Below are 564984 nucleotides of genomic sequence, written 5' to 3'. Positions count from 1 at the left end.
GCATTTAAGCTCACTAACCCATTGTGCTCAGTCATGTGTGGTGTCTCCTTAACTAAATCCCTTTCTCCTTCTCAGGGCCAGGGTCTAACTTTCAATCTTCACAAACCCACTGAATCCCAAGGCTTGCGAGTGAGCACTACCTGATGCAACAAGCATGCCTGTTTCAAGGCAAACTTTGCTCAAGAGCCTTGCTTTGTAAAAGCAAGCAGATAATATCATTGAAAGCTTCATCAATGTGTCCTTCAACTCTTACTCCAGATTATTAACCATGTGAAGACCAGCTCTAACACCAAGCTTTGCAACAAGACATTAGACAGCTACCAGCATCCAAATTCTCTGTCATTCCTCATTTATCCTTTTTTTTGTGCATTCAGATAGTTTCTGACCTGTGTCAACCTGGACAGCCAACAGATGGACCAGTTAGAAATCACATGGTAAGACCGATAACAAGGTCAAAGCAAGGTCACTATGAAAAATGGATTTGACTTTACAAAGAACAATGGGTATTTCCAAGGCTAGGGACAATCATGCTTTCCAAATGAAAGCGTCAGCAAAGCTGCCAACCCCTCCATGCCCAAACTAGCTTCTAAATTAAGAGGCCTAAAGGCAGACTGCAAGGATAAAGAAACAGCATTAGCAAAATATGCTTATGACAACAGCTGTATCTAGAGTGTGCTGTTGTGTGTGCAATGGAAACACACCTTTTCTGAAATTAAAATCATATTAAGTTAAAAATTAACTGTAGTCACACTATGTGAAGATAAACTCTCAATCCTGTGATTTAGAAAAGGTTTTTCTTTGTTCCATAATAGATGGAAGATTGGTTTCACAGCTGGTTGACTTCAAACAGTAGAAAGAAATAACACCAAGAGCATATATCCTGATAGATACTGCAATACAGAACATGAAGCCAGTATCAACAGAGTAGTTATCACCACCACTGAAAATGAACATTCATCTTACTTCTCACCATGTAAAAACGGGACCAGCTCCCAAGTGTGCTTATGTCTGGGCAGACACCTTTGCACTGAGCCTGAAATACTGGGCTGAAAGACCCAAACACATCTGGGTTGATTACAGATGAGTGCAGATGATCAAACAGCTGCCTAATTTGCAGAACATGGGGCATGACATTCTTAGGAAGATATCGGACAGTCTTCACTGCATAAGGTTAGAAATGAGCTTGTTATTTCAGATCTAGGGACACCACTGAAAAATCAAGTCTGATGAAACCCCAGCAAAACAGAGGTAAAGCAAAATTCTAACTTGTACAGAAGGTGCACGATTTTATTGAGCTATTCAAAAGACAATGAAGTAGCCCAAAAACCTGCTCAGTGTTAGAAAGAAAACCAAAGCAAAGCTTTGTTTAGCTCCAAACAATATAGTCTTCAGATATACAAGGACAACTGCATCTGATATCAAATACTAGAAAGTCCTTGGCCAAGTGCATACCTTGATAGCAGACCACTTCAAAGCCCCAAGCAGCTTCAGCCAAAGCCCGTGAGACTTGGTTGATACATGCTGAACACCACAGAAGCCCAGCAAAGTCACTAAGTTGCTGAGATAATAAAATAGAAAGGCAGCAACAGGGGGAAAAAAATAAACAAACAAACAACAAAACCCCACCACAACAACAAAACCCAAACATAAACTAAGTTTATTATAGGATAATAAAACATCTACTTATAATCTGCTTGGCTCAGGTTTACTAACTGATCTGTGAGGTATATTTCCCCCCTCCACAGCCTGGGCACTCATAAACGCTCCTTCCCACGCACATTTTCTGCTACCTAAACCAGCACAGGATTCTCGGTCCAGGCACTTAACCTGTTACTGCTCTACCTGGTTGCACATTTCTATAAAATATCTACAGGTCTGTGGGATTTACCCACCAGCATCACCTGGTTGAATTCAAGCAACAGGTTTAGAAGCTGTGGGGAAGGATGGAAAAACAACCCCACAGCCTCAATTTCTAGAAAAAAGCAATCTAAGAGAGTACTCTAAGGAGCTAGAGTCACTATGCTCCTATTTAATAGGTTTCTAGGTTGTCTATCCATCACCAAGTCACCTGGGTGTTATTACAAAATCAGCTAATTAAGGCCACACCTTGAGATCTAAATGAGTGTAGGGAGTGTTGATGAGTAATGACAAGTTACACAAGGCCTGTCAGCCTCCTATAGCTGGGAACCTGCTGGCTGCAGAAGAAAAATATGTGTTGTAATAATCTCGCCCAAGCACCGCAGTGACAGAGGAGCACAGACAGAAGCAGAGAAGGGCTTGCTTACCTACAGACTGTTTTTGAAAGCTCCTTAATTTACAGAAAAGATTCAAGAACCCTTTCCCCTCATCAGGTCATTGATATAAGACAGATGTCTCAAAAGAACGTTTGATTCTGTAACTCATATAAGGGAGATGGGCAGTCTTCAGTGACTGGGTGAGGGAGGGTGGCTCATCCTGAGGCTCAGTAATCAGCCTGGGAGAGAGTGCTCACCCCTCCTTTCCCTAACGACCAGCACCCTTCCCGAGGGAAAACAGCATGGTCCTTCAGGAAGGATTGTGATCTGATTCACCGAGATGACGGCAATGCAACGCACCTGAGAAGGGCTTATTCAAGGCATGCTCTGAACTGATGGCCCATATTTCCAAATCTGCAGGTGCCTGAGCACAAGGCACGCAGTGTGGACCTCGGAGAACTGGGGGGCAGGTGTGGTACACGTGCTGGGGAAGACTGGGAGCTGCTGTAAGATGTGCTGCTGTGTACCTGGGGCTCAATTGCAGAGCTGGAGTTTGCAATTAACAAGCTGCCTTCCATCAGTACACCCTCAGTAGTGGTTAAATGATGCACCTTTATCTTGGGAGTTGCCCTTGATACACACAGAGCTCTTTAGCCATGATATGCCCATCCCTGGATGACCAAATGGGCAAGATCTCACTCTAGATTTACACCTCAGAGAGTTCTTAACATTGGATTTATCTGACACCACACGGCAGTTTTATGTTTCTAACAGAAATGATGGCAAGACAAAGTCTAGAGGTGATATTACAACTTTGCCATCACATGGAATCCTTCTTGGATATGGGACAGAGAAAGAGAAGAAGTTACACTCAGGTACTGTTGAACAGTCTTGCTCTAAGGGCACGGCAAGTCCAGTGTCTTCTGGATAGCCACACATAGTCAATCACATCCAAAACAGACCATGCTTGGTGGGCATGCAGCAACCCACCATGCAGGACCAGCTCAGCAGGTCAGGTAGGTCCTAGTTGTACTGGTCCTACTCTATGTGCACTGCAAAGGTGCAAAGCAAGCTGTCTGGAGCCAGGAGACCAGGACCTCTGGATGTCCAGCAGGCCTAGCAGATCTTCCTGACTGTTAGTAAGGTTGTTTGGTGACTACATTCTGGGCTTCTTGGTCCAAAGTCCAAAAACATTCCAAATGACTTGCTGGGTTTTGCAGCTACCAAGTTGCAGAACTGGGCCAGAATTGTAGTCACCTCTGTAGTCTGGAAACCTCAAACAAATGACCTTGGTTGCTGCTTCTTGTTTCTTTTTTTTTTTTTTTTTCTTGCTCAAAGAAAATTTCTGTCTGGAAAAACTTCTAGATTACCAAAAAAAACCCACCCAAACTCCAGATGTGTGCTTCTGTGGATGCCATTACAACTACCACAATAAGAAATACATTCTGTAAGAAATTTATGGCCATGAAATGCAGCTGGACCAGTGGTAAGAGAAGAGAACAGGAACAGGCAAGGTGCCTGTGCATGAAGATTAATACCTTTCGGAAGGAAGTTACAGTCTGTCCACAAAGGGCTCTGAAGAGCTTTATTATTTATGGATAGTATCATTATTTAGTCCAAAGGTCTGCCCTTTTTCTTCAGCTTGTTTCAACAGACATCAAAGGAGGATTCATCAGTGTCTTCCTCTCCATTGCCAGGAGGTAGTAGTAATAGTAATAATTGGGGCTCTTTATAATCAAAATGCTTATAAAAACCATACTCTAATTACTTAATAATGAGACATTTGGTGGTGCACTGGAAGCAACATTCACTGCCTCCAAGACAACAGAAGTAGCACCAGATGTCTACTTGAGGAGAAAATACCATGAAAGAGTGCACTCTCTGTGGACACTAATCTATGTAACCCTTGAAAGGAACTAGCCAATGCCTCGTTTTCCAAAACTAGTTTCAAGACAGACTAACGTCTACATACATATATACATGTAACTCACTAGCAATGGGTGAACAAGCCTCAGTTTGTGCCACTCTGGTAATTTGAAGACAGCAGTAAGGACTTCCCAGGGGAACTGGGATTGTGATATTTATCTGGGACATAACTTCTTCCTGGAAGTTAAACCAGAGGATAAATGTAGAGATAATATCCAGTGTCAGGGAGATGACATAGCGTGGCATTAGCCTGCTCACCAGTGCAGGCTGTTTAACTTGTACAAAGAAACCTAGAGAGCAGGTAATAGCAGAAATCATCAACCAACAGATCAACTGTCTCCCATAGGAAAAATTTATCCTCTCAGCACAAGAGCAGCAATATTGAGGAGTCTGTGATATCTAGACACTGGTTTGCAGGACTACTTCAGCTATTGCAGAACCAATATTTTGTCTCTTGCATTTGCATGAAGTGAGTTAGGCACAGATTAATTTGGAAAAAGGCTAGGCTAGCAATGGAACAAAATATTGCAAGCAATTCTGAGCTGCATGACTATTTTCATATTGCTTTGGGCACAAAGGTTGCCCAGAAATGCATCATTTTGAAATAGGAAAGAGCCTTGGGCTCCATTAAAGTAAACCACTCTGTTCCTACACCACTGGTATTTACAGAGACTTGCTCAGTCCCATATATTAAAGTCACTCTGATGCAATTTCTTACAAGTGGTCAAAATGGAGGTTTTTTGACAGTGAAGTATACTAAATTTAATGGAAACCTTGATTAAAATCTTAATTAAAAACAAAAATAGTATCAAACATTGGTTAAACGATCTGTCCACAAAATCCCAAGCAGAAACCATCTTAAAATTCATAGTCCCTAACAGTCCCGAAGCTCCACTTCTACAATCATTGATACACTTCACAGACACCTTTAACGTGGAACAGGTATGTGGGACTGGGGCTCCAGATTATGGGAGCCAGATGCCTCTCCTTGGTGGCAGGAAAGTACTTTGCATGCTGCGGATGCAATTCAAAGCACCACAGAAGTCAAACCTTAATACAGACATCAGCCAGGACTGTTTCATTATTCAAATCTCAGGACAGCCGTGGAGACAGGCATCTTCTCCTTTTTCCATGAGAAAATGTGAAAACCCCACATTGCCTTCTTCCTTTGCCCTGGACTGGAAGTTGGGGACTTCCAGACAAGGTTCTGTTGCACACGTTGGCTTTGAGCCTTTTTTTTCTCACTTTCTGGGATGCGCAACCAGGGTCACATGCAGTTCTTCCCCCCCCCCCCAGACAGCAATCAACAGCTGTAAAACTATTCCAAACACAACCTGCATCATGTTTCAAAAATCCCACACGTTCTCTGTGTATGTGTGTGTGCACACGTGCACAATTTAACTTACTGTGGCTACAGAACTGCTTTTGTACGACTACATTTAATTTTTTATTTTTTAATCTCTGAGGCGGTTATCTGTGACAGTGAATGTGTCACAGGACAAAATCACTTGCAGCAATTGCACAAATCAGCCTCCAGCATCTTGCCTTAACAAGCTCTGCAGCCCAGTGATCTTCAGCATGACACTCTTTGCGTTTTATTGCTGGCTGGAAAGCTGTTTTTTTTGAGTGTCTTTCAGTGCCAGAGGTCTTTATTGCTAAATAGCCCTGGATGTTGAGTAATACGTTAATTTAATGTACTCATACTGGAATGCCTGCTTGGAAGGTAGTGGAAATTCAACCTAAAACTGCAATCAGCCCTTTTTTTGGCTCTTTTTCATTCTCTCTCTGAGTTTTCTCTTTGCTGTTCGTAAACTACTTCCTGAGCTGTTTCCCAAGCTGTTACAGCTCTTTATGAACAGACTATCACCTCGGTCCTGCTCAGGCACATGAAAGAGATGATCTAGAGGAGGGAGGAGCAGTGTCGAGTCTCATAAAAGCAGCATCTTACTTGTGCAGCTTTGACAAGACATGAAATAGTCGCATTCTTCCTGACCATCTTATTAATAATCAAAATCCATCCACAGAACAAAGTGTTGCTGGTAACTTTTCAGCTGTCTGTTTGGCAAGACGCATATGGGGAAGACTTGGAAGAATCTTATGAAGAAGAGCACCAAAGCCCATGCAGGACTGTTTCATACCTGGAAGGGGTCAAGGAAGGTTTCTGGGGGCCAGGCTTTGGAGAGGGAATAGAAATGATGCTTTTGAACATTCTGCATCAAAGCTCTCTTGAATGTACCGCTGTGGCCTCTGGTACTTTTTGCTAGGAAACAAAAAGCTTCTGTGACAGCTACCAGCAATTACAAGAGTGGAGCTGTGTTACTACTGGGGATAAAGTTCTATGTCGGTAAATGTGTATCTGAATTTTTAAACAAGTCTGTTCGGCACTTTCCACAGTGCTCTTCAGCAAGCACTCTACACTTCCACTAGGAGCACTGGCAGTTTACTGGGAGCAAATCCTGTGTTTTATTCCAAAAGAACATTTGCAGTTTGTTGCTTTCAGGTATTTCATTTTTTCCCTAATGTTCATGGTGCTGTGATCTGGGGTATACGTGAGAGAACCGTCTTTCCTTAAAGCAAAAGATGCATTTTCAGCCCTCACAATTGCAAAGAAATAACACTAACATGGACATCAGAGAGGCCACATAATGCAAAGATGTCACTATTTTTAATGGTTTGGAATTGCGAAACTGAACTTGCGATTGTCCCTCTGCCCATTGCACACGAGAAATTTGATTCTCAGAGTTATGCTCCCATGATCAGTGAAGAGAAGCACATCACTTTCTTCCAGCTATCCAGTTTAACGCTCCAAATTTCAGCACCTAATACTGTGATAAACTGCTCTCAAACAAGTTACTGATTCAGGATTATTTTCAGAAATAATAGCAACCAGCAATTTGGCATCCTGTGAGACAACTGTTATTTTCTAATGGGCCTTGACTGTGACCCCAAATAGACAAAATTAACCTAATAAGGTATTCATTATGTATCATTTACTAGCTTGTGCAAGTGTCAGTCTGGAATGCAAGACCACACCTGACCTTTTAATAGGCACATTTTTCTAACAGCCTCTTTCTATCAGCCTGTGTTGTAAAGCAGCTTAGCTTTTATCCTGGTAACCAATCAAAATATCCCTCCCCTGCTCTATCACTGAGCATCCTGCTCCGTTAATGCTCCACAACTCCTATCACACCTCTTAAGTCCTGTTCCTGTGATGAGCAGAAGGAGCATTGTGTCTTCTGGGGCCTCTCAGAAGATCTCTGCTGCAGATGTGGGCTACCAGAAAAGAAAGAAAACAAACAAACAAACAAAAAAAAAACAACAAAAAAATACATAAAACACAGAAGCAGTGACCTATTGTTGCAAGGTGATGACAGGAGATGGTTCTCTCTGGCAGGTCAGCGTGTGTTGGGATGTCCCATTCATTACTGAGGCAAGACTGCTCTACGTCAAAGCCCATGGATCAATGTGAAAACGAGACATTGCCCAGGGCAGTGCCCTGACTCCCATACACTGACGCAAACAACACCAGCTGTTAAAATGTCACTGCCTGTCCTGCTCCTGCACTCCAAGTCCCCATCCCCAGCAGGGAACAGCAGCAGCAGCTGTGCCAGCGCTGCAGCACACCTGCGGCACCCATCTCTGCTGGCACACTAGCCAGCCTGCAATTTAGGAGCCGGGGGCACTGGGATGTGTTCCCTGCTGCAAGGCCAGTCACCCTTGGTGGCTGCTCTTGGTGGCAGCTGGGACCGCTGCAGTCTGACCTGCCAGGGCTTCTGTGGTGCAGTTACTAGATGCATAGTAAATGCATTATTAGATGCAATAGTTAGATGCAGTTAGTTCAAGTTTTAGCCATATGCCTCAAGATGATTAAAGCTAATCTCAACAGGCAAAAGGGGTTTACAAATGGTGAGCGGCAAACCAATTGCCTATGAAAGCAGCATCATCAAACTGCATCAGCACTGACTCCTGAGTCAGTGCAGCAAAGCATGAAGCTGTAACTGAAGTTAGCAACTACCCTGCAGCTCTTAAAATATCAGGGCCCATTCTCAGCTACTGTGAGTATTTTGAGAAGTTCCTTTTTTATGATTTTGATGTGAGGCTCAAAGCACCTTCCCTACTGTGGGGGAAAGAGGTAGCTGTCTCAAACCCAGTGGAAAACTGGTGCTACTCATCTGAAGTGATGCTGTGAGATGCTCCCACTACCAGTTTTAAGCCCCATGAGCTCCTGCATCCCCTCTCTGGGGTCTTCTCTGTCCCTGTCTGTCTGCCTTTACCTTGGCTGCTCTGCAAGGTGAGGAAGATCCAGTTAGCTAACTGCTAAGTCCTGCTAACCAACACAAACACATACTGCAAAGAGCAGAGATGAAACACCTCCAGATTTGCCCTGGGACAAGCGTGCCTGCTCCCGTTAGCTGCAGTGGGGACGCAGATATGGTATTTGATTTCTATGTCCATGAGAAACCAGGAATCACCTCAGAAAGAAAGACAGAGAAGATGCAGAACTTCTTCTTCATCCCATTTGAAGTGGCTGAAACAACCTACAGATTGGTGCCGCTGCTGGGGGAAACTCCTTTTCAGTTGCTGGAGAATTAAAGGAAGAAAAGTATCAACACGAAAACAGTTTTTGTTTTACAATAAACATCAGGCACAGGCAGCTCAGTGTGCCAATTACAGACAAGCACGGCTCTGAGCTGCCTTCTGCTGTGCAGGTTCTGAAGAGTCTCAGTCCAGAAGGGTGACTCTCAAGCTCTCCACAGGAACGCTGGCTGATACAGCCTTCCAAAGCCCAGGCTTCCACGGCTGTCCATGCAGAACCCAAGGGTGCCCTGTGACAGTGTGACAGGTTGGGTAGGCAAAGGCAGACAAAGGTTCCCAATGCACCGTAACCAGCTCTATCTGTGGCACAGGGAAAACCAACTCACATAGGTGGAGTGCTCTTTTAAAATGGAAGGTCCTTTCCTTTGGGGTACAGTTTCCTTTCACCTCAATCAATAATCTTTTGTTACATTAATTCAGAAACAGATGTCAGCTGCACTGCATTCATGCTCTTTAATTGTCCAGCTGGAGAAATCAATGCTTTTATTGAATTAGCCAGTTGCCACAGCAAGTTTTCTTTGATTTCTAAGGCTCCCATGAATCAATAGGAGCTTGTCATTGCCTCTAAATGGAGTGAAGTTGGTCCTCAAGTCACACTGGATGAAAACACAAACCTTCCTACAGAATTCTTTGCATTAGGTGGGTATAGAACTAGTTGGCAATTTGCTGAAAAACTACCTGCAATCCCTTCCTCCCCTGCCTCACCAACTGCCCTCAGCTCCTAACTCCACCACCACCTTATCAATTCTCATCTCTCACACTTACTATCTTCTGTTTTCCTCTTTCCTTATCAGCTTTTTTGTGCTATAGGCGAGATCTCCTGCTGCTGTCTCCATATAATCTTCGGTGCAACAGTCTGTGTCAGAAACATCTTCCCTTATGCAGGTCCCCATCTGATAAATCTAAACGCCTCCCCAGGACTCCCTTCCCTGCACAATAAGTCATCTTTAATCAAAGCGCCAGTCCAAATATTTCGGGGTTTTTTTGCACAAAGGTAATTTTGTTGGTGTTGTTTTCCAGCCTTCCCATAAAACTGGCCATTTTTTATCAGCACAGCTGGCTGGGAAGCATGACTCATACATAAATTACCACTTTTACTGCGTTCCTTCCCTTTGTCAGCCCTTCTGCTGTCAGCGACGTGGGGCAGGACCATTATTCTTCTGTGTTTAGCAAACACTCTACACATAATGGGCGATACTGTAAATAAATGAAAATAAGACCTGAAATAAAATGAAAGCTGACTGACAGGAATTTTTTGAAAGCATATGAGCTTTGCAGGTTTTTAATCAGCCATGCGGCACTGGTACATGGCATTTACAACGGCTCCGCCGTACTTCCAGAGTGTTAGACAGGATCGCAAGGGGATGGCAATGGAAAGCAGGTCTTTAGCTCTTTTACCCTTGGCTCACTTCAGCTGATTAAGAACGACCTGTGCCTTATAGGCTGAGAAGTGCCATGTAACTTGTGACTGGCACAAAATGATGGATGGCCTGGCATTTACTGCTTAATAAGAATTTCCTCCTGGAAAACCGGGGGAAGCGGTAGAAATTAATGCTAAGGAAGGGCAGGCTGCAGGAGATGTCAAAGTGAAAACTGATAGGGGAAATTTCAAAAGACAAGTTGGCCCATCGTTAGCGAGTGCAGGAGTTCGTAAAAATGTGCAAACAAATTTTGATCATGTGGTAGAGAAGACAACAAAGGCAAAAGGCAAGGACTGCAAAAACTAGCAAGTGCTAATCTGAGCACAACTGAAAATCAGGGGAAAACAGTCAAGCTCACAGGGCTGCAGTGTTTCAGGTACTGGGCAGAAGTAAAAAAAATGAGTAGCAAGATGAAAACAAAACTAGTGCACTGCATGATACAGCTCCAACGGGGACATCAAACTAGCATGAATTACACGGTATTATTTGTAGGAGAAATAGCTATGTTTTCACAGTGCCAACAATGAGAGGCTTGTGGATGCACATGTGTTTGAAATGGATGTTGTTTGTGTAGCGCTCCCTACCTCAAACACTTAAAACTTTCAAGTTAGGCTTGCAAACTGTGAAACTGGCTTGAAAATTAACTGTGTTTACACACTCCATATATTCTAAATGTCTGCTTTCTAGTTTTCAACCTTCATGCAACTTTCAGTCACAACTTTTGGGTTTCTGCAGTAACTGAACTAGAGCTTCATTTTCTGAAAAATTAGAAGAAAAAAAACCCCAAACAAAAAAACAAACAAAACCAAACTACCAAGAGTCTTGTCAACCTCAGAAAAAATCCAAACCACTGACTATTGCAAGATCTGCAGTAAAACCATGCAATCAGCAAAAGCCAGCTGCAAACCAAGTAACAATGAGTCTTTGGACAAAGGAGAATACAAATACAGATGTCAGTGAAGAGGTGAAATCAGAAGATGGGAAAGGACTGGAAGGAATTGATCTAGTGGCGGCTGGTTCAGATCAGCACAGATCAGCAGCTTTGAGGCACCTTGTTAAGACAAGTCCTTTCTGCCCAGCTCAGAATGTAGACTGGTCTGTGGGGAAGGACACCAGTAGAGCATAATGCATTCAGGTGGGTTTCGAACGTCTCCAGAGAAGGAGACTCCACAACCTCTCAGGTTACAATGGAACTTTGTTTCATGTATGAATAATACTTTATCCTGCTATTATTTCCCTATACTGAGTCTAAACTCATTTACCAAACAGCCAAGCAGCTCAGATCAAATGTGAAAGAAGGAAGATGTTACAGTCTATTTATTAGCTGCTAGTGTCCAGTTGTGCAGCAAACCTTTTGTAGGAAGAATGGCGAACTGCAACAAGGCTTTTGTTAATAATGTGGAAACTTCTTTACGGATTAAACCGGGAAGGCTAAATCTACTCCCTACTATAGCCCCGGCTTATGTCTGTTGTGTGATGGTAGAAGCTGCTCCAGTTGTCACACTGGAGCTCTGCAACAGAGCTGGAGATGGGACTTCAAATGCTGGACTTCCCACAGCCTTGGCCTTTATCCCTGCTTCTTTGGGAACACAATGAAACCCACAAAACACAGCATTCAGGGTCTTCCCTATGCCCAAGAGGCTTAGAAGAGGATCTCTTTAGCCTAAAACATCTCTGAAGAAAAAAGCTGCCCTCTTTACAGATGGGATGATGCTGATGATACAGTGAAACTAGGAACAGTGGATCAGTAAAGGAGGGGTATGGCAGAGAAATGTCAAAACTGAAAAAAAAAGGACAGGATGTGAAGAATTAACCATCCTTTCCCCAAACTGTAACATTAGACCTGAATCTCCAGTGTTAAGCCAGGGGTAAAAAACATTTCACATAATTCAATCACATGTATTCTTAACTCCTAGTCTCAGCATCCTCCTTGCTATGGTTTACAGCATCAGTGGGATTTGATGCTGCCTAACATGGGGATTTCAGTCCCTTGCAGGAATTAATCTAGAAAATAAGAACTCCCCATGTTCTATTTAAAGGATTTTTATCTCACCCGTTGTGATTAAACCGCCCCTTGTCTGGAGAAATCTTCCCTCATATGTTTGTTATAATGCTGATGTGTGCTTGCGAGATGAGTTAAATGGACATGACCAATCCCAAGCAATTATTTTTCCACGTTCTGACAATGTGTGTATTTATGTGAAAAACAGTGTAAATAAAAAATAATCCTACTCTCTCATCTCTGCAGAGATAGCTAAATGTTGCATATTGTGAGCTACATTTTACGTTTTGGGAATTCTGTCCCCAGCATGTTTGCTTCTTTTCAACTACAATAAATCCGTGAATAAAACACAGCAAAATAAACTGAAGTGCTACCCTGTTCTTATTAGTCACCCAAGTCTTATAAGACAATGGGATGAGGCCATAATTATGTGATTAATGATATTACCATTAATTAAAAAACCGGGCTGGAGAAAACATTAGTTAGGTAAATTGAAGAACACAGTTGAAAGTCTGTAGTTGTCTTTTGCAGGAAGTCCCATGAAGTTCCCTCAAGCCCTGATGCCTTGGCCTGAGTCCCAGGCTCAGTTTTTACCAGTGAACTCATCTGGGGCCAAAATTGTCACCCTCCGTGCATCTGTTAATTTGGCCGAGGAAAGCAGCTCTGCCTGTTGGGTGCCCCTGGACTGCCAGCTCCTATGGCACAGAGGTGGGTGCTGAGGGACTCCTTCTCTGAACCAGTTTATGCACAGAGCCAGCGGTACCTCCTGCCCGCCCAGAGCGCACTGGGAGCTGTGGGGTGACAAACCTGAACCCTGCCAAAGGACCACGGCTGCTCTCCCAGAGCGACTGAGGGCTGACACGTACGCTTCCTGTGATCTGATGGATGTCAAAATAGAACTTGATTATTATAACTGTTTCCCAAGAGCCCTGCTTTCTGCTCTGTCCCACTCTTCTTCCTCCTTGCCACTACAATTTCCAGTGCCTACACCCACAAAATTCAACCTACAACAGCCTGTGGATACAGAGAGTTAAAATCCCAAAAGAAAGCAAGCACTAGAAAAGCAAAGACTTTGAAGAACACAACAACAAATAGTCTTTAAAAGAACATTACAAAGCTTCCGCCCTTGCCCAACTCTCCACAGAATTAAAGCATGGCTGATAACTCCAGTGACTCCAGAACAAGAGCCGCTCTGAGCCACGGGGTCACAGTTTCACAGAATCACAGAATGTCAGGGATTGGAAGGGACCTCTAAAGATCACTCAGATGAGGTTACACAGGAATGTGTCCAGGTGGGTTTGAATGTCTCCAGAGTAGGAGACTCCACACCCCGCCCTGGGCAGCCTGTTCCAGTGTCTGTTACCCTTACTGAGAAGAAGTTTCTTCCCAAATTTAAGTGGAACCCCCTGTGTTCCAGTTTGTACCCATTACCCCTTGTCCTACCATTGGTTGTCACCGAGAAGAGCCTGGCTCCATCCTCATGACACTCACCCTTTACATATTGATAAACATTAATGAGGTCACCCCTCAGTCTCCTCCAAGCTAAAGCGCCCCAGCTCCCTCAGCCTTTCCTCGTAAGGGAGATGCTCCACTCTCTTAATCATCTTTCATCAATACCTGAAATGCAGTGAGACAACCAAAAGTTAGTGTGAAGGAAAGGTGCACTATTGCAAAGCCAGTGCTAATCCTCCTCTCGCCTCAGAGGGGTCAGACCCAGCCACCTTCTTCGCTAGTGATCCACAGGCACCAACAAGTCAGGACACAGCTCTGCACGCTGGCAGGAGCCACGAGCAGCATTGCGACTCTGCCGCTCCAGGGTAATTAGTACCTGCCTCAGCTCTGCCTAATGAGGGGTGGTATTTGTCATCCCCATCCCGAAAGCTCCCTGCTTCTCACAGGTGGATTTGCCACATCCAGGCAGGCAGATCCTGCGCCTACAACTAATGCAACTCAGTCCTGCCCGGGGCTTTTCGTCAACAGATTTCAACTGCGCTGCAAATGCAGGCACGTTGTTGCCCCTTGTTCACACACAGGGAAACACAAACAACCAGCACTTAATTCACACAGGATTATTGTGCAGGAAGCAGAACCTGCATTTCCCAAATCCAGAGCTGGGCAAAACCTACTCAAAAGTTTCCCTGGGGACCCCAGTTAATGGAATAGTAAATTCTGAATATAACTAAAATGTTATGTGGAAATTGACACTGTTTATTCTAGAACCTGGAAATGTTCATTTTAAGGCTTCCTTGATCAATTTCAAATACTAGCTTTGTAATGAAAGCTGAAAAGCTTGGCTTTGATTGAGGTGCAAAATAAGAAGGTTTTATTCAATGATGTTTTCCGGGGAAAATATCCCCTTCCTTTTCCTGTCATTCCTAGTCATAAAACTTCAGTGAGATGATTTTGAAAAGCCAGACTTTGTCCTGTTGCGAGTGGAGACTGAGCAAGGAAGGTCAGAACAGAAAGGAGCCACAACTGCTTATGAATGCAGGGCACACAGGATAACAGCCTTTCAGAAAGCACAAGAAACTCCTGAGGAATCCAAAGCCACTGAGTTTTGAACACAGAAAAGAAACAACATTTATTTTCATTTTTTATCTCCGTAATTATTCATTAAAATGTTATCCATGTTTCTAAGGCCAGAATACAGTGACCTGGTCCAGTTTCTTGGGAGGAAAAAAAAAAAGACTAAGTGATTTATGCAAAAATGTTTCGCTCTCTCTTTCCTTCTGTGTTTTTGGTTTGGTTTGTTGTTGTTAAAATGAGGCGATGTGTAAACTCAGCAAAATCTGAAAATGGACGATTTGCTGCAACCAAGAACATCTTCTGTTAGAACAGAAACATCTGCCAGCTAGAGACTGCTCCAAGTGTTCGCTGGCCATGGCACTGAGTGCTGCATGACGCTGGACATGTCTCTTCATACAACCCTGTCTCTTTTTCCACCCTCCTATTTGGCCATGATTTCTATTCAGATCACAAGGTCTTGCGGCAAGCCCTGTTTTTATCCTACATCCCAGCTCTCGGGGGTCCGGATCACAGTTGGCTCTAATGTAACACACACAAATAACCACCTATGACATTCTTTCCAGGAGAGCCTCCTTGTGCTACCTTTGGCAAGCTGCTGTTTTTTCAGGCATTCTGCAAAATGGCAGCTCTGTCTACATTTGCTGTCAGGTCTCCTGTGAGCCTGTCAGCAATCCCACACGCTTTCCTGTGTCCCCCAGTGCACTGGGAATGAATAGAGGCTCACAGCACTTGCCCTTCCCTGTAAGCCAGGCCCTGGACATTAGACAGAAAGGTGAGCAGAAAGTTTGATGGAGCTGAGGGACAGGGTTTGTGCCTAAACCCTGCAAAACCAACACCAGCCAGTCTTCCACTGAAGGGAAATTACTTTTTCCTCCCTGTCTCCAGAGCCTCTCTCTTCTCCGCACAAGTGTCTCAGGGACTTTTTGGACCAAAGATAAGTGAGGCTGGGTTGCTATATGCCTGAGTTCCTTCTTCATCTGTTGCAGACTCTCTCACCAAGCTCCACTAACTTCCAGATGCTTCTTGACTCTTTACAATCAGCCTTGACTCTATTTGCATTTGCACTAAGAAAAACTCCTCAATGATGATCTGCTTTGCTTTTTGCTATAGATCCCATATGCTCTACAACAGATGATTCCTGGTGGACAGAAAACTGTAATATGTCACTTGTCCCTCCAGGCCCATGCTGGGAGACAGGACAACACCCCACCCAGGGAGCATTTCATCACCTCCCAGATGCTGTCAGAGCAAATTCCAAATATCCAGGGAACCACAATGAATTAGCATGCAAATTGAATCCTAAGCCAAGATTCATGTCACTGTCATCTTTATGTATTAGACTGTAGATCATGAAAGGAATTATGTTTCAGTTGACTAATTAAGTAAACATGAAGCAAATAAAGGGTAGCAGACAAGGGGTAGGGTCTAGGAGCCTGGGCTCAGGTATTGGCTGAGGCAGAAAATCCTTGTGTGAAAACAGGCAAGTTTGTTAGGGGCAGTTTGAAATGCGCAGATGGCAATGGGAGGCAATTAGCAAGACCTTGAGATGGACTCTTGTCAAAGTACAACACAGACTTCCACTTCCTCTCTCATGGAATCATAGAATCATTTTGGTTGGAAGAGACCCTCATCGAGTCCAACCATAACTTAACTCTGGCACTAAACCATGTCCCTAAGACCCTCATCCAGAGCAGTACGCTGAAACAAGAGGACTGTGAGATAAGTTAAATAAAAGGCTTGAGAACAAAGGTTCTCCCTGCCTTCTGTGTACAGGCTGGGGTCTTCCAGAAGGTCTTTCCCAGCACTTGACTCAGCCCAAACCCCAGAGCACTCAGGCAGCTAGAGCGAGCACACTTCAGTCTTATCCGGGGAAACCATAGCCAAAAGATGGGGAAACCAGCCCGATTGCCTGTTTTAAAAACAAAGGTGCCGTGTTTCACATAGGCATCTTTTGATGCTTCCACTCTGATGCCAGAAAACCATTCCCCATTTGAACTGCCCCAGCGCTCTCTAGTGGGAGCCGGTCCCTGCACAGCCCAGCAGCATCCCTGGAACACAAAGTCATCTCATCAAAGTGTCCAAAGAGCTGGGGGCAAAGGGAGACCACTATAAAACCAGCTCCACTGGGGAAGGGTCAATTATTTCAATGGTCAAATTAGAGAAAAGGTAAAACAGTCTGGTATTATCTGAGGATAACGTAATTTCTTCAAAACTACAGAAAAAAAAATGCCCACAAAATTATTTTCCCCTTTCTTTTCAATGGGAATTCTTCCTTTCTCTTTAATAGCTCAAGTAAACATGCAAAGAAACTCAAAGTGGTGAGGTTTGTTGGTTTTGGTTTTGTTTTTTTTTTTCCTACGAAACCCCTATTTGCAATTACAAACAGACCTGTTCAGTCACACCCTTCAAGCGGCATCTTTCTCCCACACCTGCACCCTGTGCCTCAGCAACATAAAACCGCTGCCTCCACCTTGCTCAGCTGGGGTTGTGCTGAGGGACACAGCCTTTCTGTGTGACACCACTCTGCCCCTTTGCTTACACATCAGAGGCTGGTTCCTCACCCACCAACACAGGGTTTCACACTCTGAGATTTCATTGTCTCACTGCACAGTGGTTTCAGACAATAGAGCAAACACCAATTCGCTAAGAGGAGAAACTATTTCTTACCTTTTTATTATTATTATTCTTTCTATGCTTGGGTAGGAACAAGTCTTTGTGAGGAAAGGAATGGGAACATTCAGAAAATAAATTGTTGTTTGGTTTATGCACCTTTGGGTCTCATTCATAAACCAGAGCATTACGAGAATAACTCAGGTTGAAATGCGCAATATTTATTCTATTAGAAGGCAATAGTTTCTTTGGCAGGAAAAGCATTAGAAAGTGATATAAAAGGTTAGGGAAAACCTACCACTTACGTTGCTGCTTGAACATAACCTTCAAATCCCAGGTCAAATTGTCCACGCAAAAGCTCTTTGGTGTCTCCAGAACCTCAGCTAATAGGCTCGTCATCATTTTTGCAGCTACGTGGGACCCTGATCATGGATTTACAAGGACAGCTGCCAGACAGCATGCCAGCCCCACGTATGTGATTTAAACAGGACCTCCAAGGAACACAGTGAAACAAAAGCTGCGCTAAGCTGATAAGGGCTGAAAAAGAAACTCAAAATGCATCAGAGCTCTGGAGTTTCTCAGTTATTGTGGAGCACTCCCGGTGAGCCTGCTCATCAGCTCAGCTGCTGGAGCTACCCCAGAGATTTGGTAGCTGGTGGCAAGTGACGTGGGCCGTGTGACACAGCTGTCAAACAAGGCTCAACTGAGCATCACTTAGCAGCTCTTCTCCCAGAATACACCAAAAAGACTTCACCCCATGGTTCTCACAAACCCTTAAAGCAAAAGGCAGATAAACCAGAAGACTGGATATAGCACTAACCATTGAGAAACACCCTGTACTAAACTGCACTCCCACCTCTATTGTTGTGTAACATTTGAGACAGGGCATTTGAAGCCTGCTTGAGCATGCACCTTCATGAGTACTCAACTCTGAGGTAAGTAATCCCATAATACTGAGCGTAGGGGTACATACAAGTGCTTGCAAGACTATGATCTCTGCAAGACTGGAGAAACTGAGGTCAAGTGTCCGGCAAACAGCATCCTGAAGGAAGATACCTTATGCCAGAACAATGCAGATGATAGCAGTGCCCTTTGTGAACACAAGAGCTTCCTCACACTTCTTTGTTTCCCATTTAAATAACTGTGAGAGAAGAAAACAGGAGTTTGAGTAGGACGGAGATGTATGTATTTGTCTTACATCACGCTTGATACCACCGTGATGAGATGGTGCAATCACAGTTTGAAGGCAGCTCAGAAAGGGCAGGAAGAGGCAAGAGGTTATTTCTATGTGAAAAGAGTGTGGGAAGGTACAGGAATGAAAGCAGGGCCTGGTTAAGGAAAATAAACTTGATACGATAAAGAACTTCAGAGTTGAAGACTGTTTTTATACAGGCAGAGCACACCTTTCCAAAGCAGCATCATGGCAATGAGCCGCATTTACTGGGGTAGGGCCGATGCAGATCAGACCACCGCTGTACCACTCACCACCAATGACACTTCAACTCCTCAGCCAAGGTTGCCCCAAAACAGACCAACCAGGGACTTTGGTTTCCTACATTTCAGCTGAGTCTCCCTTTGTCCACTGCCAGGTCCAGTTCATCCCTCTGCCAGACCCCAAGCAGCTGCAGTATTAGCTGGAGAAACTCAGCTTGTTGGCTTCCTACCCTGACAAATTAATACATAGCCAAATTAACCTGTTTTCTCTACGCTCCTCCAGAAGTGCTACATGGCAAAAAAACCAACAGAGAACAGATTTACAATAGAGACTCGGAGCCAAGCTGGAAAGCATTGCTATTACTCCCTGCAGTCTCAAGAGAAGAGATTCTAGGGTATTGTCTTGACAACAGCAAATCCAGGAATGCCGTTCCTTTTGTATGTCTCTATTCAGCTTCATCCTCTTTTTACTTCCCTTTATTAACACAGCAGAGTACATTACTAATTAAGCCTGATTTTCCTTTCTTGGATGTAGGCCCTGGTATGATTTAGAAACAACCTTAATCTGGTATTTGTAATTCTAGTATTTACCTCTTTCCATGATTGCCAATATGATGTTAGTGCATTCTTGGCTCAAGATGAGCTTTTGCAATGGTTTAAAACACCACGAAAAACTCCAGTGAGACCTCGAATCTATTGGATAGATGAGAGGGCATGAGCAGAGCACAGGGTATTTGAATAGCCTTTAAATGTCACCAAAACCAGTTAATTAGTTAAGCTCTATAAAGCAAAACTAAGCCTTTGGGGTGGCAGACTCTTTGTTTTCCCTGCATGGCCATCCCAAAACCAGGATATATCTGTCATATCCAAATCCACACACCCCTCTAGCACACAGACAGAATGTCCCTTCTAGGACTTCAATCCAAGAGAGGGCACAGGGTAAACGCAAACCGCCCCCTGCCACGCAAGCCCCTGTGCAAACAGGAACCTCACCTCATGTGCCAAGGGACAACAAACTGCTGGAGAAGCTAAAAAGCAAGTGCCACTGCTTAGGCTGGTAACGCCACTGTTTTTCTGAAAGCGGTAGCAGCCCTGTCCTCTTGTGCCCAGGCTGCCATGGCCACCCACTCGCACGCAGCTTCTGCAGCATCACAAAACACCCTGCTTCACCAACAGCTTCTCAGGCACTGCACCAGAATACGCAATTGTTCTCCAACGTTGGATAAATATGCAGAGCTCTGCTGAATTTTTCATTTTCACATACATTAATCATCCCCAAAGCCCACCTTAGCTGTACAGATCGGTACTCTTTGTACAACTTCTATTCTCTCAAAGGTGTGTATTTTCATAATGGTAGTGCTCATGTACCACTTAACAGTATATTTTCATTTGGCCCCAGCCACACTTAGGAGCAGTAATTTATTACTGCTTGTCACCAGCTGCTACTAAGAGTAATACATATACTGGGTTTATTTAGTGTGTTTAGTATTTCTTGCTTGACTCTTTCTTACGCAGACAATACTGCCTAAGCCCAGAGATTCACAAATCAAACCAGACAAATTTCTGGGCCTTCCAGCTGCACTGACTTTACACTTCCCAGATTTTTGTCTTCAAGATCTAGAAAATGTCATTTAATTGTTCTTTTTAAATGATTGTATAGGGCCTAATGCAGCCTGCCTGCTCCAGGAGATGCCATGTGTACAGTGAACACCTACGTGGATGATGAAAACACAAGAGAAGTATGTGGGGATGTCCCAGGAGCCTGCCCATGCTGGCTTTATTGCTTAAGGACCTGATTAAAAAACCATTTATCAGGCCCCTACCACCCCAGATGTAACACGTGTAAGGGACGTGTACATTATATGATGGCAACCAGGTCTCACCACGCTAGACCTGATAGCTGCAAAACATTTGCTGTTTTTCTGGGCGATGCTCCCCGCTGGGAATGGCAGCACTGACCGTGTGCTACCAAAGTGACAGGACAGCCATAGAGAGGCCTTGTGCAAACACTGGCAGGGCAACGGGCAGGGGATGTCCTGCAAATTACCTGCAGAGATCCCTACCTGGAAAGCAGGGTGGGTTGCAGCTGTCCCACTGCTGGACTTTAACCCTGCTGGGGTGGACGGGGCACAGTGATTTTAACCAGCAATGTTAAAACCAACATGTTCTGTCACCGCTACCTGTCAACCACAAGCTAGAACGAAAACAAGAAAAACTCTTTTGCAAGGAGTTCCAGGAAATTTGCAGGCCTGTAGGAGACAAAATCCCTCTCTGTTAACTCCACTTACAGAGAAAAATAAAAATCAAACAAAGGGAAGAGAAGCATTATTTTACTATTTGCAAGCTTAATTTTTTACCTCAGACTGGGTAAACAAGCGTTTTGTCTTTGTCCCCGCTCGTCAATAGATTGTAAGCTCTGTGAGACAATTTTCTACTGATGAAATTCCAATGAGCATTTCTGCAAAAAATTAATTGTCCTTATTGCACCACCTTTCACTGCAATGAGGTATTGCCTCACCTACACCTCATTTTTCACCTGCCTAGTGAGTGAGTTTCCTGTCACAAAAAGGACCCAGAAAACCTTGCGCCCTGGCCTGAAGGTGCTTGGCCTGTGTGTACCACACCTGTGGCCACCCACCTGTCCCCAGTGGGACCTGGTGAGCAGAGATACCACCAGCTGCAGCCCCCTCCTCACCCCAGCACTGCTGCCTGTTTGCACAGCTTTCCCCCATTGTAGCATGCAGTGCACATCTAGTGTGCTGCACACGCATAGCCATGTGCAATGCATGTATGTGTGCATACATGCACAGCCATGTGCAACGTAAATGTGCATAAATGCACAGCCATGTGCAATGCACGTATGCACGTGTACATAAATGCACAGCCATGTCCAATGCATGTACATACGTGCACATACACGCAGTGCAGGTTCACATGTGTGCTGCACACGTGCAGCACTGCAGCTGCTGTGCACACGTGTTGCACACCGAGCACGCATGTGCACCCCACAGACACACACGTGTTGCACAGACATTCCCGATACCGGGGCACCCACAGCTCTCCCGGGCACCGCACATCCCGCGTTGCACACGCATATGCACTGAACATACATCTGCGTTCCACGCACACGCGTGCTCCCCGCACCGAGCACTCCGCTGCCGCCCACGCACCGTGCACACCCGCTCCCCCACGTGCCGCTTGCACACGCGCTTACACACAACACGTGCGTTGCACACCCCCGTTGCACAGCCCCGTTGCCCGCCCGCCGCCTCTCCGCCCCGCCCGGGCCGGCCCCTCAGGCTCCCGCCCCCTGAGCGCCCAAATCCCGCCGGGTCGCCGCCGCTCGCTCCTTCCGTCCCCGCCGCCAGCGCGCACCCACCGACGGCGCCATGGCCGCCCGGCAGCAGCTTGGTAACGCGGGGGCGGTTCCCGGCGGGGGCGGTGAGGCCGCGGCAGCCCGGAGCGGGCTACGAACGCCCGCTGCGGTGCGACCGGTCGCGGCCGCTGGAGCCGCCGGGGCGAAGGGGGGGTGGAGGGGGAGCTGCCTTATGCCGACCCTGAAATGGCCGTCGGGCCGAAGTGTATTTCCCGGCTGCCGGGTTCAGCTAAGCAGAGCGGCCCCAGAAGGCGAGCGCCGGCCGGGTGCCGCTCGTCTCGCAGCGGGGCCGCCGCTTCCACCCCGGTAGTTCCCGTGCCCGGAGCGGGATGGTGCGGGGGGACGCGCTTCCTTCCCTCCGGGCTGCTTATAACTTGGCTTCGGTCCGAGTTGATCGGCAGCGTGAGTTTAAACTTCCGAGGGAAGAGAAGTGGGCAGGACGGCGGGGGGTGTGCCGGGCTCGGAGCCCCCGGGCAGCGCCGCAGCGCGCCGCCCGTGCGACGCGGCCCCGGGAGCGCAGGCGGCGGCCGTGGGAGGGCAGGACGCAAACCCCCGTGGCAGGCAGTGCCCTACCTCGCATCAGGCAAGATGCAGACCTTGTGGAACTTACAGAAGCTTCCGTTTCTTAATCCTGTTGGTTTCTTTGTTCCACTTTTAAAACCACAATATTTGTGCTCTTCCCACCTGTTAGCTTTGCTCAGCGTCTCTGACAAGACCAGCCTGGTGGAGTTTGCAAAGAGTCTGAATGCTCTTGGCCTGGATTTAATTGCCTCTGGAGGAACAGCCAAATCCCTGAGAGATGCTGGTTTGCCTGTCAGGTACAGACACTTTCCTATATATCTCCATCAAAAATGCTTCTTGTTTGAGTCCTGAGATTTTTTTAGATTTTTTCTCCATTTGTGAGCAAAAATGATGGAAAACTGGTCTGAAAGCCAGTTGTTGGGTATTGATAAGGATCATGGCTGGAAAGCCAGTCTTCCCTTCCAAAAAAACAAAAAAAAAAACAACAAAAAAACCTGTCCCAAAGCAAACTTCAGAACCTTCTTGGCCAGAAGTTGGTTGACTGAGGCCAAAGAGTGCAGGTCAGCACACAGAGTTGTCAGGAGCATCATGTTGGAGTTGATGTCCTGTCTGCCTCAAGACAGCTGTTCTGTGAAGCAATCGGTTTTCTTGAAATTCATAAACCGACCCTAGTGCTGCTATTCACAGCCAGGTGAAAGCTGGTCTTTGCATGGGCCTGGGACACGACTGACATGTGTCAGGAGTATGTTGAAGCTCACAAATTATTTTCCCAGCATGATGGTCAGCTTTTTCAGGCAGGGCCTTCAAGTGTTGTGCATCCACTGTTTGAGAAGGGGCGTGTACAGTCGCTGGTTGTTTTGGTCCATGATTCTGGAGAAATTTGTTTTAGTTTCTCCCATGCTGTGATTGAAAAAAATACAGCTCTGGCCAAATAAAAATTATTTCCAGTGCAATAATGAAAAGTCTGTCAGTTATTTGGCAGGACAGGCGGTTGTGACACTCTTTTGCTTCCAGTGAATCAGTGGTAGGCCACTGGGATGCATCAGCATGAACATACAGCAGAGCTCCCTGTCCTCGATGTTATCCAGCACTTGGTCAGGTTTCTCCAGCTTCTTTGCTTGTCTCTATCAGCAAAGCCTGAAGCAAAGGATAGTCACATTTCCCCTTCCCTCTCCAATTTATTGTTCCTTTACCATCACAAACAATCACAGAAGGTGGTGAAATGTCAATGTTTTGGCTAAGCTGGGAAGAAGAGTATTTGCTGAGGCATTGCTGCTTCTGAGCAGGGTCTTCCGTTCTGTCTATAAATCATGTTGACTTGGGATTTGTTTGTCTTGGTTATTTCAGTGTATTTGGTAAATAACTGTACTGCTTAGCCAGGTGTGACCCATGTAGTTTATTTCCATTAATGGGAAAAGCGGTTGTTGCCCATTTGGTATGGAGGCGTTTGTAGTGAAATTTACACAGCTTTTTGGTTTGGGTCACTTATTAGAATGCAAGGTCCTCTCTATCAGATGTAGCTTTTGCGTAAGACATGGATCCACATCTTGTGAAGACTGAGAGAGCATTAAACCAACGTTTTGGCTGTTTCTACTAATCCTTCTGCACCTAGCAGCATTTTGCGAACTAGTTGACAGATGCCAACCATAATAAAGCAAATTGGATCTGTCTTAATGTAGAATGTCTCATCTCTGAACTACTTCCCAGTCTTCTGTAAGAAGGATGCATCATAGTCTGTCACTCAGCATAGGTTTTGCCTAGCAATTTAGTGATACATATTCCATATGTTGTGTTCTTACTGAGGTACAAGATGCTGAAGTTCAGAGGAATCATGCATCTGTTTTCTCTGTAAACTTCTCCTGTCATTGACGGAACGAAAGAAAGCTAAGTTTATTTATCCTCCTTGCTGCTTTCAAAGCTCCTACCGTTTTACTTTCCTTCCAGTAAAACCAGCATTGCCAATAGCTCTAAATTACTGCCCCAATGGGAATAATAAACATTCAGCTTATAGATAAAGTCATTATGACTCATCTATTATGATGCTGTGTTTTCTCGTTGAGCAGAGATGTTTCGGACCTGACAGGGTTCCCTGAGATGTTAGGTGGACGTGTGAAAACCCTTCATCCCGCGGTCCATGCTGGTATGTCTCTGCTAATATATTTTTAGTCTAAAAGAAATCTGTGGGCAGTGAGGGTGGGAAGAAGGGGCTGATCAATGTCTTTTTTAAGAGATGTGTGGAAGAACTGAGTAAGGAGAACAGATTTGCTCTACCAGCAGCAGGACAGGTGAAAAGCACAGGGTGGAGAAGTGCAGGGTTTCTGAATTACCTCTGCTGTTGCTATGCTCACACCTCTGCAGTTAGCAGAGTTTTTCTCCCCAGGGCTACAAGTAACAGGGCTTCTCTGTAAATGCCTTTGCCCAGTCTTTGCAGAGCAAATTTCAGACCTCTTCAGGTAGAGAGCTACACTGACTTTAACCTGTGGATGATTCTGGTGTGCAGCATAAAGAACATGAAGTGGGTGATTTCTGCGTGCTCTTGTTATTCCCTGGTTCCTGTTTAGCAAGGAAGATGTCTGATAATTGGTCAATCTGCACGTTAACCCATGAAAAAAATCTGTTATGGTGCTTGAGGTCCCTCAAACTGAACCTGTTGCTCATCATACTTAAGGGCTGGAGACAATCTCCTCTAACAACGCTGAACACGGTGTTGTGCTGTTGCTTATTCTGTGCCAGCCAGTCCACCTGCGTGTTTGTCTGAGTTGCTTTGACCCAAGTGCAGCCTCTTTTGCTTCTGCTGTTTCATAGGCTTTGGTTGTTGTTGGCTGATGAGCAGCAGGTGCCCTTTTCTTCTCCACGCACTCATTAATGGCAGTTCTAGTGGTTTAAGGTAGCAACTGAATGCTTATAAAGTACATTTTGGTGGCTGCTGTTCAGCATTTGGAATGCTTTAGGATTTAGCTTGGGGGAAAAAGAAGATGTTAGTATGGTGTTTGAACAGCCAAAGAGTCAGTAAAGGAGTAGCAACCATAGACTGTTGTCTGAACTAGAATCAGAAAGTTTACAGCAGAAAGTCTCTGAGGAAAAGCACAGTCTGAAGGAAGATGTTGAATTTTAAAAATGTTTGTTAATTATTATTTTTTTTTAATAAAGATGTACTGTTGTTTGTAACTAGGCATCTTGGCTCGCAATATTCCAGAAGATAATGCCGATATGAATGCACAGGGTTTCAGCCTTGTAAGGTAAATGTTGGGGTGATATGATGCAATTTATCAGTAATCAAAAATGAATATTGCAGACCAGTTGACACCAGTGAATCGAAGCAACAGGGGTTGTAACATCTGCACGCCAGAAGATCTCCAATCTCCTTCCTTTTCCCTGTCAAAAATACAATTTTCTATAGATGTATCTTCATCACTTACAGTAAGAGAGGACTCAATCAAGAAAGTTACATTGTGGTTTCTACAGGGAGTGGAGGTTTTAATGTCTTCAGTTTTTCTGGGAATTTTGGCACTTTACATATGGTCAATGTTGGGCCTAATTACACTTATTGCCAAGTTGAATTCAGTGCTTTTGGAGCTGATGCATCTCCCCTCAAGTTGGCTCTGGGTGTCTGATCAGATGACAATTCCTGATTTTGAAATACTTGCTTAGTAAATATACCCTTTGATATTTGCATAATGTTTACTGAGTTTCAACACATAAATAAAGAGTAGACCTGAACAGACAGAAAACACACAGATAACAGACAGAAAGCTGACTTTCTGAGAGCCGTCATGAGAGCAAGTGAGCTGCAGCCAGAAATTGAAGTAACACAGTTTGTGCCCTAACATGTACCAAAGGTTTTGTTTTTGTTAGAATGCGTTTACTCTGTACACTCACATGGGGCAGTCTGAGACTACGTATAACTAATTGGTTTTAACATCTAACTAGTGATTTTGAGTAACCAGTTCTATGTCAGTGGGTGTCTCCTGGTTTAGAAATGAATGGCCAAATTGAACATAGTGAATTGTAGGCAGAACCAGAATGGGAGACATAGTTTGACTGTGGTGATTGGGCCAGAATGCATCTTAGCTTTTAAAGTTACTTTTCAAAACTGATGTGCTTAGGATGGATGGATTTCCAGGCTGAATTTGAAAACCTGAAATTCAAAACCACAGGAATCCTCATAGATGGCTCAGCAGCAGTGGCTCTTCAGAGTACGCTGCATTTTAAAGCAGGCTCTGCTAAATTGCAATGTTCCTTTACATCAGTGACTTATAGCACAGTTGCATCCAGAGTAGTAATTTGGATTTGGACTATTGTACATAAAGCAGAAGGAGCTGATCCTTAGCAGTAAGGTTTTTGTGTAGTTGTATAAAGTTCATATAACCAAGTCAAGCTAGGAAGCCTTTATTGATTACCTTGATTTCCACAGAGGAAAACATTAGCAGTGTTAAAGTCGACAGTTTCCTGATGGCTTGCAACAGGTCAGGAGCATGAATGGATTGGAGGGGAGTGGGTATTGGAAATAGAACAGACAATAAAAGACATGTTAGGAAGTTTAGAGACGTGAGGACTTCTGGAAACCATGGTGGAATAGTAAGTTCGCTTGGATTAAAAACATTGTTTGCGAAGGTCAAAAGAGATACTTCCTTTCACTACAGTTCACATAGCACTGGTAGGATGCAGCAGGGTAAATTATTACTTTGTGATTTCTGGAATACAGACTGTGGCTTCTTCAAGATCAGATCAGGAAAACAATTCCAGTAAGGTCAGTCTTAACCTTGAGAGGAGAAGTCAGTTCTACCCCCTGCTTTCGTGTGCTACAGAGGCTTTCTGGGATCCAGGCTGTGCACTCTGGTTTCATATACTGTTGGTATTTTAAAGTCCAGAAGGTGATAGGTAGGGCATTTTCTCTCTTGGAAAATTAGACTGTGCTTTGTTTGCAATGGAATTTGCTCTGAGTGCTTCCTCTTATTAAAGTTAGCAGATGCCTATTTTCAGTAGTGCCTAGAGTCCACTTTAAAGTCCTTTGAAATGGCTCAAGTTGTGCACCAAAATCACTAAATATTTAAATACAAGCCCATGTATTGAAAGAAACTTTTAATGAACTTCTGTCAGTTGTGGTTCTATCCACCATAACATTGTTTAAAGCACAGAGTTCAGTTAAATTGTAAGATGTGTTTACTTTTCCACCATTGTAATATCACTAGGCTTTTGGCTGAACACCACTGTCTCTTGAGTCTTTTGGAGAAAGAAGCCTTGGTTACAGGATTCTACGTTGGTCCCCAATCTGAGAAACAAGACCATAAAACCACTGGTAGTATCTTGTGCATGCCAAGACCAATTTGGCCTTTTTATTTCTCATTGATTAACCCTACTCTTCCTCTCCATTCTCAGAGTTGTAGTGTGTAACCTCTACCCCTTTGTGAAGACTGTATCTTCTCCAGATGTAACTGTACAAGAGGCAGTGGAAAAGATTGATATTGGTAAGTTAAAAGGGAGAGCAAATCTATTCTTCAAGCAGACTTGATGGTTCTAGTCTCTAATGTCTCAGTTCTTTTTGTTTTGTTCAGTAAACCTCATTGCTTTTGAGCAGACCTACAATTAAAATGACAAATGGCTGTTGTAACAGGCTGGCGAGCCACGTTCAATAGGGTGGGCAAGTCATGCAGTGCCCAAAGGAAGAAGCCTGGTGTACTATAGAAGGATGTGCTGGGACAGGCCACGTGGAGCATGCTTCCTCTTGAAACCCTGAGAGCAGCTCTTTTGCAGCCTGTGGCAACTCTTTTGAAACTCTTTTGCAGCCTGTGGCAATGTAATAAAAATAAAAACCATGAGCTTCGGAGAGAAAAAGCCAAACCACTGCTAATGCTCTGGAGATTGCTGAAAACTTCATCGTAGGAACTCATTACAAGGAAATGAGTTGGTCTGCATGTGTGGTACTTAGGACCTGAGTTTGGAAGCATGGATGTCTGTATCATCAGCAGTTTTGCTCTGCCTGCTAGTTATTAACCCCAAAAGGCTTTCTGTTCCTTCACTGCAGCATCTCTGCTTGGCGGCTTGTGAACAGTACAGGCACAGACTTGTGCCACGAGGTTGGACTCAGATTGAATTTTCTTGCAGTAGTTTAGTCCAAATGATGCCCAGCAGAGCTCTCTATTAAATGTTTTATGGAGTAATACTCTCTCTGCATGTAGCAGTGCCAGCCTCTACTTTTCCTTTGCACCAGCCTACTATCTTGTATGATTTATTACAAAGTGGTGTAATAGCTGTGGAGAGTCAGATTTAAGGGGGAAGCATGGTGTTTTATCTTACACATAGGACCTGGGCAGAATTCATTAATATTTGCAGAGAGATTTGGGAAACTATGTTGCTTGGCAGTGTAGAAGTAAATCGTCCTATAGACCCCTCCCCAGGCCAGCGTTGCAGAGGGTGGTCTTCAAGCGATACATGGAGACAGCTGTCCTCTTCAGGATGTGGCTGTGCTGCTTGAAGGTGTTCTTGCCCCAGTTGCTCATCACAGCCCACGATGTGTTTCCTTGCCGCCACAGCTCTGCTGTGTCTGCAAAGCCAGTGAATGTGCACATTCACCTGTGGACTGCGCCAAACTCACAAACTGTATGTGTTTTGAAGAGCACTCTTGCAGTCCCTTCTCCTTGCTGGAGGGAGGGAGGCACGTTCATCTGACATAAATGATTGGTGCGTGTCCCTTCTTGGCTCCAGCTGCAGCTCTCTTGTTGTGCCGTGTCCAGGAGGTAAGCACTTCATAGCTCTGTCCTTCTCTTGCAGGAGGAGTTGCCTTGCTGCGGGCAGCTGCCAAGAACCACGCTCGTGTGACGGTTGTGTGTGACCCTGCAGACTACTTGGCGGTAGCTAAAGAAATGGAGACATCAAGGGACAGAGACACCTCCATGGAAACCAGGCGTCACCTTGCACTGAAGGTGGGTCATGTTTGCTTGCAGCGAAAGGTTAGACCGGAATCATTTGCCTTTCATTCTAAACACCAGATCCTTTGTACGTTGATGTTTTTAAGTTGACAGGTGTCCCCCATTCTGTCCCCAGGCTTTCACCCACACTGCTCAGTACGATGCAGCCATCTCTGACTACTTTAGGAAGGAGTACAGCAAGGGGGTGTCCCAGCTGCCCCTGAGGTACGGCATGAATCCTCACCAGAGCCCTGCACAGCTCTACACAATGAGACCTAAACTCCCCCTGACAGGTGAGGCCTGGGCTGTGTTGGCCAAAAGGGAGCTCTGGGATAGCTGGGAAAGGAGGCGGTTGGGCATGTTGCTCAGTTGTCTTTAAAACCAAAATGCTGTCTTGTACCTTACTCCAAGGGATGGCCAGCAGTGCCATAACAACTACTTTATTACTGAGTAGCAGTAGCTTTGCGATGAGAAGGTTGTGCTGCGTGAGGCAGAAAACCTTGTCTGCTGACCCTCACGAGACTTATTGTAGCTCCACGTTCTCTGGTGGTGGAAGGTTGTGTGTCCACACTGAAGACGCTTTGGGTAGATTTACATGGTGCACCTTCTGCTCGACATCAGATTCCTTTTGCAAAGGAAAACCTCATTACCCTTTGGAGATGCTTTACTGCTTTCCATTTTCCTCATTTAGTATCTTCCTATTCTTTTTGTGTCACCATTTACTCTCTGTCCAGAAACTAAGCTGGTCTTCTCTACATTTGAATGGGTTTTGTTCTTTTTTTTTTTTTCTTTCTTCTTTCTTTGGTGGTTTTGAGCAGAGGTTTATTACCTTAGTTTTCTAGAATGCTGCTTCTGCTACTGATGGCAGAGGGAAGGGATCCTTGTCTTACTCAAAACAGTTTGGGACAGACTGGTGTCTCTCTTCACCATTTTCCCTCATCACAGTGAGGGAAACCCAGATTTTGGAGAGAAAGGAAATCTGGCTACTCCCGTTCTTGAGATTGCTTTTAATGTTGGTGAAACCAACTCTGCTGTGTGTGCAGGCATTGTCTTATTGAACAGACAGTGAAACTTTGTGTTGCAGAAGTTCCTTATTTCAGTTCTGGGATCCCATAGGAAGCTTTTCTATGCCTGCACTGGAAGTTGATTTGCTTGCAAGTCTGCTTACCAGTATGGAGCACAACAACACAGTTCACTTGTGTTGGCCCTGGACTGCTGCTAAAATGATCTTTTCCTCCGATTTCCTGCATTGCTCACAGTCCTGCCAAGTCAGTACAAGCAGTTCTTCTTGCAGGGCCAGGGCAAAAGGTTCGGAGAGCAGACTTTTGAATGACCTTGGCTAGTGCTGGAGTGCTTCGTTGTATCAGAGCCATAGTCACTATATGAAATCTATTTGCTAGGTTTGTAAAGAAATCTACTTGCTAGGGAGCAGGGGATGTCTTTTTCTCTTCTTCCCTGACGGCACTGCCGATGCGCCTTGGTCAAAACCAGGCTCGGGTAGGCTCCCTCAGAAAGAGATGGCTTTTGTTCCAAACAGCTTCCAGTTGAAGAACTCAAAGAACATAAGGGGGGGATGTTCTTTTTTTTTTTTTTTTCCCTCTTTGACAAAGGGGATGTGCCCAGGGACAGCGTGTGTCTTGCTTCAAGGTCATATCAGCAGCTTCTGGTAGGGAAGAGAACTGTATTTGCAGCTTCTCAGTCTCAAGTCACTGAAGCTTTTCAGTGCACTTAACCAGTTGCTGAGGAGCCACGGTCATTTAACAAGAACAATTTGTAGTGATTTCAGTTATTAGCGGGAAAAATCTCTTCTGTTTGTGCTCCAGACTCTGGGGAGCAGACTCTGCTCATTTTAATGTCTCTGTGTGCTGCCTTTGCAGTGGTGAACGGCTCTCCAGGGTTCATCAACCTGTGTGATGCTCTCAACGCCTGGCAGCTGGTGAAGGAACTCAAGCAGGCATTGGGCATTCCTGCCGCGGCCTCCTTCAAACACGTCAGTCCTGCAGGTGGGGTGGCTCCTTGTTGCCACGCTTTTTCTTTTCCAACAGACCCCAACTTTCAGCAGGCCCTGCCAGTGGTGTATCCGTGGCAGCCTGGGGAGGTCCCAGGGCAGGGGCCAGGGAAGGGTTCTGATGTAAGTGCCCTGGCTTGTGTTTCCCACTAGGTGCTGCTGTGGGAACGCCTCTTAGCGAAGAGGAGGCACAAGTCTGCATGGTGCATGACTTCCATAAGACCTTAACGCCCTTAGCGTCTGCCTACGCGCGGAGCAGAGGTGAGAAACTGAGGAATAAGGCACTTTTGCAGGCTCTTCCCTTTGCACTGTGGGCTTTTTCTCCATAAGGATCTGGCTGATGGACTAAATTAACTGACTGTCAAAAATTGCTCTCCGAGCGAGCAGACCTTTGTATATTGTTTCAAAGAGGCTAAAATCGTGTTGCGTTCTATTGCTTGATGCATATAGAAGACATGCAGAGGTTTTTTTTTTTAATTTCAATGTGTGTATGTACACGCACATATAAATCTATGGGGTTTTGGCTGAAGGATGGATAAACAAATAGCTGTGCTGGTAGCACACTCAGTGTTCCACTGCATGTGGGGTGCTAAGGAATACTTAACTTGAATAGAAATGTTTCTGCCCACTATTTCATTAGTGATTTTTTTTAGTGCTTTTTGTGCTTTAGAGCTCACAAAAAAAAATAAGTAAATAAGAATACCTTCCTCTGCTGAGCTGAGATAGTTGTCTAATTCTCCCATTTTCCATGGCATTCCTAGAAAATCTGCACAGATTCTAGAAAACAAAGCAAATTTGCTAAGGGCCACATTGGCTTGTGTTAATTTTTTGCCACTTTAGGGTCCACCTTTGAACGTTGCCCTCAGAAAATCATTGCATGATTGGTGGAAAAACAAACCTTTAGAATGTCAGAGACAGAAGAATTGACCTTGCTAAGTAGTAGAACATCCATGATGGGAGCTGAGTGCCATTAATGGTTCACCTTAGCTATGCCATTTAATATAGAGAATATTTATTTAAAAAAAAAAAAGAATTAAAAAAAATGCTCTTGGCTACATTTCTGGATCTGGTGTCCTGCAGGAAGAGTCAGATGGGAGCATAGGCATCTAGCAGCTTTCCTCTTTTTCTAACTGGCTCCCATCTAAAATCTTTCTGTATGATCCTTGCCTCTCCTTGTCCTCTTACCACCAGAGCTGCTTGCAGTAATGGAGGTAGTTATTGCAGAGTTAGAACTTTGACAAATGCAGTGAAGGAGGAAGAGTATCTGAACTATAGGAATATTTAAAGGTGCATGTGTTTGAGGTAGGATTTTTTATCCTTATTGCTCTTACGGAGCTTTTATTTTCTTTTGCTGTGGGTATACGTTATTAGCTGTCATGAAAGATGCCTGGATTGTAGTAGTAGAGACTTTCCTTTGTATTATGCTGTAGTTTGGTAAGTTACAAAACTGTGATTTTGCAGGTGCTGATCGGATGTCTTCTTTTGGTGACTTCATTGCGCTGTCTGATACCTGTGATGTGGCTACTGCCAAGATTATTTCCAGAGAGGTTAGTTAAACAGCAGCAAATCATTGCAGTGTAAAAAGGAGAATCACACTAGATGGAGTCACTGCTTTGTAGCAGCCATTCTGTTTGAATTTGACCCGTTTTACTGAAGACTATTGGTCCACTTATGTAATTCAGTCTCCGGAGTGCAGAATTTACACTTACCTTTTGATGCATTTTTTCCTCCTACCTGTTAAAACCTGGCTGTGTGGGAGAGCGTGTAAAATAGCAGCGCTTGAAATGCTGCTTTCCAAGAGATGATGGCAAACCTCTGCCTCCAAGCAGGCCCCTGGAAATGAGCCCTGATTGCACTGTCACAAGTATCTGGTTGAATGGCTGTAATGGGAGCAACAGAGGACTAGGGTGCTGCTGGACACGCTCTTGCCCATGACAGGAATGGGGATGTAGGTCTCTACCTGACAGTTTATATAGGTTTTGTGTAGGCTCAGCCACTTTTAACTTTGCTGGATTCAACCTTAACTCCACAGCTGACTGCTTTGCACAACTCACTGTTTAAATACAGGGTTAAACATCTGGGAGTTAATGCTTTAGGAAGCACATTTTGTCCCTTTACATGTTGCTTATGATTTTATTGAGAGGGGGAAGGCACAATGCAAAGGGCTGTCTTGTACATTGGAAGCTTCTATTCGAACAAATGAAAGAGCATGTTTGACTGGTTTGTGAGAGTAATGTTCAGTATACAGTTACTTAAAAAACCACCCACGTTGTAGCATGAGAATGTGAAAGGTGTGAATCACTTTCATGGCACTGATGAATACAAACTTTTCCCAGTTTCAATGCTGTTTAACAGCTCTTTTGCCATTTTTTTTTTGTCTTACCAGGAGTGTCAGTGGTGAAATCGGGATTTAATTTTTTTAAGCCATGTTTATTGTTAGGGCTGAGAAGTGAGGATGTCGTGCATAAGCTGTTTCCCCCTGGAGGGAAATATTAGTTATTAGTTCCATTATGTTTAAAGTGGTGGCAGGGTATTTTTTCCTGACTCCTAGTAAGAGCTTACAGTGTTCTGCTGTTTCCAAGTTTGAAACCATTATTGTAACAGTGCCTTTGGTGTTGTATGGTACACATAGACCGCAATAAGTGTGCCCTCAGTGCCCTTCTGGAAATGGCAGGTGGAGCTTTCAGTGTTAGCCCCTCTTTTTTTCACATGGAAGCTGAAATCTCTGTGTGTTGCAGGTATCTGATGGTGTGGTAGCTCCTGGCTATGAGGAAGAAGCTCTCAAAATCCTTGCCAAAAAGAAGAATGGTGGTTACTGTGTCCTCCAGGTTTGTACTTCTGCTCCGCTCGAACCCTCTGCTGCTCTCCCTATACCTGATTTCACAGATGTTAATGTCCAGATAGCTGGGGGCCTGATCCAAGCCCCCTGCAGCACATGGAAGTGTTTCCTCTGAGTCTTTGGGGATTCCTGTATGAGCTGGAACTCCACCAGCAGTGTTGTGGTCACGTTCAGCCCATAGTCCTAGAGCATAGTATTTTCATAATGCCTTCCTTGGCTTTCAAAGTGATGGGGATTTAAAGTAATTAAATCTATGAACCAGCAAGAGTACTTCAAAGAAACAGAATTTCTGTGCCCTCTTTTCACTCTTTGCCAGCTTTCCTCTCGCTTTTGCTGAATTTGTTTCCACCCTGTATTTTATCTAGGATATAGTGCCTCAGTGATGTTGTGAGTCTTGGCAGTGAGAAGCACATGTAGCGTACCACTGGAGGAAGCCTTGTCTGGGCATGTGGTGTTTGTTGGGCCATCTTTAGTACCATCAGTGATTAAGATAACATCACAAGCAGAGTTTGGGCCTGGAATGATGCACCTTTACATACTGCATCCAGGACGCTTGTCAGAGAATATTAATGCAGAGTGGTCAAGTAAGTGTCAGGTTGCCTTTCTAGTTCCTGCAGTGACTGAGACTTCAAAAATCATCCAGTTCTGCTGAACATGACTAATGGGTTACACAGTGCTGTCAGAAACACCAAACAGGTCCTATTTCTGCCTGGCTCCAAAAGACAAATCAGCAGAGAACTTTTCTATAACGTTACAAAAAGAAAATCCAAGGTTTAGCCAAAGTTGCATTTGTAGTGTTACTGCCAAGGGAGCTGTAAAAGATGGCTCAGGAGCTTCAGGCAAGAAGGAATGAAATTGCAGACAATCTTGGCAGCTGATTACGTCCTGAATTCAATTAGCTTTGCAAGGATGAGGTCGTATTGGTTAAGCCTGTATCTTCAGGATATGTCTGCAGAGGGATACTAAGGAAAGTTGATCTGAACAAATTTAAATGGATGAGGGAAACCACATAAAGTGTGTGCACACTCCTATTCAGAGCTGGTAGCCTTAACCTAGTTTACTTCATGTCTCAATAACCTAAACTGGGGCTACCAAATTTGTAAATCGGCCTGTGCGTGTGTAGACCTGAATGCAGTTTAACAGTTCCATTAAACTTTACACTCTACACTGGTGTAAATTAACTGTGCTGCACGCTTGTTTGGAGATGTGCTCCGAGAGAGTGCATCTCTGGAAATGATTGTGCCCACTGTTTCCTTTAATGTCTAAGAGGGTTGGGAGCTGTACCTTGAGGCATGTATGAAGCAACTGAAAATATACCCACCTTCCTGTGGAAGACTTCTTGGGCAGATGATTCTCCCCTTTCTGTGAAAGACTAGAAGACTTTGTAGATTTTTGTGGCTTGAGACATGGATGTTTGTGTATAAGCATCTATACTCTTCGCACTGTAAATGTCACTTCATGCTGTTGAGACCTTGCTGCTCCAGTTAGTTCCATTTACTTCTGATGATTTGACATTGCCTTCCATGAATAGTTTGCTTCTTTTGGATTCTTTAGAGAATGTGTTTTAACCTAAGCTGTTACTGGACATTGGCTTTGAAGAGCTCTAAGAATGTTTTATTGGCCTGTCCTTTGGCTTTTAGATGGATCCCCGTTATGAGCCAGATGACAATGAGATTCGAACGCTCTATGGATTGCACCTCATGCAGAAGAGGAACAATGCAGTCATCGACCGGTCATTGTTCAGGAACATTGTTACAAAGAATAAAAATGTAAGTGTCAGAAGATAAATGAGTGTAAAGACTGGTGGAATGAACTTGTGTGCTTTCATCAAGGAAGTCGACACTTTTATTTTAAGTGCTCTTAAAATATTTCAATGAGATTTAACTGGCTTTCAACAAAATAATGCAGCAAAATTTGTGGGCCACATATACTTGAGTAAATCAGGGTAGTTTGCCTTTGTTTTGATTCCTTGCATAAATAAAAAGAGCTGGACCTTGCCCTTTATCTCCAACAACCAAAATATTTGTATTTCTTATAAATAGGAAGCTACTGTGTGTAATTCCTTGTGGTGAGACAGCCATGTGCAAAGGATCCATTGTGATCTTGTTCTGACTCACTGTTTACTTCTCCCTGTTGTATACAGTGTGCTGTATAAACTCTGGCCTTGCTGATATTGCTCAGCATTTAGTGTTCACATCATCAGAACATTATCAGTTATTTTTACATCTCAGATCTTGTTCTCATTAAAAAAACAGATGTTAATGAGTACATGATTAGTCATGGGCTCAGGAGCAAGTTCAGACATTGAGGTAATAAAGATAATTTTAATAAATTAGTAATGGAATGGACTTAGTGCAGATATTGGGAGCTATTATGGTTGTTGTGGTTTGTGGTGCTCTGTGTACTTAAGCATGTGCTTAGCTTTTTTGCATCTGAGCACATCCGAGGACAGTGAGCAAATACACCAGACTTTGCAGGCTCAGAGCCAGTGCCAGAGTCCTCTTGACTTGGTAGGATTGAGTCTTATCCCTATGAGCTATGAGATTAGCTGCCAAACCAATTATTTACAGTTTTAATCTAAACAAAATTTGCTGGTAATTGAACGGGACATTTTTAGTTGTCTTGTTTTGCCTTTCTATGCTACAGTACTTGTGATGGCTCTGGGGGTTTGCAGGTCACTAGCCAGCTGGCTACTCCTGGTTGTTAGAACGTGCTTTTGACAATGACATTTTGTTTCAGCTGCCCGAGTCTGCTGTCCGGGACCTGATCGTTGCCAGCATCGCTGTCAAATACACCCAGTCCAATTCAGTTTGCTACGCCAAGGATGGGCAGGTAACCAACTCGGGCAGCTCTGTGGAGCCTGCTTTCACATGGTCAGAGTGTGCTTCTGTCAGGGATGAGTTTTAAAATCATTTAGCATTTAGGAAGCTAATAAACAGGTACAGACGAACTGCCCTAGACAGCGCCATGCAGAACAGAAGTGAAACCTATGTTTCTCAAGAGGCTGCTTCAAAAACTCGGTGTAATTTTTTCATGATAATGACAGGGTTGGCCCTTTCAATGAGAGGGCTGGAAAAGCTCTTATGTGCTTCTGCAAGTTTGGCCTTGAGTAATTTCTTTCTAACTACTCTGTCCTTGATATAATTTTTTGAGGGCACGTATATATGTTATAGTCTGTATAGAGCCTTAGGAAATGACAGTAGTTTTCACAGCTGGATTCTGACTATCCAAATGGTTCTTAGCTGTATTTTCATTTTTTATATACGAAAGATAGGTTGTGCTTGCTTTTTTCCCCTTTGGGACATTGTCCTTTATTTTTTTAAAGGCTTATGATGGATGTTGGGATTTACAGGGATATTATCAAATGTGTAGCTGAGAATCTTGAATTTGAGAAAAAAGCCCTTTCTTTTCACATTATCGCTAGATAGCCAGCTTCTATCAGTTATCCAAAAGTTGTTGTAAATGTATTAGAAACTGTGTTTTTGCCCAGCGGCTCATTCTTACAATGCTGTTGTTTAGCTGTTTCTCTGTTCTCCATGGTAACTTTTCCATAGGCCTGGATTATTTAAAAAAAATACAGAAGAAAAATAATGTTTTTGATCTTGAGCTTTGGTACATCATAAATCAGCAAAATGGATCAAACAGTGTACCCTACAGGTACAGACTGTGAATGAACTGCAGGGCTGTGTCTTTTTTACATTGGTTCTCATCTGCATTTGTCAGACTGTTGTTACTGCCTGGAAACATTGCAGCGCTGTCTCACGACACTTTCTGGGTATCTCTGGAGATCTGGCATTTTTCTTTTACTCAGCTTTGGGTTTTTTCTTCCTGCTTTTTAAATGGTTCTCTGTCCTCAAGAGTGTTAGTTCTTGTAGCCTCAGAACAAAGGCGTCACTATCTTTGCTGCTTTTCCCTTACTACGGCAACAATTTCCCCAGTGCTTTTTGCAAGTCTGGACTTAACGTGGTGCTGCAGATGTTTCTGAAATGTGTGTGGTAATGCATGTACCATATGGAAGGGAGGAGTGAAAAGCAGTGTGAGCAGGCAGGGATTTAACTAGCCTGGCTTCAGTGATGTTTAATGTCTTTGCAGGCATGTATTTTAATCAAATATAAATGTGCATTGTCTTGGTTTGTTGTATGTGTGACAGGGGAGGCCAAGGTCAAAGGTTTGTGTTCTTCACTAAGAAACAAGGGACTTCTTTAACAGTAAAGGTCAGCAGCCATTACAATCACTCAAGAAGGTGGTGAATCTGTGTTGGGTTCTTCAAATCAAAGCTTAACGTCTTCCTTAGGAGATTCATGGCAGTCCAAATGGAGGAACAGTGCTGTGATGTGCTACAGGTAGCGATGGAAGAGCTCAGATGGGAGGTCCCGTCTGGTTTTAAAATCTCTAGAAGTTTCCTGAGACTGTTAGGTATTGAGACCGTTGTTCTTAAGGTACAGATGGGGAAGGAAAACCAGTCTTACAAAGATAGTGATTAGCACAGATTCTTCTTGGTGATGCTGTGCAGAACTAACTCTGGTCATGTCACCTACCAAGACGTAACATCAGATGTGTACAGGAATATTTGAGTGCGAACCAAAAAATAGCACAAATCAAGAACCAGGGATGGAAGGTAACTTCTAGATTGTTACAATGATTTCCCAGGATCTGACTTGGTTTGTGTTATATGAGCCAAGCCTGGTTAAGTCCAGTTTTCCTTCAGTTCCATTGCTTTTGGTTTTCCATCACAGCATCCCTGTTGCCTGGCAAAACTCTTGTGTATCAGACATCCAGAACTTTTTTAACAGCTTGCTTTGTGTTGGGTTCATGAGTGGATCAGCCATTTCAGCAAGGGCTGGTGCTCGTGTTAAAAAGTTCTAGGAAAGCATGGTGCGGGAGGAAGCATTTATGGACTTAAGTGTCACTTAATTTGCAGGACACCAGCTGCCAGTAATTGCAATAAACACTTTCACTTGTTTTGTCTGGCTTTCAGTACCAGCGAAGTCAGTCTGTAACATGTTGATTTACACTTTAATGATATCATCATGTTTTACATTAGCAATTTAAAATAATTCTCTTTCTTTATTCTCTGCACAGTGAGATAAAACAAACCTGTTAATTTACCTTACTGTTTTCCACTGGTGGTGCAGACATTTATCAGTAGCTTCATTGTTTGTTTGTCTTCGCAATTGTGAAGTCCTTCATTTGATTTTTCATAATTCCAGATGTATTCAGGGTGTCTGTTTTCGCTCATTATTCAGGGTAAATCTGAGTAAATCCAGGCCAATCTGGATCATTGTGCAAGGATCCTTTGGGCATTATCCATCTCATCCACTCTGCTTTTGCACAGTATTCCAGCTCTGGGCCATGCTTTGCTCTCCTGTGAGCTAAAGTGTTCTGGTCAAGTAGTTCTCAATTTTCACCCAAGCTTTTTTTTATTAAGTGATTTTTCTACTCACCGTGTACTACTGTCTCCTTTCACTACTCACACTTCATAGGCTCTGCTTAAGCACTTTTTGATTCCCAGGAGATTAAACTCTGAAAGAAACATAATTAATTTCTGTGTAGTAAATAGGCATACAATAGAGAGGGAAGGATTCCTTTGGGGGGATTTTGAAGTTTCAGCTCTGTTTTCATATGGGAGAAAGCCAACATTTGAGGAAGGGAGAGATGAGGTGTAGGAAGAAGGATTTTCACTTCAGAGGAAGTGAAAAAGGTGGAGAGTAGGTACATTCACACAGACCAGTGTGAAGAGAGATTTAGGTGCAAGTCTATAGTCTGCATTAAGCAGAACCTCAGCCTTCTGATTTCTCCTCCTTAGACCTCAAATTCCGGGCTAGACTGAAGAAATCTTCCCCAGCACCATTGCATCAAAGCACATTTGTTTACAAAGGAGGATTTTGGTTTCCCTGGATCATCATTTTCCAGTGAAGTGCATCTTACCAGCCTGTTCTTCCCAGGCTCTAACTGTGAACTTCCTTCCAGAACAATGTGGGCTCATCAGGAGACACAGAGAAGCGGCTTTTCTATTCCCTTGCCTGTCAAGCTGTTATAAAAACAGTTCTGTGTGTTGCAGATAATACCTTTGTAGATTTGGAGATGCCTGTCAAGAGTTTACAGTATGCATCACTTTGTTTAACTGAAGTACAAAGTTGCGGCCATTTCGGAGTTGTTGAATATGAGCCAAAGTTCAGTTTTGCATCTGTTGACAAAATTTAGGTGACAAAAAAGTGTAAAATATTTTGAGTAGCTCAGAGAGAAAAGGGAAAGGCTCTTTTTGAGAAGGGTGCTGACAGGTGTGAGAGCTTTATTTCTAGTGTGTGCCCGTGAAGGAGTTGTGTGTGTTTTCTGGCTGGGAAAGGGCAGAGGACACTTCTGGCACATGACATCACATTTTATAGAAACTTGGGAATGTTTTATGGTATTTTGGCCCCTGCTACCCACAGTCTGCCTGGTATTCTCCACCATCTTCATCCCCAACAAAAATTCTGCTTTAGCCTAGCCTGGAAGTACTGATGGCTTCAGTTATAGCTGAGCAGCTGATATGAGATAGCAGCCCAAGTCTTTAATTTGCTCTGTGGCGGAATAGCATCCAGCAAGCATGTTTTATGGTCCTGGTAAGAGGTGAAGTCACTGTGGTGCGATGAATGAGAAGGCAAATGATTCATTCCTTTGAGGGCAGCCTTTGACTTAAAGCTTTACCATCTGTTTCAGTCTGAGCTGGAAACTCTGAGGCGTTGGCCAGAACCACTGGCCTCAACACGGCGTCCCTGGAGCAAACAGTCTGGTGAACAGTTCAGCCGTGGCTTCCTAGGAGGAGGAAATTACGGGAGAGAGGCTTGTTTCCTGTCAGATCTCTGGTTTGAAATGGCAGGAGCTCTCTTTGGAAAGCAGGACCCACAGCTCTGAAAGCCTTGGAGAAGAGTTACCAGCCTGGGTTTGACAGCCACGGTGGCGAAGTCTGGCCTTTGTGTGCCCGGCATTCTGTCACGGCAGTGGCAAAGCTGAGGGACAGGAGACAGTCTGGAGCCCAAGAGACCTCAGCTCAGTACTTGCCAGTTGTGACTGCAGGCAGGCTGTATCTGCAGGGCCTGTTCTGCCAGTGTCCAGGAACCAAGATGTCTCCAGCCGCATTCAATTTTCAGTGGTGACAGCATTTATTAAGAGTTGCCTTTGTCCCTGGTGGGAGCTTGCACCATCCCAGACAGGGATGCAAGATCTCGTTTGCATTGTGCATTGAGCTGTGACAAATGGCTTGCAGTTACTTGACCACCAGACTCCAAAGAGTGGCTGCATATGTATTTTAATCTATAATGTACCCCGGAGCTGAATGTGTCTGATGAGAACTCCAAACAAAGTGATCTGAAAAAAACAAATGGAAACTGAGCAAATACCTTATTTTCATAGAAGAAGTTTTGAGAGAGAAATAATCACCTTTTGGATTCTGCTTCTGGAAGCGCTAGGTCTGTTTGATATCAAGCACAAGTGCTATTGAGTTAGGTTAGTGGCAACTGTTTTTAAAATCCTGGACTCTGGCAGCTGGCAGAGTAGGAAATGCATTGGTAGCTCCAGGGCCTTGACAATTCATGCGATGGTCCTACTGGCCAACCTTCCTGATTGAGCAGTAGATTTACTTTCTTAGCAGCCTTGACAGCCAAACTGCCCTGTAATCTGCTGCGTGTCACAGTTGATCTGTTTAAGCTGCGTATGCCTGACTCACCAGGAAAGATGATGGTGTTTGGGTGACCTGGGCTCAGACTTTAATCCTCTAACTGAAGGGCTTTTTCCAAGAACAGGTAGGCAGCCTTCCATCTCTTAGCAGTCACATTTGTTTCTACAACCAACAGGATTTTGCTTTGCCTGAAACAAAAGCCATAATTGTATCACTTTGCTGAGGTTAACAGTTTGACTCTGCTGGCTGGTGCTGTGTTATTTAGAAGGATGAAAGAACACAGTGTCTTCAGAGTGAGTGTCGGCAGAGCAGTGGAGGTCAGCAGTGCAGAGAGCTGACCCTGTAACCAATTTACAGGATTGAGGATGCAGGTATTTCAAAGTTTTCCTCCCTAATTACCTACACTCGTTCTCTGCCTCAGTGAGGAGCAGGTAGTTTGTGGGAGGTCTTTCCTAATGGCTTGGCTGGAATGCAGCTCTGATTGCGATCTCTGCTCAGCAAGGCGTGATGGTGTTTTGTATCTATATGCTTCAGGTCATAGGTATTGGAGCTGGCCAGCAGTCCCGGATCCACTGCACGCGTCTGGCTGGTGACAAGGCAAACAACTGGTGGCTCCGGCACCACCCACGTGTGCTCTCCATGAAGTTCAAAGCGGGTGTGAAGAGAGCAGAGATCTCCAATGCCATTGATCAGTATGTCACTGGGACCATTGGTGAGGTAAGGGCTGGTTCAGAGGTTTCCCTGGAGAGTCCAGCTTCTGTAAAACAAAGGCTTTACATAGTGCTTAAGCCTGACTTGAGTTTTGTGCATGGGTGTCAGTAATAGATGATCCCAATGAGCTGGGGTATCAAGTGGCCAGGCTCAGGATGGTGACTTCTTAAAAGTGTCCTGATTTTCCCCTCCAATCTTGCACCCACCACCCCTGGTGCTGGAACCTGCCCTGCGCTTTGGTGTGTGGTTGGTCTCATCTGATAGTTCCTCCCAGCAGTAAGGAAAAGTTAAAGCTGCAGTTCGTGTTTCAACTCTCACTGCCCTGCCAGGGCAGCTGTCCCGCCCTTCTTGCACGGTGCCGTTAGCTTATGTGGCATTTTGATTCTCGGAATCCCTCTGACCTCCCTGTTACGAGCAATAGCAAGACAAGAAAATAGTTATGTCCTTTTTAAGTATCAAAAGCCAAGAGCTGGATTGGGGACCTTGTGAATCATCCCTATGAGCAGTTGCTTGTTTAAGGGGGTAAGAACTGGAGCCGCTGCTGTTTCAGAAGGTGAATCATAAACCAAGCCGCTGTTCCTCATGTGTTAAGTCATCTACCAGATCCTGTTTGTGTGTGTTGGCATTTACACAGAGCAGCATACTGCAGGCTGGCCCACTTGGAATTAAAGGGACGGAGGAAGAATCCCTCAAGCCCTGGGCTGAGGAGGAGGAAGGAAAGGAGTTAAAAGGATACACAAAGAGCTGATGGTGGCAAGGAGTTCCCACCACCACTTGGGATGTTAAAATCCCTGGTCCAAAGCTCTCAGCAGCAGAGCTGTGGGAGCAGAAAGCACAGCTGAGCTGGGTGTCATGGGATGCCATCCTCACTCACCCGTGCTTTGGGGCTGAGCTGGCTCTTCTTGTTCTCCCAGGATGAAGACCTGGTGAAATGGCAGGCGATGTTTGAAGAGGTGCCTGCGCAATTGACGGAAGCGGAGAAGAAGCAGTGGATTGCCAAGCTGACGGCTGTCTCCCTCAGCTCCGATGCGTTCTTCCCTTTTAGGGATAATGTCGACAGAGCTAAACGGGTAAGGTCATGGAGGGGCCAGGATATCAGAGTGACTCCCAAGGAAACGTCTGCCACAGACAGGGCTTTTTGTTTGAATTTTGTGCAGGCTGCCGAGGGATGTCTCTGCTTTGCACTGCTGGCTGGAATAGCACATCCTAGGAAGGATATTTCTCATGGTTACTGGTCTCACATGGATAGTAATTATCCAGCCATTGCTCAGTTTGTTGATTTGGGATGAATAGAGGATTAAAGTTTATTAAACTGTTTACGAATATCAAGACAAGGCCTATTGTTTCTAGAGCCACCATTTCAATTCTGAGCTGTGGAGAGAACTGACTGCTTCCATGAGGAACTCCCCATGAATGGCTTTGGCCAATGGAAGCCTTTGTTCAACACTTAGTATTGTGGGATGTGGATGAGGGACTGCGGCTGCCAGTTCCTTCTCAGGGGGATTTTGGTTTTCCATCCTCTAATCTTTCCACTTACCTCTGTCTTTGTTCAGAGTGGAGTACAGTTCATCGCTGCCCCATCTGGCTCGGCTGCCGACGAGGTTGTGATTGAAGCTTGCAACGAGCTGGGGATAACTCTCATTCACACCAATCTTCGGCTGTTTCATCACTGAGCTTCCTGCGGGCTGTTGTGGTGCCTTCCTTGGTCACAGTCTCACCAGCAGCAGTGACTGGCATATCACCAGCTTCATTGGGAGGCACCTGCAGTCTCTGCTTAGCAAGTGTTTCTAAGAGCTGTAAATGAGATCTTTCCCTGCATTAACAGAGAATGAAGGCACAAGAAGTTGGCCTTCAGTGTTAGAAAATAAATCTCTTTTGCAACTAAACATAACGGTTCTTAGCTATGTGGAGTCTGTAGTCTTTGTGTCATCCAAATACTGTGTCCTCAGGAAAAAAGGTTTATTTTGAGGTACATTTTATGGCCCAGACTTTACTAATGCATGAGAAAGCCTGTGGAATGGTATGAAAGCCTGGCTTACACCCAGCTTCTTAATGAACTCATAAAAGTCTCTGTTGTAAACTGAACTGAGCTACCTTTTTTTTTAACTCTTTTTTTATTTTGGTTTCTGTTTGTTTGTTTTTTCTCGAGTCAGCAGGTAGTTTTCTCCAGGTGCTTCTAATCCATTATCCAGCTCCTTCGTGCAAGTCAAGCTGAATCCTGCTCCAGATGTGTGCTTTGGGCTGAGGGGCTGTGTCTGATTGCTTTCTCCAAGGTAAAAAGACTCATCCTTGTTCTCATACCTGGAGCTGGATGCAGAATTAATGGGCAGGCATCTGGGAAGCATCTTGCCCGAGGCTACTTCCCTTCTCCATTGTGTGCAATTTGCATTAAGCAGATTTGAACTCTGATTAGAAACGCAAAGTGAAAATCTGGAGCCCAGTGAGATGAATGAAGTAACAGCCCAGACACGTTTTTTGCTGACAATCACTGTGACCATTTCAAAGAGATTTGTTTTGGTTCCATTTAAAAAAAATCTGTTCAGTTTTGGCAAGGAAGGGTTCACAGTTTTGCAACAAACACTTCTGTCGCTGCTCTGATCTCAGCTGGTACCAAGCGTGTGTGTCTGCCTCTGTTCCCCTTGCTCCAGCAATAGCAGGGGTGCATAATTCAGGTTGTGTTCTTGGCTCTGCAGCTGATTTGTGACTGTGGGCATACATTTTATTTTACCTGGGTGCCCATTTGACCCAGACTAGTTGGAACTGAGCAAAGCAAAGATACTTCCTGGGGGTTGCAAGTTGCTTAAGATATCATAATCCATTTGTTGGCTTTATCTTCATGTTCTATGCACATGTGCTCCCCTTTCTTCCTTGTGTCCTGGGCTCTGGGCACTGCCCAGGAATTCTGTGCTCCCAACACTGCCCTTGCTCTGGCCTGAAAGGAACAGTCTCCTCTCTTTTCTGATCTTTGCTGTGGATTATTTTTTTTCTTTTCTGATCTCTACTGTGGATTATTTCCAACTGGCTGGATTAGGCAGGGCAGGGTAGAGATGATTCTACTTTTTGGGCTCACTCAAAACAAGAATGGTCCATTGCTTAATGGCTTGCCTGCTGGCTGCGCTGACCCCAGCTCTGGCCCCTGACTGCTTTCTGTGCCGTTGCTTCCCATGGATTGTCAGTGTTTAGACTATTTCGTGGTTTTATTAGCTTAAACTTTAAAAATTGAATTTCAGACTCTTCCACTGTCCTTCTTTTCTGCCATGCTCTTTGGACCGCAGCTGGTACATACCACACTGTGAAGTTTTCTTGGGAATCTGTTAGCCTGTTCTTTACCTGCATCTTCTGAAGCATCAGCTAAAACCAAGACTGGTAATAAGCATCTGGCAGCTCCTGTTCTCATGTATTTCCACTTATCATTTACCTGTTGTTTGCTGTCCTTGGGCACTGTTTAACCTACTGTTGGGAGTTAATAGGTGCTAATCTTCCAGGTGAGATCTCTGCATGAGATGCTAGTAAATGTCTGACTAAGCAGTATATACTAAGGCTTCTCTGCTGTGTCACTTGTGCTGAGCAACTTGCAATCTTCTTCTGTGCACACAATGTCTCACAGCATCCACAGAGGGATGATTTACCTCCTGCTGTGCCTGTAGTAAGGTTAAAGGACATACAGGAGTCATAAAGAATTCATGAAAGGCACCTAAGTATCCAATGTCCCAGGCGAGTGTCTTTGATTACTCTGCTTCACTTGTCTGACTAATGGCTGATAAAAAACTCTGGTCTGGTTCCAGGTGTGAGGTGACCTCATAGGAATGCCCTTCGGGGTGGCTTGTCACCTGGGTTGTGGTGACAATTTCAACTAGCCTGAAGCGTTCCCCTTGAAGGGAATTGGCAGCGCATGAAGCTCAGCATTTGAGTGGCTCCTGTTTTGGGCACAAAGCCATGGGCGTTCTTCTGGAGGGAATATGCAGCTCTGGAAGCTACGGCTCCAACTGCTGCTCTGTGAGGCCAGGGCAGGAGCTGCTGTTTTTAAGCTGCTGAGAGATGCCCTAAAGGGGGGATCCAGGCCCTCCTGGTATTGATAGCAAGTCCCTGCACACAACTGGGCTGAGAAGCCAAGAGCCTTCCCGTGGTGCAGCAGGCCAGATGGGTGGTTCTCTGTAAGAAAGAGCTGTGTTGGTCCATGAAGGTTCATTCGAGGTTTGCTGATCTCCTGCTGGCTGAATGAATTACTTCTTCCTTTGATATTTACATGATTAAAAGGGAACTGCATAGCTCTGCTTAGTATCTGTTTCCCGTAGGAAAGGGAATGTCTCTTCTCGGAGGGGGGGCGGAGGGGAGGGGGATAGGTCTGCACCCTTCAGTTCAGTTGATGTTTTTTGAAGAGCGAACTGCTGACAGGCTGTTTTGCACCGTCACCATATGGCGCATTGCCCTGGGCAGGTCCTGTGCTGACAGAAGGAGAAAAGCTCCCAAAAGCGTGGAAGTAAACAGAGGGTGGGAGAAATCCTTCTCAGCCTTTGCTGTCAGTAGCACTGGATTTTTCTTTATTTTTTCTTTTTTTTTCTTCCTTCACCCACTCCATTCCTTGCTGGAAGAGAGTCCTGTCTCTGGTTGTTCCTGTGCTCTGTGGTAGCTGAGGAGACAAGCCATGCAGACCCGTGTCTCCTCTTCTGGAAAAGAACAGCCAGGGGCTTAAATGCCTCTGGGCTTAGCATAGTGGTGAGCACCTCTTTGGGAGCCCAAAAGCTCCCTGCTTGCGATTACCACTGCCGCCTTTATCCCTGCCTGAGCAGCTGCCCTGTCTTGATGGTAGCTTGGGCTGGACAACATAAGTTGCTCTTAGCGCTCAAGTGGACCCTGGATATAAACCAATCCTGTATTTTAAAGTCCAGCTGGTGTTCTGTTGCCATTTTATGCACTACAGTCTGGGTGAAGCACAGGGACCTTCAAAAACCTTTGTTCCTTTTGTTGCTGATTGTTTCCAAAAGGAAAGATGTGTGGTTGATATGTCGGATCTCACAAGTTTCTGCTGTATCTGTGCTGCCCTCTGCTAGTGGCTTTAAAATGTTAACTGAAAATGGAAGATTTAGCCCAATGACAAAATACCCAGCACTACAGTAGGAAATGTTTAACAGAAATTGTCAGCAATGTAAACCCATGTGCTTTAGGGCATGGACAGACCTCTACAGAGGCCAATGCACTTTGGAAAGACAAATTGATAAAAATCTAGTTTAACAGGAATGTATTCTTCTGTATCTCTGTCCATGCCATTTTTAGTACTTATGTATTTTTGATACTCATTTGGCTCTTGAACATCAGTGGGACAGAACGGATTTCTGCTCCAGTCATTTTAGTATTTGCAAATGTTTCGGTTGCTCTATAGATAGCAATCTGTGCAAACAACTGCCATGTGTGTTTCTCATGTCAAGCAGCCAAATTCTATTTTCATGCTATGTTTTATTCAATCCAGAGAAATCCATTGACTTAAGTAATACAGTGCTTTTGTAGCTAAGAAAGGAATGTGGCCTGAGGAATCAGGACAGAACCTTTCATGTTTCATATTTGCAAATGCTGTACAGGTTTTTGCAGCGCTGGCAGTGCAAGCTGAAGGGACTTATTGCTAACTTTGTAATCCAAGACTAGCTTTGTTTTAAAAAAGGTTTTGAGGAGAAATTCACTGGCCTCCCTTCCCACCCCCCATGGCAGAAGCAGAGCAGACTTCAAAGTGGTTTTGCCTGTCACAGACCCAGGTGGTGTCTGTCCCCTGCTGTTTCTTGAGGCTTCTGCAGAGGGAAGGATTTCTGGGAGGTGGTAATAGCACCTGAGGGTGTGCTCACTAGTGCCTAAACAGCCTCGGTTCTGGGTTTGATTTGAATTTGCCACATTGCAAATGGAGATGGAATGGCTCAGAGTTGAAGCAGGGGGGGGAAGTGACTGCCCCTCTGTAAACCCTTTAGATGGGCAGGGGTAAGTTGTGCTCTGTTGCAGAAAGGGGTGAGTGGTGGTTATTCCCAGGGGCAAGGCCTGGCACCGAGACAACCTCTATTTGGAGCTGGGAGTGGGTCACTGGCTCCAAGTACAGTTAAGCCTCAAACACATCCAGCTTCAAGGGTGTGGATGGCTTCACTAATTTTGGCAACTCAAACACTGAGAACAGATTTGCTTCTAGGTATTTAAGTGTCTGGCTGGATTGAGGACCATGTCTACCTCAGCTCATGTCCAAAGCAGGGAATATTTTCCTTTCCCTCCCCCTTTCTCTCTTTCCTCCGCCGGTTCCCAGAAAGCAAGCCCCTGGCTCCTGCAGTGTAACATACATACTCAGAGGGTCTCTGTGCTCTATTGGGGCAGCTGGAAGCCTTTCATTAACAAACTGCTCTACAAAGATTCACTTGAGGTTTACTTCACGCTTCATGGGGATGTTTGTTCCATCTTGTTTCAAGGAATGTTACTCCAGCTCAGAATAATAATCTTCATCCTAGATTCCATGGTAGCAAAGAGAATCACTTGAACTACCTGTGTCTGGTTTGTAAATCTTTTTATTAAAAGAGTTGTTTTTTTCTTTTCCACAGTAGTAAAGCTTTGGCACTTACAGTATAAAAATAATCACTGATCATAATTACACCAAATTCCTCTTTGTCAACTGCATACTAAGTGTCTTCAATACATTTTATTCCCATATAAAAACACTTGAAGGTCAGGGGAACAAAACTGATAAATAACAGTATGAGATACAAAGATACAGCTAGAAAAATACTAGGATCATTGAGAAAGATTAGGACTGTGCATATTTTAAATATCACAGTGATTGGATTTGCTGTTCCTATCTTATTGCTGGCTGCACGCTTATGTGAAAGCAGAAGTGTTTGGTGGACTTTCCTATCTCTAAACTTCAGTAATGTTGTACTCAAATGTTCTTTGCATAGCATGGGAACCTTGAATTTCTACACCCTCTCTCCCTCCCCCTTAACATTTTGATCCTCCACCAATTTGTGATTTAGCATCTCCCCTCTTTAAATTTGAAAATAGTGACTGGTATTCAACACTTTGAGCAAAACCAAGACAATCACTATCAATCATGAGAAAAGTCTGAAACACTCCAAGAGTGGCGCTTGGAGAAGCTGTGAGTTGAGCTTAAGCTGGGAAAATGGCTCCAGAGCAGAGGGCCATTCTCAAAAGATGCAGTTTGGCTAGCGTCACTCCAGTTTGGGTGGTAACCATGGCAGATAGGTATTTATACTTTGGTTTGTCTGTTGCCATTGCCGCAAGAAGTCTTGCTGGATGTTACTTTCCCCGTGGATGTTGTGTGTCTGCCTGTACATCTAGGGGCATGAAACACTCAATTGGGCAGTTGACGTTCTGTCAGGAGGGAAGGAAATCAGTTAGTGCTCTGTCCTGTGAGGACGGACACTTCTGCTGTGTGCTTTGGGCTGAGGATTGTTGCTAGCCTGTGTAGCTGTTCAGCTTCCTCAGCACAAAGCACACAGCTGTTTTACAGCAGCAAGACTAGGAGATCACTACATGCACTACCACCACAGCCAGAGCATGCAGGCGCATCCCAGTGCTCATCAACGAGAAATCCCGCTGATGTTGTGTGGCACTGAACACTGTGTGTGGATGTGTGAGCTTCAGCGTATGTCCTGTGCTGTGCAGAGTGAGGGTTTGCTGCATCGGTGGCCACCACGCGCTTCTGACCAAGCAGAAGGCTGCACACTACTCTCATCCCCTGAACCCTACAGACCCCACCTATCTGTGCCACAGACCAGACTGGCATTAAGGGAGGGCAGAGAAAGGAGAGTGTACTCACGGTGTTTGTGGCCTGGTGGTACCGCTGTGTAAACTGTGTGTAGGTATGGCCGGCAGAGCCTTCGGGGGCCACCTCCACGCTGGGTCTGCGGCAGTTGTCACAACGCCAGCCCTAAAGAAACAGAATGCGCTGATGCGGATGGCCGAGGGGCTGCCAGCATTCTTATGTGTGGGCACAGCTCCACCAGCACCACTGAGGTTGCTCCAAATTTATACCGCACAGACCCCAGCTCCAAGTACTTAAGCTCTCTTGCTAATTATTTTTTTCTTATATGGGCCTGTTTTTGCCCAACATTAGACACTGTCTGACCTAAAACCCAGAAGTTTTAGGACTGCACTCCAGCACAGCCTTCTCTCTCCATTCCCTGTGTTAAGCGTGCCAAGTCCCTCCTGCTTACCTGCTGTCCTCCGTAACAAGTGCAGGAGCAGATGGCCCCAAAGTACTCCTTCTGCCACTGCTCTCCGACCTGGTACATCTTCCCATCATCGTAGCACGTGGTCTCATCTGTGGAGGGACAGGCAGAGCTCAGTTGCATGGCCTGTGCTTGGCCTGAAGCATTCTCATAGTAGTTTGGTGATGGGAACAGGAGCCTCTGGCCAGTATGCTCTCCCTGTCTGACCAGAGGCTCACAGGCTGGCAGCGGGAACATCAGTCATTTTTATAGCTCTCCAGCCACTTTAAACTAGAACATGAGGGTATATGCCTGACAAGAGCAATGCAGTTTAATTCACAGTGTGAAGTCTGGAAGATCTTCAGGGGACAGGCCCTGCAGAGCACCACTTAGTGCAGTGACATGTCCCTCTTGTGTGGCTCCAGGGCCAAAGGCAGAGAGATGCTGAGTATGCTGTGACCTGAGCTGACAAAAGAGGTTTTTCTTCTTTTTAAGCTTGGGAATGAGTTTTATGCCTTCAGCTCTTGTGAGAACAGATTCAATCTGACACTGAATCAAACATACTGATATTCTGCCTGCCCCATGGCAGGACCTTAATGGGAACATCCCTAAGATGCTGAAACTTCAAGTAAGAGCTCAATCAAGTTGCCATCAGAAGGAGACTTACGAGGTTCGCACTTGAATTCTCCTTTTCCATTTCCAAGGCAGGTACAGCTCATCATCTGGCCATTCTCCCCCTGACGGTCCCACTTCTCCCCAATCTTGTAGTTTACACCATTATCGTGGCACCACTCTGGAGAGGGCAGAGGAACAAGAGAAGCAGGATTTATCCCCCATGTTGCAGCAATGCAGCAGGAGGAGAACAGCTTGGTGTTGTCTCAAGGGCAGGAGAAAGAATCTCTTCAGCTCATGTATGTCCCAAGGAAGAAGTGGGTTCCTGCTGGAAATGGGTCCAACTCCTGCAGCTTTTAAATGCTGAGGACTGTTACAGCTCCAGGAAATGGCTAAAGGCTCTTTTAGGAAAAAAGTAGGATGTGACAAAGAGCAGGGAGGGGGAGAGGAAGGTTGGCTAATAGGAAGAGAGATAAAAGAGAATTTAACAGACATGAGGCAGGGAGAGAAAAATATTTTAAATGCTCTTTTTTGAGCAAATACCCAGCAAAAATGTATTACAGTGATTGCAAAACACAATAGGTAAGCCATGTGTAACAAATGATGAAATACAAATATTAATTCTGTAAAACAAGTGTCTTCCTTGCAGTTTCTCCACTAAGGCTATGCAAATTGCAGACATACTTTCTTTGCTTAGCTTACTCCACAATTTAAAAGCACAATTTAAATTAGTTGGATATGTGTTGTGTTAAGCCACTCAATCACAGACTTTTGTTCCATTCCCTTACATGAAGTTTGATACTCTTCCATGTAGACCACAGTCTTATAAATAATAAAACTTAGTGCCCCGGCAGAGCTTCAAAGAGCAGCTGAGAAAATTAGAAAACTCGTTCCACAAGATGCTTTGTAAAGGTTGTCTGTAATGCAAAACAGACTTGGCACTTGCTGTAATACCAACTGAAATCCACACAAGTTCTGTCTGGCCCACTGCAATGACGTATATAATTAGGAGATGAAGACTCAACCAATTTAAGATTCAAAAGTGTCTTCTTAAATGCCTACCCGAATACTACCATTTAGGCATCTTTCCTATCTCACTTTTACATCTGACAAGGGCAGGGAAAAAAAATCAAACAAGCACTTATCTTTGGTGAAAAAGTCATTATGTATCAGTACAATATTGATTGTTGCTGATGCAGTGAATAGCAACACTACATAAGCTGCACAGCTCAGAAGTAACCAAAGTTTTCCATCACTTATGATGCAAAACACAGATTTGGTTTAAAAGCTTAAGAGCCCATATTCATTTGCATCATGTTTGGATCCAGTTGGTTCTGCCAAACATGCTATTAGTGCTCAGGGAGTTTAGAGACAGGGATGGTCAAAAGCAAGCTACTCACTAGAGGAATCGCATCTGAAATGACCACTGCCAAAGCCTAAACACTGGCACCAGAGTTTAAAGCCAGTTTCAGATAATCGCTCCCACTCCTCGCCAATGGAATAGAAGGAGCCGGTGTAAGTATCAAAGCAGGTATCGTCAGCTGGCTGGTTTGGTCCTTCAGACACTGGAACAAAAACAAAAGGAACAGGAATCACACACAGCAATAGGAACTACTGAAAGACAGAATAATTTTCATTGAATATGTGTTGTTTTTTTTTTTCTTCTTACAATATCCTGGCAGTAATGGAGCTACCCCATGGGCATATACTTGATGGTTCTGTCAGCAGTCCAGACTCCCTGTGATTTATTTTCCATTTGCATGTGTCAGAGCAGTCGAATGATAAAAAAACACCTGATATGAAGGCTATTTTCATTTTGATGTGCCAGGTTTCAAGCAAGTTTTTGCATTTGCTGCTGGAGAGCAACCACCTGACTGAGCCTGTTTTGAAGAGAAATGTCCTGTGCGATGCTGGGAAACAGCAGGAGGTTGGTAGCTGCATGTGCACCTTTTTGGGGACAATTCAGACTCTAGCTCATGGCAGGAGGATGGAAGAAGGAGATCAGACCTTATAGTCATGCTGTTGCATACAGATTTCCACCTTAGGTGTGTACCTTGATTGAAAAGCGGGTGTTCTAGAACTACCAGTTCAGTGTGTGACGATCAAGCTCAAGAGTTAATGCTCTCTGGTCAGTCTGTGGCAAACATAAAGCATCTGGGGTGCTGGAAGAGGAGAAACAGCCTTATTTTCCCAGGGAGGTGGGGGCACTTGGAGGTCTGCATGGAGAAGCCTAATGGGTAGACAACATAAACCCTTCAATCTTCATTTTTTTATTCTCCTATCCTGCCCTCTTCTTCTTCTTGATCTCAAAATACACACAGGAGGGGATGAAGGGAGAGAAAAGGAGTTCTTGACCAGACCCCTGTGCCAGTAAAAGCAAAACCCAGGTCCCACAGGGTGTGTGTGGGCTCTAGGCTTTACAGCTGTGGCAAGTGCTGTCTCTGACCACAAATACTTGTGGTTGGCCACACAGCTTTTAAGCACTGCCTGTTTGTGCTTAATCAGCATCTCTGCAGGCAGCCTGCCCTGCTGATGGGCCTTCAGGATGGTCTAGGGGTGCTGCTAGATAACCAACCCAGAAGCAGTGGCAAATGACTGACAAAGCAGTTACAGTGGCCACTGGCTCCTTCCCATAAGCATGGTGTGTTATTGTGACAGCAGAGCTTCACTGCTGGGCTGGAATCTGCAACACCGGCATGATCCCTGACTTCTTTCAGAACAGTCAATACCAGACCTCCTGGTCTCAGGCACTGACCCAACAGAAGCACATTCTTCACAATTAGACGACAGACCAGAACAGCTCAAGTCACATTATCAGTGTGGCAGTTAGTTATCCAGGATCAGTGGACTTCACAAATCACTTGTCCTAGTGTCCTGCAATGAACTCTCCTTGTCAGGAGAAGTTTCCTTTCTGAACTATTCTCAGGCCTGAGCAGCAGGTAGGTTGTCTTGAGTAAGGGAAATGAGGCAGGAACCACAAAAGGTTCACCTAGACTCCATAAAGCTTTCACTTACCAGTATTGCCAACTGTGACCACCTCCTCCAGCACCTTTTGTCTCCGGTGATCTTTCAGGGCTTCCACTATGATGTTGTAGGTGGCCCCTCTGGTAAGACCAGTGAGCGTAGCACTGGAGGAAGTGCCAGGAACCCTGAACTGCAACAAGAGGCAATGCCAAGTCACCGGAAAGAGAAGAGGGATTATTCCTTAGGTGTCACCCCACTCATAGGAAAGACAGGGTGTTTAGGTTGATTCCTATATCATGATGGAGCCAGCCCATTAGACATTCCGAGAACTTCAGACAGCACCAAGTTAAACTTGACTACTCTGGACCATGGCTCGTGTGTTATTACTGTCATTTCAGGGAAACAAACCAAGGGAGACAAAGGAGAAGGGCTAAGGGTGTCTTTGGTTTGGAGAAGCAGCACCTCAGTCTTCAAAACTCCCAATCACCTCCCTGACTGCCCCCTTCCCTGGTGAAATGTTGATACTGACAGCATTTCAAGGACTTTCTGTTTTAGCAATTTTAGCCCGTAGCCTTCTCCACGAAGAAGAGGAGGGAAGCATTTATCCTGCTCTCAGCAACATGTTAAAAAGACTCTTTAAGAGCTCAGTTACCTGCAGAGTATCTTCATCCTGGCTGACTGGCTGACATGAGATGATGTATTCAGAGCTCTCCAGCAATGGCCTCCAAGAGATGGTTGTCTGAGAAAGAGCTTCTTGACCTGTGGTGTCGTTGTGCCTGGGCCCACGGGAATGAGGGTATGAAGGTTCAACTATGATAGGCACTTGGTACCCAGGGATTTCGATCGCTTCATCTACATTTGGCGGTTGCCGTCTCGACCCCGGCCTAAGGGGAGTTGCTGTGGTGGGTACAGGCCGTCTGTAGCCATGTTCCTCAAAGAAGACTTGTTGACCCTGGTGTCCTATTGTCTGTGGGTGCCCAGACGTGCCTGGAAGTTGGATACCGTTTCCATTGTCATACCTATTGTTTGTCAGGTAAGGGGTCCCCTCGTCAACAGAAGGTACGTCGAGAATGTCGGGTTGGTTGGGGTGGGGTCTGGTAATCAACGTGGGAAGCTCATCTAGCCAAAGAAAGGTTAGAAGCCATAAAGCAAAGCGTGGCAAATTAACAATACAGAAATTTAACAGCTAGAGTGGATGCTGTACCCTACTCCAAGCAAAGATTAGTAGTCATCCCAAGATGCAACACACTTTTTATGACCTTATTGTGATATGAAGGTATTTTCTATCTCTCTGCATATTTATATATTATATAAATATGTGTATATCTTTCATACATAGGCATAAGAAGTGTGTTAGTATGAAATTTTCATACAACTGAGCAACAATTTTGAACACTGCAACCCAAAGAAACCATTGCTGCTTAAATTAAGAAGTAGTGAGATACACAAGAAATGAGATAGACAAGAGATATTCACAGGTTATCAGTTTAAGAAAAATTACTGGTGCACAGTAACAATCTAACTCCTTGATCACATTCAGATATACAGCTGGTATTTTGCTTGCTACAGGTATCTCAGTCTCACACTGCAGAGTGTGTAAAGAGAAATGCAATGGGCAAATGAATGGATTCTGCCTTTGATGCCATCATGTGCTAGATGGAAATACAAGTATTAACCCTAACTTAATTATCACTTAGGTACCCAGGCAAGTATCAAGCACCACACATGTTTTTCTGTTCTTAAGTGTTCAAACACAGCTAAATGTGATTCATGTAACTTCATAATCTTACCTCCTGCATTGTAGACAGAAAAACCTCCTTACAAAGCCTATTTGACTCATGAAAATGTGCGGCTGAATGGTGTGAACAGGATATTTTAAATAATGTTATAATTTCAGTCCTGAGAACGTATTCCCCAAGGGGAAAACATCATGTCCTGCTGGCACACAATGACCCAGAGCTTTGTTTTACCTGTCCTTTTTCTGCCAACCAGTGGTTCGCTCTTTTGATTGTTCTTCACAGCAATGATGTAGATGATGTATTCAGTTCCTGGTTCCAAACCTAGGCGGGGAGCAAGGACACAAAGGAGTCTTAAGTTAAGAGTTGCTTTTCTTTTGTCATTTTGTGTGGGATCTAAAGAAGAATGAGAGGTGGGTATGACTATAGTATGGGTATGCATGTTTTGGATCTGAGGTGTTCAGAACAGTAAAGAGAGTCCAGCCTCCTGCTCCTCAGAATGAGTTTGAAATCTGACACTGCAGACACAAAACATAACAAGTCTTCAGAATGTGTGACTGATGAGGTGCCGGAGTCACGTTTTTTTCCTTGAATGGATGACAGTTGCAGTGGCAATGGAAACAAACGTTTGTGAACTGTTCAAATCTGATGGTTGATCTGATCAGAGAAGTGTATTGTGTTTGTAAGGTAGATGTGCTCAAAGAGTTGCTGTCATTAGAAACAACAGCAAAGTAACAAAACTTTGCCTTTCTCTTAGCTGACCATCAACACATTTTATAATTAGGCCTTCCCCTTCCCTCTTCAAATTTAAGTGTTTCAGGTGAAGAGCTCCCAAATAAAACAGAGACAGGTACCAGTAATAGTAGCCTCAGTGGTGCCAGGCCGAGGACGAGGCAGAACCTCCTTGGCTGGTGAGCCAGGTTTCTCATATCTGATGATGTAGCCTGTGATCTTGGCTCGTGGAGGCTGCCAGGTAATCAGGAGGGAGTTGCTTGTGGTTGTAAGGAAGCGCAGATTAGAAGGAGCATCAATAGCTAGGTGAAAACAGAAGGAAACAAGTCAAATGTGGTAAAAGCAAGCATATTCTTCATCTGCCCTGCATCTTCTGACACCCTTCTCAAATACGATTGCTGTAAGTTACAGTAAATACTATACGTGATCAGATATAGGCAACTTCTGCCTGACCATATGCGGTTATAATGTATTAATATGAACAGAAAAGTCAGCCAAGATCATTACCAGTGGAGGCGTCTATCACTACGGGGGAACTGCGTGCATTCTCATTTAGGGTGTAAAGGTAGATCTTGTAGTCAGTGCCAGGTTGCAAGCCTAAAATAACATTGAAACATAAATGTTAGCTAATCTGAGAAAGCCATCTAAAACATTTTTCATAAGAATGTCTTTCAACGACAACTTCTTGGAGACTAGTCTTTGTGACTCATATTTTTTCCCACCTTTTATTCCTATAGTATTTCTCATCAAGGAAATTTACTAAACAAGAACCCGCTGTAGCTTCTGATATGACCCTGGAAGCTTCTGCACCTGTAGAGGCCCCTTACTTACCAGTGATAGTGTAAGTCCGAACATCAGGGCTGATGGTCCTTTGAATGGGGTTCTGGCCACTTGCTGGGACAGCATCAACTTGGAAGCCAGTGATGGTCTCAGTCTTGGTTCTCCAGGTAATGGTGATGGTTGTCTCGGTGGCATCTGTCACACGGGCCCTGCGAGGGGGACTAACATCTGCACCAGAAAGAAAAGGTCTCATGCCAGTACTGTGGGGATTGCGAATCTTAACAGCTAAGTGTTTGTGAAGGCCTTTGCTGGAGCTTTATACAGAGCCTTGCTTTTGACAGAGAATAGGATCTCAGCCTCTGCATCTAGCAAAGCACTATTGGTCATTTGTGGAAGATCACTACTTACTTTCAAGAGTGGTGACCACCCCCTGGGCTGGTCGGCTGGTCAGAGAGTCCTTCAGGGCATAGACACTCACTTCATACTTGGTTGCCACCTAGAATGGACAAAGTTATACCATGTCATTAGGAGGATCTGGCACAGTGGGAAATACTCCTGCCCTCATTCAGTGTTTCATGGAGCCACATTTCTTGGTCACCGGTAACTGAAATATGAAACCTTAAAATAACTCAATCAGTGAAGGATTGATGGCATAATTCTAATTATTTCCAGCTGTAACGAAAGAGTAGACATGGACCCTGATAAACAATGCTGTTGATAATACTAGTAGTGCACAAGTGCACACCCAGGAGCAGAGGAAATCCTGGAAAAAGCTTATTTGCCATCCCTCATTTTGGAACCTGTACTTCCGAGCTGATTCTTCAGAAAAACCTAATTTACATCCTGTTTTTCCTGGGGTTAATGGATGCCATTTGCTATGATAAGGTGCTCTGGCTATGAAGAAAAGAGAATGGTGGAAGTTACAGCATGGTCTTTTGTCCTTAACTGCATCAGACCAGGAGTTCACTTAGATTAGAATGTTTTTTAAGGCTCCTTTTTGAAAATAATTCAGAAAACTCCTTAAAAACAGATCAGTAGCTTTTTAAGATAGCAGAAACCATAAAAGCAATGATTTCCAGCCTTTTGCACTTCAGGAACTCCTGAAATGTTTCCAGTGGGGAAGATGGCTATATAGCAAATTTAAGCCTACTCACAAAAGACACGCATTTTTCACTTACATTTTGCAGATGTCTTCAAAATAGGCAATAGACTGCCAGAGCTCCCATATCACAGCTTGAAAACCTCTGCATTATGTCACTTTATCTGACCTCTTTTGTGAAATATGAGTAAAAGCATTTTACTGGGTTACTGTTGATTGTGAACCCGATAATTCGCATTTGACTAAAGCATCCAGTCTCTGTGCTAAATGAGGAAGGGTAAAGAATGCAGATTCAGCAGGCCAATTCCTTGCCTTTTACAAACTATGGTAACGAGTAGTTACGGCTGATGGCTGGTCAGACTTCAAACAGAGTCAGACCCTTAGGAGCTATAATGTTCTACTCCAGCTGAGGTTTCTGACCCAGGAATTTGATTTTGCTTTAAGTTCTTCTAACATCTTCTTCCCACAACACAGTCTGCATCACACAAAGAAAGGAGTTACCATTAATCCAGACACAACAGCAGATGTACTGTCCGGTGAAAGGTTGATTTCTTTCATAGGACCAGTCTTTTCTTTGGGGTTCACTCTGACTCTGTAGCCAGTAAGGCGAACATTTGGTGCATTCCAGTTGACGGTAAGACTGGTGGGAGTTACCTGAGTAAACTTCAGGTTTGTTGGAGGTGGAATTGCTGCAAAAATCCAGATTGGCTCATGGTTACTTTAAATAAGACAGTCTTGGACAAAACAATATTATCTCCTGAACATGTGACAGGTTTAGGCCTGAAATACACAGGCAGAAAGTGATGTCTCTTCTGCAAACACAGGCATAAAGCACTGTGGAAGAAGAAAAGGTATTCAGGAGGAGATTCTCAAATCTACAGTAACACTTTTCAGCAGAAATAAGGAGATCTAGATGACTCAACCCTGAAGTTAAGTGAGTAACCACACTTGCTGTGATACAAGGTTGAACACTTTGGGAGGTGCTTCAATCTGTAGCAGGCCAGTCTGTTTTAATTTTTCAGCCTGTCTCTGCTTTTCAACGCACAGCTAATAGCTCAGTCCTGCTTCACTTGCCTATCTCTGTTCATTTCTAAAATACGATGGATGATTTACAAAAGTAGGTAGGAAGTAGGCTCAGGAATTGCGAAGAGAATATAAAATACTGCAAATGCAGGGGGAAAGCATTTTACAGCCACTTACACAAGTGTAAATTACTACACAGAGAGCAAGGCAATGGAAAAGCAGAGCTGTGGTGGCCATAAGGCTCATCACACAAGAGTCTGTTCATGAGCTAACACATCTGATATCTCTAAAAAAAAAAATGTTTGCATAAAAAAGGAGCATGCATTGAAACATTTTCTTGCCTTACTGTTGATAATCCTTAGGCTGTAAACAGAGGAAAGGTACACCTTACCATAGCGCCTGCAATTAGCATGTTGCTGTGAAGTGTTGAAGTTTTCTGATTTTACAGAGTAGAAATACAACATAATTCTCCCTTGTTGCTTTGCTCAGAGCTCAACCTAAAGCCCATGATAGTCAATGTAAAGTCTTGAATGACTTCAGATATGCTTTTGAACAGCCCACAAAGGGTAAGCCACAGAGAGCAGGCTTTAAAAATTACTGTATTTGCATTTCTGGCAGGTAGTCAGCCAGCTGTTTCAATCATCACAACACTTTGTTTCAGCTTAGCATAGTAATTTGTACACTAGGAACCACCATTTTCATTACACCCCTGGAATTACAGTCAACTTCATCCACAAATGAACAGGACACGTCTGGTAATGCTTGAAGTTTTGCAATGGATTCCATATTGCTGGAAGTAATTTTATCTCAAGCAATTAGCTTAATTTTCCTTTTTTACAAAGGAATTTTCAATGTATTCGACATGGGGTTAGATCAGGCTGGCCCGTAAGGGACTGTCCTGAATGGAGCATGTCCTCTTCTTGTGGAGGCGATGTAAGCGCGGGGTGTGGGCATGCACATGGGCTGTAGTGCTCAGGGCAGTGCCAGGGAAGGATCCAGTGGCTCTGCGAGACCTGAGGGTTAAGCAATTTCCCAGCCCTTCCTGCTGATCTTTTGCTCCATCCCACAGCAAGGACCCCAACAGCTGCCCCAACCTCTCTGTTGTTGGTAACCAACTCTGCTTGCAAGTGCCCTGTATCCTAAAGACAAGAGTGTTGTAAGAGTGTGATTCACCATGAATTAGGCTCTGTGACTAAGGACTGGACATCAGTGATCCACTTGAGGACTGAGAGAAGGTTATAAGGGAACATCCATCCTTTCTCAAGACTCTTGCACCTTCAATCCTGATCTTTCCTGCATTTCCTAACGTGCACACAGGCTGACTGGGCTGGCAGCCAGCCCTCCAGTACCAACTAAGCCACCTCTCAAGAGCAATCACATCCCCTTCGTTGCCCCTGCGGCTTCACCGGCGCAGAGCACCAGCTGCACACTTTACCCAACAGGGCAGAAGCCACTGCTGCCACGGCCTGCGGGGTGGTGGAGTTAAAGGTGTACCTGTGGACTGGGTCCCAGTGAGGGGCAGGCTCTCCATGTCATCGTATATGGCAACGATATTGATAGTGTACTCAGAACCTGGCCTGAGGCCATGCAGCTCAGCAGTGTCTTCTTCGCCACCTGGGGCCGGCAATAGCTCATGGATTCCATCCTCAGGGCTTGAGTAGGTCACCCTGTACCTGGTGACTTGCCCCTGCGGGCTTTCCCAAGCAATTTTGATGGAATCAACATCCACCTCAGTGAATGTTAGTCCTTTAGGGCGGTCAATGTCTGTTAGGCAAATTAACGGTAAGAGGTTATGTGATAAAAAGCAGGTTGTGGGTGAGGAAAACAAAAAGCATTTCTATTACATGCAAAGCAGTTTTCAGTTTTGCGTGGGAGAAGGGGTACTTGATTCTCCTCTGTGCTGCACCTTGCACACATGCTTACACCTGGGCAGAGTAAGGCTGAGAGTTCGTGGCTGCCACACAGCAGGAAGGCAATCTTGGCCTTGTTGAAACTAAAACCCCTTTTACACAGCTCTAGCAGCATTAAGCTACCTTAAAGTGGTCAAGAGAAAAAACAGAAATGGGAATTTTAAGACCCATTTCTGCCACCAGAGCCAGTAACTGGTTTCTAGTGCTAAAGGCAGCCAGAGAACGCACCTGGCTTGGTAAGTTTGGATTCATGCTGCATTTGCTTTTCCCTGTTGTAAGCTGTTGTGCAAAGTGCCAGTCCAAGGAGAATCAGTCCCACTATTTTCTTTCATAAATTAATATCCAATTAATATACTTATCAAGGAAGCAAATTACTCGGTATATTATGTTTTAAAATCAGTTAGAAACAAACTTTTCAGCTTTGTATTGAGTGCACAGGGAATATCCACAGGTGCAACTGGGTGATAGGCACACTGTCTAATTAGACCAATTCATTGGATTTTCCTAGCAAGGCGGAAGCTCAGTGCTAGACAGCAAGGGAAGCGAGCCTTGCTCCACACGCGTCTAGTGTGACTACCACAGAGCTATTATATATCCATTTGTTACACAAAATGGGAGGATCCAGCATATTTTTATATCAGATCCAAATTACACTTTTCAATAAGATTTCAACTTTATTTGCCATGTTATATTAGCCCTGAATTTTCTACATTTTCTAGTTGGCAAAGGTGATTTTTGTCCATGAATATATTGGCTTATAATGGAGGCGGACTCTTCCCATCTCTGCAAGGTTACAGAGAAGCTCCCATTATCTTTAGGAGAATTCCACAAGTATTTGGGGCTGAGCTGTGGTTTTGAAAACAAGCTTGAGCAAGGGAATAACATGCACGCAAATTCCTGCCCCAGAGGTGTCCCTGAAAAAGGCACTTTATATCAGAAATATTCCTCTGAGTTCCATGTTCCCTCTTGCCTCCACTCTGTGTCCAGAGCGGTACTGCTGTTTTGTACAGGCAGATAGAGCAATTTGAGGGCTGAGCTGTCCTTTCTTTTGCAGCGCCTCACGCCAAGTTCTTGATATAACTCACGTGGTTTCCTTTACTCCCTTGCACAGGGCAAGTGCTCCTAGGCCCAGTCCAGTCCGCTAACAGTAATCACCAGTAACCACCTTTGCCACCTAGCTCCAGAAGGAACATTGCACATTTTTTCCACTGATTGGCTGAAGGCAAACAAAACCCAAAAAGATTTTGCAGCTTTAGTGAAAGAAAATCAGAAGCGCAGCATTTTGATGGGGTGGGGAATTGCATTTAGCCTGTATTTGAGGGAGAGTGACTCCATTTTTGCCAGCATCTGCAATTTAGGTGCATGGTACTCATCACAGGGCAGACCACCTTGCATTCCCCTGGAGACTGGGCACCTGCCACTTGCTTTCACTGGTGATGTGATACTACACGGTAGATTCAGACATCAAGAGATAACATTTATTTTGTTACCATGAACTGAAATACGTACTGGTGACAGCTGTCTCAACCAAGGGGAGGCTCTCTCCGTTCTGATTCTGAGCGTAGACACTGACCATATACTCAACGGTGGGCTGCAGACCTTCAATAGTGACTTGTGTTTGATCTGGTAGGAGATAACAACATTAGTCCATCTGCGACTGCACAAAGCTGCAGAGAATTGGCCTCTAAGTAACCCTGAATGAAGGGCCTGTATAAGTGATACCATGAATATATGTCATTAAAACGAGACAGGATTGACATATCATTTGTCTTTTGTTTGCACTGTGCTTCTCTGACAGTGCATGACACAGCATCTGCAATTGTTACCTGCTCGAAATCCCCACAGCTAAAAGGGCAGGTTAGCACAGTGGAAAAAAATAAAGCAAGAGCAGACCAGCTTTCAGCATTTTCCCAGATAAGACTGACCATTAACCCAACTGCATGACAAGCATCCTGAGCGCTAATCTCTGCAGATCCCACAAAACCCACTAACAGTGTTCCCAAGAGCAACCCAAGAGCTGACTTGGCAGGTTCTGTGGTAATGCAGTCAAGCCTGCTGAGTATGTGCCTGAGTCCATGCTATGACCAAGGGTCACATTATATGACCTTCAGAAGGATTTCAGAGGAAGTTTTGCTGGATGCTGGAAGATCCAGTTGCATTCCTTTGAAATCCAGGTGTCCCTCAGAGACACTGAGGTTGCTAAGAAAAAACCTTTGCAGCACAGTGGTGTCAAAGAAATGTGAAGCTTGCAGGGTAAAAATTTAGAATCATAGAATAGTTTGGGTTGGAAGGGACCTTCAAAAGTCATCTAGACCAACCCCCTGCAACAAGCAGGGACATCTTCAGCTAGATGAGGTTTGCCCTGTCTTCTCCTGGATGAGAGCCAACTAAAGTCAGCAGCATGGCAAAAAAAAGGTACAAGCAGGAGAAAGTTTGCCTTCGAGTATATGCCTAGTGCCCAATAGCATTGATTCCAGTGGTCACATCTTGCATTCTTTACATATCTGGTGAAGGATGTCTCGTATTCTTACCTGCAGGGACATTTTTAGTTTTTGTGGGCCCATGTCCTTTCTTGGGGACAGCTGTCACTCGATACCCTGTGACTGGGGACGTTGAAGGAAGCCATCTGATGCTGATACTGTTGTCCTGGACATCGGTAACTTGCATCTGGGATGGTGTGTCTATTTCTGGGCAAAAATATTTTTTTCTGAGTATGTTGGTACAGGAAATCCTCCCTCCACAGTTGCCTCCTCGCTAAATTTTATTCTGCTCTTCCTTTTCTAGGCTGTGCTTCTTAGAACAGAAAACACGTGTTGCTATTTATTTGTCCCTCACCCTAGCCCAGAGCAAAAAAGCCTTAACCATGATGTGTGGCTGACTCACCTCATATCAATGTCAGTTGAGGATTTTTATTGTTTTAAAGGCTACTAAACACCTTTATCTGCAGCTACAGCAGAAGTAGGACAAGGCTATATTCAGAGCCAGGAGTGAGACAACAGTCCTGAAGTTAGAAAGTAATGTCTCATCAGGATCATGTAATATGACAGTGCATCAGAAGCACCAGAATTAAACCAACAGTGACCCCATGACATGAGAGCCCGGCAGGATTTCCATGCTGCAGTAAGCAGTCAGATATTGCTTGTATCCCCATTTGAGCTCCACAGGGTTTTCCTCCTCCAAAAGTCCACAATCCCCCTGTGTGTCATGTCATTATGCTGGGCCACCATAATATGCAGCTCCACTGAAAACGATGGGCTTACAACATGGGCTATGATTTCTCAAAGAAACCAGGGATCAGTGATACAAATCTATGGGGATAAACCAACATTAAGCTGCAGGGGTTCTTTGTAGGTTTCTTTGTTTTGTTTTAAACAAGTCTCACCTGTTTTGTAGGTGACAGTGACTGGCTTGCTACTGGCAGGGCTGTCTCCACGGCCAGTTACAGCATACACAGTGATGGTGTAGTCTACGCCAGGTTTGAGGCCAGTGATGGTAGCAGTGGACATGGTGCCAGGCACTGTAAACTCCTGCACAGGGCTGCTTCCACCTAAGGAAGGTAGGGTGGAAAAAGAAGAAATGTAATGGGTCTCTGAATTACACATTTTAAATCATTACAAAAACCAGGACAATCATATATGCAAACTGAAGACAGGACCCTCTTGATTGCAATAGCTGTTGGGTCAGAGTCTTTTTCAGACCAACCCAAGGAAAAGAATTAAATATGTACACAGAACCACCTCTAAAATGACAGAAGTGCTCCAGATATTCTTTTTGGTGGATAAAAAATTATTTTCTCTCCTTTAAAAAAAAGACACCTATATTTGACCAAATACACTGCAAGAATCTCAGAGATACAAGAGTCTCCTGTCTGCTAAAGTCGGACTTGCCTTTGCTATTTTCTGTGGCTTTCTAATGGCCTCAGAATAGAGGTTCTGGCCTGTGACTGGCCATAGCAGCCTGTCCTCACCTGTTTCACCATACGTGATCCGGTAGTATCTGACTGTCACTGCAGGAGCATCCCAGGAAATCACAAGGCTGGTTGGGCTGGTGGGGGTGACTTCCAGGTCCCTTGGAACATCAGACACTATCAAAAAAGAGAATTGAAAGTTTAAATGCAGCTAATACACATCAGCTACATATTTCACTCATGACACTGATCTCCTCTGCTACTCATGTGCCTTAGTTTTAGTCTAGTGCACACACCACTACAAGTGATGTATCTCATTAAAAAAAAATCCAGCATTAGACTATATTTAATGAAAAAAGTGCTGCTTGCCCTAAAGATGTCTGATTTGATCTGAAAGTAGCATGGGTCCTCCAACCTTTTTCTAAATCAGGCACTACCTCAGTATCACAGGGTTTCACAAGCTTGTAGGGAAGATCTACTTAATAGCAACTACTTCGGTAGAGGACAATCAAAATCTTCATGGTAACTTTTAGCCAGTGTTCTCTCAAGGCTTACCCGTTGTTTGTTGGCCAACCAAGGGCACGCTCTCCTCCCTGCCATTGATGGCGATGATGCTGACCACGTACTCAGTCCCTGGAAGCAGGTTGGTAAGGGTGATGGAGTTCCGCGAGGGGGGCACACGGTCCTCCTTAGGCCTGCCAACACCATGCTCTGGCTGATGCCGAATTTTGTAGCCCGTAATGGTGGCACGAGGAGCAATCCAGTGGACAGTGAAAGAGTTAGCAGTTATATCCGAGAAGTCAAGGCCAGTGGGGGAATCAAGACCTGGGTATTTCAAAGAGACAAGAGACTGAGCTCAACTGAGCTACTTGTCATCATCACCATTGCCATGTTTCATTAAGCTCAGTACCATGACACTGCCAGATCCTAAGCCAAATGCTATTCATCCATGGAACTAAACAAATATGTGTTCAGGATCAAAGCGAGATAAACAAGCACTGGAATGCAACCACAGGAAAAGAGTGTATGGCACACACAGACAGCACAGCATAAAACAACATACATCACCAGCAAACTCCAGTACACAGTTACAAAACAAGAAAGACTCAATGATGGGTATCACAGGCTCTGCCTAAGCTTATGCTCAGGCAGACACCATCGGTACATTCACACCAGGATCTACAATGCTCTATTTAAAAATCAACAGAAGTTCTAGCTCTCAGACATAATGAAACAGAAAATTTCCTAGAGTTTCCCGAGATGCGCATTTGCATTGCTCTTTGATATCTAGCTGATGACCCATCAAGAAGGCGGCAATACTCAGGAAAGAACAACAAAGTCCTGTTAATGAATGCTTAATGGATGGCACTAATCGCACATGTGTCTCGGGGTGCATCTAAGTACCTGTTTTCTGGATTCCAGACAAAGGTGCACTCTCGTGCTGCTCAGCAACACTGTAGACTCTCACCAGATATTCAGTACCAGGGAGCAGATCTGTGGAGTGCAAGTACAGGAATTTAGACATTTTTACTTACTAATAGTTAGAAGTCATTCAACCTACACAACCGTGCTTCTTAAGGAGGTAATCAGGTTTTGCTTGATGAAAGATCTAAGCCTCCAGGACACTAAAAAAATTAAATCACTTCTTTTTTGTGGCATTATGGATGCTTGCAATGTTTTACCCTGAAGGAGCATGGTATCCTGTACTGTTGCTTCATTAGTTTGTGGAGACTGGCCAGAAGCAGTTTTCTATGAGGTTCCTTCCAGTTATCTAGCAGTTTAGTTATGCACCAGGCCAAAGTTTTAGCTCATATAAACTGGGACAGGGCCAAGGATTTCCAACACAGCTATTCTAACTCTGATGAACTCCAGATCTGGTCTCTTATTCTGAAAGTGGATATTGTCTCTCACACAGCCAACCTGATTCTAGGACAGAAAAAAAGCCTTCAAATATAATAGAGCTTTTGCACTAGCAAAAATTAATGTCAGCTTTCTGAAAATGCCCATGTTTCATTGCCAGGTCCTGTAATGTTCCAAACAGTATTTATTTTCTGGTCCTGGGCATACAAAGCCAAAGCAATGACCTTTTGCACATTCTGATCCTCTCCCTGAAACTCTGCACTGCAAGTCCTTGACATTTCTGGCAAACCAGGTGAGTAATATGTATTTACTCTTAATACCTAACCAGGCTGCAAATCAATGCAATTGCCCCACAGTCTGATTCACCACTGTCCTTGGATTGATGGGAAAGACTTCCCTGTGGTTTGGCTTTAACTTGGGTAAAGAAAGCAGCCAAACCCCATTTAGTCTGAGCTTGTATGAGGCTACTTCAACAGCAGCTTAGATGAGCTGTGAATCTGGCCAGTTACACTTACAGTAAGCAATTTTTCTTTTGCCTCATCTTATGTCACATGTAAGGGGCCTCCTATATTTGTTCAACTTTTGTAGGTAACCCACTTACTTGTTAAGATCACCATGTTGTCTGAAGGTGAAATTGTCAGCTCTGCAACATCTTCCTCCTTCTTCACAGGTGAGTAGCGCACCAAGAAGCTGCTCAGCACGATGGAAGTTGGTGCGGTCCAAGTCACTCTCATAGTATCAGGCCCCACATTAGTAAAGCGGAGATCAGTGGGAGGAGGCACAGCTACATAGTGAAAAACCAAATATATCTTAGTTCTCCAATTAATAACAGTTGATCAAGAGGTATGTTCAGAGAATCACCAGAGAAGGTACCTCATGCATAACAGACTACTGTGTCAGACCCATGCAAACAGACTTCTAAACTACGTTCGGTTCTACTATAGTTAAGAGAAAAATACGTCTGTACTCCTGTCAGGCTCCTTTAACCTCTTGGCAATTCCCAGTACTTTAAATATACCCTGTGGGGCTAATTTGAAAACAAGGTAGCAAGTTTCAGTAATGTGCTTCTTGCAGCTGGATTTCGCATTACGGATGCAGAGCCAAGAGAGGTCTAAAGTTGCCATACAGCAGCTTACAGGTGGAAAAGTAATCTCATCTAGAATCCATACATGCACACACAGGAGAGGAGAGGGTATATCACTAATTTCCTACGACTCTACTTCTACTCGTGTTGAAGGATTTACAGCCTCAGGATTTTCAAACACAATAGGATTTCATGCAAGAACTAGTTTTCAGCTCGCCTTCTGCTCATGCACTATTGACCCTTGACGGCGTGGCATGGCTGTCAGTGGCCTATACTCGGGGAGTGCCTTTTTGTCTGCATCCTTTGGGGCATCGTGGAAAGAGGGGGGCCGCCACTGAAACAGGCTGCTGGAAGCTCAAACAGTTACCAAGGTTGGAGTGCGTCTGTTGAACTGCTCTGCCCTGTGGCACTCGTATTTGGGGGAATCATGGTTTATAAGTCTGGTGAATATATAGCTCAAGTTTCAGGCTCTTGATTCTAACTGCATCCTGGAAATCTGAATAGCAGAAGGTGAATGCGCCTGGCATGTCTGCAGCCATTCACAGCATTAAAATACGTCAAATTAGAAAACCTAGCAGTGCACATCCATCACCAGCTGCCATTGAGAAAAAGGGGCGAGCCGGGTCTGTCTGGCTTCCCCCCAGTGAGCGGCTTTATTCCTCTTTGGACAAAGCCCCATCATCCCGAGAGCCAGTGACAGCATGAAACACCGTCCATGTCACAAAACACAGAAGTTTTCAAAATTCACCCGTTTGCTGTGTCAGAGTGGTAGGGGCGCTCTCTCCGCCATTAATGAGTGTGATTACACTGATGTCGTAATCAATGCCCGGCTCCAAGCCTGTCACTGTGTAGTATCCTACTGAGGAGTCCACAAAATCTTCGAAAATAGGGACACTTTCTCCTGCCGCAACTACTGTGATGCGGTAGCCAATAATGGTGGAGGCATTTAACGGGGTCCACCTCAGGCCGATGCTTGAGTCAGTTATGTCAACAAAGCTTAGGTCAGTGAGCTGGGGCACCTCTAATGAGTTAAAGAGCAAACAGGAAAGGCAAAGACATACAGAGGCAAAAGAAAGACAAGGGAGAAAAAAGCAGTGTTCATCACTATTAACATTGACAGAACTTCAGCAGCAATTGCGGTGATATGCAGAATTTCTCTTGGGGTTTGGGGTAAAAGGAGGTTTTTTGGAGGTTTGTTTTTGGGTCGTGGGTTTCTTTGGTTGTTTTGGGTTTTTTTTGCTTTTTATATGGTACTCTGTAATGCAGTCTCCAGATGCCCCCCTGGGCAGCCAGAAGCTGAAACCCTGGTCCCATGTGACAATGCCCATCCACTTCAGACTTAAAATTTTCAAGAAGGCCAACAAGAGGAACTTAACTTGCAACAAATTTTCTTTGAGCAATGACGAGCCACAAACACCCATCATTTTCCAATGAGAACAGAAAGAGAAAAAACATACCACTTGTTTTTTTTCAGCTAGAAAACAGGAGATCAAAGTCTATTAACATATAAATAAAACTACTTCTCTGAAATATTAGTTGATTTGACCTTCTAGAATTTTTGTCTTGTTCAAATGGCAAGTCCAACTTACTTACTTGGGATCATAAAAAATATCAACCCATTCAAAGGGGCTAAATCAGCCTGCACCTTTAGCTGGTGAGAACCATCACAAAACTTCAGGGTAGATCATCCACTCTCTGAACTATTTACACTGGACTTGGAAAAGTCTCAAATCCCTGTAATGGCTTGAGGATCTGGCCCAGAATTCCTCAAGTTCTACTTACCACTAACTGCTGCAAGATATGTGCTACAAACAGACAATACGGAACAGTGAGTAATAAAACACTTCCTGGGAAAGATGGCAAATGGTTAAAAATGACCTTTAGATGATAAGTATTCTGTAAAAGCAACAATATCTCCATTTTCAGAGGTTACACCCAGCACATGTTGTGGCCAAGAAACTGACTTGGTTTGTTGGCTAAATAGTTCAAAAATTTCAGAACTAAGCCACTAAATAAAGGTCTTCTAGATATTGTCTAAGTTCCTGTGTGGCAAACAAGCACAGCTGTGGCTGTTTTCCCTATGGACATTATTCCCATAGCAAAGTTTTCTTTTCCTGTATGTTAGGACCACAGAATTGGGCAAGGGGTGGGGAATGTTAGACGCATCTTTAACTGACAATGGCCAAACCCTCAGCTGCTCAAGTCATTAGATTGGTATTGATTTAAGCCAGAAGATTTGGCTATCTCACTTTAGGGGGCTGATCCCAAAATCAGTGGGAGCTGCTCTTCCTCCCTCAGGATCAGACACGAGTAGGTGAGTCAAAGATGCAGGACTCTGTATCCATTCTGTTGGATCATTACAAGTTAGCTTGTAAACGAATTATGGGACAGTAACATCACAAAAGACTGGCTTTAATAACAGTGGTTATGTTCTATTTTAATGTCTTTCTAGGAAAAGACTTATTTTACAGAATACATGCAAAAAATGCCAGTTTTCTGTAAAATCATTGTTTATCCACATGGAATGCATGTACCATATCACCTTTAAAGAGTGCTAAAAGCCAGAGACATACATTCTTAGCTTTTCCCCACCAGAAGATGGTAAAGGACTAAAGCTATTACTGCTGTAATTATGCAGTATCACAGTATTAGTTCACCCCAGGGAGCATACAGCACTTCAGTGAAGCGTGGAAATTTTAAAGCAGTGTTATAAGAGCAAGCAAACATAGTAGCTGGCATCATTTCAGGGCTGAGCAGAAACAAAAACAAACAAACAAAACCCTCACAAAGCAAAATGAAATGAAACCATTTGGGAAGACGCATATTCGTTTTGCTAATGTGGCTACAAAGGTAGTTTCTGCACTCATCGCCGCATGTAGCGTGAGATGACACACACCATTTTGTGTCCCAGAAGTGTCACAGTGATGGACCTTGCCATCATGGCTTTCCTCTCTGTTGTGCTGAAGTGATCTTCTGCCGTTATTGCTGCCAAAATTTCTCCTGTGCTCGCTTCCCTCTCATACTTCTCTTCGCCTGCTTCCTACTCTCACCAGCTGTGCTCCAGCTGCTGGGGCACCACAGGGCCAAGTTAGATCCCTGTCACCCTTCAGCTCAGTGTACTGATACAACAGATGCATCTCTTTACCACCAGCCCAATGACAGACAACATAGGCTGTCCATGCAGAGAAGTACATGGGTTTAAGTGATGCTCTGTCACATGCTGGCACATGGCTATTCTGCTTCTTGACACCAAATACCAAGTCTAAGCCCTCTGCCACCGAACTAATGGGTGCTGTGCGATGTAGAGCTCTCAGTCTCAGCAATTTGACTTCAAGCAGCTAAAAGTGCTGCTCATCCTTTCATTACCTTGTGTGATGGTTTCAGAGATGGGGACGCTCTCCTGCTTGTCCTTCACTGAGTAAACGCTGACGTTGTACTCCACACCAGGGTTTAGGTTTTCAAAGGTGCAGGTGGTCTGATCTGCACCTACTACTTCCTCCAAGGTAGAGCCCTGCTGCCCGTTGGTGGGAGCAGTGGTCACTCGGTACCCACTGATGCCTGAAATACAGACAGACAACTGAAGCAATCACATTACATTTTATGAGTGATTTTGCCACCCTGAGCCCCACAGGCAAGAGGCTGAGCTTTCCACGAGGCAACCATGCCTCCGTCACAGTGTAATTTCAGTTCCCTTTGAGACTTTATCAAACTGAGAATCTCATGACATCATAAGAAAATATGTATCTAGTGACTGAGAGTGGGGTTTTCAAAAGCTTTCAATCCTTATTTTATAGAAGTCAGTTATATAGCTCCCATCAGCTATTGTTGGAGAAGAGTTCATATCAAACACTTTCAGAATTTCCATGCTTACTCTCAAGACATGAACTCATTCTTCATTGCCAGAAATCATTTTGGTCCATCTTGCTTTCCTTCCCTTGGACTATTTTTAAACCACTGAGGATATTTGAAGAAATCCTTAAAATCCCTAAAACAGCTGAAATATTTAAGCATATTCATACTCCAAAATAGCATTTTACATGGAATGTAAATCATGAAGAGTCCTATGACAACCTATACTTCACTGTGAATTATATCCTTTCATATATCTAAAAATATATACTTTTTTCTTTAAATGACTCAACAGCAAGCTTCCTGTCAAAGTCTCCTTAATGAAGTGCAAGGCACTGCAAAACAAATGTTAGCATTCTGATACAACAACATGTTTGAGCATAGTGCGAGTTCACAGTTACCTGGAGTTGTGCTTCTATCCCAAGAGACTACCAGGACCCCAGTGTCAGGATTGGGCTCCAGGCGCAGGTTGGTTGGTGGAGACAAAGCTGCAAGCGTTCAGACAAATAGATTATTTATGGCATCAAGAGTCATGCTAGCCCCCCTCTGCATCCCTCTGCCCCAGACTGTACCCTCACCCTTCAGAATGGGCTAAAAAATATTCTCCTGAAATCGTGATCCTGCATTGCAAGAGTTAGTGCTACTGTCAGCTCTGCATCAAAAAGAAAAACACCTTCCAGACCATGACAGGACTGGAACTGACTCCCAGGAGACAACCTTTCATCTGGGGAGCACAGCAGAAGCAAGTGGAAGAAGGAATAGTTGTGGAAAAGCAAGTGTGTCATACGTGTAGTCACTCTCCTGATGATCGGAGTCTCTCTCTCCTGGCCGTCTGTCAGGACTGTGAGGGTGTAGGTGTACTCCACTCCAGGGGTCAGGCCAGATATCACGATGCTGCCTGAATCAGAGATGACCTCGCGGGGAGCCTCTCCACCTTGGCTTGGGCGCACACCCAGCTGCAGAGAAGCAGCAAAATTTGCTTTTCAGTCTCAAATACTCCTATCCCAGGTAACTATCTGCATCCAGACTTGTCATCCAACAGAAGTATCACAGGCCTGTACGATTCGTGCCAGCTGTTAATTCTGTAACTTGTATTTTAGTTGTCCCACTGATGAACTTGATCTGAAGCCCAGAGGACATGCTTGCACTGACCTCTGTGACCTTGACCCACCCTCTGTAAGCAGTGAGCCTCTTGCACCTCTTGCCTTTGTTCTACTACTTTCATTGCAGTCCATAGTAACCAGCTTTAATCTGCCCTCCCTATTGCAATGAAGCAAGAAAAAAAAACAACATGGGCCTTCAGTTTCTCCTACCTTGAAACCAATCCTTGGGGCAGGTGTCCAGGTGATGACAATAGAAGTCTCAGTCACTTCTGTGTTAAAAGGAGGAACGGAGCCAACAGGCTGATCTGTGAAATGAATTGGCAGAGTTGAAGTCTAGCTACTGTGATGGCAGCAAACAGTTAGAAAACCTGACTTCTAGCAGCCCAAATAGCAAAAGGTATGTAATAAGCACTGAACTATATTACTTTTGAAAAATCTAGTGATCTGAGAGGAATCTGACAGATCACTTCTGTCTGCTGGTGGGCTTGATAGACACAATATGCAAGTGGTCTACTCATAGCCAGTGTTTTTGTAGTTCCTAAGGAAAGTGTAAATACTGAACTAGGCCATGTGAGTCCTCTATGCATCTAACCCCAAGAATTTGGGGAATATTGGTTTTGGCACGATACCTAAAGCGTTCCTCAAAAAGCAGCTTGTTTTCCTTCACCCATCATATACCATTCAGTCAGCAGAACACCGCTCCCTTGTCTGTCATCCAGCTGTCCCAGCTGAGACCATCTCATCCCTCACCAACATCTTCAGCTCCTTTAAAGCCAGCAGAGTTAAAGGGAACTCAAAATCAGTCTGAGGAATCTGTGACCTCATTGATATTTGTCAGGAGCACCACACAAAAGCTAAAGCCTTTGTGTACCCCAGAATCAGTCCAAATAACTCCACTGAGTTTAATCTGAGTTGACCTTGTTATTAATGAAGAGACTTGCTTTATTAATCCATAGTCTTAAACTGGACTGGTTTCATTCAGACAAGAGAGAATTTGAAGGCAATATTCATCTCAGATAACCAGTCATATCCTAGCTGATAAATATTTATAGATAAGGCAGTCTGTCAGCAAAACGCACCTTGCCAAGGTCAACAGTGTTACTCTGATTAAAAGTTTGAACATTTATTTTAATTTCACATGGTTCTAAAAGAAACCACATTCTCTTTTGAAAAGAGGATGTGGTTCTGGGCTTGGATGGCTTTGAGTTTCATTACTTTATATGACTGCTTCACCATTACTTAAACAGTGAATCTATTTGTTCTTTCCAGAAGTATGTGTGGGTTCTTACAGAACTCCCTTTCCTTCCAAAATTTGCTTAATATTTCTACCAAGCCAGCAGCTAAAGTACAGATGACTGAAATTAAAAAAAAAAAAAAAAAGGATAGAATGCCATGTTTGTGTCAGTTTCTATAACCACAGTTGAGCTGCCTTAGATGGTATGGTTGGGCTTGAGATATGACTGCCTTCAGCTTTATACAAATGACAGACATTGCCCATTTTAAGGGAGCTGTTTGATTTCCCTGATTTGTCATGCCAAAACCAAACAACTGAAATGATCAAGTAAAACTAAATTTATTTTTCATTCAGTTAAACAAAAACTGAGATACCAGTAGTAAGTTTTCCCTTTTGTTTTTAATCACCAAAAAGCTGAAATATATTTTACTAAAAGCTTTTTGATGCAAATCACTCTCTTTTTCCTGCCAAATACTTCAGAAAGAAGAACAAGGAATATTTCCCAAGTGGTTCTGCTGGAATGCTACTTCAAAAGGCTGCTTCTGTAAACCAATTCACAATAGCCACTTTCAGCACAAGTTTTGAACAAAGGCCAGGGTGTTAGGGAAGAGGAATATGTGCCTATTATACTTACAAGTTGTGAAGACTCCAGTCTCTCTGGCGCTTTGCAAGTCATCTTTAACTGCCACGAGGTACACAGTATACTCAGTGCCAGACTGCAAGTTCCTGAGAAGGTGCTTGGTGGCAGAAGGTCCTATATTGTAGGTTCTCGGCTGACCTCCTCTTGTGGGACCTGCAGTCAGCCGGTACCCTGTGATCACAGCACGGGGCCGCGTCCACAACACTAACACCGAATGCTCCGTGGTATTGAGAAACCTGAGGTTGGTGGGGGCATCAAGCTCTGGGGAGGAAGAACATAACAGTTTTCCAGCTGAATCTCTACTTCATCCCTATTTCCAAAGCACGTCCATTAGCATGCAAAAAACATGGATGTGTAATGAGGTTGTTGAGCCTGTACTTCTCACTTAGGGCACGAGTGCAATGGTAGGGAAGAAAGAAGGTGGGGACCATGAGAAAGCTGGAAATAGGAGTGAAATAACTATATCCATGCCTCAGTGCCATCGGTAATATGCTGGGCCAGGCAGACCTGTGTATTCTGGGCTGTGCCGATTTGGGTCGCTGCCATATGTGCCCATCCCATGGGAGGTCAGGCTATCGGCTGAGGCGAGACAGATGAACCCAACCGCACTTGGGAATTTCGATAGTTTCTCATGAATGCTGAGCATTTTTTAAAAATCAGCTCAGTTTAGACTTGTCAGCATAAGCACAGAAATCTAACTTCAGCCCTTTTTCATTAAAAAGATTTATTCTTTCAAACCTCTGCCCAGTCCTACTCCCTGCCCTCTCAAAATCCCTTCCCAAAACAAAACACCCCCACTTTGTCATTTTAATGCAAAAATAAGTAACAGTCAGCGACTTTCAGCAGAAAACCAGTTCCTAGATCTACTTAAAAATAATCAGGCAGTGGAACTGACTATACAACTATTCTAAGCATGCTCATCTCTCCCACAGGACTCATGCAACAGCTCTTATCAGGCTTCCTCCCCTTTTTATCACTGCCCCTGGGAAGCTGCTGAAACTGATAGCCCAGAAAATCACACAAATAAGAGGCTGAAGCAATTCAGCTTCTTCAGCCCTACAGAGGAGTCTGGTGAACAGTGGAGATGTCACTGCCTTTGGCTGAGACAAGATGAGGCTCAGAGGGAAAAAGACCCTTAAGCAATTTGCCCCGACAGCAGGCAGGGTAGCACTGGTTACAGCGAAGGGTTTATAGCATCTACATGGCAAGTTTCCCCACCTTTTCTGGGTCCCAATCATATGTTGAAATTAAGAGCAGTGAGGAGAGGTTCCATCAATACTCTTTTTTGATGGAAAATACTTTTTTCTCCCCCTGGATAAGTAATATTTTTGTGATAAAAATTAATGTTTTCATCACTCTCCCAGTGATTCAGTGGGAAGCAGATTTTGTCCTTTGTTTTCTCCCCAGTTTTTTTTCCCTTTTTGAGGAGAGAGGGACAAAGAAGTGAAGACTTCCTTCTTCCACCACTTGCAAAGATGGGGGAAAAGAGTTCTAAAATACAAAGGATGAGTGTGACCCTCCTTAGGCCCATCTCTAACCCACAGGCCTGAGAGTCAGCTTTATCTCTTCATGGTACTTAGATCTGTACTGTCTCACCTGACACAGATTTTTCTCTTCCTCCAATTTGTAGCCTACAGTCAGTTCCTTTCTACACAATTTAATTTGCCAGCTCTATTAGGCTTTTATCACTTCCTTTCCCCATAGAAAAGGGAAAAGGGGGAGATTAAAAAGCCACACACACACTCAGGGTTTATTTGTAGACTGCTTTTTAACAGAAGGCCAAAAAGAGAATCACATTTACACCGTGGGAAGAGACTTTTGCTGCAGGGTTTTCCTTGGGAACTCTGAATGATTTCTGTTTCCCAGGACTTTCGATTACAGGATGCGATTTATGTGAATACTTTCTGAAATGTGGTTTAGGCAAAGCAGTTAAGCGGATGATCACCGCCTATGGAAAATGATACCAGACATTTGTAACTAGCCCTGTGCTATCTGAATCAAATGCCTGTGCTCCGACGTACACCGCTGCATGCAGTCTTTCAGAGGGGCTCTACACCTAGCCAAAGCTCCCAAAAACAACCACAAGAACTTACAGATCCAAGTGGGAACTGAGCTCTTCTTGTTCTAACATGCTTCCAAGAGAGTTCAGACTCCCAGGTCGCATCCTTGCTTTTGAAAGCCTCACTTGAAAGAGGAGGGAGGGTGTTCACACCATCTATGTTACACTCAAATCAGATACCTACGTCAAAGGGCAAACATAAGGATCCCATTCTCCCTGCATAGTCAAAGGAAACAGTAAGAGGAAGAGGCACTATTCACAATTCCTAACTTTATGGATGTGACAAAAGAGTATTTCTCAAACAGCATGGCTATATTCACAGATTATTCCATTTCCTTTTCTTCCCTTCCTGCTCATCTTTACAAGAGTTAGGCTGGATTCTCAAAAGTTGTTCTCATTTACTGAAAAGTATCAGAACAGCAGAAGAAGTGCATAGCTGAATTTTGGCCCTTTGAATAATGTGACCCAGTCAAATAACACCACAAACATGAAGTCACACTTCTATTGCCCAATAAACAGGATCTGTTCAAATTAACTACATCGCAGGTCCTGTCTGATCTGCTTCTCTTGGATAAAAAAATGGAGATAACCACTCAAACTCATGCTAAACTTCTCCTCTTCCATCTGAAAGCCTACACCTTGCCCAGACACTGCTCCTCTCTTCTCTGCACTTCTGCAAAGCAAAGAGCAATGCCTAACAGACCACATACTTCACTTATCTTGCCTCACACTGGTGACATGTTGCACTGCCACTAAATCATTAACAATCAGGTTCTAAGAGATCCGGCACAACCGTTTCTAAAAACTTCATGCTTCCCATGGCCTTTTGTCAACAGTCCATTGAGGTCGCTGCAAACCAGTTTCTCAGTTTTCTCCAGGATGACAGTGAAATTTCTGGGGTGGTGAGACAGCCTGTGGAAAACCAGGCCTAACCTAGCAAAGCTGAAATGTGACCAGTCCTTTTAACAGCAAAGCCTGTCCTTACATGCACATGCAGAACTCCTACTGCTGACAGTGGAGCCAAATAGACATGTAGCTGTCAGAAAGGAGATAAGAGATTTTCAGAGTAATCTCAGCCAGGATCCCAAGTCATGCTGAAATCTGCCCTAAGGTATCCTCAAAAAAGACCCAAAAAACAACCCAAAAAACAACCATAGACTGTGATCTGTGCTGTAAAAGAACTGCAGGGCCCATCAGTTCTCAGTCAGTAATAAAAAAGTTGAATTCCAGCCATATGAAATTGTTTTAAAGTGCCATGAGAATTAAACTCCCATTGGAAAGCCCTGGAGGAGGAGAACTCTGCTGAAGAGATCATTGTTTGAGTGAATCAATTCCCAGCCGTGTCATCCTAGCTATGGGATACCTCCTGGGCTATAACTGTTGCACGTCAAGTGCTTGGTTTATGTATTTCTCTAAGTGACACAGGAATGTGCACTTCAAAAGGTTGAAAAAAGCATGAAGGAAACACACTTACTGGTGGTTTGCTCTCCAGTCAAAGGTTTGCTCTCCCTGCCATGGCTCAGGGCAAATATCTTGAAGAGATAGGTTGTTCCTGGGATCAGGTCAACTACTTCAGCAAAAGAGCTCCTGGTGACAGGCAGTCTCTGGCCATGCTGGCCAGGGCGATTGACAGGGATCACTTCCACTCGATAGCCAGACACTTGGCTCTGTGGTGGGGTCCACATGATGGTGATCTTGATATCAGAAACCTCCACAAACTGCAGATCTCTGGGTGAAGGAACTTCATCTGAAAGCAGAGCAACACAACAGTGTTAGAGGGAGTCCTTAGCAACCAGCAGAAGAAGCTGTACGTGGAAAAAAAAAAAGTGAATTTTGACTGAAAAAAGGATAGCCCAAGAATATTTGCCAAACTAAAAATGTCATGGTAACCTTACTGTAAACATGTATATACGCATTCCCAGAAAATATTCGAGCAGACTACAATTCAATGTCACTACATAATTTTAAGTAGTTTATGCCTTCAGTCACAGAGGGTATCTTGCTGTCACAGAAAGAGAGCTGAAAGACCATATGTAATTTGCTATAGAACTTCAAGTATTTGCAGAACCAAAAGCTTGGGAAAAAAAATACTCCAGGGGCTGGAAACAAGGACATCCTTTTAAAATTAATAGAGAGGGTTTTCAAAACCCATGGCGTGTTCTGAATGTCTATAATTAACTTGAAATCCATCTTTTATAATTAAACAAGTACATGGGCTGATCTGGCCTTACTATAGTAAAGGACAAAATCCAGTTATCTCTGTGCTGGTCCACAGAACTGCACTCTTGAATTCCTACGTTCAAATTAAGTTTCTTCAGATTAGGACCGATATTGCCCTAAGGTTAACCAATGCACATTTTTGGAAGATACAAATGCCAAACCATAAAATCATTGAGCTGAGTTCATTCCTGGTAAATTCCCATTTGCAAACACGTGCTTGCAACTTGCAGGACCATCAAATTCCACTGCTACCACATCAGACCCCGATTCTTTCACTATCCTTTCTTTTGGTTTGGCTATTCAGCTCAATTGGATACTTAAAGAACCCTGAAACCAGCAGTTTTTTAAATTGTGGGTGTCTCAAGTTCAGATCATATGGTGTTATTTTGGCACACCAGTCAATGCTGAGCAATCACCCATCTGTACTTACTGCAATGAAAAATAATGGTTTGGACTGAAAGGGAGAGGGAGAACCAGGTGAATGATTTGGATTTGTGTTGTGATGTCTGAGTACATAATCTTAAGCATCTGCAGGCCAAGTACTGAGACAAAATGATTTACCAGGCTCTTAAGAAGATCTCTTAGCAGAATCCCCTTAAGACAACTTAGGAAACTCCGATCCATAGACACAGTGCAAGACTAACCTTTTAACCTGCCTGCAGTCTGATTCCTAGGAATTATCATGGAATCATAGAACAATTTTTTGTTGGAAGAGAACCTCAAGATCATAGAGTCCGACCATAACCTAACTCTGGCACTAAGCTACATCCCTAAGAACCTCATCTAATTACAACCCTCTTCATGCAGAGTGGTGGCTTGTCTGTGTCAATTAATAAGTGAGTATGGCTTTACTGTGACATGTACAATTAAAACCACAACAACAGCAGCAAAAATCCAGAATTGAGTCAATTTAAGGATTAGTTTAGCTAGAGCAATGTGAGCCTGCATTGTCATTTGGCTCTATGTACTAACAGAAAATTCAGTGACTGATCTCCAGAACCATTACCTGTGCGTGGGACACCAGTTGTTTCCTGTTGTATGAAGACAGGAGTACTCTCCTGATTTTCTTCCACTGCGTAGATGCTGATGTTATACTGAACACCTGGCATCAAGTCACTGAGTGTTACAGAGGTAGCAGTGTCAGGCAGGTTGAGCTCTGTGCTGCTGCCTTCCACGGAGGGTGTGTAGATAATCCTGTAGCCTGAAGCAGGAAAGAGATAAATATAGCCCTTAGCCACAAGCAGTAAGCCAGCACAAGGAATGCTAGAAATGAGAATTAAATTGATCTCCCCACTGAGGTTTCATAAAAATAGTCCTTAAATTCAGTGGGACGTGTGGCTTGCCTGGGCTCACATCCCATCTAAAGATCGCACACTCACAATGCCTTTCAAAGCATAATCTGAGCTGAATCAGAATATTTCTGAGTTTTGACATGTGGATTTAGGGTCTGTACAGTTCTCACACTTGTTATAGGATGGTCTGCATGGCAGATACAAAGATAAGATCATGGGGCTTGTTTTTATTTAACACAAATCCAGAAGGAATTGTTTTGCATCCAGCCTCCTGAACTGGCTGGTTCAGACAGTGAAACCAAGCAAATGCTAAACTGCCCATGTGCTTTCCAGCTGGCCTCTTGGACTGAGCAGAATTACACACTAGCCCTCTGTCTCAGAGTTAGACTTTGTTTTTTTTATCTAGATCTCAGATTCTACCAATAGTGCAAAATAGCTGCACTCCAATGAGACAAACCTGTGATCGGAGCCTGTGGCCTGCTCCAGCTAATGACAATTGATGTGTCATCTACACTTTCCACACTGTGAGCAGGAGGTGCATCAGGAGCTGTTTAAGGGAATAAACAGAGGAAGACAGCAAGCATGAGGATAAGATGGTAAGAAAAAAATATCGAGCAAACAATAAAAACAGCTTTCAAAGTGCAGCAACACCCATTCACACATACCTGTAGTCTGTGAGGTAGACAGAATCAGATTCTGCTCTCCTTCTTCAGAGATCTGGTAGACATTAACAATATACTTGCGACCAGGAAGCAAATCAGGGATGTTGACTGAAGTGGCTGTGCTTGGAAGATCTAAGGAAAACAGGAAAGAAAAAATTGCCTTAGTAATTATACCTTCTTGCTTTCTCTCCAAATGAAATAATTGAGACCTCTGTTCTAATCTTGGCTGAATCAGTGTCTTCCTGCAATTAAACAGCAGTAGTTCTGCACTGTGTCTTTAGTCCACATCAGACAAGTCGTGTGGAGAGCTGGGACAGGTCTCCACACTCAGCAAGGACAGCAAGGCAACGGGAGCAGCAGCCCACTGCACACTGCTGGCATTTAGCCATCTCAGCTGAGTACTCATTTCATACCCTGTTGTATTTGCAATTCAGAAATATATGGAAAATTTTTCACATGGATAGCTTATATGGAAAAACTGACTCATGAGTGGAGAAGAATGATATTATGAAGGCCGCTGAACCTCTCTCCCTGCTCCCTTCCCCCAGATGTCCACCTACGTGCCAGATGTAGGAAATTCCCCAAGAAGCAGCCCCTTACTGGCCAGACAGAAGCCAAGCAACTTAACGGGAACTGGGAACTGCTTTTCAATTTGTCTGTAAACCTCTGTCTGTAGACAGGTGAGCTCAGGAGCTGCTTCACAACACAGCTCAGCTGTCTGGGCAGCCAGCATGCAGACAAGAAAGGTGGTGACAGTGCTGGCAGTCCCAATCAAAGCCACTTCTGCTCATGACTACAAGCCTGTGAGTCCAGGGGAGCAACAGTCCAGGGAGAAGTATTAAGTCAGGGGATTACTGTTCTTTTTCTAACATTGTTCTTCTATTGCATTCATGTCCTAATAGCTATCACAAGCTCAAATCCTTGTGAAGTATTGGTATTGCCATTGTTAATACAGGAAGTTAGGAAAAAGAAGTTAAGCTGAAATTACGTGTGGTGACAGAGGTTCTACGGTAGATGTTGGAGATGTATGTTCAATTCCTAGGTCTGAGTCCAGTGCCCTTAACCAGCTTCCTGGCTCAGCTAAGTTGTCTCATTATCAAAGATGAACAAGATCTGATCTAAACAAAAGAACTGACAGAGCAGACTGGAACAGACATCCATGAGATGACAAATAGCCAAGAGGGGGCATTTGAGAAAGACTTCTCTCTGCCCATTCTGATGGAAGGACAAAGGTACAGCAAAGGAAGTTAGCCAGGTGGCAGGTTCAAAAACCAGATTTGGTTGTCTTCTCATCTGCACTGCTGCTCACTTCAGAATGCTGTGGAAGATAGTGAATTTACATGATTTCAAAAGGAAAAGAAGACTGGACAAATTAATATTCTTCCTTGGATGTGAACTTACAGCCACTGACGGAAAAAGGACAATGAGCTAACTGAGCTTTTAACCTGAGCTAGTTCTGCCACTCTCATATACTAATTGAATCAAAATGAAAGACTGTAAGATCCTCCCTATTTACGTTAGTTATACCGATTGGCACAGAAAACAGTGATGTAGTGTCAGCAATGCTTTGGTCTAGTAGACTCAAATATTGTCTCACCAAGATACTGCGGCTCATCACCCTCCTCGCTCAGCTCATACTCAACACGGAATCCAGAAACTGTGTCAGAAGCAGAAACCCAGGAGACAACAAAACTGTTGGCTGTGATTTCAGTAACTGACTCTGAAGTAGCAACCACGGGAGGAAGAAGAGTTGTCTCTCCTGAAACAGTGTTGCCTACAAGAGAGAAGAAAGAGGTTTAAATAACCATCGCTACTTTTATGTTAACTGGGATACACAAAACAAAGAATCAGGTGAAAGAGATCGGGTTTTTCTGGCTGTGCTGCTGTTCAACTTACTTGTCACTGCTGTGGTGCTGGTTGTGGTAAAATCAAAGCGGGTGACTTCTTTGTGTCCATATCGCTGAACACTGATGAGCTGTCCTTCATATACCACACCAGGCTTCAGGCCTGATATGGTGTAGGAGTTCTGGTAGCCGGGGATGGTGGCTTCTTTCCACTGCCTTCCAGAGTTTTTCTGCAATAACAAGGACACCCAAAGAGTGAGAGACTCCCTAGCCCGCAAGCAGGGCTATCTAGAGACCTGACCTGCTACACAGTTACCAAGCACTCTGATATTCAGACACAGGTGTGACTCAAATGGCTAATGCACAGAGTCAAGTCATAGGAGATGAGAAAGGTATGCCAGGAAGCAGGGCTAATGACATTTTTGGGTGATTAAGTTTTGCTGGGATTAACTGAAAAACAATCTAGCTTTGAACTTTTTCTTTTAAAAGGAGCATTCCTCATTCCTTCATCAAAAATCCGTGAAGGCAAGAATGGCTGAAAAATGCATATTTGAAGGCTCTTCACAATAACACTAAGCCATCATCTGAAAACAATATATAGAAAAGTTCTTCCCTCCTACCCTGCATTTGAACTCTATGGGAAGCTCCAAAATAATGCTCCATCCTCTGAGATTTGTACTCCAGCGCTTTAAAGCCCATTTCATTCAGGCCTTGATCCAAGATACACTGAAGTCAGTAAGACGACTTCAGTGCCTTTAATGGTTTTGGATCAGGGCCTTTATTGTTCTCTTAATAACAGGCAGCATCGAGGTACTGATGGTCTTAATCACTAACTGGTCTTTTGTGAAGCTGTACTCAGAGGAACTGCGACAACTCATCTAGGTTGGTTAAAACCGACCATTCCTCAAACATGAGTGAGCCAACAAGCAGTGGTTAACCAGCTTTGGTTTAGACTTTACAGAAGATGGGAGACGACTGTTTATTTAATCCTATGCTAGCTGTTTATATCTTCATATCCTACTCATTTTCACCTCCTCATTAACAGGATAAAATCTATCCCAGTTGTCTTTGGATATGCACATGGTACTAAGACAATGTTTCTTAGGATAAAGAAGCTTCTACAAGGATTGACATTAGTTAAAGTGAGGAAGATTACAAACTTGTCTGCTTACTGTGCTTGTGCTCTGGTTAATAAGATACTTCATGAACACAGTGACCAGTAAAGTTTGGGCAGAAAAACATCAAGTGTTTATACAGCACTGGCTGTCTTTGATCCTCAGAGTAACTGTTGACATCAACAGGACAAGGACAGTGAATTAGCAACTAAAGTTTGCTGAAATTGTGTCAGCTGCTTCTTTCAGACACCAGGAAAAAAAAAAAAAAAAGAAGCAAGCTAATTTTGATGAATGAATGATGAAGAATGTGGCACTCACGGGTCTCCAGCGCAAGATATACTTGGTGATGTGAGATCGTTCAGGAGCGTTCCACTGGATGGGATGTGAATTTGGTTGATTTGTACTCTCTGTGATGATCACCTGAACAGGCCCCGTTGACCCTGAAAAAAAAAAAAGAATTGCCATTTTTAACACACTAGTGATGCTTTTCTTCTGCCTTCATTGTGGAGTCAAAAAGCAAGAAAGTTGTGTGGCTCACATACTATTTCTATACATGGGAAATAAGTTATCGTCTTTCTATCCTTAATGCTTCATTGCTATTTAAAGAAGTGAGGAATTAAAATATATTCTGTCAGGGAGTTAACGTGCTGTTTGGGTTAATTTCCCATGAGTTCTCAATGAAACAGAACACCAGAGTGGTCTAGTATAGAAAAAGTCTGCAAAGCAAAGTCATATTGTTCAAACAGAAGGAGCTTCTCAGCAGCTAATTACTTTTGTCAATTAATGCCTTCTGCACTGGGAGCAGTGCAGATGAGAAATATCTGCCCAGTTCAGGTCTGATCTTGTGGCATGGTGAGGGCAAATTCCTGATTTGACATTGAATATGCCCTGCAAAGAGACACTAATCTTTCACTATTATACTACATTTCTTCATCAGTCAATTTGAAACACTGAATTTTCATGACTCTGTGGAGCACTCCACAGGCAGTGAGACAAGCCTTCTGCACACAGACCACACCAGAAGGGCTAGTGGAACTCTTGAGACAAATCAGACCCATAAACTCATGGAAATACAAGGTCAGCCATGCTCTAACTTTTGAGACCACTGATTACATCTAGCTAGATCAGGCTCAGGCATATTTTCTCCACAAAGCTCTCTAATAGAGAAGGAAAGCTTTCATGATCCCATGGTTCTCCTTTCAATCTCTCTCAGCCTTGCTTGGAAGGTTTCACTGAATGCTCAGCAGCACTGTCCTCAGGTTAGTTCTCAGAAAATCCCAAAGAGAAGCTGGAATCTGCAGGAAAGTGTCTCATTTCAGCCATTACATTACTTTCACCCTCCTCCCACTCCCAACATTTCTAATTATAATTTATTTGGACAACTGTCTGACATATATCTGCTCCATATTTAATGGGACTTCTAGGCAAACAAACCTGTGCCCACATGCAGGAAATTTCAAAGCTCACCTAACCCCAAACCTACATTCAGAAACATTAGATTTGGTTTATTTGCACATTTTCAGTCACTCTTGTGTCTACAGAAGCCCTGGTCTCCAGTCTGGAGGCATGCATATTTCACATAGCTCAGGGAGATGCTTGTTTAAGCAGTTTGACAGGAGTCACTGGGGCTCAAGCAAGCCCCATTAAAAAAACTCAGGAAAAAGAAGTCCTAAGGCAGCCTGCTTCCTGTTCTTGCCCTCCACAGTTTGCGGCCCCAAAGAAAGGCAAGTCTGTAGTTCTGTCTGCCAAGTGTCCTGCCTTGTCTCTGGCTCACTAACTGGATGGCCATGGACAGAAATGCAGCCAGTTCATTAACAACACTGCTGAGTATAGGTCAGGTTCAATAGGGAGCTGTCACCAAGACCTTCTATACAACATGTGTGAAGCAAGTCACAGAGAAGAGGTACCTTATTTACACGATGTATGTAGGTGCAACAGACTTCTAGGGGCTAATCCCCTTCTACAACAGGGGCATCTGTATTAAAAGCCTCTTTCTGAATGAGCCTCACGTTCCCTTTCTTATCTTGCAGGGCACTTACGGTACAAATGTATTGCAACTAGTGAGCGGACAAACTCTTCTTAACCTATCTTAATATAAAAGCAGAGAATCAACTCAGCACTGAAGCTGTTACATCCATTCCTCCACATTTATGCTCAGAGATGAATTGGGGAATCAATTACATGAGCATAGTCTTCTCCTAACAGGGAAGGCAAAACAACCTCACTATTTCATCTTATTCAGATTAATACACTGGCAGTTGCAACTTCAAACAGGGAAGTAGAGAGATTCCCCTTATCATGTTCTGTTCAGGGAACTGAAACAGAACAAGCCAACAAACAGGTATTGCCTGTCCCTATAATGATTTCCTGGAACTAACTGGGCAAACGAAAGCTCAAATATTTAAGTTATTCAGGGCACTGATCGGAAAAAATGCTTCATTCTGTGGAGGATTTTGCTTCTGTAGTAAGCAGGAAAGGAAATACTACACATTTAAGAGCTTTAAGCAAAAGAAACTGAAGGTCACAAATGTGATATTGCTAAATACCAAGAGGCAATGTAAACCCAAGATGTGTGAACTTACAGTGATTCTCAAAACTAACCCTGGCCTCAGGAAAAGCTGTTAAAAGTCTGGCCCTGTCTTTATAATCATGACACCTGTTTGTGTCTGCCAAGGGTGGTGGAGGAAATGGTTCTGTTTAAAAATGAACAATGTACAAAAACCTGAACAGGTAGAAAGATTGCTTTCCTCATGTCTTACTCAGCAGATGAGTTAGTTATCTGTTGGGTTTCTTACCAGGATAGGCCTGAAGAGGCTGGCAATGCCATTCTCCAATACCACGGCCATAGCAATAGCACTGGTATCTGACACCGTGGACGTACTTCTCCCACGAGTCTCCGATTTGGTAAAAGGTGCGGGTTTCTGAATCCTGGCACTGATCTAAAGGCACAAAAGAGACAGTTAACCACAGCATGTTACTGAAACTATAGCGAAAAATGTATGCTGAACACAGAAGAGCAAGTCACAAGAGAATTTTACATGAGGAAATGCAATAACAATGTTTATTTGCAAATATAGTTAGAGAAAGTGGCAAGAGAAATTGAATCTCAAATCAAGGTTCTCTATATATCAATGCATGTGTTAAGTTAGATACTATGTGACTAATTCAGCTGTGATGCATTTCTTAAGACACTGCTAAGTACAGGCCATCCACCTGGGGAGCTTCCCTGGGAGGTCAATGGGATGTTCCTTCAAGAAAGGATTTATTTTGGACTATCTATTGTGGAGCCCAATTCTGCTCCAGTCAACTAAGTTCTTCTCTCATCCGAAGCTAAACCATGCAGTTCTCAAGGAAATCAATGGCAGAACTCCTGCTGGCTTCAGCAGAATTCAGTCATACTTTACAAGTCCAAAGTCAACCATTAATTTTCAGCAGAGTCTTTCCAGATTCATCATTGTATAAACTGAAGGAGGACAGACCAAATCCTGAAGTCAGCACAGCTAGTGTGAATACAACACAGCACCAGTGCTTCAGTACACTTTCCAGTCTGACCTGTGCCTGTGTTTCTGTCTCAACAGAAATTTTCAGTGAGAACTAGCATTAGGCTTGCTTGGATAAACAGGAGCCTCATTTAGAGAGAGCCAACAAAATTAAACCGATTACACCTTTACAGATAGCTGAAATCATCCCCTCTCCTCTTGTTTCAAAGCAGTAATTTTCAGGAGCTATACAGTCCAAGTTCCTCCAGTAAACCTGTACAGATATTACTGTAAATAAAGCTGAACTTAACCACTAGTACTTTCTAATAGATTTTTTTGGCAATAGTTTGAAGTTCTCTTGGATTCAGTAATTGCAAACCAAACAGCCAGGTCTTATCTTCCAATCAAGGTTCACTAGGGAAGTGGGGGAGGCAGAAGAGATGAAATCTCATTCCTGCAGAGAACCACGATGGTTTTAGCTAACCTCCAGAGTGCTATTAACACGTGTTCTCATCCTGAGCTTTCTCTCTTTGCCAGAATGAAGGGCAGCCAAAAAAATCAATTTAGTCCAAGGTAAGTTAATATATGCTGGTGCTCTTTCCTCAGTTCTGTGAGAAGATCTAAAGATTTTAGGATAGAGAAAGGAGAGAAAACTGATCCTAGCATTAGTGCCTAGCTGCATATTGTTTAATCAGCACCCTGTCTGAAAGCCCTGCTTGCTAGGCTGACAGCTCAGGTACCAGAATTCAGCCAAATCAACCCTGCCTGGGGCTAACGTGCCCTATTACCACAACCTGCTACATTTTAAGAGGTACATTGCCACAATCCATTACTACTGCACCATCATTGAGTTCTTCTGTGGCATGTCTGCTAACCCAGGCTTATCTCCTTAAAACTAGGAATGCCGTTTTACTTACCCTCCACCAAATCCAGTGTTACTTCTACTTTTGCAGTTGTGCAATTCAGGGCAGAAAGTGGGCAAAGACTGCGCCCAAATTCACACACCAGTTTCACCATACCATAACCAGCCTCTACACAGCCACAGATTGTGTTTGGCAAGAGGGAACAGCTGGTGACTTACCAACAGGATCACATTTCCATCTCCCCCGGCCCTGGCCAAAGCATGTGCAGTTCAGCATGTGCCCCTCATCATGACGCTTGTGGAAGGTCTGGTTCACATCATAGGTGATACCGTCCACAATGCACTGGTCTGTTTGAGAAAGAGCAGAGACAGTTTGTCAGCAATAGCTCTAAGCATTAAGACAAAATCCTTCTGCTTGGCACATCATTCTCTCCTCTTGATCAGCTCACCATGACTGACCATGACAAGCTCTGTTCACGCAGAAGGGAGCCCTCATGATATCTGTGATCATCACAGATCAGTGCTGCACACACACCACTGCTCCTGGGTTTGTTTATCAGCAATGTACAAATAAGCAACACTTGCAGAAAACACATCTGTAGGATGCAGACCAAAGTACTGTATGTACAGAACTGCCTGGTTGTTCCTTTTAAGAGATTCCATGTGTGAGAGAAAATCGAAACCAGCATGCTAACTCTCTGACTTCCTCTGATGAAGGTCTAGACTGAAACACCTCAGTGAGTGCTGTCTGAAATCATTAGAACTAAACAAGGAGAAAAGGGCTACTCCAAATTCATACGGATACCCCCAGAAGGTATAAACATCCTCATGATGTTATTCTGCTGGGTATCTCTGAAGACAGAACCAGGTCTATTACACACCCAAGGTGCTACTGGTGCCTACTAATCTACAACTCCCTCAAAACACAATAACCGGAGCCCATGCTTAAGTACAATAGTATCAGTCTATCAGGTTCAATGCCGACACATTGACCTGCGATCTGGCCCAGAATTCCTAACACCAGTCTAATCACAGCGAGAAGCAGAAAGACAAAACAAACAGGAAAACCACCCCAGAAGCATGTTGTTTTGTTAACTGGGACCCAAGAGACCCAAGTTCAGTCCCACAGTCAATCACAGACCATCTGTCCTCGGGGAAGTGACTCAGTTAATCCCAGGCCTTCATTTCTCATCATACTTTCCCACACCACGGGCACAGCAACAGGATAAACCAAGCAGTACAAAAACCCTCCCATGAGTGCTCAAGGCCTTCTCTGGCTAATATGTTGAAACAGCTCTACTTAGATAACCTTTGCCTTTTGGAAAAGCAAATTACGTCTGCCCCCCTCATCAAGAAAGACCACTTTAACACCAGAATGAAACTGCAGAGAGAACTAGCTGTGTACGTGGAAAAAAGGAGTTTCACAGACCAGAACTGTTACCAGTGTATTTCTCACTGTTCTGAAGGAAAGACATTAAAAAAAAAAACTCTCCAAAGCCCTTGAGTGAGCCTTTCCCTATAAATTATATCCCATTTCAGCAGTGGTGTTAAGAGTCCTTTCTTGGCTGCTTGACAGCAACCCCCCTGCCTTTTCCAGACATGAAGCCAATGCTGTGAGCTAGCTGTAGGATGATCAAATGTCTGTGCTTTTAAGTCTTCTTTTTTTGGTATTGCTTAAGCACTTCTCCACTTGGACCACTCATATAAATAAGTAAATAAATAAGATTAATCCCAGTGCTGTCCTGCCAACTTTTCATATAGATTAGCCAGCAAAGGGCTAATCCAGCACAGAGGAATTGAAAATTTCACTGAGAACAATAAAACAGGATGGCTCTGCATTTAAACTTCAGACTAGTCTGGGTTTTTGTCTGTTCTTGAGGGAGGGAGGTGCCTCTGCTGAGCTCACTGTAAAGTCACAGTGGTGCTGATCCTAAATGTAGACAAAACAAGATAGAGATACATCCTGATTAAGCTCAAGTTTTGCCCCTGCTTGCTAGCCTGCAAAGGCTGAAATAGTACTTTTCCAGCATGTAAACAAGACAGAACTTCATGTAGTCCCTCTGATTCCCTGTCTACTCCAAAGAAAATCTTGATGATATACAGTTCTTGAGCCTGGGCTCAAAGCCACTCACAATGGTGGAAAAGAAAACCAATTTCTCCCACCCCTCAAACACTTAGGCTGAAGTGGTGACATCAATGCAAAAATCAGTACCTCTGAGCTGGGAATAGGCAACACAAGTCCATTCTCCACGGCCATTTCCTGCGCAAGTACATCTCATCATATGGCCCAGGTCATGTTGTTTATCCCACTCATCTCCAACACGGTACATAACACCATCATTGGTTGTGCAGATTTCTTCATGGGCTGATTGAGAAGAAAGCAAGCGGATACTTTATGTGGTCAGAATTAGCAAGGTCTTGGGGGCTTAGACCATCTGCAATGCCCCTTCATACTGTATAGTGGTTTCTGCATCTTAATAAGGAAGCTTTAGGCACCCACTCAATTTCAAATAGCATTTTTACTGGGTGATTACATTCTCCAAGTGCAGATTCCTAGTAGGTGTTCATTCATTTTAATTCTCATTTGAAAGCTACTAGAAATAGCTTCTGTACAATGTCCAAGGGGTGCAGTTTGAGTCAGTTCATGTTACATACATGTCCTTATAAGAACACAGCCATTTGAAGGCCTGTGTGTGCCACAAGCTGTTTAAGGGCTCAGATGCTACATTGCCATTAGTTACCAAAGGCCTTTCATTAAAGAACTGATAGTGACATTCCCTCCCACATGTCCCCTCCTGACATCATGGAGACATGCATGGGTTGTAGGAAGGGACCGCAATATTGATTTGGACATTACTGCCCTTTTCAGGGTAACACATCAGTATTATAAATACAGACTTATTCCTAATCACAGGTTGGGCAAGAAGTAATGAGCCAGGAGGGAGAAGCTTTGGCAGGTGTAAGATAAAAGCCTCACTTGCTACAAAGCACTGAAGTCCAATGCTCTCTGATGGATCTACACCAGTTTGCACCAGCTGAGAAGCATACCTACCAACATGTTGTAGCAAAGGAGTAACCAAAATTGCCTTCTCCTGGCATTGCCTAAGTCTCTGGTAGAGGTGATCAGTGGGGAAAAAAGGACAAGACAAAACTTCAGAAATGCCTTAAAGGGTATTGGGCTAGGATGTGGCTCATTGAAAGTTAATAATTAACCAATGACAGACAGCTCTTTACTTTCCAGCTCGATGAACCACTTATAGGTATTCCATAATCCCTTCATGATTCTCAGCCTTACCAGCCATAGGGCAGAAACCAAATTTCTGGTCAGCATCATAGTTTGCAGTGGTTCCACACCACCTCATGTTGTCCCTCCGTCCCTCAGAAGTACAGTCAGTGTAGTTGCGGTTGTTGTACAGGAAGGGGAAGTGGCACAGAGCACCATTGGAATTGCCACCACGTGTCTGGACCAAAACTGTACAAAAGTGAAAAGAAAACAGAAGCAAATCAAGCCTGTTCTCTCCCTTAGCATGCAGGGAAAAGCTTGAAAAAAACAAAACAAAACAAAAAACACTTCCACTATTTTTTTCCCCATGAGTATACTGTATATTATCAATGGGTCTCTTTTCTTGGCTTTAATTATTTCAGATCTGGAAACATAAGCCTTGCATTGGATCAGTTCAGTTCAAACACTGTTTTAAAGAGAGTTATGGAGCCAGCCATGGGAATTCCTGAGGAACAGGGAAAACCAAAGCTTACTGTGTTTGGAAAGTGGCTTTGCAGACTTTTTGTGTCAAGGCCCAGGGAATCAAACTTCCAGTTCTTAGCATACCCGTATTATCTCACTAAGGCTATTACCCAGTTGTGCCCTTTGGCTTAAAGTAAAGCCGCAGTCCTCAGGAAAGGATTACAACTCAGTTATGTACAAGAGAACAAGTCAAAATCTCTCTGCAGGTTGGAAGTTTCATGTTTTGCAAGCAGGAGCAGAAAGAGGGCTGTAATCTACCTGAACCACTCGCCTCTTGAGCAACTCTGCATTACAAAAAATGGAGAACAAGAAGCTATTTGTTGAGGTTTTTCTACACTGATTTTTCTCTTTCCCAACGGTATATCACAAGAAGCCTCGCTAAAACAAGGATGTGTGTGAGGACAAAGACGGGAGTATTTTTGGTTTGGGTTTTTGTGCTTGTGTGGGTTTTTTTGTTTGTTTTTGTTTTAGAAAACAAAGACTACTGTATGTGCTGCAGAGAAAAGCTTGACTTTTATCAGAAAAAAACAACTGAAGTAGAACTGAGTTAAAAAAGATAATTATGGAGCGTAAGAAACAGTATTTTCATATGGGAATGCAAAAAAATTCTCTCCAAGGCCACATCCCAGAGAAGCTGCCCAGATACTGTTAGATGTCTGATGGGCTTCCCAGGAAGGGCAACCACAGGTAGATCTGTGCTGTGAAGGGAATGCTGATCACCCACAGACAAGAGGGAATGCTGCTGCATTAGTCATGCACCAGCTCTTGATTAGTGATCACAAATCACATTAAAATCACTGCTATATATGGCAACCTGGCTAGACAGTCAGGACGGAATGACAGAGGACTGCACAAACTGTACTCCATGGATATCCTCTTCTTCACAGCCTAATATGGGCACTGGTATGCCAGTTCAGCCAAGAAAAGCCGAAGTCCAAGTATCCTCTCAGCCATGGTACCCTCACTAGGTACTCCCAATTCTAAGGTCAGCTCAGAAGAGAGAGAATAAGACTCACAAGGGTACATCTGTATCACCCTGAGCACCCTCCAAAGATGCCAAGAGCACAAAAGTGCTCTGATGCCAGGCAGTCCTCCATTGACAGGACTGCCTTGCTGCTGAGGCATGCCTGGAGTCCCTCCCGACTGCCCGAATTGTTCAGGTAGCCTGTCCCTATGTTCTTTGCTCCTTCTTCCATCTGTACACAAGGGTCACATGCACGTGAAGGTCCTTTGAGAAGAACTTACCATTCTGCTCGGTACAGAAGGAGTATCTCCTGTCCTGCTCAAAGTTGGAAGTGGTGCTGCACCAGAGGTGCCCATCTGTGCGGCCTTCGGTGGTACAGGAATAGAAAGTCCTTCCATCGTAGGTGAAAGGCAGAACACAGGCTTCTCCATCAGAATTGCCACCATATGTTTGGGTCACAGCTTTAAAACAAGCAAATCACAGAATTAGACTCTGGCTTAAAGCAATCACTAAATCTTGGGCCTCTAAACCAGCAATAGCCCCTCTGGGCCAAGTCACTGGCTGCTGCAAACCCACACTAACTGCCATGGACCTTGGCCAACACAACCAAGAGACAACTGAGCCTCACAGCTGTGTCATTCTTTTACATTCTTTTCCAAACATATATTATTGCAGCTTGATTTGAATAAAGTTATTAATGCTGCTTCCCAAGGACTCTGTTTTCCCTCAGTAGGTTATATATAGCTCACTGGGAAATGTTTCTACCCTACAGAACCAGGCTTCGAATAACCAAAACAACTATTTCTTCAACCCTTGCACCTTTTCTCCAGTATGTCTTCTTCAGAAGACATTTCTAACACACACACAAAAAAGGAATTCTACTTTGAAATCAAACCATGGGGCAGTCCCAAAGATCTCACTGGACTGAACAGACACTAAAACACAAACCCATACCTGTTTCCCGGCAGCTGACTCCATTGCCCAGGCAAGTACACAGCATCTGCTGGCTGCCCTGTGTCTTGAGCCACTGCATACCCACAGAGTACACCACTCCATTATCCGTTATGCACTGGCCATACGGCTGAGGCTGTGGCTGTTGTGGCTGGGGTTGGTACAACGCAGTCTGCACATTCGTGAAGCTCGGAGAGCCAGATCCTGCAGCAGAGCACAGGAGAGAAGTGAGAGGTTACATGCAAAGCTAAAGAACAGTTCTGGTAACAATAGCCCCTGGTTTCTACCACTGTAGAGTAGCTTGAGCATAAACTTTTCACAGGAGTTGCTTAAAAACATGTTTTGGAAAAAAAAAAAAAAAAAAAATCATTGAAGGAAATCTAGAATAGGAAAGTCAAAATCAGTAATAAGACTAAAAACTTACCAAGGAAGTAGGGAGATAAGGCAAAAAGGATTAATTTTGAATTTTTCATTGAAAAAGAAAAATAAACCACAAATGTATTTATTTACTCTGGAATTTTTAAACTTTGAATCATAGGTTTTGGCCCATTATCATTTGGAATAATATTGAGAGACAAAGAAGCTTGTTGTCTACATTATGGAAATTTTTGCTAATGATAGACACAGGAATATCCACAAATTCAGCTCTGCTGAAATAGGGGAAATAATAATAATAGAAACAAAATACTGGCACCCTTGAAGCTCTGTGCATTTTCATGTTTAGACCTTCTGAAAGTATGAAGTTAATCTGCTGCTAACAAACAGTTAAAGGTCATTTAGCAAGAAAAATTTAGTGTGGATACTGTAAGAAAACAGAGAATTTTTACATTGCACTTGCCAACAGGAAACCTAAACCCTTAAAAAGGCAAAAAAGAGTTTAGAAGCCGAAGACTTTAACAAACCTCGGGCAAAAAATATATGCTACCTATAAACTAGGTAATATTTCATATCAAAATTACAAACTCCCTAATGTACATGTATTAAATAGCATTGTATGTGTTCCTTGACATTTCTGGTTTTTAAAGCTCAACCATTAGTAGGTGTATTTATCTTGTCAAAGAAACCAGATGGTCTCAGTGGAGTTTAAATTAAGGACATTTCAAGAAAGTTACCCTGAGGCAAATACATAAAGTTCAAATATTAACTTGAAGTGCCATGCTTCCAAGACAAAGCTAGTAGATAGTTCCTGTGGATGCACAGCCCTAGATGTGATTTACTGCGCTGTGATTGTGCAGGCAATCACACCTGTATGTGCAAGCCCTGTTTGTGTGCGGAAACAAGGTATAAATTAATCTTATCTATACATGCACAAACAAGCAGCATCTCCTGAACTCTGACCCTCTTTGTTGACAACCTTTCCCTGACAAGACTCCTAAATACCTAAATTAGGATGGCACAATTCAGCACCAAGTCCTCACATTCAAAATGTGCCACTCCTTGTCCCTTTCCCTACCTTACACACTTACCAGTGCTGGTCGTATGCAGAGACGTGTGTCTTTCACATTTCCATTCACCTCTGCCGTTACCAGTACAGACACACTGAAGCAAGTTTCCACGGTTGTCCTTCTTGCTCCAGGTGTCTCCAATTCTGTAGGAATTCTTGGTGTCATGGTCATTGCACCTATCTGAATAAGGAACATGACTGTTAGCTAGTTCTGCATTAGATGGCTTCACCATGCAGTTTATAGTACTGAACCACCAACACTATCAAACGAGCTGATAGTTTAAAGCCTTTATTGAAAGCCCACCTCATTTTCTGCAGCCCACAAGTCCTATATGCACTAAAGCCTGCGTCAAACTGCATGGGCTGAGATAATCTCAAAATCTGAAAATGCTTTGGTCTAAGGGAAAATTCCCATTTATTTCCAGAACCATAACTTTACTTTGTAGCCATTGTCAAAATTACCATAATAACATTCCTAGTGTGAACATGGTAAGCTGTGTTCAAAATCAACGTGAAAAAGCACATTCCGTATTGAAAACATTCCTGCTAGTTTCTTTTAAAGTTATTTCTTTTAAGTGGAATTCTTTGGAGTGGTATCATTTCATACTATACACAGGGCACAGTTCAAGTTTGGGGCTCTCCATCACCTGAAAGAAACTAAAACCTATTTGAGGGCAATATGATAAATTCAATTTCTTCCAAAAGAAGTGTGCATGAAGCTTCAGTAAAATTAATATAAACTGCTCATGTCGTACGAGGGATATTAGACTTTCTAAATCTCCCTGTTGTCTTTAATAACCCCCAGCCCCTGATGAATTGAGCAAATGGGTTCAAAGGACAGCATAACAAACTACTTTTGTCTGGGTGCCAGATCCACATGGATTAACTAGTTCTTCTTCCATTACAACATTTTACCTTCTCATTCAAGGGCAACTTGATACAGTGGCTCAAATATAATAATGGATCAATGAACATGGATTTATGAAGAACTGTGGAAGGACATATGCATCACACCAGACTGCCACTGAAAAAACACACTAGATAGAATATCTATATTGAAAACACGTTACTAATTCACAGAAGTGAAAGTGAACAAAACTTTGAGTATTTGCCAGAAGAGTGGTAAATTTGCAATGTATTCATAATGTAATTTGGCATATGTGAAAAAAACGCCACTGTCTTATGGACACTCAGATCCTCAAGTTAGACAATGAAAAGCTGAAATAACCCCCAAGAAATCAGCTGTGATTCTGGAAAATGCTGACCATAGAAGATATATAACAGCAGCACACACTGAAGTATAATGCCACTTTGTGGGCTACAGCTATCATTTTACATACATAAATTTGAATTTCTCTATTTGATTACATTTGGAAAACACAATGAAAAATGAACAGATCATTATATTGCAAATTCCCCTATGAAACCATAGCGCAGACCTGAGTTAAGGAAGGAAAGATACTGCCAAATCATTTTTATTAGTAATAATAACTCCTCCAAAATTCACAAACAACACATTCTGTTTTATTCATTCCTATCTAACAGCTAATGATTTTTCCCCATGTGTTTTTAACAGACTTCATATTGTCAAGGCTGGTTTCATTTTTATAGCTTATTTCTTGATGGAGTCTCTCCAGATATTCAGTTTTAGGCCAACCCTCCTTAGTGGTTTAGTTCTTTACAGGTCTGCTGTTTATATCAGCAGAAAGCCATTATCTGTGTGCCCCAAGGCAACTGCATATGAAGCAATTTAAAGGCTACAGAAGAGTTTCTCAAACCTTGCATAACAAAGGTGTAAGGTACAAAGTTAAATTTTCTTGAGGGAACTGGTGTAAACTGTGATAGCTCCAAAACAGAGCTTGCTCCTAACAAAATTGGAGCAGAAGGTAGATAAACAAGTGAGATTCTGGATTTTAAAAGCCCTGTTTGCTTTGCAAATACGAATAAAATTGAATATTTATGGCAATGTCCTCCAATGATGTAAAAACTAAAAAGTCACCTGTGCTGGTAAAGCATGTTTGCACTGAAGAAAAAATGGCGGGATGACAAGTGAGATGGGAGAGCAGATAAAACAACCCCTGTTTTAGCTAATATATGTTAAACAGTAATAAAGAGAAAAAATAAGAAGACATTTTAATCTGACAGATCCTGCTGTTGGAGCAGGTAACTATTTCTCTTTAAAAGCACCTAATTGTTCCTCAGGCTACTTTAAAAAAACAGCAGAGACATTCAGCCACTCTCCACCATTTTGCAGACCAAGCAATTCTCTCCGGCTTCCTGGGGGAGGATGTGCAACTGTGACTCAGCTGGCCTGTGGATTTCTTAAATCTTTCTCTCTAGAGCAGGTTAAAACCCCAAACAAACCAGTCATTCTGTCACCAACTCTCTGGTGTGACTCCAGATCGCAAATGGCAGCCGGGACGCACAAATGCTCCCTTCTCACCCCAGAGGGGTCTGTTTCCTGCCCCTTCTCAGGAGATGCCCAACCCTCTAACAAGGGCAGAAAAAGAAATACCTCTTCTGATGCAAGAAAGGTTTGAGAAATAAATAAGATAAATAAAACGTAGCAGCTGGCAGGTGCCAGGCCAGCGCTTACTTCTGGAGGTGCAGGTGATGCGGCCGCTGCCCTCGCCCAGGCAGGTGCAGTCCACCATCATCCAGCCCTGGTACGGCTTCTCCCAGGTCTCGCCGACCACGTAGGACGTCCCGGCCGTGTTGTCGTAGCACCGTTCAGCTGTGGAAAGGAAGGAAGGGGATGAGCATCTGCCCCAGGCCACCCCACACGGGATCGCCTCAGAGAAGATGAGAACATGTCCATGCGCCCTGACTGAAACAGGGAAGGAGTCGCCACCTACCCACGGGCTTGCAGGTCCACTCGCCCTTCCCGTTGCCCAGGCACACGCATTCCAGCATGTAGCCGCCCGTCTCGTGGGGCCGGCGCCAGGTATCGCCGATCTTGTAGGACTGGCCGCCCTCATGGCAGCGATCTGAAGCAGGAGAGAGAAGAGTTGAGAGGCCACACTGGGAACAGCACCATGGGGACAAGGTAAGGGCCACCTGGATGGGGTGAAGGGGGTCAGTTGGGGCAAGTCATTGCCTCCTCCTCCAGCCTGCAAAATGGCATCCGCCATTTTCCATTGGCACCCGCCATTTTCTGTTAGCTCCTGCCCAGCATTTCCTACGCCTCCCAAGCCCCATCCACTCTCTTCAGCTAATCCCCTCTATGTTTCCAACCACAGCTGAAAGGGGAATGCTGGGGCCTGAGGATGTTCTGTTTCTGCCTGCAGCTCCATCTCATTCTGAGGTGGCACCACTTGGACCTCTCTGTGGCTGTCTTTATACAGCATGATGGACATGGTGGCCAGGCCAGCATGTGGAGAATAAGCAAGTGCTTGGTGTGACACCCTGGTGGGACATCGGTCCTCTCGGGTTTGGAAACCCTGCCCTAGAAAGGCAGATTCTGAACCCATCAGTGCCCTAAAGCCCTGAAGCAGTCCGGACCCAACACCTGGCCCAGGCTCAGGGAGGGAAACATGGTGAGGGGCAGTTTGCAAATACAAGGTCGTTTTCCAAGACAAAAAAAAGGAGGAATATGCATCCAGTCATTTATTAGGAGCCACTAAAATGTTTTGTTGGTTCATTTATGAAAGCAGGGAATCTAAGAGTTGTAAAGATTGACTCCAAGCCAGCTGCAGTCAGTGAGACTCTCCAGTGAGCTCTAAAACAGGCTGATGTTGAGGAAACGAGACTGCTCTTATGTTAGCAATTTCCTTACTGACTCTTTCTTTTCTTACAACACTTATCATCCCTGCCCAATAAAATGCCATTAAATTCAGAAGGGCTTCAGCTCTACTTGTTAGATTCAATACTTTTTTTCCATGCTATAATGATGGCTGGCTTCCGAGTCCTCTGTAGCAACGCTACTAGCATCAGCATGTGTCTTAAACATGAAACTGGATACTTTTAAGAACAAGACTTTTCTCAAAAGGTGCCTCAGGGACTTTGAAAGCTCAGTCTAGAAGTCCTGACACACAGTGATCTTCATGTGCAAGTCTAATTATGAAATGAAGGGAAATTGTGAACAATTCAGTGACTCAGTAAGGAAAGGATTTCCAGACAGAGACATGAAAGGGAGAGCTGGGGAGAAAGGACCAAGGAAGAGAGGGAGGAACAAGAGGAAAGTTTGGGTCAGGCTGGTGAAAAAGGAATTGCAGAAACACATTGAGCTGGTGTCTGGGTACCAAATCCCAGCTCCCTCAGGGACAAGTGTTGGAATGACATTTTTGGAAGACAGAGGGACTGGCTCTCAGGTGGTGTTTATTATTATTTATTCAGAGTAGTCCCGTTAATGCTGACAGTGTTATTCTGACTCACCAGCTGCAAAACAGACCCCAACTCCTCTTTCCAGTAAAAAAAAATACTTTCAAAAAAGCGCTTGTGAAGATGTAACACTCTTGTACACAGTAGAAGTACTAACCCATAGGGCTGGAACTAACAGTAATTTTGGCCTATGTTTTTACACATAGCACTTTACCTTCTAAATAAAAGAGGAATTTGATTGTGCAAATGTATGTATTTGGGGCAAGAACTTTCAGTTCCAAGATTGCAATGGGCTTTGTATTAAACCTCCCCAAGTTTAGCTAATAGGCATTGGGAATATTGTGTAAGTTGCTCTGGAAAATATGACACTAAGGAACAATAGCTGTAGTAATAGGCTCTTAGTTACATACTGGCAATGGTGCAGCTGATTCTCCCGCGTCCAGCTCCAATGCAAGTACAGTCCCAGATCATGGAGTCCTTGGGGCGCTCATATGTCTCACCTACTCGGTAAGTGGATCCAGTGTATTTGTCAAAGCAAGTCTCTTCAGCTATGAGGGGAGAAAAAAAATAAATCAACTTCATGTAACCATGCTAGTAACACGTACAGTCAACAGAAACACACATTCCTTGTCTGCTCACACACAGATGCTCTTTTTTTTTCTGGGGAAAAATCCTATCAGTCTCCTGGGATGGAACAGCTGAGAGGAAGTTGGGTGAAATTCGTCCCCCTGAAGGCCCCCATGATACTGAATAACCTCAGCTTCCCTCCCCCAGGGAACCAGAGGTTGAGCATGGCATGTGGACATGCATGCCCTGAAAGGATCGATCCCCACTGTCTGAAGTGCAACAGGACAGAAGATAGGAGGGTGCATACATCCCCCAGCAGCTGTGTGCTATGTCATGATAATTCTCCTTGTTCTGACCTGGCAAAAAAATTGAGTATATTAATCCCAAATTCTACAGCAGTCCCACCAAAGTCAGCAGCACTACTTGCTACTTGTTCACACTTGCACGAGTGATTACAGAATGGTAATGTCAGAGCTGCCACCAGACTTCAGATTCATAACAGAGCAACCTTCTTCATTACTGGACGGATAAAGTTAACTATGACATATGGGAAACTTGCTATTGGACTTGGAAATCCCTACAGGAAAATGAAAGCTAGATTACACCCTCTTTAATGGGGGAGTAAGTAATGGGGGAGTAAGGTGACTAAGTACTCCTTAAAATACTCTATCCGTGAGGCAGGCAGCACACAAGCCTTGCAGAACAGATTGCTGGGACATTCCCATCTGTCTTACATGAACACTATCAGCCAGGAACCAGTTTTTCTCTTATATCTCCAGAGCAGCATAAAGGAGTTATAGCAAACCAGTGGCTGTAGGCCAATAAATACAGATAGATCACATCTGATAATCTAAACTACACTGCATCCCAGAGAGACACATCTTCCAGCAGATGTTGCATTTAAAGTTCTTGCTGTTACCTAAATTTTTCCTGAAGAAGACTAAACAATCTCATTTTACACTCCATTATAGAAAGCTCACAGCAAGGCTGGGGGGCTGTGGAAAGTTGTAAGTTGAAATATTTTTAAACAAGCTGACGACATTGCACAGCTATGAAAAGTTGGGGTGAAGCAATCAAACAGCACAGAGCCAGAGCTGCAAAGTGAGTCCAGATTTGAACTGCCCCATGTGAGTCCAGGAGTCAGTTCAGTTCATTATAAAAAAGAGGTTGGCTCCAAAATTAATGTTTAGATCCAATCCTCCAGAGAGATGAGTGATGTTTGGCTCAGGATTCTGGTGGTAGGCCCATTGCTAATGAAAAGCATTTCTTAATATCCCAAGCCAGATCTTCAATGTAATGGAGTGTGGATCCATTACCGACCCCAAGTACCAAACTTCAGATGAAAACCCGCTCTGCCAGTTACAACTCGATACAAGGCTCAGCTTAGCATCAAAAGCCATTCTTGGGTCTTGATGCAGACCACAAAGACCACCAACTTACGTTCAGGCTTGCTTTCGCAGTTAAACCCTCTGCTTCCACCATAGCAGGTACAGACCAGTGTGTTTCCCAGATAAATGCGCTCCCACTGCTCGTTTATCTGATAATACCTTCCATTGTCAAAACAGGTCTCTGGTAGGGGAGAGGAGGGAGGAAGCAGAGTGGTCAGAGAAAGAAAAGTTTGGAGTTACCGAGGGAAGGGCACAGGCAAACTGCGCCGGCAGCGGGCACACGTGTGCGGGTCCCGCTGCGACCAGGAGAGAGAAAAAGCCACCCCGGGGGTCACCCAGCGGGGCCGGGGCTCCGGGTCCCGCCGCACTCCGCGGGCTCGGGGCAAGACTCGTGTCCCGAGGGACCAGCCCGAGTCCCCCCGCCGTGCCCTTGCCGCGCCCGCGGGACCCCATCCCGGCGCGGTACTCACGCTTGCCCTGCGCGGGGACGCCCTGCGGTACCGAGGTGGTCTGTGCCTGCCGCCGGCTCTTGCCGCCACCTCCGCGGCGCTGTCCGCCGCCACCCCCCGCCGCCGCAGCCCCCAGGCAGAGGGCGAGCAGCGCCAGCCGCCACACGGTGCGCCCCGGCATGCTGGCACGGAACGGCACGGCTCGCAGGCAGCCCGACGGACGGGACGGCGGCGCCGCCCGGGCCCTATATAGGCGGGCGGTGCGGGGAGGGGGCAGCCGCCGACGCCCCGGCGCCCATTGGCCTCGGCGGCCGCCACCGCCCCGTCGAGCGTAGCCGCCCCGGCCCGGCCGCCACAAAGGGCCGAGGCGGCCGGGGCGGGGGCTGCGAGCCCTGGACAGCGCGGGGAGCCCGGCTGGGGTGAGCGGCTCGTCCCCGCAAGGAAAACGGGCTGGAAAGCGGTCGTGCGATTTTGTGGAACGTTTGGCTCAATAAAATGGCTTTTTTGGGGGAAGAGACAAACTTTTCTTTTTACTTTGAGCAACTCTGCCTGTAAGCTGATACCTCTCCTTTCAGGAGAAATAATGTTCTGCCTAGGGGAGAAGGTGAGGTGTAACATACATGTACAGGTTGGAAATAGGAAAACCTTAAGTGATGTTTTACCTACTGCTGGTTACTCAAGGTTAGAATCTTTCACACCTCATTTGGAAAAAATGGTGTGGTTACATTCCGTTCAAATTAACTTTAATAGCCTCTTGCTCTGATTTTATTCCTTGCTGTCCAAAATCAATTCTGAGAACAAAAGAAAAGTGAAAAAAAAAATGCTAGGCTTTGATCCCCTTTTAAGTATATGGGATCTTCAGCGTGATGTTCTAATGTAACGCTGCTGTATACAAATTTTCTCATGCTCTTTCCCCTGTGTTCTTCCCATAGCCATCTCTGCTGCTTTGGGGAGGGATGTCCTCTTCCCTACTTTGAAGGAATACTGCAAAGCGGAGAGCATGCACTGTAATTGTGGGTCTCCAACAAGAAGCTGCTAGTGGGCAAAGCACATTGTGTCCCATTCTGGTACAGCAGCTGGACCCGCACTCAAGTTCAGACCCTCTAGGAAGGTTGTGTTGCTAAGCATTTTTGTATCTCCCCTGCGTATTCTGTCTTGGCAGAGTGATTATTAATCTAAAAGTCTGTTGTGGTTCCTGATCTATTAAAGCAAGTCTTCAGACAAATGTGAGTGTGAAGCACCCTGCAGTGTTTCCAGACATCTTAAGCTGAACATCCACAAGTCTCCATAACTGTTCCTCAGCAAGCTGGGCACTAAGCTCTAGTTTCACTTGCTGCAAAACGATTGTATTATCTTTACTGAAATGCAAGCAGTAATGTCTCGCTTGGGATGAAGACTCTTTCAGTAGACAGTGTACAGATCCATCACATACTTTGTTCCAGGAAAGCAGGTAGTTGTGACATCAGGTATCTGTTTTCAAATAAATTTCTATTCCTCTGTATGAGAAATGCCCGCAGATACATTAGCACAAGCTTCCCTGCTGAAAACTTACTGGAACTTGAAACCTGACCTGGCAATTGAGGTGAGCTGTGGTGAGCTAATTCCCATCTTTCCTAATTTTTATTTTTAGATCTACAGTGCTGCATTTTTTTTTTTTTTTTGAGTTACTGGACACACTTTATCCTCAAAATAATCATGGAACTAAGATGGCCATAGTGAGGGAGAGCATTAGCTTTTGAAGTAGGACACATCATCATAAACTAGCAAATATATGGGTTCTTAAAATGAGAATCTGCATTCAGAAAACATTCCTGCTTTTCTGAGACCTAAGATATGAAGAGTCATCCTCAAATTCCAGCTTACAGCATATCTGGAATTCTCTGATAAAAGCAAGGACAAAAGGACATTATCGGAAAATGAAGCTGTATGACCATTTATAACTGGAATGTACTTTACCTGCTCCAAAGGAAGCATTACTGAGTGGAAATCAGTGGAAAAGAAGGGTTTTCCTTCTAGGAAACACATATATGCAATGAGGAGGCAATATTAGGCCATTTTGCCAGTTACTCTGTATAGGTCTTGGTTGAATTTTCAGTGTAGCGCTGCTTCTGCACAGCGCTTCCTTCTGCACACCCTTCCAGTGAGTTTGTGAACAGGTCCTGCTGCTGCTACCAGCTGCTAATTAAGCTCAATTAGCATGGAAAAGGAAAGGGTAATGAGGAATCCAAGTACAGGAGGATTACGGTAAATAAAAATCACTAGGGGAACCCTGCTTAAAATGTAAAAGCTAAGTACAGGTAATCCATAGTGAACAGGCTATGGTGGAACAAGCAAACATGAGGAAGCAACCAGAAGCCTTCACTGTTGAACAAGAGCCTGTGAGTGCTGGATTTCATGCAAACACAGCCAAAGAGTGCACCAGGGAGTCTGTAACCTCTGTAGGTTTAGGCACACATGAGGTTGGTGCAAAAGGAATTGCAGTTTGTGCATTGTTCTTTAAGCATCTGGACAACTTTTTGCAAGGAAAATGCTTCCAGAACCAGCAGGATGCAGAAAATGCTTTGCAAGAGTTCGTCTAATCTGAAGCATGGATTTTTATGCTACACAATAAGCCAGCTTATTTCTCACTGGCAAAAATATGTTGACTGTAATGGTTGCTATTTTGATTAATAAAGATGTGTTTGAGCCTAGTTATAACGATTTAAAATTCAGGGTCCAAAACTGCAATTACTACCAGCTCTCTGCAGGCATTAGAGGTGGAGAGTCTTCTAGATCCATTTCCAGGACGCTGCTTTTAGTGACCCCCATTTCCATCATGCTGCCTTAAGTGACCATTTTTAAATGGCATTTAAAAGGTTCATGTATTGTATATACTCCTATGAAGGCTAAATGATCAACATTGACCTTATTTTTGCCTGCTTTAAGTCCAGTTAATGTAATTTTGTGTTGCACTTCGGTCTTCAAGGACAGTATGAGTATTTACACCAAACTGAAAACTGAATTTAGTCAGAAAATTGAATGAGAAATACAGAGTTAGCAAGTGTGTGGCTCTAATGCTTTCCACAGCATTAGTTACACAAATACAGAGACAAATGTAAGATTCTTTTTTAAGAAAACATTACTGGAAGCACACAAAACAAACCAATAATTTTCAACAATGCTCAAATTAGTTTCTCGCATAGCCATCCTTTATTAGCAGCCAGAAATAATCTTAGGAGTCGTATGTCAACACAATATGGAACAGCCTGGTTTCACTTCTAAAGGATTCTCTGACACTAATTATGATGCAAACATGTAGTAATTATTATATTGCGTGCTGTTAGACTTTCTGAGACGTCTCCAGCTTATTTTGGGCAATGGATGTAACTCCTGTGCCTGTCCTGCTGTCAGTGTGTCCCTCAAGCTAGCAGGAAATGAAAGGATGAGGTACCTGAAGTCTTTCTTAGGATGAGGTCAGTTTGAATTTAAAACCAACCTTCCATGGTTTTTGCATCCGAATAAGGATTAAGAATTTCCTAAATCTCTGCCATGAGTATTCTGATTCATGTTTTTGATCTTTTAGAAATCTTTTTCTGCTGACATTCTCACTTTTCAACTCTTGGTTAGAAAAGGCACATGCCTTTATAATGTTCTCCTGACTTTTGTTGCTCCATTGTATTGCTCTGCAGATAAACCTTTCCACTGGGCTGATTTAATTTCCTTTACTGCACACACTTGTGGGGGGCTGCACATATGACTGGGAGCACGGTCTGTCCCTCTAACCATTCTCTTTCAAATTCCAGTAGTAAGAAGGGAAAATGAATCAATAGAGAAAGGACCAAGCCAGATCACTTGTTATTCTTTTAGCAACCTTAGAAGAGAGGCCACATGGACCTAATAATCTCCTTCTAAGATTATCACTCATAGGAACAAGAACCTAAAAGACAAGAGGTCAGGATTCCTCTCCTTGACATTGGGAGACCATTAAACGCTTCCTGCAGTTCTCAAATATTTTGCAAGAACTCCTGTTGCGAGCTGAAAATTTCTGAATCATCATAATTTCAAGTCTGTGGTTTTTGTTAGGTCACAGCAAAATTCCATTTCAAGGCTGCTGAGGCTCTACTGCACAGTGCTTCATTCACTCCTGAGTGTCTCGTCCAGGAATCTGGAACATCGCTCTATAAATGAAATTCATTCCTTCTGCCGGTTAACTGCAATGTACTGGTACGTAACCTCCTCCCGGCTCTCAGTGTAGGGATGAATTTCATCGTGTATAAAAGGTCCCTAACAGGGCATTAATTAGATCTTTGGCACTCTCAATGGAAATTCCCTTCTCTTTTCCCTCCTCCCCAATCATTCCTAATGAAATGTTCAGTGTCATCCAACACAAAAAAATGTGTTTCCTTTCTCTAGCTGTCCGTGGATTGTGTTATTTAGTTTGGTCTACCCAAACTGTCGTAGTTTGCCAGTAGTGAGTAGTTCATAGCCTCGGCTCCTGTTTTGCAGTTGTGTCTGCAGTACTGCCAGCCCCAGGTGTTTAACTCGTGAGTCACACCCTGTGAAGTCAGAGGAGCATCTTTGGAGGGCAGGGGAGAAGAGATTTTCATTCTTTTCCAGGTAGAGGGGTTCTTTTGGGGATTTCAGGCTGTTTGCTTGTGTTCTCGATTCTTTAAGGAGGTGTTTATATCACATACAAAGTGATTTCATCACATACAAAGTGATTTAAGAATGGAAGCTGAGATTCTGACATGCTTCCTGATGCCAGAACATCAAGAAAAATTAGAACTCTCATGAGACCCATGACAATGTGAATTGGTAGGCACGTAGCATATGACAGACCCTTATTCACAGAAAAAGCTTTTGGAAGGGCAATACCAGCTTCAAAGAGCTGAAAACATGTTCTTCATAACATTTTGAGATATTTGGTGATTTTCACAGATGCCCAAATCCTGTTCATGTTGCGTAAATGCTTTGGAAATCTCAGCCTGATGCCCTGCTGGGAATGTTCTGCGTCCCTTCTGGGAACTTGTCAGAGCAGGTCTGGGAATCTGAATCGGTGGTTTGTGATGTTGTGAGCACCACTGAATGGGTGGGGCCTGGCTTGGGACACCAAACACAGTGTTGCCAGCTCCTGAAAGAAATGTTATTTTAGGCAGAGTTGGAACTATTTTATCTTCACAAAGGATGTTTCATCTCCCCAGTTGATATCTGCCCTGCTCAAAGGGAATCCCCCTCTAACTGGCTGCTTGTGCCACTTATTTTCCTCCCTTCAGCGATTAAATATCACCCAAGGAACACTGCAGGGAATGGTCAAGACTTCTCCTCCTCCAGCTCATGGCCCAGTGCTCCTTACATGGAAGGAAATGGGATTCTGCAGCTTCTCCTCAAAGCAAAGATGAGAGAGCTCCAAAAGGCCCTGAAATGGGGCTACTGGGACAAAGTGTGCTGGAAAGAGGATTGGTGTGAGGAGCCTGGGCAGCCCAGGGGGTTTGCATTGCTGAGCACGGGGGTTACAGATCACCCATCAGGAGCCAGAAACCACCTCCACAATTAACAGGGGAGAATTAGTAACACCCGTAACAGTGTGAAAACTTGTACATGTTAAGCATGGACAAAGGAAGGAAAAAAGTTATGACAGCTGGTACGGCACAGTTTCTTATGACTGTTCTTTTCTTTTAAATTTTTGTGTTTTGGCCAAAATCCCACCCAGTGGTGGTGATGGGGGAAGGTTCCTAATTTCAGTGGCTGTTTTGATTTAGTCATTATGGGTTTCTAACAATAACTTGACTTTTGAGTAATACAGGTTTTTTCTTTCAGGGGAAGGACAACAGTTAGTTATGTCCATGTTGTTAGCATAGCTTGCGTCTCCCTCAAAACCCAGAAACAGAATTGAAACCCTCCCTTTTTCCACAGCAGTCTTGAAAATACTAAAGGAAGTTAAATAACGGTGATATCACCCCCAGCAGCATGAGGTGAACCTGGCCACAAACCCTGGTGTTTGAGTGCAATTGCTTTTATTCTCTCCCAGTGAATATGGCAAATCACTCTGAGTCTTGTTTGGTTTTAGGCAGGCCTGGTCAAAATCCAGAAATAAATGCTAGTGTTGGGTTCAGCTTGGCTTGCTGTGAGGAAGTTGAATACACTGAGCAAGCAAACAGCTATTTATTATGATGATTATTATGATATTTATGATGACAGGTTGAAATTGAGAGTCACAAAGGGCTGAGCTGAGCCAGGAGCATCCAGAAGGAAAGTATTTTGGCTCCAAGCTGCAGTTTGTCCTGTTTCCTTCTTACCCCTTCCACCCAGCCCTACATGGAGACAAGGAGTGTGGATACATCTTTGCCAATCTTGAAGGGTTTGCTTTTTTTTAAAAAAAAAAAAAATAATTTTCTACTTCTTTTACTGTTAGTAACCTGATTTTTTGGCTGCACTCTCAGAGATGAGAGAAGCTCTCACTTTCACTTGTTTTTCAGCCCTGCCCAGAAGTTCTCGCTGGTCGCCTTTTACACTTTCCAGTTTCTGGGGAAGAACTTGGGTCTTCTCCCTGTCTTCATTCTCACTTTCTTTTCCCTCCTCTTCCAGCCTTTTCCTTCCAGTGGTCCAGGTCTCCTGGCCAGCAAGATGTTCTTTGGTTTCTGATGTATTTACTTTAACTTGGCTGTTTTTGTGGCCCAGTAACAGTGTCACTTCTCCTGTGGGACTTTCACAACTATTTCTCTTCTGTGGGTGGGACTCCAGCCCAGAGAGAGGCCCAGAACAAGGCAGAAGGGCTGTTTCTGACTTATTCAAACCCTTTGTGGAAGATGAGCTTCTAGCAAAAAATTTTAGTAAAGCAGACTGGAGTTTCATTCTGTATCAATGCGTCAACTCATAATTGGTCTGGTGTCATGGCATCTTACAGATACAGTTCTTCCCTGGGGAGTTTGCTAGCAGGGAGTTTTGGTCCTATATAGGCATAGGTATTGATAAGATTTCTTTCCTCCCAAGTCACTTCCATTGGAAATCTCTAACTGTAGAGTCAGGCTCAGAAATGAAGCTTCCTCAGTCCTACGCCTCATTGCTTAACTGCTTCTGGTGTAGCTTTATGTTAAAATCTAGATGTGCTTTGATTAATATTTTGTTGAAAGCTGGACCTCACAGCAAAGGACTTTTTATGCTGACTCAGAGAGTTTCTGCTTTGTCATTACTCCTTTGAATTAATTCCTTACTTTTAAATGATGATTATAGCAGGCTAGACCTACCTTTTTTTTCTTTTTCCCAGCACTCAAATTTGGTATTAGTCTGCGTATGTTTCTTTCATTAGAGTCCTTGTTCTGGTTTTGGAGTTACTTTGCAGCTTGGACTGTCTTGGAGTTCATATGTTCAGTCTGTACTGAGCTACCTATCCATGAAGTCAGAGAGATTTGGAGCTGATGCTTTCCAACAGTCATTACTTACTTCTTTGACCTTTCTGACAGTAATTACAGAGTTTGCAGTGTTCCTTATTCTTGAGATGATGAATTATTGTAGTAACAATAAATATACATGGTTTTCATGGGCCATTTTACACAAAGAGTATTTAGCCATTTACGTGTGATTGACTTAGCCAGATACGCTGCAAGAGGTTTTCTGCTGGGACGTCACAAGTGAAAGCAACTCAGTCTTCCCAGAACAAGGAGCTGTGCCCATGTTCCAGGAATCCAGTTCACTACTTCTAAGTGCTTACACATTGATTATAAAGCTTCAAAGTGTTTTGCAGGAAAGCTGGTGATTCAGACACATCTCTTCTCTTGCAGAATTTGCCTCTGAAGACCCGCAAGTGCCTTTACTGGTGTGTGGGGAAGGGATGGCATCATAATTTAGCCTGTACTTTCTTGTCTACACCTCTCCTTGTAAAGGCACAGGAGCATTCACCAGGCAGGCACTTAGGCATGTAATGGATGGAAAACTAAATCCTTTACCTGATTACAGTAAGGTGATTGCAGTCCAGCTTGTTGAACTGAACAATAAAATTCACATTTTTGTTAAAAGGAGCAGGATTTGGGCCTGTTCATCTGGGGACTTGCCTAATTAGGTAACTATTAGAATTTTCCTTTTATAGATATGGAAACAGAGAAGAAAAAAAAGGGGACTTCAAAGGAAAGAAAAGCCTAAATAGTTTGAGACAGTCTTGAGAGGAAAGCTGTTCATTGTGTTGTCCAGGATAGCTTCTGGCAACATCAAAAAAGCTGATCATAATTCTTAAGTGAAGTAGGAAGTTTTGCAAAGATGCATCATATCTCGTTGTCATATGCTAAAAACAAATATCCCAAAGCTCTTGATAATGCATCTGGTGTTTGTAGTCATTGAATATGTCCCAAGCCAGCCATATTTATTGGAGGCACATTTTTGCTTAGCTGGGTCATGCAGAAGTTAAAGCAAACATTACCTAAACACGTATCATCAAATCAGGGTATTAATCTAGCTAGATTAGTATAAACTCACTTGCTCTCCCTTCCATAGCTGAAAGATTTATAGGGGCAGGTAGAAGCTTCAGAGTCTGGAGATATACATTGCTTCTGCATTTGATTATGCTTTCCAGATTTATACACAATGTGGGAAGAGAACATAGCTAACTTTCCAGGAACAGCATTCATATTTTCCATTGAGTGCTTTAGTATAAAATCCAGATTACATGCGCATTAAATGAAGGGAAAGTTTTTGACAGTATGTCTCTTCAATTAATTTATAATCAGAGATGTTGTGTGTAATATTGAAAATAAGTGCTACACATAGCATTTATCTCCTGACTGACACTTCCTTCTCCCTGTTTTCAGGATCTGTTTCAGTGGTGTGCAGGCACATGGAAATAGGGGGTTGTAAAGGGCCTTTCTAAGTCCCTTTAGAGGATATTTTGCTGAAACATAGCTTCTAAAAATTACACTTTTCTCCTCTGGCAAATAAAACAGCGTGATACATTTCTTATATGGAAAGCTTTGAAGCAGAAAACAAAAAAGGGAAGGGAGGAACATACCTTTGATAGAAATTTTTTGTACAAGATGGAACATCTGTCCATGGGAAAGAAAATATTTAAGAGAACAGCATGTTAAGGATCAGAGGAAAATCTGCATTTGTATTTTACCAATGTTGTTGCAAAATGTCTCCTATGTTAGAGCTTTGGGCTCTGGAGTACTGGTGTTTAAGCAACTCTGAAATGCCTGAGGCTCAGGTCGACATACAGACGTGTACCTCCCATGTGACTGAGACCTAAGACTGTTTGACAGGCCAGGTCCAAGAGACTCGTGAGTCTAAGTCCCATTGACAGACAGTACAATTTAGGTTTCTTAGTACCTGGGTCTATACAGACATGCCATTTATGCAGCTGGCTCCCGTAGGCACATAGGGTCTGGTAGAAACATGGCCAAGGGGAGGGCAGGTCAGCTGGGGGAAGCAGCGTTCGGCTGGAGGAAACCCAGTGCTCTGTATTTGTTGCTGTTGTTGACTCACGGCTTAGAGATCTGCAAGGGACTTTTTGTAGATGAAAAGCTCAGATCCTGACCCTGCAAAGATTAATTAAAGTGTCTAACTTTACCTGTTGCAGGAACTCCACTATTTGATTTACCTTGGCTGTCACTTGAATGAAGTCAGGCATTGGTGTTGTCTCTCTGGAGCCCGCTCCCCACACCTCTGTGAGCAGCGTTTAAATACATCGGTATCCTCAACCTTGCCACTGGGAAAGTGTGTATGAATAAGCTGCATGACAGGGTCATAAATTACATGGAGAGTAGAACAAATCTTGGCAGGAGATCATAGCTGCTAGAGAGATGAGAGCTATGGCAGACACATGAGGAGGAAAGGAAGACTAATATTTAAGAGGAAGGCAGAAATTTTACTAGTGGACTCTGTTCCATTGAAATGAGACCATTTCTGACCTTGGTTTCTGTGGGAGCAGGCTTGGTTTCCTAATTTTTGTTCAATGGTTTTCTTTTTGTCTAACCTCTCAGGGAAGGAGTGATGCTTTAAGACCATTGGCAAATGTGTCTTCTTTATAGAAAAGCTAAAATCAAACCCATAAGTGCAACCAATTTATAAGCAGGCTGAGCAATCCCACAAAAGCATATATACTGCGCATGCCTATCTCTAAATCCACGGATTGCATCTATATTCTTAAATTTGTGTGTCAGCCTTCACAGACTATGGGCCTAAATATTCTTTCTACAATACATCTAGTGTCCATCACAAAATCTAAACAGCATTACTGTGTAAAATTCTTTTTTTTCTCTGAAGTTTCATAACCTTATAACATTATTATAAATGTGTTTGAAAACCACAGTGTGACTTTAAGACATGCTTGGAAAACCTTCAAACAATTACAAATATGCACACAAAAAATCTGTGTTTAGATGAGGTAATCCACAAGAGGGTTTCCAGTTGGCCTTTTGAAATCCAACTATTTTATATATAAATGTCAACGTTAATTAAAAATCAACACAAAACAGGAAATAAAAAACCATAATGCTGTATTGGTTATCATCTGAATATGCTGATTAAGTCCTAAGCCATTACTAAGAGTTTATTCCTGTTCTTGGAGGCAGTCAAGTTTTTTAAAAGAAAGAAACAGATCTGCACCCACTGGAGGATGCAGCCCATCAGATGATTTCGTATTGAAACGAACATGTGCAGAACAATTTTCAAAGACATTGTGGGTCCTTGCACGATGCCTGATTAACAATCAAAATGGAGCATCCTAATCCTTTTGGCATCTGTAAAAATCCCTCCCATGATTTAAGCATATTGGCCAAAGTTCCCTCCCTGGAGAGTTGCTGTTGTCTGCTTAGGCTTATGCCATGAATCAGTGAGACCTCATGAGTTAATATTTGTGTGCTTATGCTCATAGCTGGCTTTTATGAGTGGTACTAAATGGCTTTTTAGATCCGGTCCTCAGATACACAAAATGTGCCTTCCAACACTGCTGCTTATATCCAAGCTGCTGGAGGGAATAGGAAATGGCCTCAGCTTAATCCACCCTCAAGGCAATCTTAAAATGATTAATTCGCGGTTGTCCTCGAGTGCCACACAGCAGGTTTTGCTACTACTGAATTTTTCCAGAAATGTACTTGTTTATTACTGCTACATATATTACTGCATTTTTTTAGGGATTGGAAATTATGCCAGTGTATTCATGACACAACTCACTACCTCCCTAGTAGGGCACACACTTGAAAAATTTCCAAATCAGAAATCAGGTACAGATAAAATAATTTCAAAAACATGCTCCATAGTGTGTCCACTGCTATGCACACCATTTCTTTTTATGAATGCAGAGGGACACTGTGAGCACACCTTGGCTAAAGGTGATTGCTTACATCTTTAAAGTCCTATCAGGTCGAATTATCTCCAAAATGGTAGACAGAACATAAATAAAATGGTGAACTACATTCACCTCCTTCCTCAGATAAATTATCCATCCTGGGAACAGGATGGGGTCAGAATGGTGTGTTTACACTTAGAAGTGGTGGGGGCGTGTTAGATGTGAGATGAATGGAAGACCCAGAGAGCTGGCTGGCAGAACAGGGTCCCCCAGGATGGGAGAGGTGCTCAGGGTTTCCCTCATGGGTGCTGCAATAAATGTTACAGAAGTTTGCATTGTCTGCCATGCAAGGTTTAGAAAGTGGAAAAGGGACTGGTACCTCTCAAACAGGCTCATTGCCATGATGCTTGTAATTGATTAATGTCCTTTTATCCTGTCTTCTACTATGGGATTTAAGGCAAGGGGAAGCTTTGTAAACTGCCAGTCCACACACCTCCCTGATAAGAAAAGTTTCCAAGTACAAGAAGGAGAGATATAGACCTGCTGTGGGCTGCCGTAATGAACATGACTTTCTCCATACTGCTTTCTTGCCAGATTTGATCTGACATGCTGCCTGGCCTAGTGACCACAGGCTGAGAGGAGGGCTGAGAAAGCAGCCCTGTGCACCTCTTGCCCTGTAGAAATGATCCGCTAGATCTCTGAGGATCCTGTTTAGCAGCTGTGTGTGAAGGCAGCCAGCCGTACCAGCTGCTCGACAGCTAACCCTCCTGCTATGCAGCTGACGGCATTGCCAGCGCAATTTACGGCACAGTGGATGTGACTGTGGGCTCTGACTATGTAGTTCGTAGACAAGCGTGTTCTTGTTTACGTATATAATTCCGGTGAGTTATGTGTTTAAAGTGGAGATTCATCTCCAGGGAAGGTAACACTTTCTGATGTTCAAATGCCACACTAGATACCAGTCACTGATTTGTTTTGCCTCATTGAAAGAAGACACTTTATCTAAAAAACTGAACTTTTGATGTTCATTTTAAATCCAAACACAGCTTCAGGATATTTTGACCTGGGACTTTTAAATTTAGATTCATATCCACATTTACAGTCATATGTTTACTAGATATTCATGTTGTATACATTCTGTATAAATGGAGAAATTAGATAAAGTTCATTGAGTGGAAACTAGAAGACAGAACCTTGTTAAACTGATGCTGGGAGAGCCGATAGGGACAGCATCACAAACGTCACCTATGGAGATAACTTCCCAAAAAGAAAGGGTTTTTGTAGGGATAAGGCTCACCACATGCTCATAACTGCCTGGAAAAGATGATAAATCGGTCTTCAGTCTTTCCTGCTGCAAAGGAACCTGAGTGAGGTTGCAAGCAACTGCTGAATCCTGCAAAGAAGAAAGGAAATTTCACTTGTCACCATTTGCAAGTTGCCAGAGGCAGTGAAAACGTAAATACAAAACTCACTGCAGTAGCAATAGCTTTGCAGTGAACTGCACAGTCACCCTAAAGCCCCGTGTTATATTATAAGGGTATGCTGAGCATGATGAATGCTTCTGGTTTAAAATATTCCAGAGAGAACATTTTTTATCCCTCTCCCTTTCCAGACTTCTACCAACTGCATTTGCATCTAATAAAATCCAGATGCTTCTTAAAATAAAATTGCTGCTATATTGCATTATAAAACCTCTTAAAATTAAAGTTGTGACTTTTTTAGCAAGTGCTCCCTTTTGCTGTAGTGGACTCACAGCAGGAAACAGGAGACTTTCTGACAGTGAAACACAGGCAGAATGTATTTATTTTTATCTGCTAACAGCAGTATTATTGTTCAGTGGTGCTCTGGTGGACAGTTTTTAACATGGCTTGTATCTAATATTTGTAGACAGCTGGATTTTGGAAAAACTATTTCCTGAGAACAAGTTTGATTTCTCCTAACATAGTATGTACTTACCTATATGCAGCTAAGTGACATCTGAAAAATATCACAGGGTGTCAAAATGACCTGAGGAATTAAAATAACGGTGTAGGCATGGAAATTTGGAGTCATACTTCCAAAGAAATAGCTTTTTGGATGCTAAGTCAAGGAAGGCTATGAGACATCACTGTGATGGTTTGCAACACATTATGGCAGAGGACCAAGCTAGACAAAAAGTGAATTTATAGTGGGTCTATTATAACTACAGTAAAAAACATATTTCATGCTGGTATCACAGCCTGTTTTCATTTTGTTTAAAAGACCAAAGGCCTTTATGTGCAAACCTTGTCTTGCGTGTACCTGTCTTAAATCATCTCCACTACCACTATACTAAAATACCTTGACTTCTTGTATATTTGGTATTGTCACTCACCTCTCTGCACAAATTTCTCTTCCAGGAATCCTCCCTTAATGACCTCTCTGGTACGTGTGGATTGTCCCTAACCAACTGCAATATTAAGAAATATGTTTCTTTTCTTTTTTTTTTTTTATTTTTTTGAAGACCTGAAATATTCTGACTGCAAGAACTGTGTTCCTCTGTGTTCAAAAGAATTCACATGTGGCCAGATGCTTCTGAAAACCCATTTCTCTTTCTGAAACAAAGGCATCTCAAATAATCACTGACTCTTTTTCCCTAGGGGTTTCCTCAACTCAGGTGCTACATGGGATAGCAGGGTGCTAAATAAGTTCTTTTGTTATTTTCAAATTATTTTCATGTCAGAAAACTTTGGCAGCCCTCCCCTTTGAAAAACTGAAAGTTTACAGGGAGAGCATAAGTTTCAGGTTCACCTTTGTAGGGAAAAAAAGTCTTTATTTTGAACAAAATAAATGTGTCATTTATGTAAAGAAAAAAGTCAGAGAAATGTTTCAACTTAAATGTCATGGCAAATTCTAATAATAAATGAAAAAATAAACGAATTTGATGTCCATGAAAGTTTCTAATTATCTTAATACTGACTTGAAAAACAATACTAAGGGAATCCAAGAAGGAAAGAAGTTAATGCAAGGATTGTTTCCTGCGAAGTACATGAAAGGGTCATAAAACCAGCTGTCTAATTTGGATGTGGAAATGACATGAGGTACAATAAATTATAAAAAAGATGGAGATCTCCACTCTGCAGATACTAATGTCAACCACTTAGTCTGCTAATGTTTCTGTGTGTATGCAAATACATGCTAGTTTGTTTTGAAGGTACTACTGAAGAGAATATAAAGAACATTCAGTGTCTCTACTGTATTTAGGTTTATTAAAAACTTACACTGAGAACAAACACAGAAAATGAATTGAGTCTTCAAAATAACACACTGCATTTCCAAAAAAATATATTATTTTTCAAGAATTGTCATTTCTGTCTCCAGTTAAACATATGCTGGTGAAACACAGGTGTGTACAGGTGGGCAAGAGTCACAGCTTGTATTTCATACCAGCTGTGTATATTGATGAACCGTATCTGAGAAGTGCAACTGACCTGCAATGTGATGGACTGAAATATTTTGCAAGGCCATAGCAGAGGAAACTGGTAATTGTCCGTCAACTTCACACTGAAGATGATACATTCAAAGTTTGAGATCTGGGCTGCTTTCAAGTCTGTGGCAGAACTCCATCAGTTCTAAGCTCAAGGCTTCAGTTATTAATCATTTTGACTGCAGAGAGGAATTAGATGTAGACTTGTTTACTGCAGACACTTGTAATCGTTGGAAAGTAAGGTTACAGGACTCAAAGATCGCATGCTCCAATCCTGGCATTGAATATGCCAGAGGGGTTGACTATTCCATCAGACATTGGCCTGACCTTGACTCCAGCCCCTCCTGTGAAGGAGATTGCTTCAGTGACCCTTCTCAGGGCTGCACCTTCCTAGGTCAGAAGGTTTTTCTCGAATCACCACAGCTGAAAACTGTACTAAATTATTCTCCTTGTTGATGTTCCGCAACAGCCTTTCCTTAAACATGTCTGTGTACATGATCTATGGCACCAGCTTGGTCCTTCCTTCCTTCCTTCCTTCCTTCCTTCCTTCCTTCCTTCCTTCCTTCCTTCCTTCCTTCCTTCCTTCCTTCCTTCCTTCCTTCCTTCCTTCCTTCCTTCCTTCCTTCCTTCCTTCCTTCCTTCCTTCCTTCCTTCCTTCCTTCTTTTCGCAGACAAAACCCAGTTCACATCTGACCACCTCTCATAGCTCTCCTGCTGCTCCCTTCCAGACTCTTTCCAATTTGTCCCTGGGCAAGTTGTTGAAAGGCTGGAGCACCAAAATCACAGGAGCAGCATCACAGCTGAGCAGGCAGAGCATAAGAATTGTCCTCTGAGTCTTGCCTACACTATTCTACTGCTTTTCCCCTCTGCTACAGCCCAAAACGAGAACTGTAATTTATGGCAACAGCATCCCACTGATATTTTTATAATCTGAAGTTTTTCTATCCCTTAATTTTTGCTGGAGTTCTGCTGCTGAACCACATAAACTCCCTTTATCACTGGGCAATCTCCACTTGTCTCCATCAGACTTCATGTGATTGATTTCAGAGGTGATGTCAAGGTCATTTTGGATTCTATACACTGTCTTGATATTCTTGGAAGTTCTAGTGACTTTTGACCACACACAAATGTCCTAGTTATGTTCTATTTATTCTTGACAGCTGTACAAGGAAACCATGTTTTAATTGGAATAATTTGAATTTTTAGCTTAGTCAGTCCCTTAAAAGCATTCAGAATTGAAGAAATTCTAGACATAATCAAATTTAGTGCAATCCTTATCCTACCTTATCTATTCTTTCTTCTGACTTTTGAAAGAGATCAAAGAAGCGATTTATTCACAGTCTTTATAAGTGAGTGCTAGCAGTGATTTTCAACATGCTAATAACGTGCAACAGCAAAAGAGACATGGAAACTGGATTATGTGGCAAATGTTTCTTTTTTCCATGCATTCCAATTGCTTGCTGCGGATGTAGCATCCAAATAAATATGTGAAGTTTACATACAGAGTAACAGACAGAACAACGTTCAACCAAAAGTTCCTTTCTTTCTGGCTGAAACGTATAAAAACAGCTATTCTGCTCCTAATGCAAAATGTAGTTTACGTGCCTCCTGTACATGTGTTTGTGTATATGCGTATCTTTTGAAAACAAACTGAGGTGAATCATATTGGAAGAGTTTCACAAACTCATGTTGTTGGCAGAGCCTTGAATAGCAGCCTCACAGAAAAATCCATTGCCGGCGGGCAGGTAGGGACAGCAATTGTTTCTCCCTTGTGTGAATCAGGAGGCACTTTTTTTTTTCACCTTTGCTTTATGTTCCTAACCAGTCGTGTCTGTTTCTGCATTCCCATCAGCATACTGAGGACTGATGTTCTTTCATCGACAGGCTTTTAAACGTAGATCCGGCCACACTGCTGGTTTAACTGCACTGTTTGTATTGCAGCCCATGAAAAAGGAGAGATTATTTGGTAGGTATTCAGTGAGGTAACTACATTTACTTGTGAGAATTTGTACCAGTCTTCTCCATTACAGAAACAGGACTGCCCCAGTATACACAGCCACCAATAACACTGAGGATGCAATTTCTTATAATGACTTTTCATAGAATTAATATTGGCAAAAATCAAGATATTGCCAAGAGTGTTGCACTCACTTGGTAGGAGAGTGCTTCAAGAGAAACACTCAGAATTGCCTTTGGCAGAAAAGCTGAATCAGAGAGGGTTTGCATGGGCTGAAGCTCCTGCCTCATTTGCTCAGTTTTTTGCTACCCTGGTGCAATGGAAATTGCAGGTTTTGTAGTGATTGTACTTTTTCTGGTGAGCTTGCTCAGCCTCTAGGAACGCACATGCCGCCAGGGATACATCCTCCATTCTCTGACCCGCCCCGGATGCCTTTGAGCATGAGATCCTTCTTGCTCCTGTACCCTTCTCCAGAGCCACCCTCAGTCCTCCACTCCCTAACAGTTTTGTATCCTGACTTTCAATTTTGGAGGATGTGCCAGAGGTTATACTGAGCTCTGAGAGACAAAGAAGTTATGTTATGCTCCTATGGTTGGTGGAAGGATTTGTGAAAGCTTAAGGTGACTGACAGCATTTTGAGCTGCATGGGGGACTCAGCGGAGGAATTACAGCATGTAAAATGATGCACAATTAAACACCCGGGGTATTAATTGGATCTAAGCTTACAGCCTCTGCTTGCCATCTACTTTTTTGTGGTTTTTTTTCTTACACTAAACCATAACTTACTGGCCTAAACCCAATCTCTGGAGGAGCAGATTAGCAGGAATATTATGCCATCCTGCTTAATACCCCTCAAGATTTATTCGTGCTGGGAGCTATAAAAATATTGTGTAATCTCCTCCAGGTTACAGAATACGTTGGACACATTGGCAGTCACACCCCCCTGATATCAGGATCTTGATAGACTTCAGTGCTGATGGATGATACTGGAGGAACAGAGATAAACTTGGTCCTTGGTGTATCATGAGTCTGATTTCAAAAGCAGCAATTTTCACATAGAGATTAAATGTATAAGCTTGCAGTTTTAGAAGACATTTATTCAGGGGATCCATGCTTTGGCTGTCCTGAGCATGTGAAATCCCTCAAGAGAGGCTTTACAGCCAGGCTGCTGCTGCCCTAGTTAATTATCTTGCGCATTGGCATTTACAAGCAAATAATTTGACTCTCTCTGTTTTATTAAAACACGTATTGTAAAGTGCTCAGCTAAAAAGGAAATTAAAATTTCCTTTCACACCCAAGACTTTTCCTGGCAATACAAATACCTCAATATTGCAACCACCAGCATGTTGTGTAGACAAAGCAGGGCAAAACAAAGAGACATATTTTGTGGAGATTGTAATGAAGGGCGTTTGTGGAGGCACGAACTCCTCTTGCTGCAGAGCTGGGGCAAGAGGGGGGAATGACAATAACCCCAGTAGATCTTGAGCTAGTGCAGTTTGGTGTGATTTAATTGATTCCAGAGGAGCCACTCTCCCTGTCACACTGTGAGTAGAAATCCTCAGAAAGGCTTGCGCCAAGGACCTAGCTATTCATAAGCCGTCTGTTAATGGAGCTTTATTTTGACCATAGGCAGCTCTGAAACAGGCTCAAAATGAAGGGTTCAGAAGAGAGACCAAGGGTACAGCTATTGCAGCTGTCCCACAGGTGGGATGGGAGATGTGCTCTGCAATATATTTTAATCAGAGACAGCTTCATCCTACAAGATCCTGAAGTGCTTTTAATTATTCACTAGGGTAATTATTCAGTGGAAATACTTATTCAAGGGAAATAATTACTCAGAAGAAAGTAGTCATGGTCAGGAGGAACGAAGCAGCATATGCGGGCACCATCCATGCAGAACAGCATTTACGAGAACAAGAGGGAAACAGCAACTTTCCCGGTTAAAACCACGAGTGAAATTATAACCAGGCAAAATCCCATTTGAAGCTGAGCCAAGGCTGTGGGCTATCACTCCTACTCTTGTGGCAAGTGCGATGGGCTTTTTAATGATGAGATCCAGTCAATGATGTAGAGTGATGCCTCCAGTGAGAAGCAGGAGGATCCTCTTCCATTGACATTTTCTACCTCCTCAGTGGACTTTATCGTACGTCCTTGTCAATAGGTGACAGCCATCAAAAGTGCTGTGCAATGTTTCATGTGTCTCTTAGGAGTCTGTATCTTTATTTTTCTTTAACTCAGTAGTTATTACTTTTAATTCTTTCATGATCCATGCGCACTTGGGTGTTGAGTGCACTCCCAGGTGAGAATCCGTGGGACTCAAATGGCCTGATGGAACATTTTTCTGTTGGAAGGTACTGTATCCTCAAAGTCAAAACTTTGGAAATGTAAGCAAAATATCCACAAAATTGGTAAACAATCAGACTCGCCATTTATGATAATAGCAAACACCCCCAAAATTGCAGAAAATTTGATTTTAAAACAAACCAAACCAAAACAACAAATTTCAACATTTTAAAGAAGATTTTCTTCTAAAAGCTGGTACAAAAATGATACATGGCTCAGATTACTTCTGTTCTGTTCAGAGTCTTGAACAGTAATATTCCTGTTTAATTTGCAATGAAAATAAATGCTGAAATTGCAGAACTTCTGAAATGCCTTGGGTGCGAGTCTGCTCTGATCGGAAAGTCAGATTGTTGGTTTATTAGCTCAAACACAAGTCTATACTAAGCCTCACTGACGTGCAAGAAATTCCAATGAATTAGGGCTAACTTCGCCTTTCTGCACAGGTATGTCCCCAATACCTGTTAAATGCTTCTGCATTACTGTCCTGGGGAGGCCACCAAACAAAAGCAACTGTCTCTTTCCTCTATTCTTTCAGGATTTATGGACTGGCACAAACATAAGATCCTCTGGGATTTTTTGCCCTGTTCTATTAAATAGGAATTGTAACATATAGGATAGGGCTGCTTCCCTTGAAACATTCTGTTGTAAATACCTGTATGGGGTTTATCAGCTCCTGATGTATTTGTGGACTTCTGTCCCACTTGCTTTCAAAAGCTGCTGTATTCCCTGCTAGGGAAGCAGCTGGCAGTTTAGAAGTGGGCTGATTTGAAAAATAAGGATGGAATGTGCTCTGAGCTGAGGCGGTGGTCAGGGTGGTTTGGATCGAAAGGAGAGCAACTTTACCTTCTTAATCATCCCATGTTTGCTTAATTATCCCAAAGTATGTCTTTCATTCCCCTACCCCCTCTGAGAATGTGAGACAGGCTTGTTATAAGTACTAGGAAGTATGAAAGGTGAATTTCCCCTTAATTTAACATATTTCTGAGTTACACACTCTCCCCCCAGAACACAGCTGCTTTGACTGCTGTTTTTTGTTTGCTTTTCTTAAGCAGTCTTGCCTTTCTTTGGCCTGTTTTTCCATCTTCTCCTCCTCCTCTTCTGAGTCATATGTTGACACAACTCAGCATTGGCCTTGGTTGTTAGAGTGGAGCATTGTTGCTGCATATAGGTACAAAGAGGGGTTATTTTCATGCCTGGCATGTGAATACCAAAATTGCCTTCACTTCTATTTCTTCGACATCAGGGTTTTAGTGTCAAGATGTTCAACTGGTGCGAGTTCGCTTTCATAGAGATATTGGAGTTGGAGACAACTGACACTGTATGAATTAATTTTTCCTGTTTTCGGCCAGAACCTGCCTTCTCTGAAGTGATCTTTGTTCAGCCCCTAGGCTGACCCTGGTGAAAGCTGGCGTCGTAACTTTGAAAGACTCCTTTTACACAGGTGTCTTATTGCCCAAGACTTATCACAACTACATGATGCAGTGTTGCGACAGCTGATTATTTATATCCTCCGGTTGGGATAGGGGAGAGAACTGTTTGTGTATCCTATGTTGAGGCATATATCATGTCCTGGAGTGACCTGAAACTCGATTTATTTTTTCCGGAATGTCCTCACTTTCCTCCGTAGCCCTGTTTTGAGTGCTGCACGAATGCAAAGTGTTTCCAGTAACACACAGGTACGGAAAGCCTTGCCCTTATGTTGAGTTGTAAATAGTGATGAAAAATAGCTGAGAACTGCAACTGTGTTGTAGCATTTCACCAAGGCCATTTCATCACGATACTGATACCCATCTTGGGATAGCTCAGCAGGCAATCTTGTCCAGATCCTTGGACCTGATCATTTTGGAAGAACTTAATCCTTGTGACCACAAGATTGCAGCTACATTGGGCCACTCCTGTGCACTAGGAAAACCTCTCCTTCCTCCCTTCCTGGCACCTTTCTTACTGCCCTTATTGATATGAAGACACCACTGGTGAGAGACTGGGATGATAGATTTACGAAATAGCACTTCAGACCCCATAGTAAAAATAGTTTAAAATTGTGAACAGTTCTTAAATGACAGAGATTTATCCTTCCCCCAGGGAAATAAAGTACTAGGGAGCTGTTGGGCTGAACATTTAACTGGTATCAGGGGAAAGCGTATGCTCTTCCTTTTCCCCCTGCTACAAATCTTTGATGCCTTGATTTTCTTTTCTCTGACTCTTGCCTCCCATGCTGAAGCAGTAAATATTTCAAGAGAAGGACTTTCTTATAGTTTGTTTTAAAAACATCATGCATGAGAGTTCTGGGTCATCATTTTAGGCCTCGTGGTGCTAGTACAAGATAAAAGTGAACATTACTGTCTCAGATATTAGAGAATGCATTTTTAATGGAACTTTTTTTCTCCTTTAATTATGTGCTTTGTTTTTAAAAGTATTTCTGGCCTTTTTATTCTAGTGTTATTCTTTTCTCTGTACTCTTCCTTCTCTGGGTGATGGTTGAGTGTTGCATGGTTGTTATGTTGGTTTTCACTCTGCTCAGGTGACTGTGTACAATGAATATGGGTTGCGACTTGCTGAGAAAGATGGATGAATCTGTGTTTATTTTTTAAGAGAAAGTGTGAGCCATTTCTCCAGCTCAAACTGGGACTAATTTTGCTTTGATGGGGTTTATGACCCCCTTTCTTTGTTTTCTGCAAACATCTGTCCAACTGTTTTTATTTACAAGAGTATATTCATGGAAAAGAGCATGTCTCAAATATGGAAAGGAAAAAGTGTGACACCCTCTGAAAGCATTTGTTCAGCTGTTTTGGAAGTTCTTTGTGGGTGTTGGAGTGTTTTAATCATTCAGTAAAAACAATGCCATGTAATTTAGCAGTTCAGAGGCCATTTACACAGCCTACTCACTATTCTAATGCTGGAATACATTCAGCTGGCCTTGACCACCAAAGATCTACTTGATTCCTCAAAAACTGGGTTTATGAAGTTGAGTGGTTTCATTAACATGGTTTCTAAATGGAGCTCTTGCTGAACAGCTCACAAGCAACTCACATTCAGAAATACTGTCATCCAACATTTTTTTCCTCTGTGAGTCTTTTTAAGAGCATGTTGTAAAATGCTTTACCATCAATTTTTGCATAGCCTAATTTAAAATGAGAGTTTGTTGTAGAGGAAGTGATTGAATAACAGGAGAAAGAATTCCAAAGAGATGGACCCACACAAATGAAATAACAATCTTCCACTGGGGTGAATTAGGCAGAGCAGAAGTACAACTGAAAGTAATAAGATGAGTCTCTGGGAGACTCTGGGGAATCAAGTTAACATGAGAACAGAGCAGCAGGATGAGATGAGTACATTGGAGACCTTTAAAATCCAGGGAGTGGCTCTTAATTGAATTAAATGCTGGAGGAATGGTTATAAGTATAAAGCTGGTTGGTGTGTCTGAAAATGGGGGAGATTTACTCCCATTTCTTGCAGCAAGAGTTTGTTCTGTTGATGGATTTGGAATCCTTACAAGTTTCCGAGAGCAAGGATTTGGGATTTCACCTTTTACAAGACAGAAATAATTTCAAAAGGCAAGGTCAAGATAAGGACAAATACTAAACACTTTCCTTAGGTGAAGATGGGCAAAATTGCTGGAAGTTAAAAAACGACACCAAATAATATCTTGCTTTCCCACCACAGGACATTAAACAGAGTGCTTAATTTAAAAAACAAACAAAAAAAAAAAGAGTAAGGTGATCAGAGAAAAGACCAGGTTTATCATTCTTTGTAGAGAAACATCATTCAGACACACAGGGCAGTATTGGTAGCAGAGAGAAAAAAGGAGGGAGAAATTTGTAGGGAATTTTGTTGGCACAAATGGATGGTGAGCCCAACACTCTGAAAAAGGTATTGTTTTAAAACATGACACACCAGCTAGAATTAGATAGCTGCTTGTGAAATGCTGCTTCTTTGGAAAGCTAGTCACAAGTGTTTCTTCAGCAACAGGAAACTATTATATAAATAATTGCAATATTTATTTTTAAATTCAATAATACATGGGGTGACCTGCTTTTATAGTATGTCTATACTTAATGTATATAAGTAAGTGATCATGCCCTCAGCAGCTGTTTTCCATGCCTCCCACTTCCTTGGATAAAACATGGTATTATCTATCTATATTCCCATCCCATAAGAGTAAAACATAACACATTACACATTTCAACCTCTTTGTGATAAATTCTGCTCTCGGCTTTAGCCTTGCCTTGAATATTTCTGCCTTGCAAGACAGGCATTTAAAGAGGGAGTCATATCCCTGAGAAAAACAAGGTTGGTCTACAAACTGTGAGACCATTTTAGCTCTGTTGCCTACGCTTTGTTTCCTTACACAATCATACTCCTCTCTCCTCAACTTCTGAACCCACTGACTAATGTCAACCGACTTCACCAGAAGGGCAGAAATGTCAAAGATAATTTTGTTTCTGTAACAGTCGGCAATAAATTGCTGAGTAGGAGAGAGAGATCTTCTAACGGAAAGGAAAGATTGAAGTGTGAGTTCAGGCATGAGTAGGTCTGAATGTGCCCAGGAGAGATGCTATGAAAGCTCCACTAATGGGGAAATGATTGAGAATCCACACATCCGATGTGGCTCGATAGCAAACCAGCTTTCACTACATGTTGAACTAGTAAAATTAATTGGGGGTGCTTTTGACTTGTGGCCTTTGAATTTGTAAGGTTCTCTGTTCTGCCTCCCTCTACAATCTGGCATTTTTATTTTTTTATTTTTTTTACCATGAAAGTCGACATTGTTCTACAGCTCTGTGTCTTTAGAAGCTGAACTGTTGAGAAAAATGCCAAATAAGTTGAGATTAATTGTGAAATGAAAGGCGTTGATGGCACAGCAGAGGTCTTTGGAGAATCTTGGATTATAACAGTATGGAGGCCCAGAGGTGATGTGCCACAGGAACTCCATGAATCTATGAACTCTCAGGAAACAATTTCACGGCCATTATGCTGCTAGGATTGATAGAAAAAAAAAATGCCTCCAGAAGTCTCTTCTAAGCCATATTGGCCTGGAAGTCTGATTCTACGAGTCTTGTGACATTACTGGCTCATTGGGGAACACCCTTTGAAGACATTTGCAAGCTATCCAGTCATCGAAGGGAAAGTCAGCTATTACTGGCAAAGTAGTCCAGTACTGAGGATCCTCTTTTTTTCCACTCTGTGTCAATCTGTTGAAAGACAGGCAGAAATAATGCTGAAGAATTGAGCTGACGTATGTAATCTGACTTGCAAGTACCTGATGCCCTCTAACTGGAAGACTTGGAGAGCTTGAGGGAAACTGAGGCCAACAAGTTCATCCAGATCTAGGGCTGGGTGCAGGCAAAGTTGCCAAGGGCAGAAGTCTGATGGAGCTGCAAAAAAAAGATCACGGTCCTGCTACCCACTTCATTACGCCAGAGTCTTGAAAAGTGAACAGCCGAGTCTGTTATTTCTGCTGAAAGGGAGACGGGGATGTGTAGGGGTTGGCTTTTGCGGGAGGCAATAATCTGTAGTGAGAGCAACCCTCTTCCTCTCCTATCATGTTTTATTTCCTTGTTCTACATGGATATGATACCAAGCTTTTCAAATTTCAGAGGGAAAAAAGAGACCTGGAAGCTTCCCACATTTCTTTCCTACCCAAATCTCTCTTTTTTTTTAATCTGAAAAATTTAAACAGGGCCCATAAAGAGAAAATTAGGAGTGAGGCAGGCCTTGGAAAAAGTCAGAGTTCAAAGAGTTGTGCCTCTCAGCCAACTGACTGATGAATCAGGCACCCTCACAGCTTAGCTATCATGAGGTTTTTGAACACAATAACTCCCGTTCTTTTCCCCTAGCAGATGTTTTTAGGTGTTGTCTTTAAAGATGTTTTATTAAACTCAAGTTTTATTATGTATCTTAACATCAGGAAAAAGACTTTAGTAGTATTTTAGCAGGAGAAGTAGGAACTCTTTAAGTATTGTGAGTATGGAAATGTTATGCAGAAGCTGGGGCGGTAAGGAAAATAACCAAATGTTGAAGGACCCATTAAATATGGCAAGAAATGGTAGCATGGTGGGGTTTTTTTTGTAGGCATTTGATTCTCTGTTTTGCTGACGAGCACTGTCTGTGAGAAATGTGACAAATGCAGCTCCGGAGTGCCTCTTTGTCTGACCAGAGCCTCTGATGTTTTAATTATAACAGAGAGTAAATGCCTATTTCCAAGACAAATTTCATCTCTCTTCCATGGGGTGGTGGGGGGTGTTACTAAAATAATACTCCTTCCAACCAAAATGAGGGGGGACAGGGTGGAGATGACACATGCAAGCTCTTGGAGGAAAAAAGCTGACTGAGAAAACTTGTCTGTGCAACTTCGTTAGACACAAAGCATCAGCTTGTGTAAATCAGCATAATTTAATTGATGCTGAAGTAGCCATTTTGCTTTGCAACAAACTGAGTCACTGGCCTCAGTCCTCCCTCTGGTGAGGATTTCCTATGTTCTGGACACAATCATACTTCAGATCTATGGGTACAATTTTCTTTCCAGCCCTTCTGTGTGTACAGGCACAGGATGGCCGCAGTGTGCAACCTTCATTTGGCCATTCTTTTAGCACATTCTGGTAGAGAGTTATTTTTGTCTATAGATTAAAACAAAAACAACCAAAAACCCAAACCCTCTACACCTTCTGTGATCCATCGACGCTGGAAAACCTGCAGATACTTTGGGTGCCATACCCTGCCCAGCCTGGGAACTGTCTTTGTGTAAGATGTGACTGCCCTCCAACAGGAGGCTGCCAACCCCACATCTGGACACATGTGTGCAACAGATGATGTGGGATGCTCCTGGACCAGTAACCTGGAAATATTATCTGTGGCTCCCTTCCAGCTGTGTGGGCACACTTCACTCTGCTGAACCAGCATGAGTTTTGCCATTCACCTCCCTGGCAGCAGGACATGCTGCTTGAAGAGTGATGGTTAGAAGTACGCAGAAGAACTAATAAAGCTGTTTGTCATACATTTTCCTGGTGGATTTCTCTTTTCCAGCTTTTCTTAGTAGAAGAATAGGAAAAAAGCTGAATGTACAGCTGTTTTTTTTTTTTGTAAATGAGGGATGCCAGTTCACAAATTACAATTTAATTTGGCCACACCCTACTTGTAACTGAGTAATAATTGAAATCAGATTAAGAATCGGTTGTAATAGAAATAAGAGAAGCAATTATATTCCTTGAGGGTTGGTAAATCAATGAATTTGATTAAAAATAAATAGGATGATTTGGTAAACATAATCATTGAATTGGATAAGCAGCATGATTTGAAACTGAAAGCCCCTTCCCGCTATGCTCATTTACTTCTTGTATATTCAGTGTAAAGGAAACCTGGGTGGAAATTTCTGGTCAAACCAGACTTTTGATGGAAAATGCTGATTTTTCTCAAGCCCACATTGTATAATACAAGGTAGGTGGACAAGCCCCCATGCAGCAGTGAGGTGGGGGCCTGTGTGTGGCAGGGGGCTTGGGGAGCAGAGCTGCAGGAAGGGCAGTGCAAGAGGAGTGCAAGTCTCCTTTCCTCAGGGATACATCTTTTTAGCATGCACTGAGCAGAAATTTGAACCAAATTAAGCTTTGAATTTACAGGATTGTTTTAGCTGTGTGAGAAGGAAGAGCGGAACCCTAGAAGTAACCCTAGAACAATCCCTTCAGCCAGGAGTGAAGTGTGTGTGACCAGCTGCAGCAGAAAGCTGATGTGCGTTAGCAGAGCGAGCTCGTTACTGAGATGGTAATTGGAGGGGAGGGAGGGGGAGAACTGCAGGTGGTTTTGTGGTATGTGCCAAGTGATTGCTGCCTGTACCCTTTTAACTGGAGCAGGAGCTCTTTGGGTGGTGCTTTAGAAGGGAGACTCTCTATTGGGTGTCTTAGAGGGACAAAGCTTGTAGGGTGCATTGGTCTTCTCTTGCTTAAGAAAAAGGAATTTTGGATTATGCTGTGTTGTGCCTTCTACTTGGTTTTCTGTTGCTTGACCCAAATTTGTGTGAAGCTTTCTGCTAGCTCAAAAGAGTGAAAATTTGTTATATTGGACTATTTTCCTTTGATGAAGAAATCTTCTGTTGGAAAGGTGCTGTGTTTGTGTGTGATGGGGAGTTTCTAGCTGCTGACAGCTTTGTTCTACTCTAATTATGCCCCGCTACCCTTAAGACTTAAGAAACCTTATGAATGATTAAGCTATTTTAAATTTCTTATTTGTACAGGAAGATGTTTAAAATTAGGAATAGTCAGTGTCTTGCTGCCTTTAGTGCTGCTTGTGTTTTCTGCTCCTCTTAACCGATGGTGACTGTAATGAACCCTTGTATTCCTTTTGTCCCTGTGTACTTTGAGTAGCTCTGAAGTGTGAGACTAGCTAGAAAACCCCATGAAAGACTAAGCATGAAGATGACCCAAAATGTTTGGGATTTTTTTTGTGTGCTCTCTTTTAGGATTGTCCTTTCTTGTGGATGAACTTTAACACCAGCAAGTGGTCTGCTGTAGCTCTGGGTAGAGATAACAGCCTCACGTGTGCAGCAGGTAACACCTTTCACTTAACAAGTTTTGGGTATTTGTGGTGGGTGTTTTTGTTTGGTTGTTTTTTTCAGTCTGCTTCACTGAATTTTACAAGTAAGACAAATATTATTGGTGCTGGTGTGCAAACGAGTGAGAAATAAGATGTAGCAGTAGAAATACAGGTGTTCTGAAATAGGTCTCTATCTTGTCATGTGGAGGAATTGAGGCTATTCATAGTACAGAAGCTTAAAAACAGCATCTCTTCATGTGTGGGAAATAAGCAAATGGACAGTGAATGATTGATCACAATGGAGAGATACAGATTCACCTGAGACGTTACCCATTGCATTCTTAAGAAATAGCATCACAAATACTGTTTGTTTTTCTTTCTTTTTCCCCAGCCAACGTAATGGAGTAGTTTTCTCTCTGCACATTTCAGACAGTGTTTTAAAACTTGCTATTAACAAACAGAAGAAAATAATTTCTGCTTTTTGTTCTAAAAAAAAAAAAATCAATTTTGTTTTAGTTTTGTGGCTTTTATGACAAGTAAAATATCTTTTAAGAAGAAAACGTGCAAGGTGTAAATAAGAGTTTACTGTATTTTACCAATTATCTTAATTCTAGTGCTTTGGGTTTTTTATTTTATAACCACATCTTCATTCTCATGTGAAAATGGTAAAAGTCTTATTTGGAAAAGGGTGAATATTTTTGCAGATATTGAAAGTGCTTTTGTAAGGAGGTCTAGACAGCAATATTTCCCTCTTTGCTGAGCAATGCACAGAAACAGCCTGAGACAAAGTCTGGCTTGTTGATGGAGTGTGGCACAGATAGCAGCTGCAAGCAGTTAAGGGTTAGAGGAATCATTTCAGAGCTGCCGTCTTCCCCACACAGACCCACCCAGTTCTTACACTCCTAGTCCCTGGGGGCAGGCAGAGTAAGGTATTAATGTAAAATGCTATTTCTTATTCCTGTTGTTAACAAAACTGTGTTTTGGGAACAGTGTATGTTAAATTTAAATAGTCTGGGAAAGCAATACTTGTGAATGCTCTCTTAAAAATGTGGGTAATGCTGGTATGTCTAATTCCTTGAAGGCTCCTCCTCTCGTTTAGACCGTTTTACAACCAAGGAAAGTAGGAAGGCGTTCTGGTGCTCTTGGTGTTGTTACAAAATGTATTTTCTTCTGCTTGCCAGCTTCTAAAAGCCAGGTACTACTTTGGTCTTGAGGGTGTTTTTATTTCTGTCAGCCACCTTCTTTCAGCTTTTGTTAGAAACACATGTTCATTTGAGGCAAGCCTGTTCTGTAGTGTTTTGCTGATGCCTTTGAAACAAATGGTGGTTGGGCAGTTGTCAGAAACAGTCTCTCTCCTTAGAGTATGAGAGGAGGGTGCAAAGGCCATGTATCCTCTCCCCATACATCTGGTGCTCCCACCCATTGTCCATCCCACTTGTCCCAGTGAAAGAGCAGCATGGCTCCTCTAAGGTGTGTTGTCAGTCTCCAAGGCATATCTCGAGTATGGGATGGACTGGCTAATCTCTTTCTGGAGGATCTGTGAACAAGGAGCTGGGGTGCAAGTCTGGTCCAAGTTAATGACTCTTGTTGTGCTGTATTTGCTAATTCTGGCTTCCCTCTGCCTTGGTCGTGGCTTCTATTAATGCAAGGTTGGCCATTGGTGGCTCAAGTAGTGCAGTGTGAACCATTTTCATGTTTGGTTTCATCTACTTAAACTGAAAAATCAAATTTTTATTGTGGCATGTGCAAATCCAGATTCTTGAACTTCAGTCAGCTGCAACAATCAATTCCCTTGGGCTTCACCCTGCAGTTCTCTCCTGTGATAAAACGAATCCTTTGACCTGCTGCTAGGATGGTGCCTTATCAGGTTTGTGCTGTCTTAAGCAGCATTCAGCTTGCAGAGGTTACAAGTTTGATATAACTAAGCACTATCTATCTTTTTTGACCAGCTGAGAGCCCAGTCTGTGTTGAGAATCAGTTTAGAGTATCTTGAGTGCAGGCAGTAGTTGGCTAGAATAAGACAGAGCTTGTGCTATTTCTGCAGTGATGGCAAACTGTGAAATTTTACTACTGGTAGGTAGTTAGGAGACTGGGCCATTGTGAGCCACCATATTATACCTTCTCCCTACAGCTGTTTCTGGCTTTATACCCATACGGTGGTTGAAATTCATCATCCTTGCACCACATCAACAGCACAGGCATGAAAAACTGAAGACTGTGGTCCAATATTCTTAATTTTCCTCCATTTTCTGGATTATGCTAATCTTAACATTACTGTCACTAAATCTGTGTTTTGTTTTTTGTTTTTTTTTTTCCTGGCCAACCCTTTGGTTTTGTGTGATGTTGTTGTTTTTTGTTTTAGTGGGTTGGTTGGTTTGTTTGTTTTGTTTTGTGGGTGTTTTTTTGTTGTTGGTTTTTTGTGTGTGTGTTGACATTCTTTTTTGGCTCATTTGCTGATTATGTAAGCAAAATATTAAGGCTACATTTTCTCTCCTGGATTGCAACTTTTGAACAAACATAACAAATTCCACTCACTGGAAAGTTACCAGTGCAATTAATTTCTTTGGTACGTGTGTCTGAAATCTACCTCTTGGAAGCATTTCATTCCCTGTAAATACAGGAGAATAGAATAGTGGTATCTGCCCCATAACTACTTTGAACATAGTTAAAGACTCATTCCAGGTGTGGGCTTTGTCTGTGCTTTCATGCAAATACCCTTTACCACTGATTCCCTGGTTCTGTGTGGAAGAGAATTGGTTACATGAGCTGTTATTATTCATGTGCACAGTACTGATGGTTAAGTGGAAACTGCTTATATGAGTGAAACCTTTGCTGGTTCTAGTCCTAAGTTACAAAAAGTCAACCATTTATTAAATGTTAAGTATCTCTGTCAAAAGCCTGGGTGAAAATATGATTCATAGATATATATATATAGAGAGAGAGAGTTCTCCTTACCAGATGAAACCTGCAGGGCAAAAAACTGGTGGGTTGAGCGGAGATGTTGCCCAGATAATTACCACCCTAAAGTATGACTAGTAGAAAATGAGATTGTATGCTTTATATATGATAGTATAGTCTTAAGGTGTGTTTTTTTTTCCTGCAGTTTTTGGTCTAAGAATCATTACGAGGTGGGGAAACCAGGAGAAAATGGGTCTGGAGCAACAGGAAAGGAAGGAAAGCTGTGGTCAGTTTTAAGGGATATAAAGCATGTATTGCTGAACACTTGTTGACATGTAAACAGTGCTGTCTTAGCAGTATGAAGATGCTGATCACTAGTAGTCATGACTAATCTCCTGACTCCTCTTCACAGGGTGCTTTGCTCAACAGAGCCTATGGACACAGCCTCTTAAGAGCAGATGTGGTAGGAAGTCTTCTGACAGGAAGTTTCCACACAAAGAAAATTTGTTTTAACAAATTCAAAACTTTTAGGGTAAAATGCTGGCATTGGAACAGTTGCTAATAGCAGTGACAGAAAAATGTGAGATAAAGTCTCTGCTGCACTTACTTTTCAGTGTTTGTTGAACAAAAGGGTCTCTGCCTTCTAGGTTATGAAGTCCTTATATCAGACTAATCACAGAAGAGACAGTAGTAGATGAGGTAGTTTGGTTATTAGCATAAATTAGAGGAGTTCTGTCATGTTCTTGCTCTTTACTGTAGTCTCCAGAAAGCCAAGGTAATATCAGAGCTCTGTGATGCACAGGGAATGGCACATGTTGAGAAGAGTATTTGTTACCTGGGAAGTTTATCACCTAAAGCAAGAGATGAGCATTACTTTATTGCTGATGTTGGGCTTTTCAGACATAACGGTGAAGCAACGCTAATACATCTTACTGATGTTTTGTCAGTCACAGTGTGGGAGGCAACTTGCACCCCTGGCTCAAATGAATAAACCATGAGCTGTATCCTCCCTTCCCTGTCCTTGGCTTCTCCAAGGGAGCTTGAAATAGATAAGAAACCTTTTGAGGCAGAGAAAGATAATTTGTCCTAGATCACAAAGTAGGTGGCAGACCCAGAACAGACCTCAGAAATCTTGCTCTACAAGTCAGCATCCTCTTTATCTGCCACAGAGCTTTGTGTTGGGTTTTTGGCTGAGAAAATAAAATCTGGGTGCCTTCCAATACTCCTTGCGATACTTGTCTAGAAACAGCATTTTCTACCTCACTTTGCCCTGGCTATGCCCTGTACTTTTGAGTGCTGTGAAGAGGGTGGAGTAGGTACCGATGCCAGTCCTGGAATAAAATGTTTCTCCACATCCGAAGTATTGGCACTTAGCTGGGTCTGGGTGGAGTTTAGGTCACCAAAACAAATCAGTCCTACTGGGACCAGGGCTGATGGGACCACTCTTGCAAGACTAGATGTAACCATCTGAGTGTACTGAATGGAGTCAGTAAATGGCAAAAGTTTGTAAGTGTTTGGATTGGGCCTTAAATGGTCACATCAGCTACAGTCCGCACTGTGCCAAGATCATAAAACCATGTTAAATTCTTGCTTGCCAGCTCTTGATAAAAGAGCAAAACTGTCATGCAAATTCTTTGCAGATAAAACTGTGTGTTTAAACACTTCTACTCCATAATTTAGTGCCTTTTTTTAAACTGCTCCAAGTTGATGACTTTACAGCAGACACAACTTCAGTGGATAAATATTATTTCTGAGTGTTGTAATGGTGGTTTGTCATCTTAACGTTCAGGCAACTCATACTGGTATACCGGCTAAAACAGGGGAAAGTCATTTTTCCTACTTTAAGTTTCTGAAACTTTCAGGATTGTATTTTTAAGCATATATGGAGCCAGTTACTGAAAGAGTAAAATAACTCATTGTGCAAAAAAACAACTGTGCTAGTGATTGAGGATGGACTCATTTCAAAAAACCCAAAGTTCGATTCTGCTTGCAGGAGAACTAATGCTCATCTAGCTTTTCACAGCCTCTAATTATTGCTGTAATGTTCTGGGAACATGTATTTTTTTGAGTGAAGGTGCTTTTTGTTCCTCTTCTTTTTTAGAAAAGCATAGAGAAGAAACTTTCTCACACTCTACAAGCCAAAAGTAATCTTGTTTATTCCAAATGAGCAAATGGTAAAAACATTCAAATTCAGTGCTTTTTGAACCTCCAAACAGTTGGGCTCATCTGCTCTAGACATGGCTAATATTTGAGGTGAGGAAGTTATGACTGTTAGTGTGTGTTGTTCCTTATCACCACAGTATTCATCCTAGTCATTTCTCTTGATGACTTCTGGGTGGAAAAAATCTATTGCTATTGTACTTGCAAATGTGTCCTCACCTCTCAATTTAGTGCAGTTAATTCTGGATTCAAACCTGCAGTGAGCCAGAAGACCCAGCCCAAGCTTGACAGTGAAATTATGTTAGGTACAATACTAGGCAGAAATGTGCAAAAAGGATTAAACACCACTGGAGAATGTTCAATGGGATGAATGCAAAAATCTTCAGCAGCCTTTTATCAGGAGCTCAGAGAAATGTCACATCAAGCATATATTTATTTTAATATCCAATGGAGTAATCCAAAGGGGCTGGAATATGTTGATGGAACTTTGTTAATTAGAATTGATGCATTTTGCATCGGACATTGAAAGCAGCTGATCATGTATGGTATTGGCTTGAGTTTGTCACAAAATCCAAAGCACTAAAATCAGTTAAGTCTCATGCTGACTTTTGAAGCTTTGTTTTCAGTTTGGGGTTCTTAGTGGCTCCTAAGTTGCTGTTCATAATTAGCTCAAGAGTCTGAATTTTCCTGTGTACCTGACAGCAAGATATGTTGCACAGGAAATTGAACACAAACCCAGAGTACTGATTTTATTTCTTTTTCCTGTGAGGACACTGCCTGGAATAAAGTGCCTCACTGCATGGTACTGGAGCTTTGTCCAATAGCCATCAGACTGTGACTTCTGAGGCTGGATTTGAAATTCAGGCTTGAAAACATAACAAAATGTCTGATCTGAAGCGGGGAGAGAGACTTCCTATTAGGGTGGAGTGTTTACTTTGCTCTGTGAAATGTTTTTATAGTGTTCTTTATTTCTTCAAAGCTCTCTGTGCAATCATTTAAGAAACCAACATGCCGTCAGCCTTGTTAATGGCAAGTTCTGGAAGCATTTTTCAAACGACCTCTCTGATTCATCCTGCCAGTTTTTTCACATATCTAATATTTGTATATGTAAACAGTTTATTTTTAGTTTCATGCTAAAAAGGGTGCTCATGCATGTACTTAGAGCTTACATTTTTGTAATGAAGGGGTTTAATTGGCATCAGTATAGTTATATTGGTGCTCTGTCAGTCTGTCCAAACATAATACCTTCTGCTCAGAGCTTTTTCTTAAACTGCTTTTGGCTTTACTATGTAAAGACCGCAGACTAACTAATTTGAGGACTAAATTAGCTCTGTTCCTGGTAACACAAAGGTTTGTACGTAGTCCTGCTGCAGGCAGAGTTTGGAATGGTAGGGGCCCTAGCACACATGAGGATGTCTTGTATCATTTTTTATTATATCAAGTGATGATGCTTCCACAGGGGACTTGGGATTTCTACCATGTTCTGTAGGTTCCCAAACTGACCCCAGAGATCGCAACTTTGGCTGAAGCCTACAGACCAGCCATCTTTTCCTTCCCTGTCTTGAATTCTTCATTGATGGGATCATTTCCAGGATGCATTAGAGGGGATGAGGTAGATTTGGTTTCCAAAGGGACTTTACCCAGCTGCTGCAGCTGCTCTGTGGGAGTGTACCACAGGGAGCCACACATTAACAAGGATCTAGTATTTATTTTGTTTAAACAAAAGATGTGGTCAGTTGGCTGTTCAACACCCCTCTAGTAAATGTGAACTCCACCATTTTGGATTGACTGATCCCATCTACTGATATTCTCTTGATCTTCACAAGTACCATTGACTGTTTTGGTCTTGCCCAAACCCCGTTCAAGTGTATTTTAGGTCATAGGAACTGGTGAGAGTGGGTTTCAAGCTCCCTGGATGTAGCAGGGCTGCAGTGAACATAATTATTTCACAAGCTTGGAAGCACGCCATCATTCAGAGCCTGCCACTTCCAACAAGCGTGCACTGCTCAAATCTACATACAGCTTAGTTGTGGGCTTGAGTTAAAATGAAAATCCAGAATGAAAGCAGCTAATTCGACTTCAAAATTGGACAAGAGACACTGAGCTTGCTAAAGGGAAACACATTGCTACAGGAATGGCTCTCCACCAAGAATGTTAGTACAGTTCAGGTTGCAGAACTGCTTGGATAAAGCTGGCATATGTTGCGGGAGGAAGTTATTATCATATAAATTGTTCAACAGTTCCTACCAAAAAGGAGTCCTTTTTGATAAGACACTACCCAGGAGCAGTATTTGCCTCTTTGTGTGGCAGCTCTGGTGGGAATGCCATGTGGTGAGCCACAACTGTGATGTTGGAGTGTGCTGCAGGTTTGCAGGGAGTCCTGGGGAAAATCTGCAGTGTGTCAGATGCAGTTTTAACTTGCTGAGTGGATCAAAAGCTGCAGGGTTATTAGTTTGAGTTTAGCAATTAGCTTGAGCTTAGCCCTCAGCTCCTAGCATCTCTGGATCAGCCCTGAGCAAGCAGTTGTCAGTGTGAATAATACTTGGTCACTACATCCAACGTGTTACATGGTGGACAAACAGTTAAACATGCCTGACTACTGAGCCTGGGACAGTACAGATGCACCTGCTTGTCTCACCTTTCTGGCTTCACAAGTAACTTCTGCTGGTTTCCCTTTAAATACCAGAGGATTTGCCTTGTTGCAGTTTGATGCTGAGTATATAGAAGTAGCTTGCAGCCTTCTGTCTTGATCAAGACAGGTACTTAAGAGCAACACAAATACTGGTGATACTGCAACATTCAAATAATCCACTGAAGCTTGACACTGCCAGCTATACCTGGTGTTGTACAGAAAAAGGGAGAGGGATGACACTGTCCCTGCTGTCAGGTAAATCACTTAGCATATGACTAGTCCTGCTAGAATTGTGCTGACCCTCAAAAGCATTGCAGCAAGTAACACCTGCTTCCCCCATCTTCTTTTAAGATCATAATCTCTTTTGCCTGTTCGTTCTCCTAACTGCAGGGAGGCTTGGCTTTTACCTGTGGGCAATATTCAGGCAGAGATTAGCATGATGGAAGAAAGAAAACCTGAAGGGAGGCTTAAGCAGTGCCCAGCTCTTGTTCTGACCCTTGATTTCCTCCACTTGATAAGAGCCAGCTTCCTCCTCCCACAGAAAACTCACAAACAGCACCTAGTTATACAGTAATGGAGATTAAGAAAAAGGAATTTGCTGAAGACCTCAGCACTCTGGGAAGTGTCTTGTTTAAACCCTGTTTTGCACTTTGCTATTATAGTTTACTTGAGTTATCCCAAACCCAAGGAAGGAGAAGGTGTGCTGCCAACTCATGGGTCATTAATTTCCAAACCATGCCGAAAGGTGCAGAGTTGAGCATGTTTTTCTTAGTGTTTTACTGACAACAAATATTTGTGTTTGGAATATTTTTGTAGAAAGCAGAGAGTGGGGCTGCTTGCTGGCTTGGAGCTGCTCATGGCATCACTCTGCAGTGAGGCATTTGGAAGATCTTAAGGCCATGTGGGACGTGCCTGACAGACCATGGCAGTCATTCTCAGCTTAAGATTTACGGGATGATAACAGATTCTGAGTTCTGTGGGTGGTTTTGGTCAGCTATATGCTAATACTTTTCCTTTAGTGAAACTTATCCCCTCCAGTCATTCAGTAGAAATTCTACAGCCTCTAGGCTGTGAAATTTTGGAGTATGTTCTTCTCCAGCTCCCTTTGAGCTTTGCTGTGCAATATCTCATCTCTTGCAGGTGATGCAAATGGTGCTCAAGCCAGTGGCACTCTCCTCTGGGGTTTGCTAAATTAGGATAAACCACCACTGGCAGACGCTGGATTTTTTCATGAGATGTTAAGGCAAGGTTTTAACTCGAACATAGTGCTAAATAGCTTGCAATATTATTTTAGTTTGGAGAAATGATGTAAAGTCTGGTCTTGGTCAAGCTTTCATTTATGCTGTTACGGTCTGCCTTTCTGTCTCTTCCTTGAACTCTTATTGAAACCTGATGGCTTTATTTCTTTGTGTCTTCTGTGGTATAGACCTGCTGAACAACTTTATTTTTAGAGATGTCTGTATTTCAATGGTATATAAGAAATCTTTCATGCAGACTCACTTCGGCAAAGACAGAAACTGGTGACTAATTTTAAGTAAATGAATAATCTCACTGAGTTGGGAATACTCCTATAAACAAAAGTCCTCAGGGGTTTCCTAGGATATGAATCAGTTCCACATGTGAAACATTTCGGGAAGAAATTTTCTGTGTAAAATACAATTCTAAATGGTTGTTTGAATTTACACAAACCTACACTTCTTCAAGGTTACAGGAATACTTCCGATTTGTAGCTTTAACAGTGTAAATGATTTGTTATATGTAGTTTTAAATACATTATTTTCTATGCCAATTTTTGTGGTTTTTACAGTTATGGTTTCTTATAGTTAAAAAATACTGTTTTTTCTCTTTGTTGCTAAGAGAGAAACACAAACAGCAAAGCAAACTAAATACAGTCCATTTAGCTATTCAGAAGAATGCTACATCAAATGTAAAAACAAATAAAAGCCTTTCTCAATTTTTTCATTTGCAATATGCACATTTCACAGAGTGAGAGTAATATTTTTGGACAGAAGTATAATTAAGACTGTGCACTTTAAGGCAATAATAAATTGGCTTTGTAGAGCTGCACACTTAATACCTGCCTTGGAAAATGTTGTGACTGTGGAGCTGTGCAGCTTTAAATCAACTCTGTTCAAAACCATATCCTGTGTTTTATTATTTGATCTTGGATACTACTTCAGCTATGTCAGGGTTGTATTTATACAAATTCACAATGCTGTTCCTATGAATGTCATTATAAATAAACAGAAGCAAAAGTTATTTTAAGTCTGAAACACACAATAAAAAGTGTCACCTGCCACAGTGTCTTTAGTTACATTGCAGGTTGTAGTTTTTCAAGTAATATAGTCCTAAGACTGAGGGGAATGTTGTGTTATCTGTATTGTGTCTTTTATCTGGGGTTTGTGTGCTTCAGTGTTGGATCTTGGTAGCCAACAGTGAGGGCTTTTCATGTGGAAATACCTGGTGCTTTGAAATTCCTATACTTTTAAAAATAAAAGCATTAAAAACATGAAACCTGGAGAACTTGGGGGGTGGAAGTGGAGCACTTAATGATGTAAAAACCGAAGATAGACGGGAAAATGTTGGTTTAATGATGTAAGTGTAGATAAGAGCAATGTATGTGCTGCAGGTACCGCTGTGAGCAAAGAACACCAGGTGTGCTTACAACCCAGGGGTGTCTATGCACCTCTGGCTGCCCATTTGATCTGGTTAAGCCTGGAAGCAGTGCATGAGCATTAAGCTGCCAATGCGTGGATGTCCTCAGAAGGAAGAGGAGGGTCCCTTAGGACGCAGAGAGCCCATATGCTGAATTTTATTAATAGGGTGCTCAAAGTTAGTGCAGGCAAGAATTGGTTTACGTGACCTGTGAAAGGCCATGGAGCTAGTGCTGGGTATTTTTTGATCCAAAATGTATGCAATGTGTTAAGGTATGTTATCTGTGTAACTCACTAAGGTGCATCGTGATTGCTCGTGTATCCTCAACATATCCAAAAAGCAACAAATGTGGATTATCTTATGTGAACTGGCTTATCACAGGTGTATGGAAATAGGTAAAACTGTTGATTGTGTAGGAATATTTATATATTCAGGTGTGAATGAGAAGCTATCAGAACAGCTGTAAGCCATGCATGGAAGGAAAGGAAGGGAAGGGAAGGCCATCTATGCAGGGATGTTTCTCTAGCACAGAGACCTACATCCTTTTTATCAGGAGTTATGCTCAATTTGGAAACTCTGATACACTCTGATTAGTCTGTGAAAGAGCGCGTTGGCAGAACCTGGCCCTGCAGCATCACTGAGGAGATTGTAATTTCACACTTTTGAAGTCACTGTACATAATATGATGTAGGATGTATGGAATGTCTTCATGTAGCGAAGAAATATGCACATGCAAAAATGTGTAAGAACAGTATATAGTCTTCCCCTATATATGCCATGGTGGACACTACAGTTTTATGTCAATATGCATTCCAGATTAGGATTTTTTTTCACCTGGATGTTGTTCAGATCTGGCATGATATAGTTTTATAACTAAAATTAAGAATTTGAAGAACTTCCCTTTAGCTTCTCAGGAAAGCACTTTCCTACCAGAAAAGAGCATTTTAGAAAAGTAGAAAACAAACAAAAAAGTCATTGTCTTCAGTTGCAGACACAATGAACCCTAAACCACAGGAAGCATAACAGTACAGTCCAGCCATTCTTGCTACTTCTGCTGAGTTTCAGGTATTCATAATTTTCAACTTTTAAGCAATGGTTTAAAATAGATAAAAGGGAATATGTCTATTTATATGACTAGGAAGATAATCTCCTGTGATTTCTTGGATGAGATGATTCACACTTTCACTTTTTTTTTTTTTTTTTTTTTTCTCCTGGGTGACCATCTTTGCAGAGACTCATTTTTTTCAGTAGCATAGTCTGTGATACTGGAGGAAAACCTACTCAACAAAAAACTTTCATCAAAATAGGTATGTGTACAGGAAGAGTTTATCCTAAATAACCTCAATTCAGGTTCTCCTTTAAACTTTATAACATCAGGGTCAGAATCAACAATCCTGTAGCTGAGACTGGCATGTAGGGCACAGCAAAGTATAGCAGGGCTGTAAATAAAGATTACAAGTATCCCTGAATGTCTTATCCACTAAACTAAAGCAAACAAGAATTCTTATTATTGTATCTTGGGTAAAATTCTTCCTTAGGTCCTTGCTGCTTCTTCCTGCCAAAACTTCTCGTGTGGGTTTAAGTCATCATTTATGACTGTAAGAATAACAAACTTTAATCCAAACATTTATGTATAAAGGCTTTTACTGTTGTTTTGGTATAAACAAATGTACACAAATTCTGATTGTCTTTGTGTAACAAAGCATAAAGGACTGGTTAGAGACACTTTCAAATAAGTTCTGGGTGGCTTTTCTTGTTTTCCCCTGCAGCAGTGAGAAACTTGCTGAAGTAAGACAAGCCCTGCTCCGCTTCCAGTCCCCCCAACCCTGTCTTTTCAAATGCAGCCAGCTCCTGCCTCCCCTGTGCTTCCAGGCTTGGACCTCGACCTGTGCATCTGTCAGGAGATCTTCACTTTTGCCTGTTTTACAAGCCTTTGGGTGACCTTGCCTGAGACCTTGTGCTGTTGCTGCATGTCACATGGGTGCTGCTCTCCTCTGTTTCAAATATCAGGGTGTTCATTCCCTAATTTGTCATTAAATGTGATTCCAGCTGTTTCAAACATTTCTATGCCTCCAAAGGCTCACAGAATAGTCAGTGTTTTCAATAAGTAGTACAGAGACACAGTGAGTCCAGTCTTCCTAACGATACCATAAAAATAGAAAAATATCAAGAACTAAAGCAAGACAACTTAGAACGTGTTCCTGAGGATTTTGATTTCTATCCAGCTGTGGTCAAATAATCCCTTGTTCTTTCAGATGAGCAGTGAATTTCCAGTAGGGATGGTCTTAGGAAACTTGTAAATCCACACATAGTTTCATCTCTTCCAGGCATTTCTCCTTGCTTTCTGTCAGCCAGTGTTTCTCTTGAACACATTCATTTTCTGCAGAAAGCCCTCCTTGTCCTGTTCATAAACTTCTTGGGTTTTTTCCACAATACCAAGTGCTTTTTCTCTTTAACCTAGATTTTTAAGTACACTCTCACTTTCATTGGGTGCTCAAATCATTAAAGAAATCTTGGTATAATTATCAAATAATCAAGTTGCTGACATCTGATTATTCTTTGAGTTTTGAATATTACTCAACATATGTGGAGCAACTGATCTATGAACTGTAACCTCATACTCAGAGGATATTTGGGAGTTCCCACCAGGGAGAGGTTTTTGTTTTGGTTTGGTTTTTTGTAAATGGTCCAAGCTGAGGAAAAGCTGCAGTTGAACTTGAAGTTTATACTTCTGATTTTTACATTTCAAAGTTAATCAGGTGTGAGGATGCTTCTGAATGCACCTGCATACAATTGAAGTTGCTGTTCATGCTACATGACAATCTGGCTTAGCTATTTTTTGAATGCTCTTAGAAACGCTCAGTTTGGTCTTCTAAATATTAAGAAGGTCAGTTCCATACTGTGGCCACTATTATGGCTAAGTCCAAACAGTGTCAATATAGCTAATACAAGTAAGCAGGGAAGGACTATCGTCGTACTTCAAGAAGAATGACACGAAACCCCTGGGCAGCCTAGTAGGTTGTTTCTTTGTGCTGAAGCCCACACTTCTGCACTCACTTCTACTGGTAGCCGTGCTGGCTCCTTGAGTCCACCTCTCTGTGCTATGCTTTTTGTATTAATATTTGTGTCATATTTGAAGAATGTTATGGGCAGACTTTTTTGTAGCACTCATGGTAAACAAATTGTGCCATATTCCAAGCATGTAGTCTTTATTTACAGCAGCTCTGTACCAATAAATCCCTGGTTGAAGCTTAACTCTTAATTAAGAAGGAAAATAGCATTCTTTAGCAGTAAATGCTGTCGGGGTAGCTGCCTGGCTATACTTCATGTAAAGAAAGCTTTGACAGTGGGTGGGTGGGCTAAATAGCTCTGTTCTGCTCCTGTTGCCTGCAAGTTGCTCTGCTGCCTGGGATGCTGCACAGGACCATTGCTGCCCTGAACCCCTGCAGGGGGGTGTCTACACCTCATGGTGCAGGCGGTTCAACCTTGGAAAGCAAGTGGCATCAGGTCTTGATGAAACAGGGATGAGGATGGGAGGGATCTATGTACCATCCTGACAGCTCTGCCTTGAGGGTTTATAAATGCACTGGCAGTCATCACTTTTTTTTTTCCTGGCTTTGGGTTAAGCTGTTCCTAAATGTTTGGATTTGCAGGGATACTGTCCAGCTGTTATACCCCCTCCTCTTGCAGAGCAGAATGTCTCTCCTCACATGTTATTTTTCAACAAGATATCAACAGTCTGAGTGCAAGAAAAAACATCATAGATTCACACATTTCTGAGAAGAACTGTTATCCGAGTGTACTATTACAACAGAAGTACATTCGAAGTATCAGGTGTTATCTGGTGGCTGACTTCTAATTGGTCTGAAGCTGGGAAAGTGAGAGCTCAAATATGATCTCATCTTGCTGTCAGGAATCAGTTTCTCTCTAGCCCATCTGCTTGCAAATCCTTGGGTAAGAATTATTAAAAAATACCAAACTGCAGGATGCCCCAGGATATGATTTGGCTTCACATGTGAGAAACAAAGCAATCAATAGGAAATAATATATAGCCAGTGCTAGAGCATCTAAAAAGACATCATTGTTACTGGGGGAAATTTCCAGACTGGCATCAGCTCTTAGCAGCATTAATTTCAATTGTGATGAGATGTGGCAAAGAGGTCAGAGTTTCGTTTGACAGTTCTAAGTAATGTCAAATGCCATATCCAGTGACTGCATGATCAGATAAGGCTTGGGATTTAAACTTATTTTTCAGTTTTTCAGCTGAATTCTACTTCTGTGGAGAAAGCAGAACAGTTAAATCCTGAAAATTTGCATTGCTAGATAGATGGGTTTGGAATAAAATTTTATTTGGGAAATCTCAGTGTCTCTGGTTCATACGCCAGCATAAAAGAATTCAGAAGGGTGAAACTTAGTGAAACATCTCTCCAGGGAAGCTTTACTTTGTGGTGGGTTTGTTTTTGTTTTTTTTTTTTGGGGGGGGGAGAAGGGGGTGGTTGTTGTTGTTGTGGGGTTTTTTTTGGTGGTTGTTGTGTGTTTTGGGATTGTTTGTTTTTAATAAAACATCCCAGCTGGACAGGAGAACTGTGAGTGAATCTATTTTAGTGGTCAGTTCTGCCGTTATTTTACACACAGGGCTGCTCTTCAGGAGTAAAACATGCTGCAGCAGACAGAAGTGGTTTGCCTGTCTTGTGGAGAATATAGGGAGTATTTTTGAATTTGAACAAATAAAAGATAGTTTCATCAGGAGAGCTTAACTCCGAATCAACTCTTAACTCAAGGAATTAATCCTATGCTTAGCCTCTCTCCAAATATAAGTGCACCCAATTTTAAAATGGAGAAAAAGCTGTTGGTTGTATTGGATACCCTGCAAAGGTGGATATTGTGGGGTGAGAGACTTCCTCAAGAAATCTGGACAGATGTGGAACAAAAACAGTTTTGGGGAGTAATGGCTTAGCTTGAATTCATCCACTTCTTTAGGCTTCTGTTGCTGGAAATTCACTGCATGCTAGAAGTGGCAAACTGTTTCCCACAACTGGGATGTGAACAAACATACTTAGTAATAAAACTCTTAAACCTTAAGACAATTTGGCTTATTCTGATACCTCTTACCTCCCTCATCAAGGTACAAATAAAACTATTTTTCTTCATAATTCCAGCAGAATAGATTGCCATACTTGCCCATCACAAGTATCTCTTGATTGGAAAAAACATCAGCTTAGGAGTGATTTTCAAGAGAAAGTGAATGAACTGCTTATGATATTTGGCTAATTAATCAAATCTCTAATTCTAATTACCTCTAAGGTGTATAATGGTAACGCACATAACACTTGACAAATGCAAGGACGGGTAAATAGGTATTTTTCCTTGTCAGACTTCTTTCCCACCTCACAATAGCTGTTGAATAAAGTGCGAAACAGTGCATGTGGCTCAGTATGAGCTGCTTGAGTTGTTACAAATGCTCATTAAGTCAGAAGATGGGGGATAATATAAGGAGTACTGGATGTTGGGAACTGAGTTCTGTCATCTCATACATCTAAACTTGATAACCACTGTGAGATGGTTCTGATTATTGTCTATGGCAGGGACATGGTGTTGGTTTTGTTGTGTGGTTTGTTTGGGTTTTTTGTTGTTTGTTTTTTGTTGATGTTGTTTTTTGTGGGATTTGTGGTGTTGTTGTTTTTAAGGGAAATCTGTCCCATCGAATATGGAGGAGGAAGCAAAAGTTGCTCTGTGGTGCAGGTGTCAGGTGCTTGTTTGGAGCCCCAGAAAAGCAGGCGCCACTATCTCTTGCAGTGCTGAGCTACCACTAAAGCTGATGGGACCTACATTTTTTTAAATGTCTGTTTTGGTTGTGGTGGTGTTCTTGCTGTTGGTTTTGTTTGTTTGTTTTGAATAACCAATTTGCATCATCTTGAAGGAGGGGGATTTTCAGAGGTGTGCTATCCTAACTGCAACTGAATTTGGGCACTGAAAAAAATAACAGTAAAAAACCCCATCAGTATCAGAAACTTAGGTCAGTATTGCAAAAGTTTGAAAGGCACCAAAGGGCTCAGAACTAATTTGGAGATTAATTAGCTCAAATCTTTTGGCTTGGATATCTCAGTCTACCTTTCTTCCTTGTGATGACATTGCTGTTTCTAGTTGCATCTGTGTCTGGAGCCCCTTCCTCTGAAAGATATCACAGATTTGAAGAACGAGGTGTCATAATCCATGGGTCTTTCAGCAAAACCTTGAGGCTACAGCATGGCAGGTGGCTACAGCCAGGAGCTGTTGTGTGGCTTGGAGACTGAGATGCCTCAGACACATTCTCTGCTCTGTTAAATATCTCACAGAGTGCAGGTGTGATGCTGTTCAAGTAGAAGCAATGCACAGTTTGAGCACATCTGGTGGATTGCACTGGGGAGAGTATATTCTGGGTACTGGTGAGACAGCAAACATAAGAATTAACCAGATTTAAATATCTGTTAGCCCTTTTAGACATACTAAAACATCCTAATTCTTCTCATTGCTATTAGCATCTCTTACCAGTGTACCAGTAGCCAGATATTAACTTTTTTTAATGTAAAGGATGTTCTCAGATGGTGATGGATGTTTTGTATTCACTGGGTTGGGAGTGGACAGGGAAAGGAGATAGAAAAATATTCCAGCACTTTTTCTCACCCCTGCCTCTTCAATAGAGAAATTGCAGGTTGGTTTCCACTAAATGCTGTGAACATTTATTCCAGCAAACTTGAAAGGGATATGAGTAATTTGCAGGTCTTAAACTTTACCTGGTTGAATATTATGCATTTTCTCCTCTAGGAGATATCATGACTTCATTTTGTAAGAGTAGTTTAGCTACGCTATTGTGATATCAGTCATCCAAGGTATGAGCCAACCATGAAGAATGCTTGTGGTAGTGCCAGCAGTGTCCTGCTACCCTGTTTGGGGATGACACCATTTTCTCTGCTGAAGCAGGGGAGATGAATTCATGCCCCCCCACCCTGTTGTTTATTTGTATCCAAACAGAACAACGGGACTGACATGGTCATTTGTTGCACTTTGGCTAAGAGGGTGTTGTGTCTTAATTGGCAGCACTAATTTTAAAGCATCTTGTTTCTTGCAATTATCTAGTTATGCCCCTTTCAGTGTGCTAAGCAATTTCTTAATGGAACTTTACTGTTAAAAACTTGATTAGATCTGGTGCTTTGTTGGCTTAAGCTGGGTGAAGCAATGATAACTTTAGTCTACTAAGAAGAAATGTCAACTCTGAGGAAAACAATACATTAATTTCCTCTTAACAGCATCTCCCCTCTACTTATGTTTGTTTCCTAGTTCCTCTGAAGTTCAGAGGTTTCATAGTGTGAAGTGTTGGTCATTTGGGAAACTCTTTATACAGAGAGGTAGGAATTGAATGTTTCTGTCTCTAAATAAATTTCTCTAATTTCTAGGTAAGGAGAATATTTCTTGTGTGTGTGTCGTGTTTTGGGGGTTTTTGTTCATTTGTTTTGTGGTAGTGTGGGGGTTTTTTTTGTTCCCATTTGGGAGAGATTTTTGAGCAGTGATGCTCTAAGAATGTATGGCTGAATTATCTGCTGCTGATTTCAGTGGAGTTGGGCCAGCAGAGACTTTGGCCCACTGTTTGTCTGTGTTTCTCAGAAATGCTTTTCTGAGCAGATTTTCATTGTTTCCTGGAGGAAGGTTAACTCTACATAATGTATTAATCCAGGCAAGTTTGTAAATGCAAGAACCACATAGCAAAGTGTATATATGGGAGTGAAGACTACCTCATGTTCAATTCCTTTCTCAGGTTTTATAATGCATTAAACAGTCAATAGTAACTCTTCTGTCTCTGTCTAGTTATAAGGATCTGTTGGGTGTTTGTCACCTGAATGTGTGTTTCTCCTCTCCCTGCAACTTTCGAGTACATAAATCAGCCTCTCATATATCACAAGACCAAATCAAATCGTCAGAGGGTTTCCCACTTAGGTGTAGAGGATAAATCTGGCCAGTTATGAATGAGCTGAAGAAATAAGTAGGTGCTTGTTATGCAGTAGTTTACATCAGCTCAGCTCTGATATATCTGTAAATACACTATATATGTTGTGTCATGTAATGAGTCAGGTGAACTATGAGGCCCAATGGCTTCTGTATTTTTGTGGCTGATATTTGTTACTTGCAAAGCAGAGAAGTCTTGCCATGCTTGCAACTTTATTCCACAAGTGTTGTGGTATTTGTATGATAAAAATATGTCATCCTTCATTGTAAAGGTGTGTAATTCTACCAAGCTCTGAGTACTCAGCCATGTGCGATCAGCCAAATGGTGAAGCCAGGCCCATATTGTTGTACTTTTATTGCGCCAGTATTCCTCTTTGGTGGGATTTCTGTGATGAATTACAGGACAGGGCACTTGCCCCTAAGTAAGGTGACTGACTTAGACTGAGTCACAGTGAAGGAGAGCACTTCTGTCTTTGGAGTAACAGAGGGAATTGCAGAAGGTTAAACCTACATGCCCATTCCAAAATCAATATGTGACCTCCAGCACACAGGAACCTCTATAGGTATCTGGCTTCCTTGGATTTCATACCATATAGTGGATCACAATGCAGGAGTCTTTTCTCCAATTCTGAAGCACAGCTCAAAATTTGGGTGTTGGGACCCACCCAAAATGTTACATTGGAGAGAGAGAGGAGGAATTCCTTCAATTTCTGCATTTTTCAGACTATTGCAAGTATTAGGCTGTCTGACTGCGAATCTTTCAGTGTCACTGGCCAGTTCAAATGTCCCTTTTTGCACAACTGGCAGCACATCTCTGCTTATTAGATGTGGAACAGTTGTGGCATTTCTCCCTGCTTTGGACAGAGGCAAAATATGGACTTGTGGCTCTGTACAAAAGGCCACAGCCTTACTGACAATATGCCATCAGATGAGTCACGTAAGAATAATAATAATCTAAGCTGTCTGAGCAACTGTGAGAAAGATCGTGGTATGAACAGTTGGGCTTGTACTCGGAAAACTGGATCCATCCTTTCATGCTGTTTAGCATTGTCTGCTGTTACAGACAGACTTAAGAGCAGCTGACTGCAGAGCTAGAGGGAAATTTCCCAAGTGTTCCTAAAAGAGAGACCACCCAAAATTCCTGCCCAAAGATATGAATAGTAATTAGGGATGAACCCTTCTGTAGATGAGAAGAAAGGCTATGGCCTACTGCTGCTTAGAGCAACCTTATTCTCCTCCCTTCTTGGAAACTTTTCTTTCTTATGTTTGTAAGAGATACTTCTGTTGGGGACTAGAATATGTAACCAAACACCGGAGGCAGATGTGTCTGTGGGATCTTCTGCATGTTGTTCTTCCAAAAGGGGAGCTGATTATGTGTGACTGAGCAGCCCAGAAAGCCTGCAGGGTGTGGGGTAAACCCACCACTTCCCAATCTGTCCATCTTTGGCAAGCTTCAGTAAGAGATGAAGGAGGAGGTGTGATGATGGGGACATTATGGTCCAGTAGATCTGAGCAATGAAAGGCTATTCTCAGGCAGACTGGTTGGAAAAATCCTTTCTCCTTCAGCAGAGTCTGAGTAGACAAGGTACAAACTATTTTTCTTGCACCTGTGCTCGTTCAAGAAGAGCAATCGGTCTGGCCCACCAGGTCTGTTTGTCCTGAGAACACCGTAATCATTCACCGTAAAACACCAGCCAATGGAGCTTCCATGAAACACACTCTGAATAAATATTTTTTTCTCCTTCGTCTATTTCTGTAAAAAGGGTCTTTTGATGAAAATATCATTAGTATGTTTGAAGAAACCATCCCTTGAGTAGTTATTTACTGAGTCTTTAAATACACAGGCTGAATAATTGCCTCCTGTGAAAGTGCTGCTGCTGTAGACCAGGTAGAAATGCCCCATGTCCCAGTCCAGAGCCCCCAGTCATTTCCTCTCTGTGCTGCAGACGGTGTGTGGCTGTGTTTGCATGGATGCCCAAGGGGACAACCTCTGCCACCCCTCCCTGTCTGACTAGTGTGGGACATGGTCAGCGTCTCAGACCTTGTCCTTGCCTGTGCACCATGTGTCTGGCTATGCATAGGTAGAAAATGGGATCTTGAAAGACAAGGGACACTGTGAAACCTGCAGAAGATGTCAAGGGGGATTAGGAGTTTTCAATGCCTTATTTTTCAGGTAGTACTTAGGGCTTGTACATTAGTATTGTCTAACAAGAAGACCAGCCTCAATAACTTTAAGAGAATTTAAGGAGTTTCAGTGTAGTCCTTATACCCCTCTTGTGCCTCTCCTTAGAGATGGCTGGTGGTGTGGTAATGTTCTTCTCTCCCATCTAGCTGAGTACTCTTTCTAAAAGCCTCAGGCAGTGAAGTGTAGAGGTCACCATCTACAATCAATGCAATTGTCCCCTCACTGAGATCCTGTTCCAAATGAACAGTGCCATGGGACCTACATGTTGGGTGGAAATCTATGTAACTGCTGACTTGGCAAAAACTATTTCAGAATGTGCCTTTTACTGAACATAGCCTATTTTGCTGCAAGCCAAATATATGTACGTATATATTATGTATAAGAATAGCCATGAAGTTGAGAAGCTGATGGAAGGTTACCATATAAGCAGTTGATAAATCCTTGACCCATTTCACATCTCACTGAGCTTTTTATGAATTAAGGAATCTGTGGATCCTAATGACCAGCAATACATGAGATAAAAAGCCTGCTCATACTGAAGAGCGAAGCAGTAGTCAGTAAATGGAAATGGTCTTCTTTTGCTGTAGGTGCTACAGACATTATTTCCACTCACAGTCTGCATCTGCTGTAATGTACTTAGGGTGCTGCAAGATACTGCTTGTGAGCAGCTGTGAGGTCTTGTCAGCTGAAAATGGATCAATTTTTATTGTGTTGTGTTTGTCCTTAGGAAAGGATGCAGCCGGGTGTGTGGAAATATACAGCTCAGTCTATATTGTTGGTGGGAAAGGAGACAAGCTGCAAACTCTAGTTCCCACCTCTGTAGCATTGTGCCTTGTCTCTGTGTGTAGGGCTTATTCTCTCTCCTGTCTGAAGTTTTTTGAGGTATTGGTAGCCTAAATTCTGGTTGGAATTGAGTTTGTAAGTAGAGCTGTTCAGTTTTACAAACTGTACACCATGTTTAGAGTAAGTCTTCAGCTACAATTACAGCTAACGTTCCCTGAAGTTTAAACTAGATCAGACAGGGAATTTAAGAGTAATCATGTTCTTTGGAGGAAAAAACACACAAAATTCCACTGATCTGAATGAACCAAGTGTCTTTTTCTTTGTGTACAATACATAAACTAAAATACACTGGCTGTACTGGGAATCAGTCCTCCAAGTCACTGAGATTCTTTAAAAATTGCATGTACTTTCAGTTAGATCTTAACAAAAAAAAAAAAAAAAAGGCTTTTTAATCAGCACCAGCCTGCATCTTTGAGTACCTAAAGTATCTTTTAACTTGGTCCTGTGCTCCAGAATCTTTGTTTAGGTGTCTGCCTCTGCTGTCAGGTGCCTAATTCAGTCTTGAAAAATGGGACTTAGGGTCCTAAATCAAATGGTACTTACTGAAATGCAAATCTATAGCCAGATGCTGTAGTAGAAATAATTGCCCAACTTCTAACCTCCAGAAATTTGTTTTATGTTTTCTTTTTTTCTGTTGTGGATAAATAATTATTCATTTATCTAGAACCTGCTTAGTTCTGTAGTTGATTCAATTGCCTGTCTAATCATTCATTCTTCATTGTTTTTTCTATTAACCAGGAATATTTTTTTACTGTTCAGCAAGGTCTGGTATTTTTAATATTGTCTTAGTGAGGAGTTTATAAGCATTTTTTGCTGTTTTCTCCATTAATAAAGAGGTCTTATAACACTGCTATTAGCAGTTCTGCAGTGCCAGAACAGCACAAAGTCACCAGTGCTGAGACTTCCTCTGTCCATTTAGACATAGTACAGAGTAAAATGTTGGCTATGTTGTGCTGAAAAGGTGATAGGAACATTTTGTAATCTGTGATCACTTTCATGGTGTATTTTGGGGGTGAAATTGAAATGCTTGGTAAAAATGTTAATTTATCAATATATTACTATCATATATGTGTTGAGACCAGGAACCTTTTGAGGTTTAGTGATATATAAAGTCTTTCTGCATTATTCTGGAAAGGATCATTTAACAGATCCCTTTTATGTTACCAGTGCCATGCAGAGAGCTGTTAGTCTAAGTCAGCTTTCAGTTCTTCACATTTCAACTTCTGGAGGAAGTGTTTGAACCAAGCCTCTTTGTATAAATAGCATCTTGCTTTCTCAATAGCCTCAAAATCCACATAGATACATACCCTAAGTTAAGGTAGACTGAACTGAAAACCTCCAACTTCCCCTGTGTCCCAAACTCATCTCACTCTGGAGCTAGGTTTGTGTGGGTAGGAACTGCCTATTTTATATTTGTATTTTGAAATGTGTGGTTTAAGGGATGGAAATTGTGCCTCTGTTCTAGGCAATTTTCATTTTCCATACTTCCCAGGCTAGTCTCTTAATAAACTAATATTGATCATGCCTATATTCAGTGTTAAGAGGAGGATGGCTTTGTGCTCTCAACTTCAGGACACAGTGGTGGTCCAGCAGTGGCAGCACAGCAGCATTGCTCTCTAATGCTGTGTTTGAACACTTTGGTGCCCTTCTTAAAATATCATTTCACATTTATCCATGCTGCCATGTGGACAGCATTTAGTCATTTACTTATTCATATAACTACTGTTGCTGTTTCCATGGTAAAAGCAGTTGTCTGCTGTTTCTGCTACTTAAAAAGCTTCGTGTGCTCAACAGCCCAGAGGAGCCACATGTCCCATTCCCAACATAGGCCCTTTTATCTCTAGGTTACTTTGAAAATGTCTCTTGTATTACTGTAGCTCTTGTCTTAATAATAAAGCTCATGGTCACGGGAGACCACCCATGCATAAGATGTTCAAAGCAGCAGAGGGGACAACCTCTGTTTCTTATAGTAGTCAGGGTATCATCATCCCTCAGTGTCAGTGTTATATGGCTGTTTTGTGTGAGGCAGCCCCTGCTTGAGAAACGCCTGGAACTGTCAAAAAAAAAATGAAACCAGTGACTAGTCAGTGTGATGTTTATCAAGTAAACCCTCTACTCTGGAAAAGGAATAAGCTGTTTTCCATATTGCCAGCTGGGTTTTGAAGAGAATATCCTGGAAGGAGCCTGTGTGAGGATGTATATATGGGGAGAAAATTAGCAGAAAGAGCATTAGATGTGTAGCAATGGTTCTTAAGATAACATAACAATCTGAGTATCAGGCTCAATGGGCAAAATGACTTTATCTGGGAAGAAATCAGAAGAGAAGAGGTCTATAGGCTAATGTCATAACTTCGTTAGCTTTAGGAGCTGCTGACTGTGACAGCAATGCTAGCTGAGTGTTGGGGCTAACATTGTTCAGTAGCATGTATATGGTATGACATAGGATCCTTTGCATCTAACACAGGTTTCCTTGCCAAAGTTGGTGTATAAATGTACATTTTGACCTGTAACTTTATCACTGTAGACAAATCTAAACTAGGATAGATGCTATATTTAAAGTTGAGATTATAATAGTACTTGCTATGGTTATAGCCTTCCCACAGTACTAAGGAAACATGACAAATCCAAGCCAACTATTTTTCCAGATTTTGTGCCAGAATTCAGTTTGCATAGGTGGCAATATTGGAAACTCACCAGAGAAAGCTTTTTATCAGACCATTCATTTCTACTAGCTGTTCTCATCTTGAATCCCACTGAATCTGAGTCTAAACCTGCCATAGCAGAAAAAGCCAAACACTCTGCTATCCAAAACAACTCATGAGTTTCAAACCTACCGCAGATTGAAACAAGCAAGTCTCAGATAAAGGCAAAGCTGAGCTTTTCCATTTCCTCTGCTTATCAGAGCCAAAACCCCTTTTCTAACAAGTTGAACTCATCCAAAGGAACTAAAAGGAGAATATGGGTAATTGGCTGGTTGCTTTCTGCACACACGTGTAGGTTTTCACCATTGGCACGGGCAAGTAAAATATCACATAGTGTGCTGAGGGCCACCCACTGGGCAGATCAGTGGGTAAAAATGTGAGTTCGCCTGTAGGCTGTTCTTGCTTCACTTCAGGCAGCTTGGAGGTGAGAAAAGGGAGTGAGCTGTAATTAGTGACCTCTGCCATTGAGAGTTATGTCTACACCTCAGACAAATGACACCTCTGAGTAAGAGTGCTGAGCAATTAATAATAAACTTTGAGTTCTCAGACAAAAGGTCTGTTGCAGTGAAACTTTAGGAAATTGGGCTATTGTCCAGCTACCTGAAAATACTGAATGCTCTGGTTCTACAAATAATACAAGAATCATTCTGGAACTCTAATATGGGTATTCTTTTAGAATATACATACGTACACGTTCTTCTATGGTAAACAATCATAATAATTTTACTTTTTGAACAGTTCTACCAAGTGGCCACCCATCCTGAGCTGGTCCCTTTCTGGGAACCAAACCACTCAGAAGCGGAGACTTTTGATCTAGTGAGCTCTTTCAGCAGTCTTGGAACATGAGTTACTTGTTTCAGACCAGTGTCTCCTGTCTGTATCTGGAAGGAGCCAACAAAGATGGCCACAAATGGGGTCACCTCTGAAATTCAGGGTTGTGAATGTGAATGATAGAGATGGGTGAATCCATAAGCAGCTGAAGATGAAATAGCGCTCAGCAGATTGAAATCTCTTGTGCGTTGTGTGCCTTGGGAGCAATAGTTAGTGCTAAGCTCTCTTAAAATTCCTGAAGTCACCAATTATCTAGGCTTGAACAGCTGTTGAAAACCTTTTACTAATGTTTTGTTATATTGGAAAGCAAAGGAAGGATCAAAATCTCATGACTATGAGAATATATTGAGTTTAAGCATTTTGAAGGCTGAGGTTCCCCTTTTCTCCAGAGAATATTATTAATTTTGCTGAGTTTTGAAAAACCCGACCACACCATGTCCAAAAAGAAGAGCAGCTAATGATGCTGGGTGAACTGGCTGTTGTCAGATGTGGAGTCCTATGCGCAGAATCAGCTCCCCTGGGATTCTCACTGGAGAGGGTTCCTGACAGCAGCAGTAAATGTAGCTTGAGGCATTCAATAACTATATAAAATTCTTCATTACAAAGTAAGAGCCACTGTATCTTCTTTATTCACTTGGCTCCATGTATTTGCTCAATCTGTTTCTCTGTTATATTTTAATGGCTGAGAGGTAATCACATGGAAAGCCTAAAGAAGTCAAACTAGTGGGGAAGGAAGATCACAGCTGGATTGCACAATCCTGAAATAATGTGACTACCTCTGACAAAAGTCACTTTTTTTGCCTTGTCTATTTAGACTACAGCTTTTAGGTTATAACATAGTGAAGATACTAATTAGTGTTCAACAGAAGTCAACAGACTCTCTTAAATTGGGGAGACCTTGGTAATGAGCTGGTGTCAGCTGACAACCCTTTGTGATTTATTCAAAACAGCTGAATCTGCCTCTTTAGACCAGCCTCATAAATTTACTAATCTTGTTAAATCACTAATGACTTCTACCACCACAGCACCCTGCCACTGTTTTTTTTCCACTAGTAGATGACAGTTGAAATCACTTTTTTTTAAGTGTCTGTCATAGTTATGGCTTAGACTTAAAGCATTTAAATACATACTTAGGTTTATGCATGTGAATGCCTTACTGGCTTTGCTGAGATTACTTGTGTGTAGGCACATGTTATCAGTAACTCACCAGATCAGAGTTTAACTATGTATAAAAAAAGTTTTCTCTATTCTCTAGTCCAGGAGAAACAGGATCTGTGCAAAGCTGGAAGGCATTGCTAGTTGGAGACAAAGGGACCCTCTCATTAGAGGCCTCATAAGCCTGGGGTTAGAAAATTAAGCTGAAGCATAATAGAAGTATCGGCATAAAGTAGAACTTGCCAGTTAGAAGTGAAATGCTGGCTAAAACAAATATCCTCACAAACCTGGGCAGCTGGATTGATCAGAGAGCTTGATTACTCATCCTTTCCTGTCTAGACAGACCTAGGTTTTAGATTTCATTATAAAAATTAATACTTATCATGTTTGATGGCTGTCTTGGTGCTGGGGTTTTTTGTGAGTTACTGTCAGTATGATTTGAAATAGTTTGGGAAACTACTGGTAAAACAGGTTTACCTTTTGCTATATCTCAGTGGAAGAAACATGGTCTTCTGGGGGTGCATAAAAGAGGGAGAACCTCCTCCTGCCCCCTCTTCAGAGTTCAATTACAGTAAATGCACTTGGCATATTCTAGGTTGATGTATTAGGGAAAATCTTGGTCCATTTGCTTATAAAGAAGGGAATACTGCTTGCATAATATGAGTTCTTGAAAGAAACCTGAACAAAAGCAAGGTTGACAAAGGTAACAGGTGTATGGAGAAAGGAAAGTACGTTAATGTGTACCAGGAAGACTTTTATTTCTTGGGGGATAACATTGCTTGTTTAAAGCTATAAAGGCAGGAGGTGACCTGTGTAACCTGAGGCTGGGGCTTTACATTGCATGACAATGCTGAAGCTGTCCCCTTAGTAAGTGCTCAGGGGAGGCAAAGGGTTTGTTTTTCCCCTTTATCTGTTGCTCTGGTTGCAAAGTGATTTCTCATCACTGGTGGGGATAAGGAACCACAGAGTTAGCTGTGTACTGGGCAATCTTTAAAGGGGGTCATCTGTTGTTAGCCCAGTCATTCATATATGGGGCATCAGAGCTGAAGACACTGATGTGCAACAGTCCAATGTGTTCTAATAGATTCAAAGGAAAAGAACATGAGAAATAGATATGACATTGTCAAAACTCTGAATTTTGTTGGAGAAAGGCAGTTTACCTTTATGGGTCTTTTGTTTCCCCTTTTCTTTGTTTCCTCTTGTTTGAGTGAATCTGATTAAGGTAATAAGAAATTTTTCCTGAAACTTCATACTCCAGAACAGGTCAGTTTGAACAACTTTTCAGTTCTTATTTCAAATTTTTTTAATATGTTGCGATGTCTATTAAACAGTTGGGCAAAATGTAAAGGATCCAAACAACCTGAAAATGCTTAGACTTTGTGCTCAGACTTTACAGGTGTATAAAGAGACGTAACTGCGTTTGATGGCAATCGCCAAGTATTTTTAGGAAAACAATGTGGTAAATAATATGTTAAGAAACATAGCTCCTAATGTTGTGCTTAATAGGGTGGATTTTGAAGCTTTCAAAAAAGAGAGTATGGTCATGGCTATTAACTCATAATACTGTGTTCTATATTAATTATCTGTGCTAGTTTAACTTAGTGTTTAGTGCTGCCCATTATTGTACTAATTGCTGTATTGACTTCTGAACGTACTAGAGAGTGTGTTGCCTTTTGCAGCCCAGCCAATATTGAAGTGGGAGTTGAGAGACACTTGAATACATGCCCCACCCCAAATACAGTTGCTTTAGACAGTCAGAATGAAGACTCTTTTACAGAGGGAGGTCCAGATCCAGGTTTACAGACTCTCTGACTCTTACATTGGAAGAGAACAAGGAGTACAAAATATCTGCAGAGAACAGTGCTGAAAGGACATGCCTACAACAGAGTTGAGAGCTAGATGAGAATTTCAGTCTGTACATAACTGGATGCTCTTAGTAGGTAGTCTCTACAAGTTGAGTCTATCATAGTATGAAGACGACTGAGGTGTTATGAGAGAAGCCCAGCAGAATACTAGAGTGATGCTGTGCCATACCAGAGTGTTGCTGACTTCATTAATGGTCTGGGTTTGATCTTTCTTCACTAGCCACAAATTTTAGTAACTGCCTGCTTCCAGTTTCAGACACTCTAGCTCAAAGCATATCTGTTCCTGAAGGCAGGTCAGATCCTGAAAGTTACCTTGGAGAGAAGCTTTAACAGGTATCTGAGCTGTTATTTCATCTTCTATGAAGAGTGTTATGCTAAGTGCTCTTTGGCTGCTGTTTCAGGGAGCTGGCATGAGCAAAGTGGTAAGGAGTTCATTTTAATAGAGCTGGACTCATTAGCATTCCAGATGCTGAAAATGTGCACAGCTGGGTCATTGCCAAAAAGCAGGCCTCCTCATCTGTGGCTTTCTGGTCGCCTAAAAATAAAGTTCAAACTGACTTTATTAATAATCTCTCTATGTGTATACCTGTATAAACATATATATTTATATGTATATAAGCACACATTACGGCCAAGCTGATGTTTGCCTATTGCCTACTTAAAGGATGAAGTCCTGCTCTGTCCTTTGCTGGTGGACAGTGTCAGATTGCAAGAACTATATTCACATCCAAGTCTTGAGGTGATCAGTTTGCCTCACAGCAGTGTTGAGATGCTCTGCTGGTTCCTGAGCTAGAGAGGCACTGTTGCTTTAGAGTACTGTATCACCTTAGTTAATATGACTTTATTCTCTCTCTGACCAGGCTGGCATTTCACCATGCTTATGCAACTCTAACTTCTAGTGAGTGGGAGTGTTTAGAAAGCCACCTTCTTCAGTAAAGGTTGTAATAAGCGATTATATGAAAATAGCTCAGCTGGGGTGAGGAAAAGATCAAATGATGCTAAGAACTTACCAGGACAGGAAGAAGAATAAACCAGACTTGTGGCAGTGTATAGATCCTCAGCACATCCTTTTCCTAAGAACTGTGTGTGGTACTTGATACTCAAAAATAAATAATAAAGTATACAGAGAAGGACAAAAATAGATAAAGAGTGTGAAATGGCTTTTGTACAAGAGGTGACTGAAATTTCGTGTCATTTATTTCAGCATAGAAGACATAAGAAAGAACTGTCTTTAACTTCATGACCTGCAGGGATAAGGTCAGTGAAGAAACCTTAGTCACTCATAGTTTAAAAAGCAGAGGCCTCAAATTAAATTACTAACTAGATTTTCAAAATGCATGAAAAGAGGTACTTTGTCACACAACATATGAATCAGGTGTGGACGCTTTGCAACTTTTGGCAATGACAACTACTGATATCCAAAAAAGGTTTTGGAGAAATTACAGAAAAATGGGGATTACTAAACACGAAGGTCTATTTAAGCACATGGACTCTGGCTCAAGAAGTCTGAGCTGCACATTGCCAAAACCTGAGCAAATAATGGGATGTGTTGCTGAATGTCTGTCCTCACGTGTTTCCCTCTATAGCTGGCTGCAGCAGCTGAAGGGATGTTACTGGGCTTGGATGGCCCTGTAGTCTAGTCCATGGTATGCAAGTTCTTCAAGACAAGGTAAAAGCTTCCTGATCCAATAGGCTGAAGTTGAAAGACTGGCTGCGGTGCTGCAGAACTAACCAAAGAGACTTTATCTCCCTTCAGTCACTACTTGACTTTCTACCCTCTTTCCTTTAAGGAGTTAGTTTTCTGGGCTTGACTTTAGAAAAAAAAAAAAGCTATGAGGGCTAGACCTTTCAAGATGCTTGGGCATTTTATTTGCTTATATTTTCAGGAGAAAACTGTATCCTCTATGGATCTTTCCAAAAAAGAGGTCGCCTACATTTAAATATACCTGTATGCCTAGGTCTTTTAGGATCTGTTTTATTGGCAGAAAGGAGTACCTTTCTCTAGCTACTTACACAGGTAAAGGTCCCTTTCTTCATCAGGCTTTGCCCATTCCTGGGTTTGTAGACATGTAAGTTTCTACTTGAGAACTTAAAAATGGCTTGTACACTTCTCTGAGCAAGACACTTGGTGACCCAAAGCAAATGAAGGATGGAGCGGGGGGAAGCTTCATAATCATGAATGTGGACAGGATTGACCTTTAGGTGGAAGGGGGAAATGGGGAAAAAGCTTAGCAAATTTAGTGCAGAAAGACTGTGGAGAGAACAGTGACAATGAATATCACCTTAGGAAGAGGAGCGATGGCTGGAGATCAGCAATGTACTACCAAATCACCCCTCTGAAAAGTCTGCAGACTTTTCCAGGGTGTCTGAGATGGGAAATATCCATCTACTGTTTGTTCACCATTACATGGTGGCTCAATGAATATCTTTGCAAATAATCCCTGTTCCAAATAAGATGATGTTGAATATAACCACTATTTTCCCATCACAGTCTAGTTCAAAGTTGGCCTTGCGGGTTTATGGTTGTCTAGTTCCCTCTAAATTCTGATACATGGACTCATTTTTAATTAAACACCCATCATTCAAGGAAATAAAAACAGTCCAAAAAAGTTCTGTTGACTGAAGTCTGAAAATATGAGATGTTCTTTGGGGGGTTTTGGGTGTGGATCATAAGGCACATTTTCGTAATATTTAGTATGTAATCTTCAAGTAATGTTTTTAAACCTCAAAACTCCAGGGAAGTTCTTTGGGCTCTAGCAAACAGATGTTAGCAGTCAGGAAAGAATTATGATTCCTGCCCAAAAATATTCCCTCCCGCCTGTCAAGATATCCTGACATGCAGTCCCTTCAAGATATGTCTTTTATGGAAGTGGGAACACAATGTTTCTGCAGGTCTGTGTATAGATAGATTAAAAAGAGCTCTTGTGTCCCTCTTAATCATGAAGGCAACGTATCACTTGGGACACGCTGATTAACAGAGCGTGTGTGTTTTAGTGCACGCTTTGTCTCTATCTAGTAGCTGCCTAAAGTGGTTTGACTCAGCTGCTGCCTGTAAGTTAACAGCATTAACTTAAATATGTGCACTAAGATCCTATGTATCCCGAGCTCTGTAATCTGCTTCAGGGATCAATGGGAATTAACTATGAATCCAGACCCCTGCTTTTATGAAAACTGGACAAAAGTTGGCTACAGAGGTCTTGATGAGGGGAAAATAACAACATCTAGTTAATGGGGAAAAGTTTAGCTTCACCTCAATGGAACTCCATCAACTTACTTGCATTTTCTATTTAAAGCTTAATGGTGAAGGTATAGTGAGGTTCCTGACACACAGCAGGAGACCGTAGCTCACTGATCCAAAGGACAGGGAGCTTCTGCTGTTTTACAAAGAGTTTGACAGTGTCTTCCAAGTAACATGGGGCAGGTGTGTAAAAGCTTGAAAATGAGCTGACACTGTGCTGACATACAGTGAGAAACCAAAGGACTGTCTCAGCATTCCCATTGCAAAGGCACCACAAATAATGCAACTCCATTATCTTTGGGTTGATGCAACTCTGTGCTGTGTCCTTACCATTGGAGAACATAAAAGATATGATCAGCTCATCTTTCAGAGCTCTTGTGTGTTACAATTTAATGGAGGCATCTGAAATCTTGCTCTCGCTTGCTTTCTTTGTAACAGGCCTCTGTGTGGTCAATATGAAAACCTGTAGGCAACCTGCCTATACAGCCAGCTGTCAGTCTGTGGCCTCTTGTTGCCTTCTAGGCTCATGACCATATCCCCATCCAAAACTGAACTGGATGTGTGTTTCCACACAGCAGAAGAGCTGTGCTTTTGAATCCAGGGTGGCTGGACTTAATCCCTGCAGATGCCTTCCCAATTTTACTGCTTTTCCCACCCTTTCCTGGGCTATAAAGAAAATGGGAAGAAGGGATGATGGCTGTAAAGGGAGTTGTAACACTTGTTGACTGTGGTACATGTTACCTTCTGGTGTTCTGCTGCTGGTACCAGTGTATGTTTTTCTATATGTTTTGACTGTGCATTTCTGTTCCTGAAAGTTACCTTTCAGTGTGGGTTCTAGCCTGAAAGCTGCTTTCAACTGCCTGTTGAATGCTCAGCTTCTGCCCTTTAGGTCTAGAGAAACAGCAGCCAAAACCAAAGGCTTTAGGTTTCCTTTTAGTGCTTTTTGTCAGTGGGAAGCAGATAATACTCATGGTGTAGTCTTGGTTTCTCACTAAAAATACAGACTGATTTTTATTTCTCTGGGAATCCAGTGTCTGAACTGGTGTGCCATTTTCATACCTCTCACCAGCTGTCATATCTCCTCTTTTATGCTTCTACTTGCCAACACTTGCAGGATTACTGTTTCAGTGAAGGTGAGTCATAATTTCAGTGTTTCGGGAGTTCTGATTTTTAAACTTGTGGTGGAATTAATAATTTCTAATGGAGGAAAAAAAAATCACTCTTGGAAATAGCTCCACTTAATGTAAATACTAAGTTTAGGATCATGTTCTACCAATATTTACCTTAATGGACATGCCTGCTCTACACATGAAATTTGCTAGACTTTTAAATTACTCTAAGGTGAAACTGGCTGCCCATGAAAAGTAAATATCTGATTAATACAAGCTAATTTTATCCGTGCAGTGTATATATAACCCATTCACCTTCAAAAAAGCTTCCTGTGTCTGTACTATATTGTCTCATTTTACAAATGATTCATACTTTGTGGTGGTGGGGAAAGAACATAGGACATTCCCTATTAACATGTTGCATTATCCATACCTTCTGTTTCTTATTGCATAATGGAAAGAGATAATCCTGTGTGTGGATGAGCTCTTTGGAGACCAGCCCAAACTCACTTGAGTGCTTGAAATGAAGTTCCCCTTGATTTGGGATCTGTGGTGGAGCTGTTGCTTTATGAGAGGTGTTAATTAAACTTTAGAGGATTATGATGTCTTAATTAGATTAATGTAATCACCACTAGTTTGGAAGTAAGCTGTCAGGAAGGCAGTGATTAACCTCAGCTAAAGAAATGCTGGTGGCATAGGCCAAATAACTTTCTCTGTGATTGATATGGAGGAAAAGAGATGGTCCAAGAGCAATGCTAAGGGTAGTATATTTTGCCTATCTCAAAATCCATGAAGTCTTTGGAAAGACTCCTTTTTATACTTCACCAGGCTTCAGACAGGCTCAGAGAGGCTAAGAAAATACGTGACATGGATATGGTGCTTTGACTGAACGTGAACCCAGACATTCTGGCACATTTCCTGACTTAAGGTGAAATCCCTTGCAAACAACTCGATCAACCTAATAAAAATGAAACTACAATCTCTCAGTTCAGGAAAGTACAGCCTAATTGTGAATATAGCCTTCTGCTGTCTGAACCACTTAAAAATGAATGACATGCTGAAGGAAGGTAGAACTTGCAGATTTATTTATTTATTGCCTTTACTATTTTAGTGGCTGGATGTAAAGATGCATTATATGATTACAAGTCCAAGAAAGGTGCTCCCTGGGATGTTTTTAAAAGCTTTCAGAAATAGAGTCTGACGAGCTTGGATTGAAAAGTGCAAAATTCCAAGCACAGAAGCTCACAAGTTTTGTTAGAGGCAAAGAAAGCTTAAGTTTATAGTTCTTTCAGGCCTGATCCAACTCTTGCTGATGTCAATGGAAAGCACTTTGCTCACGTTCCTCATCAGCAAGGTTCTGAGCCTTGAGAGGAACAAGATTTATGGAGAAAGCTATAAATGGGCAGTTTACACCTTTAAGCCTGTTTAGCAGTAGGAGCTGCAAAAGATTAATTTGCAGCAGTTTCACTACTGAAGACATTTGAACCATGAGAAGATGCAACAGTGCTAGTAATGAGTGCTCAGATGCTGTCATTTGCATTTCCAAGGTTTTGAAAGAATAAGCAGTGACGGCTCAAGTGGTGGACTTGGAAAATAGTGTCTAGCTTGGTATGTTAGGAAAAGCATGGGGTGTTGTGGGGGGGGGGGGGTTAGTTTGTTTTTCAGGAGGCAGGGTAAAGTATGACAGCACTACCACTGGGCCACTGGAGATGAGCCAGATGTACATATTTGGTTAGAGAAGAAAAACATCCATGTGTCTAGAAGAGGATGTAAACATTAAGTTTTAACTTTCTGTCTTAGCCTCTTCTGTGACAGAAAAGAAGCCTTGTATGTTGAGCCATTCTGCTACTCTGTTAAAAGCTGCTGTAACTCAGACTGTATTGAAAAGGAGCAATTTAGGAGAAGATTTTTCTTTTACTGTATTTTTCCAAAAGATTACTTTTTCACATGGGTCCCTTCTGACGTAAGGAGGGAGAAATCATTTGGAAGGAAATACATCTCTACTGATGGCTACTCAGAAGAGAAAAGCAGACAATGAGTAATTAATAAATGCCATGGATGATGCACTGAATAATCTCTCAGATGTTTTTGTTATGCTTTTAAGTTTAACTTTAGGCTTCCAAGAACTAGAGACACACTTGGTTTTTTGGGGTGTGTGCATTGCAGTGGAACTTTGACTGGAGTAACAGTACAAGGAATGAAGAACACTCCACTAGCATATCACAATTATGCCACAATCAGTTTGTACATGGGCCATAAGGCTGGAAACGTACTGAATGCAAAGGAGCTTTGCACCTCTTCAGCAGTGCAGGATTCAGTCTCAGAGTGACTGCTGGCCAGGGGTCTACTAGCATTTTAAACTGGAATAACTTCTGCCTGAAGAATGACTGAACTGCTGTCTAAAATAAATTACTGCTACACAACTGTGTCGGAGCAGGAACAGACAGTTGATGGGTTACCTGAGGGCCTGACCCTTCAATTCACATTGTTCTTTATCCTCAATCCCGGTAGGTGAGGACAGTGAATCTATTCTAGTTTTAACTAGGTTGGGTGCAAGCAACACAGAGAACTCCTTTCTGCTGTGACTAATCCTTCATCTTGTGCCTTCCACTTCTCCAATCCATCATCTTTGCCTTGAGCCCTTTCCCCTCGTATCTTTTTAAAGCTGTTGAATAGAAGACCATTCTGTTCAATTCTCAGCTGTAGTCAGGAGTTAGGTGGCAGATCTAGACTTTAAATCCAAGTTTCTAAACAGCTTTGTCCCCAAGAGGTTTTTTTTATAGACTCTTACAATGTCGCTCCTTTCATTCTGTTGTACATGCAAGGTAGGTAAATATCAATTAGCTGAAGCCTGTTATAAGTCTGATTTAACAATAAGGGAAAAGTGCTTCCTGATATATTACAACTTTGATTTAAATGGAAGACAAGCAATTAAACTGTCTCTTTTTCATTGTTAGACTTAGGTCTGCAGGGACTGAAGAACACTGGATATGATTTTTGGGGTTATTGTGTGTTGTGAAACAGAAAATGAACCTGAAAAAATATAGGAGAGGGTTGATTTCTTATCACCAGAATCTGAGGAAATGGCAGAGGAGCACTTTGGGATGGTCTCTGAGGCTGCTTGTGCTGTGCTGGAATATTGGTAGGGAGGAGAAATGTGTGCTGAGAACATAAACACGCTCCGGTCCTGATCCAAGGCCACTAAAGGCAATGCCCAGGCTCCCACTGCCTCTGTGTCTTCGTGTTGGACCAGACTGTTTCCTCCACCCTCTGTGCTGAGCCTTGAGTGTGTTTTTGCAGTTGAGTCATCTAGCCTCTCAGAATAGGAGCCTAATGTTAATGCATCTGGAACAGCAAGAGCCTGGCCAAGTGCCTATTCTGATTTGGTGAAATATTCTTGGCAACTGTTGGGCATTTTTAAACCAGTCCTTCATTAAATACAGTTTTATATGCCAAAGTATGCCAGTTTCACTTTATATGCAAACTATTTTAAGGAGAGTTATGTGCAAGCTTATATTCATGATAATAGCAGGAGCTGTAGTGCCACAGGCCAGGGTAGTGGTACCTGGGGGATGAGAACTGGCACTTGCTGTGTCAGGCAATATAAACAGAAGTGCCTCTGTTATTTATGTCATCTTTCATCTACCCCATCTATGTAAGCCTGGATCTGGCCACAAAATCTGAGTCATATGGACTCCCACTGACTTCTGTGGGGCTCTTCTGGCATGGAGGGGCTTCTCCAAACTGAGCTCAATGCAGTGCTGAGTCCTTTCAGGGCACTGGCTGCTCTGTTCTGTGAGAGTCTTGGCTGGTGTTTTCTGTGGGGTTGTACAGCAAGTGATGGTAATGCTGTTGATGGTGTTTTCTACCTTTACGGGAGGAGATAAATGCTAGCTTCTTAGAAGGTGCATTTTAATAAGCCAACATTACTTTCCAGAATATTTTAAGGTCATACTGGTAGTAAAGACATAAGTAGCAAACTTTGTTTTCCAAACAAGTTTTGGAACTGTTCTGTGGTTGGGATCAGTACTTCCCTTTGCATAATACTGTCAGACTTGCTGAATTTGACCTTCTGGGTTCTAATATTTTGCTGTTTAGCATTCACATTGCTTATGTGTAATTGCCCCTCTACACAAACTTCTGGGGCTTGATATATCTCCTGTGCAAATTCTTTCTGTGAAGGAGAGTAGAAACTGGATGGCAACACCAGGCAGGAATGAACCTCACAGTTACTGTCTGAAGTGAGGGAGTCAGTGTGTGGATGGAGTGTCTTTAGTAGCATGAGAGCAATCCCAGAGGAGGGAGGGTGATGGGTATGTTCTTCTGCACCCCTTGTCCTGACTCATGTTCCAGGAGAAAAGGGCAGGAGCCATCAGTTTTTGGCCTCCCAAGAGAAAGGAAGTTTATATGCAGCCAGGATCTTCCTTGGGTCTGGACCAGTGTCTACATATGTTGTATCCTCCCAGTGGGTGAACAAGCTACAATTCTCCTCTGCCCTCAGCTGGGATGGGGGAATTGGCATATGGCTGGTCCAGATACCTCCACATTTCCACAATAGGAGGAGAGTATGTCTGGATCTTACAGTTGGGAATAAACTGTGTTTGAGAGGTTTTCACACTTTAATGTTAATACATAAAAGCATTACCTTTCTGGAAAGAGGTCACTAGCCTTGTATTTGCCCAGGCCCTTCTCCAAAAGGGGATATGTATCCCAGTTCAATCAGGAGTGACTTCTTCAAGGGCCACATGTTTTTCATGTGCCTTATTCTATGTGTAAATGTGGAACCAATTTACTGAATGCAGGTCATAGCTGAATTAGGCTGGAATCGGCTCTACCCTGAGGTGCTCAGACTGCAGAGCTAGTGAGAACACCAGCAATGTAGGAACTCAAGCGTTTGGGTCAGGAAATGAGTCTATCCCAAGCTGCCTCAGAGGTTCTCAGGTGGGCCCCTCAAGTAGTTTTGTCCTCTAATTCAGTCAGTGGCTGGGGCTGCTGTAGGAAAGGGCATTGGGGAAGGGAAAATGCAGTAAGCATCAGGGTGGCACTCAGGCAACACAGGTGTGAGACATACAGACTTTTTCTATACCTACTGTCTGTCTTGTCTCTGAAAATGTGACCCCATATCAATACTTCATGTCTTCTGAAAGATGCTATGTATTGGCAGAGCTGATGTGCAGGCCGTTCAAATGAAGCTCTTACACTTCTGTTGCATATTTTTGTAGCATGCTGAGGGTAGTGTCACTGATTAAAAATGTACACTTAAAATATTATTTTATCTTTTTCCTTCTGGGCTGAATGCAATGTTTTGTTTGACCCCAGGTGGGGGGTGGATGAATTTTATTTTTTGGTGCACTCAAAATTTTTAAATCATTTTGGATGGATCTGAAACTAAATACTGTGTTTTTAAGTTCAGCCAGCAAACCAAAATGTAATTATTTGCACAGCTGTAATTGTACTTCAAAGGAGACATGATTCCTCCTGGAGCCCCAGGTGCATGGAGAGGGCACTCCAGCCCCTGCCATGAGCTCTGCATCCCTCCCCTCTGCATCTGTGGAAACTCAGGACCACTGCCCCACTATTTGGATGACCACTGTAGCATCCTGACTAACAGACTGCATTTTACGGCCGAAAACTTGAGGTATGTCTGCAGTGTTTCATCAGCAAATGCATCTCCCCCTTTGCTATGGGCTGCTGTGCTTTGTTAATGTGGTGCTGGCCTTGTCCCTACAACTCCATCAGGTTAATCCTTTTCCCCATTAAAAGTCTGACTGGCATCAAAATTCAACCAGATGAGGCTGTGTGGATCTGAAGGCAAGGGTGAGGCCGCACTTATGCGTGCACAACTGCACCTGCTCCAAAATTTCTGCCTAGTTTTCTATTTATAAATAAGTAGGAGCAGTTTTCATCCTGTAAGGAGGGGTCCAAAAAGTGTGAGGTGGCTCTGTGTGGTCCAGGAACATGGAAGAGAAAGTTTACCAAGTTAAACCCTGTACATTTCTTTCCTTTTTTTCAATAATATTGAGTTCTACATCTGATTATAATGGGTATTTATTCCCATCTTGCTTTATAGAGTGGTTATTAAAAAAACAGCCTCTTAAAAAATTATTAAAAATTGTATTTCCTTTGGCAGGGGAACATTTTTACAAATTACATACGTAATTTTTTAACTAGTGAGGGACCTACCATTTCCTTTGGTCACTGATAGAGTGTTCCCTCTTTTTAATGACTGAGTAAAGAGTTTGTTTTGGGGTTTTTTTTGAAGCTTTTGGGACATGCTAGCTTTAGCAAAAATTTGTTAAAGCAGACGAGACTTCTGGAGCACGCACTTCTCCAGCAAGGCTGTTTGAACAGCTCTGTGGTCTGGGCAGATGTCCAGCTGGATGTATTGATAATTTGCTGGAATGATCCAGGAAAGTTTTGTTCCTAAGTTGTATCTTGACTGGCAAATCCTGCTCAGCAGTGGTTTGAGATCTGCCCAGCCTGAGCTTTTACCATTGCCCGGGACCATTTGTCCCACTTAAATCTGGGATGAGTGAAAGGTGCTTTCGCCTTGCAACCTAATTGCTGCTGTGTTTCTCTCTGAGGTCAAAGACCCTTGGATAACTTGAGCTGGTGTTAATTCCAATGCTGCCATCCATGTCCCCTGGGAATGAGTCAGTTGAACAACCAGCCTGCCATATCCTGGCTACCTGTGTCTATGCAGTTTTCCACTTCAGTTCCCAGAAAGACCAAGATGTATCCCCAACAAGGTGCTGAGGCTCTAGTTTCATGTGAGTTAAGTGTGCACAGCATTTCCTTCAAGGAAAAAAGTTATAATTTGGAGGCAAATGTTTAAAAGCTCCATTTATCCCCAAATTATTTTCTCTGCTAGAAACACTTTGTCTTTATGTACCCATATTTGTGTTGCTGCATTCTTAAGTATGATAACAAACACCAAACTGTACGCAGGCTTGTGACAGGATGTGGCCTCAAGGAAGACCAAGGAGGAGGTTCTGCCTGCCAAACAAAATCCCTGCAAGACTGTCTGGTGTTGCTTAGAGAAATGGAAAGCTGAGACATGTTACTCTGTCAAAACTCTCCCTTCCCTGTCTCCTGCCACCCACGTTCTCCTCATACGGGTGTCCTGTCCACCTGACATGTGCTTTGTATGTCTAGACAGAAGTCTGTGCTTTGGCCTGACAACTCAATCATATTCATTCTTCTGGATTGCCTGGATGCCCTGGAAATGCTTGCTCTGGGACACAAACATTTGTGGCTTACCTAGAGCTGTGTCATAGCCTTAAACCACAAATATTCAGTGTCCTGGAATTAGTCTTGCATTTACAAGTGCGCTGTTTGAAACAGAAATTGAGATCTGACCCAAAGACCCCTGTGCCACACAGGTGGCAAGGATGAGAGAGATCCTCTTTTCTGACACATCTGCCCAGATGGTGTTTCTGCACTGGCTTCTTCTGCAATATATACAATTCCCATCACTGATCACTATTAATTAAATGCCCTGTTAATTAAATAAAGTGCCCTGAAGCACTGGTTTCTGACACAAGGAAGTAACAGGCTCTGTATTTATGGCCTTTAGCAACATGTGTTCAGTTTTGAGCAATTTGTCAACAGCATGATACTGCTGAATTAGTGGGATTTTAGAGAAAAGTGCATCTAGAAGGCTGGCACAGGCATTGCCACAGGGAAAGTTTGAGTGTTAATTATGAGTAACTTAACTGAGCAACACCAAAGAGTCTGTCTGCTGGGATTTGCTAGTTCAAAATGAGAGAATTGCCCCAGAAGAGACTGAAAACACCTGAATCCAGAAAAGGATTCTTGCTCAGCTGCTGTGTGATCCGAGACAGATTCCCTGGTCATTTCCATCCCAGAGACAGATTCCCTGGTCATTTCCTCAGTAGCAGTAGTATCCTAAAATGTCAGTCTTGTTCCCTTCCTTTACCTGCTTATTTCTGACCTGGTGCCTGGCATGTCTGTTTGATTAAACCAGCATAGTAAATTGGGTCAGTGAACTGCTCTGGGCTATAAAATGATCCTAGATGAGAAGTCTAACCTGATCTGTTCTCTAATGCTGTGTCCTGGGTAGCCCTGAGATCAACTGGGCTGTCAAATCATAGCAGGTGATTGATGGGAGACAGACAGAGGTGGAAGCTGTTTAAGCTGGCATAGCTGCTGAGGCTAACACAGGCTGACTTTGCCAACCACTCAAAATCCTGCTCAAAGTCAGGCATGCCTGTGGTCTGGACAGAGCCAGGCATTTCAGTTTTTACTTAATCTTCATCCGTAAATTAGATATCTTCTGGTTTGTCTCACATACAGGGTTCAAACTAGTGCACCTTCTCAGACCAGGTGGAGGCAGGCTGGATGCCTAGCACAGTTCAGGGCAATGGTAGCATTTGCCCCGATCTAAGTAGTTATGGTTATAGCACACTCAGAGGATCGGCTATGTTGAGCTTTGGGTCTTCCCAAAGTGAGGCAAATCCAGCACATCGTCCCCCTCCTTCCCCAATGGTTATTTTAGCTACCAGCTTGTAAAATATTGATGGTGGGGTGGAGTAGTCCCACTTAAAAATGTCAAATTAGTTGCAAGCTTAGGATACTGTGCCTGAACTTCCTCTCTGTTTCCAGGTTGCTGCCCAAAACACTTAGCAACAGTTGCACTCATTCTCAGCTCACTTCTCCTGGCCTAATGCCTGTGGTATGCTGGGAAATGGAGGGAATGAGAGCACCACCTTTGCAAAAACCTGGGTGCTGGGGCAGTTCCCTGCAAAGCAGCATCTACAGGTTTAATTTCCTCCAGCAATGAGCTGAACCCATCTGCGATTTCTGCCAAGCACTGAACATCAGATGAAGCAGGAGACCATACAACTACTCCTTCAGCCTTTAAAAGACAAGCTCCCAGGAAAACTTTTGGGCTGGGAATCACAAGTGCAAGGAATTGCTTGCAATTTAAGGTTAGGTACCAAAGTTGTGAGAAGATGGGATTAAGGAACTACTCTGGCACGGTTCCCAATGCAGAGCAGCTCCTGTTCTGTGGCAGTAAATCTGCCCATACACTTTGCAGTGCATCTAACTTGGATGCTTGAGTTTCATTAAATGAAACTGCACTCCAACTCTGCCATCCGGGTTAGTGAGGGGTAATTATATTCTTAAATATATGCTACTAACTAGAGGAAATGCTAGCTTTCAACCATGCCCAGAGGCACTGGCCTGTTTGTGATTGATCCTCCTGTAAACTGAAAGGTGGATTTGACCCTGAAGTGTTTCTACAACTTCTTGAAATTTGTTGTTGAAAATCACTTTGAGAATCACACCTGGCTTGTAGCAAACAGCAGCCTTACTTGTTGCCTGGGAGAAAAAAAGAGAGGGAATCCAAGCCTTTGGTATGAAAGGTACATAAAGGATACTAATGGCTTCATACATTCAGCATCAGTCCTTAACTCCAGTGGCATGTAGGAGCAGCCGATGAGTGGAAAAACTAAAAGCTTGTTCCAACTCATGTGACACCATTGCTAGTGAGTGAAGAGGTGAATGGAGAGCCCAGGAAGCCTGTGGATATGTGTAATTGGTACCTTCTCACTGTGTGTGGGTCTAAGCTGGCTAAACTACCCTAATATTCTGGTTTGTTGGATCTGACCTTCTAGTCAAATAGCTAGATTTCATTTAACTCAGCTATTTTGCTTTTAACAGATAAGAGACCTTTATGTGGCTCAGCTGTTCATTTTCTAATCCCTCCTTTTTCCTTGGCTCAGGTTTCCTACATCTACCCATGGTCTGCTTGTGTCAGTCTGTCTGTGCAGCCAACATCTCTGCCAGCCAGTCCCAGCAGGGACAGCTCTGAACTGTCTTTTTATTTTAATCAAAGTATCTGTCACTGTTATTGTTATATACAGTGTTCAAAATACCTGGCCTATCAGACTGGTCCTTTTCAACATGGGTTTTATCCCAAATAAGCACATAAGGATGCTGGTTTGCTTTGCCATTTCATAAACAGGCAGGCGGATTGCACAGAATAGCTTTGTTTGGATCCTGTTGAATGTGAGGCTCTTTGAAGATGCTTTAAATAAACATCACTTGCTGGTAGCTCATTATCTAGTCAAACGAGGAAATTTTATGGTTTGGAGCTATACAAAAGAAGGAATCAGCTAATGTAAATAACAGTTAATGGATGAAGGAAGAAGTAATGATTTTTATATTCCTGATTGTCAGAAAATGAAGTTGGGACTTGCAGAGCATCTTCGCAATGCCTCCATAAAATCTTTAGCACAGGCACAAGTGTAACCATTGCACAGAGCACAGGTGCTACCTGTTTACTGAAGTGTTAAATTCTACTTAAGTGTTTTGCTGGATTGGGCCCAGTGTATGTATTTCTTGAAACCCTGATCGCCTTACTTCATAAATATTTAATAAAGGCATCGCTATCTTAGACCTACTTATGCATCCATAATACCTTGAAATGAGGGCTGGAATAAGACTTAAAGAAACCCAATAAGTAGACAAAGGAGTGCGCAGAGCCAAATTCCTGCTTGGCAAAGTTCCTCCAGCACTAGAACATTTGGCAGACAATATTTAATAAAGCACTTGCATACACACTTAAAACTTTACACTATTATCATTCCCTGCCTCTCTTCCCCATCATCATTTTTCTTCAGATGTTATTGGAATTACACAGAGATGACCATTAGAGCTCTCACAGTATTCATGTTGTTAAAAAGTAGAGATGTTGGGTAGTATAGGTATCACCATGGCTAATGCTTTGGGTTGGCTGCTTCTTTTCTGTGCAAAGAAGATTCCCTGTCTTAACTCAATGCTTTGCAAAGGACAGTGAAGGACTGAGTTAAGATAGGGAATCTTCTCCCTTTTTTACCTAGGGATATAAAAAAAAAAAAATCAGCAGTTGCTTGCTTTTTTTTTTTTCTCCAGAAATCAAGAGGCTATGGCTAAACACAATTTTTTAGGAGGTGATGCTTTTCACAGGAAAGGGGGATGCATGAGACTGTGAGGGGGACCAGTGGTGCATATTTGAGATCACGTGTGGTAAATCTTTTGCTCCATCTTCTGCTGCAGATGTGAGTGTAGCCAGAGCTATTCCCTGTGGTTCTGCATGGCCAGGCATCCCAAGGGATCAGCACTGTGTACCTCGCTCCTTATTCATTAATTTGTGATCTGAGTTTTGTGGAGAAATCTCTTCAGCCAAGAGCAGAACAATAATACTCTACTTTGTATGCTGAGAAGTTTAACTACTATCTGTAGAATGCCTTGAATGCACATTAGATTTTGTTTCTAGCTCCACTGAGAGTCCCAGCAGCTGGAAGATGGCAGGGAAATGGCCAGCCAGTGGCTGGGAAGCCTCACTGGGGATGGGAAGCCTCCCCAGCTCCACTCAAACAAGGGCAAGAAGCCACCTACCCTATCCTAAAAAAATGAAACCTTTTACAGATATATACAAAGGGAATTGATGTGGGCTGCTTTATCCTATGTAAGTAAAAAGGGTTAGGAAGCTGTGTGTTCTTATTTTATTTATATATATATATATAAATAAAATATATATATAAAATTTTTCCCCTAGGGGATAGTTTGAATGATAATTGTAGTGTAATGTACGAGTCTGTTTCCAGGTTTAAGGTGAGTTTCTTGCTCCCAAGATGGGAACACCTGACAGGTCAGTGAGTGGTGAAGCACAAGACCTGTGTCAGAAAGTCAGTCAAGAGGACAGTGTCAGGCTAATCAGTGATAACTATGAGGGTCAAGAGAGTCTGGTTTTCCTTGGACAGAAAGTGTCTGCACTGGGCTGGCTTAGAGATAGTGATGTGCTGAATAACAGGAGCCTGGATAGCTACCCAGCTAATGTGCAAAACTGGCAGCAGCAGCAAAACTTCAAGAGATGTTTTAAACCAGGCAAACTTCAGAGGCTCCTGGTTCAGATATAAGGTGGCAAGAGTTGCATGTAAGTTCCTAAGCCTGATTACCTGAATTTGAACACTTTTTCTACAATTACCAACATATAGATGTGAATTCACTTGATAATTTGATACAGCCCTCAGCCACGAACTGCTGTTCAGAGGACCTGAATAAAAAGACATATTGACCACACTGTATCTGTGGCAGGGACTTGCCTAGATAAACGCTTTCCAGTTATATGATGCTGGAAAACTGGTAGGCTTTCTGTAGTGTATTGGTGAGTGTTCCTCCCATCTTTGTTTGTTTCAAGCTTGGCAATATTCAGGAGCTATGTATACCTGTGCTGTGCCTAGCACACTGAGCCTGGTTTTGGTAAGGGATGAATCAGAAATGACAAAAAAATAGGGAAGGGGGGGGCAAGCAATAACAAAGTAGGGCTCATAAACACTTGAGTTTCAAGCATTATGGTTGCTCAGAGCCAAGTTATTTTTCTTGTCCCATTGAAAGCAAATGTCTGACCAGTGTCTGACCCTCTTCTCTATCCTTCACTGTCATTCATTTGCATCTTGTACCTCTTGTCACTTCATCTCTGGGTGATAAGAAAGCTTTTTTCTTTATTTTTCAGATAGGAGAATCATAAGGCAATTAGACTTGCTCAGGGTCCCACCTGAGCTAGGGCTGGACCACTCTTTGGTGTGTTATTTTTCTGCATTTGTGTCATTTCTGACAGTGGTTGCGTTTGGCTTTTTTGAACTCAAAATCATCTGTGGCTGAGAAAAATGCCTTCTAGTGTCTCTAGTTTTAAGTGAAAGGTAACCACACGTTCCTCTTTCTGTACATAACTTCTCCTGCTCCTCCTTCCCCAGGCTGCTCACATCTGCTCTCTTTGCCTACCCTAGTGCACCTGGCAAGGCCACTCAGCTCAGTGTGTCACTCCTCACCTGCCTGGGTGTTTTTCCCCTGCCCGGACATGCTGCAGCCTGTATCCAGCACCTTGACTGGCCTCTGCAGACTCTTACACTGCCTATCTCTGCTCTGCAGCTGCCCTGGTAGTGAAGGCAGTAAGGGCTGTTTCTGACTGCAGCAAGTTGTCCAAAAGAAATAACTTTCATGTCAAATTCCTGACAGAAATTCAGGCTTATACTCCAGCTGCATGACTGTACAAGAATCACACAGATGTGTAGTCAGCTCAGGGACTCACCTGGCTGCAGTGCAGGTGCTTGGTTTCTTTTCTTGCCCAGTGAACTGCCCTGGTTTAAGCTTGTCCGCCCCTTTTTCCCCTCTCTCTGTTACCCTCGAGCGCTGCTTTGCAATGGGTGTGGACCTACTGGAAAACTTAGCAAGCCAAACCTTTGGAAATGTTTTTTCCAGGGGCTGTGCCCTACCTGCTCCACCTGGCCGGCATATCACGGCAGGCTCGCTGCTGCAGGGCAGAGCAGCCGAGGGAAGGTGGTAACAAAGGGCAGGACATGAGGGGGCCTGGAGTCTAACAGCCTTGATGGCGGAGGATGTGTCTGAGGTCATGCAGCCCCTTTTCCTTTAAAACTTGTAAGTGGGGTCTGTTAAGTACAAGTGGAGGTAGTGATGGGAGTCATTCTGATTTCTTTTATTTTTTTAAATGAAAACTAAGAAGTTCACCTGCAGAAATTCTGTCTGTATTTCTCCTTTCTCTGCTGAAAATATAGGAGGGGAGGACTAGTGAAGATTTTGGCAACAGAGGAACCACATAAATAAAGCTGCTGAGTCAAGAGAGGACTCAAGCTGTTTGTGCTATAGGCAGATCCATACTGCCTTGGGAAGGCTGTGACACAAATCCCATCGGAGTGGTTTCCAGGACCAGAAAAGGTGGATCCCTTTAGCTGTCAATTAGAGACACTGCAGGACCTGGAAATAGGGTCGTTTGCTGGTTCATTAACCAGAGACTAGGGGAGGGAGGAGAAGGAGTTTGCATTCACACTGACCCACTAAAAGGCAGAAAGATGCCCAAACAGGTGCCCAAATGTTGCTGAGAGTCCTCTAGCACTGCTTGCTGTAACACACCTGGTTGCTTTGTTAGATACTAGTGCTTGCTGGCACAAAGCCTTGGGATAGAGGGGAAAAGCAAAATGTCAGGTTTGCTTGATGAAACCAGAGTAAGAAATGCAGCGAAAGCTTTTGTTACCATTCAGCAAAAAATGTCCACACCTCACTCCACACTTCTGTTTTGTGAGGGCTGTTTTTGCATTCCTTTGCTCAGGGACAAATCTCATTGCTCTGCTAACTGTAAGCTTGCCAGAGATAAACTCATTTTCCCTTCTCTCTGTCATTCCTCTTTGCCCTTGGTTGTCCCTTTGCTGGGAAGTGCAGGGCTTGCACCTGTGCATCTGTCTGCCATCCCTTTCACTTCATTGACAGAATCCTCCACCGCTTTTTATTAAAGATGGGAAGTGTTTTGCAGGCTGGAGGTGTCTCTAGGTCTGCTTGTCTCAAGCTTTCTAGTGACTCATCTGTCTGCAACTGATACAATGTCATCTGATGGAATGAATATATATATATATATATTCCTTTTTTTTTTTTTTTCTAACTGCAGACCGTATTATGTGCTGAGGTATTGAAAGGCTGATTTCTGTTTTGACTGTTGTCATGTTAGCTTGCAAAGCATAAGGTATGTGTCACTTTTGGGGGCTGACTGTTCTCATTCAGCAATTTTATTAATAGCTTCTAGGCTTATGAATGAAAAAAATGCAGTTTGTTGAAAATGTGACTTGTTGAAGTTGGAAGGAGTAGGAGGGAACTTTTTCTTTTCTGGTCTGCTGTGGATTTCAAAGACTTTCCCCAGAAATAGACACAGACAGACTTTCATTCTGCCTGAATGGAGCCACAGTGAATTACAGCAGATCTGACTCTGGCCACATTATGTTGGAGAATATATTGATACTTATGAATGGAACCTGTTACATACTAACATGTTAAATATACACTCGTGATATCTTTGAGCTGTGTAGTAGTATCTTAGAGACTTAGAATTTAGAAATCAAAAAGCATGTTGTATTCAGTTCATTAAAGAGATAAAGTAATGTATAAATTAGAGAACAAGATAAATCAACTTAAGAGGATAGTCTAAGACAACAGAAAATATTTCTCTGGCCACTGATCATTACATCTAACCTGAAAAGTAAATTATAACAAATATGCCATTTCTTTTAAAGGCACCTATTTCTTTTTCTTTTAACTGTATTTATTTCCATGCACTAACCCCTCTGTGATTCCTCTGCTTTCTGAATAAAACTAACCTGCTGAGTTAGTAATGGAACGGCTTTTACAAAAAGGCCCACAGGTTCAGGAATTGTGCGGCTTTCAGATGAATACTTTATCGTGTCACTCAAGGGTGGCCACATCTCTTGTCTTTCATTGCCGATTCAGGGTATTTTCCACCAAGCAGAACATCTCTTCAGATATTATGAGCTTGGAAGAGAAAAGAGCTGAACAGAACTTTCTTTTATCGCATAAGTAATCCCAGAGTTGCAGCTGAAGGGGAGATGTGCTTGAAGGCAAAGAGCTTGGGCTGAGGAATAAAATTTCATCTCTGCTTCACAGTTCCTGGTCCAGCGCAATGAGAGCTTGCCTCTGATCCAGTGGGCTGCAAACGATGCCTGTAATCTTTGGTCCCTAAGCGCCTCAACCAGGATATTAATAATTCTGTATGTCAGGACCAGAGGAAATGAATTAATTAATTGAGGAGCTCAGATTGTACATTAATGAAGCTGTGGGAACAGGCAGGTGGGATGGCCTGAGCCACTCACTTAACAACAGATACCAGAGGATAAACAAAGCATGAGAAAATAGGGAAACAGCTGAAATGTCAGAGAGAAAGAGGAAACCCCCTGAGGTCCTTGCAGTTTTAATGGTGTTGCATTCCTCCCCCAAAACAGAAGTCCCTGAGGCTGAAGCAACAGGAGAAAGCTGAGTCCAGCTCCGGCAGTCTAAGGCAAAGAGGTGGAGGGGCCAGGTTGTCCCTCTGGAATTTTTATCGGCTCCAGCTGCTTTTCTGCAGGCTGATTCACCTCTGTCTCTAAGGAAACATGGGTAGGAGATGCAATCTGAAGGGGCTTGCAATATGCCCTTAGGGCACTGGAGGTATAAACAGAAGAATTTGAGATTAATTACCTGTGCTGTTTAGGTTGGCTTTCCCCTTTCCTTCCTTTGCTGACCTGTAACAGAACTTGTATTGAGGTGATTCATCCCCCCACATTCTTAATTACTATGGAATACTTTACAAACTGCATGTATACATGACATAACCAGTCACATGTATGTGTGCTGAAATGGTTATCAAGGGGTCATTGGTGGGCTAGTATGATGTTTTCTTAACTGTGTTTTCATTCATATTAGTGATTTGACAGTAATTACAAGGACAAAATTCTGTAACAGGAAAAAAAAAAAACAAAACAATGCCTGTGACTTGTGATGATGTTTTGTTAAAGAGAAGCCCCTGTAAGCATGGTCTCTGAATATATAAAATGGAAAATGGGTTATTTCTCCATGTGACTTTTAAAATTCATTTCACTCAGGTGCAGCTAAAATATACAATGAAAACACCTCATTTCTTTGCAAATACAACTATTAGCCATATATATTTGATAGAAGGTTCCACATCTGTGAAGAACTTAAGAACATCTTTAGATGTTGTTAAACAGCCCATACAAAATCAGAGAGAAATTATTAGAGTCCAGAATAGGGCTCTCAAGTTCTTGACTCAGTGTATTCATCAGATTTCTTGGTCCCAAATACATCTTTGGTCTGTACAGCCTCCATAGCCTTGCAGTTAAATATATTTGATTTCCTGAGTCAAAGGAAAATCTACTTATGAATTACGGCAAAGCAAAACCCAGCTCGTTCTCACAGGGCTGTGTCTCCCCACAAGAAAACAGGGGTGGTATTAAGGAACACTATTGGGAAAGCAGAGGACTGTAAAAGGCTCAATGGGCACACACGGCACTGTAACTAACCAGGGCTTTTCCCCTGTAGGGGAATTTGGAAGAACAGGTGGGAAGAGCAGTATTTTGTCTGTATGTTGAGCTTCTGTTAATGGTTACCCAAAGCAAACTTGCACCTGCTCAATGGGATGCTGTCCTGTCATCCACTTCTATTGGACGGGAGGTAACCTTTTATGCCTGGGCGGTGGAGGCAGTTGCCCGAGTGCCTATACTGATAAATGCAGATGCAAATCCCTTTGGCATTTCTCAGATCCTACCATGTTGATTAGGCTAGAGCTTCTAGGAGGCCCTAAGGCTCAGAGAATTTACATGCTGTAAAACTAATTCCCCCTGCTTGCTGAGATCCCCATACTTGCTGAGTATGTGAAAGTACTCACTTTAATTAAAAAAAAAAAAGCAGCTACTGTGTTTTGCATCACACAGCATACATATAAGTCTTGCAAAGGTGGTGTTGCTGCATCTGGGTCAGAGTTGACTTGCACCCTGAGAGCTCCACCATGCTTCTCCTCTGGTAGCTTCAATGTTTGCAATGACCAAGAGCCTAGCTGGAGCCTGGTGTGGGACCACAAGGTAGGCCTGTCAGCAGGATGAAGTTGCGAGGGCATCTTGCTCTAGTGAGGAAGAGAGACTGCCAGTGTGAGGTGAATCACATAATTATGCCAGCTGATGTTGCAGAATTTCAACATTCATCCAGTAACAGCCATATCTTCAGTCCATGACAAGTCTCATCCACAATCATAGATGACCCCAAGGTAAATTCACCAGGTAAGGGACACCTCTCCTCCCACGAGTGATTAGGTGGCCTTTTTTCAGCAATTGGAGAAATGGCCTTTGGCCTTTCAGTTATAAGGACCAATAAGTGCCTTTGGACTGAGTGCAATTTGAGTCCTGGTTTAAAGTGAAGGAGCAGGTAGCCAGAGAGAAGAATGGGGACCCTGTTGCTGCTCACCTGTGCCTAGACCACATGCTGCTGCTCTGCAAATGATGGCTCAAGTCATGGGTTGCAATCTAAAAACTTTTTGTCAACAGCACTAGGGAGCTAAATTTAATTTCTGCCTGTCCCAGCACTTCTGCCGGAGCAGAGCTGCAGAATCCTATGCTGCAGCATGTTGGGTTTGCATTATTTATATTTTTCTATATTAGAAAAATTAATCTATAAAAGCATGAGGAAAAAAAATGTGGTGAACAGTGTCAGTTAAACAAACATGTAAATTTATGGTAAGCCCTATGAAGAACTCACACACAGAATCACAGAATCAAATGTGCTGGCTTTCAGTCTCAGTTGCAATTAGCCTGTGTGCTGCTTTACTATGTACTTCCAAGCCATGGAAATAAAATATATAAGGCTAGATATAATAGTTGCTCATGTGTTACAAAGATTCATCCTTTTGGAAATAATACATCTATTTAATAGTTCTAAACAGAGAGGCTTGTATTAATAGCCATGTTTCACTTGTTTGGTAGGATTCTATAGCTCCTTCAGGTCAAATCTGGGATCAAGTGAAGTGTGAGCACTTCTGTAGATGTGCATTTGTGAAGAATATTGCAGTGCTACTAATTTGTGGTTAATCCTGGCTCCTCCTTGAGTGGGAGGTCTTTATAGCAGGGTAGGAGGTAAAGCTGGTTCACCTTAAGCATGAAAAGAAGTCTAAAAACTGAATTTTTAAGGGGGAGGGTTTAAATGGGGTGGGGGGGAGTTTGTTTGTTTGTTTCCTGTTTGGTTTCTATCTTTGAGAAATATCTACTTTTCTGTTTTTATTGTACTTTCTCACATCTTCCCTCTAGAGATTTCAAAATCTGAGATGTTTATAGACTGAAATAGTCTGATTTTATTGGTCCTCCAAGAGCTCCATGTATGGCTCAGCCTTAGAGTCAACTGATGTTCTTCTCCATGGTTTAAACAAAGCTGTTAAACAAATGAAACCTCTAAGGACAAAACCCCCTAAAGATCATTTATCAGACATTTGGCAGAATAAGTAGCAGCTCTGATAATGCTTCTGATCAACTGAATTAAAGATCTATAATCCTTTTTCTGTAGTAAATGTGGGTAAATTTGGATCTATTCCTCCTAGCAACCAATAATTTGACATAAATTACACAGCAACAGCTTAACAGGGTTTGGAGGATGGTGGGGGTTTTTTCTTTGCCCTGAAGATGAACTTCATTTGTGGTGTGGCTGCCAAATCCATTTCATTGTAAAGAAATTTGCTTTCTAAACTAGATAGCCCTAGGGATTGAAATTGTGTGGAAACAAAGCCAAATCCAATTGCCTGGCTATCTGGATGTACGTTAACAAACAGTATCATTCTTTGCATCTTATATTTACTAAGCTATTTATTTATTGGCTTCAGGCTGCATTCCTGGAAGTCTGTCAAGCTGCTAAAACGTGTGGAGCCTGTTGGAGAGCTATGGGGGAGCCTCACACCTTAATGGGCGGCTGTGTTACCGGCTGAGAGGCAGATGTGGCTTTTTTGCAGGGACTTGTCTTGTATCCCCTGGAGAATTTCTCTTTGCAGGCTGGTGCAGGGGGGGAATCCCACCTGCTGTCTTCCCTCCTCCCAGCCATTCTGGGTGGGTACTTGTAATGTGGTCCTGAGGCTTTGCTGGCTGCTGGTGGGGCTTGCAGTTGGTTTTCACTCTTCTTTTTGTGCTAATACAGATGTTCATTGAAAATCTCCATCTAGCCTTGAGTAAATCTCAGAGCAACAACAAAATGTATCCAAGGTGTAGCACTGGGCAATTTTGACCTTTCTCTAGGAACGTAGTTATGAACTAAACCTTCTTTTTTCTTCGCTATAGCAATTGAGAATGCTTTTTTACTTGCAGGGTAGGAGAATGAGTTTATCTGCTGGCTTTGAACCTTTGGGATCCTAGCTCCAAGGTGTCTGTAGGTGCCACTCCAATATAAATAAACACTTTAGCAAGTGCTGCTTGACCATACACTTTGGCTTTAGATCACGGCAGAAGAATATGTGGCCTTTGAAAGTCCTCCTCCTCTGGCCTGTCCACTATTGCTGTGGAATTACCCTTTCCAGTATGGTTAGGTTGTAAGTATAGTGCTCAAACTCACCAAAAAAATACAGTCCAAAATGGGAAAAAAGTTCTCTTTAGCCAATCGGAAGGTGGACTAAAGAATGAGTCATGTCTGATGCATTTAAAAATATATGGCCTGTTCCTGTAATGTAAAACATTGCTACAGCTCACTGTTCTAATACAGTGGAAATTCCATATTTATTTCTCATGAAGCCTATCTGTTATGTTATCCAACTGAGTTACTTAGAAACAGCAGTCACTCCAGTGTTTTAACAGGGGACTATAACTAAACTCTCCTTTGTGATTTCAGTGTAGGCTTGTCTTGACAATCCATGAAGATGATGTAACCAGAAAACAGCCCATTAATCTCATCCAAAGCTTTAAATTCCAAGGTGCAATAAATCAAGTTTAAATTACTTTCCACTGAACAAAAGTAAAGGGGCTTTATGAAAAACTTTCATTTTCAGTGAGGGTTTCTTTTGCTGCATATTATGTTATAGTTCTTCAAGCAACAGCTTGTTATGCTAACAAGTTAACATAACAACAGCTAGAAACGGCTAGTTATGCTATAGCAGGAGGGCACTGTTTAATTTTATTTCTGCATCCTTGTAAAATAGTTTAAAAGAGACATAAGCTGCTGGGGGGTTTGGGGGAAGACAGTTTCAATGTCATACTCTTGGGTGGGGGGAATACAGAATTTACTTCTTTATGGCCTGTGAGCAAGGCTGATTGGAGTAGTGCAGAATTACCAGAATCAGCTGGAGATGTTGGGTATGAGCCTGTGAGCTCACTTTCATGTTCTGGCACCTCTAAAGCGCTAGAAATACAAAACTATCTGGGTGTTTGTAAGCTATGTTTTTTAAAGCAAGTCTCCAGCATTGAGCCTTCCCCTGTTCTTTAACACATAATATTTGGAAATGCTGAGAGTATGTGAAAGGATATAGCAGAGCTGTGTGAAAATGCAGTTTCATATGCCCTTGGATATAGATGCTGGAGAATGTAATATATACAAATGCACATGCATGTGTTTGAATATACATACAATTACAGTAAATAAGTGCTTGCAGTAAAGTCTGGTGCTCATCTGATGACTCTGCAGAAGTTGTTGACTGTGTCTCCCTGTTGATACATGTGTGTTCCCCGAAACCTTCCCCTTGTTTGCCCAGTTCCCCCAAATGATGACATGCATTCATCTGAAGAGACAGATCTCAGCTAAAAGGAGGTTGGGGGGAAGGTCTGAAAAGCTGGGACTCTGCAAAATCACCAGTGCTCTGACATTTAACATTTCCTTACATTTTTCAGTACCTGCCAGCTCCTGCCTGCTGTAGGATGCAGAGGCTATAGGGTTACTAATGCCTGTGCCAGACCTGTCGGGCTCCGCAGAGCCCCCAGTCAGTCACATCAGCCGTTCGAGGCTTTGTGAGAGAAACGGGAGGCCCTGCAAGGGGAGTCAGAGAAGGGAGGAAAAATGCGTTTATGTCCTCGTTGTGCCGTCTTTGATATATTTTAATGCGGAATTCATAGCACGAATGACGTGGAAGCAAGACTTGGAGGACTGGAGTAGGTATCTTGGCTTTGGTGGGTCCCTTAGTAATTTAGGCTTTTTTTTACTTATTTTTTTTTAAATGCCCCGAAATGTATTGAGAAGCTAGAGCCACATTTCAGTACTTCAGTTCCTTTTTCTCATGTAGTCCCTACTTGGAATGATGACCTGAGACAAGGAAGGGCAGAAAGGGAGGAAAGAATTCAGTAAAGCTGAGCAGGGTCACTTTGTCTGGAGCTGTTAGGCAACAGCGCTGTACCAGCAAAACTGAGAAGACACCCGGGTGCCATCAGAGGAGGGTGGGGGCTGGAGCAGTAACCTTTTCCCCCAGGTCAGCTCTAACCAGTGCAACATGTCCCTAGTGGAAGAGGAAGGAAGCCTTCCCCCGTAAGTGTCTTGTCTGGGATGTACAAAGCTACTTGGTGACCTTTCAATGCCTGAATTTTTTTGTTGTCATGTTCCTTCTGCACTTATGATGTCAAAAGCATTTTGCTGGAAATTATGGCAACATCACATTCCTTTGCTGTTAAAACAAAGAAAAGGAGCAGAAAGGCTGCAGAAGAAACATGTATGTTCAAGTACAACCATTTACATCAGGGCTCATGCTCCTCCCTTAGGTCAAGAATGTGTTCTTGAATAATCAGTCACAAGTGATTGGGCCTGTTAGTGGTGGTTCAGGTAGAAAAGCAAGATACTTCCCTCCCACAGAGAAGTCATAACAGAGGCTCACTGGCCTGGGTGATGGAGGAGGTGAAGATGTATGAGCAAAGGGTCCCTTTTGGCCTTAGCAAAATATACAAATTCATGAACTTCCTCTGACTTGAACAAAGCTCTCCCTGAACTGAGAAGGAGCTGAAGCACACAAAAGCTGGCTGCAGTAGCTTTTGTAGTATGTAGATTCAGTAAGAAATAGCATGAAAGGAAAATGGTTTCTGGCCTAAATATGACCTGGGCTTACAGAGCTCTCCAGCATGGGAACAGTTCAGCTGACCAGCAGACCAGATTTGCTGTCTACCTTACCAGGTGATGTCTCTAATTAAAGCCATGCCAGTGTGCTCCTACTCCCAAGGAGTATTTTTAGAGAGCTCAAGAAGCACAATAGGTTTGCCAGTGTGTGTCCTTTTAAGCTAACTAAAGGCATATGTGAAGGCATGCCTTCCTTAACAAAATATTTAGTGAAAAGATCTGCTTCTAAATTCAGCAGAGGAATTCTCTCAGGAAGTCTAGATTTCCACAATAAGAAACTCTCCTCCTTTTCTAGATTTAGGACAATCACCTTTTGTCATCTCCTTCCCTTTGATGGCACTGTCACTTTTTTTTTATTTTTTTCTTGTTTTTTCTAATAGCAAGCACCTAGGACAGGCAAACAGGTTTTTTGCTTTTCTTATGAGTGCTTATCAGGGCTGGGAACTCTTCTATTAAGGTGCCTTCCCATCTAATTTCCATTTTCCCCCTCCTAAACTCTTCCCTGCTTTATTAGCTATACCGTATTTCACACTGCTCATTTTACAGGGCTGGCTAACCAGCTTGTGTTTGCAGATGCAGTTTCTGATTTTGATCCCTGTGGGCTTCTTGTCTGAAGTTAGGGCACCTAGAAATTGTTTCCTTTGTGTTTCTCTAAAGGCCGGTCCTTCTCTAGCAGATGAGACATCTCCCTCCATCACCATTCTTGCAACAAGAAGAGGACAAACAGGACAGCACAATCAGGTCACACGTAAATTGTCTTGCAGCATCAGAAGACGTGAGACTTGACGAGTCAGCCTTGAGTCATAAACATCCAGCACCAGAGTCTGGCTAAAGAGACCTCTCTAACTGGTCTCTGGATGGGAGGAACTTGCACAGCCTTGAGTAACTACCCAGACTCTTAGAAACCCACCAAATCTGAGCTCAAAACCATGTCCTGGAATAAAGGTTGGATTCTATGTTCCAACTGTATGGTCAGGGGAAGCATCAGTTTCAGGTAAAGGAACATAGTTTATTCCCTTGAGCATTATTATTAAGTCCAGGGCATGTGCAGAAAGATGTGCAGGCATTTTGATCTCTGTTTCAGGCTGCTGGAGGGATTTTATGTCTCTTCAGGATCTTCTCAGAATGCTGTTAGGCTTTTGGGACTCTGAGGCCATTGCAGCCTCACTTTGAATGGGGAAGAACAACAGGGAGCGCAATGAATGAACACAGATTCTCTCAGACTCTGAATTTATGAAAGCCTGCATATTTTTCCTTAATTATAACCACTTCTCCTGAATCTCCTGACAACAACCCAGCAAATAGCCCACAACCTCAAAAGAAGTATCAACTGTTTTCCCAGGGCAAGGGAAAAGCAATGTTTACACATATACTTTCATTTCCAGGATTAAATATGACAGGAGAAGGATTTCATACTTCTCTCTCTCTTTGTCATCAAGTGCCAATTGCTTTATGAGCTTAAGAAACTCAGAATCATGGTTTCTGGAAGGGTGCTTTGGAGATCTAGTCCAAACACCTTGCTCAAAGAGGGTTGGCTACAGCAGATCATCTATGACTGCTTCCAGTCAGGTTTTGAGTATCTTTGTTGGGTTTTTATTTTTGATGTGGGAATGTATTTTATTAAACTGTAGTGGAAAAAAACTGGAAAAGACTACCTTTGCGAAACACTGGAGAGCATGGCTTCTTGCCATTGGGCCTGTACTTGGCCTCTGCAGGTACATTTTAAACCCTCAGTTTCAGCATTTTGTCAGAAAGTTGTTTCTGCATTAGAGGAAGAAGAGAGCACTATTATCAATTAATGCAACTTTATGCTACCCACAAGCATAGAGCTGCAAAGCCCAGCACTGAATGGGGAATAGTCCTGGAGAAAGCGTAGATCTGTATCTGAGTTCCCTGCGAGGGTCTGTGTTGGGGAAGATTTGCTTTTGGTCTTGTAGGGCAGAGCTCTTGCTGCACAAGGACCTGCTGGTGAGTGATACTGGGCCAGATGTCTCTGGAGGAAATAAGAAATAGCTGGTAATGGTGGTTTTGTTCCTTTTCACTCCTTTTCCTTTTATTTCTTTGTTTTATTTTCCCAGTAACCTTGGCACAACTCTAGATAAGAGCAGTCAGAGGCACCAAGCTCCCAGGCGAGACTCTTGGTGAGAGTGGCCACCTTGGCATAGGTGAACAGAGCTGCTGCGAAGCCCCAGCTCCTCACATGAGGTGTGGTGCTGGGATGCTAGGTCCTTGACATATCATAAACGAAGTAAGCTGTTTGGGTCACTGTCTGTCTTGCTCTAATGAGAAAAATCCATGGAAGTCTGGCATAGTGGAAAATTACCGAGGGTAAACAAAGGATGTCAAAAGGAACAGAAACATCTTCTGATGTATGGCCAGGAAACCTCAAGGTTTGCAGGAAGCTGTGTTGGTGACTCAGGGGGCGGTATTCTTCCCTTTGAGTCAGTCCTGAATCCATGCCTGGGTATGACCACATCTGAAATATGGCCCCTCTGACAGCACAGTGCCCATGAACACTGTGCTGGAGGGTTGGCTTGTTGTTAGATTTTCCTTGGAAAACTCCCATCCAGGAAGAGTTCAGGCTTGACCAACTTAGCTGATGAAAGCTGGCAGAATCACAGCAAAGGCTTTGTAGCTTTGTTTGAGCAAGGAAGAGGAATTCAGAGATGTTAGATCAGGTCCTTGGTTAGTGAAAATCAGTATAACTCTGGGTGATTTGCAACTGCAAACAATCAGTCTAACATTATTAATAGTGCATATCTGCTGATTAAATGGGAGGAGAGAAGAACTGAAGACCTGCTGCTTGCTGTAGTTACAAAAAAGTCACCATTATTTCTAGAAACCAACTAAAATGCATTACGAACACTGAGGCAAAAATAAGCAGAATATTGATAACAGTCACTGAATGAGTTTCAGGTTGCTCTTTCCTGCCAAGGTTGAAGCACTTTGCTTCATGCAAAGGGAAGTTAACTGGCAGCAGATCTCCCATCTTCACTGAAGCCAGTCATCCTACAACAGCCTGGTCCGACATCTGTGCAAAGCTGGTTTGTTGCAATACTGTGGGCAGGATGTAGGATGGCAAATCACTCCATTTGGCACAAATTCACACCCTGGCTGGAAGAACCTCATAGGAATGATTGGCTCAGAGATGTGAATACCTTCTCATACCCAGGCATGATACCCACAGGTCTAGATTCAGTTTTGATGACTGAAATATGTACAGAGGTTTGTGCTGCTACTCCTCTGTAGTAGTTGCTGTTCAGGTAGAGCATTTCTGTCTGTAGATTGGTCTATCAAGTGTGTTGCAGGGAGCAGAAGATCCTTTAGTTGGAGAACTTGAATATTTGGGAAGAACAACAAATGAGGGAGAATGAGCCCTGTCATGCAGTAAGGCTTCAATGTTTCCTTATGAACAAAGAACCAATTAAAGAAGGCAGCTGATGTGGGAACGTGAGAGTGATAAGGTCTAAGGAAACACATTTAATAATAATTTTCCATCACTTGATACTGGAATGATAAAATGGCAAACAGCTGAGAAGTTATTTTCCATAAAAGTTAATACACTGAAAATAATGGGGCTTTCTACTGATTAATGCTTTATAAATGTTGATGCAGATGTAGTCCAATGAATGTCAGTGGTGTGGAAAGTAAATTTTGTTGAAGTGTTTTCCTGGATTATATTGAGACTGTAGAACCCATAAGAAATTCTGGAGCTGTAACAGCACTTAAACCTGTCTTATTCCACTTTAACTAGAGACTTATTAGGCTCCTAAAATACAGGGTCTTATGCAATTTTCAGGTCATGTAGCTGTGGCTCAAACAACACCGTTGAACTTGGTAGTATTACCTTTCGGTAATGCTTGACAAGACTTTGGTCAGATATTCATGTACTTGATGTACTTGTACTTGACAAGACTTTGGTCAGATATTCATGTGGACTTGCATATATGTGAGTAGGAGGAAGGAGAGGGAGACAGAAGGTGAATCAGCACTGCTGCTAGATTATATTTTTCATGTTTTCCTATTTTACTTTGGGTTAATTGGGTGTTTCTGGTTGTATCCCTCGCCAGAGATGTCACAGTATCTATAACCCCATGCTCTGGGACTTGGGAAGCTATCTGAAAAGAGAGGTGACTCTCTCCTGTACAATCAAAGTAATTTATTCTCACCTGAGGAGAATCTATACAATATCAGTCTGCACCAGGCCACTCTATGAACACCTCAGAGCTGATGCTCCACAGCTGAGGAATGGGTGCATCTTCTGCCGAGTCCTGCTCTGAACACAGAGGGGACACTCCAGCACTGAAGTGCAGCAAAGTAGCTTCACAGATTCACTGTCATTTAATTTCCAAACCCACAGTGACAGGTGTGAGGCTGGTCAGAGCTGGTTCAGTTACACAAATGTGGTAGCATGCTGAAATGGATAATAGTTTGCTCTTTTTCTACTGACAGCTTTTGACAGAAACCATTTCTCTGAGCCCCAGATCCACCCATTAACATTATGAGCTCAGAAACAAGGCCTGCAGCCAAACCATTCTTGGTATTAGTTTTGCAAAAGCAAACAAAAAACAAGTGATGAGGTCTGTCCATCTGTTTTTAACCCATTTCTAACTATAGAATGTCTTCCCAATACAATCAATTCCTCCTGTTGCCCTGGTGGGATCACTTAGAATGGTCATCAGGAGCTGATGGTTTTGGCTGAGCCAAATAACCTGTATTTCTCTGTTACAAAGCAATGCTTGTATGGCAGGATGGCTTCTAGTTACATGCTGTCCCATAGCAGTGAACTCAGGTGCTGAAGCTTGTTCCTTAGTCCCATCACTGTGTCAGCTGCCTTTGCTAAACCAGTAAGAAGGGACTGAATAACACATGAGAGGGAGAAGGAGCCTTGCTGGGGGACTAGGCAGATAAATAAGTGCCCTCATGCACAAAGAGGGCAGTAGGGCAAAGCAACCATGTGTTGATCTGACTGGCTCACTTTGCAGGTAGGTGTCATTGTGCTGCACCAGCATTGTCATGTTCAGTGACAGGGACACTATGGACAGATGGAAAGCATTGTCTTTAAGTTGGTGACCACAGCTTCCCTGTGAGTCAGTGCAGAGGCAGCCAGAAAATCCGAGTTACAGTATTTTGGGAATCTGGGTAATTATGGTGGTAGAAATTGTAGGAGGGGAAAATTCTGCAGAGGTGAGAAAATGACAGATTTAAAGAGCTTGCTGATGGTGATTTTTGCTAATAATTGTCTACAGTTACTATATATTTTCATTTAATCTAGTTAAAATACAGAAAGAAAACAAACAACAAAACAACAAACCTCAAACAGGAAAAAAACATCATTCAGATACTTTCATGGATTGCATGAATGTTTTTTGGCTAGAAGTTTCTGGTTTCCTAGCACTGACAAAATAAAAAGCAAGCTTGATCTCAAGCATACTTTTGAGTTTGTCCTTTTATGCCACACAAAAGAAAAATGTATTTGAAGAAGAATTTCTGACCAGGTCTGGTTTTATGCTAATAACCTCTGTAGCAGAGGTGGTTATTTCTGTTGCTCACCCTTAAAATCAAGCTTCTGAGCAGGACCTTGCTTTTGTGGACACTGTTGACCTGATCCTTGTAACTTGTTCAAGCAGAACAGCCAATTCCACTATACGTAATTTGCGGAAATGTGTGTAGTTTGTGTTGTGTGTGAACTTTATTTTCTTAAAACATCCTTTTTTCCTTAGTGATTATGCTATGAGCATTTAACAGGGTAAACAGTGCCAATGAAAACCCTTCTAAAATACAATTTCTCATGGTCATTCTGCTGGCAGGACTTATGTGAATCTCTGTTCCTCTTTCCCAGTGGGAGCTCATATATCTTAATGGAGTAACTACCCTTTTATAGCTCTAGGAAAGATGGAGGAAATGAGCTCCATTAAGACTTTTGGTGGATGTAGGACACAAAAATCAGAAGACTGAAGGAAGCTTGGAAGAGTTGAGTAATATGTGGTGGTCTTACAGCTGTTCTACATATCTGTAGCTGGAAACACTGCAGCAACCTCTGTTTCTTTTCCATGTGTTGGTGCCACCTGACACTGAAATGTCCTTGTGTTTGCATTGACAGAAAGGAGCCATAGGCTGTTTCTTAAGGATACTATTGCAAGACCTCAGGACACCAAAATGCCTGTAGTCTCTCACTCCTTCCAGTAACATTCTGTAATTTTTAAGGGGTTTGGTCTTTCCTGCTAACAGCCTTATTTTATTAGGTCAGTCTCTTGGTTGTGGTGAGAGTGGAATCGATGTGCTGTGGACTAAACACCTCTGCTGTGCTTCTGTGGAACTTGTGGGGAGTGATCTCAGAGTCCCAGCTGGTTTCCAGTCATGTGGAGATAAGTGGCATCCATAACCCATTCTCAAAGCACTGTCAAGGGAATGATTTACTGAGTGCAGCTTCTTTCAGGAATGATGACATTTGCACAAAGCATCAGTGAGAAGCTCAAATGGTGAATTGGGGTCCCAGTTTGCTAAGCATAGAGATTCATTGTGCAAGGAGATGGCTTATGTTGTCAGTGTGTTACAAGGACCAGCAGATGAACCCAGCCAGCCACAGAAGCCCAAATAACAGTGGGAGGATGACTAAGGTGTCTGTAATGAGCAGACACTGCAGCACACGGCCATCCTTCATTGCTGTCAGAGCTGAGGCAGCTGTGGAGATGAAATTATGTCATCCCTCCAGTCTTGCCCCCCTTGATGCAAGGCTGGCCTGGAGCAGGGTCTGCCCGAAGGCAGGAGGTGGGGAGAATTCCCTACGAGACAAAGGTCCTCACAATGACTGAGTGCTCAGGTCACTCTTAGGTCATGGTAGGATCAAGGTAGTGTTGCCCTCTTGGCTTTCCCGCTCTCCTCTCTAGTTGACTGCAGCACATGGGATGGTTTAATTCTGTACACTCAGAGGAAACTTAAAAGATATATAAAAACCTCTTGAATTGCCTAGGTAAGCTGAGAACATATTTTAATAGCAGGTGTCAAGTGGGAGCTGTTTGAGAGGAATTGCTAAGTGTAGCTACTTTGTAGGCATTACAGAAAAGCTTGTCCTGATGGAAGCTATTTTCAGAAAATAGTTTCAACTCCTGTGGTGATCAGCCTAGCTCTTCAGGGTTATCCTCTTTTCTATCAACAGCATGTCTGGCCTCTGCCTGCTGTTTATCCACCGTGTGTCAACGTAACTCTTATTTCAAAAAGAAGAAACTTTCTCCCTTCCTTCCCCAAGCACGTCCCCAAAGAGAAGTTAAGGAAGTTATTCTTTCTTTAATACAAGACATCTGGTCTCTGGGATCTACAGCAAAGGCAAAGAAACCATGAAAAAAATCAGGTAGAAAAAATCTCAGCTTTTATTATCATGTCCCACAGAAATGCCTCCCATAGAGCTGCAGGAGGAAAGGAAGTGTAGAGCTGAAAAACAGCACACAGACCAGCAATTCATTCCCTTCACTTTCCTTTTGCTTTACATTGTGCATCGCATCCCCTCCAGAACATCACTTGCTCAGCTGAGGTGGCACACCAGCTTTCATCTGCTGCTCAGGATCCTTCAGTGACAATCCACACAACTTTGTATCATATCTGTAGTTGATCAGAAATGCTCTGGTCAATATAGGTGGGTTTTTTTTTGTCAGGGAATCTGACTTTTTTAAAAAGTACATGTTGCTTTTTTAATGAAAAGATTGTGAACTGTGGAAAAATATCCATGGAAAAGTTTTGCCTTTAAGATGATCACGCAAGAAATCCAGAAATGCTTCTGTTTTTTGCCTCAAACCACAGTTTTTTGATCTGGAAATGATGGTGTGCTAATTCCTGGGAGCTCTAGCGCAGGTGTCTTATAGCACTGAGCTTCCTTAGCTGCACAGCATTTCCCCAGGATGCCTTCCCATCATGTCTTGTTGATAGGGTGCTGATGTACCATGGGAGACACTTGGCCTATAGAAGTTGATGGAAAATGCTGCTCATCAGCCAAAGCAGAGGTTCTGCACTGCAGAACTTTCCCTGAGTGCAATGATTTTTAGTTCAAGCTGAAGTAGTCAAGTTTATGGATTTCTCTCCCAAAGTTTAAATTGTCACTAGGCATATTGTTGAAAACACAGGGAAGTAATTAAGGTACATCATGAGATTTTGCTTGCTGCTGGCTTCCTGCAGTATTCATTCCATAGCTTAGATATGCAGCAATGGAATCAGTGCTACAGGAATAAAGAGAAGAATATGACTCTCAGTTACCTTTTGAATCCCTGCATCATGAGCTGGCTTGGCGTTCATCCTGACTCAGCCTAAATTAGAGCAGCCTGAGAACTGGTTTAAATTTGTACCAAAGGTGGCTGGAGACTGACTCCAGCACTTAAACCAGACTCATACACTCAAGCCAGGTGTGAGGCCCCTTAGTGTCACAAAGGCTTTTTTTCTGTTCTAACAGGGAAACACAACCAGCCCTCCTGGATGAGAGTTATTGCCCATTAAAATGAGTCTGGCTTCAGCTGATTGTCAAAGAAAGAATGAGTTTGTCTTGAAATGTTGCATGTGTTGGTGTTTGAAGGGCTGTGAGTTGGTCCACTGATCTCAGTTGTGAATTGTGCATAGTTGAAAAATCTCATCTGGGCTCCTCCTGGAAAACCAGAGGATTAAATCAGATGTGAACTTAAATATAGCAAAGTCAAGTCTGAATAGAGGTCTGAACTTCATGTCCAAATCCAGACAAATTAAAATGAGGATGAGAACAGGTCTGCATGGCTTGGATCAATTGCTGATAGATAATAATGCAGGAATCCATACTTTATTAATTTTGGGAGGTAGCAGCGTGGATATTCAGCATGATGTCAGCAGAAATCAGTAAACTTCTGGTGCAGAGATTCTCTGCTGGACTTCATGGACCAAGGTTAACCTCTGAGGGCCAGAAAGCTTTAAGATTTTACTGGAGCAGCTGAGCAATCTGAGCAGACAGAGCACTAGCAGTACAACAGTCAAGACATGATTGCTTGTCAAGGTGAAAGACAAGTTATTATGGGAAACAGAAGCCATGGAAAAGGTTGGGTTTGTACTATATTATTACAGCTTATGCCCTGCAAAAAGCAACAGTTATGATTCAGACCTCCAGCTCTTTCCAATAGTTACCATAACTCAGGCTGAGGTAGGCTGTTGGAGGAAGGAATGATAACCCCACAGAGTTTTTGGGTGGAGTCATGTGGATTAATGACATGTGCTTATTAATACTTTCCACTTGTGCAGCCATTCCAGATATTCTTTGAAGAATACTGGCTGTCTACTAGACCCTGTGGAGTGACCTTCAAGACACCATCCTTCACTTACACATCTGTTAAAAAAAGAAATGCTGAGGACAGGGAGGGGCTCCTTCCTCAGAAATGTTTGGGATCCACTCAGCTGTAACACTGGCAAACAGTGAACACCAAGAAGGATGTGTTTGCCCTTAGTTAAGGACACAGTAATGGGAAGGATGATGAGGAACATTGTAAGAACTTAGGGGCTGGCTGCTGATGGTTCACCCATTTTTGAGCTAGGCAATCACTCTGAATTTCAAAACTTCTCAGATAGTCGGGATATCCAACAAAATGTTTATATGGGTGGATCAGAAGTAACTTGGGTCCATTCTCATCATAGCTATTTGGTGGATCTCCATCGACTATAATGCAACTCTTGGTATCGAGTAACAGAAGTCTGAAAACCTTGCTTACAACCAAAACCTGAAATGGAAAGACTTGCCTGTCTGGATGGATGCCACACTTTTCATCATGCAACCAGGAGAGGGCAGAAATAGGCACAAAAGCTCTGCTACCTATAATATTTTTGCCATGGCTGTCACCAATGGTAAGATGGTACCTCTTCTCTGATGGCTGGTGCAAGCCCATGGCTTTCATCAGATGGGATCAGAGCTCTCTGAACCTCCTGTCCAGAGTGGGCCTGTGGATAACTTCTTCCTACTGAGGTTCTTTTCTTTGTGATTTCAATTGAAAAGGGACTGTGATTCACTGTTGCTTCAAGTCCTGAGGGACTTTCTGCTGATTTCAGCATCTAAAGAAAGAGACAGGGCACACCCTGCTCAAGGAGGTCCCGCAGTGCAGAGACAGGGCAGTGTGACCACTGCTTCCCTCTCCATGGCACTTCACTGAAACCATAAACTTTGCATTTTCTTAGAAACTCCCAGAGAAGTGGCTTGCGTGTGGTGAGAGTTCCCCTCATGAGCAAACTGTGCTACCCCATAGGATAACAAAGAAGATTAGAAGAAACAATGGGTGTTTTCCTATGTGGTGTTTTTGGAATTTTTTTTATTTTTTCTTCCCCATTTCCAGTACAGATACTAGTCTGGACCAGAGCCAGGCTTTTTCTTCTGCTTTTTAACCACCCCCATCCCATGAATTGGGAGCTGCTTAAGCCATATGCAGGATCCACTCAGGCATCAGTGGCTCACCATATGGGTCCTACTCTGATCACAAATGTTATTTGCAGTTGTTCCTGGACTTCTGTAATGGAAAGATTTGGACATGACCAATGCGGTGCTCTTCATACGCGAATATGTAATATTTCCACATAGTAGTTGGTGCCTTTCCATTTAAATGGGAAAGACAGAGAGCAGGGGGACCAGGACTGTGGCAACAAGGAAATGCCCAAAGCAAAATGTTTCTGGTAAGTATGACTCACGAGAGTCAAAATACTTCTTCTTAACCACTGGCCAGCTGAGCAAGAAGAGGAAAAGAAGATAAACAGGATAGGACAACAGAACAGCATCTCTGCAAAGTTTCCACTCCTCCTGCCCAGTCTCTGAACACTAGTTTCCAAATGTCTTTCCCTCGTTTACAGTTCACTGGCAAGGATAGTGGGTGCTTCAATAGAATCATTTTGTATTATATTTTCCATGAAGGTATATTTTATGGGGTTCTTCAGGATTAAAGTAAAATCCAAATAAAATTGAGAATAGTAACAGTTTAGCTTGTGTACAAGTCTGGTAATGATATCCTGATTGCCTGTAAGTCTTTAAAAGCATCTGTCCTTCATTTTCTCTGCTAAACTACACATACGCATGTATATATGTGTATATTTATACATACATAAAACACTTAAGAACCAGGGTTTGCAAACCCCCAATTAGACTGACAGTTCACGTAGCTGGTTTCTTGTTTACAAGAGTGGATGTTTCTCAGTGCTTCAGACAAACATGCAGAAAGCCCTTTATGAACCAGTTGTCAAGATATTCTGCTTCAGAAAAATGTTTCAGCCTGCAGTAAAGGTCAGCTTCAACCTGAAATATGTATTATAACTTTTCAAGTGCCTCTGATTGATTTAGATAACTCTGTATATAGTTGTCATCCATAATTTCTTTATGTCCCTGTGAAGCTGTCAGGCTCGTGATCTTCAGTGGCAGGGACTAGATGTGCGCTGCATGGAAAAAACGAGGCGAGGGCTGGTTCCTCAGGTTGGTGGTGATGAGCTGCTTGGAATGAAAGTCTCCAGCATCTTTTCTGTTTACAGGCAAGCTGAGCTGGGAGCAGTTCACTAAGCCTGGGGGGTATTCTCTGTACAGAGATACCTGCATAGGAAGAGGAGGCTTATCCTTCTACCTGCAGCTCTACTAGGGTATTTTGTGGAGAATGTACTTTGAGGACAGAAGAAACAGGCTGGCACTATGGTGGACTAAAATACTATCTCTCAACAACAGAGAACAGTATATTTTCTTAAAATAATGCTGCCAAGTGTTTTTCTTAATTAGAAAAAGGATTTTGTTTGTTTGCCAGTACTGGCAGTATCAGAAACTGTATTTTATTTTTCTTTCCTTACCCCTCCCCAGGGCTAGAAGAGTATATGACATCTTAAACTTGAACATTAAAAATATAAAGTTTTTGAACTGTTCCTTGATACAGGGTGAGTTTCCACTGCACTTTTAGCTTGAGTTTGAACCCTGACTTCAGCCTCTCCACACCGAGAAGCCTCCCTGAGGGTGGTTTAAGCCACAGTGAATTCAGCAGGGGATATAGATAAGAAAAGGATGTTGCATTTCATTTGAGTTCAAATCACCCACTCACCAAGTGCTGGTTGTTCTCTATTTCCTTCCCGAACTGCTCCTTACAGGACACATTTTCCATATCTGCATTGCACACTTACCCCTTCACCTCTACCAGTGAAAAAGGGGTAGAAATATTTATATTTTTATTTTCTTTTGCACTGAAGAAAATCAAATGCCAAGGATACAGGGTCTAGGACAGAAAGCCTTTTTAACTCACAGTTTGAATAAAACAGCAAATCATACTGATAGATGTCATTGTATTGATAACTTTTATTCATGTCTAAAACTCAATGTATAACTTCAAAATCAAACTGAATGGAAGTTAGATTTTTTTTTTGTTTGTTTGTTTGTTTGTGGATTTCCCTGATGCTCATGTTCTTAGGAAACGTGGAAATTAGTCTTTAAGAAGAAATAGTTATCCGTAGGGATCTGCTTAGCAGAGCTTCAGATTGTAAGTTAATGTGGAAAGTTCATAGCTGTATAGTAATTCCTGCATTGTGCTCACAAGGAAAAGCAATGTTGAACGAATGCAGTGCCAGCAGAGATTTCATTCTCTTGTGACATCTTTGAGCAGAGACAGATGCAGCCCAGCACAAAACTAGAAATCAGATGGTACATCTCTTCTCTAGTGTTTCTGATGAGCACTGCAAACAACAGAAACAGTCTCTGATCATTTTAATGGCTTTTCATCAGGAAAGAACAGTCTAACAGCATGTCCTGTTTGATGTAACAGCACAGAAGCTATTAACTAATTAGTATAGCCTGAGATTTTTCTAAACTCTCTGATATTAAGCTCCAAAACCTCTGTCAGTCTTCTGCTGACATTGCCCTGGGACACTATTTGTTTTGCACCTCTTCCTACTACACAGGATCAAGAGAATTCCTCTGCCAGATCTCTCTGAATACAAACTGGGAATGGATGGATGGATACAGGAGGAAGCCTGGAGCATTCCTGAAGAAAATCAGTGCATATGGATCTGACACCTGCTGATTTTAGGCAACTCAAATTTAGGGTGGGATATCACAGAATCACAGATAACTGTTGACACTCACTGTATGTATTGTACTTTACTGTCTGGCTGAACCATGACCTAAATTAATCCCAGCTGGGACTTGGTCTCACAAAGAAAGGGACATGAATAATGATACACCTCTAGAAGTAGCTAACAGGGGCTGAAGTTTTCTCTGTGAGATCTCTACATCCTCACCCTAGACATAAGTCAAACTAAGAATGAGGAAATATGGGTCTGGGTCTGTGTGACTGTCATATCTGACCTTGGAGCAGGTCCCTTCATTTCATTGGCCCTTAGCTTATTGTCCGAGTTATAGTTTTCCTGATGAATCCATTTATATTTTATTCTCCTAAAGGTGGGATGGTTTTGCCTCTTTATAGTTTCAGTGGTGTGGTGTGGGGGGTTGTTGTTGTTGTTAGGGGGGGGTTTTTTGTGGTTTTTTTAATTTGTTTTGCTGTTGCGGGGTGTTTGGTTTTGGTGGGTTTTTTGTTGGTGGTTGTTGTGCTGGGGTTTTTTTGGTTGTTTTGTGGTTGTGTTTTTTTTTTTTTTTCTTTGGACGTAAATAACATTTGCACCAACCGTTACTCATTAGTATCTAGTCATACGATACAGTGCTAATAAAACTTATAAACAGTAACTTTTGCTAGAAAAATTTATAGTGCTTAGTACATTCAAGGAATCATGCAAGGAAACATCAAAATAAACTTTTTCTTTGTAGCTAGTAGAACTTAAAAATATATCTCAAATATAATTTCCTTTTGAAGGAATATTTTGAAGCATCCCATGGAGTGCAACAAGTTACAAACATTTCAATATCTTTGTGGAACTGTGAAGATTAAAATACATAGAGCTTGTTGCTTATTGCCTTGTGGTGATATGAAAGATTTAAAATCACAGCAAAAGCATAATATGGTAAATTAATCCTAAATACCACAGCCCTGAAAATGTTGAAACCATCCTTTGCTGCTGCCTGCAATGTTGTGCTTTTGAGCCACCAGGAACCGCTTGTTTACAATCTCAGCGATTTATATTTCCCTTTCGCAAGAGCAAGACATCATATTGTCTCATTCCTGCCTCAGTTCTCTCAGCTGTTGCTATTAACTTACATTGCTCAAGCTCCAGTCCTGTTTGCTTCAGTAATGAAAGTTGGATAGATGAAGCAATACCAGAAACAATACAAACAAATTACAGCAAATTTCTGGAGAAAAAAAAAAGGCAGAAGAAAGAAAAAAGCAAGGTGAAGGGAAAGAGATTTGAGAAGAAGGTTCAGAGCAACTTTGTGACACTAAAAATTGAAAGCAAAAATTTTAATATTCTCCATACAGAAAATGAAAGTTAAAAAGAAATAATTCTTTCTGCAGTTGAAAAAGATTATAGGAGATTACAGCAGTATCTGTAGGAGATAACTGGTATCATCAGGAGTTTTACAGGAATTAATTGCATTTAAGCAAGTTATTGTTAATGGAAGTTATAAGGATCATCAGTTGTTCTTGGGAGACTTTCCCACTATGAGTCTTGAGTATGCTTGGTATGCGTTTCTTGGCTGACAGTTCAGGCGTTATTAGGTTGGAGTCAGCCTAGATTAAGTGTCTACTGCAGTCCCAGAACTTCAATATATGGCTTTAAAAGGAGCTGGCTTTAAACCACTAGGTGAAGTATTTATATGGCCCCACCACGCAATGCTGAGCTCACAACAGGTACGTTTCTTGGACAAAAACAGACCGAAGGGTAGATGCACTTTAAAAGTTAATCTGATGCAGCTCAGGAATTGCATAGTAAGCTGACGTCTTATGACAAAATGGTATTTCACCATGTGGTCAGAAGAAGGTAGCATAATGCAGTTTCTCTGAGGTGTGGCTGGTTACGGTTTTGGTGTGTGTTTGGGGTTTTTTTTTGTTGGGTTTGGTTTGGTGTTGGGGGTTTGTGTATGTGTGGTTCTGTTTTTTTTCCTTTAAAGCTGGAAATTCAGACTGACGTCTCTGAGCTCACGGTCTTTGAGATTACGTGAATTAATACATAGGATCTGCAGGCAAAAAGAAATGTTGTAATCGGAGATCTAGCTTGGGGAGAAAGCTGAAAAACTTCTGAAATGATAGCCAGAAAGGGAGCTCAGTACAGCTGCCATTTAAGATATCTTGAGTGTCCATAGTGGATTTCATATACAAAGTCAGAAGTGTTTGTCCATTGAAATACATCAAGTAGCAAGGCTGCTAGAAACACCTGAAATCAAGGAAGAGAAACCACAGTGCCATAACAAGTGTCACCCTGACCACAGAACATGACTGTGTTGACCCACACGGTTCTACTTGATGTGAGCCATGACTGCCTGGCTTGGAGACTAGTCACACCGAGGCTTTTCCATGTCTCTTTCTGGTAGCCTAACCTTCAGGTTAGGATGTTGCTGGTTAGTGTACAAAGACAATAACAGAGCTTGCTTTTTGTAAGCTTCACCCTTATCACATGCAATGGAGTGGGAAGCAGAGCCTGGCTGGCCAAGGGTTTGATAAGCTTGGGAGCAGGTCAGTAAACCAGCTCTTCAAGCTACTTAAGTGTCTCTGATAGTCACATCATTTTTTCCATGTCAAAAAGCCAGTACTCTTACTGTTAGTATAGAGATGCATAGAGTGCTTTTTCCCTACTGCGCAGTTTCCTTGTTGACGTAGAAAGGAATAACAAGGGCTAGCATCGTGTTTTATTTCCATGCAGAGCAGAGGTAGAGAGCGCACAACTCGCTGTGCATTTGCAAATGGCTTCTGCAGTTAGGAGCAAAACTGGAGTTTGGTTTTCTTTTTCTATTCCGGGAATGGCTTATGCACTGAACAGTATAGTGTGTTTGATAACGTGAAATAGCATGTAACCCCATCTCTAGCTTTGGCCAGAAAAATTTAAAAAAAATACATATATATATTCAATGAACTGCGATACCCTGACTTCATCCTAACTCTTGCTGTTGGTACAAAACACCGATTTGCTGTCCTAAAAAAAAGAAAAAAAAAAAAAAAGCTTCTCTTGCAAAAAGGAGACACCAAGCCTCCCAGTTGCATCTGAATTATGAAGTGTTAGAACTCTTTCCCAAAGCAAGCCTTCAAAGTCTTTAGCTGATCAGATAAACATTTCACAAACATTTCTGCTGGAGCTGCAAAATCTTTTCTCTCTAGCATGCCTCAACCTAGGAGAACGAATAAGGACAGCAGATGATGCTGAAGAGATGTCTGCTCCATTTCCTGGTTGTGGCAGACCAAACACACATAAGGATTCCCTTTCTTCTCTTGACATTAACACTGATCTGACACAATGCTTTCCCTTCCCTCCCCCCTAAATCTGGTATGGCCTCTTGAAATACAGCTTAGAATCTCAGTAGTCTATGAAAGTGGGATCTTTACCTCTACCAGTGACTGTGGTTGTGTACACAGGGGAATCAAAGCTTCCTTTGAGAGGAAATTTAGGCTAAAAAAAAAGAAGAAATAACAACAACAACAAGTCTGTCATGTTTAGGAAAAAAAAAGGAGGTAAATAAAAATATTATTCTCTTGCAAAATTATTACTACTCTATCAAGTGATGGTCCAAGAAACAGACCTCATTGCCTGTCATAAAATCATAATTAGAGCTACGTATCTAGCAGAGATCTTGTCCAAAAGTTTCTTGAGAAGATGGCACATCACCATAAGAGGGCATGACAGCGTTGGCACAGTGTACCTTCTTGCTACAGAAATGCCATAGATGACAAATGATGCTCGCTGGTTGAATGGCATGAATTGATTCACTCTCTGCAGAAAACCTTTTCGATGAGCTGGGTTCAGCGCTCACAGGAAAAGAGCCGCTGCAAAAACAAGCATTGTTTATAAGTAAGTTTGGTCTCGAGAGGCCTGTTCTTATCCCCGTCATGTCTGCAAAGCTGCCTGGGAAACATCAGCAAGTTGTGTGCGCAGCAGATCATCTTGTAAATGCGTGAAGCCGGTTTCGCAACTCCCAAGCACTGGTTTCTGCCCTGGGAAGGACCAGGCAATCGTCTGCAACTCAGGATTCCCCCTGGTTTTCCCTTCTCTTGACAGCTTTCTCACTTCGGCAGCATCACGACTCTGGGTCTGGAAAGCGCTCATTGAAATCACCTCTCAAAGAAGACAAGACTCTGGCACAAAGGTGTATGTGCTGGCCATCACATTTGATCTGCATACTGAGGTTTAAGCCAAACTGAAAGCCCAGGCTGCTGTTTTCCAAGCTAAAAGCTAAGGTTCCATAGTTTTTGTTTGGCTCCAAGAAGAACTGCTGCACGTACTCACTGGACAGAGAAAAGGAGGGTTTGTATACAGCATGCACCTGAGCTTCAGAGGTTTGGTTCCTCTTTCACATTTGGGAAGCAGTAGCTCTTTTGGAAGACCTTGTTGCAGCTCAGGAGCTAGAAGGAAGAACGGGAGAGACAAGAACTTGTAACAGAGATCTGATACCCTGCAGATCAACATGACACAGAGCCTCTGAGTGACCAAGCTGTTTGCATTTGTTGCATAAGCAAGAAAAAAGGAATCTGCTTAGTAGCGAGTACAAAGTTGATGAGATGGGTATTTTGCTTTCTAAAGCAACAGCAGGCCTGCGCAACTGTTTTGTTTTCCCTCTCCTCTTCCCATACACTGGCAGCGCCCATACACTTTTGCTGGGGATGGACCTATGGCTGGCCTAAGCATTCACAAATTCTTGTCCTGTAAAGTGACGATACTTTGCATGTCTGCATGTTTTCAACTCCCAGCTCTGTTTGCAAAATGTATCCATCACAGGCCAGCCTGCAATTTTAGTTGTGTAGCAGATACTGGTTGTTCTGGTAAGTAACAGCTGCTCACTTGAGACAGGCTGTGGGATAAGACCTTGGTACTGTCAGCATCTTGAAACACAGACTTTTCCCTTGGGCTTTGGGTAATGCCCCAGGACTGACAGTCATAAACAAAATGATATCTGGGATAAATGTTATTCTCTAGATTAGGGTCCTACATCTGCAAATGTTTGGACAAATGTTTATCCCTAAGCACATGGCTGGGCCCATCAGTTTCAAGCTACTTAAGCTGAAACAGCGAGGAGCTGTACACGGTCCTTTAACCAGCCCCAGAGAAGGGCAAAGGCAGCAGGAGAGGAGAGGTCAAATGGATGCATTTCTCTCAGCCTCACTGGCTACTGTCATGGCAGGAGAGAGCTTCCAGTCTGCATGCAAAATGTTAGCACAAGGCAACAGCCTGAATTGTGGGATGGCCAGGCTTTGTCCCAGAGCATCTTGGATGGACCTGAATTGCTGTATTGCAAAAAACCTTCCTGTTTCTAACCCTGCTGGGAGCGGTTCCTGCCCCACTGTGCAGTGTTATGAAGCGTGCCCTTTCCTGAAGGTGTTGCCTGGATCCCACCATGTTGACCGATTCTGTCATTCAAGGGTAACCTCATCAAGCGCACATCAACTTACAAGCTGAGATACAGAACTGATTTTCAGCACCTTGATAAGTTACCACTCATCAGCTGAGGCACAGATACTGGCAGGGTATACTCACAGCCTCCCCACCTGGGAGGGAAACCAACTGGGCCAAAATTTCCAGGAATGGGACCATGCTGCTTCCCCATGGGACAGTAACTTGCTGTGGCTCAGCAGGCAACAGTGGTGGCTTCTTGTACTGGCATACACAACCCCAGGTCTCACTCCAAAGTTTGTCAAGACATAAGGCACAATGGTATATATAAAGGGTGTTTGGTTTTTAAATTTTATTTTGTTTCTAGATAGGTGAAAGATGATGCTCGCAAGAGATTTCTGCAGAAGTGTGTGATGTAGCCAAGTCACTGGGGCCTTCTAACCACTAATTTCTTCTGGCCAGGATTTTACCCACTGGCTTCGCTTCAGTGAAATAGTAAAGCCAGCACATACTCTTACTTGGCCCACAGGTTCTCAGGACAAACAAGAACAATATTAATAATAACTTACTAAGGATTATGACAAGTTTAAATAATTGCTGCATGGCTTTCTCTGTGTGTGTTGTTTAAATTACTTATTTCTGTTAAATATATCAGAATATCTCAGCTACCTATTTACTTTTAACAACAGCAAGAGGAAAAGGGGATGATGCAAACTTCCCAAATAATGGGAAAGTCATTTCTACTATGTGTGGCAATTCTTCATTTTCAGGAGGTAGTACAATGTAAAGGAGCCAGATAGGTTCAGGAGTACATAGTATTTGTAAGTAAAATTGCTTTCCTCTAAATCTCAGGCAAGAGTGCCTCTTGGAAATGTGCAAGTGCAATTCATGAAACAGGAAACAGATGTATTCTGCATTGTAACCCTCTGTGGTTTGGAGTGGGGAGGTAGAAAGGGTATGATAGCTGAGGTCAAAGATATACTGCAAAGTAAAGGACTATTAACTCAGAGAATAATAAATAACACTTGTCACTTACTGCTATGCTTTTTCTTTGTGGGCCTCAGGGTGCTTTGCAGACAGCAACTAATTAGCCATTGACCCCTCTGCCTCTGATTCGTGATGGGGCTTTGAAAACTGTGATTCAGTGGCACGGTAAATCCAGCTCTCAGTTTCTTAGCACTAGATCAAAACTTGATGACAGCATGATGCAAAACAAGATAATCCAGTGTGAAGTCACTTTTCTACCTCAAAAATGTTTTTAGAAATGAGGCCAGGTGAACTCTGCATTGAAAAATGTTACGCTGCATTAGGAATTGTCTGACTACTGACAGCTAGGCCAAAGCTAGTGTAAAAGCATGGAGCAAAGCTAAATTCAGTCTCATATACTCAGGGTAATTTGACAGAATTGGGATTGTGTGAGCTGGCATGATGAGGGTTACACCCATGATACAAGTATACAGATCTGTTTCCAGTTACCGTGGAACTGAGGTCTGAAGGACCCGGACCCAGAGAACAGAGGTGGCGATTTGCAGTCCCAGCTCCCTGCAACTGTGCTCATAAAACTGGTTTTTGGCCACCCAAGGACAGCTGCTGAGCTGCTCTTGCTTTGAAATTGCTTCTGGGTGGTCTTGGGCTGGGCTTTGTCTGTGTTTTAAAGGTTAGCAGGTCTAATTGCACTTGCTGGCCCTCCTGCTGTGGACAAAATTTACACTGGCAAAAGACCTCCAGCTGAAATAAGTGCTCAGGTGCATGGCTCAGGACAGCAGAACTGCTGAGGCTTAGCAGGTACATGTCAGCTGCCCTGCCCAAATTGCAAACTGTCACAATGTGGATTAACCTTTCATGAAAAGTGATGAAATTAAAGCATTTGGCCTCAAAACTAGGCCCAGTTAAAGCAATACCTGCCTGACTGTTTGCCTCATCCCTCTGCTAGACATCACCTATCCAGAGCAATATTAGCAGAAGACAATATGTGCTTAATTTACAGGGTGGTGGGGTTCTGTTGGGGATAAGGATGTCTTTGGCCAGCACAGCACAATTCACAACGTCACTGAGATCAAATTCAGCAGGGTATGTATGTCTGTAAATCAACACAGCGAGCTTGTGCTCATGTCTGCCTTGCTGAACTTTCACTCTAGATACACCAGCCATTTCCTGGGCACATCCCTTTTCTTTGCTTATGGGGCACATTTGGAGATGACCCACAAAATGCTTCTTAGAGAGGCAGGGAGACATAAATCCACCCCTTTAAAGAAAATGGTGGTGTACCTATCTCAACAGCAAAATAAGAAGTTGGGGACACGGTGTGTCGTCCTACACATCCACACCATGCACACACGACTGTCTGCCTCTCCCAGCATAGCCACCACTTATGCTGCCAACTCTGCCTGCCCTTACATCTGAGCTCCATGGCAAAGCAGGGATAGAAATGGATCTGAAACTTTTTTCAGGCTGAATTTCCACAAGACTGGTGCTTCTTTTTCCCCTAGAATCTCCAGTGGACTTTGTTTAAATTCTCTGATTTGTTTCTGCCATTGAACCCAAATTTTTGAGTCTGCTCTGAAAGCAAAGCTGTGTTCCCAAAGCCTGAAGACTGGCACATGTGAGACAATGGAAAAAGCAAACAGAGCTCCAGGGGGAAGAGATTTTACCTGGGCTTTGATTTATTTTCTGTATCCAACAAAAAAGGATGTAAGAACTTGACCTAACTTTGACTTCTTAATCAGCAAGCTCAGACGGCAGATTGGGAAAGTGAGGTCAAGTGGCGCTGAGTGTGCAGAGGTGGGCAGCACTGGCGCGATAGCCAAGGCAGAGAGAGAAGGAAATTGGCACATCAAGCTGTTTTCTTCCTTTGTGCCAAGTGAGAGCAACTGGGGGGAACAGGTCGTTGCAATGTAGGAAGGCGGAAACAGATGCGCTTTGCTATGCCACAGCCAACTGGTACCGCAATCAGCCACGGCTTGGGCAGGGTGTGTGGTGGGAGCCGCGAGATGCCCGAGTATCGGAGCAGGGCAGCTGAGGTCACCAGGGTGGATTTCAGAGTGAGAGCCGGCTTGTGTTGAAACGCTATGTGGTATTGCCATGAGAATATGAAATAAAGCCCTAGTTGGAGCATTTGTTGGTCAGTTGCTAGGCAAATGTTTCAAAAACAATCATATTTTGCAAACTGATTCCTTCTTGTCTTTTTTTTTTCTTTTTCTTGAGGCCCTTAATAAATTGTCTAAGGCAGACTGATTTTTATCATTATAGCTGTTCTTTGCTGTTGCTGTGACTGTGCACTTATCAACTTCTCAAATCACCCATGAGTTAGTTTTTAAAATATTCATCCAGGTATTTGGCATATTGTACTTCAAGACATGGTCACACCATTTCCTAAGGCACAGGAGTTGTTTCTTCTCCACAAGAACAGGCTGAAGGAAATCAGTTTTCATGGTTGTATTGCTGGTATGAATTTTTCTCTGTGTGGTGTTCGGAAACCCTTATTTTCTTAGACATTGTAAAAGAAGGTGCAATCTGTTCTTCACCGTAAAAGAATAAATGATATATCAAGTGCTTTAAATTAAACATACAAAGTTATTTACTTCATAAGATTACTCTGTAAGTGAATTTAAGCTACTTGTCAAATATGAGGATTATGGCCATGAAACAGTCCTTTTTTATCTTTCATGCATGGTGGAAATAAACCTGGATTCAGCCTTTCCCATGTGTTTCCCCTTGTGCTGTGACATTCCACTGCCCACACTGATTTGCTATTTGCCAGTTGTGCTTCTGCAGATGATCCGTTCCGTGTCCTCCCGGGCCAGCTCCAGATCTGCTTTTCTCACTGCGGTTGTGGGGCCACGATGATGGGATGTGTTTTCATCAGTGTACCAGAGCTTACATAAGTCAATGTTTTGAGGGCAGCCTGAGCATCAGCCTTGCTTTGCCAGCAGAAAAAAGGGTCGTATGTTGCTTGGAGACCTGGCTGCTTGCTTTTGCTCTGCTGGGCTGTCATTAAGGCCTTCAATCACTGCATCTAATTTAGAGCATCTACCTGGTGCATCTCTTAGTTGCCCTGAATTCCTTCTCCAGGATTACAGCCATGAAACCCTGTGTGCTGACACATAGATGGTGACGCACTGTTCTGCACCCAGAAGCCTCCTGGCCTGTCACCAGCCTCTGGCCTCTCTGTCCAGTTTGTCCATCCCAGGAAAGATCAGACGCACCTAAGCCTGGTTTCCTATGAGCTAGAGGTGAGATCATCCCTGGCACGAACACCAGAGTGGAGGTCTCCTGCCCTTCCCAAACCCATGGGCTCCCAGCCCTACTCTAAATCTCAAGCAAGAGTGCCTCTTGGAAATGTGCCCTACTCAGAGCTGACTAGCCCAGGAAAGCTGCTGTTTCGATTTCCCGTCTCCTGAGTGCATACCATCCTGAGCAGGAGACTGTGACACCCACTCCGTGTTCCCTCCCAGCTGAAGGTAGGAGGTCCATGTCTCCCCAGGTCCTGATCAACAGTGATAAGGTTCACAGGTGGCCCCAATTTTCCAGGCAAAGGATGCACATTCATGTCCTTGGCTTCCTGGTGTAGCTCTTACCATCATTGCTGGAGCAGCCATGCTGGTTAGCCACAAAAATTAGCAGCCAATTTCTTGGAGTTGACTACTGTTGTGGGTTGCATTTGATTAGTATCAGCAGAGGATTTCAACTCAGATTTGTATCTGTCATTCATTATTCCCACTCTGTGTCTAGTGTCTTGTGCTGTCTCTTGTCATCCCAAGATGACAATCAGCTCCTCCCCAAAGAGTGGATGGGATACACTCAAAAGCACACGACTTCGCTCTACTTACAGAGCATGAATTGCTTCATCTGTCCAAACGCTTGCTTCTAACACACTGTTTCTTCCACGCCACTTTAGGTGCATTTTATCTCCTCAAGGGCCACAGAGAAATCCACGTTGTCGCACACAAAAAAGTGGTCTTGAATGAATTAGTCTTTGTATCTCAGCTGGAAAATTATAATTTGAACCATTCCACTGAAGCGGTGAAATAATATGCACACAGTGCCTGAGAAGAGCCCAGCTTGGAGGCTTCTAGTGGAAAAAGAAAGTTCAGATAGACAAAAAAAACCTGGCATGAAGAAGAATGTCATGAGATCAGCCCATAGAATATGCTGAGGAAGACAGAAAGTGACTGAACAAATCTAAGTAATTTGGGTAGCAGTTTGCATTTATTAAGTTCTGGCTCATCAGATGTATCAAATTAGGCAAGTGCACAAGTGCCATGTTTATCATACCAGGCTCCTAACGAGCATCCTCTGTCTTAAGGAGCTCCATTTAAACAAACAGACGCAAACAGGAGAATGACTGGGAGGTAATGAGGTGGTGAGAGGAATGTATGTTGAATTCAGCACTTCTCTGGCTAATGAACAAGCCATTAGTCCCACAAGAAATTCCCAAGTGTTGTGCATGAAAGACAGGCTCCCTTACACCATGTTGTCTAAGCAACCTCAACCACGTTGCATCTGCTGCTGAGTGAGCCCAGACCCAGACCCAGCTCCTGCTTCCATGAAGAGGCTTGGAGGAATCCAGGATTCCTGGGGGTGCAGGATTTGCTGGTGGTGTGAACCAGGCCTGTATTTGCCTTCTTCCACACAAACTTGCTTCCTGCATTAAACTTCTGTTCTTCAAGTGCTTCATCTAGTCTAATTGGGCTGCTAGACTGAACGAGAGTGCTCTGATATTTAGCATGAATATCCCAAATGGCATTTTCATCAGTTCCTCCCCGTTGCACACTCCGACTGCAACCAACAGCCATGAGCAAAACTCATTTGGAATCACCCTAGGAAAGAAAACAAACAAGTCAGGAATAGATCTCATATGCAGAGATACATCTCCTTAAACTCATCTTCTCCCAAACAATACATTTACAGATACAATCTTAAAACCTTGTTAATAGGTAAACTGGAGTATATCCTGCCTAGAGATTAGTTTTGTATCCCAGATTGCTGATATGTCTCTTCTGTACCCAGATGTCTGTATCTCTGCACTGCAGTTGTTGCTATTTCACAGAAAGATTAGTTGACTTGTTCCACATACTAGGTCTCTTACTAGGTTTATGAAGGTCTGAGATTTTGAACATTTATTTTAATATCTTTCTGAACAAATACCTAGTACCTAGTGGGGGCTTGTAAGTGTTTTGGGAGTAGTGCTATCACAGCTCTTGAAGGGTAACTTCATCTTCTCTTAAGGGTTTTCTAGATTTCATTATTTGAATGTGTCTTAAAATTATAAGCCTTTATCCTTTCATCATTCCTATTATTCTTGCCTCAGTTTTCTCCTTTGTTTCCATTTAGGGTTCTGATCAACAGTAGTTTCCACAACGTCTTGCTAGTGATCCCTTTGCCAGAGATGCGCTGTCTCTAGTGCACACAGCAGTTATGTACAAATTGATTACAGCCATCTTGCCTTACTGTTTTATACACGTGTCTCAGATGATAACCTCCACCCCAATAACCACTTTCAAATTTTATTTCTTCCACCGAATATCTGCATTTTGCATCGCTCTTCCACCCTGGCATTCACTATCCTAAACTGAGTCTTGTTTTGCTGTTTCCTCCTCCTATTTCTAAGTGCTTGGTGCAGCACGGATGTTGGCTGCATGTTTCAAAGTCATTTCAGATGTGAATGTACTCATTCCTTTTTATTCTCAAGGAATTAATGAGGTTGTTAAATAAAACCAGACACCAACTTTAATCTTTTTACCACTCCCTTCAGTATTTCAAAAAATATTGTGCATCCAGCATCATCCCTAAGGACCAAGGAAAGCTGTTGAGTGCTTAGCGCATGTGAATCATGGTCGACTCTAGATACTTAAAATGGACTTTAAGCCCTGTCTCTGGTTCTGAAAGTCTGGGCTGTAAGGTTGGACTGCAAAATGATTCACTAAAGGAGTTGTCAGTATGCATACGTCATCTATTTACTGTTTATGTATTGTACCAAGCTCAACCCAAAGGAGGCACCCTCTCTTTATCTCCATGCTCTCTGACAGCTTTGAATACACAACAATTTCCATTGCACGTTCATGTCTTCTGCAGGCAGCAAAGTTGGAACAACTTGTGAGAAGACATTTATTCTACAGTTATTACAGTCCAGGCACTCTTACATGTGGAACAGTATTGGACTGGCACTGTGGAAGTGGCATCTCTGCTCCTGACGCAGCTAGCGAAATGGTGGACAACCAACCCTACCCAGGTTGTTTTGCTGCCCCTTATTAGACATTTCTGAGACCTGCTAATAAGAAGGGCTGCAGTATCTGCAGTCATGCAAATACACATCTGCATCACATCATAAAGTGAATTTTTAATGCAAATGGACACAAGCTAATTCTCAGTGTTTAAAAATGCAACATAGTTGCGTTTGAATGGAAGTTCTTCAGGGTCAAAGTCCTATTCCTGTGAAAGTGAATGGGGATTTTATCTCTGGCTTTCATGGTATCCATATCTGGCAAGCCATGAATGCAGATCTGTCACATTTCTTTCTGTTTCTTCACTAAGTTACTGTGAATTTTTCCTGGGAATCAGACTGACTAAATACCTTTCTGAAGTACCTCAGCAAGGCTGGAACATTTCCTGTGGCTATCGTATCCACTTCAGTATCCTTCAAAGTGAAAATCACAGCCCTTAACCAGTGAAACAGGCTTTTCTTTCACAGCAGCAAACCAGCCTGGATAAGATGAGCAGGACATCATAAATGTTACATAGGGTCTGAGGCATTTACTGTAAATTCAACAGGAACTTTTCCAGCTTCCCACTGGGAGACATTTCTTGGGAGCAGAAAACTCTCTGGAGTTTGTAATAACTTCTTAAGTGATACTGAGATTTTTAACATTCCATATTACACAACGGGAAGCAGAATCTTAATAGAAATGCTGCACACATTTGCCTTTAATAGGAAACAGAGTCTATGCAGCAGTGGAGGAATATTTTAAATATTCTTTCTCTTTTTTTTCTTTTTTTTTTAATATTTTTAAATTAAGACTGATTTTAGATAATCTTTAATTTAGTGAAATGGATTCAAGTGTTACTGCTGGATTCAAGGAAAAGCTGTGCAGGGTGACGTGTGGTAGTCACAATGACAACGTGTTACACTCTACAGGATCCTCTCTCCAGCTCTCTCAAAGCTGCAGGCTGGGCAGCCCAGAACAGGCTGCTGTACAAGTGCCATCAGGCTTCAGCTTTGTGTTTACAGATAATCTTGTATAGAAAGGACTTTGAGCTGAAACTATATCCAGGTGTTTTTCAACATCAGCAGGACCTCCTAAACTTCAGGCTGAAGCAAGTGGAGTTTCTTGCTGAGCCCCTCTCAGAATGGGTGCAAGCTGCAAACCTCAAGGTTGGTTTGTGTAGAACATGAGTGCAGGGTGCAAAAGCCCCACTGGGAATTGCAAGCACATGTAAAGCTAATGGGATGCTGGTTAAATCTACAAGCCAGACTTCTGACTCCTCACTCATGCCGAGTATCAGGAAAGGCAGAGAGAAAGGTAAGCCCGATCCTGAAAAGGAGTTTCCATACCCTCACTGAAAATGCCAAATGCCTCCCTCTCAGATTTACACGTGTTAAAAACTGCACTCAGTACAACACATATAGCAAACTATAGTTAGTAATGTGTTAGTAACTCCTTCACAGAGACTTACTCGCTAGGACCCCAATTGACCAAGGCATCGCTTACCCTTGTGCTGCTACGTTCAGCCATCAAGGGGGTTGTGTGGCTGTCTGAGATTAGGCACGTGGTCAGGGTGGTTTGCTGAACAGGGTTTGCTGGCCACACAGACAACAACTGAGAGCAAGGAGGGATTCCCCTTGCTCCTCACTAGAGAACTATCTTTGTGCTCTGGCATTCAAGAAATACCCAGACCATTCAATAGTCACAAATGCTTTTCCTGACTTTCAGCTGAGAGAAATTCCTTCCAACTGATGTTGCTTTTTTATACAAACCGCAGGGTACATGATCTTGAATCGAACCCAGCCCTTTCACTTTAAGGTAATTTGTGGCTGTTTCTTAGGTCTGAGCAAAGAACGTGGCTTGAACTTCTCTGTCCCCACAAGCAAGTGGCTGGTGAGTAACACTTGTGAGTAAGCATCATCGGATGTCTGTGCAAATGAACCTTTCCCCCACCCAGTCTGAAACACGTACAAAGTGATCCAAAGAAAGTAGAGGTTTTCCATGAAAGCGGGCAGGCAGGAGGACTCGAGCAAGCCTTGGCAGCACAATTCACCTCTGACTGCAGGGAACTGCTGACCGGAATCTGGACTCTTTGCCTCACCCTTGTTTCATTTCTAAATTTAAATGTGGGATAATGTTTACAGTAAATAAGGTCACCTCCATGTCTGGGAAGGAATTTCATCTTCCATGCACTCTGTGCTTTCAAGAGAGTTGCGTTTTATAGCAAGTCTTTTATTTATAAGTGGTTGGAAACAGGCTTGTGTTTTAATAAATGAGTAATCAATGGGTAGCACCCAGCAGCATGCTGTCTGTAGCATATAATTTTCCTGTCTGTAACCTGCTCAAGGAGCTCTATTGACCATTTATGAACTCTGTGCATCACTTAGAAATCAAGCTGCACTGTGAAGTGCGCTCGATTGCTGCAGAGACTGTGGAAAAGACAAATATAAAAAGCCCAAATATTTAAAGGAAATCTCATGCCTGAGAGTTGCTCTGTGTCCTGGGTGCTTTGGGATCACATTGTCAGACCACAGTGAGAAAAGGACTCCTGTGCTTTTTCAGCACCTCCCCAAAAGAGCAGGACAGACAGAAATTTCCTTCTGGAAGTTTGCTTGTGTGGTCATCCCCACAGTCTGGTACTTTTTGCTTGTGTTTCTGGTCACTTCCCAGCAGAGCTGTTGTGAATAATAACTAAACTGAGACTGAGATCTGATTGTGAATGACTGAAGAAAGTATTTTCTCCTCTGTGCCAGAGGGCTGTATGCTGAGTTCAGATTCAGACAAACTCTTAGCAGACTCAACAAGCTTGGAAGGACAGAGCTGTGGCAGAGGGAAGACCATTTCCAGCTAAAACCACGATTATAAAAATGATGCTATGGTGGGAAGCAGCTCTGGCCAACGCAGTGGCTGCTGGGGATGGCACCGTGTATGTCCCTCAGTGCTGTTTTCCATGTAAAGTGGAAGCTGCCTCCTTGCCGGAGCTGCAGGAGTCCTTTCTTCACCTGCTGACCCTGCACCTGAGCTGGGGAGCGGTGGCCAGCACAGCTGGGCAATGGGCTTTGCAGGCTGATGAGATGGGACATCAGCTGCAGCCAGGAGGGATGGGAAGGTTTGGGAAACTCTCCTATCATCTGCTTTTTGCTGCTCTGTGATGGGGTGTGGGAGGAAAAGCTGATGACAAGTGAGGCGTTTTACCTCATTCCAGCTCATGCCCTTTTCTACAGGATGTGTGTAACCTCAGTTTCAGCTTTTTTGTGGCCTTGGCACCCAGGAGACGCAGATTTCTTTATCAGTCCTGCTCCTGGTCCACAGTGTGACTGTAAGATGTCCTTTCACAGCCGCCTGCTTTAGTTTCCCCCACACAGTGCATTTTTCAGGATTAGTTAGCTTGCGCCTGTCACCCCTTTCTAAGGGATGCTGAGCATCTGGACTATCCAGGGACTGTCACCTGTGAAAGAGATCAAAGACAGGTCCCAGTTAAAAAATTAGATTCCTGGTTAGTGGCTTCTGACCTTTCCCATTTCTGGGACTGCAGTTGAGTTCTCTTTGCGATTTGAGCAAGTCTGGACAATTTTGGCTGGTTTAGTGTCAGGAGTTCCTGATGTAGAGCTGTCTTCAAGAAAAAAGAGTCTGGGTGCATTTCCACCTTTCCATGACTGAAAGCTGCTGCAAGTCCCAGAAAAGCTTTTCCAACATTAATAACATTGTGTAGCTTCTATCCTGAAGCATATTTTAAAAGGCTTGAATTTCATAAGGTGGATAATAATGTGAAAATTGTCTCCAATTACAACTTCTCAAGCCTAGTCCTCCTCACAATTAGTACCAGAACTGTTCCCCCTGCTTCTGAGCATTAAATTCAACTGCTTAGACTTGTTAAAAACTCTAGGTTTAGCTTCCTGCTTAAAGCTGTAATTTTAGATCTTCAGTGGGTATAAATAGACACAAAGACACAATGGAGTTATGCTGACTGACATTAACTGGGAATAAGGCATGAGCATTTATTCCTTCTCTTCACCTCTGCTGTCTGTCTTTTGCATGCAGACACACACATGTACCCGCTCACGCATTTGCACAGACCGAGACACTGGAAAGGTTTTTGGAACTTAATCTCCTGCAAAACTAACAGATTTCCTTCTTCTGCGTAAATTGATCTGTAGGTTTATTGGTTAAATCTAGATGTGAAATGAAATAGCCATAACAGGAACTGCGTGCAGACCTTTGACGGCATTTTTACATGACAATTTGCAAGAATACAAAAGTCTGCAAATTAATGTGGTGACCCACTAGAAACACTGGAAGTTTATCATTCCTTCTCCATGACTTTATGTATACAGTGTATGGAGTAGCAGGGTTTTTCTGGTGGTTTGGTGTTTTTTTTTTTCTGGTTTTTGTTTGTTTGTTTTGTTTTTAAAGAAGAGTAATTATAACCCAGCAAATGCTTTTGGAGTTAAAGGGGAAAGAATCTCCCATAAGTGTGTTTGGAATGACTCAGCTCTGTGCTGGGGCTCTGCAACACAGAAACGAGGATATGAATGTGTTTCTCAGGCATTTCTTGAGGGGTGGCAGCTTCCCACGCAGCCCTGCAGGCCCTTGCTCACAGTCAGCATCCCTCCACCCTGGACCAGGGCCATGCTCAGCCCTCGGGGACGGGTGGGAGAAGCAGGAGTCTGCAGGATCCGTGTACACGCTCACATGTTAGTGCACATGGACGTACCCACCTTAGCACAGGCAGATCTGTTTTTCTCACACAGCAAGTGAAGGACGCATGATGTGGGGTCGGTCATCATGGGGTCAGCAGGGCATGTTGGCCCCATGTTCATGGAGCGCCAGCCCAAAGGCTCATTCCCCAGTGTGGCTCCTGCAACTGGAGTTGCCAGGCACGGGAAGGCTGTCTGTAGTCAGTGGACATTGCCTATCGCACGTTATCTTTGCTGTCTCCCCCTTGAGCTCTGTTTTTGGCAGCTCTCTGCAGCAGCCAGTCACTGCAGCCTATACCTGCACAAAGCAGCTGGTCAGAAATACTTGGTCAAAGCTTTTCTTTTCTCTTCCCCCCCATGAAAAATGACTTTTAGACAAACTACTTCCCATGAACAAATTTCCTTTTGCATGGAGATTTCTGGAGGAGGAGGGGGTGCCCAAAACACTGAATTGCCTGTGGAAGATGCAAACATCTGATGATGCTTAAACAGAGGATAATAACCCCAAACTCATCCATTTTCACTGGACTTGAGTGCTTGAGCATGTTTTCTCACAGCAATAATGTATGATTAATGTTAAGTGGTTTCCATGACTGGTAAGTCCTTTTCTAAGGGCCTGCTCTACACAGGCTGCTCAGGGCATGACTTCCCAGTGTTGTCACCCCTGCCCCTTCCCAAGCCCTAAATCCCTCTTGGAGAAGAGCATCCAAGGGGATTGTCCACATCAGGCTGGATTTATAGGAAGCTGGCAAGAAAGGAAGGGGAATATTTTCACATTCTTTTGAAACACATGTTGGAAAATTTCCTTAGGAAAGAAAAGTGCTTACGCAGCTTTAGTTACTGTACATGTGCTTTGGATTGTGTGAAACCCTATCTGCTTTTTCTCAGCAGAGTCCTGATACCCACATGAGAGAAGCAGACAGACAGACAGATGGGCAGACCCAGCGACGGTGACTTGCTGCAGAGCCCCTTCCAGATCCCTCAGGCAGGCACCGAGAAATGCAGGCACCACTGCCTGCATTTTATCAGTCTAGGTGGGTGCGAGGAAAAGGAGGAGATATTCCTTCTTGGGCTAAAGTCCAAAAAACTTGTGAAAACAAAATGTGTAAGGTATAAATTCTTTGCTAGGAAAGAGATGTCTGTGGCTTAGAAATGCCTCAAACTCTTTATCAGGAGATGAGTCTCAAGAGTTAAAGGGTCTGCTCCTCTGCTCCATGTGTTGGTGCTACTGGTGCAGCTGGATCCTTCCTGCCCATGACAGAGTGTGCCTGGGATGGTAAAACCAGGACAAAGGCCCTAATAGCATTTATGTACAGGAGGGAAACGAAGCACTGATCAGGCACTCGGAGCTCAGTCTGATTAGTCTCAAGTCTCCCATACTGCTCTGTCCTATGTGTTGGAGTTCTAATCTCCTGTCAAGAAGTATTTGGGGCTAAATGCTCATTCAGCTTTGTTTGCCTTTCCTGGGAATTAGGAGATTCCCTCTTCTTCTGTGCACGTGTGTCTCGAAAAAGAGTCTGAAATTATTGTGGGCATGTGTGTATGTATGTGGGCAGCCACACTGTAGATGCCAGCAAACATGACACCTTTTTGTTGCTCCTGGCAGGATCCAAGGGCAAAAAAACCTGTGAGAGGACAGAAAACCCCCTCGTGCTGTAGTGGAAATGCAGTGCTGGAGGGAGCAAGACAACTTCCCCGAGACAACTGGCCTAGCACTATGGTTTCTCCACTGCTGCTGCCCACGGAAATGTGTCCCCCCACAGGGGCTCAGAATATATGTGAAGAGGAGGAGACAGTTCTTTGAGAGGGGGTAAGGCAAGGGAAACATTGGGAATGCAAATACCATGAAAACAAATCTGCTAATAATTAAAGCCCAGCAGTGCTGCTTGCAGCTGCTGCTTTTCAGGCTGGACCCTCACCCTAAACACATATCTCGAGAACCCCTGGACTTGTCTTGGCTAAAAGTTATGCAGGGTCTGGTAGAACAGCAACTTGGGGCAGCTTCCAGTCTCCTGAATCAGCATTTTGAAGGCTAGACAAGCTGAGTTACCCGCCTTCCTTCCCCCAAGGCATGTGTGTATATATAGAGTTATAAAATACACATATAGCAATGTGTTAGTACACACACACTCCTGCCTCTGTGAAATGTCAGCCAAAATATAATTCAAAGATTGCTCAGCCTGGTTCAAATGCTCTTAGGCTTCAGAAATTACACCCCCCTCCAGGAATGGGTAAGAGCTGACACAAAGCAGCAATAACCAAAAATTTCCCCAGCTGTTGTGTCTGGCCTTTTGAAAACAGGAATTCCTTGGTACAGAGCCTGAAACCTTACTCTTTCCATTCAGCTTTGCCTGAGGGCGCTAGCATTAAAAGGATGTATGAGACAGGATTTATTGTCAGCAAGGTGCTTGTAGCAACAACATTATTTTTTTAAAGACCTGAGTATAGACGGACATTGGGAGGATGGGGGGGTAACCACTGCTAGGTCTGTTTTACCTCCCAAGCCTGTCTGCACGGAGAGCCACTTGCAAGAAACACATTATGCTCCAGAGTCCAATGTCCCTACAGCACTAGCAGAGGCGGCTCATAGCTCTTCCTGGTTTAGTCAAGTTGGCTGCAGCCAGGGCTAAAGAAACATGAAGCAGAACAGGAGCATCTCAGGGGAGAGCACCATGGGATAACAAGATATGATGTTCTGGTTGTCCTGTTTTACCTGAGTTTTCTCTGGAGACCTTAATTCTCAAGGGCTGGTGGAACAAATGCCACAGATGAATGCAGGAATAGTCTGTGATTCCCTTAGCTGCTGTCAGAGCATGTGTAGATTATACCTGGAAATTCAGGACTGGGATGGAAAGCAGGTTTCACCAAGACCTAGATCAAGAGTGGAAGCTGTTCTGATTGAACTTCCTGGTGCAGGGGGCCTGAGGCAGGTAACATCCCCATGAGAGTGTCCCCGGCCAGGACCGCAGGAGCTGTCTGGAAGCATGAAGGAGCTTTAAAATGCTCCACCGAGACCCAGTCTGCCTTCCATAGGTCTTTGGTACACGACTTGCTGAACTGAAGCTTCAATTAAAACTCTCAAACACCCAAGATACTATTGCAGGGGTTGATTACGTGGTATATCTCACCTTAAGAACATAGAAACCCACAGCTTTTAAAACAGCTTATAACACTACAGTGATTCTAAGGGAAGTAAAAATATATATTTTTTTAACCTGGAAATTTTCCTTTCATGGCTTGTGACATTGTCTCTAGCTCAAAGGGTTGTTGATAGTATGTCTTCAGTTGGATGAAAGATGCTGCACAGATTTATGCTAAACTTTGTGCTTCCTGTGACAAAAGCAAATCTGTGGGAGCTCAGAGCTTTTCTCCTTTCAGCCTCCCCCCAGGCCATCCACATCTTCCCTCCATCTGATGATACAAACATGCAGCTATTTCACTGCAGACTCCTATTGTTCACAGAGTGCTTTGATGGTAGAAACCAAACTTTGTACTTGGAGTGCTTAATTGGGTACCAGAGCAAACTTTGATTTATAGCAGTATATATGGCTGTGTTTTACATTTTATTAATGCTGTTTGCATAACCATGCCACTAAAGTCAGATCCTTTTCAGTCAGAACTCCATATATGAGGTGGAATATTGGGATCTGAGCATTGTGATAAAATTTTGGATAATCAGAATCTCAAACAGTTGTAAATCACACTGATATTTCTTCCACAAAGCGTTACTATTAGAGGTTTCTTTATACATCCATGAAGAAAAACCTGGTGCAAAACATTTAGACTTGGTGAGCATTTTAGTATAAGTGTAAAAAATGGCCTAGATGGAAATTTGAAAAAAAACAAGTCATGATTTGTCTCATGGCTTTAACAATGATCAGTTTGGTTTTTTGGAAACAAAAACTGTAAATACAAAATCCTGGAAGAGAGAGTTTAAAAGTGCCTGCTACTTATTTTGACTCTAAGAAGGCTGTTTTTTTGAGGTGAAGAGCATCTGCAGCTCCTGTTGATTTCAGGAGGAGGACACTACCTCCAGGATTTGAGCAACATGCCATGGAAACAGTTAAATGTGAATCATTCATCATATAAGTCAGCACAAAGAAAATGATCTCATCTTTATTTATGTCCTTGGCCAGATTTGTACTCATTTCCCTTGTGAAAGGCAATGAATTGCCTCAGCTGGAGTCTTCAGCAACATCTTTTAAGCACCATGATGCGCACAATCCCTGTGGCATTGCTTGTGGTCCAAAGAGGTCATGACTTCTGCAGCTGAGTGGACGGGAAGGGCTCCCACACACCACCTTTGCAGCACCACCTCTTTCCAAGGGCTGATGGAAGCTCAGGACCACTAGTCTAGGCGTTATTACATGTCCCTGGAGACCACGTTTGTCTTTGCCACATTTCTCAAACTGTCAGACCCTGCAACTATCTCCCCAGCCAGCCCCTTCAGCTTTGCTCTTACAGTAGGGAAGCAGAAGACCTGGGGTCATCTTTACATCAATGGAATTATTCTGTGAGTGAAATATAAAGAGCTAATCCATAAATAACAGTAAAAAATTAATCATTTGGCACAAGCTGTTAGCAAGTCCATCAAATGAACAGAGTGCCTTTCACCAAAGCTTAAAATCATCATCACTTATCATAATTTCATTTCTGACCATCAGTAATTTGTATCTATAGCATGTGTACAATGTTCAATACTCATTTCTTGTTTAGCCATCCAGGAATTCATTGTGGAGCCAGGAAGAAAGATTCACTGGTAAATCCAATTCTAGCAGTAGTTGTTTTGTATTTTTGAGTTGATCAGTATTTCCAGTAACTGGTAGGGCTGTGTGAGTGAAAACACAGTTGGTAATATTGTGATTATAGTTATATTCTGTGACGTTTTATTTAAATTAACTTTTTTCTTTTCCAGTCTAAGTAATGTTCCCATGTTATTTTTATGATGCAGTCCTGTGGTTTCTAAACTAAGGCCCATAAAACCCTGCAGGCTGACTGTCCTAGAGCTGGTCCACGGGTTGCACCAGGCTGCAGATTCAAAAAACCTCCCAGCTAGCTGACATGAAGCTTTATGTCCCACTGCCACAGGGCTCGGCCGGTTAGATGTACACCCCAGCATGCGATGGGCCTTGTTGCTGTTTTTTGGTTACACACACACAAAAATTAAAACAGATTTGGGAACCACTTGCCTACTACACTCTTGCTCTCAAAGGGATATGCCTTTGTCAGTATTTTACATAAAATTAACCCTAAGGCATGACCCTAGAGAAAAAAGTATTTAATTGGTTCAGAAAGAGCTAAAACCTGCTCCCACAGCAATCAAAGGAGGTTTTGCCATTGTTTCATGAAGTTGTAAGGGATTCAGAACATCCTGTGATGGCTGCTTTGGGCTATGGGAGTTATGATTATGGTTTCTTTAGCTGTTCTTTGAGTTGCTGCTTGCTCCAGGTGCATAACATTCAAAAACTTGGAGGTTTGGTGTATGAAATAGAGGTAGGCTGGGGAAATGGAGGGGGATGAGATGAGACGGGATGGGATGGGACGGGATGGGGACTCCAGGTGCAATTTCAGCCTATGAGGTGGAAGAGATGTGTGGTAACTTTCATTTCCCCCACTGTGGAGCTAATCTGAAACTCTGAAAAGACCTTTCCTCTACAAAATAACTTGTACTTAATACAGAAAAACGTCTCCATGGTGGTACCAGTGGTGGTTATGTTGGTTTCAACCCAACTGAGAGCCCCGAGACAGACATTGTTCTCTCTAGAGCTGCACTTGTGGCCGAAGAGCATTTCTGGGGGAGTATATGGCGACAACGGTCTTTCCTTATAAGCAAGGAGTTGTCACAGAGTGTTTTTAGAATCAGAGTCTGTATATGCATATCTCTAGAAAGCTATGGCAACCGTCTGTACATTCTACTTTTGTACATCTTTTAGGCAGGTGTTCATACATGTGTTTCTCTATAAAAATTCAGGTAACACTTTCTAACAGTGTGAGAGTGCAAAGGAAGGTTTTACAAATCACCTGGGCTGGAACTGGCTGATTTGGAAAGCTGGCACTATGAAATTTGTAAAACTATTCCCTCTCCCTATACAAGTTAGAGCTGTCTGTGTGTAAAGTGAATATTTATGTTCAAAAAAAAAAGGCATACTTGCCATTTAAGGAGTCTGGGGGAGAATTTGTTTTCATTAAACAATTCATGAAACAAAGGACACCAATGAAAACCAGGAATTCTCCCTAAACCACCAGCTTTATTAAAACCTGCTTTTTCTGATGCACTAGAGCAAGGAAGATTCCAGTTCCATGACAGAGGAGAGGTGTGAGGTGAGACACATGTGTCTCCGAACAGGAAGAAAAGAAATCACAATTCATTTCAAAGCCCAGCCTGGGGCTGGTTGTCCCTCCTAGCCCATACAGCGCTAGAGTGGAGGTACTGGTCCATGAGAGGGGGCACTGGGCTGAAGAAGGGAGTTCAAAAGTGTTGTAAAGGAGTGGGGCTTCTGGCATCCAGGAGGTTTTGGGTATGCTGTTACCAAAGCTTTTGTCCATCCCTGTCAGAGCAGGTGAACATCTCACTGTCTTTAACAGAATCACCTTCCTCAAACCTTATATTTCAGTGCGGAAACAGCAATAGAAGGTATCTTATCTCCAGATAGATGGGGAACTTGCTGTAAGGCCTGAGCCTGGGTCTCCCAAGCTCCAGGCTCCAACTCAAATCACCAGACAACTCCTGCCTTTTCCTCTGCAGCTGCTGATCCGGAAAAAGCTGTGGCCATAATCTGGTGCTAAATCTCTTCAGATCAAATAGCTTTGCTCTTAACAAAATAATCCTATAGAATGACTTGGCTGAGAGCAAGAAGAAGATCTGGGCAGTGTATTACAGTCAGGGCACAGCACCAGGAAATTAAGCTTTATTATGCGTGCTCTGGCAATGGAGCGTACACGGAAGTCATGTTTGTGGCATTCACACCACTGTTCTGTCTCTTAATTCTTCATCCTTTGCCCACCACAGTATGGTTGGGAAGCTTTCTTAGGGGAAGGCAAGGTTAATTTCTAGGCTTACTGTTGAGAAAGAAAGTCTGGCTGTGAGCTGATTGCTCTGCCCTGCCTATCTCTGTCCTCTTCTGGAGTGAGTCAGGTGGGGCACAAACCAGATGTATCAAGGGTAGGTTCATCACCAAAACAGTGCAGGCATGATCCCCTGACACCCACTTGCCTCTTCACTGGCAGTACCACATGGTCCTGAGGCCACAGCCACCAACATGCCACTTGTTTGGAGCTCAGGGCAGAATAGGAAACTTCTTGTGCATCACCATTGCTGCCCAGACTCACAAAGTAAGGAACAAAAGAGTCACTCTGAGACCAGCTTGTCTGCCACCTGGGAGCATAGTAATAAGACTGTGGATTAGCAATTTGGTATTTAAAAGCATTATCATATCTTTTCCCCCAGCTCTAAGAACCATGTAGTGGTAATGAAATTCTGAAGCTGTGGTTTCGCTTCCTTTCTAATTTAAAGATTAGATACCAGACTACGAGTCAAGAGATTTGGTGGCTGGTCTTTAGTTGTACTGCAAATCTTTTTCCATTTCCTCTGGCCAAAGCTGAAAAAAAAAAGCTGGAGTCATGACCCAAAGCAAAATCCCCAGCAGCTGTCAAGTTGCTGGCATACTTCTTTGCCTCAGGGAAACTCTGCTGCATTGGTGAATTCCCAGATTTTATTTGAGGTTATAATAATACCGATAATCAGAGGACCTGCCTCTAAGGATCTGTTCCATGGAAATACTTGTGATTTTCAGAAGAATACATTCTCTGTAATAGTAGTGCTTACTGAACTTTCCTTTAGCTTGCATCCATGTTTGCGAAATATTTAGCTGAGCACAAGCATGAGGAGATGCATAAATGGTACATTGATAGTTTACAGTAAAAAAAAATTCCTGAGAGGGTTTTCAGGAGAAAATTAAGAAATTCTTTCAGTATGTGCAGGTCTCAGCTAGCTGGAGACATCCATGTTTCAGACATGGCACAGATATCTAGTAAAGCAAAATACAACTCTCCTTGTCTCTAGACCTTCAAATAAGACATTTGTATTTTATTTGTGGATCACCAGGAACAAGGAAGGAACAAGGGGTTTGTGGTTCAGTTCTACTCATATAACACTTCTCAGCCTCTGTGTGAACTTAAACTTTCAATTAATTCAACATGTTAATGCTAAACATTGTTGAAGCCACTAAGTCTCTCTTCAATGGATTTGCTATTAAAACTATTTATTTTACAGGATCTCTCTGTTCCCAAATATACACTTATTTAAAATTGCTGGAGAACATTTGGCTAGGCTTGTTCAGAACTGGACCTTTGCTTACTCACAAGGTTCATGAACCTTCACAACTCTCTAGGTGAACTTATCCTGACTTTCCCATATATAACCAAATCCCAGCCCAGATCAATCTCATTTGGTTTCATGTTTCACTACAGGCATTTTTTTACAGCTCTAGTTTTAAAGACCTGAGCGTGGGACAGATACAAGGCTCCTATAAACACAGGCAATAGCTATGGTAATAGTTGTGCCTCACATTTGTTGTATCTGATGCTGAAATGTATTTCCCTGTAGCAAAATGCTGGAGTAGCTGTTATGTGAATTAGTTGCAAAGCAGAAATGCAAGAGGAGTGTTTATGGCTTGTATGTTAAAATAATTCCACCAAAGTTTGATTTACTCCAAATCTCACTGTATTTCTGTTTGGTCAAAGGCAATGCAAGTTTACAAAAGTACCCAGAATGCTGAGGGTGGCAGCTCGATTTGTTCTGAAATGACCACAAAAGGGCAAAGACATTGGCTAGAAGTCTACACTGTAATGCATATTATATGAAGTCTGACAAAAAGTCTGAATTAGACAATTCTCTCATGCTATTTCCTTATAAGAGCCCAAAGAGGCGGTCCTTTATGTCAAGAAGCATGAGTCAATCCTCCGAGGAGGATGCTCAAATGGAAAACAGATCGAAGGAGGGCTCTGCAGGCTGTGCTGCTGCAGGTCCTGTCCCTTGAAGTGAAAAGCAGAGGAAGGGAGGAAAAATGGGATCGGTAACAAATGACGTGATGGCAGAGTGTCAATCACAGTGGAATTTCATCCTGGCCCAGTATTACAGCAGTGCTGGGAGTGCTGTTCCAGTGAAGGCTGCGTCAGCACTTTGTTTAGCTTATACACTGATTCATTATCTGCCCTTTGGGGTAAGGCTGATTTTTCTAGGAGTTAACCTGGCAACAGTTCTCTCCATGTATTTTCAGCTATTGTGCAGCTCAAGAGTTGTTTAACCTCTCACCCCTTCAGCCTCAGTCCCAGCTTATCCTACTACACCACAATTTTCTTGGAGTGACTGGGGTTTTAAGCCTGAAATCCAGGTTCCACAGCAAAGACAAGGGTTTGCACAGAGTTCCCAACAAAACACCTGCACCCTATTCCCGTCCTGTCCTTAGGCTGCAAGTCCTTTGGTGGCTGAGAGAACTGGTGGATATTTTGGGGCAGTTTCCAGCTAATTTGAATGTGAACATCATGCATGCCTTGCAAGGGCAGTGACTTAAAACTGCAAGCAGTGGAATTGTCCTACCTGATTAGTTAGTGCCTGTCAAAAAAAGCTGGAATAAATGTGTCTTCTTCATCTGATTATGTTGTGAAGTAAAATGCAATAGGTTAAAATCCGCTGTCTGCAATGGGATATGAATGCAGTCAGCTTGCCTGGTGGGTGATGGCTCACTAACCCATGATAACTCGAACAGATCAAGCTGAGAGAATGAACGGCTATCAATTCCTAGAAGGAGATGCTGTTCCCTCAGAAGCTCTAGTGTTGCTTAGATAGGAAACTACAGCTCCACTTGCTGTAGCATGAAACCTCTTGCTTAAATCAGTCTCCATGCTTGAAGTTTGGAGTGTGGTAAATATGTCACCAGTTCTTAAAACATCTCCTGGGACCCATATACCAGGAAGCCTGACTTCTATGTCAGACAAACTGACAGAAATTTTAGAATTAGTAGGCACTTGGATAAAACTGATAATTTGGGGGGGAGTTAGTGTCACGTGTGTAGGGAAAAATCACACTTCACAAATCTATTACAACTATTTGAAGTGTCAAACAACCCTTAGCTAAGACTGAGCTGGCTGACAGAGTCAGAAGGCTTTTAACAAGACCCCTCACCAACAGGGAAAGACTTTTCATCAATTTCAAACTTGTAATAATAGCAAACAAAGGACGGGATGAAATTGTTGGAATTTACAATGAAGTGTTTTACAAACACTTAGGAGTGTGGCAGGGGAAGTTATCATGTTTGGTGAAAGTACATAAATATTTAGAACCAAAGCTGACTCCAAAGAGATGCAGAAGGATTTCTGGGTACCTAGGGGATATTCAGGAAAATGGCAGATGAGATCTGATTTTGCAAATGCAAAGTAAAGCACACAGGAGAAAGGGACCCCAACCACACGTGCACCCAGTTGTCAATACTCCAGAAAGTTTACTATGGATTGGCATCTACAAACATCAGCTTAGTGTTCACTAGGGACCAAGAGTTAGGACTTACTACAGACAAATAGCAAGCAGAACAGAAAACACTCTGTGTGATTATATAAATCCCTGGTATAGGAATTCTGTGTGCAGACCTATTCATCTTATCTCATGAAAGATATAGTGGAAAGACACAGGGGAGGAAAAAAAAAAAAAACAAGTAAAGGAATGAGTGCCTTGAAGGGGCATGAGAGAGGGCTTTCAATCACACATGTCATGGAGAGTACATCAAAACTCCTCGTCAGGGACTGAAAAGGTAAGAGAATTCAGCACAGGGCAGGTCAGGTTCAGGAAGGAGGGTTCCATCCATGCTGCTGGTGGACCCTGACCACTGGTGGCTGCAAGGGGGAGGGCGTGGAAAGGGAAGGGTCCCTGCAGGCTCCCCTCATCTTGCCCTCACTCCCTAGCTGTGGTCAGCGTACTAGGTTTCGTGAACCCTTGATCACCTCAAAAATAACTGTTGGCAAGTGTAGTCTTGCATCTGGGTAGGAACAACCCCAGGTTCCAGTATAAGTTGTGGCCAAGAAGGCCAATGGCATCCTGGGGTGTATTAGAAGGGGGGTGGTTAGTAGGTCGAGAGGTTCTCCTGCCCCTCTACTCTGCCCTGGTGAGACCACATCTGGAATATTGTGTCCAGTTCTGGGCCCCTCAGTTCCAGAAGGAGAGGGAACTGCTGGAGAGAGTCCAGCGCAGGGCAACAAAGATGATGAAGGGAGTGGAGCATCTCCCGTGTGAGGAAAGGCTGAGGGAGATGGGGCTCTTTAGCTTGGAAGAGACTGAGGGGTGACCTCATTACTGTTTATAAATATATAAAGGGTGAGTGTCACAAGGATGGAGCCAGGCTCTTCTCGGTGACAAACAATGATAAGACAAGGGGTAATGGCTTCAAACTGGAACACAAGAGGTTCCACTTAAATTTGAGAAGAAACTTCTTCTCAGTAAGGGTAACAGACACTGGAACCGGCTGGCCAGGGGGGTTGTGGAGTCTCTTTCTCTGCAGACATTCAAACCCACCTGGACACCTTCCTGTGTAACCTCATCTGGGTGTTCCTGCTCCAGCAGGGGGATTGGACTGGGTGATCTTTTGAGGTGCCTTCCAATCCCTAATATTCTGTGATTCTTATACCACTTTTTACCCTATGCAGTCTCTTTAGCTGCCATTAGGGTCCACTCATATGCTCTTTCTAGCTGAAGACCTTACAATGCTGGCCGGCAGCTTGCCATGACCATCTCCTGAAGATAATCCTCCCTTTTTGCAGCACAGATTTCCCTTGGTCCTTCTCAAAGCAATGTGTGTTAGTGAAGCCTATTTACTTCAAGTGCTTAAGGGCCATACTTGCACTGAAATGCTTTTGGGCATCAGCAAGCAACCTCTGCTAAAAGGAAGGTGGTAAGAACCTAAGGGCACCAATGCCTTTCTATGCACAGCTACAGGATGGAAGAGACTTCCCAGAAGCAGGTGTGTGAACCTGGACTGATTTATAAATCAATCCACCTCTTGGATGGAAACTCCTGTTCTGGTAAAGAAGTTTTGGATTTATTTAAATCTGTGCCTGGTTGGTGCTTACTTTTGATTACCAAACAAAAATTCATTCAGTCTAGGTGAGGTTATATACCCTTGTTCTTAACTGCAACAGTTTAAACGTTGGCCCAAGATCCTGCTGGGAAACTTTTCCTGTGAAGCGCTAAAATCTGGTGGTGGATGAACCTATGCCATGAACTGAGGACAGCTGGGTTTAGAGCGATAAATGAAACACCTCTTGTGACCAATCTGACTGTGAAAGACCTCGAAAGGAGACCTGGCCAGATAAAAGAGTGTTTGACTATGAGGGAGAGGTTTGGGCTGTAATGGAGATGGAAATACTAATGAAACACCAGAGGAAGGGACTCTCATTCTGCTGAGATTTAAACTAGTTTCATGCTGTGTCACCTACAGCAATGTTAACAGCAGCTCAACTATGTCCTCCAAAGTATGTCGCAGAGATTTTCTAGTCCTTTTAACAGAGTTTCTCTTTTCTAGAGATAAACATTAAAAATTTCTTGATAAATTACTGAAGTCCTGAAATACAAGGTTAAATGACCAGAAGTGAGAGGCCTGGTTTCCCAAAAGCAGGTTCTTCTGGGTTACAAAGGAAAGACACCCAAATTATGAGCTAAGCTGGAGCACTGGAGCTGCATGCAGGACGGTATCCAGCGATTGTTGGAGAATAGCTTGTCTTGGTCACTGACCAGGATGATTGCATGTTAAAGTTATTGCTCTTCCCAGATATCCACCACGCACTACGAGTCAGCAGCCAAAATCAATTAGGAGTGATCACATAACACCACAGAAGGCAAATACACTGTCAATCTTTCACTGAGCAACAGAACTGCTTATTAGCTTATTGAGGATGTAATAGGAATAGCAATGGGTGAATAGTTCATGACAGATTATTTATGTACCGGATTTCCTCCCATTCAGTCTGTTTGCAAATTGACCTTGACTTTCCCTGATACATTCATAATTCAGAACTACTTGGTAACTAATTTTGGTGGCACAGCTCATTTGAGAAGGCTCCATTTCAGCCTTCTGTTAGCTGAAAAGTGAGGTGTTTCTTCAATGTATCTTAACTCTCTCCATCCAAAGGTGTCAAAGGGACCTGTATCTTGAAGGAGATGTTTTATGGAAGCAGTACAGTGAAATACAGGGAGACCAGCAGCTGGGTGCCAAGAGCAGAACTCCTCCACTGCCTTCTTCTGAGGTCAGTGCTTTAGCCCCTGAACTTGTCATTCACAGCCATATGCAAAGCCTCATGACATCACTTAAGTGCTTTCCCACTGACGCCTGCAGGTTTTGGTTCAATGCTGGATCTCCTTGCTCCTCTGTCTGTGATATCACAGCCTGTTTTCATACAAATGAGTGGTGAGGTCACATGTTCAGGCCCCCAGGCCTGAAAGCACAGAGGTCAGAAATCGTTTCAGCCAGGGGAAATAGAGCAGAAAAGTATTTGGCCCTACTCAGAGACAAGGGAGAGGAGAGGATGAGCTGGGCAAGAGCCCACATGTGCTTGAACAGAAAGCATCTGATGTTTCACAGACATGGGGAGGAATGCTCCTCCAGACGCAAGGCATAGCCTGGATTGGATGAGCTGTTTCAGCTCTCACTTCAGAATAAAAGCCCAGCTCTCCCAAAAAAAGCCATGTGCTCAGGCAGGAGGGACAGTAAAACAAGGCACTTCTAAAACCTACCTGTGTTATCAAGTCCTGAGCATGATGTCACTCCTTCTTGGCCTGTGCAGCTGTGACCCTAAGAAGTGATGAGCTCGTTCTTGACACCTGGGGAAAACCAGGTCAGAGATGTAGCAGCACTGCCAGCTTCTGTTGATGGTCTAGGCAAACCATTGACTAGACATGGATGCTTTTGAATTTTCTAGAGTGTCACAATTTGGGGTCATCTTGGTGAAAGCCTGATTGCAGCTGAGGGGCTCAAATTATCCCTTCCAGCAATGTGAAGGACCAGCAGATTGTCTGTAGTACACAGAAAGTTCAGGGTCACCCTGACCCAAGCTCTGTGTCAGACTGCCCAGAAAGTCTCCATCCCCATGGGCAATGGGTCTGTGATTGCCCTGATCCAGCCCTGAAAGAAAGTAGTGTCCTGGGACAGTCCTGAAGAGGCAGATGACACAAACACAACACTCCTGAGACACCTTCTGAGATAGCTTGGGAAACATACTTTTGCTCTTTGGGCCAAAGCTGTGAAGAGCAGGAATCTGGTTGAGGACACCTGCCCCAGCTGCTAAATGTGCAAATATGATTCAGCTGAGTTAGGTCCAGCTCTCCCCAACATCTCTGCTCTACCACCCAATTAGGCAGCTCTTCTTAACAGGGTGAGATTTGTACCCTGGCTCTTGGATCTTGCCTGTTCCTGGGAGCAGAGGGAGGAAATAACTGTCCCCAGTGATACAGCCATTAGCAATTGTGCAGATATCACTGACACACTCTAGGAGCTGCAATTTATAACAGGTATTTATCATTTTTGTGATGTTTTTTCCTTCTGGTGTGCTGGATCTCTGCAATTGATGTGCAGATGTTGATTGCACCTTCTTTTTTCCGTCAATCCTTCTTGCAGGGGTTTTCTAGATAGAGTCTTTAGTCTGTCAGTGAACTGTTGGTAACCATGTGGTAAATGTCCGAATTGGGCACTTCGGTTGTATAATGAGGCTCCTCAGGAGGTTACGTGGTAGAGGACTGGAAATTATACTGTTACTGGGAGAAAAAGCAGTATATTTTGATATGTTGTATGAGAGCTCAGAGGTGTTTGGGGACTAAAGGGTCTTGAAGCACCTGTGTCTGACCCCAAAGAAGGCTTGAGTGGAAAAATGGAGGTATGCAGATGTGCATGACTGCATCTGGAGTTTTGTCTTTGTGTCTCTTTTGGTATCTACAGTAAGAGAAAGTTGGTATGTGACTTTGTATGGTGCAGTTGTCTCATGTCCTCTGTGCAGAGGTGTGGTGTTGGTAAAATGTAGATGCAAAGGTGGTGTGTAAGTGACAATAAAGTGGAGCAAACCTCAGGAGAAGGGGCTGGCTGCTGTGGTAGATGTTGCTGATAGCCAGCCACCACGAGAAGACAATATTTTCTGAAAGAGAAAGTTTTCAGCAGAATTTAAATGCAAACAAAAGGAGCTCTTGAGAACTCACAAGTCCTGTGAAGCTGTAAGCCCAGTGAGGGAGAAAAGCAAGTTCACAAATTATTGTAGTGACAGATGAGATATAAGGAGATGGAAGAAGTTGCTCATACTGGCAAGTCTTTCAAGAGCATGTAGATTACCCAAAGTCTCCTTAAAAAGAAATGAATAAGCTTTTTTCTTTTGCTTTTTTCTTTTTTTTAAGAAAAAAATCACAGCTGTTTTTGCAGGGAGTTTCTCTGTCAGGAAGTGATGAGATTTTGCTGCCTGATTGATAAAACACACAGAGGCTTGGAGTAAAGAGGTTTCATCTGTTGTACTCTTCAGGGCACCACTGTGCTCTGTAATATTAAAAAAAAAACAACAAAACAAACTTCTCTGCTGACTCATGCTCTGCTTGCTGGAAACTGTAGCCCTCTTGGCAATTGCTTTCCTTTCCGCCCTCCACAGAATCACAGAATGTCAGGGATTGGAAGGGACCTTGAAAGATCATCCAGTCCAATTCCCCTGCCGGAGCAGGAACACCCAGATGAAGCTACACAGGAAGGTGTCCAGGTGGGTTTGAATGTCTCCAGAGTAGGAGACTCCACAACCCCCCTGGGCAGCCTGTTCCAGTGTCTGTCACCCTCATGGAGAAGAAGTTTCTTCTCAAATTTCACCCCGGCATTATTTTCCTTGACAGTGGTTTCCCAACTCTTTTTTTTTTTTTAATACTCAAACTACATCCAGAAGAGTATAGCTCGTTGAAGGCCGTGTTCTGCCTTCTCTAATCCTATTGGGAACAGATGGAAGATTACAGAAAATATGCCAGTGTGGCTGGAAAAAATGTTCCATTATCTGTAGCTGCTTGTGTATGGTTGTCTTGCAAACTTCTAGCCATGTGCAAGGAAGACCTGAATGTTTCTTCCCAAGTTACTCTTATAAAGTAACTTGAAAAGACTCAGAGTAAGAATTGTGAATGTTTCAAAACTACTTTAATTTCAAAGCTTTCCAGAAAACAATACAACCTAAAACATTCAGTTGCTGTTTTTCCTAAGCAATACTATTTTGCAGTATTTTTTTCCTATTGAAGTAATGTTTTTACTTGGGATGTGTTTGTAACATGGAGGCTAATCTGTTCTAACAGCTGCCAAATCAAGGCTTCTGATATTTTTCCCTTTTGAATTTTTTTTCCCCCTGTGTTATTCTCAGTGTGAGCTAATGTGGAAAATGCTTTGAGCATCCTTGGAACATGGTTTGCTCAGGGCAGAAAAGAATTTCAGAACCAAGTTATGTTTCCATAGTCCTCATATCCATCATCTCTTTTCAGCCTGGTTTTCAGTGTCTGTTGTAGGCACTGGCTGCTGTTTCCAAAACAACAAACCTCTCAGCAGCCAAGAATTAATGGTCTGGCTTGGTGGCCTCAAGCATCTCTGTTGAGAAGAAAAGGGGTGGATAAATGGGGGGACGACCCTTAAACATGTAGCAATATTACTGCTTGGGGCACTATTTTAAAAAAATTAAAAAAGAGAGAGAGAAAGCCACTATAATACTTATAATAATAATTTTACTATAATTACTCTGCAATTACTTTGCCCTTTTATTAGGAGATATTATTTTTACTCATCAGCTAGTTGCTACTTAGCATCTGATACTTAAGACAGTTTGACGATTTCAAGTTGATTTCCTCCCGCCTTTAAAAACTCTTTTTCAGTTCATTGTTTTTGTAACTGTCAGTATTGCTGTAATAATAGCACTTATTATTTTCATAATCGGAATGACAGACCATCTGGGTAATTTGTGCTATTGCGATTGTAGTGACTAGTTCAGGGAGCTGAGTTGAAAGTATGTGTACTGGCATTTGGAGGATGATACAATCCTATGTTTTTCCCTGGAATAGCAGGTCAAATGTGAGTAAGTGCTGGCTACTCTCATACTGCTACTAAGATTTTCCATATCTGTTGTGTACCTAGCCGTACTTTTAAGTCTCCCTTTCTCTTTGCTAGCTCAGAATCATGAAATTACATGAGATTCTGAGAGGTTTTTCTTTTGCTTTAACAAAGGAAAAGCTTTGCCTTTAGTGTTGCAGAGAAAGTTGTGGCAAATGCAAAAGCAAATTGGATATACTTAGTTGTGCAATTAGGCTGAATAATTATTGTCTTTAATGCCTGGTGCTGCCAATAAAAATTCTTCACATATTGTCTTCTAATAATGTCTAGAGACTATGATAATCCAGTAAATAGTCTGTTCAAGTCAAACTTCTTGCTCACTTGACTGTTGCGCGTTTCTTCTGTTTAGAAGTTTGAGTCCATGAATTCAGCTGAAAAGAAGAGAGATGCTCTCCATACCATTTGGGGAGTCAAGCCCTAGTGTATCTACTGACAAGCCTGCTGCAAATGTTTGTGCGTGCTCTTCGATGCTGTAATTCACCCCTGTTCATTTATTGAAATGGTCTTTTCCTCAGGACTTGGAAACTATGGGATATCTAGGGTGTGGTTGTATATCTTGTATTTCATTCGCTATAGAATGATTTTTCTCGTAGTGCAACTGAAATAATGAGGATGGGGTGGGCTTTGTGGGGGGTTGTTGGGGGTGTTTTGAACTTTTTTTTCCTGTGGTAGTTGAGAATTGTGATGCTCTAGGCCTACTTGGCTTTTTCCCCATTTACTTCTGCTTAGCTTCGTGCCTAAATTCACATCCTGATAGAAAGGAGTAGTTCACCAAAGCTATATCCTCAGCCTTGTCTAGGAAAGGCTTCTCATGAGAAATTTGGAGGAAAAATAAAGTGGACCAGAACTGCAGTTTCCAACCTGATCATCTATAAATTAATCAGAGTTGTTGTAGTTCATACGGGTTTGGATAGCTGAGATTCTGGCCCCAGTTCTCCGATTTCTAGAGCAGCAACTAACAAGTCCCCTCAGCATCCATCTTGCATGGGAAATGACACATTAGCTTGGTTTAAGATGCTATTGATTTTTTTCAGCCGAGGAGCAATGTATGAGCTTGCGATGTCTCTGTACAAAACAGGTGGCTCCTTTGACTGTCTTAAGGGAGCCATTTCTATGGGAGACTGGAATGAACAGAGAGAGTAGAAATAAGCCTAAACCTCTGTCCTCCCTTCAGCGACTGTGCCTTTTTAGTTTGGTCTTTACTGGAGGCAGAAGAGCAACAGGACTGCAAGGTCATAATCCATTTCTCCAAAACTTCGGTGCTCCAAGCCCTTGTGCGGGACTACTTGATGCACTTATAACGCATCTTCCCAGGAAAGCTGCTATTTTTGCGTGAGCCAGAGGATTTGCCATCTGCCTGCTTGCTGGGATGAGAGTGTTTGAGGGCAGGCACCATATTGTTTTGTTCTGATTCATACAATGCTTGGCAAAGAGGAAAGAGAAGGGCGTCTTGGCTCTCTACCAGGTCTCCAAAGTGCTAAAATAATACTAACCCAGTAATAAATCTAAAATGTTTGTTGTTGTCTGACACTCAGCAGCTTATTTTGGCTCTGGGAATCTGTGAATTTGGATTAAAAAAATGTAAAAACTTGTCAATGTGGAGCACATGAGAGCACCCAGCTTCAGTCTGTTTAGAAAGACACAACTATGAATCACTGCTCCTTGGTGAGAAGAACACAGGACTTCCTGGAAACAAATTCAGGCCTCGTCAGAGCTCTTTGATTTTCAGTTGATGTTTTGTTTTTGTATTCTAAGCAACAATAACATCATTTTAAGCTACAAATAGGCCATTTTCCCTTGTCCTTGAAGTGAGTCATTAATTAGTTAATAACATGAATTAATTACTGCCTGGACATAATTAAAGGGGCCATATTTATCTGCTGTGTTCTTTCTAGTAGTGCGTTTGCATGAGCAGTCTATCAAAATCCAGTTCTCCTTGCTCCGCTCAGGATCTGCTCTTCCTAAACCTGGTACAACACCTGTGCTTGGGGTGGAATGAAATGCAACCATCAAGCTTATCCAGAGATGAGATATGCAAAATAATTACTCTTGTATGACAAAGAGAAGCCCCGCGGGCTGGGTTCACAAAAGGGTGCCTTGTTTTTTTTCTTGAAGGTTGTATCCCTGGCTCCCCTGCTCACCAGGAGCCACACTTTTATCTTGGGATGGGAATTTCAATGCAGAGTTCATGGCCTTTTGACAATAGCTTCATGGTATTTGCTGGCTAAATAAATTGTTTGTCCAATTAATTACCAAGCAGCTCTTGCTGATAGGGCTGTGGACAGTTTATTGTGAGAAGTTTATGTGCATAAAAGAGGACACTTCATATGTTCTCAGATAAAACAGACCTTATTTTTTGATGGAGATGCTCCTGGTAAACAAATGAGAGAAATAAAGCCAAGCCAGCCTGGGAGTGCCTGTCCTCTTTCTGGGAAGCCAATTTAGTGCTTAGCTTGGGCTCCTTGTGCTTGACTCTTGCCTCTTCCCTCAGTGACCTGTGTCCTTTTGACATGTGCCCTGAATCAGGTGCCATCGTTTGTCCTTTGGACTAAGTTCCAGTAACCTGGTAGTAGCAATCAATGAGAAGTGCTGCACAGACAAGTGTAGTAACTTCCAGGAACACATCCCTCTGCCAGATCCCTTCACCAAACTTGTAATGTTGGAGACCAGTGCTGAAGCAGAGTGAATCTAAGAACCTATTCCATGCTTCACAGCACCTTAGTAGCTCACCCATTATGCTTTTATCACCGCACATTAAAAATGCCTTTTTTCCTCCAGTCAAACTGCATGGAAGCCTGACAAATTCAAAGGGAAAAAAATAACCTGTTGGTTTTCTTTATTGAAATGGTGAAACTGCCTTGGTAATTCCAAATTGCTCTGCATATTTTTGGGACAAAGGCTTGTCATTCTTGTGAAACTCTTGGCCAGTCTGGACCATTGATGGGCCTGGGTAATTTGTTCAGTCTGACCAGAGTAGCTGGGCAGTGCAGGAAAGTTCAGACATCTATTTTAAAATATGTGACTTTATCAGATTTTCATCAGATCCTTGTTGTTCTCCCATTATATGCTTTCTCTCTCTACATGGACCTGGTTCAGTTTCTACCAAAGTCTTCAAAGTTACCTGTGGTAGGTGGGCAGGTGGATTGAGGTCTATGTGTGGCCCGATCCTGGCAAAGACATTAACCACTGTGGTGTCATGTGGCCATGAAACAAGGGGTTACTGCCTTGTCATGTCTTGTGGGAAATATGAGTCCACCAGAACCTAACAGCAGGAGGAGCCATAGATTTAGCACCAAGTAGTCTGGTGACCCCTAAAACAGGTACCAGTGAGAATAGGCAGTAGTGACCTGTTATAGGGATTGCATATCCAGTATTTTGCCCTGTGACAGTTCCATGGGGATGGCAGCATCCCTGCTGGGTGACGTTAAAAGCCACAGTGCTACTGATCTTAGGGGGACTTAGCTGGCTGAGAGACCTTGGCAGGTTTCTCTGGCTGCTGCCCGGTATCATGGTAAAACACAGACTGTGCATGATAAGCTGCTCGTGGATGAGGCCAATTCCCAACCCCTGAGCCCCCCTCCTGCTCTGAAGCAGGAGATCTGTAACCTCTTAAAATGCTGCGTAACAGCATTGGGTGCCCTCACTTTTCATGATGGTGTGTAGGTGAGATCTCACGAGTACTCAACTGCAGGTGATATCTTGCAGCAACAATTCCACTGGGGAGGAAAGCGTTTCTGCTATCTGAGGGTACTGCGTTGTTTTTGTTTGTGGTGTTTGGTGATTTTTGTTTAAGCCCTTGTCAACTTCTTCCCATGACACAAGAATAAACATTTCCCTTATATAAGCCCAGGCTGAGAAATACGTATTAAATGGGTTTGTTTGTTTTCTTTCTTTACATTAACCACTTCTCTTTCTCCTGCTGTCCCTGAAGTGGAAGTATTTGGGATTCTTTCCTGGCTTTAGCCTCTGTTTTTCAGACCTGCTTGATTTTGTGTTTTAACCTGTTATACTTTAAAATTCAGCAGGCCATAGAAACTTGTCAAAATTCCACTTGTGGACACCAGTTTCACTCAGGACTTGTGTATTTTAGTGACCCACGTGTGTTCTTTATGCAGCATCATGCAGTGTTGCTGTGGTCGTGACAAGCTGTGGGTCCCGGGGCACATCTGGTCCACAGGCAGCCATAAGAGTGTGGTTTGCTGAATGAGATCAGGGGGTGGGGGGGTGCTGGTGTTGTGAAGGGGTGGTAGCCTGAAAGGAGTGAAGGGGAAAAAGGTCAATGGTGAAGAAGGGTGGGATCCTGACTCCCAACCCCATCTTCTTTCAGAGTGTGACCCCAAACCTCCTTGCCTGGCTCCTCTTCTCTGCCCTGGACTTTCATGGCCCCTTATTTGTTTTTTGTTATACTGAAAAATGTGGTGGGTTTTTTTGTTTTGTGGTGGTTGTGAGGGGGGTGTTTTGTTTTTCCTCTCTATGTGATCAAATATGATCTGACTCCTGTGCTGTAGAGGATGGGCTAAACCAGAGCTCCTTTCTCTCTTCCTGCCAGACTCCAAAGGATTTGTTATGCCCAGGTGTGCTGCAGGTCAGACAAATCCAGTGCAAGCAGGGAAAACTCTCCTTCCTTCCTGCTTCTAGAATCTCTCCTGTGGTCCTTTATAAACACAGATCTTCAGATGTTTTGCTGAATGGTGCATGTCCCACTCTGGCAGCCTACTGAGACATATGTCTGAACCGAGCACTTCACTTGCACAGACATCCACTTAAGTCTTGTTGTTGTTGTAGGGTTTGGGGGATAGATTTTTAGATATGTTCCAATAATTGACAGGCTGAAACAAGTGAGATGTGCCTGCTTGTCACCATGTATGATTTGTGTGGTCTTTGGGACTGTAAGGAGCTCAAGGAGTGAAGTTCTCCTGCCCCCATTACTCCTACTGAAAGATCCAGACATTGCACTAGGGAGTACAACTATCTGGAGATGCTGGGGTGGTATCCTTGAGGGGGCTGCACCTGAGACAGTGCACGGTTGAGTTGTGGTGGGGGAGCACTGAGAGGTGGCTGGGACCAGAGGAAGTTTGGGTTAGTGAGGAGGGAGCAGGGCAGCAGTCCAAGCAGATTTGAGACTCTGCCAACTACTAGCAATGGAAATCTTGCTGATAGGTGACTATCAGCCTATCTTGCCCCAGGTCAGCTTCCCTGCAGGCTGAGTCCTCCTTCCTGCTCATGGCCCCAAGCGCACTCTGCTCCTGAGAGAGCTGATTGCAGCTTGGCCCTTTAGGCAAGATTACACAGACCTCAGCTGATGGCATGATCTCATTCCCAAATGCTTTTCCACATGCTTGAGATGTGTTTAGCAGGTAAGGGAGAGCTGGCAACTGTCACGATTTGCAAAATAAAAATACGCCTCTGCTCTGTTTAGCTTTTTCTAGTTCGTTTTAGTCTGAGCTCCTCGTGGGCTTAGCAAGCTGTGCCAGCATCCCTGCATCTTCCTCCTGGCTTTAAACCCGCCCTGCAAAATGCTAACGCTGGCTTTGCTACCTGAGTGTGGGATCATGCTAACCAAAAGGGTCAAAGCATTGAAAGCATTATGGAGAGCTGCTACAGTCCCAGAGGTCCAAAGGCCACTGACTCTCCTCTGTGTGGGATGGAAGAGTATTTGAGAGATAGAAGAGCTGTGTGTTTGGGGTGGTTTTTTACTGCTGCTGTCTCGCAGGTCTCTAGAGACCTACTGAACCACTCGAGCAAAGGTTGTGACCTCTCTGTCCTCGGTAAGAAGTGAGCATATTGCCAGGAGTCAACATGGATTTGACTTCTGATTATGAGCCCTAGAATGCAGGAAAAGTCCTGGTGGCTGCACAGTGGATACCAATACGCTTTCTCAGCTGCTGCTTCTTCCTTCTCCCTCTCATAGCCACTCTTTGTTCTGGAGAAACCAGCCTCAGGCTGTGAATCAGCAGTGAATATTAACACCACCAGCCCAGCAGTGTGATGTGTGTTCCCTGCTGTGCCCGAAGCCCTTATGATCGGAGTCTTTTGGCCTCAGCTGCAGGCACCACAGTGGTCTGAGAGATGCCTCTGATCGACACAAATGGTGGTGATGTGGGCCAACGCTTGCTACTGTATAGTTAGGTCTGGTGAGAGCAGATCCCCTGTTCCTCAATCAAGAGGGCACAAAAAACACGTCCTCACATCTTCCCAGTAGCTTGTGTGGGACATGAGGAATTTTACAGGATGTCTCGGGTGATGTTCAGTGCTTTATGCCAACCCAATGCTGCTATCCCTCGTGGGCAGCACTAATCCAGCCAGACGCAAAGTACTGCAATCCCCTTGAGCTGTGTGTGGGGAGTGTGTGTGCTACAGGGGCCTGGGGGGTTGTTCTTGCAGCTGGCTGGGAAGAACCTCTCCTGGTCGTCAGTGTGGAAAAAATGTGTTTTTCTTCCTCACAGCAGTGTTCTGCTGCTCTCCAGGGAAAGCTGAGTGTGAAGGGTCGTTGTCACACAAGTGCTGATATTACCGCCCTCTTCCTCCCATGCAGGGGCACAGCTACGGGCAAGGCTTGAGTTTGGATAAAGAAGTGAGGATGAGCCTTATTCTCGTGTTCTGCTGAAGCAGCCCAGTGTGTGGATGGGGAGGGGATGTGGCTGCTCCCCCTGTGTCCAACCCAATTGTCAAACGCTATAGCCTCAGCCCACCTCCAAGAGCAACGCCTTGCGTCCTTGCAGCTCCACAGAGCTTGCTGTGGTCTTAGCTGAGCATAGCTGAAAGCACGTGAGCAACTGGTGGGCTGATCCTACATCTGTTTCTAATAATGTCTTCTTAGAGAGACCACTTCTAAGTGAGTCTGATCCAAGTATGTGTGCTAAGGTCAGGATAAAACTTTAGGAGGCACTGTCCATGTTTGCTGCTGCCTTACCTGTAGGCACTCATAATCAAAGAGGCACTGGAGACAAGATACTTGCATTTCAGTCCACAGCCACTCATACGTGAGACTTTGTTTCCTCTTGTGCTACTGCAGTATGTAAGAGCAAGTGAAAAAACAGCTTATGAAATCCTTCTTACGTTTGTCTTTTAATGTGAGATCCGTCTAGGAACGTGGCCCCATGCAGCATTTCTAGGCTTCACCCTTGGTTTAGGAGCAGCAAGAACTGCGGAGACCGTGTGTTTTGGGGTTTTTTTGTTTGTTTTTGTTGTTGTTGGTTTGGTTTGGTTTTTTGGGTTGTTGGTTTTGTGTGTGTGTGTTCTTTATTTTTTTTAATCACAGGTTTCTTGGGTAAAACTGTTTGGTTCTCCTTCCCTTGTAACATGTGGGGAATGACAAAAGCTTTGTGCTCCTGCAGAGATTGTGAGGGTCCATGCTAGTGTATGCTACTGGTAATGAGGGGCTGTGACAATCAGCTGCTGCATGTGGTGACAGGTCCCCACTCAGAGAAGATTGTTGCAGCCTGATCTGGTGGAACCAGAAAAGGCAGTGACCTGGAAAGTGGGGCATGACTGGCTGCCATGCTTGTGGTGCCTTTGGACTCTGTGCGAGCAGCATCTGACAAAATTCACAAAAGGAATGGGTTTGGCAGCTCTTAGCAAGCTCTTAAAATGAGGAGATAAAACAGGGATAAGCAAATTCTCCAGATGAGGGAGGTTAAATTGAAAACAACCACTTAGTTCTGCCACTGGTAAAACACGGATCTGACACAGAGCTTTAAATCCTCTGAAGCCCAGGTACTTTCTTCTTCCCCATCTTTGATTCTCAGTTCTGATGACTGTGTCATCAAGAACTCTAATGTGAATCAATGAACTGTTAATATCCATTTTATATTGACTTTTCAATCTTCAGTGAGACTGGACATGCAAATAAAAGTGCCGTGAGAATCACAAGAGCTGAGGCTGAAAATACTGTATTGCAGGACAGTGTTTCTATTGAGAGCGCTACCACAGAACAACAAGAAACTCATCTCTTGATGATTAGCTGTGTGGGTGTTCTTGTTTTTAAACACAGATTTCCATATGCAAGAGATGTGGGCAGTTCCCACTTCATTTATCTTTGCAATTGGGTTCATGTACAAACAACCCAAATTCCAGATATGTTGTTTCATGGTGATAAAGTGAATGGGATCCCATAATGCATAACTCCTTCAAGCTAGGTTAAATGACCCTAAATCATGGAGGGGCACATTCTGAAATGATGTAAACTGAAATTAATGAGATTCCTCCCGACTCCAGCTTTCTGTGTGTTGCTTTAAACATGGCAATTTCAATAGAGCTGTGTCTACATCTAGGGTGTCTTGTTGTCTCTTTCTCTGTTTCTAGGGTGTCTCTTCTTCTTTTGGATTCTTTAAAGAAAGTAAACGTCCTGTATATTTATAGGAGAACAACAAAGAACACCTCCAGTCTGTGGAGAGATAATGTGTTATAGCATCCTTTAATATCAGGTGGTGGGTAGAAGAAATAGGCAACAAAAAAAGCTCTCAATTATGTTCTCTGTGTCTAATAAACTCAATCTTGTGAGAATTTTAAGGACATGTCTAAGTGAGGGGAAGGTGGTGTAGCAACTCATGACTTGCCAGCACACCCAGGTACCCCACAGGAGAGAAGTGGTGGCCATACTTGCTCTATTTCTGTCTGGAAGACAGAAAACCAAGCTCCAAGCACTAGGTTCCTCTAGTATCTGAGGATACGGGAAGCTTTGTACAGGGCACATCTACCTGGAGTCAGGCTTCTTGGTTCTCTGCAAAACTAAGGGATTTTGCAAGAGGGAAAAAATACAAGGTCTCATTTTCCAGCATGTTTTTCAAACAATTGGGTAAGATGTCTGAAGTGAGAAGTCTTACCATAAGTTCTTGTTCTTGGCTAATTCTAATGTTCTGTTTCCAACATGCAGCTCTTGCTTTATATTCTTCCCCGGTAGCTATGCTATGCAGATGATGTTATTTGTGATTAAATGAGAGAATACAAGGAAAAACTTAGTCAGCTGTTTAGGAAGTCATGTGTCTCCCCTCAGTGCCAGACAGGCCTTAGTGAGCTCTTAGATCAAGATATTTCATGGTCCTCAAGGCTGAAACTGGCTTCCAACAATACTCACTCTTACCGTGATTCCAACGATGACTAATTCTAGGAACGGATGTAGTGGAGGAAAATTGGCTGAAGAGCTGCTCAAGAACATCTCAGACCCTCATGTTGTGGCTATGGGGCTCATTTCAGCGTTGCTCAAGTAAAAAGTGTCTCCCCAGTTGTATATTCTCTTCCCCAGAAGCTTCCTCTGAAACAAGAGAAACCTGAATTAGACCACTGATTTAAAGGACTCTTTTCCAAAGCATGATGGAGAAGAAAAGTCCTGGGTGTGCTGAACTTCAGGGTGCCAAATTTAATATCACAAAAAGCTGCTGGCAAAAGGTCTGCTTCCCCCAGAGGAGCTTCCCTGCTGGTCTGTGAATATGGAGGCTGCTTCTCTACTCTGACTTTTGCTACCAACTTCTCCAGCCCACCTGCTTTTATACATCAGTTCTCTCCATGCTCCTTATCTTGTCCTCCCCTGAGGAAGGTGCAGCCCTCTTCCTCTTCTTGGTCATGGCATTCCTGGAAAGGATTAATTCTTATTGTCTCATTTCTGTTCACCATATCAGTACCCAAGAAAGGACAATTTCAAATAGGTTAAAGGAGAGAAGACCTTATCGTTAGACCTCTTTTGAACTGAATGATTGAGGTGTCTGGCTGTCCTGCTAGGTAGTTCAGCCAAAGAGTGAAGAGGGTTGTTTCAAGGGCAGCAAGGAAACCTGTGGAGCAGTTCCCTGGCATTTTAAAGCCAGACATAATGCAGAGTTAAAGGACTAGCTCTCAAGCCCTTTGGTGTAATAAGGGAGAGCCCCACTAATAGTGCAACACCCACAAGTCACAGGCAGAACTGATCTTTCCTCTGTAGTGAAGGCTTAAGCAAAACAAAATGCAGGAGTGAGAATTTTCCTCTACTTTCAAAACTGAAACTAAGCCAAGTGATGCTTTTTTTTTTTTTCCCCACTGTGTTTTTTTAATGTATCTTTTTCTCATAGCTCTGTTTCCTGAAGCGATTCCATTTCCCAAGGTCATGTTAAGGCTGCAGTTCCTCGTGTTATCTCTCTTCCAGCAGCCTCCCTGGCCTAGTGGGTCTGCACCTGAAAATTGTTAGGGAGACTAAGAAACAATGGTAGCTTGTCTGTGCACCAAGCTGTGCTTTTAAGTGCCAGTACCTCCAGATAGCCCCTTCTGTGCTCTGAGCCTTCCAGACTAGCATGTTGCTTCTGATTGTCAATTGAAGATAGAGATTTGACCTCATGTTGGAGGTTTGACCTCGTGTTTCAAGGTCCAGAAGTCAATTCTGAGACACTGTAACCGTATTTCATATCTGTGGGTCTGTAGAGCACCTAGCAGGATGGCATTCACGCCCTGACTGAAGACTAATGGGGTAACTTTAGCCACTGGAACCTGGTTGTGAAGTTTCTTCAACTCGTTTAGCAGGCTGGAGCTGCCTTTTACAAGTTCCAGCTTCCATTCAGAGTGCCAGAAATCTGTGTGGCTGCTTTAAAGGACTATGGGCTGAATTACTCCTTCACTGTGAAGAGGAGCTGAATGGTTTCTTTATACTCAGATGCCTGGTTAACTCTATTTTAGGTTCACTTTTGTTCCTTACTGACCCTCTTTTCCCTATTATTCTCCCTTGTTCTCCAAATTGAGCCAAAGACTGCAACACAAGGACTGCAGCAGGGATGAAAGCTGGGAGCCTGGGTCTGCCTCTCATGGAAGAAATCAATTGGCCTTTGTACTCTTGAGATAAATAGCACAGGAGGATAAGAGTTTGTGGCTGAAGTTTGCAAGGTCACAAATGTTATCTGCTTTGGGAAAAGCAAACATTTGATCAATCGCACTGTATGGAAACTTTGGGGGGTGAGAGGGAATATGTACACAGTCTTGAATTTGTGCTGTCGTTGTTTAGATGTGGTCACGGGTGTCTCTTTGGCTTCAACTTGTGTGAAGGGTCTGGTCAGCAGGATGTGAAATGCCTCTGATAGAGAAGGGGTAACAAGTTCAGCATTAAAAAAAGAAAACAACCCCCACTTTTTCCAAAAGAGAAGCCTCAAGCTTCTGCTTCCACAAAGATCTGGATGTAGGTAGGCATCAGTGTGTAGGTGTGTTGGCGAAGGAGGTGGGAAGAAAGGGAAGTTCATAGACTAAATCCTGCTTGCTGCAATGCTTCCAGGGGCTGGGAAGCGCTCATGGTCAATCTCAAGGGCTGCTTGCAGTGGAAGAAGCATTTTGAAAGAGATACAGAATTGCAAAGCAAGAGAAATTTCTTGTGCTTTGCTCCATGTTTTGCCTGCCAGAAAACAAGACAAGACTGCTCCTTGCACTTTATATCCTTAAGTCATTTTTGTAATGGTTACTTTATTAGGAAGGAAACATGGAAATTTACAGGAAGGGAATGAAAGCTCGGCATAATCATCATTATTTACCAAATGTAGGGACATCTCCAGTGGCTCAAAGGTTCACTTTTCCCAGCGTCCTTCCTCCACAAGTGATTAATGTTGGGTGCAGAGGGGAAGAATGCAAGAACAGCACAATATAGAGGGAGGTGTCCATGGACTTACCCACCCAACGTGCTCCAGTTCAGCTTGGGAACCTCTGAAGCCCAAAGGCTGTGTCTACGTCTTTGGTTCAATTTACTCTCTTTTGTGTTCTGAGATGATTACCAGACATCAAATCTTAGTATGTTCCTTTTCTACTTAGCAGTGTTTTACATACCAGAAATTGTTTCACTTACTTCCTTTTGTGAGGTTAAATGTATTTAGACATTAATAACACTGAAATTAGTTTGACATCAGTTTATTTTTCTCCACAGCTTACTAGCAAGAAATGCATTCTTTCATCATTACAGTAGATCTGAGAGGCCAGATAACTCATAGTTTTAAAACAAGGTGTTTCCATTCAGAATTATGAGTTGCTCCTTGCTTTTTTCAACAAACCAGCTGAAACTTGGCTCATGCAGTGGACCCAAACATGTGTGTAAATCCAGACAAGATAAAAATAAATGTTTGCACCTCTTTGTGTGCAATTCCCTGCCCTCCTTCAGCCTCTGGTGCAAACTAAAATCTGACCAAATACTGTCTTGCCTGACACAAAGACTGAGACCATGGCTCTAATGTCAATAGACACCCCCAAGTCCCAGTAACTCTGAAGCCTGTAAATATGTCAGAGAAAGAGTGAGAAGAACAAAGTTAGGATAGGGTTGGTTGCTGGCTGGGCTTGAGAAAGCATCACCAAGATCTCTGATGTTCACCAAAGGTGTTAAATTCAAAGTATGTTCTGCAGAACAGTGGAAGAAGTGACAGAGAAATGGCAGTTGTCTCCCTCCCATGTAGCTGAAGTGGGAGTCTAGGAGTTCTCTCTGAAGTGTGGAGATAAACCACATCCAGGGAATATTGCAGCAAGTGAATATTGCAAAACTTTTCTGGAGAATTCTCCTGCAGTACTTTTGATGGATGAGAGAAATTCTGACCTCACCATCTGTCTCTAGTTCTTGCAAATTAGTGAAAATGGCTCCTGACCTGATTCTAGCCAGGGAAATAGATGTGCTTTGTCCCCAGGTGCTACTTTAGGACTTTACCTATGCAGTCCCCAAGATGTGTATTAACACGTATTTGAGGTGACTTTCCACCAAGCTTTTTCCTTGATGTATTTTCCATGCCAGGTCTCTTCAGTGCTAGTCTTTCTTCTGCATTTCTCCCTGAGCTGGGACAGTGTCTCTTGCATCCTTCCTGTTCCCTGCGCAAAGCTGTGGACCCTCTGATCCCACCCTGGCTAGTTGACCCAGGTTATCCCAAATCCAGCAAGGAGCTGGGCTGTGTGCTGTGGCTGACTTGTCTCCCTGCCATAGCTCCCTGGAGAAACACACCTCTCCTGCGCAGCAGCTAGGAACTTCAGCCTCTGCTCCACCAGCATGCGAACAGCTGGCCCCAGGTGAGCTTATGGATATGCTTTTAGTTCCTATGAGCTTGATGTACCAGATATCTGCTGGTGAATAACTGCAGGCAATGTTCTCCAACATTTGTAATAAGCCTGCTCTCAAGGGTGTTTTTCTGCTCAACATGAGTTCTCCTCCTCTTCTGAAGCAGCACTGGATCAGACTTCTCCAGTCTGAGGTATAAGCAAAAAAAGGTTCTTTTGTCTCTTAGCTCACACATCAGACTGATGTATAATATTTCATAGTTACTGCTACAGAACACCAAATAGTTAAGCTGTTGCTTTGGCTAAAACCCATCCAGGAGAAATGTAGTAAATTTAATTCTGCTAGATATGAACTCTATGATAGGTCTAATGACATGAGGTATTACTCTGTGCAGGTATTCGGTGTTCCTCCAGACTGATATCTGCCTTATATTTTGAATTATTTGCAGTAAGTACAAACATGTGCAGTACATTTTTTTTACATTTTATTCTTATATTTGAATGATTTATTGTTTTTAATAGACTTCCCCTTTTCCTTTCCCCCTCTGCCATCCTGGGAACCTGGTGCTCTTTTTTTTTCTGGCACAGCTGTGCTTTTGGGGACTGCAAAGCCATTTCTCTACTTCATCAAGGTCCACTGCAGCCCACAGTGTCCTCCCTTGCAGAGCAGCTTCATCTCACACTCTGCAGCAAGGAGAGGTAAGAGTTTTCTCGCAAAAGGAACAGGGATTTGGACTGCAAGATGCTCTGCTTTCTTTGCATGTGTGTCCCTTTGCAATTCTAGGAGTGAAGGCCAGCAGGATACAAAATCTGCTCTCTGGTAGTGTCACCAGCTCTTTCAACTCTCATGTTATTTTGTGCTTGAGGACTTTGAGTTAAAATGAAGAGGTGAAAAAGTTAATAAAGCCCTAGCTATCTTAACTGTAGATTCAAAGCCTGAAAATATAACCCTGCAAACTGAGATCAAAAGAACCCAAGTATTACTACATGCTAAGCCACTTGCCTCAATTCTCAAGGTTTGCTTCAGGATTGCTTGTAGTGCTTTGCTGTTGGCAAAAGGGCAGGTAGCAAAATACCACAACCTGGTGTGTGCTTTAGGTGTGTAATCATATCCTGAGACGGGCTGTCAGCCTTGGGGCGAGAGTGAGCTGTCCTGAAAATTGAAAGGATTCGTATAAGCGACAGGAGTGATTGAGTGGCTGGGGAGAGATGTCCTCTTTAACTCTGAAATTGTGGATTTATGTGAACTGAACCACTGGGATTGTCAGTTAAGATACTTGTTCATTTGCTTTGCTGCTCTCTCATACATCCTCTCCCCCCCATATCTTATGGTGGTGAATACAAGATGAAGGGATCAGTGCCGTGGGAGGTGGAGATACCTGTTCAAAGCATAAGACTCACTTGAGGAGACCTGCTCCAGGACCAAAGGTGGCTTAGAGAATACCAAGGTGGCAATCTGAGCAGGCATGCACCAGTATCCATGTGTGCCTGTGCACATGTATGGTTTGGGGTAGGGGGTCATTGTGGGGATGTTGCTCTGCTTTGTAGTTGGTTTGTTTGTTAATTAAAATAAACGTTGTGGTCCTGTTCTTTGATGAGCTGAAGTACATGGGAGCTTCTTTTTCCCAGACACTTCTGGGAATCTATGCTTAACCCCCCTCATTCCCCCTCTCTGAGTGCAGGATAAACAAAGTAGAAATTTTGGGTTTTAAAAGCAAAATAAATAAGTATTGTTCTTCCTTTCTCCCCTGCCTCCTTCTCTTCCCACTAGCTCCCCAGCTGCCTTCCTTCCACCAGAGCATCCCTTGGGATCTCCTCTGTCCCAGCCAGACCAGCAGTCTGGAGATAAAACATCCCACCATCTCCTGCTGAGGCACGAGAGCAGCACTCGCTATGTCCTTGCCTCTATGTCCAGGGCTCTAGACACCAGCCCCATATCAGCAAAACACTGGTTTGTGTGTTTCACATCAGCAGTTATTTTTGTATAGTGCCTGGTATAACAGATTTCTTCTCAGGCCTCAGAGACATGGACAGGATTTGTATTTGTGAACTGTTGTGATCAGCGGTTAAGATGGGAGGAGCAGGAAATGAGGGTGTCTCTGGTGTGGCAGGGAGTGGGAAAAATCTATTTGCCAAAAGAAAAACCTACCCTAAACCATGGAGCCTTGCCTGTAAGGAGAGGGAGAAAAGCTAGCAGGGTCTTCTGAGTCCCAGGCAATGCTTGTATGGGTGTGTAGATGCCATGATCATAAATTGATATGAAAGCTGATGACAGACTTTCACTAAAAGTTACAATTAAAAAAAAAAAATCCAATAGGGTGCTCAACTGGCTGTAATCACTGAAGGCAATTTTGGGTTAGAACAAAGCTTCACTAATTCACATGAGCTGTAGCGCAGCTCAGATCCTGTTGGTTATTGCTGGGTACCAAAGACATCAATCAGACATTGGTGGCTGATTTAAACATGTCGGTGAAGCTGAGGCACAAGGCAGCAACTGGAACAATTTGCTGCATGTGCCAATGCCAAGTCTAATTACAGTTGTTAATGAACTTTGTACCACCTATGTGGTAGGCGGAGATGTGGCATCTTTGCTGAGGCCCTTCTATGAATAAAACGGTTAGTGTAGCATGTCCCAACCTGTGGGCTGTGGCCACAGAGACTGTGGGAGAGGAGACAGCAGCAAGGAAATGCATGGTTGCTTTTACTTGCCACAGTGCCACAGCTCTCTGAGGCTGTGGGCACAGGTGGCTATAGGGAATGGTGTGTTTCTCCTGCACCTCCTGCCTCTCAGGTGTCTCCAAGCACAGCAAGTCAGTCCAGCAAGTCTGGCTCAGCACCCCTGCTGAGTTTGGGGGGTTACAGGGAAGGAGCATCTATTTGCAGTGATTAAATTGCACAGTGCTCCCTGTCTCATCCTGGAAAGACTGAGCTGCTACCAGCAGGTGCTGGTAGTTACACTTCTCTTGAAAGTGTAAATAGATGCAAGATATTCTGAGGGCAAGGAGAGGAACTGGATGATGAAGGCAGATGATCCCAAAATACGGAGAAAGTAGAGAAACGCTGTGAACAAGCACTACCCCAACCACTGCTCGGCTCCTTCCTGAAGCTCTGCAGGAGCCCAGGGAGATGCTCATGTTCCTGTAGTGCAAGAAATGGTGCTTCAGCCCTTATCACAGCTCCTACTTTGTGCTGTGTCTTTGGGAGAGGCACTGCAGCACCTCCCCTGAGGTGCCAAGCAGTTTGGAGCTTTTTCTTATCTCATGAAGGCCTCTATTTTGTCCCAAGATGATGATGGGCTCTGATCCCCAAACTCCTTTCTACATGGGGACTTTTTCCATAATGAAAAAGCACATTGGTGAACAAGGGTTGTGTTGGTTCTATTTAAAATATTAAAAAAATCATAAAGAGGGGAGACTAAGGCCCCTCACACCTACTAGGTGCAAATCAACAACAGAAAAAATCATCTTGTTTTTAAGAATCTAGGGAGAAAGCCTCCACAGGCAAGCTTGGAGAGCAAGCATAGGAAAGTATTGCTTAATGTGCAACCAAAATCATCCTTGATGCAACTTAAGCCTGTTACTACTTCTACTGTCCACCACAACCACTGAGAAAGGATTAATCCATTTCTCTTTGTCCTGCATGTATTTGAAGTTCATAATCATCTGTCTTCTAGACTAAACAACCCTCATTCTTTCTTTCTTCCCTCATACATTGTGTCTTCTGGCCCTTCTTGCTGTTCCGTTTTGGACTTTCTCCAGTTAATTCACATCTCTTGAGAGCTCAATGCCTGGGACCGGTCACCATGTTCCCGGCTTCCTCTTTGATATGAAATTGTAGCCAACATTTGTGAATCTGCTGGGTGAAAGTGAAGGTCCAGGGTTACATGAGGCGAGTGTGGGGACAGTGGTATGTAAAATCTCCTCTTGGAAAATGAAAGTACCGAGAAAGTGCAGGAGAGTAATTTCTCGCACGTTATTTGTAGTTATATTGTCCAGTGCTGGGTCTGAGGATGTTGGTTGCTGATAAGGAGAGCAGAAGTGCCAGGAGGGAGGTGCTGTCTGAATGCCAGCCCTGAAGAGGCACATCCCAGGGCAGTACAGACCGGCCTCTTGATCAGATTGCTTGTGTGCTGACATCTGTCTCAGTCACGTGCAATTTCTGCTTCATAACAGCTTGCACCCAACATGTGTGTTCTTTTAAGGTCAGATCTGTTCTATTGCTCATCCCAGGGGCATAACTAATGAAATTATAGCACCGTTTTGTCCAACTCATAGTCTTTAATGGCATTTTTCTTCTTCCTGTCCTCCCCCACACCAACCTTATCTTTCCATTGTTGATCTGTGAGATAGATATGCATTAAAGACCATTTGCATGGTTAATGGATCTAAAGTCTGGATCACACAGACACTAGATCGTGAGCTTAATCTCTGGACTTGCATATAGAGGACAGACTTGCTCATCCATGAGAAAATGGCATGATATAGAGATATTGTGGGATACCAGGCACCAAAACATTTACCTGATGCTGATCTGTATCTGTATTTACTTTGCAAGGAGCTGAGCAGTGGTGGAAAACTCCACCATGGTGCAGCAGAACCAAGGCCATTTTCCCATTATCCTTGCTTTGGGAGCATGTATCCTTTGTGACAACTCTCTGACACCAACTCTTGCAGTGTAAAGCTGCCTTGGCTAAGTTATGCTCTGTGAAAAAAAAAAAAATCAAGATAAAGAGTAAGCTCTTTTCTCCATTACCAGGCTAATAGCCTAGGTTACTTCATAGCTCTGCTTCTCAAAATGTGCATTTTGAAATGTTCTCTTATTTGTGTTAGGAGCATCATATTTACTGGAAGATAAATATGGGAAAGCAAAGCAGGGGGGGGCATCTGTTTTTGGTGGTGCTTTTTTTCCTCTGTGCATAGTGCTGATTCAGTGGAGATGGAAAAGACACCACTTCATGCCCTTGGCACAGGACATGAGAAGCATCATTGCTTTCAGGAGCTGGGCATAACAGCACTTCTCAGCACTGTCAACCCCATTTAGAGGTGAGACAGCAGCCAGGGTTGTGTTACTCAAACACAGCTCTGATCAAACAGATGCTTCCTATTCAAGGTCTGGCTCATCTGTCCACATTCTTTCTAGGTAGGGCAGGGGCCAAGCAGCTGTTCCCAAGGGTACCCTGCCCATGGGAGGGCACTTGGGGTGGGTATCATGGCCCTACCCCCTCCCTCCATCAGCCCCCAACAGCATTTCAGTTTGGCAGAACACCAGAGAACAGCACCCTTGGCCCTACACAGAGTTTTGTCCCAGTTTGACCAGTGCTGGGCCATTCCCACTGCAGTATCCTCCAGGTGTGGGCAAAACCCAGTTTTTGTGTCTGGGGTGGCCAGGCCCTGTTTATAATTGATTCTTATTGTCAATAATCAAGGAAAAGTGCAGATAGCATTTGTTTACTTTGTGTGGGTATCCCTACCTGGCTGTTATGTAAAGCCCCTGACAAGCAAACAGAGGAGAACAGGGCTGTATTGGGAGCTGCTGAAATAAAAGCAGGACGGCCACCATGTGTGTGAGCCAGATGCTTTGCATAGTTGTGCTGTCAGCAAACACAGCGAGCCAGAGGGCAGGGAACCAGCCGCTAGCACGGCTTCTTTCTTAGCTCCTATTTGCCTTTGCATTTGTTATCTCGGACACAGAGAGGTCTGTGAGCCAGGGATTTGGGCAGTTAACCTCAAATAAACCCTAAAAGACCTACTTCAGTGAAGTGTAACAGTGTCTGTTGAATTTAATGGAGCTGGGCTTGCTCTCACCAAGGATGAAAGCTTGCTGTTTCCTGGGAGCTAATGGCATTTTGGGGTATCTCTTTTGCTGTGTGTGCAACTTTGATTACTGCTTTTTTTTACCTTGGCTTTATGTCCAGCTCCTCCGCACAACTGAATGTGTGTACACGTGTGTGAGAGAGAATATCCAGCAGTGAAAGGATGCACCACTCTAACGATAGACATTTGGTTTTGCTGTGAAATAGTCTTCATATTCAGACAGCAAATATTTGACACTGAGCAAGAAAATCAAGTATGCTGTTTGACTAAGCAGATCTCTGCAGAAATGATGTCGTGACTCACCAGCAGATCATTTCAGAGCCTCACCCAGCTGTGTTACTTAAAAATACTGTTCAGGATCAAAGTATCCTGCTGTCAGTGAGTTTTGTTTCTTTAAACAAAACCAAATCATGCTTTATAAGGTCAGCAAGTTCCCAAAGAGCAACTTGGTGGAATACAGCTGCAAGACGGATGGCTATGGTGTGAAATGAAGCTGTTTGGAGAGGCCATTAGCGGCTGACACTGTTCACAGGGAGAGCTGGGTGCAGATCTCTGTTTGCGCCTTTACAGGTTGGTGATTCACTTATGGGTAAAAGCAGCTCATGGCAATTAGAAGTGCTGGTCTTGGCTCTTGGCACGTATGGTGTTGTGGGTTGTTTCCAGCTCTACTTGTTGATTTCTTGAGGCCTTCTGAGTGCTCAGGTGCAGGCTGGAAAACAAGCCCTATCATGGGCTGTTGGAAAGGGAGCCAGGAATTGTAGTTAAATATAGGCTTTGACCAAACAAAAAGTCTGTTCTTTTGCTTTATGTAATGACTAGCAATTGAGAGATCGTGGGGAAATAAAACACAGATTCAGCAGTCTGGAGGCCCAGGAAGATAAAAGCCTGACTGCATCTGTTGCATCTCCTAAAAGCACCAGGCTGTTTGATACAGCCTCTAGGTCTTGGGACTACTGATGTGACCCAATTGAAAGCAGCAAACCAGAGGAAATAAAGCATCCCCCACTTTGAGTGACAACTTCCGGACAAAGACCAGGGTGGTATCATCTTCTGTTGGAAAAGCTTGGCCAAAGGCAGGCAGGAGCAGGAAAAAAAATAAACTCTTATTGAAACAATATTTTTAGTAAGATTGGATCAGGCCAAAACTTGGGGATTCAGGAGGTCATGTCCCATTCTCTGGTTGTTCCCAATGCCAGGCAGGATTTCTTGCTTACTGTTTTGTTTAGTTATGAAGATGAAGCACAGAATGTTCGCAGCTCTCCTGGTGATTTCAGTAAGTGTAGACTGACCATGTCTGGAAGATCACAATGCAATCTAAAATGTCTCCAGTGTAGTTCTCCTTTGCACTAATTCAGAACAGTGTAGCACAGTCTCACTACAGCACCCTGCCCCTAAATGAGCTACAGAGATATGCTGGGTCCCAAACCCCAGAAACCTCAGCAGTGCCTGAGGATGAGGAGAGTGAAACTGCTGTCCTACCCCTGCTGTTTCCTTGTAGCCCTTCACACATGAAACACAAGCTACTAGAACTTCACAAAACTACAACCATCTATTTGTATGGCATTTTTAAAGATGCATAAGATCCTGGGTTGTTATTCCTTTTCAAGAAAAGCTTCACCGTGTGGATTTGAACATACGAGGATGAAGCTTATGCTGTTGCTGAAGCTTATCTGTGTATGCAGAGGCTGATGGGGGTTATGGCAAAGCCCTCTTTAATACATACCATCTATTCTGAGCCTCTGTCAGCTTTCTGCTCCCCCTGGTTTGTTATTGCTGGGTGCACAGTGTAGGAAGAGGAGCTGGTGGCAGTGCTTATGGGAAAGTCAGAGAGCTCTGATTTAAATCAGACAGAGCACACGGGGCAGAGTGGTTTGTCCTTCCCTCCCTGCCAAGGAGGGCAGATGTTTATGTGCTGCTGGACTAAAGGTACCCACAGCCTGAAAGCCTCTTACTCAGTTTTGCCTGGTAATTGGGATTCCTTATTGGCATGTCCAGTATCAGTGGATACAGCTGAGACCTGATGTCCCTAAACAAATCCTGCCTTCAAAGCCCAGCTTGCAACATCCTCTGAGAGGTTTCTGGCTTGACGTCATCCTGCTCAGAGTTTCTTTCAAACAGTCCCTTGTTAACCTAGGAATAGGGTGCATTGCTTGGATGCACGTTCACAGCCCCCATCGCTGCTCAGGGGCCAAACAGCAAGGGGGTTTATGAGACATGGAGACCAGAGCCCAGAGGAAAATATTGGGTAATCGGAGAAGTGGCCTCAAGGAGCCAGTCAGGCTGTTTATCTCTCCTTCAGCCTCCCCTGGGGAGGCAGCTGCACCATGTCACCTCCATCGCACAAACCCCTGCCCAGCCTCAGTCATAAAATCCCACAAAAGCTTTATATTTGTGAAGGGAGCTCTGCCCAGGCCGGGCTGGGATTCGATGCAGACAAGCCTGCTTATCAGCGTGGGGCTGTGCCGTGTGCGAAAGCACAGGAAGCTCCTTTATCCCTCCTGCTGGGGTTCAGGCTGGCTCAGCTGGGGGTATCTTTGCCCCCTCTTGCTCTGTGTGCATGTGTGAGGTTTGGCAGCAACAGGATCATGCCATGAATGGGGTTTACAGGAGGCGAACATCGACTTCCAGTGAATAGGACAGAAATCCCCTGCTTCTAACATCTCAAGGAAGGAGCAAGGAAATGGTGTCAGGGAGCTGCCTGCTCTGAAACAGCTCTATGTGAGGGCTGAGCAGTTATTTTTGTATGTGTGTTTCTGTCATGGTTTTTTATTTGGTTGTTTTTCTGGGGTGTTTTTTTGGGGGGTGGTTTGTTTTTTGTTGTTGTTGGGTTTTTTTAATACCATCACACATGGGTCCGTGGGTCATTCCTGCCCTGCAGGAGCAGGACAGCTGCAGGTCAGACCCTCAGGCGGTGTAAATCAGCGTGTGTTGGTGCTCGATTCAGATCCAGAGCGTGGCTGCCACCTGCCTGCTTTGTTAACTGGATTAGCCATTTACAGGCAGTCACTCTTTTATGGCTTCAGTGTCTGGTTTTCCAACATAATTCTTCCTTTCCATGTCTCAGACTCTGTCTGGCCCCTCGATCTCTGCAATTGAAATATGAGCATTGCTGTGTATCAGACAGACTCATGCTTGCTTTCTGGGTTTTTTCCTTTTTTTTCCTTTTTTTTTTTTTTTTCTTTTTTTTTCTTTTTCTTCCTTCTCTCTCTCTAATTTCTTTCATGGGGACCCATGGGAGTATGGCTGCAACTTTAAATACCTTCCAGCACCACCAGCTGAAATGAGGTTGGGGAACAGGGAGAATTAAAATATGCTTCAATGGAGTATGCAGGAGGAATACAAATAGGAAGAGATAGACCCTATAAGAGATTAAATCCAGGGTTTCATAGCAAATAATATCAGCTCAGGAGGGGTTAGTGCTTGTAAAGGTAGGAGACAGATGCCTGCTACGTCTTCCTAAAATCTGCTGTGCCCAGGGCAGGGAAATGTAGGGTCCTGGGATTTTTTCAGCTCTCCTATCAAACTGTGTTACCTAAATGATCACCTCTGCTTGGCAAGGAATCTTTCTTTCCTCTCAGGGCAGGTGTGTGGTCCTAAAGAAGGCTAAAATTAAATAAAAACCCTGATAGAAATGGCGGAAACTGGTTCTACCCACTGATGTTCTACAGCCCCGTGTGCTCTGGCTGAGCAAGGTGCTGACCTGCACAATGCAAAGCAGGCAAAAAGTACATGCAACTTGTGAAAACATCTCATCTGCCTTTTCCTGGGATGAAAACCCATTTATAAAAGCTGTAACAAATGCTGTAAATTCAAACTGAAAAGTTAATAGCTATGAAAGCACATGTTTGCTTCTGTCCCCTTGTTTACTGAAGACTTATATTTGAAAGCCAAAGCAAATGCCCTTTGCTCTTTGCTGTCATATATCACATATCGACCCAGGCAACAGGTCACCAGCCCTCAGAGGGAGCCACTGCCTTGTCTCAGGACTAAATCAGTTCTGCATCTTCAAAAGACACAAATCATTTAAAGGTAGTCAGGGATGGAAGAAATTGTACAAATACAGTGTCAGGGGCCAAGTCTTGAGACACCTGGAATCGGCAGAGCTGTGGTGATTTATGTGAGCGTATTCCGGCACACAGACCCCTCCACTCCTGCATTGGTTGGAACGTTGATCTCACACAGGAGAGCTTGCCAAAGCCATCAAGAGAGTCCTGAGCAACATCCATCTTCACCACAGGGCAGGAAGGGCTCTGATGGGATGGCATCCTGGGAGCCCTGTTACACAAAGGCTCGGGTATCCTCGCACCCTGCTGCTGCTCACCCACCTTTGAAGCTACAGAAACATCTTGAGGGTGTTGCCAGCCATAAGCGATGGTCCTTCATTGGCCTGGGGGACACAGGCTGACATCCCGCTGAGAAAGGAATCCTAGTGAAAAATAGCATTTGGCACACTTAGAGCGAGAAGATGAACTGCTTCAATCACGTGTGTTTACAACTCAGTCACAGACATCCATGCTGACCTCTTCTTTACCTACAGTTTGCTGTTCCTTGCATGTAAAACCCTGTATCCATGCAAGATTGTAAGATTAAATGTATGTTTTCTGTTTTTTCGGAGGAGACTGCCCTGCAGGGCTAGTTCTCATAGTTGCATCTTGGCAAGGGTAAACCCAATCTTAAACTGTTCGTGACATCAGGATTATTGCCAGCCGACTCTATCTTGCTCATCATACCTCTTTATCCAGTGCTAGTTCACCAAGTGCAACCAGTCTTTAACATTAGAGAAATTAAAAAAAAAAAAAAAAAAGTGAGAATAGCATCACCAAAAGAAGCTTCAAACACAGGAATGAAAAGCTGGGTGGTGTGGATCGCTCTCTTCTGGGTGATCCTTCTTCAGTGCTGAGAAATGTGTTTGTTTTTACCTAGAAACTGCACAGTGACTATCAACCCTCCCAGATTTAAGCCTCGAGCTCTCTCTGCTGAAGTCAATGGCTGTGTTTCCATGAATCATTAAAAAAGGAGTTTTGTTATCTCTAGCAAGTCTTTCTGCTTAGTGTTGTGCGTGGGAGGCTGAGTCCTAGTCTGGCAGTTGTGTCTGTACCACGTATTTCACGGTATAGCTGTAGGTTTGCTGGCTGTCAGTTCACATAGTTTGACGGTTACATTTTGCTCTAAATATAGGAAAAGCCTGGTAATCGCTGACATCAGGCGGTCCTGTTCCCAGTCATCCCCCTACCACCTCATTAACTTTTAAAATGTACAGGTTTACAATAATAAAAACTAGGAAATAGGGAGGTGTGAAAGGTAAGGCTCAAAGGCAGAAAACATGTAACAGTAAACCTAACATGAAATAAGAATAATAAAATGTAAGGAAAGAATCTGAAAAGAGGCAATGGGTTGAAAAATGAGCCCCAGTATTTATGACTAGTAATGTAAATTGTTGCTGCTAAGAAAAATAAAGGCTTGGGAGGAGAGAAACTTGCTCTGATCCTGCAGATGCTCTGCAGTAGCTCAAAGTATGTGTGTTGCTGTGAAACTTCTTGAGACCCTAGATAACACATATATATAGTTTAAAGAGAAATCATCTCTAGTAAGTGTTATTTTTGAGTACAGGAGGAAAAACTGCACTGAGCTTACATTTAACCATCCTGCCTGTCCGTCGTCTGTCTTGCAGGGTTGTGTTATTTGTGACTGGGGTTGCTGGATCCATGCAGCCGGTCTGATTGCCCATACAACCTTGTGAAATGGAGCTTCCCCTGTGACGCTGGTGTGCAAGGAGCAAGGAATAGTGACAGGCTGCTGCGTTTGTGACCATGTTTGACCTCTGAAGTGTGTCTGGGCTGAACTGAGCTACAGGAGACATCAGGGCTGCAGGAGAGTTGACTCAGGTCTTGTTTTCTCCTGGCATGTGATAACCCAGGTACTCAGATACATTAATTTCATCGGGGCTGCAGCTTCACCTTGCGCCTGATGTGCTCATCAGTAGGGTGTTGCTAAGCCCCTCAGCTCGGAAATGGTGGTGTGCAGGTCCAGGGTGAATCCTCAGATATTTAAACAAGAGGCAGGTTTGAGTACCTGTTGGGCTTTTCAAACCATCACCCATTCCCGTTATGTTTGTATGTTCTTTGGGGAAGCTCCTTGACTTCTGCAAAGCAGAACTGGAGCATAAGCCACTTTGATACTTTGCGCATCCTGTAATTCCCCTCTTTTGTCATAGGCTTCAGAGAAGTGACACAAACTGCAAACTACACTATTACCCAAACTTGAGTATTTTCTGGGCTGCATCTTGTCTAAGAAGGAAAACTGAAAATCATCTTCATGCAATTAGGCAAGTTAAAGCCAAACAACCCTCTTAAAGCCAGTGTCTGATTAGTTCAGGAACAGTTGCTATATATTAACTGTCTCCCTGTTCAGCAGACCTGCCAGTTCACGAATGTTCGTGGAAGAGAAAGGCTGCATCTGTCTTCAATTGGGACAGATAAACTGCAGGCAAGCCAAATTCCTAGGCATGCCTGCACGTGTCCTTTGCAGAGCTATAGTCTCTCCTAGTGATCTCACTTAAACATAGTCAAAATGATTAAAAGATGTCCTTCCCTTATGTTTTGAAATGTAATTTTCACTTGAAAAATAATCACGACTCTACTTACTGCTGTGCAGCATGCTTTGTTAGTAAATCTCAAAGCAGTTCATAACAAAGAGTTAAGTTTTAGGCAGGGTTAGGATTTAAAACAAAACTAAACCAATTTTCTGTCTGGAAATGCTGATTTATCAGAATTGAAACTATTTGTGGGAATAGGTATTCCCCCAAATTGAAAAAAGTTTTAGCGCTTCTTTGAAAGGAACTGCTGTGATCTAAATTTGAAGTTTTATTTTCTGGCTAGAAACAATGCTTTATTTAGCTTATACTAAAAAGCTGGAGAGCATTAAAAAAAAGTCAAAATTGAAGCAAACCATCTTGAAATTATTATAGCAGAGTCTTTTGGATAATAGCCTTGTGAATGTTTTAGAGATACAAAGTTTTGCTTGAAGACAGATGCAGGAATATCAAGACCCCAACAACCCCTCCAGCGCAGGAAGAACATTTTGCCATCAGCTCTAGTAGGTACGACCTCCCCATCCTGCGCTTGGATGACCTAAAAGGCAGACACAGATGGGGCAGCCCTGGGAATGGAAACTGAGTTTTCAAATCTCAGTGCAACTCCCTACCACCAAGATAACACTGTTCTCTTCCCTCCCTCCCCTTTCGCCCCCAAGTAGCTCACTGGGAACTGCTGGCTCCCTGCGAAGCACATCACCCCACTGGACATGTCCCAGGTGGGGTGAATCACCCTGTTTGAGATATCAAAGGAGTATTTCATAGAGGGATTAATTTATTCCAAACCTGCCTTCCAGATGAGTTACACCAATCTTCTATTTCGTTTATTTAATCGGGAAAAAATATATATTAATATATATTTCCTTTGTACCAACCACTACTCTTTTGGCTACGGCAATTATTGTGTATGTCAAGAATGTTTTCCATATAAATTGCTGATGCCATTTTCAAAAGACGAGAGATTATTTCAAGCAAGAAGGATGTTGGCTAACATGACCTCCTTGAGGTCTCCTCCGACCTGAATTTTCCCTGTGATCCCTTGGCCATTAGAAATGGTTTGTGCTTTACTTTCTTCCTCTAAACAAGAACAGGTATATCCTCTCATCAGTTGTGGAAATCTTCTCATAAACCATACTTGTTATTGTTGAGACCTTGATGCAGAAGAGGAATAGATGGGCAGCTGGCAGGAGTTTTGTTTTTGACTTCAGTGGTGTGTGTGTCTGGACTTGCCCTGGTGTTTGTGTCTCTGAAGTCTGACTCAAACCCTGCTCAAGCCAATGGAAAGAATCCCAGCAGCTTAGCAGATATAAAGCTGCCACTCTTGAAAGGATAAATTTTTGGTAACACATAGTTTCATAAATATCTCTTCTTTCTGATCTGCTGGTGAGCTATCATCAAACGGGGTTTTTTAAGGATGGTTATTCAGGCATACACAAACACATTTCATCCTGCTGGTGCTACCCAGATGACGCACCCTGCCTCACCATCACAACATATTTTGGCACTGACACTGTGCCCATTGCACACAACCTTCTCCACCTGCCAAATACTCTTTCCTTTTCTTGGGCAGCAGCTGGGCTGTGCCTGTTTGCCTCCATTTGCTGCCCTCTCGTCTTTGCTTTGATACGGCTCTACCTCTTTGGCTGTAAATCTGTTTATTTTAATGCCACTGGGATCCTATCACATCAAGGGTGCCCACAGTTTCCACAGCATCTTCCTTTCATATTCCAAGTAAGACAAAATAGTCAACTGAATTTATTACTGCTTTGAAAAATGTCTGATGTCCTTAAAGGGTAAGGATAAGGCTTATAGGGAAAGGTGGTACATTTCATTAGACCAGCTGATAGAAAAAACAGACAAGCTTTTGGCCATGCAAGCCTTTTCTTAGGGCATTTAGGAGCAGCCAGATCTCTCCACAGCCTCCCTTGTGCAAGGGCAGCTCCCCTATGGATGTGTCCGCAAGGTCTGCAATTCGTAAGCCAAATAAATGTTTCTGATAATCCATAACTTGCCTAACAAGGACTCCCCATGCAAAAATGGTTGTTTGTCTTCAAAGAAATGCTTTTGGAGAGCTATTTTGTGGTAAGTCACTCAGCGTTACTGATCCTCATTAGATTAGAAAAGTACACGCTTTCCCTCAAGGAAGAGTATGTAAGCGTTGGAATGTCTAACGTTAGAAATGATTGAAACTGAGTGGTTTGAAATGGTAATTTTTCCTATAGCTGAAATTTATAAGATGACAGTTTTCTTTCCCATGTCCATTCTCATTATTTATCAGAACTTACAGTGTGATTTACGTCCATAGCAAGTAAATTGGAAAGCCTGACTTCTTTCAGGCCACTGCCTTCTATCCCCTTTGCATGCTGCTGCTCCAGCCTTTACCAAACGCCTGCACTGCCACCTTCTGCCTGTCTTAGATCACAGCTGAATTTCCACCGTTATTTCGTTTTCTCAGCCTGCCAAATTCATGATATTTGTCCTAGGAAAACTTGGAAGACAAAAAAACGTGTGCATATGCATAGTCAAGATGGTCAATAAATTGATTTTTGTTTCTAGCTGGTCTCTATTACTGATGACAATTGCCCTGTACATAATCCCACTTTTGATTTAGAGGAAAGGAACCTTACAGTGTTGAACTAAAATACTTTGTTCAGCCACTGTTAAGTCAATGTAGTGGTGAGTGATTAACCACAGGCATTTTGTCAGGTTTGCTCAACAGCATGGTTGATGCAGGCACGTCTGAAATAACCAAATGGGTGCTGGTAGAAGCTTAGACCATCAGTTGGTATAAATTGGGATTTCTTACCTGATTCATATTCAGTGGTTATCTCTTTTCAGGTTATCACAGGAACTGTGCTAGTTGTGTCTGCTTCACTGTGGCAAAGGAAAAGGAAACCCAAGTGGTGCATGTCTATGGCTTATGGATGGAAGAAAATTATTCCACATCCCCCACTTTTTTCTTTTCTTTCTTTCCAGTTGAAATAATGGTTAAATACTTTTTTTTTTTTTTCAGATTGACTTTGTATCTGAAAGCTAAGTGAACCCAGATGTACTTTAAACCCTCTCACGTTACTCATTTAAAAGAATTCTTGGTATTTTTCCTTTCCTGGCTAAGGGAGGAGTGCTGGTGTCACTCTCTGTTCAGGAAAATAAATGTTCTTTGTGAACATGCTAATTCCTGCAGCAGCCAGCCCCACACCAAGTGGCACTTTTATTCAGGAACAGAGTCCCTGATCCCAGCCCTGCGAACCTTTGAAAGAGAGATGGGCTCACTGCTGTCTCCCAGAAAGCACCAGAGCAATAATTCAATATCTAAACCCCAGCCTTTCACAGAAAGCCAGTTCTTGCAGCCTTGAGAGACTTGGTGCATGCAAGAAAGGGTTGGAAAAATTTGCTCTGCATTGTAAACATGATTTCCCTCAACATGGCTAAGGGAACAGTGGCATCTGGTGTTCGCTGAGCTCTCTTACAGGCACCACTTCCCAGGTGGGTGCTGGCGAGGCATAGGCAGGATTTGGCTCCCCGCATACAGGTATCTAGTGGCACCTGAGACCTGCAGGCTGACAAAGACATCGGTGCACGTGTCCAGGTGTGACACAGGCCATAGAGGAGACTTAAGCCCATCTGAACAGCAGCTGGAGGTCTGGGTGGTGCATCAAACAGGAGAACTGCAAATTTTCTTCTAGTGAAGAAGGTAACAGCTCTTGTTGAGGGATGTGTCCACCCACCCAGGATGAGAGTGGTGATGCAGCATCACCAGGGAGCCTCTGGCTTGGATGCTGTTTGAGACTTATGTATTTTATTAAATCTTTATTCCATCTTTCTCAGTAGAGAGGAATTTCTGGCTAATGAGGTGCCCTGGTCCATTTGGTGAGGCAGCATGGCCACCCTGAGGCCTGTGACACTCAGTCTGCTGCAACAGCTCCAGGGTGTGATGCTTGATTGTGTATGTCTGACTTGTTTTTACCATCTGAACATTTCCTCAGTTTAATCTCATGTTCTCAGTGTGAGACCCAAAATGCAAGTACTGTCCAGGAGCCTTTCCTGCGCCAGTGATTTTAACTTGCCCAAAATCTGGAATGAGTTGCACTGGGAGACATTCGCTTGTGCCTATTTCTCTACCTTTGTTCTTGCCATTAAACAGCCCCACCATATCTGCTGTATAGACACTGGTAACTTTTCTGCTGTTACAGCCTAAATACAGCTTTTAAACACCTCTGCTACACAAGCATCAATAGGCAACTAGGAAGTATCTGAACCCTGTGGTGAGTGTGTGCTGTCTCTGGGCTGCAGGTGGAAGGTCCTCTACTGCTGGTCCCTAAGACACAGCCAAAGACTTCCTTGGAGACATGCTGTGTTTCCTTCTCCTGACAGGAGAGGAAGCCCAAATCTGAGCAAAACAAAAGTTTAGGATGTGCATCTCCCTGGTAATTTCTATGCACATTAGAAAAGGCAAATTACTCTCTGCATTTTGATAACTGAAATAATAGTTTTTCAGTCTTTTATCTCAAATGCCTGAAAGACATTTCCTACTGAGATGAACAGAATGCCATACTTGAGCTTGGACCTCTATGGCAACAATTTCTGCTGCTTTCTGTAACTTTTCAAGTTGTAGATTTTTAGAAGTTCTGCATCCTTTTACTTAGCCAAAGGTTGTTTTGTAATATTTGATGGTTACCCCATGACCGCTTTTATCTGAGGGCTGGGACTGACAGACCTTTCTGTCCACGTTGTGACTGGTACATTATCTGAGACACAAGCCCCACGCCTGGTTCCTCCTCCCTGCTGTGCAGAAGCGAGCGGCTCCGCTCTGATCCGATGCTGCTGTTCGTTCCTGCTCTTCCCTGTGGCTGTGCTCAGAAACTCAGTGCTTCTCCTGCACAGTAGCTAAACTCATTCAGAGATCCTAACTGTTGTCCCTTTTAGGCAGTTTCTGTTGTATTAAGTTACAACAAATTGCATTTTCTTGACATCGAAGCTGGTTTCACAGCTCCAAGTGATGGCAATGGGTGGTTCTGCAAAGGCACCGCTTAACAGTGACCTGTTGCAAAAACAAGCAGCACCCCAGTTAACAAGATACCTCTTTTTCTTACCTACAAGATCTAGAAATTCATCAGGTGGCTTTATGTAACATGTAGTACTATAAAGTGAACATGTTCCAAGGGCTGGCTTTTGGGTGGTGTCGTGTACTTTGGCACGGTGTTCCTCAAACCACTAAACCTCTGTTGTGCAACAGGTTTTTTCAAATCAAACCCTAGAGATACCATACACTGAAGTTTTTCTATAAAATATTGGATGTTTTCCAAAGTGCAGCTGAACTTCTGCTTAAAAAAAATAATAATAATAATCAGTGGAAACTGGGCACCTAACTCCCAAACCCACGGAAATTAAATTAAATCCCCACTGTTTCCTATGAAGATGTTGGTCTTAGGCTGGCAAATGACCCTAATCTTGCAAGTCACCAGGCAATTTTAAATGTGTGGAGAACGGCATATGCTCTTCAAATACCTCAACCCTTTTGCTAATGGCAATCAAGATAAATGTTGTTGCCTGAACAAGGTTACAGAGAGAGTAAGAAACTTTAGTTTTGTAATGTGTTTTGTTTATTAAACTCAGTTTTCACTGATGGCCTGAGTTGAGGCAAATGTTTCCCAGGAAGACTGACAAACAGAAACAATTCATAAATATATATACATTTAAAACACTGTAAGTATAAACAAATAAAAGCTCTGTTTTGCTATTCTGGGAGGTCCTGTGTAACCAGCATCTTTGACTGGTGAATTAGCAGCACATGTGTTAACTAGTGAAAAACTTTCACTTGTTTTTAAAAGATGAAATCTTGTTTTAAAATTATTGCTCATTATCAGAAAAAAATCCAAGATATAAAGTATGTTCATTAAAAATCCTCATTAACAGCAGGGACAGTATATATTGACACTACATCCAGCTTTATAGTGGGGTGGGTTTTTATGCAATTAAGACCAAAACTTTCTGAAATGACTTAAGATGCTGGGCAAGCAATCAGAGGACAGAACAGGAGCCAAATTCTCAATAGGTCTGACCTCAGCACCTTCCTAAAAATCTACCTCCTTCTAAGATATCATGCTTAGCACTCCAAACCCCTAATGGCAGGGGACACAGCACCCAGCTGCAGCGCTGCTCCAGAGCTTTGCCACCCGGCACTCACTCCTCTCATGGCTACATGCTGCTCCTGCATCTTTGCTGAATGCCCTGGGACCTGCCCAGCGGTGCTGCCAGGGGATGGGGACAAGGAAGAGGACCAGTGCACAGAGAAATGTCATGGAGTTGTAGACAGCTGAGGTATTTTTCCTCCCTCACTGGCCCTCCTGACTAGCAGGGGCAAGGGAAGGGACAGTAGCAGGTACCAGTGGAAGGTGGAAACGCGGATCTCCTTGCAGCACTCGTAACAAGAGGCATCTAGACTTCTGCAGCTACTGGTAGCAACGCCTTGTGTGGCAGGTTCTCCTCATGCCTATTGCACATACTACTCAGCTAGTGGTCTCCCACCGGGGCTATGCTACAGCAGTTCTTGGTCCCTTCTGTTTGGGAGCAACTCAGGGCCAGAATCTGCCTTCCTGTGCCCTCCTGATGGGCACAGCTTGCCGGCCTCCCTGCTCCGCTCTGGCTGCCCAGTTGCTTCCCTGCAGGAAAACAAGGAGCAGCACTACTTGTGCTGACTCCTCAGCAGAGAAGCTGGGTCCTGGAGGGAAAGAAACTTGCTGTCCATCTTGTGCCAGAAAGGTGTGCTCCTCAGGGCATCACAGCAGAGATGTGCTGCGGGGCCTTCTGGCTATTGTCCACTCTGTCCCCACTGGGTCTCTTCGGATACAACACACTGGCCATCTTGAAGAACTCATCTGCAGCGTCCAGAGCTATGAGCCGATCCTGCCAAAGCAAGAGGGTTTTATGGTTACTACAGGCTGTTTCAGGTGTCTCCCTGGCCAGGGTCCTCCCTCCCCAGCTGCTCTCAGGTTAAGCCAGGAATTAGGTCTAATATTTTCCCACTTTAACAGGCTGTGTGGGGTTAAAGGAACTTGGGGATGCAAATTCATGATGATACAGCACTGACATTTCCAAGGAAGCTGAACAGCCAAGCTACAGGTGCAACATCTGATGGAGATGCCGCAGATGCATCCATGTATTTGAGTATCCTCTGGTGCTATCCACCTATCTGCTCCCCTCCATTTGAGCTTACTTGCAGAGACAGGGGCTGCAGGCAGGCTCAGAGCTACTCACCACCACGAAGAGGTAGCGCTCAGAAAGCTCCCAGCTGGTCGGGAAGATGTTTGTCTCTTCGGAGAGCTTTAACAAGATGTCTCGGGCTTTGCCCATGTTCTGAGAGTCACTGATGATGCTGAGTTTGGTCACTGATAAGAGGGAGTCTGCTTCCTTCTGGAAACCTAGAAAAGAGATGTGTTACAGAAATGTGTCAAACATGTGAGCAGGGTCATCCCTGAGCCCTCCAGGCTCTTGCAAGGTTCCTTATTCCCCCTCTACCTTGGGCTGCTGCATTCCCTACTTGCTAAAACAAACCTAGGATTTTCTTGGGGCAGGTATGAGGTGGCTGGTGGGGCTGGAAAAAAAAATCAGAGCAAGTTTGTTGCTAGTTTTCCAGAGAAGGTGTATGAACATCCACACCCAGAGTGTGCTCTTGCATGTTCCTGATGCCTCTGGAGCTTCCTGAGGACCCCAGCAACTATGCCTAGATGTTGGGAGGTAACAGTTGTAAAAATCCTGCAGCAGTAACGAATGCATGGGTAATTGTTCCTGTAGCAGTCAGCATCTCTTATAAGAAGGGTATCAATGGAAGGAAACAGAGAGGAGAATGAATGCAGAGATATTTAAGTGTAATGGCTACTGTTAACTTGTTCAGCTGGGAGCTGGTGGTGATGTATCTCACCTGAAAATACTTACTGGGAAAGAGTGGTGGTCTTCTGACTAAAGCACAGGTTTAGGTAACAAAATATGGCAGTTTTCACATCTGGTTGCACACCTGGCTTTGCTAAGGCCAAATGATCTCTGTCTTTGAGCTTCCCCACCCTTTGCAAAACAGCTTTGGAGCCATTGTGGACATGAGGGAGATGTGGGAGAGCCTTTGTCAAGGTGCAGTAACAGATACAAGGATGTCAAGCGATCCCTCCCGTGTTTGGCCTGTACGGGTTGCACGAGCACCTGGGTGAAGATGAACACTGATACCTAGTTATGAATTCATAATGTTCCTCCCATCCAGATGCTGGGATGGCACGTGGGGCAGGAGTGGCTGAGATACCCATCTCTTTTGCTCCTAGTGACAATATCCTTGAACAGCCCAACAAGTGCACTCGACTCGCGCATCCTCCTCTTATTAGCTGCCAACCACCTCCAGCACATGATGCAAGTCACCGCACTGATGTGCCGGCATGATGTGTCTCCTTCACCCAAGTGTCACATGCTGTGTGCAACACAATTGGGAAAATTGTCACACCCGCCACAGGACCAGTGGGTGCAGCTCCCTGTTTGCAGGCTAGCAAACAGCAGGAGTAGGAGGGCTGCTGCTCAGCAGTTTTGTTTGGTGAAAGAATATTTCAAATCCACCTCAGAGCAAACAAAGTTGGTGGTTCAGCTTGGATCAGCTGGCGTGGGCTAAGGAAGAAAAACAGGTATCTGTGTTTCAAATCTGAAAGGAATATTCATTTTTCCCTGTTTATCTTGTTTAGAAAAAAAACAGGGTGAACTCCCAGGGATCACTGCTAAGTTTCCCCAAGGAAGCTTGCAATGGATGAGTGTGCATGCTATTATGGGCTGGAAAGGCTCTCCCTCTGGTTGTGGTCCGTGGGCTTTTTGACATGCCCGCAGACACGGTGGCAGCGTCTCCCCCAAGCCGTGCCTGAGTCTGGGCAGCCTCTCAGCTGCTGTGTGGGCTTCCTGACAGCATTTCTCAGCAATCTTGTTTTGTTTTCCTCCCTTTCTCCTCCACCTGCCTGATATTGTGGAGCCGTTCCCATCCTCAACCACTACGGGACTTATCATTCAGTACCACAGAAATGACATCCTGTTGTCCTCTAACTTACCTAAATCCTCCAAGATGTGTTTCCACCTGCTTCTCACTTCTTTTCGGGTCTGCCGTAAGGTATAAATATCATAGTTGAGCTTTTGCCATTCCTGCAAAGCAAAAGGGTGAGAGATATTCAATCATTTGCATGTGGGGAGGTCTCTGCTGCTGTTCTAGGAATTACAGCTTTCAGAAACAGAGCTGAACTGTTGATGTTGGCACTGAGGGGTCGATGGCCAGGCTGCTGTTGCCCCTGGAAGAAATTACACTTATCAGCGTAGAATATTTTAGCCTGACATTTGTTACAACATCTCTGTATCTACTCTGCATGTACAAAACAGGCCTCTAGGTACCTTGAAATCGGATTACAGAATTCAGCTTAGACATTGCTGGTGGCCAAAGTGATCTCATCAGTCAGACGGGGAGACTATAAAACTGCTGCTCTGCTCTGTGCTAGAAATTGTAACACTGTCCTAGGCTGGAGAACAACATGAACTTACAAATGTAGTTCATTTGAGAGGCTTCAGCCTCTTTGGTCCAAAGCTCTTTACCCCAAACCTTGACACCCCTGCTAGTATTAAAACCTGAGGTTGTCGGAACACCTTATTCAGCCTTACCAGCTTGGGAAAGCACAAGCACGTATTAATTATTACCTTTTCTAAACTATTGCAACACCTTATTTTCATACCCTCACAGTAAAACTGGCATGGCACGTTTTCTTACAGCTGATGATAGCCCTAGGGAAAATAAAAGTTTGATAAAAAGTTACTGCTCTCAGTACAGTCACACATACAGCACCTTCTCCAAACTAAACCCTCTGTTTGGCATTTAACTGAAGCAGGCAGGTTTTTAAAAGTACTGGAAAACAAGAAAAATATACTTTTTTAAAAGGCTGGGGTACCCTTTTTTAAATAGCAGAGAAAAGGGATCCACATGGATGGTTGAGGGCTGAGCTGGAGTCATTTGACATAATAACTATTAGTGACAGCCAGTTGCTGCAGTTAATGCCTCATTTAACTATACAGCTTAAATCCTTGCACTTGACCTCAAGTTTTGTAACTGGATAATGGGACAGTGTCTAGAGGGGAAGGTTTTGAGGTTATCTATTAGAGTTATACCAGCACAATTAAACACATCTGTACAAGTATGCATTCCCGAGAAACGCAGGTATTCTGCAAGAAAGCCAGGAGTACTTTTCCTAGTTGATTTTAATCAATGCACACACTGAAAAGGATGCATTTACAGAAGCATCCACACAGCAGGTCATAACATCGCTCAAATAATTTACATGCTCTAATAACCTTAATTAATCTCATTTCTCAGCAACAGATTACATAGATGGATTTGTGCAGAATAAACGGGTGTTAATCTGTGCTGTCTCCCTGGGATTTTCCTACATGACGTGCTGGGTTCAATGGGATTAAATAATACCCATAAAGGTAGGCTGGGCTTTAGAAATCCCCCTGTTTTTCTGACACCTGTTGCTTTAAAGAGTTCATTTTATTTGATAGAGAGTTTGAGACTTTTTTTAGTGGTTTTTTTTTTTCTTTTCCTGAACCCAGCTGACACACCACGACTGCAGTGAATCAAATGACAAGCCTGTTTTCCTGTTGTTCAGCAATAGTTGCAGGAACCCCTTGGAGATTACGCTTTGGAAGAAGCAGCCGCTAAGGTTAAGACACTGGTGAATTCAGGTCAGGAGAGCAGAGGAAATGCGGCTCTGTCTGCAGCCACTTACTCTGTACCGCTCACACCCCCGCAGAGCAAAATCCCCTTCATTTTTAGCTTTGTGTTGCTGCTCACAACGAGCTGTTGCGTTGCAGGTGGGAGCTCCGTTTCTCCCTTGACTGCAGCAGCACTTGAGAACAGCTTTGCTGTTTGCACAGGAGGGCAGCTGGCTGCCGGCACAAGGCATCCAAAAGCATTAGATCTTTGTGGGAAGTTTATTGCAAACCTGGAAGTTTCTAAAGAGAGAATTAAGGCTCTATGATGCCTCACTGCCTGCTGGTGGGGACCCTCGGGAACAGCCCAGCCTGCTCGTGAGCCCGTGGCATGAGCAGAAAGGAGAGCAAACCAGCCTGAGCATGCTGGTGGGGACATCAGCTGCGTGTCTCTGCCCTCCTGCAGAGAAAAACAAGTGTTTTAACACACTTGGTTGATCAACACAGCCACTGTGACTCCAGGCGTGCTTCAGGCTGCTGAATTAGCAACATGGGGGGTGGGAAAGATGCTCGTCTCCCCAGAATGTGGCTTGTTGGCACTGGGCCGCAGCTTTTGGGGCTGTGGGGATTTACCCTGTGGTAGCGAACCAGACTCCTGGCTAAGCTAAACAGCAAGCAGTGCTTAGCATGCAGGAAGCTGCTCCTGATTTTCTCTGGATTAACAGCAGCTTGGTTTTCCCTTGTCTATTTTTGTTTTAAGGGAATCTAGGTTATGGCTTTCTTGCATGCTGTAGTTACTGAGTTGCATTACGGAAGCATATTTAATGCATATATATATGGCGCATGTTTAGTCTCAGAGGACCTCTAACTGTGTTCTGTTGATTAAAAATTTGGGAAGTGTGCAAAGGAGTGGCTTTGGTACAGAAAATGATGCTTCACAGTGATGCCAGGAGGACATACCTCTTGTTTCGGTAGCATTTCTTTTGCCTGAGTGTGGAGCTTGATGTATTTATATTTCTGTAGAGAGAGCTGGGAGAAGGATGCTGCATGTGGTGCCAGTCATTGAAAAGCAACTAGAGACAGGATGAGGTTGGGCAGATACGGGCCGAGCTCTCAAAGGGACTCGTGCCCTGTTCTCCATCAGCCTCAGAAAACACTGAGTTTTCCCAGGGGATTCCTTGTAGTAGAGACATCCTAAAGGCTGTGGGCAGGGGATTGTCCTTTGTGTTGCTTTAACAAGGAAATAAAGTCAAGAGCATCTTTCCATCCCCAAGATTATTCTAAAAAGCATCTCCCTCTATCTGTACATCAGAAGAAGCGCAATGTTTGTCCTGCCTGAGTCTCCACACAGGAATGGTCAACATGGGAGGCTTTGGGCAGGGTGTTCCCCACGCATTTCTCGTGAGACACCAGGACGTGACCTGTAACTTCTGCAGTGGTGAGGAGGTTTCTCGCACACCATACTGGGAAAGTATAGCAAGAGACTGGTCTTCACCAAACTTCTTGGTGTTTCTATGGGTCTGGGACATCCCAGTGATGCTCTCAAAATCAGTCCTTTAAAAAAATACCCTTTTGCCAAAACCTGAATTAACCACAGGAAAACAAAGCAGGTTGCAGTTCCTGGCTTTGTTTTTTGCAACCAGTTTTGCCCTTTTAAACCTACATAGGTTTAAAACACAACATCTACCAGTCAAGGCTTGAGAAAACCCTTTGTGTGTAAAGCAAGAATATCCTGGGAGTAGCAGGAAAACTCCACCAACTCTCTCTCCTCTGAGCACTCAGCCCTTCAAATAGTTACCTGGAAAACTACCATGGACTCCCTAGTGTGATATATCAAATCTGCAAATGCCAAATTGAAGTGAGGAGATGCTGGGCATGAAATATAAGCCAGGTTGATACATAACCAAGAGCTCTGGGAAAAAATGTGCCAAGAAAACAGGCAAGTACTGTCCAACTTTTCATCCCCACTTGTATGGAAATTTCCTAATTAGTGGGTAGCATTCCTCACGTTGCCAAAATAATCCTCTACTGAAGCCTTCTCCTTTATTCTCTTGAACGCAATTGGTGTCACCGCTCTGTTCAAGAGTTATTTTGGAAATGAGGTCAAAACAGAGTTATTAGGGAAAGACTGAAAAACACAAGACCAGGCAGGTACCACACCACATCCAGGGATGCTCCCGCTCTGGCTCTGCAACTGGGTCCACTGGAAGGAGTTGAGCAAATACAAACTTTAGATCCACACTCATATATAGAACCATTGACTGACATCTCAGCTTACAATAAGCTTAAACTGGACATTGTTTTAAGAGGGTCATGCAGGATTTCATAAATATTTTTTCATATGTATTAAGTGGGTCAGTTCTGGGCACCCTGACCTGCATCCCCAATCTCCAGCAAATCCCATCACTTCTTGATGCCCCAGCCACAGTGTGTTGTGATACTGACCTTCTCTGTAACATCTTTAAAAAAGAATAATCCTGTAGGTGAGAAAAATAGGCCTTGTCAGGGCGTTAATGGGCTTGCCAGGAGGATTGTGCCAGCGCAGCTCCACTAGCCAGGCCCCCAGCAGAGATGTAGGTAGAGGAATTGCCTTTGCTAGTGGGGTTTATGACCCCACCTTCCCCAAGGGAATAAGCCAAAAGGAGAAAGAAGCACTGCATTTACAACAAGCCATAAGAACAGCGGTTTTTACCTCAGTCATAATGCAAAAACCCACATTTAGTTTCTGTTCACAGACCCGCGGCGCAGCTGCTCTAAACCTGGCTCCTTCTCCAAAGCTGGTGTTGCTGCGAGAGCTCAGGCTCTCTGCCCATGGCTGGGTAATTCCACACCCCACCAGGGGACACCGAGGCACCAGGGCCACCACAAACCAGTCCTTGTGGAATGGGGCATCTGCCACACCATGCACATAAACCCAATAAACCCAGCTCTTGCTGCTGACGTTGGAGGATTGCCAGAGCCACAGGAGTCCCCTTCCCCATAAAACGCTTTTATCCTCGCTAGCTGGGTACGTGCTGGAACAGTCATTTGGCCTGTATATCTATGCAGCATCTCAAATAACATCCTGTCTTCCTAGAGATCCTCAGTTCACCTGCAGATTTGGGGCTTTACTTTATACCACAGCAGGTTCAACGATGCTGCAAGGCAGGAGGAGGAAAAAAGAAAACCACAACATTTTTTTCTATATTTGAAACATTGACCCCAGCCTTCAGAAGCTCTGATGACAGCTTTGATCTGCAAAGGCTGCATCAGCTTTACCAGCCCCTTTAAGCCAGCCCTTCAGCTTTGTTTTTTCTGGTTTTCTCTGCGTACGCCCTCCCCTGCCCACGCTTTGCTTCTGATGGTGCATCCAGGCACATCACACACATCGGCCTCAGGCAGAGAGAAATGAGAAGCTGCAAGTTGCCCTTATGATTTTAGGAAGCTCCAGCAAATCTTGCCTCATGTACCTATTGCACCGTGGGTTTGGCAACCGCTGGGTGCTTCAGCAGGCTCTACCACGGCCAAGAGCCCCGTGAGCTGTCACCCCAGCACACAGCACCGAGCAGGATGAGCAAGTGGGAGCGAAACAGGGCGCACCTGGGACGTCAAGGTGCTCACTTTGAAGAGCTTGCTGCCCTGGTTCGGCGAGGAGCAGGGTGGAGCAGCCCTGCCACCCTTACACCAGCTAAGGTCACACTGAGTTTGGGCTGGAGCTGCCAGATTTCCCAGAGTGGGGCTGTTGGGAGGAGGCAGAGAGGAGAAATGGCTCCACGTGGATCACGTGTGGGTCCAGTCCCATGATGGGGGCAAGGAACTGACCCCTAGCGAGGACACCAATGCTGTGAGTTGCTGGCAGCCCCACCATGAATGATCTAACGCACAGAGCTACAGGGTGCACTCAGTGTCAGAGCGCCTGGCCCTTTGCATACATGGTTTGGTTTATTTATTTACAGCGATCCACGGTGCAGAGATGCCCAGGCCAGGAGAGAAGCCACCATGGACCACACTTGCTGACCTCCAGCACTGCACCAATGTCATGATTGCACCTGGCCCATCGCTTCTCCTGTCCTAGCTCACAGCATCTTGTCTCTAAGTGAACAACCACTGAAAAAAAAAAGAAATACCCAAGAAAGCAGAAGTGGATTAGCTAGATTAAAAAACCCACAATACTGGTTTCATGGAAACACACATGATGTAGAGCAACTTGCTCTTTGGGATCTTTCCAAAGTTCTGTGCTAGGAAATCACAAAGATAAAGGTGGGGAATGGCAAAGCGTACAAGCACACAGCACACTGAAATTTCTTTGTTAAATGAAGGAGCAGAAATACAGGGACTAGTTCTCATTTCAGTCTGATATTAACCAAGAGAAAAAAAGGATCTATGGTTTCGTAACGCTAGTGCACAAGAAACCGTTCTTCTGTCCCCTGTCCTGCCACATCTGCATACTGCCCCCAGGGACTTCAGGAGCAGAGCAGCTCCCAAAGCAGATTATGGCTTTTGCAGCCCAGTGCTGTTTCGCAATTAGACTTTTTTCCCTCTCTCTCAAGGCTGAAGTCTCATTAGGAGGGGAGGGCAATGCAGTCTGGCCTGGTTTTAAAATGCTCACTGGAGTAAGAAGAGATTTCGGCACCCGGGGCTGAACACAGGAATGTTTGCTTTGCCAGCCAAGTCTGTCCCTGTTCTGCCCCTCAGAAAGAGCTGCAGCTGGAAACCACAACAGCTTGCCAGGCTTATATGTTGTGCCTCAGTTTCCCCAGCTGTAAACCAGAGGCAGCAGAGAGGCTGATAATCAACAGCTGCAAAGGGCACTGTGCCATAATTCAAATCAAGCATATTGCGCATTGGCTTTCTTCAGAGTCAGCCTGATGTTGTAGGCTCAGGCTTTTTTATTAATTGCACTGCATAGAAAAACAGGGTATATGATCTTACATTTGTTGTGGAGAGGAAGCCCCGTGCTCTTTCTACTTTCTTTTCTCACTGACAGGGCACGGCAACTGCTCAAACCTGCTAAAAACACTACAGATACACTGAAGGCAGGGAGAAAGCACTGGATTTAGAACAGGCAGGTACATGGTGTTGAGGACAGGCAGACGTGCTGGGTTTAGGACAGGCAGGTGCAGGAGTGCTCTCCTGCTCACCCATAACTGATGCTCTCCTCTGCAACCGGAGGAAGGCTGACACACAACACTCCCTCGCCCAAGGAGCCGTCTTTTTAGCAGCCTGTCCACTTATGATACCGTTTTATAAATAATAATAGCTTTTAGGAGGCCTGCCTCATAATGAGCCCTAAATCAAGTCCAAAGGCTGCTCGAATAGGCACAGGCCAAAATGAGGAGCTCCAGCACTGCTCTGGGGTACATACCGCTCTGCAAAAACTTGGGACCAGCACAGCCTCCTAAACGGAGTTGTGCTTGTTTCCTTTCACCAGTTTGGGCTGGATGAAGCTCCCTGTCTTCTCCAAGACAAGCAAATGCTAGGTATAGAAAGCAGTGGTGGGGAGGGAAGAGGATATCTTCAATATAATTGAGATGGCTGAGAAGGTTACATGCAGCCATTAAAATGTTGTGTCAAAACCATGTCTTGTCAAAACCATGATAAATTCAATCCCCAGAAAACAAACAAACAAACAAACAAAAAACCTCACAGACATTAAATGGGGATTCTGGCCAATTGTATACAAGGACTGCATTATCTCATTTTAAGTTTTAAAAATTTTAAGTTTGATCTCAGCTGTATGTCTGGAGTTTAAGGCTTCTCATGAAAGCTGAACTAGCTTTTGGTTGGAGGGCACTATCAGAGGAGGAAGAGTTACAGTCTTGTGGTCTCCTGGATAAAGTGGGAACACATTGAAATTAAATGTGAAGCCTCCAGGCTTTCCTGCAAAGATTGTGATGTCTTAAAAGCAATCACAGAGGGGAAAACACGTCACTATTTGCTACAGCCTGCTCCTAATCAGGCCACTGAAATCTCCTTTGCACCGAAGTGCTTTGGTGAAGGAAATCAGGGCTGCAAAACAGCCTTTATGTAACAGCAATGATTTTTCCCTTCCATGCTAAGCGCTGTGCCAGTTCTCCGCTTCTCATTAATTGTGTATAACCCATTAGAGGAGTATTTAACTTGACGTGTCAATGGAGCGGTAGCTCAGCTCCAGGCACTGCCATTGCCAGGCAGGCCAGGCTAATGCCAGTCTGACCACAGAAAGGCCAAAATAGGAAAATATCAGACAAAAAAAAAGCAGCCTGTGAAGCTAGGAAATTGAGCTGGGGATCCCAGTGCTACCAGTACACATTTGAGGGTGGTGGTGGTAGAGGTGCTTGGCAGGACATCATACATCCCAGCTCAGGGCAGCTCTCCTGGCTCAGCCACCAGAGACAACCCTGAGCTTCCCAGGGATGGGATGGCTACAGATGCACCCACACCAGGCACAGGATAAAATCTGGAGGGCAATGGAGCGGATGGAAGGACCTGATGTTTACATCAGCCACAGTGGGGGACATTGGGGTCTTTATAGCAGCTTAACGAGTACTTAAATAAAGGCACCGCCAAAGCACCCGATGAAGGCACCGAGCCTTGGTCCACAGTGAACCTGAGCAGGAGGAACGGCACCGCCTCACCTCCGAGTCCTTGTCCAGCTGGTTCCTGACCACGATCATGTTGTACAGCACCCGGTCATCGTCCGCCTCCGTGTGGGTCACGTCGTGTGGGGTGCTCCACAGGTTCTGCTCCTCGTCCCGCGCCAGCGTGGCTCCAAAGGAGGCGTAGGGGTTGTTGTTGCTGCAGAGATGGGGAGAGCAGAGGCAGCGTTAGCCACTGCAGCATCATGCTGCCTCCTTTTACCTTCCCAGGGTCAAGCGCCCATGGCTGCGGCATCCTCTCTTGCACCCAGTGTCCTGCCTGGGAGAGGGGAGGAAGAGGAGAAGGAGGGAACAGGAAGACAGCAAAAGTTCTTTACCTTAGCAAATATCCTGGCTGCACAAGCCATAGCTCAAACCAGGCATTGCTGCCATGAAAGACATTAGACACACAATTTGCTAACGACACCAAGATGTCAACACTAGGATGGAGGAACTGCAAGCATGCATCTGCGAGGATGAAAGGCAGCATCTCCCTGTCACTCCCCACAGCCCCCTGCCCTGCTCCCCATCATGCCTTCCCACCCCAAACCCTGTGCAAGCCCTCCAGCCTCTCCAAGCTTAATGTAGGAACAGTTCTAATTAACTAAGGCTCAAAAATCCCAGTGGTTTCAAAGGGTATTTTCTCTCTGCCCAGCTAACCCTGCAGCCGTGCCAAGACCCCAACAGCATGACCCATCCCCACGGAGACTTGGTGCAGCGGGCAAGAGCATGGCTACATGCAGTGCCTCTCCCTTGCATCTTGGCCAAAGAAGCAACTTCTATCCATCTTCTGCTCGAAGGCGTTGCTGCTGGGCATGGTTTTATTTTGGACAAAACGTGTCACCTCTGTTGAGGGAGCTGGGACTGGTTAGCCCAAAGAAGAGGTGGCTCAGGGGGATCTTATATACAAATACCTGAGGGAGTGAAGGAGACAGAGCCAGACTCTTCTCAGTGGTGGTCCATGACAAGACACATGTTGAAATATAGGAAATTCTGTTTAAATTCTGTGGGTGAACACAGCACTGGTTACCCAGAGAGGCTCTGGAGTCTCCATCCTTGGAAACACTCAAAACCCAACTAGACACAGTCCTGGGCAACCTGCTCCAGCTGACCCTGCTTGAGCAGGGGTTAGACTGGATGTTCACCAGAGTTTCTACCTCTGTGACCATGTTTCTGTGTGACTCTGCAGCTCTGTTTTCCCCGCAGCAGCCCAAACGCTACCGAATCAAGCAGGCAATCCCCGCAGGTGCCCCCCACCCCAGCAGCTCCTACCTGAGAGATACAGCACTGCACTGAGCCATGCATGGGCCTGTGCCAAGGCACAGAAAGGACATTTAGCCCCATCCTAATTTGGGGAATGGAAACATCCTATGTCTGCTTGTGAACGCCTGGCTTTATTTGCTTAGCAGTCAGCAAAGCAGAGCATCATCATCTGGGAAGGCTGTCCCCACCAAGACAAGGAGCTTTTCTCTGCATTAGTGGCAGTGTTTTATACCTTTATATTGCTACTGTGGCATCCAGTTTTTTATATAGGATTATTTAGTTTTGCTGGGAGAACTTTTAATGGAGTATTTCCATAATGTTTCTAATCAAGAAGTCCAGACACTTGAGGAAAACAATGCAAACAGAAATATTTTTGGCCTTACCCAATAGTCTCATCAGCCATCCTGTGGCAATCCCTGATCACCTCTTATTACAACAACCCACTGTTTATCCTATTTGCTACCCAAACCTCACTCTTTTCCCAAGGAATCCATCCAGTAAAACATCAGATGACGCTGTGGGTGCTCTACCCATGACATCAAGTCATAAAAAAGATGCTAAGAGGAGCTCCGGCACATAGATGAAATAGAAAAAATAATTCACATCAGTATTCCTGCAGGAAGGTTAATTAGACTTTCAACACACCAAAAACCTGAGCAACAAGTAATAAGGGAAAAGATAATATCTTATAATCTCTCATTAAAGATGAGCAAATAAACGTATCTTGGAGGGTGTGGATGGTATAACTCAGCTGTTCCTACACCAGAGCCAGCATGGGATTGCTCAAACCATTTTTCAAAGGTGGATCAGGCAGGGTCCCAGCATGGAAGGGACCACTCAGGAGCTAGTTGTGCTACCAGCACAAGTTTCATCCCATCCTGCTTTCGACAGGCTTCTTCTCACCCAGTGACTTACCAGTACCCTCAACATCTGACTTACTTACTTACTTAAAAAAACAGTATTTGGCAATAACACTAACACGCCTTAGCTTTTACAAGCCGCTCCTCCACAGCTTGCAAGGTGCTTCCCAGCGCGTCTCTATTTCCAAACCACAGCGGAGAGCATCCAGCAGCCTGTAAAGGACGTGGGCAGTGCCCAGGAGTCAGCAAATCCACCCAAGCGTGGGGAGCTCTGCCAACAGCGAGCACCTCCGGAGCACGCTGGACTTCCAAGCAATATTTACAGTAAAGAAATTGGATGAAAAAAAAGGAGCATATGAACAGCAGCCTGCTCTGCAGGTTACTGGAGTCTCTGTGGGACCAGAGGGGACTTGGACCGTTTCACACTCTGGACACTATCCAAAAGATGGTGAGCGCTAATGCTTCATCAACAACTTTCAGCTCCAAGGGTCTTCCAGTCCAGATTAAACCTGTTTCAGGATTCAGAGCCCAAAGTCAACTTATTTGTATCCTGAGGACACCATCTGAGCCAGATCCCACCTTCCCGCACTGAGACAGCCACGCAGCCCGGGCGCTTTGCTGCATTTTGGCCGCCGTTTCTTTTCCCAGCGCTGCATTAGTGCTGTGTCTTCGTCCATGCTCCATTTCCACCTCCATGCACAGCACTGGCTGTTCTCACTGGCTTTGTCACGGGTTACAGCCAGCCTTGTATAAACTCGGGTAATATATGCTCCCAATTATACATGTATCACCGCCCCCTCACTGCTTCATTCTTTGATATGTTGGATTTGTGAGGCCGCAACCACTACGTTTGGGGAAAATATGGTGAAAAGTCATAAACATTTTGATAGCAATGTCAGCTCAGGAAAACTAAAACTCAGCTAAAAAATCTGAAATCTTAAGGAAGTTATTAATTTTAAACAACACTGCAATAAAAAATAAAAATACAGCAAGCATGCTCCTGCAAGATCCTGGCTATGAAATAAAATCCCAAAATCCTCCCAAAGAGGGACAGGCCAGCGATTAGGCTGTTGGATTAATTATGCTGGCATGCTTGTGCAAGAGCAGGTGCTTTTCGAATGCCCAGCATTTATACAGACTTTCCTACTTATAGGCAGCATTAACTGGATCGCCGATGGAAGGCATGTTGCTAAAGAAAGGTGCCCAGTGAGGGACAACCTTGGTGGCGGGAAGGAGCCTCTCCACACGTGTGCTCAGCTCTCATTAGGTTAATGCCAATTTCCTGGGCTGGAGGCCCCATGCTCAGGATTATCTGGTTATTATTTAGGTAACTGCTTTAACAGCACGAAATCAGGACACTTCAAGCCCTGTTGCCAGCTCTGCTATAGCTCAATATCTATGTAGGCCAACCTGGGTGCATCCCAGCCTCCTCCTTGAAAAGCCTCTGTCTCACCGATGCTGTGGGGAGGGCTCAGTCCCTGTCCCCCGCCGGGGCTGGGGCACCCACCGCGGGCTCTGCCAGTGGCCAGGACCCCGTCTGGCAGCTGGGGAAGGAGGGAGAGGTGTCGCAAACCCCAAGCCCGGATGTTTCACAACACACAAAACCTGCTTACGTGCCTGCACAGCTCACATCTTCACCACGACTCAGAGCTTCATCTTTTTGTACAAAAATCCCTCCCAACCTCACGTCTCTGTGTGCAAGACAGATGCGACTGACAGGAGGAGAGAAAATTCTGCTCTCTAGATATCAGCATGCGTTCTGCTTTCATATAAAGCTCTCTGGCAGTGCCGTGTGTCTCTATTCCAGCATCCCCAGCCCAGAACAGATCCCTGCGCAGCACAGAGCTGCCCAACGGCGGGACCTGACCCCCTGCATAGTGATGCGGTGATGGACGCACCCCTGCCTGCAGGCAGGACCCCCTTTTTGTTCGGTGCCTCGACCTTCTCTATTGAAATCCCACCCTGAACAGACAAAAGCCAAACGGTCCCTATGGTGAATGGCACACGGGAAACACCGATGAGATGCTGCTCTTGGTTCGTTTGCTAAAACTTAACCATAAAAAAACCCCACAGCACGCAGAGTCCGGCGTGCATCGCACCGCGAGGTGTCAGAAAGAACCGACCCCCGTGACAACGCGGGTGGAAAGAGAACTGAAAGCAGCTTCTTATCGCGGGAGAAAATCCCTCGTCCGGCTCTCGCAAGGGATGGCCAGCTGCCCACGGAGAGCAGCGGCTCTAACATCCCTGGAAACTGTTTTAGGGGGGAAATGGGGCTCGGCTTGACGCGCCAGGGCAACGGGAAAAGGCTCTGGGGTCCGGACGAAAAGGGGCTCACGCGTGGCTGCGGAGCGAGCGACCCATCTCCGGTAGGAGCATCCCTCCTCCTGCGCAGGGCGGAGGGGCCTCAGCCCCGATCCTCCGAGGGGCCGTGGGGTTGGGAAGGGGCCGGGGGGGGTCTCACCTGATCAGAGGCTCCTTCTCGGGCGCCGCCGCCTCCCCGCCGCAGCAGCCACAGCAGGAGCGCAGCCAGGCCCGCAGCCCCATCGGCGCCGCCGCCAGCCGCGCTGGGCGGGGCGGGACACGCCCCACGCCCCGGACACGCCCCCGACACGCCCCGCAGCGCCGCCGCCGAGGGAGCGGAACAGAGTCGGGCACCGCGCCCCCGGCACTGCCCCGCCTGCCGCAGCCGCTCCCACGGTGGCTCTGGGCCGGTGCACTCACGGCCAGGGCCCCTTAGCCAGCCTTCCGCATCCTCCCGCACTCTCCTGCACCCTCCTGCATCCCTCTGCACCCTCCTGCATCCCTCTGCACCCTTCTGAACACTCCTGCAACCTTCTGCACTCTCCTCTTCCCCCCTGTATCCACCTGCACCAACCCGCAACCCCCTGCTCCCTCTTGCATCGTTCTGTACTATCCTTCTCCCTCCTGCTTTCTGCTGCATGCACCTGCACAAACCCGCATCCCTCTGCACTCTCATGCGTCCTCCTGCACCCTTCTGTACCCTCCTGCTCTCTGCTGCAGGGCACACACCCTCACACACTCCCCTTCAACCCCCTGCTCCCTCCTGCATCCTGCTGCACCCTCCTATGCCCTCCCGCATCTTCCTTTTACCCACCTGCATCTTCCCACAACCTCCTACATCCCCTGCATCCTCCCATGCCCTCCTGCACCCCCCTGCATCCTCCCGCATCTCCCTGCACCCTCACACACCCTCCTTGATGCCCATTTGGCTGGGGCACAAGGGCCAGAGGTGTGTTACATTCGCAGCCTCTGGGCCTCACGACCTGGCCAAAATGGGCCACCCCACTGGCTGTCACATCATGGGCAGAAATCCCCCCTGCAATCCTCTGCACAACTAAGCTTCCAGGCTTGTTGCCGCTTGGATTTGTGGACACAGGGCTGTGATCCTGGGAAATGCAATGGGAAATGGGCAGGGGGTCATGGACTCTGGATCTCCCAGTGCAGGGGTTTTGGAAGGTAGGAGAGAAAAGCCTAAAAGATTGTTCCTTTCCCCTTTATTTCTCCCTTTTTTACAATCAATGTTCCTATCACGTGCCTAGCTCAGACCCCAAGGAAGAAGACAAAGTTTAAACACTGAATTAAGATGGTCCTGGATCTCATTTAATCACCACGTTTGATTGCATTTCCGAACAGACCATCAAGCATCAGCCAGTTCCCAAAGCAATTGCTCTGAGTGTGGTTGGCCACATGTCCCAAAGAGTCATTTGATTTTAGTACAGCAGCTTCCTGACTCCACTGAATTTTTTCCTTATCCCAGTAATACAATCTACTATATCCTCGTGCCCAACACAAGCACACAAGGAAAGGTGAAATAAAATCAATTCACACTCATGTTTCTCTCCTTCTTTTTAATTCCAGGGCTTTTTAATTGATCACCAGTGAATTATGTCCCTTGGACACCCAGGACCCCTGAATAGTGAAGCTCCCCGCTAGATGAGGCACAACCATTTTGTCGCAGCACTGCAAAGTGCCATAAAGGAATGTACTCAACTCAGGGACTTTGTAGCACCTGAATCCAGCCCTAGTGAGGTTTCCTTTATGGTTATTTCACATGGGGAGATCAAGTGCAGAGGCTCATAGACCCCTATGGGAGGTGGAAGTAGCTGGAGGCATGAGGAGGAATTCAGCTGGAGCACATTTAGAAGGAGTCAGAGAAACTGCATGGACATGGACATCACACACAAACCCAGGCGGCAGCAGTGGTGTCTTCTCCTACAGACTCACCTCCTCTCTCCAATTCTGTACTCACCAGAGGAGACAGGAGGAGGGAAACCTCTGGGCACCTGAAACATGGTGGCTGAAGCTGGAGCTAGAGGTATTTGGTGCTTCTCAGCTGTCACAGAAAGACTGTCTAAGGTGTCTAACCTTAGCCTTCACATCTGATGCTCTCCAGAGAGCACTGGAGCCCAAGAGTCCTCTGTGTCCATCTGAGATATTGTTTCCCCCAAAGTATCTAGAAATAAACATCTCTGGTAAGAAGAAGAGAAACCCCACTGCCAAAATATGGCTGTACTACTTCTGCTGCCCAGGTCCAACCCTCTCTCCAAGTTGCTGCATTGGGAACCGCAAACAGCAACAAATTTCAGCAGCAAAAGCCGGCAGTGCTGCAAAGCTGAGAGGGCTGCCGGGATCCCATTGGGAACGAACAGACCCCAAAATCACCACCTGGTACTTTCTCATCGGCCACTTTGGGAACCTGCTCAGCCAAGAGGGCTGCAGCACTGGATTGTGGTGCCACCAAGGTGGGTTGGGACATTTGAGTCTGGTTAAGACCATTGGGTAATGAGAGATCAATGGCTCTCCAGTTACAAATGAACTGGAGACAACAATAAGCTGTTGGTGCTGCTGTCAGCAAATAAAGATGTAAGATGAGCCAGGAAGCATGGAGGAGCCTCTGGTCCATGCACAGGGAAGATGAGATCCTGGCGTGCTCTGTCACAGATTCTCACCTGACTTCTTAATTTAATTTATTGGCCCATCAATCAGTCTTCCCATCTTCCTAATTAAAAGGTGAAATTATGGGAGAAGGACTTTTTTCTTATTGTTTCTGGAAGATCCCAGCGCTGGGGCTTTTCTCCCAGCCACGGCTTTCAGCTCCACCCCCCGCCCCATACATCAGCAATTCATAAAGAAAGATTTATGGCAGGGTGAGCTAAGCAGGGAGGCAGGATTTCAAAGTCAAGGGCGTTTTCCTCTGCAGACTTCCTCCTCTGCCCTTGAGCTCACCCCCGCCTGCCTTTATTTCTTCTCCAACCTTTTGTGTGCTTGATCACAAAAACAACTGGCCAATATGCCAGCTGCCATTAAAAGGATCTGGCAATTGGCCATGACATTTACTTGCACGGGTGTGGACACGCTCTCCCCAAAATAGTCACCCCTGCAGAGACTCCCTTCTCCCTCCCCTCTCCCTCAGTGGTTGATCCATCAGGTCTCTCTTTCATCTGGTCTCTCTTTTCACACGATCACCGTTATTTTTCTGGATTGCAGATGTCAGGAGCGCACAGGGACAGCCCCAATCGGCACAGCTGTAACACACACAGCCGTGCCATCAGCTGAGATATCCTTCATTTGTGGCTAACTGCTTCCCTACAAGGAGATTTTATTCCATGCCCTGCTGCTTGTAATCCAAGAGAATTATGTTCTTCATTAATTTGAAGTCTGAGCCCTCTAGGCTTAAAGAGCCTTGTAGAAATACCAAATATTTTCCAATCCCTTTATTCCCTGTTGTGATAATAAATCTTGTTCCTTTTCCATCAGAGAACAAATAAAGAGGGGAAGGTCTCCCAAGAACTGAAGCCTTACTGGGGTCTTAAAAGCCAATAATTTTCTTCACAAGGTAAGAGAAATATCGTCAGCCTCTTCACATGTTGCTATAAATAACACAGATGAAAGATCCAGAAGCGATGCTCTGGGGAGCAGCCTGCCCTGAGTGTTTCGCCCATTCCCCCATGGGCTCTGTGGCCCCAGGACGTTTTCATATCACCAGTGCCTTCTTGGTGGGGAGGGACTACTAGGGTGGAGACATTGGCACTGTCTTTATTTGTTCCTAGTGAGCAAGAGCCTGCTGGTTACAGACTCTTTTCATTCCTCGGCATAGTTATCACCTAAATACCTGTTCCCCAAGCTCTGAGGCTATCAGGTAGGAAGGAGGACAGAGTCATCCCCATCCTGTACTCTGCTGGGCATCTCCCACAGGTTGAACTGAGGAGTCAGAGTGACATTGGGTGAAATATGGCCCTGGACATTGCCAGGGCCCTCATTGGAGTGGGCACAGTGCATTCCTTGATACACACATCATGTCTGGATTTCTTTTCCCAGGATAATGTCTTGGAAGCTCATTACAAGCAGTAACGGTGGTGCCAGCCCACATGTTGTGACCATAGTTGCCCCAGTGGCTCTTGGGGAATTGCCCGGTGTCCAAAATCTCTAAAAACAAGGCCGCTTATTTCACACCGCAGTTTTGCCCAGATCCGAACATTGGTGTATCCCTTCCTTCATCTTCCTCCCACAGGCAGGGGCAGGATGCAGTGGTGGTGCTGAATTACAAGCAGCAAGCCTGCAACTTAGCTGCAAGCTACAGAATTACTGTGATTTTAAGGGCTATGTCTAAAGACCCAGGCAGAGGGGCACCTCTGCTACCAGGGAAAGAGGGTTCAGGACCTACTCCATCTATGAGAGCGTGAGTCCTGCAGCGTCACTTCTACACAGCTTCCAGCAGCAGTGGACAGAGACATCCAGCCCGAGGAAAGGAGAACAAGATACCTATAAGTATCGCAAGCTCCTTCAAGTGCCACGCATCTTCTCAGCACCTGGAGTTTAGTGAGATGTGGTTAAGTGGTGTCCCTCTCCATCTGCACCTGGTAGCAACCACAGCAAAATTCCTTCATGAGGATGCAGCTGGCCAGAGCCTGGGTTTTCTTTCAGATTCCTCTAGGTAGGTGTGGAGTGGAGTGTTTTCCAGGTAGGGCATTATCCATGGAAAAGGTGGAGAATTTAACCCTCTGAGCAAGACACTTTTGTAATTATTTTAGTAGATGGAGATCCTCCAAAAGATGTAGCTTGATGTATCTGGCAGCGTTTGAGCTCCATGGACAGGATCCTGCGGGCAGAGGCTGGTGTAGGAGTGGTGTGGCCTGGAGGTGAGTGGGACACTGTAGAGACGGAGGGTGGGAGGAGGGTTAAATGGTACATCGTTAGGGAAAAGAGAAAACTCATTATACATTTTTAAGTGGCCCAGGTAGAATACTGAAGAGCAAAGAGCTGCAGTACCTGGGCTTAAAATACAGTAATGGAGAAAGCAAACAATAATTCATTTTTCATTTGAGAAATAGCTGTAATTAATTAGAAGGTGTTTATGAGTTTTCTAACAACTGTTCTATAGCTGCAGGAAAAGAAGCCAGTTAAGAGCTCTCTGAGAGAAATTAGGGAAGATTTTTCTGCCAGAGGATTGCTGGGGATGATGTGAACATAATTACAGAGCCAGGCTTGCTCTGAGAGCAACATTTGTATTCTGGGTAAAACAGAACAGCTCTTCCCCACCAGTACCAAAACAAGGGAGGAGGGGAAAGGAAATCTTCTGAAAAATTAAAGCATCTGGTTAAGGTGACTTCAGGTGTTTTTATTTTCATGGTGCTGCACTGTTTCCCTTGGATGTCAGGTCATTTCACTGAGAAAAGGAATTCAGTTTACTGATGTGCAGTGAAATGAACCACAATAACAGAAACAAAATGGCTTTTTCAATACCAACATGAGACAGTTCAGCGCTGTAGAAATTACAGCGCTGTTAGTTAAAAACATGAACAAGTGACACAGAAAAATTGACAGGAGTCTCTTTTGCGCTTTTCCCCCCAAATAGATTGATTTTTATTATTTTTTTTTTAAATTTCAGGGTGAGTGAGATGCATTCCCAATTAAAAAAAAATATAAAAACTCTGTCTGGAAATGGTCCGAGTGGCTGCAGTGAAACACCAGTGGCCAAGTGGGAGGACAGCTTGTGTATCCGCACCGCTGCGGGAGGGAAGGTGAGGACACGCTGGGACTGCCAGCAGCCAACGGGCACGGGGAGGTGTCAGAAGCGCTCAGGCGAGTACCTCTCTATTTCCCAGGGACAAGAATTCATCTCCTGGCCATAGGTGAGGTTAGGGCTTGGCTTGCCAATGCTGTTTGGAAAAGCAAAGCTCAGGGACACTGTTTGCCACTGCATTCTGCAGAGGCACAAAGGTGGGGAGGAGGCAAGCCTTTAAGAGAGTAGGTGTGGAGGGATGCCGGTGTCTTAGTTCTCCTTTTCTGCTTTAAGGTTAGGGTTTGGAGGTCTGTTGACTCAGGACTCCACTATATAATTTCAATCTGTAGGGCCTGCAGGTTTGGAGAACAAACTGAGAAGACCCCAAGGCGCTTCGGTGTTCCTTGAAGTCTATGTGGGCTGGCAGGGATGGTGAACAGTGGCTGATTCTCTGTGTCTCGGGTATAACTCACATTTGGGCTAAGACTAAGCAATCCAAAGGTCGAGGAGACCAATTTATTGCTGCATGGTGCAAGGCCATCAGAGATTGGCTGTCACTGGGGAATATAAATAGCTCTAGAGACGGGGTAGGGAGCCAAAGGCAGCTGAATCCAGGGTGCCAAAGGCTGGGAGAGCTTCAAAGAGACCTGGTGCCATTTGCAGTCCATGCCTGGCTCACATTTTCTTTTACTGTAGACATTTGGCCTCAGTTGTAGTGAGAGGATAATCAGACAAACTTCATCTTCTGTATATTGCCCATGAGAGCAGCCTGTGCCATGGGGACCTCATGGTTAAGAAGAGGGCAGGTGACCACAGCTTGGGACGTCATCCATTCCTGTCTGCATTCAGGCTCTCAGCAAAGTACAGGAAAAAATGGGGGATCTGAACCCCAAATAGGCCAGACTCTTGCCAGATGCTGAAGAACACTGCAAGGTTAGGAAAACACTGGGGCCTTTGATGCTTATGTTGTATTTTCTCTTGGTACAGAGATGCACCTGCAGTCCAATTAAGCAGCAGGTGACCCAAAATGAAATACTCTAGACACAAGCTCAGCAACTTCAACACATGCTTTGATTTAGCAAACTGTTTTGAGGTGGCCTCCATCTTCAGCCCCTGGGTAAGTTCCATTTATTTCATTTAAAATTAGGAGGGGCTTAAAAGCTGTGTTAATTAGCATAGATTCATAAGCACTGTGCAAAATACAAACTGAGTGAATTTGCTTCAAGCAAATCATGGCTCTTCTCACTTCAGATGTATGTTATAAGCATTACTCTGGTGTGTGAAGGGGTAAAATCTTCCTCCAAATCTGGGGAGGGGCTTTGCCTGGTCCTTAAATGCCAATGTGCTCTGTGCTCTCATGCTTAGTGCTGGGGATTTATGTCTTTTCTTTTTCTACTGTACAAGAGGAGGGGATTTCAGGGCAGCCAGATCTTTGTAAGTATGGCTTTGGGTGCCTGTAGTGTTTGAATCCTGTTCTCCTGCTCCCTTGAAGCTTCTGCTGGCCTTCAGGTCTGCTTCCCAAGATGTGCAGGGCTGCTGAGCATCCCCAGTTGGTTGGCATATTGAAGGCTGCCTTAATTAATACCCACAGAAGCCGTGTGAAGGCTCGACTCCTGGGCTCCAGGACCACGGTGGGATGGAGACTGTGGAAGCTGCCGTACGGTTTTTGTCTTCCCCGTCCTTCCCCAGGCTCCGGCGGGCCCGGGGTGGCCCCGCGCTCCCCCCGCTGCCGGGGCGGGCGGTACCGGAGGCGGCGCCTCCTTCCCCTTTGTCCCGGCCCCGGAGCTCCGAACTGGGAGGCGCTGGGAGCTGCTGGTGGCGGGGGCTGCAGCGGTAAGAGGGGTGAGGCTGCCCGGGGCGGGGGGCTCGCTGCCGGGGGAAGGCTTCTCCGGGCGCACGGAAAGCACCCGCAGGTCTCCCCTCCAAACAGGGCTGCTGTTCCTGGTGGGAGTGGCTCCTGAGCTGCTACGAGCTCAGCATCATCCCTTGCATCATGACATACGATAACTCTTTATTACCTGACGCTGGATATCTGTGTGTCACTTGCAAAACTCGCTGTTGTTGTATCCTTCTGCCCACCTTGCTCACTGCGAGCATGCGAGAGGGTGCCGTTACCCATCCAAAGAGGCAGTGAGTCCTTCTGGCCGGCTCTTGGGGTCTGTTTTTGGACCAGGAAAGCCGTTACCGTCTTGGACGGTGTCTGTTCGAGCACCGAGATAAACAGGATATGGCCCAGAGCCTTCCGGTGCGGCTCGATGGGTGAAGAGCAATGTGCCAGCAGCCGCTGGGCTTCTGCTCGCCGGACCCTGCCCGGTGGGTGCATGGACCATGTGGTTTATAGCAGCCGGGGGGTTAAATTGATGAGGCAGCAGGGGAACGATGGGCGCTGTGTCTGTGAAAGCAGCTTTGATGGCGACACTGTGGACACAGGGCTGAGCTGGCAGGAGGCCCGGGGCTCGCCTCTGCATGTGGTTCTGGGTGACGGGTTTAATGTGGATCTGTATTTAAAAGAGACTTGGAGCATTTCTGGTGTGGAAAGGGACAAAAAACATATCGGATGGCTCAGAAAGTGCAATCAGAGAGTTGCTGTGTTTGTGTTGCTAATACTAAAGCATGCATTTCCTTAAAAAAAACTAACTTTTCTGCTGCTAGTCTTTCTGACACTCTGCTTACTCCTCCCAAACTTGTAGATATTCCAGATATAGTGGTGATTTATTTCAAAAGACACCTGTGTGGGTGGGGAAAGCAAAGGACTAAGGAGAAGAAGGGTTTAAAAACCTAGAAAGCTTTTCCTTTTTGAGCACTGCTGGTTTGTTTCTGCAATTGGCTTACATCTGGGGGAGGGATGCTTGGAGAGCAGGTTCACTCTCCCTCACTGGAGCCTCATGGGCAAAGTCCTCCCCAGGCCCCTGCCAGGAACCTGGGACTTAGTGCCTGTGGTCACAAGCTAAGGAGGTAGGAGGAGTTTGATCCCATGGTGACAATCCCTGGCTTGCTGCCTCCTCCCAGGTGCCAGGTCACACAAGCATGGCCACCCAGTTGTTCGAGGGGAGAGAGCATGCGGCTGTCTACCAGAAATACAGGTTTGCTCCAGGTGAAGAGCTGAAGCAAACCATTCTCACCTACCTGCGGGAAAAGGTGCGTGGGGTATGGTCAGGCTGTAGGGGAAAAAAAGGCAAGAGTGTTTGTGAGCAGGAGTTTTCGTGGGCAGTAGTATTTACCCTGCTGGGAGTGTTACCTTGGTTGGTGCCATGGGGAAGAATAAATCAAGAGGGTTCAAGACAAGATATGGGCACAGAAGAGCCTCTCCAGGGCTGTGCCATGCTGAGGCTGTGTCTGTGTGGATGATGAGGGATGGAATGGGGGGGTAAAAGCACAGAAATTGGGTGGCTGCCCACTGAGACTCATCTGCTCCTCCCCACAGAGGGCAAACCCTGCTGAGCTGGTGGTGGATGTCGGCTGTGGGTCAGGACAAGGCACCCGCTTCCTTGCTGAGCACTTCAAGAAGGTGGTGGGAACGGACATCAGCGAAGCACAGATCCAGGAGGCCAGGGATGCCCCCTCCCCACCCAACATCTCCTACCTGTGAGTGTCGGGGCAGTGAGCTCAGCAAAATTCAGGTCCTCATGTGGAGGTGGTGCTTTGTGAGTATGATCGTTGTAAGAGCCAGCTGGCACCAAGGAAAATCCCATTTGATGGGATTCCTGGTGCAAACAAGTATTATCCTAGATTTACAGTGGCCATGGTCTTGCATCCCAACAGTCATCATTGCCTCCAAAAAATGCCCATGGACTTCCTGTCCTACTCTCTGATTCCTGTATTAAATTCTGCCTTTCTTTCCTTTCCCCGCTTCCAGCGTGTGCCCTGCAGAGGAGCTGCCATTCCAGGATGCCTCAGTGGACCTCCTGGCTTCATTTACAGCCGCACACTGGTTTGATATTGAGAAGTTCATGAGAGAAGCAACCCGGGTGGTTAAGCCAGGTGGTTGTGTGGTCATCAGCACCTACACCAGGGACATGAGCCTGCGCTATGGAAACTGCTCTGAAAAGCTGACTGAAGTCTTCAGGGAGGTGAGGTGATTAAACCTGAACCTTGGGGCTTCCCATCCTGATTTGGGCAGGGAGAAATGTGTACTAATTAGATGCAGTGGGGAATGCAATGGGATTGGGGGTACAACTAGAGGACTCCTATTACAGGATGGGGCAGAGAGATGGTTAAATACAAGGACAAGGCTGAGTTAGGGTGTTGGTGTTTCCCACGTAGTGCTGGGGCTGGTGGGATGAGAAGAGGGATGTTAGGACTCATAGGGCAGACTTTGGTGTGGCAAGAAGGGCTGCAGAGCAGATTTGGGAGGCTGATATTGTCAAAGAAACTACCCATTCTTTTCATTGTGATCAAGGTGACAGGAGAAATAAAAACTGTTTGGAAAGAGGGTTTTTTGGTAATCTTTCTTGACAAATAGTGTTTTAACAACTCACTAAAAGGAGACTTTCCACTATGAGTAACAGCAGCGTAGAGGACAGGACCCCCCCTTATCTCTATAATAAAATAGGATCCTTGGATTCTTGACACTGAGCAAGATTTTGGTGAATTTTAATGCAAGGACTATTTAAAAAGCCTACATATATGAATGCATCAGACCTAGGGCCAAGCAAACCCGAGTTAAGTGGAAAACGAGGGCTTCAGGTGGTTTAGTGTTTGTTTTTTATGCTGCTGTCTTTACAGGCCTGGAACATGCTTTTAAAATACATGCATAGTAGAGTGAAACATGTCTTGGAAGACTACAAAGAGATCTTTGAGGCCATACCGTTTCCAGACAAGAAGAGGTGAGCTGAGACCCCTCAGTGCAGCACCAGGAACAGATAGAGGTGGTGTTCCCACTCCTCCACAGGGCTGCCCAGTGAGGACACAAGGGAGCTGGGGTTGCCCGAGCAGGTAGCTGCTGGGTTTCAGCAAATGCCTTTGTATCGCAGCAGAGCCATGTGGCTGCATTTCCGGTTTCATTGTGGCTCTATGTTGGGCCAGCAGGCATGGTCTAAGGCTGCAAGGACCCTTCCTGCTCAAGGTAGAATTGGGTTAGATTTTTTTAGTTGGTCGTTTATGATAATTTGAGGCTTCTGAGCAGATCACTTAAGAGATGAAGGGAAACACTGGAGGGAGAGCAAGAACCCGCCCCAGTCCTCCAGGGAGCTGGCACCTGTGTCCCCACCAAGGCATGGTGCAGGGGCTAACTCTGCAGGCAAAAAGGATGTGTTGGCAGAGGTGTTGGTGTCCTGGCTGCTGGAAGGGAGCAGGCTCTGCCGGTAGGTCTGTGCTGAAAGGGCTGTTCAAGTCACAACTAGGTTAGATGGTCCCTGGTACCATCTCTACTTCTCCAGTAGTGCATCAATTAGAGCTCTTGACCCACCAAATGCCACAGTCTGATGGTACTTCCATCTCTTGGACCTTCGATAACATTAGGTATTTTATTCCCCACTGCCAGCTCTGTCTGTTGTCCCCATTTCACTGCCTTTGGGATTTAACTTGTCAATGTTCCTTCCCCATTTCCCTTCTAGAATCACCAATATCTTTGATAAAATCCCCATGACAGTTGCTGGTGTGATTGGTTACTTGGAGTCTATCTCTCCGTATCAAGCCTTTATGAAGAGTGACCCCGTAGCTGCAAAATCCTTCCTTCCAGAGATTGAAAAGAGGTGAGAAAAACACTTGGGAAAACAAGCAGGACATGGAAGATCCCTCTTACACAATAAACAAAGAGTGAGGTTGTGGGACCACTTCAAAGCTAGAAGTGCAGTGATATGTTCCCTCCATCTCCCCAGGTGTGGCTGGATACTTGTCAGAGGTTAAATAGCAGATCCTCGGCTGCTCACAGCATGGTTGATCTCAGTTTGAGTCAGCTGACTTAAAGTACATGTAGCTGTATCATGTTCTTGCACTGATATATCCATCCAAGTCTCATGTTAGAGATACTCAAGATGAGTATCTTTGCCTTGTTCTTGATTAGCAGAGGGCAAGAAAAACATATTGAGGATTATAAGAAGCTATTTTGGTCCACAATGAGGGACTGCTGCAGAGTTGGGAAGGGGGGAGACATCCCTGTTCCTCCCAATTTATTCACTGACCAGAACAACCCTTGTGCATGTGTTGGAAGCATCTGCCATTCAGATCTTGGCACCTTGGGTCAATGAGACCTATATCTGGTTGCTGATGTTGCCACATGTCGGGTGGGTGCTGGCTCGGCAGAGCAAGACTCTTCCTCTGCTTCTTGTTTCAGGATGCTGGAGACAATGGGAGTTTCTTCTCGTGAAACCCCAGTGGAGTTCTGGGTGAGGCATGTCTGTGTGCTGGCGTGCAAGGGACAGTGAGAGGAAAACCCTTCTCCTGATCTGGTGCTGGAAGGAAGAAAAAAGTAGATTGTCTCTTAATACTCCACTGCTAACCACCTTTATTCCTTGGGAAGATCAGTGCTGATTTCTGGTGATTAAAATTTTGATCTTCTATGGAAAGCAGACGTGGGTTTATACCTGCTCTCAGGTTCCTGTCTGTGTTGGTCCCCCAGTCTGCCCAGTGCTGTGCTGTCAGCACTGGAAGGGTCCAGTTTCAGACTGTGGTGGTTGTATACATGAAGATAAGGAGGAGGAACAGCTGAGGAACTTGTTGCATTTCTTACACAATTAATAATAAAAATGCTGATAAAACGTTGCTTGTGGTTCATCTTTTTAAGAGAGGCTGTAGAGCACCTGCTGGGATGGCAATAACTGCACTCTGTGGATGTTGCTTACCTAAGCCCTGAGTGGCTGCCTGTTTCATGGGGTAGATGGTTTTAAGTAGAAAGGGCCATTTTCCCCTTTCCCTGCCCAGGCTAAGCTGTGTGCTGGCTTTGAAGGCTGGGCCAGGAAGAGGCTGTTGTCACCTGCTACCTGACCCCATCCCTGGTGCTTTGCTGACTGGCACAGGTGCAGCAGCAGTGTATCTGCCCCAGGTTTGCTGAGTGCTGGGCCAGCACCGCTGCTTCCGCCCCCATGAGGCCACTTGCCCTGGCACAGCTCAGGAGCCTTTCTGGGGTGGCTGCCAGAGGGGAGTGGGTTTGTGCTCCCCTCATTCCCTGCCCGCTATTGCTCACCCACACTGCAAAGAAAAGTTTAGAGTCTGTGTTTTGGGGAAGGGCAGGTGGAGGCAAAGGAGTTCAAAGCCAGGTACAGCCCAGCACATGTCCCCTCCTGTTTGCTTTCTGGAGACTCTAAGGTCAGGAACAGCCTCTGCAGGGACTTTTCCCTTTCCTGTAATTCCTGCCCTGGCAAGAAAGCTGCCCCTACGCCATGGAGAAGGCTGTGGCCTCACTCTTACTCCTCAGTGTCTTATTAAGGAAGACAGAAGTGATGCCTCTACTTCACCTGGAGGGAGCCTTGTAGGGGCTGGAGGTGTTTCAGCTGTGGTCCTTCAGGTGTGGTCTTGCCACAGGTGTAGAGACTAAGCCTCCTTAATCTGATGAATTTGCTTGACCCTGGGCATATCTCCATTGAGGTCACAAAGTGCTGGCTCAGCTTGCCCAGGGTGCGGAGCAAAGGCTTTTATTCTGCGTGGTGGCTACCAGGAGGGTGGTGTGGTCCCAGGAGGACAGCAAGGGGGAGGAAAGCCCATCATTAAGGTGAAGCTGGTCTCTGTGTCCATGGCCATGTGTTGGAGAAGACCTCATTGAGCAGCAATGACAGATGAAGCCCCGCTGCCAGTCACTGGTGAAGAGGCTGCACTGGGGTGCGGGTTGTGTTTGGGTGAGTAGCAGCCATAAATCCTGCTTTGCTGGGTGAGGATGGGGCTGGTGGTTTGTCATGTCTTGAAGGAGCACTAGAGGTCTCTCCCTGCCTGGAACTGCACTGGAGGACACAGATACTGGTGTGCAAGTATCCTGTATAGCTGTTTCAGTCTGGGGAAGCCCCAGCTTGCCTGACAGGGTTTGTCCAGGTGAGATGCATCCCCAGAAGCTGTGCCATGCCCCTACAGAAAGGCCCTGGGGAAAAAAAATTGCTTGTTTGGGTTTTCCCCTCACTTTTACATTTAAAACAGTTTGTTTAAACCTGCTCGCTAAAAAACTTTGCAACTTTCCCTCCCTGGCATCGATGGGATGCTCAGCACATCCTCCAGGATGATGCAGCGGGTGACCAGCTGTGATGTAACACCAGGGATTGCATCACCAAAGTGCTCCGGCATGGTGTTGGCAGCACGTAGCACAAACCATCCCAGCACCGTGGCAGCTGCTGCAGATCGCACGTGCCAAGGGGTGGTGAAGGGTTATGAGGTGCATAGCATGGCTGGCAGTGCTTCAAGGGACAGGGCCAGTGACAACTGTAGACTGGAAGCCACCTGATGTGCCCTGGCCCAGCACCATGGGGAAGGGCTCCTGCATATCACCGGGGGTTTTGTTTTTACAGCTGGCTTTTTTGGGGCACTTTTCCTTCTTTTGTTTCTTTTTTAAGACCATCAACTTAAGCATGAGACTGTTCCTTCCGAATGACCAGACCAGGTCCAAAGGAGGTCAGGAAGGAGCGATCTGGGCTCATCCTTGCTACCTCACTCCAGCAGCATGGCTTGTGGCCAAGATTTTCTGCATTCATGCCATACAGTGGCTGATGAGTCATGAGATGATTACCTCATCCTGTGCCAACCCTGCCCACAGCCTTGCCTGTTTTCGCTTTCCTTCTCACAGCCGGGACCTTCCACACCACGGGATTTCTTGCTCTGGGCAAGCTCGAGTGGCTACGTGGATCGGAAAAGAGGGCTTCACCACCATCATCCACACCGCACTCCCAGCATGGCGCCGTTTGCAATTGGTGCTGGGATCCACTGAAGAGATGGCTGTGGTGGGTCCTCAGCACTGTGCAGACCCCATTGGGCATGCCAGAGTATGCCCAGCCTGTGCTGGGTTTGGGGGACCCCTCGCTGTAGGAGCCAGTACTAGTGTGGTTTGAAGGGGCTGTGCCGAATACAGCAAGGCTTTGCTGGCCAGGCTGAGGACCAGGGGAAGGTGGAGCGTGGCACCACCGTGTGAGAGGTTGCTGGCTTATGTCCAGGATGGCAAGACCATGTCCCACCAGGGAAAAGCCCTTGCTGCTGCTCAGCCAGGCACCGATGGGCTCAGCTATTGCTTCACCACCAGCTTTCACTTTTCCTTTGATGCCTCCGGATCTCCTTTCATCTGCAAAGTAACAAGGTTTTGCTTTACTTTTTCAACCAGAAATGACAGCTGGGAGATGAAAGCCACAGCAAGAGGAAAGTGGAGCCAAAGGAGCTGGGTCCCACAGGGATGTGACACTGCTCTGGGACCTGAGGGGTGACCCCAGAGTGTCACCCTTGGCCAGGGCCTATGGCATGGGGCAGCAGTTCATCGTGGATCTGCATGATGAAAGATCGTCATGCGGAAGATCAAGGGGATCCAGCCCTGCTCTGCGTCTGTGGGGCTGCAAATGAAGCTGTCCAAGCGCAGTAGGTGCTGGACATCAGAGTCTGGGTGATCTAATCTGCTGGGGATCCTGCTCCAGGGGCGGCCTCTGGAGATCCCAGCCTGGCTCATACCTCTGTCTGGAGCAGGAAACATCTCACAGTCATCTCCTATTAGCTGGTTGGGCTCCACCACGTGAGACCTGGAGCCACCATTGCCATCCAGCTGCTGCACTGCAACCTGAAGAGCTCTAGGCAGTGCCTGGACCTCCACTCCTTCCCCTCTCTCCCTGGGGTCCATGTTCATATTTACATCTGTCAGGCTTTTTTGCTAAGGTGCTGTCTATTCTGGCTGAGCTGTGCCTTGCTTGGGTGACATATGTGAAGTTATTTATGGTGGTCTGGGGTTTTATTTTGTAGTTGTATTGAATATGAACAAGTTGCATTGAATAAAAAAATATTTCTCTAAATCTGTGCATTTCTTTAACAGGAGAGAAAGGAACGACAGTGCTGTTGTCCTGTTTTCACTGAGAGGGCAGATGAAGGGCCTGAGCCCTGGCTGGGGTTCGGGCTTCTAATTATTGAACTTGTTGTGGTGGGGGAGGCTGGTCTGACAGTGACATCTGTGACTTGCCATGGAGGAGAACCCTGTGCCTACTGTGCTATTGGGCTTCAGCACCACATTTTGCTGTTCTGGCTCTTTTCCAAGTGTATCTATCTCCCTCTGGTTTGGTCAAAGCTGAGATAGCTACTGCCCAACCCACATCGCTTCGTGCCCGCTGTCTCTGCTCTTCATCTCCACTATGGCCATCCAGGAAAGACCTGATCTCTCAGAGATGCTGCTGGGGCAGGGGAATGGCTCGAGAAAGGCTGGGCAGATCCTGCAGACTGACAACCAGTCGTGCTTAACCTCTTCACTAACCATCTGGATGATGAACCGAACTGTACCAGCAGTGTACCAAGTTCACTGATAACACTGGAGTGGGTGACACGCCAGAGGATCCTGCTGCCATCCAGAGGGCCCTCGGTAAGCTGAGGCCACCCTAGAAGTGCCGGGTCCAGCTCTGGGCTCCCCAATGCAAGAGAGACATGGGCAAACTGGAGAGAGTACTGCAAAAGGCTATGAAGAGAATGAAATGACTGAAGCATCTCTCCTATGAGGAAAGGTAGAGGGAGGTGGGGCTGTTCAGCCTGGAGGAGGCTCAGAGGCTCTTGGTGGTGCCTCCTGATGGGACAACAGGCAATATTTGCATTTTCAGGCTAAACAGGGAGGAAATCCTAGCCATTTCCAGGGGCTGGTCAGGGTGGCAGCCCTGTTTGCCTCTGACAGCTTCCATGCACAACTGGAAAATGCCAGGTGGAAGTGCTTCTGCTTTCACCCGTTTTCCTGCTTTTGTAGAGAGTCTGGTGTCTGAGGATAGTACATCATGCCCACAGTCTGCACTGAGCAGTGTCTGTGCCCAGCTGCTGCCTTCACCCCCTCCCTGCCACGGCTGGAGCACTGTGCTTGCTGTGGGGAAACTGAGGCACGAACTGCTGCCACTCAGGAGGCACCAAAACCCTCCTGGCCACCCCAAGCCCGTGGTCCCCATGGGGCTGTGTGCCTGGCAATTTCCTGCAGCTTCCGATGTGGTGCGGGGCTGAGTTATGCCCGGACTTCCCCACACTCGCCAGCACCTCTGCACCACTCGACGTGGCAGCAGCGTGTGTCCCCATTGGAGGGCCTCACGCAAAGGCAGTGCCAGCACCCCCTGGTATCTCCGGGGTGCTGGGTGCACTCGCCCTGTCGAGGCGGGCGGCAGAGCAGGCAGCAGGAGGCGGCGCTGCTCATACCTGCCACACCTGTGGCAGCGGGATTCCCTCCGCTGCTGCTTTCGCTTTCCTGTTTCCAGAGCCATCAAGCCACGGATTTTCCTGCCAACCTGAAAGCAGAATCATGCTGGGCAGGCAGCATAAAAAGCCGGGGAGATGGGGCAGCCAGGCAGCCACAACAAACGAGACAAAGCAGATCCCTGGAACCAGCCACGAGCCCAGCAGCCCCTCTGCCAAGAGAGCCACCCGCAGCAAGACCGTCAGGCGTCTCTCCATCAGCAATTCAGCCCGGAGTACTCTGGTTTATCCTCTCCAGATTCTTGCACTGCAGCCCGTTCATCCCATCGTAACCCACTCACCGACAGACTTTCATTGGCAAAATGTTGTGCCTCAGCTTCACCTCACTGCTTGTGCTGGTGCTGGGGGTCAGCCTTGGGGCTGCCTTCCCCCAGGGCGCCCTGCAGAAGAGCTGCAGCTTGTCCAAGTACAAGTTCATCATGCGCCATGAGATGAAGGCTGCACGGAAGATGATGGAGCATTTTGTGAGTACCACCGGCAACAGGGGACTGTGGGCAGGTGGGGGCCAGTGCAGAGAAGATGCTGAGTTTGAGACCCTGGGTGACAAGGTGGATGTTTTCCAGGGCAGTTTGGGGATGAGGAGGATGTTTTCCAAGGGAGTTTGGGGACAAGAAGGATGCTGGGCCAAATTTTGTCCTGGTTTCAAACCCTTCAAGGTTGACTGGGGTTGCACAACATCGTCAAAAATCAAGATGACAGTTTTTCAATCTCTCCTTTGGTTTATGCTGATAGGAGAACATCAAGCTGCAGTCGGACCGCAAATGCAACACTCGGCTCTTCCATCGGAAATGGAAAATAGCGGATCTGTCGGTAAGAGCAAGGCGACACTGTGAAAAGGGGGTACACCCCCTGCTCCAGCCAGGACCTCCTGTGAGCTGGTTCCACCTCCATCCACACCCCTGGGCAGGTCTTTGAGACCCCTGCCCTCCAGCCCCCAGCCAGCCCTGGCACTTTAGGTCTCTAACCAGGATGCTCTTGCCTGCAGGTGCCTGACAGAGTGATCCTGGTAGAAGCTGAGCTGAACCTCACCATTGCCATGCTGGAGCTCCCCACCGTCCCCAGTTTTGATGAGACACGCCAGCGGCCCCTGGCCTTCCTCACCCAAGTCCGGGAGGATCTGCGAGGCTGCGTGAGTGTCCCCACCAAAACCTGCCAGCCCCGTGCCAGCCCACTGTCATTGCAGGCAGCAGTGCCACAGGGCATCGCCAGTCCTTATGCAGCCTTTTTCCTTTGCAGATGGCCATGGAGGCCACTTCACATCAGCCCTCGGGGAGACTGAGGCACTGGCTGCAGAATCTGCAGACAGCCAAGAACACAGTAAGTCAGGCCAGCAGGGCGAGGGGGCTTTGGGGTGTTTGTGACCTCATGGCTACGTGGGTCCTCCTGCACCCTGTTTCTGGTGATAACTTGCCCCTTCTCCTCACCGCAGGAGACCACGGGCTGCCTGGAGGCCTCTGCCATCCTCAACATCTTCCAAGTGCTGGAGGACCTGCGGTGCACAGCCCGCCGGGAGCAATGCACTTAGTCCCATCAGCACTGCAGCTGGTACAGTGCTCAATGGCCCCAAAGGATGCCCCGAGGACCTGGAAAAATTATTTGCATTGCATCATTGGACTGTATTTTCTATTTAAGCATTTTTATTAGTTATGTGAGCTCAGGGAGCATTTTTTTTTCACAGTCTTTTAAATTATTGTGTATTTATAAATGGTTCAGGAAGAGATAAAGAAATGCTGTTCCTGAAAGATACTGATCATCAGGGATTAATGTATTTATGGGATGTACTTGTTTTGCTGGTTTTCAAAATATTTACTGTTTTTAAGGAAATATATTTTTGTACCTTCTATTTATTACAGACTATATTATGTATATTTGCCTATATAAATTATTTTTTTACATGCTATTTAATGTGAAAAATAAAATAGATAACTTAACTGGACAAGCTGCCATCATGTGTTTTTACTACGCTTTGCTATAATACCATCCCTTTGGAAAAGTGATTTACTGGCAGAGAAGGTAGCAAAGTAGGACTCTGCAGTAAGGAGTGGTGTCAGAGCACATGAATTGTGGTCTCCCAGGGGTTGGAGAGGACTGGGCAGAATTTACTTTCTCTCAGAAATTCAGTGGAAATGAAAAACATAGTGAAGAGGTAGAGTTGTTTATGGAGCTTTATTTCTAATTGGTCTTGTACAGTTGATTTTCCAGACTTAAAATGTTGAATATGATGGCCTTTTTATTCAAAGACAGCTCTTCCTAGTTTAAAAATCTTCTCACCTGTCTGAGAGGAGAAAAAAGCAATTCTCCAAAAGAAGAAAGTCTGCATAGACTCACCCCTAATCTTGGGAAATTTTTGGTCCTATGGCACCGGCCGTTTATAACAGCAACGTGATAATTTTAATCTCCATGTATGAATGTCAAAGCTATTTCTCCTATTCAACTGAGTTCAATTTCTACAGAAAACTTTTGGGTCCCAACTTGGGCATAAAAGGACCTCCACAGTGCTCTCACTGCGGCTGCCTAGATTGATCGTGTTGTGTTGAAAGCAGGGCTTTCTCAGTTTAGTCTGACAAGTTTCAGAGCTTGTTTCCTCTGTAAGAGAACATATTTCAGAAATGTACTTCAGATTAAATTATTCTTTTTAAAGTATGAACTTACTCTGTAGTTATAACGTATATAATTACGTCAAGTTTAGGAAAGTAGTTTAGCTAAATATTTGCCAACATCCTTCACTATTTTGAAGGATTGTGGTTACTCATTCCTTGCCTATTGGAACAAAAGCATCAATATCTTCTCTGTTGTGTTTCGCTTTTTTCTAGCTACATTATCTCTCCAGAATAGAATTTTCATCTGTGTTCATCTTTAGCTGCTGCACGTATCTATTTGGTTCTGCTGAATCGTTTTTCTTCCTTTGAAAAATGATAAGAGCAAACCTGTATGGCCTGTATCATTCTACATGAAACACAGCACACTCCTGTACCTTTCAGTACTCCTCACGGGTAAGTTGCTTTGCCTGATTAACTGATGAATGGATTAACTGTAGTCTTTCAAAATAGCAAATGCTTGGCAGTGTGTTAGTTTCTGAATTTAAGTCCCTTCCAAGTATTGTATTTTGCAATGAGAATCCTGTAATTCCAGTAAACTTCTTCACTTGCTTTCCTCAGTTTCTGAGAATTTTGACTTCCACTCTGAGCTTTGAAGTTTTATTCCTGCTGATGCATGGTGTTCCAGAATCAGTCAAAAACCCTGGCATAGGACAGTTTCATTTATTTTCTGACTTTGAGCTGATTAGCATTATCAAATACAATGTCTGCACAGCTTATTAGATGTATTTAACTGTCTTGGGAGAGGCCTCTTAAAGGAGGAGTTTTACCAGAAAGCCTGGACTTATACAGAGTGTGTCAGTGTGACTCGGTATGTTCCTTTCCAATGAAAAAAAATATAAGCCAGTGTTTATTTTCTCACACTTTGTCTTATCAGCTTTTTCTCTGGGCCTTTACTCCTGTTCTTTAGTGACTTAAAGACACCTACAATCAATTTCCTTCCTCATTTCTGTTTGTGTGTGAACCAATACAAGAATGTTATGAAAACATACCCGGGAGTTCTGGTTAATTTCAGTTACACAGACACTGTCAGCTCCTCTCCCAAATTCTCATGTACCATCAAAACAAAGTTCATATTCCTTGGCGATCTACAGCATTATTTGCAAACAGAGTAACTGATGACAGTCAATGGTATTGTTTTCTGTGACTAAAGGGAAATATTTTAATATTTATTTTTGTGGCTGCTGACCAGACTGTATTTGTCCTGTTTGTTCAGGGTTTGGATGCGGCTGAGAGGCGCAAGGGTCTCTCCAGAACTGAAGTGTTGAAGGTAAGGACAGTTCAGGCTTTACCTTTGTAAAATAGAATTTACTCATTACCTGGCCTGGAAGAAGAAATCAGCATAAATTTATTCAGGTTTTGATTTTTAATCGATTTCATGTGTTTCTCCACTGTTTTATTAGCATTACACTACTGCATGAAAGGAAGTCACCTTTCTCCCCTTCTGCAGGGGTAGACAACATTTATTTTAACCAATTCTGATGGCTTCAGCGAATCCCAACCCTGTGAGGCAGGGGGAGGCTGCACGGTCACTAGGGAGGGAGTGGGGTCGGTAGTAGGTGCTGTCCCTGTGGCAGCTGGTGAAGGCACAACAATGACCGTGGTTTGTTAGTAGGCACTTGAGGGATGGTGGCCCTGAGGGTGGCTTTTGGTGAGGATTTCCACAGCAACGAACCCAAACCGTCCCCTGCCCAATGTGCTCAGCGAGCTGAATATGTTGGGCAATGAGTAGAAGGGGTTTGGGTGCAGAGTTGCTGGGGCAGGGCAGTGATTTACCACAGCTGAGGTGAGCTGGGGCAGCTCCTGCTTGCTGCCTGGCGCCATTTTCAGCGCCGCCACCAACAGCCGCATGGCGGGACAAGGGCTTTCGGCACGGATCTTTGTTCTCTGGCTGGAAAAAGAGCGGAATTGAGGCAAAAAACAGGGCAAGGGAGGGTTTTGCTGGTCTGTGAAGGGGGAGATTTGCAAGACTTTTGAAGGCAGCCAGGTCAGAGTTCAGCAGGTTTGTAAAGACCAGAACAAGTTTGCTCCTGGGTGCGAAGAGGATTGTTTATTGTTCAGCGGTTGCTAAATCCATCTTTAAATGCAAGTTACGCTGTGCAATGTGCACTGTAAAGAGCAACTGGAACTCCACTTTCCCACTTTTTTTTCATCTTTGATGTGGTATGTTCCAGTTCTGTCTGAAACTGGTGCAGTTTCTTCCAGGCTTTCCACAGGCAGGGAGGGGAGGTGGAGAAGGTGCTGGAACATCTGGAACACGCTGGGTCTCCCTCAGCTCTGCTGCCTGCGGGTTTGTTTTTTGAATGACTTTAAATATTCATGGCTTATGTGTTATGAAGTTTCAGAATATGCAAGTCCTGTTTATCTTTGGAAGCAAATGTACCAAATAAGAGTTAGATGTACCAAGTTTGTGTTGCATGGGGCGAGCTGGGCAAACAGGTGTGGAAGTTCAGAGGAACAGACTGTTGCATGAAAAGTGGCTGCTGGTGTGTGAAGGAAGGAGATTGTTTGAGCAATAATGTGCTCTCTGGATGGTGTGCTGGTTGCATTTAGCAAACTGCTGGTGTAAAGTGATGTTGGAAATATGCATATGCCTAGAAACCTTTTTTAAAACTGGGTTGTAAGGTTCCTACTACTGCTCAGTAAGTTGTGGAGTCAGCAAGATCTTTCTGCACATGCCTCATATAGAATAATTTCAGTTGGAAGAGACCCTCAGGATCATTGAGTCCAACCATAACCTAACTCTAGCACTAACCCATGTCCCTAAGAACCTTGTCTAAACGCCTTTTAAACACCTCCAGAGATGGTGACTCCAGCACTTCCCTGGACAGCCTGTTCCAATGCTTCACAACCCTAATATCCAATCTAAACCTCCTCTGGCGCAGCTTGAGGCCATCTCCTCTTGTCCTATCACTTGTTACTTGGGAGAAGAGACCAACACCCTCTATGCTACAACCTCCTTTCAGGTAGTTGCAGACAGTGATAAGGTCTCCCCTCAGCCTCCTTTTCTCCAGGATAAACAGCCCCAGTTCCCACAACTGCTCCTAATACCTCCTGGTGTTTCAGGAGCAGGGCTGGTGTGCCACGGGTTTGCTGTTCTCCCAGGGCTGTACCGGTGCAGACAAATCCTGTGGGGGCTCCACTCCGCCAGGCTGGTGGGTGATGTCTCTCCATGTTCACACAGCTGGTGGTGTGCCAGCTCAGTAAGGCTTAACTGGTGGTGGTTGATTTTGTTATGGAAACAATTAGTTAATTGGATGGTGTGGCTTCTTTGTAACAGCTTTATCTTGTGGATCTCTGTTTGTTTTTCTGACCACTTTCAAAAACAAACAGAAGGGTGTTTTGGGCTTACATGTAATCCTGCAGTGCCTCTTTCCCATGAAGAAGTTAAAATTCACACTATATTTTTCCCTTAAATGTGTGAATTCAAAACAAACTTGCATATCTGCCATTTGCTTACCAGAGCTATGGCTGAAAAATAAACCTTCACATGCCATTCATATTACCATGAAAAATACCGAGAAGTCCAATTTTTCCCCCTTTTATTTTTTTTTTAATTTTTTTTTAAACTTTTCAGCGAGGCAGATTTTGTTCCCACAAAAAGGCTTTTTCCTTTTTCTCTTTTGTCTCATTTCCTTTTTCTCTTTTCTTTTGTCTCTTTTCCTTTTTGTCTTTCCTTTTTCTCTTTTTCTCTTCTCCCCCCACTTCTCCCTTTCTCATTTGGAAATAACCCCGCTAGTTTCGAATTCTCTGTAACCATTTTGCTCATTGTGTGTGTGTGGCCACAGGTGCCCCCTGCTGCTGTCCAGCGTGTGCTGCACTTCTGTCCCCCTGCGCTGCCACCAGGTGTGACACATCTCGCTGCCTCTGAAGATGCGGAATAGGCAAGTTTCACAGGGGCTGGCAGATTTGTGGTGTGGAAATAACCACCTTGTCCTGAGTCCCAACCACTTCTGCGACAGACACAAAACGAGAATGCTGTTTTCATTAAGTGCCAAATAAACATGACTTGAATAAGAACATAATTGTGGTACTGTGGCTTAAGTTAAAAATCTCTTTGTGGCTGCTCTATTTCCAGGAATAGTTTTCCTGGAAGTCCCTGGCATGACCTACATTTGCTCCCATTGAAGACGATAAGCTGCTACCATCGATTACATGGGCACTTGACAAAATTCAAACACAAACACACTTCAAGGGGCTTGGGGCCTGAGCTGGAGCATGTATGTGAGAATACAGTTTCTCTGATCTTGATAGACTCATGTTGATTACTTAAGGACTTTTAGTTGGTTTACACTGTCTGCACACTTTGTTAAATACCACTGGCATAGCTGTGCCACTGAGGAAGAGCTTATCTCATGATTTTTCCCTTGACTGTGTTTTCTCTTTGTCTAAAGTAAGTCATAAAGGGTGAAGCATATAGCTACTCTTCATATTAAAAACTTCCTTAAAAGAAAAAAAAAGGCAGGGGACAATTGCTCTGCTTCAGCGTTGTCATTGCAATAATCAGGCAGCAATAAAATTCTTCTTTTGTAATCTTTATTATCCTCTGCTGGTGGGAACCTTCTGTTGCTACAAGCTGCTAAACTTTCCTCTTAGTAGCAGCATGCAGCCTTCTAGACCCAAGTTATGTGCTGTATACTAAACAAAAGAAGAATTAGGAGAAGAGTCATGGATATCTCCCCATTTTGAGGCTTTATTACCTTTAAAATCGAATCTTCTGACTTCTTTTTGAACGTGGAACTATCCTATTTTTTTTTAATTTTACTTTAATGACTTAGTGAATGTTAAAGAAATTTACAGTACAAATAAAGGATCTTCAGGAGTAAACAAAACACAGTGTTTTGATACAAACCTTGTATGAAAGCTGTTTTTCTTTCACTCTATGAAATCGCATTGTCTGTATTCCCGTTGTACTATAGTGAATACGAAGTGTGTAGCAGGAAATTAAATATGCAGGTGACAACATGACTAAAGGATGTATGGTCAGTTCTGTGATCTGTAAGGACTTTTTCCCCTTTAGAAACTTTCATGAATGTGTCTTGCGTCCTATGGTTTAAAAGCCAAAACACAGAAATCCTGGAGCTAGACTGATGAGGCTTAGAGGCTCCAGGTCAAACACAAAAGTTCTGAAATAAGTAAGACTGGACTGAGGACAAGGAAGAGATGGCAGCAAAGTGTTTGTGTTTTTTTCTGTACAATGTCAGAATAAAAAAGGCTTCTGATGGTCTTTTTGTAGCTCAGGCTGCTTAAAGGCCGAGCTTCCCATGCTTTGTTCCTAGTCAAGTCTTGGAAATAATGATTTTGAGTGAAGATGCAGCTTTAGGCATGTGGCAGAAGGTGGTGATGACAGTTCGCTTCTCTCATCTTTGCAGTTGACTCGAAGCCACGTACCACAGAAGGGTCAGAGATTACTGTTGTGTTAAGTTGCTCCTCTAGCTTATGGACAGAGGTGGCCAAAAAGGGCTTAAAAACTCAGAAATGAGTGGTGAAGACAGCTCTTGTGTGTCTTAACCAGCATGAAAACTGATAGTAAATGAGACTGTCCATTCCATCTAGTTTGAAAAATCTGTACTTACTGGGCCATCAGCCAGGGACTTTGGGATCTCAGAATAATTTTGCACCTTGATGTACAATAGACACTACGTTAACATGTGCTACCAGGCTGCTGCTGTAATGGAGGGAGTGCCTTTGTCAGCCTGTTCCCTCAGCTCTTCTAGACCTCCATCTGGTAATGGAAAACTGGTGAGATCAGAATTATTCAATCATGCCTACCCTGAAAAGATTTTGTGTGTACTTCTCACTGTGGAAATATTCCTGTTGGTAAAAATACATAATTCAGGACTGAGATTTTCTGTTTGTTTTACATTAAATAGTATCCTCAATACAGACTTATTTTCAGTTATGTGAAGGAAATGTAATATGATAAATTACTACAGAGTAAACTTTAAATATGGAAATTTATCTTTTGACCTCAGTGGATCATCTCCCTTAGGTTTTACTAGATTAGGAAATGTATTTTTCATTTTTTTTTTCCTGTCATATGATATTTTCCCCTCATGCCCAATCTTTAAATGTCTTTCATTAGCTTTATATAAAGATATTGTTTTAAAGTCCAACTAAAGTAATTTGTAATGAATTAACTGAGGTCAGATGTTTTCCATATGAAGACGATAACTGAACAACTGATACCTTTTTAAATGCAGTCAAATGTGTTACAGGAGGAGGTTTCTTAAGAACCAGGTTGTCCTGAGCAAGGCATTAACTTCACAAAGCTGGGAGAAAGTCTAGTTTGCTTTTGTTGTAGCTAGGTGTAGTAAAGGGGAGATGATGATTCCTCAGACGAGGACACCCTACATTGTCACTAGCCATGCCAATGTGAATTCTTGCCCCACTGCAATGCAGCACTCTGAGACCTTCTTAGCTTTAAATATTTAAATATATTTAAAGTCTTGCCTATGATAAAACGTTTCCTTGTAAGTGGTGAACTGCTGTATCTACCCAAAGAGCATTCTGTGGTCATTAGTTTTGTGTGGTTTAGCTACTTTTCATGTGATCCTGCAAAGCAAAGTAAAAACTTGCACAGATAAACTGACCAGACCTACTGGTCTGTTTGATCCACCGGAAGTTGCCGTATGTGATACACATTATCTAGACACACCGGATAACAAAAGTGTGTTTTTCTGTCAGTCAGAGGAGCAAGATAAATAATTGCTTAACTTGGCTGGCTCAACTTGTTGGTTGTTGTTAGCCTGCAAAATGTGCTGAAGGGTATTGGTGAGGGACGTGTGGCCTGGCAGATCCATGTTGTATTTACACAAAGTTGGAGGGAGCTTGGGTATAAAACTGCTCTTCTGTGAATACAATTAGCAAGTTTTTTACAGTATTTTAATGAACTCAAACTGTATCAGTTTTGGTAGAGCTGTTTACATACTTTATTTCTGTATTTGTGTAGACAGTGCACTCACTGGCTTTGCCACATCAGCTGCAGAAACAAAGCTATTCGTGGAGCAGGTGTGGACAGACGTTATGTTCCATGGAGATGAGTAGAACTGGGTGAACATAGCGTTACTAATCTACAGAACATGGAATAAACGATGTCATGCTGAGCAAAATGAAGAATTATTTGGGATCCAATAAGCACTTAAGTAAAATTTAATTTTTTCAGCTTCCTGCTTTAAAAGCTACTGAATTAAGTATTCCATATGAAAATATTTGTTTAGAAAATATGCTTGCATAAAAAACGCTTTGAGCAAAACAGGCAAACTGTTTGCCAGAACAATTGTGTTTAAGTGAAGTTGTCCTTTGGGATAGAAGATATTTGTCCTACTCCGAATTTGGTGCTCAGCAAGAGCTCTGAGCAGCTCTCGTGTTGGTGAAGGACCCACCCCGGGATGAGGACCCAGCCACCCGCTGACAGCGGCACCGCCGCGTCCTCACACCCGCGGAGCCACAGAGCGGCGCCACACCCAGCCTCGCCGTCCGCCTGCAACTCTCGCGAGATCTCCATGGGCACCACCCGATCCCCCCCCCCCCCCCCCCCCAAACTCTCGCGAGATCCTTGCGCTCTGCGATACAGTTGTTGTTGACGGGCGGCTGCAGCCCCGCCCCTCGCGCTGCCCACTTCCGGCGCCGGCGCTGGGGGAGGAGGAGCCGCCGCGTCCCCCCCGCCCCGGGCCAGCCCCGGGATGGTGTTGGCCGCGGGAGACGGGCCCTGACGCCGCGCTCAGGTGAGTGCGGGCCGCTCCCCTTCCCCCTCGGTGTTGAGCTGGGCCCCTCAGCTTAGGCTTGGCCTTTTCCCTCCATCACCCGGTGCCCCCACATCTCCCGGGGCGGCCGCGGCCCGACAGGCCTCGGGGCCCCAGTGACGCCGGGGGGGGTACCCCCGGTACCTCGCCCCCCTCCGCCGGCACCCCGCTCCACCCCCGGCCTAGCAGGGTTGTAGCCCCACTGCAAGGGGCCAGCGATCCTCTTCCATCCATCCGGAGGGGCTTCCCCGCTGCCCCCGCTCCGCAGGGAGCTGCAGGAATTCCGGGGCCGGCTCGCCCTTCTCGATGAATAAGAACAGCACCCCGGTGCCGTGCAGAGGTACAGCTGTACTTTCCCCGTGCCCTTAGCAAGTTCCGGGGGCTTCCTCGCTATGCTTCATTGATTAAATTTGAGGTAGAGCTGGAACGAATCAGCTCTTTTCCACACTGGTCACGTTTCTCTTTGGTTTCCTAGTGTTCTAGGACAAGCAGTGAGGAAATCGATTTATAAAAGTATTTAGGCGTTTACTTCCCATTGAAGTTGATTAGTTAATTTAATTTAGGCTTGGTACCTAAAAATTGTGGGGTTTTGCTTTGGTTTTTGGGGGGAAGGGTTGCCTGCAGTCTACAGTTTTTCTTTGCTATTTTTTTTTTCTTCTTTTAGGACCCTCTGTCAGTACTTTCCAGACTTACCTACTCCCTCCTCTTTTTTTTTTTTTAAATTTTTTAGAGCCAGCTGTTGCCTTTCTCTTCTCCAATTAAAAAAAAAGGCTGTTTTGTCTGCTTGTTCTTTCTTCCACTGGGGTAGTGGCAGAAAAAGAACCTACTTAATATTTCAGTTGAGCAAGCGGGATTTACATGCTCCCTGAATTTTTGCTTTGTTTTTAATCTGGATCTTGAAGCTAACAAACATTCTTGTCAGCTTGAGAGAACTTGACCCTCTTGTAGATCTTACCAGAGTTTCAGCTGTTACATACTGTTGTGAAATATGTGTTTTCCTCTTTTTTTTTCTTTTTTTTTTTTTTTTTTTAAACCTTGTTACTCACGTATCTGTTTTTCTCCCCATCTGAGTGTCACATCAGTTGTTTCACTTCTCCTTGCCCCTTCACCAGTATTTTGGTGTTGATGTTTGGTATAAACCTGTCAGCTTTCTCATGACTCTGGGAAGGCAGTAGGGCTTTCAGTGCTATAGTGACTAGGTTGGGAGGCTGGAGGCTTTATCTCCTGTTTTCGCTGGGGCAAGACAAAATTAACAAGCAAAGTGACTGCTGTTGCAATGAACCTGTGAAACTTAATTTCAGGACTTCCCTACAAGAAGGGAGGAAACATGGAGATATGTAGAGCTCAAGCTGACAGAGATAAATTTTGAGTCTTGTCATTTTATAGTGTAATCCTCATCATCTCAGTCGTTTGCTGGACTTTATCATTTGTCTTATGAATATCTCATCTGATTCTCTGTTTTATACTATGAGAGCTGATGTTACCTGGGCATCTGTTTTATGTCTTGGTAACTGCTGCATCATACCTATCTGGTCTTCTATGCAAACTAGTTCATGTATAGACTATATACTGATTTTACAAGTTTTTTTGCTTTTATTTTGTTGGATTAACTGTCATGACTAAAGGATAAACATTTCTCCTGTCATTTTAGTGATGCTGGGGCCTAAAGGGCATGGATCTTGTCAGCATTATGTTGGTTTTGGCCAAACTTTTAAGAATGAGTTGCCTTCATCTAGGAGTACTGTCAAAATGTATTAAGCTATGACAGACTGAATGTTTTGGTTTTATGACTTTGACATTATCAGTGCAGGTATCTTCTGTAGTGGAGGACTGACACAACAGAAGATATCTTCATTTTAGTTACCAAATCTCCATATGTAACTTTCTCCACCGTTGCTCTGCAGTGTGAAGAGTTACGGTTGTGCAGCTGCAGAGATAATTGCACTGTTTGCAGCTGAGATCTGTTTCCTTCCCTGTGTCCTGGTAGCTGACTCAAAGCTCTCTTTCTAGTGTTTTCACAGCAATTCTGTCGAAGGAGTGATGTCAAGCAGTGGTATACTGCAGTAGATGGTGCAGTAAAATTGGATTGTAAACAATGATGAAAGTCTGACCTTTCTCCAGCAAAATTGAACTTCCTCTTGGCCTAACCTACTGTAACTCTCAGTATTTGTATCTGAAACAAACTCTTATTTTTCAAGTACTCTAGGCCATCCTCGTCTTTAGTTGCAGTCATGTCAACTGTTAAGTCATGTCATGACTGCTAAGAATATTATGATAGTTGTCAAATAAGGAACTAACTGCAATTTGGTTTTGTATTTTTTTCCCTGTAGTGCTTTAATTTTGGTAATTGACTTTGTTCTAATATTTGTGTTTTAGATTGAAGACAGCAGTAATGTTAACTCTGGCAAGCAAGCTGAAGCGGGATGATGGTGTCAGAGGACCCCGTGCATCCAATCCACCTTCTGATTCAACTCGGAGGGTGTCTGTACGAGATAAATTACTTGTTAAAGGTGAAAGGAACTTATATTTGAGTATTTGGGGATTTAGACTTTGCAGGTGTGTTGACAGCTCATAATATTAAATTGCGTATAAAATAATTTCCAGAAGTATTTTTTAGATTTCTTGTGACTTACCTCATGATTTATACTGTAGGTTATATGTTGGCCTACATCACACCTCCAAGAGCTCTTTGCCTGTAGGATACTTATTTTCATGGAATAATGCAAAACATAAAAAGCTTCTTCCTTACTCTGACACATGAATCTGTTGTTGGAAATTGTCATCAATTAAAACGTTATGGTAAGAATTGTCACAAGTATCGCTAAATACATAGGAGTAGAACATCAGCTTTGACTTGATAGGTATTTTTTGAGCAAAAACATAACTGGAAAGAAAGTCCTAAAAGTAACATCAGTGTCCTGGTGGCCTTTAATGGTACAGATCAGAGGCAGTAAACTTTAAAATGCTTAAAAAAGTAAAGCAAAGTGATATTTTTCTTAGGCCTGGAGGCACTAGAAGTTGAGTATGAAGTAGTGAATAAAAACCAGCATCCTATTTTTTAGTAGTGCTCTATGGTCTGTTCAAGAAAGGCTACTGTAGGTTGTTACTAGCTGACTCTCCATTGGTGAGAAAGAAGCATTTTACTTTGTGGCAATTCTAGATAAATGAATTAGTTTGTGAGCTGGTAATTAAGCTCTTTTTTAGTAAAAGCAGGGACACCTCTTTCTTGATTTTCAGTTTTTCTGTAGCATAGATAATCTTGTATTTAAAACTCCATAGGTGCTGACACTTTGTAGTTACTTTGAGCTTAAACTCAGGTTTATTCCCTCTAATAATTGTTGAGCATTTAATGCTTGAGTTGTGCAGCTTGATCTAGTGGCAAAAAATACATTGTTTAGGTTGATGTTTGTGCTAAAAAAGATCAATAGCAAATATAGCGCTGTTGCTTTGGAAGCTGTCATGGTTAGGATTCATGCCAGTCGAGTGAAACGTGCTCATTTCCTGGTCTTATTTCAGAATGGCTTGAGACTGACAGTGGTATGTTTCCCTGGATGGTATTAACTAATCGTACTGTTACATATGGCTTTTTCGAATTAGGGTAGATTCTGCCATATAGCTGTATACCAGAATAAGGTTCCCCTGTGAATGCTGCTGCCTTGGTGCACTGGGAAGTGCCTCAACTAGACTGTAGGAATGTTATGGTCACAGTTTTGTCTCTTCATTTTTCTAAGGACAGAGAGTTTTCATTCACTTTAAATTCTGATGTGATAACTCTTGCAAAGAGCTTGCTATAGACTTACAGTTTGGAAATTCTCAGCTCCAGTTCTGAGGGGGGAAAGATATCAGGCAGGAGAAATAAGCTCTTTAATCAGGCTTAGCTACAAAGCCAAATTACTAAATATATATAATCTGAGATTTTCATTAACCTACAAGTGTAGACTTCAGGGGAAAATAGCAAAGTAATATAAATACAGTTCTGCTACAATGCCAGGTATAGTGTGAAGTGCCATGAAAAATTCTACTGTGCCCTTAGAGTAATCATGTTTTTCACTTTTATGACTAAAACCTATCTCTACAGGGGAAGAAAGGACTGTAACCTATACAAAAATCAGTAATTGTAATTGCTATGGCTACCATTAGCAAACCAGCACAGACTAAGTATTGGACGAGTTGAGTCCCAGACTGACAAATGTTAAAAGCAGGTCACTGCATCATTCTGACAAGTGTGATTGTTAGATCGTGATCTGATGGTGCGTGAAAGTTGTATCACGTGGCCCTCCAAAAAGAGTTGTAGGAGCGGCTGTCAGTTTGGTTAGAATGGTTTCTGGACCAAAATGGGAACTGACAGTAGAAGTAGATCACTTCGGTATAACTGTACTGGAAGTGAGGGGAAAATCTAGCAGTCTAAAAAAAGGCTTGTTGGGGATGTTCTCTTTTAAGCTACTCGAAATAAAGACCATTCAATTACAAAAGTTTCTAGAACTTGCTCCAGTTCTTAAAGTTAGGTCAGCCAAAGCAGCACCTTCAATGTTGAGAACCTGAGTGAAGATGGACTTCTGATGTTGACAGTTTTTTTAGGTCACATTGTCTAGATCTGCAGGAATGAGTTTAGCAGGGAGTGAAGAGCTGCCTGCTGAAGGTATGTGTACAGTGAGGATGCCTTTTACTGCTTGATTGTATGAAACTGTTGTATTAGACTTGAAACAAAGCTGGTGGGAGCCTGTAAGAGTTGTTGTAAGTACAAGTTGTTTTTTATGTTTGTTTAGGCTGGAGTTATCAAACAAACAAAAGATGACAGTTGCAGAATGGGTGAAAGGCTCAATCAGGTCAATCTCCTGGCAACTGTGAATGAAAAAATAATCTATTCTACAAAAAAAAAAAAAAAAAAAAAATGCTGGTGATGAGTATGGAAGGAGGAGGAGATGCCAGAAGCCCTGGCGTGTTCTGTCCTTGTTTGCCTCAGCAGTTGTGCTGAGGTTAGTGCTGGCTGAGTTGTATCTCTTGATGGTGTTAGTGGTGGTGGTGGTTTTATTCTACTGTGTAAAGCCTCCAAATTGAAAAAACAAGGGACTGTGGTCACAGGCTACAGAAAGCTCAGTGATAGCTGTGCTCTTTCCATAGCACACCTGGATCCTTTTTGGCCTCAAATAGGTCTATAGCTTCTGAGTCAATAGAACAGGAGGCAACTGGTCTGTGCAGCATCCTTCACAGCGACTGTCCTGGAAGCTTAGCTGAGGGTGGGTTTTGGCACAGTACCCTAAATCCTGCCTGGCCTTGGGACCTGGTGATAGTGTGTGAACCATGGTCAGATAGCTGTTCACCTGATTAAGTGGTGATGATGTGCTTGAGAGATATTATCCTGTTCCTGATCGCAGTAAATTGGTGATAGTCTAATAAATTCTGCAGACAGATGTCTGTGAGTTTTGCTAGAGGTATCACTGAGACACAGACAGTGTCTGGTTTTTATCTGGAGGTAAATTAAAGAGAGACTTGTTTGTGTTGATAGAGTTCAGTCCGAGCAGGCATTACAGGACCTCTTTAAAGGACGTGTTGTTACGCTGATAACCCTGCAGTCTTCCAATGTATTTTGTACACTGACTGGTAAATAGATCAATGACATTTTGATTATGGGGTAGATGACAGTGACCACAGCCACTGATAAGTGTAGATGATGCCTACAAGCTTTTAAAAATTTGGCATAGAGCAACTACATATGTCTGCTAACTGATATTGCCTTAAAATAGGACAAATAAGTCATAATTTAGGTATGATGTTAGCTATATGCAGCATATGGAAGAGAAGAAAATTCAAAGTCATTTGAATTACTTTTACTAAATCTGGAAGTATGTGAGCTGTCAGGTGCTGTCCTTGACTTCTGTGATGGGTACATGTTAAACAGTCTTTTTTCCTACCTTTGTGATAAAGTTACTCTTAAAATAATGATGCCCTTTGTTAGTTTTTCTAAGCTGTACCTTTGCTTACATGTCCAGTATTGTTATATATTCAAATATTACTCATGGCTCAGGGCACTGTTTTGTTGGGTTATTTCATGGACATATTTGGAAAGGAAAAAAATTTAGTTCCCTGAAGTTTTATGTAGGAAAATAAATCCGAGACAGCTGGAATTGCTCTTCCAGCTGTTTGTCCTCTGGGGTATTAGTCATAGCAGCAAACCAGGATTTGGTAGCAGCTTGTCCCCCTGCTGATTATCTCAGCAACTAATGGAGCACACTTGGGAGGTTAGCAGGGCACTTGTGTCTGGTGTGAGGAACGTGGTGATAGTTCTGATCTGAAACCCTGGGAAGTCACAGGAAAACATCTGCCACTTGGAAATCACTGAGGGCGAATGTGTCTGAGGGTGTGGAAGGAAGGGTGAGGACTAGTAATTTGGGCTGACAGTTCTTGGAGAGAGGCTTTCTGGCCAAGGAGGAGTTGATGGGGGAGAGATCAAGTGGGGCCTAACACATATTAAGAGAAATAGAGCTGAGGAACGTGAATACCTTGAGAAGGTAGAAAGCAAATACTGATGTGGAGAGGAGGAGCAGCAGACAGAAATTATGCTTCAAGGGGCTCTGCTGCCTCTGGCAGGGAGAGGGGCTCTAATAAAGCACAATTTTGTTAAAAAGTTCGGTATGACTCATTCTTGCATCTGTGATTTCACTGGCTTTTCAATATAGGCTCAGTTGGAAGGTATGGCCTTAATTCTATTGGCCTAGTACACCAGTTAAAATAGAGCAAGAAGTACACTTGCTTGAGCAACTTTCAATTTCTTCTGTGCTGCAGAGGCAATTTTTGATGTCAAACCAGCTTAAAATTCATCTCTGAGGGGGAACATAATGAAGTTAGGAATAGAGACCACATAACAGGTCCTGCAGGGTGTTCTAAGCCATGCAGTGCTGAACTTGAAAAGGCAGATCCTTTCTGAAAATTTGAACAGGGCTCAGGACAAGCTAAAGTCCTGTTTAATATTTTATGATGAATGCGACTACTAAATTGATATAAAGAACATGCCAGGATGTCAATAGTAGCAGCAATGTACATGCTTACTGATCACAGAAGTTATCCCTTGAAATGCTTTTTTTATAGCAAACCTAAACATCACCCAGTTTTGTATTACCAGTGCTGTTTGGTTTGATTGTGACAGCTTGAAAAACACTTAATCTCTAAGAAAATGAGTTAGGATGGTTTATTCGTCAGTTGTCTTAAACATTTTTGGGTTTTACAACCTGAGTAATGTAACCAGAAAGTGTTTCAGGTGTGCATTTGCAGAAGTAAGTAGGAGACTGATTGTAAAAATGAGATAAATGTGCGCTGCGAATAAAAATGAGGAGAAGCCATGTGTTTGGTTTCTTCAAGCCTTCAGATACAGAAGTATTCCTTCTTACAATAACAGGTGAGGAAAATTGAGGGGGTAGAAAATACTTTTGAGAATTAAAAAAAACCACCTTTCTTCATTTACACCCTTGAAATTAGGTGAGGCGTAGCTTTAAAAATGCTGCATTAACTTCTGCACATTGCACAACTTAATAATAAGTCTTTTCCTTTTCATTTATGCTTTTCATCTCACCAAAATGGAATTCCTTTTTTTGGAAAAAACGATGGAAAACTTCTTTATAAATGAGTGATTTATATTTACTAAAGACTGAACTAGTAGTTTACGCTGAAATGTTTGCATTGTAACTGTGATAGGTATTGTAAAGCTAAAAATACACAAGAATTGAAGCAAATTTGAAAAATTATTACTAAGACTTTTTCTAGAACAAAGGGAGCTCTAGTTTCATGTATTGCTTCACTTCTTACGCCCCTGATTTTCAGTATGCCTGAAGTATGAAGTTATATGTTATGTTAGAGATTTCCAACCATGGTGACTTTCCTAGTTATTGATGTCAGGATAATAAGTTTTGCAAGAGTGTATAGAAGCTGAAGCATGTGATTTGATGGTATCTTGATTAAAATAAACATTTGGAAGTGGAAGTAAGATATACATCTCTTAATCTATTGAAAAACTGGCTGTATTACGCAGCTCATTTGACTTCTAATAGCAATATGGGACATTGCACTGTTCGTAGGAGCTAAGTAGGGTAAGCTATAAGGATAAATGGATACAAATTAGGAGGCAAAAAGCATACTGCTAGAATTAATACTTAGAAAATTGAGGTTTTATCAGATTGTCAAGGTATTATAAAACTCTTCATATGTATCAGTCTTAAAGATGTACATTAAACAGGGACCTAAACAGGAGAGGGGGCTTTTTGAAGAAAACCAGAGAGAAGTAAGTATTACTGTGGATGAGAAGGTTAATTTCAGTTGAGGAAAGGATGTTTTCATTTTGTGTACTTATACAAAACTTCAGTGGGAAGCATATGGCGTGACTCTTTGTGGCAAGGCTAGTAAACAAAGCACTTCTATATTCTGACTGTTGAGTTGGGGTGGGGGAAGGGGACGGAGCAGAACAACATGATTATAGTCTGTGCGTTACTGAATATAACATTCACGTGGGTCTCATAAACCATATGCCTGTACACATGTCAGGAGTGTGTGTTCCTATTTCTGTCCTGGGAATTGTCATGGGCAGGGAGAGTTATTGTTTATGAAATAATTTATAAATAGCTCTGGGTGCTTGTGTAGTCTTATCTTTCCTCTGTTTTATGAAGTTACTAAGCTGTTTCTGAGACATAATCAGTTTGTTTTCGACTCTTCCAAAGTCTGTGGTAAGTTTAAGTTTAACCCTTGCCTTTTTATTCCCTTTATGGTTTAAAATACCATTTGGAACTGTTCAAGCAAGTATATACTAGGTAAAGAGAAGGACTGCCAGTGTACCTGCCCCTTGCATGTGCAGTTTCAGGAACACCAGACTGGCTGGTTGGGAGCTGGTCTGGGTTGATTGCACCTGAGTTTATTCCCTGCACAAGTTCTGACGTGTGTCTGCACTTGTGGCCTTTCAGATCTCCCCAGGATGGCTTATCAGAGCGGGTGCAGGGCCTTGCAGTACTCCCGGGTTTGCCACTTCTTGGCAGTAAGCCCTCTTGACTGTGAGAGAAGTTTGGATGCTCCGCAGTGTTTTTGCACCTCTGCTAAGACAGAACTTAAGTGGGCATTGATGAGCCCTGTTTTCCTTTGGAAGTTGTAGAGCACTTTCACACAATATTTCCTGAGACTTCAGTTATGCAGTTGTTTGTCTTGGAATCTTAAGGAACGGTAAGGTGCCTCGCTGTAAATTGAGATGCAGATACCTGTTTCTTTACTGTTCAGCTGTAGTTACAGTCATTCCTTCTGACCTTGTCTTCCAAAAATTGTGAGATTAGGCTTTTGGAGCTTTTGCAAGTTCAGTGTATTGGAGTTTTAATTGCTGCTTCTACATTTTGCTTATTTATAGATCTGTTAAACGATGCGAATAAGCTGGCAGACTACACAGGGGGCATTTTTTTTTGGAGAATATTCTTGTCAGTGCTGTTGCTTTATGTAGAAAATACATAACTTAAACCATCAGAATATTAAGGGATAGCTTGAATGATGCGGTCAAAATGTTTGCTGTCTGAGGAGCAAAAGACAAAAATAATTTCAATGTCAAGACTGTCACTACCAAAAGAACTCAGAAAACTCACACTCTAGCTTTGGCCCATTAAATGTGCTAATTATTATTAATCACCAATGTTTATATGTCACAGCTAATAAGTAACATGTTTCCTTACTTGTTGTTACTTTAAAAGTTTAGATTATTGAAGCAGGTCTTCCTTTTTAATCTTTATAAAGTTCTTTTGTTCTTTGTTTCAGTGGCGTGTTACAGAGTTAATTAGAAACCTTAATTTTGGGGAACTTGTCTTTGTTCCTAAAGCTTTTGTGTGGATTAGTTATTATAGTCTTCCCATGTGCTTGCACACCGTCAAAGAAAGAGCACACTGTTCAGTACTACGGATGTGAGCACCTTCATGTTTTCACAAGAAAACCTGCTTGTTCTTTTGCCAAGACAAAGGGAAACTCAGAAGCATGAACGCATTACAGGAAATTTTTCACACTTCAAAGGAGCTGTGGTGATCAGTAAACTCTGTGCTGAACCATGCAGGAGGCAGAAGTGAGGGCCCAGCTCAGCAGAGCTGCTGCAGCCCAGCCTTTGCTGGGCTTGAACATGCTCTGTCCTTTGGCTTCTCCATTTTCCTTGCTGTCCTTTTCTCAGAATCAAAACAAAGGGCAGACAGGATTCATTAAGCTGAACGGCACATAAGCACAGAAAGCAATAAGGAAAGTAGTCAGCACCTTAAAATAAGAGCCAGGTCCTAAACTCTGCCCTCTAGAGAAGATTGACAGTGCCTCCCACTGTGAAAGGCTGGTGTGTTTGAAGAGAAAGGCGTGGGGGAATAATCTTATGATGGATTCTGTATAGCTGCAGCCTTCAGTAGTTGTAGTATCTTGTCTTTTTTTTAACTAGAAAGGGAAAGTAAAAATAAAGTCCATTATTAGAGCTGAAATGACATTTTTGGTATGTTATAAAAGCAGTACTTTTTGAAAACTTTCAGCAGAACTATGCCATCAGTGTTGTGTGTCTTTCCATGCACAACTTTGGTTAAATCAGCTATGGCTGCTCAAGTGCTGCAGAGTGGGGAATTTTAAAGAGTGCAGTTATGAACTTTTTAGGTAAGTGTGAAACACAGTCTTTCAGCTTTGGTGGGGTTTTCTCTCTTGGTGTAGTAGGCTGCAGATGCAGGGATACCAGGACTCTGCCAGGCACATGGGAGGTGAGAGTCAAGAGTCAAATAAGCATCGTGCTCACTGCAGAGACTGGCCATGTTTGGTGTGCATGGATGCAAGATAAGCTCTGGGGAATTAATGAGCTCTTAATTGTTATGAGAGTGGTTTAGATTTTGTACCAAGAAATCTCTCCCCATATCTTAAACTGAATTACAGTTTTCTTTAGATATATTTTTTGATAGTTGATGTTGAAATCTCTTACATATTGTTAGCCCAAATAAATGGCAGACCAGAAAGCGAAGTTAGAAATCAAGTGGAAAAAAATACTACAGGAAATGCAAAAATATATTTGATTATGTTTCCTAGAACTTTAGAAGCAAAAAGGGGAGGCATCTTGATGCATCTCATTCATACTTGTGTGAAATACAGGTAGTTGAAAGTAAGACTTCACTAAAAAAATATAAAAGAGGGAGTCTTCCAGAGAAAGTAGCATAGCAGAAAAAGGGCTTAAGAGTAAACTTCTCTTCCTAGGAGCTATGGAACTGCATCAGGTTGCTTCATCTCTTTTATTAATAAAACTTGCAGGTTTTATGCATGGAAAATATAATGAATAAAAAGACATTTTAACTGAACAGAAGTGGATATCTATAGCAAACTCTGCTCTCGGGAGAAATATCCAACAGACACAGGAGCAAAAAAAAGAACTCAGCACTCCTGAGTTTGTCCAACAGTGTGGAGGTTTGGGGGGAGTTGTGCAATGGATGCAGTTTTTATCACTAATGGGTGCACGTTGCTGTACCAGGTGCTTGAAATGAAGGTGTCTTTCTCTTGTTCTTTCAGTGCTCTTAATGCTGGTTTCCGTGGGCAGGACCACATCTAGTATGACAGGGCTTTTGAATTAGGGTTTCAGTAGGTGTTTTCAAGGGTGCAGTACATTGTGCCATGCTTGGAGGCTCCCCTACCTGAGGCTGCGTGTGGCTGATGGCAGAAGAGCATCCGTAGTTAAAAGCTGGAGGGTGCTGATACTTACGCAGACTGTGAACCTTCCCTGCTTGTTTTTGTCACTGGACTGGCACCTTGATTCTGGTGTTTTTTCTGCTCTTGTGTTTTGGTTTGCAGGCTGTGGAGTTCTGGCCCGCTTTATTTTAGTGTCTTACGTAGACAAGTTTGGAGGTTTGGTTAATGCCCCCTTTTGAAGTGCAAGCGCTCTGTGTATTAGAAGCCCTGGTGCTTCAGTTTTGGCAGAGCTCAACTTCCAAATCACAGTAGGATACATTTGTGTTATTTGTTGGTCAGATGAGCATTTTTCGTAATGAATAGTGTGGCTTAAAGAGAATTTTCAAGGTAAACCTCCAGTGCAGGTTAATTACATTTTTAAGTAAAATTTGCTTTCCAGCATGATTTAAAGTTGATCTGCCAGTTTGGACTTCAAGGGTGGCTTTATGCTCGCATAAGTAACAGTATGTTTTTATTTTTTTTTTCTTTCAACAGAGGTTGCAGAACTTGAAGCTAATTTACCTTGTAAGTATAGCATTTAATGGCATGCATTTTAAGGGATAAAGAGCCATTGAACTGAATGTTTTGACTGAAGTATGAATGCTAATGATATTTTTAAAATCTTGGGAAAGCTCTGCAAAACTATGCCATTCAGGCTTGAACAGATTTTCTTTGTTGCTCCTTCTTAAAGGATTGTAGAGAGATGGACCCTTATTAGTGTCCTTTGGAAGTGGTATTGATCATCATTTGACTCTCTAATTTAATTGCTGATGGAATGGGAGCTTTGCTTTTATAAAACCCTCAAAAGGTACCTGGAACTGAAGAGTTGCATTTATTGCTTCACTGCTGGTTTTCCTCCATTCTCTCATTTTCAAAGCAGGAGATTCTGATTTAGGAGCAGGACAAATAGCTCAGTTCTTGGGAAACATTAAGTCAACCTAGTGCTTTTTCACTTTGCATACAAGCTGTAAATGGATGTGTTTGTTAATAGTGAAAATACTAATTAATAATTTTTTTTAAAGTGATCCATATTGCTTAAAAAAAGGCAAGATAGTGTGTTTTTTGCCCTGGAATTTCAGTTGTAATGTATGTTGTGCTAAAAGCTGAAATTATTAATGGCCACTTTAAAATGGAGTTTTAAGAGCACAGGGTAAATGGCTCGTTGCTTCTAACGCTGAGGATAGCTAGTTAGAAATAAAGTATGTTTTCTGTTCCTTGGCTTTAGAAAGCCTAGTTCTATAATGGACAGCAAAACACAAAGCTCTTTTATAAATGGGAGTAAAGTTCCTACTGCTCTGTATTTGTTGCAAAGAAAGGTGGGTGTTGACAGTGAAGGTGAGTTCTTGCTGGGCTCTCCTTCCCTTCAAGTGTTGATCAGAGCAGCATCATTCTGCCATGAGTTCTTAGAATACAGGCCAGCACAACAAGTTATTTCTCGGTAAGCTCAGAGGTACATTCAGAGCCCATTGCTCGCTCTACATACCTTCCTGTGGTGCATGTTCCTATTTCAGAGTAATCAAAGATGTTTTCCCTGCGGGGAAAGAGGCCTGAGCTGCTTGCAGCAGACTGAGAGTGTACGTGCAAGCTATTACCATGCTGTGCATTCACACTGTCACGTCCATATGCTTTTCTTGTAAAGAAAATCAGGGAATGTTCTCTCTGATTATGCTGGCAGGTAGCTCATGGTGTTTCTAGTCTTTCCCCATCTAAGGGAAGCTTTGAGCATGTTTTTTTTTCTCTCTGGCTTAAACTTCGGGATGTTGCTTCTGATGAGCATCTTCTACTTGCTAATGATTCTATATCCATATCGGTGCTCAATCTTAAATCAGACTTTTCAGTATGCAGACTGCCTGATGGAAGATGTCACAAGGGGGCAAAATACAGACCAGAAGCTGCAAAAAGGGAGAGCACTTTCTGTATGCTCTTCTTAAAGGCAATTATGGAGATTTTACAGAGTAATTGTAACTCTTTTTTTAAAACTTTTTTGTGTAGACTCTTCTGCAGGAGAACAAACACCTGGGAAGTGTACCAGGGTTTGTAGTTACCACAGTGTGAATGCATTACTAGGGTTTGTGTACAGTTGTATTTGTCTTTTTCAGGCAAACAGGGTCTATATCTCTGATGCTGTTTTAAGTCCTTGACAACAGAAAGCAAACAGCCAGCTTGGTAGGTTAAGAAGCTAAAAGCTGCATAATATGGATAATAATGTGTCCATGGATATGCATATCATCTAGTGCCAGCCTGACAGCTTGTCTTGGCCATAGTCAAGAAAGGCCAGTTTTGTGCATGGGAAGGCAACTTAGTTTGTGTCATCAAATGCAAACAAAGGGCTTTTATGCTGTGAACTTGCATCTGTTGAACTGAAACCACTGACTAGTTTCATCGGTTTTATATTTTATCTTTTTTTTTTTTTTCCACACTCATTCTTTTTTCTCACTCTTCTCCTTAAATTCATCTAGTCTGAGAATAAAAACCTGGTGTTTGGTTTGTAATGATACTCCACAACCTTTGTGGTTAATGCATGTAATTGTTTGCACAGAAGAAACTTATTTGACATGACAGCTGAACGGAGACTTCACAGACTTTTGGATGAGGCTTTCAGTAAAGCTTATATCTCATGATACTTTACAGGTATAAATAATCCTTTGTTAGCATAGGGCTGTGGTGGCAGGGATTAATCAGGGAGTGATTTGGGGGAGTATGAAAGATGATATACTTGCTTTCCCAACAGTGGAAAACCAATTGTCTGATGTAAATTATTCTTTTGCTTTACAGGTACGTGTAAAGTGAATTTTCCCGACCCAAACAAGCTTCATTACTTTCAGCTAACTGTAATCCCAGGTAATTTTTTTAAGCATGTTACTTTTGTTTCTAGGTGGGTTAGTGTTTAGGAAACATAATTCCAAGAGTTTACTCAAGAATAGAATAACCTTTCTAGTCAAAGAAAAACTGACTTTCACTATGATTTATTTCATAGAGGCAATGGAGAGACTGGGCTGGATTTTGAGAACTAGATTCCAATAAGAAGACCATCAAAATTGAGCAGGTTTAGGAAGCATTCTGGTTTTGTTTGCTTACTCTGAAAACATCTTTTTTTCCTCTCAGCCAATTTCAAACTACTTTATTTTATTTGGTGAGAAAAATTTTGGACTACATCTAGAGAAAATATTGCATTACAGCCCTGCTATGTTGCAGATTTATTCTCTTCTACTGATTGCTTGATTCTGCAGAGGTGAAGAGAGAGATGACAGATATAACACTACTGGAAAACTTCACATCTCTCTCTGTCTGAAGATACTTACCCAAGTAGGAGTCTCTTGGTCTTTGAATATTCAAGTATGTGGAAATTAATACAACTTAAGTGTTCTGTGAAGCTGCTTCTGGTGTGCTGTTCAATGAAAACATTTTCAGAATGTATCATTTCCACATAACTTTTTTAATAGCCATGTGAAATTACAGAGTTTGCTCACATAGCCGTCCATTTTAGAAGAAAAAGTTATTTGTGTTTTATGGATTACTTTGCATGGAAGATTTAAATCTCACATGCACTTCTTATTTTTGCTGTGTGTTACCTTTGAGACTGTGCAGCTACTTAAGTGAGAACACTGATGTGCAATACACTGAATTATTGGAGTTAGATATGATGGGATCAGTGTCTCCCTGCCAACTAATCCTTGTAGATGCATATTTTCTGTAGATGCTTATGGACAATAAAATTCTGATGCAGTATGGCGGTCATCCTGATGTCTTATCTGCAGAAATAGTGGTTTACTCTTAACAGGGTGATAGGAAAGTTTCTGATAATCCAGTATCTAGTAGTCGAACAGGCTCTAGATGTCACTGTTGCTGCTTATTAGCCAAAATCAACTAGCTCTTCCTCAGCAGTAGAAATCTTGTGTGGTCTTTGTTAACATGTCCATTCATTTGCCTCCTTTTTGTGATGGAAAGATGAGAAAGACTGCCCTAATCAGTGTAATCAAAAATAAATGCAAATGCTATTATAGAACTTCTCATTCTGTGTAGAAGATGAATTCGTGTTTACTTGGTGAGAATTAGTCTGCTTGCACCAAATGTCCTGCAGTTTACATGATGCTGCTTTATTATATTTTGGAAATGAATTGACTTTACAAGATCATCACCCTGCAAGTTAGGGATATCTTGAATGTGAAGCGATGATAGCTTCTTCATGCTAATTCTGCGTCTAAATACATTGTCATTTTTTTGTTTGTTAACTGCTGTGCAGCAAGATGTTGCAGTCAGAGACAGTTGCCGTGTGCAGAGCGTGGGGTGTTTTTTTTTTTGTTTTTTTTTTTTTTGTTGTTTTTTTTTGTTTTGTTTTGTTTTTTTGCTAGCTTCATTCCTTAAATGATCTTAGGAATGAGATGATCTTAATTAACATTATGTTACTCTAAATATAGCTGCACAGCTGAAGCCTCTGCAGTTGCAGTCTGACCGAAGTAAACATCTATTTTCAGCTGTGCATAATTCAGGTACAAAATCTTGTGATCAGCTATAGCTTAGTACAGCTCTCTAAAGGCAGAATGTAACACATACTGAGGAGATCTTGGTAGCTTTTCTTTAGAGTATGCTACATCTTAGTTTTTTCTGGGATAACCAAGAGGCAACTGAGTGATTGTCACAGGACTTTTCTGGCTCAAATGGGCCAAAGTCTTTGCTTGAGGCAACTATTTTTGTAGTGTCTAAACAACATTGCATGAATCTCGAGAGTCAGGAGGAAGAGGCAGTTTTCTTCCTCCTGCCTGGAACTGTCTCTCGCATTGGGGAGCTGAGTTAACTTCTTGAAGTTCTGTTTATACATCTGGCTCTTAATGGAGGGCTTTGCAAATATCTGTGCGGCTTTCCAATTGTGGAACAAGAGCTGGGTTCAGCGCAGCTGCGGGTGCCAGGAAACACCTAGTGCTGCCTTGCAGTTCCTCGCTGTTTGGACTTTCACAGTAAGTGTGTGTAAGCCAGGGCTGGTAGTCTGCACAACAAAGAGGTTCTTGCTGGCTCACTTCTCAAGGTTCTCAGTTTGCTATTTGCAGTTAGATATTGCATCCTTCATCACAGATCTGGTAAGAAGTGCTAATTATTTTATACTCATGTTTAAGTTCTTTTATATTCTGATTAATGTTAGAGCTTGAATTCTTTAACCACATTTAAAAGGAATCTTACACCAAAAGATGTAGTCGTGTTTACTTGGTGAGAAAGTAACTGCTTGTCAGGGTACTATGAAGGTACTGACTGAATGTGTTTTTAACACTTGCAAGGCCTTTTGCAGTTAACATTCGAGCCTTATGTTACTGACAAAGCTTGCTCTTGGATGCTTTGTTTTATGCAGTCATTTCAGGTGTGGCTGGTCTTGGAAGGACAGTAAAAGAAGCTTCTTCAGGTTCTCTCTAAAAAGTTAATTTGAATAGGAAAATAAACTTTACTGTCAAACAGAGATACTTTCAGCTCCCTTTGTCATGGAGACACCCCAAAAGTCAATTTTTGGTGGACAACAAGTTCCAAAATAGACTTTATTCTAGCTGGAAAAGTGTAGCCAATAAATGGACTAGAATCAGGGTTTTGTACAATTATTTTGCACTTCAACAACATAAAATAAAATACAGCTTTGGATATCAGTTGAGGAGATTATTGGGGAACAACAACATGAGAATAATGAGGATCCACAACGTGCATGCATTCACTCATGAGAAACAAAACCAGTGGTCTCTCACTGAAGGGTACCCACAAGAAATAATCACTCTCCTGGGTTAGGTGAGGACTCATGAAAGGATATATCCAGTAAATAGCTCAGCACCACAGGAGGAGACGAGGCGCTCTCAATCCCAAGAAGTCTCCTTAGACAGCGTCCCAGTCTAAGGGGAGGGCTCCAGTTCACAGACCTGCTGCTCTGAGAAGACCACCAAAGGGGGTCTTCGGTGGGGACCTCGTTTTATATCCTGGTCAGATCTGGCTGTGGGCATTAAACATAGTCCAGAAGCTTCTATGGGCACCTCCCTTGTTGAAGACCCTGTCAGTTGACTGAGGGTCCCATCCTTCCTGCCCCCTGAGCTGGGTGGAGGTGAAGTCCCCCTGCCCTGGGGTATGGGAGGATGTGACTGTCAACACCTTGGTGCCACTCTGGGTGTATATGTGGGTCAGGCACAGTGGAGCACAAGAGGCCCCATCAGCTGCCCTATTGAAGGCTCCAGATTTCAGGGGGATGTGCAATTGCCACACCTTTGCTCTCCACTTCTCACTATAACCTTTCTTAATAAGTTTTTAGTGTCACAAAATTATCCTGATGACAGTGAGTTTTAAATTAAGATGAACTTGTAGAGAATCTTTAAGAGGGTAACTGCTTTCACATAAAAAGTGACTTGTCCTCGCAAATTCTGATTCCTTTGTTATAGCTTTCTTCAGTGCACCATGAGTGAATATATAATAGCATATGCTAGAAATTGGATAAGACTTTAGATTTTACTGTCACAGTGGACAAACTCTGTGTTCCCAAGGCAGATGCTGCTGGCTTTCTCTGCTGTCTGAAGCTTCTTTTTCTTTTTGTCACCTGAAGCAGTTGTTCTGTCATTGAAAAATGCCCTTATGCCACCACTTGCCTCTGTTCTTATTTTTGTGCCAGTACCTTATTGGATCAAAAGCTGGGAAAAATAAGGAGGTAGATGGTTGTAACATGGGCAGAGTCCTGCCTGCTGCACCAGTATTCGGAGCACAAAATTGGAAGCTGAAGCTAAAATATGATAATGACCTGGAAAAAAAAAACAAACTAGAGGAATAGGTAGAGGTTATGCAGTTTTCTGCAACTCCCAGACAGCTGGGGTAGTTTGGAGCTAGTGTGATTATTCTGGAGTCCCATTCTTCAGGGAATTAATAAAGAGCCTGTTTTGTGTTTTGCATTCCATAAAATGACAAATGCCGGTGAGTACGGCTGAATATTTCAGTGCTGCCGATTCAGGGAGCTACTATCAAAAGCACATCCTATGTGGCCTGTCCTAGTTATCTTGCATTTTCTTCTAAAGTGATAAAATTTTAGTTTAGTATTTTCACAGCACTTGTAGCCATCAAAATACCATACAAATGCAAGCTAAGATTAGAGTCAGGTTGTCGATAAGGAAACTTGAGACTGAAGTGGGAAGGATGCTTGCTCTGTTAATACAGTTTGAAGACATAAATTTAAGCAGCAGGAGGAAAACTGGAGCTCAGACATATTTCCTTTTGCAAAAGTCTCCACAGTCGTCAACTTCCCAAGTTATGTGATAAAGCTATTTTGAGTGTTTTATTTATAGCACTTTCCTCACTATTAACTTTGCCAGAACTTCAGTTTTTCCCACCACTGTTAACATGCCTGGGAAATCGAGGGTCTTTATCCCAGTCTGTGCAGGTGTTGTGGGACACAGGGAAAGAAACTACCATGTGGGAGAATCTATTTATTATACTTGATTGAGATGCCGTAAGATTACTTCGTTGTGAAGACTTACCTTGTTAATGCATTGCAAGATTTCTGGCTGGGTACTGAGACACTCCAGAGATATGAATTTTTAATATACATTTGACTGATAATAAGTAGCATGTTTTACTGTTGTTTAGTGAAAAGATTTACAAACATACAGGGAGAATTGTTAAAAAAAAAAAAAAAGGGATGGGTGTGAGAGGAGTGATGCTTTACTTTTCTGATTTGGTAAATATGTCCTTGCTTATTTTATAATAGAACCAGTAGGGTACCCAGTACACTTTTTGATTAGTGCTAGCATGGACTAATGCCAATGTAAACCCAAAACATGAAATGAGAAGTTGTAATGGAAGACAGTGATGAGTATTGATTTGTCTTTGAGGGAGACTCAATCATGTAAGTATGTGGAAGTGACCTGCAGTGTTAAGTACAATGTCTAAAGTGCTCCAAGTCTTCTATAGATTTCTCAGCCTTAAGTAGAACACAGAAAAACAAATAAAAGAAAATGGCAGTAATACATGAGGAATCTCTAGTGGCCTGTGGAGGTGTTAATGTGCAGTTAGGAAGTGCTTGAGCTAACCTAGAATGTTTTTGCAGAGGAAAAGGGATGTTCTTTCACTGTCTGCTCCTGCTCTTTCTCTTCTGCTGACACTGGTGATAATTTAACCCCTCTGCACACCAGTTCTTATCAGTAGTCCGGGAGGAAACTCTGTGCTTTTTTTGCTGTGATGATTTTTGTGAAGTGAGAAAGGGCTTGCCTCCTTCAACTGAGCTCGCCTTGTCTGCATGTGGGCGCTAGGAGTTACTGCTGTGGCTGAGTGGAAGTGGAGCTGCCCTGAGCCAGATCCAAATGGGAAGGAAGACCAGAGAAAGCAAAAACAGCTGTTCATCTTGCCCTGAGCATCTCCTGAGCAACATCAGAGTGATCTTGCTGTCTCTGCTTGGAACTAAGGGCCTGCCTTAATGTTCCTGCACACTGCAGAGGCTGGGGGCCTGGTGTTTTCAGTATGAAAAGAGATGTGCAGAGCATGGTTTTTCTCTTGCTGCTTGACTGGCAGGAATCCAACAGTCTTTTGGCAAGCTCTCCTCCCTTGGAGCCATTCTTGAATATTTCTTTTGGACAATTGTATTACAGTAAGGATTCATTAAATCTGAGTATTTTCTTTGACATAAGACACATGTAGATACATCCATCAAGAGGCATCTATTTCACATTAGCAGGAGTGGAATATGAAGAGCTGCTGTATACTTCCCTCCAAGTCTTCAAAATCAAGGAACTATTGAAATTAAGCCAAAGAAAGTAACTTTCCACTGCTGGACTTCCTGAGCAATGTTAGCAGTGTTGGTGTTTCTACTTTACCTTGCTGTACTGGCAGTCGGCTTCTCCCTGCACAAGCACACATGGACATTTCATATGATTACTTATATTGTGAAGTGATAACTTGATAAATGCTTATGAGCAAGAGGGCAGTGGAGAGACTGTGGAAGGCTTTGAGGTACATGGGTTGCACTGTAATGAATCCTGAATTCCTGTATGGTGTCACTTGTTTGTTTTAGTACAATCACTGAAAGACCTGAGATTATTTTGACTGAGTTTTTTTACAAGGAACAGCATTTTATTTGGAAATGGTGTGGATTCCTGACACTTGGTTTAAAAGCTATTATAATGTGCTAAGTGGTGGATCAAGTGCAGCTAGCTGTGTCCTGTAGGGTAACTTGGTGGTGCTTGAGCTGTTTGAACTCCCAAGGAGACATGGGACCATTTTCCTAATCATTCCTTCCTGGAACAGTCAGAGTCTTGCATTGATTGTTTTTTGCACATTTGGCAGGGAGCAGTTTCATCAAAGGGCTATTGGTATAGCTTGCATTTTACATCTCATTCTTTAGAAATGGCTTGCTATACTGATTTTTATCACAGTATATTTGAAAGCAAAAGATAAATGCTTTTTATTGTGCTTTTTTCCTATAAAAATCAGTACATGTGCATTTACTTTCTGGTAAAGCGTAGCGTGTCTGAGAAGACTGTTTAATAAATCAAATACACTTCAGAATTGAATTGGAGTGGAAATGGAGAATGTATTTGAAAAGCATATGTTCTGGACAGGTTATTAAAGTGAGATTTGCAATGTCTGAGTCGTGCAGCTTTGTGCTGCACAGTTCAGCATGGAGGCAGCTGTAAACATCACTGTATGGGATGGGGAAGACCAGGCACCCTGTTTTCATACTTTATACCTATGCTACTGTTGCAATCCAACATTTCTGATGCTGTTCATGTGCTGAAATGTCAGTGTTGTACACAGGCTCCTGGGATAAGCTGGACCATGATGTACATCCCAGCAACTCTTTCGTTGTTCTGCAGCACAGATCTTTTGGAGTGGTACACAGGGTGTAGCATACAGTCGAATCTCATCTTTGACAGCATCACCTTTTACTGGCTCGCTTCCCTCCACAGCTGAGGATTTGCGCTGTTGAACAGGGTGATGCCCTCCGCTTTTCAGTAAGCCAGCTGATAAGAGGTTGTGAAGAGGAGGAGGGTAGGAGCTGACTGCTTTCTTGTGTTTATGGCCAGTGTGGTGTGGAAGGGGCAGACTGGTGCTGACAGTGATGAGTTTGTAGCGTGGTCTGAAACCTGAGCAATGTGGTGCCGTTGCTTGGTAGGAGAAAACAGAAGGTTGTGCTAGATCTGGAGGAAGAGAGCAGGTCCAGAAGACAGCATCCTCGAAGAAGATCTCAAAGAAGATTTTGATGACCTTTAGTAGAGGAGCTTTTTTTTTTTATTATTTTTTTGGTGGTAGTTTGGAACAAGCTAGATAGCAAGAAAACTCTTCTTAATCTTTCTGTAAACTATGGATTGCTTCAAAGAACTTCCCTTGCAATGTTTGTTTAAAAAAAAATTAAAAAATACTGTTGTGATTACCAGCCTTCTTGACCTTCAGACCTTCGCTGTGGCTGCACTCTGTGAAACAGAGAGCTGGAGTACCTGAGGTGGTTTGAGCCTGAGCACTCCTCAGGTGTCCCAAAGCCCCAGTGAGGGCTGGGTACCTCTGTTTCTTCTTCTTAATGAAAATTAAAAAAAAAAAAAAAAAAAAAAAAAAATCTATAATGGCAATGCCAGACAGATACTTTTCAGATCACTTGCAAACATTTCAGCTTCCAAGCACAGCCATCTCAAGAGCTGGAGGCTCTTATCCTAATATATTATCTCTGGTTAAATGCAACCAGATATTTTCATATTTCATATTTTAAAATTGAGCCACTTTTATAATTCAGTATTGAGTCTGAGGTTGACAGAGAGGCAGGCAGATTTTTATAACTGATACTATCATCCTCAGATAATTACAATAAGAGAGCTAACTTGCTTTTCTATTGTAATACACTCTGAAGCATACTCTTGCACACCATTATTCATACTACTTGTGATATGTGATTGCTAGCTCAAGTCTGAGAAGAGATGCTAAGTCCTGGAGCAGGATTTAGCAGGTATTACCAAGTAAAGTATCTATGCAGCTCATTCCAAAAGTTGATGTTGTGGCACTGCCTGCCACATGGCCAATGTGTGGCAGAATTTTGTTCCTACAGACATGAGAAGTTCAATCACAGGTTCTTCTAGCTTGACATTGCCTGATCAGGAAGGTGGATTTTCCAGGGTCACTCTGGAACTGTTTATTCTTCTGACTTAAAATTTATGCTCTAAAAGTTTTAGAAGTGGAGGAGGACACTGTTCACATTTGCTTTGGACTACGTGGCAGCTAGTGTTATGGTATAACGAGGTTAAATATTTGATGATAACACCATGCTATTATTTTTATCTTTGTAAGGACAGATATTTTGTATTATATGGTGTCTGTTATTTTCTCTTCTTTAACTGTGTTTCTTGTTTTGCTTTTCTAGATGAGGGCTATTACCAAGGTGGAAAGTTTCAGTTTGAAATTGAAGTTCCTGATGCCTACAACATGGTGGTGAGTATTTGTCATTAAACTAATAGTTGTCTTTTTAGATTTCCTTTCCAGGTAATAAACTTCAAAGGGAACTTGGCATTAAGACTAAGAAGGGAACTTCTGTTTGTTACTAAAATATCGTGTGTTTGTAGAAAAATCTTGGTTGCCTGGAGTTTTGGAGGTCATCTGAACTCCTGCGCAAGGTTGAGGTACCATTAAAAGTTGTATTCGGTTGCTCAAGGCCTGGGCCACTTGGAGTTTCAAAATCTTACGGGATGGGGATCCCACTGCCCTCCTGGACCTCTGTGCCAATGTTTAATTACCTTTGTTGTGAATTTTGTTTCCTATATCAAGTCAGAATTTCCCTTTTTGCAGCTTGTTTGTGGCCTCTTGCTTTATCACTGTGCACCTCTAAGAGTCTGGCTGAATCTCTATACCCTCCCTCCCACTGGGTGGCTGTAGCCAGCAATAGGGTCCCTGCCTTCAGCCTTCTCCAGGCTGAACAAATCCAGGTCTCTCAACAATCCTTGTACCACGCGAGCTCCAGTCTCATCTCTGGCTGTTCTTTTACAGTCTAGTGTTTGCAACCAAACAGCTTTGAGGCTTTTATTGCCTCAATGTTATTATGCCTTAAAGAAAAAAAATAAGTATTTGTAACTGAGTGACAGAAGCTGCTTGGAAGTGCAGATGAGTCAGACCTGAGAGTCTCTCTTCTGGCTGAGGTTCTGCTCTCATCCGTTCTCTACCGTTAATAATTTTTGAGACCTGCACTTAATGATTATTCTCACAAAAAATAATACATCTAAGAGAAAGAATGAAATAGGCGAACAGAATAGAAAAAAGCTTTTCTTCTTTTTGTTTCACTGGGGCCTTCAAACTGGTGCTTATAGTTCTGATGTTGAGCTTGGGTGTTTAATGCCTTTTGAGTGTATGCAGTGCAGGATGTGGAAAGCACAGATTTGTGGACAAGTGGCCTCCTTTAGCACACTCTTCCAGTTCTACTGGTTGTCTCTTAGGTTGTTCAGTTAATGGTTATTAAGCAAAACAGCTTTTCAGAGGACCTACAAATGATTGTGATATCTTAGTGTAGATAAATAGAAAGCTCCAGATAGCTTGGCCTTTTAAAACATGAGAAACGTTAGTATTGTATTATTGTAATTTCCTAAAATTGCAGAACCTTGCAAGGGAGGGGAGGTGCAATTACAATAAAAATAAAAATAACTTCAGACATTGTTTTCAGAGTTTAGCTGTCAAAAGAACAAGATTGACTCCAAAAATGGAAAACAATTGGGGCACACGTCTGGTTCTCAGAAATTACACTTGCCACTCTGTGTCCCCATAGTTCGATGTGTAAGGAAACTAAACTGATTTGAGCATTTGAATTGCAACATTTGCCTTTAGGTATATAAATTGGTGGAAGAAGGAAGACTCACTCTTTTTGTTTGAACAGTTTTGATAGTTTTGCTTTCTTTTGTAACTTTTTTTCCAATTCTTCTGCCTTCTGTTTTCTTATATTTGATGTTGGTAGTTCAGAACTCTTCTCTCAGGGGAGGCTGAAGAATGTGTAGGGGAGGATACTAGAGAAACGTGTCCAGGAAGACCCTTGACTTAATGTTCAGGTTCCCCATGTCTAAATTCAGCATTGTATATATGTAGTAGTTGCAGTCACAGCATTGTTTTTATCCATGTACAAAGGAGGTGCAGTGGTCTGAAATGTAATATCTTGAATTCCCAGACTGAGCTTGGAGAAGGGTACATTAACACTGCTAGTAGAGTAGAAAGGTTATGTTTCTGAAAACAGAGGAGTTGGGGTTGCATTCCAGAAGATGCCTTCACAGTATCCTAATATTCCTTTATTTATAGTCTATGAACATGTGGGACACGTACCATGACTTAGAGAAAGTACATGCTTGTGGAGGACTATAGCATTCCTGAAACAGCTTTGAATTTTCCCCCCTCCTTTTTTTGATTGTTGTGCTCTCCTTTCATAGTAATATTGGTCAAGGATTTTCTGCTCAAACTTTTTTTTAAAGTGTTTAGGATATATTGTTTAGTCTTTATTGATACACTTCTATCTGAAATATCTACATGTACTAATAATATTTGCAGTTGCATGGTTATTGGTTATGGTTTTTCATTTTTGTTATGTTTTGTTTTTTTTTAAGTTCCCCTTAACTTCATCAAATAATTTCATACTGTAATATGAACCACTTTTACTAGCTTATGTAAAGTTATGCATGCACTATAAAGACAAAGGTGGTCATTTAAGGTCAACTACGTCCTTGTTCTAGCTTGAATAAACTGCGCCATCGCATACCTGAGAAACCCAGCCTTCCGTGTCAAACCCTGTCACATTCTACGCTGTCTGATTTTTTTATTTTTTAATTTTTTTTAGTCATCTTCAATAATAGCAATTGAACCTCTCTGGCAGTACTGGCCACAGGGAACAATACACAATACATATATACACCATATATACTAATTTTAATTTCTTAAATTTTTGTGTTTAACGTGTTCACCTAAAGAACACCACTGCAAGAAAGGATTTCCTATGTGTTAACAGGAGAGCTGAATGTTAATTTTGATCTGGGGTTTTTTTAATTCTCGATTGCTATAATTAAACAATCTCCTCGTTTGTTATGGTTCCCTGCTTAGCACTGCCAGAAAATGTGCATCAGATGTTAATTAGATATTTTTAAATTCTGAACATCTCTCATCAAACACAAAAGTAAGCAGTTTTCCTTGGTGCAATTTAGAAAAAAAAAATGCAGTGAGTTGAATGTTGGGTTATGGTCAGGTTATTAATTAAAGTTTATATATTCACAAATATTGAGAGAATTCTGGTGAGGCCATGTTTTTTCTGCCAGGCAGAACAACACTGAAACAAGTGACGGCAGTGCTTGTACTAGAACCCACAGACCTGGCTGTGTTCCTGCAGCCCGTGAGCAAGGCTGGGATACAGCACATCTGCATCAAGCTCCTTGCAGGAGTGCTGAACATGTTTGTGTTGGGAGTAAGAATACCGGACAAGACTGGCAAGTCCTCGTAGCCCTTCCCCAGAGCCTGAATCTGTTTCCTAACTAATCTTTTCAGCCTACAGTAGAAAAAAAACCCCAAAAACAACAACAAAAAACCCCATCTGTTTTTAAAGCTACAAAATGCATAATTTATAGTATAGATTCTGTAATGGTATACTTTAATTTCTGTAGCATGCTGTTACCGAAATCCTGCATGTTTGATGCTCCTCTAGGGCATTCTTCTATTTTTTTGGCTTCATTCCTCAAAAGCAAGCATCCAGCGTCTGCACCGGGAAAAGGAACAGATGTGTGGAATGGTGGTGTAGTGGAAGAGTATAAGAATATGTAATTAAAGAGGAAAAACTTGGAAGATTTTGTGTTGTGGACTGTAGCCATGGCATATTACCCTGCCCAGGGAGTAAAGCACTGGAGGCTGGTTTGGAAAGCAGTGGGTCTATGAATACAGGGAAGAAATGTATCCTTGTGCTTTAGGTGTGACCGACTAGGATGTACACAGTCTTTAGGTACCTGGGCTATAAACTGCCTTAAGGCAAAGATTCGAGAACCTAAAATGTGAGGGGGATGCTTTGCAGCATGGATGCTTTGGAGCAAGCGCATTTGTGAACAGAGCACTCAGCTGGTCAGGGTTTAATCAGACTTCTGTAGCACTGAACTGCTGTACCAAGTATTGGAAATGTTTATTATGATTATCTGTAAGGCAATAAAATATTATAAAAGTTCTTCCACTGTGGCCATAAGTAACTGAACCTATTTAAGCTATTGGTGATTTGGGTAATTGCAGAAGCATCTGAGCTTGAGAACTGGAAAGGGTTCCTGGTTTTAATCAGCTATTGGAGGAACGAGAGTGGTTTGGACAGATTTGCGCTACTGTGCTAGTAGTAATTTGCCACCCTAGTCCTTCAGGCTGATGGGCTGTGTTTTGCTCCATGCTTTACAGAAGGGGTGAAGAGAGGTGAGAGATCTTGCCACAGGCTTTTCCTAGAGTAGTTTGTTTCCTAAAGAGAGGAGCTTTCTCCTACACTGCTGCTGTTTGAAAGCAACATCTGAGAAATTGTGTGCTTCAGTAGTCTTTTTGAGTTGGTCCAGTTAGTACACTAATGAGCACTTGACTGCAGTCAGCTTAATGTTTTAATATTTACTCTCTCTCTAATGTTCCCAGTTAAATTTCTTTCTGCTTGATTAAGGCAGACCTGGGATCTTTTCCTTTTTTTTTTTCTTTTTCACTGTTAGTGTGAAACTACTACAAAGAACTATGAATATTAAAGTTATTGCTTGCCCTTTGAACTCCCATATCGGACATGGGGAATCAGGAATTCTGTTAATCCTTTTTTCTGTGGCCTCTGAGCAAGGAGCCAAGTGATTTTTCCTGCAGCCCTAATGAAGGGGGAGGGTTGGTCACGCTCCCAAGGATGCACATATAAATATGGTACTGAATTGAAAGGCCTCTGCTTTCTAGGGACAGGTGGAGTAAAAAACATCCTGAAAGGAGGACTTCATCCCATACATGCCCCAAAATGTCTTCCAAAAGAATTTGTGCACCTCAGATCTGTTCCTTCTGATCTGATTCAGGCTGGCTGCTTTTAGGTGCCTTGGGAAAATCTGGCATTGTGTCTGCAGAATCCTCTGATCAGATCCAGTCTTTCACACCCAAGACTTCCTTGATGTGATGTGTTGTTTTGTTTGGGTTTTTTTTTTTTAAGAGCACTGTTTTAGGGGCATGGCATGAAACCAGTAGGCTTGAGCTTTTGATGTTTTCTGGTCTCAGTGTAGTTCTTCCCATAAGTACTATCCATGTTCTGAGTACAAAAAGAAAATAAAAATAATCCTGAGAGGGTTCTTTCCCTCTAAAGGTGGAGCCAATCTGTGTGGAGAGATACCCTGGTGAGAAAAGTGTGGGTATTGATATTTAACTTTTGAGTATTTTAGGGCATTAAACATCTTTGGAAGATAAATGATTGTTTTATCTGTTCTGAATTTTTTTTTCAAAGTTTCAAATTCTTTTTTTTCTCCATTCTTCACTTGAAATGCTAAAAGAAATATCAATCTCTACTAGTATATGAAGGCTTCCTCCTCTCCCATGCAGGGGGTGTGGGATGTGCCTGTTCCATGGTTCAAATCACGTTGTATTTCATGATATTTGGGAAGAAAAAAGGCTGATCTTGGCTTGCATATCCATTCATATGTGAAACTGCCCTTAATATGTTGCATCCTTTCCCAATGTACTGTTCTTTATATCCTTAGCAGGTGTACAGACTGAAGGAAAGACTTCTTTAACAATGTAACATATTATTTGCCAGATAGCCTAGGGACTGCTTTCTTTGATAACGGCCAGATAGCCTAGGGACTGCTTTCTTTGATAACGGGATATTGTGTCAGAACAGAAAACAATTGGTACTGATATAGATGTTGCAGAGGGATCACGAGAAAACTGCAACAGGATTAGTTAATTCTGTACTGTGTCCTCAAGCTACCATGCCATTAGACATATTAAAATCTGTTGGTAAACCTGTCAGTTGGCATTTTGAAGTATTATACTTGCTAGGAAAAAGCTTGGACGTTTATGAGCTTTTGTATAAAGTGAACAGGAGCTTGTTAGTGTTTGTGCTTACGAAACGTGCTGGGAATGTTGCTGTCCATACAGAAGTCAGAGGAGGCTGTGGAACAGCAAGCAAAATATTTAATGGTGTACACAGCAAATGCCTGTAGCATCAAGTCCTGCTGCCTGACCTCTGTGTCTGCAGCATCTGTTCCCCAAGAACTGCTTTTTTGGTTGACCAGCTCCCCAAAAATAGGGGTCAGTGGGAAATGGGAGCAAATGTGGGTTTTTGTTAGTTTGGTTTTTTTTGTTTGTTTTTTTTTGTTTGTTTGTTTTTTAAAGGGGAGGGAGTGTCAGACACCAGGGGATTAACCTATTTTAAAAAACAAACAAGCTCCCTTTTTTTCTGCCTTGAGGTGCAGATGGTAAAATAATGGGTGCTACAAGACTAGAGACTTGGTGCTTTAAGGAATGGAACCTGATTAATAGTACGGATCTGGGTTAATGTTCACATACAATTTAACTGTCTGCCACCGCAAGCCAGGCCTTGTTTGCAGCTCCTGTAGTTTTGACATGTTGTGTTGTCAGAGTAGACAGTCTTAGGGATTCTCTAGTTTAATGATATTTTTATGACATGAGGTACATTGGGCAGTGGTCAAAAGCTGGAAATTTAACAGCAGAGCTGCTAGTCTTGGCCCTTTTTCTGGCTGATATGTTAGTTGTGGAAATGGCAAACTGCAATCTGTATTCTTGTTAATGTCTTTTTTTGGGGAATTATGTTTTGTAGAAACTGCAAAGAAAAAAAAATGGAGTTGGAGATGTAGGGCAGTTTACAAGAATGCTTTCGGACTATATAGAGTCTAGATAAAACATTTCCATTAAAAATGATGTCTAGTTTATTCTAGGAACCCTATCCCTTCTCTAGGGAAAAGCTTGTGAAGTGGAGAACTATGGTTACAGGACAGATAAAAGATATATGTATCAGTACACCTGTCCTCTTGGAGTGCCACACTGATCGTCATCTGAAACTATTAAGTTCATCTGTTGATTAGCACTATATATTTAGCCTCTCATATGGTGAGAACAATGGAGGAGAGAGATTATTTATTAGGTGCATTTTTAAAAAAAGAGGCAAACTTCATCTGAAGCTTATTCTGAAAACATGCACCAACACTGAAGTCTGTATATGTGTAGTTCTCAAATGCTTGCAATGCTTTCTTGTTCTGTCTGTGCGTATTCACCGATATGTTGAAGTGGACTGAGAATGGATGTGAAGGTCAGACAGTTTCCATTATCGGAACTGATGAGAGAACCTGAAAGATAAGTTGCTGCTTAGAAATGGAGAAGAAAACTAATGTTTTCATGTTGTAACCACGAGTTGAGGTTGGATCTATTATACCTGTGCAGCTTGCGCTCTCTGAGGTGAAGGAAGCGTTTGAGCGATGGAATAAATGGATTTTGTAAGCTTTGTTGTGCAAAGTGTCACATGTATGACTTGGAGATGGTTGGAAGTATTCAAGTGAAGCATCTTCTTCCAAGAAAATCTTCTGCGGATTTGTTGGTGTCAGGAAGACTCAAAGATGACTTGGGACAAGCTTGATGGAGAAGTTTTGTCTGAAGAGAAAAGTTATGGTAGTGCTTCAGTTGTCCTGTCTAAAAATGAAAAAGGAGAGAGAAAGAGAAAAATCTTTGTCTTACTGTCAGGAGTGTGTTTTTCTGATTTTTAGCAATGAAAAACACTTTTGTGAAAAGAGAAAGGAATTCTTTTGTTTCCATGATACAAAAAAAATGAGACACCAGTTAATTTGTTGTTTCTGAGGACTTGGGGAATATTTTTTTTTAATGTTTAATTTGTCTAAAGCTTACTTTTCCTGCTCATCAATACATTCCTTGTTTGAAGGTGCATATGGTAGAAATTTACTCTTTTACCTTGATCTACTGACATGCAATAAATAGGGCTGCTTTGCCTTTCTTGAGAACTAGACATAATCTTTCAAAACAACATGAAGATGTAGCTAATGAAAAGCTGTGCTGTTAGAAAACTTCTAAGAACAACATTTGTTTTGAAGGTAAAAAGTTTCCGACTGTTTTCTCTGTGCCACTTAGTTTTCAATAATGCCACGATCCAGCATTGGGACAGCGAGTGTCCCTTGGACAAACATGAAATAAGAGTGGAGAGAAGTCAACGTCTACACTATAAATTGCAGATTCGTTGTGGTGATAGATGTTTCTTCTTCTAGTGCTGGGCAGATATGTTATTGGTAGCTTAGTACCATGCATATTTTCTTAGTCTTAGTTAAAAGATATTTTACTGAAAAGATGATTGGGAAGTTGAGAACAAAGTGATGAGAAAAAACACATCATGCCACTGTGCAAATACAGCTGTTTTGTCTCTTGACTGAGGACTTCATGGGAAGCAGTGAAGGAAAATAGTTCCACATCTACGATATGTGATTTAATTGAAGTTATGAAAGGTACTGCTCTGTGCTGATGTATTCCAGTACACTTACTCTGAGAAATCACCTGCTTGATTGAAAGATGCAAAATGTAATTTGGAGAGCATGGGGGGAACAACGTGCTGTTGCTAAGCTACTGGAAATTTTATGACCCACTCTTTATTTACTTCACAAAACTAGAGCAAATGAGACTGTATTTTAAGAAATTGTATTTCAAAATGCACTATGGAATTCAAAAATCCGGTGATCTTGCCTGAAAATAAGTTGTGTGGCTTTTTATGTTAGGGTTTTAAGTTCAGATATGATATGCCTTCTTGATGTTTTTTGTGATATGTTCTTTTGACGTGGTCATTATCATTGCACCCTCTGCAGGTTTTTATCAAACCCTTGGCTTGGATAAACCTTGGGGGAAAACACTCAGTAGTTTTGTGGTTTAAGCTGTTGTCCTGGTGGTTAAGTGTAAAGAGACTGAATGGCTTAGAATGTTTTCTTTGCCCTGAAGGAGACAGGAGAAGAGAGTCAATTTTCTTGACTTTCTTTAAAGTTATGTTTTTCTAAGAAAAACCCTAATACCAGCCCAGCTGGTATTATAAAGAGTTGAGAGCAACTGAAAGAGTGGAGAAAGCTGGTGTAACTCCTGTAGGTTATGTTATTGGTGTCTTTAATATACAAACCTAGACTGTGAATATCAAATATATTTGACTTTATTGTTTCAATGACTTGTGATAGAGTTTTATTTTAAGAGATAATGGATAACATCGTAATGTTTTCTCTTCTGGCAGCCTCCAAAGGTAAAATGCTTGACAAGAATCTGGCATCCGAACATTACAGAGACAGGAGAAATCTGCCTAAGGTAGCAGCAGAATTCTGCTTTTGTTTTTTTTCCCTTTTTGTTGTTTTTCTAACCGTGAAGTTTTATCTGTGTCCTATTAAAACATTGCATGTAATTTTCATGCCAGTATTTTTTTCAACAGAATGTGCAAATCAGTGGCAAGTGACCCTTAGGAAATGAGAAATCTACTAAAAAGTATTGTACTTTCTGTGCATTAGAGATCATGTAGAGCCTGGCTTTTCAGGTTCAGACTTAATGTTTTGTCCTACTTGGGGTATAAATTGTAAACTCCAACCTAAACAAAACTTAAGTGTTTTTGTTTTCTCCCTCTATAAGTGAATAGTCCTCAGGCCCTGAAAGGGCTTAAGGCTTTACTCATTTAAAGCCTGAATGTAAGTGCTTGAAAACCATTTCAAAAAGGAAGGAGAAGGTATTTCTTGGACTTTGATGGTAACTATTTGTTTATTTTAACATTTAATATCCACTATAAACACATGTGCCAGTTATAACAAAATGGAGTTGGGAGAGTGTAAGTCAAGGTAAGAAACTTAAAAGCTTTACCAAAGTGAGAGGCTTATGTTGCTGGGTGGTTTTGCATGATAGTAATGTTTCCTCTTCAAAATCAGTTTCTGAAACTTTGTAATTTCAGTGTCTCATCTTGGGTACATGATGGTGAAATTGGCCAGAAACAAAACATAAACTGAAGTGGAAAGCATGACTGTCATTTTTCAAGTTAATGGAACATAAAAGAAAAAGTAGATGAAGCAGAAGCAATGAATATAAGTGAGACTGAAAGCTGTTCTAAAAATCCCAAACCATGTGTAGCAAATTAGCACTTAAAGAAAAAAAGCTGAATTTTTCCTCTAGATTTAAAACTCATTTTAGTGGTGTGTTCAAGGTCCTGGTGGAAATTAAGTTTTCACAGGGCAATCTGTCAGACTTCGTAGAGAGGGCAGGCCCATCAGCTGATAACAGCTAAAGAGCAAATACCAGTTCTTTGGCCATAGTTCTCTGGTCTGCTCTATGCTTCTGCACAGCTCGTGTCATGGAAGGGTGATGGAAACCAGGCTGAGGAGGCTGTGGTTGTCTTTCTGGTGCTCGATAGTGCTAGACTGCAGTGGGATTACAGATGGGGAGGAGCTGGTGTCCACAGACTTTACCTCACTCAGGGACTGTAGTATTTAAAAGCACCGGGAAAACCTACTGAATCCTCAGAGGCCACCTACAAATCTGGTTGTCCATAGTTCCTATAGTTGTAGTATTTAAAAGCATCGGGAAAACCTACTAAATCCTCAGAGGCCACCTACAAATCTGGTTGTCCATATAGTTCCTATGCTGGGGATACAGGAGGGTTGTTTTGGTAAATATGTATTGCTACTTTTAGCAGATTTGCCAGGCCCGTGGTGTTTCTCAGTGTGTTCTAGGACTGTTGCATTTTACATGGCTGAACGTGTCGCTTGACAGTAGGGAGACTGGTTTGAGGATCATGTATTTGCTATTTAAATTCACCAGAGTCCTTGTGGTTTGGTCAGTGGAGAAAGCTTAGGTACTTTGAGTCAGGTAGCTCAAGTAAAGGAATGAATAAGTGAACTGTTTCTAATGGGGGAGGAAGACATACTAAACACCAAAAGATAGCCAAAAGTTTAAGCTCTGACTACAGTGCAACATCTTCTGAGGTTAAATAAAGCCTCACATCCTTGAGGATGTTTCACTGTTTCTTGTCTTTAAATGGTTTTAATTATGAAGGATGAATGTAGTGTTGAAACACCATAATTCTAATAAAGTGAAGTCATTTTTTCAGCATCTGCACTGAAACATCAGCTTTATTTGATTGGCAGATACTTTAACATATCAAACCTTGGAAATGTCTTACCGTTTAAATGGAAAAACTAAAATAACTTAGATTCCTTTATGCCTGTTATAATGGAGAATGCACTCTAAATATAGCACCTGCAATCAACTTACACTAGAGTCTTTACATTAAAATAGCTTCAGTTATTTTTAAAAGCAGAAAAAAAACTTTCTATCAGTATTTTTCCTAACTGTCTTTTACTAAACATACCTCACACTATGGTATGTATTGGTTTGATAATCATCCCTGAATTAAAACATAACGAATAATTAAACTTGTGGTCAGGTGTAATAGTTTGGGGCAGGAAAAGAATTGTTTTCTCTGTGCTTTATGGATCGCAGTTACTCCTTACCATGTTAACAATGGACCATATTAATTAGGTCTGGACCATGCTTGGGGATGTTGCCTCCACTGCACACGTGGGTAGAAAACATCAAGATACCTAGAAAGGATATTCTTGCTTACCGCATGTGCCAATTGACTGCTCTCTTGACAGTATGTAATGCATGTCACTGAGGTTTTTTTTTCCCCCTATGGATGTGATTATGTGTGAGGTGTTTTTCTGCCTTGACTGCATAAGCTTTTAGACTAGTTTAATCACTCAGGAAATTTCGCTGCTTCTCTGCTACATGGTGAGCTGGTCAGTGCCCTTTTTGGCAATAGGTGGTCGTAGTTATGGCATCAGGAGGCGACCAAACCTTATTAAATGGTGCTGAATGGAGTAGTGTTTGAAGACTGATTAATTGTATCATCTAGTATAGCTCAGTGTTGCAATTTCTCCAGTTATAAAAGCTGATTAAGTTGATTGCTTGTTTCTGTTCCCCAGTGCTGTTCCCAATATCCTCAGCTGTGCCAGTGTGGAAACAAAAAGCTCTTTAGAAAGCCTTTCTAGAGCAGTTGCTCCTCTCGTCCAGTGTGTAGCATGGCCTCCAGAATGGTTGCACTGGCAGTGCTGGGCTGAGCAGGGGGCAGGCAGCAGAGGTGAGCAAGAGAATAACCCGTCTCATGTGTCCCTGCCAGAGGAGGGTTTCTGAAGTGGATTTACAGCTTTTTAAGTTTAGCTTCCCTTGAATGATACTTTCTGTTGGCAAAAGGCAGGCAAGAGTTCTGCTGGAACTGACATTTTATGTTGATAAATGTGTTTATCCAAGATCTTTACATAAAGCAGGTTTTCTCCAGGACCAATCTCCCCATTACAGTAATTTTTAGTCACTTAAGGTGTAAATCGTGTCAGACGGAGTTTCAGAAAGTTTTAAGCTTGCTAGTGCCATGCAATTCCCAGTTCAGTAGATGTTTTTGCAAGGTCTCTTTAGAATGTCGTATATTTAAAAAGAAAAAAAAAAAAAAATCTTAAAGCTTTTCTCCATGCAGAAATTACAGAGTGAGAACATATTTGTGGAGGTGAAAGCTGAGCAGCTGGCTGGTCACATCAGTGGCTGCTTCGGTTACTACAGCTTCAGAAGTACCGATTTTGCAGTCTTCCCATAGAAACTCAGATATAATCGTAGAATCATCAAATGTTCTCAGTTGGAAGGGACCCACAGGGATCATCGAATCCAACTCCTGTCCCTGCACCTGACAACCCCACAATTGATAAGGATTTGAAATCATGTTCTGGGAGGTTTCCTTAGATACAAACACCAGATGTTAAGGTGCCGTTATCAGTTCCAGTCCCCCCATGACATGCTTGGCTTTTCTCAGACCCTACTACAGCTGAAGACAAAGCAAATGTAAAATAGTGTTTTAGTGTCCTTCCCTGTTCCTGGTGAGGTTCCCCACCTGACAAACTCCTCCTTGTGCCACAGCACTGTCCCTCTTGTCATTCCTGCTGCTTCGTCCCCAAGGCTGCAGAAATTGTGCAGTTGGTTTACCCCTCTCTTTACTTTTGCAAGTTCATTCTCGGGCATCACAAGGGAAGCTTCTGAATCTTCGTTCAATCTGAATTATATTAGAGGGGTTTTCTGGCACCCCTATATGAGCTGGCGAAGTCTTGGCAATTCTAGAATAGTCGCTTCAAGTACAAACATTTTCCTGCCCATCAGGTGTCTTGAAACCCTGGTAGAAAGGGTGGCTTTTGTGGTGTATCTGGCAGCTCGTCAAAGGCAGCCTCTTGAAGCACGGAGTGGGTGAGGAAAACTGCTGGTCGTGCCATTTGAGCACTTTCTAGTAGTCCAGCTTGTCTATGGCAACAGGACCCATGGATAACAGGTCCTTGAACAGAAGCTTGATGCAGATACTTGTTCATCCACTAAAGTAGCTCGTGATGTGTTTTGCGTATTTTTACTCATTTAGGTGTTCATTCTGCTGTGTTTATGGTGCTCTGAGAGGAGATCACCATTCAGACCTCCAAACTGGCAGCTCTATCCAGGTCATCCCTGTGGAGAGCATGAGATGTGTTTTCTCTAGGCACCCTGCACTGGGAAAAGATTTTGATTAAATAATGATCTTTCCTAACCTATAGGAAGAAGGAGGATACTGCTCTAAAAATGAATTATATCAGCACATGAGAAATATTAGGCAAAGGTACATTGATCTGTCTTCATTTGGGTTTTGCGCCAGAGCTCTGTGAGAGGTGTGAGTGTCTGCTCTCAAGTCCTCACTGCTGATGTTCTCAGCTGGAGATGTGCCGAGAGAGCTCTGAGGTTTTGGGAAGCTGGAAGGGTGTTAATGAGACTTAGCTGATATACTCAGGCACTTTGAGCTCTATCAGTGGATGTTTTCATGCTTTTTTGTGTGTGTGTTGACTTATTTATCGCTTTTAAGTTCACAGTGAGCTAGATGAAGAGGCAAAGGGGAGTACTGTAGCAAAATTTTATGAGGAACAGACATAAAGCAAGCTAAAAAGTCAGTTATTTGCTCAAAACCTGAATATTCTGCCTGTTTAATGTTCAGCATCATTTTTGCTTTTACTTTTGTAATATCAACAAAAGTTGCAACCACAAAATGCTGGTTTTAATGCTTCTGAAATTAGTTTTGAGCTGCACCAGTGGTAATGGCATATTTTATCTCTTTTCAGGCACAGAAATGAGATTAGTAGCACAGTTAAGATGGAACAGTCTTGTCCAATACGATCATCCTGTTCCTAGTCTCTCTACAGAGAACAGGATCAATGTTACGATATTTCCTTGAAATAAATCAGTACATTCAGTAAGGAACTGTATGGATAGCCTATATAGTCAACTGCTGTAATTTAAAAATTACTTAATACATGTCATCCTGAAAGTTGGTAAAACCTAATACTTTGAGACTATTTCACTGCAACCCTGTCATTTCAGTAGTAGAAGCTGCTGGTCATCATGGATTTTTGTGCTTTGCTACTTGGCTGTACAAGTTTTCAGTTTGATTGCTTCTTAACAGAGGAAGACATGATTGTGAAAAGATACTTCAAGGAGTTTTCCAGACTCTTCCTTTCTCAGTCAGATTATTACTTTTGTTTTCACAAATGTGAGCAAGGCTTCAGCCCATTTCTCAATTACACCCTGATCCCCAGTATTTTTACTTCTCATAACTGCTGATGTTTTGACCTGTAGTTCCAATAATGTCTAACCAACTGAATACACCTCAATGATTTCAACTTGGAGGTCATGTAAAATTCCTGTACAGTATATGCGTACATAAGAAAGTCTGTATCGTAATTTTGTTAATATTCTATATATTTGTATTAAAATTCAGGTGCACGTATTACAGTCTATAAGGAACTTTTTCCTCTTAGAAGCAATCACTCTTGCCCAGAGCAGTTCTCATTGTGATTTCTGGTTGGGGATGTATGATGCTGAGTTTGTAAAGCCTTAAAACATTAAGTTTGCAATGCAGCTCACCTGCTGGAACAGGACTGTGGGACGCTGCCACTAGACTTTCCTGGCCTCTGTCCCCGGGGGCTCCAGATGCATCTGCTCCTGTTACAGCTGTTGCAGAACCTTCCTGAGCAGACAGAACGAAACTATTTCACTTTCCTATCTCTGCTTTTAAGAAACTGCAGTCCTCTCACAGAAGAGATGGTGATAACCCTCTCTTTCTAATTAGATATCCCACCAAACATACCCTTTTATTGGATTGAAATGTGCCAGATTTGGTGAGAGATGAGACATTCTGCAAGCATGTTTCTTCACCAAAGATAAACGTGTTCCAAACTAGAGCACATGTCTGTGTGCTCAGGAGAAACGAAAGGTTCAAAGTTGAGACTGTATCACAAGGATTTCTGTGACAATTATTTTGCTTGATGAAAGTAATTAGGGTTTTTTGAAAAATATTGAGCTCGGATCTGGAGATTTGTAATGACACTATGTAGAATGTAATTCTAGGAAGACATAGCAATTCTTGTGCTTTAAAATCCCAGTACCTAGACATAGTGCAAGAGATAATTCTTATGTTACAATTATTTTGTAAATTCTTAATGTTTTCTGAGAAGATTTCTGACAAAGGTTGTTTAATGAGAAGTTGCACTGTATGATATGTGTGTCTTTTTTCCAGTTTATTGAGAGAACATTCAATTGATGGCACTGGCTGGGCTCCAACTAGAACATTAAAGGTACTGTTTCCTTTTAGATACATACATTGAACTAGATATATCTTTTAAAATACTTTCATGGGCTTGGAAGGAGACTGATAAGGCAGTTTGCTCCAGAAACAACTAAATTTTTTGTCTTTCAACAAGTGTTGGTGGCAATACTGAAACAATAAGTATAGCGCTAACTGCTTCTAGAAATGTTAGCAGTATTTGTGCAGCTATGCTAAAACTAGCATTGACTGATAAAAAGATTTGTAGAACGGTATGACTACAGGTGACTCTGAGAAACCATGCTAGGAAGATTGGTCTTGTTTGTTCTTACCTGGGCAACAAAGGACCTTGCTGCTGGTAAAGTCTTGCAGAGCACTGAGCAATAATCTCCCTTTTGCTTTTATGGGGAACTTTGCCAGAATTGGTTCTTAAAGAAGGTTAGCTATGTTAAGTAGATGAAAGGTACACGCTGGCTGTTTGTTTCTTTTCAGAAGGCAAATTGAAGATTACTTTTATCTGATATTTGGTTTCCTTTTTGGCACTATGAATGAGATATTTGACTTTCTTCATCTGTAAAATCTCTTCATGAGCATCTGACGTTCCGGGAAGTGAAGTAGAATCAGTGTGTGTGTTTTGTGGGTTTTCGTAAACATCCTTTCCCTGTTTCTCTTCATTGGCTAGTATGATTTTGTTTTGTCCTTGGGTTTGTATTTTTGTATTAGATTAAATCAAGACACTAACTGCGTAATTAAGTTAACTGGTTCTGTTCCTGTCCCTGTGTTTCATTCCCAGAGAAAGTTTTTGGACTACAAGTTTTAAGCTTTGTCTGTTTAAAAAATTAGTACAACAACATTAGAATATTGCAACTGGACAAGAATGTACATACATTTTCATCTGCTCTCCAGCTTTGTTCATGGTATCTTTCTTATAGAGATTAAAATACTGCCATATATGAAGACTATGGGTGGGAATAGCTGTTGACATTGTGTGTACTTAACTTCCTGTCCTTGATAATGATGGAAGATGTGTATTAATCGTCCTTACCATTTTATTCTTGCATCAGTTTGCTAATTGCACATGGTTAATTTCATAGATTAAACACCCTGGAATCTCAATGACCAGGAGACTCAAGTTACTGCATATTATGAAGTATTTTAGGGCATTTTAACCTTTGATAAGTTAAAGGGGGATAAAAAAACCCCTCCACAACGCAAGCAAACAAAACCAAAGCCAAAACAAACAAAACCCAAACAAACCAAAACCCAACAACAAAACCTACCACAACACCAAAACAACCAAAACCAAACAAAACCCCAAAGAACCCCCACTAACGTCATGGATGTTGAAATGAAAGATTCAGCAAGAGGAAATGACATAGTAGCTTAACTTGGATTTTGTTAATCCCCCTTGGATTTAATTTCTTACCCATGGGCTTTGAAGCACCACAATTGCAAACTCACATTTTATAGCTTTCAAAAAAACCCACCCCAAATTGCAAAGTTTTCATTCTTTTTTGTCTGCAGAGTCTCAATTTTAAATAAATATGCAGTTTCAGTAAGTGTTCTCTTGTCATGTTGTCACTTAATGTGATTTGAAGTTTCATCGCTAAAAAATAAGCACCACATGTGGATCCTGACTTGCAAGTTGTGCCTTTCTGGAAGCGCTGTTGTTACACTGTGCTTCTGGCTCAAAAGGAGCTTAAAAAAAGTGGAGCAGAAATAGCCATCAGGGATGTCAATGAGCCACAAGCAATATTCCCCAAACTGTTTTTGCTTGGGATACAGATTGTAAGTAGATGGTAAGTAGCATCTGCTGTCAGTCTGTTCTTTGTGGAAGATATTGTTTTGTTTGTTCATTCTGAGTGTGCTCTTTGAAAGGACTAATAAATATTAGAAAGGTGGGTCTCAGTCAAAGCTGGGGTTCCTGATGGCCACTATCAGGTGCTGTCACAGCTCTTCAGCTGACTGTCACCTGTGAAGGTTCATGTGTGCCTTTCTGTGTGTTTTGAAAATTGATTAGTGTCCAAGGCTATACATGCTTCTGAGATGGAAAATATGGAATCGTGCTGGTTTATTGACAGTATGGCCACACAGAGTCACAGAATGGTTGGGGTTGGAAGGGACCTCTGCAGATCATCTAGTCCAACCCACCCGCTAAAGCAGGTTCACCTGAGCAGATCACACAGGAAGGTGTCCAGGCGGGTTTGAATGTCTCCAGAGAAGGAGATTCCACAACCTCTCTGGGCAGCCTGTTCCAGTGCTCTGGCACCCTCAAAGTAAAGAAGTTTCTCCTCATGTTTAGACACAGTCAAGTTATTTGTCGGTGTGCATTACCAGTTGTGGTAGGTACGTGATAACTGTAGAGTGCAGAATTACATGAAACAGTGAGTGATGGGTGGCCAGATATGACCCAGGTTACCTTTATCTCTTAAAATGCCACCTGTACCCACCAGTTCAGCCTTCCTGAATCCATTGTTTCCAACACTTGCACATTGTGGTTTGGAGAACCTGCTCCTCTCCGCAAGTGGGATATTGTGTGAATTTGCACGGTAGTGCTATGGATAGTATCTGGGCTTGGCCAGTGATGGACTTGAAAGTCAGCACTTCATATTCCACTTGTCAATAGCATGAAGACAGCCTGGTTTTCTGGAGGAGCAGTAACCAAATTTGTCTGATAAAGCACTCTAAAAGACTGCTAAAATGTTGGAGAGTGGGGATGTACTGTATTTCTGTCTCGTCTTCTGTATCCTTGTGGTGGCAGCAGAGCTCTTACATGAGAAATCCTTCAAACTGCTGTGACCTTTTTAGCCCTTTCTTTAGTAACAAATGGGTAGAAACTTGAAGAGGCATTTAAATGATGCCTTTTAACTTTCTGAAATAAAAAAAGGAAATCTCCTAAATACTCTTTAAAAGCTATCTGATAAAATACGTTTTAACAGTGGAGAGAATTCTTAAGGGGGGGGGAAGCTAACTCAATTTTATTTTCTAGCATTTTGTTGCACTCAATGTCATCTCATCCATGATTGAATTCTCTTTACGTTACTAAGTGTTGAGCATTATCTTTTTTTCCACTTTACTTCTTCCCGCTACTGAATGCGTTTCCATGGACCACTGTGCACAGCAGCCTGTGTACCAGCAAAGGCACTACAGAATGTGCTATTTCTGAATTCCTGTATTAGACACTTTTAAAATCAGGTTATGAAGAAAGTTGGGCTTTAACTCTGAAATAGATCGTTGTTAGGATAACGTTTTAAAACAATCTAGATATACTTTTTTAATAACTGTTGATGTGGTTGTAAATGTTTTCTTTATCCATAGAAGCACTCCTGAATCCTCAATTCTTAGATAATTTCTGGTAGCAATTTGTTTATGACTTGTGTAAAAACCTGATACAAAGCTTTTTCACTGATCTTTGTATAATCTTTCACTTCTTTATAGCTAGCTGTGAGTTAGCAACAGGAGCTTATTTTCCTTTCTGTCTCCATTCTGTTATGTTCTGCAGCATTTTATTGCATACTTCTTTCTAAAACAGAATATTCGTAAAGAACTGCTAAAGTTACTTTGTACCTCAGCTCAGACTGAGCTCACTTTTCTCCTGCTTTTAGGTCTGATGATCAAAACTGTATTTTTCCAGGTGGAAAGCAAATAGGTGGTTTGCATTCCATTTTCTTCTCAGGTTTTTATGTCACTAAAGATACCAGCTTTTAAATACCTCCTATGAAGTAACGCTATTGCTGTTGCTCCAATACCCTGCTTCTTCCTCCTCAGTACTTCTAATTTCAAACTCAAAAATGCTTCAATAGCTCCTGTTTTAGTCCTCAACATGCGCTTCCCTGTACCTTATTTGCCATGACCATCATCTGCGTAGTTAATATAGGCCTCCCTAGTGATCATCAGCTTTCTCTCAAATGCTTGTTTTCACTTTGCTATAAAATTATCTCGGGTGATTGATTTTAAAAAATAAAGGAAGAAGTGGATCTGTGTATTGTGATTGCCTAATTGGTTCTAAAAGTCAAGCTGTTCCTTCTGCAATTATCTCTAACAAACTACAACTGGAAATTTGTCAGTGACTGATTTATGAACCATAAAAATAATCAAAGCACACTTGTGCAACTCTGACTCTGGAGGTCTGAGCATAGTAATGTTAAGACCATTATTTTAAAAAGCATGGTGAATGTTCACGAAGAATATTTGGTGAGCTATTTTAAAGAGCTGTCTTTTGTCATTTTCATGTTACTGCTGTCTGGAGACACAGGAGTGGGAATGGAAAGCATCAAGATAGTCTTAAGCTATAGATATGCAGTCAGCTTTTTATATCCACCTATAGGAAAACAATATTTTTTTTTTCAGGAATTTCTTTCCATAACTTCAGATACTATGTTAAGAAATAACTGTTTTGTTAGCTAATCTAATGTAAAAGGAATTCAGACTTGTTTAAAATAAAATATTGCTATTTGGAGTTTATCCAAAAGAGGCTTGCTTATTTAATTAGCATTTAAGACTAAATGGGAAAATATGCCTTATTTGTTGCCTTGGATCTGCTGTTGTCTTCAGACAGTAAAATTACTTTATTTGAAATCATGCAAATGTCAAACTGTAATCGCTTGGAGAAGAAAATCACAGGGTCTTGACTTAATTTTCCAGTTACCTTTGCCTTGACGTTTAAGCATAAACCTGTGTGGTTTTAAAAAAGCATCAATATAAGCACAAAAATTTCATTCATTGTCGTAATGAAAACAGGTGGGATGCTGTCAAAATTATATGTAATCAGCGTAGAGGAATATTTTAAACAGACAATAACTGTCACTGTCTTCAGGTTGAATGGATAAAAGTAAAACTGTGTGTTCTGTGTTGTTCTTTTTAATTCTTGCTGCTGATAGGGTTTGTTTGTTTTTTTTCAGCCAGCATTATGGTAACATTGTTCTGCTATTGGTTTATTCAAATCCTTTTTGGAATGGGACTTTGTCAAAGCATGTGCTTGTAAAAGCTGCCTTCCTGGATGGAGTATGTTTGTCCTCCACCCTGGTAAAGTGAGGAGGAGTAAGTCATCAAAAGAAGAAACCTGAAGGCTTCATGGCAGTGGCAAAGAGCACAAGTTGTGCAGGAAGAGAAATTGCTGGGAAGTCAAGCATAACTCAGCAAGGAGATTCTTGATCTGTTGTGAATTTTACATTTATCTCCTCGGCTCTTCTTGCTTGTGATCACCAAGGTCACAAAACTGAGCACCTGAGCAATTGTGTGATCTCAAAGGGGAGGTGAACTCTGGCAAGGTGTCTGCCTCCTTCTGGTGTACACCAGTATAGAGCCCCTGGAAACTGGGGAGAAACAAATTGTCCCATGTGTGCTTACAGTCCTCACTGCATACGGGCTCCAAATACAGTCTACAAGACTGCATACAGTCTTCGAAAGCTACATTAGGCAGAAGAATATCTGTTTTTTCAGGCAGTGTGCCTTCACCTGTCTTTGCTGATGTCTTACGGGAATTGAGCCAGGTGGAGGTTCTTTCAGGCAATGTGTTTGTGCCTCTTGCACTGCTATGCACACAAGTGTTATCTCTCACCCTTTATTCCACGAAGACTTTATTCTTTATTTGCTGAAAGGGTGTGAGGTGAGCACTGTGAGTCTTGATCAAAGGAATCTACCAAGGAGAGGAAAGCAAGCCTGTTAGCCATTGTGTGTCCCTGAAGATGTGGGCATTGATCTGCTGCAAACTGCTTTATGTTGCAGATAACAAAGATTCCTTCAAAGCTTTATTCTGTTCTTGCCAGTGCTGCAGGAGTAGAACCCACAGTGCTGCTGCTAAAGAGAGCAAGACCATTCTCTCTCTCTCTCAAATATACACACACACACACACATATATATATATATAATCTTTCTAACTTAATTCTGCTGAAAGCTTTACTCCCTAGCCACCCTATAGATGCATTCAGAAAAACAGAAATCAGAAGTGGAAAAGTGCAAGGGGGTTGCTGATGCTAGCCAGGATGAGGAGCAGGCTGACAGGATGTCCCTGCATGTGTCCTTGAAGGGATTTTCTGCAGGATAGGAGGAGTATTTTACAGTATCCTCCAGTTTCTCTTCTGTAATGATCCCAGGGTGTGGATAACTGATGAGCAAGAAGCTTTATCGTGTGCTCCCAACTAAGGATCTGTTTCAGATCCTCTCTAATGAGGTGGTTTGTGTCAGCCCCTCCCCAGCTCACAGTTGGCATGAGGCTTGAGAGCAGGGGCTTCCTCTTCTATCTGCTGTGATGGTGTCCTCTGGTTTTCCTGATCCTTGTTGGCAGTTACAAGATCAATCACTGCCTGATCCTGCCCCTGGATCCTGGTGCTCAAGAAGCTTTGGACCCTCTTACAACACGTTTGCAGTGGCCCTTCCTCAAGGCCTGAGCTGCACACCTCCTTGTATATTCTGGGATACTGAAGGGGATATCAGTATTGCACAAGACAGCTCTGGGGAAGCAGTGAAACATGAGAGGATAAATACAGATGTAACATTAATTTAGGGAGTTGCAGCAGAAGGTAGAGGCAGGTACAGAAGAGAGAGGTTTTAAATCACTAAAGGGGCAGATGAGGAAAGACAAAAGAGTCACAACTATCTGAGGGCTCTTGGTTGTCAGCAAATATGGAAGTATGTATGCACTGTCTCTTTCCATAATATAAGAAGAACTTTGGGCTGTTGTAGGAGCTCCCAGTAGTTCAGAGCCATCTTTTTGGGGTGCCTTGCAGGGTGGTAATCCACTTTGTTGGTCCTGCTCTTTATGTCCATGCTTGGTGCTAGAGCCCACATGATAAGCATCTGCAGCAGAACATCTGGCCTGACTTTCTCCAGAAGTTTATTTCACATACACCAGCACTTTTCTGACCCCAGGGGCAACGGGCACAGTTGGGGATTCTGTTTCAAGGTGGCACTGCTGCTCTGAACCAAGGGCTGATCTGCTCACTGGTGCCTGGCCCTCTGTGCAAGCCCTGGTGGTTCCTACGAGGGCTGGGCCATCCATGGTGGCTCTGATGGGCCCTGGGGACAGCCTGCCTGTGTTTGACAAAAACCAACCAAGGGAGACTTAGTTGTTACAATCAAATGGGTTTCTGGATGTCCTTGCGATCACAGTTTAGATGGGTATTTGTAGCTGTTGCAAAATGCACAGCTTTACCACAAGGTACCTTTCAGTAGTTCAGGTCTCTCTCTGTAAAGGAAGTCACCCAAAGAAAAGCACAGTGCAAAAGATTTATGTTGCTTCCATACCTTTGCTCTCTAAAGTGCTTAAACTGCCATTGTTACTGCTTTCATTTCTTTCTTTTTCTTCTTTGCCTCTGAAAACTGAATATGCGGCAGACAAAATAACTTCAGACCCAGTATTTGGTAAGGAGAAGTTATAAGCTACTGAATACAGTCTTCTGTGTAGATCTGACATTACTCTATTTTTCTTAAAATAAGCTTCAGGAAGTTTTTCTGTAGGGGTACATTGTGTTGTATTTTGCTTTTATAAATTGGCTTTATCAGTTTTGTAAGGAGTGATATTTTTTTTTCTCCCTCTGTACATGCCCAGACTGGTGAAAATACTTATACGAATCAATGCCTTGTATGAACCTTTGCTTCATAAAAGATTTGCAAAAATTTTCTTTTTTCTCTTTTTAATGGCTTCTGGCAAAGCTAAATCTTTGTTTAAATAGAGTAGCTGTTACTACTAGCACATTTTTAAAGAGTGATTCAGTAAAACAGTGCACTATGTCTAATTAAACCATGCTTGTTTTCCCCTAACTGTTGATTTCTGAATATGCAATTTGCGTCAGCTCTAATAAGTTGAGTAGACTGGTCTCTGGAGGGCGATTGCTTTAGAGTTCATAATCACTGTAGTGTAGTTTCTTAAGAAACTACCACAGAATTCCCCTGGGAACAATTTATAAAGGACAATCTGCTTGTTCTGAAGTAACTTTGGGGACAAATGTCAAGGAGTCAGTAACAGCAGTAAGGGATTTGAGATGAGTGCTCCTGCATACTTGGCAATTCACTCCTGTCTTGGTCTGGGAGAGGAACAGACTAGAATTGTTCCTGGGGTTTTTTTTCCCCTCTAGGATATTTGAGCACAGAAGAAATCGTTTTCCAGCCTTCCTCCTTTTTTTTGTGTTTGCTAACTGGAGCAGTTCATGCCATTTAAATTACCCAAAGCCCTCTAAGTAAGAGAGTGTTGTTGTGTTTGGGTGGGAAGCATGAGCTGGGATTGCAGACGCAGGAGCATTGAGATGGCCTTTGCGGCCGATTAAAGAAAGCTGACGTTCTCTTTGTCGCCTTATTCCGAGTGGAAATGGTGTTTTACCTGCCACAAGAATTCTGTAAGATGCTGTAGCAGTGTTACTTGCAAGATTAGGGAGGAGCAGGACAGGGAGAGGAAATGTAAAAGAGAACATTTTGTTTGGGAGAAGACTGCCTAGGAGGGAAGCAGGTTTTTCATAAGCTAAAATGTGCCTACCATCTCTGGCATGAAACATACTCTTATTTTTTTTAACCCCTTGGACCAATGATAAGTTTTGTGCAGTCTGTTAAACTGTAGTGGTTGCACACAGGTTGTCGGTCCGTGGGGAGAAATCTGAGGTGTTTGTGGAGGTGTATCAAGGAGGCAGAAAGAGAAGGTGGGGCTGGGTGGGATGAAGGGTGCTTGGGTTTCTAGGCTGCAATGGACAGAGAAAGAAGCTGGGCTTGCTTGTAAGAGACAACAGAAGGTGGAGAACGGAAGTGGAAAACCATCTTGAGCTGATGCGTAGGCAGACAGGATAGCACGCTGAGTTTTTGGGTAATTTCAAGCCCTTTTCCAAACTGTGATGCACAAAGCTTGGTACTTGTTTTATTGGAGTTACTGCTTCCATTTGTGAGGGGAAAATAAAAAGCTTCAGACGTGCTTGTGTGACTGCTGCTCCTTTCATTGATCTGAATGGGTTAAATTTTTTGTATGTTTAAAAGAAAAATGTTTAGTAACGAGCTTTAATTTAACCAGTCTATTAGATCAGAAACACTCCTTGGATCTCTAAAGAAGTTTCTTTGATTGGAAGTTCATTAGCTGCTTTTGTCTGGCTTGTTCTCTGCTAAATTAATGTACTAAATACACTTTGCCTGTTAAAGAAAATCCTTAATTTACAATTTTTGTGTTTACTGTCTCTTCCAAAGAAGTGCTGTGTGGTGGTATTTCCACACGTCGGCAAGCATAGCTAAATGCCTGCTGTTATGTGGTTTCAGTGGCGTTGCTTTTGTGAAGTGGTTGTGAGAACTGCCACTTGGGAAGATGTGGTGATTTACTGAATTAGGACCTCCTACAAATGCAATGCTTTGAGACTTTCCAGCCTCAGGAGAGGCTATTTCAGAAGCTGTATTTAGTATTTTAATTCGATGTTCTTGAACTTTAAACATTGCTGTAGTGGCAGATTTTTTTTTCCTCATTTGGCATGCCATAAATAAATCTGTGGGCAGGGGTTTAACGTAACTTTTCACTCCAATGCAAAACAAAAATACTCAAGAATGAAAAGAGGCGATTACAAAGAGTTATTTATAAGTCTGTTGGTCTTCTGACTTGTTAGTGTTGACTTCCCCATCCTTGAGCTCAAAATGCTGACAATGCCATGGAGCAGAGTGTGTTTCCTTTGTTATCCCCTCTTCCACTCACCCACTGTGGATTTAACCAGGTGCTGCTCTGCTTGGGAACCCTGGCTCTGTAGTCCGAGTATCGTTCTTGAATCCTCTGGACTAACATAACGGGGGACACCTGAGACCCTTAGTGGGCTCATGAAGGTGTCTGAACTGATGGGTGACATCTGTGCTGATGCAAAGTCTCCGGGGGAGCAGGGGGACAGGGAGAGGGCCGTCTGGGCACAGCTGGAGCAGAAACCAGATAAAGCGGCGTGAGGAATTCTGCAGCCTTTTCTGCAGGATCCATCCTCAGCAAACCATGCTGCGTTATTACAAAAAGCACAAGAGGCCCCTTGGTTTTGCTCTGAGATTACCCCTCAGTGGTGGGTGTACTTGTAGCCTCTATTTTTGGTGTTATGTTGGTAGAAGAAAGTAGACAAAAAGAAGTATTATAAAGAGAATAGCCTTGTCATGTATACACCGTGTGAACACGCAGATTCCTACGTCTGATTCTCCTTTTGCAAGTAGATTCTTACGCTGAAGTGAAGCAGCATAAAGGTGTGCCTTGCTAACATCTTAAGGCAATATCTGCCCCGCTTCTACATGTGAATATAACCAAAATTCTTGTATATAGAGTTAACCTTCTGCTTTCAGAATATTTAAGCCAGAAGTTCAGTAAACGTTTATAGCCAAGGATGATGCTTTGTTGCGTTAAAATAAACCTGAAGTTTTTTGAACTGTTAAATCTGACAGGATCTGTTCTCCGGTGGCTTGCAAATCCTTTTAGTTGAGCAGTAAAATGTGTAGCGAGCGTTCAGGCAAGTGCTTATCTGCATGCAGCAAGCAGCTCTGCTCAAGTCAATAATGCAAAGTGATTATTTTTGCAGTGCAACAGTGTCAGGCTTTTCAGATATGAAATACTTGCTTCACTCTTGCTCATCTGTTCCATCCCACTTCCCTTCCCCAGTAACCCAGATTTAAATCTAGGCTGCCCTCAAACTCATTACAAAAGGTGTTTGCCTCTGGTAGTAATTTGGCATTATTTTTTATGGACCCATGCAAGAGTATAAAATTAATCCAGCAAATCATGAAACTTGAATAGGTAGAAACAGATCCGAAATTATATTAAGAATTTCACACTGAAGTTACTCAGTAATAATAATAATAATAATCCTTTCATGCATTAGATCTAGAATGGCTCTGAAAATGTAGAGCACTGTGAAAACTCACAGCTTTACAGAGGTTTTTGCTGGGATTTTTTGTTGAGTTATTTTGATAGAATTCTGTGCAAAGCCAGACTGAATTAAATAATAAATCGAGGGCCCCAACGTCTTAAAACCAGGGTTCAGCAAATCAGAGTTCAGGAGCAGTTTAGGTAAACTTCAAAAAGACGTGTTTAGGGAATGATGTCGGAAAAGAATTCGGTATAATTTACATTTCTGTTTTGAGTTGTAGCATTTACTTGTGTAGGGCGCAGCTCATCACTGCTTGAATTGGAGCAGAAGCTGTTTTATTTGGGGAGGACTGCACGTGTCCTGGTGGGGAGGCTCTGGGAGATCAGCGGCTTTAGTGCTGTTGAACGTAAAAAGAAGGTGAGCTCTTCAGGATTTCAGAGTCAATATGACTGAGTTGCTCTTTCGTTTGTTTCTCTTCAGCTATGCTGGTAAGTAGTTGAACAGTTGTGCATGGTTTGCAACCCTGTGAATGTGGTTTTGGTGTTCAGGCAGGATTTAGAAATGGACAGACCCCACTGTGCTAGTGTGAGCTCCTCGTACCTCTTTAGGTTGTTTTCTGACGCTCAGTGTTGTAATTCTCCATCACGTTCTTTAGTGACAGTCTGCTGTCACGTGGTGTAGATGAAAGACAACCCTTAAAAAGTTAGTTTATTCCTGCTTATTCAAGTGGAAGAAAGCAAATTACCATGCTTTAGTAAGGTCCCATTATCAAAGGTTGTGGGAAACACACAGTGGGTTAGAATCAGACACAAGAAATTCTTAATGCCCCCAAGACATTCAGTCTGCCTCCCTGAAGGACAAGGAAGCCTTTGAGGACAGCAGTGGAAAGGGCTCCTGACCTGTGGGGCTCAGAGCATTTGCTGGCGCAGAGCAGGGCTGGGACAGGGGGACTCTGAGCCCTCCCCGGTGGGGACGGGGATTCTTAGCTGTCCCTGCCTGGGACCATTGCTGGAGGTGTTTAAAAGGCGTTTAGACAAGGTTCTTAGGGACATGGTTTAGTGCTAGAGGTAGGTTAGGTTATGGTTGGACTCGATGATCCTGAGGGTCTCTTCCAACTGAAATGATTCTGTGACAGATGCACTTGGTGCTGGGCACCCTCTCCTGCCTGAACTCAGGAGAATGAAGGGGCGGCTGAGACCTTCATGCCTATTCCTGCTCTCCATTTTCTCCACGCCTCTGAAATCTTCCTTTGATCAGTGACTTTGGCTAATTTTTTCTCTAGCACCACTGTGCTACACAAATCGTTTATCTCTGGGATTGCTTAATACCGGTTTCCTTAATACCATGCTTCGCTAACTTCTGCTATGCTTTGTTTCAGTGACAGTCGTAGTGAACAAGTATCACAGAACTGAAATGAAGGGTAAAACAGTGGCCTTCATCTGTTGTTTGAAATAGTCCATTTTATCATACAGTATGGTCGTTTGGGAGTGGGGATGACTGCTCAGCACTATAGTCTTAAAATGTATGGACAACTGCTATTCTTAGGTGTATTGGCTGTGACCTTTATGCAGTTTGTGTGTCTGTGCTGCCATTGAAAGTGATGAGTGCATTTGAAGAGTTGCTGCCTTTGCCACACCTGATGATTTCAGAACCTCTGTTAGAAGATGCTGAAACTGAACACAGTGACAACATCGGCTTTGCTGAGCAGATTGACATTATTAAAAGCAGATAAACTGAGTAGGTTGTTTGTGCAGGATGAAAGGAAAATAGAATCATGAGAGGCTGTTGTCTGGATAACGCTAACATCGTGTCTTTTTCATTTAGGCACGATTGGATAGTGTCCTTAAGGGGTGTGGATTTCTGTGGTCCACTGCTCTTAGTGGAGCACCCAGAACAGGGAAACAGGCTGAAAATATGCTTGTTTATTGAAATTCTTTGCTGTGATTAGGAAGTTTTTGCTTTAAGGGTTTATATTTACTGTGACAGATACATTTTAGCCATGAATCTGTTAACGTGCAGTGTTTGTACCACTACTGGGAATCAGGCAGTGTGGTTTTCATGGGCAGGCTGTAAGGGCAGGAAGTGCAATGCTGAGCTTACTTGATCGCTGTGAACTCCAGTGCCCAGAGATCAATGGGGTTTTGCAGTTGCATAGCTTAGTTATGTTGCTACTAAAAAATATAATCTTTCCTCTAGGTAGCAGAACAGCCTCGGAGTTGTTTGTGGTTGATCCCATTAAGTCTCTTTTCTGTTACACTTGAATCTTGTGTGTTTTCTTAGTCTTTGAAGCTAGTCAGGGAGGATGTGGACTCTGAGATCGGTCCTAGTAGAACCCTTCTGGAGATTCCCACCCCAAAATAAGCTGCATTTGATGGCACCAAATGATGGAACATTTGGTGGTAGTTTCCCTGAAACTTCCCATTTGCAGGAACTGCAAACACTCTATTCAGCTGTGTTTAGATACTTAAAGGCAATAAAATGATTTGAGACATATGGTTATAGAAGAATGGTATTTCTCTGTACTCACACTACGCCTAAGCCTCTTCTCTCTGATACTATGACACAGTTTCAAATATTTGTCTGACAACCTTTTAATTTTAAGAATGGATTGCTGAAGTAAGTTTCATACCCACCCTTTGAACTAAGCGGTGCGGTTTTCCGTTGGGGGCATATACTGTTAAGATATAATATTTATAAGATATTATTCATTCCTTTGTGCAGAGAAGCAATAGGAATAAGGCTCCTCTACGCAATGAAAGATCTGATCTTGTATTTGAATATTCAGTATTTGATTTTTTGTGACTTCTAAATAATAAGCATCCATGAAACGGGAAAGGTTTTTCAGTATTTTGATTTAAATTAATAAAAAATCACCCTTAATCTAGATTTGATTTCCAGTAATATCATGGATTAATAGAAAAAATAAAGTATATGAATGTGTTCAAAACACTTGAAATGCCTAACTGACTGTGCTTTTCCTTTGCAGGATGTCGTCTGGGGGTTAAACTCTTTATTTACTGTAAGTAAATGAATATTTTGCATATCCACTTTCCTTTTTCCTGCCTGGTTTGGTTTCAGCATCACCTAATGTGAACCCTGTCTGTTGCCTCTTGAACTTAAGTTCATTATTTCATTTGGCTTCAGTGCATGTTGTACAAGTATGAAACCAGTTTGTGCTTTTGTTTGTATAACTGCAAGACTCACACAGTAATGCCAGCGTTTTCATACATCGTTTTTACTTTTGGTTACAAGTGTATGATGGGATATTTTGATACCAAGTTACTTGGGATGTTCCACACACTATGAAATTCCTTCCACTGGTTTGCAGGAACTAGAAATTCACATTACTCTGAGAAGGAACTATGTTAGTGTTATGGTCTTTGAAAGTGATGTTTGTGAGCTAGTGACTGCTCTGCAGCCTCATTCCTGTTTTGAACACTTAAATGACTGTTCAAGGGCCTCAGTAACCCCTGCAGAATTTGCATAAATCCCAACCTGTTACACAAATGATACAATTTCATTTAAGGATCCAATTTTCCCCCTTTTCCTTAGATTGACAGGAGCAAGAAACCTGTGCCTCATAATTACAGGAGCAACTTGAAAATGGAGGAGAGGGCAGGAAAAGGCAAGCGGGATGCAACAGCTACTTTTGCCCTAAAAGCAGAGAGAGGCTAAGTCTTTACTGTACAAAAGCTGCCTTTTTTAGGGAGTGCAGGATTATGGTTCCCTTCCACAGCCATTGCTGTCAGAGGAAAGCAAAGGCACTAACTTGGTCACCAGTTTTGTCATCAGCTCTAGAGAGAACTATCCCAGCTACCCCAGGTTGTAGAGGGGAGGCTGGGAAAAGCTTTGGATGAGGAGCATCGCTGTGGGCTTTGCTCGCCCCAGCCTGTTTCCAGAGACAGGAATTCCTTCCACCGGTGTTGGTAGGAGGAGGGGCAGTGCAGCAACTGTGCTGCCAGCACTGTCACCAGGATCACGGTGTGTTTCTAAAACCTCTAGCACAGACCATGACGGTGACTGGTTACGATCTCCCAGCTTTCCTGGCATCCAAAGGCTTGATTTGTTGAGAAAACTTCTTTGGTAAATTGATTTAGAAGATTGGAGAGCATTTGCCTTTTCAACAAAGAGTAATTGCATTTCACAGTTAGTCTCGCACTGCATGTTAAATAACTGGAAGAAAGCAAAATCTACTGGAGGTACAAAGAAGTACCTTCAGAGACAGAAAAGCGTGTAAAAATAATCCGCTGGGCAAACAGCTGCGAAGAGCGATGGTCACGCATTGGAGACCACGGGGATTTGTCACAGCTCATAAGAGCCGTGCTTCCCAGCTTACCTCTTGGATATCCCTCACACCCAGCTTCTAATAAATAATTAGGCTTTGAAAAGCTGGAATTGGGTCGTACTGGCCTTGCAGATTCTTTTGTGGTTTTCTTGAAGAAAGTGAGTGAAAATGAGGTGGATTGATGTCCTGTTTTGAGGGAAACAGGAGGTTTGCTGCTTGACAATGAGTCAGAAAGTGACATGACTAACACTTGTCCAATGATGGCATTTCACTGCTGTCACAGGCTGGCCTTAAACTGGGGAAAATGATCTGGGCTGCAGGCAAAAGAGAGGGTTTTGTGATTCGGTGTTATTTTTAATGGTGATTCCCCTTCTATAAGAATCTTTATGTCCATTGTTTTTAACCCTAGACCCTTTCTCCTTCTGAAGTTAGTATTTCTTGAGATTAAACTGAGATTTGACTATTTCTGCTCCCTGTCACCACATGCCCTTAGCTCTTGGGCTCTTTGCACTCCCTTTCTTCTTGACCCTGTTTTTCCCATTGGACTAAAACTTTCCTGTCTGTCAAGCTCCAGATTATGTAGTTTCTTCATAGTGGGAATGAATGGTATGGAAGTGATATTCAGGAAACTCTTCCTGCTTTATCACCATGCTAGTTGAGGGGTTTTTTAAGGGTTTACTTTAGCCTTGAACATAAGTCAGCAGGAATTGTGCCTCCTGAAGCTTGGAATGTTCCTCCAAAATTTGATTTAAAACTGTCTCGGTATCACTACCAAAGAGAAGTGTCACGGGGTTGTGTGTGGTGTGGCACCAAATAGGGTTGAATGCCTCACTGCTGTTGTCCTTTAATTGACTGGTGATTTGATTTGCAATCATCAAATTCATTTGCGTTTACCTTTGGCAGGGATACCTATCAAGGTAGAGGGAAAATGGCACGACACTTGCTGGTCTTGTTTGCTTTGTTTCATTATCTTGTCCATTAGGGCTTTGGATCCTTTGGATGATGCAGTGAGTGGGAACTTGCTAATGTTTTCCCTTTCTTTTACAGGATCTTTTGAATTTTGACGATCCTTTGAATATTGAGGCTGCAGAGCATCATTTGCGTGACAAAGTGAGTCAGCAGTTTATGTAAAACATGTTGTTCCTAAACAAGTACACATACTGTACTCGGTGATTCCCAGTCAGTCCTTTTAAAGTGTTTGAGCTCGTACTTCAGGCAGTCGAGTGACTCATTGTATCAGCAACCAGTTATTCAAACAAAATGTGCTTTATCTGGGAAAGTAAACTCGACACAGCAGTGTTATTCACCATATGCTAGAATTGTTGACCATAATGTAGTCATATCCCCAAAACAGATGATCTTTTCCTTCTTGTTTCTGAGATCTTCTCTGAAGTTCCGTGCAGCAAAATAGTGAACTAGTTTGGCGCATTTACTTGAGTATCTCATCCTTCTCTGTCTCTTTCAAAATGCAGCTTTTCTCTTCACAACTCTTACGTGTTGCGTGCTTTTATTAAGCCAGGAGAAGTCTGGGCACATTTGAAAGATAGGAGTGGAAACTTTATTTTCTTTCTACTGATTTCTGTGTGTTCTGGACTGGGCAAAGCAAAACCTGGTATTGCTTAGTGGCCTGATAAACATCTGTGAGATGTACCTTTCAGCTGACACTGAGCGTGGAGGTAGAGGTGAACAAGAGTAACTTCTCCATTGATGGATCTCTGAAGTTGTGTCATGTTACATTATATAGATGCATACCTCTCACATAAAAAAGTTACACTTGGTATGTTCAAGATCTCATTTTGATTAAACCCATCCAGTACTTTTGTTGAAGTTAACCTTAAAGACTGAAGGAAGCTTCCAGGTAAACATTGATTTGAAGAGTTCATTGAAAATGCACTCAGGCAGTGCATCTAATTTATCTCATTTTTTCAAGAGGAAGTATCAGGACTACAAGTTCATCTTGCCAGCTATTTTTTGTTTAATGAGATCTTGTAGCTATTCTGGTATTTATTAGTGTTTATAGGGCTGGGATGAGACCATAAGCCTAAGGTGGGAAAAATTTAGTAGAAAGCTACTCTGGAAGAGGGTTTCTTAAATGGTTTTGTTAGATGCTTTTGTCAAAGAGTGCCAGGAAGCCTTCCAAGCCATAAACCACTGAAAACAGTTAGAGGGGATACAGCCTGAGAAACAAAACCAGCGTAGTGAAGGTAGCAAGCTGAATGATTTTCTTTGCACTGTTAGACTGAATTACTCTATCTTGCCATGTAAATTTGTAGCTCTTTGGGAATGATGAGGCTACACTCCTACTGCTGTGTCGAATTTGGCACTTGATTTTTTCAAACTGCCAGAAGGAAAGTGGTTTGTCTGGTGTCTGGGTAAGGTTTTGTATGGAGAGATGCTCCCATAGTCCTATTAATAGTGCAGTCTTGTGTCAGATATGCTGAGGCTGGGATAGGCGAGCCTTGCCAGTGCTTCAAGTAGATTGTTATTAGATTGTTATTAATAGACCTCAGACCAGACAGACAGTAAAGTCCTCTTCCCATAGAGTGATTACATGCTTAGAAATTGCTATGCTGCATTTCTTAGCCTCATTCAGAAACTGGAAATCTTGGGAATCCACATAAAGGAAGAATGTTACCTGGTTTTAAAAATACACATCCCTCAGAAACAGGGAGGTGGACACTCAAAATACTAGACTAATAGCATGAAGGTATTTTTTTTCAGATAACAGCAGCCATGGAGGAAATGAAAGGGAAATTGAGTGGGTTTTTTGACAGTCTTCTAAATGAAAAATATTTTTGGAACAAACATTTTTTTATTTAGTAAACTCTAAGTGTTCTCACAGGCATCTGTAATATTCATATTCTGCCATATAAACTTTTTTTTGGAGGTTATCTGAATTTAGTTTAGGTATTTAATTTATAGTGACAGCACCAGGTAGTGCTGGATTTTCCATAGTATATCTTACAGCAAAATCAAGACAAAACCAATAATGCCTTTCTGGAGAGAATAAATTATACAAGGGAGAGAAATGGCTGCTTTACAATTAGCCTCAAAGGATTCAATTGCAGTGTGGGTTAGATTTGTCTCTTGGGCATAGTTGTCATATAGTGTATAAGCATTTTGTTGTGAAGTCAAACTGTGGTGGTCCTGTCCTTTCTCTTAATAAAATACTTGGAATGCATCATATTAATCATATGGGAATGCTCATGAATTTTCCCCGAGACATTTTTTACATGTGTAATAGAATTAACTGTACAAATAGTGTATATGTAATATAAGTGCCTGCATGCACAATCTATATACAAACAAATGTGTAAATATATCTATATACAAATAGTTTCATATACAAACATTTGTATCTAACAGATACTATAAGAGAATGCCTTTGGTCATTTGCAGTGTGGGACTATAAGGCTTGTAACAGCCCAAACAAACATTTCTTGAGGTTTTCTGTGGTTCTCCTGGAGGAGTTGACTCAGTATTTCACTGATGTCATTTTGGATTTCCAATCTTGGGATCCCTTTGCTGGCAATCCAGGCTAAGAGTGGCTGCCTGAGAGGTTAGCAGCTAATCTGAAGCTTGCCTCTGGTTATTGAAAATGCAAGACTGGAGTTTGTTGAGCTCCACAGTCTGGTATTAAGTCATCAAAAATGACTGCTGCCTTGCAGATGCTGGAAGAAGTCACATCATAGATTTAAAATCCTTATTATTGATTCTTGGAAAACAGTTGTGCTATGAATGTTTGTGTTACAGATCAGGCTAGAAGGGTCAGTTATCTCTTCCTGAGTAAGGGCCTCTTCATTTTTGCATTAAATCTGTGGCCTATACCAGAGCACATAGTTGTAGCTTTTGGGAAAGAAGCCTTGTTCGGAAATGTAAAAATGATACAAAATTTGGAGCTCAAGTTGTTCAATTAATTGCTTTAAAAAACTGTCTTATCTGACATCTGAGCTAGAGCAGCTTCAGCTTCCAGCCCTCAGGGGCCTTCTTCATCCGGAGGAAGAAGCTGTCAGTTACTGAACTTCTTTCCTTCCAGCTTCTCTCAGCCAGTGATTATCAAGTTACTTTTACATGAATGATTTTTTAAGTACATATGATTGTTTATGCAGCTTTAGTAATTCTACAGTTCTTCCCCACACACTTTGCAAGATGTCAGTAACTTTTTAGAAAAAGGCTCTACAACAATTTTGGGCAGTCATCAGCATCCATTTTCACAAATGCTAGACAAAGAGATTATCTCAATATTCAGATTTGCTAGACTTCCACTTATCCAAAAACTACCTTCTCATCAAGTGCAGAAGTGACCTAGAGACTGGTGTTGTGATCAGTTATTTTCATCAAAAGGCCTTTTCAGTGACAGAGGATGCTGTCTGCCACCTTGTGTGACTTCAACTGTTGTTTCAGAAAGAGGACCCTTCTATTTGTCTGCACTAAATGGTACTGTTCAAGTGATTTCCTCATCATTGCCATCAATTTTGTAAGGCTTCAGTTTTGCCAGTTACCAGTTTATCTTATGATGGTCATCAAGAGATGTTGGATGCTCCAAAGCTTAGTTACCCACATGGTAATCTTTTCCATATGTACAGTCAGACATCCCCCCTTTCAGCTTCTGAGCTCAGTCTCACCTTCTCTTGTCGCACACCTCCAAGGAGGCTCTGTCCCCTTGGTAACCTCCTCGTCAGTATTGGGGGGCTGCTTTTAGGTCCCCCTAAAGCCTTGTCCTCTCCACCAACAAGCTCTGTTCCCTCAGGCTCTCCTTGCCCTGCGGCCTTCCCAGCAGAGCAGTCCCCAGCCTGGCATGCAGGGCTGTTCCCATGCAGGGACCGAGTGTGTGTCAGGGGCAGGGCTGTGCATTTGGCCATGCTGAGCCTCCAGATGTTGCTGTCAGCCCCTCTGCAGCCCATGCACGTTCCTCTGGGGGGTGGATTTGACCACCAGCACCTTGATTACACCCACTTTAGTGACTGGGTTTCTGTAGACCTGCTGCCGATTTCCACACTCAGCCAGTTTTTAAACTCAAACCTTCTTGCAAGCTTGTTGATTGTGTCTTTCAGCATTCAGATAAAGTTGTAGTTTCCATTCACTCCTTTTTTAATTTTTTTTCCCTTTTTTTCCCCTCTGCCTTCATTTAACTCATAATTGTTTCCAGCTTAGGGGAAATTTGCGTTATTCATTTTTGTAGTATTACTTTTTAGAATACTTCTGGTGCCCATATTTCACTGTATTTGGGTCATGATCACTGGAAGATAAGCAACCATCCTCTCTCAGTTTAGAGCTCAATAAATTAGAATAAAAAGATGATTGATGTCGCTATGTAAACTAAGCATGGTGTTTCCCATCATTCAGTCTTCTCACACAGATACAATCTCATCAGTTTGGTAGTGTCAGTTTTCTTGTTGAATTTGAAGAGCTGCTTACTAGTTAATTAGTTGGGTCTGCTTTGGATTTAGTGGAGAAGTCAGCCTGTCAGTAATTATGGAGATGGCCAGAGCCATTAATTGTCAAACAAATAAATACCATTGATTCCTAAGCAATGAGCAAGTGGTTAAGTTTTAATGACTACTCACTCAAAATTATTATGTGCTAAAAATTGTAGGATTTGCTGTTTTGTACAGTGAAAAAATGGAGCTCTGTTGTTTTGCTTTCTGTGACAGCGAGGTAGGCTGAGTACTGAAAGAACAGGGATATACCTTGGTAATATAAGACCAAATCAGCTTAGTAGTTCAGGAATTGTGTATTCCTTGGCCAGAGGTGCTATGGGCACTGTGTCTGCTATTTGTCAGCTGAAATGTAGAAAATACTTTCCATACGTACATCTGTCACAGTTGTTTTGAGATACTACCTCAGGACATTGCAATTCGCTGGGTTCCTTAAAAGCCCTTTTATTTCCTAGTAGCAGTTGCCTTTGCCAACAAACATTTCAAAGCCGTATGTGCAGTACACAACAAGAAAATTCATTACATTGTCTGTGTGGCTTAAAGTAGAAACGTGTTGCCAAATATTCCTTAGTTTTTTTCCTCACCTAGGCCTGACATATCAAGAATGCTAATGCTATGTCCTATTTTAATTGTATTCTTCTGTTGTATTTGGTGCAGTTTAAAAGACAAAAGCAATTTTTGTCATCCTGCAGATTAGCAAACACTCATTTACTTGTTCATCCATGCACTCTTCAGTTGTTTTAATAGGAGAAGCTGAGGAACATTATCACCCTGTGTTATTTTCCTGCATGATCTTTCCATCTTCTCAGTGAAACTCATCTGTCAGTATTCAGTGCATGGAAATGCTTCCTGCTGTGTCACTGTGTAAGGGTAAGACAGGTAAGACAGCTCTCTGCAAGGAGTATTTTTTTGTCCCCTTACGAAATCTAACATGTCTTCTTTCATGGGACTTTTACCAGCGGTTCTGAAGTGCCATTGCTGAGAAATGTAATCAGAATAGGTGCATGTTCGCATCCATCTTAAACACTTTTTTTTTACTTAATTAAGCAAACCCTGATTTTATTTGAATATTCCTTGGAAAGCATAATCTGTTTCCGATTATAGAGGACAGGAATGCACTGAACAGTAGGAGTGCCACGTCTTTTCACTGCCCCCAGGTAACTGGCAATTACATCTAAAGATCACGAATGCCACACTTTGTGTCCCTCTCTTTGCCTGTCCAGCCAGAGGAATGAGGGCTGTTGTCAGACTCGATGTAATTGTTGCTGGAAGCCGCAGTTGCTGCTGGATGTGGAGGGGTCATCATGCCGCTTCCAATGGGCACTCGCACCCTGGGTGCCGACCGATCCTGTCTCTACCTGCGCCATTGTATTGCCCAGTTGTCTGCCTGGTTTTAAAGAACAAGCAGCACAACAACTCTATGTACAAAGGGTCATCTTGTGGTTATTTTCCCCTGCCTGTCTTCTGCTGCTGTCAGCAAAGGGAGTTTTAACTGGTTTTCTGCCTTTTCTGTGGATGGATCAGTAGCAAAGCTTGTAGCTGTTGGTTTTATAATGATGAATCATTTTGCATAGGTTTGGTGGCTGTGTGGGGAGTTTGGCTTTGGCCCAGGTTTTAGAAAGCATGGGTTTTAACTACAGCTGCCAAATTCTAGCAGCTCTGGTTGTCACTGACTATATTTCTAGTCCATCTGTCTTCAGGTAGCTTTATGCACTGTGATGATGTTATTTGTAGACATTATGTTTTTATTCTGAGGGAGGAGTGTTACACATTTGTAAGAATATTAAGGGGAAAGTTCAGGAGAGTTGAAATTTGTATGTACCATAGTGCAGTTAAACATTATTGTGGATAATTCATGATGTGCTTATGGCTCTAGTCTTTGTAGTTCATAAGATCATAAGATCTTTAGTTTTTAATACATCATGCTTACAGATGAAGTTTCTATTCCTGCTCAAATCATGTCATACTGATTCCTCTCTACACATTTTTGCACACTAGCAAAAATTCTCCAGAAGATATCAAGGATGTGCCAGCCTCATTTCACCTGGGATAATGCTGTATTTTTATGAACCGCACCCTCAAATAAATCACCACAGTCAGTGCTCGCACCAGTGATAGGAGGTCTCAGAAGCTATTGGGGAAGAGGGAAAGAGGCTTTTCCTTGTGTAACCTGCATGCTGCTGGGACAGCTGTTCAATCTTTTTTCTTTTTTTTTTTTTTTTTACACAAGAAAATACATTACTGCTTGGCTTTGCTTTTTTTTCTTTTTTTTTAATTAAAGGCTTGTCTTGGTACTGAAGAAAATAAGTTTTTTATTTCAGGATTGTTTCTCTGGAGATGGATTTATAATGTACTCATGTACATGGTGTTATGCAATATGAAGCAGCCTCCTAAGGTTTCCTCTTAGGATTTTAATTGCTGCACATAGCTTTAGTTCCTTAGGAAACTGAGCTTAAAGAAAAGTCTCTCAATTGCTTGCAGTCTTTGGAGGTTGTTCTAATGAGTCTTCTGGGATGAACATTTTCCTTGAATTACTTGAGGACTGTTTTCTTGTCTTTACAAGTGAGAGCACTAATCTAATTCCATTAGAAATTCCATTGATAATTGGGAACAGTTGCTGACTACATATTTCACTGAAGAACTTTTGTAACCTTTCATAACTGTATGCAGTTTTTCTTAGTCCTTAAATAGCAAACAGTTTAGGATTTTCATAGAATAATCTTAATTTCTCAAACCCTTCTTTGGGCAACTGGGCAAGAACCAGCATTAACTGACAAAACGTCAGTGCTTATATCTTCTAAAAATGGGTAAGTCATTGAAAGAGAAAGTTGTCAGCAAGAGGTCTGCCTGTAAATAATGATCATAAGTAAGAAACAAATACAGATAGGTCTGCAGAAGATCCATTTGGAAATGAGCTGAATTTTCCCCAGAATTGTCCCTCTGCATCAAAAACTGTCATTGCCCAGCATAGCCTCTTTCATTCTGGAGCCACCAAGAACCAGCAACAACTTGAAATTGTAAAACTTCATTTTTACCAAGTGTGATTTCATCCTCGATGGGTTTTTTGGTTGTGGTTTGTTTTTTTTTTTTTTTTCAGTTGATTGGTGGGGGTTTTTTTTAACATGAGAAACTACTAAGTCTGGCTTGCGAAGCATGTTGTCAAAGTGGAAAGGGGTCACTGTTCTTCTGTCTCACCTCAGGTTTTATCAAACACTATAAACCAATCTGCCACGCAGAGCAGGAGCCCTGTGCTTTCCTTTCCGAGCTGCCCTGCGGGGTGCTAAATACAGAAGCTGGCAGACTTGGGATCTTTCATCTCTGCTGAAGTTTAGAGTAATTTTATCCTCAGACTGATAATGCCTTCAGACAGTTAAAAAGTCCCAAAGCTCGCTGCCTGTACATCATTTCAGATTTGATCCTTCTAAAGACTCTTCCAAATACTGCCATGGCCAGCTGTACTTTTATCCTCCTGGCTTTTTATTTCTGTGCTTATACATAATAAGGGCATAATTACATTTAGATTTAAGTCTACCTTGAAAATCCGTTTTTCTGTGTAGCTGAAGAAATGCACTTGAAACGAAATAGCGTCTTAAAGTTTGGATTCCTCTTGGTCTCTTATCATTGGCCACTTTGAAGTTAGTTTTCTGCTATTAATATAATTTCACATATCAGAAGATTAGTCTGTTTGAAATGTTATTTGATGAACCTGAATGAAAAACATGATATAAATGTTAGCATATCACAGGTGTGTTGGGTCATCTAAGCAGACAAACAGTAATACAAAAAATAAAATTGGAAGTTTGGAAAAAAATTTCATTATCTATATTTCTTCCTTAGGTCTTCTGGCTTAAAGGTATTAATTTAACTGATCTTATAGTAACTTGTCTGTTTCTCTGTCATATCTGCCCTTTTTTGTTATCATTTTTATATCAAAGGTGTTGAGTACTAAGGTTGCTCAGCTCCTGCAGTGATTCCTCCTGTTCAGGAGAGTGATTTAGTTCTTTGAGGTTTGGGCTGCAGAACCCAAGAGCAGAGGTGGTGTGACCATAGTAGGGAGTGCGTCAGCGCATTAAATTTTCTTGCTTGAAGCTTTTAGGTTGGCTCACCTCTTCATAAATGGAAAATGCAAGAACATTTTTTCCAGCTTTGAGTTAACTCTGTGTGTCTGGCTGGCAGCAAAACCTTTCCTTTGGATACTCTTCACTGGGTTTTCTGCTTGCTAGATATAATTGTTAGCAGTTAAATATCTTGAAGTAAATATATCTGAAAATTAGAGATACTGATCCACTGATCTGTAGTGACTGTTGGAGAATTTGGGTGCAAACCAGTTTGTTTGGATAGTGCTCACCAAAATTATCCAAGATTCTGTAAAAGACATTTCAGTATAAAACATTTATACTATATAAAATACTATAAATGACATTTTGTGGTCCACAGATGCTGCATCTTGTCACAGTAGCTTTCAGAGGAGATATTACTTGCAGTAAAAAGTACTAGAAATAGCTCTAAATGAGCATTTTATTTTCCAGATAATTATGAATTATGTGAAATAGCCATGTTCCTTAAAGAAACTGAAAACAACTGAAATGGTTTTATTTTGCAGAGTAGTCAAAAGCATATGGGTAGGTCAAAAGTCAAATACCAGCTCTGTATTACCCCGGTTTATATCCTGTTTCCATCTGAATGCTTGTTTCTTTATTGTATTGGGTTGGGGCCATGCACTCCAAAGGTTTTTACTGGCAAACTGTTTTTTCTAATGCCTTCTCCAAGGAATTGTTTAAAAAATAATGTTGATTTAATTCACTAATGCATTATTTTTATCCCAGTTCTCTGTGTCAAACTTGCCAATAGTTTCCCATCGCAGCCATACACTTTGTTAAACTTTTGCAGTTTCTCAAGCACATCCCTATGAAATTTTGTGGGCAAACAAAGTTAATGAGATTGGAAGAATTTGGATCATTCTGTTTTCAGTACAGGTGCTTGAAGTTTAGTGATGGCTCGAGACAGCTGGAAAATTAGCCTTTGAACAGAGAAATCATTTTGAATGCATTTACTTGAAGATCCTTTCGGGTTGTCTTTATAATGTGTTTTATCGCGTTTGAGCTGGTGCAAGCGGAGTAACCGTGCGTGTGGCCATTGTGCTGGGTTCTCACCCACACCCTGCCCTGTTCTCTGAAAGGGATGTGCTGGGGAGCAGGGATGGAGCGTGCAAAAGTGACTTGCATTGCCACGTTACGCGGTACAGAGGGAAAACCTTTACTGGTTTCTGAAGGTCGCGTACTGGAGTCTGACTGGTTTTTCTTTGCCGTGCTTCCCTGAGGCTTGAAGTCACAGGGAGAAGAGCCGCTCCTCCGTGTCACAGCTTCCCCAGGGCTGGCCATGCTCTTCCCACCGCAGCAACTGGAAAAGTTGCCACAGGGAAGCACTAGATGGAACTCAGCATCGTGGCTCTGCTTTCTGTTTGATGTGAGAGGCTCTTCACTCCTTCTGCCAGATTTTACCAAACACCCTTCTCACTAAATTACCTTTTACACTTCATTGTAATAACTGTGACAGTTCTGTTGGGTGGAAATGCGTTTGATTAAGGCTAGAAGGTTTGAGTTTGCAGCTTGGGTAAAGAGGCAATCATGTTTCTTGGTAGCTCTCCTGTGTTGCACCCACTGTTTTTTCAGTAAGAAATATTTCCCGCATACACGGTGCAAGTGTTGTGGAAACATCTGTTTGGGTACTCATGTTTAGAAGAAACCATTTGCAATGATCCTGTGTCCAATCTGGAAATCATCACTAGCACACGTGTTTGCAGGTGGAGGGCTCTGTCAGCTCTGTGAGTCCACAGCTGCTGCCTCCTCCAGTACTGCACAGGCTTTTCCCTACTTGTGGGACATAAATGGCAATTTAAAAGGTCAGTACAATTTTGTGGTTCTCCCTCCCTCTAGCTTTACAAGCTTACCTGTGCAAGTCAGGATCCTTTAGGGTCTGTCTTCCAAGATGTGTCTTGTGTTTCATTTAGCTGAGTGCCAGGCTCTGTCCTGAAAACATTCATCAGATGCTTTGAAGTTTTACTGAATTATTTTAAGGGGTTAAAAAGTGGGCACTCTCATCTCATTTTCAAAGTTTGTTCCCTAAATCCTGGCTAGTAACATAATGGTATAACAAACAGAAAGCTGAAAGTGTTTCAATAATAAACCCCTGCTTTCATCTATCAAGACAACTGAATGGAGAATGTAGAGGATCACAGCATTATTAACAGCCTCTTCAGAATATTGGGAAAGCATCTTTATCAATTATTGGCAGGTCAGAAGGATCAGAGTCTGACACTTGCTGCTCGTTTGGCTAACATGAGTAAGTTATACTGTGCATCTAAATGTGCTAAGTGTCAGTGTCCTCAGTTTCTCCTTCAATTAAAAAAGACTTGTGAACGTTCAGAGTTTTTCAGGATGAGCCTTTACTTTTGCATTGATCTTGTAGCAGCTGTTCCACAAAACAGCATAAGCCAACTGTCCTTCCTCCGTTTCAGCATGGCACATGAAAATGTATTAACTATTCCTGCAGGACCCAGGGGTGGAATGAAGTGTGAATACAGATTATGTGCCGCTCATTCCTTTCTCCTCTGTGGAAGAACAAAGGCTGATCGCAGTTTGGAGAGGGATCACAAGCTGTTAGTGACATGCTGGGTTAACATACCCTAATGTAATCTTGCATAAATGAATGGAGATAAAAACAAAATGTAACTTTGCTGTTACTGGAAGGATGTAATATAATATCCAGCTCCAAGGTGATGTAGGTAGCCTGGTATTTTGCTAATTGTGCAGAGAATGATGAGATCTGGCATGTCACGTTACCAGCCTGTTTCCTGCTGCGTGCTTGTCAGTAACCTCAAATTCGTGACTGACAGCTCTGCGCTGCTTGCTTGAATTTCTGCCTTGATCCGATTTATTTTGTAATTTATTGAGACAGAGTAGCTTCCTGCTCTAAAACAACTGGAAGTGTGACAGATGCAGGCACACCTGTCATGCAGAAGCAACACAGGAGAATTTTGGTATGAACACATTAGAAAATGGAATCAGGAAGCCTCTTCCACCTTGTCTAGAGTACCTGATGCTGCTGGCTGTTTCTTGATTAAAGACAGAGATTTCTTACCCGCACTCTTTCATATCCACAGCATGAGCCTCTGTCAGTGATTCTGAGCGTGGTGGCTGATGGCTCACTTGACACAGCATGAAGGGATAATTTCTTGTTGTGGTTTTAGCTATGAAACCGAGTTTGCATACACGTCAGTCAAGCAAGGATAGTGCACAATATTTGTCAAAATAGTCTGAAATTTAATTCAATGACCTGTTGCAGATGGCATAGGAAAGTGGAAGATCAGCAATAAACCATTTTTTTTTTTAGAATCTCTTTCCAGCACTGTGCCGGTGCTGGCTTCAAATATTACCTTGTTTAGCCTTGTGTTCATTTTGGCAGAGTGGAGCAACGTGGGTTGGTTACAGCTGCCAAATGAAGTGTTGTCAGGGACTGGATTCCAGTCCTGTGCTGGCAGACTTAGGAGGAAACCAACTGAAAACTTCAGCTTGTCATCGTGCACTGACTACCTTGTCAGTAGTGTGAATATTCAGTAACAAAATCTATAAAGGCGGAATATTTTTTTTTCTGGTGTCTTGAAAGACCCTTACTTCAATAACAAAACCTTTACCATGTAATCTGCAAATTACTTTCCATGTGATATATTTAATTAAGTTACTACTTTTGTGCTCATGGACTTTTGTTGAGTGTCTGGATTGACCATAGTCACTGTTCCTATACATATGCAGTCGTGTGGCCAGCCCTGTCCATTGGAGTCAGCAATTGTTAATTTTGACATTAGTTTCAGCAGATTTTGTAGTGATTTTTACAACTGGAAAAAATAAAGAGACTTTCCATGAGTTTCATAGGAACAATTTAACAGCCATGTCTATCCAGACCCTTTTAATCAAGCATCCCACTGGATTTTCTCATCTGAGGATATCGTAAGGATGCTGGTTGTTACATGACTGCTTCTCTGATTAGGTGGTACTCTCCTCTGTGTCACCTTATGGTCAGGCACTCTAATTTTGTTCTTAGGTTACAGCTATTTCTCCTGAAGGACTGGGCAGTTGTTTTTACTGTGTTTTATTTGGCTGTGACAACAGAAACAGCTTTTAATGGTGCTCACGGCCTAAAGAACCTGATGAGGAACATGCTCACCAGCAGTGAGATCTATAGGGACAAGATACTTAATTGCTGTAGGTAGCTGGGTTTCTTGCATTACTGCAGAGAAGCACTGCTGGGGCATTAGCACATCACTCAACTAAAAATAAGTCCTTTATAACTTCCGAAGTACTTAAAATGCTTGCTGTAGAAAACAACAGCTGCTTTTGATTCTTCAGTATCATTGAGCATACGAACCCATGAGCTGAAATCCCTCTTGAAAAATAAATAGGAATTACATTTAATAGGAGGAAGAAGTGGTAGACCAGGTTTTGGACATATTTTGAATATTCTGCTTATTTTATATTGTCTGAAAATTCACAGATGTCTGTCTGCAAAGCTTAGATAGGTAGATAACCCTGAAAGATTTAACAAACAGCAGCACAGATAATGCTTTGGTTTAAGACTCGTATTCGCTTCATCAGGAATTAAAATTAATGTTTGACCAGACCATGGCAGTTTTTTAAATTTTTTCTCCACTGGCTGCAGTCAGGCTGAGCTTTTCACCTTGTCTTGATTTTTCTTAAACTGTTTAGTAGTCGTTGTAGGTGGTTACATTTTGATATCTTTAATAATAAACTGAAGAAATAGATTTAAGTATCGTGAAGCTGGTTAATGTTGGTTTACAGTAGCACGTGTAGATATGTTTAACACTTATTTTTGTGTGAATAGAATAGGATCTGATGTCTGCGAATTGAGTTTGATCATCCAGCTGAGGACACGTTATCGTGGTCAGAGGACGCAGTTACCTCCTCTCACTGCCTGGGGAGCGAAAGTGGCCATAGATACTGGGGCATTCTCAGTTCACCGTAAGTCACTGTTAAATCTGAGATCGAATGCCTGGATCTTATTTAGGGCATTTCATCGGTGGAAACAAAGCGCCCCGAAGGAGAGCTCATCGTGGGTTTTGCTGCTTTCCTGATGGGAGCACAGTGATGCAGGGAGGGAAATGATTCACCCCGGGTAGGACAATAAAGCTGTGGGGGTCTGGGCATTCATTTGGATCCTCTTAGTCCTGGATTAATAACCTGGCATTTAAATATTAATAGCATTCTTTTTCTTATGCTTTCCTTAATTTTGACTCAAATGTGTCTGAGTCTTGCTGTAATGTTCCTACACAGACAACCTTTCTCACCTATTTTTTCTCTGTTCTGACAAGTTCGGTTTTGAAGGAGTAATGACAGAGCACTTTTCTCTGCTATGCTGCCCTTTTTACTTGTAGGTGCTAAAGGTTCCCGTTACATAGAAAAGCCAAAATGCGCAAAGGAAGAAGCAGCCAATTTTGTAGTCTAAGCTTGACATTCTACTTCTTTTATCTGCCTGCAAAATAAATCCTTTTTCTGGTTTTCAGAACAGAGATTGGACTGTGGTTTAAATCAGCTCTGCACTGACTGCAATCACAGCTGAGACCTTTGTCCTAGCGCTTTTCTTTCTTACATCTTACAAACTTCAGCCCCGCGATCAGCCCATGTTTGCAATAAACAGAGTAGAGAACGTGCTGCTGGGAAGGGAGTTGCTCTTAATGGCTTGGCAGTGGCTCCACAGCATTCGCTCATCCTTACGATGACCAGTTATTTATCCATAATAAATTACTATATTCTATAGGTAGTCCCAGCTATAATTCCTGTGCTGAAAGGAAATTCTTGTGTGGGATTATAGTTGGTGGCCATCTTTATAAAAATAAAAGTAAAGGCAGCTATCAGGAGGATAATTTTCTGAACAAGGCAATACAGTACAGACAGCTACTAAAATAGGTGAAAAGGAAAGGAATGATTTTGCCTTGCCTTGATCATTAGAAGCAATCAATTCAATGTGATTAATGTAAATTATTGTGAGTGGGGAGAGATACAAAATTGCAGGGCATTTCAGGTTTAAAGTAATTTTTTTATTAGAGTTTCCTAAACTGTAAAACTGTAATTGGATAGGGGAAGGAAGGGAATCCATCCATCTATTGTAAACTAAACAATCTGGTCTTGAATGTATTGGAATATGAGATAATAGTAATTAGGTGTAGAACAAAAGAGTGTCTGTGGAGCTGAGAGTAAAGGAATTACTGAGTTGACAAGCCAGACACTTTCTTCCTCCATTCCTCAAGACTAAAAATTATACTTTTAACAAAATGTTCCTATATTTGGTGCGTCACTCTGGTATGGATAGATGTGTCAACCTCGGTGCCACTGTCGTTTTTGAAGGATTTCTGTTGTCTGTCCTTTCACTTCTCTGATAAAAGTTGGATATTATTTTGGAGTCTGTCAGTCTAATGTTCTTGTAACAGCAGCAGAATAATTTGAAGAAATATAAAATGATGGATAATGATGAAACTGAGTAAAGAGACATTGGAAAGGTTCACTAGGCAGCTGGCAGGTTACCTGAAGTTTGTGTTTTTAATGTAACTGCAATTTTAAGGTCTTGATAGAAACGTTTATTTGTTCTTTCTTGTTTACGCCGAGCGTAACCAAGTAAACAGTGATTCTGAATTGTATTAGAAAGGCTGTTCTGTAACGACAGGTTTTCCAGCACTTTGTCCTTGAGACATTTTCAGAAGGTGTTTCACGGGTGAGAGCTGCTGAGGTTTGCAGGGACCTCGCGAGACTGTCTAGTCTAGCCCCCATACCCATGCTGGAGTTGGCTGTAACAGTTTGCCCAGAATCCTGTCCAGTCAGATTTTGAGTATTTCCAAGGACAGAGACTCCACAACTTCTCTGCGCATCCTGTTCCCATGTTCCACCACCCTTACCATAAAAAAACTTCTTTTAATGTTTAAAAGAAATGTTCTGTATTTCAGTTTGTTCCCAATGCCTCTCACCCTGTCCCTGTGCACCACTGAGAAGAGTCTGGCTCTCTTCTGCACACCTTCCCATCAGGTATTTTAAATCCATTGAGGTCCCCTCAAGCCTTCTCTTCTCGAAGCTGAACAGTCCCGGTCAGTTGCTCTAATCTTTCCCCGTGTGACAGATGCCCCAATTCATTAATCATCTTTGTGGCCCTTTGCTAGACTCAGTCCAGTAAGTCCCTCTCTCTCTCCAGTCCTGGGGAGCCTAGAACTGGGACAGCACTCCAGATGTGTCTCATCAGGCCTGTGTGGAGTGAGAGGATCACCTCCCTCCTCACCTGCTGCTTCTTCATAGTACAGCTCAGGATGCTAGTGGTCATCTTTGGGAGTTAATGGTCAGCTTGGTGACCACCAGGACCCCAAGGTCTTTCTCTGCAAAGCTGCTTGCTAACCAGCCAGCCCCCAACCTGTACTGGTGGGTGGTGGTGTTCCCAGGCAGGACTTTGCATTTCACCTTGTTGAACTTCATGAAGTTCCTCTCTATCCAATTCTGCAGCCTGTCAGAGGCCTTCTGGTTGGCAGCACACCTATCTGGTGTATCAGCCAGTCCTCCAGTTTTATATCAGCAAACTCTGCTTCTTAATCCAGGTCATTAATGAAGAAGTTAAGCAGTATTGGACCCAGTGAGTACTCCACTAAGACTTCTTGCCACTGATCACCACTCCCTGAGCTCAGCAGTTCAGCTGGTTCAGTCCAACTCAGTGTCCATTTGTCTAGTCCACACTTAATCTGTTTGTCTTGGAGCTCCACTGAAGTGAACCCTTAGCAATTACGTTGCTTCTTAAGTCTTTTTTTTTTTGTAAAAGAATACAGCATATGCAGTCCCCTTCCCTCATCCCAGCCTCCCTCTTAGTCCCCGTAGCTTTTGAACACACACACACACACACACACACACACACACACACACACATCAACTTCCATCAAATTTGACAGAGCAGCAGAGTCTTCATATCCAGTTCCCATAACTGTCACAAAAATCAGCAGCAGCAGCAAAGAGAGGATGGTCTGTGAGTCTCCCATGCAAGCTCTGCCAGGACGTTCCGGGTGGGGTGTTGGGCCCGCGTGGGCACATACAGCTCGGAGCAGATTACGTGTTTTGCCTTTCCCTCAGCTGGTGGCAAGGAACCCTGGGTGCAACCCAAGGGGGCTGCAAGAAGGTGAGGGAACTGCAGTTCTGCTGGGACAGAGGAGATGGTAGAGAGCATCAAGGAAAAGCTGTATGGGGAGGGAGGAGAGTCTGCAGATCTGCAGGCAATTATGTTTTGCTCTTTGCTTGCTTACTGTGTCCTTTAAAGCCCTTTCTTGATTGTGCTAGATATTCCCTAGTGGTATGGGTAAAAATGTGTGGGTTACAAATAGACTCTTGCAGACTAAGGGAAGCTTTATTCTGGTAAAGAGGACTACCCACAAGCTATTCAACCACCACGGGGAGTTCCATTACTTCATACTGATCACGAGATCTGCATATTTTTACTTGCACTTGTCTTTTTCCTCTTCTGTATTTAGCCACATTTGAACTAATTAGTAATCAGACTGCTGTATACATTAGTTTTTAGGGGATTTTTGCACAAGTCTCATTTTTTTGTTTTCCGTACTGCTGGCTCTTACTTCAACAATAGTAAGATATATGTTAGTAAGATTGCTTAAAAAGTAATTGAGGTCAAGGCTTTGAAGCTACTGCTTTTTTATCTTGCATTATTAATTCTCACGGTTTACAGAAAGAGTGGCATTGTAAAACCTATTGTAAAATTGTATACTGTATAATGCTAGCTGCTCTGCTTGCTTGCGATCTGCTATGCTTTTCATGATGTCTGAATGTCTCATTGGATTACCTCTTACCATTTTCAATTGTTTTCAGTTTGTCTATAAACTGGATTTTCCTTCTCTATTTCCACTCTTCCACGTGATCTGATGCTGGGTCGTGGCAAGAAATAATGGTGGAAAAGAGAGTTTCCAAGAGTTTGCTGGGGCCATGGAAGAGAATAGTTTGAGATTATACAGATGCTTCTCTATACCCATATAAACAATAAGAAGATATTGTTATTGAAACTTGTAAGTGTCAAAAATGTTTTGCCAAATGTGGTGGTTGCTGCAGTAATTCAGGAATTCCTTGGTCTTGTTTCCTGATGCTTCAGTTGAGGTAGGTCAGGAGATTTCAGGACAGCTCTGCAGACAGTTCTTGCTACGGAATGATCCAATTAATCATTGCAAAAGAAATGCATAAACACATAGGTAAGCTATAACTTGACCTCTTTACTACCTTTCTCTCTTGTTTGCTATTTTGTTTTTTCTTGGTGTTTTTGTATTTTACCAGGGATCTCAGCTGGTTGTCCCAGAGCTTGTAGCACTGATAGATCATACTTGAAAGTCTGAGTAGTTGCTTTGCAGGGTCATCATTACCAATGGTCTTTGTGAGAATGGCAGCATTTCAGACTGGAACACCAACCTCACCTTTCTTTTCAGGGCTACCCTTTGTGCTGCAAACATGCAGCAGATTTCTCCAGCCAGGATGACCATCTCCATTCCTTTGACCCATTCTGTGTGCGTTTTTTCCCATTGCTTTTCCAAAGAGACTCGTAAAGAGCTACCATGATACATCTATGCCTCGAGGAACTCCTCAGGCTTTTGATTTGCGATCTGAGTCCAAGAATTTAAGATGCACATTTCAGCGCTAGACTTTGTCAGCACCTCAGTTGATGCAGTTGGCTTTTAGCTCAAGGAAGGGCAGACAACAGAAAGGCTGACAAGGGGAGGCATGCCCAGATCTTGTTCTTCTAGTGTTTGCTTCAAGCTGGTTTTGTCAGACCCTCATTTTTTTAGGTTGTTTGCACTGTAGAATATTTGAGTCAATGCATTGCTTAAATTAGTGTAGTCTCATCCTTGCTGTGCTTACTAACTCCTGTTTGAGCTTCTTTTGGACTGGGATCTGTCTTTGTCCATTGTCTAGTATGAGGTTTTCCACTTAAACTCATTCCCTTGTTTAAATTGATAGCCCTGCACCAGCCCTTGACATACCGAAATCTATCTTCCTAATAGGAAGTAGCTGGTTCTAAACATTTTCAAGAACACTGCTTTTTATTTCTAACGGTACAAAACTGTGATTTGATGAAAGTGTGAGGGTTTTTTTAGCCTTCTTCAAGTAAAATAAGAAACTCGCATTTATTCCTGGATACTGAATCGAGTATCTGTTCCCTGATTTCTTCTAAAAGGGGTTACGAAACATTGCAGAATTGTTCCAATTAAATGCACCCACAAAGTGTGTCTGGGGAATTGAAGTATGTATTCACCTTTGGCCACACAAACCTGTCATCTCTCTGTAGGCAAACTTTTTTTTCCCGTGTTTATAATGAATCCTAAAGCATTTGTAGCTGATGCAGAACACGCAGGCTCGCTTTCCTGACGTACACCACTGCCACTCAGACGTCAGCTGCTCCACGCACCGATTGGATTTCGTGCCAATGATGGGGACGTGTGCATGTCGCTGTGACACCTGATGACATCAGCGGTGCAGTGACAATGTGCATGTCATTGCCTTTGCCTTCCCCAGCCCTCCGGATTTGTAGCATGAGGGTAGAAATTGGAGTGAGAGCCTCAGTGTCCTGAAATACTCTTAAAGCCATTTGTTTGAGGCCACGCGTCTCCAGCCAGTAGGAGTGCCTGTGGATGCCATGTTTATGGTTTAGGAGATTGTAAGTGGCAGAAGGAGCTTCTCAAGGGAAGAACTTGTTCTGTGGCTTTAGAGGCTAACCTTAGGTTTTCAAGGTTTTACCACACTGGAAAAGAATTTAGCCCCAAAAGGCTTTCAGACTTGATGTGGGTTCTTTTGGAAGCTGTTTAATTTTTGTTGTGGGTTTTTATTACTCTTTGATTATAGCTTAACTGTCTTATTAAGAACAACAGTACCATCCCAATCCAAAAACATCTTTTCATAAGAATTTGCCCTGTGAGTCATCACATTTATTTATCTCCATATTTATTGCAGTAAATCCTTCACTTCCTCTGCACACCCAGCCACCCTGTTTGGTGTTTGTTGTCCTCGCTGAAATTGTGGCAGCCACAACAGAATACATATTTTGTTTTTCTGCAGCATTCTTGCATTTAGAGAACTGCACTGGGGTTTTTCTTGGATTGCCTCCCCATTTTATGTTCTGGGTCTGTGTCACAGCCTTTGAAGCCTTTTCCCAGTGAGCATAAAGTACATTAAACAGCATGTGCAAATGAGCAACAGCACAGCTGCTAATTGTGCTAACAGATGTAAATAGGAAAAACATTACTTTTGTAATGCTAAAAGTATTTATAGAAACCATTATCCATCTTTCATAACACTTTGATTATGGATGGAGCCTCTTTCAGGTTCAGCAAAGTTGATTAAGCTTTTGCAGATGGTTTGACTTGCTGAGATAATGATAGAGATGTGGAAGAAATGCAGATGTTTTAAAGCTTTTGTTTTACATGCTTTAAGCAAATAAGTGACTTAAAAGGAAAGCTTTTGCTTTACATTCTTTAGAAGAATGCATGGCTTTAAAACAGAAACATACAGGAGGGTTCTTGAATGCAAACAAGAGGTCTGGCCACTTTGAGGTGAGTTCACCATGTGCCTCACCTGCCCGGTCAGCTTTGTTTGAACATCGTTTGACTTAAGTAGTGTATGACTTGCAAAAACCCTCTTGCCAGAGCCAGGCAGCTTCGATTTCCTCTGCGGAAATCCTCTTCCTTCCTGCCGTGTAATTCATCCGTTAAGACCTCAGATCCCGAGGACATATCCTCTCTTGGGAATAAGCGGCGTCCTCACGGGTGAAAGTGCATTTGCAGCACAGGGCAGGTTAACATCAGTGTAACTGAGATGATTCAGGTGATTTTCTTGAAGGACTCTCTCTCTAGCCCTTTCTGACAACTGTTATTGACAAGACAGCGTGCCTGGCACCAGACTGGGCCTGACTCCAGCAGCATCGGAGGAGCAGGGAGACAAGCACCTGACATCAGGCACTATGTGACCAAGAAACCTCCATTCTCCCTGCTTTAATCTCATGGAAGGTTTTCATTGTTTTCAGCAACCTGGGCGAAATCGTACGTGGTCATAAGAAAATCGATTGATCACAATCAGGGCAAAACCTGAGTTATTTGGCACTGCAGAGGACTCAAAAAAGCTTCCACAATCTGCCTCCAGCCAAGTTGCTCCATAAGCCAAAGGGCAGATTTGGCAAGGGTGTCAGGACCCGCATTGCATTTGATCCAGGGAACGGTTTTCTTTGTGGAGGTGCTTTTCTCCCTTCAGCTGGCTCGGTTCCCTTGCCTTTCCACAAACGGGATTTAGGTGTAATTATCCCTGGCTACCCTGGTGGCTTTCGCACCTGCCTCCTTATCCATAGCCCTTTCCTCTTCCAGTAACTTCAGAAAGGGCTTTTGCTCCTTTATCTTTGTTTAACTAGCAAACAGCGAAAGCTTGTGGAAGCGCGAGGGAAGTGGTTCCTACTTAGGATCTGAAAATCTGGGACAAATGGATGTGGAACAAATGGACGCGCTGCTTCGCGGTCAGTGTGCTGATGCTTCGCTCTGTCTTTGCAACACATCTTTGACTCACCCTGGAGCAGCGTCCTGGCAGGCAGGTCGCTACTTTTCACAACAATTCTGTCACCAACCTATACGTGCAGATATTTTTCAAAAGAAGGTCCAAAACATAATGTTTTTCTTCTTCCCCACAATGCTGCTTTTTTCCCAAATAGTTGAAGTAAAAACAACAGTGGTGTTCTTTGGTTTTGGTTTGGTTGTTTTCCCCTGCAGTAAAAATTCCACCATATTTTGCCCTTAGGACCCAGCTATCAAAGAGATCTACTAAAGCGTTTTGTCATCATTCTGCAAAATCGGAATTAGTCGGTGTGTTGAAACAATGTTTAAAATTTGAAGTACCGAACACGGGCTGTGAAGAGCGATGACTGTACCTGCTAGGAGCCTGTGGGAGATACCTGTGTATGGGTTCACTCCCCACTCTTCCTTTTCTTTACAGAACTGAAATTTAATTACAGAGCTTGGAAAATTCTTCAAATGGTGTAGAGGGTGAGCTAAATAAAACAGTGACAGGGAAATGATAGCAAGGCAGGAACATGAATTGGAAAAACACCTCATACTTGAGATTTTTGTATTACTCAAAGGTTTCATTCAGCTCCTTTTTAAATGGGAGTGGGTGTGTGGGGGTTGAGGGGCGTGAATACTCATTATTTCCTGCAAGATAGAAAGGAAAGAAAGAAAAGGTCGCTTTAAATAAAATTCATAGGTCTAATGAGTAAATCTACCTGGTTATTATACTCTCCTCCTAAAGCTTTGGCTGGAGCCGAGTAATGTCATGTTACTGGTGCTCCAAAGACCCCTTTACTAAACTGCACTTTAAGTAAAACGACAAGGTCCTGACAGAAATGGTTTGGAATTTGTCCTTGGTGATAAATTTCGGATTAAAATAATGTTCTGTTAAAATAGTGCTTTCTCATTATAATTATTTCATTACTTTCATTAACACAAAGAAGGGAAGGGCAGGAGCACCTGCATATTTTCGTGATTTTTTTTTTTTTTTGGTCCCCATTTTAATTTCACAGAATTGTAAATCTAAATGATGTGGAGGTGGATCAGAGTTGGTCGCAGTGTCTGGGTTGTCAAAGTCACAGCTGAGGGACAGATGCAGTAAACTGCTTTTTTTCCTGCTGGGACTGGCCAGCGTGGTCCTCAGCCTGGTGAGCAAACCCCCAGAGAGGGGAACAGTTTCTGGTCTCTAATGTACTTGAGGGCGGGAACTCAGGTCAATATTGTGAGTAGGAAGAAGAAAAATGTTGCCAAATGCTGCAATGTGTGAAGTGCTACCAGTAGTCAGTACATTAAGGATAATGAGCTAAATCTGCTACTTTTATATATATATTTATATATATATATATGTGTGTGTGTGTGTGTATAATTCTTACATATACATTTGGTTTTATTTATATTTTTTTAAAGATTCCTGAGATGAAGTTTCCGTTACAACTTTTCCAAACTTCTCTGGTAGCCATCACAGATAAGTGTTGTGTTGGCTTTGGATAACTGAGCAGATCTTCTTTCTTTTTCAAATGAAAAGCTTAGTAAATAGATAAGTAGTTAGTAGAACTCGGTGCAGTATAAATTGTCTCCTGTCTGAGAGGTGCCAAATCAGGTGAAACCCCAGTTTTCAAAAAAGTACCTAGTTGCTGAGTTTGTGCTTTGCTATGCTTCTACAAATTGTAGACTGTGATTCTCTTCTGGGGTTTCGGGGTGGCTGTTTTTTCCTTCTGTTTCCATGATAGTCTGCGTATCCTCTCCCAGTTGCTCCTCAAAGATACATAATTTATGATGAATTACCACTCTGGCCATGTACTGGGTTTGCTCGTGCCCTCAGTGTAAAATACCTTGTGGCATCTTCCATTTTTAGCCTGCCATGCTTTTTTAGTGTCATTTCAGTGTGGCATATTTTTATGATGAGCAGTTCATCAGTGGAGACTTGAGTTGTTTTAATATTACATCAATCAGTATTTTTTTTTTACCTAAAGCTAATTAGATAAGGATTTGCTTTTTAATATTTTCTTGATGCAAATCACTGCACATGTCATGCTGTCTGGTAAGAATGTAGAGTATGAATGAAAATTGTGAAATCAGTAAATGGGTTGAAATTTATATCTTTGACCAGAGTTCTTTCTAGTATACATATATAATTTTATCTACTTAAAGGTTAAACTTCCTTGTATAAACAAAACTTCTTTGTTTAAGTACTAAAGTACACCCAGGAGAAACTCAGTGGGATGTATGTTTTAACTTTATGGTCTGTGCCATAATCCAGTTTTCATCTAATGATATTGTGAAATATGTCATGACTTATATTCCATACTCTTCATCCCCTGATGAATTTTGGATTTCCCTTTGACTGATTGTCTCCACATGATTTTCATCAAATGAAGTAGTGATTTGGCCAGCATTACTCATGCAACAAATACTTCCCACAGGGCTCCTGCCGTACCGCTCTGCTCTCCTTCTCACCTCCCCGCAGCTCAGGGCAAAGCTGCTTTGGGTCTGCTCCAAAATTGTCTGAACTCTCCCGTTTTAGATGGTTTCTTCTCACACATATGTTTGAGAACTGAGCTGGACTTCCACCAGGGTTTTGCTTATCCAGGGTGAGGACTGGACAGGACAGGGACCTGCACGGGGGCACACTATAGGAGTGGCCTGTGAGGCGGGAAGGTGAGGCCATCAGACCCCATGTAGCTGCATCCAGCGGGAGCTGGCACAGGACCTGCTGTGCTCTTTTGGGGTATGCTCAGTTAAGATGTTTTGTTTTGTTTACATTTTGATAAGTTTCCTATTCCCAGCTGATCATCATATGCCTGGTACTGCTCCCAGATAGAAACCCAAGCTTCATTCCTCCCCAGCACATTTCCAGAGAACCCAAGGGCGGTTTTGTCCACCTCTTGCTCCATGTATCTTTTATCTTGAAATTTGTGAAGGAAATACTGTACAGTGAGGTTGATGAAGGGCACATGACAGTAGTTCAGAATTAGATTTTCCCATTGAAAAGCTCTTCCAGGTGGCATTTCCAGCACTCACTGATGGCAGATCAGTGCTTAATGGCTGGTTGAGTCATTTCTGATGATGTTCCATGTGTTACAGCATCAGTGCTTCTGTAGTAAAACGTCAGCCCTCTTCCCCTTCATCAGTCTTTGGCGTGACAACTCTGATGACATGGAAAACTATGGCAGCTGTGCCTCTGGGCCAGCTAGCGATGGCACGTCACCCAGGCCCAGAGGGACGTGGCAGAAGCCCCAGTGGGCAACACAACCACTAGATGAGTGTTCTGGCAGGCGCATAAAAGGTCATTGACATCAACTGCTTTGATAATGGGGGATTTGCAGCAGCAAACCTCCATACTCTTCTCCCTCTCATCATCACAACCACGGGACATTATATGCTTTTTCTCATCAGTGTCTGTTTTGGCAGCAAAGGATTGTTGGAGCTCAGGACACTAATGCAGACTTGAGCTTGGGTACATTTCCTTGGAGTGTCCTGCAGAAAGAATCAGAGAAAGAAGCTCTGGCTTTGGTTTGTTAGTAAGAGTAGATGTTTAGCACAACCTGCCTTCTAGCCCATCTTTCTAGCAGTACTACAGTTAGGATCTTTCCTTGAAGGGAAGTTAGGAGGGGGTAACAGGCACTGCTTTGTGTGGCAGAGAGGACCAGGGCAGGTATGGACTGCAGGGCCATGGGTGCTTGCACACACAGCATTCCCTGTCCGCTCCCCATGAAACTTGTCCCTCTTCTTTCCCTTAGCATTCCTAGCAGGATTTTGTACGCACCTCTTTATTATGCAGAATATGTGCTGCTCTGATTAATTCTTTTTCTTCTGATTATTCAGTATTACGCCTAAGCAGATGTGCACATAGAAAAATGGCCCCTCTTAATCAGGAACTGTTGCGCCATATGGCATGTCAAGATGGAATATTACAGCTATGGGATGAGACCCTCCTGTTCAGCAACCAGGTTTGCATGCAGCGAGTACTGTGTTAACATATTCTTGCCGATGCTGTCAGTTCCTTCAAGTCAGCCTAAGTGACAGCGTGGATTTCTGGAGCCTTCCTTCTTTGTTGAGGTCCTGCTTCTGTTAAGTTAGTGCTGAGGGCCTGTCTTCTCATTTGAAAACCTTGTAAAAATATGGATGAAAAAGTGGAGGATGCTCTGAGCTGCTTGTACTGCACTGCTCTTAGATATCATAGATACAGCGAAGATGCAGTTGGCACTATTTCATGTCCAGTGGTATTTGTTGGCCCAATTTCTTTTAGTAACTTGTCTCTTGGAGAATCACAAGAGTAGGAAAGTCCGAACAGCTTCATGTATCAGGTGCAGTGTCATGACTGACATCCTCGCACGTTGTGCGTGCCCAAGAACAGGCGGACAGTAAGTGTTGCTGCTGCTCGTGGTCAGTCTGTAATACTGACAGTATCCACCATAACTGGTAAATGGGAGGTTTGCAGCATCATTTGCCATTACGAGTAATTTTTCTAGTTTGCGTCAGTGTAGTCCATGACCCATCAGAGCTGAAAAAAATTTGAAAGGTCTTTGTGTGATATTTTAACAGACTCAAGCTACCTAGAGATTCTTCTAGCCTGAGGCAGCCTGAGATCTGGGAAGCACATAGGCGTGTTGTTTTTAAATAGTTATTCAGAAACACTTTAACACGATACTTGGGTATCATAACTATCGTCAAAGGACTGGAGTTGCCTGGCATCTGAAATCTTTTGAAAAATGGAGACAGCATTAATCCTGTAGCATTAGTTTCTTAGCACACTTAATGTATGGTTGCATGTGCGTGGAAACGAGTGTGTTTGCAGCAAAGTTAAAAGTCACTACACAGAATATTGCCTTTAGCAGGTGCCATATTGTACCAAAATAGCTGCTCCTTTCTCCTTAGAAGTGCAGGCAACCCATGTCTAAGGAGGAAAGGGATTTGGTTTGTGGGAACTGGTTTCTGTTGGCAGTCCGTCCTTGCAGGACACACCTGGGCTCCCACTACCCCATGCCGAGGTGTCAAGCGTCTTACTCTGATTTCCTTTAATGGATGCTTGTAATTCATGGTCTCTGCTTTTATTTCTCCCAAAGCACAGATTGTACCTCTCTTGAGAAGAGCCATTAGCGGTGGGTATTTTTTCCCTAAAGTGCATTTGCACTTTTGCTTCCACATCTATGGTATTTTTTGCCTTCAACCACTTTTCAAACTTATTTGAGATTCAGAGCACTTTGCATACAGTTCACAGAAATCTCTGTGATGCATTTTATCAATTAGAAAGTGAAATCACAGACAGTGTTGCTGATGGATCATAGTTCTTCGATCCTTTGACTGGGGACTTTAACCATGAGAGAACCTTTATCCTTTCTCTGGTAGAAAAACTCGCCAGCAGAAAACAAAAGGCAGCTGATCAGGAAGTATTTGAAGTGTGGTGTTGGGGCCAAGGAAGTATTGATGCATTCCAAGGCTAGCTAGAGCAAAAAGGCTGTATTACTGCTTTTTTTCTGGTGTGATGTGATATCTAGCAAAAATTTTAGTTGCAGTGTATAGCTAAATGATGCTCAAGACATGAGGGAAATCCAGTTTTTTGAAAAAAGGGGACCTGATGTAGACAAGGTAGAAATAGGCAAATTTAGCTGAGGGGATGGACTTTTTAGCTTTAATGTTTTCTGTTTCCATTTGAAGTATCTTCAAGTTTCAGAACAGGTTATTGCATGCCCCTGAAAGGGAAGACAGCTCTCTGTATTTTCCAAATAAGTTTCGCAGTTAGAAGTGACCGCTTGCTACTTTTCAGACCTTTTAGCCGTATTAGTACAAGGTCACGGTGCATATTGCAGTGCTCTGCTGTTAACAAAAAGTCAAAAAGACTCGATATTAAAGTCCTTGAACGATGCATGACCATTATTTACATGGGGCATTAAATTAATGAGCTGCTGCTTTATCTGTAAACCTCTTTTTATTGAGCTCTTTGCTGAGTGGACTGTACCAGAACACTCAGAGTGCATTTGGAGGGCGTCATTTAATGTACCAGCGATCCTGGAGCTGCTCTCTTGGACAAGGTGCGTTGTTTAAAGCAGGAACATCCCTTGCTGCGATACCTCAGGTCACGGCAGCGAGATGTGTGCCTTTCCCTGGTAAAAGCGGAGCCCTGGCTTGGTGAGCAGAGGATTTCAGTGCTTCCGAGGCCCCTGCTCTCCGGGCAGCTCCACTGCACCAGGACGCTGCGTTCAAAACCTCTTCAGCTGTTCTGTGCATTGGTTTTTTTATTTTTTTAGCAGACATGAGAACATTAATTTCACAGGTTTTCCTGCTTGATATTCTAACCAGCACACAAAACAGGGAGGTGGAAATCAAGCAAGAAGCACTTTGCTGTGAATCCCCCACTTGAATCTGGAGCACAGGCCACTCAGTGTGTTTGTGTTGAACATATTAAATAACAGGCTGTAAGCGCGTTAGGCAAGGTTCAGACTCAGAATAACATTACAGGAATGTAGCATCTGTCTGACATCCCGGCTTGGGCAAGGATCTAATGAGAGTGTGTCAGAATTTCTCTAGCTCGGCATCTCTGTGTTTTGTAAAGGTAAGCTATCAGAAATGTGTGCTCTTCTACAGGTACAGAGGTTATAGAATAGTCCTGCAGGCTTTCTGTGCAGGGTGTAGCTGTGCATGTGTTCCCTCTGAACCATTATAACAAACCAAGTGACTCGGGCTAGAGTAAATGACCAAAAAAAAAAAAAAAAAAGGCAGTGATTGATGTAGCTTCATTCTGTGCTGGCTGCGACATTGTGCAGTTACCAGGGGAGGCCAGAATGAGCATTTGGGACAGAGCTGACTTTGGCCACGCAGCTTTTGTAACAGTCCCTGCCATAGCTTTGCCTCTTGTATCCGGTCAGGACAGGACAGGACAACTTCCCTTCCTTCTCTGAAACCGTGGCCAGGTCTTTGCTGTGCCACCAGCACCGGCAGCCTGCCAGGTGGGCTCTGTTTGCACCTTCCTTGATAGCTGATGGTGGCAAACTCTGTTCAGTCCCCAGAGGAGATCCCTGGCGGGGCACACGTCTGCTTGCAAGGACTTGAGCCGTCACCGCAGTTCTCATACATCAGGTTGGAAAACGTGTCCTGGGTCTCGGGGAGAGCATTTGGGAACCCACCATCATTGTAGTCCTACCCGAGTCCCTCTCTGACGTGCTTGGGGTAATTCTGGCTGTGCTTTCTCCTAGGAGGACTTTCGGAATAAAGTTGAAGACTACATTAAGCGCTATGCGAGATGATGAAGGGAGATGGATGGCAGGACCATGGCTTCCACACGACAGTTGTCCTTAACTTCAACAACAACAACCACAACAATAAAACCAGCCCGGATTGTACTAGTCCTGTGTCCATGTTGTACTGAAGAAGAAAACTAACTTCATACCTTGTCCATGTTAAAAGGAGAGTTCAGCATAAATACAGCAAGAAAAATGTGTATGTTGGTTGAAAAAAGTTGTTTGCTTACTTTAAAAAATGTTTACTCTTCTGAACCGTACTGTATATCCTGTTGATGAGATATGCTTGAGAAGTTAAAAGAAATCACTATTGAAATTGTAAGTACACTTTTTTTTAACTCTTGCCTAGTTTGGAGGGGGGGAAGGAAAAAAGAAAAGGTGGTGTGTTTTTGGAACACTTCAAGTTGGCAATAAAATGGTCTCCCATGAACCAAATGACAATACTGTTGCCTTTGATGAGCAGAAATAATACGAGCTTTTTCCAAGAGTCAGTCCGCTGAGGCTTAGAGCTTGCCAGAATGCAAGTGCTAAATCAAATTCTACTTCTGGTATTGAAATTCTTGATGATATTTAATGTAAGTACATTTCTGTCACATGTTTGGAATTTTTACATTGTTATTTTCAGCTCCTGTTTGGGCTAACAGTATTTTTTTTGTTTCTATTCGTTGTGTGAAGTAGTTAAAAGAAATACAGGCTAATCTGTAATTTAAGTAAATGTGTAGTATTAGTAAAAATTATTATATATATATTATATATATATATATATTTCTGTGAAAACGTAATGAAAGGGAGATTTTTTTTTTAAGAAATCTGCCTTTGGCTTTCCAATCTGGATGTGGTCAGGGAGCATCAGTGTTTGATCTGATGAAAGTAAATTCAAGCACCGTTACCTGGAAAACACCTATTTGTGTTCTTCAAACTTCTGCACTGAAAGCGAATGACTAATAATGCAGCTGAGACTAATACCACACTGCACCCTCTTTTAAACACTCGTGCGCACTGGCTTTTTGGTAATTTGAAAGGATATGATGCTGTAATTGCCTTTTCTGTAAGTAGCTGTATATACCACATAGTATGTGCGAGCAGAGATCCTGCAGAAGAGTTGCATGAACCTCAGGAATCACTTCAGAGCAAACGCGGTGAGGATTCTGCTGCCTGCCGTGTGCCGGAGCTCCCGCTGGTCCCCTCGCTGCCGGGGCACTGACGCGGCCTCAGAGACCGAAACGCTCCTGGGATCACGCCGAGGAGGAGCAATGGAACCGATTCAAGCTTTTATAAATAGATAAAACATAGAAATAAATGTCTGTGTGGTTTCATATGGAGCAAGTGTGTAATACTCAGGCGTTGACTGTTGTTTTGTTGTTTGTTTTTTTTAATTTCCCCCCCTCCCAATGATTACGCTTCATTCTTTCCTCTGCAGGCACTGAAGAAAACCAACATTGCCTCCATCATTACCGTGGCAGAGCTGGGTTGTAAATTTTAAGCACACTGCAGCCTTGCTTGTTAAGTTTTCCGTGTGCCGTTTCTCTTACAGCTTCACAGGCTCCTATACGTGCTGCTGGAGGTGCAGGAAAGCAGGGAAATGAAATGCAGAGATCAGTACACAGGAGCAGAGCTGTAGTGTGAGCTCGATCCACCTAGACTCCGCCATTCAGGGAGGGGGCAAGCACAAAGGATTTGCACCAGAGACAGGGACCTGGTTTACTGATGTATTTATTCATTTAGGTAGGAAAAGCACCTTGTTCCTGTTGCTCGTTAGCCCCAGGGCACGGCCAAGGCCACCACCCATGCCACCATCTGCCACTGGCAACTTTTGCCTATTACACCCCATCTCCCAGGCAAAACCCACCCCGTTCAGGGCTCGTCCTTGTGCTAGGGGAGAAGATTCCTTTCCTGGTGTGAAAAAAAAAAAAGACAAAAAGAAGAAGCTGTGGTGGTTACTGGCACGCTGGCACTGTAGGGCTGGCAGGATTTCAACCACACCATCCTCTTTTTGTTTTCTCTTTAAAAATGTTCCTGTTTTGGCACGCGATGCTGGGGGTTTGCTGGGAGGGAAGCAAGTGGGACAGGATGAGCAGAGCCATGCCAGTGCTGATGTCTGGGTCCAGCCGTGCTCCCCGGTACCCCGAGAGCACTCTGTGACAACCTGTGATGGCTTCACCAGCCACCGGCATCCCGGACCACCAAACAGTGTCTTAAATTACGTACTTATTTAGAAACCGCTGGATGAGCAGCACATGTGGAGGGTCCCGGCGAGGGAGGAGCGGTGGCGTTGCTGTCTCTGCCTCCGGGGCTTTGTCCTCCCCCAGGGTGTCCCTACACGATGCCCTCGCTGCGTTTGCTCCTCCACACCACCAGCGCGGTCATCAGCAGGGTGACGAGCACGGGCAGCAGGATGAAGGGGCAGAGCACGCTGTTGGGGGGGTCGTGCAGCGCCCGGCCGGAGGGCGCGCAGTTCCTGAAGTACTGCTTGTGCACGGCCACGAAGAACTCGTCCACCAGCCGGTTGGGCCAGTAGCAGTCGAGCCTCTCGGCGATCAGCGCCGTGCAGTTCGTCAGCTCCCCGTATGTGCTGCAACACAGACAAGGACAAAAGGGACCAGAAATAAACACACAGAACCTACTTAAAATACTTATAATTGCCTAAAAATGGGGGATTTTGCACATGTGAACCAACAGCGTGCTTTTGAAGCTCACCTCTCTGCAGTATGCTGCTTTGCAGGGCAGCAGGACCACGACCCATCCACCACCCAATGGACAGCAAGTCCATTTTCTCTTTGTTTTTTTAAAATATTTGGAAAATGAGGTGCAGCCCGAGCAAGAGGCACCACACAGAGAGGACAGTCCCTGTGCTTGTCCAACCATACCTGCAAGGACAGGTACGACCATAGGTTTCAAATCTTACCTGATTTAAAATTACCTATGCATTAAAAAAAAAACCCATGTATATACACAATTTCTTTTTTCCCCATCTCAATTACTCATATCTAATCCTAGAGCAGCAGAGCTAACCCAGCCCAGCTGGGCAATTAAAAACACACCTGGGGGGAAAAAAGTACTTTATAAGCAGCTTCCCAACGACTGGCCGCAGCCTCTCTGCGTCCCATCAGCCGGGTTTTCGGGAGGCGCGGCTGCTCGCCGTGCCCGGCACACGGCAGCGCCGGAGGGAGCCCCTGCGGAGTGCGGTGATTTAATTAATGGCGCGCCTGGAGCTACTAAAAGCAGCTTCTGCTCAGTGTCCCATTGTGCAAAATTACCATTTCCCATTCATCAGCAGCCTTAGGAGATCTCAGGAGCTGAAGCATCCTCAGGAACCAAAGGGAAAGAGTTAACACCGAAGCAAATAAAAGCTATTTTTAAAACCGCAGGGCCGTGCAGCAGCTGGCTTAGCCCTGCTGCAGCTCAGATCGCGCTTCCATGCCGATAAATAGCTGCTCCCGTAATTACACCTGAAGACGTGCAAGTAACCAAAGCAAACTGGTGTCAGCACATGGAAGGATAAATTGTAATTACACTTTGCACTTGGGCAGCGGCCTATTTCAGTGTTCAGACGGCTCCGTGCCCCCTGGCTGGGAGAGGCTGGACGCGAGCAGCACAGAGGGGAGAGGAGGCGGCCGTGGGGCTACAAGTGTCTGTCCAGGCTTGGAAGGATATACTTCCATCCTGATGGGGGGCTGCAGCAGTGGGTTAATGTACGTAAGTCTCCTGTCTTCATTAAAGCCACCCTGCTCTGGGTGGGACAGCATCCTCAGAAGGAGCAAGGTGCCATCATGGCCCCTCATACCCTCTCAAAACCCAGCAGGGAGCGAGCAGGAGGGGCCTGGAGGTAGAAAGAAACATTTTAAGTAAGTGACAGCTATAAATATAGAGGTGACAACAAGGGCTGTTGAGCTCCTGGCCAAGGAAAAGCAAGTCTGGACGCACTTCAAGAGACAACTTTCTGTCCTTTACACGAAGCACTATCTGACCACCATAGTTCTATGAACAGCCAACCAAAAGCAAAGCCAAACCCTCAGCTACAGCCAAGTGCTTTCACTGCTTCCACTTTATCTCCTAGACCCTTGGCCATGCACAGAACACAAGCTGACAAACACTGGCTGCATCCATTCCCATGAGCAGGTCCTGAGCTGCTGTGTCTCACGCTGTTTGAAGAGCGGTCCTGTGAGACTCACTCCTTCTATCCTCGCATGCCGAGCAACAAGACACGCGGCATTGAAGCCCTTCTCATTGCTGGGATACGGATAAACCAGCCTGGTCGGACCCAGGCTGCTGCCTGCGATGCCTTGTCAGAAGGGATCAGGCTCCCAGCGGAGAGCAGCAGTGTTGACGCCCGGGGCTGAGCGTCCTCCTCCCTGCCACAGCCGCGGCAAGCGCTCATCCTGTTGCATCTCCAAAGCAGCATCTGGTTCCCTCTCTCTGCAAGGACAACCGCATTCTTACATTAGCATGACACCAGTGTGGCTGCGAAACCTGGCTGGCAATGGAGGAGTTGTTAGTTAAAACCTTTTCTTTCAATGTGAATAAGATGGTATTTGGAATTAGAGCATGCAACAAAAGCCTTCCCATCGGGCGCCTCTGCCCCCATGGAAAGGTATTTGAAAGCTCTACTGTCCAGTTGCGTCTGCAGAAAAAAGCTGGTCAGAGCACTCAGACTGGTCCTGCCTCCCACAACCTCACTGAAAGCTCATCAGCAAAGGATTCCCAAGTCATGCTCCTTTTCCCAGCCAGGCTTGGGCTTTCCCGGGATCCTTCCCAGTGCCACAAATCAGCTGTAGCCCAGCGGGGGCTCCCCTGGGGGTTCACCTGCACTTTGGGATGGCGAGATGAAGCTGGCTGCGGTCCCTGCCCATGGCTGCAGGAGCGCTGAGCATCCTGAGCTCACCGTGACTGCCAGTGTGTCCCCAGAGACCACTGGACATGGGGGCAGAGGGAAAGGAGAAGCAATGTGCACCCATGCCACCTCCTTCTCCTGCCCCCTGCCTCCTCTCCCTCAGTTTTGCTCTAAATATCAGCATATTAATTTAAAATCCTTTAAAAAAAATGCCTTAAAAATTACTTTAATTACTAAAAAAATATTTAAAGCTTGTGATTATTGAGCTGATGTAGGATAGCACCAGGAGCAGGACAGGTTTTTCCAAGCCATCCCACCACCACAGGCTGTGGGCAGAGAGACAGGCAGGGAGACGGGCAGCCTGCTCTGAAAAGTACGGCTTTGCTTATTTCAAGTATTATTTTTTTCCCTGCCCAATGTGAACTGCAATTAAAACTGTTTTCCTCATCACCACGGCAACGGTTTAGGTTTAAAGGATGCTGTGGCAGGAGGAGGCCAAGCAGTGCGGGGACGAACACAGGGGCAGGACAGGGATGGGGCTGGGACACTGGTGGGAAGCAATCAAGGACTGATTTATGGTTTGATGGGCTCTGAATGCTCATACTGCCATAAATCCTAAGCAATGCCTCTAGTTTTGTACCACTGCAGCCTTGACTGGAACGTGATCTGCCATTTATTCCTCACCAGCGCCTGGGTGCGGAGGGTGTCACACTACGGATACTGGTTGGGGTTCACAGGATTGCCAGCTCTCCCTTTTTGCCACAACTATCATGATCTTTCCAATCCTCCCCAAATCCCTTGCTTCAGAATGAAAAGGGAACAAACACAAAGCTTTCCTTTTGCTTTGTAAATTAGAAGGAAAAATTGATTTCCTCCTCTACAAGGCTGCAGGGCAAGCTTGCAACCTGAAGATAAATAAGTAGATAATAAGATAATGGATCGATCTGTTGTCTGTAAGATAACAGATAAATAACCTGAAGACACACTGAGTGCATTCCCCGCTGTGAGGGCAGCCCTGGCCAGGGCAGGAGCGCACAGAGCACCAGGCATTTCTGGACCCGGCCCACTTCTGGACCCAGCTGCAGCTGTCAGCCTGACAGGCGAAACACCACACTGGTGAGCTCCTTCCCCGCAGGATGCCTGCAGCAATGGGAGAGTTTTAGGCATGCCATGGGGTGGATATATTTGGGATGAGGGCGCCTGGCTCGGCTGGAGTGACACCCGCAGCTGTGCACTGCTCAGCACCATGAGCATCCTCCCGTCCTGCTCGCTGCTGCCCGACGCACCAACGCTGTGCAAAAATCATCACACAAAGCTGTCCCCTGGCCCACCAGTGAGCCAAAACCATGCAGGAAAATATCTGTAAGTCACGGGCTCCTGCTGATGCATTTGTGGGTGAGCAGCTGACAGCCCGACCCCTCCAGCAGCCCTGGCTCTGCCAGCAGCGCTCCATGTCCCCAAAATAGCTGCCCTAAGGGAGACCACAGCTCATGCCCCAGCTCAATCACTGCACCCATGAATCTGGACTTGGAACCAAAGTCATGCACAGCTGAGATCCTGGTCAAAGCAGCTCGGCCACCACCATGAAGCAGAGGAGACCGTGATGCCACTACAGTTTTAAATAACAGGGTCGCTGCAAGCCCTGGGAAAAAAGCCACTGTGGTGTGTGGTCTAAATTGCTCTCAGGCCAGGGATCTATGGGGCAATGCCACAGAGGGGCTGGAGATACTGGGTAGGTGGGCAGCTGAGCAGGTGAGCCACAGGAAAACACCTCTCAGAGCTTCTCCCTTCCCAGGAGACAGCGTCCCTTGCCAACTTCTGGAACTTATTATTTTATTAAAAAACACGTGGCATGCCATTCCTGAAGCGTGTAACAGCTCACACAAGTTCCCCTGGTGCACCATAAACACTTGCATATCAAAAAACATCACCTTTCCCCAAACAAGCACAGCTAAGAAAGCCAGCAGAGCTTGACGGTGTTGGACAAACCCTCTCAGAGAGCTGGTGCTTGTCCACACGGTCCAAGCCCAACCTCAGGAAATTCTGGTGCAGAGAAACCTCTCATTACACCTGACCACAGCGATACTCATGATGCAAGAGCTCAGTTAATACCTCTGCGGGTAAGACGGGAGGATAATCTGCAGCCTATAAATAGGACCAATAAACCACAATTACAAACTCTGCTGAGACAATTAATTTATCCAGATGTTCCCATCATGTCATTCTCAATTGAGCAGTAAACAATGGGTCTAACAGGCACTTCCCCGCTAAATGATGCATATGAGAAATCACAGCTCCAAACCCGATGCTGCTGATGGTACAGGACCTGTCAGAGGCAAAACCTTCAAGCATTTCTCCTTCTCAAGCATCAAAATTCCTCGGTTTGGGGGAAGATAGGGAGAAGAAATGGGCTCTAGGCAGGTGTTTTATTTCCATCTCTTCATCTCATGCCGGGTGGAAGTCACGTCCTTCCCCATAAAGCCAGAGTGGTGGCCAGCCAGCCTATGCCATCCCCTGCCCACGCCTGTGGAGATCTCTCCCAACAGCACTTTTTCTCCCAAAACGGGATGGCAAGTCCCACACAAGCCCAGGGAGCAGTGGTATTGAGCGAGGTGGCCACCCAAAACACATATCCTTGCAGAGCAGCTTATTTACAGCAGTAGCTGAGCTATTTCTACCTGATTTTCCCAGTGCCCTGAGGGCACTGGAGTGTCAGAGGAATGTCGTCTCTTAAATAACCAGAGCCTTGTGTTTGCACGGAGCAAATGGATACACGCAATCAATTAAACACTGCGAGTTCATCAACATTTCCTCCAAGTCCCTCGAGGATAACAAGTTTAGTAGAAGCTATTTAGAATTAAAAAAACAAGATGTCAGAGATGAAGAACAAGCTCTTTAATACACCTCTGCTTCCTGTGCAGTGGTTTCACCAAAGGTCTGGAGGAAGAGATGGATTGCATCTCACCAAGCTTGCAGATAGCACTGGAGCAGGACCAAAAGCAACATCCTGTTGCTGGGACAGAGTCAGCCCCTGCCTGGGGACAGTCTAAATTGGGGACAGCTCTGCTGGGCTGTCCCCAGGGTTGGGAGCTCACACCCAGCGCAGCCAGGAGACACCAGGGAGCTGGTTATCCCCTTCTCCTGCCACTCACCACATCTGGATCACATCTGGATGCTGTCTCCATAGGTGTTGATAGAGGGGGAGAGGTCCCGCAGGGACCCCAAAGGCAGAAGGGAGCTGAAGCAACAGCAGCAGTCCTGGACATTTTTGAGGACCACATGAGGTTTGTCATAGTCTTTCCACTCTCTTTTCTTCCCCTCTATTTTGTCACTGATAAAGGGCAAGAAAACTCAAGCTGTCCTTTTGAAATGCTATTTAACCCTATATATGTATGCTTATATACACACACATGCATATGTTTTAATTTCACACAGAAAAAAAAAAAGGGATATGAAATGGGAAATCGACCAAAATCTTACAAAAACTCTAATTTTTGTGCAAAACATTCATGGCATACAGCAACATCTCAACATTTCCAATTGACCTTAATCCCCACTTTGTGTCACAAGAACGCGGTTTTGTTCGATGCTTTGTTTTCCCAGAGAAAGGCCACAGCACAACAACACTGTAAAATGCAGAAAGCCAACTCAAAGTGGAGAATGGGGTTTGTTTTCTCTTTTCAGATGAGACTCAGAGACCCCAGACTGATCTTTGCAACCGTAATCAAAACCATCTCATCAGGAGAATTATTTAAGCCATAGTAGTACCGAAAAATTCAGCTCTGCTGATTATAAATAGGAAAGAGTCAATCCCAAGAAAGTGCTGTTCAGGTGGTTTGCAATAAAAAGAACCCAAAAGAAACGCCAAAAAAAGCCAAAACCAAACCCACAGAGCAGCACGTTCCCTAAATGCAACAACCCTGCTCTCCCCAGTGCTGCTGCATTGAAGTAGGGTTCCCTTATCACCCTCATTATCCCTCCAAGATGCCACCGAGTGCTCCACCAGGCAAGTAGACCACATCTCCTTCTCCTAAGGCACAAATCACTGCTAACTCGCTGACACTGATCACAAACAGGAGGCTTAGCAGCAGACTGCCATGCTGTGCCATGCCAGCCTCTCCCTCTCGTTGCTAAGAAAAATCAACAGGCAACTTTTGGAAGTAGTGGGCAAGCCAGCAGCACTGGTGGGACAGTCTGGGATGTTCTCATAGGGTCTGAGGGCATCTCAGTGGGTTGTGGGGTTTTCAAGCTGAGTTAGGGCGTTTTGGACTGCCTGGAGAACTTGAGTGCTGGGAGAAAAAATAATCTCATGGTAAATATGTCCATCAAGAAGTGAGTCACCAGAAGAGGTAACAGAGCCATGACATGGATCCCAACCTTATTAACACATCAATATCCAGCGTGAAGGAGGCCATGAGTCCTTTAGCTGGACCTACCAGGGATGGAGCCAGGGCACCATCAGCACTTGCCAAGCGGAGCCAAATAACACATTTGTCCCTCCCATTGAATAAAACGGACCACCGACCTCCTTACACCCCAGAAAAGATGGGTGCAGGTGGTCTCAGGACTCCGCGAAGGGAGGAGTGAGCAGAGGGACCTCACTTACCCCACGGTCTCATCCCAGTCGCACCAGAGCCGCTGCCCGATGCCCTCCATGCTGAGCTGGAACTGCTTCAGGCAGTAGTGCCGGATCATCCAGCCGTAGTCCGCCTCCTGGCACGCCGTCGCCGCGATGAAGTGATGGGCTGGAAGACAGGCGAGGGGAGAGGGGGTCAGGCTCTGCCGCAGTGGGTCATGGCCCCGCCACAGGTCCCCCGGCGTGGTCCCCCTCTGGCTTTTCACACAGAAGGCATCTGTCAAAGCAAAGCTGGACATCAAAGCAACCCCACTGTCAACCGGCGTCTTCAAAACCTCCTTCTCGGGGTTTTATTTCCTTCTTCACATCCCTCTGACAGCAGCATCATTCTCTCTTACCGTCCCCAGTGCCTGACAGTAGATAAATCAATTATTCAAAATATGCCAGGGAAGTCATAAATAAGTAAGGAGGCAGATGTATTCTCTGCTGATCACCTGACACACATCTTTGCACTTTAAATTCCCAGTTTTTTGGATTACAAAAGGAGTAAGTTTGGAAATAAACCGACAGCTCCCAGCAAGATCCCTGCTGCTGCTGAGCAAAGGACCCCTTAAAAATTAACTGCACATTGCCATGCTTGGAAACAAATATCCACCTCAGAAAGAGTGCAGGGACAAGGACGGTGAAATTAATCTCTGGCTGCGTGGCGCTGATTTAATTCACCTCTGGGTATCCATCACCGCTACATGGTGCCTTCTGGGTTGGGACCAGAGAATGAAGAGATGCTGCTTAATTTGCCCCAAGTTTGTGCACAATTAGTGCAACGTGGCTAGCAAGTGGGAAGGGAAAAGGACAGTAATGCTACGAAGGGAAGAGGGAGCAGGCTCAAAGCAAAAAAAAAAAAACTCTGAAGGAATGATTTACTGAGCCTGGCTATAAATAATAACTTTCACTTGGTCCCAAAGTGCCAGCTTGTGCCTTTGCAGCTCCTGGAGTACGCTGGAGGCATCGCATACCAATGCTATTTTTTGCTGTGTGCGAATAGCTCTGCTCAAAAGAGTGGGGCTTTATTTTTATTTCTATTTTATAACAAAACAGAATTTAGCTACTTATTTAGCAGTCTGTGTGCAAAACCCATGGGACACTGCTGGTGGCTCCTGCCCAGGGGGATGCTCTCGAGTGGTCTCCTCTCCAGCCCCCAAATTCATGGAGCACTTCAGCACCAGCATCCTATGGCAAGGGGTGGGAACTCGGGATCTGCTGGGATATTTGGGCAGTGAGGGACCCCCTGGACCAGGTTTCTGGATGGCTGCAGGGCTCCCACGCCACCTCCCACCACAGCAGCCGCTTTGATCCAGCTCGAGACGAGGCAACATGAGTTATGAAGCCAAGGGAAGGGAGTTAAGGAACATTAAACCCTCAGTGTTGCGGTAATAAAGCCATGTTTAGAATAATTTAAAGCTCTGATCAGCTGATATCAGCCAGGGGCTGACCCTACAGCAGCTGCCAACACCACCTCAGCCAGCAACAAGCCCTGCTCTGAAACGCAAAGGTTTGGGATGCTGGAGCAAAGCACCGAGCGAGGAGGAGGAGGAGGCGAGGTGCAGTAATTTTACGAGAGAGCTGGACTACAAATCTCAGTCCAGGCAGGCTCAGGGATGATTGATGGCTGGGCGGCTTTTCTCCCCTTCAAATCTGGGTGAAATCAAGTGAGCAAGTGACATGGCTGAGCGAGCACCAGCATCCAAGGGAGGTTCAGGTTCCACCCAAGAAGTCAGCCCTTGGTCAAGACCAAGCACCCAACTGTGAAGGACAAGTAGATGGACAAACAGCTTGCAGTGAAAATGCTGCCAGTGAACACATCAAATGCAGAACAGGAGAGAGCTGCGTAAGGGGAGAAAGGAGAGCAGGGGAGGTGAACAGATTAAAAAGCAGCCAGAGAGGTGGCTGAGGGAACTGAGGAGCAAAGGAGGAAACAGAGCCAGGCAGAAATGAGTGAGACACACAAAGCACGGAGAGAAATTGAGGAAGACAAAGCTGTTTTAAGAAACTCAAGAGCAATACAGCATGAGCAGAAAGAGAAGCAGAAGTTCCTGAGCAAGGCCAGGCTGCCCTTCGTCCAGCTGTGCTCCTCCCCGCTCCCGATTAGCACGGATGAGCCTAGAGACAAGTCATCACTTGTAGCATAAAAACAACTGTCCTTAGAGATGCCCAAAGATATTCTGATGACTGTGCATCTGCTCCTACAGAATAGACCTAAAGGAAACCACCTAACAGTTCCACCTTGGGTAGGGAGAGAAGAAACACTAAATAAACCATGGGGATGAAGCAGATGAGAACTGCAAACTTGTCATCCCTGAGCACGTGACTCGTACGCTTGCACTTTGTTCCTGCCTCTTGTCTCAGCTCCGAAGGTCCCTCACAGGCAGAGCAGCACCTTTCTTTCACCCCAGGCAGCTCTCTGCAGTGTTCTCCAGGAGCTCTGCCTTCCCCGTGAGGGCTTCTGCGCAGTGAACGTTGCAGATGCCGACAGCCAAGGCCTGGCTTGGCAACCCCAAGGAGTGGTGCAGAGACTGCGCTCCTGGAAAACATATCCCCCACAACACAGAATGGCAGAATCAGAGAATGTCCTCAGCTGGAAAGGGCTCACAAGGATCACCAAGTCCAACTCCTGTCCCTGCACAGGACAGCCCCACAGTTCACACCGTGTGGCTGAGGGTGTTGTCCAGTCTCTGCTTGAACACTGTCAGGCTTGGGGCCGTGACACCTCCCTGGGGAGCCTGTTCCAGTGTCCAGCACCCTCTGGGTGAAGACCCTTTTCCTCATGTCCAACCTGAACCTCCCCTGGCACATCTTCCTGTCATTCCCTCAGGTTCTGTCACTGGTAGCTAAAGAGTCCAGTTGCATCTCCCACACCTACATGTGAGGTCTGTCTGCGAATCCTTTTCCCCAGGGGACTGGGGAACCAGACCCATCAGCCAGTGACTAAGACATTTCACAAGGACATTTGATTTTTAACATCCTGAAGGGCTCTTTTGTTTTATACATCAGAGACAAAGAGCATCCAGGAGGAGGAGGGCTCAACAGAGCCTGTTGTATAAATGCTGCGAGGATGGAGCTGGACATAGTGAGGCCAAAAAGCTCCTTTGTTTTCAGCTGGCTAAGGAAAACTGACTTTAGTTTTAAATGCACATTTTAAGGTCAAAGCAAGGAAAAGCTCCTGCCACATTTCCACATGGTCCCTGCCTAAACCCACAAATATCTCCCAAATTTCCCCCAACCCCATGTTTATCTACACATCAGGCTGGGACTGGCTCAGGTTTTGTAACAACAGAGGAAAAGAGCAGGGAGGGATATTTGTATCTCCTGGTTCTTGTTCCAGCAGGTTTTCCACCTCTCTTCATCCCTGCTGATGGAGACGGTCTAAGTCAGCTCAGGGAGCTGTAAATAACTGAGCTGCGCAGCGGTCACATCACTGCACTTAGCAGCATCCCTTTGCGAAGGATATAAGGAGCTGCTAAGAAAATGAGCCCCAAAACCCGACTACACTGAGGCTGAGCTGCCTCCCAGTGCTCCTGTTCCTTGGGAAAAATGGCCTCAGGAGCTGCGGGTCACAGTGGTCCTCTGGGAACATCCCACCAGAGCCACTTGGTACCTCCAAAGCCCTGCTTGGTCTTAAGGTGCCATCCAGACACGGCGCAGCGAGTGATCTCCATCTTCCCATGTCTCCCCAGCCATATAGGTGATACCACCACAAGCTGCCCAAAAATTCATCCTTGCAATGTATGTGCACGCTGCCTTCTGTGTACAAGATGTCTCCTGCTGGAAGGCGGCACCATCCAATGTGATGTTTATCTCAGTGCAAGGACCTGCATGACTGTTAATGAACGCCCTTCCCTGCCAAGAGGAGCACTGATTGCCTGATAGAAGATGTAACTTTAAGGATATTTAATTTGCCTTCTCACCTGGAGCATCCGGAGAGCAGCGGTGAGGAAGTGATTAGAGGGAAGGCTTCTTCAGGAATCACAGACCCTCTTGATTGCTCTGGGATTGATGTCCTGGAGAGTCCCAGCAAATGTCTAACAGAGTTCAGCTTCCTGAGGTTTAACTGTGAAAACCCCAAGTCACTCACGTATTTAAGCAAGAAAAATAGCATTGGCCCCGAATTATTAAAAAATTTTGGAAAAATAACTGGACTTTCTTCTATTGCACATCTTATAACTGGGGTTCGGGTCAAGAGGTCTGAGCAAACAACTCTAGCCAAAGGAAGGATCAGACCCAGCCCCAAAATTCTCATCCAGAACACTTATGGGAGGGTGAGAGGACATGGGAGACAGGAGGCAGAAGAAGAGCCTGAGAAACATCCTGGTTCACAGCCAAAAAATGCAAAACTTGCAGGGGGGTTCGCTTTGTTGACTCAAAGCCCACAAACCAGCCTGGCTGGAAGCAGCAGATGGTTTGGCGGGGGATGGAGCAAATGCTTGCAGGACTAAAAATAAACCAACCGCTGCCAACCACACTCGCATGTAAGGGTTGGACTGGGCTCTGGCTGGTCCCCATGAACCGCGGACATGGGAACTGGCAGCATCGCTGCAAACCTGCCCCCGGACCTCCCTGACTGCCTGTACCCACCCACACCTCCTCCTGAGCCTGACGTTGCCCTCCCTATTCAAAGCCAGACGGGGCAAAGGGACATTTCCAGCCTCCTGCTTTGTACCTCTGGCCCCCATGGTGGTGTTAGAAACTCAGATAAGCTTTAAAAACCAAACCACTGCATAACCAAGCAGGAAACTCAGGTCTTGTGCAAGAAACATCATGCCAAGAAACACAAGAGAGAAGGGAAGTCACCCACACCAGCTGGGGAGGAGGGGGAAGAAAGGCACAACTGCCTCTTCCAGCATCTGCAGCACTGTAACCCCTGGGAAGGGTCTGGCATCCCCTGCTTAAAAATACACCTCCTGCTGGAGCTGCTTCAGGCAGCTGCCAGCTCAGCGAAGGCTTCAGAGCTTGTAAATGCTGCCTTGGTTCACCAGGAAAAAATGAAGCTGGCACTTAGCAAATGTGTGAGCCCCTTCAGCTGGAGCTGGGGGGGCAGAAAATGCAGATGTTAATGTTGGGGAAAGACAGGGAAACTGGCACACCACCATTTATTTCTCTATCAGAAAGGCAGGAGCCGTCCGCTAACACCTCTGGTTGCTGACAGCCTGGGACGTGCCCCCGCAGTCAAACGAAACCTCTGAGCCCTGGCGGGGGATGCTATTTCTGTCCCGGTTTTGTACAGGGAAAGTATTTTTAAAGCCCCTAGTCCCTGCCTGTATGGATCAGGCCAGGAGCATTCCCACCCGCCCGGAGCTGCTGGGATCCGGCAGCAGCTCCCGGGGCTGTCAGAGCTGTGCAGCAGCTTGGGAATGGTCAGCAGGATGGAGGCACCCCAACTATGCAGGTGATCGTGGGGGTGACAGAGTCCCCCACCACTTCTCAAGCAGCCTGCCCAAGCCCCACCACCAGCACAGGATCATCCCATCCCTTCCCATGGAGGCTCAGCCCAGCTTCTCCCCAGGCAGCTCCTCTGGTCCCCTCCTCCCTCCCCAGGTTGGCAATATTTCATCTGCAACATCTCTCCCTCTCTCTATGAGCCTGCAGCAAGGGAACATGGGCACAGGGCTCTCCATGCCGCCTCCCCAGGCACAGCCCCCCTGTCCAATGTGCTCTCCTCCCCCGAGTACCAGCTTTTAATTCAGGTTACCTCCTTTTCCTCAACTTCAGGTGAGAACCATCATCTTGGCCTCTTCTGTAAAGCACTGGGAGATGCGGAAAAGCAATAACTGTTATTTAACAGAGAGAAAATGAGCCCACAGCCAATTACCCACCAGACCTGCAGTTGCCGGAGCTACCCTGCCACCACATCAGACTAAATAAATTTAGCCAAGGAAAATGGATGATATGTAGCACTTCAATCATTTCAAAAACTTCATTTGCTAATGCATGATTGGACAAGCTGCTGCTGCTTTCACCATGGCAAAGCACCAGGCTCCCCACATCCAGTTTAAGGGCCTCAAAAATACACGGAGGTGTTTGAAGTCACTGCAGAGATGCTCCTACTTCCCCATCACTGTAGGGATGCAGATGCTTGGCAAGCAGCAGGAAAAGGCCTGTCCCCCTCACTGGCAACCCAGATACACAGCCAGATTCAGGCTTGGGGAGATCAGAACAAGGAGGGACTCATTGCTCAGCCAAAGCTGTTTAAGGTGAGAAGGGCATTTCTCATGCCGGCAGCACTAATTCAGAGAGCAGCTCTGCCCCAAACCTGCTCCCTGCTGCTTCTGGAGCATCCTTGGGTCCCAAAACCAGGCAGCCTCTGCCTCCCTTGCCTGCTGCACACTTGTTGACGCTGCCCCTTAATCAACAGGATTTTCCTTCCCAGCATAGCCATTCAGGATGTAAAGAGGGAATTCATGGGATATTCGGGGGGTTCTCATGTGGTGAAAGGGAGAGGGGATTTTTCAACAAGGCAGTGAACCACTGTGCCGCAAGGATTTCAGAGTCAAAGCAGATGCTGAGAGGTGGGGGAAGGCTGATCTCGGGATGTTCTGGACATGCTGCCACAGCTTGCTTTGGAGAAGAGAAGGAGCATCCTCCCCTCTCCCTCCCCTCTGCCCCAGGGGGCTGCAGATGGAGCAGCAGAAGGAAACTACCCAGCTCCTACTTGAACAGAGCGGCCTGTAAACACGGCATGGACATGGTTACAAAGCACGGCCACAGCTCTCCAGCAAGGTCTAAGATGGAGGACTCACCCCATATTCCCCCTGTCCAACAGCTTCACTGCCATGAAGCCACAAAAGCTTTCAAATTACTCGAGTGCTCAGGAAACTTGGATGGGAGAGAAGTCACTCAGGCTAGGGGGAGAAAAAACAGCCTCGCAGCAGGGAAAAAATGTTAAATGAAAAGAGACAGGGCTAGGAAAGCTCAATTTTAGGAAAAGAGATGATCCTCCAAAACACGCACGTTGTTCTGGCTTTGCTTGTGCAAATGAGGCCTCTGTGCCAAATACGCACCATGGCAGGAGGTACAGGGCATAAGCGCCATGTCAGGGGCACAAGCAGCAGCGAGAGTCAGTGTAAAACCTCGCTCACAGATACCTGAATGCAGAATCAGTAGAAAAACTCAGCCACTGCTCGGCCAGGCTGGGGATGGTCCCCAGTCAGGGACCTGGCCATGCAGAAAGCTCAGGTGGCAAATACCCTCCAAAGAGGCTAAAGGCATCTGCGTCTTCGGGAACGAAGCACAACACGTGGGTCTGAAGAGCTCACAGAGATCCTGCTTGTGCCATCCCACCGCTGCGGCCAGTGGAACAACCCTACAAGTCCCATTTCTGTGGGGACATGGTCTGATGAGAACAGGAGCAGAACCAGCATGAGGGCTGTGCTTTGCAAAAGCCAGGTTGCAGGCAGCATCGTGATGCTCCAGAAACGCTCCTGGGGATAAACATCACTGGGCATAAAGACTTATTTATGGTAAAAGGCAGTAACAGGAGAAGGTCAAACGGAAACAAGAGGATCACGAATAAGCATCAGCTCCATCTCAGCTGCATGCTGGCAGCCGGACGCGGCTCTCGGCACTAACGCCACCCCAGCGACCGCAGCAGCCCTGTACCGTCACACCGCATTTCCTGGTCCCCTCATTGTACCTGCAAACAGGGCACGCAGCACCAAAGCAATACCATTGACTACATCCCTACCTGTTTTTTTTGGCAGCCCAATGGTCCTTTGATAAACCCACCACCTACAACTCGCTCTGAAGCGGCACCATGTTTTTACCAAAGCACAGCGTGCCCAATCACTGCAATTCCTTCACCCCGGCGGCAGTGAGAGGTGAGCAGAGCATCTCCGGTCCCTGCTCGCTGGAGCCAGCACCCAGACCCCGCCACCCCATCCCAGCTCCACGGCCCCACGAGGAGCGGGGCTCCAGCACGCTCCGCTGCGCCCAGCAATCAGCTCCATAGCTAGGGCCCTAATTAGGGCCGCTTTGTGAGCGGCGGGCTAACGAAGCTGGGCGGTACATGGGTCAGGAGTCCTTTTGCCCTCATTTCTCTTCCCAGCGCGACACCTCCTCACCACGTCCCGGCTCTCGTTGCCTGCCAAAGGGACCACATAATCACAGAGATTTCCCTGCCCGTCCCCCTGGGGACCTGTGCCTGCCCTGCCCTCGGCAGCTGCTTTCCCACGGGACAAGGGACCCAGCCCGAAGCACCCTTCCGAGATGCCCATACTTCTCCCAAGACACTGGGGGGTCCTGCAGCCAGAGTCCCCTGCAGCTGGGGTGGCAGCTCTGCAAGGAGGAAAACAATTTAGGGGACTGAAATGAAAACCACTAGGGCCTTCAGCCTGCCCAGTTGGGGTTTCACCAGCCCACCTCTGCCAGTAATGCTGCCCAACTCCTGCCTTGCCATCCCCCTGCCCACGGTGACCCTGCCCTTGCACCCCCAGATCACAGCCCGGCCCCAACGGGAACCCCAACCACCAATGAACAAAAGTACCATCAAATCTACTGGCTCAAACTGTCCTGCTTCGACTGCTTAATAAGGCACTTGCTTAAAACAATAATAAAGAAAACAAACAAACAAACAGGCGTCGCTTTCACAGGCAGCCGGCTCCTACCTCAGCTTCAACAAAGAATCCACTGGTGGTCGTTTTTAAGCAATTTATTTTGTGCCCTCTTGTAATGCTTGGGAGAACTATAAAATGATAGCAAAAACAAATGGCCTCAGCCTAGCAAAAAACTAAGTGATTACAAATCATCAGAGTATCAGCTCAATGGACAAATGACTACATTCCTTCACAGCCACAACAGGATACCAAAATTAAAACCTCAGATATCCTTTTGGGTTTCATTATTATGTTCAGCTGTATGCAAAATATCTCATTAGTGCTGGCTGGGAAAAAAAAAAGCCAACTATTTATTTTGCTTTGTCTAATAAAATGAAGGGAAATAACCGTTCCAGGAACAGTGGATGAAGTCTCACTGGATAAAGTCCCCCTTTTCTACACTGAATCAATGAATCAGATTAAAGTAATTTAGGTTCTGTGTGGAAAGGACAACTCCAGTTCTCCTAAATATCAAAGCAATTAGTTTTCTGAGGATTTGAGGGATTTAAGAGACAGGGAAATTATTTGGGATGGTATAAGCTTCAAAAGCACTAAATTACTGCAATATATAGCGACTCACAGAAGTATCAAGCAATTGCCTCAACAAGTCCACAGAAAACAGTTTCTCCAGATCCCCCTCCGGCTGGATCCCACACTCAGGAGACGCTCGGGCAGCAGAGATCCTGCTGCACCGTGTTATTCCTCTTCCAAGTTCTATATACTATGGAGCACCTCAGAAAGCAGCTTTCCTGTACCTACAACGTAACAGTCAAGCCCTCCCTAAATGAAAGATAATTCAACACTGTTCTGACATAGGTTTCCACATAAAGGCTCCTGTAAATGCCTAATATTTGGTTAAAATTAAAATGCAAACCAAATGCTAGTACTTTGCAACACATCACCCAGTGTAGGACTATTCCAGCTTGGCTGGGTCACAAGGGGTTCCCTTTTTGCCACATAATATTGCTGTTAAATGATATTAACTAATAAATACACTGAAATGGGCTGTTCAAAGAGCCAGGACCCTGGTCCAGTTTCTCTCCTTGCCTCAGTTTCCCATACGTATCAGCACAAGTTACGGTATGTCCTTGATACCCATCAGCAGCTGCCAAGAACATTTCCAGAAACGGGACTTACCTTACATGTCCCTAGACTTGATTCTGCATAGAACAGAATGGCAAATACTTTTCTTCCTCCCCAAAAATTCATTTAGTAAGTAAAATAAAATCAAAACCAGCTGAGAAGGAGGGAAGGAGAAAGGGAATCAAAAGCCAGGCATGCTGAAAAGCAACTGCTGGCTGACTGAAATCAGGAGAGGGAAAAGTCTGCCATAAGCAGCTAGTTATAAAGATAAGTATATATATCCTTAATGAATAGTGGGGTCTTCATAAAAACAATCCGCCTTGATTAAATTAATGGAGGAAAACCACAGGTTTTAGACACGCACTGGAGATTAGCGACGGTACAGTCCTGACTTGACTGGCTTCACCTATTCCCAGTTCAAATCAGGTCTGACCATTACCACCATTAAATACCCGCTCACTGACCCAGATGAGCTGAACAGGGACCCCCATTTAACTCTGAACACCCCTATTTTGGCAATGGCCTGTGTGGCTGGCAGCTGCTTGCAGGGGCTGAAGCGATGCCACCCCCGGGAACCAGGCGTGTTGCTCCTGCCTACCAGGGGAGGACAGTGGTTTCCAGCATCCTCATCCCGGCACTTTAACCAGGCATTAGACCCGTGCTTTAGAGTTATTTGTAAACCATCAACAAAGCGCAGGACGCCAAAAGAGGCCAGATGTCTGCTGGGTCTCAAAGCTGGAGTGGTCTTGCTGCAGAAAGCCAGGGAGAAACGAGCAGCCCCAACGCTCAAGATCTCAAGAATGTGCTGAAGGCAAACATGTCCTTCTCCCCCTGCCCCCAGACTATTTTTTCCTTCAGCTATTTCAGTTGATTGAGGCTAAAATAAGAACAGGGAAACTTAACACCAAGGTTAAAAGTGCCCGGCATCAGTTTGGAGACAACACGCTTCGATCCTTGGTTCAGGTTTCAATGGGTTTGTGTGCATTAAATGTGGATTATTCTTTTATTCAGTTTTATTGAGCTACCATAGAGATAAAAAAATAAGCTCCTGGGCAAGTATTATTCACTCAGATCGCCTATAAAGAAGCACATAATAAATAAATATAAAAATTCATTAGGGAGAAAAATAAAATAAATAGCTGCAGTGTCTTGTTAGTGTATTCATCGTAAGCTGCAAAGAAGAGCAGCTTGACTAAATACTTCAAATATACAGTTTCCAGACTAAAATCTGTCACTGAGCTATGTCAGCACCTCGGGAATAATTTATTTTCCATTTTAGAGGATTCTCAAAGTAGTTTTCTTTCCTTCCTGCCGAATAACGTGCAGAGACGACACTTCTCTGCCACTCACCCACACAGAGCGCTGCCGCTTCCCAACAAATGTTACCTGAAGGATACAGGGAAGCCTGGAGGAATCTCATCCTGCCCATGGCTGAAATCCGGCGCTGCCAGAGGTTTTTGGCCAGGCTGCTGCCAGTTTCCCAGAACTGAAAAAGGTATATAGCTATCTGACCAAGTCAAAATGCTGTGTATCCCCTCTATATGCCATTTTTAATGCTCCTCTCCCCTGCACCCAGTGCTACCCCGTGGTGTTTTCAGTCCTCGCTCGGTGCAGGGTCTGTGCTGGCAAGGGCTGCAACCGCAACCACCGCTTTGGGGCCAAAACCTTCACCAAACATGCACGCTAATACCGACAGAGCCAGGCTTTGCAGCCGGTCAGTGAGGCAGGACTTGCTAGCACAGAGCAATAAGTCCAGATTTCCACTCGCAGATTTCCAAGACCTCCCTCAACTCTGTAATGACCCGATATTGATATTCAGCCCTATGAAAACATCAAGAATGCCAACCTCATTTTTAGCGATTATGAGGTCTCTCATTTCGTTCCAGGTCATGGCATTTATATTTTCATTACCTACAACCTCCAGGGTCATTACAAGATTATGGTGGTGGTGCTTAACAGCTGTTTAATTCAACAGCGTTTCATATTTAATAAATGCAACTCAATTTCTCAAAGCCAAGTGGCTCCTGACTGGGTAACACATCCTGCATCCAGCCTACCAAAGCCATACGCCACCAGTTTCTATAGGAATAGAGCTGGCATGTATGGGAGCAGTAGGTGAAATTACACAGTGGAAGTAATTTATTTTTCACTACTCACATGCTTTTATTTTAATGTATAGAAAGCCTCGAGTCCTCTCCAACCCAGAGATACTCTGAAAGGGAGAAGGAACATTTCACTTCACTGTCAGGGATTTATAACACAACACGTTCTAAATATTTAGGAGGATTTTCCCAGAGATGCAGTAGCCTTCAATTAGTCTTTAAAGCAAGACTAAGTATTTTTATAAAAGAGGTGCCTGAGTTCAGATAACACACAGACATTACTGAGTGTGGTTCGGGGTGAAGAAAGACACAGATAATCCTAACACATGGCAAGATTTTGCAGCTGCGGTGCAGCCACCTGTCTCACAAAGCTGCTCCCACTGACAGGTAGAGGTTTCCCTTTCTTGTTACTTTTAGTGTTCATCTTTTCTTATTGCTATTATTTTTGAGTCCAGGAAATTCACGCGATCAGCTGAGTACAGTCTGCAAGGCTTGATTGATGGTATCAAGGCATAAGGTGTAACAGTTTAAGGATGGTTACAGGGCAAAGGGAATATACAGGTACTCAGGCACATACAGAAAAGCCAAGGCATCTCCTGTCACTGCCACCTCCTTCCCCAGAGGTGTCTTGGACCAAAGTCCAGGGATCAGAGCTGTGATGTTTATACATAAAGTTAAGACAATTTAAACCATTCCAAAAAACTCCAAAGGTTTTACATCACTACCTTTCCTCCCAATTCCAGGAGTCCCAGGAGCTGAACAGAGGATACAACAGCACTTGTAATTTCTTATTTTCCAGCATAAATCATACATAGCACCAATAACTTCCATTTTTTAGGAAAGCATCATTTTCTGTAGAATATGCAAACACACCGCTGTACAGCATAGACAAATAATGCAAGGAATCAATACGATAATAATGTTTTACTGGCCTTATTTGCAATCCCCTCTTATCTCTTTCCATAATACAGCTATCTAAACCCCAAAGAAATCAAAGCAGCATAGCACAGTACTGCCAGCAGAAACAGGCACAGGAAGCGACAGCAAACGCCGGCATGGAGAGTGTCTGTCCCCACAGGATCTCCAACCACCCACTAGCACATTGTGAGAGGCACTGAGCATCACCCGACCCTTCTCACGCCAGCCAGTATCCCCGGGCACACACACGGATGCTGCTGGCACATCCCTGTACCACCTCCAGCAAGCCGTGCAGCAGAAGCACCATCGGTGCGGACTCATCTCTCTGCAAATCTGCGTAGCGTTTAGCAGGAGTAAGAGGGTTTTCCTGTTAACTCTCAGCTGCACGACCTTGACCTGGCTCCTGAGCCATAATCCTGCTTCATCCATCATCACCAGCAATAACAACGCTCCTTGTGGAACCCAGCCCTCAGGTAACCCCTTAAACACCAAGGCAAGGCTGCAGAGCAGAGTGTGGTGCTAATTATCATCACTCACAGTAATGGTGAGCAAGAGCATGGCTCATTCTCTCCTCTCTGAGCAGCCCCTGCAGGGAACCAGAGCCAAAAAATGGAAAAAGCCAGGTATTACCTCTAATAGAAGCAGTTACCTTGGGATACAGCTGGATCTCAGGCCTGCTGAATGAGACCAGGTTGTTTTTATGCAGCTGGTACCCTGACCATCATGGCTTTTTAAGGACTCTGCAGCCAGTTGCAAAGCTGCTTAAAGCTTGAGCTTTAAGACAAAAGCTTGAGCTTTAAGAGAAAGCCTTTCCTTGCATAGAAGGAAAGCTTAACTGATCCTGCCAGGACCTGGACCCCAGCTTCAGTACAGCCAGGGGGCTACGGTGGCAGGGAGAGAGTGTGTGTCATTCTCTCGTGGCCAAGACGGCATACAAATTTGGGAGTCCACAGCTCTGAGCTGCCAGGAGAGAGCCCTGCAGCTGGGTAGTACGGCTCTCACAGCTTTAGGCCAGGAGGTCAGTTCCCACCACCAAGAAGTCCTGTAGAGGCTCTGGTCCCAGGGCAGGGAGGATGCTCCCAACTGGCAGCAGAAGTTGCTCCACTCTGACTTGACGCAGAAATGACCACCTCAAAGGCACAAAGAAGCACTATCAGCCTTAACCGTGCTCCCTGTTTTATTCTGGATGCCACTCGAGCATCTCAGATAGTATGTGTTTCTTCTGAAAGAAAAAGACGGCCTCTACAGACCACTTCCGCATCCTGCTGTGGGCTGCAGCGGCAGACCACAGCTAAATGCACAAGGAGCTGGGGCAGGAGCAGGCTCAGTGCAATCCCCTGAGCTCAGGGTGAGCTGCCTACAGAGGTGGCCACATCTCCAGGAACACAGCTCTGGGGAAGAGATCATCACACACCATGGTCCAACACCCATCATTCATAAAGCTCTCAACAATTTACAAGGCAAGGTGCTCCAGTGACAAAGGCAGGTATCTGAGAGTGTGTCCCAAGGCAGTGGCAGGGCTGATGGTAAAAATGCCAACACAGAGCTGGGAAACTCACCCTCCCTACCTGCTGCCTGTGCAAAGAGACTCTGCAACAGTGTGTGGCACCAAATACAGGAACAGAGATGATGCTCTCCACATAAGACCTGGTATTCAGCAGAGGCACTTTGGGTTTGTCTGCCACCTCAGCACTCCTGTTAGCAAGATCCCACACCTATTAGCAGAAACCCTTTTCCCCCTTTTGTCTTTCTTTAAAACAAAAAAAAAAAAAATTAAAATTTAAAACACCTGCTTCCTCAGAAGCACCAGCCACCTCAGAATTCACAACTCCACTATGACTTCCGGGCTCTCTCAGCTGTCACCTGCAATTTCAGTGGATCCCTGTCTGTGTTCAGGGCCATAAAGCAGAAAGGTAAAGCAGAAACAAGTATTTTGTTGCGGTTATTTTTTTTAAATCATGCAGAATGTGCACTATTGGTGCACAATTTTTTTTAAACAGTGCAGAATGTGCTAAAAAAAAAAAATCACAGAAGGATGCAATGGAAGACAAATGCATCCAACCCCTCAACACCATGATTAGCTGTCATCCATCACAGTTACGTGGCTTGCACAGAGACAGATGTCCTGCTGTGACCGAGCCTACTGGAGATGGTAAAGAGCAGCAACTCCTGCTCTCTTCACTTTCAAAACTTACACTGTACAAACCAAGAGAAGGAAAGGCAGGAAAAGGGGAAAGGGACTAGGACAACAGAGGAGAGATAAATCTTAGCAGAGCAGGAATTAGGGCTCCCTGGCAGCAACATCAGTCACAGGTTTCTGCATGGGACTGCTCCGGAGCCTTTGCCTGCAACCAAGCTCAAAAAATGTTCTTCGTCTAATGGTGCAGCTTTCTCCTCCCTGTGAATAACCATCAGCTAAAGAGTAGTAAATAGTTAATTACGTGGTACAGATAAAACCATTACATGCAGCACAGCTCAATGCATTATTCACTGGGGTTTGGAGAAGAAAACGGGCAGGGAAAGAAGGAGAAATCTACACATCCTCAAAGAGCACTTTGATTTCATGGACGATCAGCATTAGGATGAGGGTATGCAGTTTCCCTTTTAAGTAACCTTAAATAAATACACTTCTTATACAGCATACAATTACATGATCCTTCTGAACTGTCTGCTGTGGATATTTACGTTACAAGCACTGTACCAGTCTCTACCTGTTGCATCTGCAATTACATGGACAGAGAAACCAGGGCATGCTGCACCCCAAGAAAATAACCAGACAATGCAAGAATTTCCAACAAGATTTTAAGTCGATCATCTACTAAACCCTGAACATCCAATCTCAGCATAGAAATATTTGCTTGAACGAGCACTTCTGGCTGCATCCTCTCCCTGTGGCTCAGAAATAGGAAAACTGAGACTCCTAAAGCAGTCTCTTAGTAATTGATTTCTACTTTTGAAAGAAATGGCAAAGGACGTCTCCCAGTGCAAGCATGCCTCACTAAATCTCACCTACCAAATAGGAAATCCCACACAAAACAGGCTGTGTCCGACGGCATGGTCATGATATATTTAGAGAAGTTAAACCTTCTATACTTCCCAGTGCTTCGGAACGATTTCTCCTTTTAATTTCCACCTGCCTTCTATGCCGCCAGCAAAATCCAGCCGGAGACTTCGCAGGTTTCGGGGATAAAGAGCTCAGCCGGTGCTGGTAAAGTCAGGGAGGAGGAGGCCGGTGCTGCCCGCCCGTTCGCAGCGCAGAGGCAGCGCACACCTCCCGGCCCCGCCACCGCCGGGCTGCTGCGGGGCTGCCAGGGGAGCTGCTCCCGCCGCCGCCGCCCCGCACGAACGCTGCCAGCGGTGCCCCCGCGCTTCCCACGCCCTGCCCGGCACCGGCACGCACTCGCTGCAGCGGCAGCCGGGGAAGTTTGCACTTACCCAGCAGGAAGCAGAGGAAGCGCCGCGGCAGCAGGGCCATCGCCACGGCCGCGCTCTGCCCCGCGCACCCCCCGCCCGCGGCCCGTGGGACGGAGCGGGGCGGCGGGGCGGGATCCTCCCCCCACTCCGCCGCAGCTCCGCTCCCCGGGGCCGGTGGGGTGGGCTCCGCGGAGGGGCGGGCCCCGGCCGGCCCAGCGCCCCGGGCTCCGAGCGCCTCGCCTGCCCGGCCCGGGGAGTCCGCTCCGCCGCCCGCTGCTTCGCTCCGGGCGGGGATCGCTTCTCCGCAGCCGTTTCACGTGTCAGTGGAAGGCAGGTAGCCGTGGGTTGGCTTCAGCGGGCTCTAGCGGAGCGACATGCCCAGCGGGTAAGACGGCGTTGCCTCCACCTCCTCCCCGTGGAACGGGCAGGTGGGCGCCCAGACACGGCAAAGGGAGGGAAAGCACCGAGAAATCCTTTTTTTTTTTTCCTTACGCATTTTCCTTAGCCTCCTTCCATCTGCACCGAAGGCACTTCTCTCTCGCCTAAGGCTAAAAATCATACCTTCCCTTTCTTTTTACAGAGTTGAATATGAACATAGAGGATGTAACGCAATTTTAGGAGGAAAATAAATGTTTCGTGGTTGGTTTGTTGGTTTTTGTTTGTTTGTGGTTTTGAGTGGAAAATCGTTACAGAGCTAGTACAAGCTCCACCTGCAGCTGGTAAACGAATTCGTGCCTCAACATGAGCGTGGCTGCTTGAGCTCTTCAGGAGCAACTTTAGGATTAGGATGTGCCATAAGGAACTTGTCATCCCAGTGAGTGAGGGCTCCAGCTGCTGAAAGGTCATTGCCCACAAATCAGTTCTCTCACATTTTAAGTTAGCTCTCCCTTTTAAAGGGAGAAGAGCAAGAAACAGAAAACTTGAATAAACAAGACAGCGTGCTAATTTCAGTGTTTGCTATCATACCTGTTTCTGCATCCCCAACAGAAACAAAACATCTTGCATGCCAGATAGCCAGTTCTATCTAAACTATTCATAACACCTGCCCAATTACAAAATCAAGTCTAGGGAACACAAGGGGCAGCATCTGCTGTTAATACTGTGGTAGAGCAAAGCCTATGGCTGCTTTTGTCGTGATACAAACAGGGAAGGAACCAAGGCTGATGCCTCACCTGCAGTGGTTCTGCTAGGAGGAGAGGGAATGGGGTCTGAAAACAGCACAACTTTTTCAAGAAGGAATGCGAACCTTTATTCACAGGTAAGTAAGGCTGTGTTTTTGGCAACAAATGCAGTCAGAACCTAGAACAAAGTGCAACAAAGAGGCAGAGACAGACAACAGTGATCGACTGTCTTGTCATGCAGTATCACAGCATAAGCCTGTTTATGTCAATCAAGGATAATTCTCCTCATCCTCTGACCAGATGTGTACACCTAAGCTGCCTTTCCATCGTTTAGCAGGAGAGCTTAAATCTAAACCTCTTCTGCACAGTAATGACAAAAACAAACATGAAAAACTGGATATTCCCAGCTTTCCTCCCCCCCACCCCGTGTTGACCCAAACCAGGAGTCTTGGGGAACGTGTGCCACTATACCAGGCCATAGGACACACAAAAAAAGGATTTAGAAGCCCATCTTCTGCTTGCAGCAACAGAAACAGACTATGAGACAACAAAATGCCATGTTCTAAAAGAAACAACCAACCAACCCACCCCAGGCTTCATCCTGAAGGAACTGTTTGGCCTTATCAGTGTTCTGCAGTCTGCAACATGCTTCTGAGTCAAATTGGACATGAGACAACTCTGCTGCAGCCAGGGACTGTGTAACCATGTCCACCAGCACTGCCAGCTCCAAAACCTGGACTTCTAAAAGGAAGCCCTCGCTGCCTTCCCTGGTATTCAAAGGATACCTGGAATTTCTACAGACCATTCAGAATCAGATTATCTGGAAAGCACAAGCGTGTTGGCTATTCATTAACAGCTTAGCAGCTTCCACCATGCCTAAAATTAAGTGGCATGCAAGAACTGGGGGTTGTGTAGTTCAGCCTAGAAAAAGCCCTGCTGGTATTGGAGGTCTTGCGTCACTGAAGTATGATCTTTCTACCTTAGAGAAACCTGCTGAAACACTTGAACCAAATACAGGAAAAAACAAAACTGAGAAGAATCATTTAACATCTGCATAAACAGAAAAACACCCCAAACTGATTTTCACATTATATTCTCTTGGCTAAGACTGCACATCACAACAGTGATGCTACATGAGTTTTCATGAAGATCTGCTGAAATAAATCAATGAAGAAAAACAGCACGATCCCACAACAAGCTGGAGTAGAGCATTTGCAAAAAACTTCCCAAGGGAGATGACTGATTCTTCATCATCAGAAAGGCATCTTCTTGAAAAACAAGCAAACAAAAGCAGCACATAAATTTTGCATGTATATACTCAAATAAAAGGAACATTAGCAGTTTTAGGACCCCAGAAAACCACAAGAAGCTCTAATAATTTTACTATGTATGGCAGAAGTACACAGAAGAGTAAGGTTTCCTAGCTTCAAGAACCACATGAAAGAAATTACTACAATAAAATATAATATATAATCTTTGTGTAACAAATTATATCTGGTGGTCATTTTTTATGAATTCAAAATAAAGTTATCAAATCATCCTTTATTAGTTTGCAGGCTCTATGTATTTCTTTATGTTCCTCAAAGTGCTGTTTTAGTTATGCTTCGAGAAGACTCCTCTCCATTGGTCTATTTTTGTATTGTCACTACGCAGATTACTAATTTCACAGAAAGCTTCCAAGCATGGACATTTGTTACTGATAAAATTTAAGGAAAGAGCCATTTTTAATGCTGCACATAAAAGCTTTGATATCGCCATAATTCCTCTTAACTGCGGCCTACAATTAGGTTTAGAAAACAGAAAAAGCTTAAGCGCGCCATTCAGGTAAATAGGACAGCCGCTCACTAATGAGAACAAAAGGACTTGCAGTCCAAAACCTAACTTCTCATTTCTAATTAAATTACTCTTTCAAAATTAACAAATACACAAGATCTATCAACATTCAGATGTCCAACGCTGGGCAAAGTCAGCCAAAGAAAAGAAAGTCAAGTTTATATCATGCTTTACTTTAAAGCTGAATTCAAGCTCTTACACACTAAATACTATGTAATATAACTTGACATAAAAGTATTATCTGTAGAACTCTGGACATTTCATCAGCTTGCAAGAATATAAGCCTCCAAGGTGGTATTTCTCAGTGGATACTTACCCTTCATGAAAGTCTGAAGCTACACACATACCAGAATAGTACAGATGGGCTTTGAGCACAATCATCTTTTCTTAAACCTATTACATGTTTCTTACTATGGAAGCTGAGAATTCTTTTTCCCCACTACTTACTAATGATTTGGCTATTTCACAGCTCCCTCATGATGAAAGTAAAAATTGTTATAGGTCATCATCTCTTTAGCAAAGCAACAGAAAAAAATACTATAACAGGAACAATTATTATTGTTAAGCCCACACGCCATTTAAAAACAAATGAAAAATCACTTTACAAGGAAGTACAATACATTTGAGGCTGTTATAAAACAGGGTAGTCAAATGCCAAACTAACAAACTTACGAACATAGCCAAACACGCAAATTGGTCGAAATCCTTTTACCCTCTTCCTCACTATGGGAGGTAAAATCTTAGGCTGTATTTAAAATCCTATCCTGTGTCCCTGTGTATTCAGCACAAACTACAGGCTGTCTTTCTGAGGGACTTTTCTGGTCACTGATATTACTTCCTAGAACAAGGACTGAGACAAATGGCTTATAAGCATCTACTTGTACATTTAATGCAGCTATGGCAACTTTCCTAGCCCAGGCTTCTGCTTTGTCTTACTGGGCAGAATTTCTCTACTTCTGTTACAGTTCTACTATGTAACGCACAGCAGTTCTGAGTTAAGGCTGTGTTACGGTTTACTGGTGCACTACAGTAACATGTGCAGAGGCAGCTAACCAGGAGAATTTAGTCTGATAAGCAACATGCAAAGAGTGGGAAACACTTAGATAAGTAACTCTATTTGCATAAATAATACACATCTTGGAAGAGGTGGTATCAATTAAAACCAAACTGACTCCTTGACATCCTTGAAACAGGAGCTTTGAGACCAAAATCAGAGCATTAAGAATTTGGTGCAGTTTTGGGAAGAAACACCTCAGAAGAAAAAATACCATACAACTGGACAGATTGGTTTTGTGGGCAAAAGTGAAGCTGGAAGAGCGCTCAGAAGGTATGGGACAGTACAGGAAGCCCTAAAGCAAGCAGAATAGCAAGCTTAATAGTAGACTGAAACAAGCGCCAACTCAAGGATGTCTCCTACAGGACAGTTTCAGTTATATCACTTGTATGTACATCCCTGCAATTGAGGGCTGTGGTTTTAGCATGTTCAGCTTCCTGCAGCATCCAGTGCTGTGTCATCATGCAAGATGTCCCCTAACATGAAAAAGCTAAAAGACACACAATCTTACTCCAGTAGATTTCTAGCCCAGAACTGAATTTCATACATCAGATAGAAATAATCAATTTTTAAACCAAAATTAAGCCTATGCTTGGATTTCTTTATGAACTGCTACACAAGGACTGGCCATTAGGTGTCATCTTTGTACAAAATACATACGATGACGCTGTTCTCCACTAAATCAATCAATGAAACAGTTTGCATAATAAAACTCCCAGCATACCAAGTTTTATAGGGTGCATAGAGCTTGCAAGCCAATCTGTTTACAGATGTTCTGCAAAACAGCTAACAATCCTTAGAAACTGTTGTTTCAGGGGATTCATTCAGGTACTTCTTGCAGAACTTCACACTAAGTTACTTACTAACCTAGTCAGGCTATGCAGCTACACAAACAGAAGTGGGTTTATTTTGATATATTTCTGTAGGCTAGAATACTCACTTATTTACATTGCTTTTCCTACCCACAACTGGGTGTTGATTTCCTTAGAATGGCAGAGGTCCTTTCCCTAATAGTACTGATAGGTAAGCCACTTAAGATACCTTTGTTGTTTTTCTTCACCTCTAGCAGAGCATCCACAATTTTGTCTCTATATGAATAAAAAGAAATAACTGTTTACACCACATTTTTTACAATACAATCAGCACTCTGTTACCACGGATACTGGATCCACTACAAATCAAGGCAGAAATGAAATCCAAATACTCCCACCTGCTAGCTTCTGGATGCATTTCTTGAAGTTTCTTCATTAATTTGGTAAAGCTGCTCAAATTCAATGTATTTAGAGGAATAAAGGCCTCATAAGAATTAGTGGAGAAAGGAGCAGAAGTTTTCTGCAGGAAATTTTCTCCAGTGTCCTAAAATTGCATCAAAATAAGCAAAAAGTAAATGGGTTAAGTATTGTGCGGGTAATAGAACATAACTTTTCTGCTAATAAATATTCCTGTTACGAAAACAGAAAATATGACACATAGAGATTGAGATCTATAAGCTATCCTAGTACAGCCAGTCATATTATCCAATCTGCAAATTTGAAATAATATTACTACATGCATTTATGTGTAACTGATATACCTGCTACATGAAACTAGATCAGATTTATATTTCCCAGAGGACTAGCATGTTTGAAGTTAAATCCTGAAGGGCAGCATATCTATCCAGTTTATAAGAGCAACACCAGCAATTACTAACTTTGCCTTATCCTCCAGGGACCAACAGGAGTAAACACAAAAACATATATTTATACATATGTTTCTTTAGATTTATGTTTAAAACCCAGCAGTTTCCCCTCTGATATCCAAAAATCTTTCCTGTGTAAAAATCACAAAATATTAATATAAAAAAAATGTAAGTGTTAGAAGTGAAAACTCAAATGAGGAGAAAAGCAAGATGAAAAATCTAGTGCAAATGGCTAGGTTTCCAACTGGCTTAGCATTAAGAAAAAAAAGATCGTAATTTGACGCAAGGGCAAATGAATGATGCTGTCGCTCTTCTGCAGCATGCCAGAAATTTATTAATGACATGTTTTCCTATACTAACATAATCCTATATATATATAAAAAATGTAACATGTTATGGGACAAGAAGTTTTAAGGCTCTTAAATCTGCCCTACAAAGGAGGCTTACTAATAATTACTTACCTTTTGATTAATTCCAATCAAATAATGTACTGAATCTTCACTAGATGATTTCAGATGAGGGCACTTGGTTTCTGAAGGTACTTGTGTAGAGCAAGAAATTTTTGATGGAGCTATGGGAAGCAGTTGCGTTTTCTCAGCAGCAGAGGTGGCATAAGGTGCTTTCACAGCATTGGAGGCTGAAGTGAGTGTTTTATCTTCATCTTTTCTTTGACTGTTATCAACAGGCTGGATTTCAGGCCAGAGCTTATTTGTAAGTATTTGGGAAACTAATGACGAATGCTTTACAAATTCAACACTTATTGTTTTTCCTTTTATTTTTTTCTTGTTCATTTCCTCTACAACTAATTTTGCTTTGTTAGCCTCTTTAAAGCAAATAAATGCATATCTAAGACATAAAATAAAAAAAGAAACTAAGTAAAACACAAATTTCTATCAGTAAGAACACATGATGGTTCTCATCTTTCAAATATTAACTGTATCTCAAACTCAACAGAAAATTTCAGAATACTTCTCATATGCTGAGAAGCTATCTAGAATGATAAGTTATTGTCAACCTCTCTCTCTCTCTACAATATTTACAAAACCAAAATGAAAATAAATTAATGAACAACTCCCTCCTCTCTCCCATTATTCACTTACTTTGACAGCAATAATATCTGAAACGAGTAAAACTTAAATTCATATACCTGTAGTTACCAGAATCCACACACATAAGAATGTCAGAAATCTGATACTTCTGGAAATGTGATCTTAAATCACCCTACAAAATAGAAGCAATATATTTTGGTTGCAAATGTATAGTATGAAAGAATTCAGAAAAGAGGCAAGATGTTACTACTATGATATAAATAAGGACAGGCATACCTCTGACACTGAGGAACTCAGGCCACCAATACAAATAAAGCACTCATTTCCACTCTCAATTTTCTTGGTTTCTAATAATAAACGTAAGAAAGCAACATGTTACTAACTATTCTTAGTTCAGTTCAAGTCAACACCATCTCTGTAGATTTCGGAACATGCAGAACAAAAAACCTTTAAAAACCCTAAAAGAATGAAGAGTATCTTCTAACAGAAAGCATCCCGAGAAGCAGACCAGTTCAGTTTCTGAAACCTCTTTTCCCTGTGTCTTTCCTGGCCATTGAAAAGGCAGAGGAGGGACAACCAGAGAGAACACTGGTCTGAACTAACAGGTACCAGCGTTAAAGCACGGGTAGTGTACTGAGTCCCCACCACAGAGCACACAAGCTCTCTGCTCCTGAGCCTTCTAACCGTGCCCATCACTGGGACCCAAGTCTCCCAACACTGACTGTTCCCACCTAACTCTTCAGAAGCCAGTGTTGGGAAGAAGCAGAAAGGGGAGGAAGAGAGAAAAAGATTTCTAGGCACATCATTTACTAAATTGAGTTTAACCACTGCAGGTAAAGTTTTCAAGGAAAAACCTGGATGAAAAGAGCTGAGTATCTCTACAAGGATTCACTGCAAGTCAGTGAAAAAATAAGTCTGAAAACCCAGCTGGCATTTTTTTCCAAGTTTACTTATGCTTGTAGAAAGAAAAGAATACTCAAATAATAAACATTATTGTTGGATATGGCAGCTTAAAGCACTCGACCTCACCTCTTACATCTACCATGTCTTGTTTTTCTTGTTGCTTTTCTGTTTCTTCAGATAGTACTGAAAAATCTGGTACTGTCAAGTCCTCTTTAGCATCAAACCAATATTCATTCCCTTCTTCATTTTTCACACAGCCTTGACATTTGAAATAAATTTCAGTGTGTTAAAATTCACAACATGGTATGTCATATGAATGAGTATCAAATTTCTGTGTGCTTAAGAGGATTCCAGCTACCTACATGATTTGGTACTACGTTATGAAGAGGTGACACATACTAGTTTTCACTTCTGAGTTAAGTAGCAATTCTTTTTTCAATATATGAATTTAGGGCTGAGATAACATTGAGCATTCCTTCACAGAAAGAAAGTTGAATATCCACATATGTTTTACAGATGGTTTATTTTTTTTTCCAATAAGTAAACTGACAAATAATGCAGTATTTGTAGTAGAAGCAGATCACTTACCACATTCCACATCCTGATCTTTATGTTGTCCTTCAAATGTCTTGGAGGAAGTCGACTCACTTGGCTGACTGGCATCAGTTAAACATACAGTCTGCGGATTGTCCTATAAACGTGTTTCAGTTACATCACAGCACTTGTACCTAATCACATGTTATTTTTCTGAGCTTCAGAATATTAAATGATTAAACCAGCACATTTTAAAAAGTTAACCTACTGATCATCTTCAAGAAGCCCAAATTACTTTATTTTGAAAGGACAACCAAAATGTCAAAAAGTCACACGAGCTGCATTTGCAATTACTGGCAGAGAATCCCAGTTTGAGCCCTGAAGACTGTGATGGTATTTGCATATACCTAAGAGAACACTATGCTTCACAACATAATATCTAGGAAACGCAGTAATGAGCAAGTCCCTACCATGTTAACAGAAATTTTCCTTTCTTGCAGTTTTGGTGCTTCAAAGTCAGCTTTTCCTGTGCCTGAAACAGAACTAAAACAGAACCAAGAATTTCATACGAAATATGGCATGACCATTTTAAATTCTACAATGATACCAAGTACTCCAAAATATTAAATAGTTCCAAAAGCTCACAGTAAAATAAATAAAATGTGCTTAACAAATCTTAGCTCAAAATGGGAACCAAAGTTTTTTGGTACCTGTATTTTATAAAAACATTAGTTGCAACATAAAACACAAAGCTATGTTCCAGGTTTATATTAGGCTGGTTTTCCTTTATACCCAGACAGCTTTCTGTCCAATGTTTCCATGTATGTCTTTCCAATTTGAAATCTCTGTGCAATTTTTGATTCATTTTACTAATGTTAAACATGAAATTTGAAAAATATCTCTATTCATTTACCTGATGCAGTACAAATTTATTGCCCAATCTGTTTTAATCTCCACTTACATAAAGTGGACATGGCTCTCGTGGACATGGACAAGGACATGGCTCTCAAAAATTCAGTACCATATGCCTTCCTGAAAGATTAAGTTATTTTTCTATCATTCTTCAAAACTGAATTATAATCTCAGCAGAACACCTTCTTCTGCGTCTAATATTATCTTTGTTGGCAGCAAAGTCTTTGTTTTGGTGGGGTTTTTTGTGGGTTTTGGTGTTTTGGTTTTTTGTTGGTGGTGGGTTTTTGTGTGTGTGTGGTTCTGTTGATGTTGGTTTTTAAGACAGATAGCATTAAAATTAGAGACAAAGGTTTTAGTAGTGAAAGTAAGGAACCAAGAAAATTACCTGTAAATTGAAAAGTTTTACCATAAAGTTAGTAAAAAAATACAACCCCGTAGTTTGCATATTAGAACACTACAGAATAAAAATCTCCTTAAAATAAAATCACTGTTCCCAAATTGCTATGCTCGTCTTCAGCTAAAGAGTCTGGACCAACAAGATACATCCCAAAATAAAGAAATTCTAAGTTTACCACCTTTTAAACTCCTCATTTATTTTAACTTCAATAAATACCACACATGAGGACTACTTACTCATAGCAAAGATCCTCTCTGAAAAACTGTCAAAAAATAAAAGATTTGTCTTAATTTTCTGAAGAAAGCTATTTCTATTAAAAACAAAAAGCGATTAAGAAATTACCTTGGATGGGACATAAGGAGAGGAGATGGGGGACAACTTCATCTCAACTGATAGCGGTGGAAGTGCATTTAAAGGTATGCCCATTTTTATTTTCATTCTCATTCTGTTGTAATTCTCTTTTAGCTCTTCCAAAACCAGCATGAGAGATGAACATAATTCAGTATTTCTATTGCATCTGTTAAAATATGTATAAGAAAATAAGATCAACTCAGACAGATATTTCATTTATTTTACTGCTTCCAGAATTGCCCAAGTGTTTAAAGATTCCTCCACGTGGTGCCAGAACAGGAGTTCACTCCTGACACGCACAGCTGCTTTCTGGAGCCGTACTCTTTCACGGCAGTCCTAGGTGCTCTCCTGAACCCCCTCCTAAGCTTTGGAGCAGACACTACCGTGAGGAGGTTTTACAGCTATCTGTGGCACAGTAAAGCGTTCTGAGGCAGGACTTCTTGGTGGAATTCCAGGTTCCTTACAAGGCATAAGCTTTATCAGCTGGAGACTCTGCAATCTCCATCCACTTCCTGCCTCACCTCTTAACAGTCCTACATCTCCTCTCTCTCTCTCCTTTACTACCTCCTCCCCTCTATGTATCTCACCACTCCTGAACGGATTCTCTGTACTATTCCTTCCATACAGAAAGACATTTTCCTGGAAACAAACTGGTGGGGGTTTTTTATGTTTTGGGGTGGTTTTTTTTTGTTTTGGTTTGTTTTTTTGGGGGGGTCTGTGAATGCTACAGAAAATTTTAGGCTGAAAATAAGACTTGGCAGCTCCAGGAACAAAATATCTTTTGGACAACAACGCTAACTATAAACATTATTACAAGAAATGCATAGACTACATCAGTAATATTCAGCAATTAATGCCTTCTAACAAAGTTAGCTATTTCATTTAAAAGGACATTAAAGTACATGCCTGCTAAAACATGTGGTTTCTTCCAAAGCCAGTTTGTAAATCTTCAAGCAGTGCTGATAGCACATCTGATAATGAGTGTTCAGAGTCTGCAATTCTGCTTCAATCGCTCTCTGCAGTATTTTTTGACAGCAGCTCGATGTAGAATTCTTCACAGTTTGTTTGTCAAGGTGTATCGGCCTTTAAAATAATAATAAACAAAATCTTGAAGCCCTTGAGTCAATATTTTACATTCATTATATTTTATTTTGAAACAAGTAGCTTTCCAGAAGCTGGTTTTGTTATGATTCAAGGAGAAGAAAAAAAATATAAATAAAATTAGTCCCTCCTATTTACTACACAGAAAAAATGATGTCTTCCAGTAGCTTTCACATTGTAATCAGCCTTAACTGAGAGGTGGAAACTCCATGAGCGCCATAATAATTTCTATCCAAAAAGTGCAGTTGTGAGAACAAGACGACACTTAACAACCCTGCTGATCCATAGACGCACTTACGTTTGTTTCCACAGTCACAAAATAATTTAGTTTGGAAAGTGTCTCTGGAGGTCTGCAGTACAAACCTCCGTTCAAAGCAGGACTAACTTCAAATTTAGCTCAGCATCTTATCCAGGCCAGCTGCATTGTGGGGCTTGGGTTTTGTTTTTTTAAATCTCCAAGAGAGGACACAGTACCATCTCTCCAACACTGTTCCAATCCTACTCTCACTGTAAGAAACTTTTTCTTACACCCACTTACAATTCCCCTCACTGTGACTGCTGGCTCTTGGCCTTTCAAAATGCAGCTCTGCAAAGAATTTGACTCTGTCTTCTCAGCAACCCACCACTCAATTGCCAAGAACTGCAGGGAGGTTCCCCACCTCCCCAGCCTTCCCTTCTCCAGGCCGATCAAACCCAGTTCCTTCAGCTCTCCCCACACATCAGGTGCTCCACCAGCTCCCCTCACCTTCTCCATGGTGGACTTCCCCCAGTCTGCCAGTCTCTTTCTTGCACTACAAGGTGCACAGCTGGAGATGCCTTTCCAGAGGCAAACTCACAAGCACCAAACAGAAGAACCAACACTTCCCTCCACCTCTTGCTAACACAGCCCCAGGATGTGGCTTCCCTTCTTCACCATACAGCAGCACTGCTGACTTACACTCAACTTGTTCTTGGCCAGTATACTACTGCAGACCAAGGCTCCTTTGGTCTTTCTTCAACTTCAGGAGGTCTTCAGCTCATTCTTCTTACTTGTCCAGGTCCCTCTGAAAGGCAGCCCTACCCTCCAGCCTAGGAGCTGCTACCCAGCAATCTTTTAGTACCATGAGTTTTGCTAAGTCACAGACACTTTTAATTAATTAAAAGAATCTTATCCAGCACCTAGAATTCCAAATGAAGAATGATTCATGACCCACCTGTCAGTGCTTATCTTTAAACAGCTGCTACAAAGCTCATTTTTTGATACCCGCTGTTCCTAAATAAAAAAAAAACAACAAACCAACAAAACATTTTTAAAAGTTACAGAGTAACATTCATGCAGACAAGTTCATAGCAAATTTTAAGTCAAAAAAAGTGCTATATATCAGAATTGTTTGCCTTCCTTAATTACCTGTAGTGAACTTATTTCAGCTGTTGCAGTATTGCCATCTGAGTGTTTTTCCACTGTGCCAGTAAGCTGTGAACAAACTTCCTCTGTACTACAGGCTCCACATGACCAGTCTGTATTGCAAGCAACATCTGCACAGCTTTCACGGCACCATTCCACGGGTCGAGATTTGTTCATCATTGTTATCTCTGTATTAATAGCCCTGGATGAGAGACAAACCTGAGCACTGGTACTTCTGCTTGTTGTAAAGCAAGCTCTAAAATCAGAACTCACGTCAACAGCCTGGTTAACTGTAGAGTCACTGGCAACTTTTTTCAAGGTTTCACAATGCACCACATTAAGACAGCTGGTATTTCCACACGAGGATTCATCTGCAGCTTCCACTCCAAAAAAGGGTTTCTTGCTATTGAGAACTGCAGAGACTGGAAACTGTGTTTCAGCGTCCATCACAGTATAGCTGGCACCACGTGCGCACACAACAGGTTCTTCACAACTGTAGAAATCAGAGTCCTCTGCACATTTGCAAAATTGGACAGCTTCTGCATGGCTACGGCTACTGCAGGGGCCCTTCCCCGTGGCTAAAGTCAAGGATTGTCTTGCTTCATTGAGATGCTGTGAATGTCTGTCATTTTTTTCAAGCACTTCTTCACTTGTACCAATTTGAGGTAGCAGCCTGCCACCAGTCAGTGGGGTGTCTTTCACCTCTTCATTTTCTAAACTGTCACATACAAGCAGATTTGGACAGACCACTTCTTTACTCCCGTAAGAATGACTTTCAAGCATACTTCCACAAACAACACTATGATACTCTGTCTGCTTTTCCTGATGATCACTGGTCATGCCGCTGGAATCTTGCAGAGACAGGGAGGCCTGAAGTAGGTGGGGAAGCTCTGGCGTAGCTGCTTCTAGGCAGGTTGGGTCACCTACACCATACTCAGAAGAACAATCTTCTGACATGTCAACAAGATTTTGTTCCATTGTGACTCCACCCTCCGGAACTTCATGAACTGGATCTGTCAGCTTTAAGGTTTCGATGCCTATCGTTCCTGTTTGCTCAGAAAACTTACATGAGCTATTCCCATCATCAAAATCTTGCTCGTGAGCACTAAGATACTCCAGCTGTGAATCTTCATCTAAATGGCTTTGCCTGCAATCATCACACACCCCACAATTGAAATGGGTGTTGTCACATGCCCTTCCCAATGTATCAGCTTCTTCCTTGCTTTCATCTACCCGTGCGCAGCAAATTCTCATTCTCTGCTTATTATAGATTTCAATATCTGCATCTAAAGATGAATTTAAATAAGGTAAGCTGTCCTCTGAAAACTTTAATTCTGAAACTTTGGCAGAATGTGCCTGGCCAAAACCAGAGTGGTTAGTTCCTGCTGCAACGTTTCTGACAAGCATGTGCTCAGTTTTCTCAGAATAAGTGTGTGAGGTCTGATTAAAGCATCTCCTTTTGCTTGTAACTTCGCTCTTCTTTTCTGATTCCATGGTACAAACACTTAAGCCCTCCTCAGAAGAAGAAATCCACACAATTCACTTCCACTGCAACCTCTCAAAGTAATTGGCTCATCTCTTCCTATCAGTTTCTCACCTTAATAAAAATTAAGAGAAGTCTGAGATACTCCATGGTATATAAGAGGATATTTGTGTTTTAAAAAGTATGCTAAATTAACCACCTTATTTTTACCTACTGCATGCTAGTATAGAAGCCGGGAACTACATGGCATGTTCTCAAAGAAAACCTAAGAGCTCACGAAAGGCTGTTTAAAAAAACTGCCACTCTTGCTTGTCTGACTTCAAAACATCCTCAGAGACCAGTCAGTCCTATTTTCTTACACTCTTGGGCAAAGTTTCCAACCTCCTACTACTGAAGCATTTCTTGGCTGAATCACCAGAATCCCTGCTGATCCACAGCAAGCTATTTTTTAATACATCATATGTGAGCTTCATGACAGCTCACAAGGTGTTTAGATGCACGTACTGACTCTCAAAGTCAAAATGCTGATGGTCGTGGATTTAGTGACCACAAACTGACCTCACATCATTCCTGATTGTTTACTGGCCTGTAAGCACTCCTTGCTACAATAAGCTTACAACTTCTTGATCCATGACCAGTATATTTACTGTATGGAACATCCTTCAGTCCGAGAGCTATAAAAATATTAAAAACTACTGAAATTAGTAAAGAGGTGAACTTAGAGCTCTGTGCCTCCCGAGAACTAGAAAGCCTTCAGGTGTTGGACAAGGGGGAAATGGAAGCATATTCATTTTAATTCTGGGAAACAAGAAGAAATGGTTATCAAGCACAGAACCATAAGAAAACCTGAGAATCTTTACAATTAGAAAGCGTAAGTCATGAAGGAAAACAAGAAGATGGTTCCTTGGATCAGAGCACTTCTTCTAACAGAAGAAAACTGGACAATACAACTAAGAAAAGCAATACACCTGCTCTGGACTTGGAACAAACCTGGTTTCATAGCAAACGTGAACAAAAAGGAGAGGAAAAAAAACCACATAGGGGTGGAAGACGCTCTTTGTGAAGCTTGTTTCTTATAAACAGTTGTCAGGTCCTCTCTGCCCTCCCCCAGAAGCTTAAAATGAAGAGGGATACATACAAACATTAGACATATTTCTCAGCCACGTATGCTTTCTGAAACACTGAAAATAAACATAACAATTTTATGTTACAGTCATAGGCCTCTAACCTGACTATACTCTTCTATAAAGCACTGCAAATTACAGCCCTGTCTGTAACTCCCCTCCAGTGGCACACAGACCAACCAGGAGGCCCATAAGCTGGGTTTCACAGGCTTCTAAAGACACAAGTCACTGGTTCATACTCCTGAGGAGGTTTCCAGAGTGGTATAGGTCTGTAAGGACCCAAGAGAAGTACTGAAGTGAGACAGAGGCTGCTGGTGGAGCATGAAAGTAGAAACTGAGGCCTGTTTCTTGGCCACTGCTCTGGGATTAACACACAAGTTACATGAGTTCCATCCACTCCAGATACAAACAGCATGACCTGTGACTCCTATCTGCACGGGAAGGTTTGCAGAATGTACCCCTAAGAGACAACATTATGATAGCTCTTCCTCGTGGGGAAACGTGGCCTGTCCTCAAATCTGCATCCACTCATTCTCCTCCGATAAGGATCATCATTAAAATTACGTCATTTGAAATCACTTAGTGAAAATGGTTTAAATCAAGTCATCAATAGAAGTCAGTCGCCCTCCAAAAAAACACCTTACGATGATTTCATTATGAATTTCCACAGTAATTTGTTTCACAGAAGTCAGCTTTCTTAGTGCACTAACTTTATCTTCATCTCCTAACTGAAGTTTGAAACAACCTTATCTGTGAAAACAGAACTATTGCCATAACACTATAAAAGCACATCTTAGATGCCTAGACATAAAAAATAACACATTTATCACAGAGAGGTGACTTTCCCTCCCTCCCCTTTTTCCTTAAGAACAAGTTAAGTGACAAGAACCAGGAACAGCTCTAGGTATGTGCTAAATAAATAATAACACAGTTAGAATCCAACCCTGCCGTTAAAGCACAGCCGCCGCTGAGCCCCCGGGAGGAACGGGGAGCCCGCACCGCGGCCCAGCGCCCCCACTCGCCACACGGGAACCCCGAAGGCGGCGAACCGCGGCTCACACCGGCTTCAGGGACGGCTGAGCAACCTGCCTGCTGCCCATCGCAGCCAGTTAGCCCATTCTCCACCCCCGGACCGCCCCCGTTCCAGCGCCCACCCCCGCCCTGTCACCAGTTCCGCGCCTCGGCCAACGGCCACACGGAGCACGCGCCTAACGGCCGCCAGCCGCCGCTCACCGCCGCGCCTCCAGCCCATTGGCTACCACGAGAAACGCTCCAGCGTCTGATTGGCCGGCGCGGCTCCCCGCGTGTTCCCACCCTCCACGGCCGCGTCTCCTCAGGGCGCTCGGGCCCTTCCCCGCCGCCGTGCTCCGCACAGCCGCCGGGTTGCTGGTGCGGTGGCTGAAACGTGGCGGCAGCGGGAACGCTGGCAGTCTGAAAGAGAGCGGTACAGCCACGGGAGTTGAGTGCAGTGAACTGGGGAACGTCACCCGGTTACTCATTGTAAATGTACCCGTTATTTCTTCCAAGGTCGGTTCTAGGCCTTACTCCTTCCTTTAAACACAAACATGTAAAGTTCTTAATAAAGTGTGCAAAACATCACTTAGCTGCCTAAAGCAAACTATTCCACAAAGCCATATAAGTGATTGTTTGGAGCATTTGAAGCAGAGACAAGCACCGAGGTTGCCTTTGGTATATTTCATGTGATCTGTGGCAACACCCATGATCAGTACAAAATGAAACTTACTAGTGAAACTGACACGTTTTTGATGAACCAAGTTGCCTCCTGTTGCGAAGGATTCTTCCAGGGAAAGTTACTAGGTAGGTTACCTATATGTTCACCATAAACTTTTACATTGAGAATGAATCCAATTAGCAATATCATTCAAATTCCACCTGCTGGGACACTGTCCCTGTGCCCCCCTCCCCAAGGGCACCTTGCTGGTAGAAATGTTCATATTTGGAAGTACGTCTCACACCAGTGCCCACACGAGCCCACACCTTCATACATTTTACAACCAGCACTGCTCACGTTTGTGTGGCTGCAGTAATACATTAAAAAGGAAAATGAGCCTGCTACACCAGTATCATCCAAAAAGTCTGTATTTTCCAAGAGAACTTTTACCAGTAACATCATCATGACAGACCACTCCATAAAAACTACCCAAACAAGTGACATTTTTATTGGCGAGTTCTGCTAATGAATTTCCTTTTCCACACTTGTATCGCCTTAAAGATTTAAAAAAAAGAAAAAACAAACATCTCGGGTAACATTCCGTTTGCAAACAAACAATAAAATTATTTAAACATTTAAAATTAAAAGATAGCAATTTTAAATACAAATTCTAGGAATACCTGTCCTGGTTCCCCCAGGAGCTGCTCCTCGCCAGGCTGGGTACCGAGGCTCTCCCATTTGGAGCTCAATTAAAAGGACCGGGGCAAGTGCTATTATTACCATTGCAAGCCCTGTTGTACATTCTTCACAGGAAAACATAAAACATTTTGCAGTAAACCAAGCGGTACTTTTTCTTCCCTTGTTCTAAAGCTAAGTCACACTGCAAGTTGGGGGGGGGCGGCAAAACGTGGCTTCAACATTCAGCTACTTTATCACACACAAAGATTTCTACTAAGAGCATATCCAGGTTGAAATACACATCTGTTTCCTGTCATGAGGTTAATGCTTATGGGGCGCGAGATGCAATCTACTTTGAAATAATAAACACATCACTTCTTGATGAGCAAAGTATTATTTTTTGCCTTTTGGACCGACGCATAGTTGTGAGGTTGTTTCTCCTAGACCTTGCCAGGAGAGGCAGTTTTAACCGCTACCACAAATAAAAAGATGACCCGTGGCAACCATGTACTTTCTAATCAATTAGTAAAATGTTGCATTTAGCATGTTTGTTTGCATTCTAAAGAACCCTTGGGTCATGTTTTTAGGCCTCAGAGGCTTTGTACACCAGAAATTACACAAGTCAACCACAGAAAATTGTAAATTGGTAAAATTGGTATCCACAGCTATTTTGAGGTAATCCACAAGAAAACCTGGCTCTGCACCTGAATGTTCCTCTCAAAAACCAAAAAGACAAAAAGAACCCCAAGCCCTAGCTGGAGTGGAAATTCCATTTTAAAAGATTTCTCTAATCACCATGTTCCACCACATTTGATCAACAAGGACATACCTTATTTCACAAAAAAAAAAAAAAAAAAAAAAAAAAAGCCTTCTTCATCCTTTTCCTGGAATTTGAGTACTTCATTCCTAAAATTCTGGGTATGCTCAGAAGAGATGAAGACAATAGTGTTATTTTCTAGCCAAACCAGAGAAACACATTCAGACACTGTTTTTGGTTTATTTAATTTATGAAGGTGCTCTAAGAAGATACCAGCGATCCCCTTAACGTTGAAAATAGCAGCGTTTCATACTCTAACCTCCCATTGGTGAGGAAGAGGCTAGGGAAAAATCTGGACCAGAGAATCTGAAGACCAAGTTAAGAAGAAATGGTCTCCTGGGTCTGGATTTGGCTTGATAGAACCGTATCTATTGAGGCAGTCGGTATGGACAGAAGGTTGTTCCTGTGGAACAGGAGATGCCGCTTTATGGCGTGAGCAGGTTCCTAAGGGCCTGGCTGCCTGCCTTACTCACAAGCTTTTCTGTCAGGGCTGAAGGGGGAAGGACAGCTTTATTCTTCAGGTAACTGCTGTTCTCCTTTTGAGTAGTACATTCAGAACAATTTCCAATAAACCAGAGCTGTAGTGCTAGTTGGGTATCATAAACTGCCTGCGACTTCTCATTGGTTACATTATTTTTATGAAAAGTGGAAAAACTTTACAGTCACCTTAGAAGGAAATCATTTGCTGCTTCTGTAGTTGTAGAAAAAACATAGGCAGGAATATTTTCTAAAGTGCTTCTTTACTTATCAGTTACTTTTAAAAAAAATGAGACTTGTATTCTGTAGCGGCATAGTCTCCTAGTAGTTCATGGACCAGTAGATAGTTTCTGATGTAAAAAACCCATTATGTACTTTGTTTAAGCAAACGACACTTGCTTTGACAAATGCACCAAAGTGAGAGATCTAAATGCAAACCCCACCATTTCTTAAAACACGGGCTTATGCTGGTTTATTAATGCAACTTTACATCCTTTAAAAGTAGTTTACTTCAATTCCAAGAGCAGGGATTAAATAATACAAATAAAAGTTGAAAATTCAATGAAGCTATTGCCTATTTACCCTGAAATAAAATAGTCTTATGATTCAACTGGTGCAAAAATCCCTCCAAACACCTTTGTTTTATTGGCAAAGTCATTTAAGGTCACTTTTGCTTCCGAGACCATCTTCTTCCATGGTTTCCACTGAAGGAATTTTGCTTTGTAATGGCTTGTGGTTCCACAGTGATTTGTAAATGAAAAACCTACCATGAATAACTCTACCGTAGTCAGTAAGTTACAGATACTGTCATGAGAAAGTCCAAAACTTACAGTGCTTTTTTTCTTTTTAAATTTTCAGCAAGACACAAAATTCCAGTCCAGTTAAAGTGTTTTCTTTGAATACCATTTTAAATGGCAATAAATGGCTGCTGTGCCTTCTGGATGGAGAACTTAATGCGATGCCCAATGTGCTTCTTATACGGTAGACGGCTGTTGTACTTCAAACATACCCAAAGAACAGTGTTGAAGGGCCCCCGCAGGCACAGCCATTTGCATCAGCTACTCCTACATATACAGTGCAGTCGGTTTGAATCTGCACAGAGAGAACCGCAGCTGGGTGGCACGTAGCAAATGTTGGAGTTGTCTGTTCTCAGAAGGCATGACACAAAGCATCCCGGACAGCAAGAGACAGAAGCATCTGCAACATTGTTCTGATTCTGTCAAAGTAGTAGTAGCTTCCATCGAAAGGTGGTGGTTATTGCTGAGACAGTAAAGCACTTCGGTTGGCTTTCATCTTCTCCAAGCGTTTTATTAGATGACCATTGCTGACTTCAAGCTCTTCGGTTTTATCCAACGCTGAACGAAGCTGAAGGAAGGAAGCAGGGAAAAAAACAAAACAAAACCGTAACTTTCACAGTGTTTTCCATTTCCAAAGATAAAGCAAGGTTTGTAGTCACCAACACTAACTGACCCTATTGCTGGCATTTCCTTACAAGATAAAGCAGTTGAAAATTCCTAGTAGTGGAGTTAAACGTAAACGTTGTGTAACTGCCTGTGCTGTTGCTCTGAAGGCCACACACACGCAGATATTTTCTAAGCACAGTGCCAAGAATCCAAGGTATTTACAGAATGTTGAACAAATGGCTCAGACTTTGCCTCAACTCAGAGGCACGGATGCTCAGAGATATCTGCTGGGTCACATCCGCCTGTCTTGCTGCCTGGCTTTTACATTTCTGGTTCCCAGAACGGCAGCCACAGCTGTGGGTTCAGTGCCTTGGTTTTCTATAAAACCCACATGAGACGAAGGTAGGAAGAGAGGGGTGGACAACACAGAGCAATATTTATAGGCAGCATAGCAGAAGAGGTATTTAGAAAAAGCAAAGAGCCAAACTGAAAAAAACAAACAAACAAAACGCCAGGAGGCAGGTGTGAAAGAAGCTGATGAACATATCTAAGCTGGTTGTAGCAGCGACTTAGATCACAAAGTTTGGTAAGACAAGTACGGTCAAAATTATAGACAGCTTGAAGATGCCGTGTTTTAAGATCGAGAAATACAGACAGTAACAATGTGAAACAGCAAGAATGATTCACATGCATTTAGCACTTCAGTTTAGACTCTGAAGCTTGAAAGTTTAAGCTGTTGTTCCTGGTAGTTTCACTGTGCTTAAATAATGAAGCACCCAAATTAGCTTTACAGCAGCATTTCCAGGTTTCTACTCTAATTTTTGAGTCACGTGTTCTAAAAAGACTAATGTTTTGTATTTACAAACCCAGAAGCTGTAGCACCCAAAGTAATGAGCCTTCAAGTACAACACACGACAAGGACAGCAAATTAGAAATAGGAACTCTTCGTTTTGATCAATGTCAAACCATACAGCTGTTGAACACTCACAGCTGCAAAGCAGCATGCAAACCTGCGCATTTGAAAGCTGCTTCTACATTCAAGTTCTACAGGAAGAACTTGAGATTGCTCCAGAGAACCGACTCTGGCGCAAAGCAAGGCATTACAAGTCAGTTAGGGAAGAAACAGTGAGATGTCACTTGGAGTTCACAGTTGTGACTGTCACTCCAGTTTGAGTGCTGAAAGTTTGGTTAAACATCTAGAACAATTAACTAAGGCAATTAAAAAAGCAGATGTTTATTCTTTGCTCTGCCAAGAAGGGTAGCTCCTCCTCTAAAATGCACCAGATAAACCAGTTTCCCCAGGCAGTGCAGGCTGACTGCAAGCCCATGAGAGTTTGTATTCAGAATTACCTCTCTCTGTAGTTTGCGTTTCTCTGCTTTCAGTTCATCTTCTATTCTTTCAGCATTTTCAGCAGCAGTTTTGTATCGGGCTACCTGACCTTCCAATCGTATTACCTAAAGTGAAGGCAATTTTTTAAAATTAAAAGCTGTACCAAGAATTTACTCTGATGCGTTACTCTTCCACTAGTAGTTAAGCAATAATCACAGAGATGCTAATTTTTCTGTAGTAAAATAAAGGCATATTTTGAGGAAAAAAAATATACCATGGTAACTTACTCCAGCCCTTCAATACATACCCATATTTAATAAGCTTCCAGTAACAAACAATTCAGTCTATTCACTAGATTTATCTTACCAAGAGTATCACTGACATACTCTAGATAAGAGCAAACAGTCAAAATTGAACAGCCTTGTATAAAATCCATATATACTACATCACATGCCAGAAACCATTTTGAAATTGTCAATAGCTAGGCCTAAGAAAGTATTCTGAAGAGTTCAGTAATGCTTTCAATATACCTTTGCCTCTGAATGTTTTTCCTTTGGTAAACATCAATAATAAATTCACCCTCTCCCATACATAAATGAACGCATTTTAGTCTTTACAACTTAAGTCCAGTAGCCCTGATATGCCGACACTCCTGCTTCTTATTTTAAGGGAAAATCACAGTAATCATTATTTCATTTATCATATAATAAACCACACTTTCCCTTTGCATTCTCACTCTGCATAAACAAACAGAATAAACAAAAAACTTACATTCTGCTCCAATGCTGTTATCTCTTGCTCAGACTTCGCTAGTTTAAATTTGAGATCGCTGATCTGTCTGTTGGCATCTCCTGAAAGAATTGCAGATTTATCAGAGATGTCAGAACAAGTGTCACCAGCGTCTTCTAACAAGTCTGTCATAAAATTTCCATGCTACAGTGGCAGGGTAGCACGTGCTCTCTGTCAAAAACAGTGCCCAGCAGATAGGCACAGTCCCAGTCTCACCTCATTCCCTTCTGACCACTATGAAAACAAAATTAACTAGGAATTCAGCCCAGCTCTCCTGGGGAACACAAGGGAGATTTCCAACTGCAACTGCATTCTTGTTCAAGCAAAGTGTAATTATTCCCTCACCTCTAGTAGATATGCACGGCTGGCTCCCAGTTTGAAGCTCCCTTAGAACCAAAGGCTCATTTTTACTTAGAGCCATGTGGTTATTGTACAGATATGTTTTTCTCACTCACGTGCAAGACACAAACTTCTCTTAAAATGAAAATGTAGCTCACTTTGGAGGTCAATCATGTGCATATCTGTCCCATTTTCTAGAACTTCATCTTCAGACTGTGTGTTTTCCATCTTGCCATTCTTTTGTTTTTCTTCCAGTTGTCCCTTTAATTTTCTAACCTGAAGGACACAAAACAATTGGTTATTAAAATCAATAAGGGAAAAGTGTGGCTCAGTACTCAAGTTCACTGAGGTATTATAAAACAAATAATTTTTTTAAAACCTAAATTAAAAAAAAATTATAAAATAATTTCCTAGAAATGACTGATCATATGTTAAGTATCAGTGCTTATGTGTAAGTTCAAGACCAAACATAATGAGTTGAAGAAGACTGTGTTACTAGAAAAGCCGTACATGTTCGGTAGGCACATTCAGAGAAAACATTCTTAAAAACCCCAAACTGAGTTTTGCTTTGTGTGAAGTCTCAAGGCCAGGGAGATAAACCATAAATGAAAGCATAGAGCATCCTGCAGAGAAACAGATCAGCTACCATTTTTTGAATAAGCTTTATATCTGCTATAGAGTATCATGGTAGCAGCAATAATTACTTTGCCATTTACCCATCTACTGTAAGTTCCCCATCACTCCTTTCCAAATGGCCCATTGCCCACAGTCCCAGCAATCGGGAAGGCTTACTCCTGGAGACAGAATTTGCTTCTGCAATTTCTGGACCATATTTATATTTGTTTTCCCTTGGGCTTGGCCAATATGAAGCATTATTTTTCAGAAATAGCCCTGGAGAAGGAATTTCAGGTAATGGAGGACACTGAATGTCACTGATAAGCAACGGGGAACAGGCACACCGGTTTACATCCTTCTTCCTCTGTATCCTGAGCTAACAGGCAGGAGAAATGTTTCAGAGGAAGAATAAAGTGGCTGTAACTCCTCAGCAAGAGCAACCCAGCACGTTCTGAAGGGCAACAGCATTGCTCTTCTATACGTTACGTTAGGGCTATTTTTGTTTCTTTTTTAATCTCTACGATTCTTATCACGGATTCAGTAAACACACAGCATTTCAGTTTTCTTGTGATTACCTGGTCTAGTAAGGATTCGCGTTCATCAATGAGCTTTTTCAGCCTGTCTGAAAGAGAAAACTCAAAGTTCAGTGCCCACTTGACCGAGCCGCACATTTCAGAGCGCATCTGATACCAGAGCGAACCGGTAAGGTTAGTGAAACTACTGATGAAGGTAGTTATGCACGTACCACAGGCAAGGAGGCCAGAGGCAGGGCTGGGGAGGGGCTGCAGCCAGGGGAGGTTAGGTCATTCTCACAGAACATGCTTGTCACGGCAGCAGCAGCACCCAGCTGCATGCAAAGAGGCTAATCTTCTACGTTAGGTTAGCATGCAAGAACTCTAGGGTCAAACACAACTGCAACACAAAATCTCACACATCTTTACAGTTTAACATGATGAAAGTACTGTAAACACCTGTAATCATAGCTAAGCACATTCTCAGCACTTTAAATCTTCCCTTACTTTACTAAACAGCAGGGCAATGGCATTTTGTGTTCTCGCCAGTATTATGACCAGAAAAATATTTGACCGCTAAATTATTTTTGTTTCAAAAGTAGCAGTCTGGTAAAACATTTTTTTGTTTTTAATCCTTCACACTCAATTCTCCTGGTCAGACATCAAGCAGGTGATGGGCAATCTGGACCACTGTTGTGTCACACTTGAACTTGGACGTGCTACAGATCAGCACATGGATATGTGTGGCATTCATCAACAAAGTGCACATTACAAAGTGAGACAACTGGAAAAAATAGAACTAGAAGCAAAAAAATCACCTTTTTTTTTTCTTCCCTATTTAGGGTGCAAAATGTGAAAGCATTTTAGCAGGTACTGTATTGCAACAAGTCTTAATTCTCAAATTTTCTTATCACTAAAATTACCTCATTAATCAACCTTAGTGTGTTCGGGTACACCTCAATAGAAGTACACTGGAACATAGCATTCAAATATTCTTATTAGAAGAGGATATATTGACCTCAGGCAAGTCTTACTCCACAAGATTGATGTGTATGTTTTTTGCAGTTTTCTTTAGCTTGCCTCCCTTGCCAGCAAGCAGTCACCTGTGCAGAACCAAGCTGGCGGGTGTTCAGAGCTCAACTCCACATCTAAGGTTTGGACTGTTAATTAAATGCTTAAAATCCAAAGGTCACACAGGAAAAGTTGTTGGATTTCTTTGTTTGTTTGTTGGTTTGGTTTGTAAAGGAAAGGACAGCAATTTGCAGATAAAAGGCTTTTACCAGGTAAATTCTGTTGACAGATTTAAGTATTTCCTAAAAGCTTTAAAGATATCCACACTGTAGTCCTCATTCGTTGTAAAATCCTGAACAGGCCAAAGTCTCGTGGCCCACCATTTTTCTTGTTAACACACGAAATAAAGGGAATAAAGAATTTATATTGAATTAAATCACAGGGAAAACTGTAAGTTTTCAAACAGAAGTCCCTCTATACGGCAGACATTTACATTAACTAGTAATGATGTGGCAATTCCCCTCCTGGGTATACAAGTTCCCATGTACCAGCAATCATTTTAGAGCATGGAATAAAACCTTTACCTTGGCTTCTGATGCAATAACCAAACACAGATCTTAAAGTGACATCCCCGTTCCGCAGTTCTACACATTCATTTTGAACCTCCTCCAGTCCTATCTTTTTTTTTTAAGCCATTTGTAACACACTCAACATTGTTACACCTGAGCATTCACATGGGAAAAAAAAACAAACACAACAATATAAAACAAAAACAATAAACAAACCACATTTTGTGAACTATCAAGAGTAACAAAAATTTACAAGCATAAACCCCTTCAAAATAATCAAACAATTTTACATATCTATATGGGAAGGAAAAGAAACTTAAGACAAATTCTGTAAAAGATGAAAGAAAGAGAAGAAAAATAAAGGTCAAGGAAGAAAGCAAGGAGAGCAAACAGCAAAAGAAAGGTCAGAAGATATTCAGACTTTGGAGACAGGGTTGGGAGTCACAGGTCAGCAAAGATCAAGAAATGAAGTTCCTAAGAACTGGAAAGAGAACAAGGACTGATGCCGAAGGAAACCTCTAGGCCACTACAAAATTAACCCAAACTAACAGATTCCAAATGGGCCAAATAATCCACCTTGATCCTGCAAATAACTTAGTCATGCATACAGCTAAGTGACTTTGATTAGCACGACCAATGCTGTGGGTTGCATTATAACTGCCTGAAGAAATGACACCTCAGTCTCCAGTAAGGAAGCACAGCAGCCTCCTCCAGCCCCTTTCCCTCCAAAATGGATGTTGGCATTTTGGGATGAGCCTTCAAATTCCATCTCACCATCAGTTTTCTCTTCCCTCGTTACAGACACCCGTGCACCCTACTGGGACAAATGACATACTGGCAGTGGCAGCAGGATTTACAAGACCACAGAAAAAATCAGTTTTCTAAAACTGTCATTTATGTAGAGAAGTTTTCTGAATGTATAGATGAAGGTCTCTTAGGTTTCACTTATCTTAAAACCTCACACTAATACAGAAAGGTTACTTTAGCTTTAACAGACATTTCTGTACAGCCACCTTGTTTTTGCAACAAATCAAGGATCTGAGGACCCTGACAACAGATGAGCGGGAAAAAAAAGCAACCTACCGAATTAGGACACGAAACTGCTAATGACAATTCTCATCCATAACAGTCACTATCCTTATTTCACATAGGAAGACACTACGGTGAATAATTAGAGTGTGACATTAATTTCACTTAAATTTAACTTGGGTAACATGATTCCCAGGCTACTTGCTGCACCCTATTCATGGCTTTCATATGCAAAGGAGCGTAACAGAGGGCTGAAGGAGAAACTGGGCCCTGGGAAGGCCTGAGAGAGAACAGGACAGAAAGGTGGTGGTTACCAGCATCTTCTGCTATTGTACAGGCCTGTTTGTAAATCAAATGACTATTCTCATGACCTCCAGGTATTGCTAACAAGGGCGCTGCTTCCCTGGCGGAATTGACCTCGTCTCCCCTCATCAGCCACAGATCCTTGGTGTCTCCTCCTACTTGGAAGGGAGCACGTGGTGAAAAGCAGCTGGTTTTAACCTGAGTTATTTGTACGATGCATGGCCCAGAAAGTAATTAACACTGATGCAAATGAGAGGGCTAAACCGTACTTGGAGTGTGGGAAGGCATCCCACGAAATCACAGCAGCAGCCCCAAGCAGCTATGCAGAACAGTGCAAGATCCTCACTGTCAGGTCAATAGCAGGTTGGGCAACAGTCCTTCTCCACATCTGTCAGTTTATTTTGGAACACAAGAAAACAACAACTAATACTGAGAAATGCATTCCTCTCTTTCTCAGAAAGGTGGATACTGCTGGGGACAGGCTGCTGGAACAGTGAATAAACATAGGATTTAGAAGACACCAGCTTGCAATGGTAGTTTTGAGGGGGACAGGAGGACTGTTCTTTTCCGTAATAAAGGAAACATTGACCACTTGGCTTGTCACTATTTTTGGATAAGGGAAAAAAAAAAAAAAAGGTTTCTTCAGCTACTGCTTTTGAAAGCATTTCAGGTTAGCTCTGAATTCGCAGGAATGCACAAACCTGGGCTTCCCACTACATGTGGCACTAGGTATTGAACAAAACACCCAGCAAGCATTGGCAGCTATGGAGCTATCCCGAAAGACAAGACTCTTACACACTGAGAGCAGCGCTCACTGCAGCACTCAGCAGCAGGCTGTCCCTGCTCAAAACAAAATGGGTAACGTAACAGCAGCAAATATGAATCTTGATGTTAGTTCATCTCGTGATTTCTTGGTTTCATGTTAGACTTCATAAAAAGGCTGATTTTGATCTTATCCTTTTTCTGTTATATATTGCAGGGGTAATGCCAAAAGTGGTTTTCAATTATGTAACTTTACCAAAGATGCATTTTCTGGGGAATTCCTCCCAAGACACTGTCCCTCTCTCTCTCTCTCTCTTATGGCACACATTCCACTCAAATGCCAGCTGGCATAGAATTATTAAGTTTGGAATATAACATCTAGCAGTCCCCTTTATCTTCAGGATGATTTATCCCTCAATGTATATATGCTCAAGCAAAAACCAAAGAGGTAAAGACGATCGTGACCTTCTCCCAATTCCAGAAGTCAGGGACCGGCTGCCAGAGGTACCAAGCAGCTCACGTTCAAGAATGGATTTATAGCCCATCAGCTTTTCTTTACTGCCTGTCCATGTTCCTGCTTCTACCCTAGTTTCACCAAGAGATGCCCAGTTACTGTGGAATAAAAGCTGGTACATGGACAATTAAGACTAGAGTTGTCATTCTTTCTCCTGTGACCTGGCTTTAAAAAGGACATCTTACAGATTCTTTGTTTTCTGAAAGGGTAAAGCTAGTTAAAATCAGGTCCTTGTTAATTCCCTCAACCATTCAGAAGCACATCTATTAGAAATGAACTCACATGAAAAACACAGGACATGCCAGCACGCGCCTAATTTAACTCAGAGTTGCTTATATATCCATCCCCCAAGGTAGGTGAAGCCTGGTAAGCACATTTAATTATATATTTAAGTGTATTTAACATTTAAATATAAATTTATTTAAAATACTTTAAGCATTAAATCATATATTATTGTTGTGAGTACAGCAGAGACAAATCTTTTACATAAATACTGCAACATAGTAAGAAGAGCTTCTTTTTAAGATCTGTGACTTTTTAGTCTAACCTTTAGTGTAAAACCTTAAGAACAACTGCTAATACTTACAGAAACCATACTGGAACTGTTGTAAGTTGGAGAGAAGCCATATGAAAAGAGTTACAGGTTTACAGTCCCGTTACAGGTTTAGAGTTATGGGTGCCATCACTTATTAAAGGTCCTCAAACATTGAGGCTGCCCTTTCCTAGTAAGATCACTCTTGTAGCTACGTAGCACAATGCAATAAATCTAACAGAGAAAGCTGCAGAAAAATGTTTTTTGAAATGATATAGATTTAAATAAATATTTATGCAGGTTTATAAACAGTGCTCTGGACAGGCAATTTAAAGTATAAAATATGTTTATTTCAATTATATACAGCTCAGTACATTTTGATATACATCTTGATATTTTGCAGTCTGTTTGTAACATCAACACAAATACACGGTTCCATAGCCACCCCCCGCCAACTCCTCAACTTGCATTCCCTTGGGATATTCATTGTTTAAAACAACTTTAAATGAACTTTTAAGTATGCAAAACATGCTCTTCCTCCCAAGCACTAGCAAAGATGCAAGAAAAAAATATTCCAATGGAGTCAGTGTGTCTAATTTATGCCAGCAATTCAAAGCAATCCAGCTTTTCAAAAAGGCACAGGGATTTGTATACAGAACAACAATCGTCTTTGGTCTGATATCCAACAAGAATTAAGACACGCAATGTTATCTTCTTTCCAGAAAGGAAGAGGTAAGAATTTTTCAGAGATAAACACATTCCTTCAGAATCATAGTTTGCAAAAAATAATGCAGTAAGGAAATGCAATTCTTAACAAAAAACTTTTTGGAAAAATAGGTATTTTGTATACTCATAGCTAGACAGTACAAACCTAGGCACACACTACAGTGTGTATTGACACTTTATTCAGAAAAAATAAACCCATGTGAGACATGGTGTAAAAGGCCTGTTATGGTGCAAAGTTCATAGAGGAAGTAAACATGTAGATATCTATTTCTTTCAGCAAACTAAGGCATGTATGTTGCACTTTTTAAAAAACTGTATGTTCTTCCAAAGCCTTTAGACTAAGCAGATTCACAGTGATCTAACTATATTTTGGAATATGACTGTATTAGAAATACAACGTGGAATGAGAGTATCTCTTTTTCGATAGTAAAAAAAAAATTAAAAATTGGTTCCTAGGCTTTAATTATTCAGAAAGAAGTTCCAACATTAGATCAGTGTTGCTGATCTACTGAGTTCCTTCATGATGTGTTAATGCACTTACTGTAGATCTAATGCATATAAGTACACATAAGTATGTGCATAAGCGCGCATAGATCCAGTGCAGATAAGTACATTCAAGACATCAATCATCTAGGCTAGAAATAAAAAGAATTTCATACAGAAATTCCCCAGTAGCAGTTTTCCACACTAAAAGTACTTTAATTGCAAGATAGTCTATTTGTGAAAGCTTGCTCTTTCGGTGATAAACTTTAAACCTGAGACACGGCAAAAACCCACACGTGATCTCTTGTGGCTGGGTACATTAGTGAATAACTTAATACTTGCATCATTACCATTTACGTAACATTGTGTTATGATGAGAGTTACCTATAAAGAAAAAACCTTTGGAGCATTCCTGGCGTCTGATGTATTGTGCAAAGTGCATGCTTCTGTACTGGGACTGATCAAATGGCATGTAACCCGTGTAGTCTTCAGATTTTCAGCTTAGGATATTGTACAGTCATCTCTGGATCTACCCTTACCCCTTCTGCCACTTTGTGAATCCTCCTTGCTTTCATCTCTGTTATTGCTAGCACTTTCCAAATCCTGTTCTGAAACATCATCATCTTCTATTTTTTCCACTTTATTAGAATCTGATGCTTTGATTTCATCTTCTATCACATCGGTCTTCTCATCAGTTTTCCATGATGCTTCCCCTTGCAAGTGCCCTGTTTCTTCAGGCTCATCTCCTTTTCTATGCTGGAAACTGTCATCTGCAGTCAAGGCAGCTTCGGTTTCTATTTTGTCTGTTCTTTCTCCAGCTTCGTCCATTTGGGCAGTTTTTCCCACAGCGCTGTTTCCATCACCCTCTTCTTTCTGTGTATTGGCTTCCTCTCCATCACATTTTCCCTCAGTTTCTAGTATCTGTTTTGACTCTTCATCAAAATCAAACGCATCACCATCATCTTCCTGTCTTTCATCTGCTTGACCCTCCAGTTTAACTTGCTCACTAGTATTTTCATCCTGCTCAGCTTTCTGTGCCAGGAAATTATCTGCACCTTCCTTAGAAGCAAATCCACCACCATGGTGGTCTGCAAGCTCTAACTCTTGCTCATTTTCTTTCAGTGTTTCTTTATCGACTTTGTTTTCAGTAGTTACACTAACATCTACAGCTGACTTCTCTTTAGATTCACCTTCCTCTTGTTTAACTACATTCTGCACTTCACCTTCTAAAGAAATACTTTTCTCTTCCACTGTATCAACTGTTGTTTCTTCACTACACTGAACTGTTTGATCGTCTACATTTGGCTGTAAATCTTCTATCCGTTCTGTCCTACTTTCCTTTTCTTTCCCAGACTCATCCCCTCTTTCCAATTCTGAATCTTTAATTTTGTCATCTAAAAGACTTGGGTCTAAACTAGCTTCCTGACTCCTCATCTCTTTCACAATGTCTGTGTCTGGCTCTGCCTGGTCCAGTATGTTTCCTTTTCCCTCAGCAGAACAGCCTACAGCCTCCACAGATGCCTTATCTTGCTCACCTGTTTCTGCAGAATCTGAACACATCTCCAGCTCTTCCATTACTACTTCCTTCTGTCCATCCTTCTCAGCCACAGCATTTTCAAGTTCACTTTTACCTTGGATATTTTTTTCCTCTGATGATGCAGAAGGACTACCCTCTGAAGAAACTACTTGGATGTGGGCCTGATCTCCACTGTCTTCCTTCTCACTTTTATTTGCTGGGACATCACTTTCACATGACTCCGTTCCCTCCAAACCCACAGACTCCATTTCACTCGTTTGACCCTGAACTGCACTCCCAACCTCATTTGCTTTTTCAGCTCTATCACCTCCTATTTTATCTGTTCTTCCATCAGCGCAGTCTTTGCTTTCAACAAGCCTTTCCTCCAAGACACTTGGAACTTTGCTTTCAGGACCTTCTTCTGAGTCCTGGAGTCCCTCAGCGTGACTCTCCTCATTTACCTCTTCACTAAGCAAGCCTCCTACTGTAACCTCTGCTAGCCCTGCCTGGTTAGAAACCAACTCACAGCTCTCACTGGTAACATCAGCTTCCTCATCCATTTCATTGTCACTCAGGCCATGGCTAGTTTTAAGATGCTCTTGTTCTTCCTGTTCAGGTGCAGCTTTGTCCAGTTCATGCTCTGTACTGAAGATGTTAGGCGTCTCCTGAGGAGTCTCAAAAACCTGATGACCTTGCAGAGAACCCACCTCCAAGTCCTGATTTGTCCATGCATCTAGGTCATGGTGTTTCGCCTCTGTACTAAGAGGCTGTTGGGCTGCTGTGACTGTGGACTCGGTCTCCTTTCTCAAATCATCTGTGTCACTATCACCGTTTGAAGATGCACTCCCTGACACATGTTCTGTAAGGCTCTGAAGTTGTTCTGTAAACTTACTATCTGGTAACACCTCCATTGACAGGGCATCACATTCTTCAACCATTTTTTCTGCCTGAGCATTTTCATCAGCATGCAATGTCTGTACTTCCTGCTCCTCTTTGTGTTCCTCACGCTCAGTATTCTGCAAGATTTCTTTTTTCCCCACATCCTCCAAAATCTCATTTTTCATGTCCACTTCATTGGCTTTGCCTAAAAGACCATTGAGAAAGTTGAAGGGACCACACCCATAGCACTTACCTCCCCGCTTAAAACCCGAAAGAGAATGAATCAAAGAACAGGTTAATGAAAGATCAGCTTTTGCCAATTACGTGAGGCAAAGCAGCAATTGAATTAGTAAGGGCTGCGGGTTTTTGATCACTGAAAATCACCACCACCCTCTCAAAGCAAGAAGTCTCTGGTGCTGGCTTGTGTTTTTGTAAAGGAGAAGATTTATGCTCTTGGCTGTGTGACTTACAGCTTTTGTAGATGAGGACAACTGTTTCAAGCAGTGCAATTTAACAGTAAAACCTGCAGATGTAGCGCTAACAGTAAACATAGTTTTTTCTCAGCAATATTATCTGCAACTTTAACCTTAACAGCACTATGCATGCAAGAGTGTGTGTCTGATGCCATTATAAGGAAGTAATCAAGGATTATTCAGTAATAATTTACTCCTAAGCAAAATAAACAGGTATCTTCACTGTGTATGATAAACACTGAATGCAAAATTGATAGGCAAGCAAATGCTTCAGCTGTTTAACATTACCAACACAGACCAAAGCTCAGGTTCTCTGTGCCTCTTAAAGCCACTTCATCCACTCAAATGGATGAAGGTATTAGAAAGGTATTAGAACAACAGTGTTTGCTGTTTCAGCAGGTAGCTTTTGGGTCTATGTTGTACCTGTTTCCAAAAACAACAGAGTAAGGAAAGACAGAAAACATATTAAATTTTAAAATACACCCTTACCTTGGTTTTGGTGTTCCAGATTATTTCCCCACAAAAACTGAGTGAGGAAAAAAGCAGCCAACAGCTAAAAGCAAGATAACTTGCACTTGAAACGGTTGGCTGCCCGTCGCTATTTATTAATATGTTCATTGAGAACAAAAACAGAAGAAAAAAAATATTATTTCCTTTCCTTCCGCTAGTATAACAAGTTCTCTGAGTGGCCATTCATCACAAACAACTCTGTAAGAAGGATGTTTTTGCCAACCAGATTTCTCCTCAACACTATGCACCTCAGAGTTATATTCTTTGAATTTAACAGCAATAATCCTGTTATAACAAGTAAAAATGTTGAAGTGTTAGAATGAACTGCTCAATAGTACTAGATACCAAGAAAATTAATTTGTACATTAGTGTGAGTCCACAGTGCCCAGCACTGTTGTTCAGCAGACACTTACAGTTCCCAAGTCTAAAAATGAACCAACATTGATGTTCTTTATAGGAAACTAAAATGCTTTTTTTCTGACTCTTTAGCATATGTGCTGAAAAATATTGAACAACAGTAGGATTATTCTGGGACAATTTTCAAAATCAGGGTTTAAACAGTAATCTGAATTATTGCTACTTATCTGTAATATAATGTTTGTATTCTCATCCTCTGTCACCCTGAATGGGAAATGCAATCTGCCTTCGCAGGAAACTGCACAACATACTTGAAGTGATAATAAATATTAAGCAGAAAAATGCATAGGAAGTGATTTGACAAGTAGCATGCTGCGTGATGTGTTAATTGTCCCACTAACAAATGCCCCAACTCCAAGCAAAGATGGATGAATGGACAGACAGAAAGATATGAAAGGATATACAGCACTTACCAAGCGACCCATCCCCTCCTGTCTTTAACGCCTGAGTTGTGCCTGGAACAGTTGTAGAAGAATCCAAGTGTCCTTCATTATCAAGAATGTCTGATGTCTCCCCATTGGTGGCTACATCGGAGTCTGGGATTATTCCATGTTTCTGTAGAGAAGCAAAAGCAATGCTTTGAGCCTGCTGCTCAGAAATGGGAGGATTGTTCAGGTGTTCTTGTCCTGGATATTCTCAATAAACAATTGCTTCAATTGTTCCATTAAACATTGCTAGAAGTCAGAAATGAGCACAGAATATTACAGTTCTCAGTTGTTGTTTGTTTTTAACATAGATCTGCTGCATAAAATGTTCCTCAGAAAAGCATCTCCTACAAAAGCAACCACTTAATACTATCATCTATATTAAAGGCTCATGGTAAATATTAGGGGGAAGGATTTTATGTAGAAAATTCCTGAAATGGCACCTTTGAGGCAACATGAGAATAGGGTTCTTGCTGCTGAGCTACATTAATATTTTTCTGCAAAAGCGTACAGGAGGAAAAGGTCAGCAGTTGAATACAAGTTTCTTTTATTCCTCTTGCATACCTTCAGTTGCTCCTTCAGCACAACCACTTCATCTCTAAGGTCATCCCGCTCACTCCTTATGGAATCAAAGAAATCTTTCTGCCTCTCTAATGCCTGAGTTCCCAACACAGACAGAGGGCAAGGAGACATGAAGAAAGGAAGGAAGACAAGTAAAGACCATGAAAAGCAAGTGTAAACAAGAATGAGTAGATTTAAGATATTCAGAGATTCATGGAAGTGGCATGTACGAAAAAGGTAAAGTTTACAGATCAAAGGACCAAGTTTACATACATACAGATAAACTTCAAATCCAAGAAATGCACAGCTTATTCAATAACCTGCAATTCCTACCAAAGGCATTCAGAGCCCAATCCTTCTCCAGGAATCCTTAAAATGAGGATCCACTTTTCCTTCTTTCTGCTAAGCAAGTTAATTCAGCTCCATATTACTTCAAAGTGTGCACTGAAGACACAGGCCAATTCCCATGTGTTCACTGAACAACAGGAAAGCAGGCCCAGCAGATTTTAATAGTCTTTTTATTCCATGGGTTACCATAATGAGTGCAGCACATTTCACTTAATTTGAAAGCAGCCAGTAAGTCATCTTTAGACGGGGATGTACCAGGTGCAAATGCATATTGTGCTACTGAGCCTGTCCCAATATTTCTATAAAAAAAACATAAATAGAACAGTAACAAAAATCAGAAAATTTTGAGTTTCAAATTGCTACAAATTATTGGACACGTCAAGCATGGGCAAGTTGCCAGATTTCTTTCTCCTTCTATATTCAGCAAGTCTTTCAGTGCTCATTGTTAGAAAAGCAAGCTATGCTTCCATTTGGCTTTGATAGGGGTGGTGGGAAGGCATTAGAAGCAAAGGAGACTTTCATCCCAATAACCCATAAATAGCTCTTGCTTCTGCATTACACTCCAGTTTCTGCTCAGTCTGCAGATCAAATCTGAATAAGCAAAAATTCAGTGTTGATGGAACTGCATTATAAATAGCACTTCCTTTCTCACTATGGCAAATACAAATGGTGCACCACAGCAAATAAATTATCCTAGGCTTTGAAATCAGACCAGCTGCTGAGTTTTTCTTGGATTTTATTACACTGGCAAATACTGCTATTTGCTAGTTTACTGCTAATATAGTAAAACAGCCACACCAAGCAAAGTCACTAGGGAGTATTTTATTCATGAGGGTTTGCAAAAGCAGGATCAGCTGGAAAACAACAGTGCCACTCTGAACACATTCCAGGAGTTGACAGTCCTACCCCTATTTTTTTGTCTTTCCACTCTATTGTCTCCTGAAGATCAGAGATTTCCCTGACATAGCTCTGCTGTTTCTGTTGCAGCTGCTGGATTTCCTGAGAGACAGGAGCAAAACAAGGAGACAGAAAGCAGGTAACAGGTTAACAAAGAAGGTTAAGATTGCAGTGGTGCCACAGAATGAAAAAAATTGGATGCTAAAGAGTATCTCCATGCAGTTGCAGAGTTCCTGACGTCTCAACAAAACCTACACTCCTGAAGATAATCTTAACTATCCACAAGATGACTTAAAACAAGTTGGACAGTTCCATCAGTTTCCTCTGCATCTCCACAAACAGCTGTCTGAAACACAGCTTATTTCATATTATGGACAAGGCAAAAACAGAAGTCCAAGTTCAGATAATACTTACGAAAGGACTGTATTAGTCAGCTCTGAACCTGTTTGGCCTGAAACACTAGTATGTCTTCACATGAGAAACTTGAGTAGGGAATAAAATTCTCTATACTTCACCTTCTACACTCCTACAGCTAACTGGAAGCATACCAATCAAAGAAGCCATTAAAAAGAGTTACTTACTGCAAGCATTTCTTCTCTTTGCTTCAAAGCCTCCTTGATTTCCTTGAACTGAAACTGCAATATGCTATGAGCATGCTTCTCCCTCTCAAACTCCTGTGAATAATGAAATATTAATTACATTCTTATTGATAAAAAATAGCATTCCAAAAAGAAAAAAAGAAAATATGCCCAACCACAAAGAAAATGCTTACTGCAATGTAATTCTTGAATATTCCTCTAATCACAGTCCTCCAAAATACAATTTTTATCTTGTTTTTCCAAGAAATATCTTGTTTTTTCATCAAATATGGAAGTGACAGACATAATTTAGCCAGCTTCATAAGCTGAACAGCAAGCTGGCTTTTACACTCAAGGCCTACAGATTTTGCAGATAAACGGATGGGAATTTAACCCACTCTTTCCACGTAGCCATGTACTAAAAGTTATCTAGACATTGTGGACTTTAAAAACAAAACCCACACTGTATATTCCAGGAACTATGTGCTTTTGAAGTACACTATAGTGAAATGCCCCAAGCTAAGAAGCCAGTTCTGAAAAGCTAACAGAAGCCACAGCTTTACTGTTTAACACCAACTCACTATCCGCCAGACACTGAATTCTTTTAAAACTTAACTCTCAACTAAGTAGCTGCACTCACTATATAAACTGCACAACTCCCCAATGGGCCTTCTGAAGAGAGCTTTGTGTGTGTAAAAATACTCCAGAAGTCACACAAACAAACCCTCTGAATATACTTTAAAGACTGAATATAAAAGGATGTGGTCATACCAGTATAGCCTTAGCATATAAAGCATTTCTTCACTTCTTCAGAAATTGCTTTGTAAGACAGAAACTTAGAGATGATTTCCATTTGTATCACAACCATACAATATGCTACTATTCCATATGCTTTAACAGTAAGGAGAACGATAGCTTATTTAGAATCTTGAATAGTAATTTGGTTGCCTCCTCCCAAAATTTGCATATTTGGTCTCTGTGTCTCCCCCTGCTAATCTTTCCCTGTTAAATAACATGCCATAGCTGTATACGTACTTTACTTTTTTCTTCATATTGCCGCCTGGATTCTGCCAGCTGTTCTTCTAACTCTAAGAGCGCATCCTTCAGGGTATCTACTTGGTACATGAAATTTGTTTTTTCATTGTCTAGTTGAGCATTTGACACCATAGCCTTTTTGTATTTCTCTTCAACTTCAGCTAGAGAGTCCTGCAAAGAATAAGCAACCACAGTTATAAAAGACACTTTGCCAACCAAGACCTTCAATAAGAAAATTAAGTACTAAACCACAAGCATGCTGAGTACTCCTATGGAAACCAGTGCTAATGATGTGCTAGAGAGGCTTACCAAGTGTCCCAAGGTGAGGATAACCTCCCTGTGCTCCCACCAGACATCTGTTTACAAGCAAGGAACCTTACCTCAGGACAGAAAAAGCGTTTCCTGTTCTCTGCTGCTTCAGCTGCTGCTGTCTCAGTTTTTTTCCTTCTCCGACCTCCCCCTGGCCCTGCACATTGGCAGCTCAAAGTAGCTGCTGAAGATGACGAGTCAGTTTTTTATTTTTTAAAGGTAAACTGGCCTTGATTTAAGATCATTTTAGATGCCTTTGACGGCCACTTCACACAAATTTCCGGGATCATTGCAGTGTGGGAACCACTAAATATACTGACTCTGGAATTAGAATCTGCCATGAAAAAGGTGCAGCTTTTGTGACCTGATGTATCGTTTTTCATTAGGTTTCCTATATCACATCCCTTCTTTACAAATGTACTCTGTAAGACACAATTCCCAGGGTATTGAGAACTTCTCCTAACAACTCGACCCGAATGTAAGATACTGAGGTATTTTTAACAACAGATGATGGCAAAATAAAGATCACGATCATTTTCCATGTTGTGCAGTCAAACTTTGCAGTATTTGATTTTAATACCGAAATAAAAATAAACAAAACAGCGCAAATATGAAAACAAGCAGCACACTCGTGTCAACATTCTAGTTTACAGATCAAGCAATTTCTCTGGGAACTTAAGTAATTCCAATAATTACATCTAAAGCACAGGTGAGTTTCATATACTTCCCTTTTCATTCAGTCAACAGAACTGGGGATGATAGAGGCGAGCTGATGACAAAATTAAGTTTGAATCAGTTTAGTTTACCTTTCTATTGGCAAATCAGAGAATTTGTCTTTAAGGACATAAATTTGTACAGTTCCAAACACAAATGGTGTTTTGGTGCACTTTCCAAGAATATGAAATACCAAGCCAAAGAAAGCAGCCAGGATTTGGAAACGCAGGTAGGATTAAACCTCAGAAATTAGCTGGAAAGGAAGTATATGCAAGTAAGAAGTGAAGGTAATTGCTGCACCACTCCTTCAGCATGCTACGGTTTGTTTTCTTAGCATCAAGCGGTCTGGCTAAAGTACAAATCACCACAAAGGCAGTGTAAGGGACACAAATTGAAATATGACCTACATTTTTAATGCAGTTTGTTGTTTGCTACACCTGCTACACAGTGATCAGGGAAAAAAAAAAAAAAAAAAAAGCAGGTTTTACAGAAAAAGGGTCAAACTACTGTTTTTCCATTGAGAACTCCAGATGGCAGCATCTTCACCTGTCACAGCATTGAGCCAAAGACAGTCAGCAATTAATGTTGCTAAATGTTACATTATATGCCTCGATGTCTACATACATCTTTGCAAGAGTGCCTTTTCCAAAAAATGCAGCTCATGTTGCTGCTCACTTCTCAGGTGGTGGTATGGGGATGCACAAGTTAGTTGTTGCACTGGAACTCATTTATTACTTCATGAACTGGTGTGAGTGTTTGTTCTTCACATAAAACACCTTGTGACATGAAGGTTTGCTACAAGAATTGTTTAAGGGTGTCTTCTGTGATCTGGATAGGAAACCAAACTGCTAATCACCACCTTGCACGCACAACTTCCCAAAGGCATGCTGGACCTTATCAAAATAAAAACATACAAGCTTTTAAACTCCAATTTTTCATAGCACTGTAGGACATGAGTTTTAGTTTATCTTCCAGTATTGGGAGGCTTCCTGGATTAGGAAACTATAAAAAAACCCTAATAATTTTAATTTGCTAGCAAAATGATTACCTTCTCAAAACAGCAAGGACAACATGCAATGGTAATCAGCAGCCTTGCAGTTAACATTTGGAAGCATTTCTCACCACAATCAGTCGAGGTCAGAACAGATACTTTTCCAGTTAATTAAATGCTTTTCACACAGTTTGCAAACGCTCCCAGCAGAAAGCATGCAAGGTCAGTTCCAGGTCTCACACTGACTCTCTGAATGTTTAGGTGGTGTTAATGATCACACTCCCAGTCTGCAGCAAACCAGTACCTTCATTTCTTTCAGTCCCTGCATGTATTTGCCTTCTATATCCTGAATCTGGTCCTTTAACTCATAGATATCCTGAGAGAAATGGTAAGAAAGGTGAATGATGCCACTGAAACTAATGGGCAGAAGCGCAGCTGACAGGTAAAAGCAAGTATTGAAAATTCTCATTTAAATATTGCTACCACACAGGCTAAGCCATCTGATCCTAACCTGAAGCCTTGCTGGACAGTGAGATTTCTTGGTGAGGAGTTTATGCTAATTCTGTTCTTCTTGACTGGAAAAAATGAAATCTTCAACATTAAGGACAAGATGCAGACCCAGCTTCAAAGCCTCCAACAATTACACACCCCAACCACAAAGCCCATTTCTACCTATTTCACTCATTATCACCCTCTTTGCCAAAGCAGGTCTGAAATATGAGCTATACCCGAGATGCGGGAAGGACTGTATGAAAACCATCCGTCACACCAAATTTAATTATAAGTACTATTTCACAGTCTCTCTCCTCTTTTGTCCTTGGTCACCACCAAATGGCTCTTTCAGCAATTTTATAGTGCTGAAACTGGGACAGACCTGCTTGTATCTGAGGTCCTAATATGAATTCCACATGTTTTAACTGGCTGTAATTTCAGAAGTGTTATAAACTGTATGCATGAAAGTTAACAGAATTGAGATTTCCCATTTCACAACAGTCTTCAGAATGGAGCATTAAAAAAACTGATTACAAAAAACAATTTACCAGTGGACTACCCAGACTAGCACTCAATGAAACGAACACTGGATTGCACAGCTATTTGCTATTCAAATGATCTTAACTTCATGGAATCACAAATTAAGATTACAAAATACAGCCTGCTCCCCAAATTAGCATCCAGGAAGTGTGGTACTTCTTGCATTATTTCAATCCCCCTTATATTGAGGCCATTTCCTATTAGATTAGGATGTGTATATTACGATCAGTCTGATCTCTTTTTGTATACCATGGGACTTTACCCAAATTTTCCTGCAATACACACTAGCTTCCCAGCAGCATCTCTCCAATAAAGCTCTTCACTTTTCATTTACAGCACGTAATTCATTTTGTTAGAACTGCCAAAAGAGGGAGACATCACAGTTTCATATTTAAAAAGAAGTCTAAAGCATATTTAATAATACCCTTTAGATAATATTAGTCTATTTAATAACAATGCAAGGAACAGTCCTAGCTAGTATTAGCCTGTCAGTCCCAATTCCTACCGCTGATTTCTAGTCAGTAATGGGAACACCACTACTACTTTAATGTCATTATAGTTTGTTAATTTATCAAATGCAAGGCATAAAAACCTTCTGATCAAAAGAGCCATAGTTAAGAGACAGATTCCTAAGAATTTATGCTGGTTTAAAATAGTTCTTACCTTAATTTCTCTAATAGATGCCTCTGTATCAGCTGAGATAGATGTGTCCCCACTGCCTCTTCGTGAAGAAGTCCCACCCAGAGAAGCCAAGGTAGCTGCTGATAAACTTGAAACGGTACGTGCTCCCTACAATCACACACAGTTAAAAATGGTTACCGTTTTTCTCTAGATGTATTGTGGGTTTGTATTTGTTTTTGGTGGGGGACATGTTTGTTTGTTTCTTGTCATTTTTTAAAAAAATACACACATTATACCAACCCTTGTACTTCTACATTATGCAAATTTGATTAAAATATAACCTAAGAAGAGAAATCAAATGATCAAGATTTAACAAGAGAAACTAATGAGAAAAGGCTGATCAGATGTATTTAAACGCTATTGACACATGAGTTTGTAGGGCTTAGCTTCTAAATACTAGCTCTAAGTTACAGAAAAGTCTTCAGAAGCTAGTATCATCTTGCCAGATATTTTTAAAACTTAAAATAATACATTTTGTGGATGCTTTGGACTACCCCTCAAGCTCCTCTCCTTTCATGGGTGTTTAGCTATTCTGCAGCAATAGCCACTTCAACTGTTCTAGTGTACCGAAGGTTCTGCATTAAGCCAATTTCTCATTACTGCAGTATCCAACTCTTTATTACTATTTATTTTTTCGTAATACCGTAATTAAATCTAATAAACAAAACCAGTATTCATGTGGCTTAGCCTAAGGCAATTTCAGTGAACTGTTATTGAAGGTCAACTCCTTAACCGATGAATAACCACAGAGGTTTAAAAGTTTGTCTTTAAAAAAGTAGTAGTAGAACGCTCAAATAACTCAAAGTTTTGCCCCACAGTGTTTTTTCTAGAAGATTTCTGTACACTCACTTTGAGTTCTACCTACCAAAAGGAACATGAAGAAATCAGTATTGGCAGAAGAATTCAGAAGATATGTCTTACCTTCTCAAAGTCTTTTTCTGGCCTTTCCTCAATCTGTAAAACAAAGATTTAGAATGAACTGTTATATAATAAAAGACAAATAAATGAAGGCAGTAAGACATCAGAAAGGGAATTTTTCAACCTGTAAAAGGATTCATTAGTAGTTTCTATCCACTCAAAACGCAGTCAGCTTGCTCAGAACAGCAGTGTCCTGGCTCACATCTCAGGGCACAACACTGGACCATTCACCTCAAATTTCTAAGCACCACGTAATTAAATGGAACATACTTATTGATAAAAATCTATTCAGTCTATTAGGCAGAGGAATACGGCCCCCGCCCGGTCCCCTCACCCCCCATTCTACATCACAATGTTTCAAACATGAAGACGGCACTTGATATCTGAGTTGACAAGGCAAGAACGCAAAGACCTACATGGGCATGAATTTAAAGCCCCAGATCTGGACATAAAACCAGCTGTATGCAACTGCTGTATTGACATATGCTCCTGCTCCTACTTACTTTAGAACAATTTAAAAACATGCCTCAAATGAAGCCCAAATGCCAATTTACTTAAGTAGAGAGGTTAAGTTTTTAACCGAAATAATAGATGTCCTGCCCAACATAGCCTACTGATGCTAAAGTTTTATAGCCCTTAACCAAAATAAGATCCAAAAAGCAAGGTACCAAGTTAGAGCTGAAGGACTGTACTGTGTCTGCACAACGCCCAAAAGAAGAATGGAAAAAAGAATGAGAATAAAATTCTGAAGCTTAAACCCCTGTCAAGTATTCTCCACTCAAGACAAAAGGTGACTGTGACTTCAAGCAAAGACCCAGGTGAGGCTGAGACTACAAAAACTGACACTCAAGTATCAGGGACCAGTTCAAAGTCTAAATAAACACTGCTTTTGTGGTTTCAGTACTTCACTGGAATTTAGTAAATCAGAAGAGAGATCCTGCAGTAAAACTAGTCTAGAGAAAGAAAACAGAGCCAAAGTACCATTTAGGAGTACAGAAAATTACCTTAAATACTTAAAAGAAAATTACAGAGCAAAACCCACACACAACCTGAGCAGTTTTTTTTTCTGTTAATGGGAACCCACCTATCAACTTTTTTCCTGTGCTGAAACCAAACAAAATACACAAGTCCCCAAGAGCAGATATTTAAAATCGTGTTTCATCATGATTCCCTTTGTTATTGAAGGCGGGGGGGAGGGGGAAGCAAGGAAAAAAACCCAACATAATCTTTTTCTAAATATCTTCATCTAGAACAGAACTAAGTTTTCTTAAACTGAGAATGAAAGGAAAAGCTCAGCAGAACTCCGCCCAGAACACATCAACTACTTCTGGGAACATTCGGCACCCCAGTCAAGATGATTATCCAAAAGACTTCCTGAAAATTAATAGCTTCCCCAGATCAAGAGCCTAAGAGCCATAGGGAATAGCGCTTTTTAAATGACTAAAAAAGGTTCATTGAAACCACACTCAAAATCTACATCTCTTTCCAGTCAGTACATTTGGCATAGGGTTTTTACTTTTAATTACACAGTACAATGTGTGGATGATCCCACTCATTATTTTTCACATTACCCATAGCATCCTAGGAAAATAATCCTGTACCCATTACAAATTAGCTTTTTACACCGATAATACATCTCATATAATAAATTCCCTATAATTTGCATTAAGAAAATTTAAGACTTGGGCTTCTAAGTAAAATAAGCCAGAATTAAAGCACTAGATATAAACTTTGTAGAGACAGTGAATACACAAAGTAGTTAGGGAAACAAACAGGCAAACAAAAACCCAACAATAGAACTCTGAATTCGGATGCAATAAGAAAAGGTCACTAACGCAGGCAGATACTTCAGCTCATACCCAACAAACAAGATGAACTGACTTTTGCAAATAGTTTGTTTTGTGCCCGCCAGACAGCTCCAAATGGTGGATTTGGGAACCTTCTAGCCCAGCCAAACACTACATTGTTGTTTATCAAGACAGCTGTAGCAGTGTAAATATTAGTGTGTTTCTAGAGATTAGTGGACACACGCACACACAAATTGATATCCAGAAATGTATGTACAGCCTTTTGCAAAGTCTACCTTATGGGTTCAGGGCACAACTCAAAGTATTATTTTCCCCAAGTCATTTGCAGAATGCCCCCCATTATCTGAAAAAATGAATGAGATAAAGGTGGGGACAAATCTTGATACTGTTTTAATGGTGCATTACATGAGTCAAATAAAAACTTCCATTTACATTGAAGACAACGTGATGAGAGACACACATACAGTGGACATTTCTACTGAGAACTCTCATAACCACACCTGTGAAGCTTGCTACACATTTATTGCAAAACAATCTTTAATAGTTCTCTGAGGTGGCGTAATCTTTAACAATTAAAGCTATTAAGTAACTTGTAAAATTGAGGTGGTTTAAAAAAAAAAAAAATACAGGAGATTTCAGTTTCCCTGTTGATGCTCTCGCACACACATGCATTTGGTGCCATGAATGGAATACTCACAGCATTTTCTCCTCAAACCCAGTAATGACCACTACCAATTTAATTAAACATTAACATTTTAAAATTTAATCTGTTTTGAGGAAAGCCAATTCCTCATTCTAACATAGTATCCTTTCTTTACAAAGATACCTCCTGCTACACAACACTTTTCTAAGTCAAAAGCATCAAGCAGCATTTAATTCTATGGTTACATGGAAGTGATACACTAAAAGTGGTAAAGAGTTTCTTGTAGAAAGACAGAAGTATATTTTCGATTAATATATTACAGAGTTTTAATTCTGCTCATCTTTAGATTAATGTATTCACAGTATAAGTCCTTTATAAATTGTGCTTTCAAACGGCTGTCAGCCACCAGAGGGAACTCCAGGTTTTCAGCCTTTACCAGGTCCTCAATAGGCCCTTTGACATTTTATCCGGTAAGAAATCAAAGAAAGGCCAGAAAAAATGTTCATTTTTATTTGAAGTGGCAAAAAATTCTTGTCCAAAATACTTACCTTCTGTACTGTCATTCAATAAAGAATATGGCAATGATTAAATAGATTGAAAACAATCTCTCCACCCCCACAGTACTATTCTCAGCATGGCTTTTTGTACAAATAATCCTGGCTTTTGGACTCTGTCACGTAAAAACATAAGGACTAACAGAATACTTGCTTGAAGAGGAGATCTAAAGAGGAATTTACCTACTGATACTAGACCTTTAATTTCTACAACACTGTACCATTTTTCATTTCTACAATAGCATGGGTCTGTCTCTAATCACTGATTACCTTCTTCTTCACCAACAATTCGGGTAATTTGTACTTGAGTGCATAAAAAAGCAGGAAAAGGAAGTAATTTTCCGAGGAACTCCAGCACACACATCTTTGTTTTGGCAAAGGGAATAGGTTGTTCTCTGCAAAATAAGTACAGTGGGATCAGAGTTCAGCCCCTTCTGACAGCGATTTCGGAATAAATCCAGAGCCACGTTACAAAAATGTCAGCAATATCAGAGGCTTACCGCAGCTGGAAACTTCACAAGGGCAAAATCATCCCCAAAGCCTATATATGGATATATTGCCTAGTTTTCATAGATAATAAAAACATGTTCGTATAATGTTTGAAAAAGTCTTTCTACTCCACAGGTTAACCCTTGAAGTTCTTTGCCACTGGTGAGTGTTCAGGCCAAAATTAGAGCGCCCACAGCATTATTCATAGTCCATCTAACAAGATACGCTCCAACACCTACTGAAAGGACCAGAGACCCTGGAACACGCAAGCATTACACCCAGCTGCAAGTAAAGAGAAAAAAAAAACTACTCAGATCTTTAAATCGATGGAGGAATCAGGACTAAGGTACAATTTCCAACCTGCTAAACAAGGCTAGAGAGGAAGGGAAATATGAAACGCTTGCAGCTGGGTAGCACCACATACCACCCTCAGGTATGAGAACAACTTCAGCGTGTTCAGTACGTGGCTGTCACTGCTCAGCTCCAAGATCTTGCACTTAGATCAACTTCCTCATAAAAGCAAGGTTGTTTTTTTTTTTGGTGACAAATCAAATTAAGATCATTTCCTGCTCTTAAAGTAGTATAGCACAGTTTGAAATGGAAATATGGCCCACACGAAAGAAAAATCATTGCAATAGGTAGTGCTGAACACAGGATGGTATCTACAAAAACTGGAATTAAAAACCAAGAAGTACTGCAGTCAAGATAACCCCTCCTACAAACCCCATTTTACCAGTCTGATGGGCTGGGCTGGGGCAGGCAGGAACACAGAGGGTTCCTGCGCGTTTTTCCAATGAGAGCCTCCTTAACACCAGCAATTAGCAATAAGCCTTTAAAAGTCAGCAGGGGAAAACCACTGCTGAACTTTGTCAGGTCTAAAGTGGATTTGTCAGAATTATCCTCACTCAGGAATGAGTGTTATGTCAAACGTCATTGCTTAAACAAACTTATCAGTCTCTGAAATGCAAGTTAGCGCTGCAGCAAATCCTCACTCCGGGGGGGTCGAAAGCACAACCAGGCTGCCAGTGGCCAGGCCAGGATACAAGCCCATCGTATAATAAATCTCTAAGCACAGAGGAGAGAATGCAAAGCTTTAGCACAGATAACTGCTTCCAGGAAAATTAAGTCTGACTGTCTTCATTTGATTGCTGGTGAGAACATGATAAGCTTCTTCAAGTGAAGAAAAAGCCATTCACAACTGTGCATTAATGTGTGACCTGAGGGCTTGCATTTTCAGTTTTGCACTTTGTAGGACCACGCTGCTGTCGGTACCATCTCTCCTGGCTGTGCTGCACACCAGCCTGTGCCCTCCTGCCCTTAGAAGCTCCACAAGAAGGGAGGGAGTTAATACAAAAATCTAAGGGCAGCAAAATGTGCCCTCTCCTATAATTTTTGCCTTTATTTACTCAGAAAGTCTTCAGGTAAATACTATTGCATTCTATTTCAAATGCATAAATAATCGTTTTTCTCTAGTAGTTTATTAATTAAAACAAAAATTAAAATTCAGCAATACATACTAAAAAAAACTTAGCTAAAACATGCCACTAGCTCAGGCACAAGATTTACCCCATCTGTACACATGGGCCTGACGTTTGCTCTCTGTAATCTTCAGGTCTGTACTTTATATTGATCATAATGCTGTAAAATTAAAGGAAACATTTGCATATCTGCAGAAACTGCAAGGACAACAGACAATAATCACTACTGAGGATCACGAGAAAAATGTTTACTCGCTGCTTTAAAAAATGAAAAAAAAAAAAAAATCAAACAGCAAACTTAATCCAGATATATCGAAGTCTTAAAAATACATACTAAGACAAACAAATATTCACATGTTGTGTTTAAGTATCCTGGCTTTTACTGTAATACAAATATGATAAGACAAATGAGAACACAAGCTGGCAAAACTGTGCGCAGCAGGAAAAACTACAGTCACTTTTTGCTCACTGTTTAATGAGCAGTGACGGAAGGAGGAAACAAAATTCTAGGAAAAGGTTTAAGGGCTTCAGTGACAAGATGCTGTACGCTTTAATTTAGAAAGTTAAATCATTCTCCATTCTCAATATCTAACTTCTCGTGATAGTCAGGCTTGGGAACAGGTCTATTTTGTTTTTCTGCCTAATAATCATAGAATCATTTTGGTTGGAAAAGACCTTCAAGATCAGAGAGTCCAACTGTTAACACTGCCAAACCCATCTCTAAACCATGTCCCTAAGAACCTCATCTACACATAATGCCCATAATCACAAGACAATAATATTTATCGTCAGTGTTAAACACTCATGATTACAGTGCATGGATTTTGTAAACTATCACACTCTCCACTAAAATAAGCATGCTGGAAACTCAGCTTTTCAACCCAACAGACCTTCCTCCTTTGCCAGCCATTTAAAAGTAAGTGTGGAATCAAATCTTTATGTGTGTAAATGCCAAAAGATATATATAAAACAGAATCAAGAAAGCATATGGCTCAATACATTAAGGCAGAGAACAACTCAGTTTAGGGTGTTAGCAATATTAAAACATTTCTAACACAGACTACTCATATAAACAAAAATGACGACTTTTTTCTTCTCATAAATTATTACCATCATGCAAAGAGATCTTTATTCTTTCTTCAGGAAGTCCAAGCAGATGACATTTGGGGACTGTACAAGTGGAAGCGATACACTGCTAAGCCCACTGAGAAGACTGGGCTCTATTTCAGCATCTCTGCTGCCAAGATCAAGTACACAATTGGAAGCATCATCAAAACACCTCAAATCCTATTAGTAAAAGACAAGGCAGGGAGCCCTTACTGTGAGTTACATGAAAAGGTGTTGTCTGTTTAATATGGAAAATAAGATTAAAAAACTCAGAAGGTGCATTGACCCCATTAGTAATTAGAACTTCTCTGGTTTACAGCAAAGCCCAAAGGGCAGCAGAGGAGCACAAAGCCACCCCTTATCAAGGCTTCTACTACCTTGCACTAGCAGAAGCAAAGCCCCTGCAGCGCTGCCTTTTAGACCCACTGCAGTGTTAACTCTCCGCTCTTCTTCAAGGCCGTGGAAATAACACGGCTCTTCACGCCCTGCAATAAACCACTGATTTAAAAAAAGAGTGCCTGTTGTCTCCTTGCAGAGCAGATTCAGCTTGGCACATCTCCAGCACCAGTGCTGACACAGCTAACCATCCTCATAACCACCCTCAGCCACTTGCATGCAAACAGTCCAATGTGTGAGCAGAAAATTAGAAGACAAAAAATCCCCTACAGCTCCCAGGAGGGGCAAGCTGCATTTTGTGATTACCGTAAGCAATTTGCACGAATGACTCAGGCTGCATAGAAAAAACACATAATCAAAACCAGATCAATGTATGGATACCCAGTTCTTAGACTTAAAGAACTTTAATGGAATCCTTGGTTATTCTGATTATTTTTTGCTTTGGGGGATAATTGAAATTCAGTTTGCAAAGCCATTTAGGAAGTATTACTAATGTAAGATATAATACTGCAAGAACTCATAGCTCAGGGACTCAGATTCAGGGACTAATTAAAATACTAACTTATTTATAGCTCACCAGCTGCCATACATTATCTGATTAATATTTTTTTTTTAATAATTTTAGAAATTGGACGTGCCCTTGTCTTTAAGAAACACCAAGACTTCAGAGCACATGACTTTGTTCTGTTCATGCAATTTTCTTTTGCTCCAGCCAGTTAATTCAGCGCTCTCTCACTTAGGAGACTTGATGACCAAAAGACTCCCCTATTCCCTGCCTGATGACAAGAAGTAACCCTGCTTGGAGATTTCCAGCACCTTTCACCGCCGGGATTCACTGCATGGTTCTAACCATGGGAGAAAAACCCCATAGCACACAGGTTTTCAAATCACCAGGTCCGTTTCAAGAGGGAACCAGCATGATGGGGGACATCAGATGCAAAGCAATTCTTTACTACAGACTATGGGTGTTTACTTAAGAGGAACACTCCAAATATTTATATTACAGCTTACCATGTTGCATCCTGTTGTAGCTTCTCTGACTACCCAGATACTCCTTTGTAATTAGTCCTTAAGGCAACATTTAAGTTTCAGCTCCTCAGCAAAGGAACAAAGGCAATAGGATGCATTAATTTACAGTATCACCCTCCCCATCACTTTGTATCTTGGGGATGCGATAAGTAATACACAACAGGTCCCAGGAGAACTAGCACATTAACACTTCACCAAGAAAAATGCTTCCATGAAGCAAAACCAGCTTACCAAAGCTGGTAAGCAACACTTCAAAACTCGCTCTCTGTGCAAGATTAATTCTGTTATAGATTAGTGTACTGTCAGCTGCATATTTCCTCTAAAAGACATGCTACTACCATCACACTATCAGGCCTTGCTCTGAAATTAATCACGAAAGATACGCAGCGTTGTAAAATACATGGAACAGCCACAAAGAGAAAGCACCAATACGCCGTCTTAAAAACAGAAGACTTCATTGCAGTAAAGAGCAGGGGAGAAAGTCTTGTCTTTGCAAACTACAGTCACAGGGGCTGGACAAGCCTTTAGCACTTGAGCCTTGTTCAGCCATAACTACTTGGTAATTCAGGGCGCTGGACACCCTGGGTACACGTACTCCTTACAGCTCTTCACCATGCTAAAGACTCTGCAGTGCCTGGTCATCTGCAATCCAACAAAAAATTGAGATGCAATCTCTAGATCACCCTGCAGCTTTGCAGGAAATCACCACCAAAATACCACTGAACAGAGAGAAACTAAACTACTTGAACACTGCAATAAGATATAGGGTCTCCTGATTTTAATAACCAAAGGAGATGCAGCACTAGCATCAATAATCCAGTCTTCTCCACAATACACTTGCCGATGTGCTTTATGCCCAAATTAGAAAAAATATAGCATTGTCACATGAGTCCCAAATGTACTTTTATTGTAAAAATATGTGCACCTGCTTAGGAATTACTCTGTTTTTGTAATTTCTCATCTGCTTCACCCCTTCATCTTAAGCATTGCCCAGAAGGTCCAATTAATACCATAATAAACTGCCTCACAAGGGACCATGACCTCTTTTTACAAAAGAGACCTTGAAGAACAGAAGAATTAAACAATTTAGGGACAAAGAAAAATAGAGGAGCTCACCACTGGACTGGCCCGAGCAGAGCTGGCTCTTGAGGATGCCCGAGATCCTGAACCAAGGTAGCAGCTGTACTCAGAGGGCTGCCGCAGGAAAACCAAGGACAGCAAGCAGAGAAAAGAAAACAGCATTAGAATTGGGAAAGGAAGCAACAGAGGATTTAGAGTATTACATCTGAAGTTAGTTACAGAAATGGTTACATGCAGCTGGACAAAGGAATAGCAGTGAAAGTCAGAGAACAGACACCTCAACTGTTCATTAAAAAATTAAGGCAAGCAGTAATTCAAGTTGACAGACCAAGCAGAGTTTTGATTTAATTCTTAGAGCGACAGAATACTAATAATTTATTTATATATTTTCAGATACCAGTCACAAGTAAACAACTCTTAGTCGCTATACAAAAGGCTCAATCCTACTACTCTTCGAGAGCTCCGAGGTTCTCTGCTGAGCCTTCTTTTCAGGTTTCCAACATTGTGGACATATAAAATGAATCTGTGCTCCACAGGCTAAAGAGAGAAACATCCATCTACGAGGTGATTAAAGTAAAAACTAAGACCATCTCAGAGACAGAGTATCTCTTCTGCTTTTCCAGCACCTGCAGTTCTCAACTCCTGCCAAAGAAAGTATTTTAATCCTTCATAAAAGCAAACATCTAAGCAGTGATGCAGAACAGACAGGGCTGACTTGCTGCTGACAAGGACAAAGAATGTGTCTACACAGTCTTATTTCCAGAGGTTATACCACAGTGGAAGTAGAGAAGGAAACAAAGTTTATAAAACCAGGGAAACAGAACTACAACTTATTCTAGAAATGCATTTTAGAATTATTCCCTCTATTTTCACAAATTCTAGAGAGTAGCACCTTCACACTCAGTCTTGTATAGACATGTACTTTATAGAAAGATACATAAGCATCTATAAAATGGAGGTTTTAATATATATTGTACTACTTTTTTTTTTTTTTAACTTTTTGGTTGGTTGGTTGCTTTGTTTGTTTGGGTTTTTTGTTTGTGTTTTTGGTTTTTTGTTTTGTTTTGGTTTTGGTTTTTAAGGTTTCTTCTATTAAGTTACTTGGCCACTACAGGAATCCTCTGGAGCCCTCAGCTACGGACACAGCCAGGTCTTCACCAAGCTACTGTAGAACTGTTTCAGCATCACTAGTCACACTAACGAAGTGGCACAGTATTAACAACAATTAAGCTTACAGTACTCATAAATGATAAGAGGGCAAGCTGGAAATAACCCCAGCTACCGTACAACCATAAGCTTAGTTACTAACCACAAAGCATTACATTGCAAGGCATACAGCCCTTGGCAAGCCCCTGAAGCGGGGCAGAACGTGACCAAGCCATATCTTCAGATGTCTTACATGAAGTGACACTGGCTTTATAAACTTGAACTACTGAGCTTCATTTCAGAGATGAGAAGACACAAAAATTAGAACTGCGTTGCACAAAGTTTACAACTATTTTCAATCGTAGCCACTTCAATTCCTAAATTAAAACCAAAAAGGACTCCAATAAATATTTAGATTTTGTTTTCTTATTAAGTAGTTCTAGCACAGAGGCCTTGTGTCATCACTGGTGTTTTATATTTAACATAACAAGGATGTAGAATAAACTTGAATCACATGACACAGAAAAGTATGAACTACTGATGAATCTCATATTAATGTTTCATGGGATCTATTTATTCCACAGTTGCTCTCTGCATATTGCAGGGCAGAATATGGAAGCAAGTGCCAATTGTTCAGCTGAGTCCAGGCACAGCCTGTTTCAGCCTCACCCCCCATTATTCACCTGTTATCTCATCATCCAAAAACATTCTTTGGGGACAGCTACCTAAATGGCACACCCTCTACACGTTAAAAGAGCTGTGATGTTCAGAGATGTTAAAATAACCACAGATAACTTAGTAATTGTGACAAGGTCATTTCCTTTAAGGCAAAAACCTTCAACTCTCTCATTACCACAGGTGACCAACCATGCAACACAAACTGGAAAGGCTGGGTGACACACAGGCTTCCAAATACCTGCGGCACAGGGTGGGATGGGGACGGAGGAAGAGGAACAAGCACCAGGGTTTTATTCAGTGTTCCCCACTCAAGCAATTAACAGTGGCTCAAAGACTTGTAAACAGTGTTTGGGCTCAGAGCCCACTGTAAATTATTTCTCCCAAGAGTAGAATTGTATCATCTGGTCCTCTGAGAGGCTTATCTCAAACAAAAGCAGACATCCCGTACAAACAAAGGGCTACAACCAGCCCAGTGCAGCCTCGCTGGCAAATTCACTGAATTACAGGCTGCCACAACAGTCCAAACTGATAAATAGTAATTTTCCAAGACAGCCAAATGAAAATAAGGAACAACTATGAAACAAAAAGTAATTTGAAACTTAGTATCAGTAGCAGCAAGATGCACAGCCCAACTAGCAAATCAGTGTGACTGCAAGGGCATGGAATAGCCCTTGAAAGACGAGCAAGTTCTTCGTAAGCATTCTTGAAGGATTCCTTCCTTCTCCAAGCTAATAAAATTGTAACTTTTATGATTAATTAACATCAATATTTTGTCTTGAGAGTTTTTTCTGTTATGGTCTTAGATGTTTGGGGTTTTTTTGTTTGTTGGGGCTTTTTTGTTTGGTTGGGTATTTTTTGCTAATCAGTGAAGGAGTTCAGACAGAATACGCAGTGGCTCCACAGACCAGAATCTAAAAGTAAAAAAAGACTGACTTTTTAAAATTTCCCTCCCCCCAGGCAGATACAACAGCGGCACAGATACTGCCTGCCACGAACACCCACCAAGATACAGAGGCTCCATCTGAGAAGAGGTGAAGGCATTTTCTGCCTTCTAATCTGTAAGCTGAATCCTGCAGCCTCTCTTTTTTGAAAGGAAACAATTTATATTTTCATTTCTCATATTGCCTGTCTCCATAAATGACAGAGCCCTCCATTCACAGGAACATGTATTTTGAAAAAATTGTCACAAGTTTCCTGAGTCATTGCTACAGAATATAAATCCAGCAAACAAAGTCAAGCAAGTAATACAGTCACAAAAATCCTTTACTTCCTGATAGCGTGTAAGTGCTAATGATGTAACACTGCAGAACTGTGTTTGTTTGTTTTTTAAATTATATTATTCTCACTTTTCAAAAGGTAAGTCTCAGTGAAGGAAGGGATTCATGTACCATCTTTCCAAGGTGTTTTATCTGCAAATGAGGTGCAAGGCAGAGTTGAATGGCCCCCGCCAGGCCCGGTGTTAAGACAGCAAATAAATCACTACTTATTCTTTCATGGAAACAGTTCTTGTACTTTTGCCTACAGCAGCAAGCTATAAATCTCACACAGTCCATCTTAAGTGTTCCTCAGCGCAGAAAAGGCTGTGTTCTGGTACACACAAGTTATGGGAGGACAGAGACAAGACAACAGGGAAATGCAGAAAACATCTTACAGCACGAGAACTAGAGGCACTATACCGACGACTCCCACTGTAAACGCTCTCGTCATACACAGACGCCTACAATTAAAAGACAGAGTCAGAAGAGGACTGGCAGGCCTAGTTTCTTGTTTCAGTCTGGAACATTACAAATTCACAAGATGCAGCGCGAAGGACGTAGGGGAACAAACAGTATGTGCAAGGACAGGGACATGTCCTGTCTGCAACCACAAGCAACATGCAAAGTGAAGATCTAACACAATCTGAAGTCAGTGAGCTGGGACACACCATAAGGAATGTGCAAAGTCTGACGTAACACCCCTCCCCCAAATTCCATCACACAGTCATGCATTTCTAACCATTCTCAATGGTTCATATTTGCTACCAACAAAACAGCTACATCAATTCTTAAGTTGTCAAATCTGTTTAGCTTTCCTATCTGGTGCTGGCAAAATACGGGGAAAAAAACCCTACACCTGATGAGCTTCACTTACTAGAGAGTTTACTAAATTAGTAAAAAAGAAGGAAGATGCATGTTCTAGGACTTGCTCTAGTTTAGCATATAAATGTCTGGCTCAGGAAACACAGTGGGAGAAGGAAACTCTACCTTTAAGCTTTGACAAAAAGCAGCTCATTTGAAACAGGAACAGTGGACTGTGACTACAAAAATTTTCAAACAGATTTTTGTTAGTTGTTACACAACTAGAAAGAATTGATGTTGCCTCTCTCTGGCCTGTTCCTGCACATTATAGCTAATACACCAAAATGAAGACAACCGTCTCCATCCAGACGGAAGCCTGTGGCAGCATCACAACCCCACAAGCAGTGGTTGCACAGTTCTAATGGGAATAAAAAGAAGGATCAGCAAATCCAGGTCTGCACAAACATCATCGCACACATGCATTCTGATGGATCAGACACCAGAGTGTGAAATCAATGGGTCTAAAAGGAACCACAGAGGTCAGAAACAACATATGCATGGCTGAAAGTGAGTGGCTTTGGTATTTGTGTTTACAGCATTAGAACAACAAACCCTGTAACTTCTGGCTGGCAAGGCATCGCTGTACAGCAAGGAGGGCTGAGGAAGACAAGCACAAAACTTTTTTTGCAAAGAAAATGAAACAAAAAAGGCACCTACAGCAAAATTAACCATTTTGATAAGAGATTAGGATTACTAAACTACAACAGAAGGAAACCCAGTATAGAGAGTTATTAGTCATTCGCACCATGTAAGCATTAGATCTCAACTTCCAAAGACTAAGAATACCAAGCAGACACGTGCATTTCCTACAGGAAGGGAGGACACGACAGTATGCAAAAGCAAAACAGCATAATTTAATTTTAGGTTGTTAAAGTGTTATTGTCTCACACGCATTTGTGTATAGCAGCCAGAAAGGGTGTTTCTCCTCACTTCAACCAAAGCCAGAAAAAGAGATACATACAAAGACAGAAGTGTTTTAAGATACCCATTTTAAGCATTTCACACAGCTAGAAAATCATCCCTTGTGTATTTTATTAGTTAACAAACATGCAGAGAAAACCCAAATAATTCACAACAAAACTATGAGTACTTACATCAGAGCACCATAAAACAAATTACATTGTTCTTATTAACCATAGTTCACAAGATGCAGTGATTAAGTTCAGAGAGCACAGACTGTCTCTGGCATAATTAGGTGCAAGAGATACTCCAGCAGTGGTCCCCAGCCCACAGCCTGCAGGCAACGTCCTACTAAAAGTCACCCAGCTCATCTGTGATGTTACCCCACTCATCCTCAGTGTCCACATCACCCTGTGGTGTCACCCTGCTCATCCTCAGTGTCCCCATCACCGGCCACCCCCACGCACCAGGTGATAAGCAGGACAGGCTGCGGACCACTGCTTGAGCTCTGCTTTGCAAGTGCCGGACTGGCTGAACTCTGCCCACACACAGAGGACAATCCAACCTCTTCAGGGGATTTCAGCAATTTTCCTCTATCAGTCTGTGAATGACTTGCTTGTAATTTCATTTTATGCAGATTGGATTCTCTTAAAGTTGCTAGACTGACATGGTGAGCAGAAGAGTTGCCTCAAATAGAATAGAGAGCTTCAGTTAATTAAGATTTCCCCTATTTTTCCAAACCAACTGAGGCCAAAAGCAAACAAAGTAAGTGTAGGAAAGGGAGGAGCTGCAAAGGAAAACTAATTGTGCTCATTTTAAAACAAATTTCCATTACTCATTCCGATCCAATCTTAAAAGGTCTGGTGTTTGTTTTTTGTTGGTGGTGGAAGGTTTTATTTGTTGGTTTGGGGTTTTTTTGTTTTGAAGTTTAACTAAAAAGGGCTAAAGAGACTCTGAACAATTGGTCCAAATTGATTCCTAAGTACAAGAGGTTGTATTACCCAAATGAAGTCAGAACGCCAAATCCAGGCCAGGTAAAGCCAGAGAGCAACAGACCCAATTTCCATTTTGGGAAGAAGGTTGAGATGTGGAAGCATAGCCACTGTTGTGAAGACCCAGATCAGAGTAGTATGAAGCCTGCATTAATAACAAACAAAAAAGCCTCCTTGAGTACTCGTCTTTGTAACGTGAAGGACTTTCTAAATTTCTTTCAATAGGAGACAAAAAGGAAGTTAGGTGATTACAAACTGCAAGGAGTCCGAGTGGTCACAGATGCAAAAAGAAGAGCTAAATGGATTAAGGATATGAGGCTGTGTGAAAATTGAGTGCCCTTTCCATCTGTAAAGATTTAAGTAAAAAAAAACCCACAAAACCAGAAGCCTTTCTTCTACCCATACAGCATCTTATGCACAAAATACCCATTTGGTTTGTTTCCTCTGAAAAGGGTTGCAACGCTCACATTCTCTCCTCCCTTCTCACTGCTATGACCAACAAGACAGTATGCTGCAAGGACATGGTTTGTATGGGAATTCAAAGATGACAGACAATATTTTCAAAAGCATGTATGCAGTTCATGCACCTAAGTTTCACCCTAACTGTAGTTAAGTGAAGCAGCATTTATCAGCATAATTCCAGCTTCTGTAAAACAGAACAGATAACATCTGTTTTACAAGACGCTGGAAATGTTAGCTTTCAGGCTCAAACTCAGAATAAATGGCTGCATCACAGCTTCATACCTAAAAACCCACACTCCTGCCTTAGAGGATTTATCTCTTTGCATGTGCAGTCCCACCACTGCAGCCAACAGATTTGACTGCAACTGCCCATCGAGCACTGGGAAAACATCTTGATCAGAGAGAAGGTTCAGCTTCCTTCTGAATTCTTGAGGAGTTTATGCCCTACAAGCTAAACCCACAAGAAATACAGGAGATGGTGTGAGGACAACTCTGCTGCAAGACCAAAAGCAAAGCCAGGGACCAAAACTGTTGGCTGTGCCCATCAGGAGAACTGAGCAGCCCTCTGTTAGATAACGCAAGGCTGAATGCAAAGACAAGTTTTATGTAAGAAGTGAGACTGTCTAAGTTAAACATCTTGTTTTATGCCTAGCATCTTGCCAGTCTTCCACTTTTGGTTCACTTATTTGGTCTCCCCAAAAATGGGGAGATCTTAATTCAGCTCCAAGTTAAATACCAAAAGCACCGATAGTGGCTGACTGACAAATCCAGTGGACTTAAAAATCACCCTTACCCTCCAAAATAACATCCAGTGTGATATACATCATCTCCATTCATTCACCCTGGCACCTGTACCAGAGTGTAGGATGCCAGCTCAGCTTTTCAGCTGTCCTGTATTATCTGTGAGAATTTCCGCTGCACAAACACTTCAACACAAAGCTGGCACGTAGGACTTGCCAGGGTGCAGGGAGGCTGACAGCAACAGGATATTTATAATATTGAGTGGAACTCAGTATTTTGGTTTCTCAAAAAGCTTTAGGAGCATGTGACAATAGATTATGAACAACTTAAGTTGTTATAAACAGCTGCTTTTAACATGCAGGGATATTTAAATTTGCAAATCAAAGTCTGTTTTCAATGCAGATTGGAAATCCGTATAGAAGACATTATGCATCTCACAGAGCCAAAGGAATCAAGAAAATTAGAGGCATAGTAGAAAGGCTTTGTATTTTCCTTATTTTCAGAAAAATGGCAGTCTAAAAGCATAACTAAAATGCAATAAAATGGTTACTCTGCTGTGCCTGGGTGAGTACAAAGCTGCACCAGGACAGGGTGCTTAGGGCTGGGGAAGAAATGCCACCTCTCCGCATCCCCACCCTCCCGCAATGACCAGTGCTCGCTCAGTCTCCTGTAACCAGCCCTGCAACAACACACAATGTGCATGGGTATTTTCAAGGCCCCCTAGGCACCGTTTAGATTATTTTCACACAGGTGCACGCATGCTGGTGTGAATGGTTGGTATGAAGGAGCTCCATAGCTCTTCCTTCTTTGCCATACTCCAGAGCTCCTTTTACAGCCCTTCTCTAAAATCCTGCTTCTCCAGTCATTTCTTATGGGGATCTAGACAACCAAGATACTCTGCTTTTAGTCATCAGCCATTACTCAGCTTTCTTACAAGCTAATCCTTGCATCATGACTATAAATGACTATAAATTATGTAGGTGTTAACTCCATTTACAAATGAGGGAGATCAGCCCCAAATTACAGAAACTCATTTGTTCTTGACACTGGACTTCTGCCACTACAGGCAAACAGATCTGTGGATAAGACACAACAGCCACACGCATATACTGAGGATATATCATTGTCCAGTCTCAAAAATTTAGATCCGTTCTGCCTCACTCTTTCTGAATACCTGTAAAATAAGAAATCTGAATCAACTGAACTGAGCTTAAAGTTACCTTCATTCCCAGCTAGGTAGTTGGTAAACCACATGGGGACTACCTAGGCACATGGCATTATTAATTTTTAAGGAATCAATCCATTATGTTGTAATTAGAGTGTACAAAGTTTGATCTCCATGCGGACATCACCCCATTTTGCAACTTAGAATTGGAAAACTACTGTGGAAACAATAATTTTATCAGCAGACTCAACACTTTGTTCCTGACCCGAAGAACTCTGCCTCTTCTCTGTTTTTTATTGTTGCTTTACCGATCTTTACAGTTAGGTTTGGGGGTTTTGGAGAGAGTATTCCTAAAGGTGAATGCCAGACAGACTGGCATCAACTGGTTTTGGAGATTCAGCTGGTCTAAGTCACCCCAAACTCTCATCCCCTTCTCATAATGACTAATCTGAATTACATTTAGTACTGAAAGCAGCAAGGAACTAATGATGTTGCCGTAATTATGCTTTACATATACTAAACATCCATGCTACAAACCCTAATACCAAGATGATTTTACATTATTTAAATGGAAAGCAAACAACTTCTTTGCCCTGGATGACTTTCTTACAGATATTTTGCTCTTCCTGCAGTACTTGGAGCTCTGGAGTATGTCATTAAAGCATAAGAACATAATTTGTCAGAAGCACTAAGTTCCTTGAACTTGTCAAACGGTTCAGCAAAAGTGCCAGAACAGGACATACTGTTTTCTTAAGAATTTAAGCAACAGTATTTCATTTTCTCTTATCCACATACACAAGCTAAATGCATAAAACCACATGGAAGCAACAGTTTACAACGGACATGAAATATAAGGTCCCATTTCGCTATTTATACAAGCGCCTGCTTAACTTCATGCTTACAAAGTAACTCACTGAAGTCCATCTCCTGCTTAGCATGTATTGCTCAAACACTTAGCTAAATGGAGTCTTAAAAGTAGTTTATTTTTCCCCTAAACATAGGGCTTTAGTCTGCATACCACTAGATTCCTTTAGAAGTCTTGGTAGCATAAAGATCAACAGGCTCAGAGCTTTTGTCTGCCTTTGTTAAAAAAAAAAGGTAAGAAAAAAAAAAAACCCAAGCAGTTCCCCTCCCTGCCCCCAAAGAGGCTCTGATTGAGACAATACCCTTAAATTATTTGCACAAGCCCCAATATTTAACAAAGCAGGACAATGAAATCCTGTAATTGACACAAAACACTTGTGCTGGAACAGAAGGGAACATTGTGACCCACATACACACAATGAAGTTAATAATTACGGGTTTTTTGACAAGAATAGCTCTATAAATAAAAGTACACCACTGGTAAGTAGTTAAGTAGTAACACTTGCACTGGCTGTTCATCTCTGTGGGAGTTTCCAGAAACCCTAAGGTACAGTTTATAAAGGAAAAAAACAAACAGGTAAGCTTCAAATTAACAACATATATTTGGTTAAATTAAAAAAAAAAAAATATTTTACATGTGCAAATCTCAAGACAAACTTGTAGGTGAGGCTTGGGATTTTCACTGTTAGAGCAAAACATCAACACATCACACAGGCCTGAAAACAATCGTTCTGTTGTCCAGCACATGGAAATCCTCCGTGCCAGGTGCCGCCAAACTATTTCTTGTCACAATTTCACTTTTACCCAATTTTGTTTACAGGTTAAGCAGTTCTGGCTTCCGAGTTCTACTTGTACCCAATTTGGAGACTTCCCTTCCCACTCATGGCCTATTTTCTTTTTATTTTTTTAGACAGCTTATTGCTGCACCTCCGCGTCTGACAAACTGCAAAACCCACAACGTGCAAGACAGGAAAAACCTGCTTTACCACAGAAAAGAATGTGCTAATTAACTTTAATCATATTAAATAAGAGCAATAGATTTTATAGCAATATAAATCATCTACTAACCCTGCTAGATTTTCTACTCTGGGACGATCCATACATGTCTTCCTCATAACCATTGGTCTGTTATGGAAGGAAAGGAAAGAAGAAAAACAAAAATAAAAAAGGAGAGGAAAAAAAAATTATGCAGACCCAAAAGGGAATTTTTAGCAAAAGTCATCACTTACAAAAAATCAAAGGCAGAGACAGAACTTTTGAAAGATACACCAGGAATAGGAGAAGTGCAGGATTAGGTCATGATTTCAAATATGAGGACATGAACGTTTGTGTGTCTGTCAGTACTTGTATACCAGCCAAAAATGTCAAGGATACTCCTGCTTGCCTTTTTTGACCCCTTTTTTACTTGTTAAGAAACACCTTTGCTTCCCCTATTATTATTGCACTATAGCACCTGTCTCTTCAAACGCTCTGTGAAGGGAACACAGGACAAAAAGGGGACACTAGGGATAAGAGACTGCAATAAAATAAATTTATCACTGTAGTTACTGATATTACTGGCAATTACACAATCAAAAAGCAGCAAATTGTAGCAGAATAACGTAATCTTAAAATTATATTTCAGAAATTAATTGAGGAAACATGCAATGCTGTATAAAATCTCTTCTCTTTAGCCTTCCCCAATTGCATCAAAATTAAACTCCAGACAGTGACCATCTGCCACATTTTGTGTGGCATTCTAAAGACTAATAAGATATTTCAGTCAGTTCAGCTGTCCTCCGTTGTGCTCAATAGCTTGCCTTGTTTTCATTAAGATGCTTGGTTTTTCTCCTTTGAGAGAAAACAGGTTCAGAAAGAGCAATTCATAAGTAGAGTGAGATGCTTCAAGTCCCTACAGCAGCAGGGTTGGGAATAAAATAAAACAATCACTACAATGCAGTTTTCAGTCTGGAAATGTGATGTTGAAGAAAAGAGGACAGACCTAAAGTCACCTCAATTGATACCAATAAAAGCTCAGATTTCTCAAGCAATTCCCTATTCTGGCATCACTTCACAACAAGGCCTGGTCTAACATCAAAAATGAGGAAGCACTCTGTGTATTTGGGACAGGGGTTTTTTTTAGCCTAATTTTAATTAGATTTTTCTATCCAAATTAAGTTTTGAAGTTCAAGTTTTAATGCATTCCAAAAATGAAAATCCACTAAACCCATTCTTGAATCAAATTCCAAGCAAAATATTTATCATATACTGCACAGTGGCTTCCTGAGAAATTACACTAATTAACTCAGAAACCAGTTTAGACCCAAGCTGGTAAAGCAGCTTCTGGGAAAAGCTTCTCTACTGAAATTCGATATTCTCACCACAAATGGAGGGCCAACATCCAGTTTCTTTTTTTCAAGAGGAACCATTTTGAAATACTGCTATAGTCTTCTCACACAGCTTGGGCTTTTTCCGGTTTTTACTAGGGTTTTTTTGAGCTCCTTGAATTTCTCTAACACCTCCCTGAAGAATGGTTAAAATGAACCTCCAGCAGCTGAAGCCAACACTCCCAGCTCCAGCTTCAACAGCACCATGAAGAACAGTTACCTCCACTGCCCCTTGCAGTTCTACACTGAGGAACTGTTTGCCTTTTTTCAGCAAAGTAATATTGACTAAATGTAACCTCAGATCATTATCTGCACCATTCCTATACAGAACTCCTTATTTTGTAATAGTATATTTAAATTTTCCCAGATGTGGTATTCTTCATTTATTTTTACTACTATTCGGTTTTGACAAGTTGCCTCCTCCATCATTGGTATTTTTATTCTAACCTCACATGAAACCACCCTCACTCCCTGGACTTAGCTGGCCAATATAGACTCCATTGAACTGTTTTCCCCTTTAAAAACAGATGACGCTGTCTTATATGGGAGTAGATGAGATGTGATCCTTTCCAGTTGTCTCATTATCTAACAGTATTTTTCAACTAGCTGTGCATTTCTTTTACAAGACTCAATCTTGCCCAAGGTTTCACTTAATGTCATGTAGAGACATGCCAAGAGCCTTATAGTCAAGTTATAGTCACATCTCATGATTTTCCTTTATACCCTTAAATAATTACTCTGCTTAAGGAAATTAAGTTGAATTGGCATGATTCATTTTCCACAAATCCAAATTAACTGTTTATCATATTATATTTGAGGCACTTATAAACATGTTTAATTTGTCCCGCTATCTTTCAGATTTCAAACTGAAGTCCTATAGCTCACATCATTTCTCTTGTCACTATGACCCATCCTCTCCAGAGATTTCTCCCATGTGTATTTTTGAAGGCAGATGCTCCAGACAGCTCCTGAAGAGCAGGGTCAGACCTATCAGACCTGGCTGACCTTTGTTTTATGCTACATTAACACGTTAAGCATCCAATCATAACCTTAATGAAAATTGGAACAAATAAGCTTCCATACTGCGGAGACAAACATTCAAATTTTACTTGCTCAGTCTTCGCATGCAATTGACCCAATTCTTTTATGTGTTTTCTTCTCACCTTGAACAGATACAGAAAACTTTCTCATAGCCATTCTGTAACACACTCTACCTTAGACTGTGGCTAATCCTACTCCTTCAGGATTCTTTCACAATCCCGCATCCAACTTCCACTTGTCAGAAAACTCCCTGCTGACTGCCAGTGTACTGAAGAGCCCCAACCCAGTCCAGCATCCTCTTTTTGCAACTCACAGCCTTCCCTCCGCAGCACCAGCACACCACTCTGCCCCCTCTTGTGTACTCTTTCCTGCCCTGGAATTGAGTAAATTGAGTACAATTTCCAGCCCCATGAGATTCACCTATAAATCCTGACTGTGTGAAAACGTGTTATCCTTTACCTTCCATCCAGGTCTGGCTTTGCAGTGCTCTATGTAATACCCTATTTGTACAAGTGCTAGTAAGGCATTGACACTACACAGAATTACATTTAAGAAGAGATGTAGACTTCACTACATATATATTCTAACTACCTTTATGAAAGATGCAGCCTTTACTACAGATATTTTCTATCAGTATTACATATTTCTGTGTCATGTTAAAGCTCAAATTAGGTTTTGAGCATTTCCAAGATACTCTTTATGTACAACACTGACGTAAGTGCTTGGGTTATACAACATTTTGCAGATGAAGTGATGCTCGGCATTCTTGGAGACCCAGCCAATCCTGAGATCTAGATCGTATCCTTGACATTAGGCTGGTGAGCTCAAACAGCCAATATACTTGCACATATTCTTTGTCCTATCACAGTGGCTTTGTAGGCAAAAACCTTTCTTGAGACAGTCAAGATACATACTGCTTTGGAGTAGTTCTTCTTTTTGGTCCGCTCATTCTCTAATCCAGCCTGCAGTGAGATTAAGAATGCAGGATGAAAAGATCAATGAGTTTCTGTGCACCCATCCATAGCCAGGCATGCATGTCAACATGCAAAAACATCGGTCCAATTTTCCTCCAGCTCTACACAGCATGGCTCAGTAAGCACACATGAAAAAAAAAAAATCAGATGTCAAAGTCAAATGATTGGTTATTAAAGAATATTGTTAAAAGCGATGATAGCGCTGTTAAATTTAGTAGCCACAGTTAAAATCATTCACGCTTGCTGGGTTAAGTCAATTAAAAGAGCTACCAGCTGTCAATATATCCATGCAAAATCCAAATGTGTTTGAATTATTTCTGTATATAGGTCACTCACAAACAGATACATTGCATTTCACTTTGAAACAGCACAAGGAACAGAGGAGAGTTAAAAAGCTGGAGACTCTACAAAGCTGCTCTCCGCAGCTTGCGTTCTGCAGAAACTGAGACACCTCTGTTCCAGCACAGCGCTGCCACAGGACAGCACTGCTAACAGTATGAGGAACTTTTTAAAACTAAGCTTAAAGTCCCAATCCTCATTGTCTCTTGCATCCCTCTTCTATTTTTCCAATAGTCAGCTTTATCTCAATGTATTCAATGCAAATACTTGCTCTCGTCTTATTATTTCCTACAGAGTTTGATTTTATCCTCCAAAGCAAAGGTAACAACAGCTCCATACACAAGCTTCAGCTTTGGTAGGCAGTGTATTTGCCCGGTCACCTTTGCTAGATCTATTCAGCATGGTTTTGGGAGAGTTTTAGTTCCCTTCCAGATTTATGCTGAAATAAAACCAGACATATCTGGTCAAATGATGGACAGATCGTAACAGAGAAGGTCTGTAAGAGGAAATAAAAGTTGTTCTGCTCTGTCCTATGGTCACTACTGAACTAGATGGAGCTTAGATCCCTCTAATGATTCAGTGCTTTTCATCTGAACTGCATAAGAGTAGTAGGTGAGGCAAGCAGCATCTTTACATCAGACCATGAACTGCCTCAGGATCATTTTATATCACCCCTTATCTCTCATCAGCTATCACAATTGATGTTAGTTTCTTCTTCATAATTAGTTTTTAAACACACTGCAACTGGCAGACTATTCTCACCACTGGGTAGGTGCCGGTATATTCCAAATGTGACTGAAAAGGCATGAGAGGAAAGAAAAAACAGAATACAAGGGAAAAAGCTTAAGTTATGGCAATCAAAATAATCTCCCAAACCAAAACAAACACACACAGAGAGGTACAGAGATGTAAATCCCAAATAAAGAACTTTGAAAATGCAGAACTTCTTGCACAAAGCCAGAAGTCAGGAACTTTGGAGCAAAGAAAACGAGGAAAATGAACAAACTCCATTATGAGTAGTTCATAATACAACAGTATTTCATGCCGGATGGTCTCAGATTAGAGAAAGAAGTGGGAGCACAAGGGTACTTGCAGTAGAAAAGAGACTGTGGAAAGATTCAAATGTCTCAACAAACACAGGATGATGTTACTGAGCTCTGAGCTTCCCTAGGAAAAAAAGGGTGATAAAGAATCGACCTCGTAGAACTTCTGAAACAAGAGAGGCAGGACACTTCATGCATTCATGATGAGCTACAGACAAGCTATTAAAGATACCCCTTCATTGCAGCTGAAGGTCTGCTGGCAGGAGGCAGATTTACTTGAACCAGCATTAAATCTAGGCCACTGTTTACAGTACAGTCACAGCTGCAGAGCTTAAATCAATATGCTGGCCTGGTCTAAATCAACACCTCAAGTGGTTCTGCAGTCCAGACAGATGGTTGCTCTGCCAGAGGCACCCAGGCCAGCTCCCCAAAAGCTAGCTCAGCAGATCCCTGCTGCCTGCAGTTCAGATAGCCACTCAGAAAATATTCCAGGAGAAAACCCAGAGTAAAACTCACACAGACTAATAGGCTGGTAAAATTTTAGGGAGACATACATTCCTGACATGGGCTCATTCCATTGAAAACTTCCTGTACAGAAAAGCAGCATAGCTTCAAAAAGCAACCCCTAACACTATCAGCCCCTCACAGTGCAATGAGCCCAAGTGCCAAAGATACAAGATCCATTTTCAGAAAACGGAAGTCTTGCAAACCAATTACAATGGCATCCTGCAACTATGGAAGGAGTCTTCAAATACCAAAAAAAAAGAAGAGCATTCAGCATTCTCTGAGTAGTTTTATAAACCCTTTGTGGACACAAGGCTACAGTTTTTGGTGTCTTCTTCACTCCAAAGTAGCTCAGAAGCCAAACTGAACTCTAGTCCTTAGAGGTAACATTTTAGGTTGGTCATTTATTTTTGTTTGTGGTTGTTAGTTTTGGTTTGTTTGTTTTACTTTGTTGTTTTGAATACACACACAGCAAGAGTTCAACCTTCGCAAAAGGGCCAGAGAGAGATGTTGTTGAACTATTAAAAGCATCTACTGTAAACCCACACTAGGAAAATGTTCTATCAATTCATTGTGACTAAAACAAGTACGAGTTGAATAAGGGTAAATTTCAGCTCAGAGTAGCAAGCATTTGATTTCATCTACAATCCCAGTGACACTTGGATCAGGGAAGGAAGCTCTGTCAAAACTTTTCCTGTGCATGCCCAAGTGTCAGCTTGCGTAAAAATGTTCATCAAATGCTACTGTGCATTATCACTAGAAATACCAGCCCAAAAAGTTTCAACCAGATCCTTCTGTCAGAAAAGAACATTCTTTGCAAAAGTATTAGGTATTTATGGACCATCCCAGGAACCATGTGGAGATGGTTGTTCACCAGACCAGTACTGGTTATTGCAGCCTGAAGGAATCCTGGCAGCCCAGACACTGTCAGGAAGAAGGGCCAGGAGAGTTTCTTCTCAAGGGATGGGGGATAAGTAGAATGCAAGGATTCTGCTGTTTAAATATACAACGATAAACCCAGGACCGTATTACAAAAGCACATTACATGGAAATAGTAGCACATTTCCATGAACAAAAGGTGTTTCAGATGAAGAGGGCTCCTGTATCAACACAGTGCCAGTGCGTTCACATCTTGCCACATCAAGGGACACACAATTGCAGCCATGGTTAAATAATCCATTTGTATTGTAATCATCTTCTAAATAGAAAGAATTGAAATTTCAACTGATCTAGGGGTTTTTTTTCCCCCTCAAAAAAACCTTGCAGAAACATGTCAAAATTTAAGTAAAATAAACATCAGTTTTCGTGTTCAGCTGTGAAGATAAGCTTTTCTTCATTGAATCTCTGGAGCTTTAAGGCATCTTCTTGCTTTGAAAAGCACTAAAGTAAGGCTGCAATCTTAAAGAATAAAGATTTTAACAGTGTTTCATAAGTAGCAATAAAGATTCCACTAAAGAGGGAACAAGACAACCCTTAGAACTTTTAAGTACATCTTATGCTACCTTACAGTGAACTCCATTAGGATCACTGAGCAGGCTCTGCAGTAGTAATTTTTCCACCCCCCCTCCCCCCATCTTCCAGACTCTTTTAGAGGCATATGACGTGTTCCACTCAGTCCTGTTCTTTTGGGAATAGTTTGTCAGGAAAAAAAGGTAGTTCTAGCCTAGATAACTATTAGCAAGTTTTTTAAGGGGAAGAAAAAAAGCACAAGAAATCTCCCTAGAAGCCAGAAACCGAGGATTATAAATCAAGACCTTGCTATGAATGATGGTCTTTCTTGTTTTATACAAATAGAACAGATCATCCAGCTTAACTCACATAATTAGTGCTACTAATAAATTAGGACAAACATCAGAAGAAGAAAAATATTCTCAAACACAACAGTTTTAGGCACAATGGCTCCATAACAAAAACTAGTTGCAGCTGATTCACGCGGAGGACTGAGAGCTTCCTCCATAGTCTGTGAGGGGTTGTTTCAGTTCAGTGGCTAGCCAAATGCTTCTCCATACGTCTCAGCAGCAGTGAGCTCTGTTCATCTTCTGAAGACCATCTCCACGCGCTAAGACAACAGCAATAGTGATTCACAATACCAAATGGCTTAAACTGCCTTCTTACAAGAGCTGATTATGTCCGTGCGAGAATGAAGTTAAGATTTGTACACATGTATTATCTGCAAAAGTACTATATGGACATTTTGAGGAAAAAACTGTCTGAACTTTTCCTACAGATGAGTACTAGTGCACCGCAGCACTCTCTGCACTCCTAATCCCTCCCTCCACAAAACTCAACTCTGCAGATGAATTTCAAGTATCTCTAAAGCAGTTTTGAGGAGAGCGTTCACCTGTAATTCAAAAGTGCTTAAGACTCACTTCCACTGATAATTTGGTTTTGGTTTCCTGATCTGATAAATATTGATTACGGAGTAAGCCAGCACTCTCTCTTCCCAAATTCTCAGTATCAATAATGAAACAGGGAGCTCACAAGGTGCATACAAGAAATAGCTGCATGTACCAGTGTTTTGGCTAAGTACTTCCTGCAACACTGACAGTGAACAGCATTTATCGGCAAGGTTTTTACAGAGCCACGTGCTCTGCTGATGTTCCTGCACAGCACATTCAAATCTGACAAGTGCCATGGTTGAAAGAACTATTGACTTACACGTACTCAAAAAGCCCCATATGCCTTGGACACAAAACACATCAAGACCTTGGAAGGATGATGTTACCAGAGAACTACAACCAGTCTGGTGGTACAGGAGGGCAGCAACATCAGTACACACACATGCACACTTAAATTCTACAATTTACCAACCCTCAGGCTTCCACGGCTACCCACAGACATGCGCTCATCTTCATCCGAAGCCTATCAAAAGAAAGTATAAAGACAAGAAAATAATGAAAAGAACACAAGTAACAGGCAGTGAGGTAAATACTGATGGCTTTGATGGAACAGAAGGAAAGAAAAGACTTACAGAATAAATGTCTTTTAAAAAGAATTGCATTAAACTATAGTAGAAAGTAAATGAAATCCGCCCAAGAAACACTGTTGAGCATTTTACTACAAGGTGAATGACAAGCTTGCTCAGGTGTTCCCTGTTGTATGCTCTTGGCCCACAGTCTGAATAAACAGACATTAAACACTCCAAGCAGGTTACTTCCCCACCTTCCACCCCCTGCCGCCCTTTACTCTCGCACATTTGCAAAAGCTCCTGGAGTGACTGGGGAGGGCAGAGAAGTCAGGAAGTGGCTTTGAGGTTTTCACCCGGCTGGGGCTGGGTGTGGTGAGCTTGTTCACTTTTTTCTTTTTAAAAGGAAATGCCTTATATATGTCTGGGTTTTTTTAATTTGAAATATCTAGCTATAAAGAAAAAGCAAAAGTAGATACTAACCGAGGCATTTCTTCGGGCTCTACGGGAATAACGCTCACTGTCTTCCTACCAAGGCAACAGAGAAAAACAAAGAGCGAAGTGTTGAAAGGACAGAGACACCAACAGAGCACTTTCAGAAAGACACAGTGAATTTCAGCAATGTATAGGAGCTGGTACGGTTAAACCAAATAATGAAAGGTGACACCTTGTCACGTCAGAAGAACTTTTTGCCTTCACTTGTGACCCCAACTTTCTCCTCTTCCATTTTTTTTCTGCTACACACTTTCATTACTTTTACAGAAAGTTGTACACAGTGACATCTTCATTTGCATCTCAAAAAAACATTTCAAGTGCACCTCTCTGCATCCGGGAACCAGCATACTTACAGTACTTTTGTAATTAAGCTTTCCAGTTTGCAGTCCTTCAAAATCAAATCTCAAAAATCTTCTGTTTGAAATGAATGTGGCAGGGCAATGGTCTCTCTCTAGCAGGTATCCCAGAGGGGCACAGCCTGGCCCCTTCTTCCAGACCAAAAGCATCTGTGCTCTGCTTACAGGTTCTGCGACATGCAGCACCAACTTTTGCAGGCCAAAAGCTGTGTTAATGCTGGAAAGGCTGTAGGGTGCATTAAGTTTCCAAGAAACTAATTCTACATGGAATTTAGAAAACATAGTAGAAAACAGGGAAAAAAGTTTCAACATTGTAGTTAATGGTTCTCAAAAGCAAACTGATTTCTAAGCAAAGCAATTTTTGGTAACATGGAGCTGAATCCCCCTAGCAAGGATTCGAAGAGACTTAATGGCTTATTTGTGATAATAGAGCATCTTGGTAGACGGTCCATATGGCAGCAGGCTTTCAAGAAGGCATAGAGCAAACCACATTTATGCCAATTAATTATCCAAGGTCATGGAAGCCAGAGAGTTGGAAAAGTTATCTTCCACACTGGAAATCAGCTGTTTGGTTTTGCCTTCTTCAGCGTGGGCTACTCAGCTTGTAGGGCAAAGCCATGAACAGTTTTTATCTGGCACCACTGGTAAGTTTATGAAATCACTTGTGTTTGAAAGACATTTTATCTCAATGTCTTCCAGCCCTTTAACAACTTGTTCATCTTATATTATTGGTGTTAAAACTGTCAAATACTGCTAATGCCCAAGTCCATACCTGGTACCAACTTCACTGGCTTAGCAAATAGTAGAATCCAGGATATTGCATTATCGAAAAAGCAAGCATTAGCATATTAGCAGTAATAATGCATCCCAACAGTTCCCATGGACCAGAACTTGCCCAAAATTTAACTGAAGACAGATTTGAGAAGACTCAAATTGTAACAAAATCCAAAGGAAGTAAAATGAGCACACGTGTTCCTTGTATCATAAGCCGCTTTAACAGGTCTATATGCTAAACTAATCTTCAAGTGATATGGTGGAGACAGAGGTCTGTAAAAACATAATAGATGCATCTAACCAAACCCTTGCCAGTTTTAAGGTGACCATAAGCCACATTTCAGGTATTGATGCGGACTGCAAGAATCCTTGTGGTTAAGAGTGCAATTCACACTCCCAATACATGAAAATACCTACTTTGTGGGATTCCAAATTCTGTGAGCTATACAAAACTTCAGCACATAAAACAACAACATGTTGTTTAGCTACGTCAATCAAGGCCTACCATCCATTGCTCGATGTCTCCCCATTTAGTGTCCAGACCATAATATTTCTACAGACAGAAAAGGGGAAAAAAAAAAGAATTTAGATGAGAAAGACAAACACAGAACATCTGACATGCATTGCCAGGTTTCGGCCAAGCCACACAGCTTCACACACACACATGCTGCAGAAGAGCTGTGCCAAGTGCCACCAGAGCCCCCGCTGCAGGTGCCCAGGACAAACTGTCCAGCAAGGGGAAAGGTAGGACCAGGGTACTTGACAGCTTCTTCTTTCTAAGCAGTGCCAAACCACAGCACTGTGAGGACAGGAACAAGGAGCATAATGAGTCTTGAATTCCTGACCCATTTAAGTCAAGTCTCATTACAAGGGATCCAAACGCAAAACACTTTCAGGATGAAAAATGCTGTCAAATCATGTTTACCATACAGATTTGTCAAACCAGGAAGACAAGCTGAATACAAGTAATCTCTGTGCACTCTTATTCCCTGAACTCAGAACTCCCCAGAGCTCCTTTTCAGTACACGAGGCTTTTGGTCTACACTTGCCCATCTCGGCAGCGGTGGTATCGCCAGAGAGCACAGAGGAGGAACCTCTGGGACATGTTGCACCAATGCAGGCAGACTGGAAAGCACTCTGCATTTCAGTACCAAATGCCATGCGTTTTCCTGGTAGACTGGCTCTTATGAACCATTTCTCAGTTTGTATTTTATTCATACAACATTGACAACCTTCCTTTGCATCACCACCAGACAGCAAATTGTTCAAAGATCGACAAGTTTAGCAGGACTTTTCTTCCTCGCCAAACATGCATTTTGAATCTAGTCTTGGGAAGTTTGCATTTATAATGGTGACCATAACATTCCTGTGTAAAGAAAAAAAATCACCAGCCTAAAGCACAGTAATCGGCAAATGGAAATCCTGCTTAAGGAAGCATAATATGTATTTTAGAGCAATTTAGATTATGTGCTTTGACATTCCTGTGTTTATGGAAAAAAACAAGCTTTTACTTGCCAGCTTTCTTAGAGGTTTGAGGAAGCAACAGTCAAAGCTTAAGGTAATGATCAAACAAATTAGAAACCTGTTCTGTATTATATTCTGCATTTAGCGCTCATCTCAATGGTAATAATGTAATTTTACTTTCACCGTTAAAAACCTCATTCGCTATTTATTAATCATCTAGAACAAACAGCTGCATGTTCTTTGATACTGTATCAGTTTATTCCCACTTCAGAGTTCTTCCTCATTAAACAAAATTATTTTCATGTGGAAGTCATCTTCATTTTCATCTTAACAGCTCTGAACAGAAGAAAGTCTGTTACAAAGTAGAATAGGCAGTGGGGTGCTCAATTACACATCCTGGATACCCCAAACTGTACAAGGACCTTTAAATGTTATCAGTTTTGGGGTCAAACTGGGAAAAAGCAGAGGCCTGCAGCAATCCCATTTATTAGGAAAAATATTAGAAAATAAGTTCTTAAAGGCGATAATTTGAAAACAGGAAATAATAAATTCACTGCATTGGAGTTTTAAATAGTATGCAAACATCTCCCTGGAAAAAGAAAAAGAGACAACAGCTCAGCAAACTCTTTAACCACATCCCTATGAGAACAGGGAAGTATTTTCCACTGCCTTCCCTGCAAAGCATCTGTGTGCTCAGATATATCTATTACCTCTATACAATGTCTAGCCAAAGTGAAAATTCTCCCTAAAACTGCAAGAAATTAGAGTGCATGACATGAACCATTGTTTCTTCAAGCATTACACACTTCCGCACAAGTGCTCAGACTAGTTACTTCCAGGCAGAAGCACAGCACACACAACATGACCCCTGAAAATCATATGAACTCCAGCTGGTCAGGATTGTGTACACGATCAAAACCTACCGATTATATGCCTTGTGGGAAACCAGGTCAGGTAAAGCCTTATTAAAGGATTTTTTTCCCTCCCTCAAGAGATGTATAACATTTTCTAATACTAGAAATCAAAAAAAAAATCCACTACAAAAATTGAGAATCCTTTCTCACAAATAGGAAGGATCCATAAACATGCTAATAATTTTTGTAAGGTCTGCTGTTTCCTTTTCCTGACCTCCATTCTCCTTACTTTCTAACATAGGCTTCTGAATTCAGCTTTGCAAAAGGAAGATGAGGAAATACCCCTTAAAAAACTTGCCACAAGTTAAGTTCCACTTGGTCTTTTCCTCCACCATGTAAAACTAGATGGCTAAATGCTTAATATCCCCCAAAAGAAAAATGTTAATGAATGCATTTGCCTTGAGACTATTTTTAATTTATAATCTTTTAAACAGCATATCTCACACTGGACTGAAGTAGCGGCATTTGAAGTGTCTGGTATTTTACCCCCTCAGCCTCTTCCCATTTCTTTCTCTAAGGTGACTGTTCTGCCCGAGGGGTCTGGTTTGAGTAGCCACATGGGTTAAAGAAATAAATTGTGTTTATCCACTTGTTTGGTCTTCAGTTCGAGGCCTTTGCCAGACTCAAGTTGCCTTCTACCCTGAAAAGTGATATTACAATTAAATAATTAATGACATTAATACCATTGAGAGAGAATTCCAGATCAGATTTGCTTGCTAAGTGATAGTGAAATTGCTAAGACTTGCAAACCCACTACAGGATGTTGCAAGGCTAACCCACTTATCTTCTCATCCATATCAGGACACCAACAGTAAACAACCTCCTTGTCTCCCATGGGGCTGTGTATGTACCAGAAGATTAAATTAGTTCCTATTAAGGAGTTTGATAATGAGCCTGTTGATCCATGGGCAGATGTTAATTTGAGTCACTCAGTACATAGTCAACTCCACAAATAAAAACAAGAGTAAGAGATATTTGTTGCCAAATTCATGGGGTCAGCATTCAATACCAGAGCACATGATTTGAGTAGCTATCTTCATACACATATGCACTTAAAGAGGAGAACAGCATTTCCAAGAAGCACACACACTGCTAGGTCAGGCAAGAGAAACATGCAGTTAAGGCAGCTGGAGTGCCAGAACAAACCAGGCTGTGGGTTGAGAACACATTTATCATTCAGCAAGCAATAAAAATCTCAGGGAAAAAAAATATTCAATAAGGTAGAAAATGGCAGGCTTGAAGAAATATATGCTTCTCCCTCCCTGCAAAAACTTTCTGGAGCTATTTCTCTTTCTGGTACCACAGAGTTCACATGCTTGAAGTATGTAATAGCCAAACATCATTAACACAAACCCAAAAACTCTGTTGTTACATAGCAAATGACCTCAGTTACAGCTATTATCATTATCTTTGCCATGGTTTGGAACTATGAGAAGAAAATTGGGAGGAGGGAAGAGATTATGACTTTATACTGAGAGAGTATTAAACAATACAGAAGCATTTACAATGCTTAGGTCACATCGCAAGAAAGGCCACAGAGTTTATTTACCAAAGGATTACAAATTCAAATGCAGCATCCCTGATTTACTTCGGTGACTTTCTGCAAACAAAGTGATCTGAAAGTCATTTTTTCTGGTGACACCTGTTAGATGCTTGCCAGACCAAAATATTTTCAACAATACACTTGGCCTTCAACTCAGAAATGGGTGTACAGTTCTCAGTGACACGTGGAGCCACCATACTCAGCTATGATGGCTGCTTTGCCGAGCTACTTTTCTGCTTATTGCTTATTCTTTGCCAAACAGTCTGTAGAAAAAAATTATATTAAGTGTCCAACCAGGCACATTCTACACAGGTCATCTTCCCTCACTCCCCTTTATTATCCACTCCACAAGCCTACAGGATGGAAGGAGGGAATTGTATGGAAATACAAAGCCTGCTGTGCATCTTCCACTCTTTAGGGGTTTTTCTGATATGTTAGCACGACTCAATGTGGGAACACATACATGCAAACAAGAATGAAAGACAGCAAGCCCTACCTTCTGAACTTGATAGATCTAGGGGAAAAGGGAAAGGAAAGAAATAAGGAAACAAAAGCTACATGAACAAATAAATAGCAATGCAACGTTCCACAGCTCATTCTAAAGGGAAAAAAAATAATCATTTATACAGAATATACAGCAAAACACGAATACAAAACAGCGCACACTGAAGCCTCGTAGAACTACGTGGAATGAAATCAGCATTTACATTCTAGGCCTCCTCCACATGAACAGCTAAGACGCAGCATCCCCATTTTCACACCCGCTAGGCTCTTAGAAGAACATGTAACTATTGCTCCCCAGACTTTGTACCAGACCACAACCCAACTCAGCTGTGAGGCAGGACCTCTCGCTTTTCCAACCTCCCTCCTTCAAAGTTACAGATGCCCAAATATTCACCTGGCATGACAGCTGCACATCATCTACCACAATAAAAGCAAATGGCATTAAATACAGAAAAATTGTTCTTTTAAGGACAAAATTTGTCCTTAACCAGTGAAGCATAGTTATTACTGCAAAAGCATCAGTGCTATACATCTTTCACCTGTGTACAGCACCGTGGCAGTTTGTTAAAAGTCTCTGAAAATCTCTTGCACGTACATTGCCAGCACTGGAGGATCTCTGCAGGTTGCTTTTTCAATTTTTCATGTTTCCACAGAGACTCACACCATTTGCAGGCACTAACAAATGCACTGTTGACTGTACAAAGTTGTTCCATAGTCTTGAAAAATTTTAATAATACACAGAAGCATTACAGCCACCCTAATACATGAAAAGAGAAAACATGTTTTTTTCTTGTCTCCTTCCTAGCATTTCTGAAACAAGAAACCTTTCTTGTTCATAAAGAATTAACTGGCTGCACAAATCCAGAAGGAAACTGCAGCTTCATTCTCCCCACTTCTCTGCTGAACACTTCACTTTGTATCTGCAGGAAATGTACCACAGCCCTGGTCTCGAAGCCCTCAGCTGCCTTTCTGCTTCTCTTCCTCAATAAGCACTGATGTGAATAAATACCACCACCAGCCCTCTGCTCTGTGAGTACAATCCCGGAGGAACGGTATATGTTGTTCTGACTCCAATCCTTCAGCCAGTCAGCAGGAGGCAGGGTAGTCAGCCACCTGTATTTTGGAATATTCGGGCAATCCCTGCCATCCTTTGCTCTTCTGGTCCACCTCAGGGGAACTCAGATCCCTTTGCTGGGAAGCAAAGCGCACTTCTTTCAGGCCCCATGCTCCTGATCAGGTTCCCCTTTGTGATCATGAAGGACAACTGCAGAAGCCAGCTTCATACCTCAGAAGCATTAATTCCTATTCCTACAAGCGCAGAGGGGGATAATTGAGACTAGCATTCCCACACAACTAATCACCTTGGTTATCTTTTACTAAGAAAACCTTGAAGAGGAACATGAGCTAAACCCTCCCACAGTTCCCAAGACTGCATACCGACTGATCTTTTGCTTTTCCATGGCACATGCAGAGTGCCTTTCATCCAAACACCATTTTAGATGTGGCAATTACCACAGAGCTGTTTAACCTTTAAGCTCTAACTTTTCCATGCTGTTATTTCACCGACACTTCAAGACAACACCATGAAAGTCTTATTTTCTAAACCCTGATGCTTCAGGCTTGGCACAGCAGGTATCCCTGCTGAATGCCAAGCAAGACACACAAGAGGTCTTGTGTCCAGGACCCAGATTGCCAAGGGACAAGATAACAACAAGGCCCTTGTTTAGGGCCAGACACTGTGGAGGGCTGTGGAGAGGGGCACAGGGACAAAGCCAAGCATGTCATTGTAAGTGTTCCAACACTTCATAAAACCTGGAGTATTTGGTCATCCATTAGCTAACAGGCAAGACAACAGTTCTGCTCTTAAGTGACTGATCTTTCATCTGCATACTATCCTTCTTAGATAGTATGTTACAGGAGAAAACACACACTTTTCAACAATTATCTCTACTGCAGGAATGTCCCCCACAAGGTGTTTAACAGTCAACAGACATCTAAGCAGTCAACTGTCTTAAACAGCACTTTGCTGTATTACAGTATGACAAAAAAATGTGTTTCATCCACAGTACTAGTTGAAAACTGCTTTCCAGGTTTTCTCATCACATGAGGTTTCCCGCAAAAATAAAGGTTTTCACAGAAGTAACTGCAGAACAAGACAGAACAAGAGAGTGCAGCATGCTTCAATGGCAGAAGGCAGAAATCCAGAGCCTACTGAAAACATCCTCAGCTTTGTCCCTCTCCAAATTTTCATGTGCATCTCCACATAGGTTGTTTAGGATAAAGATTAACCTTCACAACCCACTTAATTTCTTCCTTGTATATGTAAACACCAAGTTTCATAGTCAGTTTCCCCTCCCATTCAAACCAGGAGAATTCTGCTTTTCTCTCTTCAAACAATCCCAAATATCAGCTGTGCCATGGGACCCTCTGACTCAGATCAGACTTGTGGGCACTAAGTCCTAGCAAGGGAAGAAGGGGCCCAAGTCACAGAATTGGTGATGAGATCAAGAATGTTTACAAGTCTTTTGCCCAAATTAACTTGGATTTAGTACATTTACTAAATTTACTACATGCTCAAGGAATCAACGTGGAAAAAAAGAAACCCATTGTAGAAAGCACTGGTAACATATTCTGTTCTAAAGAAATACAAATCCAAAGGAGGAAAAGTACATGCAAATTAGTATGCTGGTAAAGAACAAATTCACAAAATAGCCAAGGCAAGTTTTGTGCTGTGCCCTTTAAAGTGAAAGCTGCAAATGAAACCAGGAGACAAGCACAAAGCTCTTGCCTTGAACTAAAAGTACAGGCTCATCTGCTGTGTGAACTGGCAAGCAAGAATCTTATCCTGCAAATTAAGGAGTGGGAGGAGATAATTCTCTTTTCACTTCAGGCAGTAATATCCGCTTAAATTGTGGTCTCCAAGTGTCAGTCCTTGAGGAGACATTTAAAATCCTGCCAGCAGAACACACAGAAGGTACTCCTACATAAAACATTCTCTACAATTAGCCCTAATGCTGCAGCTTTTACGTGTCTTGAAACATCACTGTAAAATATTTCTTGGGAAAAAAAGACTTTAATATATCTTATGCAAAGCTTCTAAGAAAAAAAAAAAAAAGAATACATAGGAAAAAAAATCTTCTCTCCATTTACCTGGTAGCCCTGTGAGAATTAACAACTTGGTACACAGAAAAACTCAGCTGACAGCTCCCCATTTGCTCTTCTGACTGAATTAAAAATAAATATCTAAATGCACACGAGCATTTGTCTCAGTACCAAACATATCTCCACAGTATGAGCCAATGGGACTGGCTTTAGACTCAGCAACTGTAAACCAAATGTCTGAAGGCCATGGCAGCATGGTATGGTAACAAACACAGGACCCACCACTGATCTGACTCCCATCATCTGGGTGGGTACCAGTGGCATGGAAACAGGCAAGGGAGCAAGTATCATGTATTATAATTGCCCTTAGAACACACATTGGTGTTGCCTCACGAGACTTCTCCTATACTGACTGTCACACAAGCACACCAGAAAACATACTGTGACCTCCTGATTAATTATTTACATCTTTGGTGGATAACAACAACAAAGCAGCACAGAAGGAGAAATCAGAAACATTCAAGCAGTTATGTTTATTAGATCTGTGCCTTTCTTAGACCCTCACATCCAGGAACCTGTTCTCTACTAAATATATAAATATATACACATATATGTGATTCATGAGTGGCCACTGCCCTTATCTTCATAAATTAGCACATATCAGATTATGATTCTTGTGCTCATCCCCTTTCTTCAGCTCCAGGAAACACCTTTCCTTTACCTAGTTTATACTTTCCTATTAAACTTGTGCTCATGCTCTTCTCCTTACCGTCCTCTCCCTGAAAAAAAACCCACATGGGCACACATAACCCTCTTTCAGCTGCCTGGCATGAGGTGATGGCAGCTGATGAGATGATGCTGCCTTTGGAACGCCCCTGAAGCCCTGCCCCACCACAACGAACAGCAGCAGCCATCCTCAGCAACATTCCCACCTCTCACGCTGCAATTCAAAGGGTGGGTTTTCTTCCCATCTGTTCCTGCTATATCATTTCTCCAGCTGTCCTCCACTACAGCAGTATGTTGCTTCACATCAAGTCTCTAGAAGAATCCTTAATCACCTTATATTCCAAGCCAAGTTTACAAAAGCTACCCCTCCAAGCACACAAACCATGAGATGAATAGCAGTGACCAGCCTGCGCAAGGGCTGAGTCCACACCAACACCATCATCTCAAGACCAGCTGCTTGCCACGAGCTTCTCCTAGAAAGCCCCTTTCGAAAGGAAAGGACCTTATCAAGAATGTGGCTGATCAGACAATTTTAAATTGCCAAAAGAATCAACTATGCAGGAATTTCTGCCATCAATTATGTGTGCTACATGAAGAAATTGCTGCCAAAAGAGGAGCTTGGTATGGTATTGTGTAGCCCTCCCCATTTACTGATAAGCTTTACTACAGTGTTGTGACCAGTCTTTGGCCTACAGATCAAGCCACAAGGCATTTTAACAGCCCTCCAGTGAAGTGGCTGGTCATTATACCTATAGAAACATTCATAAGGTATAGAACAAATAAAAATTGTTAGATTCTTGGGGCTTTTGCACTGGCGTTTCTTTTGTAATGGCAAGCAGAACATTAGTTAAAACACATATGTATAGTCATGATGCAAAAGTCACCCAATTATTTTAAAATTAGGAAAATGAAGCAGATTAAGAAATGTCATTCATACTAGATGGCACGCAGCAGAGAAGCCAATTTCCAGTTCACATCCAAACCATTAAAACACCCTACTTCATTGCCAGCGAGAACTATTCTGCCATGTTTATGGCTTGCAATGGTAACATCTGGAAACTTTTAAGCCAGGCCAACAATATAAATATATTCTCAAGTAATCCATGCTCCACAAGAAGCCTGTCAGGGCATGTACATTGCTTTAAGCATGAACAAGTACACGCACATGCAATAAATTTATTCATTGCTTTTTAACTCTTGTAACTGGCTCTAAAAAGCCTTCAGAAGTAGCAAAGCAAGTGCTTTAAGTTCTGGTTATTCAAGATGTTAGTATTGGGAATACACTGTTTATTTCTCTGAAAAGTTTGCAAAGGAAAATGAAGATGGTGCACAACAAGCTGTACAGACACCAGTATCACAGTATGTTCTTCTCCAAGGAAGGGGTAGGTACCAAATCTTTTGTGTTGACCACTGGTTGGGATTTTCTATATTTATGTTTTATTATATTTGCAAGACATATGTGGCACTGAAAACCTCCTGCAGCCATCCTTAGTAGCTCTACCTTGCATCTGGGAGCTGAGTCTATGCTGTTTGAGAAAAATTACAGAACACCCAAACTTGCAAAATATCCAATAAACGTGTAGTCGCTTTACGTTATTTGTGACAGTGATTGTAGTGGGTATCTGGCTTAGCTTTCACTGAATTTAGTATTTCAGAGTGATATCCTATACCATTCAATTTCTATTCATACCAAGAAGTTTTCACAGATTTTCAAGTCAATAGCTCTTCAGTTATTAACTGCATGAGCACACACACAGGCTTTAGTTTTCATACCAAATTTTCAATTTACTAGGACACCCTCAGCAGCATGAGCTTTTAATCTTCAAGGGGGTCATCAGCTCCATTAAAGTTATCTGCAAATTAGATGGTAACACCGCTGTCAGCAGCCACGACACCCATATTTACTTTGCTGCCCAAACAAAACACCCGGTGGTTGTTTACCATGGATCTTCCAAAGGCTGCTCGGCAAGTCCCATTACTCAGGCCATAGGCACAGCAGGAAGCTTGACAGCACCAACACTTATCTGCACTCCAGGCCTTCCGACTGTAGTCCAGGTTGCAAGAAACATCCATCAAAAAGCAGCAATTGTAGCAGTAAAAGGTTTCTCTCTTCCACAAGCACTGTGCTTGCAGCAACACTCCCTGCAGCTCTTGCTCCTGGTGTGTTTGCAGGTACATCTAACCCTGCTGTGGCTACAGGGTGCTAAGACACATCCAAACGTGCCTCAACTAGACAAGAAGCTCCAGCACAAAGCTGAGCATGGGCAAACTGCCCAAGTGCTTCTTCTGCAGGCTGATTACTGCAGCCTGCACCGAACACTGGTCTGCTATCACGCCCCAATTCACTGTTTAAAAGTGAAACTGAATCCTTCTCTGCATCCTGAAGCACAAATGTACATTTATTTTTACGATGTATTTCCATACCTCACCCCTAAATTCCTTACTTCTTCCCTTTCCCTCAAAATCTATTTGAAAAAAATAAATTATGATTGCCGTTGGTCCCATTACATCCACTCTGCCGCTTCATTAAGTGCACATCAACAAATATAAGTTTTAAGCCCTTCTGGTTCTCATCACTGGTTTGGCCCACCTGTGCCAATCCATGTTTACAGCCCCATTCTAACAGCACTGCTTCTAGACCTTCAAAACAAATGCTGTTTTCAGGTTTTTGCAGTGGAGAATGACATTTAGTACAGCTCCTACTTATCAAACACAACAGGAGCAGAATGAGCCTTTTTGGTCTTTATGATCATTCCTACACTGGGAGCCCCTGATCTCCCACACACTGACGTACAGGGGCACAGTAACTTTTCCAATGGTATAAAACAACTATCTCGTCCAGAATTCAGGAGAGACTACACCAGGCATTTAATCCAAACACTTTGAAGAAGGTAGTGTTTCGCCAAGTCCAGTTTCTGTCATTACTTCTGACAACAGCAGACCACGATTTTTTTTACAAACAGGGGTGATCACAATGCCAGCCTCACAGCAAGGAAGCATAACAACTTGCAAGAGGTATACAAGGGCCAAGAGTCTTCCATATTCATTAGATTTCTAATGAAGTGATAAGGATCCAACTCCCCAACGCACACACAAGCAAGCTGCATACTTCAAAGTTTAACATTAAACAATGATTACTAAGTAACCATCACTGTTTTCTGTGAATAACTATATTGGTTTCACCAAGACAAAATTGTTGCCACAATTTTTTTTTTTCCAGGCTACCTCCTACAGTCAACTAACTAAGCAGCATTAGCTCCATGCACACTATTAATGTTTCAGCCAAACATAGATTAATCCTTTGTTCCAGGACCTCAGATGTATATACATATTTATTCAGGAAAGATGATGATCAAAACACCCCCACGCCATGACCATACCTCTTTCTGCTGCCTCTCCAGTTCTTTCATTCGAATCTCCCGTGCCTCTGCCCGTGCCGCTCGCTTGGCCGCGAGTCTTGCTTCAGCCTGCGAACAGGAGCACAGCAATGAAATAAAAGCTGGACAATTCAAGGTGAAACACACTCGTCAAGCAGGGCATGAAATAAAGAGACTTGACTCGGCAAGACTGTAAACACCTGTAGGAGTTAATTCCCTATTGCAAGTAATAACCCTGCCTTCCATAACTTGTTATGCTTCACAGGCAGGTAATACACCCTCTTGTAGGCACTACCCTCGGTTAGCAGTTGTGTTTAAAAGTGCTCTGCGTTTCTTTAATTACTGTTTGTGTGGACGGAGATGAAACAGTGAGATTTATTTAAGAAGGGCAGGTTTTGCTCTATTTTTTTTTCCTGCACCAGATTGTTTTTATTGATGAATTAATGTGACCAGCAGCAAACACATTATGTGCCGTTTTTCCTGACTGTTGACATTGCACACAGGTACATGGGCACAGCAGTCAGGTAAACATTGCTGTTCAGCATGACTATGCACAACTAAGGCTTAAATGATTGAGATGAAGGAGTAGGGAACCTGAGAAAATGCACTAACTCAATTAACATCTCCAAACCTCCATATTCAAGTCGAAACCTCTCCAGAGTGGAAATCTGCCAAGAACGGGCCTCTTGGGAGATCTACAGTGCTTCCTAACTTCAGCCCAGTTGGAAGTGCTGAAACACGCTATACAGTAACATTTTAAATATTCTGCTTTTATTCCCAAGCAAAACCAGTTAGTCTTATGGAGAAAAATGTAAAATTAGCTCAGGCTTGGTACAGTGCAACTGTGAGCAGTTCACCCAGCGTAATTGAGAACAGCTCAGCAGGGAGCAAAAGGCATCGCTCAGCCAGTCACCCAGCATTCCACCCAACTCCTCTGCTTCTGAAACCTTTTACTGTAAGTACAGCATCCAACTGAATGGGAAAAACTGCACTAATATGAAGGGCAAGCATACAGAAAATCAGAACGCCAGCACTTTCAATAGCATTTCTAAACAGAAGGAAAACTAGAAAAAAAAAAGGTAATTTCTCTTTTTTAAGTATATTTGCCACTAAAATTTGTGGGAAAAGGCCTCAACCTTCAAAACACAAAACAAAACATAGAAAAATGCCAAAAAAGGAGTAGGTTGACTGAAAGTTTCAGCTAACAGAAAAGCACTAATGAAGACCAAGCATGAGCTGGTATATGGGAGGACTAGGAGCCTTGCAGTGCTGTGGACCTTAAATCCTCACCAACAATAATAAAACCCAAAATATAGAGCCACTAGGCCAAAATTTAAGTTCACGTCACGCACCTTCTACAAAACCCCAGTTCCTAAATACTGCTGTTGTTCAGTTAACAACATTATCTGGGTTTACTGCATTGCCCTTAGACTCTAACTGGTAGGCAGGCAGATTCCTTTTGACAACTATGGCAGCTCCCTGCTGTGCAAATACGATCCATTTAAACAAACGGAGTATTAATTCTTGCAACACAGACAACTTCTGCCTGAGAAATTACTTGTAACAACAGAAAAACCTTCTCAATGGGTAAAAATGCCCATGGCAGAAAGCAAAAAGGGTGGAATTTGCACAGAGTGCTGCTCTCTCTTTAGTTCATTGTTTGACTTTCACGGTAACTGGCTCTGCCATGGAGAAAAACTGCAAAACACACCTGAAAATAAATTTCCATACCTCAAGCGGCACTACTGTAAGACTGCTCCACATTCACTGCTGTAAATACAGGATGGTGTCAGAGATAAGGACGACTCTGGGCTATTCATCACAAAGGGCTGCCAGGCCATTCATATAATACCAGGTAACAATCATTTTTTGCCAGTAGCCATTCAAACACAACACACACAAATGCCAGGGAAGGGGAATCTTGCTCCAAGGATTCCAGCTCATCGATGATTTTTTGGGGAGAAAGAACAGGAGATACAGCTCCAAACAACACCTTTGACTCCTTACGGTTTAGAGGTGCATTCCCTCATCTCAGCACGCAAGCTGTAAGCAGCCTGAAGAAACAGCGCAAAAATTAAAGTAAACAAACTTAACTCTGTACATATATTCAAAAATTGCACCTGATCTGGGTGAAGAACAACATCAGTGCAAACCATTTGCTATATTTTTCCCATATGGAAAACAAGGGACCTTAAAGTCTCCATAGGCAAAATACACCAAACAGTACAGGATTGTCTATTTCTTACATTCCACTTGCCAGAAAACGACAGAAACAATATTATTTTGATGTTAAAATTATTGTTGAGCTTTTAACAAAACTCTACGCTGTATGAAAATTTCAGATATTGTGTTTAGCACACATTAAGTATCTCCCCTTCTGTTTTTCTTGTATGACTATGGTGAAAGGCTTTCCATGCTTGATAGCTACGTTGCAGAATTATCTATTGTTCAGAAGTGAGCACGATATACAAAGAAATTAAACAACTTGAAAAATGGAAGAAAAAAAGTTTAGCAAGCTATTCTAGGGCTTCCCGCCCTAGATACCCGCCTGTTCCCTAGATACCAACTGCAGTAAGTTAAATCAATTTTTCTTTTGTGCAGCACACTAGTAAATGTCAGGTTATACATACGATACATTTCAGTTTTAAGTGCCAATCCATGGGGTGTCTCTAATTTATTTTACTTTAGCTTTGTGTTCCTGTACCCGCACATGCAAGGCCAATTTGCAAACCTTTAAGAGATGCAAGAGTAAAAACGCATTTTCACTTAGTATCTTTGACTAACAATAGCTTATATCTGACACAAGCATCTTTTATTTATTAACTTTTTCTTTCCATAGCCAGATGGCTCTTAAGCATTAAGTATCTTACAATATAAATAAGAGAAACAGTATATTCTGAATCTTTCTTTTTAAATAGCTTTTTAGCTTTTTTAAGGTATATATATATTGGTACCTTTATAAGAAGTCAACAAATTGTTCTTTCACCCAGTATTTTAAAGCAACTCATTTTTATCACATCAAAACAAAGAATTAGAGTCCTTCAGGCTGTAAGGGACCTCAGGAGGTATCCAGTCCACCCTCTTGCTCAAAGCAGGTTCAGCATCGAATTCTGATCACGATCCTGTTGCTCAGGGCTTTATCCAGTTGGCTCTTGAAAACCTCCAAGGTTGGTAGATTCACAGCCTTTCCACACTCCTGCCTTGATGCCTGACCATCCTCACAGTGATTATTCTTTCCCCCCCACCCCAATCGTGTCAGAACCTGCTCTCTTCCCATTTAAAACCACTGTCTGTTTCACCGTCCTGCTATGCATCCTCATAAAGAGCTTGACTCTTGCCTTCTTAGTAACCTCAGCTTGTATGCTGGAAGGCTGCTATTAGTTCCTACCTTAAGGTTTGGTATTCTGCAAATACTGAAAGTAAACTGGCTGTTACATTTTTAAACACGTTCTCAATGGTGCCCGGGTGCTATTTAGATGATTACACAGTTATTTTTATTGTGGTTCCTGACAAAAATGCCAGCTCATCTGTGCTGGACAAAGGCAGTTTGTAAGAAACAGGCCATCTTTCCCTAAGAAGTTTTTGAATCCACAGTAAAATAAGACTGTGGGTGACAAGAAATACATAAGGATAAAAGCTTCTCAGTGCAATGGTGTGATCAATACAATAAGCAATGGTCTCTGATGGTATCAACGATATGAATAGCACTAAGATAACGATTAAGCACAAATCAAACACTTCCATGAAATAAAATTTTCTTTGCTTCCTTGGGTAAGGTTGGTTGAGAAAGACTGGATGTGCTCTTAATCATCATCCATCTCCCTTTGGCGCTATAAGAAAACAGAACCACTAGAGTCTGTGGAAGGGTAAGCTGGAGCTCCCGGGATCGTCACGGGTCCTCAGGAAAGTCCTCATCTGAGCAGGAACAAAACCAGCCCCCCAGCTGCACAAGTCCAGTAGCCTGTCTCAGTGTTTCCAAACCCCACTCCCCTGAGGCTACACACAAGCTTTTGGAAGGTGTTCTCCAAATGCAATAATCAGGTTGGTCATTAAACAGTCAACCTCTGCCCTTTAAAATCCCATTTTTACCATGCTTTAGTTAATAGAACTACTTAATCAAAATGAAATTGTTTTGATATTCTGTAGATGGCATTGGTGACAAACCTGGCATCGCTTATGAGCTCAGAGGAAGTAAATCAATCAAGGCAGGGAGAAGTCCACACCTAACATTTATTGTGTACAATTTTATCAGTCAAACCAAAAGTCTGGTAACAACCCTGAGGTCCAGCAAATTCTGCAGCAAGTATAGGAGGCAAATAAGAACAATTACATGCAGATTTTCCTGTGCAAAAGCACAGCTTGGCTAGTGACAGGAGTAGCTACCCCAACAGCAAGGCACACAGCACGGACATTCATATCACGACCTCCACTGTCACCTACAGACTTTTACACTAACACATAAGAGCGTCAGATTTATAACGGACCTCCTCCTGAAAAGCAAGGACCTGACTAAACTCATCTTGAATTTTTCAAAGCATACTCTCTGAAAGGCTCGGATTCTGTTTTCACAGTAATGGTTATGTGCTATAAATACCTTGATTTCTTGCACAACCTGCAAACAGCAACTTTAACCTTATATTTCTCTCTGTGTGCTGACTAAACCAAAACGGGCTTTGCCTGGATGACTTTGGACTTCATCCAGCCCAAGCACATGTCAAAGCCCAGACCCAAGACACCTCTAAGGGCAGTGGCAGAAACAGGCGCTGTAGCCTGCAAGAGACACAGTTGAACATCATGAAATCACCAAATTCATACAGACTTCTGAAATTCAGACTACAAAAGCTAAAACAAAAGACTCAAGCTTGCCAGCATAAATAACTATTCAACAGATTCAAGATGGGAAAAAAAAAAAAAAAGAACACCCCACAATAAGATTGAAGGAAGCAATCTTAAAATCATCTAAAATTCACTAGTGACTCAGTGAGCAATACAGGCCTCAATCAAAAGTGACAGATCACTGGCAAAAACAGAAGAATAAAAATATGAAGCCTAACTGCACTCACTACAAAGCTTTTGTAACTTCCCTTTTAGGAAATTTTGCTCATCTGATAAGAAGAACTAGCAGATTCAGCCATACTGTGCATGTCATACAAAAAAAAAAACCACCAAAACCAACAACTCGTAAGGGGCTTTCCTAACCTAAGGGGCTTCTGTAAAGCCTCGTGGGCAAAACAAGAAGAGATGGCAACCACACTGCTGAGAAGAACACGGAAATCCACACCAGCTGAAAAATAATCGCCTTAATTTATGTAACTTGCTCAAATACATCCTGCATTTTTGTCATTTTATTGCAGTTGCCCAGAATGATTTATAGCCACTAAGCCCTGAAACAAGTATACTGTTGCACTGCAAAGTGCTCGTTGCTTTTGTCAGTCCCTTTGCTCAGCACTCGACTCCCCTGCTTAAGGGTCACCTTAGTTTTAAAATAAAAATCCAGTCCTATGCAACAGCAGACCTTTACCCTGCTTTAAGGTGTTCGGTATGTCCAGCTCTGAACCAGGAAAAACTAAGCAGTCTGTAACCTGGTTCACTACTGAAGTACAACAGCATCTGAAAAAAAAAGCCAGAAGAGATATTTGATCTCAGGTGGGAAGGGTGAGAAGCATCTCATTATGCTCTGTGCAGCATGAGGCAGTGGGGAGAAGTGGGAGTATGAGATCTGCAAGCGCTGTAGAGTTACCCCTACACACCCCCTTTTTAAATACCACTCATCAAGAGGAGGCGAGGTCTGGTTGCACCCGGGGCCAGCATATAATGCACAATGGTTACGGAAGCAACGACTTCCTGGCTTCAAGTGCAGCATCGGGGAAGCTGCACATTATCATTTTGATGAGTGAATTATTTAGGTGACTTCGTTAGGTAGAAGCTAACAACACACATCCTGAAGGTGATCATTCTCAGAGCTTTTTCCCTTATAAAATGTCCAAGAGTTCATTGTTCAACTGGAAACCCCAAGAAAGAGCCAACAAAGACAGGAAATTATGCTGCTTTTTTGAGCAGTGAAAAATGACTATGTTGACTTGCCACATAGCTACAGACGTCAGAGTTTTCAATCTATACAAAGCACCCCTTAATTCCAATGTACTCAAAATCATCTGCTGCTAAGGCTAGTAATCAAAGTTAGTGTCATATTTTTTGTGGATGACTGAAGTGTTGGTTTGCCAACACCAAGCCATAGAAAACTCTCTGATCCCACTGTCAGAGAAAGTTTAAAACACAAGTCTGCCCAACTAAATTACACCTGCTCACTGTGTGCAACTACTTTTATGTATTTCTGCAATAACTATTCTCAGACCGATTTAAACTTCTTGCCAACATGCTTAAGATACAGCCAGCAAGCCACTTTTTGTGACTGATGCCATCCCATTCAAATATTCAAAGGCTCTTCCTTGGATGTTATGCAACTGTTCACTTTATTTGCGTAAGTCATACTTTGTCAGACATAAGAAATCTGATAAAGGTTTGTTGTACTTCTACAGAACTTAAAGTCTATTTAGACAAGCAGCACCTGATTTGCAGTATTCCTGTAACACAGCTGCTGAATATAGCTACCAGGTAAAACAACTGCTAACCCATGGCAATGTTTTTTCCATCTCCACTTGAGCAACAAGTGACCTAAACCAGCAAGTTCCAGGAGCACACTGTGAGTTATCACATGCTCCTTAGCATCGAAGCAAGAGTGTCTATAAATGACATCTATGCTTAGAGGTCAAACCAGCATATTTACCTGACTGGTTTTGCATCTGAGTTATATATATAAGCACACTTTGCACCACTTACTCATATGACAATGAGCCTATGAATCACCTAGGGCTCGGTCAGTCCACATCCTGCGTGACTCCTCACCTTTCTCTTAAATGCAAATTAGTATTAAAAAGCAGCATGTTCACGAACCTTAGCCTATACATAAACATAAGGATTCCCTTCCAATGCCCACGTACCAGTGTCGATGGTTAGACAGACAGGCCCATTATGGACTTGTCTAACAGCTCCTCTCGCATTCATACCGTGACAGTGGTGAAGCAGAGTGACAGTTTATGTCAACGAATGACTAATCCATCCATTACATTTTTATGGTCACATGGGGGCTGGTTTGAAACTTTATTTAGAATATATTTAACAGGTTCAGTTGGCCTATATGCTTCTATACCAAACAGAGCAGTAAGTAGCTTACACTCTAGTACTGATTTTTAAAAGAAAGCCTTAGGAAACTCCATGCATTGCGAAGAATCAGCTACCTTACCCTGCTGTCAGTCGGCAGCAGTATTAAGTACCTCCCTCACTAGCACCTGTCCAGAGCTGTTGTGAATCACACCCCGTACCCCAAAGCAGACTGAAGTCCAAGCCGTACAACCCCCGGACCCCCGCACACTCGCCGGGCACTCAGCGCACCCCGCTGCTGCTCGGACAGGCCGGGCACCGCCAGAGGGGTCCCGCGGGAAGCATAGCCCAGCTCCGCGGTTTGACAGCCGCCCAAGGGCACACACGCAGCTCCTCCGCGCAACCGCGTGTGCTGCCCCTACCCCGCGGGCACGACGCGGAGCCCGGGCCGGCACCCCAATCCCCGCCCCCGAAGCGGGTTGGGTGGGTGCAAGCGCCTTACCTGCTGCCGGGCGGCCGGGCTGAGGCAATCGGCTGCCGCCTCCATAGCTCCAGCCTGCGCTTCCCGCCGCTAGCGGCCGTGTGCCCCCGCCGGCCCGCGCTGCTGAACCCGCCCGGCCCGGCCCCGGGGGCGGAGCGCTGCCGGAGCTCCCGGCCGGCTCAGCGCTCCTCGGGCCGGCTGCAGGGCACGAATAAACCGCCCAACTGTTGCTAATTGCCTGCGATTATATCAGTACGGAGCTGAGCTTAAAACGGGTGATCAGCGCTGCATATGCTGGTGTTGGTTCTATTCTTTAAGTAATAGCATTGCACTCTAAGCAATGGGGAAAATTGGAGCAAAATAAAAGACTAGTTAAAAAAAAAAAAAATCTAATCGGCGTCTGAGAGTACTGCAGAAGAGCGATCAGGAATAGTGGCTGGACATTAAAAAAAAAGGGGGGAGAATTCTACATTTCAAAAGGTCTCATGATGAGCTGGATGAGACTAGAACACACTAAGGAAAATATCCAAAGCATCAGAGGACACGAGTGTTTTTAAATTACACTAAATGGGACAATACCCCGAGAACAATTCAAGGCACAGTCAGAGCAGAAATCTTGGCTCCACGAACATTGATACCGCCTCTCGAGTCCCGCCAATTCCACCCACAGTGCACACACCTGTCCCCTTGCAGAGACAGGAGGGCAGGGAGGAAACCACTGGCGCAGGGAGAATCACCGAAGCTTAAGTAGCTTATTTTATCCATTGCAATTCTGCAGCAGCAACGACAGAAAACACAGAGAGTCATCTCTTCCTGGCACCGGATTTTCTCCGGTTGCCGAGACAAGCAAAACAGGTTGCTCCTTAGCAACGAAGCCCTGCACTCACTCTCCTTCCTGGCCGGCCGGCACAGGTTGGGGAGCCCTGCAAAGCCTCCACCCAGCAGCTGAGCTCAGTTTTTCCATGAGCTGCCAGCCCAGTACAGAGAATCTGTTTTTTTCCCACTAGCAGAGCACACACTGCTGTGCTGCTGCTGCTATTTTAGCTGATTTGGAACACTACTTTACATTTGGGGGCAATACTTCAACTGGATTCATTGGCAGTCCCTGGACCCCAGCCATGTCCCACTGTGCCTGGAAAGGCCAGACATGTTTCCTTTAGATAAAAGGTATTAGGGATGTCTTAACTTTCACCATGGCCTTGGGAGAAACCCCAGTTAAGTGTGTGGAAGCTCTGCATTTGTAAAATAGACTGTGGTTTTACGTAAGTCACAGAATCACAGACTGGTTTGGGTTGGAAGAGACCTTAAAAGATCAGCCACTCCAATCCCCCTGCCATGGGCAATGACACTTTCCACTAGACCAGGTGACTCAAAGCCCCATCCAACCTGCCCTTGAACACTTCAGTGATGAGGCACCCACACCATCTCTGGGCAGCCTGCTCGAGTATCTCACCATCCTCATTCTAAAACATTTCTTCCTAACATCTAATCTCAGTCTTCCCTCTTTCAGTTTAAAACTGTTATCCCTTGTCCTACCAGTACAGGTCCCAGTAAAGTGTCTCTCTCCATCATTCCTGTAAGCCCCCTTTAAGTACTGAAAGACTGCAATATTATCTTCCATCTCCATCTTTCATTAAACTCCAAAACCACCTCTTGATTCATATCTTCCTTAATTACAAGGTAAAGGACCCAACTTTGCTTCAAAAAAAAATAAACTGAGCTGTCTTAAATCCGCTTCAATGCATGTACAAAATAAAGAAACTAACTGATACAGAAATAACATATGTTCCTGTGAAGCAAGAACAGAATCATATGCCTCAAAGGGATTGTTTTTTATTTAGAAAAAGTCAGGTTTAAGCTACTGTGAAAGATGACAATTGGAGGTTGAACAATACACTATAGCCTTGTGTTCAGTTTCTTCTGGGTAAACATGTTCCAGATGGAGGGTATGACAGGTATGTCGGCAGAGCAAAATACATGACATCAGAAGGGAAAGAGAAGCCAGTCAATATAACCTGCCCAGCATGCTTCACAGGCAGTCAACATTCAGTACAGAGAAAACATCTGTAATTTAAATCTATGTTTAACAGATACTCATTTCATTCCCCAGTATATACTGAAATCAGAAACTAGACCAACACGATGTGACCAGGAAATGCTTTCCTATTCAGGTGGTATAACATACAGCCCTAAGCCCATTATTTAAAGCTGATGAAGTTCCCAGTCTGCTACAATTTCCTTATCCTCCCTCAGCACGAGCAAAAAGCAACAGAAACCTACAGTAACTGAAGGAAGACCCCGGTGTGCCCTGCAGTGGTGCTTTCTGCCTGCAGATGCAACTTGAGCCATGGCCCAGAAGTGCCTTCTTCACAGCTGATTATGATTTTTGGATTTCTGTAATGCTTGATACTGTTTACTGCACCAAAGTTAAATGCTAAGTTTGTCTTTTGTGAACGGCCCTGAGTCCAATAGAAGTTATGTTCTAACTCCCAAGACTGCTCAGCATTTAATTTCAGTGCAGTAAACAGTATCAAGCATTGCAGAAATCCATATATCATAATCTGCTGTGCATAAGGCACTTCTGGACTATGGCAGCTCACCCCAAAGCCTCCAGGGGCAGGCACTGGGGTTAATTCTTTAGGAAATATGTCTTACCCAAGATGTAGAGGTTTTAATAGAAGGAAAGGAAAAGAGACTGATGTTAACCATGTAAATCTGAAGCATCATAACAACTCAGCATGAAGAAGTATGCATATTTTCATCTTAGCTTAAAATAGACAATTCGTTCTGGGTTGTTTTTTTTTTTGTTTTTTTTTTTTTTTTGTTTTGTTTTTTTGTTTTTTTTTTTTTTTTAATGAGAATTAACCTCCCCTTACATTCCCTGGCAAATCTCTACTGTTTTTTTACTGTCACTTGGAAGAGAGACTAGAGATGCAAGTACCTTCTGTACAAGGCATAGTGAGGACTCCCCCACACACCTTTTTCTAATTACTTTCTAAATCAATGTAGAAGCAAAGATGTTTGTTTTTATCTGGTTTACTTAAGGAAGCACTTCATACCTCAGGATAAATTCTAACACACAAGTGTGCTATGGACCTGCTGGGTAGGAACTGAAGGACTGGGAGGTCTTTTTAATAGTAGTGATCTTCCATTTTTTTGTAATAACAAGGCTGACAGCATTCAAAACACACACTTCAGCGTGCCTGAATTGATTTTAGATGCAGTGAGCCCCCTTCTGCTTGGATTTCCAAACAGGTCCCAACATATTTCCCAAGAACAGGAATTCTCTGTACACCCACATCAACACACTCTTCCTCATCTCTTCTTCCTCCTGGCTCTCAACACTCCACCAGATCCTTCAGACACTGCTAAATAAAAAGCAAGTGCATACAATTCTGTAACTACAGGAGCTTAGCCACAATCTAGGAAGCCAATGATGCATTTTACTTGATTGCTTGCCAATGCTATTTAGCATTGTTAAGCTGATAGCAGTTACCTCTGACTCCTTGCCCTTCAAATTGCTGCTGTGTAACTTGGGGGAGCAGGTGGGTACTCACAGCGCCTAGAGAACACTGTTTGACAGTGGAGTTTAGTCTATATTTTCTTTTTTACCCCCTCAATAATGCAGCATCTATGTAGTCATACCTCCCCCAACACTCAGAAAGATAACCAAAGGATCTAAAGCTCTGCTAAATATTGTGCCCTCAGCGCCTGGTTCTTGTGTCTATGCATTCCCCATCTGAAATGGACATTGCAAGTGTGACCTGAATTCAGGGACACATCCAAGCAGGTAGAATGTTCACAATGGAAATATGTATTACACGTAGTACAATGCTAAACTGAGCCTAAGAAAAACAGGTAACAGAAGAGATTGAAAAGCGGGGGGGGGAAAAAAGTGTTAGATGATGCTTTCATAAACCTGGTAGGTTAACTGCAAGTTCATCTTAAGTACTTATAAGCCAAAAAAAATTATGATGCTAAGGACAGCAGCTCAGTTTCTGATGACAGACTCCTTAGCTCTCCATGAGGAGCATACTTCACCTTTGCAAACATTTACACACAAAAAATGTGTGCTTGCACACAACACAATGCGTTCCTCCACATGTACAGGCCTAAGTCCTAAAACTCAGTTTCACAGCAGCGCAACCCTTTTTACCTGTAACTACCGAGGAGTTGTGTCAAAAGGCAGAGGGAAAGATCATACAGTCATCTTCAAGGTATGTTAGAATCACTGATGATTCAAACAAATTCCAAGGAAGCCTGGCCTGCAACACAGGTCACACCCAATTGATTATTTTTGTCTTCAGGACGTGTTGTGTCAGAGATAAATGAAGAGGCATGGAAATGGGGTTTCAAGTAGGAATAAGGCAGGCAAAACCTTTACAGACAGGTTTAAACACTGAAAAAAACTGCAACATAGAGCACACCAGCTCCAGCTTGGCCCATCTTAGTATTAATTCTTAAGCAGTACCAGCAGCCACCACCCAACACTATCTGGCACCTACATATGTAACTCGGCTTATTTCATTTATATCTAATAAAAAGCAATTCTTTTATTTTCTTTAAGTAGTATCTCTTAGAATTTCAGTAATGTTCCTCCATGTCACATTTACTACTGGTCTTCCAAACAGTGGGAACAGACAAAGCAAGTCTAATTCCGTGGAGAAAAAGGCTGGAAAGTATGTCATATTAGAAGAAAAATTTAGTTACTCAAGCCTATTTTTTTTTTTTCCTTTAAGTTCATAACCTTGTTCTTCTAGTGTTCAAGAAAGTCTATAAAAATGTATGGAGATACACCCATCTGAAGTTCACAAAGACAGAAGAAACTCCACATGCATCTCACTTGATCATCCCTGTCTGCTGTGGGCATCCTGGCACCCTTGCAGCTCTGCTGGCAAAGTTAACAAAACCTCCTTGTAAACCGTAACCAAGGCAATGGACTCAAGTATACACAACTGAGTGCTTCTTAGGAAAACAATGTCCGGTTTTCATCACCAAAATGTACTGCCAGTATCAACAGATTATTTTCTATTGAGGCTCGAAGGCGACGCAGCAAGGAGGAGGAAGGAAACGGCTGAACCAGGCACAAGGGCTTCTCACCACGCTCAAGTCAGACAAACTGAATCGTGCCGCTGGGGAAGCTGGAAGGCTCTTGGGTAGCCTATACATGGTATATTTATCATTCAGCTCAGGGAATCCATTCAGCTTCCAAATTCAAAAGCAATGCTGTCTTGAACATTTGGAGATTTATATATTAATGCCTCGCTACTATCAAAAAGCCAAAATTTGAAATATGGGTGTATGAAAAGTTACGTGATCTTTCCATTTTAGAAGAGACATATTTGAGAATATTTCTCATAAGCCAATAAATCCATGACCTACTCTTAAACTCTGTTCCTTTGCTTAATAATAAAGATAAAAAAAACAAACAACAACACACAAACCAAAAACCACGCACAGAATTTTAAAAGATCAGACCAAAAAAGAATGACATTTGGTTAGGAGCACTTCACAGAACCTGAGTATGTAGACATCTGTGTAAAAAGATGACCCAACCAAACAAAAACCAAACACACATATGTGATCCAGTAAGAGAATTTTACCTGTAGAAAAGTCTCTCTTTGCTGGTGTACCCACATATTAGACTTTGCCATCTCCCAGGCTCAACCTCAAACCCAATCAGCTTTAAAGATTTAGCAGCTGCCTTAACCATTTCCACCACAACTGCAAATTTACTGAATTGGAAAACCAGCAGTAATTTCAAAGAATATCACACAGAAGGGCAGAAGTTCTGCACCTCAGTCCTACCCATCATTAGGTGGGGAAACACAAGCAGCATTTGGAAACTCTGGAAATGCCACAGTTACCTCATCAAGCTTTCCAACTCACATACAAAGAAAGCAACCAACATCCAAGTCACAGTAAAACCCAAGTTCAAAAATCCAGCCTAACAACTAAACATAATTATGTCCAGCACAAATATTTTACTTTAATCACTACAGAGAATAAAAATCTGAAATGTATAACAATCTCCTCTTTACCTTAAGATCTTTTGCAAACACTGAAGAATCTCATTATCAAACTTCTTTAAAAAAAAAAAAAAATCACTTTGGGAAATGCCCAATTTTTCCATATGAAAGTGATAATAAGGACATCTACAGAGGAAAACTGACCAAAAGAAATGTTACGGTGTTTCCCATGACCACCCTAACTGCAACCTAAACCTATTTTTCTGAACCAGACTAATTCACACCATGCAATCCTACAAGACCGAAGCTTGGTGGGAGATTAAATGATATGTTTCTTCATGGAAACTTTTTCTTGTGAGAGCATTCCAAGACTGATTTTCTTGTTTTGTTTTTAAAGTTTCTCAGAGTGCCTGAGCTTTGTTTTTCCCCTTTTCATCAATTTCCAAGTGCCAGGAGCAGGGAGTATGAACAGGCAGACGCTCCCCTCTGACATGCTGATGGTGCTGTTGCGCATTATCTCTGTTTATAGGGTCAGCATTCTTGGTCATCTTGCTTAACATTTTGAGCCAAAGTCGGAAAAGAGGAGGAGGGTAAGAGACCCACGACTAATGAGGAATTTACACATGAACATTGTCCACTTCAGAGAAACATTTGCTGTTGTGTTTGCCAGGAAACCCAGAGATATAATTTAAGCATGTGACCAGAAGCTGGAAAGTTGTGTTGACATCGACCTTTTTATTCCATAAAGGAGAATGTTTATTCTGCAGAACGCTGCAATGAACAGCATGTACGGCTCTACAATGTGAGAGACAATTAGGGAGTTGTGTCCTGCTTCATAAATTACATTGCCATGCAGTCACAAGAGGCCACTGCTAAAAATATAGTCTAAACAATAACTGAACTCTACCATGAGCATGCATGGATTATCGAAGTAAATCCTGCCACAAGAAATTGACCTTAAAACACCTGTTAAAAGTGAGGTATCTTGTAATCATTTTCATAGATTCTAGCAGTGTTTTAGAGGCATCTATTCCCTTGGTATTTTTCCCCACCCCTCTTGGGGTTTAAAAGTGATATTGTTCTAAAATTTACTAGTTGCTCAGGAAGGTGATATGGTCCCTTTCCTTCTCCTACCTGTCACATACCTTCACCTGCACACTAGTAATAAAGAGCTTGTTGACAAGTTCTTCGGTGGCTTGTGGTTGGTGTGGTCTCAGTAGCAACATTGGTTTCCCCTTGCACACCACAGCCCTGGCTGAGCTGCAAACTGGATACCACTTTTAAGATGCACCGGACTTGTGGTAGGAGGGAAAGGAAAAATGCTTGAAGCATGTCCTTCAATTCAAACAAACCCCTCTCCATGGGAAAACGCTGGAGAGCCCAAAGCAGCTTCAGAGGCAAGATTCAGAAGAAAAATTACCATGACAATTTATTAGTTTTGTAGAATCCAGTAAAAACAGAGATTTTCATAAGCACTGTAGCTCCAGAGCCTGGACAACAGGAAGATCACTGCTTACAAATGGAAAGGGATCCATCCTACATGGAGAGAGTTTGTATATAAAGGGCATACCACTTCCACTGCTATTTATCAATAACAGGGTTTAGGTAGTGTATCGAGCAGAGGACCAGTGCAGTATCAACTACCCACATTTACATCACTTCTTCCATTGGCATTTCATCTCAAAACAGCTCTCGTCAGTAACTGGCTGCTCCCACCAGAGAAGAATTTTGATACCATTCTACAGCCACTATCTCAAGGAACAAAACCGCATGTTTCATACACCCTATATAAAACTGTACTCATATACTTCAGATCGAGACTATTACTCTTGTAAAATAGCTTTGAGGGAGTTGACATTGACCTTGGAAACAACTGGATCACTCATTCAAGTAAATGAAACAGAATTGTTGAGGCTACAATGAGACCTAGAAGGAAAAAATTAAACAAAAGCTGCTAACTGACAGTATTAGTAAATATAAACTAGAATTTCACAGGAAAAGCATACAAACATTCCTAGTCTTGTCTCCTGAAATACTTATTTGCATGAAGCTGCATTCAGTGTTTTTTTTCACTTGCTTTATCCCACTTCTTTATAAAAAGAGGGAAATTTCTTTTTTACAGTGACCACACTGACCCTTTTAGTTCTCCCTCTATTAGATCAGCAGTCTTCTGCAGTGAGTTTTCCTCCTTTAAAATTTAGATAAAACTGAAACTCAACACACACAAGTAGAATGATTGTATTCCGGAGCACTTTTTAAATACCGTATTTGTTTCATTGTAGAACAACCTTTGTAACTTAAGTTGCAGAGTTCACTGCAGACTTTGGAAAGCATAAAGCAATGTGGGGCAGTATGCAAACAGGGGTACCCAAGGGAGGTATGAGCTTGTAGACTTACTGTGGGACAGTTTTATCCTATGCAAGCCTCAAAAGGCTTTAAATCTGTCTTTATTACAAAAATGTGGATGTTTGGCATTCTGAATTTCTTTCTTTGGAGAGAAAAAAAAAGCCCAGTATGCTTGCTATAATACAGGCACCACCGTTATTCAGGTAGTGCAAATGACTTTGTAACATACAGACCTGGATAACTTTTGCTTAAACCAAACAGGGAGGTCAGCAGGAAGACTCTCAGTAAGGAAGACACATGCAAAATTATTTCAGCCACTGGTACGTATTACCAAGCAGCAAACACATTTGTCTTGACCATGCTCACAGAGAAAGTAAGCACAATAACCAATTTTGGAGCCTGCAATAAACAGCAATATTTCATCCGGCTTCTTTACAACATAAACACAGCTTGGGGAGGGCTCCAGGGCTGGGTGAGAGCCAACATCTTTTTGAACACAGATAGAAACAGAGTTTTTGTTCCTGACTGGTAAAAATATTTAAAATAGGAACTGAAATTCAGGGACTGCTACAGGCAACGTATCCTGTGGGTACCAGATCCTGGTCTCCACTGAACTGCAAGTTTCATCTGAATAAAAACTGGCAAATCTTGATCACAACTCTGCACCTACAGCACATTAAAACGTGGATACAAACCTCAGCAACTGCTTAAAACAATGCTCAAACTACCAGGCAAGAGAATTTAAAAAAAAAAAAAAAAAAAAAGTTACAGGTACTGTTTTAATGATTACCCAATCTGTGGCAAGAAGTTATATAAGCTTTAAGAGAGGGCATACATACAAGATTACATTCTGTTTCTCAAATCAAGGGCATCCACTTTCTGGTTAAATCACCTTAAAATAAAAATTTAAAAAACAAACAAGCAAAACCCAAAAAAACAAATACCCCAAAATCAAACAACAAAACCATACCACAAACCAAAACCCACCTTTACTTGCAGCACAGACAGAACAAATACATTCACAAGGAAGTATATGTACACCAACACCACAGTGTCTCCACAGAGCTGCAGTCTTTGCATCCAGACAATTTTCTGGCTGATTTTTTCTTTTAAGACCAAGTAAAACAAAGATCAGAAGTTTCAGGTAATCCACTGAAAACTCCCCCAATGCTTTTGAAGAGTTACGCAGGCAGTAGCAGATTTCAAATGTTATCAGATACCTAATTGCTGAAGCTGCTGGGTCAGAAACTAATGAGGAGCCCAGTTCTTGGCCATGCAAGTTATATGGTATTGAGAAATTGCACAAACAGTTGTGTGAAGTCAAGATGAGAGACAAAGGAAAAAGGTGCCGAAAATACTGCAGACTAAATAAAGCACACAGTGGGATATACAGAAAACATTACATAGGATAAATTGGTGAGGAATAGAGAATAAAAGAGCACAAGAGGGAAGGGAAATAAGATACAGTGAAAATTAAGTATAAGGAAGGGGGAGGTAAAAAAACAAAACAAAACAAAAAACCCCCACACACACACACTAACAAAAGCATCAGAGACAAGCACCAAGTTTTAGATTTAACAGCCATACTCCAGTCCCCATACACAAAAAGTTCAACATCAGTTCAGAGAGTGAAACTGAGCAGCTCTCAATGCTATGACAAATTGTATCATTATTTTGAAACGGTGTAAGATTGGAATTAGATCATGTGAACTGCTGTTATTTCAGTGTCACGCTAATGTGAGACCTTTCCATTTTGCAATAGGTCAGAACAATTTGTCTCTTTTAAGTTTCAGCAGGAAAATTTTGAAGAGCTTCATGCCAAGAACTAGTCAATGAAGTTGCACAGGTCTTTGCCATCAATTAGGAGCAATCCAGAATTCCGCTGTGCTTTAGTTTCTTGTCCAGAGAACAGAGATTATATGTCCCTCTGGAAAAAAAACAACGTAAGTAGTATTTTGAAATCTTCAGACACCACACATTACATACAGAGATTTTATGCCAGCAGAGCAATTGAGAAACTACACAAACTACACAGCTACAACATTTGTATTTATTTGGTATATAGGAGAGCTCACGGGAAGAAAAGAGAGCTCTTTTTTTTTTAATTTAGCTTTCAGGAGCAACTTGCATAATATAGCAGCTCTCTGCAGAGAAGAGCAATAGCCCATGAAGTGCAACTCAGAAGCGCTGACTACAGGAAGGGAGATAAGAGAGAGATCTTAATACTATCAGCATAGCAGGTACCTGCCAAGTCTGGTACCGCTATGATACAGACTACTCTCTGCTTTTTTTATAAAAGTTATAGTATATACTAATAGCACAGCAGTATAAATTCTTGGGGAAAAAAGTAAATTATGTTTTCAAAGTTAATTAAATGCTTTTACAGATTTAGTCCTCTTGATACAAAAGAATGTTCTAATTTGTAGAGGTATGCAGTGAGGCAAGTCTTATGGTCAATAGCGCACTCAGTAGACCAAAGGAGTGCTGCTGATGAATAATTCTATCCAAACACGGAGAATGAACTTCAAGCTTGTTTAAACTGCCCTGAAACCCACAAGAGGGAGCAGCAATAAAGCAAAGCAAACACTTCTGTTTCTAAAAGAGATAGTACTTCCATCACACAAAGCTCGATCCCTTAATTTTCAGTATATATGTTTAATTACCTGACTATTCAGTCATTGAGAATGTAGATGAAAATTATCAGCACCTTTTAATCTGACCTTGGGCTAACAAAGAAGAAACTAGAGTACAAGGTACACTCTTCTGTATTTCAGTCTTCCTCAAATTATTCCCTCTACCAAATGCATTTCAACCACCTACATAAAGAAGTAAACCAACAAAGGTGGCAGGGGGGTGTTTAGAGTTTGTGTTAAGTCCCCAGATCCCCAGCCCACAAAGCCACAAATCCTAGCTAACTTTATTTTGCCAGTAATTCCTGTTTTGTGTCCTTGCTCTCCATCAATGCTTTTGAAGAACTCCAACAAAACTCACACGATTTTTCTTTAACTACCAACCTTTCAAAAGGTTAACAGCTTCTGCATTCAGCATCACTTCAACATACCAGAAAAAAAACAAACACATTAAGAGGTTTGAAAAGGTTCACAATATTGTTTCTTGCAGGCTTCCACAACAATATGACGGTCTTGTTTTTATGTGAAAGAATAGAAAGAAATAAGACAGCAGCGTGCTTCGCTGAGTTAGATGGTTTAAGCAGGAGAACATCAGAGCTTAAAGTAGAAGCTGAGGACTCAACTAAAAGCTTATTTAGAGGCAGAACGACCCACACCACTTTGTCCGCTACCTCCCAGCCCAGTATTTCAGGATCTATTCATACTTTATTCACTTTTCTTAGTTAAGAGCAGAAATTTTAAAGAGAACACATTCGACTATAAATTGTAATAGAGAGGAGAGACTGACAGATGATTTTTTCACAGAAGAGTACTTTGAGACAACCATATCACATCACACAGACAGTACAAGAGTTTAAATCAACTACAATTTGGAAAGAAGACCTCAAAGCCTTCCACGTTCCCAGGAGCAATGATGCTTTAATAGGTAGCAAATCTCTATGGCTCAACAGCACCAATTAACCATGGAAGTTAACAGAGCTCCTTGAAACCTGAGATGCTGCCTGAAAGGAAAAACATCTCCTTGAGGTCACTGAGAATCCCTTGTGACCTTTTGCAAAGGCAGATAAATCCATTAGTTTGTCCCTGTTGAACTCCAAATATCCACCTGCTCTTGCCTGGCAGTTACATTAGGATATTGCGCCAGTGTACTTTTTACAGTTGGGAAGCCCTTGTCTCCTGCGTTACAAGCAGCGTGCTGATAAAAACGTACACTTGCCAAGCCAATTCCAAAAAAAATCAATCTGTTGAAACCTCAAGGGCATGAGCCCTTATTCAGCTACTCACAGCAAACACCAGTGAAACAAGTAGCACTACCTGACTATTTTAAATGACTCTTCAAAAGAAGTAAGAATTGCTGCTGATCGAAATATTACCTAAAAAACTGTATGAATAAATTTAAGATAGAGCTACTGAGAGTAGCCAGATACAAACTGAATTATGGAAAGGCTTACTTGTCTTTAAGTCCAGCACAAACCTTTTGTTAGGAGTGAGTTTTAAATACACTATACAAAATCTGCAGATATTGCATGCATCTTACAGAGTAAAACTTAGGGAATGAAAGTGTGTCAATATAGCACACAGCTTGGATATACTCCATTGACAAGTAACTGAGAAAGCCTACTTTTCACCTCGCAAAAGCATTTAACACTACTTTAGGTCTAGCCAATGCTGAGGAACAGACTTGTGAGCTATTTATACGCAGAGATAAAGGTGCCAAAAAAGGGTTTTAAAAAAAATCTTGAGGTCATCAAGCCTCAGTCTATCTAGAGATGTAGTGTTCCTGCTATACAGCCAGTTCTTCATATAGCTGCTAGCAGATGACAAACAGAATAAAGTAAAACAGGGGAGCAATGAACTGTTTCTCTGGAAAACACATTTAAATAAGCAGACAGAAGCTAGAAGTGCTGAGTATCTGGCCAGCATACAAATGCATTCAGCTTAGCATGCTATGCATTAGTTAACAGGTTTAAGATTTCCTCTAAATAAAACATGTGAAGCTGCAGGATTTTACACCATCACACAATTAATGGAACAGTCACTTCACAGTGGGTAGCAATATCACAAAAATCACGCCAATGCTCCATTCATATAGGGTGAAAAAAGGCTGTAGAATTATATTGTTATTAACTCAACAGAGCTTTTGAAATTCTGGCAATGTCAAGGTTATCTGAAAACAACCTTGAATGTTCAGAAGACACTCCCCAGTTATGTTAGTGGCTCAACAAGAGCTGCAGTCAGCAAAGTTCACTTCACTGAAAGCCTAGAGTACTGAGACTGGAAAAGCCATTGCTGTATATAACTGCAGTTTGTGCAAATCCAGTATAGCGTCCATAGTGGGTCTGGCAAAGCAAAGCTATAATAATCCTCTTCAAATGGGAGAAGCTCTGCCAGAAATCCAGCTATATACTAGAAATAAGCATGATAAACAGGTCTAGGTTTTGACAAAAATGCCATTATAATGATTCTGCTTCAACAAACTGCTTGGAGATGCTCACATGCTTAAAGAACATCTGTCAGATCACCGTGATGTGACACACTACACCTAAAGAGACACAACAGCCAATATCCTGGCAATTACCTGGATGCAAGGAAACATTATACACACAAATGGGTCACAGAGCAATCAAAGGCACACTCAGCATTAACAGCTGGAAATTAGGATGTCAAATAATAGCTCCAAGTGTGCAAAACACTCCAAATTTTTTTTTTTTTAATCTGAACAGCAGGTGAAAAATCCATTCATGTATTATTTAAGAGACAACTAAGTGCACAGTAGCATCCTAAGGAAACTCTGCATACAAAGACACACAAGTGGAAACAGCAAGAAATGGCTAATTGCCTTAATTCTGCAAAAAACAGGCAATGTCTTATTCAGAAGGAGTAAGAAGTCATGTCACATTAAACACATATCAGAATTTGCTTTACAGCAGGCTAGACGTTGAGCACCGATACTGAACACTAGGTATGCAGCAGCTGGGACAGCCAGACACCACAGCCCAACCTCTATCCCTCCCTGCCTAGTTCTTCTGCTCCAATCTAGGAACAAGGCACCCTGGCCCCAAACACTGCTTTGAGGGGTGGGAGGGCAGAAAGCCCCTGCTCTCCAATATTTCCAACAGTAGTCGAGATGCGCAGTGGTCAATGGCGAACACCCACAAAACATGGATCTTTAAGAAACGCCTTGGGGCTGCACACCTTCCCATTGAGGACACAGCAGCTTCTCTCCAGGGCCCCTGGCAGGCGGCCCAGCAGCAGGCTCTGCCCTGTCCCACTTCCCCGCACACACTAAAGCCGGTGTTCACACACAGACTATCAATTACGGACTACACTTGGACACGAGCACCAAATCCAACAAGTGCTACACTTCTCCCCACACACACACGGCATTTTACTTTCCACAGCAGATACAGGACACTACTGAACCTATAGTGGAGAGCAAAGCAGACACTTGCTTTGCAGGTAAATTGCTTGGGAGGTGCCACTTTTAAGTGAAGAGCCACCTGAATACCCACTGCAGAGGATGCACCACACATACCGCACTGATGCTTACAAATCCACCTCTTCAGGGGCCACTGCTGAACCAGAAACTATTTGTGGTGATCTGACCTCCTCTGACAGAAGATTTTCCCACTAAAAACACAAGCAGGATGACTAATTTTAAAAGGATTGATACAAAATTGCCGTTAGTTTGTTCACCTGGCTCAGGTTTAACTCCTTTGGAGATACATCATCCAGTATCATTACAGCTCTGTTGCAGCTCTGTTACTCTTCACAAATAACTATCTATTTCTGCTCTCTTATTTATGAAATATTATTTAACTGCTTGTGTTTTGGTGGCAACCAGAGACCAACTGAGACCAGAACTCACCTGCCTAAATATTTATGCTATCTAATGTACTGTACTTGTGATGGACAATGTAGACCGAGTATAACGCTGATACCATTACTGGGTCAATAGTACCCAAGTGATCTGGCTGATACCATCATCCACATAAAAATAAACTACTTAGTTGATCAGGAGTAAACATGATGTTTGCTCTATAGTAGGTGTTTCATGCTGTTTAGGTTTTGTTCGCCAAATCATGTGTAGACAGCAAAGTAGGCGACAGCTTTAGTATGCTACTACAGGAATCCATTCCTTACTGTCATGCAGACTCACATGGCTTAAATACCATGGAAAAAGAAAGCCTTCTGCCACAGTCACTGCAAAGTCATATATTCCCACCTCCTTACAAAAAACTGCCATAAAGCTTTCATTCTGCCCATCTCTTCAATGAAGAAATTAAAGTATATACAAACTATTTATCACCTTTCCCTCCTTGTGTAGTTTTTATTAGTCCTGTACATTTTACATACATATACTGTTGGGAGTATTAATCATTTTCCCCATATGAGAAACTGTATCTATTTGACCTTTTAAATTTTGCTATGATATTTCATCAGTTGAAATAACAGCCATGCCTCACCACCACCAAGCCAGATGAAGGGTTTATTTTCCCTTAATGATGTTCAGGACTGAGCTTCTGCCATGTGCTTACATCAATTTCACTGCAGGGGAAAGAACCTAAATAGGCCGATTATCATCAATCCCATAAAAACCTCTATCCAAAGGATCAATGAGGTACACACAGTGCAGTTCACAGAGGCAGCTGCAGAACCTGAGTATTCACGTGGTGAAAGCTTTGGTGTTTACAAGAGGAATTCACACATTTCTTCTGTGCTGAACCCCTCTACCTCTTGCACTATTCCCCTTTCACAACTCGTGGGCAGGCAGCACTTGATCCAATCTCCTTAGGGCATTAGTACACAGTGCTGGCACAGCAGCTGCCACCCGTCCCGCTCCGTCCTCCCCAGCAACGACAGCTCCCGTCTTAACTAGACGGACAGAAGCGACAAGGGACAGATGGCAGAGGCGTGCTCACCATGTGCTGCTTTCTGCGGGAGATACAGTGCTTCACAAATCTGTTGCACTAAGAAAAAAGCCTGACTTGGACTGCTGATGAATGCCAAGGGATACTCTATATGACAACAGATTACAGCTCCCTTTTCCTTTGTGCAGCTTTCAAATCCAGTAACGGGGCGCAGCTGAACCAAGAGTGCCTGTTACTCCTTGTCCATCCACAGACTGCCCTGTAGGGTGGTAAAGAAATGATTTCTCTGCTCATTGCCCTGTGATATCTCAGTAAGAAAAAAATTAAGATTTGGCCATTTTTCATCACAGTCATGCTGTGAAATTTCCCCATGACAACACAGCTGATTTACACAACAGTATTTATTTCACTAACAAAAGAAACAAAAGATCAGGAACAAAAGGCATATTGCGTAAGAAAGGGAAAAGAACACCCTAGTGCTGGAAATATGATTCAAGTGTTAAAAAAATGAAGTCTGACTTATAAAGAGTACAGGCGACACAACCAGTAACAACCATGTTCTCTCACTGGTGTGACAGTACCTGGCAGAGGGGGAAGAAATGAAGCTTCAAAGTCCTGTTTATTATAACATCTAAGACCTGACCTAGTTGTGAGACTAACAAGGAGAAAAAAAATTTAAGTGCTGACCTATTGTTCCAAAATTAGTTTCATTAAATGCATTTACTACTAGCAAATGCCATTCTGATGACATGAAAGCCAAAACAAGACTCTAGAAAGCTGTGTGTTCCTCAGAGCATACATCACCCTCCAGAACTTGATTTCTTCATGTCTAGTAGGTATTGATATTCTTCACAAACATAATTGTTAGGGGGTTTTTATGGGCTCCTCTATGTTGCCATAGCAGAAACACTATTGAAGCCCCCAGCTTTGTAGTCCCCCAATGATATGAAGCACCAGCACTGTTCTGAATCCAACAGAACTGCCCAGAAAAACAAATGTTCAAGTCTTCATACAGAGGCAGAGTTCAACTAAATATAAGTAGAATATTATATTCCTGATATTAAAAAAGCATTGGAATTGACAGCATGCAACTGCATTTTTTCTAACACACATGCTGTATACAAAAATAGTCTCTTCTCCTTAAATCAGCTTTTCATTCTTCACAGTAACATTTAAACCTTTTATGCTACAGGGGTTATCTCACCCTGCATTCAGCACAGTTCTTGTGCTTTTTATATTCAAATGTGTTCACTGAAACACTCAAAATTACATTAGACTCATACCGCATGTACCCCCAGGCATGCTCAGTCCCAGGTCCCTAAAAATTATCTGTCTACACATTACTGGGCTTTCTAGGGAACTGTTTCAAAGAGAAACTGAAATAGTTACATAGAAAAAAAGTTGAGACATTCTTATTTTTGTTATTTTAAAATATAAGAACTAATTCTCTTCTTGTTACCACTGTCACCAGCTCAAGCTGGAAAAGATGAAAATCAGTCTTTTACATACTTCTGAACAGATTTTCAGTCTCATGGACACAAAGCTGCAACAGTCATTTACCTAAAGCGTTCAGAGAACACAAGAGTAGGACCTGTACAACATTGTCATCATTAAACCTTTGGTTGCTGAAGGGAAGAACCAGGGTTTCGGGCTCTGGACTTAGGCAAGCCCCAATGGGACAAAGCCACACTGAAGACACAGTTTAAGCATCCTGTCCAGAGGACTCCAAGCTGAGCTTTAAATGCACAACACATGAGAAAAAAATGCAGACACTACAGAGATGGGGACAAGTGCAAAGTGGTTTTGAAGTCACCAAAACTTAGATAGTCAAGAAAATATTTTCATGGACCTGAGCCTTAGATTTCCAATTCACTGATAGCCAATAGGTTTCAAAGTGATGATGTTGCACCAGAAGGCCTTAGGGATAAAGTGGACTGAAATAAAAACTTATTAAGCTCTGTTAACAGAGAGGTATTTACAGAATATGTCTTGATTTTTCCTTATCTAAACTTGGAACAACATCAACAACAGCCTATATTTAAAATTCGTTTTTTTTAAAAAACGTATTTAAAGAAAATAGTCATCAGCTACACCATTAGTAAAGCAGAGTCTAATAATGGGGATTTTTAAGTTTTGTAACAATTTATAAATGTACCACTTCAGCAAATTAAACAGGACAGGAACCCTGGCACATGACAGTGAATTTCTAACCCAGTTCTCCAGCAAAATCCTGGTTAATCCAGCCAAAACCCCTTTATTCGCACTGTGTTTAGCATTAGTTTTTATTTGTCAACTGACACAGTCAGTTTGTTCACATACCTGAGTGAAGTATTTGTTTATTACAAACAGAAAAAGGACAGAGGGGCTCATGAAAACAACCAACATGCTGAAGTCAGTCTGTCATCTACACTGTCTACGCAGAAGATACGATCTGCAGCACTGGGAGCCATGGAAGAAGTTCAGTCCTACAAAGCAAAATCTATATAGGTTAAATTCTTCATCAACAGTTGATTTCACCTGAAAGCGATGAAAGCACGTATGCTACAAAAAGCTTTCTCTGGAAAGCAATGTATACTCACTTTGACTAGAAGAACAGCAGCATCTGCTTAAACTTCAATGCCTTCATACAGAACTAAGACTGAACCACACTAGACAGAAACAGCTCAACTGAACACAAGGGTCCAAATGCATTTTTCAGCTCGTCTCTCTGATCCCTTCTGTAGATGTATTATAGGCTCCCAAACTTACCACATTCTGCGTAACTCCCACCAGGTTCAGTGGGAATAGATTCAGGATTTGTGCAGACTCAGGAGAAGATATGGTCACATCCAAATATTAACCAGCAGCTATTCTCAGCCCTTCCTCCTCAATACCTCATGATTCTATGTACCTTTTCAGGGATGACTGCACCACACTCCCAGGTGGAGGGGGAATGGGAAGCTCAGAACTAAGATGACAATTTATCTTGATGACTTATTAACTTTGTAAATTACATATAATTCCACCTTGAAGTCCAAGAGTTCCCAGTATTAAAATATACAAAGTATAAAGTATAAGCAAGAAGTTGAAGCTAGTGTTTTATTGATTGAAAAAAATGGATTGTGAAAATACTGGAATTTTTAAAATACTGGAATTAAAAATTGAATTACTGTTTCTTGGTCCCTCATGGAACCAAGACAGAAATATAGGCAAGGTGATTCAGAAGTAATGACATTTAGGCTTTTCGTAGTGCAGACAAACAGACCTCAAACTTAGCCTATCACATCGACCAGAGGGTTTTTGTGGTTAAAATCTAGGAATGAACATCCTGTATTTTAATAAGATGTTAAATCATGTTTAGCCTTTAACTAAACTGAAGAAACACCTAAGGAACAGGACCAAGACAGCTTTACTATCTAGAATTTTAGCACCTTCTTAATTATGTCAATCAGAAGAAGCTGTAAAATACTCTCCCTTCCTTCCTTACACAGGCTTTGTAGTGAGTAGGTGGTGATTAACTTTTCATTAGCAGGAAAAGTGCTAGAAACAGCCTCCTCACAAATCTGCCTGGAAGACAGATCTTTCTAACATAAGCAAGAGTACTGCCACAAGCCGCAATCCTGAAGTCCTTACAAGCACTGCGCAGACAGATGGAGTATAAATTCCTCTCACCAAGAGATCTCCATCAGTGAACTATCCCAAGATTAACAGAGGAGATTCTTTTCTGCATCTCTTCCATCCTAATTCTTTTCACACGCATCCAACTGCAACAGCATCTTCCTTAGTGTCAATACAGATCTGACAGCTAGAGATGAGAGTTTACAGATCCCACTAATGAATGTCTAAGGCATTAATTCCCTTCCATAGTATCATTTTAAGTTTATTACAAGTGCTCAGGTGATTAATTTATGCATTCAGACAGTCACAGATCAAGTTAAGCATCCTCATTGTAAACACTGCACTCTCAGGAAAAGCAAGTGGAACACAAAGAGCAAAAAAGCAACATAAAGTTACCTAATTTGGCATACACTTTTTGTTGAAAAATGTCAGCTGTTGGAAGTACAAGCTGTCAGACAAACACTTCCCCTGAAACACTTAGTAACGGTCACCTCAGTGCCTGTGCCAGCATTGCCTTGCTCATTTCCAAAAAAATGTCTAAAATCTGGATGGTTTGGTTCACAGAATTGTTACTAATTTAAGAGGTCCCTACTGAGTGTCTAAAATTGAATAATTCTTTTAATTTCTGATGTGGTAGTAATAGGCCAGTTATTTTTCCATTTGCTCAGATATTTATACAGCCTTATTTTTGGTATGGTAAGCTGTTGGGAATTTATATTCAACCTATGGCAGAGGAAAAGGAAAATATGCTACACTGTATGTTCCCAGTAAGCCAACTATGGCTTTGGATGCCATACTTCATACATTTAGACTCAGTCAGAAGCAACATTACCTGAATAAACTGCAGCTAAAAAAAATAGCATCATTTAAGTCTTGTTAACGAAGTTTAAGCTCAACATTATTATTCTTATTTCTGTCTTGATTAAGTACTTTGACTTTGGTTGGAATTTACCAAATTGAAACAAACCCATTCCATGATTCCTTTGTCACATTTGTCTCAGCAAGAACCTAAAGGACATGTCATCAAGTTCCTACACTAATATACTATCTGGATAAACCCAGAGACTCCAGAAAGAAAATAACTTTCAATAGTGGGGCAATTCCAAATTGTAAGCCACTATCATCATGCCTTTTTTTCTGTCTTTTTTTTTGGGGGGGAGGGCGTGGGGGGTAGGGATGAGGAAAGGGGGAAGAGAAAACCACAGAGGGATTTAACTACACAAGTTTCAGTGATTATGAGCTGCCTCTTTCAGAAAAATGTCAGCCCTTTTCTAAGCAATTGCTGCCTCACCCTCCTCCCCACCCTGCAATCTCTTTCCTTGTCAGGCAAAATTTCAACATTTTGGAAATAGCTCCTGCACTAAACAAAAAGGTATCTGCCTCATATTCAACCTTCATGTGCAACCCAGTAGACCGGTCAGCTCACAGCATCTATACTGCACTGTAGACACCATCAGCCCAGCAATCTGCTTTCTATTATGAACTACACCATGTACAGATGGAGTTCATTAAAATAAGCAGTGTGGCAAAAAGCAAACCATTCACACGATAGCAGAGGGCTGCAGCTGTTGACCAACTCAGCCATCTCCAAATAACTCTCATAACTACAGCATGTAACACAACCCTTCCTTATTTGTTTGCCTCCCTGCAAGGGAATGACTGCAGGAAACATACTCTCACCCTCCCTTTCCAACAGGGGAAAGGGTAAAGAGAGTATATTCAAGATGACGTAAGTAACTTATCCTTCCAGACTTTAAAAATCCAAGCAGGGGTCAGAGATATTAGTGTTGAACAGTTCTGGCATGAAAATTCTTTCATGGGGGCTCTTTGCTTTTCTATATCTGTTGAACACGATGTAACACGTTCATTTGGAAAAAAGGGGGGGAAAAAAAGTTATGTGAAAGTTTGGTTTAATTTTAGAAACTCATTTCCACACCCCACCCCATGAATCACAAGAAGGTGTGGGATCTTTAAACCCCTTCCTTTTGTCAAGCACACAAAATCTTTGCTTTCATGAAAGGTAAAGCCACTTTCAACTCAATGCCATTAAAATTCAGTGCTGAAAAGCCAAATGCCAGCACAAAAAGCAGCTTTAAGGACTTGACACGACAAGACACTATAAAGCTACAGTTTTACAGAGATTAGGAAAGTGCATCTGAGTATTACTTTTTACACTCCAGAAAATCAATGTTATTTACATAAGTACACCTAGCATATTTACTACTATGAAAATATTCTATACAATGATTAACTTTATTGCACAAGGCATAGAAACAATATTAATATCTCAAACTAGAAGTATCAACAAACCATTGCCAGAAAGGTGCCAATTTCTCTGTGAGGTTTTGTTCTCACAGCTCTGCTAGAGCCTGTTAGTCCTCACCAACATAGCAACTTAACTTTTACTTCTCTAACATGTAATTTCATTTAATTATATTTGCAGAATATTTATAAGGCCATTAACATTAATTATTAGAGTCAGAGAGGTCTTCAGCAGTAATTAGTAGTACGAATCAGAGTTCTGAGTAATTTTTTTTATATAATCAATTTGATAATCTATTATACTGAAACGCTCAGCATAATGGAGCTACTTCAATACAATGAGCAGTTAAAACATTAACATTGCTGTAGACAAGCTTTATCATCTAAATAAGGGTCTACATTTCCCATCCGGTTCCAGTAAATCCCCAAATTCACTTTGAGATATTAAATGGACTTCTGAGAAAGTGTCAGAAAGAATTGACACTAGTCTTAAACCTTTTATATAAATCATTTTCCACATGTGTTTAGACCTCAACTCACATTTTGGAGCAATGAGGAAACCTAATGTTTGGCTAAGGAGCCAGCTGCAAGTGACAACTGAATGACTGCAAGCACCAGGGGTCTGTCTACAGGGGGACTGTCATAAGGGGAAAAAGGAGATGCTGCCAAGGAGGGAGGCCACTCAGACTGGTAGTCTAGGGGCTGGTTCGACTCTAGTTGTTATGCAGATTTACTGCATCACGCAGACTTCGCTCTCACATACCAAACTTGCAAAACTACAACCTCGTTGCACCATCTGATAGTGTTAGCAACACATTTGTAATACAGGCAGGTGTTTTCAGAAACCTTCCCAGTCTCTGAACAGTGAAAAGCATCGCGAGTTCTTCCTCTTTTACATGTGCAAGTTTTTTCAGCTCTCAGCTGTCATTTGCAATGTCTTTTTTGACAAAGCTCTACCTTCAGATGGCAAGTGGTTGCCACATAATCTTATAAAAGAGATGAGCTAAGCTTTCAGCCTTCCTACAGGCAGGGAAACTCAACTGCAATCACAGTGCAAAGCTCTAATCTAGTTTCTCACCATTATTCAGTCATTTTACCAGAAGTAAAGGTACACAAACCTACACAGCCCATTCAGAGATGTGTGCCATTTGTTGCCAGCAACCAAGCTGTGACCTTGCCCCCTTTGCTTACACACACTTCTCACATCCAGCTTCATCACTCTGAGAGCACAAGGAACAGATGAACCTGCTAGTTTTGCTCCCAAACTTTACCAGGATGCTTTTCGAGTTCTTATTTTCAAAAAAGCTCTTTGAGATTACTGCTAAACAATCATGGCCCAAAGCCTCTACAACAAGAGAAGAGTCAGCATGCCAAAATCTCAGATGTGAGGAAATTACTGCAGTCCAAACACAGGGATAAAAGGTACACTACATACACAAGCAGACAGAACTATTAAGAAACTCTTGGCTTGTCCTGTCTACACTTTCACCACATTCATTAACTCATCAGTCCTCCTGATTTTCTTGTCTGAGATTAAATTTTTAAAGTTATATAGTTTGAACTTGCCAAACCCGGGGATACACACACACAATTTCTCAAATGTATACTGGAAAAAATATATATCGGAGGAGGAGAAAAACTGCCAAACATAAAAACTCGTTTTCTCTAGATGTTATTAATAAATCAGCATTGCTTTTAAATATAACCCTGTCTTGTAGCAGTATCATAATACAACAGACATCACACTAGGGAGCTTATACTCACAATAAATAGGTTTAGTGCAATTTTTGCTGAACTCAGGCTGTGGTTTATAAAGTGCAATTCCATCCAATGTAATCACTTTGTAATAAATTTCAGATGCTAAAGACCAACACAAGATTAAAACAATCCTGACAAGGAGATAAGTGAAGGCCTGGCTGCATCAAGGTTAACCTTCCAGTCAATTCATCTCAATAATAATCCTTCAGTTTTGCCTTCCGTAATATCTTGCCAAATCCAGGCAGGTAAAGACAGGACTTGTACAAAGAAAGAGGCCTTTCTTGTAATGCTGTCACTGATGTTCAAGATTCTGAACCAAAAAAAGAAGCTGCCACAGATCTCTAATCTGTTTGATTCAGAATGGAATTGCAAATTAGACAACAACAGACATGCAGAAAACCTCTGCTGTCCACCTGGGACACTTGAACTGGAGAGACTGAACCAGTTCACATTTCGACCTACTTCATCCTGAATAACTGGTCAGCACATTTCTAACACTGAGGCAAAACACAAACTCCAAAGGAAAAGAAAGAAAGGAAAAAAAAAAAAAGAAAACCCAAGAGTTGTTCTGTATTCACAGAAGAGTGATTTTTTCCTCTTTTAAGGAGTTTACTTTGTCATTTGATTGCAAGCATGAGTCAGCGGCAGGGAGGGGAAGATGGAACCATCAGGGCAGGAAGCTCATTCCTATGACACCCGGCTTAGCTAAACCACAGGCAGGGCTCCAGCCGGAGCCAGCACTGCTACACCTCTCAAGCAAGGGGAAACAGCACGGGGCGGGAAGCGACTGCTTGGGAGTTCAGAAACAGGGGACAAATATGAACCATAACTGGGTTCTGCTCTCACATCTACGCTGGTCGGGCAAAACTGAAGCACCATTTTTCCCCATGTCTTACAGAGGGGCAACTGCTTTACTGGTATACTGAATAGACTGACAGCATCATGCTCCCTCCCTTAATGACAGCACAACTTCCAAGGAACTGTTAAAATCAACACCAGCACTTGGCTCTCAAAGCTATTTTAAGGCATCAGACACATCCCTCCTTTTTCTCCTCCCCTTTTGCATGATCATCAACTTATTTTTCCTTTTTCCCCCTTTTGAATAAGCTTTGTAGTTGTAAAATGCGGTGTCTGACTGCCCCAGAAGCACAGATTTTCCCATGGTACTCTGCCAGGAGCACTTTGTTCTTGGTTTAAGTTAATGTCCAAGCAAGGAAAGTTCACTCCCCATTTCCATCCCACCCATAACCCTTTCCCCTGGAATTTTCAACAATGCTATGGTAGAAAAAGCCACCAGATAACAGAATAAAACAGGCTCCTGTAGTTTTCTGCACTTCATTAAACCATAACCAGGTGACGACTCAAACTTTTTGATTTGAGGAGCTTAGGGTATTCCATAATGAAGACAGCTGATGTGCCCATGAGATGCATGAAAATGAGAAAGCAGTTGCACAGAACACCGATTATCTTCTAAAAGCAGTAACATTAAAAAGCATTCAAGCAAAACAAATGCTGAGTACTTTGACATCTGACTACTGTAGCATTTGATGGCATCACTATGATTTTCTCTCATGCCCCTGAACTAGCCCATTTCTAAAATAAGCGTTGCTTGACAAACCAAAAAGGCTTCTAGGAAGCTGTAGAGTTGTTGGGGTTTTTTTGTTTGTTTGGTTGGGTTTTTGTGGGTGTTTTTTGGTGTGTGTTTCGTTGGTTTGCTTTTTATTGTTTTTTGTTTGTTTTTTTTGGTTTGGGTTTGTTCTTTTTTTTTTTTGTCTTGGAATTTCATTTTTATGTAGCATAATCTCACAGTATAAGCAAACAAACAGGATGAGAAGATAAACCAACACAGTGAAACTTCATTGCTGTGCTCAGACTCAGCCCTCAGTTTGAAGATCTTTTATTGAAGAGACATCTTCATGCTGAAAGCTTGATTTGATTTTTTAATGAGAAAAGAAGTGTCGTACTGAGCATTGCCAGCCATACAACCTTTGGAGAGTCTCCAGCTCCATTAGAACTTGAGCAAGAAACAAGGACACTTTGAAGCCAATGTCTATATTGACTGGGCTGCACAGCGTCACACACAGCAGTGGCACAGGCAGGCTCCTGAAGGAACCTTTAAGAATGAGCATGCCATTAATGAAACAATACCCTGGAGTACGAATCATGCAAAAATAACTATTTCTGCTCTTCAGAGATAAAAAGTTTGAATTCAGCAGAATTAAGACCAGCAGCTGATGAGTAAAAGCACAGAAGTTGGCCAAGAGCCATCACTTTAGGGAATAAAAGTATTTATTGCAGACTCCCACCCAGCCTAAGTATTTTCACACACTATAAAAATAGGTCTGGTTTAAAAATTATTGCACAAGAAAAGTTCTTTCAAATTAATAATTAGAAGAACAGATGACTGGAAATAAGACCTATTATGTTATATAAAAACAAACCTCACTTGTATACTACTCAAGGTGCTCCCTGGATAATCAGGTCACACTTCAGAAAGAACTCCCTGCAATGCTACAGAATTGGAAATTCAATCCATTTATACAATTGTCCTGGTTTGGCAGTATTAGGATGAATATTACATGCCACTGTACCCGGTCTGCCTGTATTCCTGATGCAGAGCTGAAGGAAAAGCAAGCTGAAGACAGTGTCAATAAATAAATAAATCACCTAACACACTTCTAAAGCAAGTATATTTTGAAGGAACAATTCAGCCCATGATAATAAATATCAAGATTGCCCTTATTTGCCACACTGTACTTCCCCACTTTTCCCCAGTATTCGTGAACCAGCAAATCCAGCCAGAGTAATCACTTACTGCATCTCAAAAATAATTCTGTCAAGCTTAGCATGTTAAATGGAACACCAGAAGTCCGTTGTTTCTATATATAAACTGGCTATGTGGTGCACAGTATGTCTGAATAACATGGCCTGCTTGACACTGAATGCAAGTTCTCCTGGGTGGCAAAAAAGAAGTCTTCCTTTGGACTTACTTTCATATGACCAAAGCACAGCATAACATTCTCAAGAGTGCAGATAAGACAGAAATAAAAACGTGATCCAGTCTTCGGAAAGTACCATCACACCTACCACTTATAGTTGATTATTTAATTTAAGTCAGTAAAAGCCTTTCAGAAAGCATGTCACTCAAAGTGGTAGAAATAAAGATTTGAGCATGTAAGTACACAAAATACTTCATGAGTTAAAGTTATACTACACAGAGGGTTATCTACCCACTGCCTTAGGCTGCAGCATCAGACCTTGTCAGCTGCTTCTTTGCTCTGCACCAGCATCAGACCTTTCTCTCAGGTGGCCTTTGCTTCCTTCCCCTTTATCTCCTCACATCTTTTCTTTTTAAAAACCAACATAACTAAAAATACATGCAAGAAACCTTTATGCATTTACCAACAGAAGACTGTGGTGTTTATCCTACATAAAAATAAACACACCTAAGACTTCGACTCACCGTCTAGGCACAACACAGTTACCCGTGATGCAGTCTAGAAGGGTCTGCAGCCTTTCCCAAGATGACACTTCGATTTGCAAAGCTGCTAGGCAGGATTTCCTGCAGTGCCACAGTGTGAGCTCTTAGAACCCAAGTTTAATGTCAAAAACATTTTAAAAAGTATCAAGTCAGAACAGAGAGTTCGATCTCTGTTTACATAGCATTTTTAATAAATAGGAAATACTTACAACTACATGCATCCAATACACAAAATTATTTTCTCACACCTCATAGGTATACTTCCATTTTCTTTCACAAGAAGTCAGGGAGATCAAACCTCTTCAAATAATAATCAATAATAATAAAAATCCTTAAAGCTACAATCCTACCTGGCTTCAAGCAAATTAAAGACAAACCAGTAGATTTTTACATGTAATGTTAAGATTCAAAACTGGAGACGACATTTAGTGCACCTTTCCATGGGTCGAATGTTCACATCCACAAGCAGATTTAATTAAATTTAGCTCTTTAGACTGACTAGAGTTAATAAAGTAATCTGGAAATAGACCATTTTATTGTGTTTACAATAAATTGTTTTGTTGGACAGTTGCAAGGCACTGTTTTTCATTACCTCTTCAACTGCACTGACTTTATATGAAATGTAAAAAAAAAAGGACAGAGTCATTGTAAGTACTGGAGAAGATCAGAAATCTAGTGCATAAATTGTATGAAGGACTCTTCATAAGACATCACCAGAGAAGACTGTTTTAATTTCATATATAAAACATACACACGGATTTACCATATACAAGAGAACTATTATAACAATTGACATTAGTTTTCATGCTCCCCACTACTTTATACTTGTGTTAAGCATTGGACAAGTCCCGTGTGTAAAAACTGTTTGGGAATAGCTAGATGGGAAAAAGTCGTGTGCAATTCTTCAGATTGTACCCCCCTCCCGCAGAGAGACTGTGCTTCTGATTAATCTTGATGTTCTGCTATAACAAAAACCCTGCAGCTCTCCCTCAGTCTACCTATACTCTGATGGAAGAATTGAACACTTCAAATACAAGCTGAAGTTCTTGATTTCTAACATCCACCAAAGAAATACCAAAACCTGCTTGAACAAATCTGATTTAAAGAGAAGTGTCTATATTCAGAGAAGCCACATTTTAAAAAGCCTGGTGACATTGCCTTTTCTTGTTAGTACAGCTGTGTGCTGCACAGTATAGATAATGGCTTCTGCTACATTGTGCTTTACCAGATTTTCTGTCCTTTAAGAACAAACATCAAACATTTAGTAATAGCACTCTAACCATGTATCTTCAGGAGATGAGCCAAGTTCTTCATTCAGTTTGCAGAAAAAGCACACAGAGGAAATTTCAGAGAAAACATTTTGAAAATTCACACTTCTCAAGCAATTTTAAGACACCTGACAATAGAGAATAAAATTTAAAGAAAAAAAATTATATCACTCTATATCCTCCATTTATCACCATTACAATTAACTCAAAAATTTGTATTTACAAGAAACTCTTACCTGGCCAGCAGATTGGAATTACCCTCTCGCGCTTGCTATCATTCCACAACCCATTCCCTCATGGGAAGGGGAATTCCCTGAGAGAGTCAGGACACGTCAAGACACCTTGCCCTGAGCGAGACGGTGCTGAACAACCCATCAGCTCGGATTAAAGCTAAAAAAACAGCATTGTTTAAGAAATGACTGGACAGCTTTTGTGTGGGAGTGGGACAGGATTACAGTACCCAAACTAGGTCTGAGCTATAATGGATTACCTGGCGAATCTGTGTCCTAACCCTCACTAACAAACGAGTTCAGTTTGAAATCCGCTACCAGGATACGCACACCTTGGTTAGTGGTACAAGAAAAATGTTCTTCACGGGCACTTACTCGAGTTCTTGAAATCATCAAGAAATGCCATTTGGAACACACCAACAGCATAAGACAGAGGCAGCCCTCCCTGGTCAGGTCCTTTCTTTGCTTGCTACTTTTTTCCATAACAGCAATGACCATCCAGTACATATGATTATAAATAGACTGTGAGACTGAGGATAAAGTTAACACTCAAATTGTGGCAATCAATTAGTTTAATGTCAGGACCAGCTGTGTTTGAAAAATGGCAAGTAACAAGAAACAGTGAGGGAATGGGATGAACCAGAGGCAAAAGCTCAGCCCTTTGAGAAACACATTCTATTAGAGGAAATTACAACAAACCCCAATTTCCTTAATGTTTAATACCAGCTTCTAAGGTGCACCAAGCTATCTTAGAATGTTATACATAAGGTTTCTATACCTGATTGCTGCATTCACAGTTCATATCCAAGATATTAAGACTATTCTTTTTGGCACCCTGTTTTGATTTTATGGGGGGAACACTTGAAAGAGCAGACCTGTTATGCCAGCAGCACAGGTAGCAGATCTCAGAGAAGCAACTCTGGGTAACGCAGATCTCTACAAGAAGCTTGCTTCTGTATTAACAGGTTTAATTGTGTGTGTGTTCCCCACCTCCTCCCCCCAAAACAAACAAACAAAACAAAACAAACAAAAAAACACACAAAAAGAGAGATTGCTGTAAGAGCACAGCTCACCACAAACGCATTGATCTTTATTTTCTAACACTAAATTCGTAGACTGCTTGATTAAACAACAAGTTCTGGGTTACCAGAACTGCTAGCCTGAAAATTTTTAAGTCTGACAGTATATATTTATTCCATCAGTGATACAAAAGCTCGTATAGAGAACCTTTCTTCACTCATTCTAGTTCACCAAATACTGATTTCTTTTTTTCCAGTGTAATTATACAAGAATGTACAAATATTACTAGAAACACTGTGTAACCCTCTATAAATAAAACACTGACATTCTCTATGTATACCAACATTATCCTTATATCCACACACAAGCATCCTATTTCCCAGAGCCCCTAGATTCCGCCACAGTTCATATAAAGGTTAGGTCACATCACTGATTCAATGTGCTCATTTCACATCAGGGCAGATTTAAATTTCATATTTAATAGACAAAGGAGTAGCATGACCTTTTGGTATCACAGAAAATGTCCCCAAAGCCCACTTCAATTTTCAACAGACGTTGATTGAACATATTTGTCAATGTAAATCCTCTTAGAGCTCAGCAGCACATTCAGCAAAGGAAGAAAAATCAAGACAAGCACACAAACATTTCAGATGGGATAACAGACATTTTAAAGAAAACAGTTTATGTGAAATGCACAGTTGCAAAGCAAAGCAATAGCATTGTAGACCCCTCAAACTTCAACGGACTTATTTTCTAAAAGCATGTAAGGTTATATCTATTTCCCTAGTAACTCAATTGAAAGAACTTCAAGTTTGCAATCGGATAGAAACAAGAAGTGATTACACCAATTAATAAAAAAAATAAATTTAAAAAAAGCTTGTCATCTTTTACTGATCATAGTCATCAAAAGTAAATATGATTTCTTTTTTGCATGTGAAGAAATATCTGAATCTAAAGTGATGCATGTTTTAAAAGCAAAGGGGAAAAAAAAATGTGAAGCTACTAAAGTCTGACAGACCAGAGCCCAGGGATTTCTTTGCATGTGAAGCAAACCAAGAGCCTTTCCCTGCTCTCCTGTCAACCTAGTATGTTAGCTGATAAACGCTCCATAATTAGCAGACCCAAGTGGGGATGCCTGAAATCCATCTGACCTGATGGAACAAGTTTGAAAACCTGACCCAGCTTTTAGCGTCACAGATATTCCTGTATTCCATTTCTGTCTACTGGAAGAGGCTGGCAAAAGCAGACAGAAGAGATAGACTCAACTAAATTTGGTATTCAAATGTGGGATTAGAGAAAGGATATTTTGGGATGTAGGAAGTACTCGAAAGAGGAAGGCAAAGAAAAAAAAATAAATGTAAATCAGATGCTGGCAAAGGTAAAGGTCACAAGATATGTAAGAGCAGAGACTGAGAGGGAAGAAACATTATTCCTTCACATTCCCTGCCTGTGCAGAGCTCAGCATTCAAGGTATCTGTGGGACTATGAGAACAATCTACAAAGAATTGTCAGTGGGTCTGCTTGGAACATCACCACTTCATTGCCAGCAATATTAAAACATGAGTCATTGGTCAACCAGCTAAACCAGTAAACATGCAAATAAACTGCTTTTGTGGAACTTGCTTCCAGTAAGCTTTTCATTCTGGGAAAGATAAAGCAATCTGACACTAATTAAATCTAAAAACTGCAAGTAGTGGCATTACAGTAGGAAAAACCCAACTCTAAGAATCTATCTTTGAGGAAGGCAGTAGCAGTTGGAGATACCATCTTGCTTGTTCCTTTGGTACAAGTTTGAATACAAATTGCATAGTCCACTCCCATTCACATAAACCTCCTGACAGCTAAGAAGAAAGAAAATTGTTGCTCTGAAACTTAACTACTGTTTTTACATTTCTTCATGTGCCAATGATAACAAGCACTGCCCTACCTAATTATCAGGTATTAAAAATAGGAACACAGCAGCAGTGATGCACCTGGCAATTTTGGTTTACTAAAGGCTCTGATTTCTTGTACGGCAACATATAACACACACAAAAAAAAAAATCTAAATATTTTCTCAAAGAGAACAGGAGCTCATGAGGCATCGAAAGACTAGAAGTGTTTTTGCAAGCATAGTATCAGGATTAAAGTGGATCACACAAGATATTCTCATCTTGCACACAAAAACAGCGTGCAGGAAGGAGAAAAGAGCTGTGAAACAGAGCAGTGACAAACCAGCAAGAAGCAATAGGAAAGGAAGAGGCTTCCTCACCACATCCGAGACTGGAGCACAGCTCGGATTTGGCACCATCAGATCACTTTCCCTGTTCACTGCCTCCAGCTCAACTCTTAAATGCTGCGGTAGTATTTAGGTGGATAAAACCACAGCGCACGCCAAGCTGCTGGCTCGCAGGCTGCAGGCACGCAAAAGGGCAAGGCAGATGCGACTGAACAAATCCACCTCTTTTCAGATCACACCCAGGATATTTTACTGAAAGTACTTCATGCAGCAATCAACCTTCTAGTTCTAGGTCAGAAACTTTTAATGAGCAATTAGCTCAGACACTTGAGATACTGTTTGGTGCCAGTAAAAATAAGATCCTAAATTAAAAAAAAAAAAAAAAAAGTTATTTCAATCTATTTGGTGGAGTTTCCAAGTCAGAATTAGTCACTCAAAGTTTCAGACCAGAGTTGTGCCATTTCTGTGCAATTATACTCAATACCCAAAACATCCATCTTTGCTTAACCCAGAAATAGCTAGTTTTGTTAAAAATTCTATTTCTTATGTCTGACAATAAACCCAACCTTTTTCAAAGGATTTGAAAATAACCACACCTTCTTCACAATTCCACAACCTAAAGGGGTACACACAGTATCGGCAAGTCACTTGAAGGAAAACATGTCACACTAAAAGGATGAAGGAACAGAGAACAGGATTGCAGGCTAGATGTTGAAGCATGAGTTAAATCAGTCTTGGGGATGCTGTTTCATTTAACCAGGGATATGCTCCTTTCTGCCCAGTTTTTGGTTTAGGCATATATCTATGTCCCAAACTAAGCAACCCTCAGTTTTGGAAGCAGCGTTAGTCAGAGGTAGCTTGTGTCTTCTCCTGTCTCAAAGCCCAAAACTCTCAGCTGGATAAGCCATAAAACTGCTCTTAGCTCTGCTCATCAGGAAATACTTCTGAAGTATTTCTACACTGCCCTCCACACTTCATACTGCTTAGCAAAGTTTGGTTAAAGGCCAAATTAAAAAATGAGAAATCCATCCAAATGCACACAGGAAGTGTCTTTGGCACTGAGGTCTAACCAGTGAATACTCTAGACAAGGACAACTGTCAAACTAGTACAGCGGTCAGAGGTAAGGCACATTCCTGCCAACATGAAAGTATTACTTCTGTGCTTTATCTCAGCCTCTGAATACATGACTTCTCTACTGTCTATATGGCCTCCAAAAATCAGTAGTTTTTAACCAGCCTGACCAGAACTTCCACATTTTCATAACAGAAAATTATGTCATATGGTCATTCACCTATCAGAAGTCATGTACATGCTGCATGGCAATGGATCAGCTCCTCCTAGGTAACTAAAACCTCCAAATTCCTACCAGTGAACTATTGCCTTATTTGGTATTTATTATGCTACACCAAGCTTTAATTTCAACACTTAAAGCTTCTACAACCAGGCCTTTGAGAGTTGCCTTACATTTCTTGTTAGGTACCAGCAACACTGATGGTTCTCCGTCCTCAAAATATCTAGGAGTACCTGCAAACGAGCTTCAGATCATCAGACTACTCAGTTTAAGAGATTACTGTCTCCAGTTGCTAGTCTCATCCTCCAGTAAGAGGTTACGCTGCTCACAGGGCAGAGGATGAAGAAGCACACAACAACTCTTCCTGAACAGTAATTTACCTTACAGCATCGTACTTTTAAGAGTTTAAAACAAAATGACAGGCAAAGATGCTAAGCTGGAACCTAACAGTCACAGTAACCTTGAACTGCAGTGATCTGCACCACAACTACTCATCTCAGCTACCCATATTGATCAGGAATTGATCAACACTAACTTGAAAGACTGAAGACCAAGCCTACCTATATGAATCTTTTAAAGTATGTTTTGCCTGATGTAATTCTCATTTCAACACACATACCAGTTATTTTTACAGCTTTAGCTAGGCAAGTTCTACAGCTTAATTCTTGTTCCCTAACTGAAATAAGGTAAAAGGAAAGTGTCTTGAGAGCAGATGGTTAAAGATGTCTTCCCATATGAAATCCTTAAGCCCTTCCCTCATCTTTATTATGTGATGAAAGCCCAAACATCAGCTGTTTTTCTACTATGTGTAAGGCCAGTTATTCATCTCCAGTAGACTCAGAGTGATGAACAAGAGCATCAGGTAAGAACCAGAAGCAGAGAAAGCTCCATGATGAAATGACCATGCACTTTCCTTTTCATAAGCACCTCTGGTATAACATCAACAAACAAAAAACCTCCCAAAGCTAACTTACAACTATCTGAAGGAAAATTTGGCTTACTGCTTACTGCAGTTCCCTTCCCCCCCAACTCCAATGGGCAACTACTTCTCCCCAAAAAGTATTTCAACATAAGTGAGCAACAGCTGATACATCTGAGATGCTATTTTAAGGTTTGCCTATGAGTGCTTATGTCTAGCTAGACAGATTCACTACTCCTGGCAACCCGCTGACTTGACAGGAGGGACAAATACCTTGTTTCACAAGCCCAAAATGCTACGTGGAATGTGCTCCTTGCAATCAAAGGAAGAAAAAAAAATCTGAACAGTGTTGAAAGCCTTGCAGTACACTTGAGCTTTAACTTTATCCAGCAACAGGCCTGGAAAAACATCCTTGTGGATGAGGTAATGATTAGTATTACATCCTGCAGACAAGCTCAGCATCTGGGCTTGCAAAGAAAAAGGCTGGGCTTCCCATGTTGTTAATCCTAACAGTAGTCTCTTGCTTGACTGAAATAGGAATCACAGTTCCTAAACAGCTGTTTCCTTGGACAGCAAGAGAACAGCTGAAGAGGACTCAGGCCAGGCATGGACACAAAAAACAGGCAACTAATTATTTAAAGTTGCAATAGGCACATTGTGGGGAAGACTGTGCACCAGGAGACAGGCCACAATTACCCATTTAACTAAAATGAGATGGGCCTTAAGATTTTTGTCTCGCTTCTTAAACCATCCAAAGATGCCCCTTCACACATTTCTTTTGAGAAGGATTATAAGGGAAGCCAATTCCATTTGCTGGATATATAGACATAAAACCTTAGCGAAAAGGAGTATTTGATGAAAAAGAGCACATCTCAATTTTGGAACAATTCTCCATGCCCTACTGGCAAGGTTTGCCTACAAAGTCCTCCTTCCCATATTTAGGTAAGCAGGCTGAGTCAAGCTCTCCATGAACATCCCTTGCTTTCATAACTTTCTCTTCTAGAAGAGAGACCTTCAGCCAGGCATGCTTTTTCACATCATTTTTCCCTGGGCTGATACATTAACATTCATAAAGGCAGAAATTAATTAAACGAAAAAATAAGTCAAGTACAAGCAACTGGTGCTACATAAACCAAAATGTTTCCAGGGGCTTCTCTTGGAATATTTATCTGGCTCACAAAAGTCTTTATGCATCTCTAATGCCAAATACTGCTCAAAAAAAGTTCCACCACTATACTAACGAGGCACAAAGATCTTATACAAGCATTACCTGGTGCGTCCTCAGGAAATACACCGCTTCAAATGCTCTGGTATGCATAACGGTTCAATAAAGTTTGCATGGCTTGTGCTCCCATATACAAATATCCACTCAGCTTATGTTAGCTTCGACTTTACCCAATTGTTTCCACCCCTATTTATGCAGGTCACCCAAATTGTTGTATAAACGAGAGAATTCTCCCCTTTAGATTCCACGTGCAATGATCATAGCATCTCTTCACCACTCCTGAAACTCCAATCGAGGCTTCTGAAGTTACTTAGTACCTTCTTACTGTAACCACTAAAGCTGACTGATTGGTTTAACCTGCATTTTGAGCCATCTCTAATCAGTTACACTTGTACTCCTTCATGGGAGTGAAACATCCCCATTTTTTAATCACTAAGAATGCAAGTCAATGCCCAAACTAAAAACTTCAGTGAAACAATCAAATCTGCAGTCCATAAACTAATCGTGCCACTTATTTAAAAAGTAATAATTATATATGTAGGTGACAGTTCTTGAAACTTTGAGAGTGACACACAATGTAGAAAAGAGTGAAGAAGCAACCCTCATAACATTACTTTGTTTAATAGTGAAAATAAAGTTATGTTTCTTGAATTACTAACTTCAGATTAATTACCAGCTAAAGACTACTCTAAATTGCTGGATGAAAAAGAGAGGATTTCTAGTACAGAGATGACACAAGACAAGATTGTTTTTTTCTGAGCAGTATAACACAAATCTGTTTGCAAAACATTAGCAAAACAATGTGTAAATTACTTTCCTAATAAAAACATGAAAATTACCTTGACTGTGGTCCTCCTCATTTGAGAAAATAAAAACCAGTAAGTAATATTATCTGCCTACATGAGAAATATCTTGTTTACACAGATGGCAGTTCCTCATTGGATTTGTAAAATTCTTTCTGCAAAATTCTTTCTGCTCATGTAACATTTAAATATTACTGTAGCTAGCAAAGAGCAAAGTGAAAGTTGGGGGGGGAAATCTACTCGCCTAGAAACAATGTTTCAAGTTATCACATCAAGCCCATCTGACCCAAGCAGGAAAAAAGCGGGACGCCAGTTCCTCTAAGGTTCAGCAGCACAGGACTCTGCCTTCCCAAACCAGCCCGAGAGAAGGGACAAACGACTGCACCGTACGCACACGCTGTTATTGCTGCCTGCATTGGCAGCAACCTCGAGGAGTATCAAACTGCTAGATTTTGCAAACACAGCTGGCACAGATTCGTGGAGAGGAATAAAATAGCCCTAAAGTTTCCACTGACCTAAACACAGAATCATCTACTGGCGTCAACACAAGTCTGAAAGTGGAGAAGCCCATCATTGATCAGCTTTGCTCTCATCTGTAAGAGTTGACACCTGGAAAAAATAAGCTCAGCTATACAAGCTAGGTGTGCAGCAAAGCATGAGCAGCAGTCATCTATGTCCCTTAGAAACTCTGAACACCATGTTCTTGTTTTAACTATATTCACTATTTGCCATCCATTTAATTACCATGTAAGTCAAAAATTCAACAGCCATTTGTTGTGGTATGTTACTACTCTACCCTGATGGGTAAGATGATTCACAGTAACTATCTTCTCCCTCTGCTCTAAAGAGGTCTAGACTAGGTGATAAACCACCGGCTGTCAATCTAGTTCAGAAATTGTCTCAAATATTAAAACTTACTACTACTGCTTAACATTACTAATACTGCTAGTAGAAGCTTGTCACTACAATACGCTTCACTTTTACAATTTCCTTCCGCTTGCTTAGTTACTTCCTCTTAAGCCCGTTCTTGCATCCTGCAGGGGCGAGGACCGCCTTCTTATTCTTTCGGTCTATGCAAGACTGCACTTGCACAGCAAGACATCCTGGTTGCAGATTCAAAAAAAAAAAAAAATTATGCTTCAAATGGCAGGTAGTATAGCAAAGCCTGCTGATTTTTCAGGATCTTTTGACAATTACAAAATGCAACAACTGGGAAGTGTCAAAGCAGCACAGTCCTTTTGGAGGAAAACCAAAAGGAGAGAAGATGCACACATTTCAGCTTACTCCCAGAGATCCCAAGGTAACAGTACCTCTATGAATCAATCTGGTTTGGATGCTCTTTTAGGCTCCCATCCTAACATGGCAAAATGAGAACCTAGAATCTGTTAGTAACTTGCAAGCACCTGCAGCTTCTGGATAACAAAGAAAGACTAAAGGAATGAGTGAAAACTTATGCACAAACACAACGTGTCTACCTCTCAGTTTTGCCTGAACACCTGTGAGGAAGGCTGGAAGAGCCAAAACAGCAGTAACCCTTGTCCCCTTCTCAACATAAAGATTCTCATCATCTTTATTAGGAGACAAAAGGCTTGCTTTACATTTTTAAGAGTTCTTACAATCACATAAAAATATTTATCTGGGTTCCCTTGTGTGGAAAACAGGCAGCTAAACAATAAAACTATTTTAAGTGCATAAAACTCAAGACCGAGTAACACAAAGAGTTAAAATAATATGGGAAAATGCTGAACCTTGAACTTGGCAGTTCACAGTTTTAGCACTCGAGGGAAAAGATAAGAGACATGCTTTTTGACCAAATGGAGTTGTTCTTTAAACAATCCCCAGAAGAAAAAAAAAAAAAAAAAAAGGCAAAACAAAACATGAAACAACGCAATATCTGAGGCCTCAAACCACTGCACAATACAGTGAAAAGCAGTACATAAGCTAAAGAAAAGTGAAAGTGGGAGAAAAATGTGCAACAGACAAAGACAACCTAGGTCCTCTGTTACAGATTGATGCTTTCCATGATCAAGTGACAGCACAGCAAGGACACGGTTGAGGCATTTAAGCCCTTATCCTGAAGCAATTCCCAGGATATCACAACTCAAGCTCTAACAGACAGCACAATCACTTTTACTTGCTATTTTATTTCCAGGACTTGGGGCATTATTGTCCTCCTACCTTGGAATCCATCCCTGAGAACTTTCCCATCTTCTCATCATACTTCCACAAAAATCTGACTTCTGGAAACATGCTATCCAAATCACTCATGCAGAAATCAGTCTACTGCATGTATTCCAAAGATGCTACAAACCACTTCACAAGAATAGTAAGGGTTTTCCATACCATTAGTGATAACATCCAAGGTGAACAATGTTACAGCTAACTCAATGCAACAGCCAGCTGCCACCATCAGCATTCATCCGATCCTGCTGCAACTGTGATTCAGGAAAGGAAACCAAGAGAGACTTAAGTCTCTTCTAGAAGAGTGATGTATCTTGTCACCCATCTTGGGGTCAGACCAACACAAGGCAAGGAAGAGATGCACATAACCTATGCTAGGGGAAGGGGAGGGCCACCTTCAGCAGCAGCTGGCATCAGATCAGCTTAGACACAGTGAAGAACAACCCCCCAGCCGCTTTATCCCGACCTCACGCTGGGGTTGCCCACCTCCCCCATGAGAAGATTGTGGGATGCAGAACAACCTGTGTTGGCTTTAGTGATATAAAAACCAAATTCATGTCATTCTGTTCACCATTGAAGTAATGCAACTATCCACCGCAAGTAAGAATAAGGAGGTAGAAAGAGAACGGCTGTCGGCTGGTTTTAACCATTTAAAGTCAGATCAAGCACAATGCAGTGTCTAGAGCAGCAAGCCTAAATCATTACATATAAGCACGTTTCCAAGTTAGATTGTACGCTTACGCCTACATCTAGCATCATCTCGCAGCGTTCTGGTTTACGTTTTTTTTAATTTATATGTATCCACAAGAAACCCGAGGGGCCTGTTTTCCGGCTCTCGGTCATTAACACGCTCAGCCGCAGACAATTAACGTGCCCCGGCCGGAGGGGCTGGCGCAGGGAGGGCTGGCGCAGGGAGGGCCGCCCGCCCGGGCCGGCGCCGCTCTCCCCGGACGAACCCCCCGAGCGCTCCAGGCTGAAGCGATGCTCTAAGAGCACGGACCAGGCCGGGATGAACGCGGCTTTATTCGCCGATTCATCAACCTGCCCTTGAATCGCCGTTATGCCCGTTGCCCGGGGGCGCGTGCGCGGCGGTTGGGGGAGCCCAGGGAGGGGAGGGGGGGACGAAGGGGAGAAAAAAGGGGGGAGGTCGCCGCTCACCTCGCGGGCGATCTGGTTGAGCGCATCATCCTCGGCCGTCAGGCGCTCCCGGTTCGGCAGCCGCTTTCGCCCAGCACCCTGCGTCCCCATGGCGGAGCCGCTCCACCGCCACTGCCCGCCGGACACAGACACGACCCTCCCGCCGCCGCCTCCTCCTCCTCCTCTGCCGGTGGCCGGCGTGAAGGGCCCGGCCGTTACCGCCCCCCCACCGCGCGCATGCGCCGCCGCCCCCCGCTCTGAGGGGCCGGGCCGGGCGCCGCCTCACGCCCCTCAGCGGCCCCCGACAGCGGGGTGCGGGCAGGGAAAGGGGCTGTCCCCTCCCCTCGTACCTTCCCCGCTGGGGACCCCTCCCCGGGGCACCCGCGACCCTGGCCGGGCACAGCCAGGGTCTTTGATTAGTATACTTTCGTGTATACAACATTACAGTGTGTATACAACATTACAATTGTTTTGGGAACCGTAGCTCTTCTGATGACTGGGTAGTAGTGTCGCATTGATGGTGCTTCTTATGCCTGGGACAATTTATCTTGACAAGAAACTGATTGTGATTAAGGGGGGTGGTTAGTAGGTCGAGAGGTTCTCCTTCCCCTCTACTCTGCCCTGGTGAGACCACATCTGGAATATTGTGTCCAGTTCTGGGCTCCTCAGTGCCAGAAGGACAGGGAACTGCTGGAGAGGGTCCAGCGCAGGGCAACAAAGATTATGAAGGGAGTGGAGCATCTCCCATGTGAGGAAAGGCTGGGGGAGCTGGGGCTCTTTAGCTTGGAGAAGAGGAGACTGAGGGGTGATCTCATTAATGTTTATCAATATGTAAAGGGTGAGTGTCACAAGGATGGATCCAGGCTCTTCTCGGTGACAACCAATAGTAGGACAAGGGATAATGGGTTCAAACTGGAACACAGGAGGTTCCACTTAAATTTGAGAAGAAACTTCTTCTCATTGAGGGTAACAGACACTGGAACAGGCTGCCCAGGGGGGTTGTGGAGTCTCCTACTCTGGAGACATTCAAATCCACCTGGACACCTTCTTGTGTAACCTCATCTGGGTGTTCCTGCTCCAGCAGGGGAATTGGACTGGATGATCTTTCGAGGTCCCTTCCAATCCCTAACATTCTGTGATTATTTTGTCAGCAGAAGCAGATAGATGAGTTCTCCACCTTACCTGTGCATTAAAAACAAGCATGTGACATACTATATATTAGTAATACTTTTAATTAGTATAATCTTAATTTACTTGATGCAATTACTAAATATGTATTCCCAAGAACAAATATTGCTATAGTTTTCATGAGTCCTATGCCAAAGGCAAGGGAAGTATAATTCTACAGAAGCAAACTGATGTACTAAGATCAAGGTTCACAAATGGAAAGGGGAAAATTGCAGACAGCACTACCAACTTAATGGCATAAGCAAGATGCCTACTCAACAGCATCTCCTAAGGATAGGTGTTCCTTGTTGTACACAATTCACAGGGGTCAGATTTTTCTCACTACACATTTTCGGTGACAAGAGGGGATCCTGACTGTGGACGAGGCTGTAAGAACTCCAGCTACTTCTCTTCTCTGAACGTATTTTCTTTCATGTTGCAGAAACCACTGTCCTCCAACATGCACCCACCATGTTTTCCCAGCCCCCGGTGACCCTCCTCCCGATGCCTCATGTCCACAAAGCTTAATAAAATTTCCCTGAAATCGGGAAAACCTCACTGTCTGTGAATCTGGGGGGTTTCTCTGCAACAAACACGAGGGGAGTGGACCAGAAATCCATCTTCCCTTGCCCCGAGCGTTCACCCAGCCTTGTATCCCTGTGGGGTCCTTCAGCCATTAATTTTCATGTTAAGCATAAGTGGACATGATTAATTCTAGCGTCAAATACATCAATGCTTAATTAATTCACATTGACAAGGAGCATTTATTCTCCAGGATTCCCATCGCTGCCCTTGTAACTCAATTCTCACAATAATTCCTGAAATATAGGTTATAAGTCTCTCAAGCTCAGGACACCAAACGGGTTACACAGATGCATGACACTAAAAGGGCTGCGAAACCCACCCCCTTACTGACAAAGACGAGCAAACTGCATTTAATATTTATGACTTAATTTAACCATCTATTCAAACTTGATAAAGGTAAAATGCAAAGCCTGCCTGCGCTGATCAGCCTAATTTTTGTCTGGCAGTTTTCATGTACGGCAGCCAAGATTTGGGTCATCCTCACATTCAAAACTGTGTCAAGCAGTTTAATATATCGTCCCTTCCCATGAGGGCATGTATGACAGAATAAAGCAATTGGTATGTGTTTCAGGGGGAAAAAAAAAAAAAAGCAAACAAAACAAAACAAAAAACAAACCCACCAAAACCTAGTTTTAGAAGAATCCCTTTCTCCAAAAGAGTATACATGCCTCCCATCAGCACCAAGCTGCTACTTGTTCTTCAGAAACTATTTAATTCTCTCTTGTTGCTTTTTATACGAGTGACATCAAGGTGCCTATTTATAGCCAGTGCCTGTGCTGAAGCGATTGCCTCTGTGTGATTTCCCACCCCAGCACCCGGCACTGCACGTGCAAACGCTCTGGTCCGAACTTGGCAGGAGATTGTGCAGACCTTTGAGATGCAGCTGTTGCCTTCAGAGTAGATGAGTAATTGAGAGGTCTTAACAAAGTCCTCCTGATCAGCCACCCTGCCAGGCAAGGTTCCCTCTTCTCAGCACTGGGATCTGCAGCCTGAAGAGGAATCCCTCCTATTTTTGGCGGTTTTCTTCTGTTCAGCATTGCTTTCAAGCGGGAACTCAAAGCCCACCCTCTCCTTCACCCTGCCATCGCTCCAGCTCTACGTCTACAACTTTCTTAGAGCAGCCAAACACTATCTCTGTTTCAGACAGCATATGGGCTGTGCATGCACTCACCACTCACATTACAGTTGTTTTGGGAACCATAGCTCTTCTGCTGACTGGGTAGCAGTGTCACATTGACACTGCTTCTTATGCCTGGGACTATTTATCTTGACAAGAAATGTGTGCAAGTGTGCAAGGCAGCACAGGGACCTTAAAAGTGAGCTCTGACCCTGCTACAGAGGTACAGTCTTGCTGTGTCCAGCTTTCCTAGATATCCCGCAAGCTTCCCTTCTTCAGCCACCTCAGCTCCAGCCTCACCTCCCTAAGACCTGGCTTAGCACTATCACCCTTTCGGGCCCTGCATAACTGCCTGAGCCCTTATCCTTACATTTGCCCCTGCCCTTTGAGGAATTCTGGCTAAAGACGTAGCACAGCGCCTTATTTTTAGGTCCGTGTTACCCAGGGATTTCAGCCACCTGTGCAGCTGCATCACTGTATCCATGCAAGGAATTTCCAGTTCAGTGGTGCAGTAAGATTTACATTAGTGCTGTTTGCCTTTCTGGTTGAAAGGTTTACAGAGGCTTAGCCTTACAGCCAAACTGAGGTTTGTGCTACAGAAGTTCATGTCCGAAAACCTACTGTTCAGAGGGCCTTGTTAAAAATAAATAATTTTTTAAAAAATAAAGCAGAAAAATGGGAAGAGAAGAAGCTGCTGAGTGACTGCAGTCAGATTACAAATCACACATTGAACATGTACTGCAGTGTAAGAAAACCTTTTTTTTCTTGCATTCCAGACACTTATAGTAATTTTTTTCTTTTAATATAGTCAAAATAAGCCATCTTGTTGTAAAAATACTGTACAGACAGAATTTGTCCAAATAAATATGAAATAATGATTCAAATAAGTTAGTTTTGGCTACACAATGAAGTGCAGTGAGTGCAGCTGAAAATGAAATACTGAAATGTACATTTCTTATTTTAACAAGCAACATGAAGTCGAGGCTCGTTTTGTCTGAGAGTCATAAGCATGATTAATGCTACTCAGACAAGACTAAGTATCCTGTGCCAGTTTCAAAAGCCTCTATTTTAAGAGTATAGTATGTATCTCATTCCCCAATATCCTGTGAATAAGGAGGCTGTTTGATGCAGAGCATGTTCCAAAGATACACTTTTCCCTCTGTGCTGCTCTTAAACCGAGCCATCTTGTACAACCACAATCTTGAGGATCAGAGCAAGCAATCAGCTCTTAAAATTCTCACTGCTCATGTGCTCAGACTGTTTTTTACATAATAAAATGGGTGGGGTTATATTCTGTTCAGAAAAATATGATTACAAATCTATTACCAGCAAGCCCTGGGACTGGGGAATCCAGTGGCTGGCTGACAGTGTGAAAAGAAAACACAAGGGCACCTCTCTGCCCCACCATAAGATCACCACATCTGCCAAACCAGAAATGAAGTCTGACAGCTTTAACAAGATGCCCATATGTCCAAAGAGAGCAGAATGCTTAAATACCTTGGAAAATCTACACTTAGAAGGCTAATATTTCATACTGTTCAAGATACATGAAATGAACAGAATTCTGTTAACATTCTAACATTTTGCAAACATAACAGCAGTGGTATCCAGCAGGGTCTGTGTATTTATTAATGGAAAAAAATTACATCACAGACAAGTATGTACTGGCACTGAAATACTGCAGAAAAAAACACTGGTGCAACTAAAGGGCTTGTACTTTATTAAACCTCCTGTGGAGCCCAAGATGATCCTCCTCAGCAAAACAGACCTCCTGGCAAAAGCTTTCAGATGTTGCCACATTTGAGCAGTGTCAAGACAGGGTTCAAGAGACCAGTAGTGTCCATGGGGATTTTGTCCGGATGAGATTCATTACTGTTGCTTCATCTCTTCAAGTCAGCAAAGTCGCTGTTTGCATCAGCAGAGCTCTGACACACCGGGAACCCTGCTGAGCTTCCTCACATCTAGTTCTGGGTTTGTAGTTACACAGTGACTTGTCACAACAAAGCTGTAACTGATAAGTGCCTTCCCAAGTGGTCCAGAAAAGAGAATGATGAGCTTGGGTTCACCAAGGAGAATACAGTCCACGAAGCAGTGGGCTTGCAAGACAAGCTTTAGGAATACTGAAAAAAAACCCAAACAAACAAACAGATATATATATCTCATATGTATCTCCCACAAGTGCAGCCAATTATTACCTTATTCTCTTTTTAACAGCAATGATTTACTTGCTATACTAAAGATGTGGGGTGTTTTCTGAAGAGGGTTTATTTGTTGTCTTCATCTTGCCAAAACCCCTCAATGCCTCAATGATGTACTGGCCTCCTCTAGTCACCCTGTCGTGAGAGGTAGTTTTTCACCTGTAAATTCTACACTGGTCACTGAATATGCCACTTTGCAATCTTGAGGTCTCAGAATTTGATCTCTTTAAGACTGAGGAAGAATCTTCCTTTGGAGGGAGTTTTTCAAAGGTTAGCCTTGGGGCTGATTTCATATAGGGTTAGGGTTAAGGTTAGGGTTTAGGGTTAGGGTTTGGTAAGGGCTAGAGTTCGGGTTTAGGGTTTCATTTCATATTTTCATTAGTGCCATGACACAAGTAGGACAGCACTAATGAAGTACACTGATGACACAGTGTTATGAAGCATCACCAATAAAGGATCATATAGTCATACAAGAATGGGAAGAAGTTAGGGACTTGAGAAAGAAGTGGAATGAAATTAAGCAGACAGCAAATATGTCAAGGATGAAATTCACGATCTCATCTGCTGTAAATGAGGGAAGAAGAGGAAGTTCTGGGCTTAGAAACTCGTCACAGGTCGGTTGTATGCCACCATCACAACACAAACACCAAAGAATTACGTTTAATGTTAGAGCACTTCACATAAGAGTCTACTAATGCAAATATTTATACTGTTGCACAACCATCCACCAGACCTTACCTAAAACAGTGCCTGCAAGTCTGCTTTTCCACGCTAAGAAAAACTCAAACTTGTGTAGCAAGCAGTAAAGCTCCTACTATAAGTAGCAGGAGGACCTTTCCTGAGATGAGAAGGGGTTGGCTTGTCTAGCCAAAGGCAGAACAATGGCATTTCTTGTCTATAAGCTCTTTTGGAGAAAAGGGATGGAGTTGATGCTTTGTAAAGCTTAGAGCCAAGTTAGCACAAAAGCATACAGCTAAACAGGCCATATATAATTGTAGTCTGAAAATCTGATGTTTCTTGCCAAAGTTCTAGACATCCATCCAAAAGCAGATTTTGGGTAGCTGGGGTGAAGTGTGTTAAATCTGTAGTAAGCACTATACTGAGAGTCTGTCTGCCTTAACAAGCACTAACCCACACACCACAGGCTCTCTGCCCTGCCACTAAATTTGGGACATGAATATCAATCACAGTTGATGCTTCAACAGCCCCAGGGAGGTTGTCCTGGCCCCAGCAATGCTCCTATTCAGAGGTTACAATCCAACCTTTACCCAGACCAACAACTGCAATCATGCAAGCTCTCCATTACCATGCCAAGCAGGGATCTTACCTGCAATTTGTAAACTGTCACCAAGCTCACTGAAAAGTGCCCATCTCGAGCTAAAAATGTGAACTGGCTCAGTGCAGCCTCTGTGGACCTAATCTAATTAGCAGCAGACACACAGAGCTCAGAGTGTCTCAGTGTGAAGCAAAGAGAAGCCAGTTCTGCAGCAGCTACAGGGATCCAAACCTGTCCTGTGCTGCTGAATAGCACTTGATTGCTGTGCCTGTCTCACAAAACAGCAGGTTATGGTCTGCTGTTTGCTATCTGTGCTCCTGCCTGCTATTCCCAGCCTGCTGCAGCACTGCAGTGAGCTGCAAAATCTGGCTGCTTCTCCTCCTTCAGCTTCTCCTCTTACCATGTAAAAAAGCTAAGTTTTAAGAGAGCCCCAGGCTATTTTCAGAAGAAAATACATCATACATCTCTTCCACCTAGCATAAAAACACTCATTTCCTATCTCAAATGCTATAGGAATAAAACCCATTCCAGACTGTGGGATGCTTGGGTATTCCAGTGACAAGACCTGCATACCCCATGCCTTTTCTTCCCAGAGCCTGGGTAGAAGGCAGGCAAGAGATTTAATTTGTGAATACATCCTCTACATCTGTCCTAAACAATAGTCTAAACTGGTTAGTCCTTCAGCCAGACAAAATCAGGATGGCTTCAGCCAAAACAATGCATTACATCAGCTGAAGCAGCTGAGGAACTGGCTCTGCATCATTTTGGGATTAATATATCAAAGCATTCCGCATGCTATTGTGATGGTGCCCTCGCCCCACTGACAGCAAGTAGACATGAGAGTGAGGAATCACGTGGCGTTGCTACAAGGGCTTGATGCTGCCTGTTTGATTTTCCCCATGGTTTGTCTATTCCATGCTGTGTGGCCTCATCCACTCCTGTCTCAAATGCTGCAGAGTTAAGCTGAGCCATATTTTCCAATCAAGCCTTCCAGGTTTTTTTTAAACTCCAGTTGTTTTGGACAGCAGTAAAACATAGCCACAACACATGGTCTAAAAACAAGCAATTTTTTGTAGCGGATCAAGTGCCTGGGCTAGTTAGTTGCGCTGTTCCATAAAACAGCACATGAACATCATTTTGGAAACACTTATGTGAAACCACATCACAGTTTAATTCTCTCAGATGGAGCAGAAGAAGGGGAAGGAGGTTCTGTTTGTTGTCCCTGTGGAAATCCATCTAGATTCATCCAAAGCACATATCAGAGACAAAACATCCCTTTTCTCAAGCCCAGCAAAACTTAACCATGCTCTGCTTCTAACCATCTTTCACACTTGTCAGGGACGAGGTATTTTCCACTCACATATTTTGCAGCAAAATGAAAAATTGCCACGTCTCTTCTCAGGGAACAGTTCCAATCACTGAACATCAGACAGAAGAGCACCTGTATATGATTCTCATGGTTCTGCATTACGAACTGAAGTTACGCATCACTAACCCATCTCCTGTCCTCTCTCTGCTCACCCACCAACACAGAACAGCAGCAAACTGGTGTTGTCAACTAATAGTTCCCAGCTTACCTAAAATAAACCATGCTGGTGCTAAAGGGTTTCAGATTCCAGCTGTGATAATCACTAGTAGGGCAGGAAGGCAGGTCATTATAGTTTCCTGAAATAAAGAAGTTTGCCTAAAGTAGGAAGTGAAAAGAGATACTGGTAACAAAACATTAGAGGAAACTGAGACAAAACACAGCAGATGTTACAGTTTGTTAGAGTCGGTGCATCTGATTTTAAGTCATAACACATTTTTCTGGCATCCCTAGCCCTCTGTTTTTTCCATGCACAGTGACTGATGAATGGCATGTGGGACTGACTCATCTGCCCAGCACGCTTTCCCTGCCCTCTGCCTCTCCCTGCACCCCCAAGCCAGTTCATCTGTTCCTTACTGGACCCCATCCCAGTCCTGCACCAGTTACCATGCTCCGCAATCTTCCTGTAGGCTTTTCCACAGCATTAGTTATTTCACCACTAAACCTGTTCTCATCCTTCCCTATAGGAATGTGAAGGAATTAGCTTGTCTGTTCTCCATCAACAAAGAGACAAAACAGTCAGGCAAGTGTTGTCAAATTCTCCAGTGTTAAGTTTTTCCTCCAATTGTGGAAACAACTAAGATTTTCTTTTTTTTTTTTTTTTCCCCAAACACAATGAGTTGCCACAGAACCCTTTCATTTCAGCCACATGTAAACATAAATAAATAAATAAAACATTGAATACCCAAATCTGGACAGAAACAAAATGTGTGCTTGCATCTACAAACCACCAGCTTCCACAGTGGGCTGAGTAGCTTGTCAAGGACCTGGCTGGCAACAGGTGCCAGAGGCAGGAACAGAACAGACTCAGCCACAAATCTCTGTATTTCCTTTCTTTTGCCTTCTGCCTTTCCCTAAGGACAGCTACTCAATATATAGCCACTTATTGCAGGGCTTCCAGCCTTAAGCCATGTAGTAGGGCTGGGCACTGTTAGAAGGAGGCATCTCCCCAGGGATTGACAGACACCGCCTTTGTTGCCCAACCTCAACTGCGACAGAAGTTTTCATCCTCCCTGACCTTGTAGCTCTGGTGGCAGAAGAGAAAGGCAGAAAAGAGAATTCTGTGCGGTGGCCTCTTTTGGGGCAGTTACTAGTTTTAAGTTTCTGAAACATTCTGAGCACATTAATGGCTCAACTCAACTAATTAGAAATTCCCAAAATAATTTTCAATACATTTTTCAATTATAAAAGGAGTTGCCCTGGGTGACAGCAGGTAATGGTTCCCCCTGGAGGCATCTTTGTTCCTTCCTAGTTTATTGGCAACACATGACTCATTTCACCTCTGCATAACGCTGATGCTTTACAGCTCTTCCAGCAGTGGCTGTGGTTAAACAAGGTTGCTCAGGCTTATACCGACAAAATAATTTCTGTTCTTGTGCTTTTACAGACCACACCTGTAACACCCAGTCCATGAGACTGAGAACCAGCTGAAAACCAGACCCACATTTAGAGGTGACCTGAAAAAGCAAGATTACAATGTAGCCACAGGCCCACTGGAAAGCATGGAGACACAAAACTCATTATAAAATGCCCTATGAACATGTCTGTAGTGTACATCCAAAAGCTAGTTGGGATCTTCAGGGAAAAAAGATTATATTCACACCCATATGAGCTTTCCAAGTCCGTGCTACACAGCATTACTTAAATATTTATCTTTCCAAGCACCGGCAAAACATTTTCAGTTGCATTCATTACAACTGTCTCACAAACACAGACAGATTAAACACTTCTGGGGGAGATTACCGAGCTAGGAGCAACTTTTGGCTGTCAGTGAGCTCCTCTACAGCCCTTTGCATAGAAAGGTACCACCTACAGCCATTTTTAGGCTAGTTTCCTAAGGAAACATGTGTGACCACTCTGTAAGTGTGCACCAGTCCCAGACTAATAGCTTAAGCCAGCCGGCCAGCTGCCACCAAGTTTATCGGAGAGGTCAAGGTCCATCCTAAACATGACATGCCCGCTGGCAAAAAATCAGCACAGGGAGCTCATAGTAGGCACCAGACCATGAACATGGAAGAGAGTGCTTAAGTGCTTTAATCGTGTAAAATGCTACAAAACCTGCACCATGTTAGATAACGATGTCTCTTACTTCACCGAACTGCCTCCTTCATTTCCATACCCTTCAGGAGCTGGCTCTTCCTTTGTAGTCAGGTACCCAAGCTAGAGCCAAAGGTCTTTGCATCGCATCTGGACTGGGACTCAAGAGGGTCCTCCTGGGGCAGCTCTGCAGAGTAAAAAAGAATGTGAAGCTTGGGATAAGCAAGATGTTCGATGGATATATTTTTACTAGAGAAAGCCATGTGTACCTTTCACAAAAGCTGCAATTTACTTATTAGTCATAAGGCAAGAACAATGTCATATGCTGAAGGGGAACACTGACTACTTTTCAGATCTCTTTCCACTGCACCTCCAGCTCCCTCAGCGGGGCTGTTCATAGCAACTCTTAAGCAAGTTTTGAGAAAATCCCTATAAATCACAAGGGATTGTGGCTAGCAGGTAACCAGTGTGGGTAGGCAGCTGCCTGCAACAGTCTCTAGCTCCTCTCAAGAATAAAGAGGTGTGGCAGACGTGTCCCACCTCAGCACATCCCTATGCATCAAGGCTATTTGTTGTGAACTGTCAAGTGTAATTTCAAAGGTACAAACAATATTACCTGTCTCTTCCAAAGGGTAGCAGGCAATGCTATAGGAAAGCCTTTCTTGTGGTTCACACTTGTATTCTTTTTGTAATTCAATCCCACTATATTTAAAATGTTTATTGTAGTCAGTAGTTATTTTCCCTCCTCGGTCTTTAGCACATGCTAATGTTCACCATCACTAATCATCTGGGAACCATTAATATTAAGCTTGTTTAATGTTTCCAAGCCAATCTCTGGAGTGTTTTAGCAATGTTAATAATTAATACAGGAAGACAAGCATTTTAGTAGCCTGAAGCAGTTCACAGCAGGCTCAGTTTCCAGCCTCATTGTAAATGATCTGTTCATCGTTACAACTCCACCAGTCCTCAAAATATTTCTTAACTCTATCAGTGCAACAGTCAGGAGCCCAAACTTTTTTCCATTAACAAAGCCACAACCCTTCTTCCTCTTGTAACTGACAAAGTAATCTTTTAACGCTTTATTGCAGCAGTGACAAACGTTGCCTGTATGTGGGCTACCCTGTGTCTTCAGGCTTGAGGAGTTGAACTCTAGTTCATCTTATTGCATCAGTTCACAGCATTATGGCAGGCACAGAAAAGGAGAAACAGGAATAGCAAGGAATACAAGGAAGCTTAGAAAAAGCATTACCATTCCAAGCTGGGCCCCTGTGATTAACTTCTTACCTGTGTTTTCTAGGAGAGCCATCACACAAAAACAAGGGATTACATGTTTAACAGTACAGATGTGGTGACTAGTTTTGAGAACATAATTTATTGTGACATCTGGATAGACCAAATATTCCGATTTCCTTTTCTTACCATGGTTTCAGATGTTTCTTCCTTAAACAAATAGGCTTTTTAATAGAAGAGCCCCAGCCTACTTCTGAAGCTCTGTATCTGCTGGCTGCTGACAAGGGCCAGGCTGGCTTGCTCAGTGAGAGGCAGCAAGCCCACCTCTCAATGCAGGCTGGGCCCCCCCAGAACAACCCTCAGCATTTTGGAACCCTGTTCAAAGGAGAACAGTGAGGAGAGCTGCTTTGCAAGGGCTGGGTCAGCACTCCAGGTGGACTCTGATTGGTGAGTTCATTTATAGCAATACCAACTAAACCAAAATAGTTATATCCCTAAAGCAAGTCATGCTATATATGCTCACACACAAGTGACTGGCTCCTTTGAAGTTGGCAGTGCAGAGAGGCAAGTTGTCTGTCTTACAGCTGGTCTAGAAGCCACTTAGGCAAGGTCATAATGAAAACCACATTTCTGTGACTGTTAATTCTGGGCTCTGCATGCCCATCACCAGCTGTCTAAATCTGACCATAACATCACTTCTGTCCCGTTAGTCAGAGCTCACAATAGACACAGTGTTGGCTTTGCAACGACATCGAGATGACAAGCGACTCTCTTGGGAAGCCTGGCGATACAGAGGCAGCCCATCAGAGCCTATATATAGAGCCATTTGCAGCAACAGAGGCTTTACATCAGGCCAGCAGTGGCCCGTGGGCTTTCAGCACAGCCCAGAGACCTAAAGCCACTGGACAACAGCAGGATTCAGACACTATCAAACACACCCCCACACTTTCTAAAACGCCCATGTACATATGCATTATAGATACAAGGCTTACTGAAAAAGCAAACAAGGATTTCCAGGCCACCATATCTACTGAGTTCATACTGCTCTATCCCTGTTGTAGCAGCTTCAGTCTGTACAAAGCAGCTCTAGCAAGTCACATCTTCGTGGTTAAGGCCAGAGAAGTTTCACAAAGCCCTTCCAGTGTAAATAACGCATTTTTTTCTGCTCCTTCATGTCCAGCAGCAAGGGAAAAAAATAAAAGGAAAATCCACTTATGCTTTCAGACATCTCCTTCGTCTGGTCGGGGAGCAGGAGGCAATGCAGACAGCAGTGCTAACAGTGTAATCCGGGCAGTTGAAACATGCTATCTGTTCCTTGTCAGACCAGCCAAATTCAGGAATGAGATCATGGCCACCTGTCCCCATGTGAAGTGGTGCAATGTTGCTGCGATCCAAGCGGAAAACAAGAGCCTGGAGGTGCCCAAGCAAGCGGCACAAACAGCGCTCATCTGGGCAAGGCTGCCAAGACCACAGCCATAGTCTTGAAATACACTAAATAAGAAGAAATTGGAGCATTTTGGATGAAAACTGACCCATCATCAGCAACTTCAGGGTATTCAAGGATCCCAGGAGTCCAAAACCACTAAAACTGGGGCTAAGCATTTAGCAATTTCTGAGCAATACAAGGTCATAGTGTTGGTTCAGCAGTGTGTGAGCTTCAGTTGAGATCAAACACCCTACACAGAGCACATCGAGGAGCACACAGAAATCAAGTGGACATGCCAAGGGGAGTGAGAGAAACGAGCCAGGGGAGACAAAACACCTCTTCCCATGGACAGACAGTGGACAAGTGGCAAATACAAGGTTTTAGTCTTGTTTTTCGACTCAGTGTAGTGCTCTTACTACCAGACCCTGCTGCCTTTTCCACTCAACCACTCTCCCTTAAGCAAGGGATTATTTACAGTGCACATATTGATGAGCTAATCCTTCCTCACAGCAGTCACAGTCAGCAGGAAACAAATGCTACACAACAACAACAAAAGAACCCTCCAGGAGCTCTGAAAATGCTCCAAAAATGCCACTGCCCTTGTGCCTCCTTGTATGCAGAGAAAGAGAGGTAGAGAGGCAACCTGCCCAAAGAAATGCAGCAGGCAGAGCCAGAAATACAAGATTATTGGAATTATTCTCACATGTTTACTCAGGGAGTTTTATTTTGACCTGTTCTGTTATTCCTGTGCACTATTAAAGTGTTACCATTTCCTTCACAGTTAAAAAAAAATCAAAGAAAAAGTCTCAAGTGGAGCAGGGGTGGAAAGTCTACAAGGGGGTTCCAGGTGCTCAGGTCATGCATTGCTAGGCTGGAGCATTTGATCCATACCACCGTGCAGCCAGACCTGTCCCACAAATTCTTGTGGCATAATTACATCAAGCAGGCACAAAATTAAATGCCTCAGGTAAACAACCAATGCCCAGTGAAGTTTATTTTGGGTAAGGAACCCTTGACTGCACAAGCACACCTGACCAAGGTGAATCTCTAGCTTTGTGCAGGTCACTCCAGGTCCTCTACTGATCCAGTTTTGATGCAGCCACTTGCTGCTGAAGGCGGTCTGATCCTGAGCATCCAGGACAGAAAGATTTTTGCATGCCTAAGAAGCAGGCAAGCATACCAAGATACTGTGCGAAAAAACTCCAGTTTCTTAACACCGCAACAGCGTTTATCACAAAGGTTAGTGATAACCTAGTTATTTGGAGAACAGAACCCACCCACAGAAAATCCGGCTGCTCAGAGGCAGTTGTGGCAGGAGACATCAGTCCATCTCTCTTGTCCTCCCTGCTGACTGGTGTCTGCTCGGCTGTTGACTGGTGTCTGCTTGGCTGTTCAGTGCAGAAAGTTCAGAAAGGGGACTCAGGAGCAGGTATCCCTTCTGCATCAAATCCTGGGTGAGCTGTGCCCTCTAGTGGGTTCTGGCTCAGCAGGAGCTGGAGAAAGGCCCGTCCAGGAGGCAGATGTCCCAGCCCATGCAAAGGACACGCTCCCCTGGGCTCCAGAAGATACCGGGGCATTTACAACAGCCAGGCCATAGCGGTTGGTCTGGGTATCTCCTTTACACCATATCCTTTCATAAAAGCCCTCAACAAAGGCGCCTAAGATGTAACATCTGCTCTGGCAGATGAGACTGGTATGAAAATAACAGAGCACAAGACGAGTGCTTATCGCAGCAGCACAAATTGGAAATGAAGTTCGTTTTAGCAGCTACAAAGCAATCCTTTCATAAGGCTTCAAAGCCTTCCAGCCAAGACTGAGAGACTCATTTTCTCTGAACAATTAGATGCTTAGTTTAGGTGCATGATGTTACCATAGCTTGTATGTCCAAAACGGGGGATAAATGGGAGTAGACTGCCTTTCAGCATCACTCACTGCTGTGGGTCAAACACTCAAATAGTATTATAAGCACGAGATTCTTGCATATGGAGTACATATCTCCAAAAATTAAAATCAATTCAGATGGTCATCTACATTCCCTGTGCCAATAAGCATCCTAAATGTACTAGTACAAGTAGGCTTTATCAGAGCTCCCAAGTTACGTTCACGATGGAAAGTGTCCTACAGCAATCCCAGCCCAAAGTATTCATGCCCCAAGCCCTTCTCAAACCTGAAATACCTTTTTACCTCTCTGCTGTGCCAACACAGCTGCTCACAGGGTCACACAGAGACTCTCACTGAAGAACCGATCTATCCAAAGCCCTGGAAAAAAATAAGGTTTTAAGTCAGCTCATTTCACAGCGCAGCCTTGTGCAACAAGTTATGGGAGAGGGATGGGAGCACCTAAACTGTGTCTGTGCTGAAAAATTTATACGTGTCTCAAACAGTTTGGGTTTTCATAGGGTTGTCAGGAATATCCCCAAAGGATCCCCAGATCTTGTTCTAGCCTCTGCAGAGCTGATGGGAAGGGACCTGGAAAGGTAACGCTTTGGCAAAAAAGCTGCAGGGTAAGACCTGCTCTCAGGCTGGATGCATACGTGGGTTCTACTCAAGCCAGTTTTGCAGTGATGCTGCAACTCTGTGCATGGACACGTTCCCAAAGGGAAACTCTCTCTTTCGGCTCACAGACCAAAACATCTCATGGTGATTCCACTTGTTGGAGGCACTGCTCTCGTATGACATCTGTGTAACTCTCAGGCGCCTGCACATGGCATTTCATCTTAGAAATGGGAAGTAATCGAGCCGCAGCAGTCAGGCCTTGGAAGTCACAAGACATACTCTTCATTTCAAAACTGGGATAAGATTTTTTTTTTTAGGTTGTTTGTAGGACTCTTGCTTTTCAGCCTGCTCCCTATAACCAGGAGGGCCAGATTTTGTGAAGTCTGTTTCACTCCCAGAAATCTTTAGGAGCTGGTGCTTGAAGGAAAGACACTGACTATCACAAGGTGAGTAACAGAAATACAGAAACTATATTTACATTTTTAATTATCAGATCTTCCTGTTCTCACTCCAGACCTGTTATCCTAATGCATTAACATGCTATGGTTTCTCTCTCAAGATATTAGAGCTCTAACAAGAGCAGCCTTTGCCGAAGTACCAAGCCCCAGCTGCCTGTGATAACTAGCTATTACCTTAGCTAAAAGACAGTAAAATCCCAAATGCTCAGTTTTTGCTTGCTTTGCACCCAGCTTGTCTGCTGAAGGGCTTTGCAAGAGAAGTGAGTGTGCAGTTTCCCACCAGCTGCTAAACAAGCCACGCTCCTGAAAACAAATTACTTTGGCAAACCCCAGCCCAAGTTAACTGAGTTCTTACCTTGGCACTCGACCAAAGCCAGGTCTAATGTGCGTCAGCAGAAATTGCCGTATTATAAACACCCAGAGAAGGCCAGATACCTGGTACGCCATGGCTCCGGCTGGCCCCGCACCCAGCCCTCCCCAGTCTTCAAACCCCTGTGGTGGGGGTGCAGGCTGCTTTCGCTCCCCCATGCCCCTGGTAGCTGGGCTGGCCTTGCACCCCAAGGCATGGGGAAAACCCACCCACCCATTCATCAATCCATCTGTCCATCCGCCCACTGCCAAACCCCAGCATGGAAAGCAGGAAAAGAGAGAGGGAAGGAGGGATGGATGGATGGACGGATGGATGGAGGGGCTGCGGGGGGGCATGGCCACCAGCCCAGCTCACGGTGACGGCAGCCCTGTGGTCCCGCCTTGCCCAGCTCACTGGCAGGTCTAAGGTTCACTGATCTCCAGTCGCCTCTCACCTTTGACACGGCTTCCCAGGAGCTGCCGGCTGGTTTCGCTTTTACCTGCCCCGGACACGGAGAGACTTGGGCAGCCAGACGGGGCTGCTGTCCCTGGCCACACGGACCTGAGCAAGCGCCTGGAGGAGATCAAGGCTTCGGGAAGGTAAAGGCATCCTCCACACGCGGGTTTGCCACGGGGCAGACTTCAGTCCTGACCCACCACCTCCAAGGTGCTTTTCCCAGACAGGCTCCTGGGACTTTCATCTTCCCCCAGGAAGCAGCCCCACATCCCAGCCACAAAGGAGCATCCACCAGGGAGGATGGCACCATTCTCAGCAGCCCTCTGCCCAAGGGAAGAGGTTTTAGGAAGATTAGGAAGCCCTCTGCTCTATTCCCATCCTCTCTGGCAGCCAAAGAGCTGCTGGGAAAGTCTTTGCCGAGCGCTTGGTCTCACCCACAGCACAGGGCGACCTCCACTTATTTTTGCCTTATTTCCCCAACCTGCTCTGCTGCACAGTTAATGACCCGTACTCTGTTCCCCTTAGCTCCGAGGAGGGCTGATTGCTCTGAGAAATCAGCACTATGTAAATCTAACAGTGTTTACGCGTTAAGTCTTAGCAGTTGGGATTTTCCGTATCCCCCGGTAACCTTGGCGTAAGTGAACTTTGCAAGCAGCTGCACCCTTATACCAGCACTGCGAGAACTTCAACAGGTAGGAGGAAGCTCTCAAAAGCAGAGGAGTGCTTTGAGCTGAATACTAGACAAGTTAATGGGGGAGGTAGGTACATGACCATTATCTGGGGACAAAAAATAAAAAAATAAATCTGAATCTGAAAGAGCCTAAAGCACAGATTCCAAAAATTTCAGGGCTACACAGACTTGCACAGGTAGCATTGGAGTCCTGCTTTTTCCGAGGAGCTGATTAACTGTGGTTCTTGTTCACTGCTGAACCCCTGTAGAAACTCAGCACTACGGTCTTTAATGGTTTTAGGATCTTCTTGGAGCTTGTGGTTTAGAAAAGCTGAGACATCAGTTAGACATATTAAACATCACTAATTTCACAGGAAGTTAAATAGAGTCTTAAATAACACTTCTCAGTATCTCCATCCCCAAAGATATGAATTTCCTTTTTTACTCTTTTCATTTGGAAATAAATGGCTTATCCCCTGGTAGTAAATATACCAGGATGCCCCCTCCCCAGGTTAAAAATGCTGCATAGATACTAATTTATTGAGAGGCAAAAGCCAAACCCTTACTGTTGCATTCCAGCACAAATATTTACCACCTCATGTTTCTCTTTTTTATTGCTAGTGTTTATGCCCATAAAACATGAGCTTGAAAGGATGCTCCTTAGATAAAGTCCACTTTCCTGCTAATTATAAACAACTGAGTCACCCTCATAAACAGATTTGTTGGGTTCCTTCTTGGAAACACAAAGGGCAGGCAGTTCAAGTGTAATATCACTGATCTGGCTCTGCTGCCGTACCCGGAAAATAGATTGTATTTAAGTTGATTTACATTAAACCAGCAGGCTCCATAAGGAAAGTTGGTTAGCGCTGGTCAGAGCTGTCTCTGCATAGCCACCCATTGCCCATGGGAAGGAGAGAGGAGTCATCAAGATGGGGGAATGCTGGTGTCTGGCTGACAACACAATTTCCTGGGTGCAGCGATGCTTAATCCTCCATTAGGGAGTGAGAAATGATCTGTGTCGTGGCTGTTTCTGTACTCACCTTCTAGATAAGTGTTAGACCAGGCAGGTCTGCCCAAAGTATCTGCTGCTAGACACAGCTGTCACAAAATATTAAGCTATAGCTGGAGACTAAATCCACCAACAGGATTTTTACAATTGAAGAGAAATGCTTATCTTGACTAATCTCTGTCTCTTTATATTGAATCTGAGCAGGTTCAGCTTTCGCTGCTCCTTGGTGTCACCTCTGGGCACGAGTACAGGACTTGTAACACCACAGCTGTTCCCTGGCCTGCTCCCTAAATTGCCAAGTTATTTTTTATTGGGATCAAACTAAAAAGCCCCCAGATGCAGCATTTAAGCAGTCCCGGTCAGGCGACACATCAGCCTTTCAAAGCCTGCAAGGGAAAATTTGCCAAAGTCATTTTGCACAGGAAACATCAGTGACTTCTTCAGAGTTCTGAGTTTGCAGTGAGATAAATCAAACTTATTCTAGTAATGCCAACAGGAGCTTTCTGGCACACAGGTGCACTCCACTGGGGCTTAACTCACAGAAATCAGCAGGAGAGTTGTTTGAAAGGTTTCTCCTGGATATGCTCAGTCAGTCCCAACAGGAAAAATAAACACAAACAAACAAAAAACAAACCACAAAAAAACAAGCCACAGAAACAAACCCAAAAGCAACCACCAAAAAACCCCACCAAAAATACAACCAGAACAAGAACAGTGTTTCCCCTAAATTCTATTTTCCATCAAATGAGAATAAAGTCACTTGTGTTGCTTCCTCGCCATTCCCCTCAGGTGGAAAGGGAGACTCACTCTCTGCCTCTTAACATGGAAAAGAAACTGTTTCAAATGAACTTTGGCAAAACTCCCTGCCTGTAATAGGTGTTTGCTAGTATGAGAAGTTTGCAAGGAAATTCCCATCAATGGCAGTAGTTCTCAGGCTTTGTTCCAGTGTCAGTGCAATCTTCTAGGGTTAAACAGAGATCAGCAGAGTGAAATAATGAGAAACTGAGTTTAAGAGCATTTTTCATGCAGCTTCTTGCTTCCCTGTAGAGTTTTAGGGCTTATATCATCTACAATAGGTAACGTTACTGCCCAGAAAGGATACTAGTCATTTCCAGGTGTACAAAGAGGCAAAGATAAGGAATTAGTACCATAAGGAGCACCCCTATGTCAAGCCACAAGATTTATCTTTTTCCCCGCTTAAAAAAATATAACCCACCCCTACGAACTGTGATCCCACTATTCATCACTAGGCTGTACTAGCTGGGAGACAAGATTTTACCCCTGGGTTTTAAGGGGGTGAAAGCCCAATTCATGCAGAAGAAAAAACACTCTCATCTGCAGATACAGACCCAGGTTCAGCCAGCACTGAGAAACGCTCTCAGTGACAGCCTGCTCTGATAACAGCTCAGGGAAGGGAGGACAATTAAAGGTCTGGAGCCTGCTGGATTGCAGGGGGAAGACAGCTAAAACAAAGGAGACACGTGAGATGAGCAGCATGAGGGAACAAGAAGCTTTTGTCAGACAAGGGAGCTGCAGGGCTCCCTGGGCTGGGAGCTACATTACTAGCACTGCTGTTAGGTGTCTGTATAAAGATACTTCTTGCTCATCTGCAAATTCTGTGCGTGAAACTCCTGCGAGCCCCAGGTGGAAACTGAAGTAATTGCACCAATTCTGCATTAAAAGTCTTGCAGACCAGGCTGACCAGGGCTTTCTTCAAAAGCACACGGAAGGAAGAACCCCACACCAGCAGGCTCCTCTGCTGCTTTTGAGTGTTAGAAGATCAGATCTATCTAGGAGGCACTTCCCATCTCTGCGCACAGCAGTTACAGGCTTGCTTGTGGCATATTTCCCCTTTGCTGCTGCACATGAGGTGAAATAAGCGCATGAGAGGTCATCTCATACACTTCTCCTGCTCAATTCAATACCCCATGACCCTTGATATCTTCAAGCTCAGCATGAACCTGCCTCTCTCCTGCACAGCTCTCCACTAGAGCTTCGTGTTTTTAGAGGACAAGCTCTGCAAGGAGTAGCCAAGGCAAAGCTCTGTTTGGCTGCAAGACAGTGTTATTCACCACCCTGCAGTGACAGCTCCCTCCAACAGCAAGGCAGTGTCACTTCCTTGAGATCAAGGCTGGGAGAAAGGGAAAGATGCCACCCAGGAGGGTTCACATCCACTGCCATTTTCCCAGGGTATGGCCAATGCTCCACAGTGACTCTCTTCAGGCCAGGTTTGAGGCGACCACTGTTATTTTGGGCTGTGCTCCTCCACTGTCCCAGGTCACCACTCAGCGTAGCTCCACCCCAAGTGATGCAGAGTCACTCTTCATGGTGCAACAGTCACAAGGGCATGAGACTTCACAGGCTTGTTCTGTCCAGGGTTTCGTAATCCACAGTAGAGGAGCATGTGCTGTCTGCTTTGTGTGATACTGTCCTCAATGGTGCTTGAGTCAGGTCCTCGCACTCCTGCTTTTTCACCCTGGCAAGCAATATGTTGACTTGAAATGGTGCTGCCACAAAGTCCATCAGCTCTTGAGGTCCCCTGGGCACTGTCTCCAGCAAGCTGTTTGCAGCATCACCTGCATGCCTGAGTTATGCTCTTCTAACCAAGATCCACAATAAGAGTGGAACATCAGCCTAAGCTCTTTGGCAGGACTTTGGGGAATGAGAGATGCTCAAGAGCAAGGCATACCCATTAAGTGTTGTGATTCTACCATTAACTTGCTCCAGAAAGTTAAAGGAGAATGCAGCATATCCGATCTCCTTGTCTACATTCAAGGCGGCCTCTTGCATCAAGTTGCTTCCTAAACACCTCCACCCTCTGGTCATAACTGACAATGGCAGATGGTTTGATGGATTAAATTTGATTCAGGATATTAATTTTGTTCTTGCTTATTTTGAGGTTAAGCCCCACCTGCCCCACTGCCACTAGTCAGAAGTTGATGCAGGAGGCTCAGCTGATGGACCTGGGATTGC

General features: G+C 42.8%; 9 protein-coding genes across 42 annotated transcripts in view; 5 read left to right on the top strand and 4 right to left on the bottom strand.

Moving 5' to 3' along the window:
* Positions 1-22045: 22045 nt before the first annotated feature.
* Positions 22046-49437, top strand: ATIC (5-aminoimidazole-4-carboxamide ribonucleotide formyltransferase/IMP cyclohydrolase). Its single transcript, XM_082055524.1, has 16 exons — positions 22046-22160; positions 22817-22943; positions 24711-24787; positions 25820-25886; positions 28027-28115; positions 29419-29570; positions 29692-29848; positions 31433-31558; positions 31717-31824; positions 33025-33110; positions 34302-34391; positions 36043-36171; positions 37142-37234; positions 42594-42776; positions 43685-43840; positions 44324-49437. Exons 1-16 carry the CDS (start codon positions 22139-22141, stop codon positions 44441-44443), a joined length of 1782 nt encoding a protein of 593 aa, XP_081911650.1. The 5' UTR covers positions 22046-22138; the 3' UTR covers positions 44444-49437.
* FN1 (fibronectin 1) lies at positions 49286-103064 on the bottom strand. Of its 4 annotated transcripts, XM_082055520.1 has the most exons (46): positions 102878-103064; positions 102460-102588; positions 100863-101000; positions 98988-99119; positions 98729-98866; positions 96155-96313; positions 94692-94892; positions 94019-94198; positions 92324-92500; positions 91241-91393; positions 89248-89376; positions 87483-87626; positions 85006-85127; positions 83625-83802; positions 83326-83502; positions 81732-81860; positions 81524-81613; positions 80781-80975; positions 79029-79301; positions 75490-75756; positions 73832-73926; positions 73306-73474; positions 72920-73006; positions 72036-72227; positions 69418-69690; positions 68187-68369; positions 67130-67219; positions 66281-66550; positions 65786-65902; positions 65201-65365; positions 64350-64505; positions 63328-63441; positions 61403-61672; positions 59387-59574; positions 58195-58282; positions 57838-58014; positions 57514-57603; positions 57129-57308; positions 56509-56598; positions 55191-55657; positions 54590-54728; positions 52975-53139; positions 51630-51755; positions 50969-51075; positions 50572-50682; positions 49286-50123 (listed from the first exon to the last, which is right to left on the bottom strand). In XM_082055520.1, exons 1-46 carry the CDS (start codon positions 103035-103037, stop codon positions 50049-50051), a joined length of 7455 nt encoding a protein of 2484 aa, XP_081911646.1. In that variant the 5' UTR covers positions 103038-103064; the 3' UTR covers positions 49286-50048. The 4 variants fall into 4 exon arrangements, with proteins under 4 accessions (XP_081911646.1, XP_081911647.1, XP_081911648.1 ...); XM_082055521.1 differs by lacking the exon at positions 61403-61672; XM_082055522.1 differs by lacking the exon at positions 69418-69690.
* Positions 103065-263492: 160428 nt separating this feature from the next.
* Positions 263493-279914, bottom strand: MREG (melanoregulin). Its single transcript, XM_082055445.1, has 5 exons — positions 279787-279914; positions 275203-275362; positions 266965-267055; positions 265151-265314; positions 263493-264799 (listed from the first exon to the last, which is right to left on the bottom strand). Exons 1-5 carry the CDS (start codon positions 279867-279869, stop codon positions 264665-264667), a joined length of 633 nt encoding a protein of 210 aa, XP_081911571.1. The 5' UTR covers positions 279870-279914; the 3' UTR covers positions 263493-264664.
* Positions 279915-287099: 7185 nt separating this feature from the next.
* On the top strand, positions 287100-292065 carry LOC309441256 (putative methyltransferase). Of its 5 annotated transcripts, none has more exons than XM_082055878.1 (7): positions 287100-287181; positions 288358-288486; positions 288773-288933; positions 289205-289418; positions 290074-290174; positions 290904-291041; positions 291623-292064. In XM_082055878.1, the coding sequence occupies exons 2-7, from the start codon at positions 288376-288378 to the stop codon at positions 291711-291713; spliced, it is 816 nt and encodes a 271-aa protein (XP_081912004.1). In that variant the 5' UTR covers positions 287100-287181; positions 288358-288375; the 3' UTR covers positions 291714-292064. The 5 variants fall into 5 exon arrangements, with proteins under 5 accessions (XP_081912004.1, XP_081912006.1, XP_081912005.1 ...); XM_082055880.1 differs by lacking the exon at positions 287100-287181 and adding an exon at positions 287405-287478; XM_082055879.1 differs by lacking the exon at positions 287100-287181 and adding an exon at positions 287553-287661.
* Positions 292066-296975: 4910 nt separating this feature from the next.
* Positions 296976-298198, top strand: LOC309441344 (interferon lambda-3-like; the record flags this gene model as incomplete). The annotated part of the gene is made up of 5 exons (XM_082055977.1): positions 296976-297137; positions 297406-297483; positions 297659-297802; positions 297910-297990; positions 298103-298198. 5 exons carry the CDS (start codon positions 296976-296978, stop codon positions 298196-298198), a joined length of 561 nt encoding a protein of 186 aa, XP_081912103.1.
* Positions 298199-306880: 8682 nt separating this feature from the next.
* On the top strand, positions 306881-391023 carry UBE2F (ubiquitin conjugating enzyme E2 F (putative)). 5 transcript variants are annotated; one of them, XM_082055837.1, is made up of 11 exons: positions 306881-306997; positions 309392-309525; positions 311594-311654; positions 319193-319222; positions 321473-321538; positions 330045-330112; positions 338904-338974; positions 345276-345333; positions 359082-359114; positions 361428-361490; positions 389645-391023. In XM_082055837.1, the coding sequence occupies exons 2-11, from the start codon at positions 309439-309441 to the stop codon at positions 389693-389695; spliced, it is 588 nt and encodes a 195-aa protein (XP_081911963.1). In that variant the 5' UTR covers positions 306881-306997; positions 309392-309438; the 3' UTR covers positions 389696-391023. The 5 variants fall into 5 exon arrangements, with proteins under 5 accessions (XP_081911963.1, XP_081911965.1, XP_081911967.1 ...); XM_082055838.1 differs by lacking the exon at positions 306881-306997 and adding an exon at positions 307071-307355; XM_082055839.1 differs by lacking the exon at positions 311594-311654 and having other exon boundaries at positions 306887-306997.
* Positions 391024-391384: 361 nt separating this feature from the next.
* On the bottom strand, positions 391385-429069 carry LOC309441342 (RNA-binding protein 44-like; the record flags this gene model as incomplete). The annotated part of the gene is made up of 13 exons (XM_082055975.1): positions 391385-392261; positions 399127-399265; positions 415280-415572; positions 420229-420354; positions 420477-420622; positions 421406-421790; positions 422092-422165; positions 422270-422340; positions 423023-423154; positions 423485-423587; positions 425082-425256; positions 425997-426173; positions 427727-429069. 13 exons carry the CDS (start codon positions 429067-429069, stop codon positions 392006-392008), a joined length of 3420 nt encoding a protein of 1139 aa, XP_081912101.1. The 3' UTR covers positions 391385-392005.
* Positions 429070-432333: 3264 nt separating this feature from the next.
* Positions 432334-544159, bottom strand: LRRFIP1 (LRR binding FLII interacting protein 1). 23 transcript variants are annotated; one of them, XM_082057278.1, is made up of 27 exons: positions 514623-514670; positions 514048-514166; positions 497107-497193; positions 489891-489908; positions 485979-486026; positions 484332-484376; positions 483755-483805; positions 480159-480191; positions 478998-479045; positions 475745-475801; positions 471509-471589; positions 470105-470149; positions 469087-469152; positions 465648-465725; positions 457031-457063; positions 456092-456217; positions 454701-454772; positions 452383-452553; positions 451351-451443; positions 450779-450871; positions 449528-449620; positions 448952-449093; positions 438878-438924; positions 437846-437963; positions 437331-437410; positions 436580-436684; positions 432334-435191 (listed from the first exon to the last, which is right to left on the bottom strand). In XM_082057278.1, exons 1-27 carry the CDS (start codon positions 514657-514659, stop codon positions 435081-435083), a joined length of 2097 nt encoding a protein of 698 aa, XP_081913404.1. In that variant the 5' UTR covers positions 514660-514670; the 3' UTR covers positions 432334-435080. The 23 variants fall into 23 exon arrangements, with proteins under 23 accessions (XP_081913404.1, XP_081913405.1, XP_081913408.1 ...); XM_082057279.1 differs by lacking the exons at positions 514048-514166; positions 514623-514670 and adding an exon at positions 543974-544139; XM_082057282.1 differs by lacking the exons at positions 432334-435191; positions 436580-436684; positions 437331-437410; positions 437846-437963; positions 438878-438924 and adding an exon at positions 443863-447343 and having other exon boundaries at positions 514281-514698.
* A 16228-nt stretch (positions 544160-560387) lies between these two features.
* RAB17 (RAB17, member RAS oncogene family) overlaps positions 560388-564984 on the top strand; it is a gene marked incomplete at its 5' end in the record, with an annotated part of 7130 nt that continues 2533 nt past the window's right edge. The window contains one exon of the mRNA XM_082055621.1: positions 560388-560475. The remainder of the gene's footprint in view (positions 560476-564984) is intronic.

Source organism: Streptopelia decaocto (genome assembly GCF_964273445.1).
Source record: "Streptopelia decaocto genome assembly, chromosome: 6".
Taxonomy (NCBI): Eukaryota; Metazoa; Chordata; class Aves; order Columbiformes; family Columbidae; genus Streptopelia; species Streptopelia decaocto.
This window is presented reverse-complemented; position numbering and strand designations above follow the sequence as displayed.

What these genes read in the sequence shown, in the direction of transcription:
- ATIC (XM_082055524.1), top strand. Translation starts at nt 22,139, where the DNA reads ATGGCCGCCCGGCAGCAGCTTG. An exon ending in AGTGGAAAAGATTGATATTG is followed by an intron (nt 28,116 to 29,418) that starts GTAAGTTAAAAG and finishes CTTCTCTTGCAG; the next exon opens with GAGGAGTTGCCTTGCTGCGG. An exon ending in ATGTCGACAGAGCTAAACGG is followed by an intron (nt 43,841 to 44,323) that starts GTAAGGTCATGG and finishes GTCTTTGTTCAG; the next exon opens with AGTGGAGTACAGTTCATCGC.
- FN1 (XM_082055520.1), bottom strand. Translation starts at nt 103,037, where the DNA reads ATGCCGGGGCGCACCGTGTGGCGGCTGGCGCTGCTCGCCCTCTGCCTG. An exon ending in GCCACAGGCTCCGATCACAG is followed by an intron (nt 80,976 to 81,523) that starts GTTTGTCTCATT and finishes TTCCTGCTTCAG; the next exon opens with GCTACAGGATTATCTACACA. An exon ending in AACTAAAAATGTCCCTGCAG is followed by an intron (nt 63,442 to 64,349) that starts GTAAGAATACGA and finishes ATCTCCTACCAG; the next exon opens with ATCAAACACAAGTCACTATT.
- MREG (XM_082055445.1), bottom strand. Translation starts at nt 279,869, where the DNA reads ATGGGGCTGCGGGCCTGGCTGCGCTCCTGCTGTGGCTGCTGCGGCGGG. An exon ending in ACACATCTTGGAGGATTTAG is followed by an intron (nt 265,315 to 266,964) that starts GTAAGTTAGAGG and finishes TCTCTTTTCTAG; the next exon opens with GTTTCCAGAAGGAAGCAGAC. An exon ending in AGCGCTACCTCTTCGTGGTG is followed by an intron (nt 264,800 to 265,150) that starts GTGAGTAGCTCT and finishes TTGCTTTGGCAG; the next exon opens with GATCGGCTCATAGCTCTGGA.
- LOC309441256 (XM_082055876.1), top strand. Translation starts at nt 287,618, where the DNA reads ATGTGCCAGCAGCCGCTGGGCTTCTGCTCGCCGGACCCTGCCCGGTGG. An exon ending in CCACCCAACATCTCCTACCT is followed by an intron (nt 288,934 to 289,204) that starts GTGAGTGTCGGG and finishes CCCCGCTTCCAG; the next exon opens with CGTGTGCCCTGCAGAGGAGC. An exon ending in TGACTGAAGTCTTCAGGGAG is followed by an intron (nt 289,419 to 290,073) that starts GTGAGGTGATTA and finishes CTGTCTTTACAG; the next exon opens with GCCTGGAACATGCTTTTAAA.
- UBE2F (XM_082055837.1), top strand. Translation starts at nt 309,439, where the DNA reads ATGATGGTGTCAGAGGACCCCGTGCATCCAATCCACCTTCTGATTCAA. An exon ending in TGAAGAGCTGCCTGCTGAAG is followed by an intron (nt 311,655 to 319,192) that starts GTATGTGTACAG and finishes TTCTTTCAACAG; the next exon opens with AGGTTGCAGAACTTGAAGCT. An exon ending in ACAGGAGAAATCTGCCTAAG is followed by an intron (nt 338,975 to 345,275) that starts GTAGCAGCAGAA and finishes TCTTTTTTCCAG; the next exon opens with TTTATTGAGAGAACATTCAA.
- LRRFIP1 (XM_082057264.1), bottom strand. Translation starts at nt 514,659, where the DNA reads ATGGGGACTGGAGTATGGCTGTTAAATCTAAAACTTG. An exon ending in GAGCCCGAAGAAATGCCTCG is followed by an intron (nt 483,806 to 484,331) that starts GTTAGTATCTAC and finishes TTCTTTTGATAG; the next exon opens with GCTTCGGATGAAGATGAGCG. An exon ending in AGGGACTGAAAGAAATGAAG is followed by an intron (nt 452,554 to 454,700) that starts GTACTGGTTTGC and finishes TATTCTTTGCAG; the next exon opens with GACTCTCTAGCTGAAGTTGA.